A 576,716-nucleotide genomic window follows, 5' to 3' on the forward strand; every position below is an offset into this window, starting at 1 on the left:
CACTGAAGGGGAGGAGAGCATGAAACGAATCTTGGACATTTGAGTTTGAGGTGCTTTGTGACATCCAAGAAGAGATGCCACACTGGGAGTTATCAGTGAACAGAGGGTAATTGTGTGTGTAGGATAGATTGCCTAAGGCAGCGGTCCCCAACCTTTTTGGCACCAGGGACCAGTTTCGTGGAAGACAATTTTTCCACGGACCGGTGGGGAGGGGCAGAGGGGTGTTGGTTCAGGCAGTAATGCGAGCGATGGGGAGCGGCAGGTGGAGCTTCGCTCACTCGCCCACCGCTCACCTCCGGCTGTGCAGCCCGGTTCCTAGCAGAACTCGGATTAGTACCTGTCCGCGGCCCAGGGGTTGGGGACCCCTAGCCTAAGGAGAGAGAATACACTGAGAACGCAGAGGGCCTAAGACCAGTCCTGAACAATACCGACACTTAGTGGTGGAACAGAGGCAAATAATAATCACGGTAACAGGAAAAATAAATGCATAATGTAGGAAGAGAAGGAGGGAAAACCAAAGCTGCAGCAGCCTTTATTGAGTACTTATCATATTTCAGGCACAGATCTTCACGCCTCGCATGTATTAACTAATCTTCACAACAACCTTATCAGGGTTTTTTTCACTCTTCTTATTTCAATTCAAATTATTGAAATTTGACTAGGGTATAAATTTCCATTGCCAGCTCTGTATCAATTTTCCTCAGTCATTTGTGATTAAAGTTGTTCTTTATTTCAGGAAATGTTTGCATTATTCATATCTTTAGACATTTTTGCTGTTATTCCATATGTGCTGAGCTCTCTGTATCTTCTGTCCCTATTTGTCATCCACATCTATTTCTTTTTCTGAGATTATTGCTGTATCTTTGTGGATGTTTCTCTTTCAGTTTATAGGATTAATTTCTGTAAGCCTACCCAGAGGTTTTCCCACTCACATTTGCTTTTATTCTAATTGCTTAAGTATGGCTTTCATCTGTGATTTTTTTTTTCCCTCTTCCATTTCCTTCTTGAAATTCTTCCTCCTTGAAGCATTCTCTTCTCTTAGCTTTCATATTATCTCTCACTGTTGTTTAGTTTTTCTTCCCGCATCATTGTTCCTGCTTAGAGTTCTTTTCTAGCTCTTTCTCTTCTTCCTGAGCTATAAATCTCACCCATTCAGTCTTCTGGCTTCTTATTTTCTCTCCCTATTATCCTTTCCTTCAGTTCCATAGATTCAAAGAACATCTATACTCCTGTGATTTCCAAACCTAAATTTCCAGTCCAGCCCTCTCCCCAGGGACTTATCTTCATCCTTTTAAAAAATCCATTTCAACCAGAGCCCCACAAACCTAGAAAGTTTAAAACACAGCTCCAGATTTTCTCTCTGAAATCTTCTTCTCTTCCCATCTTTCTTATTTCTGTAAATGGTTCCACTATCCACCCAGCTGCTCACACCGAAAACTTTGTATTTATTATAGGTGTTCATTCCCAAATCCAATCCACCATTTGGAGGGCTTGGATTTGTCTCTCATGATCATGAGAAAAATCAACTTGAATGTCAGGTGTTACATATCTCATTTTCTAGCCAAATTTTTTGCCCTTTGAAAAGGTAACACTCATTTGCTTGGGATGAATAACAAATTGCTTGGGGAAGGAAAAAGCTTTTAATTAGTGGGTAAAAATGTCTTTAACCTTGGGAAGATTGAGAATTAAAGTTAGAAATGATAAAGTAAATTAAATCTTTAGTGTTAATACTTTTGCATTAAACTAACAAATAATCTTTGTACGTTTTTTATTTCATACCTTTGTCATGTTTAAGAGAATTTGGCATATTAAAATTGTGGGTACAATTTAAAATATCTAGTTACTAATTTACACTTGTGATTTTAAGATGAAAAGTATAAAAATATTTTATCACAACTTATGATACACTGTATTTATGAGTCTATATTATTAGAGTTTTAATAAAGAACTTCTTAAGTACTTTGTAAGTTTTGGTTACTCTTGTAATTGAAATAGTTAAAATAATTAAGTATTTTAAATGTGGAAATTAAATTTAAAATATTAAAGTCCCTTAAATGTGGTTGCTTCAATATATCAAATTTTGAATTAAAAAAATGAGATTTTAATTAAGAAAAATCTAGTATTTTCAATCCTATTCATTTAAAGGGATGAAAAGTCACACACACACACACACACACACACACACACACACCCCCTTAGGTAATAATGATATGTGCCTACCACAAAGTAATTTTTCAACAAATATCTATTGAATGAAAGAATGAGAACAGATTTATCTTAAATGTATAATCCCCTGAAGAGCTAAGCACACATTGTGACAATTTATTTAAGAAGGTAGGACAAAGCTTTTGGGGAGTAAGTATCAAAGATCTGTTGTACTTTATTAATCGTAACAGCAACCATTATGCATAATCACTTCCTGATTTTGCTAGAGCCAAAACGTCCACCAGTCCCTTCCCACTTACCCTTGTGTTTGCTAGACTTCCTTCCTCTCAGAAGGCAAATGGGTAAGAACATTATAGCAGTCATATACTTACTCTAAGAAAGCTACTCAACCACCCAGATACCTCAATCCATGGACCAGCACTGAGATTGCATTTCTGTAACTGCAACCAAAGCGAGAAACTGTGGCCTGCTTAATAAATTCTAGACTCCAGAAACCTTTTTTAAAAGGCTAATTTCCATTTTAGCAACCAATTCAAATTACCATATTGTTGATTTGATCAACTGCCAGAAAAATTTAACTTTTAAGCTTGGTGTAATTTCAAATTAGACCATGCTGCTATTATTCAGAAAATCTTACAGAAACAACATTTGGCTTTTCTCCATTCAATTTAAAAATAAACATGGCTATACCTAAGATTGTAGACCTAAACCTGAAGTGCTCTGTAGTCAGATGCACATCTTGTGCCATTTTACAGGAATCTTCCCAAAACCCAATCATTGGATCCAAGTCCCTTGTGCCAATTTTACACATTGGAAATATTTGTAGGGTAAAAATACCAAAATCTTCTCCAAGCCAGACCTGACTCTTTTCCTTCAGTAATCTGTGTTTCTATGTGTAAACTTTGTAGATGCATCTGTTTTGTGTTACATAAATACACCAAAAATGTATTTTATAGCAGGAAAATTTATGCATTCCATATTCTCACAGCTTGAAAATGGCCAAATTTATTCTCTTGAATAAATGCTCAGGGGATAAAATCAAAAGAACAACTCCAAAGCAATATTTTGAGAGTTTTTTTTGCCAGCCGCAGAGAAAAAGAAGGTACATAAAAATAGAAGCACATATATAACGCATATATCCAAATATCTGCTATCTATGCTGAAAAAGGGGATATACTACAGATAATTCCAAACAATTTGCCCATTCAAAATTTCTTTATTTTGGTTCTAGAAACATTTTCATGCAAATATTTCTATTTGAATATGGGTGTGTTTAATGTTCTTGTATTCAATTCAAAGCAAATAAGGGAGTCAAGAGGATACTGGTTGGGATCATTTACAAGAAAGGATTTTGTGTAGCATTTGTATGACAATGGAAGATTCTCACCATCAAGATGTCATGGACATTGCAATTGCCGCTTCTCACCACTACCGGCAGGCAAGTAGAAATGAATTTCTATGCCAGCACCTTCCTTTACCTCCTTCCATAGGAAAATGTGGGTCTGGGATGGAACCCCAACATCCATACTCTATTTCTCCACCCTACCCCAGACAACTGCAGCAAAAAAAGAATTCTAATGAAGATTCAAGAAGTGGGACAAGCAGGTAGTGGGCATGAGAGGTGGAACCCTTAGAAAGGGCAACAGAAATGGTTGAAAAAGTCCTTGATGTACAGCTTCAGGGATAAGAAATCCCTAACAATATCCCAACCCAAATCCATAATCCCAGCCATTAACTAGTTTCTACTTCTGCTTCATAATACTTGGCGTTCTCCTCTTGGCTCCAACCACAGGACCTTATACACTCTTACCCGTAGCATAGAGTCAACTCTGCCCACCCCTACCCCTGTCTCTAGGGATATGTCCCACCTACATCATTGATATTACACTGGGAAGATCAACTGGAGAAGCTGGAAAACTGTTTCATTTCCTGATATTGTCTTTTTAGAGGGTCACTTAATTCAAGCTAATAATTAATTTAGAGCTACTGAGGTTTTATATCTTTAATTTAAAAAACAGTCCTGAAGAGGGGAAGTAGTTTCAAATATTGTCTCTTGCATAACAAGTAGACAAAATCTTAAAATGTCAATGAAGAAGACAAAAATACAGGCAACATCAATAGAGACATTTATCATCAAGAACTTGGGCAGAGAAGGTAAGAGCAACACATTTGAAAGCAAGATTTGCCAGGCGTTGACTAAAACAGAGAAAATCTCTACTTTCTGGATTATAAGCATGAAATATTCACATGAACAGCTTCCTCTATCCTGTCTCTTTTCCTGTTAAGATCTTGTACTTTCTGGGCTCTTGGCCCTATCTATATACATTCATTCTCTCTTTCACTAATCCTTCACTAATCTCTTTCCAAAATGAATACTCATTTTCTATGCTGACTATTTTTGAAAAATTTACTTTTTTTCTTTCCTTTTATTTCTTTCCCATTAGGGAGCCAAATATTAACCCAACCCATGAAATGGATCTCAATAAAGAAAAAACCCCAATAATTTTTTCACAAAATGGGAAACAATAAAGAATTGACACTTTCAAAATATAAATTCCTGTAGCAGTTCTAGAAGTTCCTTAGCAAATTCCCACAAAACATTACATTACTGTTACTGTTTTTTATTTTTCTCAAGAACCTATGTTTAATAATGAAGATGAAGTAAATTTAAATATTATTTTAACTTTGTTTAATTCCTAATGTAATAATTATATTTTATGTACTATCTTTCATTATAAATGTGTAATTTTTCAGTCATATTATGAATTAAATAGGTTTTGAGTGCTGATCAGGCCAAGCAATAGTCGTTTATAATATTAGAAGAATATTATAAATAACTAATGTCAAAAAGACTTTCCAAACACAGTCTATTTTTAAACTCAGTTGTGCCTAAACAGATATACACAGAACACATAACCATCTATGTGTCAGCTTCTTAGTATAATCCACACTTGCTAAGTGTTCCATTTTATTATGTCAGCTCTGAAAGCAACAAAAAAATGCTATGAACTCAGCAATTACGATCATACAGAAAGTCAAGTTGAGAGTGTGAGTGGGGTCCAATCTAACATATATGTACCATCTTTCTTGCACATGTAGAGACTGAATAGAATGCAAAGCAGCCAACTGTCTTGATTTCAGTGTCTGAGAAGAAACCACAGTAAGCTTCATTAGCAGAAAAAGCGATCTTTTTCATTTGCCTGAGTTTAAAAATTTCTTACAGCACCTTCTGGTAACGTACAATTTGACCTGGAGATTCTATAATGAAAATCTACAATTACACATCTCTGAAACTAATTTTTATATGCATAAAAATATGTCCCAGAAGTTCTGCCAATGATTTTTCATTGACTGAGCAGAACTTGCTCCTTTAAATCCCTAGGGATTAAGTGTCCATATATAGCCCCACGGCAACTGAGCCTTGCCTGCACAGTGTGAAGGTTCACAGAGTTTAGGAGCAATATGAGATAGACATGATGCTCTTTAATTTTTAAACATTTTCAGAATATAATTTTTAATGGCTCATCACTCAAAAATTTAAGATAAGTTGTATATTTGGACATTTGACATATTTTTCTTATGGCCTTATAGCAAACTGATTTTTCTCAAATTATCTATACCCTAGTGATTTCATTCTTAATTAATCTTTGTTTTACGAAGAAAAATTTAGGTTTGATTTTCAGATAAGTAACTCCAAAATCATTTTCTCAAACTACAAGTCTCTAAGCTCTCTCTTCCAAATTTGAGTTTATTCTTTAGAAGTTGTTTATATATATTAAAAAAAAAACTGTATCTTCAGAATGAAGTAAATTTTTACTCAAAAGTTAATGATTCATCAATTGAACAAATATTAACTGAATACCTATTTTTTTGCCAGATATCTCATCCAGATAAAGGAATTCACTTGTTGCTGAGCCATAGGATTTGATAATATTGAAAACCTGACTCATTTAACTATTATTGATTGAGTTCCTCTTATGATCTAAATACTGTGTTGGTCATGGGTTCACAAATGATTTTAAAATGCTGCCTTTGAAAAGCTCACATTCTTGCCAAGAAGACAGAAATAAAAATTACAAAGAGATAAATGTCCCAATAGAGGTGCTGTAAAAAGTATTATGAAAATAGAGAAGGGGAAGGGTCTAATTTTAATGTGAGGCATAGATGGTTCAGGAAATCTTCCTAAAAGAGGCAGCACTTGAGCTGATTCAAGATGGTAACTAGGGATTTTCCAGAGAGAAAAGTACTCCTGACAGAAGCCACAATATATGTGAATGTATGAAAAAATGAGAAAGGTAAGTATTTTGGTGAAGCAGAGCATAGAGTATATATTAGGGAGTAGTAAGATGTGAAGACAGACAGTCCTGGAATCTTGATCTGCTAAGGGATGCTATCCTTAGTCTCAGAGTAAATACTGAGAATTGATTGATAGTATTCTTTTTGTATCTGTTATTTGCAGCTGATGAAGAGGCATGCCCAGAGCTAATGTACCTATGAGTCAGAGGTTGAGAGTATGTCTATACATAATATTGAAAAAAATTGAGAAAGACTAAGGAGAGTTTTTCACCAGAGACTGAGTCTTTACTCATCAGCATCAAAGTTCCACAAGGTACTTTGTTAGACCTGAAAAGCCTGAACCAACCTCTAGGGACACACTGGTTTATCTCCTGCTTTGTGCAATCATCTCATTCAGCTTTTTAATTCTCTGTCCTTAACAGAAGTGTTATAACTTTTAATTCTGTACTAGCATCTACCTACTGCAATGCTGTGCACCTCCTATAGAACTTGGATTTTTATTTTATAGGTGATATAAATCTCAAGATAAGTTTATTTAGGGGAGTTCTGGTTCACTCTGGAAGTGATGTTTAAGGTGAATGCAAAAAGATTGAGGCAGAGATATCTACTAGCTGGCCCTTGGTAATATTCAGGAGTAGAAGATTAGGGCCTGAACTAAAAGTTGTGGCACTCAGAATGGAGAGGAAGTGGGATATTTAAGAGATATGTAGAGTTTCAATACTTGGTAACTGAATAGATATACAGGATGGGAGAAAAAATGATGACCTCTGGGGACTTTACCTCCAATTAAAGAGATTAGCCAGCATCAAACCAAATTCACACCAAAAATAAGAAGAAAAGCTAGATTAAAAAAATGAAAAAAGCAGTCAGGACTTGAAGTGATCAAGGTCCTAGAGGAAAGGAAAATGCATTGAGGTGAGTCAAGTATTCTGGTTAATTTCTCTCTAAATGCATTTGCCATTTGTAAGTAGACTGGAGCCAAAAACCTCAGAAGCCAAACAGAAAGAGATAGAGAAGCTAAACAGAGTGAATGGCACTCTCATAAATACTAGAGAGACATAGAGTTAAAGACTTACCAAGATGAAGCAGAACTAGTAAACATTATAAATTTTCTACTGGGACTCCAAAAAGATTGTGCAATAGAAGTAAAGATGAACTGGAAATAGATCAAAACCCACAGAATAAAATTCACATTTGTTCAGTTTAATCCCAGAATGAATTACAAAATATGCCCCTTATTGAACTACCTGTCAAAAGCAAAATTAAACTGAGGAAAAAAATATCATTCAGAATCTTTCCAATTATTTATACATAATATCTGAAAATCCATAGAAATATTACCGTGCATACCAGAACACAGGACCAATTGACCAAAAACCAAAAGGAAAACACACAATTGAAAAAGATCCATAAGTGATAAAGATATTTGTTTTGTCAAAAAAAAAAAAACTTTAAAATAACTTTGATTGCTATGTTGGAGCTCTTCAGAAAAAAAAGAACCTAAGTCAACAAAAATCAAATAAAAACTTAAGAACTGTAAAACAAAATAACTGAAATAAAAAATTCAATACATGGTTTAAATAGCATATTAGACAAAACTGAAAAGAAGATTAGTAAATTGGAAGTTATGTCAGTAAAAAAGTTCACAAATAAAACACAGAGAAAAACTGAAAACAAATACGAAATGAGAATAAGAGACACTTAAGAAATGGTAAAAAAAAAGGTCTAACATATGTGTAATTGGAATCTCAGAATGAGAGGAATGACAGAAAAGAGCAGAAGTAACAGTTGAAGAAATAATCCTGAAAATTTCCCCAAAGTGATAAAAGGCATTAAACTACAAATTCAAAAAGTTCTGAGTCCCAAGCTTAACAAAAGCAGAGAAAACAGTATCAAGAACAATCAGAATAAAGCTGTTTACAGCCAAGATAAAGAAAACAAAATCTTAACAGCGATAAGAAAACAAAGATTCATTACATTCGTAGGAAAAGCAATATGACTGAGAGCTGACTTGAAACTGTAGAAGCCAGATGATGATAGAAAATCTTCAAAATGCTGAAAGAGAATAACTGCCAACCTAGAATTCCATACCCAAGAAAACTATCTTTCAAAAACAAAGGCAAAATACATTTCAAACCAACATATGAATGTTGTAATATCTGGAGTAGCAAAGAAGTAATACACAGAGGGAAAAAATGAAATAATAAAAAAATCAATTGACCAAAAGAGATAAATGAGAGAAAAGGAAATATAGAAAACACTGAAAAATAAAAAACAAAAAGTAAGGTTATGGAGTAAATACAAATATGTCAGTAATTTCATTAAATGTAAAGGGACTAAGCATTCAAATTAAAAGTAAAAGTTATGAGACGTTTGGAAAAATTAAAATAAAAATTTTACATCGTTTATAAAAGAAACATTTCTATATTAGGACACAGAAATACTGAAAGCAAAAGGATAAAAAAGGTGTCATGAAAAGTACTAACAAAAAGTAACCAGTTGTAACTATATGAATGCCAAATGAAGTACCCTTGAAGGCAATAATCTGTAATAAAGGTAGAGAAGGATATTTTATAATGATAAAAGGTTCACTTCAAAAGGAAGATAAAACCATTCTGAATTAAAATATATAAAGCAAATCTAAAGCAAAAAAGAGGAATTTATCAAAACTAAAAGGAGAAATATACAAATCCACAACTCTGTGGAAATTTTTAACATACATTTCCTATTAATTGATAGTATAATCAGACAAAAAAATATTGGCATTGTTTTACATTTTTGCAAATCCCTTTAAAGCTTTAAATCTCTTTAAAGCTTTGTATAATAGAAGACAGCTAGATACACAGATCTACTTCTGTATTCCGTTTGATGTATTATCACATATTAAATACGTCTGGAAAACTTCACTGTTCACTCATGAAAGAATGAGAGTGAAAGAGGGCCATCTGAATGGAATTTTAGGAATCCCCAGGGGTCCTTGGATCACTCCTTGAAAACTACGACTTTAGGTGTTTAATTCTTTGTGTTATTATAAATAACACTGTTTTCTAAAATTTCGTTTTCTAATTGTTTTCTATTTGTATATGAAAATACACTGATTTGTGCATATTGACTTTTATTGTGGGACCTTGCTAAATTCTCTTAATAGTCTTAATACTTTATTTGTAGATAATTTTGGATTTTCCACATATCCAATAGTATCAGTATGAAGAATGACAGTTTTATTTCCTTCTTTCCAAATGTGTTTACCTTTTATTTCTTATTCTTCCTTTATTGCAAGGTTGGGACCTCCAGCTCAAACTTCTGAGGTTCTGGAAATGTTCTATTTCTTTATCTGGATGGCATGCCCTTGTATCTTCATTTTGTGGTAATTCACCAAGCAGCAAACTTGGTGCAGATTCACTGATTAATATTTTCTACTAGCCAAAGAAAACTAAGCATTGTGAAATAATTCAGCATAATGTCTCCATGGTTCTATGGTTTTCATACTGCATTCGATTTTCCTTTGAGATTTCCCTGGCCAATCTACGTCTTGAGGTGCATATTAAAGAGTTAAAATTTGGGTATAAAATAATCATTGTTTCTAGAGAAAGCATTAGGGAATTATTTAGTTTTATAATTTCAGCTTCTTTTGCCTGGGCATGTGTGCAAGAAAAAACACCCGTTTAGGTTGATGCCTAAATCAACCTGGTTGATGCCAGCATGATGCCTGGTTGATGCCAGGATCCCTCTCAAGTGAGAATTTCTTTTTTTAATTCTCACTTGAGAGTGCTGACTACTTCAGCAGGATTTGGATCAATTTACTTTGCCAAGTAATTTGAGTGGTCCTGCTGATCAGTACTTTAACCTGGTCTGGGCAAGGTTAAAGATAGAAGAGTGTTGAGGTAACTGATAAATTTCCTTTTGCTGTGACCCAGGACCCTTCCATTATTCTCTTTCTTCCCAATGCCCGTAATTGCCCCTTATGGTATAGGAGGAATATCTGGATTCTCCCTGCTAAAATGGAGATTAGCAGGTTTTACATAGTTCCTCATTATCTAATTGAAAAAGTCAAAGTGGTGTCATCAGAATAGTAAGAATATATTCAAAAAAAGAGGCGATCTGGACATTAGCAGATACCGTCTATCATTATTTGGGATCAGAAATTCTTCAAAATATTTTCATTCAAAATTCATCTATTCTGTTCATGTGGCCCAAACTACCCATAGTAATATAGATATTTATTCTATATATATATATATTTTTTTGCCCCAAACATTTCCTAGGCAATAAAGTTACTTAGGGAAATTTTTATTGTGGAGAAAAATTCAGAAGTGACTTCCTGGGCCTCTCCACATAAGGGAGGGGGCAGGAAGGCAAGCATAACACAGACCTGCCTGGCTCTCTTGGGGGAGTTTCTCTTCTCACACTTCTCTTAAGAGTTCTCCCTGTTGTCTTCCTCTCAATTTCTCAGAGAAATGAAGACGAAAGAAGACTTAATTTCCTCTCTGGAGAGAACAGCTTTTGTGATTTTTTTTTTTTTTTTTTTTTTTGGCCGTGCCACGCAGCATGCAGGATCTTAACTCCCCGACCAGGGATGGGACCCGTGCCCCCCCGCAGTGGAAGCTCGCAGTTCTAACCACTGGACCGCCAGGGAAGTCCCCAGTGTTTGTGATTTTTATAAGTGTACTTCTTGCAAAACACATGTAGATTTTTCCCTTCAATATAAAGTCAATTTTAAAGGAAATTCCTAGTTCTGCTAAAGGTAAATAAGGAAGCTCTCTTCTTTATCCACAGTCGGTACTGGCAGCTCCAGAACAAATCCTGACAGGGGCGATACAGGTAAAGAGGAGACACTGAATTCCAGAAGATCAATTCTCCTTTCCCCTTTCCATACTCCATCGGGAGAATTACACCTCTTTTACAGCAGCTGCCTACCACCATGTGATGAGTGGCCTGAGGAAATAAGGCAGCTTCTAATGAATTCCCCACCCCAGGGGGCTAGGCTGATTTCCTCTCTGCTGACAATCCTCAAACCCTCTTTCCAAATTGTAAAGTGTCTTTAAAATGTGGAACATCTAACCCCCTCTCTTACAGGTCCAACTGACACCTGGGATTAAGGTCGGATATATCATGGGCCCTCTTTGTGTAAAGGTAAAATGACTCTTTGAACTGAAATAATGGATTTAAGGCACTGAGACAGAACACAGCTCCATCCAAACCCCCAGTGACATATTTACAGAACCAGGTCTGGCTGGAAACAAGGTGAAAGAAACAGTAACTCTAATTACAGCCAGCAAAATGAACAAGCTGATTGGCTGAATGCTGGCCAAGCCCTTACCATTAAAGATACCACAGCATGGCTGCCAAAAGGGGTGTTGGGACAAATTGCCAGAGGTAACCGTTACATAAGCCAGAGCTCACCCTGCCAATTAGCCAGAAACCATTGCTGCATCTCTTCTGGCCACACTTACTCTGATAGGGTACTGGCAAGCTCTTTAGCTGTTTAAGGGCTGTACCCGAAGAAATCGGTTCTTCTGTGGGACAAGAGAACTCACCTTTAGGCCAAAGCAAATTATGGGGTTAGCTCCTTGGGATCGTGAATCTGCCCATCAGTTGATAGTAGTTTCATCAAGAAAGTAGGAGAATCTCAGAGAACTCAGGCAAATGATGTTTTACAAATTGCTGCACCTTTTTCAGAAGAGCAAGGGTAGTAAAAGCAAAGAAATGTGCCTTGGCTTGCAAAAAGAAAGGAAGGAAAGAAAGGCCCATCGAATTACCTCATTTTCTTTATTTAAAGATGGTTACCACCGTAACTAGCTTTGAGCTTAGCGGGCAGTTCCCTGAGAACTGTCCTCCACAAGCAAAATGAAGAAAAGCACAGAGGGCAGTTCTCCAGGTAAATCAAACAGAGCCTTTCCTGTATCGTGAAGCCCTGGAAAGTGTGGGTGTGTGGATGGAATTACCCAGGTAAGGACTCCTGTGCTCAATCACCTGTCACTGCTCAATCAAGCACAATAGCTACGGAGCCCTGCTGCCACCTTGGTGCTGTCATCATTTGCTACTTGATTCCCAGCCACAGGCTCCCTCTGAGAAGTCTCTCTGTTTACTTTTTCCAGGATCATCCCCTCCCCCACCAATCCCACACACGCATACACTCACAGTGTTGCATAAACAGTCCATTCCATTGCTACCTATCTAAGTTCTCCTTCTAGCATACAGATTCAATCTTGCCATTCACCTGTACAAAATTCTTTTTTTTTTTATTTCTTTTTTTTTATATGTATTTCTTTTTATTTATTTATTGTTGGCTGTGTTGGGTCTTTGTTGCTGTGCGCGGTCTTTCTCTAGTTGCGGCGAGCGGGGGCTACTCTTCGTTGCGGTGCGTGGGCTTCTCATTGCGGTGGCTTCTCTTGTTGCAGAGCACGGGCCCTAGGTGCACGGGCTTCAGTAGTTGTGGCACGTGGGCTCAGTAGTCGTGGCTTGTGGGCTCTAGAGCGCAGGGCCAGTAGCTGTGGCGCACGGGCTCAGTTGCTCCGTGGCATGTGGGATCTTCCCGGACCAGGGCTTGAACCCGTGTGCCCTGCATTGGCAGGCGGATTCTTAACCACTGCCCCACCAGGGAAGCCCTGTACGAAATTCTTGAGGATCACTCTGTTACCTTTAAGTCTGAGCTTGTTACAGTGAACTCCATCTAAGCCTTATCAGTATTATGGACCATAAGCTCTACAGTCAAGATAGATCACAGGGCTAACAGTGGTTCTCATCGTGAGCAGCACATTCTAATGATGAAGGGAGCTTCTAAAAATCCCAATGCCTAGACAGAATCCTGTACCAATTAAATCAGAATTTCTAAGGATGAAACTCAAGCATCTTGAATATTTTTTCCTGCGGTTACAAGTTTGAGAACCAGTGCATTATACCACTGTTATGGACTGAATGTTTGTGTCTGTCTTCCCCCAAATTCATATGTTGAAATCCTAACTCCCAGTGTGATATTTTTAGGCGGTCAAGCCTTTGGGAGGTGATTATGTCAGGAGGGCAGAGTCCTCATGGGTGGGCTTAGTACCTTATAAAAGAGACCCTGGAGAGGCCTCTAACTCTCTTTCTGCCGTATAAGGACACAGCAAGAAGTCAGAAGTTTGCAAACTGGATGAGGGTTCTCACCAGAATCCACCCCTGCTGGCACCCTGATCTCAGACTTCCAGCCTCCAGAATTGTGAGAAATAAATTTCTGTCATTTATAAGCCACCCCATTTACAGGATTTTGTCATAGCTGTCCCAACTAAAGCAACCACCAATTATGCTTTTGCACATGCTTTTTCCTAGGCGGGAAATATGCTATTTTACATCTTTGTGATTTTTTTCCTGCTGCTCTTATAGGGCATAGGTAAAATATCTTCTCCTGCAGCTCTTCAATAACCTCCCTTAGTGTTCCCACGGCAGCCCGTACATGCCTGCGTCCTGATTCTGGATTTCTCTCTTTTCCTTGAGAACTGGATAAGGAAATCCTGCAGGGCAGGAATTGTGGTGCATTGGTCTTTGCATCCACAGTGTCTATTGAAGAAGGAGAACAGATGCACATCAATACCAAGCACAGACTTAGTCCTCCAAGCTCTTCTTCCTGCTTCTAGAAAGCAAACAGTCCTCTGCTTACCGAAACCTCACAGGCTTCCTAGTTTTAGGAGGTAATAAAGTGAATGGAGAAGAAAGACATCTGGAAGATAAATAAGGGCATTACAACTGCCTCAGGACATTGGTGGCACTCAGGGTGGTTTACTCTCTGTTGTCTGCAACTGGGTGAGGGTCTTTTGATAACTTCCATATTGAAAGATTGCAAAATGGAATTCTGAAGGATTCGATCAAGAACGTGAATGCTCATAAACAGTTTGATTTCATGGCCTTTACTCAAATGGATTTCACTTCTTAATGCATTTTGGCAAGGTATGCTCCACAATGTACGAGGAGGGAAGGACTTTTTAGATAAGTGCCAACTGGGACCTTGGTTTCCATTAAGAGGAAACTCAGAACTCTTCCAAACAAAAAAGGGCTCCTGGACACAGTGCAAGAAGGACATCGTGAGAAGAGATCCAGAGTTAGCAATAAGGATACAAACATGAAAGCAATTCTTTGCCGGAAAGACTTTTTTAAAATCCCGAGATCTGCAGGCCAGGGCCTGCCACTGGAATTGGCAAAAGTAGAAGAAACAACTGACTTTCCTTTTGGCTTTTGCCACAAGTACGATCGCTCTGTGATTCTTGCCCGAAGTCTCTATGTGAGATGCCTGGTGTGGATTCCAAAGCTCCTGCCTTCTGATGCTAGCATGGACTACATAACACACTCTTTTTCCTCTCTTGCCAGTGGAAAGAGTTTTAGAAAATAAGCTGCTTTGAACAATATGTTGAAAATCACATTTATTTTTCAACATAGGTGGTGCTTTGATCGTTCCTGCTTAGGAAAACCACAGGCACATATAAAGGCAAAGCATTAGGTACAAAAAGCAATTACAGAGCAATATTTTTCCTTTCCTTTCCTTTGTCTTTTTTGGAATTCTCCTAGTAATTCTTTTGAGAGAATTTTTACGCTTTTTATGATATTGAGCTTCTTACGTTAAGGAGGCCCTATTTTCAGGAGCAAATACAGCAAGGCACAAGAACTGTCTTCTAAAGAACTTGTATTCTAGTGCAGACATAGCTTTCAGTAATCGCCTATGTCTCAAGACAGACAGAGAAGAAAATTGAGAGATTACAGGATGAGTGCATAGTAAACGTTTGGCCCAGAATCTACATCCTGCAAAGTTCTTAGTCATCAAGTTAATTCTTTGTCTCTACTTCTTCTTTGGACGCAATGATGTTAGATTGGACCATATAAAACTATCATTTCTATAGGCCAAAACCTGTTAGATACCAGCAGTTACATGTAGTTCACTCTAATACTAAACTGATTTCAAAGTAATTAGAGACATGGAACACCTGAGATAAATGAGTCCTCTTTGAATTTCATCTTTAAATTTCAACCTCCTTCTTAACATTAAAAAAAAATAGACAACCTTTGGAGAGCACTTTTTTTTTAAGTTATTTATGTTTATTGTAGAAAATTTGGAAAATTCAGAGAACTTTAAAAAATAAATATCACCTATAAATCTAATCACCAGAAATGACCACTGTTAACGTTTTGGTATATTCCTTTCCAATTTTTAGTCTGTGCATATAAATCTTTATACTATTAGGATTGGGTCATATATAGTTTCATATTCTGTTTTTTAACTTAATCTGTTGGAACATTTCCCCACAATGTGAAATAGTCTCCAAAATATTATTTTAAAGGCTACAAGGTATTCAATCATATCAATATAGCATAATTTATTTAACCAGTCCCCTGTTATTAGGACACTTAGGTTGTTTCCAGTTTTCCCCATTAAAAATAATACTGTAATAAACATCTTTGATGAAAATCTCTCCCCACATCTCTAATTGTTCCCTATGCAAAATTCTTTTTTTTTTTTTTGGCCACACATCATCTGGGATCTTAGTTCCCTGACCAGAGATCAAACCAGCACCCTCTGCATTGAAAGTGTGAAGTCTTAACCTCTGGACCTAGAGAGTACTTATTATGGGTTCAGTGCTGTGTTAAATGACTTGCATGAAGTCTCTTTTCATGTTTACAACCATTCTATTAGGTTAGTATTATGATTACCCCCAATTTACAGATTAAAGAACTGAGGCTTCTAAAAGTTAAGTAAATTGTCCAAGGGCACCTATCTTGTAAGGGACGAAGAGCTGGGACTTAAAACTGAGTTCTGACTGACACCCAGGTCCTGCTTCAAACCCTATGCAGGAGCCAGTTGGGCCATTTCCAAGGATCAATTTATAAGGGGTACAAAAACATTGCAGCAGATGTAAGGAAATGAAATAAAATTACCATACTTCTTCTTGGGATGAGTGCTGTGTGTTGGTTAGGAGAAATACTTTGATAGGCTGCGTGGTTTGGGAGGAGGGGAGGGTGAAAGGTGACAGCCCCCAGGAGATGTGAGCGCTCCAAAGCAGCAGTCACTCAGGCAGTGTGACGGTACCAAGACAAGATGTGTTAGCTACCATGGCTACTCGTTCACATGGTTTGAAGTGAGTAATCACTGGATTGTTGTCCTCCATTCTCAAGTTTCCACAAGTTTCCCCAAATGGATTCCTCAGTTCCATGACTCACCAAAGGCTTTTGTTTGAACCAATATTAAACCTTGGGGTGTGACAAATGGGCTTGTCAATCCCTTGCTCAGTGTGTATACAGTTCATTATTTTGTGCTCTTTTTATACTGTATGCTCTCCAAGTAGCTGGTCCAAGCAGATACTTTATGCAAATCCTTCAGTGGAAAAAAAAAGCAAGGCACAGTTTAGAAGGGTGCACATTTGGTGATCAAATAACTGAAAGCATGTTGTAGCAAAAGATCCAAAAGCATTAAAAACATCCCCAAATATTTCCCAGCCAGTTTTATTTTTCCACTGCTCATAAGCCACTAACTCTGCCTCTCAGTTGCGTGAGGGTTTAAGCATCTTTCCAACTCAGAAACTACCATGGCTTCCCGAAGCACACACATCCAGACTTTCAATAGGAAGTTGCAGCAAGAGGCAGGCTTGTCTCCAAAATTGTCCGTTGTGAACAAGCCTCAGAACCTTTGATCTTAATTAGCTAAACAAGCTCCTAGGGCTTTATTGGTAGAGCCAGCTCAATTAATTGACTTAGTCACATTTTTCCCATTTGGCACACGGTGTTGGTCATAGTAACTTAAGAAGATGACCAAGATATGCAAAGAAATTTTATCAGAGGAAAAATAATACTAGAACATATAAACACCATTTCTTGTGACCTATAACTTAAAGTGCCCAGTATGTTGTACATAGTAAGCTCCAACTCTTGTACTTCATTTGATTCTTATCGCCATGTATTTACCAAATACAAAAACCACACATGAGCACCAACCAATTGGAACAGACTTTGTAATAACTGGCCTCTGCTTACCTCTTCGTACCATCAAAATATGGGTCTTGATGTTTAAGGTAGACTTAATGTTGAGGCAGAAAGATATAAACCCTGTAAGCAAGATAACTTTAGAATTTTCTTTTCATCTATTATTAACTCCTGGGGATTTGATAGATAACTTAAAAACAAAGTGGACTGAATACCCAGACATCTGCACACAGCTCTTCCTTTGGTTCCTTCCTTTGTTCAAATTCTGGATTTGCAAAGAAATCACTGTATAGGGCTGTGTACATAGAACTCTGTACACTCTATATAGGTTCAATTAGGGGATTTATAATGGTAACTATTTCTATACTTTGTTTTTATTTTTGTGTTGATTTTAGAGATTAATCCCCATAATTCTTCTGAAGAAAAGAGCTAAGGCATCCTCAAAGGAATTAAAAAGCATTCAGATTGAACCATGGTGCTAGGCCATAAGCAACTTTTCTTCATGATTAGTCTTTGTTTAGAATATGATGTTCTATCTCCAGATATTTATGTGACAGCCATTTAGACTATTTATTCCTCTTGAATACAGTGAGGAAAATTCTTTTTTTATAGCAACTCCTACTCACCCCAACTCTTTCCCATTTTGTGATAGCCTTTTACACTGCAGGCAGCAGAGAAGGCTCGAAGACTTCTCGGCCTGTCTTTGGTAAGGAGGTCAGGATGTTCTTCCCTTTATCTTTCACCTAAGTGTGGATCAAAGTGAAGCCAAATGATCTCCAGAGACAGGACTGACCAGCAGCTTCCTCATTTTCTTTCTCCTCTTCATTCATATACCTGGCCCAATTCAGGTAGGATGTGAAAATGCTAACTATTAGACTGGTAGAAATGATCCGCGTCAACGCCAAGGGAAAAGCAGTACAGCGATGGACAATGTGCTCTCAGACAGAGGAGAATGAACTTGTACCCTGGAGGTCCAGGAATGTCACATGCTGCATGGTATGCTACAAGCTGGAAAGGTTTTCAACGTTCTAGATTTGATCATTAAAAATGCCACATGATTATACTTCTTTCTACTCCAATATATGTCTGTTTACCCACAAAAATATTTTCTATTACTTATCATGGAGTGGAGTTGACTTACCATGGAATCAAATGACTTCTTAGAATCAAGTTTTAAGACAATATACCATGTTTTTCCTATGGAATCATGTGTCCTCTGGCATACCAGCTTGAGAATCTCAGATGTAGATGAAAGAGTGTTGTACCTAGAGAATGAGGCCTGGATTCTAATCCTGCCTCGGTCAGTAATATTTTCTTTAATCTTGATTATTTTGTTTAATATCCCTGTTTCCCCCTTTAAATGAAGGAAAATATTTTCAATATATTGCAATTATAAAATTCTATAAAGCTTATATTTTTGTGTTATAATTTTATACATATTATCTTTAGAACAAGTTAGGTCATATTAAAAAATTCCTGAAAACATCTGATGCTGCTAGAAAAGAGAATGGAGTAGCCATGAAAAGTAAACATAAGAAATATTTCCTAGAGCAGTAGCAAGAGTTTACTGAAGTCAGGAAGACTGAATTGAGACTCAGAAATCAACACCAGTGATTGGTAAACTTGAGCTTCAAGATTTCTACCGTTTTCTGCCTTTTGCATTTAAAAGTGCTCAATAATCAAGAAAAAACATTTAGTAAAATTATGTATGCATTGTCTTTCACACAGCAAAACCACTTCAAAAAATCTATTCTGAAGCTATGCTAGCAAAAACACAGGCATGGGGCTTCCCTGGTGGCGCAGTGGTTGAGAATCTGCCTGCCAATGCAGGGGACACGGGTTCGAGCCCTGATCTGGGAAGATCCCACATGGCACGGAGCAACTAGGCCCGTGAGCCAGAACTACTGAGCCTGCGCGTCTGGAGCCTGTGCTCCGCAACAAGAGAGGCCGCGATAGTGAGAGGCCCGCCCACCGCGATGAAGAGTGTAACTGATTCACTTTGTTATAAAGCAGAAACTAACACACCATTGTAAAGCAATTATACTCCAATAAAGATGTTAAAAAAAAAAAAAGAGTGGCCTCCACTGGCCGCAACTACAGAAAGCCCTCACACAGAAACGAAGACCCAACACAGGCAAAGATAAATAAATGAATTAATAAAAAAAAAAAAAAAAAAAAAAAACTCTACCATTTAAAAAAAAAAAAAAACACAGGCATGGCATATATATAATAGCAAAAGACTAGAACCAATCTAAAAGTTATTACTAAGGTACTGGTTGAATAAACAATGGTTTGTCCACATGATGGAGTATTATAAAACTGTAAACAAAGCATGATATATAATGCAATGGATTTATCTCTATAATATAGAAAGTAAAAAAAAAAGGAGAAATATGAGCATAATATAGTTCACCTAAGAAAGGAATGAATATGAATATATATATTCATATTTGTGAAATGGAAGGATAAACCAAAAACGCCAATTTGTTAAAAATACCATCTGTAGGGGCAGGGAGGAAGCAGGGTGGAGGAGCAGGGATAGTCATAGATTTCTTTGAATATACTTTGCTTTGTAAATTTTACTTTGGAATTTTTGCATAATTATAAACAAAAATAAATTTTTAAAAAGCAATGTCTGAAAACCAAAAGCAACATTGAAACAAACAAACCTAGGCATTTATCAGGTTGGTAGCATAACTGCCTGGAAGGAGTTATTTCAATCAACTTTTCAACAGAGTAAATTGATTGTAAGTTCCTAACAGGATATGTCATAAGACAAAAAGAATTACAGGAAACAAAATAATAAATCTTAAAATATTTTCAGTAACCACATTGTTGGAGATAGTATTGGTATTGCTATTATAAGATTTTTTTTTTTAATTCTAAGATTTTTACACATGAATTGTGGGATAAATCAAATGAGTAATTACATTGGTTCATTGGGAACTGGGATTTTCTGTGTGGGAGGAAAGAGAAACAGACGAGAGATAAAGCTATGTAAAAACACTGTAGTCCTGATTTAAATGAAAGTTATAAGTAGAAACTTATAAATAGCTTATCTTTTGAAAAGAAGCAACTTTCCTACTCATATTTATCGAATAGGTCTAGAAACAGTAGCTTCTCCCAAATCAGTGTTCCCCCATATTGCCCACATTCTCAAAATCCCACTGAAGGAAAACAGGGCTGCTTAGAGAAAAGGCCTATCCTGGGCCTGGGGCGGGAAATGTACAAGACAAGCCTGGAATATCTTGTCCTACAGGACAGCAAGGAATCACTCAAAGGCTTCGATGGTTGTACCAGCAGGTCTCAGGTGCAATGATGGTCTAGAACCAGAACGTATAGGCTCATTAGAGCTGACTGTTAAATATCCAGAATTTTCTGACCCTGTTGTTAAAATGTTGGTAGCTTAAGATCAGCCACGTTGGGAGACTTTACACCAAAGAAATTGGCAAATGCTACATATTACAACCTTTTTTTTTTAACCTTGAGAGCCTCTTTGCCAGCATGACAGAATATGGGAGTCAATTTGAGGAGGCTTCTATGGACAGAGGGAAGACATTTTGAGCATCAATAAGAATAATAATTGCATTGGACTGAAACATATCAAAAATAATTAAATCTATGTGTTCATAATGGTATCATTCCTCCCACACCTCCAATGCACACAATTTCATTGGTCACCTATGGGGTAATCAGACTTCTAATTTGAAAACTGGTAAAGAAGGAGAAAGGACCAAACATTTATCTTGTCTTTTCTATGCAAAATGTCAGGGGAAACGGAGTTGATAGGGAAAGCTTCTTTTTCTAAATCTATGCCAGACGATAAATGATAAAAGAATGACAGATTATCAGCATTTACAATCCCTAATTAATGAATGAATCTTAGCAATGAACGATAATATCTGCTAACATGACAAAATGGAAGAGAATCAGAAATTTGCGTACCTGTAAAACACCATCCATGAAATAGTCTTGCCTCTCTCACTCCGCACTCCCCAACCCCCAAAATTATCCTCTATAGCTAATTACCACTTTACAGGAAATACAAGGAAAAAAGCAATTAGTTAATGAAAACCACGCAATCAGCAAAATTTATACTGTTGGAAACTCTGCAGGACAAATTCTGCAATTTCTTCAAAAAAATGCAAAGACACATAAAAAGATGGGAACGGGGGAGAGAGAAAGAATATCTATAGATTAAAAGAGACTTAAGAAAAAATCAGTCACTTGCAATGTATGAAACTTATTTCAATCCCTAGTCCAACAAACTGTGAAGGACAAAAATAAAACATCATTAAGACTACAATCAGGGAAATTTGAACAATGACTGAACATTTAAAGTTACTGAGGAATTGTTAAATTTTAAAGTAGAATAATGGCATCGTGGCTATGTTTTTAAAATGAATTCCCATTTTAGGGATACTTGCTGAAATATTTATGGATGAAATGACATGTTATCTAGAGTTTGTTTCGACATAATGAGCGGGCGAGGGTAAAGGTAGCTAAGGGTATAGAACTCAGTTACTCCAAGAGTAATCCACTGGCCACAGAATCTACATCACCTAGGAATTTATTAGAAATGGAGCATCTCAGACCCAAGCTTAAACTATTAAAAAAATACATTTTAACACTCAGGTTGACTCCTATGCTCATTGTATTTTGAGAAGCTCAGGTTTCATAAAAAACAACTGGTTGTTGTTTAAGATGGGTGGGCGTTACATTTAGATACTATATTCTCTATAGTTGTATGTATTTGAAATATATATACATATACATTATAAAATGTTCTCTGAAAAAGAAAGGCAAATTAGAGAGAAGGGTGGTTATAGTGAAAATAACTCCAAAGTAGACCTTTTGTTTCCCTCTTCACCTCACTTTCCCTAACTTAGCTCCCGGGCTGTTACTTTACCCATAGCACGTTCCCTAACTGGCCCTGAGGGGTCTTCACAGGGCACACTCCAAACATCGTGAACTTTAGGGCCATTTCTAACTGAGTTCCAGATACTGTACCCCAAGATCCACAAGTAGTCTTCATAGATGCAGATTTCTCTGCTCCTAGATCCCAAACGGCTTCTCTGCAAACTGTATTTTAGGCTCTGCAGGAGAGGTGAGCAGGCCGTGATGCTCTCTGACAGGAATGATTGGTACAACTCATGAGGAGACGAAGTTTTCCAGCTGGCTCCTTACCATGGCCCAGCTGCACTTGTTACAGAGATCATTGTTATTTCCTCGGTGATTTTCAAAAATATTTTAACACCATTATGAAAGCAACAAAGGGAAGGGAAAGGAAGAGCTCTGTACACATGGATGGAGCATTGCATTTTCCCTTGGTCAAGTATGAAATAGGAGTGAGGTTCAGGGGATCAACCGGACTAGAGGAGAATCAAGAAAACAAGGATCATTTTGTCTGTGTTTTCAATTAGGCCAAGTTCTTTTAACCCACAAATGCAATTTTCACCATGGTTTAAAAAATCTGCTCAACTTACTGCATTTACACATTGTCCCAACTCATTGTCAGTCTTCCCTCCTTTTGTTTTTTTTTTTTCCCCCTAACCTATACAAATAATTGCCAAGTAATTCAGAATCCAAGGTCTTTTGTGGATCACCCTGCCTAGAAATTTAATAACCAAAGCCAGTTAGTATTACGCAAATTCCATTCTGTATTTGGAAGGGCAATAATGTTCTTTTAAGTATTTGGGAAAAAAGTAAGTTTTAGAAGTAATCAAGTAAATGCAAAGGAAAATGGTGATATGTCACCTTCACCTCTAGACTGACAAGTGCTACACAGGGATGAGGAAAAGGCAGCACACTCTAGTAGTGCTGATACGAGAGTGATGGGGAAAGCTTACTAGACAAAAATTTAGCATTTAAAAAAAAACAGCTTCATTGAAGTATAACTGTCATACAATAAACTGCCCATATTTTAATTGTACAATTGAATAGGTTTTAACATATGTTTATACCAGTGAAACCATCATCTTTATCAAAATAATAAGCATATTCAGCACCCCTCAAAATCCCTCATACCCCTTAGTAATCTCACTTTGATGATCATCCCTGACATTCCCTCACTTCCACAACCATGACCTAGAAGATGATTGAGATGAAATCATACAGAATGTATTCTTTTGTCTACCCTCTTTCATTCAGCATAATTACTTTGATAATTATCTATGTTGTAGCACACATCAATAGTTTATTCTGTTTGAATGATTACTAGCTGCTATGGACTAAAGGTTTGTGTCTCTCCCCCCCATACCCCCAATTCATATGTTGAAGTCCTAATGTGATTGTGATGGTATTTGGAGGAGGGGCATTTGGGAGGTAACTACACCATGATGGTGGAGCCTTCATGATGGGATTAGCACCTCTTGTAGAAAGAGGAGGAGAGCGAGCCCTCTCTCTCTCCATCATGTGAGGATACAATGAGAAGATGGCTGCCTGAAAACCAGGGATTGGACCTTCGCCAAGAACACAACTATGCTGGCGCCCTGGCATCCAGAACGGTGAAACATAAATGTTTGTTTAAGCCACCCAGTCTATGGTATTCTGTTACAGCAGCCTTTACTAAGACACTAGAATTCCATTGTATGGACATGCCACAGTTTGTTTATCCATTTGCCCATAGATAGAAATTTGGGTGGTTTCAGGTGTTTGACTATTACAAATACAGCTCTGTGAATGTGCGTGTGCTGGTCTTTGTGTGGACTTAACGATTTTTTTTCCTTGGGTAACTACCGAGGAGTAGAATGGCTAGATCACATGGTAGGAATGACTTTTTAAGAAATTGCCAAACTTTTTCGTAATGATTGGACCATTTACATTCCCAGCAACCATGTATGAGAGTTCTAATTCCTCAACACCCTGGTCATAACTCGGTTTTAACAGTCTTTTTATTGTTTGCCCTTCTAGTGGGTGTATAGTGGTATCTTGTGGTTTTAGTTTGCATTTCTCTAAAGACTCATGTTGAGCCCCTTTCCTTCCATTTGCCATCTTTATATCTTTTTTTGGTAAAGTGACAATTCAAATGTTTTGCCCTCTTTTTTCAAAATGTTGCAGGTTTTTTTAATCATTAAGTTTTGAAGGGTCATTATATATTCTTGATACAAGTCCTTCTTCTGTTATATGTTTTGCAAATATTTTCTCTGTCTGCAGCATGTCTTTCACACCTAATAGTATCTTACAAGGAGTAGAGGATTTTAATTTTTATGAAGTCCATTTAATCAATTTGTTCTTTTATGAATCATGCTTTGGGTATCTTATCAAAGAAAGAGTTGTCTAACACAACAAGGTTACAAAGATTTCTCCAATGTTTTTGTCTAGAAATTTTAGAGTTTTAGATATACTTTTAAGTGTACCATCCATTTTAAGTATGTGTGTGTGTATGTGTGTGTGCATGTGTTGCAAGGTATGGTCAAGTTCACTTATTTATATGTGGATATCCATTGTACTAAGATAATTTGTTAAAATATCTTTTACCACTGAATTGCCGTTACTTTGAGAAAATCAGTGGTGGTCTACTTGAGTACTTGCTCTTCTGTTTGTCTTGATTACTGTAGTTTTATAAGTCTTGAAATCAGGTAGTGTTAATCCTCCCACTTTGTTCTTTCTCTTCAAAGTTGCTTTAGCTCTTCTAGGTGAATTTCCATATGAATTTCATATGAATCTGTTTTTCAATATCTATAGAAAGTCTGGTGGAATTTTGATTGGGATTGCATTGAATCTATATAGTAATTGGGGGATAATTGATATCTTATCCATATTGAGTCTTTTCCCCATGAACATGGCATATCTCTTCATTTATTTGTCTTCTTTAATTTATCTCAACAGTGTTTTCTAATTTTTAGTATACATTACTTTCACAACATCTATTTTATTTATCTCCAAGTATGTCATATTTTAGTGCTATTGTAAATAGTACTATCTTAACTTTCAATATTTGATCATTTGTGGCTATTATATAGAATTATAATTGATTTTCGTATATTGACTAAACTCACTTATTAGATTTAGGAACTTTTTAAGACATTCTATTGCATTTTCCACATAGCCAATCATCATCTTCAAATAAAAACAGTTTCACTTCATTTCCAATCTAGATGTCTTTGATATCTTCTTCTTGCCGTTTCCACTGTCTAGAACTTTCAGAACAATGTTGAATAGAAATTTCAAAATGAATATCTTGAATTTTTATGATCTTGGTTAGAAAGCTTTTAGTATATCACCATTAATCTTAATGTGAGCTATAGGTATTAATTATACCTATAGGTATATAATTTTCATCAGATTCCCTTCTATTCCTAACTTGCTAAGAGTTTGTTTTCTTTAATCAGTAATCAATGTTAAATTTGCCAGATACTTTTTCTGAATCAATTGACATAATCTCAGCCTGTTATATTCTGCAGCCTGTTAGTGTATGGCAGGTTACATTAATGGACTTGTCAATATTGAACTAGCTCTGTTTTCTTGGAAAAACTGCTTGGTTGTGGTATATATTTCTTTGTGTATATTGTTGGATTCAAATTACCAAATTTTGATTAGAAATTTGGTATCTATATCCATGAGGGATACAGATCATTAGTTTTCTATTCTTGTAATGTCTTTGGTTTTGGTATCAGGGTAATGTTTGCCTCACAGAATGGGTTGGGAGGTATTCACTTCTCTTCAGTTTCCCAGAAGAGTTTGTGTATAACTCGCATTAGTTAGTCTTTAAATATTTGGTAGAATTCAGCAGAGACGGCATCTGAGACTGAAGTTGTCTTTGTGGTAAGATTTTAACTAAAACTACAATTTTTAAGGTAAGTATCGGACTGTTCAAATTATTTCTTCTTGAATGAGTTTTAGTAGTTTGCATCTTGTGAGGAATTTGTCTATTTCATCCAAATTGAAGAACTTATTGCCATAAAACTGTTCATAAAATTTCCTTATCCTTTTAATATATGTAGAATCTGTAGAGATGTCACTTTTCTCAGTCCTAATATTGGTAACTTTTGTCTTCCTTCTGTGTTTCCTCATTAGTCTGTCTAGAGGCTTATTGATTTTATAGATTTTGAAGAATCAGTTTTTCATTTCATTGATTTCTTTTCTATAGTTTTTCTGTTTTCTATTTTATTTATTTTTGCTCTCTTGTTTACTATAGCCTTTATTCTACTTCAGGTTTATTTTCTCTTATGTTTTTAATTTCTTAGGGTGGAAGCTGAGGTCATTCATTTGTTTTTCGGGTGTTTAGGGCCCTAAATTTCCCCCTGAGTACTACTCTGACAGCATCCCACAAATTTTGAATTATTAGGCTTTTATTTTCATTCATTTGGAAATATTTTCAATCCCCCTTTTGCTTTCATTGACCCATGGGTTATTTAGAAGTACATTATTTAGTTTCTAAACATTTGGGGATTTTCCAGAGATCTTTTACAAATTCATTTCTGGGGAGGGATAAACTAGGATTTTAGGATTAGCAGATACAAACTACTATATATAAAATAGATAAACAACAAGGTCTTACTGTATAGCACAGGGAACTATATTCAATATCCTATAATAAACCATAATGGAAAAGAATATGTATCTATACATGTCACTGAATCACTTTGCTGTACACCAGAAACTAACACAACACGCAAATCAACTCTACTTCCATTTTAAAAATGATTAGATTACAAGTAAAAAAAATTAATTCCTAATTTAATTCTATTGTGGCCAGAAATCATACTCTGTATAACTCGAATCTTTTTCATCTTATTGAGATTTGTTTCATGCTTCAGAATACAATCTGTTTTGGTAAATGTTATGTGCTCTTAAAAATAATGTGTATTCTGCTCTTGTGGAGTGGAATGTTCCATAAATGTCACTTAGGTCAGGTTGGTTGATAGCGCTAGTCAAATTTTCTATACCCTTGTTGATTTTCTGTCTTAGTTCTATCAGTATTGAGAGAGCTATTGAAATCTTTGACTATCTTTGTTAATTTGTCTTGTTCTCCTCGCAGTTCTGTTTTTGCTTCATCTGTTTTTAAGGTTTATGACTGAGTGTATAAACATTTAAGATTGTTATGAGCTGTTGAAGAATTTATTTTTTTTGTTATTGTGAAAGAATCTTCTCATCTCAGGAAATATTTTCTGCTCTGAAATATACTCTGTCTGATATGAATATAGCCACTTCAGCTTTCATTTGATCAGTGTTAACATGGTATGTCTTTTTCTAGTCTTTTTACTTTTAATTCATTTGTGACTTTAAAATTGAAAGTGCTCCTTATATACAACTTATAATTGTGTCCTGCTTTTAAAAACTCTATCTATGACTTTTAATTGGAGGATTTAGACTATTTACATTCACTGTGATTACATTATTAGGCGTGAATCTATCATCTTACTGTGTTTTCTATTTTTCCCTCTGCTTTTTGTTCTTTTCCTTTTTTTGCCTCATTTTGGACTAATTGAATTATTTATGATTTTATTTTATCTCATTTGTTGGCTTTTTAGCTACAATTTTTTGTTTTGTTATTTTAGTGGTTGCTCCATGGTTTATGATATGCTCCTTTACCTTATCTCAATCTGCCTTCAAGTGACATTAAAACATCCCATGTATAGCATAAGGATCTTATCACATACTTTCATCTTTCCTTCTGAGTTTTGTGTTATTTTTATCTTACGTTTTACATATATTTTAGGCCTTTCACTACATTATTATTTTTTTTTATTTTAACAGTCTACGATCCTCTAGACATTTAAATAATTAGAAAAAACCTTGTATATTTGCTATGTAGTTACCATTGTGAGACAATTCTTAATGAGTTTCCCATATTTCTGAACATCTTGTGAGCAAAGGCACTGGAAGCTTTTTCTAGACTATCTTTCCAAGGATGTTTATATAATGAACAGCCTTCAATGAGACTAAAATAATGCCTCCTGCTGGTACAGAAGGCATGGGTTTTGCTATCTTTTATACTAAAGATAATGATTTCCTCCTGGGCAAAGTTTGGACAGATTTGCTTGCAGTCTATAAAAAAAATTATTTTACTAAATTCAGGGTTTCTTGCTTACAAGGAACCATGTGCCTCAGACATCTAGGCCAACCTGCTTTACCACACAGACCTTGGATGGCATGGAGACCTGGCACAAACATGAAGCTCATGCTGCTTGCTGTGTTATGAGTAATAAAGTTCTTTGTCTCTGACCCAGGAGTCTTGTATCTTCTGCCAGCACCCATGAAACTGTGGAAGGCTAACCTATTAACTTGCAAAAAGAGTAAAAGCTCAGACCATTCACAGTTCTTGATAATTACTATTTCTGGGATGCTTCATTCCTTTATGTAGATACAGGTTTTCATCTGGTATCATTTTCCTTCTGCCTGAAGGACTTCCTTTAAGATTTCTTGTAGTGTGGGACTGCATGTGATGGATTCTTTCATTCTCTGTATGTTTGGGAAATTATTTTTTTCTGCCTTCCTTTCTGAAGGTTGTATTTGCTGAGTATAGGATTCTAGGGATGCAGTTTTCCTTTTTTAAATTTCAGTATTTTAAAACTATTCTTCCACTATCCTCTTGCCTGTATTGATTCCTATGAGACATTTTTTATTATATTTTTTCTATGCGTGATGTGTCTCTGGCAGCTTTAAAGATTTTCTCTTTATAATTGGTTGTGAGCAACTTGATTATGATAACCTTGATGTTCTTTTGTTTACAGTTTTTGTGCTTTGGATTAAGCTTCTTGCATATATAGGTTTATAATTTCCATCAAATTTGGAATTTTTTTGAACCATTATTCTTCACTTATTTTTACTTTCCTCCATTCCTCTTTCCCTTTCGTTTGTGGACTCTATAGATACATTGAGCCTCTGGAGTTATCCCAGAGTTCATAGATTTTCTTTCCACTTTCTTTTTCAAATTATTTTATTTTGGCTAGTTTCTATTATTATGACTCCAATGTAACTAATCTTTTCTTCTGCGATAATTAATCTGCCATTAATCCCATTCAATATACTTTTTCATCTCACACATTGTAGTTTCCACTTGCAGAGCTTTGAGTTGTTTTTTGTTTTTGTTTTTTTTTTTTACATCTTCTATGTCTTCATTTTGAACATCTGGAATCAGCACCAGGACTAGGGTGAGACATGAGACATATCTGGGGCACAGATTTTAGGAAGGCACTCACCCTCAGGGATGTGCAAGTGCTAAACTCACTCTATTGGGAATACAGTTATAATACTTCTTTTAATGTCCTTGTCTGCTGATTCTCCTATCTGTGTTAGCTCTGTGTCTGTTTCAATTGATTGATTCATTTCCTCTTTGTAGGTCATAAAAAAATCTGTAAGGTTGTATAGCAAAACCTGTTTCTTTTGGGCAGTCATATTTCTTAATTTAATCTCATTTATTTACACTGTCTACCCTATTAAATCAGGCACATATTTCTTATGTAGTTATATATCATGCAACGTTTGTTAACATTTAATTTTGAAAAAAAATCTTAAACTTACAGGGAAGTTGTAAAAATAATACAGTAGGCTCCCAAATAGCCTTCACCTTAATTTACAGTTCTTCACATTTTTCCACAGAAAGTAAGTTGTAAATATTATTGTGAAATTATTTTAATCCTACTGGCACTTGTGAAGAAAAATATATCAAATGTCTGTGAACTTAGTCCCAAAAGCATGGACTACTGCCCTCATCTACATCACTTATTACAAGTTATTGCTACTGGCCAAAAAGCATCCGGGGTAAGGTTGTGGAATGACGAAAGTAAACTCATCACTATTATTCAGGGAAAGACAGCATTATACTGTGCTGGCGATAAGTTAGAACACGCTATTCAAATATAAATGGGAGCATAACTCTTGAAGATAAAAATAGTCCCTGCTTGTTCCTTTGGCAAAATCTATGCGATCAATCTGTTTGCTTCCATCTGTAGCTTCATGCCTATGTGTTTCTTTTATCATAGCATCAATTCCTCTTCAAACAACATAAGGCCTTGGGAACATGGGGTTAAGGCAGGGAGAAAAGAACGCCATAAGCACCAAAATATTTAAACTGGATGTCGCCAGGGTATTTCCCAAGTTGGAGGTGTCTAATGGAGAGAAATGGCGTGGGTGTTGGATCTCATCCCCACTCCAATTTTATAAGATCAGTTGAGCAGATTTACATTCTTCTGATTGTTTTTTTTTTCTTGGAGACTTGACTCCTGAAGCCGTTTTGCAGCATCAGGAAAGGCAGTCTTAGGATGTCATTTGTAGTTGAAGCCTGGGGCCTCTGTCACATCCCCTCAACACTGCTCTTCTGTTTCAGTGCAGCTGCAGTGGACAGTTCTCTTTGCTCATAGACTCACCTTAATGTCAGTCCCCAAGCAAGCAGATGTCTTTCTGTATTCTGCCCTGTGTCCTTCTTAGACACGGCAGGAACTCCTGTGGCCCACATGAAAACATGGAGCAAGAATCTGGGAGAGTTCATGTCCCCAGGGAGCAACTCTCAAACAAGGGGAGTTGGTGGATAAAAACTTCCATGTCTCAGTTTTCAAGGAGGGCAGCTCTTGGAGGCATTGGGCACATCAAGAGAGCATGGCCTACATTACTGATCTTTCAGTCTCACCCTCTCTGTTCCCTCACTCCTGCTTCCTGGGATAAACTACCAGCATCCTAAGCTTTGTCTCTGGCTCTGCTTTTGGGAAACCTAAAATAAAACAGCATTCACTCCTTGGATATATTTAATGCCTGATTTACTGAAGGCAACTGGACTTAACTCTGCTTGTTTTATCGAATGCCCACAGAAGCAAGGGCAATGGCTATTTCATCCACCATTTTATCCCCAGAGCCCAGCATAATTGCTTGAGCAAAGAAATCCTTGGCTAAAAAAATTAATTAGTTAAAATGAGGCAAAAGAAAAGTCATTCCTTGTTCATAATTTTTAAAAAATAACATGAACCCCTCTTAGAGTTGCATAAATACCACTCAAGAATCCAGCTTCTGCCAATCGCTGCTGAATATGAGCATAAAATAGATAAATTTTCTGAGCTGAGGAGATTGCTCTTTAAACTGAACAAAATAGTATTTTTAAGGGTAGGTGACTGTATTTATAAAGACATCTTAATAAACTCTCAATTGCCTCCTTACTTTCCCTAGTGCCTGAATATTTAGCATATAGACTTAGTATGTTTACGTAGATATCTCAAGTATATTTATAAATATATCTATAGAGATGTAGTTTGTTCTGTCTCCTTTTCACACCATAAGAATATAAAACAGTATGTTTCCACTTTGGTCAAGAAAAGATAATTTTGCTAAACCAATTATTTGGCTGGTTCATTAGGCAATTTTCAAACCTAATAACTATGAGCTAGTTAATGCCTAGACTACTTCATCTTCCATGTCTAACCTAGCTTTTCCCTAAACTCTGATGAAGGAATTATTTCCTCCATCATTTCTTATTCCCTTTCATTTGAAATGTCTTTTGTACTCTTAACTATTGCTTCAGGTTTGGTCTGAGAGTCAGAAATCCTACAGATTCTTCTCTTTTCTCAAGTATCAGCAGGCTAGAGATCCAGGTCTGCTTATTTTTCACTGAACTCCAAAGGTAAAACTGCTATGTAACTTTCTCTGTAAAATGATTGGGACTTTCATAACTGGACCAAATCTCAACGAGTAATTTTAGTTCAGCTTCTTTCTCCAACCCTATCAGGGGATTGTGTGCCTCTGTGTGTGTGCATGTGTGCACGTGTGTGTGTGTGTGTGTGTGTGTGTGTGTTTGGGTTGGAGGATGTGAGGTTAGAGGAGCCCTAGCCTCCAAGTTAAGGACATCTTTTAGATTCCAACACACTACACTGTGTCTCTTACCCTGCTGCTGATGCCCTTTGATGGCTCGTACGATCTGACAATTGCCTTCCGCGTTGCACATTTAGTTCACAATAGAAACTCCTGGTGATCTGGATTTTTTAGCTGCTCACAGACTACAGGTTACAATTCTGATCTTCAGGTAAACTCTCTGTGTCTTGAGTTTATTATCTATTTTTATGCCTTCTTTTTGATCAGATTCCATAGTTCATATTCATTCCATATTTCTTACCAGCCTGCAGTTAATCTCGTCCAGTACTTCTCTCTCATTTTATTCTTTATGTGGGTCCCATAACTCATTTCAGGCTATATCCAAATTCAGATTTCTAAAAAATAAATTATAAATTGTTTTCACTACATCACATATCTCCCATACGGTAGTAGTGGTTACTTGCCATTCATTCATTCTTTCATTCATTCAACCAGTATGTATTGAACGCCTCACTTGAGGAACAGCTGGGTATTCTTTAAATAGCTTGGAAGTTGACGTGCACATTGAACTCTGGCAACCATCTCAATTTTGTATGACATCAGCTTGATAAAAGTAAAATTTGATTTGGTAGCACAAGGGTTCGATTTGAAAACTCTTAGATAGTGGCTAAATTTTAAAAATCACTTTTTAAAATACATGATGAAAATTGGAAAAAGGCACTTTGGGGGAATGACATTGAGAAACCATGAGAAGGCCAGAGGAAGGCCTAAGGTGTAGGATAGAGGTCAGGGTGAGGGAAGACAGTGCAGTGCTGGGATAGGGATGGCTGGAACTTTGTGTTTGAATAGGATGGAACTGTGACGCCATCTATAAATGTTGAAGAAGTCATGATAAATGCTCCAAAGTGTGTTTGGAAACTGCAATGACTTGTTCCTCCAAGGGTCAGATCAAACAACATTTATCTAAGAGAAGGAACTGTGGCTTCTGCCTGTAGATTTTGCTAGCAATTTGCTAAGAATTCACCACTCTTTCGATTTCCATTTCCAAGGGTGTATTCTACTTCACTGCTGAAATTTGCTTGCTCCAGTCTCTCCGTCAGAGCACTGAGATTAGAAGGCAAAGTCTTCGACCCGGAGTCCCATTTTCATGTTGCTCAGAGTGTCCCCAGATACCTGAGGTACCAAGCTTTTCTCATAATTAGAATGGGGTCTGCTCATACTTGGACCTGTGAACAATTCTGCCTTCTAATTTACTTATGTTTGTAATTGTACTCAAAATTGTGGTAGCCAAAAATGTTGTGCTATGTTTAATAACAAAAGTGTGGTTAAGAACATATAAATATTAAGAACAAAAAAAACAGGAATGACAAAAGAACACAATATAGTGTCAACTTCATGCTGTAAACAGATGACATATAGAAAGTCTGAGTCCGGAGTGTGAATGGTCTGTAAGAACTGGATGGGACAGAGCTGTGGGAAGGATGAACTGGGAGTGACTCAAGGAAGCTGACCTCAACAGAGAACCTAAAAGACCATAAAAATGTTTGATTTGGGGAGAAGCATCTAGGAGCAAGTACAATCAGCTTGGTGTTTTCAGGTGACTTCCTAAATGCAGTAGAATAATTTGGGTTTTTTTTTCTGTTCCTTCTTTTGAGAAACAGCAAGCTTGAGGAAATTGCTTTAATCACTGTAGTTGTAAAACAAGTCATAGGTGAGAAGTTAGACTTATGTGCTAATAATAAACACAGCAACATTCCATCATTTTATTTTAGCTACTGTATCTATTGACCTAAGTGGCTTAATTGGCACACAATATCTACTCCTTGCAAAAAACGTTGGTAATAGGAGGTCAAAAACATTTGGTATGAAATTAATTAACCACCTTCTAAGCAAGTTTCCCCAAAGCATCAGTTTTGCCTTAGGATAGGGTCTGAGAGCGTTTGAAGTGGAAATGTTCCTTACAAGAGAAAAAGAATATTGGAAAAGAAATTAAGACTGAGGGGAAAAAAAAGTGTTTCAGCACAGATGGCCTGGTTTGTGATGGGAAAAGAGGTCAGGTGTAATATAGTATTCCGTTTCATTTCTAAAATGAAAAATGCCTACATATTGGCAAGAAGGTCTGGTCTCCTGATTCAGCCAAGGAGGTCAAGTCGAAACTTTATCTTTTAAAGAAATAGATCATGTAATTTGTTGCTTGAGAGTAATTGAAAGTTGGCACAATTGGAGAACCGTTTCCCCTGAAGACTCACTGCTCTTAAATTGAGCAAATGTCAGAAGCAGACATTTAAAAGCTAATGTTTGTCTTCTAATTCTCAAAGACTTTATTGTGTGTGTTTCCTGTGGATTTGTGTACATGAACTTTCCTAGGCTTGTGTAAACCGTTCATACCAGGCTGCCTCTGACCACTGATCCCTTAAATAGAAGCAGCATTTCAGAAACTATTAGTGGACTTGAAATAGAAGGAATGGTTAGAACAGTGATTTGTAACTCTTTCAGACCCAATGCCCTCTTTTTATAACAAGCATTTCCTATTTATTAGTGTTCTATTTTCATTAATTTTTTAAAAAGAGAAATGTAAAATATAACACAAATAAGGACCTTAATTGATTTAAGCCTCACTTTTTCCTTGTGTAAGAAAATTATACCTATTTACAGGTGGCTAAATGTATCCATCACAGTTCTTTTTTTTTTTTTAAGAATATTTGCATCGATACAATTTTGAGCTTTCTAGAAAAATATCACTAACTATGACATTAACAATGTTTGGGGGGAAGATAAAAGAATTTTTTGTTATTGTTGCCTTTTGATTTTTCTCTGAAAATATCCAGTTAAAACATGTGTAGGGCTTTCAGCACGCAAGCACTGCTAAAAGGCTTTCAACATAACCAGCACTGCCACACTGTGTACGTTCCAGCCCTCAATACCCGCTCCTTAGAGATAATTCTCTTCAACTCTTAGCTGTTTATTCTGGTATATATACCTCAATAGTTTTAAACAATATGTTTGTACCACTGTTTCTTTTTTAAGCTTTACTGAGGTATAATTGATAATAAAATTATAATATATTTAAAGTTATATACACATACATTGACTACACATACGATGAATTGATACACACATACATTGTGAAAGGACTCTCCCATCTAGTTAATTAGCACATCCATCCCCACACACGGTTACCTTTGTGTGTGCATGTGAGAACATCTAAGTTCTACACTCATAGCAAATTTCAATTGTACAACACAGTGTTATCGACTATAGTCACCATATTACACATTAGATTTTCAGAAATTATTCATCTTAAAACCTTATTTGTAAAAAAGAAAAATTGTAACTCTGTGTGATAATGGATATTAATTAAACTTATTGTGGTAATCATTTTGCGATATATGCACATACCAAATTATTTTGCTGTACACCTAAAACTAATACAATGTTACCTGGCAATTATATCTCAATAAAAAGATGAATAAGGTTTTGTTAATTTTTAAATATCTTAATTTCCATACAGTAAAATTAGCTTCTGTTTTGATGTACAGTTTTGAGTTGTCATACATGTATAGATTCACATAAGCACCATCACAATCAGGTCAAACAGCAGTTCCAATACACCAAAAAATTCCTTTATCCTGACCAGACCTTAGCCCTCACCCTAACCCCTGAGAACCACTGATCTATCTGTAACCTGTCGCAACAGTTTTGCTTTTTCCAGAATGTTGTATAAATGGGATCGTACAGCATGTAATCTGCTGAGACTGGCTTCTGTTGAGGGTCAGTTCTCCCTTGCTTTTCTACAGGTCTTGTGACAGCTTTTGTTGTAGACTATCTTTCTGAGGCTCTTTGTTATGATAATTTCAAGACTGTTTGGTAAGATAGAGGCAGAGGGAAGATTTATTCCCTAACCATGATTTTAAGGATTAGGTCTCCCTATAAGCAAAAGTTGGGCAGGATTGCTTGGAGCCCCCTTTTATAAGATTGGGGTTTTCTAAGGTGGCATCCTCAGCTGTGACAAATATCAGCTGGGTGTTTTGTTTTTTTTTTTAAGCCTGCATTTGCCTTGCATTTTGCCCATGGGTTAGGGGCTAGGGGAACAGATTCCAACATGAAGTTCATGCTGGCTGCTGTGCTGTGAGAAATAAAGTCCTTTGTCTCTGACCCAGGAGTTTCCTGTTTTCTGTCCCCATCTATGAAACTGTGGCAGGATAAATTGTTAGCTTGCAAGCCAAGTAAGACCTCAGACCCTTCACAATTCTTGATGCTTCCTCCATTTAGCAAAATGCATTTTAATTCATTGTGTTGTGTGTATCAGTAGTGTATTCGTTTCCTAGGGCTGCAGTAACAAAGTACCACAAACTGTGTGGCTTAAAACAATACAAATCTATGGTCTTCCAGTTCTCCAGGCTAGAAGTCTGAAATCAAGGTTCCAGCAGGGCCATGTTCCCTCTGAAACTTGTAGGGGAATCATTCCCTGTTTCTCCCTTGTTTCTGGTAGTTTGCCGACAATCTTTAGTGTTCCTTGGCTTGCAGCTTTATTACTGCAATCTCTGCCTTGGTCGTCATGTAGCAGTCATTCTCTTTGTGTTTCTCTGTCTTTACATGGCTGTCCCCTTATATGGGCACCAATCATATTGGATTAGAGGTCCATCCTACTTCAGTTTTACCTCATCTTAATTAATTACATCTGCAACAATTCTATTTCCAAATAGGGCCACATTCTTAGTTATTGAGGGCGGAACTTCAATATATCTTTTTTGGGCGACACAATTCAACCCATAACAAATAGTTTGTTTCCTTTTATTACTAAGTAGTATTCCATTGAATTGGATGTATCACAGTTTGTTTATCCATTATCTGTTGAAGGACATTTGTGTTGTTTCTGTTTGGGGTAGTTATGTATGAACATAACATTTGTGTACAGATTTTTGTGTGAACATAAGTGTTCATTTCTCTAAGGTAAACACCTAGGAATGGGATTGTTGGGTCATATGGTAACTTTATCTGAAACTGTTTAACTTTATGAAAAACTGTTTTCCAGAGTGGCTGTATCATTCTGGATTTCTACCAGAAATGTATGAGCGTTCCAATTGCTCTACATCCTCACAAGCACTTGATACTGTCATTTTAAAAATTTTGCTGTGTGTGTCTGTTTTTGCCATTTGCATAGATGTATAGTGCTTTCTCATTGTAATTTTATATTTCCCTGGTGACTAATGATAGTGACCATTTTTTCACGAGTTTATTTGCCACCAGTATACCTTGTCTGGTGTGTTAGTTCAAATCTTTTGCTCATTTTTTAATTGGTTTGTTTGTTTGTTTGTTGCTTTACTTGGAGAAATTTGTATATATTCTATATATGTCACTTGATAGAGATATGATTTGAACACATTTTCTCCCAGACCATTTTCTTAAAGATGCCATTTACAAAGCAAAAACATTTAAACTATGATGAAGTTCAGTTTATCAATTTTTTTCTTATTTAGCTTATGCTTTTGATGTCATACATGTGAAATCTTTGCCTAACCCAAGGTCACAGAAATATTCTCCTGTGCTTTCATCTAAAGATTTTATACCTTGTGCTTTAAAATTCGAGCCTATGATCCATTTTAAGTTAAATTTTGTATAAGTTGTGAGGTTGAATTCACTGTTTTTTTTTGTTGTGTTTGTTTGTTTGTTTGTTTTTGGTCAACAAATCTCCAGTCATTCCAGTATCACTTGCTGAAAAAGTCATCCTTCTCCATTGAACTGTCTTTGCACATGTCTCAATTGACCATTTGTGTGTGTCTATTTCTGGACTATTCTGTTCAAAAGCTTGTAAGTTTGTAATCTTGGATGCAAACTATTATATGGGTATTAATGGGTAAACAACAAGGCCCTATTGTATAGCACAGGAAACTATATTCAATATCCTGTGATAAACCATAATGGAAAAGAATATGAAAAAGAATGTATATACATGTATAACTGAATCACTTTGCTGTACAGCAGAAATCAACACAACATTGTAAATCATCTATACTTCAGTAAAATAAATTAAAAAATAAATACAACCATTGAAAAAAGTAATTTGAGACAAAAAGTATATTATTTTAACCCAAATATTTATTGCTAACTCTTCAAAATTCAGTTAGTAACCCTTCCCTTCCCATTTGTACCAGTCTTAAACTATTGTGTCAAACCTTGTCCAATCCTTACCAGACTCCTCCATGGAAAGGTCCACCTTAGCCCAAAAAACCCTCTTACATATTATGCTTTTGTTTTGCTTTTTCTAGATTTACTATGACCCTGCCAAAGTAGTGTTTACATGACCACAGTAAGAAATAAATTAAGAAGTAATTGAAGCTTTGCTTTATTTAATTTTATTTTAGTGGTGTAAGGAAGTGACCCCAGGAGCTGTGATAGTCTTTTGCAACCATGAAGAGAGAAACCAACAGTAGAAGTGTGTGAGAAGAAGCATGGACAGAGCCTAGGTCCTTGACGATGACGTTGAGCCACCAAACTAATCCTGGGACCATACAGTCTCGTCCATGTCAGTAACTGTAAATGCCCTTATGGTTTGAGCACAGTTAATCAGGTATTTGGTTTCTTGCAGCTGAAAGATCTCCTGATACGAATAACTGATTTGGGTCCCCTTTCGCCTATCATTCTCCTTTTGTGAGCCACCACTCTTATGCTTTAACCATAGTGGTTGACATATCACTGTTTTTCTGGTGGAGCTTCTCCTTTGCTCTTACTTTTTCTACCAGGCTGAGTGCCTTCCAATCCCTTCCCCAACATCTCTCCCCTACCAAGCCTGCCTTGTAGTAAGGTGTCAACCAAATGCCATTTCTTCTAGGAGGGCTTTCTGACTACACATACCTCCCCAACTCCCATCACACTCACACACACACGCACACACACACAGGATCTTCATCTACAGAATATTTATTGTAAGGACCCATGCGACTTAGTATGCAACTGAACATCACACCCAAAAGCACAAGTTTATTGAGTGCTTATTTTGTGCCAGGCACCACGACAAGTACTTTATTTGCATTATGCTTTTTAATCCCCAGGATAAGTTTATGAATTAATTACTCTTATTGCCTTCGTTTTACCAAAGGAAAAATGAGGTTTAAAAATGAGAAGCTTAGGAAGCTTCTCAAGGTCACAGATAACCGGTAAGTAGCAGAGCTATAAAAATTCCAACTCAGGTCTCACTCCACACTGGAACTCATATAGAGTACACTGCACAAAAGTGAGCATGTGTGGCACAAAATACTGATTTATTTTCATGGCTACAGCATCTTGTGAAAGGAGAGATTGTCTTGAATTTCACTGCATGCTCCTCTCTGCTGACCCATGCCCAGCACAAAGAGCTACACAATAAACGGGCTAGTTGATCATATAGGAGTCCTTTTCTCTGAGAGCCAGAGCTCCTGCCTGCTTGTCCCAAGTGCCATCCCAGGCTCCAGTTGTGGCCTTCCCCTTTATATAAAAACACCTATCTATATTAGCCTTTGGTCAGCCCTGTCAGAACTGGGATAAGTTAATTCTCTCTAAGATTTAGCAACTGACAGTGGTTTGTGGTTTCCTTTTCCACTGTGTGTCTTTTAATAAAGGACTTTTGGAGAAAGTGTTGTTGAAGCCAAAGGAATGTCTCTCTCATGGTAAAACTTCAGGTACATTATGAGATTCTTGAAGATTAAACTGCGTTGACTATACATCCAAAAAGTATTTTTTGAACAAATCATAGCAAGCTGGTGGTGATCATGGGTGAGGCTGTTATAGTGGGAGGGGTAATGTGGAGGAAGCAATTATTTCAGTATGAAAGCATTTCCTTCTCTTTGAGACACAGAAGGTTTTTTCATTGATTCTTCACAGAGGAGTGTACAGATTTACCACCCTAGTCTCCTTTTTTCTGGTGAAGTCTTATAAACTCAAAAAGACTACCACCTCCTCCCCATAACCTGTCTGGTAGTAGTTGTTGAGGTTTACATAAATACTTAAATAGTTCCTGTATTTTCATCTAAATTCATATTCATTAAGCAACTATAAGCAAAAAAAATAAATTCATTATGCATAATTCGGTGTAGCAGCAACAGTGAGTAGTAAAATATTTGTCCATGCCAGACAATCTGTTGAATTGGAAAGATAGGACTGAGTTTTAAATTTGTTATAGAAATAAACTAAGACATGGTTTCTCAAACTTGTCTGATCATAAGAATTTTGGTGGATGCTTATTAAGATGTAGGTTTCATTCCAGACCTTCAGGCCCCAGGAGAGACTTATGGGAAAGAGTGGGAAAACTGAACTGGGGTAAGTGTTTCCGCTGTCCTTCAATAAGGGTTTGCCACTTGGACTCTGGGGTAACCCTTATCAGGAGACCACGCTGAAAAACATTTTTGTTCTTTTTCCTTTCCTGCCCTTCTTTCAAGAAATGTTATGCCAGGTACTGTACACACTGAGAAAACAAAGATAAGCAACAATTCCTACTGAAGTACCAGACAAAGACAATAAACAATGATACCGTGTATTAAATGCTAAAATAGAGGCAGTACAGGACACTATGCACTTAGGGAGGAGGGAACGCCTGGCCCGAGTATTTAAGGCAAATTTGACATCTGCAAAGCAGAGGTCATTCCACATGGAAGATGCATGAATAAAGACCCAGAGGCTTAAGGAAACCTGGTGTTTTCTGAGCATTGTTAAATGCCTGGCATGGTTGAAGCTCAAGGTCAGGTTGAGGAAAGTGGGGGTAAATTGGCAAGAGTCAGATTGTGAATGGTCTCACGTGCCACTTTGAAGATGTCGGACTCGGTCCTGTAGACCAGCGGTCCCCAACCTTTTTGGCTTCAGGGACCGGTGTCGTGGAAGACAATTTTTCCATGGACTGGCGTGGGGGGATGGCTTTGGGATGATTCAAGCACATTACATTTATTGTGCACTTTCTTTCTATTATTATTACATTGTAATATATAGTGAAATAATTATACAACTCATCATCAGGCTGACAGGAGGCGGAGATCAGGTGGTAATGTGAGCAATGGGGAGCGGCTGTAAATACAGATGAAGCTTTGCTCACTTGCCAGCTGCTCACCTCCTGCCGTGGAGCCTGGTTCCTAACAGGCCATAGACCGGTACCGGTCCGCGGTCCGGCAGGTTAGGGACCCCTGCTGTAGACAATGTGGAGCTATTGGGAAGAAACCTGTATGTCCCCAGCACTTAATGTAAAATGATTTCAAAATATAACTTGATAAGAACCCCTTAAGACTGGAGTTTAAGTCAACTTTGTTCTGAGCTAATATAATAGTTTCCAGCTTTGCTAATCTAGTGGAGACTCTTCTCAACTAACATCTGATATAGAACACAATGTACAAAATAGATAAAAAGGCTGTTTTGGTTGATGCAGAAACCTCAGCCCCATGACAATATTCCTGTAAAACACGGGGTTCTAGGGAACAGTTTGCAAATCAAAGTTCTGTGCTCCCAAGAGGCTGAATAATTAAACGGATATTCAGACTCTTCCTATTGAAGGGTAACTTCAATGTTATCTTTGAAGAGAGCTCCTTCTACTATGTCTAGTATAGCTCCTCCCATGAAGCGTCGTTCAGAACGTACTTGGGGCACTGAGTCGACTCTGCCTAGGTTTTAATCCTTCCAGTGAAGGGGAGGCGTCCACACTTTCCTGCAGTTTCCTCTCTGGTTAAACAGCTTCACTAGCAACTTCTATGTTATGATAAGTAGGCATCGTTCTGATTTAAGCAAGGTCTTTTGGAATAATCAACTCAACGTTATAGTTATTATGTCTCCTTCTGTTCACCTTTTAGGTTTCTTTCATCTTTCCTAAAATAGACCCTCTCCCCTGCTGGTTCCCCATTTTCCCATGATTCAAATTTGCCAGTGTTGCCTATTGAAAACATGATCACCAGGTACATTTGTTTGGCTACTTCTTGCCTCCCATTACTATGTATGCATTTATAAAAAAATAAATTTATCATGAAAGGACCTTATCAGGGACTTTTCTGGTTAGTATTACCTTAAAATATATACAAAAGGAATAGCCATGAAACAGAGTAAAAATGGCATTACAAAGCAGCTCAGTGTTAGGCCAGACACTGCCTTACTATTTGATGGAATGCTGACACTTAACATCATAACGAAAATTGATAGGCTGTCAAGATTGCCAGGCATTTGTGTGTGTGTGTGTGTAAAATAAGAGCTTAGAACAGTGAGAGGAACATAGCAGAGGCTCAGTGTTTGTGGAGTGAATAAAGTGGAAGGCCATCTACCACGGGAAAAGGACATATCTTTAGTCTGGGGATCTCAGATTCGTCCAACTCAAGGGGCTTCCAGTTTTGAAGAAATGTAGGCAGGCAGCGTAAGCTGCAAGGTCCCGGCTTCTCAACGGAGTGTGACAAGAGGGACCCAGTGAGTGGGAGATATGAAGTAGTCAAGGGCAAGTGTGAGACAGTTAAGTCATCGCCATGGTCCCTTCTTGTGGTGCTGGCTTCAAGTCGGGGCCCTGGTTTCTAGGCAGAAAGATGGATGTGTCCTCAAGTTTATTATTTCACATGGATGTGGTGGGGTGGGAAGGAGAGAAATGTTTAAGGACAAGATCATTCTGGGGGAATTCAGCATCGCCATGACACTCTCTGGGCCGATACCACAAGACACTTCCCCTTTGACACGCTGTCCTAGGGAATGCCACTGTCGATGACAAAAAGATATTCCTCCCCTCGCCACTTTGTTCCTCATACAAGTTTAGTGTCTGACGATTTTTCTTTCTTTTCTTCAAAAAATATTTTAAAAGAATATAAGTAGAAGATATTTTAGATAAGAAAAACTGCTGACCTAGGGTCAGTAGTCAAATCTAGCTCTTAATCCTTGAAAAGCTAGATAAAAAGTCAGCACTGAGTTTGAAGCCCATGAGATGTAAGGCACCTTGGGGGTGGATGAAGAAGGGCAGAGGACAGGAGGCTGTGTGTGTGTGTGTGTGTGTGTGTGTGTGTGTGTGTGTGTGTGTGTGTTTGTGTGTTTAGCCAAAGAGTCACTGGAATAAGCAACTGAAGAATCCAATAGTTTCTCCAAAAGTGAAAGAGATAGATTTAATAACCGATGATCTGGCAGTGTTATCGCTTTTAGAGAAATAACTTCTGTTGTGCATTGATTTCCCTGATAAACTGAATTATAATGTAAAAATATACACTATTACTTTCCTAACTACTTAGCAGAAAGACCAAGCAATACTCACATCAACTGCTTATTTTAATGTCAAATGTTTATTTCTATGCCATAGTTGCCTCAGCACAATTTGTAAAAGAAAGGAATCCAAAAAAAGGATTTTTTTTTTGTCAGGATATTTTCTCTGCAGTTGTAAGAAAGAAAATAAACACCTTGGTACCAGAATTACCATTTCTTTCATATCATTCTAATAAATATTGCATCTAAATATTTTCCTTGGGTGTCATTTTTTGTAGGACAGAAAAATATCCATGGTGGGGGGGGGAATGTTTGAATTCATCAAATAAATTTGGATAGTTTTTGTCAGAGAATATATCTAGAAAATCTTTGTTTTGGTACACTAGATCACTAATTGCCATATTCTTGTTATTTCATATAACAGCATACTTTATTACATAAAAACAAAGTGCACTGAAATGACAATGTTAGAAACAAACTAAATTTGGTGTATCTTAATCTTCAGGTGATCAGATATTAGCTAAAGCCACGGGATACAAATTTCATAGCGATACAAACGCAACTCTCTTGCGATGAAAATGCATTTAGTTGCTTAGTTCCTTTCAATTCAGCAGACAGGGCAGCCAGTACAACTGAAACAACGGATAACATGTTTTTTGTTTGTTTTTTTCAATAAAAAGGAATGCTCTGGTTTCTGAACGGGCTCCCACCTTTGAGGGAGCCAGAAGATGGCATTTGCTCCTTCAATATATTTCTCTTGTGTGATTTGAGACACAAATCTACCAAGATTCTTACAGAGGAAGTAGGCACCACACCTGAGAGCCCAAGGCCCTCCGAGCAGCCACTTCAAGTCAATCTGTGATGCGTTGGGGTGGACCCAGCACCTAGAAGACAGCATGGTAATTGTGCATGTAAATCCCTTCAGCAGACTCAGGGAAAGGAGGAGAGTTCTTTAAGTTCATGCACATTTTATTGAGTAGTAATATAAAATGCTTTTTTCTTTTTCATTGTTACAAGTGCATGCTTTGATTGCCAACATTTCAGAAGTCAAATTACAAAGGCAAGGCTTTAGGCTGTAGTGAATTACTTGGGCACTTATACAATTGTTAAAAAATATGAATGGACTTTTGCTGTTGTTGTTGTTTTCAGAATGAACCAGTTGTAACCCGTAACTGATATACAAAGGGAAAAAGTGAAAAAAGTACATATTTTGTGGCACATGACAGAACCTAACAAAATAACTCAACTGTCATGACATTACCAGTTACCATGCATTTAGAGTTTCACATGTAACTATAAACTTATTTAAATTTCACAAGGTTTGCTAAACATGCTAACCATCTATATGTGCACTGACAAGCTTATGTTAAAAACTTTTAAGAATACTCTCCCCTTTAGATTTTTTCAAAGCTTTTTTTTTGATTACAAAATTTCAAAGGCATGAAGCATTTTAGAGAATATAAAGTACGCCAGTATACATACATTTCCAGTATATGTCAGACCACTAAGCGCATTACAGTCCCATACAGGCCGATACAGCCATTTTTTTCCTTAAAAAACATGCATAGGCAGATTTTTTTTTTTTTACAGAATATAGATGCTTTATCACTGTACTTAATATGGTGTCTTGTTTACTATACTTAAAAATGCACCACTCATAAATATTTAATTCAGCAAGCCACAACCAAGACTTGATTTATCAACAAAACCCCCGAAATATAAACAGCAAAAAAAAAAAAAAAAGAGATAGATGTAATTATTCCAGTTTTTTAAAACTTAAAGAAAAGAAAAGGTATTCATTGCCAAAGTAATAAGATAAGTGTTATATGGAAACAAGGGCATTCAAGCACACTAAAGAAACCTGAGGTAAGCATAATCTGTACAAAATTAAACTGTCCTTTTTGGCATTTTAACAAATTTGCAACATTCTTTTTTTTTTTCTTTTTCTGCTTTTTTTTTTTTTTTTAAGACTGCCTAATTCATTTTATAGCCATTGTCTGACAAGAGTAGCAAAACATTATCAATAAATAGTCCTTATTTAGTTTGTACATCATTTTGTTAAAAATGTTTGATGTCATCCATTTTTAGTGCTGCAACTGTAAACGTACAATAGAGTAAGAAATTAGACAAAGTTTTCATGTCCAGTAACATAATAAAAGACCTCTCATTAACCTATCTAGAAGTCCCCGATGCAGTAGGAAAACATGTTCATTCCCCTAACATTGCAGTATATACTAGCATTAGCTTTCTTTTTAAATTGTTTTTCCTATAAGCATTTTTAAAAGGCATACCCAAAAGAGGTGTTTAATCACAACCCTCACCAAAATATAGTTTATTCTCTCTCTCCCTCTTTTCTAATGATAGTGTAAACTGAATCCAACTCCTGGCCCCAGAGCAAATAAGCTACCATCAGAGGCAAGAACATCCAACTGCTGATATGCAGCAATCCCCATCATGCCCTGCAGCTCCAAAAAAAAAAAAAAAAAAAAAAAAAAAAAGTGAACAGGAAGTGGTCACTGTATATTGCTGCTATTACTGCCATTGCTGTCCGTGCCGTTAGTCTCTGAGGCGAGAGTCTTGTTGATGGAGTTAAGGTTGGTGTCAGAGGGCATGGCATCTCTGCGAGGTGGCATCCTCTCGTTAATTCGATCTAAGCCCTTGGCCTCCTCGAAGCTAGTGATCTTATGTTGTGGTGAAAATCCTTTGATAGCTAAACAGAAAATCATTAAAAAAAAGAAAAACTGGGTTAGTAAGAGGAACACAAAGGGCACAGCTGTTGTAGCAGGTGGTGTTAGAGATTTCGCAGTGAGAGAGGGAATCCTTTAGTAGAGAACAAAGTGACGGGACCTGAACACGGCACAACAGACTCCTCACCATCCCCGAAGATAACCGAGACGTCTGGTAACAGCCAATGTCTCTTGCCAACCAAAATCTCCTCTTCAAGTTAGTAAGATGTCAACGTTTCTCTCGTCTTCATGGAAGTTTAGATCCATGAAGCGGTATGTAAAGAGAAGGGCTGCTACCAGGGATAGGTCTCTAGGCCCAGTGTAAACTGGCCACATCTTTGGCACAATTACTGTATCAAATGCCCTAGCCTAGAAAGAATGGAAATGGCCCTAATTTTACTATTCCATTGTGCTAGTAATGGCAAATTCAGGAGAATCAATGAAGCAGCTAGACCTAAAAATCTAGTGAAGAGCTTAGAGCAGAAGCTAAAAGGAGCTATAAAAGGCATGAACTTGGGGCGTTTCCATGCCATCTCAGGATCCCGGAAAGACTTCCTTGGCAAACAACTCAACAGTGGCATGAAAAAAAATGAAATTATAAACTCCTGCTTCTCCACTCCACTTTGGAAACATGTGGAGTGGGAACAAGGTAAAAGAAACTCATAAAAATCAAGATCAGATCACTAAGTAGAAAAACTCTGTCTGCACTTCAGCAGCGAACAGGTCAAACTGATGTTCATCTGGTCCATTACTGCCTAAATCAAAGAAAAACTCTTTCTTAGTAGATCAACGTAGACGTAAGTGCTGGTTCAAGAATAACAAGGGGAAAATGCTTTTTTCAACTTTTAGCAAAATGAATGGGAATGGTTTTGGCCTTATTCAGTGAAACCATGGAATTCACAAAGGGGGAGCATTGATACTTGTTTTTTTTCAGTAACCCTAGTGTGCTCCAGAGATAGAGAAGGCATTTGTGCAAGAAACTTAATGAGTTCTTCAGTAGGTGCACCAACCAGTGAGCTGAAAATAAAGTACATAGACGGGGAGCCAATGACATCAGTTTGCTTTACTCCCTGTGAAAATGCAAGCCAGACACTGAAGGGCCAATCACCAATGCTGAACTGGGTCGCATCTCCATGGCTGATGAAGGACCATTTCATTGTACCTTTATCCTTCCTACCCTATTTGAGAAAAAAAGGAAAGCAGTTTCAAGCTGAAACTTTGCTAGCCACTCCCACACAAATGTACAGTGCCTTTCATTAGTATGGATGAGATTCTTAAAAGATAGACCCAGTTGCTTCCAAACTCATTAAATGATGAGAAACAGTTTGTTCCCCCTCTGCATTTTAAAGGTTAGCGTCATGGTGATTAGTCAACTATGAGAGGAAGAAGATGGGGAAATGGGAAAAGACCAAGGCCCAAAGCAAAGCTTCTTAATTCTTCTCTCATTCAGTCATAAATCGCAAAATAATAGAGCTGTCTGATGAGCACCCACCCTGGAAATGAACTCAATGATTTTGAGGGACAAAAGTCGTACTCTATTGTTTTGCTAAACTACTGTGAATATCATTCCATCATAGTTAATAAATATAAAAAGTCGGTCATCATAATTGATGAAGCGATTTTACGAATCGAAATGGTAAAAGTGGAATCTCTCTTTTAGGTTGTTTAAGGTTTTAAAATAAAGCCAATAGGGTGAGAGCGCAGAAATTCAAAATCTAGCAAGAGCCATGGCTATGTCCGGAATGGGGCTCCATTTCTAATCATTTCTGTCTACCCTGGTCTGGAAGAATGTGTGCTCTGCTGTAGTTGCTGGTCAGACGATGGGTATTAGCAATTTACATTGGTAGTAAACTTAACACAACACAGGAGTCACAGAAACCACAGAAAACAGCCAAACTATCAACAAGAATGCACACTGCAGATTAGAATTTGCCAAGAGGAATAGAGAATTCCCACATAAATAGCAGTTTATTCACTGCTATTTAGGAAGCAGTTGTATTTTCTCTTACAGCGCTATCATTTCCCCTACTGTATCCAAATCACGTACAAATTAAAGAGTCTAAAGTGGCACATTTTACATCATATCAAAGCACCATATCACACAATTTTGGGAACAATAAAACATTATCTTGCAAGAACAAAATACAACTGAAAAATTTTGTTTTAAAGGGGAACTTCAAATTATTCTTTTTAAAATTTCCAGAGGGTGTGGTAAGTATCAGATTAAAAACTATTTGGATAGGCAGTTCTCACATAACTCTACGTTTCAAAAGCACTTGATTCAAAAGGAATTGCGAGAGGGTCCACTCCATTGTCCTCGAGCAGTGCTGGGACACAGTCGGTGATGAATGTGTCTCATTTCTCCTGAAGCACCCGGCACAGTGCCTGGTGCAAAGCAGGCACTCGGTGGACATTAACGAGTTGAGTGATGACTCAATATTCACTATGCTTGTTACCGGCCACTTCTACAGCCACTAGATATTTCTGAACTCTTTAGAATATTTTGCTGGTGCTAACCGTCCTACAAATACTAGTACGTTAAAATTTCATAAGACTAGCAGAACTGTTTATCTCGTACACAGCTGTCTCTTGTTGGAATATTTTTTGGAGACAAAAATTAATGTTGAACTACAACAAAGCACTATTCAAATGAATTTTTTTTCTAGAAATTTCTGAAGACTAGATTTAATAAAGCTATTTTTATTCTCTCCTTTTCAGGGCCGACTGAAAGTGATTTGAGGGAGGGACATGGTTCAGCTCAAAGAATATTGTTTTATCCATTATTTGTCAAAACGGCTGCCATAAATCCCACCCCACATCATTCAAGGTCTATAATCCTTTTGTTTTCTGTGATTATACTAGCATCATTGTATACAAAGTCAAACATAGCTTTAAGGGAAAAAAAAACAAACAAACAAACCAGAAAAGGACATTTTCCCCTTTAAAGCAAGAATATTTTGGTTAATACTGAGCCACAACTGTTAGCCCAACACCCACACACTCTGTACAAGCTACAGCAAAAAAAAAAAAAAAAAAGAAAAAGAAAAGAAAAAGAAAAAAAAGAAAGAAAGAAAGAAATGAATACACCCAGCAGAGCCCTTGTCTGTTGCAGGTACAACAGAAAGGGGACTGGCCAATTTACCTTCATCAGCCTCAATAGCCTCAACAGTAGCTGAAGAGAAGAAAGGGGGTGCAAAATGAATGAGAAAAATGAGCAGAGGATTTTTAACTCTAAGAACAAATCAGTGACGATCAAGGGAGCTAAGAGGATTAATGTTCCTGTAAGTGCTGGATCCTGGCACAGACAAAATAGAAATACTTAAAAGAAAGAAAAAACACCACAAAAATGATGGGGTTTTTTTCTTGTTGTTTTTTTTTAATGAGCTGGCTACACATATCTGAGTGACATGATTTGGATTTTGTTCACTAAATAAACGACAAAATGATTAACCCTTTAAGAAAACACTCAGGAACGGTTTCTTTGACTTAGACTGAATCTACAAGGGACTAGGTCAATCGAAAATGTGCATCTGACTCACGTGAAGTACGATAAACCCACTGCTACGATTGGTAATGTATAGTTTTAAAATGCCCCCCAAAATGGCAGAGCTTGAAGTGTTGTCATAATGTCAGTGGAATAATTCACACTATTTAATATTAAATGGCACGATTTCCTAGTGGAATAGAAAAGCAGGGGGGATGCAAATTTAGAGTTGCCTCTGAGTTGGTAACACATGTGACTCTTTAAAGACAAACATCGAGCGTGTTTCCAGAGTGAGGGAGAAAGGGAAGAGGAAGAGGATGCGGATGGGATAGCCTGGACTTCTTTTGCCAGGTAACCCAGTTTAAAATCAGTTTTCCTCATTGGAATAGCATTTTTGGAAACAAAATTCTTGAAATGTTATAATCACGTGATAATATGCCAGTAGCAGCAATAATTCTATCAGCATTTTAAAGAAAGGACCGTCTAAATACTGAAACCTCAGCATATTTCAGAGGCAAAATTTTAAAAGCCCATTGCTTTATCAGCAATTTTTATAATAAGCTTAGGGTCTATAGTCTCGCTTTAAAGGTGTATGAGTCTTTCTATGTTATCAAGGTTAGGAGATGTTTCCCTAATTAAGTGCTAAAATGCAAAACTTCTCTGTAATTCTAAAATGTTTAATATTAAAATTCTACCCCTTGACTTTAATTTGCATATTTCTTATAATTTAAGGTTTTAAAACTAGAGCAACTGCCAAATGTACACTATAATTTACTTACAGTGCATTTTAAATTCCTTACGATAAAAATGGAGAATGGTTACCACCATGGAGAAAAGCCAAATAGTAAAACTTAAGTAGTTTCCCCTTTTAGATAAATTAAAGGGCATCAGACAATGAATTCTGAAACTGTATTAATGTACATGATTTAAAATATACACTGACTTTTCAAATTCTCAGGACTAATAAGATGTCGGCTGTGTGTATGTGTTTGTGTGTGTGTGAGTTCAACACCAAATGACAAACAGATGGATTTAAAATAAAACAACAGAACAGGAAACTGAATAACCCAGGTTAAAATACAGGTGAAAATCTGGAAACAAAACAAAGAATTCTAAGAACTTAAGTTTAAAAGTAAAGCAAAAAATCTGGAACCACACCAGGACCAACATATTAGAAATATGTACTGTCCATTATTAAGTGTATTCTTCTAAAGCAACTGTGGCCCATAGTTTCTGATAATACACCTGCTGTACCTTAAAATTGTGCTTATCAGAAACTATGCAGATTTTAGTCAATTAGGTAGTTGTGTATTTTGTGCATATAATAAATGATCCATTTATGCTAGTGTTCTTAGAGAGCATGTTTACTCTAGTGGGAAAATTGTGGTTTTTTTCCTGAAGTTACTAAGATAAATTTTAGCTACAAATTAAATGAGGAACTTACTTCAATACTGTGGTATTTTCCTACCTTCATTTAGAAATATTTTTTTTCTTTTTGTGGAAACTCGAAGACATTGATGTTGGAATAAATTCATATGAAAATAAAGAAAATTTTAGTGATGCTGCTAGGAGGTGATCATTTAGCAGTACAATATCCATGAAGCTGGGCATCACTTTCTATGTAAAAGAGGTGTATCTAAATAACATTACCATAAGAATACCAGGATCTTCTAGACTGAGGGACAGGGAGAGAAAAGAAAACACAAACAAAGATTCAGGGAAAGGTACAGGAAAATAAGCAAGAGGCTGAGATTGCTTTGAAAATGTTTGAGTGTATTGTTGTTTTCATTTTTTTCTGTTAGAGTCTAATCTAAAAGCAAAATTTCCATAAAGTATGCTAAAATTGGACTCTAATTAATGATAATGTTAGTTAAAATAGATAACAAAAGTAACAAAAGTAAAAGAGCACACTGACCGGGCTGTCTAATATGGTAGCCACTAGCCACATGTGGCTATTTAAATCAAATAATGAAAATTAGATAAAATAAAAAACTCAGTTTCTCAGTTGTAAGAGCTGTATTTCAAGTGCTCAATGGCCATACATTGCCAGTGGCTTCTGTATAGGTAGAGAAATTTCCATCATCACAAAAAGTTCTACTGGACAGCATTCATCCAGAAAACTACAGGTTTTAATACAAAATCTACCTTCAAGGAAATGTTTTCGTCCTTTCTTAAAAATAAAATATGATGGTACTCACTCTCTTATGTTTTGAATAAACAAGTCAGGGAAAAGACAACTATGACTTCAACTCTATTCAAGTGGATAACAAAATCATCCTTTTTATTCTCTTCCTCCATTCTCCACTAAATCCTAGACTTAGGCATGGATTTATGTGTGTATGTGTTTATTTCATCAATCCAATAGATAAACAGTACATTTAATAAAAATGTAATTAAAAAGTTGTTTTTATCCACTGCTTGGCTCCAAGTGGTCAAACCTACTGTGCATGTAGATAAGCTGAATGAGTTGCCTTACAGCGAGGCCTGAAATTGTGGTTAATGTGCAAATGAGGACATGGGGGTAGCGGGGTCAAGAACACATTCCAGCAAATGAGGGAGCTACTCTGTGGGGCATGACTGGTCAAACTGATGGGGGCGTGGGAAGGGAGGGGGGGTCTCAGCCTTTCTTCCAGCTGAGAAGATCTGAAGACCAAGACGGACCTTAAATGCGTGAATAAATCAGGGCTCTAACGACACAGCTGACTGAGGTGCCTGCACACGGTGGGTTGTACCAATGGGCCTGCTTACCGCTTTGCAGGGTTTGTTTCCCTCCAGAGAGCACTCCACTGGGGAGCATGCCCGTGGGCGTCAGGCCTTTCAGCGTCAGCACACTCTCACTCTCTTCTCTGCAAAGGCACAACGGGGACGACACATTAACTTTTATTTTCTTTCAAGACAAAGAAAAGACTTAAAGGAAAAGATGTATGTAAGCACTCACATTTACCTCTACCTTGGCTCTCTTGAGTTTTTTTTTTTTTTTTTTACTTAAAACATACTATATTTTCACACATTCATCTAGAAGTAGTGGTATGCCCATGACATGACTGCTAAGATAAAGTTGGGAATTATGCAATTGTGGAAGTTTAGTCTCTTCTGACTATTGAAGAGACGGAAAACAATTCTACTTTTGTAAGCAGGCTCACAATACAAAGTGTTTGTGGGCATCTTCCACAACACCATAAATATGTTTAAAAAAAAAAAAAGAGCCATGGAGAGGGCTATTGTAAGTTTTCCAGCCGAGGCTCTGCAAAAATACGTGGGGCTGATTTGACTTGTGAGAGAAAACCAGAGAGTATAACAGATTTAAAAGATCTGATCTATGGATTAGGGAAGTAGGAGTTACATTCAGGGGATTGTTAAGGAATTCTGACATTACATGACAAATACACAAACTAATGGCAAGTCACCGATGAAACAACTGGTCAAATTTCCAACTTTTCTTTTTCAGTCTCTTTCCCCATGGATCTGCTAATACAACGTTGTTTTATTACTCATTATGACAACTGTTTTACAATCAGTTTTATGTACATCATTATTTGAATTACATTGATTAACCACAGCACAGCATTAATCAAATGATTAAATAAGCATAAAATAGGGATAACCTCATATATTTCCATATAGTAGACAGTGTAATCCCACATAACCAGAAAAAAATACTTAACAATACACATATATACCTAATGTTTATAATATGTACAACTACTTACTCCACTTTTTTATGAAGATGGCTAACATGGCCCACACAGAATTCCTAAACTATCCCCAAACCTGCTGCTTCACTATCTCTCTTCGACTTCATCTTTTAGTTAAGCTGAAAGAATCAACCTTTAACTCCTTTTATCCTCTCTTATTCCACATCTACTCAATTAGCAAATCTTGAGGGCTCTACCCTCATATTATTTCCAGTATCTTACCACTTCTCACAATACTACTACCTCATCTCTTTTGAAAACAGCTTTATTGAGATATAATTAACATACCATACAATTTGCCCATTTAAAGTGTGTGATTCAATCACTGGTTTTTAGTCTATTCAGACAGTTGTGAAACCATCGGCACGATAAATTTCAGCACACTCTCATCCCTCCAAAAAGCAATCTTGTGCACTCCCATTTCTTTCAGCCTGTATTACTATTCATCTACTTTCTGTAGATTTGCTTCTTCTGGACACTTCTTATGACTGGAATCAGGTGGCCTTCTGTGACTGACTCCTTTTCTGACCACCAGCATCTCTTACCTGGATGGTTCCAGCAGTCCCTTAACTGGTCTCTCTGCTCCAACCTTGTCACACTCCTGCCCTCTCCTCCCATATCTATTCTGAGTATAGCAGCTGGCTGAGCCCTTTAATACCTACACAGATCCTGTCACTCCTCTAAGCAAAATGCTCCAATGGTTTCTCCTCTCATTAAAGGTGAAAGGCAAAATCTTTAAAAGGTTTGACCAGAGCCCTAAAAAACTAGCTCCCAACCCACAGTCTGCCATCCTTATCCATCTCTTAGACTACATTTCCTACCACCACCCACTTCCCTTCGTGGTCCTCACGATGCACCCAGCACACCCCACCTTGGGGCTCTGCACCTTTCTGTCACTCTCTTCCCCCAGGTATCTGCCTGGCTCCCTCCCTCCCAGTCTCCAACTCTCTGCTGGAGCACTGCCTTCAAAGTGAGGACTTCCTTGAGAATGCTATTTAAAATATATGTACCTCACTACAAATAATGCAATTTCGTTTCTTTTTATGACTGAGTAATATTCCATTGTATATATGTGCCACATCTTCTTCATCCATTCATCTGTCAATGGACACTGGGACAAAGTGAGAAAGTGGCATGGACATATATTCACTACCAAATGTAAAATAGATAGCTAGTGGGAGGCAGCCGCACAGCACAGGGAGATCAGCTCGGTGCTTTGTGACCACCTAGAGGGGTGGGAGGGAGACGCAAGAGGGAGGAGATATGGGGATATATGTATATGTATAGCTGACTCACTTTGTTATAAAGCAGAAACTAACACACCATTGTAAAGCAATTATACTCCAATAAAGATGTTAAAAAATATATATATATATATGCACTTTCTTACGCCGTATCTCCCCTTCCCTATTTTATTTTTATCTAAAGCACTTATCACCCCTGAAGAGCTGTTTGTTTGTTTCCTTGGTGCTTTGTTTTTCTTTTTTTTTTTTTTGAGCTCCTCTGCCCACTACACCCCACCCAAGCTAGAAAAGCTTCATGTGAAAGGGGTTTCTGTTTGTTTTGCTCCTGCTGCATCCACAGTACCTAGACCAGAACAGCACCTAACGCATAGTCGAGATTCATAAAACATTTACTAAATGAAGGAGTCAAAGAAAAATAGGATGGAGAATGGCAGTGTTAATCCACATTTTAGATTTCTGAATCCTTTACTGTTATTTAGAGCCAACACCTAAGCTCCAGCTAATGGTGTGTAATTAGTCCCCAGTATGCTGAGAGAGATGCTCTTCTACTCTTGGTCCCTCAGATTCTCACCTGACAGAGGAATTGCCTTCCCTTCTCACTGCTTCCCCAAGATGTTCACTTTGAAGCAGAAGTCCTGCGTGCATTCGTTTGATTGGTGGATCCTAGGCAACACGCAGCACCTTAAGTGCAAGGGCTCTCGAAAGATAGGTTTCTGGTTCCCTTATAATACGGCAAACTACCAAAATGTAAAGACTGTGCTGGACAGCTATACCTGACAAATGTGTACCACCATCCGTATCCATCCATTACATGTTAAAATGTCTCATTTCACAAATTTCTTGTATTTGCCTCTTCCCTTGCATCTCTCCACCCACAGCTAGTTCAACATCTTTTGCTTGGATTATTTCAATAGCTTCTTAAATGCGCTGACACCCATCAGTCATCTTGCTATCCAATCTTCAGACTATCATTACATACACATCTCCACGTGGGTTAGCACATGCTCCGATTCTCCTTAGTACTGATCACTCACTGAGTGAGTTTGGATATACTGCGTATCCTCTTTCAGTTTCTGTTTCCTCATTGAGGTCAACTCAACCTTGCAAGCTTGCCATGTGGACTCCTCTCAAATGTGTACACCATGAAGCATACAGCACCTGGCCCTTAACAAGCGCCCCATAAAACACTGCTCCCAGGTCCTTAGGATCTTGAGGACTTCTCAGCTGCCAGGAATGCCTTCACCACAATTCTCCAGCTAATGGAGCCCAGCCTGAACTTCATGGCACTCCACCAACGGCAACCTCTTCATGAACATTCCCTTCAGGAAACAGAAGGGCTCCTTCCCATCCTCTTCCACAGCAGAGCACCTCTTCATGTACTTAGTACACATCTCATGGCCTTACATTAGTTTACTGTCTACATGTCTGACATTTTAATTCAGAGTATCCACTTTGCCTAATGCACGATATGGTACACATTTAATGCTCAATCCTACTTTTCTCTAGAGATGACCACCCTGTAGTCTACAAATGCTTTTATTATAGGAAAGCAATACAATATACCTTGTTTTCATTTTCTATCAATATGTGCGACCTTAATCAAAGTAACTGATCATCACTGGGTTCAAATGGAACCCACTCTCAGCTGGGAACAACTGCATCTTATGTACCAAGATGCGGAGAACTAGAGGGACTTTCCAATTTTAAGACCCACCTATGATTCTGTAGCATTGTTCCTGTCACTTTCACGTGGTTTGAAGACTAATATAGATACAAAGAATTTTCTTTTATGTTAAGAAAGGCTTCTCTTTTTTTTCCTAAATGTACTTTCAACTGGAAGTGATGGAGCTGTTTTTACTTATCCTCACAGAGACTTCAGATAGAAAAAGAAGTAAGAGCATTTACTGGTAAATCTGAGGCATGATAAATAAGCAAGTGTTTATGCACAGGGACCAGCTGAGTGTATGATCTTCACATAGTCCTCTGCTCCCAAAGGCAATTTTTCTAGCCACACAAGCCTCCCTGCTGGCCCTAAAAACTGCTGACTTTGTGTCCATCCAAGGATCTTTGTACTTGCTCCTCCCTTTGTCTTTTTTTTAAAAATAAATTTATTTATTTTATTTGTTTATTTTTGGCTGCATTGGGTCTTTGTTGCTGCACACAGTCTTTTTCTAGTTGCGGTGGGGGGGGTTACTCTTCGTTGTGGAGCACAGGCTCTAGGCACGCGGGCTCAGTAGTTGTGGCTTGCTGGCTCTAGAGTGCAGGCTCAGTAGTTGTGGCGCACGGGCTTAGAAGCTCCGCGGCATGTGGGATCTTCCCAGACCAGGGCTCAAACCCATGTCCCCTGCATTGGCTGGCGGATTCTTAACCACTGCGCCACCAGGGAAGCCCCTCCTTTTGTCTTAAACACTCTTACTCCCTACCTTCATGAAGGTCATCCCCACACTTGCTCAAATGCTAGACTCAAAGAGTTCTTTGTTGGCCACGTACTAAAATGAATGAGTGCCTCGTCTCTCACTTACTATCCCCCGTACTGCTTCATGTTTTTCTTCATGGTACACAATGGCTACTTTAAGTTTCATTATATTTATTTCGAATGAATGAATGAGGAATATCATCAGTAGGAATGAAAAGCATTAGAGCAAAGGCAGCCTCATTCATTAGGCCGCAGGGAGCAACTATGCTCTATTTTCAGCTTTAACATGACTTTTCAAGATTTGGCTGCTACTGCAGAGCTATTACTGACTTTGATCTGGTGTCTTTGGGAAAGGATGATTGTGCTTTTCATCCTTCTCATGGCTCCCTGTTTTTGGTATCAAATCACTTAATTACTCTTTAGTGACTCTACCCAGAGTGGGATAGAAATAGCAAGAAGGAGAAATCAGAAGAGACGGTGCAGCTACTCCACGAAAGAGTTGGAAAAAAAAATCTGGCAAAAATTAGAATATGAAATTATACAATGTGGAGATGGACTTTCTCCCAAGATATTCCTATTTATCCTTGTTAATAATGTAATTGTGAATTGACTGGATACTCGTCACATATAATCATACTGTACTTTAAAGTAACCTTTTGAAGAGAAATATAGATACTTTGTATTATCCAAGAATAGATAACTGAATTTAAGTGAAGAAAAGTGTAGTTAATTCTCTTCAAGAAAACACGTGTTTTCTAAGCCCTTGCTTAATAATAAGATACATGATCTATTTAAAAAATAACTACTATATGGGAACTGAAACACTAAATAACTTGTCTCTCTCAATGATTTATTAGAATAATATAGATTCACATGAACAAGCTTTATGGTTGTTCATTTCGTAGAAATCTAGTGGAATGCACCTGATAAATTCATCTTTACCACAGAGAGAGAATGAAAAACAGAAAGGATTATAATAGCTTTTCCATTTCATAACATGTTCAACCTATTGTGAAATAAATGTTTTAAAGTCCTGCAGCAAATAGAGGGATAGAATGTGAAAGTCCCTTTAGAAGCTTTCTCTACAGAAATAATTTAGTAGATTTCCATTTGACTAAAACAGTGAGGAACTGACAATTCCATTTTAAAAAATAATTAAGAAAAAGCAGAGTTTCTAGTAAAATACTTAAATTACCAGATTAAAGTATTAAAATGTTACTGAGTGACAATCATATTCAACAGAGGACCATGATCCCACCTGAGAACCGAGAACACTCTGGCCATCTTGCCGATCGCTCGGATCTTGTTCCTTATCACCTCCTTGCGGGCTGCAGCTGTTGCACCTATATTTTAAAAACAGAGTTGAGAAGTCAGGTGACTTTTTATTTAACTCTAACTAGTTTACTAATCTACATGTATAACAGACTGCAGTTAAGCCAAACCAGGTTTGGTTTTTTTCCCCCTCTAAGGATTTACCTGTAAATCAAATTTAAAAGTCTATGCTTCCAGGCGTGAATACTTGCCTGTGATACTTTAGAGGTCCCCAAAATGCCAAAGAGCATCTTCTGAGATTTCCAAGGGGAGTGGTAAAGGGCTAATTGAAAAATTACTGAGCAGATGGGGTGGATTCCTACCCTTCTCTTCTGATTGAGCTCCCTTCTCTTCTGTTTATACAAAGAGAACGTGCATTGGCAGGAAGAGGAAGTGAGTCACCAGGATAGATATTCCTCAGAAGGTGTGTACCAGGGAGCTGGTTTCCTGTCACCTTCTCTCTGACCTGAAAGCCCTCAAACAGCTATTTTTGTCCATTTCTTTTTCTCTAGTGGCAATGACACCATAGCAGGTATCCCCCAACACATCTAATTGGATTGCATCTATTTTCCCCCGTCAACTCCCCACTCCCGATCTGGGCTTGGCCATGTGTCTTGCTTTGGCCAATGCAACATTAGCACAAGCGATGCCAGCAGGAGCTTGAAAAGCACATGGGGCTTGTTCCGTCTCTTGCTCCTTGGTATTTACCCAAGAGAGTGGAAAACTTATGTCCACACGAACACCTGTACACAGATGTCTATACCAGCTTTGTTTGTAATTGTCAAAATGGAAGCAACCAAGATTTTCTTCAGTAGGTGAATCTACTGTGGTCCATCCAGATAATGAAAAATTATTTGGTGCTAAAAAATAATGATCTCTCAAACCAGAACTTAGTATTGCCAGCTATTCTGCCTGCAAATGAGTGGAGTAAGTCTAAATCCATATGGGAGAAAGCCATTCTCCAATGCAGTCTTTCTGATAACCAAGTGGAAACATGGATTCTCATTCATAATTGTTTCCTTGAATTAGACTCTATTGGCCAAAACACTGGAGAAGAAAATGGCGTGTGTGTAGGCCCTATCTCATACTTCATTCTGAGTTTCTAACAATATTTATTATTATCTAGAATTTGCAATTATGATTCTTTATATAATAAAACCTGTCCTAGAGACCATTTGAAAGTCTAAAGTTCCTGTGCTTGAATTTTAGATGATTTATGATCAGGAGACTACTTGAAGGACATTTGTTAAGGAAAAAAGAAGTGGTATAGCAATCTCCTTATAGTGGTTTTCTTATCTATTTTTTTTTTCAGTTATTCTGTTAAATCATGTTTCAGTTTACTTATTTGGTGTGCTATTACCACACTATGTTTAATATCCCCCAGTCTGACTGACCCAGTCCACTCAGAGGTCATGATGTGCTAAGGGGAAAGATTCTAACCATCTCCAAAAACAGTATGGCCAGATCATAAAAATCAATCCAACAGACACAAAGAATGGAAAGCGTGGGAGAACTCCAAAAATGGTGACTATATTTAGAAGCACAACAAGAAAAGCAGCAAGAAGGAGTAGTTAAATGTCTAGAAACGAAATTGGATACATTTAAGAGGAATGAGAAGGGGAAAAATGTACAACCAAGGAAGTGAAAAATATCTAAGAAGGATAATCTCTCAGAAAATTTTCATTAAAGGACTTGTAAAAACCATAACCAGAGCAATGAAAAGCAAGAAACTAAGTAGGAAAGGAAGGGGAATAAATTATGTAGAGCCGTCCTTTTCAGCTCAGTATGAGCTGGTACTCAGAAAAATGTTCAAAAAAAAAAAAACCGGAATTTTATTTACTTATTCATTTTTTTAACATCTTTATTGGAGCATAATTGCTTTACAATGGTGTGTTAGCTTCTGCTGTATAACAAAGTGAATCAGCTATACATATACATATAAAATACGGAATTTTAAATGTAAAATGAACATTCTGACAGTTGGAGCCAGTTTAGCAATCCTTATTTTTCAGACCTAATGACTTACTGGAGAGTATAGAGCAGATATCTTACTTTATGTATTCATGGTTGTGCTGCCAACACATGGTGATTCACAGTATATTATAGCACTTTTCTTAATGAAGAAATGCTGTCTCTTTTTAGATTTCTCAATAACCCAGGTAAGAGGTTATAGTACTTCTTTTATAAAATCAGAATATATTTACTCAAAAAGTCAATTAACTTAATCATAGATGGTAAGAAGAGACATTAAAAAACTAATATCTCAAAGTTTCATTCTGGGGGATTACCTTCAATGTTTGTCAAATAATCAAGATCAAAATGAACATCACACATTTACAACCCACAAAAAAGTAAAATAACCAAATAAAATATCTGAGTTAATATGTAATCAAACTTAAAGGAGCTGAACAGTAGCAGGACAGAATTAAGTACAGCTATAAAGGTCCTTGTATATTTAGTATTGCTATTCCTGGTTTTTGGTATTTTCCAGAGATCATTAAAACTCTTATTCAAATACTTATGTTCCACTGCAAATCTTCACAGTCTATAATTCAATAGAAAGATCACGGGGAAAAAAATGCACGTTTTTCAGACTTCTACTAGCTGTGACATGCAAATACAATGTCATGTTTAACATTCTTGGTACTTGCTCTATTTAAGTTGTGGAAATATACCACAGTAGCTCAGCTTAAAATTCAGTATATTGAATAATAAAGGCACAAAAAATACCTTTTACATTATACTATTTTTAATAGTTAACTACTGTTAACTACTTTTCAGAGAAGAATCTAGTCACTTATTTTAACTCAAAAGTCCAAAACTGAAAGGCAATGTTTCCTAAGTTTAAAAACATTAGTAATTTTAAGTACAATTTCATTTTGTGTTTCCATTCAACTAATTATCACTTCTTTTTTGGGCCTCTCTTTTGTTTCACCTTTTAAGTTCTAATCTTCTTTTAAAAAGCCCGGGGTATCATGCTACTAATTCCAGAATCTAGGCGCCCTGGCACGCTCCATTTTCCTCAAAGGCTAATGTACAGACCAAGGGAGTCTGTAAAGATTTGCTTTGACCATGTGTACTTCCTGACCTTAACTTAGTGCCTTACTGACTTCTCATGAAGTATGAAAGGTACGTATGCCAAGTGGCCTGCTGAGTGAGCACTGCCAGCCTCTGAAGGGAACTGGAAAAGTGCGGCAGCATCGCAGCGATGAGGAACCAAGTGCCAGGGTGAAGAGAGGTCCTTACACATGGGCTACCTGCCTCACGTTACAGACGCTGGCTCTGTATGGCTCACGGTGCCCATCCGTCCGTTGAGTGACTACTATAATTCCTCAGTTTTAACTGAATTAGCGGTGTGTGGAAGGTGCTACATAGAATACAATTTATTACCCAAATCGTTTATTCATAAAGTGTTCTTGTGAATCCTATCCTGTTCTATAGCCTGCCGTGTTGCTAACTGCTAGCAACAGAAATAGGAGGAAAGCATGGTCTCTGCTTTAGGAGGTCAGGTGAACGCCCACAGTGGACTGCGACACGTTATTAGAGAGGAAGCAGCGTGGAGCCAGCGGCTGTCAGCTGGAGAGAGTACACCGAGCACATCTCTTCTTAGCTCCGTGTTCAGTAACTTCGTACTGGTAGCTTGAAACCAGTGGTAGGGAAGAGAATTTATACCAACACAACCTGCAAGTGCTACAAACCAGGGTCTTTTTCCCCCTGCAGTGAAGCACTGTTAAATATTTACCACTGGAAGCAGGTGTTAATAGTCTGGAGAAAGATATTCACCCAAATGGTGATAGTTGAAGGATCCTGAAGGATAAATAAGAGTTCAAGAGAAAGGAGAATTCTCCATAGAAGGAAGAGAATTTTCAAGCACGTGGAGGCCACAAGAATCCATATTATGTTCAGATGATGGGTCAGAAGTCCGGTGTGAATGGAGTTTGGGTTCACTGGGGTGAGGGCAGGCTGAGAATGAGAAGAGAAGCAGGACATGCCTGGGGCTAAATTGTAAAGGTTTTAGCATAGTAGTAGGGACAAATAAGAAGTTTAGACATTAGCATTCTTATCACAGAGGTACAGAGAACTTACTTTGCACTTACCCACCCCTCTTCAAAGAAAAGAAAAGAAAAGTGAAAGAAAGAAAAAGATGGACGGATGGTTGTATACAGGGACAGAGATGTGAGAAAGCAAATATAATCGAATGTTAATTGCAGAAAGTAAGTGATGGGTACATGCGTATTGACTATACAATTCTTTCAACATTCCTTTATGTTTGAAACATTTCATAATAAAATGTCAAAAAACCCCACTGTATTTGGAAGAAGCTTGGTTTTGAGGGAAAAGGGAGAGAGCAGCTTTAAGAAGAGAGGTCTCTCCATCCTTCCCTTCCTTCGTGTTATATGGGGGATGCATGAGTTTCCCAAAGGAGGCAATGAAGAAAAGTTTTCAGTGCAGTGACATTCACCCCTTCCCTCCTCCAACCATCTCCAGGGGGAAACTGTACTGGTAAAATAAGCCCAATTCAACAGATTCTAATTGCTTTCAATACCCTTTTTGCAACTGTAAGAAGGGATGATGAACTACCTAAAATTTTTATACATGGATAGATGCCAGGGGCCTGGGGGTGGGGAGGGGGAAAGGGGAGTTAGTGTTTAATGGGGACAGAGTTTCAGTTTAGGAAGCTGAAAAATTTGGGAGATGGATGATGGTGAGAGTTGCACAACAATGTGAATGTACTTAGTGCCACTAAACTGTACAGTTAAATATGGTTAAATTAGTACGTTTTATACTGTGACTTTTACCATACTAAAAAACATTAAAAAATACATGCAAAAAATCTTTTTTATACTTGAAAATCTTATAAAAGAGGAATATTTTCATATCATTAGAAGGTGAAAAAGGAGCTTGCAAAAAATTGAATTGCTTACTCTCTAATGGAAAAAGTAGAAGAAAATTTCCACTTCATTATTATATTGGCCTCAAATGTTTTGTTATTATTTAGGCTTCTTTCTCTAAAGGACTTTTAACTAATACAAGTGTATTCATAGCATATATCTTTAAATGAAATATATTATATTAAAAGGAGTGTGTATACATTAACATTTCACACTTTTTCAATAGAAAGATCTATTTTAAGAACTATATTTTGCTGGCAAGCTTCAAATCTCTTAAACATTTTAATTCAAATTCTGAGAAAATAATACAGAAAACTCACCACTTTTTCAAATTTTTAAAAAGATAAAGTTCATCTCTGTAAGAAACCTATTCTACTTGAAAGTAAAATTTTATTATGATTCATTATTTTTAAGCAGAGTTTAGACATGTCTCCAGATTTTATTTTTCGACACCATAGGGCAATTACTGAATTTGAATACAGGTTATTGATGGAACAAAGCATAAGGCGCTGAGATAAGAAATATCTTTTGTTGTGTTATATTAAAGACAAAAATTAGTTTGGTTTCCTTCCAAAATCAGCACTTTGAAATATGATATAATGCAAAGACAGAATATGTCTTCAGACGCCTCTAAAAACCTTGCATAATTGGTCTTTATGGCTCTTTACAAAGATGGTGAAATTATAAGTATACAGACTGTCTTATTTGGGAGAACACATGTCCCAAATTGACCCCCATTAAGGCTATGAGGCCAAAACATGTACTATAATCCCCAAACCTTATTTTCTTGTCTTTTCTTTCTCTGACCTAGTTTACCAATAACAGATCTTGAGCATCTATACCTCAGCCAAGCAAGGCTATACAGAAATTACTTAAACATCTACCCAGTTTTGCCCTTGGCTGTGGTGAACTTGACAAGTGCTTCACTATATTTTTCTACACCACCAAGCCCTTGAGTCCTGGGATCTAGGGACAGCACCATAAGCACTGAGAAACTGTGTCCATTCTGATGGACTGGCTTTAAAACTGTGGCCTTTACATTTTTTACTCATGCATCTACAAAAGAATATCCTCCAAAGAATACTATTCTCACCTCCAAGTTTAAATAATTGTAAGGAATATAATGTTGTAAACATTGCTATCTTAAAATGAAATGACTATACTACTTCTTTTAAAAATCAATGGCATATAAATATCATAGCAATTTCATCCTACCATCATCCATTTAAAGAAAAAAATCCATGAACAAGACATTCATTGATACTTAGAAATCTTACATTAGTCCTTTTTTCTTTGAAATTGCATTTCCATTTCAATTTTCCTGATTTTACTTTAGTGAATTATATATTTATATTTTAAAATATTTTTATCACCACATTATACTTTGCTGCCAAAAATACATTTAGACATGTAAATGAAATGTGTTTTTAAAAATTTCCTGAGACAATAAGGCCCTAAGCCTTAAAAATTCCGTTGTAATCAATTTCACAATTATTAGTAGTACATAACTGAGCTAAGTAGCACAAATATATGATACATTTTTATGAATATTTAAAAAACATAGAAATATAATGTGATTGGAATGCATCCCTTAATGATAAGGATGGGAGGGTGGTTACACTGCCCTGATTAAGGAGACTTCCTAGGCACTGAGTTTTTCCAGCGTCTCTTTGTTCAGTACTCCAGGCAGCGTTCATAGTGACTGTGTTTAGGGAGCCCCATGCTTTTTTGTTAAAATGAGAGAAAAGCAACTGAGAAAGAAGAGGTGGGAAAGGAGAGGCTGCAGTGAGCCTTGCAGCTCAGATGAGTTCCCAGGCTGATCATTTTTAGGACATAGGGAAACTGAGGATGTGAAAATGGATTCCCTTACTCCTCTTGAAACTTCTTTGGGTAACCCCAATGGTCCAAATATTCTGGCATGAAGACAGCTGCTCTATCAAGAATTAGATGACTCACTTTCTAGAGGTGACAGTTGTTGGAAGATCTCCTTGACCAGCCATGACATGAGAATGCTGCATTGCTGACCCATTTAGGGTCAGTGGTGGTTAAATCCAGTCCAAAGAGACTGGAGGTGCTGCCCTGCACATAATAGCTATATGTATGCTTATGTAGGTTACTCTATTAGGCAGAGAAAAACACCTCTAGGGTAACAAATTTTAAAAATCTCATCTTTTTGAGGATTACAACCTAAAATATTTGGAATACCTTTCTAATTTTAATTCTAACAATAGCATATTACATATCCATAGGTGATAAAACTGGGACATAATGGCTACTCTTTCCAAATCACTCCAAACCACATATTCTGAATTTCTTCCATATGCTTTTTTAGCCCAACTAAAATCTCAGCATGTAATAGCATCTACCATGGTGTGATATTTGGCATAAGGCTATTCTGCTTTATATGTCATTTTGAAAGCAACAGATCCTTGAAAATATATATTTTTTTAAATAAAAAGACTCTTCCGTGTAGTGGATTTTCAAAAAGGCCAGTATAGCCTAGACAGTTTCTTCCACCTTCTCTTGTCATAAAACATAACTGGATTCTTCGGATAGGAAGTCTTAAAAATATACAGACTACTCTCAAATGTCAAATAACTGTCATTATTTGGTTATCTTAAATATGTAGTTAAAAGATACTTTCGTTTCTAAGTGTTAATTTGATTCCATGGACTTTTGTTCTCTGAGACATTGCGTTCCATCTGTTCAATGATTCCTTGGTAGACTCGCAGAAATTGGCTATGAGCATAATTATACCTTGGGTAAAAATTAAAGACTTTAAGGTAGATTAGGAGGCTTCGTTGATTTTTCAAGAAACTATTATATATTCAGCCTATGTTTCAAGAAACTATCATATATTCAGCCTATGCCTTACAGAGGACATTTCAGTTTATTTATATCTACCAAAGTAGAAACTAATAGCATGTGAAATCCCATTTGGATTGAACTCTTTATCATAATAGAAATGCATCAATTTTATAAACTGGCAATGAAAATAAAAGCAAAATGAAATGAAATGACAAAGGTCAAGCTAATAATGTAGATGTATTGTCTATAGGAGAAACAATCATAATGCCTGGATGTTTAATCTGTCAGGATTATTTTGGATATAGATGAGGATTTAACAGTTGAAAAAGGTATTTATTAAGGACCTAATTGTGCATACATGCTAAATGCTGGAAGAAAGCATTTAGACTAGAATTTAATTCTGGACCCTTATGGATTTATAAATTTATCAAATAGTAGAATGATATTTAATTGTTATCTCTGAAATTACAGAAATTGAAGGAAAAAATAAACCAATATAGTAAAATATCATGTTTGATTGTCCCATGTGTTATACCCTAGATAGAAAGCTAATTGAGTACCATTTGACAGCACGACAAAAAAGCAGGCTGAAAGATGTAATACTGCTCCAGTCGTCTGACAGCAGAGGATGGTCAAGGTGCTGGCATGTACTGAGCTGATCTGAAATAAAGCCACTCGAAGATCTTCTGATGCTATTCAAGAGCTAGGCAGGGTGTTTTGTTAGTACAGGGGGGATGTAGTGAAGATTTTGCCCAAAAAGGTAAATAGGGAAATGAGCATTATGTTCTGGCCAATGATCAGTGCACAGGCCTGCAGAGGCAACTGAAACAGACAGAATGGTTCCCAGGTCGTGAGACTTTAACATCACTGAAATATATTATTATCTTATCAGAGGAAAGGGATATGCCAGTCAAAAACTGTACTGGTCAGCTGCAGAGGCATAAGAAAGAAGAGAAGCCGAGGCAAACATCTGACATGTCTAGGGAAGTACTGTCCAGGGGCCAATGGCCTTTAAGTATTCTGGCCTTACAGCAAGGCTTCAGATCATAAATACCTGGCTCATCGACTTCTTTTAAGACAAATGAATAAACTGGCATGTGAGAGACAGAATAGCGCAGTGGTGAAGAACTCGTGCTCTGGAGTAAAAGACCTATTGAGTCTCAGCTCCCCTATTTACAGGCTGTGCTACCTTGGATAAATTACTAAGCTTCTGTAAGTCTCACCCTCCTCATCTAAAAAATGAGGAAGGTTCTAAGTGCTTTATCTGCATTATTTCGCTTGGTAAGTTGTCGACCTAAGGTCATCAGCTGGGAAGTGGGGAACCCAAACCAGGATTCATTACAGTAGCAGGCTGGTGATCTACTTCCCAGGTGGGAACCTAAGGAAGGTTAACCTAATTAGGTTAACCTAATTAACCTAAGTTAATTCGTTCATTCATTCTCAACATTCAACAAACACAAGTGCCAGGTACCGTGCTATCTGCTAAAGCACTTAGCATAGATCATTGGTACACAATACTCAAAAATGTTTGCTCTTTCTATTAAGAAGAAGGAAATGCTTGTGCAGAAGTGAATATTCCAGTTCTTCTAACAGTTACATTTCTCACTGTAAATTAAAAGGTTGATTGTGTGATCTTCATTAATATCAAGCTACCTAAGTTGGGGCCCCAGTCGTGTTTTGTGCCAACCAGGCTAAAGGCTGGGCCCCAGATGGTGGCCAGTTCACTAGGGGAGAAGGGGAGAACCCAGGATGCTGCTGGCTTTGCTTTGAGACAAAAAAATAGACCGCTTCACAAAGATGGGCTGACCGAAGAAAATCAAGATATCTGTTTCTTTAAAATTCTAAGAAAAACTGGAAGAAAGTTTCATAGCTTCTCGTAAGCTAGGAGTAAAGATGAAGGCATAAAAGGGATTTTTAGGAGAGCGAAGATAGAAAAATATTTTTAAACTTTAGATTTTCTGAGCATTCATTAAACATTTTCATATGGCCTTTAAACCTGCCATCTGAGATCAAACAACTATAAAGAGACTGTTTTACAAACTTCAGACTTACAACAATGACTGTCTGCTGTTGTTCAATCAATTATTAATTATTCTCATATAAGTACAACCTTCAGATTAAGAAGTGGGACCCATAAAATGCTTTAGTACAAAGAGAATCACGTAAGCTCTGCCAAAAACACATGAAAACTGGATCTTATTTTCTTATGGTATCAATTTTCAGCAAGCTGACATTACCCCCTGTACTTCTCTCTGTGAAGAACACTTCTTTCATGTGCCAATTACCTCAACCTTGTGTGTGAGAAGTGAAGTTTTTCTAAAATATAGAGACATACATATACACAAAATCTTTGCCTTTGTTGAAAAAAGAGCGCTCTCTACTTTAATACCTTTCAAATAAAGAATACATTAAGGTTTATAAAGCCCATGCTTATTTCCCTTCTTATTATACAACATGGACTTCCTTCTCAAATAAATTTTATAAATACATTTAATCCAAGTGTATGCTTAGATATGCAATAGCTACTGTTTAATATAAGTTGGCCAATGTCACCATAAGTTGAAGGAAAGCTCAAATGCTACAAAAACACAATGATTTTTAACACTGTGAATATTGTATATGTGTATAGTACAGGTGTCTATGGAATACAGTATAAACTTCTAGAATATTATTTTACTGCAAGCATTTTAGCCAATGGTGGACATTATCCAACCAATTAGTTCTAATAGGGAGATGACTGCTTTTTTAACATTTAGTTCGTTCTGCAAAGTCTGCACTTCTGTGCAATGTGAAAATTATGCCAGCTAATATAACTCATTTGTGCAAAATCATGTAGTACAATAAGAAGAGAAAGCAGTACTTTTAATGTCTATGTTACTGCATCATTTAAATTGGCAACTTAAAAAGATTTTAATTATTGTAATCACATACAAGTCAGACTTGATGATACTGACTACAATTTGACAACTAACCAGGTACCTTGTTTGATAGTCCTGGCCCCAAAATATCAACAGCCATATATATGACGGGAGTTCATACCCTAGTACCTAGTAAATGTCTTGTGTATTTTTTTAGACATGTTTCAGTTTTAATGATATACTGGATGTAACTGTTTGTTTCCTTTTTATAGCATAGCCCTGATGAAAAAAAGCAGTTACCTGTACTATAAAGGGTACAGAGTACCAAGGATACGTTTATAGTGACGAAAATGATTTAGCCTCTAAATTATACACTGAAATATCAAGTAATTGAAAAAAATCAACAATAAACTGGAAGGTAATTAACAAAAGCCTGACAAGCAACTACAAAGTCTTTTTACAAAATATTGACTAATCTTTCTTTTTATAGATGTCATCCTTTCCTTTCTCCAGTTACATCATGCAAACTCAGTTATTTTTAAAAGATAAGAGAACTTAACACTGGTGAACTGATACCCATCTTTGCATATAATTTTCTGGAAAAATTATATGGATTTCTCCCACGGCCATACTTCTTAAAGCAGTAAAATACATAAAGTGCTTTTCTTTTCCTTGTCAGAAGTAGAAGAGAATGAGAAAGATGCCCTTTATGATTCCTCCTTCAGTTATCAAATATTTTATCCCAATTCACACCCCTTCCTGCAAGCCTCTAAATCCTCTGTGAGACCAGCATATTTAAAATTGGTTTCTTCTTGCACTAGACTCTCAGCTTAGTGAAGGCAGAGACCATGTGTTTGTTTGCCACTGAATACACAGAAAAAGATATTTCATGAATAAATATTTTTACATGGAAATAAAAATATAAGATAGAAATATAACATGGTATCAAAATTAGGGTACTCCGAATTTTATTTTAGTTTTTGGCCTTCTAAAAAATGATTTCAATTTTCTTTTTTAGCTATTATAAAAATGAAAACAAAGTTTGCTATTTGCCTCTTTTCAATAATCTGTTATCTGACAAAGTTATGCCCTAATATTTCACTTTCTGGTTTTCTGGTCAGACTTATATCTCACAGTCATTTTTCTGCATTTGGTGCAAATATTTTAAAATAGCTGCTGCCTGAACTGCTCCACAATCCTGGTTCTTACACTCTCTCCCTCATCACTCCTTTCTCTTTCACGTGTTTGTCTTTTTTCTCCAGCTTCATAAAGAAGGGATAATTTTACAGATCGGTCCTCAATTTTCTGATATTTCCTTCCACATCAGTAACTTTGGAGGCCTGTTTGACTCTTAGTAGATTCGGCTGTGACTTTTAATTCAAAGCCTCTGTCGCCAGACCCAATTTTGTCCCCAGTCTCCAGGGTTCCATTTCCAAATCCTGCCTGGGCATTTCCAGAGTCATGTGTGTCACTTTTACTCAAACTCATGTCTGTCACTGAACTCCTTTCTCCCTGAAACGGATGAAGTTTTTCCGGAAGTGTCCTCATCCTCCTAGGTACCGAGGTTTGAACCATCCAAATCTACTTTTGTTCCCTTTGCCCCACGGATACCATTGTTGTAAGCCCCTTGACCAGCTCTTTGGAATAGCTCCCTTTTCCTTTTATTATTAACACTATCATTGTTCCGATCTAGTCACCTCAACTTTGAAATAGTTAAAAGTTCCTAAATGATACCCCAACGAATCCTTTGTTCTTTCTCCAAGCATTTTCTCGGGAAAAGTATTTGCTTTTTCTCAGATACTGCTTTTATGATGTTACTCCTCTGCTCACCAATGGCAGGTTATGCTTCAAAGTTGATAGAACAAGAATCATGTCGCCACTGTGCTACTCAGGGCTCTTTTTTTGTATGTCTAAACATTTCTTTGTAGTTTTTATATTAACATGTCATATTTTTTCTCCCAAACTGCCAATTATTATCAGACACACAATTTTTTTTCACATTGGGAACGTGAAATATGAGATGCTGAAATGAGTTGCTAAGAAATGACAATAATTACAGCCACAGGAAGAGCTCTAAGCTAATGGCTCTTAGCGTATGTGCTGCCAGATGCACAAAGCAGAGGGGAATTTTTAAGATGAAATTCATCTCAAACATTCATCATGGCAAATAAATACAGCTTCGGTAGAAAATGATATACCCGAACCCTATATAGTGGTATTCCTCAAGGACCCATAAGATGCCACGCTAGTCCTACTAATTCCCAACTATGTACTTTAAAAAGTCCTGTACGATTTTTTAAAGCTAAACAGAAAGCAGTGGGGAGACACTCTGGAACCCGTGATATTAGATCTGAAGAATTATCTAATAATTCAAAGCAGATGATGGGAGATAATTTTCTTGTATACAATTTAGATGGTTTCGTAGAGGCATGCAAAAAACTGCTCTGATCCCATATTCAGTGACTTGCCTGTGGTTAACATTAGGATAAGGCAAAAATGTGGATAAAGGATAAGAGTTCCACCATGTGGTTTGCTCCTTAGATGAAAACAGAGACATAAATTCTAATTTAATATTAAGTCTTTCCAGGGCAGCCTGAAACTATATTTGGCTTAAAATGTATTAGTTTTATTATTTTTTTCTTTCCTTTCTTATTCTACAGGGTTTCAGTTTTACCTCCACAATTCTTTCCCGTTAGCCAGACTTACCACATATCATAGTTTCAAATATAACTTGTATATATATATAGATAGATGGATAGATACAGATAGATATATAAAGTGATCTCAGAGTCTAAGATTTTAGAACTAAAAGAAAGTTCCAAATAAATATTTCTAACTCATGAAACTGTCATTAGGTTTCTAATGCTTACTGCTATCCCAGACTTCCTTATTGTAATAATGAACAGTAAAGAAAGTTCTGTGATGCAGATTGCTTGATTTCTGTCAGCTCCCCCCAACCCCCCGCCAACACTTTGGGATCACTTACTAATCTTTGGTCTGAAATGAGTCTTCTTCCTTAATGAGAATCAACTACCAAATGAGATACATCTACTTGGATTTCTTCCTTCTTTGAAATGTTCTGGTGAATAACAAACCCAAATTGAAACCAGACTATCATTTTATCATCCAAAATCAGAAGTGGAAACAGGAATCAAAGACCCCAATACATATAAACTAGATCCTCAAAAGACATTCACTTGGCATTAAACTGCTTCAAAACTTTACAAGATAAAAGAAGTTTGGTATTTTATTTTCAACATAAAGGAACCATGGACCAATATAAAACAGTGATCTTTTTTTCTAGATAGGCTATCAAATTCCTTTATTTGTAAGGCAGAAGCTAAGGAGGAGAGATTCATGACGTGATTTCTACCCAGCAGAAGCCTAGGCGAGCCAGGAAACTCTTTGTCTGCTCAGATACAATAAAAATTTTCACATTATCAAACATATAACTTCTTGGAGTAAATTTAGGTTAACAGAGTAGAACAAAACTATTGTGTTTGCTTTGACTTTCATGGCCTAATAATAATGTAAAAATCTTTTTTTTTAATTTTATGGATATTTAACAGAACGAATTAAAGTATAAGTTTAGCTATCAGTGTTGTTCTGTTAAAAAATAAAAGCATCATGCTGTTTAAAAAAGAAAAAAAAATGCAAGCACTGTAATCACAGGTTGTGGAAAGTTCAAGAGCCTGAGAACCAGGCAGACATTGGTTTGAATCCAGGCTCCATTACTTCACTAACTCTGTGACCTTAGGTTTTAACCTCACTGCCCTGAGTCTGGCTAGCTTCATATGTAAAACTGGGATAATCATAGCACCTATATCAAAAAGTTGTTTTGAGGATTAGAGACAGTATAAATCACCTAGCAAATTTCCTTCAAGTAAATGATAGTTAATAATTACAAATTTTTGTTGGTCAAAAGGTACAATTAGCAAAGAGTTAATACATATAAACGACTTAGAATGATGCCTAACACATAAGTGTTAGCTGCTGCCATCGTCACCGTTAAGTGGTAAAGGGGAGCTGACAGAACATAAAAGAAAAGAAGCAAAATTAATCCCACCTATACTCCTCAAGGACAGGAGGAGAATTCCTGTCTGCAATAGACTTTATAGACACGAAGAAGTCATCTTGATAAGATACACAGATAGGCACGGTCTGTAAAGACACCAGTACTACCCTGGATTTTGCAGCTGATGTTGGATACTAAGCAAAATACTGAGAAGGGTTTGGTAAGAACTCATCAAGAGATGGTTCCCCTTTAGAAGGAGCAGGAAGTGCTTTAATTAAGTCCTTTGATGTCTTCTGATTACCGCTTTCACCTCTGGAGCCAACCACAAGCCCAGGAGCCTGATAGGCAGAGCAGAGGGCCGGCCCACAGAGAGAGACAGACTCTGCAGGCTGTCTGAAGGAGGAACAGGGTGGGAGAACTGGAACCTCTATCCTAAGGTTGAAAATAATATCACGCGAAAAAGAAAAAAAACCTTAAATGTATGTTCTCAATAAACTATTGTTCCAAAAAGAGTTAAAGAGTTCTGGGAAGATTTATAAGTTGTTCTTTGAGTACCTTTGAGGAAATCCATAATTTTTGTGTCGTGTTAAAATAAAGCACTAAAGAACATTTCTGATGATTTACTCTGAAATGTATAATATTCTAAGTTAAACATATTTTTTAATTAAAACTTTTACTTCTCTTTTCTTTTTTTTTCCTTAGAGGGTAAATTTGTGAGATTTGAACTGAAAAATCCCATATTTTAGTCCTGCTGTTTCTCTGCAGGACTAACCTAAGATTTAAGCATGGTAGTAAGATTTCACTGGTCTGCTTAGAAAGAAAAAATTCTTCCAAGTGCCTTGAAAAGGACATGCACTCCTATCATTGGAATAAACAGGCTTAAAAGCAACCGCTGATGAGCACAGCACATTGATTGGAACTAATAATTTTAAAGCAGAGGAAGTTCCAAAATATATCCTTTCATGTAAGTGACTGAATGGGTGGATAAACAGAACTCACTATAAGTCAAGTAAACACTGAGGTGGTCTTGGTAATACTACTTGCACTGTTGAAATGTGCAGATACTTTTGGCTATAGGACCTGGAAGCACATAGTAGGTACTCAATATATATTTGCTGAATGAGTGGGTTAACATATAATTACAATCATATGCAGGTTTATTTATTCTATTGAATATACCACATGTTGTGTATTTAATATGTTGTCTATACTATAATTATTGGTCAATAAACCTGACTAAAACAGAGATTTGTTAACAGAGACGCATCACTGCATTAATGCTAATTAATCTTTCTTTTGAGGAATAACAGGAACACAGTGAAAGGCATCTATTGCAAAATGTCTGTAGACTTTTAAGATTTAGATTCCACCAGGTTAGTATTCTTCCTTGAGGAAAAAAAAGCCTCTTCCTAATCTTCCACTAGGAAGGTTAATATCTCTTAAATGATATCACTATCCCTGGAAAAGTTAATGATGGCAAACTGTGGCTATAATATATGAAACATCCAGAATCTGGATAAAGCACAGAATATCCACTGAGCTTCTGAATATTTTAAAATATATCAATATATTTACTGAAGTAAGTTCTTACTTAAACCATGAGATGGTAGGAATAGTTGTACACTTTAAATTTACCTAAGTATGTACGGACACTTTTATGTATGTATGTATGTATTTACCTAAGTATATACTCTCTATTTATACGAGTGTACGGACACTTTTATTTTACTTTTGCCTACAGAGTTAGGTATTCTGCATTCATAGATGTGACCTGTATTAAGCCCAAGTAAATATTAAATCATGCTGTTCAGATAGTAACTTTTGGAAAGGGCCACCTTCTTGCTTCATTTTACCCAAGTGCAGCTTTTAAAGGTAAAAATTTTATCAATTTAAACTTGCCACAGTATCTAGTTTCCACTGCCACCTTCCCCCTTTACTTGACAATTTGTCTTATTTTATTGATATTATATGTTTACGCATCCGTCTCTCTAACCAGATGCAACTTCTTCTTAGGTCTTTAATGCATTTCTGAATCCCGAGTGCCCTGTGCAGAGTAGGTACTTAGTAAATGTTTATGGAAGTGAAGTTTGCACTTTCCTCCTCCAACTACATTTTTTTGCAAATTTCCATTCATTTTGGGGTCCTTTTGTAAGAGCCAGAGTAATTTTTGCTATCTTCATTCACCTCATGAATCTTTTGTCTTTTATAGAAAGTGTATTCTTCAAGGGTAACTGAATACCAAATAGTATCTTAAAAAACAACAATAAAAAAACCTCATAGCTTATTCATTAATTATTATAGACATGAAAAAACACTGGGGTTGACATAAATACCAATATACCAATGTGTAAGTATCTTCTTTTATCATAGACATCAAAATTTGAATAATTGACAGAAACAACCTCACTAAAAGAGCCAAAAAACTCACTTAGCAATGTGAGCTACTGAAAGATGTTTATTAAAGTAGTTCACGGATTCAACTATGTTTTCAGGGTAAGGGGAAAATTCTCTCAAGTTTTTTCTTACATTTCTTCAAAGCAACTAGAAAATATAATAATATCTTTCATTCTCAACAGTATGTTATGATTTACACAACTAAATCTTAGAAATTTATTCTTAGGGTTACCTACGAGACGTCAAGTAACTACTTGGCAAACAGCATTAGCACAAAGGCTCAAGGCTCTTACCATCAAATCCATCTTCTTCTGACCCTAGTTCATCATCTGAGCAGATGTTGAGGACATTTACCAGCATCTCAGTCACTAAAGAGAAAAAGAAAAGAAAGAAAGAAAGGAAAAAAAAGTCTACATTTTTTACTATAACCTTAATTATTACTCTGGCACTGTTACTGAGCAGGCTTAGCAATAACATTCTTACCTGTATTCAAGATGGAATTTCCTGCAAGTAGTTTCTATAAAATTCAGACCATAAAAGATAACAGGCTTTGTGTTTCTATGCAGACTTTATATTTTTAAAATTATTAGCTCATGCCTGCAAAATCAAATGGTAACATTTACCAGCTATAGGTCAACAGACAGTGGACAAAAGAAAAATGTGGATATGAATATACTATAATCTATGAAGGAGAAAATGGTTACTTTTGAATTTTTATTTATTTGTACAATGATGCTGCTAGTTTTAGACCAGATTACAAACTTTATGTTCACAGGGACCGAGTGAATGCTAGATCTCTTTTTAAATTTTTTAGTCCCCCAGAGAACCCAGCATAGTGATAGAAATGTGGTTTTGTGTATAAGAAAAACTGATGATTGATGAACTAATATATTTGAGGTAGCTGTGAGAATATTGATTTTAAAAAATGAATGTGTTGAGATATATATATATACATACATATATATATACACACATACACAACATTAAATTTCATTTTCAAAAAGGTTTTACAAATGAAGCTTAGGTAAGTTTAATACGAAATTTACTTGAGTAAATAGATTATAAGAGGGCTGTATAAAAGCATTATACACAGAAAATTAGTACTGCAACACTTTACACTAAGTTACATGTTATTTGCATTGAACGTTTTAAAAAATTAGGTTGGGTTCTATCATGAATGTGAAAAGAAGCCTGTCCACTATTTCTTCAAGAGTTACTTTTTAAAATCAGTGTTCTTCTAGCATTGAAGATATATGATAAAGAGTAAAACTTCACTGGAGCCAACATTAACTCAGAGCTTCAGTTTAATTATCAAAAGTAAATTATGTACACACTGCTATATTTAAAATGGATAACCAACATGGACCTACTGTATAGCACAGGGAACTCTGCTCAATGTTATGTGGCAGCCTGGATGGGAGGGGAGTTTGGGGAAGAATGGATACATGCATATGTATGGCTGAGTCCCTTCGCTGTGTACCTAACTATCACAACATTGTTAATCGGCTATACTCCAGTATAAAATATAAAGTTAAAAAAAAAAAAGAAAAAAATGTAAATTATGTACACGAATATATTAATACATTCCTTTATAAGAGATGTTCAAAATCTGAATAATTAATGGAAACAACCAAAATGAAGGGTGTTCAAGGGTAGTTGTCAGGATTCTCAGTGCTTCTGTGTCCACGCTGTGATCTGATGGGTGCAAGGAAGTGGTGACATGGAGTATAGTACTGGGGACATTTATCAGAAACTATTAAAATTTACTTTTGACTTATTTTGGTGTTGAAAGGGAAGACTTCTTTGCTGACAATTCATAGATTCTCGGGTTTAATTGTTTTTAGAATATTTAAAGAAAAAATACATTGACTGTAGGAAAATAAATACCAGACATATTAATATATTACACGTATGTATTAATATAAACAAACAAATATTTCAGAGGAATGTACAGCTTTTCTCTAAAATCCCCCCATAAGACATCATTTTTCTGAAACACGTGCAAGCTCTTATGCTTATTACAATGCACATTCACCTTCTCTGTGATGCTCAAGTTGTTGCATGAGGAATGATCCAGATATCACCATTAAACATCCTGAACTGAAATCTCAAGTTCAGTGGGTGCAGGCCTTTCCTCAAAATTTTTGCTGAGGTTTAGGTCAAAATATAAAAACCAAATAAAGGGAGAAGGAAGGAAAGAAGGATAAGGCCAATTCTTCTGTAAACCTGGGGCATGCTAATAAACAACTTTTTAAATGTAAATTTGTCTCACCTTATACTAATGGCCACCATATTTAAAATGAACTATTTTTTTGTTATTGTACATGTTGTGTTTCAAAATATTGTAGCCATTAATCACTTTCGTACAATGATTATTATTAACATCAGAAATGTGAGGAAAGCATGGTTATCTCAGGCTTTTAATTTGACCAGTAGTCTATAAAATAAAATTGTACTTTTGAATTATAATGCAAAGGGGTAAGAAAAGAAGGTAGCCATTATAGCTTGAAGCCAATCAAAACTATGAATCTGTTATTTTTTAAAGGGTTGGATTATTCTAATGAGGTTATATAAATTATCCTAATATTCTTCATTTCTTTTATTTCCCCTTAATTCCACTCATTGCATGTCGTTAATAGCATGTACAGTGACATACTTTCAAATCACTGCTCCTACGGTGAAGCTTGTGAGTTTTACTGGTTAGGCCAAAGTGTTTCTCTTTCTGACTGTTTCATGGTAAAAAAGGCCACATTACCTCTCCTTCCTTCCCATACCATTTTATTAAGAATATCTCAGGATTCCACAACACACCTTTTTCCCCAACAAATGGCAGGGACCAAGTGAAAACATCCATGAAATTTGGAAGCCAGTATGGATGAGGAGAACAGTTGAATTGCCTGATATTCATGACATTGTTCTCATACTTCAATACTGCAGCTGAAAACAACAAAAAGAAGGACATTAGATTCACAAGCACATATTTCTGCCTCTACACATGGCTTGGGTTGATCAAGAAAATTCAACTATATATTTGACTTAAGTTCCAAAACATCAAGGCAAACAGCTTCATTGGTCATGAATGTTTATCTAGTTATGGATTTAAACTTCATTCAGTGTAATATCTAACTGCACAATGTATGAATACTATACATGAGATGGCATTATAGTTTGGCAAATATTTATATAAGATAGTTAATCAAACGTCAGGAATTGGATCAAGCTCCTTTTGCAGCCAAGAACATTTTAGTCTTATTTAATACCTGGTGACACTAATAAAAGTGGCATAGCTAAGTTAGTGTGATATAATTTAATAATATCCTCAAATATTTGAACAGAATTTATATCTATTGGTTTTAAAGCACACTTTTTTCCAGTACAACTCACAACAGTTGTACAAAATAGTTTAAATTAGACTGCACTCTTGACTTAATAAAGTAAAATGTTTGGACTGAATCCTGCCTTAAGTAATATGCTGATGTCTGACTCCACCCTTGACTTCTGAATAGGATGCACCGTCCACAAAAATAGGAAAATCAGTCTGCCTGCTTCACTCCGCTTTGCCTGGTGTCTGTAGGTTGGATACACACTCACATGGGATGTTATGGTTGCAGAGATGTTAAGAGCGTAGCTAGTCTCACTTCTAACCAGGTTCAGAACCTCATGTATAGCAATCGGGGCGCAGGGTGAGCAGGTGTCCGTGAATACTTTCAGTGAAGCAAAAGCCACCTGTTTTAATAGGGTCATCTCCTCTATGGATAGACAATTTTAAGTTGTAGGAAATTCTCAGGGTGAATTTAAACCTTCTTTACTACTTACTGATCCTAGTTCTGCCTTCTGGAAAAATACAGATCAAGTATACTTCTGTTTCTAAACAACAGTCCTTTAAATATTAAGAACAATACTCTCACACTGTACCTTGCTGAGCTTTGGCAAGATTTTACTGTTATTATCCTATCATAGCATGATTAGCATTATATTAGCAGAAACTATTGAACAGATCCTAGATGCTGTCAAATGAGTTCTTCTTGGTTTTGTTTGGGGGTTTAAAATATAGAAAAATTAATCATCTCATGACTTTTTAATTTTTAGACGGACTTTTATATGTGGAAGATGTTATAGCATGTGATTGCTATGCATAAAGATAGCCCTTAAAAATCTATTTTTTTTGAAAAGTTCCTGGGAGTTTACTGGGTTTGAGCTTTGCATGAATGTCTGCACTAATATCTTACACAACTACTTATCGATATCTTTAACATAACATTGCTTTCATAACTCTGCATTTTCCTTCCACCTGGAATGTTTTCTCAGAAACCTCAGAATTTCCAAATTCCTCCCATCCTTCGGTGCCCAGCCCAAACACTATCCCCTCTGTGAAATCTTTTCTGATTTCCTCTGGTGGATGTCTCTCCTCTGAATTCCAAAAGCCCTTGACTTACAGCTCTATTTGCATTTATTATTCAGTTTTGATCATAGCTATTCTATGTATATATGTATATATCCAACATCTCCCTATGGCTGTAAGGACAAGTACCACACAGCAGGCTTTCTATCTTTATGTTTCCTATACCACCTTCTTAGCATAGATGCTCAGAGGCTAAGGATACATCTTGATATTTCCCCTATAATCTTTTTCAAGAAAATGCTTCCTAATCCCTTTGACCCTTTCTCTTATGAGACAGCTTCTGGAGACTTTCCCCCATCTTGCTTATCCTATTCTGGATGCATGCCACATCAGCAATGCCACTGCTAAAGTGTGTCTCAGAACTAATATAATCTTGGTGGGGTTGATCAGTGCAGAGCATGGGAAGGATGTATAGTTTTCTGTGATTTGCATACTACATACATCATATTGCAGCTGAATAATAAGCGGATGTTTTCAGCAGCTTGAAGTTAACAAAAATCATACTTGAGAACAGTGAGGTTTTTTTCCTTTGAATCGTATTTCAGGCTGACCAACCCAGTTCCAGGGAACAGAATCACAGATGGTTTGGGGACAAGAATTGCAGATAATGCAATCCACACTGATATGGAGGGAGTTACTGTCTTCTTCCCATGGAATACTGAATCCTGCATACACTTCTGTAAACCTGTTCTTCTTTGCATTATCCTATCATTTATGCGATATGTCACTTGGCCTAAGGATACATTCACATAGTATTAGAAACATGCAAAATGAAAAAATCATGGCAAATTACAATATCAATACTTCGGATCTGCCAGACGGGAAAGGTGAAGTACTTCCCGCTTTTGCTAACGGCTCCCTGAGCACCGGCTTCAAGGAAAAGGTCTTTACCATTTTTGAATACTGCATATTATTAGCAGAAATGGATCCTCCCATCTTCAAAAGGATCTCTTAAGGTTCTAAGTCGTCTTTTTGAAGAGTAATTTCTCCTCTAAGTCCACTCCCCCACTTTTTATTAGTGTTAGGTTGGTACAGCAGGAAGAAGGAAAATAAGTGTTATAACTGACAGTACCCCAGATGAAAGAGAGAGACTTTCCACAATATGTCACTTAATCCTTACTACAAATCTGAGAAACAGATGTGACTGCCCTCATGTTATAAACTAAGGATTTGAGGTCAAGAAATGAAGTGACTTTTTCAGAATCATGCAACCAGGAACTAAGTGGAAGATCTCACTCCTATTCAAACTCAGTTTCTACTGACACCAAATCCATTCCCTTTCCACCATTCCCTCTCTCTCTCCTAAATTATAAATGTATGAATTCTAGTCCCAGCTGTTATACTAATTTAACTTTGAATATGGTATTCATAATTAAAGAGGTTTTCACTTTTTGCCAAAATACATGTTTGAGAAAAGTGAAATAGGATGCGCATTCACAAGTGTGGATAAGGCTTATCCACGATAGATAAAGCAGAAGTTCTGTTTTGTAGCTGGTGAGACAAAGCATTTATTCATTCGACATTGGCTCAACACAATTTATCTGCCTGCCTACTGATACGGTTTACAGATTTTATTTTTGTTTATTAACAGCAGAAATAATACCATTTAACAGCAGCTACGTTTTCTAAGCATCTGCTCTATACCAGGCACTATATTTGGTCTTTTATAATCACAAATCTCTGCAATGTCTCTCAAAAGTGATTCTTACTTGCATTTTCAAAATAAGCAGAGAGGTTATTTGCCCAAGGTCACACATGGGAAGCAGCAAACCTCAGTTTGGGTTTGAATCTGAAGTGCCTCAACTTTCCAGTATTCCACAATATTCTCACCTTTCTCCTTCCACATTTATTCTTTTTTTTAAAAAAGGAGCACTGGACTGGAAGGTGGAGACCGAGAGATGTATTCTGTCATGAATTACAAGACACAAGGTCACTTCATGTCTCTATGTCTAAATTACCTCACCTCACTACATGGGTTTATCCAGATAACTTATACGACCTCTTCCAGATCCAAATGATGTTCACAAACTTCTGGAGCAAAGATCTCATCATTAACACAAAGACTGATGAATATTCTCAGTAATTCTAAGAGGTTATTAATAGAACTTTTTTCCTATTTTTCTATAAAAACAAAAATAAACAAATGGGACCTAATGAAACTTAAAAGCTTTTGCATAGCAAAGGAAACCATAAACAAGACCAAAAGACAACCCTCAGAATGGGAGAAAATATTTGCAAATGAAGCAACTGACAAAGGATTCATCTCCAAAATTTACAAGCAGCTCATGCAGCTCAATATCAAAAAAACAAACAACCCAGTCCAAAAATGGGCAGAAGACTTAAATAGACATTTCTCCAAAGAAGAAAGACAGATTGCCAACAAACACATGAAAGAATGCTCAACATCATTCATCATTAGAGAAATGCAAATCAAAACAACAATGAGATATCATCTCACACCGGTCAGAATGGCCATCATCAAAAAATCTACAAACAATAAATGCTGGAGAGGGTGTGGAGAAAAGGGAACCCTCTTGCACTGTTGGTGGGAATGTAAATTGATACAGCCACTATGGAGAACAGTATGGAGGTTCCTTAAAAAACTACAGATAGAACTACCATACGACCCAGCAATCCCACTACTGGGCATATACCCTGAGAAAACCATAATTCAAAAAGAGTCATGTACCAAAATGTTCATTGCAGCTCTATTTACAATAGCCAGGACATGGAAGCGACCTAAGTGTCCATCGACAGATGAATGGATAAAGAAGATGTAGCACATATATACAATGGAATATTACTCAGCCATAAAAAGAAACGAAACTGGGTTATTTGTAGTGAGATGGATGGACCTAGAGTCTGTCATACAGAGTGAAGTAAGTCAGAAAGAGAAAAACAAATACTGTATGTTAACACATATATATGGAATCTAAAAAAAAAAAAGTTCATGAAGAACCTAGGGGCAGGACGGGAATAAAGACACACACCTACTAGAGAATGGACTTGAGGATACGGGGAGGGGGAAGGGTAAGCTGGGACAAAGTGAGAGAGTGGCATGGACATATATACACTACCAAACGTAAAATAGATAGCTAGTGGGAAGCAGCCGCATAGCACAGGCAGATCAGCTCGGTGCTCTGTGACCGCCTGGGGGGGTGGGATAGGGAGGGTGGGAGGGAGGGAGACGCAAGAGGGAAGAGATATGGGGACACGTGTGTATATGTGTATAGCTGATTCACTTTGCTATAAAGCAGAAACTAACACACCATTGTAAAGCAATTATACGCCAATAAAGATGTTAAAATAAATAAATAAATAAAGAACTTTCATTTAAAAATGCAAGTGCAAGAATATATATTCTTTTTTCTTCAGCCACATAAAATACTCATGCAAATATACTTCTTGAATAATCTTACATTAATAACGTATGAATTTTGATTTTTTGCATAATAAATATATATGTTGCAAAAATACATGAAAAACATTAAACCAGAACAGTCCCAAATATTCCGTCATGAAATTCACAGTTAACATTTCACGCTCCAACCCTGCCACCCTCCTCTGACTGCCGCTGGAGTTACAGAACTCAGCTGAGCCCTAACACGGTGCTCTCCTCTGAAGTACTGGAAAGATGTTTACCTCCAGTGCATATAAATAATACAAATGGTTGTACTTCAAGAATCACTCGAGACCACCTCCTGAGACCTTGTCTGAGAAATAGAGAGGAAAAAAGAACAAAGTCTACCATCAAGGAACTCCTCTATTCCACAGGCAATTACACATGACCTCATGTCCTTTACCAATTGTATCAGAGGCCTGGAGAGGGATTATGACACATATACGGGCCTTAGGTTATTAACCGTTGTTCAGAGCAGACCAGACAGCACAGAAACAAATGCTCTTTTGTTGCACATGCAGGGGTGAAGAACAACCAGAAGAAATCTGGTATAATAGAAAGAAGATTAATCCCCACGAATCTGGAGACCTGACTGCAAGTTCTTTCTCTGATGTCAAAATTATGGTTGCAAAGTTATGCAATTAGTTGGTCCCATCATGCTTATGTAAAAGATATAAAAATCAGTGATAAAGAGACAGCTCCTACTAGGGAATAGGGAAGGGGCACTGGACCTCTATCGTTTCTAGTGATACCACAAGGCCCTCTGAATATAGTGAAGCCCGAGGAATAGAATCTAGGTCTTCATTCAATCCTCCGTCTATCAAACCATGCACTAAATTGCTAGGCCATATCCAAATCTGTAAATTAAACGGGTCTCTCCTACTTTAAAATTTAAAATTTTGATGAGACACAAAAACCAATAGATCACAAAAACATGATAACATTTCGCAGCCTCTTCTTTACAATTGCCATCACCAGGGAAGCTGATGACAGGGCAGTAAATGACAAAAATAGAAAGGTCAAAGAGAGCTTCCAGTTTAAGAGAAGTTATCAAAATATTGCTAGCACGATGCATTGACTAGCTCACCGAACCATGGGTTCAACACATTCCAAGTCAATTTTTTAAAATAATTAATTAATTAATTAATTAATTTTTGGCTGTGTTGGGTCCTCGTTTCTGTGCGAGGGCTCTCCCTAGTTGCGGCAAGCGGGGGCCACTCTTCATCGCGGTGCGTGGGCCTCTCACTATCGCGGCCTCTCTTGTTGCAGAGCACAGGCTCCAGGCGTGCAGGCTCAGTAGTTGTGGCTCACGGGCCTAGTCGCTCCGCGGCATGTGGGATCTTCCCAGACCAGGGCTCGAACCCGTGTGCCCTGCATTGGCAGGCAGACTCTCAACCACTGAGCCACCAGGGAAGCCCCCAAGTCGATTTTAAGAGGAACCCAGAGCTCCTTTTCTGAAAGCCTTCAGATTAGTGACTGTGATGTTCCCGACATACCTCAGGCATTCTCAACACTACTAGGGCTGTTCTAAGATAGAGGAGAGAAGAGCTCAAAAGAAGGGAAATGATAAATGTTATTCTTTTCACCTTCTGCGAACGTTTTTTATCTCAACTCTAATTGACCATCTACTCCCCACTTCAAAAGATGGGACAGATGGACAGAAAAGAAACAAAGATGAGAGGAAAGCAAATGAAGGCACTTCAGAATCCCTGGAAGCCATCCAGAAAAAGCGCAAAAAAAAAAAAAAGTATAAGAGGCCCAGGATGTTTTTTCCTTTCAATTCTTCCACCCTCAGATACCCTAGTAGAAAACGTAGCATCAGTGTGTTCTTTTGGCAAAGTCCTACCATCACAGAAGGAGACATGATAGTTTGATGGATAAAATTCTTGAGGTAGGACTATATACTCATAATGTCCTTTGGCAGAATTTTAAGATTATGTTGGTATGCTGCATGAAAGGGTCTTCTCTCTGGGAGAGATGCTACAGATTTTAAAAAATCTATATGTTCCCATAAAGATTACTTTCGGGAGGGTACAATTTTCGTTTAAAAACTTGAGAAGATATATATGTCCATTCACATATATGCATAGTTATTGTAGTACGTGTTATAGCATCTATAAACACAATCTCTATGATTCCTTCCATTGAGAAATTTGACTTCTCACTCCTGTTTCCTTTTTTTTTCTTCTCAATGTCCTATACTTGCCTGATGGATTCTGTTTTAAGAAGATTCCTTTTTTTCTTATTAGTGACCTAGGTAAATGGCATGACCTAGGTCAAAGGAAATTTACCAATTCATGAGGGTTACTGTATTTGGTGAGCAAGGGCTACACTTGTAACTCCCTTTTACTCTATGGCTCATAAGGTTAGGCTCAAAGTAAGTGTTCAAGGCATTTAAGAAGATGGATTTCAAGTCTTCAATTTATAGGTAATTTTAGGTAATTCTGTCATAATGATATTTTTCAGTGATATTGAATTAAATTGCTCAATTCAGTACTTATCATAGTGTATTTCACAGGCACATGCTCAGTAACTTCTACATAATGACTGAATTTCAACCAACCTGAAATATTTTAGTATTACTGGATACAAACAGTAGTTATATATAATTTTCTTGAAGGTGTGAGCTAATGATTTCGTACTTATTGAAATACACGTGTGTGTGTTTCACGTGTTTCTGTATATAATCCTTTTATGCCCACAACTAACCCTTGTTCCTCCTCTTACCTTGTACATGCCTCTTTCATGGCACCTATAACACCTTCTTTAACTTTGTCACAAGTCTCCTACATAAATGTGGATGATATTATCTTACATGAAGGAAGGTGACTGTACTAGATGTATCTATTATCTGAGCCAATCTTATGGTTATGTCTGTGTGTGTGTGTGTGTGTGTGTGTGTGCATGTATGCATGAGTGTGTGTTATGTGTTTCCCTTCTTAATATTGCATTAGTAAATTCTGAATCAGGTATTATTCAAATACAGAATTTTGAGTAAAGTAAGGGGAAGGCAGATGATAGAAGAATGAAGAAGGCATAGATCTCTCTTTTTTTTTTCTTTTATTGTGCTTTGTACCATACCTGGCACATGGTTGATGCTCAACAGTGTTGGCTGAAGAAAAGATCTAATGAAAGGAAATAGAGAAAAGAAAGACAAGACGGAGAAAGAGAGGAAGGAAAGAAAGAAGGCAGGCAGGCAAAAAAAGAGAAAATAAAGAAAAATTTAAAAACATAAAACACATAACTTGTCAGGACACTAAAAATGTAACTAACCACATATGAACAGAAGTCTGAAGGGTGCTTGAAAGAATTTGGGAAAAAGGTAATATGTCACTTCAGAGGCTAAACTCTGTTTTAAAATTGTAAGATTCTAAAATAGATATGAGTGGAAATAATATTGTCTCTGTCACAGAGTAACTATGTGAACTTTGGCAAACATTTCTCCTTATTTGAGTCGTACCTTTCAAACTTGTAAAATAGGAATAATTAGGTCATCTTCAAAATATGAAGATCAAATAAAATAATATATGGGATTAATATTTATAATATATACAATCAGATAAAATTTTGGCACCTGAAAGATGTAAAGTATCATGACTCAGTTTCAAATTCCTTGAGGAAAGAATGGCTATCTATTTTTAATAGTTTTGCCATTTTACAATTCCCACCTCATGTGTCACATCGACATACTAGGATCCAGAGAATTTGGGCCAAAAATTGATCCTTGGGATTAGCTCAAGTCCAGTCAAACACTGTGAATCATTTCTAACATTACAATTTCACATAGAGAACTTGAATTTCTACCATTAAATATTTTTTGCTAAGTCAACAAGAAGGAGTCATCAGCAGTTTTGAGGTTCCTTATCAGTTTGAGCTGGTACGTTCCTTTAAGTTCTAATCTATGCTATTATAATGCTAAAATAAGGCTTAATCAACCCTAGACTAAATGAGAAAGATTTACCTGAAGCTTTAAACTACTGGGGGAGATGGCATGGACATAGGAAACATTGTGCCCGTGCCTTGCTCTCATTCAACACAGCTGATACTTACCAGCTCCAAATGCATAACAAGGGTAAGTGTACCTCGGTGGGAGGTACTTTGAAAACTAGTGCCTATATCTGTATCTGTTTCTGGGTCTGTATGCGCTTTCACCTTGTACTCGGCATCAAGCCTTAAGCTGTAGCTTGCAATGGTTCTAGGTTGCTATCTCCAAGATATCCTTGGCACTGAGTTAATATTAAGCCTATATACTTGATATCTACTTTTTTTCGTGGAAGTAATGTCACTGAGTGTCTTGCAGGTCTAGAACCTCTAGATAACAAATAGCAAGTAATAATCCACTGATTCAAGTCTTTAACATTTTATATGTGTTATGTGTGTATATATATATACACACATACATATATACACACACACACACACACACAAATATATATTTCTTGTTTTTCCTCCTGTTAAATGCCTTATTGACAATTAGATTTCTAGAGAAGTTGGTTTCAGTCGAGGGTAAGAATCTTCTAACCATCTGTCAGAAAATGGAATGTAACACAAGATGTAAGCCTTAAAGGTCCCGTCCAAAGGGTGGCAGAAGAGCACTGACAAGGCATCTGGATGGAGGACTCAGGTTGCTAGAGGTCCTGTCTTCATCCCCAAGGAAGGGTTCACAGAACACTGCCATCTGATTTTACAGGCAGAGCTTTGTGAAAATCGAGGATTATCGCACCCACTGCCATAGAGTACTTACTTTGTTGAAGCTCCACAATTACTTAACTGCTGAAATTTACAATCGTGTAGCGGTGATGGTTAAGAAATCAAGGCCATTTGTTAGAGTAAAGATACATAGATTATACGTAGCTTAATTCAATTAAAATATATAGGGAAAGTAATCCCTAAATATTCAATCTCCACACGTTTTCTATTTTCTATTTCACCTTCTGTCTCATTAATTAAATGTTGAAATGTAAGCAAGGTGATTACTGGACTAAAACGAATCTATTTAGAAAGCGGCCTCCAGCAATGACACTTTCACAGCAGAGCTGAATAAACAAAAGCAAAAGCGTAAGCGCTTTGGGGGTATCTTTTCAAGGGAGACATTTATTTCAGACTAGTACAAAAGATCCTCTCATCTTTTAATAATGTATGTATTTGGATGTATAACACTCATGTAATTTAAAAGTGATAACAAATGACTCTTCATTTCAAAAGCTTTTCCTTTCTTATTGAAAAATAGTCACCTAAACACAATGAACCCCTGAGTTGAATAGGAGATCAGTGCAAACGCTGCCCTGAAAGCTTTCACATAACAAAGCTGATGCACAAGAGCACAGAAGGAGGTTAACCCGTGGGCCCTGGAGTCAGACTGCTGAGTTTCTATCTCAGTGCCATTCCCTGACCAGCTTGCTTGAACCTTGGGGAAAGTATGTAACTCCTCTTGTGTCCCGGTTTTTCATCAATGAAATCAAGATTATCATGTAGTTCATAGTGTGCTTGAAAGATTAAATGCATTTATTCATGGAATGGAAATGTAGAGCACTGTCTGGCAATGGTAAATGCTCAATAAATATTAGTTACTATTATTGTTATAGGTATAGGAAATCACAACCACACCTGAATTCCACATATTGAAGAATCCTGCTTATAAAAGGCAGCGTAAAGGGGACATTCTACTGAAACCTCTCTGCAGTTAATTTTATCCATTTATCTCAGAGAGGTGATTTCTCTGAAAACCAATCAAAACCTTCTAACTTCAAGTTCTCTTTACCTTTAAAAGTCTACCTAAATTTCTTTTTTACCATCTCATACTGATAATAAAAGGAGTTAATACTAAGAGTTTTGTTCATGGTTTCTGCTTTACTCCTTCATAGATTCTTATATTCCATACTACTTCTTGGTAGATTGTCCTAGGTTTAATAACCATTATTAAGAAATTATCTTCCTGGTGTGTGTAATTCTACCAATACTCATTGGGCTAAAAAATAAAAATGTTCATCAAATAAATAAAGAAATGACTAGTTTTTGGTGGGGGTGTGTATCTTACTTATTGTTTGCTTTTGCTTTATCATTTGTTAGCAAATATCAAATAACAAAATGCTACCATGAATATATATTTACATTTTCTTTCTTTCTTTTTTTTTTTTTTTTTTTGACTTAAACAACAAACATGTATTTCTCACAGTTCTGGAGGCTGGAAGTCCAGATCAGAGTGCCAGCAGGGTCAGGTTCTTGGTGAGGGCACTCTGGCTGGTCTTGTCCTCACATGGCCTTCCTTGGTGCATGCAGACAGAGATCCTCTGTTTCCTCCTATCTTTATAATTAATCCCATCACAATGCCCCAGCCATGACCTAATCTAACGGTAATTATTTCCCAAAGGTAGCACCTCGAAATACATCACATTGGGGGTTAGAGTCTCAACATAATGAATTTGGGGGGAGGGGGAACACAAACATTCAGTCCATAGATGGTATTTTTATAGTTTATCTAAATGTAAATACAATCTGAAGTGAAAGACTAAGTATCTACATTTTCTATATTGAAATAAGTGAACTGGCCAAACAGTTGCTCAAGACCAATTAAGAAGACCTTTAGATTTGAGATGATAGCGGAATAAAGTACGGGTTGGGAAAACTGTTGCCATTGGACAAAGTCTCTAGATTAATTTTATCCAATTTGTAAGGCAACTAGTGATCACATTTATGGCTATGGCTGCAAATACCCCAAAAATGCTTTAAAAAGGGATATGTCAATGATAAAGGTGATGCCCACGCTGAAGACAGGCCTCAGACTCTACAGAAATGGCCCCTTGTTATAAAACGTGGGTGTCTTCGCAGGGGAGTAAACTTTTAAACATGCTGTAGAGAAAGAGGCAGAGGTGCTACTCAGGGTTGCCTGGGCACTGATGCTTCTCCCTTCCAGAGACTCCCCCTGCCCATTTCCCTCCTCCACCCAGGACAAAGATGGAATCTAGCTGGTTCTATTTGGCTCCTCAGCCAGGCAGGTTCCAGTTGTCTCTAAGTTTGTGGAAGTTATTCCTGAATGGTGAAACAAGCTCCCAGTGTGAAAGGACTGCGGTGCAGCAGGGAATGAGATTGTAAGGCCTGGCAACACCATGCTGTGTCAATGGTGTGTCACTGAGCGCTGAGAGCTCCTGCTGGAAGGTGGGGCTTCAAGGCCAGTTGGCTTCAGATATGCTGCATTTGCTCCTGGAGTTCACATCATGACTGCCAATCAGATTCTTACCTGGGCTCACTATATTAACAATTCAATCCTCCCTTACGATGGTATTTTCCTGCCAAGTCAGACATTAGCTTTAAATTTATAAATGGTATCTTCCTGAAGCCCCTGTCTACTTTTTGATTGGGAAATATTTGAGGATGTTGAAATTGCAAGTTTTGGTAAGACTAAAATGCTTTTTATAAGTAAATCTATCAAGTTGTCTAGTTTAAAAGTCCAAAACATCATAATATGTTTTTTTCTATCAAAAGGCGTAGACTTTTGCAAAAAAAAAAATCTCAAAATTCTTGTAAACAATGCTTTTCCTGCCCATCCTTGAAACCTGATTTTCAACTTCTCTTCCTTAACCTACTTTAACATTGAATTGATTTCTTTCCTGGTTGTCATTTTAATCTTTGGTCTTGATCACTGTATTAGTTTGGTTGTCATTTAGATTTTACTCTCAACTCCAAAATACATTTATTTAATAAATTTTACTTAATTACTTAATTTTACTGTCAGTAGATTTTCTTAGAACTGAGTTATATACCCCTGGTACACATATTTATATTTCTCTACATCTGTAGCATCCATCCATCCATCTAGCCTCTCACCTATCCACATGACAACTCATCTGAACTATGGAGAACCGGCACCACGTGGAAATCTACTACAATTTACTTTAGATTTTTTTGAAGCACGGTTATAATCATTAGAGAGTTAAAGGACTTAACTGTTTACATCAAGGTTTAAAACACTTTTTAAAAGAGGTTTATTATAGTTTTCGGCCAAACCGAATTGTTTAAAGCAGAGATCACATCTGTCATTGTGTTCTTCAGCACTGAGAGATTTCACTCTAAGATTGCTTACATGTCACTTTCTCAGTTAAGCTTTTTTTGTTGCCACCAGCTTATTTCCACTCTCCTTTCATACCGCTCTTTTCTTTGTAGGATTTTGCAAATATATTTAAATAATTACTGGTGAAATTCTTTAACGCCTATCACACTACTAGATTATAAACCCCACTAGAAAAAAGACCACGTCTGTCTTGTTTATTTTATATCCTTAGCACCTCACATGGTACTTGGTATACAGTAAGTTCTCAATAAAGGTTTGTTACGTTGGTGAGTGGATGAGGTCGAAGTCACTTTCACAGATGGAAAATTATATTGAAGAAGCAGCAGCAGCAGCAGCAACCGTGTCATTACTGCATTTTTCTTCTGTTTGGTGTATCTGGATAATTGTGAAGTCGCTTTTCCCTTAGGCTACAGCTTCACAGGAGAAAAACAATTCAAAGGTGCTAAGTACTCTGCAAATGTTTAACTCCAACTGGGAAATCAACACTGGTTACAGCAGTAATTTAAAGACAGATAAAGCTCTGAGGGTCAACACCGATAGGATACTTTTGGGCACTGTCTTGCTATTAATTCCCAGAAAGAAAATGCTTTGATCAATGCACGTATTGGCTGCCTACCATGTAAAAGGCATGCTACTTGGCTTTACAATGTGTATCAAAAAGCCCCTGATTCAAACTAATTATAATCTGATTGGGAAGTTATAGGAATGCACGGAAAAGCTAACTAGAAACAAAAGTAAATGCTAAGTACAAGAGCAAATGATTGGTATTACAGGCGTTAAGAGAAGAACTACCAACAGACAGACTGGAGGGGGTGTAGCCCATTTAGATGGGCAGAGAAGAGCAAGACAAGTATTCTAGATATAGATGAAAAGAAGTGGGTGGGCAAAGATGTGGCGAAAAGGAAAGCCACAAGTTGTTCAGGGCAATGAGCAGAACAATTTGACTAAAGTAAAGGGTTCACGCAGAGAGAAGCAGAGAGATAGGTCACGAAGGTAGACTGACCCATAAAGTAAAAATTATAACTATGAAGCTGAAGAGGAAGAGCATTCTGCCAGCTTCTGGGAAGCCCCACACTGACACATGGCATAATTAGAGCAACATAAAATATTCAATGATGATAATATCTTAATAGCACACAACATTTTGTTTCAAAGTCACTGCATCTATTATTCACACAAAAAATGTTTTTTTCTTATTTTATAGAGAGGTCACTGTATGCCAATAATTTTAGATGAGTTAGTTGTTTCACGGGCAGAGCTGGGATTCAGAGCTACATCTTTGGCCCTGGCATCCTGCAGGAGTAAGCAGGATTTGTCGGAGTGAGGAAACCGAAGCAGGAAGAGGGGCAAGTTGTTCGCCTGTGTTAATGCAGACTGGAAAGGATAAGAACTGAATGGATTAACATCGGGGATGGGGATTGACATAGGGGATGGGACATGTACAGTCCTCACTGCGTTCTGAAAGCTGCTTTTAATTGCAGGCAAGTATGAACTACTAATCCGAACGACTGGACATTTAAACATGAAGCTGATCATATGACTATTACCGGTTTTAAGATGGCAGACTAGACTCACAGACATAGAAAACAAACTTATGGTTACTAAAGGGGGAAGGGGGGAGGGATAAATTAGGAGTTTGGGATTAACAGATACACACTGCTATATATATAATAGATAACCAACAAGGACCTACTGTATAGCACAGGGAACTCTAATATTTTACAATAATTTATAATAATAATTTTATATTTTATAATAACCTATAAGGGAAAAGAATCTGAAAAAGAATACATATGTATATGTATAACTGAATCACTTTGCTGTACACCTGAAACTAACACAACACTGTAAATCAAATATATTTCAATTAAAAAAAAAGATGGCAGAATAAACCTATTTTTTTTCTTATTCTTTCATTTTGCCAGAGAGCTATTACTGCTTCCTTAATTCGCAGGAATTTTAAAAATCAAATCATACTCTAACTACTAGGTTATAATCCCAGAGGCCTTGATGGTCATCTGTTTCTAAGAATCAAATGGTTAACTCAGAGATTCTTCATGGCTGTTTCTTTCCACTGATTGTGTTTTGAAGGTGCTTGCAACCCAGTTTTATTGCACTGGCTTTTAAAATTCTCGTTAACATTTATTTTATTCTAATACAGTAATCCTCCCTTCAGCAGTGAACCCCCAGTCCCACATACTGTACACAGTGCTAGCATAATAGCTTGAAAGTGCTTCAGAGATCTTACACAAAAGTCTTTTGAAATTGTGCTCAAACTGAAGAATATATCTTTCTTCTTCCTATCAGTTTATCTTCTTCTCTCAGGAGAATTTTTTTCTTTTATGAAAAGGTTCCCAAAATGAAATGCTTCTATCCCCTCCCCGAGAGATTGTGATCTGCCCTAAAGGCAAGAGTGAAAGAAGCACAGAACCTCAAAGATAGCAATGCACTGATGTCTATTGCTTTTTAAGTTCCTGCCTTGTTAAATCAGAACCACAGACAAAGAAGCAATGCACATCTTATTCGAGAAATCTCTATTGGTCTCAAGCAAAACTGCATTGCCTAGCATTGTGATGCATGGAAAAAGGCTAGATCTGTTTTCACGGAGTAAAATCTCAATTTTCTCTTTCTCTTTCTCTCCGTTTTTTTTTTTTTTTCCTGTTTTGAGGGTTTTTTTAAAATTTTTAAAAAAGTTGTAAGTATAGTACATGCTACTTAGTAATCAGTCTCTGTCAAGAAAATTATTCATTTGGGCACTGCCTTCACTAGGTGTAATGGAAAAAAAGTTTAATTCCATAAAACAACAAAAACATAAGTGTTCATATTTTATATACTTTTGATAAATAACAGGATCACGGTGGGACATGCAAAACAACCTACTGAGTTCTTGCATTTCTTGTAGGTACCACAGGGGAATTTTTGGGACAAGATGGAGAAGCCTTATCCAACCAAAGGGAACTACTTCTTATTGATTTTACACAAGAGGCTTCAAGATTGAGATTTTGTTTGGAGAGGAAAAAAAAAAAAAGTCTTTGCTGCTTAAAAATAAAAAAAGTTGCAAAAACACTGGCCTTAACTTTATTTTTTCCTCTTTCTAATCAAACGTTAACCATTCTTCCATGTCCAGATCATATTTTATCTGAAATAAGGCCTTCTCTGACCATTCTAGAAAAATCACCCCTTGTCGAATGTACTTAGTGTTTGACTCTCTTGGTTTTACTTAATGACACTGTCTTACATTTTCATGAAATCATCCAGATGTCTTGCTTTGTCAACTAGTTGATAAGCACTTGATATGCAGAGACCATGTTTTACTTGATTTTGCGTGCTTCTTGCCACAGAGAACCAAGGGCAGGTTCTTTTCTTGGAACTAGGCAACAAGGAAAGGGGGACAACTATCCCTCACACGCTGCCATCCATGGTTGTGGCAGAAACTCTTTGTGCCTACTGATAACCACGCCCCAAGGCCACAGAGGAGGGTCCCCCAGAGTCAAAATGGCAACAAAACAGACTGTGCAGCTAGAGCAAACTCCAGCCAGCAGGGGTCACTCTCTGAGCCATGGAGACAGGGGCTGGACAGTCATATACTGTATCTGTAGGACAGCGCAGATTCCTCTGGGGAGAGGCAGAGATTGGGAAGTATGACATGTGGTTTGCCCTTTGGAGCAGGATCCCTGACAGATCCAGAAGGTACGGGCCCCAGTGTCCAGGCCTCAGCAGGAGGTGGGAAAGCGCGAAGCAGGAGATCAGGGTACAGGCAAAGGGAGAGACCCACTTCCCAAGGGGAAAGTGGAATGCAGGCGGGAAACGAAGGTAACAAGCTATTCATAAGGACTGAGGACACCACGCAGGTGCCTGGGAAGGCATCCCGGACACCAGCCTAGGACAGGAAGCCGCCTCTCACAACCCACATAGGCATGGGAATGGCTCCCAATTCCAGGAGTTTTCAGACTGGCTCAGAGATAAGGCTGCCTTTTCCTGCCTCTCCTGGCCTATATTTGACCTCACATGTATTATTGGATTGGTTTCTCTCTTTCTGTTTCATTTCTTTTAATCTCAGAAAGCCACACTCAGAAACACTGCGTATATACTATCCACACCAATGCCAATGAGGGCTAATGACTGCTTCACACTTCCTCATTCATTCTGCCACACCTCTAACACCTCACATCACTTCCTTTCATAAAGAGATTACCTTTATGAAAGAAAGCAATGTGGCCCCCGCTCCTCCTCTCTTCCCTAGTCAGCAAATAATGCCCTCTCCTTTCCTGGTCTCTTTTGGGCCACAGGTACAGCGTTGCAGAAAGGAAGTACAGGATGCTGGACCAGATGATGTCGGTCTCATGCCAGTTCATCACTACCTAACTGAGTGACCTTGGGCAAGGCAATTACCATAGAGACTCACTCTGGGGGGCAAATGATATTTACTTTCAAGTTTAATTCAATTTTTAAAAAATAAATGAATACATACCTATCACAAGGTCTGACTCATGGTAGGTGCTCAACAGATGAAATCTGAATTTGAATTTCAAGCTATAGCTTCTTTTTGCTTATTTTTCACAATCCTTTACATGTGCAGTCACACTATTCTTATTTAAATCCCTATCTTTCTTAAGAAGCATGATTTTGGATTACTTTCAATTATTCTTTCTTTTAAAGCCTGTACCTATCATAACAGTAGCTGTCAACCCTACTTTACATTAGAATCTCCTAGAGAACAATTAAAAAATAGCAGTGCCTGGGTTCCCACCTCTGACCAACTGAATCTGGAACTTTGAAGATAATCACAAAATCTGCATCAAACAATAAATGAAAAGGTAAGGAGAAAAAGAATGACTAAAAATGCTTAATTAAAAGCAACCCAAAAGAGAACTTAGTTATTACACATACTATACAAAACTCCAAGAGGGATTTGAAAACACTCACCTTTGTTATTGTATACATCTAAGTAATTTGGTGCTGAAAAAATTGTAATGAGAGAAGGGAAGCCTGTTGTTTGGCTTTTCCTGTACATGCGGTACCTAAAAACAATAAATACAAGTCAAAACAAGGCTAAGTATGGAAAAAAGATGATATCAAAACAGACATTTAGAAATAGAAAATTAAAGTTAAGTTTTACTATTCAAAGAGAATTCAATTATGGAGGCACTAAAAATTTTCTCTCTGCAGTCTGTTATACACAGACATCAATTCATTTTGGGGGTGACAATGAAAACACACAGTCATATGTACAATTTCAAAATAGGCCTTTTCTAAGTTTAGCAGACCTGGGGGAGAGTGGAATTCAGTGAAAAATCAGAATTCATTTCCACGTTCAATAGAGAGGACAAAGGCTACTTTTTGTACACAGATACCTGTACCTACCATGTTTTTCAGAAGTTTGCCAATATTTTTAACATAAATAGATTAAATAAGCAGAGCAATATACAAAACTTTAGCACTAATAACCAGGCTGATTATTCTATTTGTAACAATATTCTGTTATGGTTATATAAATCCATTTTGCCTAGACCAAGTGATTTGCTTTTCATAGAATGTCTGGTTAAATCTATGGGTTTTACGAGCTGAAATCGTTTCTATTTTAGAATTTTATTTATTACCAATCTCTTCTGGTGTCTATAGGTCAAAGATTATTGTCTCAGCAGGGAAATATTTAGTCAATCAGTAATGAAACCTCTGCAAGATCTTTGGAAATAAATTAACAATCCAGTTACTTTTCTTCCACTGAGACAAAAATAGGACTCTAGTCCTCAAATCAAAAAATACAGATTTGGTTCTTTTCCATCAAGGTGAAAACATATCTCACGACTTCTATGTGACAGATTTCAGGAATATTAGTTTAGAAAAATTCCTAAAGTGCAAAACAAAATTTTATCATTCCTTGGTTATTCTGCGTCAGTTATTTCTGGCAGACTAATCATGCCTAATTTAGCAGGGCTCTAAACAGGCCTCAAATAGTACCTTTAGATAGATTAAATAACCACCTTAAAATTTATAATTTTACAAATATTTTGATACTACTTTTCCCAAGAGAAAATACCCCCTTAAAAATCTTTTGAAATATCCTAGAAGTATTTATTCTGCTTATGGAACTGAGCTTTGTTGGGGGAATAAATCAGAATGTAAAAGATAGTGACTCTCTTAATCCTAGAACCTTGACTTTATAAACTGTGGCTGATTATGCCTACTTGACAACAAATAAAAACAAAGAATCTGGATGACATAATCTCAACTTTACCCGATGAATCAATCAACTGCTCGTTTTAAACAAATATACTTGTCGATTTTAATCGACACACTTAACCTGTTTTCAAATAAGCAGATGGATTTCAGGTCTATCATGGGATTAAGATAAATCTGCTTAACATGTTCAGTTGGGACAGTCAGCCAAAAAGCAATGGTGACACCACTGCCCTGAAAAGTGAAAAAAATTATTTGAGGACCTGATTGGCTGGGTATATCAATGGGTTACTGCGAACATCAGCCACAAGAGCACTGAGCACACAATATTGGATCAGTTCATACTTGCTGATTGATTGCTTGAAAAAAGCTAATTTTGAAAACAGGATCTGCCTCGATTCAGAATCATCACAGGTATGGGCTTACTTCAGAATGCAGGCATCTGAATTCCCAATTTCAGTACACAGATTATAAAAATAAATGTTCCTCCTTTTCAGAAAACTTAGAATATGAAGGAATGAGCTTAAGCGTTTGAAGGCAAAACAATGCCTTTCAGTGGAGCTTACTGGGAAGGGTATTGGACTTCAAATCCTAGAATTAATTATGCTTACTTCTCCCTATGCCTCTCTCCCAAATGTAGATTTAATGCACCATCAAAGTGCATATCTGATATTTTTTAGATTTCTAAATCCTTAGAATCAGTTTACATTTTTAAAATTTACCAGATATTACAAAATCATGTTATGCATTTGTTAGTTAGAAGGTAGGATTTTCCCCATCATTTGAATGTCTCTTGTTTTTGCCCTTTAAAACTTGGGATCAGGAATGATATTCTTTAAACAAGAGTACCACATGCAATATCTGTTCAATACGTATGTGTAATTCTCATCCACGTTGCCAACCAAGACTGAAAAGTAGCTGGTAATTTACTCACTTATGGGACAACGGTAAGAGCAGGAATTGAAAGAAATAAAAGGAGGTGGCCTCACAGTGCTTAAGACAGCCAGGTGGAAATTCTACCTCTTCAAGCTAAAAAGGAAAGGACTTTAAAGGGGACGTTACAGCACATCTGCAAGCACTTATTCCCCAAGACCCTGCCATATCTGTGTCATCAGAAGGCAATTTTTAGGTCTAATTCCTTCAGGGAGAGAGCTTGGCAAAGGGAACCTCCACTGCCACGCATATGAGGGACTGACAAAGGGCAATTCATGGTTTTCATAAACCCACAAAACTGCTCACCCTGCGTCTTGGGCTTCATGGGCTCGGAGTATAGATAACAAGTTATTGTGCTGTAAGAATTCACATACAGCCGGGTAACTGCCAGAGACAAAAAGAAAAGAGAAAAGCATCTGTTATGAAATCATCAAGAGTAGCACATTTATCTATAACATCCAGATTTATGTGATTGGATCAAGTATAATCAAACATACATCATTCATGAAACAAGCCTCTTGGTTCTAAGGACAGGTTTTCCCCTGTGGCAGCAAAAGTACCTATAGCTATACTTTTTTTTTTGAAGTATAGTTGACTTACAATGTTGTGTTAATTTATGCTGTCCATCAAAGTGATTCAGTTATACATATATATGCACACGATTTTTAATTTTTTTCCATTATGGTTTATCACAGGATATTGAATATAGTTTCCTGTGCTATACAGTAAGACCTTGTTGTTTATCCATTCCATTATAATAGTTTGCATCTGCCTATAGCTGTACTTTTATTTATTTAGGCCGCACTGCGTGGCTTGAGGGATCCAGTTCCCTGACCAGGGTTCGAACTCAGGCCCTCTGCAGTGGAAGCGCTGAGTCCTAACCACTGGACCACCAGGGAATTCCCTATAGTTGTACCTTTAAAGGGCTGGAGGTGTGTGAATTGGAAAAAGAATGCTGCCATTATATAACGACACTAGAAAAGTATCCAACTCATAGAGAAAATCAATATTATTAAGTCTACATCTAAACACAAAGTGAACAGAAGCATAAATATAACATGAGAGTGGAATTTAAAGTATAAATCCCAATTTTCTCAAATACAGCACTATTTGTATTTGGGTGCCTGCTTGAGAGCTTGACAGAAAGGACTGAGCTAGGGAGTGGGAGAGAGTAAGTCTTCTGAGAAGTCAAATTGTCAACTTCTTTATGGGTACATCGACTGATTATATCATTCAAAATCTAAACAGAATTATGAAATTCACAAGATTTAAAAATGTGTACTTTAAATGTGACCAACAGAATTTTATCTTAAGACATTCCTTCCTGTGACTTAATAAAAATATCAAATATACAATCAATATGATTTTGTCTGTTAAGAAAGTCTCAAAACCAAAGATGAAAACTTCATTAAAAATGAAATTCAAATTACAAACTAAACTTGAAAGACCTTTTGCAATCACTTTATCTCTGTTCCAAGAATTTTTCATGAGAAAATTGTATATCATAAAAATGAATAAATTTTAGATAGTTCAAATCAAGAGACAGCAAACCAATGCTTGTTTAAATATAAACAAGCTACAGATATTCACTAGAACCTAAACTACATATACCATAGGAAACAATTCACAATTATAAAAATAGCTCTTTGGGGAAATAATAATATATGTCACTCAAATAATTTTTAAAAAAAGAGAAGATGAAAATCATTTCTATGCTACAGATTTTGTAAGAATTCTCTGACTAAGAGGAAAAAAATACCATTAAGATGGCATACCACTGTAGAGATACTGATTATAAAAAGGATTCAGTTCTTTGGCAAAAGTGGGATCTGAAATCAAAAATAGTCTTTGTGCATGTGCAACATGTGCACACATATTTGTGTGCATGTGTGTGAGTGTGCACATGTGTCTTCTAGAATATTCTAGCAATTTGCTAGGGAGAGAGAAAGAGGAGACATCCATGCCGCCTTCCCTTCCTAGTGTTCCCAGGTCATCCCAATAAATAAACCACCTAACTGAGGAACATTAGCATGATCTACAAATTGGAGGAGATGGCCCACCCAGAGCGTCTACATGGAAACGTGTCCACATGGTACCTAGATCAAGAGTTGGCCAACATGTGCCGTCAAAGACTTCTGTTCTACTTTGGGAAAAGGTGAGTATATCACCTTTCCAGATCAGTGTGTCAACAAAAGAGACCTTAATTTCAGAGACACTGGTTGGTCTTCAAAAATAGAACATTTGCTTGGTACATATTAGCTACAAGATGCCCAGCCAAAGGGTGATGGAGTAGCAGAGGCACTCAATAAATGTTCCTTCTCTATCTCTTTAAGCAGTGTACTTACATTTCTTGTGCCCTCAAAATGCTTCTTTACAAAGACACTACTGCCTTGTTTTACCACTGTAAGACAGAGGTTGTTTGTCTATTTTTGTCACTTCTTCCCTTGTGCAAATGGCTTGGTTGCTCTTTTTTATCTATTTTTTTCCTTTTAGAAGAAGTTACCTAGTCTTATGAAAGCATAATTTTAATATATTTTCTTCATGCTAAATTTGACACCCTTATGTGTTTAAGCTGTTTTCCCCCATGGAAATATACATCTTATTTTTAATGAAAATCTGAAGAAGATAAAATTAACCTAGCTAGGTTAATTTGCTAGGTTAATAGCTTTAAGTGAGGAACACTTGCATTATTACTTGGAGCGAATTCATTTTGAAGAAGATTTTTAGAAATGTAAAAGCATGCATACTCAAATACTCGAACTTTCTAAGAATTACAAACATTTTTCTGAATAATAATTTCTTGAACAATATTAGGAAAAAACGCTCTACAACATTTTTATGCTTTTTAATGGAAATGATGATAAACTACAAAGTGTTCAGCTGAAAAGCATTAAAAAAGATACATGTAGAATGGTAGGAAAAGCAGAGTTCAGAACACCTTAACACCATAGAGAGAGTTGGAAAATCACTAATTCACCAATAATTTATCAAAGACTAATTGGTGATTTTCTTTCCATTTGTTATGAGACACAGGGAGGGGTGGTATGATAAGTGCAAGGCATGGCTTCTGTCCTGAAGATATAATCTAGGTACCAAGGTAAAACATATTTTTTTTAATTAAAAAAACTACATTAAAGATAAAATAGTAAAGTTTTGTAGAGAAATTATAAAGCAAAAAAGAAAGCATGTGGGTCTGAGGAAATCTTTTTGAAAAATATCTATCTTGTAGTAGTTTTTTTTTTCTTTTCTCTTTTCATTAATAAGGTGACACTTATTAATAAGGTGACACTTTTCATTAATAAGGTGACACTTCTGAGCCCACCAAGAAGAAAGAGCCTTTCCTCCTCCGGGCTGATCAGCTCAAGCCGGGGCCATGGCCTTCTGAGAAGAGGGCGGGCTGGATCTCAGCCCCACTCATCCCCCTCCACAGGGGTACCCTTGTCAGGCACAATCTAACTGTATGAGTGATTCTGCTGGAACAGTTTTTTTTAACCCTATGTCCTGAACATATCTTGTAAGGACACTTGCTTCAAGGATTGGTGAAGGCCAGTGATGCTTTCAGCTTTGTGATATTCATTTACCAGCATGCGTTGCTGTATTTGGGAAAGAAGCTATTGTAGTCTTTGAAAATGTTGGGTTTTTTCCTATTGGAATATGATTATTCCTTACGCACTAGAAAATGCATCTTCTCTGAGTAGAAAGGGAGGTGGAAATTTCCATGCAATAGTAAAGATCCTTAGATTTGGGTTCTTATTCCACTTCCTTGAGCCTGAATTACCCCGTTTGCAAAAATGCAGACAGTATTATTTATTTCATAGAATTGAGATGAAGATTAAATGAAGTAGCAATATATGTAGATATCCTAGCCCAGTGCCTGGCCCACGGCAGTAGATAGACATTCAGCCACTCCTATTTGTCTCCTCACCACCGCAGTGTGGAGGTAAGAATGCACCACAGGACGGTGAGTCAGCAACCCCAGGTTCCAGCAGCAGCTGTTCCATTTATTAGTTGTGACTTGTGTTAGACCTTAGAGGCAATAACTTATGGGGATTAGCAGACAGGCAAGGGGTTAGAATTCCACCGAAGGAAGGAGAGGAACAGGGAGGAGACTGAGCCTGAACAAAGGTAAAGAAAGCAGAAAAGACAAAAATGTGAGAAATGATAGAAAAACTGGCTGGGCATTAGAGCAAATAGCTATTATTAGACTCATTCTATTGCTTCTCTTATTATTTTTGTTTCTTGCTATATTAAACTCTATTCTAGACCTTGAAGTAAATCTTGTAGATTTCAGATGCTTTAACCATGATAATAGCCAGCAGGCATTATTAAAATGCCTTTTTATGTTTCTATGCCTTTGCATATACTTTCCCTGAGTTTGTCTGTTCCTCTGCAAAGGCCCACTCTTCTGCAAAGCCTTAGCTAAATTATCACTTGTGAACCCTTCCCTTCAAACCTACCTCACCCTGAGGTGCATAAAATTGCTACATCCACCATGTTCCCATAACATACGAATCTAATACATCACTTGTCACACTGTAGTGTAATTTATGTTTATACATCTGCTCTCCAGTAATAGTGAATGCCTTAAGAGACAGACATTGTTTTATTTGCCTTCATATTCTAAATGCTCAGCAGCAATTTGTCAGCTTACTGAAGCTCACACACAACTGTTGGAGGAGCCTCAACAGGGGCAGTTACGCAGGTGCGAGATGCAAAGGGTTTCTCCCTCATTGGTTTCAGCAAAGCAGAGGCAGGCAGCCTGCAATCCCTTGCCAATGGACCAAGAGAAAGCCTCCACCCGCCTCCTTGGTGCCTCACCCACTCTCAGCCTGGTAGTATGCAGGACTCGCACCCCTGCCCAGCTCCTCCTCTGCTTCTTGGGGCCTAGCAATGGGTTCTTAGCCCTGGGGTGTCCTGGCACTGCCCGGATGCTGTCAGGCCTATCTTTTCCTAGGACTTTCTGTGTTTTTTTCCTTTGCCCCAGGTTCTCCAAACTAATTTCATTTTGCCCACTAGGGATCAAGTCTGGAAGGGCTCCAACTCTTCCTGCCAGAACTTCACCAGAGCTTAAGTCCTCACTTGCTCCTGGCTGCCAGCTGCCTCAAGAGCAGTGAGCAATTTTTCTTTTTAAGGCAAACTTTTTACTGAAGTATAACATCTTTACAGAAAATTGCACAAATCAGACGATTACAAGTAGACACCCTTGTAACTAGCACTAAGATCAAGACAAAGAACATTGCCTGAACTCTTCATATCTCCTTCGAGTCACCATCATCTCCTCACTAAGGGTGACCACCATCCTGGCTTTTAACCTTACAGACTTGGTTTCTCTAATGCTGTACTCTTATTTCAATGAAATCACCCAGTATGCACTCTTTAGTATCTGGTTTCTTCCACTCATCATTATACTTGTGACATTCATCCATGTTGTTCTGTGCAGTTTTTCTCATTCTCACTTGCTGTATATAGCTGCATAAATATACTACAGTTTATTATTCATTCTACTAAATAGACATTTGGGTTGTTTCCATTTCTTGGCTATTATGAATACTGCTGCTATGAACAATCTTGTATATGTCTTTTGGCACACATGTGTACACATTTCTAGTGGATATAAAAATAGGAGTAGAATAGCTTAGTTATATGAAGGTTCAGCTTTAGTGTATACCAAAGCAGCTACCTGTAATTTGGGATTGGGGGTAAAGTGAGACCATTTGGGTAGTCATCTTTCTAGAATTCCCAGAGTTTTTATCTTCCTCATATTTTTCACCACTTCCTTGACTTTAAGAGCCTCCCCCACTGATTCTGGTTGGATATGTTCTACTCATCCTTTAACACTCAGGTCTAATAACATTTCCACCATGAGTAGTCCCTTAAACCCCATTCATCCTTGTGTGTGTGTGTGAGAGATGACCTCCACATTTATCACAGAACTACTCACCTTGCAATTTATCAGTTTCTATTTATTGGTCTCTGACACTAGACTGTCATTCCCTCAAAGGCGGGGACTTTGAGTACCTATAAAACCTCACAGAAGGCATATATAGTAGGTGCTCAGCTAATATTTGTTAAATAATTGAATGAATGAATGAATTCTCAAAAGGTTACCCATGAATGGAGCAGTGTGAATTGAGGGGAGGGGATAGGAAGGTGCTGTGAAATCAGGTGTGATTTCGACAGGCTAAAAATGAAGGTCTTGAACTCAGAGTGGGAGGGAGGGAAGGCAGGATGGTCTAGATGCTGGTTTTATTTTAAAGAAAGGGTCAATAAGACATGATGACTGGTTGGTGGTGATTTCAGCACAAGAAGAAAAAGCAAAGGTGTTTGCTAGTCTGTGTGACTGGGAAAATGAACTGTTAATAGAAACAGAAAAACCAGGAGAAATCTCCAGTGGGAATTAAGCAAGTGAGAAGGTAAATAATAAACCTTTTCAGGCAAGGTGAGTTCAGGATAAGGTGACAACGGAACATTTAAGATAAAAATTCCAGCAGAAAACTAGGCATAGAGAATTCGAGCTCAGGAGAGATACAGAGACAAAGGGACCAGACATAGATCTGGTAATCTAACCACAGAGTTCAAAGTTTACAGTGAAGCTAAGGGAACAGATGAGGTTCTTGGGAACAGTGTGAAGAAAAAATGTCAAGAGCAGGAGGAAGACAAAGAAAGAGGCAGGAGAAGAGTCAGGGATCTGCCTGATAAGTCAGAGGAGAATCAGGATATGCGGAAAAGGAGGAGCCAGAGCATTTCAAGGTGGAAGGGGTGGACGAGAGTGTCAACTGTAGAAGAGAAGTTGGGCAGCTTGTGAACAGAAGAAAGGCTGCTGATCTGTGATTAAGAGACCAGTAGTGATTTGAGTGAGCTGCCATTTGTAGCTTCAAAAACACGTTTTAAGTGACCGTCAAGATATTCTTCAAATCTCAGCATATAGAGGAACTTTAAAATGGCTGGTTTAGGGCTTCCCTGGTGGCGCAGTGGTTGAGAATCTGCCTGCCAGGGCAGGGGACACAGGTTCGAGCCCTGGTCTGGGAGGATCCCACATGCCGCGGAGCAACTGGGCCCGTGAGCCACAACTACTGAGCCTGCGCGTCTGGAGCCTGTGCTCCGCAACAAGAGAGGCCGCGATAGTGAGAGGCCCGCGCACCGCGATGAAGAGTGGCCCCCACTTGCCGCAACTAGAGAAAGCCCTCGCACCGAAACGAAGACCCAACACAGCCAAAAATAAATAAATAAATACATAAATTTATTAAAACAAAAAAAAAAAGGCTGGTTTAACTCACTTCTTCTGAAGCAAGCTATACCTAGAACACAAAGCTTACAGGATGCGTCCAAGGTAAACAGCCTAAAGCACCAAATCTGGCCGACAGTTTCATCTGGTCTCCGTGAAAGTGAAATTTTACCTCTGATTTGTCACGATCCTCACGAACCTTTATACTCTAATGCGTGGCTGCTTCAAGCATCTTAGTTACTTGAACATTATAGGCAGTGAGTATGCAAACTCTGGTCTAAGGTTCTAAAGATGATGGTAGCACTGGGGCAAAAGCAGAGTTCTTATAGATTCCTTCCTCTCTGTTACATGGACTGTCTTCTATAACCCATGAGCAGCATTGGCAAGTTCTTACAGATGCATCTGTCTGTATAACTTCATTTTATTTAAATCATGGGCCAGATAATACATTAGATCACGGATAGGGCGGCAGAGCAAATTAAATATACAAACTCAGACACACGTGAAATAAAACTGGGAGTTGTGGATCAAACTAATTGCCAATAACTCAAACAGGTAATTGTCACCAAGTTCTTCTACCAATTTTATTGTTCCTTTGTGCCCCTCTAGATCAGCTTTATAAACCAGGACCACAGAGGATGCCTTGACACCTTCAAGATGGCACTGAAGACAAAAGAATCAAAAAGCTCTAGGAGAATGTGTGAGTCATTTTTCTCTTCAGATAAAACAATCCACACTGCTCTGCCATTTCTCAGAGTACATAGGCTGTAGATTTTGACAGTCAGCATTTCTCATGGCTAGCGATCATTATCTCATAAGAACCTCTAATGAGAGGAGTTAAATAATAATTTTGTTGAGAACAAAAGTGTGAAAAAACACGCATAACCCTCCCATTATCTAGTTGATGGACTTTATGTCTGATGTAAACACATCTGTGTCTATAGTCACAAAACAAAAAAATACCATAACTTTATATAAGTTCAGTACAGGACTTTATTTAGAATATATGTGAACAGCTGACTCAGAAAACTAAACTAATAGAGGAATGTTATACTACGAATTAAAAAAAGATTAATGCAATATGGCTTAATATCGAAATCAAGAGGTTTATATTTTGTTTGATATTGTATTATTGAAGCACAACTCAGTGGTATCAAATAAGTAATTTAAACATTCCTGGTATAATTAGGGATTTAACACCAGATTTGAAAAATTGAACACTTGGCTTTGATATATTTCAACAATACAACTTTTCACTAAAAGTTGGAATGTCTTTAATAAAAGACTACTCTCCAATTAACTAATTACTGAAAAGAAACCTTAGGCTTTTCAGAAATACTATACCATGACTCTTTATTTTAGCCAAAATTTCCAAAACATAGAAATGAATTGTAAACTTTCTGATAAATAAGCTTGGAACAAACCTCTTTCTTAATATTTAAAACAAAAACCATTCTTTGAATGATGCTTTACAGTGTACAAGACTTTCTGTTCACAAGCTTCAATTTCTCAATCACATCAAGAGATAAATAAAAGGAAACTTTTTCCCCCCATAAGGGAAACAGTGTATGGAAAAAAATTTTCCACCAAAATGTTCCAGAATAAACTCTGATCAATGTTATGCAGCAGGATGATATCTGCTTACTCTAGAGATGAAAGATATGTGGTTGGATGCATTTTACAGAGTTCTTCCAGCCTGGTCATTAGCTTGGCTGCCAGGGCAGGAATTGAGTGTAAACTTCAGTGAACATCAGGTATGATTTTTCAGTTTTTTTTAAAAGAAGACTATGTATTCTAGAACTTAAATTCTCAACTTCTCCATAATCTCTTTTGCACTTTCATTCTGGCCATTTTCCCATCAAACTATATGTCTGATAAGGGAACCTAGTGCAACTGGGGGTAATGAAATGCAGTAGGCTAAAATTGAGGTAACTAAGATGTCAGGAAAATCGTGAGGATATGCAAAAACCCAACTGCGTTGTTGATTTCTTCCTGAAGTGCTCTGAAATGTAATGGGGGTGGCAATGTTTCCAAATCTCCATACATTTGCAAATATAAACATTACTATAAAAATTCTGTCAACATGGCTTGTCAAAGTGCTAAGAATAAATTTACTACGGTACCTATATACTGGGTTGCTGCTAATTTTAATTTATTCAGGAAGTCCAATGAACTTAAGAAAATTTAAGAATAACTTGAAAATAATTTAATCAATTTGAAATTGTTTTTCTGATTTAAGTTATGAAAACTGGTAAAAAGAATTTTAAGTAATGACATAATTGAATGAAGAAAAAAGAAAATCAAGGCTGGCACTGGATTTTTTCCCTACAGTTCCTGAAACAGAATGACTCTTCTACTAAACCCTACTACCTTCTTCAGCTGCTTTGCCATGCTGAAGCCACTTGACGCTTTTATGTCTTTTCTATTCTTCACAGATATTATATCTATATGTCTATATAGATACATTCATTTATTTCTCTATCTACTTATTTATTTATATTTTTATTCTCCAAGGGCTAAGAACCCATTTGAACCAGGCTATCAAAGTGAACCTTTCATTTGTACTTGCTTCCTAGAAATGTTATACGCACATAATAACTAAATCAAATACATGGACTGATCAGTAACAACAGTTAACGAATGTCACGTGCTCCAAGAGGTGAGCTGGAGCTCTCCGTCCTCACCTGTAGAAGTATGAACACCCCCTGACTGTGTTGTGAGTGAAATGTTCCTGAGTCTTCTCATTTCCAAAATCCTCCAGGGGGTCTGACCACAGGATATCACACATAGGTCCATAAGCGGGTGGTTCTTTGAATCGGTCTAACTAAAAAAAATAGAAGACAGAGAACAAAATACTCATCTTTGGAAAGTTGGAATTCAGAAATAGAAGAAACCAGCATTTTGCAGTACCCACGTTTGCTCCCCAGCCACCTCTCTCCTGATCTGTGCTCCTTCCTCCCCACTCTTCTACTCTTCGCCTTTCTCGAACTTTCCTTCCTTCTTCCTCCTGACACTCATTTATTATCTGCCTTCAGCTCACCCTTTGCTTCCCTCTTGCCTCTTTAATTCCCACTCTTTACTCTGTTTCTCCTCTCTCCTGGTTTCCTCTCCGTCTTTCTCTCCTTTTTATTTTATCCAGCCTAGTGTTTTAGTTATTACCAATTGAGGTGACTCTAACTGTATTTCATTTCTTGAGGAGAAGCTTTTATTTTATTTTATCTTTGGGGAAATTTCTGTTACTGCCTTCATTAAACTGTGATTTAGAAATCAGGATGGGGAACAACTTACGGTGTTTATATTCAACACTATAATTTTGAGAACAGACGGCTTTCATTTTAAGAGTAGCTACTTGCTATATGACATTTTGGATATTCACTCATTAGCGGATATCTAAGTTTCTAATTAAAGTCCAAGATGATTGGAGTCATTTTACTGGGTACAAATCAATCTTAATAATAAGCAGTAAAATGAGCTCCAATTTAGCTGGTCATTCTTCAGCTCACAGTTCTAAGCTTTAGAGTTTTACCTTAAGTCCTCATATGAAATCCATTTTCCAATTTTCCAGCTATAAATGTTTAGCAAAGTCATATTTCAATTTAAAATGGTACATTTAGAAGCTATGAGCAATATAATAACTGGAAATGACACTTCACCAACAATTTTATAACATTGTCACCTTCTTATAGTTTATCCTGATTTGACTGCAATTAAAGGATCTTGGGTGAAGTTAGCAGATATTATGGAGTCTCTTGAAAAAAAGCATAAAACAGCTATGAAAACCCATTAAGAACCAATATTCTTCATTTTCAATACTTTAATATTTTTAAAAAACCCATAGGGACAGGTGAATATATAAGGCGGACAGCCTATCAAATTCTCTCTTTTTCTGAGACATAAAAGGCGATGTAAATAATGGTTTTGCTACATACCATTTTTTACTAATATCTAAAAATGAACGAAGCAATATTTCACTTTTTCAACACCCAATGAAAAACTTCAATAAGATAAGACCCTCTATATTTCAACCATTATACTATACATAAAATATTCATTGCAAACTTAGACTTAAGGTATTTAAATAATTTATGCTTTTGGAACAATTCATACAAGAAAAATAATGCTTGTCCATAAAAATACAGAATTTCTTTCTGAGAAGCAAGAACTGATTATTTGGGATAGAACAGTAGAGGAGGGGAGACTTCCTGATTAATGTGAATTCCCAGCTAGAGCTTTGGTAAGGCAACCAGAATATAGAATTTATTCTGGAAAAGTTATAAAATGCATTCTGAAATTAATACCATCTACTGTGAAAATAAACAACTCTGAAGTTAATTAAAGTAAGTGTGGTGGAAACTCTGACATATGGCAAACACAAACATAAAAATCACTTTATGGCTCAGTCCAAAGTGTAATGACAAATACGAAAATTGAACATAATATCTGAAACATGCCAGAAACAAAGTCCTAGGGATAGCAGAGCATATTTTGAAAATCTACAAAATTTATGATAAGAAGTTTAGTTACTGATTTCAGGAGTCCATCAGACTGTAGAAGAATAAAGTGGTTACATTCATGCAGAAAGTGAACCACTCTATAGTTGAACTCCATGACTACACTTCAGTGTCCTGTCTCTATAGAACTTGAAATATAGAGCAAATATCAATCCTCTGTGTGCCACAGAACACCAGAAGCAGATGTGTAATGGTGTCTTATAATAAAGGACACAAATACACAGAGCAGGAAACAAAGGTTTATTTAATGTATTTTTGTTTAATTTTAAAAATTAAAAACCATGAATTTCCTTTCTAACAGGAAAGTAAATACAATATTATTATTACATTTGAAGACTTGGACCTTAATGATAGAGTATTCAGATAGAATTTGAATGTTTTACTTACCTAAATATAGTTTTTCTTTAAAAACCAATGAAATTTTCAAAGAATATTGAGCATAATCAAAGAAATAAAAGACTGTTTCTTCCACTACATAAAACTATCCTACACTACATTTTCTCGTGAAAGAGATATTCCCACATTCAATCTAACTCATCTTTTTGCTGGCCAAAACAGCAGTAAGATCTAATGTTAAATTAAGTAGAAAAATACCTCTTTAAAAAAATTAACTGTTTTTCACCTTGCCACTCAGTACAATCAATAGAATAGCATCATAGCCTTTGTTAGGTTGTTACTTTAAACTTTTAAGGCGTGAAAATAGTTAGATTTTTAAAAAAATGCTAATATGGACACATTTCATAGGTCAAGTTGTGATATTTTTCCAAGAGGAAAGCAACATCTTTTAACTGTAATATACCATGAATATACAATGCGTTGTTTGAAACAAGCCAAGGGGAAATGAAAAGGCATATATATATATATATATATATATATATATATATATATATATATTTTAGTGATCAAATATTTAGTATTTCTAATGACACGTCACATGGTAAAATGAACCTTGAGGTTTTATAGATGAAAACTCTTCCAAGTATAAATATATGTTTCTTTCTAGATAAGAAAACAAAAGAGATTCATGACCACTTTAAATCATTTTAATTCAGAAGTATCAAGTTAGTGATAAAGGCAGGGAAATTAATGCCTTGCATTTATTACTGAAGGACACCAAATGGTAGACTTGGAAAATAACAGAACTTACTTTTCTGATATCATCTAAGGTGCTGATCTCTGGAGACAAACCGCCGTGTACACATAGGAACTGCTGGTTCATCAGGGCAGCCAGGGGCAGGCAGTCAAAGGCATCCATGCAGGCATCATATACGCGTTCTGAATACTTTATTTTACCTTTAATATATGATTAAAAACCAACTACTTACTCTTATGATTTCATAGGTAGGATTTGGTTCATAAAAATAGGGTTTTTAAAAAAAAACGTTTTCTTGCCGGAATCATATTAGCATATAAGTACACATACAAAGTTCCAAATGTGATTAAAAAAGACTTTTTAAAGTTATATATTAATCTTTATATCTACTATTTTTAATTTTGGTTGTTCTTCCATGTTTGACAGTTTTTAGTAACTTTTTGTGTAACAGAGGTGAGAACTTTTGTATACATACATCCCTGCTAGTTATCTGCAGATGTGTATTAAAAAAAAAAACAAAAAAAACCACAGCAACTAGGAGACCAACAGAAGAGGACACAAAACTGGCTGATTCTCCTGAATGTTCTTGTAGAAAAGCAGATTGCAAGAAAGTTTCCAAAGTTGTTTCTAAATCACTGCACATTACTTTTCCTTTATTGACTTCTATCTAATGTTTTGAGAGAAGTCTCTATGCTCCATTGAAATAGGACTAAATGACAAAGAGAAATTTAAACTTCCAAGGACAATGAGGAAAATTAAGAGAGGAGGAAAATGAAATTTATAGGAAGTACTCCTCACTCTTAGTATTTATTTCTAAAGGAAGAAGTCATCTTTAATTTTGTAAAATCCACTCAAGGCTGGTACATCTCCTGGGTCCAGAAATAGAGGCTCAATGTTGAATCTGCCCTCCATTTGTTTTTATTGAGTGATCTGAGGTTAAAGAGTAGGATTATCCTGAACAGCAGTATTCTGGCTATTTTAAAAAATAATTTCATCACTTGTTGCTTAGGCTAAATCGCATCAAATATTAATTCGAATTTTTATATCACTTTATAAAAAAAGTATAATTTAAAAAGAAATTCTGAATTCTCTTAACTGACCATGCTCAGAAAGTAATATGGAATGACATAATATAGTATCATTTTTTGAATTTTTGACTTTTAAGCAAGGGATCATATTGTAATACGCTCTTTGTATGGATTTAAATCATTATTTAGCACATACGATGTTAAATGAAGAAGCCTGAAGTATACTTACATTCTTGTTTAAATGTGAAATACTCTGTTAGATGTCTACATTCATGATTTCCACGAAGTAAAAACAGTGTTTTGGGGTAAAGAATTTTCAAAGCCCACAAATACAGCACACACTGAGAAAGAAAAAAAGAATAATATAAAAATAAATATTTTCCATTATACTTACACATACCTTGGCTGACATATCAGGAAGACACGAACCAAATGCACTACTGTGACCAAAAGTCCCCAAAAGGCTAGGTCTTTTTTATGGAAGATATTGCAAATCAAACAGAGAACATTACTTTGGTACAGAGCCAAGGTTCATCTATACTAAAGTATAAACATTGCACTGGAGATCTAGACACCACACGAAAACAATGGACTGCATAGAGTTTATTGGGGAAAGCCCAAATGAAAATATACTAAAAATGAAAATATACTTGTGTCAAAGTATGAGAAGAAATGTGATGGACAATTAATAAATAAAATAAAGTCACTTCTCTTTATAAAGGTAATTATTTTGTAAAAATCAGGTAAAAGAAATGGGAGAATTAGAAAGGAAAGGCACCACAAAATTTGGAAGCAAACATTGACAAGCTCAGGCTGACTTGGATTGTATCTATTTTCTTTTTTATTTATTTATTTATTTTATTTATTTTATTTTTGGCTGCTTTGGGTCTTCATTGCTGCGCGTGGGCTTTCTCTAGTTGCGGCGAGCGGGGGCTACTCTTCGTTGTGGTGCACGTGCTTCTCACTGCCGTGGTTTCTCTTGTTGCGGAGCACGGGCTCTAAGCTCGCGGGCTCAGTAGTTGTGACACACGGGCTTAGTTGCTCCGCGGCATGTGGGGTCTTCCCGGACCATGGCTCGAACCCGTATCCCCTGCACTGGCAGGCGGATTCTTAACCACTGTGCCACCAGGGAAGTCCCTGTATCTATTTTCCATTATGCTCTCTCCTTCACTACTCTTCTCTCCCATTATCTTGTCTCTTATTTCAGTGCCTTTGGTGTTTAAAGCCTTGAGCTTTTTGTTTTATACATAATTGTAAATAAACTGAAGGCCAGGGAATCTCACTACGCATGCTGCTGATAGCTAGGGGAAACATTTCATATACCTTAAAACTCTCAAATTAATTACTCGGGTATTACAGTTTGCATAAAAATGAGGGCCAAGTATAAATTCACCAGGCTGGGAATCAACCGACACTGACACAGTCTTCCTGGAGTGTGAATTAAGATAACTGGGATACTCAAGTATTAACATCAATTTCATTATCCTCAAATAGCATTCATTAAAAATCCACAGGGAAGAGGAGAGCACACTGAAAACAAGTATGCTTTTTTATCCTCATGAACTTTATTCTGAAAGTGAAGCTAAGACGTTAGAGAACCAGAAAAATATTGAGACAAGAGTCTGATTCTGGTTACTGAAATCTAAAACCCAAACTGAAACAATATTTACGTTTTAATAATGAGTTTTCCAACATATAGTAGGTACGCCGGATAATCTCCACAGGGAAAAGCTACTGGCAATTCATTTGTGGTGCTACTTGTGAACAACAATCATCTCTGTCAGCTCATGGGATAATTTCTTAAATGAGTGGAAATAAATGTTTGAATATACAGCCCAAGTTTTGAAGAAAATACTAATTATCAGAAAAAATTACTGAGTTGTTCAAGCAAGATACTGCCCCTCACTGTAATTATGATTGAATAAACAAAAAATAATTAGCTGATATCAAATTTTACATATATATGTTACATTAGTTAATTTTATAATTACCATTTTCTGCTTATAGTTATTACCTAAAGTTCATGTGAAAGATGATAGTACTATTTCTGAGAAGTTGACCAACTGGCCTATATTGAAGGATTATGATCTGTTGATATGTGTACATGGCTCAATGAGTCTCTGATTGCTATGTATCAGGTTTAGAGGTGCACTTACAATGTTCTAGTAAAAGGAGTGTGTATTATCAAGCTTGTCTCACATTTCAGAGATGATATTTGTACACTGTTATTAATGTCAATGAGAGAACTATTCTCAATTTAAAATTTATAAGATTTTATCATATGTATGTTTTGTTTATATATTATAAATAATTTAAAATTATAAATTTAAAATATAAATTAAATTATAAATTATATAAAAAATATTTTTCCAAATAGTTTGTTAACATTGGATGTTTGATTTGGAATAGGAATGGGATGGGTATGTGAAGTCTTTTAAAAATTATATTTACTTGTTGAAAGTGTTGTATTTAACGCACACATTGGGGGAGAGAACACGTGTTTTGGCTACACTGTAGTTACTTTTTAAAAAGGTTTTCTTTGTTTCTTGTTTTCACTAATGTATAACTTATATCCAGTGAAATGTATCTATCTTAAAGGTACTGGTCAATGAATTTCTGCATATGTATATTCCCATGAAACCGCTGCCCAGATTCAGTTACATTTCAGCACCCAGATGGCTCCCTTGTGCCCCCTCCCAATCAATGTCCTTTGGAAAATGTTACCACAATTCCAAACTCTTTAGATTAGTTTTGCCTGTAACAATTTATTTTAAAGCAAAGCTATAATCTCTCCAACAAAAATCTAAAATGCAATTTTTTAACCCCACTCAAATACTACTAGAGGAATCACATTCTAGGGCCCATATTTTCTTTTTATGCCATCTGTTAAAGATCCTGTCTTGACATTAGCACATGGCTTTATCACCTCTAGTCTTGATGACTATAGCTCTTTCATAACTGAAACCTCAAAGGTTCTGTGGTATCCTTATCATACCTATTTACCTTTTAAATGATTCAGTACACATTTCATGTCCCTTATTATGTAATGGATGTAAAGCACCCTGTATGTAGCAGGAGTTTAGGAAATATGAGCCTCTTTCCTGTAAATGAGAAGGAAGGCAGTCAGAAAGGAGGGGGAAGTAGAGAGAGATTGGGGGAGAGAGAGAAAGAAAGAGAGAAAGTGAGAGAGAGAGATGACAGAGAAAAAGGAAGGGAGGGAGGAGGAAAGAAAAGTCAGGACAAGACAAGACTAGAGAAAAGAAAACTCAATTTCCAAATTCTTGGCTCAGAGCACCCTAAAAATAAGAATCCGCTTTCCACATTTTATTTCCCTCTCCCCTGTGGCAAGAATAAAATATCTTCCCAAACACTGAATAAAACCACACATGCAGCCAATATGGAAGAAGTGGCACGGTAAATGACAGGCAAGCGTGGACTGGGGAGGGGAGCCCCGCGAGCTTCTCCCTCAACATCTGGCGGGAGAGCTCTGCCAAGCACAACACTGTCCTGCTGGTAACTATTTTGCCATCTAAAGTTCTAACATTCTGGAGAGCTAAAGATCTTGGACAAAATTATAACCTGATATTCTTTTAAAAAAGAAAAGTCTCGTGTAAAAAAAATTATCCCATTTAATGAACAATGAAAAGAAAAATTAAATAATTGGTTATTTTTGTCCATGGAGTATCAGATGGCTAATGTGAATAAAATTTTCCCTGGATTAATTGGTTGAAGTAGAAATAGAGAGGCAAGTTCCATTGGCTTTTTTGCAGGGTGAGATGTAAATTAATTGCACTAATCACTTTCAACTGGACCTCGACTATCTTTGCAGTCATACTCTAAATAATTAAACGGATATTTACAATCTAAAATTAGTTTGGTTTAGTCAATATGAAAGATCGAGCATCCTGTATCTTTTTATTAATTTTTTATCGCAGACATAGTTTTCTCTTATTTAGCTTCCCCAATGAAGCAGCACTAAGGATATCATTTTCTTCGTTAGTTTAATTGGCTCATTGATAATAGCAGTGCAGTTCTTTACTTTGTAATTTATGCCTCTTAATGACGTGTATTCTTAAAAACCTGTATAGGGGAGTAAAGAAGGATGTAAAAGAGGAAGCAAGGAAGTAAAAAACACATATATACAGCTTCAGACATATATCAAGCAGCTCCCTAAAATAACTATACATGCTGTGAAACATTCTAATCAAAAGTGCTGTCTCTCAGTCACAGGACGGTAAAGTGAGGGATATGCATTGGCTGGGAAAAGATCCAAACTCCTGAAAAAATGTCAAACGCTGCTTCTCTAAGACATCATTTGCCTGGTCTGACAAGCACACAGAGAAGCAGCGGTGGGACTATCAATGCACTATACGGACGACTGGCTGCAGGGAGACAGCCAGCCAATCTCTTCCTCATGTCTGTGGCATCACTCCGTCACCTAACATTGCTTGCTGTACCCTTTGCTTGTTATTCTCATGCAGAGGCATGGAACACTGCCTGACGTGCTGTGGTTCATTCTAGTCTATGAGTTTACAGCTAATAAACACAACTACTCTTCCTGCTTAGAGGTGTTTGAGGCCTGGGCTGAGATCTAGTTGTTGGTGCAGGGGCACAGCTCTCTAAGCTCAAGGCAATGTCTTGCAGGGCAGAATGGCTAGAAAGGGAGCCCAAGGAAGTGAATAGAAGAAAGAAACAGTTGTGTGTGCCTTTGTTTGCAATTCTGAGTTTTTCCCTGCATTCTCAGAGAAACACACTCAGACACGAAACTGTCAATATATATATATACACATAGCCTTGATCAAAGAGATTAGGTAGCATAATGCCATCATGAAAAAGAGGATGGTATTTGGTGTGAGGCAAATCATTATCCCAGGCAAAATTATCTCTTACATCACTACTCAAAAGCTTGTTTGTTTCATTTGGGCTAACTTTGTGGGGAACGATTTCTAATCTTGGCAAAAGATGGGGGGAAAGGCGGGGAGGGAGTGTATAAAATGAACTCCATGTACTGCCCAGAGCACACTACCCAGTGCCTGTAAATACTACCCACCTGAGACTATATGAAATCTGAACCTACCCTTCAAAGCTGATTTCGTAAAAATTAAACTTAACTGCTCCTCTTTGCCCAGAGAATAGCCAAACGAGAAGACCTGCCGTGGAACTCTGAATTATTGAGATGAATCAGGAAGCCTGTTAGGATAGTACACGCTGGAAAACTGAGCTCTCATTTTAGGATTTATCTTAAACCAACAGGATACTCAAAGAGAATATTTTATATTTAATGCTTTGCCCTTCAGATTATATTATATACAAAGAGTTATTATATATATTACATATTATATAATGTGTAATATAATATATATATTATATACAAAGAGTGTGTATCAGTGCCTGCATCACTGATGTGTGCATTTTTTGTGGTTCGTTTAGTGAGTATATGGCCAAGGCATGGGATGTAGTGGAAAGAGCACAGACTTTGCATCCCGGCACTGCCATTTACTATGTGTGTGACTCTCTCTGAGCCTTGGTTTCTGCATGCTGAAAAGAAAGACATTTACATGTTCCTTGCAGAGCTGTGAGGAATAAATGAGATCATTTATACTAGGCAAACAATACCATTTCCAGCTTGCAAACAATGTCAGCTTCCTTAATCCACAATACGAAGCCTCACAGTATCTTCAGTAAGTATATTTTATATAAATATCAGTTCTATTTTAAATAGGCTGATATCACTGAGCCATTCTCAAACCCCTCAAAGGTCACAGTCTAATCAAAATGGATCATTTTTACTTCTGAGGCCATCACACTTTTGTCATTTCTGTGTGTATGTGGCAAGTCCCCGGGGCTATACTCCCAGACTTCTGGAGGTGAATTAAAGAGCTGTTTTTGAAGATGGGGACTCTGATATATGCATCTCAGAACTTTTAAATGTCCTGTGATACATACACTCGATATTTCACCAACATTTGGTTTCAGACTTTGATTCTTTGCTCGAATTGCAGAAGGTACATATTACATAAACTACCACAACTTTCATAGTTCAAAAATCTAGATTAATTGTAGACTAAAATAAAAATCTACTGAGGAACCAGTGATTACTGCTTCTCAACTTCTTTAAGGAAACAGTTCTAAAAAGCTCTAATTAGAGAGAGTTTGGGAAATTTCAAAAGGTTTGAGGCCAGAGATTCAGAAGCCTGAACTCTTCTCGCAAAAAAATGAAAGGTAAATAGACTGGTAAGATTAAGGAAATATAATCACTCCCAACAGGAGAGTCTTTGCCATTCTTTGCTTAGAAGGTGAGCTTCAAGAAAAGTAGAACACTGATTTCATTTATCCTCAGAACCTTCCATAGGAGCATATAAATATTAAATGAATAAGATAAATTTAAGAGTTACTAAAATAATTTTTAAAAATATTTACTTAGTTTCCACATGACCCTAATTTAAGGGAAGTAGCAGAAATTCTTTATCTCCCATTACTGCTTTCTGTTTATAGCAGTCTTTCTCAAATCTGGCTACACACGGTAATCACATATGGTCAGGTAAACCAATTCTGGCCCACGGGAAGTAACAGTGCCACTTATGGGAAACATCCTTAAATGAGAGGACATACCCTTTTCTTCCTTCTTTTCCTTCTAGCTGCATGTAATGTGGGAACATGAGGGCTGAAGCTGGTGTAGCAGTCTTGGGTCATGAGGTTGACTTTGTAACGAGGCCACGCACATCAGATCAATAAGGCAGAGACCCTGGGCCCTGGCACCAGGCTGGGTCACACCAGCCATGGTCCGCCCATCTATGAGCTTTTACTAGAGAGAGAAATAAACTTCCATCCTGTTCAAACAACCATTAGGGTTTTTTTTTTTTTCCCCTTTACTCTTGGCAGATACTAGCCCTAATGTGATACAAAGGTCTTACAAAATTTGTACTCAATCACACTTCTCTGCCATGTTGGTCAAGTTAGCCCATGAATGAGGTTTATGAGGTTTCCTAATTTCTTCCTCTGTACTTTTCTCACTTCAGTTTCCCTCCTAGTTAAATCTTACTTGTTTTTTGTTTCTAACCCCAGCCATATATGCCCTCGATATTCTCCCAAACATCTATATTCCAATGGTAATTATTTTCTGTACCTTTTTTATCCCAAGATTTTAATAATCAGTTCAAATAATAATTGAATCCTGGAACCATCTGTTCTAGGCTTCTGATTCTATAAAGCTTTTTACAGTTATATTTTCCTACATAGATTTAGGTTTCTAGGGAGCAAGGATGTATATTTCTTTAAATTCTCCTAATTACAGTGCATATACATGGAAGAAATACCTAAATGTACTCCTCTTTTTGGACTTATACACCAACACCACCCCTCCCTCCCTTACCACCATGAATGATTAAGAAATATGTGATCTTTAAATGAGATCCTTAAATGTGATTAATATATTGGTGGGCTATATATATATATACATATATGCATAGTCAATGATGGGAGGTGAATTGAATAACCCCCCCAAAAAAGTTAGTATAATAGTTTAAAAACAAAAGCCATTTAGGAGTGACATGTTTTTCAACATTAAATATTCCTATAATAAATAAAATATTATGATGAAAATTTAAAAACCTAGAATCTCTTTAATAAATGATTATTATGAATGTATGACATTGGTGTGAGACTTCAGTAAATTTGATTTCTCTCTTTAATTAAGAATAACTGTTTTCCTTTTTAACGTATTATTTCCAAGAGCACATATAATGTCAGCTACTATAGCATGAGCTCTGATTCTTTAAAACTTATTCTTATTTCAAACTATTTCTTTTAATAAATATTTAATGAGTCATTTCTATGTATGAAACACCATGTTAAGCACCAGAAAGAGCAAACATGTGAATGAAACAAGAGCCTTGTCTTTATTTTGAACGTAACTTCTACTTACCTGAAGCAGATGCAGTTGGGAGGCTGAGGAAGAACCTCTACTCAAAGGTTATCTGTTTTGTTTTAACTAATGATTTTGACAAATTACCCTAGTTAGATGACAGGTGCCAAAAAAGACAAAATATAGCAGCTGTCAGTGTACTCACACAGACCCATACACACAAATGCAGACACACACACATGCACTTGACTATCAATTTACAAAAATAACTTATTGTCTCATAATTATAAGACATAACCAGGCAAACACATTCCTGCTTATTTAACCAAATTTGATTCATTGTCTCAACAGGAGATAAAATTATCTAGTGTCAAATGTCATGCAAGTTTTGCAAAGTTGCAAATCTATAAAAAGTACGAAAGGCAAAATCTTACTATGAGCCATTTCCTTGGCATTTCTATGTAATAAAAAGCATATGAGAATCAACAGAAAATAGGATATGGAATATCCCACACATTTATGTGTATTAAAGTTCATTGTTAAAGACTAGGGATTTACTTAAGGCAATACATATACCACTTTATTTTGCTAAGATATTGTTGATCCATTACTGAGCAGCTAAGAAGAAATGATGCAGACTTACTTCGATACTGAAGTACCCTCTGTCTACATAGTCCCCTAAGAAGAGGTAGCGAGTGTTGGCGGGAGATCCGCCCACTTCAAAGAGCTTCATCAAGTCAAAGAACTGTCCATGGATGTCCCCGCAAACTGAAAGAAACAAAGAAAATTCATCTGATGGTTACATTTTGTTAAGACTCTGAATTAGACAATAAAATTACAAAATTTTAGAACCAGAAGGAATTTAGAGGTCATCTTAGCCAAGACGTTCTTTTGCAAAACAGGAAAGTGAGACAGAAATTCCAAACTTAATTGGTGGCAGACCTGGCTTTTGCATCCAGTTCTACCAATTCACAGATTAACTGGAAAAATAAAGATAATAATAACAATAATGGCTATTATTGTTGTACATTTAACAATTCTGCACCAGACACTGTGCTAAGAGATTTCTACACATTTTATAGTCATGGGATAGGATTTCCTTTTGCAGATTAGTCAAAGAGAGGTTCAGAAATTTGACATAATCTATATACTGAAGTCTAAATATGTACTACATGTTACTGACTCCTGAAGAAAAGGAAATGTTGATACCCATTATAAAAACTGTATTGACTCTAAAATGCCATCAATTATAAAACACATCATTATTTTATGTACCACTGAGAAAGAAAAAAACTCCAATTTAATTTAAATTTATATTATAAAAGAGCATTTTTGTAAGATGTACCCTGGTATCGGATGTCAACATTTTTTTTTAATTGTGAAATGAAAAAAATCCTGTAAAACTGTATAAATAATGACTGGGAATTGACATTTCTTAACTTTCTCACCTTCTCTTTTAAACCAAAATTCTTAAAACCCCTTATTCAGTACTTACTATTTCATTTACTACTTTCAAAGTCCTAAAAAAATAAATATTATCTCCATTATGGTTATGTGGCTAGGCGAGATCACTGTTAAAAATGAATGATACAACTGAACTGAACTGAAAAAAAAAAAAAGAATGATACCGAGTTTCAATTCAGATTTGTCTAATTCAAAGCTTTTGCTGTCAACCATCATGTTATAATATCTTTGACATTTATATGGTTTATACATGTGTATATATTTACTACCTTAAGACAATTTTATGCTTGAATGATGAACGTGATATGGCTGTTTCTTTAATGCTAAGAGGTTCATAGAATGAATGTTATCAGTGAATAGGAAATCAAGAGGCCAAAGGATGCTATCTTAACACATTCTATGCTGTAATCACAAGCAAGCTGAAATGTTTTAAACCTCATTCCTTTATCTGATGAAAGCTGATAGAAAGAAAAATGAGTCAAAGGAGTTCACTGATGAAAAAACTATAAAACAATGGCTGAATAAAAATGTCATATAAATCCCCCTTCTTACCATCAAGGAACAGCTAGTAAGGACCCAGAGTTCTGTAAGTCTGAAACAGGTACAGGTGGACTCTATTTTACAATACCTGCACTCGAAAATCTTAGAACCTATCAAAACAGATATAAATTACAAGGTGCTAAGTCATTCTTTCTGCAAATTCCAGTCCCATAGCTTCTTCCCTCTCATGAGCAAGAGATACACAACACAAATACCAGAAACATATTCTTCCACTTCTGAAATAATATCATGCTAGAAAATTGTTTATAAATAATCATTTTTATTCTTACAGTTGAGTATTTTGCAAATGGGTCCTTATCCTGGCCTAGTGAGGAATTTGGTTTGTGAGAGACATGTCATATACTGAATTTTAATCAAAGGGAAAGAAATAAAGGGCAACAAGTGTCATGGTTCAAACACTGCCGGGTACAGATGCCAGTACCCACTTTGCGGAGACTTGCATGCTGCACTTAGAGCTGTGAAAACTGATGTTAATAATAATAATAATAATAATACAACTAAAAATAAGTAGATAATAAAACAATCCTTAAAACTTAAATGGACTAATAATAATAATAAATCCATTTAGAAGACTGAATTAGCATATCTTGTATTACTAAATTTTTAAGAAGGCAAGGATAAACTTATTAGTTAATAAGTAATAAGATAATTGATCTTCCACTGATTTATCCCTTGAAATTATAGTTGGTATGGCTTACTTATCACAGGTTTCTCTCAAATGGCAGGCATTTTTACACCTGTCATGTGTATGTTTCAAACCAGAAATTACAAACCAAGAAGGTATGGCTGGAAACCAAGCCTTTCTTTACATGCCCTCCATTAAGCTCAGAAGTTGAAGGAAGGAACTTCAGGGAAAGAAAGTATGAAGCAGGGCGCTTTGCTCCACCTGAACTGATGCAGTCCTGTCAAATGTGAACGCCTGTGACCAGGACACTTCCTTGCCACTGTCTCTCTCTCTATCCTGGATCCTATCAGAGGGATAGGATCCTATCAGAGGGTCAATTATGGGGTAAGGCTCAGGGAAAACATGAAGCCAGGTGATGGGGTGGGATGGAGGATTCAAACATTATTTGGAATTTGTATTATAGTAGCAAGTTTAATAATCATATTTTAAGGCTATTATTAAAAGGTCCCCTAGTCAAAATGGGTGTAGTATTAAGGTTATTAGAGGCAGTGTGGTACAGCATTTAACGACCTAGACTTTGAAGCCAGACACTCAGGCTCCAATCCTATTTACTACCTGAGTGCTTCTGGGTAAGTTACTCACCTTCTCTGAGCCTCAATGTATTCATCTATAAAATGGGATGATATTGGTACCTTACCCTACTGGGCTATTGAGAGAATTAAAGGTATTAATAATGTAATGGGATTAGGAGAGTTCCTGGAACCTGATACGAACTTGATAAATGTTATATCAAAGTGGCATTTCAAAATAGTTGTATCTAAAATATCAAGGTACCAGAAAGAATGGGATTCTGGTGCTTGGGGTTGGGGAAGGAGGAGTGAAAGGCATTCTGAAGCATCTTCTTCACCATTCCCTCCCCTCCTATCCTCTCTTTCCTTTTTGATTCCTCCATTTCAATTCCTGGCCATGGCTGAAAATTCAAGGATCATTATTTTTTATACCTCCATGTCAATGATAAATATCAAGACATTAATTCAGGTTGTGGACCACGGGTCTGGAGTTAAGTGGTTTTGGCAACTGACATACAACTGTAGCATAATCTGGCAACCAGAACTACACAATATTATAAATAAATGGGCTCTAGACAATGCAAACATTAAGGATAACTTTTGTTGGACTACAGAAGTACATTACTGTGAATGCAATTTTATAAAAACTGAAAGTAAGCTCTTCTTTTTGGCCTACAGTAACTTTGTGATGGGAGAATCTCAATGATTTACAAGATCAGCACAATTATTGGGTCTTGGCTTGACGATATGAAACAGCAGAGAGCAACTGCTGTAAAGTTGGCATGGAAAACAAAATAGCCTGAAATTCAGTTACTTCTATGATGACCACATCATCACTGACTTTACTTTAGACCAGCCACGCAATTCAAATCATACTTTTCCAGTAAGGACCTCTTCTGACAATGTCCAGCAAAGGAAAGCAACTTGCACATACAATCATAAAAAATATGCAAAGCCCAATGAAAGAAAACAGTAGTTCAAATAAAATACACCCGAAAAATTGAGGTATTTTTATTAAGAGATATAAGGATTTCCCAGGTCAGTTTAAGTTAAAGCTATTTAACTTTAAAAAAAAATAATCTACCTATCTATCTACCTGTCTAGTCACCATCCTATTGCCCTTCTTGTTCACTAGATGCCAGTCTTCTCTGTCTCAAATAAGCCACGTTTCTTTCTTGTATTTTCACAGGCTGACTCCTTTTCATCCAACAGGTCTCAGCTACATGTCAGTAGTGTTAAGGAGGTCTTTCTATAAAGGAGCTACCGCTCTCTAAAGTCATTCTTCTTCCCATTAACTTGTTTTACTTTCTTCATCCTACTTATTACTCTCAGGAATGATCTAGCTGATTAATTTGCATGCCTGTTTCTTCCCTGATTCTTCCCATTGGAATGTAACCTACATGAGGACTATAATCTGCGTGAAGCCATCAGTTTTGTTCACTGACCAGGTGGAGAATAGCGCCTACCACCCAAAAGGTACACGAGAAACGTGCTACCCTAGGATTCTTCCACTGGGCCTGTGCTGTGCTGAATTTGGAAATCCATTAACTAAGAAGTCAAGGTTTTGAGGGGCCCTTGGGATTGACAGAGTTGGACAATAGTTGGAGTTTGCTTTGGTGGAAGCCAAAGGTCTTTGACTGGTCTGAGATGGTGCCTGTGTTAAGCCTTTAAGTCACAGCTTTCGAATTAGTGTGCGTCAAGACTGGGGGAGAATGTGGGAACTCCACACGGTTTACGGTGGTTTCTTTACCTGGTTCTACATCAGTAACACTTGGGAAGCTTTTGAAACTACAGATTCCTGGGTCCTGAATCAGAATCTCCAGAGATGCAGATTTATAACAAGCTCTTCGATGACTCTTACCTAGAGAGTAAGACTAAACAGACCTAGGCTTCTGACCCTCTGTCTCGGCACACACAGCCCTCATTCTGCATGCTTGTGCAGTTCCCCTCACAGGGTTCACATGTGGGGGAGATACACACTGGAAAGGCAACTTCATTCGATGCTAATTCCAGGTTGGTGTGAGATTGGGATTTCCTATTATGTGAAAGGATAATATTGAAGTGATTGTTTGATAGAGTCTAGGATAGAGGAATGAATCTAACAAAGGTAATAACAAAGAGCAAATTTACTTGTGCCTTTGAATGTGGCTATTGCTCAGGCCTTGTGCATTGCAGCGTTCAGATAAAGGATTTATCCCAAAGTCCTAATATTTGGGAACATTTACTATTTTAATATCAAACATCAGGAAGAAAGTGATCTCCATACTGAGGTATCCATACTTTGGTACCCAAGAGGATGGAAGGTAGGGCCAGGGCATCACATAGAGGGACGGGTACTTCCATGTGATGGTAAGTGAAAAGTATAGCCAGGTAACCTTCCTTCTTTGTAATGCCGTGGCCCGCACCTTCCATTCTCTTGGGTACCTAACACATTGGTGTCCAAAGAGAAGTAAAGTACAACAAATGTCAGCTAATGAGGCAAACCATCTGCTTGGCTCTAATTCCCCACGAGGCTAGGTCCTTTCAGCTTCAATGTCATTGGCTTTAACAGCACTTCTAGAACAACGAGGCTTTGACAAGTTCTATTATACCTTCAAGGCAAGCTCATTCTTCACCAAATACTCCTGCTTCCCATATTCCCCTAGCTTCCCATTATTTGCTTCTCATTTCCAATGAAACACGGCTGGCGGGCAGGAACTCAACTAGGGGCTAGCTCTAAGAGACCTATGATATTGAAAAAGCACCAAAAACATAGGAACACAGTACAGGTAATAAAAGCACTCCTAGTCTCTATGAAATATCCATCCATCTGGCTGAACATTCAAAAAATATATATCTCGAATAGATTATTACCAGAATTGTATATATTTCCATCACAGATGTATAGTTATGGCATTGAATGAAATTAACACATCAAAGATAACGAAATAAAGCCTACAGGTTTTTCTCTGGACCATTGCTACCCTCCTCCATTAGCAATCTGATGCAGTCCTCCACTTGTTTTTATACTGGACAAGTAAGAACTACCAGGTACACTGAGCAGTTGAATCTATTTGTTGAGAAGGTGGTAAGGTTGTCATTATCTTCTTCTTGGTCCCTTCTCTAAGTCAGGTGACTAAGTGGTTTTGAATCTGGCTGTTCTAACATCCTCAGTACAACCAAATGATGCAAGAGGGATCAACATTCTGCAATGCTTACACATTTATTTCTTCGTTCTCGTCTACTATCAGGAAAAACATAAATTATGCCTAAATAACCAACTACTAAGTAATACCTAAGCAAACAATTACTTTCGAGTAATTGCCTTTTAATATTCCTTCCCTCCCTCAGTAACTCCTAACCCACAGTAAACAAAAGTTTACTGGAAATGATTCTCACACAAGAATGGTCTCAGTAACTTTTGATCTAAGTCTTCTGAAGAGGAGTACAGAATTTTAAAGGGGGACCTAGAAAACATACAGAAAGCCTTTGTCTTTGTCTTTTAGGGAAGGAAATAGCTTTTATTTCTCATATCATTGCTAGAGAGCTAGTTATTAAACTTTGAAATCACAGACTTAGGAGGTTAAAGTATATATAAATATAAACATAAATTTAAATGTGTGTGTGTGTGTCTGTGTGTGTGTGTGTGTAAAGCCACCTACCACAAAGGAGGAATTATTTGGAGATTAGTGGTCAGTGCAGCAGTTAGGGAGTCATTAAACAAGTTCAAGACTTTACTCACTGTAGATTACAGCAAAGTAGTGCTAAAGAGAAACGCAATAAACAGCTGGGGCAGGAACAAGGGGCTCTTTGTAGTTAGCTGAGAAAGCTCTTGGGATCTACAAACTAGACAATGAATCAGTCACAGGGCGAGTCTAAGAGTCCCTAGAACTGGCACACTGCTCAGGAGAGAAGATAATAGCCAGCATATTGAGGACAAACAGCCCCTTGAGAAAATAATCTCAAGGATGGAGGACAAGTTGGAAAGATAATCACAACCAGGACCAAGCCTAGGCCTTGCATCTCCAGACTAACAGAAGTACTGCTAACTCTCTGTTGAAAAGGTGCTCAAAAGAACAACCCTGCATACGTTATATGTGTAATCAAGTACGCATGTCTGAATCAATTTAGTGATTCTGCAAATAAGTATACTCATATTATGATTTAATTATTTTTTCAAAGAATTCCATTGTTTTCTAAATCCACATTGGCAACTAAATCACTACATTAGAAAATGTAAACAATAGAACGCACTGAACATATTAGGATGAAGTCCCAGTATAATTGCTACACAATTGATAGCTTGAAAAGAACTCTGCTACAGCTGCCATCCAGAGTGGAAGACATATAAAGAAACGTAAGATAAAAATACATACTTTCATATAAAACTGCTTAGTATAGCTTTGAACTAATGCTCAGACTTATGCATTTGGCCTTGTTTACTTGCCTATATTAAAGGAAATCCAAAGAAAATCATTGGGTCAACTTCTTACTGACACTAAGCAAAATTTTTATAATGTCATAGAATTCCAGTTTAAAGAATGCTTACAGAAAACAACAATAACAAATCAGTCAAATAATACATTGCAGGTGAAAATAGATTTTTCACGGACTGGCATTTCAAAATTGCATCAGTATTATGATTTAGAAGTCAAGTGCTTTTAATTCTTGACTCACTGTTTATTTTTCTATAAAGATCTTTTAGTTCCTCCAAAATACTGGCTTTTATCATCGTGGAAGACGTGCATGAAGTAGAATAACTACCTCTACACGTTTTTGCAGTTCACATGAAACTAACAGGTTGTAATTTTTCTTTTAGAGAAGACATTACTGAATTGCTGAGCAATTTTCACCATTAGAATTCCACTCTCCTTTCAACTTCATTTACTTCAACCCAATATTTTTTCCATAATAGACACATTTTTCCAAGACAATAAAAGTTCTAATGTTAAGGAACTAATATTATGTCTAATTCTCAGCATGAGGAGATTAACCTATTAATTTACTGGTTTGGTTTTTGAATTCTTTATCTGCTACACCTTTTTCTTTTCCAAAATCTGCAATTTTGCAGAGAACGATCTTGCATTTAGAGGTTTTGTTAGATGTTAAACACAGTGGGTACCACAAGTACGTATCTGTTTCCCCCTGTAGACAGTCCAGGCTTATGTAACTTTAGTGGATGACAAGTTCAAGTACAAACCAGCCAGCCCGAATATGCGTGATTCATTAGCAGAATGTGTAGACTTCTGAAATCAGGCAATTACTGAGATAAAAGTGAGTTTCATTACAGTATTCACTAAACATCTAGAAATCTTCATCAACTGTAAAATAAACTAACCAAGAAAAAAATAACAGGGGTCTAATTCATCAAAGAGGTATACTGAAAAATAATATTTTCCCCAGAATGAATATTATTTTTCAAATGTTAAATATGTATTAGGTACTTTATAAAACACAAAATATGAATTCTGAACCAGGGCTTGATAGTATAAAATGATAATGAAAAGTCTCTAATTAAAATTTCCTAAAAACTATATTTTTTCTTTTAAAATCCTTGAAATGTCAGTAATGAAATTAAATACAAAACAATAACAGCACCAGTGTAGATTAACAGCAATAATTTCAAACATTTTCTTTATATTTATGATGCTTTTTTACAAAGATAAACTGTTAGCCAGCGTTAATGAGAAATGTAACAGGACAACTGAAAAAACAAGAATGGGATATACTGTAGATTACAATAGATAATAAAATCACAACGATCCAGTACTAAATATGAATACTTCATGAATCCCCTAAATCTCAGTTTGTAACTATAATTACATGGAAAGAAACTAGAAGAGTCTGCATTTTAAAACTGTTTTATAGAAGGACCAAGCATACACAGCACCATGGTAAATCCACTGTTTATCCCAATCAGCAGAAAAATCAATGATTGAAACACATATTTATTTCTTATCTTAAAGATGAGTTTTCTCACTATTGAGATTTTTCTTATTTTGTTTACTGGAAGAACTTAATCTATTGAATAAGAATGTATTTGTTCCATCTGTTATCACTATTTTTCCATTTCAGCACCAATCCAGATTTTAACAAAATGCCTAACTGTTAAAGATTCATAATAACATTATGGAATTATTTTAAGTCACAGTCATGGCAGTGACAGTAGTAAATAATAACAATAAGTAAATATGTACAATACTTATAGCGTTATTTAAACTTGGTCATCATTATGTTCATATGTCCAAGTTTGATCAGTCCTGGAAACTATCAGTTATTTGATATGTGGATTTACTTACATTATGCAGTTCACTAAACCCTTGATTGTCATCACCAGACAATAAAGAGTACTGGATGAACTATGAGATGATATAATTTCAGCCAAATATAAATAAACTTGATATCTTATGTACTTATATATATTTATTAATAAACGAGAGATTGTTCTCTTCACTTTTTGAAATACTGATGCCAGGTTTCAGGTCCTATGAACTCCCTCCAGGACCCTAAAAAATGGGCTCTCACTATGGTAATCAGACCTAGGGGTTACAGATCTATGCCTTAGCATTCCCATCTTAGGTCTTCCGAACTGGTATTTCTGGAGGGGTGTTTTTATGTTTTGTTTTGTTTTTTTAATTGTCTGGGAACTGTGGCCACAGTATACTTTCAATTCTGGCTTTTTCCTGGACATGTTATTTCTTCCTGGGTGAGAGGCAGTAGCGTGTAATGGTTGAGAACACAGTCTATGAAGCTAAACTGCTCAGTTTCATAACTGCTGTTTGTGAGTTTTTGCTTTGTATGTGTATTCCTCCTAACTGACCTTAATCAGTAAGCTGTGGCTTTTTAGCTAATCATTTTCTCATTAATTCTCCCTGAATCAGCTTTACCATCTCAAGAAAGCATGGTCTCTTCTAATATGCTTTTCCCAATCTCCTCCTTACACAGTCACACTCTATTCTTTTTTACTGCAATTCTTCAGTCTTTGACTATCTTGCCCTATAAATCGCCACTTGTGTAACTAGGACAAAAAACTTAATCTGTGTCGGAGGCCTCAGATGGCTCATCTATAAGGGGCTTCATAATGAACCTTTTTAAAATAAGTTTTTAAAAATTAAATGAAATAGTATAAGGGGGGGAAAAGGCTCAGCACGCTGTGGCACACGGAATGCACTAACACAAAGTGAAATGGCAGACGTGGCCACTGTTCCAGAGGTTGTCTACCTAAGAAACATCTTTGCCAGATTTAGACAGATGATTGCAGTACCTGTAGTCAATGCAGCCATAAATAAAACATACAAAAAGTCGTTCTATTTTCTTCCACTTTTTATCCAAATGTATGCTATCATATGTTGAAAGCTGTTAAGGCTGAAATCAAATAGACTAGGCCTCATGTCCCACAATTTCCATTTTTTTAAGAGTGGAAATATCTCCAAATGGCTTTAGTGATATTACCCATCTTTCAGCCAGTAACAGCACCATGACGCGTTTCCAGTTAGCCTTATTTTCTTTTGTAGCAGAGCTCGTTTACAAGACCACTCTGTTCCTTGGCTGTGTAATGGCAGTAATGTTTTAAAAGCTGAAAGTGACACGGTAAATAGAAGAAATGTAAGGTATTTCACCAAATGGATTTTTAAAAAAACTACTCTTCTTAGATTTCTGGAAAACTCGGTTAAGAAAAATCTTCTGAGTAGGAAAAAAGTGAGTCATCTCTTATTCTTGTCATGATACTCGTCAAATTTTGACAATTTAAAAGATTATTTTGTTTTTAATATTTTTAAAACCCAAGGAAAGCAAGCTAATGATATTTAATTCTAAAGTCCACTTATTCATCACTAATTTGGCAATTACAGGCAGTGGGGATATTCGTAAAAGGGTTTTTACCTACCACTGACTTTCAAGTAGTCAGCTCTATTTATGTCTACTAGTAAGTAAACAAGGCTAATAAGTGCTATTCCTAACCGATAATACTTAAATGACCTGATGGAAAGAAGGATTGATTATGTGCTACCATTTCGTCAGTAAAAACATATGTTTATTTTGGTACATGACTCTTTTTGAATTATGGTTTTCTCAGGGTATATGCCCAGTAGTGGGATTGCTGGGTCGTATGGTAGTTCTATTTGTAGTTTTTTCAGGAACATCCATACTGTTCTCCATAGTGGCTGTATCAATTTACATTCCCACTAACACTGCACCCTCTCCAGCATTTATTGTTTGTAGATTTTTTGATGATGGCCATTCTGACCGGTGTGAGATGATATCTCATTGTAGTTTTGATTTGCATTTCTCTAATGATTAATGATGTTGAGCCTTCTTTCATGTGTCTGTAGGCAATCTGTATATCTTCTTTGGAGAAATGTCTATTTAGGTCTTCTGCCCATTTTTGGATTGGGTTGTTTGTTTTTTTGATATTGAGCTGCATGAGCTGCTTGTAAATTTTGGAGATGAATCCTTTGTCAGTTGCTTCATTTGCAAATATTTTCTCCCATTCTGAGGATTGTCTTTTGGTCTTGTTAATGGTTTCCTTTGCTGTGCAAAAGCTTTTAAGTTTCATTAGGTCCCATTTGCTTATTTTTGTTTTTATTTCCATTTCTCTAGGAGGTGGGTCAAAAAGGTTCTTGCTGTGATTTATGTCATAGAGTGTTCTCCCTATGTTTTCCTCTAAGAGTTTGATGGTGTCTGGCCTTACATTTAGGTCTTTAATCCATTTTGAGTTTATTTTTGTGTATGGTGTTAGGGAGTGTTCTAATTTCATTGCAGCTCTATTTACAATAGCCAGGACATGGAAGCAACCTAAGTGTCCATCAACAGATGAATGGATAAAGAAGATGTGGCACATATATACAATGGAATATTACTCAGCCATAAAAAGAAACGAAATTGAGTTATTTGTAGTGAGGTGGATGGACCTAGAGTCTGTCATACAGAGTGAAGTAAGTCTGAAAGAGAAAAACAAATACCCTGTGCTAACCCATGTATATGGAATCTAAAAAAAAAACAAAACAAAAAATGGTCATGAAGAACCTAGGGGCAAGACAGGAATAAAGATGCAGACCTACTAGAGAATGGACTTGAGCATACGGGGAGGGGGAAGGGTAAGCTGGGACAAAGTGAGAGAGTGGCATGGACATATATACACTATCAAACGTAAAATAGATAGCTAGTGGGAAGCAGCCGCATAGCACAGGGAGATCAGCTCGGTGCTTTGTGAGCACCTAGAGGGGTGGGATAGGGAGGGTGGGAGGGAGGGAGACGCAAGAGGGAAGAGATATGGGGATATATGTATATGCATAGCTGATTCACTTTGTTATAAAGCAGAAACTAACACACCATTGTAAAGCAATTATACTCCAATAAAGATGTTAAAAAAACAAAACAAAACAAAAAACATGTTTATTTGTTATATGAGGCATATTTGGAAATGGGATTTTTAATTCTTAATTGAGTGATTATTAAAAATACATGAACCACACAGACATGTTAGAACACATTGATCTGAAAATTAATTAAGAAAAAATATTTCCAGGAACATGATTCTGACAAAGGCAATAAGCCTTTTTCTTAATTCTGCCTAGTTTTCCTCTATCATTTCCTTGTCTATCTTTCATTAAGCAGATATTCCAGAATATCTGGGAAAAAATGAATAAAACATTGAAATATGAAATATTTACTAAAAGCACTGTATTAAAACGATAAATAAACAGCATCAAAGGCTGAGTACTTTTTACTTGTGTTCAATTATACTGCAACAATGAAGAAATGGAAGGCATGGAACTTGGTCTCAAGAACTTTAGAGCACACTTGAGAAGACATACATATACAAAATGGCATGAAAAAGTACTGGCTTCCTGACATCTGGGTATTTCCCTCTCCATCCTGAAACATCTGAGCACTAACTCATGGTCAAGAAGTATGGGTTTAAGACTTAGGTCTCCCATCCGGGCAAATCATTTCATTGCCTGTTTACCACCTGTCAAATTTCTTAAACATATATAGTTTTTCTAAAAATAAAAGTCAAATTATAAATACTTTACATTTACCTTTAGTAATGATATTTTTATTTTGAAATTTCAAATTCATTAAGAAAGGGTAAGAGATTGTTTTATGTGTTCAAAAGGGGAATCAATTAAAATTTTTAAAAACTTGTACTAGGTTATCGCAAATTTCTATGTCAGAACTAATATTCACTCAATTGAAGACTTCTCTTATGGGGCTGATTGTATTCCACAGTGATACAAACCACCAATTTCGTTAATCTTTATGAGTAAACACGGGTCACAGTTACCTAAATTGATTGAAACCATAGCATCCATAAAGTCTTTGTATATTTTGTACATTTACATATGTGCTTGTCACCAGTTTGAGCGTGAATCATGTCTCATGTTTCTTGTTTCTTTAGCATTTGACACATAACTAAATTATGCAAAAATCATGTTTTCCTAACATGTTATATATGGCATATAAACTGAGCCATCATGGCAAATTAATGCAGGTGTTTGGAAAACAGAAAATAGCTGCTGATAACTCATCATAACTTGTGATTCATTAGTAATCATAATTTCAGATTTAGTTTAATTTTCATCAATTAGAAATGATGAATGTTTATTATATATTTGAATTGCTAAAAAGACCAATCAGGATTATCAATCAACCTTTTTCTTTCCCTTGACAAAATATAAAAAAACTGAAAAACATGTTCATAACGTGTTTGGTGAATTACTAACTAGGTGACTTTTACTAGGAAAAAGTTTGTTTTATAAAACCACGTAACTTCAGGTTTCATTTCCGTATAGACCTACTTCATTAAATTTCCAGAACTCTTTCCATCTTCTATATTCCTTATTTAATGTATTTTAAACAAAAAATTTTAAGGTTCTTAATACAGAGGCTTTTTAAATATGAAATGTCTTTGTTATTAGTCACATCACAAATTCAACTACATTTTACAAAAGAACACTTGATTTCTCCTAGGATGATTTGGTACTTTATACAGAGAGTTCACATGTCAGATGGGACAAAACTGTCTATAATCCCAAACAACAGCTAACTTCATAAACGAGGATATTTTATGCAGTCTTAACTAGCAGGTAGTTAATAAGTATCTCCGATGTGTCAGGTGTTATGGCGAATGACAAATCAGTCATTATTCTTTCAAACTGGTGGGAAGACAAGCTCATACAAATATGAAATAAAGAATAATATATAATTTTATACTAAAGGAATATAAACACAATTAATTCCCTCATGAAATATAAAGTATACTTGGGATATAAGACTTACACATATGAGTAGGGACCAGATAGGGATAAAATCTCTGTGTCTTATGGATGTTTCCTGGGAAGTGGTTAGAAGCCAAAAACATGGGGCTTGAAAATGTTTGCCGAGGCAGGCATGGCAAATATGATCCTTTCCTTCTGTTTCATGAATAAGGAACTTTCCTCTTAGCAGTGCTAAGTCATCCTGACCACTTCTGACCTTTCCCTTGCGAAGAGTAAGACCAAGCAAAGACCAGCATGGCTGAGGTCACACACTGGCTTCAAATGTGTTCTGCAGAGCTGAAGGATACATGAGGAGTGTTGCGGTCATTATTACAATAAGCTCTACTTTTATTGTTTTTATCCCTTGGAGTTTCATGTAGGGTTTTTTCTTTCTGTGTGTGTGTGTGTGTGTGTGTGTGTGTGTGTGTGTGCGTGCGTGCTGGGGTGGGGTACCCCCAGGGGAGATTCTGCTGCTTGAAACTTGTTTATGAACACTACTGATATAGACAGAAGTCTTACAGAAAGTCAGAAGTTATGGAAATGAAGATTGGCTGATATTATCAAAGAAGACTTAATTGAAGGGAAGTGACTTGCAGTGTTGATAAACTTGTTAATAAACGGAGAATAAGAGAAAGAGATCTTTAGGTAGGAAGGTGCAAATGAACCAGACTAAGTGGATCGCAAAACAATCTGGATTGATTAGAAGGTGTATGTGAAACAGCAGGAGAGAAATTCGAGTAGAAAGGTGTCATGAGATTATGAAGGGCCTTGGATTTCAGTATGAGATGTCTGAAGGAGGAGAATGATCCCACTAATATAAGAAGATAAATCTGGCAGCTGTATGGAAAATTCAGTGGTGTGGAAAAACTGAAATCAAGGTTGATTCCAATTAGAGGTTCACTGCAATAATACAATCACAAGACAATGAGGTCTGCTATGATAATGGAGGCAGTGTGAAAAGATAAAAGGGGCCAAATAGAACATTCTTATACTTCTACCTGAACCATTATAAATGAAATAATAAGTAAAGTCATTCATTTGTGCCCCGATTCGATAAACATCAAAGCCTGCAGCATTTCTACAATATCCCATTGTGTTAGACCCTAAGAATGTAATAGAACAACTTAGATATAATCAAAGCTCTCATGTATCTAATGAAGGATACTGAACTAAATAAGTAACAATACTAGAGTAAAAGCCATAAAGGAAGAGATCTCTTTCTTCTTTGCTCCCTGTTATATTCCTGGTGCCTAGGACAGTGCCTGGTACAAAGGGGATCCTCAATAAATATCTGCTGAATGAATTTATGAATGATGCAATGGGCATGATGGACTTGGGGAAGTTTCCCGGAGGATGCACTACATAAGCTGAAACCTGGAGAATGAAGAGGACTTAGTCATAGGATGGTGGGGACAGGAGCAGGGCATAGGGCTCACAGCAGAAAAAACGACTTGCGGCAAATTTTAGAAAGTGAAAGGCGGTCTGTAAACCTGGAGTCTAGGTAAGGAATGAAAAGAGATGAAGCTGTAAAGATTAACAAGGTTCAGAGAAAAAGGGTTTTGTCATCCAAGTCAGGAAGTCTGAACTTCATCCAAAGAGGAGCCATTGAAGGGATCTGGGCAAGAGATATTCTATCTTACCTCTGGTAAGTCACTCTACCGCTTTAAGGCTCAAGTTCCTAGTGTGTAGAATAAGGACAGTAGCAGCTACCTTGCACAGTGATTGTGACGATGAGATCTGATAATGTAGTAACTGACACAGGTTAGTAACTCAAGGTAAGTTCCTTTCCTCTGTGATAGCTCTTTTTAGCTTCACTTGATCGAAGCTGCCCCCCGCCCCCATAAGTGACTACAAGAATATTTCAAAGTAAAATATCACTAGCATGAGTCTGGATAAAGATTTCTGTATATCTCATATTAAAATTTACCTTCTTTTATTTAATGCTAGGTACTGGGTAGCTGATGGTCCCAACTTTACATCTGTAGATGCAAAGTGCAAGTAGGGAGATACTGCTTTCTTATTCACCTCTTTTCCCACAACATGACTGAATCAGAAAAAAATAACTGCAGAAATATTTAAAATAGAAACTACATATGAATAAATTATATAGAAATGACTATTTTGGTGTTTAGTAGCATGTTTTTATTTCCATGCTTTTGAGGTTCCATCATTTATAAAGCCCCTTAACTGGCATTCATTATTAAAGTAAGTAAATATTCACAGGTTTCTGAATAATTAATTGATGCACACAATACTTTCCAGTGTTTGTAAATATAATGTATTTAAAATGAAACAGAGTTTCGACATGTCTTAAAAACACAGAGAATTAGAATACTTCAAAACTTCAAAGACAGCAATGAAGTCTAAACGCTTGTCAGCACACAGGTGGCAGGATATAAGATACCACAGAACCTTTAAGCCACATGAAGGATCTGCTCCCAATATCTTGGAAAATCCTCTGATCCACAAATGTTACTAAACATATTATTCTCCCATGAGATACAGTAAAATATAAGCACTGACTTCAGGCACAAATGAATCTGGGCTTAAACAAAGCCTCCCTAACTTTCACTCTCCTATCAGCTTCTCTCTCCACATTGGTCTTATTTTCTGCTACTGAAGTTAGGACTTACTCCAAGTATCCTCCAATAGCACCCTGCCAGCACGCTGACTTAAGAGATGGATCCACCAATTCCAGAAAAACTGAGTCCTGGAGTAACTGTGACTGGCCCCTTGCAGGTCCCCTGCTCACTCATGAATCAAGCGTTGTGTGCAGGGAATGCTGACTGGCCAGTCCTAGCTCATGTGCCCCCTCGTACTTACTGATGGGAAGGCGGGAAAGTCTATCATCAAAAGGAATGGGAATGGAAAAAATATTCCAGGCAACCACAAACAGGGGATTTCTGCACCAAAAAAAAAAAAAAGATTGAAATTCTTCTACTTTTAACTCAAAGATCATTTCAGTGGGCATTCTAGTGCCTTTGCTAGAGTTTTAAGTTCTCATTTGAGCAATGTTGGCAAGACCTGGAAAACTCATTGAAACAGTTTAATGTTCACTTTGTCTAGTATCTGCACAGAAATTTTGATGGATTCATTTATAGTACAGACCCAAATCCCTAAAAAATATGGCATTCTATTCTTTATCTAAAGCCTTTTTTTTCTGGCTATAAGTCATCACCTCATCACTTCTTACTTCCAATGGCATTGACTGTCTTTTTATAGAGATCTTTTTTCATAGAAAATATACACACATACTAGACACACACACACACATACACAGATATACAGGTAAACACACACACAATACTTAATAAAAGAAAAAAGCTGAAATGAAATTCAGATGCTGAGAGGTCTGTTAGCCTAGTGCATAAGCTAAATTAATACATGTAATGAACCATTGAGAAAGGTCAAGTCTTAGAATGTGAAAACTGTGAATGCCAAGACTCGACTCTTCTCCTGCTGTATCCTATGATGTCTAAAATATGGTGAAAACATTTTAAGTACCATGACTCATGTCTCTGAAGATGGCAGCAGTCTTCATACAAAGATCAAGTGTTAGAAAGGCATGGAAAACTGGAAATGAAACAACTATATAAAAACCCACTTAGGGGATGATCTAATCTTCGTTGATGCAAATTCCTGTAAGGATTAGAAAATCCTACGTTAAGCACACTTTCCATATTTCTCTTTCCACAGTTGTCATTAATATGGTATTTACAAAAGACTTTTTGACTAAGATACAAAAGAGATGAGTTTCTTAATATTTCTTAATATTTCAGCCATATTGCTTCTCACTTGCAGTCAGAATCCTCTATTTGGGAAATCAAGACTGGTTACTCTGGAAATAATGATGGTACAGACACACAGGCAATCATAATAAACCTCTATTTATGATGCAGCTTTTATTCATAGTATCATTAAACATTTTACAAACGTAACAAACTCATACTCACCCACCAGTAAAGCTCTCAAGAGCAGACAATGCCTAGTGGCGATACAGAGCAAATTCTTAGTTAAGTATTTCAACCAGAAAACAAAAACATAACTCTTCCCTAGGAGACTTCAAACGAAACTTACATAAGCAAAATCTAACTATGTAGGTTGGAAATTGGCCAGGCAATCAAAATCAACAATGCTGCTTTTATGAAGGCTGTTAAAACTGTATTAACACCTGCAAGTTGTCAAGATGCTATTTATTCCATGTTTGAGGAAAGGCACTTCCATGAGTGAATTGGATCCTCAGTGCCAACTTTGGGTGTACAGCTTATACCTTGGTACCCAGTTCAGTATTGCAGGCCCTCTAGGATGTGGGTCCAAATTTGCCCTCAGGGAGAAATGAAATCTTATTTTCCCTTATCTTAGCCCAGAGGTTTAATTTGGGCTGTATTATTTATTCATAGAATCCTCTAGTATCTATTCACTGCTTAAATCTCAAAACATCTCCTGTTCTTAGATCTCCCATCCCACCCCTCCCCCCCACTGCTGTCCTCTACTTCCTTCTGGGGTATCCAGTTTTTCTGTTTTGAACTTCTCTGTTACTAGATATAATGAGTTGAATTCAGTCCCCTCAAAATTATGTTGATGTTCTAACCCTTGGTGCCTATGAATGTAACTTTCTTTGGAAATAGGGTTTTTGGCAGATGTCATCAGGTTAATATGAGGTCATACTCCATTGGGGTGGGCCCTAATCCAATATGACTGGTGTCCTTATAAGAAGAGGAAAATTTGGACAGACACACAAAGGCCATGTAAAGACAGAGGCAGAGATAGGAAAGCCTGGGGCTACCAGAAGCTGGAAGAGGCAGGGAAGGACCCTCTCCAAGAGATTTCACAGGGAACATGGCCCTGCCAACACCCTGATTTCAGACTTCTAACCTCCGGAACTGTGAGACAAATTTCTATTGTTTCAGTGGAACTTTGTTATGGCAGCCCTTGGAAACCAATACACTAGATTTATAACTCAACTATTTGAGTTCTCTCTCTCTCTCTCATACACACACACAAGAGTATTGTGAGTTCTTAAAATATGTGAAATACTTCTAAGCATTTTATATACTTAAGTTCAATTAATCCTCAAATAATCATAGAAGGTAGGTACAATTATTAACCATCATTTTCCAGATGGCGATTTGAGAAAGGTTAAGCAACCTGCCCAAGCTGGTAAGCAGCAGAGCTGAAATTCAAACGCAGACAGTCTCACTGTGGGGCCTGAGCTACGCAGGACGCCTCTTCATGCAAGCTGTCACACCTCTGCTACGTCGCTGTGACTTCTTGCCACCACAAGCATCTGAATCTTCATGGTGAACCATCTTCCACATGCAGATGCCAAGGTCGCAAACTCTTCCGGTCTGCCCTATCCTAGTAAGAGTTGGGTTATGTGCCCTGAGAGATGACACAAACATCCTTCTTAAAAAATTCAGGAAAAGGTGAGCCTGGGTTCATATCTATTACCTTGAAAAGGTCCTGGAAGTGTTTAGTTGACTGCAGACTCAATGCGTGTCATGTCTATGCTGAAACTCCTAAGGCAAAAGTTCACTCTGAACTCCGTATTTTTAAACACACAGCAACGAAATAGAATATCCGAAGGGAATATGAGAAACATTTATTTTGGGCCTTGAAAACATGTTTTATAAGAAAAACAGGGGTAATTTGGTCCAGGAAACAAAATAGATGGCAACATGATGACGGTTCCCAAGTATTTGAGAGGCTTTTATGGATGAGACATCTGGTTTATTTTTTCTGTTTTTTTGGAGGGCAGAATAAAGGTGAATGAGTGAAAATTAAAAGGAAGCCTATTTGTCCAATTAAAAAAAAAAAGATTCATTTCTAACAAGAAAAGCATTCAGAATGGAGTCACTGGTGGTGTTGTATGATGTGCTCACCCACCCTAGAAATATTTAAGCTGAGAGTGAAGCAGCAAGTTGCTACTGTTAATTCATCATATCCCTGTGTCCTCCCTTTATTTTCTTCTTTTTGATTAAGGATCCTCTTCAATTGGGGCAGCTTACTCTGGGTAAACAGCTTGAACTCTGGTTTTTATAAAGATTTTTTTGATGTGGATCATTTTTAAAGTCTTTATTGAATTTGTTACAATATTGCTTCTGTTTTCTGTTTTGGTTTTTTGGCTGCGAGGCATGTGGGATCTCAGCTCCCCGACTGGGAATCAAACCAGCACCCCCTGCATTGGAAGGCGAGGTCTTAACCACTGGACCGCCAGGGAAGTCCCTTGAACTCTGGTTTAAGTGGCAGCTACCATTAACCGACTATTAGTTTCCCAACCACTACAGGCCTTCCTCAACTTTGACAGGGTTGTGTCCTGATAAACCCATCGTAAGTTGAAAATAACATCAGCTGAAAATGCATTTAATACACCTAACCGGCCAAACATCAGAGTTTAGCCTCGCCCACCTTAAATGCACTCAGAACACTCACATCAGCCTACAGTTGGGCAAATTATCTAACACAAAGCCTGTTGTATAATAAAGTGTTGAGTATCTCATGTAATTTACTGAATATGGTACTGGAAGTGAAAAAACAGAATGGTTGTATGGGTACAGAATGATTTTTACTGGATCAGTTGTTTACGCTTGAGATCAGGTGGCTGATTAGGAGCTATGGTTCACTGCCGCTGTTGAGAATCAGGAGAAAAGTAGCATACATATTGGTAGCTCAGGAAAAGATCAAATTTCAAAATTGGAAGTACGGTTTCTACCAAATACGTATCACTTTCACACCACTGTAAAGTCAAAAAATCATCATTGTGAGTTGAGGACCATCTGTATTAGTTTTCTAAGATATTGAGCTAGTCACCTCATCTGCAAAACCAAAAGAATAATATCTCACCTTGCAGGGCTGTCTGATGATTAAAAAGTATATTGCACTGTGTCACTAAGATATTTCAATGACCTTAAGATATCACTGATTATAAGAAACACCAATTATTTTGTGTATTACTAAATCAAACAAAAAATGAAATATTTTCTTATGACTCAAAATCTTTGCTTTATACTTTATAAGAGAAATATTGATTAATATATTCCTAAATCCTCCTCCCATTTAGTTTGACGACTCAGAAGCATTTTTCACATCAGAGTCATCGATGTTTTTTCACCAAATATCATCATGTATGTTATCCAAACTATTCATAATGCAGTGTTTTTAAAGGAGTGCTATAACCAGGATTTGTTGCTGGACTGTCTTGCTGGGTGTATGATAGGCAATCTTCTGCTCCTGCGTTGGTAAGAAAATCTAATGTGCTTCAGCAGATTGCGGTAAGCTTTATTTCTCAGGTCCCATAAAGCATATGGTTTTGGCTTTGTGTGAAAACAGGAAACTGCCAATGGTCTTCCAATAGTGAATATTTTCTTCTCTAATTATTGGACCTCATTGTCCTGTTTCTGTTCCTTTCTACATGATAACATTTAGTTTCAATGTGAAATAATATTTCTGAAGACGGTTTGTAAATAGCGATTAAACTCAACACATGCAGTTCCAACAATGCACCTAACTCAGAGGCAACAATATGAACAGCTTCGACCAAGCCCATACCTGAGCAGGCAATGACAACTATAACATGACTATTGTTTGACTAGTGATTGAGAGACCCAGGCAAATTTCGGAGAGGTTAGAATATCAAAAGAGTTCATTTTCGAATTGGTGAAATATGGTATTGTTTGATTACTCTACTGTAGTTTTCCTCAATTGTAAGTGAAGTGTTTGTCTTAATATGTACCCCTATATCTACCTAAAAGAAGGACTCAATAAATGTTTGCTTAATGGAGTGGAGGCTGGCAGGCATATTACAGAGGGGATTTTCTAGTATCATCTAGAGGAGAGGACTGCTAAATTACTTTCTGAATCTATGATTCTTTCATCCCAAAGCAATTAAAAAGGCAAGATACGGAGAGGAATGGGGATGTGACCATCAGGCCTTGAAATGCAAGTAAAAGAGCACATGAAATGAGGAATCACAAAGCTGTTTGTCCCTGAGGCTGAGGAATGGTTCGTAGTTCCCAGGCATCGTGGCCAGCTGCTGTGAGACACACACAGACGTGTCTGCACTCTCCCAGGTATGTCATCTCCACAGCTCTCTGTGGACCAGCCACCTCAATGCCAATGCCACACTCCTCTCCCCACTGAAGCAAACCAAAGGCTAGGTCTCCCCAGAGCAGAGGTAGGCTGAAGCCCCAGGGAAGAGCTGAGTCACCACTGTCTCTGGTTGAGGTGCCTGCCTGTGTGCTATTTTTTCTTTTCATCGTTGCTGATCTTTTTCTTTTTGGAGGCTCACCATCCCACATTAGTTTTAATTAGTTGATGCAGTGCCACCCCCCTCTCCCTACTTCTTCTCCTGATCTAAATGTGTCATGAGAACGAGAGCAATTTATTACTCTCCATGGGCTGAGAGTAGGCATGGATAAATTTGGGAAGCTCATTATAACTCACAGCTGTCAGTCCTCGAAGAAAAAAAAAAAAAAAAAAAAAACAAACAACCTCCCACAAAACAAAACAAAAAACTCAAACCAGCAAGGACTTTGTCTCCATTATTCTGTGTTATATAAAACAGATCGTTAGTAAGTGAGCAATTATATTTCCACTTCTGTAAAGTTGAGATCTCACTCATCTTCTTACAGCATTGCTTTCACCATGTCACACCTCTGGGCAGAAATAATCAATGGTTGCCTTTTGCCTAAATGACAAAATACAAATTTCCTATCATGGCACCGCCATATCCTTTCTTCTCAATACAATCTGGTTCTATCTCTCCTCTCCAGCCTCGCCTCCAGTAAATCCCTTTGAGAAGAAGTTGGCATTGTAGTCAAGTGTGTGAGCTTTAGCACTGATTAGACCTGATTGGAATCTTATCTTTACTGCCATTACATGCATAACTTTGGGACAAGTGACTAAACCCCAGTGGACTTCAGAGTTCTCATCTCTCAAATGGGGATGAGACATCTACTCATTGGCTTATTGCATGATACTATGTTTAATCACTATGCACACTATCTGACATACAGTTAATGTATATAAATGGTAACTATTACTATAACAAAAGCATTCCACTCTGCACTCTCACTTGTCTTGAATCTCATCAGGTTTGCTCTTTCGACTACTCAATCTGTACTTGTAATAAACACATGTATTTATATACAGTTACACATAAGGTTACATATATACAACTTTATACATACTTATAAGGTTATATATCTATAAGGTTATGCATTTAACCTTATATGGATAATAATTTCATATTATAATATGACACAAAATGGAAATAAAATGAAATTATATGAACGATAGGAAAATGATATGAAATAATATATATATAATATGAAATAATATGAAAATCTGACATATGAAAAACATTTTCAAAGAAAATTTTCACAGTAAGCTAAGTAGTTTATAGAAGTGGAAAGTAAGTCTTAGGTTTAGACGATTTGTTGAAGGTGATCTGGCTGGTTAGTGACAGGGTCGGGTCCAGGACTCTTAATTCCTAGTACGGTAGTGTTCACACATCCCAAATTTGATGAGGCAATTAGAGGACAAAGACAGCCTGTTTGAGTTCTCTACAGAATCTAATATTATGCCTTGCATTTCCCATTGTGGGAGCCCAATAATATTTTACTTGAACCCTATAAAGAACATGGCAAATGTATAAACCGTGCTTGAGGTATGAACCAAAAAGAAGTGAACCTGAATAGAGTCCTGATGTTTTTACAAAGTGGAATGGATTTTCACCCATAGAAGATTTTGGGTTTTTTGTTTGTTTTTGTCCTGTAACTACTGAACAAATAAAGGGCTTTGAGAAACTTCTGTTTTCTACTGGATATGAGTTTAAATTTGTTCCAACTCCTACTACTAGAAAATTATGCTAACATAAATAGGACAATAAAATTAATTCTGTAGTCTTTAAAATTTCATTTTCTCTTACAGTATTTTTAAGCTTTCTGGCAAAATGACATTACTATATAATTCTAGGTTTTTTTTCACAAATTAATGTTTTTTGTGTTGATTTTCCAATGAATTTTGTGTAGTACATTCATATTTTATTAACATAGTGTTTTCTGTCTAGAAAAGAAAGAGTAGAGTATGAATTCCCCATTCCAAGCTATTCATTTATTTATTTACATAACAGTTTTTTAAAAGGGAATTGATAATTATTCAATCTTCATTCTATCTCAGTTTGCTGAAAGAGAGTACAGATAAAAAGGTTCATTTATCTTCAGTAAGGTAGAACTCAGTGCTATATATCTTCTTTGCAATTTCCTTTTCAAATTAACTTTGATTTTAATGTATATCCATGCTGAGTTCTGAGTGCAGAATTCAGCACTAATGACTTGATAATACTCTCATTTGCAAAATACTACCCTTTCAAGTCATAGAGCTCAGCAGACAAATACATGCCCCACGCAGATACCTGGTCACGCTAATGACAGGTATTTGCTGGCGGCGACAGCAGCTCTCCTCAGTGGTACTTAGAACATTAATCACATACTATTAGACACTGAGAACACTTTCTTTTTCCCTCTTCTTCCCCTTTTCAGCATTATCTTCTCTGGATAAGATGCTATGTGATTCAGAATAACGTGAAAAAAAATGTGCTCTAATTTGTGCTTTTATTTGGGAAGAAAAAAAAATTCAAGGTGCCTTTCCTATTAAAGTCAGTTTGAGTAAAAGTCAGATGTATCTGTGACCAGCACATAAACACTGTACTATGGACAAAAAAAGAAATTGCCGGAATTATTACATAGGTAGTTTGCGGTTCCCAGAGTATCCCAGTCAAGTGTGCAGAGCACTGGAGCTATGGGTCTGGCTCTCTCTCTATCCACAGACACATTTCGTAAAACATGTGATTAAATTTAACAGAAACAATATTATCTGTTTCTAGACAACTACTTCCATGAAGGAAATAAAAGTGCATAGACAGGGATTTGACCTTAAACTATTTATGTTTGAGACACCATCCCCTAGTAGAACATTTTCATAGAATAGCCAGCAATTTTGATTAGTTGTTCATGATTCAGAAAAGAGGTTACAACATAATGGGAACAGAAATAACGCCTCAAGATGTCTTAAGATCAATATTTTACTTCTCTCCTCAAAACCCTGTGGCATCCTATTTGAATTGAGTAAAAGCCAAGGTCCTAAATGTTCTGGTCTCCTAGCCTCCAGAACTGTGAGAAATAAATTTCTGTTGGATAAGTCACTCAGTTTTTGATATTCTGTTATAGCATCCCAAATAGACTAAGACAAAAACCAAGAAGAGGGGATAGTGTTAGTGGAAGTTGAGGAGGGAAGGACTCAAGAATTCCTGCTGGGCTTGAAAGTTAGGAAGTAACTGGTGCTTTCTGTCCATAGAAAAGGAGTAAAGTGGCTGGGACAAGGACATTCCTGTTAATGTGAATTGAGAGAGATTGAGGCAGAGGAAGGGAAGGCACTCAGGGTAGACCACTCTTTCAGGTAGCTTGACTGAGAAGAAAAGCATGTCAGTAGCATGAGAGGATTACAGATTCAAGGAAAGACTTTGCACCATGGAAGAGACTCAAGTGTTTCTAGGTAAAAGGAAAGAAACCGGTAGAAAAGAAGTCAGAAATGTATGAGACAGAGTAAATAACTGGTGACAGAGCATGATCCTTGAGAAATTAGGCCTGGAGGATGGTACAGAAACCTCCTGAAGGAATGGCTGGGAAAGAGAGGTGACCAGAGGCAAGGTATCAGTAAAAAAGATCAAGGCATTGGAAGACTCAAGTCACTGGCAGATTCAGTTTCCTGTGAGGGATAAATCTGATGGGCTTCTCCCATCTTCTTGCTGTGTCCTCACACAGCAGTAAGAGCAAGTGAGCTCTCTGACATCTCTTTTATAAGGGTGCTAATCCCATTCATGAGGCCCCCACCCTCCCAATGGCCTCACCTCCAAATACCATCACATTGGGGATTATGTCTATAGTAGTTCTCCACAAACTTTTCTGACTATAACTTCTCAATCTTCTCTGTGGCCCCTCTTCCTTTGATTGTTCCTTAAACGCAGGCATTATCCCCAGGTTTGTCATTACCCCTCTACTAGCATCCATTTTCCATGATTTTACCAATGCCTATGTAATGATAACTCCAGAGTAGCAACTCTAATCCAGATATCTCAGCTGAACTCTCGAGAAATGTATACACAGCAGCTAACTGGGTGACTCTGCTTAGGCATTACATAAGACACTCACATTCAACCTGTCTAAAATGAATCTGCTGTCTTCTCACAGAAATCTGTCCTACAGAGATATTCAGTCTTGGATGGTGGCATCACCATCTATCCAGTCACATAAACCAGAAGGCTGAAAATCATCCCAGATTTCTCTTTCTACCCATCACTTCCTTCTTGACACCAAGTCTTAAATATTTAATTAAATCCCATCCTTTCTACCACTGCTGTTGCTGTCTCTGTCTTGACTCAGTTCCTTGTCTGGACCATCATAATGACATTTTAGTTGGTCTTTCTGCCTTCAGGTTTTCTCCCTCTAATGCTACCTTCAGAGTGATGTCCTAGTGAATAAAACGTAATAGTAACCACATACAAGCAAGCCTTTTCCTTACTAAACATCCTTTGAGTGTCTGTACATAATGAAGCTTGAACTACTTATTCTTAGTGTATGAGACATCCCCCTGCCAAATTCTTCAATCTCTCTTGGCACGTGCCTTCAGCCCTAATAGTTTTCCAAACATACCAAGGTAAAACATCCCTCTGCTCCTTGGACCACATTATTCCTATGTCTAGAATGTCCTCTCTACACCTAGGTGTCGGATATGCTATTTGTCTTTTAAAACATAGATAGGAAGTTACTGTCTCTTGACCTGTACCCAGAGAGTCACTCACTTTGCAGCCTCTATATCCTTTGCAAATAGTTTTTATTTTACACTTATCATATGTTTCATAATAGATTTATTTCAGTATCTGTAACATCTAGTAGACTGTGACATTATTTAGGGCAGAGGCTATATGTTTATCAATTCTGTGCCTGTAGATCCTAGAAATGTAAATGCTCAATAAATATTTCCCAGCTAAATACAAGAATGAATATTCTATTTAGTCCACTTTCATCTACTTCTAGATATTCCTTGAGGTTTACTATTCATGCTTAAGGAAACCTCTTTCATGGTATTTCCCATGTCATATTTCTCTGAACAATGGAAATGCTGTGCAAGGTTCTGTGCTGTAGGCAGTGTTTTCCAAAACTATTTGATCACAAACCAAAGTTAGAAATTTTACATCATAAGACATTATAAATATACATATGTACAAATAAACAACACTTTTATAGATACTTTCCCTTATTTAGCATGATAAACTCTGATATGTTCTTTCTTATTCTACTTTTTTGCATTAAATTTTAAAAATACTGGATTGATAACAATAAACTACTTTCATGTCTCATGGATTGTGATACACATTTTGAAAAACACTGCTGTATATGTAGTGTTTTAGAAAAAAAATTCTTACCTTAAGGAATTTAAATTTCTGAATTAGTTAAGTATTTCTCTTATCTTGACTATGAATTTAACAATAAATGTTATTGGAAAACATGTATCATTTATCCATACTTTAGAACTGTCAATGTAAATATGTGGAAAAATTATAAAATATTTAAAAAGAAATATCATGCTACTTCTTTGAAGTTCACACATTTTTGCAAACTATAAACAATATGTGAAGGTCCTGGATTTAATGACTACATAAAAGCACTTTGTTCACAAGTTATTGTGTTAAATATGCCAATCATCTCCCTTTGAACTATTTCACATTTTATTTAGTTTAATAAACCCTTTATTCACAGACATTTTCAAAGTAAACTTCAGTGTGGTCCAGATCTAAGTATCAAGAATCTAAATTTAGAAGAATTCAAATTTATGAAGTTTTTCTTCATTCATGTTTAAAACTGGAATATTCTCACCTACCTATATCTATTTTTTGTGTTTTTAGGTGCTGCCACTCTACAAAGTTCCTAAGGGCATAAAATCCATCTTCTGTGATTTATCCAAAATCACCACGAAGAGTAACTGAAATTAGGTAGGAGCACTGAAGTACAGCTACCCTTTACGACATGTCTCTGCACATCAGGCAATATGCTAGGTGATTTATGTCATTCATAATTCTCACAACAATCCTGAGGGTCAGTTTTATCCTCTGTTTATAAAGGATGACCTAAGTAACGTGATTCCAAACATACAGTTAGGAAGTATAGGAATCAGTGTCAAAATCAGAGGAAGAACCACATTTTATTATATATTTACTATCTGCCAGGCACTGTGCTTTTCATTTAGTATCTCATTTAATTTGGACAACATCCTTCTGAGAAAAAGGTACTATTTTTATGCCCACTTTTCAGATTAGGAGACAAAGCAGAGAAAGGTTAAATAACTGGCTCACGGCACACAGTTACTAAGTGGCAGAGCTGAGATTGAACCCAGATTTCTCCCAAAGTTGAGGCTATTCCCATGGGATTCTCTGCTGTTAAATAAATGCAGTGAATAGTCAAAAACTGATAAGGTGCTGGATGCTGGATTTAGAATTTAGGGTTTTTCTTTTGTGACCAATAATTTCCCATTTCCTCAGTTCTTCTTGAGAGCATGCAACTAAATTCTGGCTTAATTTACTTTACACTCTGTAAAAATGTCACTGTATTATAATTTAAAATGAATTTAAAGAATACGAGTATTTTTCAAAGATGCTATGAGTGACAGCTTGCTGGCATGCTGCAGTGTATGATCAAAGAATTCAGAAGGATGCCTTTTATCTGAGAATATCAAAGGCCACTAACTAAAAAAAGACACAGAGTTCCTATTACACTGAGAAGAAAAAGCTGAGTCCATTGAAATATAATACAGGAATGTTGGCATACAGGTAATTCACAGATATTATTACCTTTGCTACTTGAAATTGGACCAATCTGGATTCTTTCCAAGAGCTATTCTTCTTGTAATACACTCAATTCATTTGTTACAATGGCCACCTTTTTTCCTTCAGTACTCTCCCACACTTCATCCGTACCCTACATTAACACACACACGCACACATACACACACACACGCACACATACACACACACAGAAATTTACAGGTTCAAATCACACATCCATATATTATGCTGTTTTTCCATTGTGATTAATAACAGTCGATGCCATTAAATAGCTAGCATTTACCAGTTTAAAAACTACAAGATTAAAATTAACTGAATTATCTTTCCAAGTTGTGACAGGTCTCTGGTCATTGTGAGGGCAGGTGGATATTTTCAAAATGTAGTCGATTAAGTTACTTGGTGTCTTCTACTAAGGTCCATGTTTCAGCCTGAAATAGACACAGTCAAGTACTGGTTTTGGGCATATTGCAGACAATAACAATCCCTTCTTAAAATGTTCATCTCAACTCCTTCATCCAAAATATAAATGAAAGAACAACCTTTTTCCCTAGGATACACTGAAGGCAGTATCATGACTGAGTGAAATCTCATCATGATATCAAAAAAACAGGCCTTACAGAATTTTTAAAATGTAGCTGGAAAAAAAATTCTCCTTGAGCTAGATGTGACATAAAAATAGGGGCTAGGAAGAATGAATACAATCTCTGAATAATCTGACTCCTCAAATTAAATGCATAGTTTTTAATAACTATATCAAGGTAAGTATTCCCATGTACAATTTGACTTAGTTGGCATGGGTTTCCATAACAAATACCATAGACTGGGTGGCTTAAACAACAGAGATTTACTTTTCACAGCTCTGGTGGCTGGAAGTCTAAGATCATAGTACCAGCTAATTTGGTACCTGTCTCTTCTTATAAGGCCGCTAATCTCATCACAAGGGCCTCATCCTCATGACCTCATCTAATCCTAATTATCTCCTAAAGGCACCATCTCCAAATACCATCATGTTGGGTGGTAGGGCTTCAACTTATGATTCGGGGAAAGAGGGGATGGGATATAAACATTCATTCCACAACACAATTTGTAACACTTTATTGTTCCTCAGTATGATATTTTTTTCATGTACAATTATTTCTAAATATTTAACTCAGCTGCCCTGGTTAGGCTATCTATTAATTTATTAAATGTCTTGATTGTGAAAGCTAATTTATCTTTCTAAACACAGGAATTTCTGATATCCTGGAAAGAAACATTACCATAATTTATTTTTTATACTTACAAATAATGGATTTCTCAGAGATATTAATCTCTTGATATCCTGTTCATATGGCAGAATTACTAATTTAGTTTTGCTGACTGAATTCCCAATCAAATTAGCATACACATTTTAAAGATAACACGTAAGCTGTTTGGATTTTGATAGCACTTTATATGGACCCAAGGAGACTGGTGCCTGGGTCTGTCCTCTATCTCACATGGTAAGAGCATCATTAGACCCATGAAAGGATGAGGAGAATAAGCCTCTATGACAGGCCAGGGTGGAAGGTTCTCCCACAGGTGTCACTGTGACTATTTAAACTTTGTATATTTAATTGTTAGAAGGAGTAAAGTTGGTGACTCTCTCAGTATATCAAATTCCAAATTAGAAAAAAAAAATTTTTTTAAGCATAATAGAGTCAGACTTAAAAAAAAAAGAGACCTATCATAGCAATGGTTCTAATTTTGTTTTACTAATACACAGCATTACAGAATAAAGATAAATTTCTAAAATGTGTCTCTTGTTAAGGTTTCCTATTATATTTTAAAAAGTGATGGAAAAGTAGATTTTCAGAAATTGGCACTTTAAAAAATATTTCTATTGAGAATGCTGCAATTTTATATCTTTGAAACCATGAGCACATATTAAATAAATTATTAAATTCTAAACAAGTTATTTAAGGCAAAAAAAATAGATAAAACTGAATTAGAAGTAATTGTAACTTTTTTTTTGAGCACTTAGTATGTGTAACACATGATCTTTCTTTACATGCATTACATCATACCCTCACAGCAACAGCAGTAACTAGACAAAGGTACACATGGTGGTTTAACCAAAGGCCTTTGGCTTCACACACTTTCTTACATTATTCACCTGTTTTATTTATTTTTTTTTTAGTTTTTAAAGATCTTTGCCTAAAGAAGCTAGCAAATTGCATTTTTATTTCTTTATCTTAGTTTCTTAATAAATAACTTGGTTGATCTTGTTTGCTTTGTTTTGTTTTATCCATCATGTATGTCCCTGGGTCTTTTTTTTTTTTTAATTGGAGTATAGTTGATTTACAATGTTGCGTTAGTTTCTGCTGTACAGCAAAGTGAATCAATTATACATATACGTATATCCACTCTTTTTCAGATTCTTTTCCCACATAGGTCATTACAGAGAATTGAGAAACGTTCCCTGTGCTATACAGTAGGTCCTTATTAGTTACCTATTTTATATAGAGTAGTGTGTATATGTCAATCCAAACCTCCCAATTTATCCCCCCCACCGCTGCTTCCCCAAGTACCATAAGTTTGCTTTCTATATCTGTGACTCTATTTCTGTTTTGTAAATAAGTTTATTTGTACCATTTTTTAGATTCCACATACAAGCGATATTATATCACCTGTTTTAGAAAACACTGCTTTTCAATGTATTACCATTGTACCCAGGTTACAAACAAACCAGGCACTAGTCAGAAAACAAGAAAAGGAATTGGTTTCATCCTGTACCCTGTATAACTAAAAGACTAACATTTGAAATCATATGTTAATTCAACCCCAGGGAAAGGAGAAAGTCAAACATTAACCAAAATGAAAGATTTTTGCTAGAAGTTGTAAGTGCAGTATAAGAACCAAAACAACAGCAATGTTCGTTTGTCTTGCCTTTACTTGTGTTTCTCACACTATCAGGCATTAAAAATCCAAACAATCATGTGCTCCTTTGCACCTCAAATGACATGATTTTTCTCTAACCAATAGTTAAGAATTGAGCAGAGAAATCCAATCCTAATATTTTTATTCCTCAAACATTTATCAGACACTGATAAATTATCAGACACAGTTACAAAATTATAATTTAAACTTTAAGTGGTTGATGATGGCAGGATCAGAAATACACCTAAGATTTCAGCTAGCTCATTAGATCATTATCTAACAATGGCTAGGTTACTGAGTTTGCAACCTGCAAAACCCCATAGTAAGGTCTTTATATAGATTACCTCATTTAAACGTCACAATAATCATACTGCCCACATACAACTCTTACTCCATTTCAGAAGTGAGTGAACTAAGGCTAGAAGAGATAGAGCAACAGTTCCAAAGTCACAGGGCATCTCGTGGTGGAGCCAGGACTTGAAATCAGGCCTTTTGATTCCCGAGTCTGTGTTCTTGACCTCTAGCCTATACTATTCAGATCCATTTTGGGGGTAGAGTGATAATGCACATACTTTCACCATAATCTCACTAAACAAAGACTAGAATAGTAGGAACAAGATCATCCAAACTTGATAGGAAGTAAGATGATTCAGAATAGGCCCATAGTTTTTAAAAATCCAAAAGTCAAAATATACTTGGCAGCCTACTCTAGAGGTTAATGAGTTCTTTCTTCAGTCTGATGGTCTGGATATATGTCTAAATTCTGTGCTTATACATTTGATAGCTCTTGAGCTTTCTCTGTGCTTCAAAATTTCGGGAGTTCTAGGCAGCATTTGAGAGCTCAACATGGAGACAGAACACGTAGGTTGAAGAGTGGTTTTGCTATTTACTAACTTAATCCCTCTTTCATGTTTCCTTTTCACTAAATGAAGTTAACTCCTACCCTGCTTGCCTCATTGAGTTATTGAGAGAACATATATTAAATTGCTTTAAGAATATAGTTCTCTATGTAACTATTATTATCGCTATTAGAATATAATGCTATAAACTGACAGAGTAGTTGAGGTCTATCATTTTTTCCCTTAACTCACGAGAACCAAAGTAGTTTTACTTAAGTTAACATGTTGCTAAATAAAGCGTTATGTATGATATACAGTACAGAATCATTAACAAAGCAGAAAAGAACCAAAATACAGAAAATCTAGTTATCATAAACTGTGAGTAAATGTAGATAAATAAAGACAATAAACCAATTTAATATCATCAGAGCTCTGGAAAAAATTCAAAAAGAAATTGTTTAAAGAGAAAAACACAAAAATATTAAGGAAACATATGAGTGTAATCTCTTCAGTGAGAAAAGTTTCAGAAGTTAAATAAGAATTTCCGCTGGAAGTAAACTTCAATTTTCCTCTTACCCTGGCTCCCCACCTAATTTGTTAAGTTATCCTGTTGATTCTTTCTCCACCTTTCCACTCACATCACTTCTTCTTTCCATTTCCACTGCCACTGCCTGGTCATTATTTTTTGTCAGGATTAATCCATCAACCTCTTAAGCGGTCTCAATTCCAGATTTCCCTTCTCTTCATGTATTCTACTTAATGCTACAAGGGTTGCCGTTATAAAGCAAGGACTTGACACCATCCCTGTATCCATCAGGACAGGAGAGACAGTAGTGGTGCAGTAATAAACTACTCTCAGATCTCTGTATTAAGCTTAAAACAACAAAGGTTTATATGCTTTGCTCAAAGTATACATCCATCTCTGGTCAGCAGGAGGCTTTACTCATAGGGAGCAATTCTATCTCAAACATACCAAAGGGAAGAGAGAGAGCCAGAAAAAGACTTCTCTTGGTCATTAAATGCTGCATCAATTCTAGTACCAACACTATTCTTATAAGCAGCTACATGACCCCATCAAACTAGAAAGAACAGAAAAGGGGGTTGCAAAAAGTGCAACTCTACTAAGTGCCTGGAAGGGAAGACGTTTTTGGTGGTCATTATTATTGATTACTAGAGTCTCTCTTCAGTTAAAAAAAATCTTTAGTGGTAGCTCCCTATGACCTATGAAATAAAGTCCAATTCATTCAAATCAGGCTTGCCATTACCACCCCCAAGACCCATCTCCAAACATACTCTGTCCAGTCCCACTGGTTGGTCCCATTCCCTGGATACAATCACACAGTGGTTTGCTTCAGAGGTTCTGATCTACCTGGAATCTTCTGTCTCCCATGATTTGTGTATTGAAATGGTATTCAACCTTCAACTACCATTTTCTCTATGGAGCATTCTCTGAGTCTACAAATTCACATTAATCACTTCCTCTTGGCGGTCTCATAATACTTTTTTTTTTTTCATTTAATTTTTGGCATCTATCACAGCCTATAGCATATTATTTAGGGAAACATTAGTTAGGTTCCCTGGAATCCCAGTCCTTAGGGAGAGTCACTATGCCTTTTTCATTTGTGTATCTTCCAAGCTTAGCCTACTATGCTGTACACCATGTGCAGTCAACAAAAGATTTTCTTTTTTTAAGTTCTACAAAGTTTAAAACGATTATAACTAACTGCAATACCACAAAATTAAATTCATAAGATTTTAGAATAACGTGACTTTATTTTTAACATTGGATGTTAACATTAGTACCTTTCCATAAAGGGCTACTTCAGTGCTGGCCCATCCGCAGTGACGATGGACCTTTGGTCAGAATTTGAATATAAAGGTTGAACAATACTGTTTGACCAAATATTCAACTATTTAAGTTTTATCTTGAGGAGGTTCAATAAATTCATTTCTACATAGAAATGTTTACTCTCATTTTTCTATACCAAGGAAGATGAGATATAGATTATTCCCAAACTTTAGCTGAGCTAAAGTGTTCTATTTTTCTACATATATTCAAATATTCTGGAATTCAGGAAATACAATGTAGCGAAACCTCATTACTTCAGTGAAACTAGAAGAATGGAGTATATTTGAATTGCTGAAAATGTGAACCTTAAATATATTTCCCAAATATTTCTAGAAGGCAGGGGTAGTATATTTCTTTTAAATACTCAAAACTTAAACCTAATATTGCATTTTTAAATTTATTCATTCATTGTTCCATTCAATAAGCATTAATTGGACAGAGCAAGGATTAAATAGATATAAAAATGCAAGTAAATACTTGGAAAATACATATAGTATTTTGATCTAGAATGAGATATATTAGTGGAGGTCTTTACGGGGCTTTTATAAGAAACAGATAAGAATAATTGAGAATTATCAGCACAATTGCTTTTGAGAATTACCAGCACAATTGTTTAGAGGTAAATAACATCATGAAAACACTTTTCTTTTCATGAGCTATTTTTAAAAACTGCTAGTTCAGACTGCCTAACTGATCACATTCTAACGCAGTAGGTACTTTAATGAAGGTATTTCACTTTATAAGATCACAGTGTTATAAAGCTATCTATTTAGAATTTAAAGTAAGAAAGCAGGTAATTGTTAATCCAGATTATGTAACAGAAAATAAATTAAAATGCATCGATTTTGTTTGGAAAACAGGTTTCTCTAGCATGTAGTAAGTATGTGCATACTTTTTTCTCTTTATCAATCAGTCAGTAGATATTTAAGATTAGTGACCATGGCACAGTGTTACACATTGTGGAGGGAGACCAAGAGAGATGAAAACAGTCTTTTCCTTGCAAGAGATAAACAAAGTTTAGAAGGGAACACAGATTATAGGCCACAGAGTGTTTGATGCAAAGTAAATTTAGGTGCATTATTCTCACCAAAAGGAAGAGTGTGAAGGCAGAAGATTGCATGTTTCTGTGGATAAGAGACGATTTCCCACTGGAGTGACATTTAAGTTGAGATCTAAAGAAGTCCTCTGGGCATCTGGGGCTGTAAGGAGTTTGGATTCTATCCAAAGGGTGAAGGGAAGCTATTGAAGGGATTCGTGTAGGAGCAGGGGACTGACATGTGTGTGCGGAACTCTGTGGGTGGGTCTGAATGAGGCAGGCATGACATGAAAGAAAGAATTCAGGCTTCTTCTCAACCTGGAATCTAAACAAAGCATGATTATCATACCAAATAAAGGAGCATCCCCTCTTTTAAGTTCAACCATGAGCAAGAAATAAAATACATACTATGTTTCTTTCTTTCTTTTAATAACATTCATTTCAACAGTGCACATACAGCAAAAGATTTCTGAAGATATCATACATTAGTGGCAGAATAGATTTGTATCTTGGGCACATGGAATAGAAAATTCTAGTCATCACCCCCCATTTGTTTGTTTAGCTGCTAAAAGATCTCTTGCACAAAGAGGTCAACAGAGAGGTCAAAACATCAACAGAGAGAGACCCTGCCAGAGCTTAATTAGGGCTTCCAATTAGAAAACCAAACTAAGGATCCTATTAGCACTCAACTAGGCATTCCCCCTGACCTGGAAGAACCAAGAAGCATCCACATCTAATCTAGCTAACAAAAAGGAATTTTTTATCTTTATGATGACCTTCCTCTGATGGGCTTAAGTCAACAAAGACAAGCAGCATGAGAATCACACTCTCAGAAGCACAGGGAAGAGAACCACTGTGTTCTCAGGAACACTTCCTGCAATTCTCCAAGTTACCATCACAACTCAATTTTTTTTAATACCGGAACAGTTTGGACAATGCATGGCCTTGTCTGCTGCTCTTCGATACAAATTATTAAATAAAGCCCATGGTTACTTTTAAGAAAAAAAAATTTGCAAGTCATAAAAAAGGAAAATTTCCACCTAAAAAGAGAATTAACTCAATTTTTTATAAAGTACCATATTTACTTGTGTATTTCCCCTGTATCATGAATGCTGCTTGCCTGCCTTCCAGTTTGGAAGAAATAGTTCTTTCCTCCTCTCCAAACTATTTTGTGGCCAGCGTGATTTAGAAAGTGTAAATGGTCCTTTCCTACTAGTTAGTAAGGAAAAGGTCACACTGTTGAAACAGCATTTGCAGTTCTGTACAAACTTCAGAGACCCTAGCAATGAGTAAACTTAAAAGAAAAATTTCAGTCCAAAGTAACATACCAAGTAACATAATTCTGACCAGAAAACTTATAAACAGGATCAAAAACTTAAATCAGCCCAACAGTCAAGCAGCATATGGCCTATAATGCACAGGAATTTGGAAATGGTTCTTTTCCCAGGCTGATGAAATGGTGGGAAAAATAGTCTAAAGCTAGGCTATGGGACAATAAAAATATTTTCTATACATCTAAAAATCATATGGCCTAGTAGTAACACTGAAACTCCAACATCTTATCACAGAAATACGGAGGGACTAGATTTTAGAAATCACTGGTTAGGGCCTGTCCCAGAGTTACCTGATCATGATGACGCCAACTCTGGTTTTCCTCACCTCAGTAAGAGATTCTCCAATCGCTCCAGTGCTTCCATTTTATAATTTTTAAATATGCATTACATTTGTTCCACTTGGCATTGAGTTTAGCAAACATAAATCTGATTCAGAAAGTTTTGATTCCCAGAAGAAACATTTTAAGATTTAATTTGACTTGCTGTGTTAAAACGCACACAAAAAAACCCATCTCCCTCACCTCAAGGCAGAGAAATAACTCTCATTCTTTTCCTCTGAATGTCCAATACCTAGTATAGTGCTTGTCACCAGGTATATGCTCAATAAGTGATGAATGGAACAAATAATAAAAGAGTGAATGAATGAGTGAGCAGATTCACACATGTAGAGCACCTTCACTGGGCCCTATGCTTGCTTGAAGAGCTCAGGTAGGCACTTCTTTCTGTGTCTTAGGCCTCAGATTGGCTTTAAGCAAGAGAAAAGGTCCTTCCTACTCTTGCTGCCTCACCTACTCTTCTTCCTTATGGGAGAGAAAAGTATTCCGAGATCAGGGAGGTAGCAATGGATCAGAGAGTGGATAGCCTTTATACTGAAATCTTTGTTCAGCCAGGAGAGATAGTTTCTTTCTCCTGGGAAGAGATCCATTTGGCCCCAGGCTTCTAAGAGAAGGGATAATTACATGACTAATATAAGGAATCCTTAAGCTTAAATGATTCCATTGTTGTAAGTTCCCACTTTGGGAAACACGGAACTACTTCAGTGCACTAAATGCCTCATTATTACTTAAAGGTATATTAGATGAATTTTTATTTTAACTTGAAATAGATTTCGTTCTCAAAGCAGGAAATATCTTTTCACACAAAATTAAGTGTGGTAAAGTAAATGCTGAATGAAAAAATATCAAATTCATCCGACAATAACTATAACAATATTAATACTAATACTCATGGCAGCAGCTAATATTTACTGAGCTCTTATCATGTGCTGGGCTCTATTCTTATCCTCACAACTACCCTATGAGGTAGACAGGTACCATTATTATATTCATTCAGAGGTACGGAAACTAGGCCCCAAATTAAATAGCTAGGAGTCAGAATGAGGTTTTACACTCAGACAATCCGTTTCTAGTACCTGTTCCAAGCTTCAGCTGTGGCTTTTCATATGACTATATGAAGCCTGCTTTACTAAAGCAAGAAGAATTACCAAAGATAAGCAATTATGGAATGGTTCCAATGACGGAATTATTGAGTGGTTCTTTTCAGTGTGTGGTCAACCATCAGTCCTAATTCAATTAACTTTTTGTATCAATAAACATTAATAATTGAAGTAATGGCATTTGCTTACATCACAGACTTCTCCCACATTTCAACTAGTGTGGCCTTTTCTACCACGCGGGTCACAAGGTGGCCTGAACACAGACGTGGTAGAGATTCAAGACAGGGAATCAGACTTGAAAGCTAGTCTTAAAGAAAATTCAGAAAAAGGCAGAGATAGGAAAATATTTTTCCAGGGACAAAAAAAATCAAATCGATTTGGCTAGATTTGCAGGTTTATGAAGGAAAATCAGAGATAAGTGGGTATGGGCCAAACTGTGGGAGGCCTGAAACCAGCTTCTCTATTAAGGCCTTTGAATTGATTTCTAAAACTAATATTAGGTGAGTCATTTCAGGTTTTTAAACAGGAAATGGGGAATGCAAAATGGTATTTTAGAAAAATTTATCTAGCAGATTACAAAAAAAAAATGAATTGGAAGAGAAAGAGAAAAACTGCAGGCAAAATACGCAGGAAAACACCACAGCCCCTTAGCAATCAGAGATTGAACATTCATAATTTCAACTTGTCCCAAATGATCTCCAAATGTTCTCATTTCTAATTTTTCTAGGGCACAGAGTTATGAGGTCGATTTGTGAAGGCAAGTTGTTAGCTAGCACTGTGCTTCTGCTTCTCGGTGGGATTTTATCTTTTTCCCCCCAAAGCAGGGTCTTGCGCTCAGTCTGTCTCACTAAACAAAGGCGTATGTTCCTTTATGCAGAATGCCTCCAAGTAAACCTCAACTACAGGTATAGAAATAACTGTGAGTTACAGCGATGAGACTGGTGATTGATTTGTGAAAGTTCTACAGATTCACCCCTTGGGAATGTTGAAGCATTTCGCACTTGCCACATTCGCTGGGTCAGGAGGAAGGCAGGAGAAAAAGTGAAGGAGAAAAGGGAAACAAGACGACATCAGAAAGGAATGGTAGGACGTACTGGCTGACTAGAGATGGGAGATGAGGGAAAAGAAGAAATCAAGATGGGCTCTTAACTTTCAAGCCTAGGAGACAGGAAGCGTGTTAGTGCCTTGAGTAAAAATAAATCCTAGAGGGAACCGAGCCCCTAGGCAAATGTGACACGTGTCTGTGTGCACTGAATAAAGATCTTAAAGGCTGATTTAAGCGAACTCTTGTCTGGAGGAAGAGAGGCAACTTGGATAACTTTAGGGTTCTCTGAAATGCATCCTAGAGCAGGGGCCCCCAACCTCTGGGCCACGGACCGGTACCAGTCCAAGGCAGGAGGTGAGCGGCGGGTGAGCGAGCGAAGCTCCATCTGTATTTACAGCCGCTCCCCATCGCTCGCATTACAGCCTGAGCTCCACCTCCTGTCAGCATTAGCGTGAGTTGTATAATTATTTCATTATATATTATAATGTAATAATAATAGAAATAAAGTGCACAGTAAATGTAATGTGCTTGAATCATCCCAAAACCATCCTACCCCCTACCCCCGGTCTGTGGAAAGACTGTCTTCCATGAAACCAGTCCCTGGTGCCAAAAAGGTTGGGGACCGCTGTCCTAGAGGACGTGGAGCTTATCCAACACTCTTTTCTTCTGCTCTTTTAACGCTGCAGATTTGGAGCACTCTAATTTCTTGATTTTCCAAGTCAAAATTGTACAATTCTGTCCCTTATTTCAGAAAACACTTTCTAAATCCCAAACAGTCCCTTCACAGGCACAAAGCTCCCAGTTTTCATGACTAGTTTCCAGATAGTTCTATTTTAAATCACTATCTAAGAGCTACAAGGGATTAACTTCTGTGCATCTAAATAATGATACTGATACACATCATAATGGAGAGAGAAAGGCCACTGGTGAAATAACTTTACTGTGTTAATTTTTCGTTTTTGTTTTGCAGGAAAAGCTTCAGGGTGACAAACATTCTGTGAAATAATTAAAGTTAGATATAAACCAAGAAGGTTAAAAAAAAAACAAAACAACAACAAAAAAACCTGGTAATTACTGAGAATTCAAACTGAGAGAATTATTCACTGTGACAAAGAGTCATTATCTCCCTGTCCCCTGGCCGGCTCCTGGTGGGTCACTAGGCTCAACTGTATTCCCCACGGGAAGTAGCAACAGCTCCAGGGTAGATCAGCAGTGGGCAAAGAATGTGTTATGTGCAAATAGTTATTTCAGATAGATCACAAATGGGAGCCCAGTGAGAAGAGAAGAGGGGGAGCAGTGTACAGCAAGAATACTTTACAAAGCACTACTTAAGAGGACAGGGAGTTTTTTCAGTTTTAAAACATTTCTGGAGGTTCAGATGCAAAAATGGATGTCGAAAGCAACTGTGCTTTACGGGGGGCTCTACTCTTAGTTTCAATATTTGGGGCTCTGGAGTCCCTACACAATACGATCATTAACTATGATATCTGAGGAGAAATAATGAGAGCAGTTAGGATTTCCCATAGCAGGTGCTCAATAAATCATGCTGAAGCGAACCAGTCAAGTGTCATATTCAGTAACTAAATACCAAAACCTGCCTGTTCTATGAATAAATTGCAGTTTACTAAAACAGTAAAAACTTTGTTTATTCAAATGTTGGACGCAACTGAGAATGCAGGTTAGTTAAAGCCTTTTAATCAGCTAAAAGTTAATTCACATCTCAGTAATATTTGCTAAGTACTTTTTTACCAATATCATACATTTTCTTTCATCTTCACACTGCCTATGATACTCCATTTTATGAATGAAGAAAACGACGGCACACATCGTTAGGAAATTTACACCACAACAGTCTTACCTGGCTTAGTTACTGTGGGGAATGGCTCACTTAATCCTCACAGTTGTGTAAGGAAGGTACTATTATTAGCTCCATTATGCCGATGAGGAAACAGGCTCAGAGTTTCAGGTAAACTGAGGCTCAAAGTTTCAGGTAACTGGTCCACATTCATAACGCCACCAAGCTGAACAGTCAGTCCCAATGTGGACCAATCCTGGCTGTCTGGCCCACAGAGAGTTCAGGAGGAGGGGAAAGTTGGAACTAGAAACTAGACATCCTGATTTGGCAGTCAGTTTTCTTCCCAGACACCACGCTGACCTAAGTAGGTGCTCTGTGGTTTCCTCCCTCTCTTGGTCCTCACCCGCACTCGCCCACTGATCTGTCCCTCCACTCCAGGATAAGAACAGTGGCCGGCCCCAGATTTCATCTGGATTTACTTTATCTCAGGGGAAGAGATCAGGGATTTCACAGTAATCCAACCCTTCCACTCCGAACAGACAGGTTTAGTCTTGTGATAGGTTTTTACCCAGAAGTTTTTTTTCAATTCAGTGCAGAAGACTGGCTTTCTTTCTAAAGTCAACAGAAAGACAGCTTTGTTTATTAATGGCCAATAATGGTCTAAATGGACAGTTGTATTTTTATGACCTAAAACGGATTCAGAAAACCTCACAGTGCCTCTAGTCTTGAAATTATTCCTGCACTAAGTGATATTGTCATTATTTTAAAAGTCACAGAACAAAATTTAGTCTTATAGCAGAACTGCATAATTCCAGAAATAAATCTTTCAAAAATATACATTTTTGAATGTAGGACTAATTCTAAAATAGGTGTCAACCAGGACTGTCTTTTCCTGCATTGCTCCAGATACCTGAAATATATACATCAAAACCATCTGTACACAGAAATGGGGCCACTGCTAGGGGCAGTAATCTTCTTAGAGTTACAAAAATTGGAGCTGTCTATAAAATAGTCTGTCTGGTTCTTATTGAAGATAGCCTAATAGAAAAAAATGTTCATGTATGCATCGTTATAATAATCAAGATAGGCTAAGGTGACAGCTACCTTTGGAAAGAAGCAAAGGAAAACATAATATAGAAAGTAGAATAGAAAAGTACGATTGGTGCTTGTCTGCTGCATTCCACACTCTATTCTGAACTGCTGTGTGCCATGTAATTTAATAGTATGGTAATCATAAACCTACATAGCAACTACAGCGATAAAGTAGCTAACAAAATTCTGAAGTACCAGTGTTTCTACATGGAAAACCCATTGGCAAAGACCATTAACAGTAAATACTTCTAATCCTTACAAACAAGGTTTGGCTCACTTTAGGCAAATAACTTACTCCTTCTGCCCCAAGTTTTCTGTCTTTTCAAGTTTTTTTCTCCCAGCTTTATTGAGGTACAATTGCCAAATAAAAATTGTATTGCTTAAGATGTACAAGATGATGTTACCCCAAGTTTTACACCTCAAGAAGCAGGGGAATGGACAGTATGATTTCTTTATTCTCTTCAAACTTTAATATTCATTAACCAGGTCAAAATATAATATCTCCAAATTTATGTACAAATAAAGTGTGTGGCAGTCCAATCATATTAAATGCAAAAAGAAAGCTCACTATAAGTTAACTGTGGTAAATTCTTGAGAAGCAAAATATATCTTGCAAGATGATTACCGATCCCCCTTGTCAGCTTCTGTGAAGCCAGTTCTTTACCTGGTTGCTTAAAACAGGCACATCAACCGTCTCAAGCAGCAAACGCCTTTACATGACTCTGCTGCAGAAAAAGATGGTGGCACACTTCCAATTCTCATAAATCAATAGACATTTCTGCTTTTTGAATACCCAGAGCGTATTTGTTCTTTAAAATCTTCTTTTAAATCAGAGAAATGAAGGTGTTCTTTAGAACGTATGTGAGTGAAAGTTTCCAAATAGATAATACGGGGACGGATTTTAGCAATATAGAGAAACTGAGTGCTGGAAGTTTAGATCTGTTAACATCAAGAGTAAATCTGAATCCTTGTCCAAGTTCAAAATAATGACTCCGATTTCAAGGGTTTCTTTTTCTCCCTTACAAAAAGAAATAGTAATATTTTTATTATTTGAACAAACGCCCCAACACCACCATCATGATGAATTTTATCACCCGCGAGTCCTTTCACTAGGTGCTATGATATGGTATAACACCATATACTTTCTCAGGCTATAGTCTTGGTAGTTAATGAAACTAAACAGACTGCCTTAGTGTTGCTATGGGAACATTTATCAGATGGAAAGGGGCTGGTAGTCAGCTATCCTGTTGCCAAATGGGAAGGGATTCATTCGCTCTAGAAGACTGGCAGTCCCAAGAATTATTTAAATATAGACATTAAGAAAACATGCTCAATTGACAATTTGGTTACAGAATTCTAAAATATCTTTCAATACGTAAAGATGACAGCTGTGTAGATCCTGCAATACTTGGTAAAGGATTCTGAACAAATTCAACTACAGTGGCAAATTTCTGAAGAACCTAGTAAAAGGCACAGATGAGGTCGGGATGTAAGAGAAAGCTCATTTGCTCCCAAAAGAACAGGGAAGCCGGTGTCTTCACCAGCACACCATAATAGGAGTTGCTTTGAAGCAGGCAAGCCGATTCCTTTCTCACAGGCACAATTCTGTACCCGACTTGGCTGTACGTGCATTCTGCAGGAAAATTCTACCTTTACAGTCCACGTAAAAAAGTGAAATACATCAGTTAGATAAACAATGAATTTCTATTCCTTGGACACTTTGCAGAAGAAAAATAAATGGGAAGCCTAAGAATCTGGTATTTCCAAAGCAAAAGCAATGGCATTTGAGAATGGCTGCCACCCTAGGAGACACGGGAAAGCCATGTTAGAAAAATATATTAAAGGAGTTTCAAAAGGCCCTGGTAGGCAGAGTAAGTTCTTTCCCACAGCTCTATTCAGTGAAATAAGAAAAACTTAGAAGTCCATGGACATTGACAAGCATTTCAAAAATTAATTGTAATTAGAAATATCAGTTAGGCGCTACCATGAAAAACAATGAGGAAAACGCAGAGTGTGAAACAATGCTGGTAGAAGAAGTGATACAGAAATGACAATGAGAAATTGACTCCAAATCAGCCATCTATCAGGTAAAAAACACAACACAAAACAAAAAACTGGAAGCTGGATTATTTCCCTGCTTTCTATACACTGAAACTAGAGGAAGTAAATAAAATAATGAACTTCTCAGGGCCTGCCTGTGTGGGCCCTACTTTTGATTCGGTCAATAGCCATGTGACCTTGAGCAAACCATTAAGTCTCAATTTTCTCACTGACAAAGTGAAGAGACTGAATGTCAGTAGTTCTCAGACTGTATGCAGCATGTGAAAGAAGCACTGAGTGTGTGTCTGTATGGGTTCTGATACCCCAGGGATTTCAGTTCCACATACAAGGTGCCCAAGGAATCTGCACTTTATAGGATTCTGGGTAGTTCCGAAGCAAGAAGTCCTTGAAACTCACTTTTATTCATTCAACAAAAATTATCTGAATGCAAATAGGCCAGGCATAGTGGAAAACACTGGAGCTACAAGTGAGTACAATAAATAAGATACTTGTCTTTGTGAAATATCCAGTTTCAGGGATCTAGCTCCTCAACATAATGGTTTTATAGATAAACAGGAGTCTTCAAGCTAAGTTTAAAAGAAAAAAGAAAAAAAGAAAATAAATAGGACCCCCCCTGAACCCCTGAAAATTAATTTCTTAGTTGATCCACTCAAATGAGTAGCATTCCCAGGCACAAATGCCTACTCACAATTATATGTACAGTTCACAATATCTTGTCCCTGGGATTAAAATTTCTCACTAGCAAATTTGATTCCTCCCCTCCCTTTGAGAATTTCCACTTAGCTTTCACTTCTTCCTTTAAAATGGGCATGCCCGTGACAAACTTTTATTGTCAGCACTCATTACCAATCCCTTCTGTACTCTCCCCTATATGACAGGGCTGGAAACCTAAGAACTAAGTTTCCTAAATTCCCTTGCCGTTAGGTTTCTGGATAAGCTTAGGTTTTGCCAATGAGGTGTACTCATGTGATATTCAAAAGTGAAGGAAGGCAGAAGTTATCCTTACCCCAGCACCTGACAGGGTTACTGCCTGTGGGTTTTGGTAAACAGGGTTTTTAGTGACTGGCAATTCCACGTTCACCAGTTTAGAGGCTGTGAAGCAGTTATAGCTTTGTCAGGGTTTTCCTTCATTTGTGGATGGCAGCAATAGTTTCCTGGACACTTATTCGTAGTTTACAGTGTGGTGAACAATGACAACACCAAAAAAAACCTCTGACTGATACTCTCCTGTTCCCAACCATTTTTGTAGGTACTTAATTCACCGTTTTAAATTCCATTTCAGTTTGAAATATCTAGTATTTCCATTTTCCACCTTGAACCTTTTCTTCCAAGAAAAACTAGTGATTTAGATCTATCAAATTTCAGGATGTTTATTAGTCCACAAGTCAAGGTTGTGGGGTTTTCAGAGAGCCCAGAAAAGCGTGTAGCATAAACTTGTGTGGTCTCAAAACTGTCTGGTGGAGGCTTTACAGAGGGCAGGTCATTATTCTCTGGTCCCTTCTTATTCCCACCCTTTCTCCAAGGCTCACATGACTTTGTGGATGGGGCATGTTCACTCTCATTCTTATTCTCCGTCTCTCTTGCTACTCCTTTGTACTTGTGAAAGGCCTGAGCTGAGTTACAGAAGTACAGCTCTAGGTGTTGGAATACACATTTTGTTCCCCATTCTCTTCCTTTTCCCGGTTTGTCTCTGGATGGGTTTTCCACAGCTTAAAGATTCTGGTTGAATTTAGGGGTGGAAATAGGTAAAGCAGATCTCACATTGTTTTAAGTCCACTTCAATGGACCAGAAGAGAGTTTTCCATTTGGCTCAGCCTAGCGCTTCAGGCACTACCCTGAGGTTTAGGGCTTAAGGCTCAGCTAGCAGCTATATTTATCAGAAATGGACAGATTTCTCTCGTGCTCTCAGGAGAAAGCTGGTAGATGACAGAAGATGGGTATTTGTAATTCCATATCTGGGCCATCATTCCACCAATAAATGTCCACTGAAGCTTGTTTTGACACAATAGGGGGAAAATATTGATAAAAATGCTGGGTTTTTAAAAATACGTAGCATATTAATTAATTTAATCTAAATTCAGAGTTAATGCGTATTCAAATTTCCATTTTACCAAAACAAACTAATTAAATAAAAGCAAAGTAACTGGGGATTTTTTTAGGGTGGCAAATTCCTAAGGACAGCACTAGGAGAATCGTTGCCCAGGTGTACTATTCTCCAGTTTGCTCACTCTGTAGAGGTCACACTTGCCTCCTTGCTGCTCCTTGGACACTCAGGCATAGTTCTGCCTTACAGCCATGCTCCAGCCGTTCACTCTAGAAAGGGCCCTTTTGTGACGATCTCCTGGGCTACCTGCTCACCTATTTCAAATCTGCTCAAATCCCAACTTCTCCACGAGGCGTCCTCTGACCACCTTTCTTAACAATGCCTTCTGCCCTCACCCTGACACTCGTTTATCCCACTCTACTTTTTCTATTTCTGCGGTGCTTATCACCTTCTAACTTCCTTTATAACTTGCTTATTTATACTTTATTGTATTTATTGTTCATGTTTTGCCTCCCACTATGAAGATAGTTAAGGAACTTTGTGTGGTTTACTGTCAGTCCCCTTCCTTATTCCACATTTCTCTCTGCATAAGGGCAAAACCTTTCTGCCAAACATTTCAGGTTTTAGATTCAACAACATGAAATAATGCTATTTGTTAATACATAATAAATAATCATCCCCTATACAAACAGTAGAATATCTGCTATGTCAGTTTGTTATCCATACAATCTTTCAGACGGCAGCAGAAACATGAAGCCAGTACCAACCCTTTAATGTGTCCATGCAGTGCCTTATTCTTTTACCCATTCAGATTTAATTCTTAACTTTATAAAATTTGATATTAAACCCTTTTCTCCTATTGCTTTATCCCAAAATAAGAGAAATCCTTAAACATCTGAAACTGCTTTCTTCTTTGATATCCATACTGTCTAAGTGGTCTAAATATTACAAAATGTATATGCATACATCAACAAAACTTTACCTGCTCTCAAGACGACTGGCCATACACAAGCACGGAGCAGTTGTTTATGAGACAGTGGGCATTTTTCAATTAAAAGGAATTTATCAAGTAATATTACTGAGATATACTCAAGCTGACATTAGATTTTTGGGTATAGACAACCAGGATATCTACATCTATCTATATACTCTCCTAAATAACAACAACACAAAAAACGATTTCTATGTTAAATAAGACTCATCTCACCCGGTTAATTAAGAGAAAAGTAGATGGATGATACAATGAAGGAATGAACAAAGATAGAAGACTTCAGAGTTGCTAAATTAGTCAAATAAAATTTCAAAACAGAAGAGGGGGGAGATAAGACCACAACTGGGTAGAAGCTGGAACACATATTTACTTAGCAGATTTCAAAAAGATGACCCTGAATTTGCATACATAACCTGACTTTAGTATTTTAGGATACGACATGTACAACAACCATTTAGACAACTTAAGGAAGCAGCAGTCCTAGGCAAAGAAAGTCCTCTCGTGACAGTCAATCAAATGCTAGCAGATTCTCTTCCAGACTCAGCTGAGTTTTCCTTTCACCTCAACCGAGCATCACCTTAACTTTTTTTGAAGTACACAATCCAATGGTGTCTCACAGCGCATTTTTGTGCTCAAGTGACATACAACGGTGCTGCTAGAGCAGTACGGTGCACCAATTTCCGAACCTGACCCAGCACATTTTCATCGTGTGAAATTCAGTCTCAATACTGACATTCCATGTTTATTTACTTTCAGCCAATTCCTTTTGCTTCTTACGGATATTTTTTCCCAACCATTCTCTCTCCTTCGGAGAAGAGCTAAAAAAATTTAAAAAAAAAAAAGAAGAAGAAGAAGAAAAGAAAAAAAATTCCTGAATTCAGCTTCTTATTGCCTAAGGCATATTTGCAAGTGGCACACTGCATGGCACGCCACGTGTCACGTCTTACCTGCCACCACGAGTCCACCTCGTGCAATTCATTTCTGTAGAGATGATCTTCCATTATTTTGGATTTTCATATGGGTTGTTCCCTTCTATTAAGTCAATCATCCAAAAGTACCCAGCCTACCATTTAAAAGATGGATAAAAAGACCTTACCTCTAAGATTCCGAAGCAATCTTAATAACACAAGCACCTTTACTGACTGCCGCTACCTTTTACATTTCCTAGGGTACATTAATACATTTGAGTGCCTACTACATTGTCCCTAAGCCAGATCACTTACTTGATTTATTTACCTTGTACTGTTGATGTTAATAAGAGCTGGATTATTAGAGAACAATAAGACAACTTTAAAAACTGAAGTAACAGCCCAGGGCCAGTCTCACTCTTTCTCGCCTCTCCTTGTTAATTATACCTGCAACTGAACATTTTAACCTGAATTCAAGAGAAAATTAAGTGAAAAATGACTTGCCTTAAGTCAAACTCTAAACTTCCATGCTCTCGACTGAATATGTTAGAGTATCATTAACTGAAGGAAGTGGGACAAACACTAAAGCACATTCATGTAGGAGAAATAATTTGTTAGGCTCTGTGGATGGCCGTTATTTTAATAGCCTGAGGAGCCACAGTCTTTACTGGGCAACAGAGACGATGATTCCTGCCATCACTACAGGGGCTCTTGGTTAAGGTAACTTAAGAGCAAACTGCTTCTGGACGCACAGAGAGAAGCATGTCTTTTGGGGTAAATCCCAGCCACATGGTTACCAGACAGTGAATTTTGTTCAGCTAGTATAAAGCATAAAAAAAAAAAAAAAAAAAAAAAGGATTAGTAAATATGTAAATCATTACTAATTGAGTGAACAAGTAAGTATTTACGAAGTACCACATGTATTCCATATACTATTCTAGACCCTGGGAACAGAGCAATGGAAAACATTAATTAAGCATTCCTGCTTTCCTTGAGTGTATGCTCTAGGGAGAAAGAAAGATAATAAACAAAATAAAAACTGAGTTACAGAGTGCATCATTGGATGATAAGCGCCATGGAGGAAGGTAAGACTGGGGTACCTGATGAGAGCAAGCACCTGAGAGGCAGTGAGTGGGGCTGGGGAGAAGAGAGGCACCACTTTCCACAGAGCGGTCAGGGAGGGCCTTGCTGAGGAGGTGACTCTTGAGCAGAGACATGAAGAAGGTGAGGATGTATGGATATATATTAAGAGCGCTCCAGCAAGGACAGAGTATGTGTGAGGAACAGAAAGGAGGCTAGCGTGGCTGAGGTGAATGAATGAGGTGAGGGGAGTTGGAGATATAATTAAAGAGAAAAGTGGGCAGAAGGGGAAATGGGTCAGAACCTACAAAACCTTAAAGATGAAAGTAAGCACTCGTTCTCTTGACTTCTGCAGTGGGGAGGGGTTGAGCAGGAGAATAGTAGAATCCCACTTATGTTTTACCAGGAAAACACTGGCTGCTGGGTTGAGAATGTGAAGCAAGGGGGGAACTGGGGGACCCTTAGACACAGGCCATTGCAACAATCCAGGCAGGTCAGCCAAGGCCAGGGCAGAGGAGGAGGGGAGAGGTCATGACCAAATTCTGGGCATGTTTTAAAGACAGAGCCATGAGAATCTTCAGACAGATTCTATACAGGATGTGAAAGAGAAATGTCAAGAATATAGTTGTTGTGTACCAAGAGAAAGGACAGTAGGAAGAGCAGGTTTATGAAGGAAGGTCAGGAGTGTGGTTTTGGACATTTGAGATGTCTCTTACACAGACAAATGGAGATAGCAAGCAGTTAGAAACACGAGACTGGACTTAGAGGAAAAGGCTGGGCTGGAGACGTAGTTATTTAGGAAGAATCAGACTGAGGATGGTTTTGAAAGCAAGAGAACAGACAAGATGTCCAAAGGGAGTACATGTAGAGGAGAGAAGCAGGCTAAGGGCTAAACCTTGGGATACTCTAAGAGGAGAAAGAGCCACCAACGAGACTGAGAAAAAATGGCTGCAAATTAAGGGAAAAACAGGAGAGAGAGTACAGTATCCTGAAAACCAAGTGAAGAACGTATTGGAAGGAAGAGGGAGTGTCAACTTGCCAAGCAGTCCAGTAAGGGAAGGACTAAAAATTGGCTCATGGTAAAAAATAAAGAAATTAAAAAAAAATGTTCAGATACTATGAAACTGAATCTTATCTATTAAAAACACAGACACCATTCTTTGGAAATTGTTTTTTAGGAGCTATGCCCTCTTATCCAGACAAAGTAAAATCTCAAAATATTCTATTAGATATTTATACCAAGTCTTTTGTATTTCCTACATCTGCTTATATATTATAGATACAATGATACATCTGCCAAATCTACTATCTTAGCCTGATAAAGCAATGGTCAACCCTAGGAGCTAATTCTTGATAATTCTATCTTCTCCTTTACACTTACTTGCTGGGCGATCAATATTATGCATTAAATGAAACAATGATAAAGCTATCTCGTAGACTTTAATAACAACTGCAAACAGGAAATTGAGATACTCACTTTCCCACAAGGGCAATTAATTACAATAAGGAACTACAGATAAGCAGCTAAGCAATTACATCTAGAGACAAGAGTCAACAAGCAGGCCTGCCTGTTCACTGAAGATCAAACTGACTGTCTAGTGTGATCATCGTGTGCAGGCAATTTAGGAAACTGAATATTTGACTTAAATCCTAATAAAGCTGCTGGGTGCAATTCATCACTTGCACTATCTACATGGATTTAGCACAATGCACAGAAAAGGTGCTTAGTAAGCAGTGCAGACAACAATAAATGGTGCGCACACCCAGAGCTGCTGCAAAGGACCATGAAGGTTGGGCCCTCTACCAGTGCAGAGGGCACTGGTCACCTAGACTGCCATGTCATGACATGTGTAGTGCATACCTGCCAAGCCACAGGCGGCAGGTGCCCTGGGGAGCATCTACCAGCCTCTGACTTTTATCCTAAAATTGAAAAGCAATCAATGGCACCTATGTGCTAAATATCCTTGCAGATGGATATAAACTGAAAACGGGCCTACAAAGATGTGCCATGCAGGAAGAGACACTTACTAAATGCCTATGGATGGGTTTGATGCTTTTTACCTTGCTCTACGTGAACATAATATGCTTGTAGCATTTGATGATAAAGTGCTAGAAGGCAGCGATTGCTCAAGCAAATGTTAACGACCAGAAGCAGTAAACACCTTTTTAACGCTGACTCTAGTATGTGATGACTCTGCAACATTAAAGCGATCCATGGCAAGCACCTTTAAGAAATGCTGATTCAGAAATCGCTTAAAAGCCATGTTTTCAAGATATGCCAGTGATTTTTTATCCTCTTAAATCTGGGGAGTCAGTGCTGATTCTGGAAAGACTGTTCATTTTACAATGAGTGCCACGCAGCAGTGTATTTTGAATAGAGGCAGTGAATTATCAGGCTGGCCCAACTTGTTTGGATCATTGCCCCTGTTTCCATAATTTTCCAAGGAAAACCCCGTATTTATTTTCTAGCAGTTTCTGCTTTGCTTCATCCTCACCACAATTAAGAACCATAACACATGATACAACAGTGACTTTAAATGACCCACAGACAATATTTCAAAATTTCTGGAATACCCATTGAAATCACAAAAGAAGAGTGGCTTTAAGGAAATATCACTCGGGACTTTCCTGGTGGCGCAGTGGTTAAGAATCCTCTTGCCAATTCAGGGGACATGGGTTCGAGCCCTGGTCCGGAAAGATCCCACATGCCATGGAGCAACTAGGCCCGTGCTCTGCAACTACTGAGCCTGCACTCTAGAGCCCTCGAGCCACAACTACTGAAGCCCGCGCGCCTAGAGCCCGTGCTCCGCAACAAGAGAAGCAACCACAATGGGAAGCCCGTTGCACCGCAACAAAGAGTAGCCCCTGCTCGCCGCAACTAGAGAAAGCCCGCACGCAGCAACGAAGACCCAACGCAGCCAAAAATATATTATTTTTTTAAAAAAAAAGAAATAGCACTCAAAATCTCCGTTATTTAAATCCTCAAGACATTATTTTTCCCATAATTATGCAAAGCTACATAGAAAACTGAAATACAACCTTCTGCTTCTTATTGAAAACCACCTATAGGGATCAAATGCCAAAACACACTGCAAAGCACCTGGGCCGTTTGGCTTTAATCTCTCTGACTCTCAAGAACGTAATTCTTCATAACAGTTCTCAAGCCACAGTAAACCACATAACAAACATGAACATCAGTCAGAACTGAAATACAAAAGCAATAAACATTTTATATGTTAGTTCAAGTAATTAAATATAACTTAACTAATTGAAAAGGAGCTAAGAGCTGGGAAAAAGGACCAAGGGAGTGAGGGGAGAGGTGGTAAAAAAATGAGACTTTGCTATTTGTATTGTCCACCATGTTCACACCTAATACCTATACCCTACATCTCATACCTTTCTTAGATACACCTATACCAGGATTTTACTCAAAGAATTAATAGAATAACCAACCTATGTTTCACCTACCCTCACTGGAAAATTCCTGCACAGGTTATAATTCATCCTTCTTATCCCTTCCAAAAGATCTGAAGGCTTTCAAAATTCACTCATGGGAGGGAGGGAGACGCAAGAGGGAAGAGATATGGGAACATATGTATATGTATAACTGATTCACTTTGTTATAAAGCAGAAACTAATATACCATTGTAAAGCAATTATACTCCAATAAAGATGTTAAAAACAAAACAAAACAAAACAAAATTCACTCAAATTCACTTCAACTCATATTTATTGAGCACCTATTTTATACCAATATACCAGTGACACTGACAAAGGATCCCTGTCCTCCAAGAGCTCATGTTCTAGGCTAGTCAAACTCGTTTGGCCAATTAATAAATCATTTTGGAATTTTTAAAACATTAAATCCCCAAAGAAGTATCTAGACTCTACAGAAATTCTTAGCTATGTATTTGTTTGCTTACTGATCACATTTTTCCAAGTACCTATTAATACTCGCTCAAGGGCAGGTACACAGAGCAAAGTCCTGGGATGGTTGTCAGTGGTTGACATTCCTGCTCTGCCATGTGTGTAACCTCCTCTCTGTGTCATTTTAAAGCCATCACTTTTTACCTTGAGGTATGAATCAGGGTCGTCTATGAAGCTTTTGAAATGCAGAGCTCAACCCAGGCCTATTGCCTAAGAATCTTCTACAAGGGGGCCTGGAAACATGTATTTTTTACAGCCTTATAATTGACTCTCAGGCACACTCCAGTTTAAGAACATTCTTTCAACAAACCCTTAGAAGAAGGTTAACAGCATAGGTGAAGGCTATGGGTAAAAGAGAATTTCCTAAAAAGTTCTACTACATGATAATAGTAATAGAAACTAAACCTTCTCCTGCACTTATGGTATCTCTGTTGTAAACTGTTTCCGAATAGTCCTTCATTCCGCCCTCACAACAACTATTATTATTCCTGTTCTGCGAGAAACTCGAACAAGGGAGGCTGAGAAACTTGCATCAAGTCCCAAAGCTCAGTAAGCAGCAGGGCTGGGTTCCAAAACCTGCCATGATGATGCTGAAGTCCCTGTGCTCTGCTGCCACTTTGTAGAAGAATTTATCCTAATCATTCATTAATTTTCTAACGTATTTGGTCAACAGGTGCAGATTTAAGAAAGACAGACACATCTCTATTTATCCTCTGTAATATTTATCATAAATAAAAACAATTGTGTAATTTGTTTAATGCCCATCTCTGCTAGGAGGTAAGGATCATATGAAAATAAACATGTCTCTAGTTTACTCTGGCACCCCCATATTTAGCGCAGCGTCTAATGCAGGGCAGCATTCAATAAATATTTGTTGACCAGATGACTGATTGAATGAGCGCATGACAAGTCTGTAGACTGCAGAACAGACTTAACCACAGTGTTAATGCGCCATCAAAGTGTGAATAGCGATCGCTGGGAGACAGGAAGAAAGACACTAAAACTTATCAAATCCAAAATATCACTTGATTCTCTCAAGAAGCCTGTGAGATAGGCAGCAGAGGTATTATCAACCGTATTCTGTAGGTAACTCAACATGAGTATGCCTAGCAATTCATGCTATAGTCCCAAAACCTGGGCTGTGGAGTCAGAGACCCGTTTTCAAATCCTTTTCGGACACTTCTGTCTTGGGCTTTAAGCAAGCTGCTCAGTATGTTTGACCTTCAGCCACCTCATCTATAAAGAGAGGTATATACTGATCCTGCTTTTTATTCACGGATATATCCCAAGCACTTAGAATAGTGCCTGGCATAAAGTTGGCACTAAATTTATTATGGAACCACAGTGCTGATAAAGGCCTTAAATGTGAAAACACGTGTACAAGCGCTTAGCATTGTGACTGAGACACACTGTTACTTACTCTTCCCTTATGACTAAATGTCCCTAAAATGTTATTCCCACTTCCCCTTCCCTTTAAAATCTTGAAAGGGACTCTCTGTCCCCCTTCCCCATTTCAGATTCCTTCTGAGCCATGTGGGCCCTTCTATGGTGAGTCTTAGGAGGTGTAGACCTACATATTCTCATGAAATCACCTAGTTCACTAATGCAAAGAGGGGCAGATTTAATCTTTAAATCAGGACAGGCTCTAACTTACACCAGCAGTGCATTAGCTTGCTCATTCCCGTAAGACATATTAAACATAAGTCTCTAAATTTTCCTTCTTTCTAAAAACCATGGCATCACTTTAGTACATTTAATAATGATCCTATAAAAAAAGTTTACAGAACTGCAGCACTGCTTTATCGTCACCATTCAGACTAATAAAACCAAGTCACTACATAGCTACACGTGAGAGTTCCTTGCACTGAGGCAGTTACCTGGACATTTAAATTCAGCATCCCCAGATGGGTGATGACCCATATACACACTGAGCTCCATCCGCCTACTTCGGTCCTCAAGCTCCTCTCGGCCGCCATCTTTGCCTCAGCATAGGAGCTGAGCAACTGGACCAGGGCAGCTACATGGCTAAGAGGTTGAAGACGGGTTCTGGGCACTGACGATGGCTTTTGGAAATTAATAGAACAAGGCTTTTGTTTGGCTGGTTGGGTTTTTTTGGGGGGTGGGGTGGCTATTTTTGCGGGGGCGGGGCATTGTTAGGGAGTATGTGAAAATGTCCTGTAAGCCCAGCTACATTGCTATAAGTAGTAATGTCTCGATATGTGGTGGGCAGGATAAGAGGCACAAGGCAGTGCTTGGATGTACTACAAGATTTTGCAAACCTGGTATGCCGAGGGAAAAAAAAATCCAAACTTTAGTGGGCCTATTTTTTGCAACAGTACAATAAAACACTAGGTGATTTCTACAGTCACATCCAGCTTTAGCTATCTGCATTTTTATTAATAGCTAAAAAATAGCGTTCTTATATTTAAACCACACACTTATGCACCAGGAAAGGCAGTGATGTCAGGATTTATATAGACAGAGATACAGATACAGATATAGACACACGATGATAATCCTCTGTGAGCCTAAGTTTTAAATAACAGTTTGGCAAAGAGGTTTTTCATCCAACTAAATTTAATTAAGCTTAATTTTAATTTTTCAATCATAATAATTCCTGATTTAATAATTAGCTAACTGAATATAATAATATTAACAATGACCATATCAGCGCTAATAATAGATAACATTTACTGACGTAATAGCGTTACAAAAACCCATTGAGGTATACGCCACTATTAGTATCATTCCTACTGCACAGAAAAAAATCTTATCTGTAAGATAAGAAGAGCCATTAAGTTGTTTAAGTAACAAAACAGGCAGATCCAGAACTCAAATCTAGATCAGTCTAACCACATAATCCCAGCTGGTAAACATACCAAATAATTATTTTCCAAATAATTATAGATAACCATGGCAATAATTTCCTGGGACAAAAGTGGAATGGTCTGTGGAAATCACACTCATAGAGGAGTTAGATGCAGCTGATTTCTTCTCCCAGTTCAGCCATTAAATAGCTGAATATCCTTGTAATGAAACTAACCTCTGTTGAGTCTCAGTCTCTTCAAGGGTGGAAGGGGAAATTTAACTGGGTATTTTCCACTCTGGATCTGTATGGTCAGTGGTCACAGGGAAGGAAGGCATCATCTTTCTGTTAACCAGGGCCTCTGTTCTATGTTTCGAATTAGGCATAACAATGAAGTTTTGCATAACATTTCATTAGAAGACTTGTGTTGTCAACAAATAGTTTGGAAATCACTGAATTCAATGAGCTCTAGGTTTTTAAACTCTTTTGATATTCTACGGCTCTATTAAATACTTATGTTTTTATCAGTAAGATTGGCTCCTTCAGTATTACTTATTTAACATTAGCTCTTTTAAAACATGAACCCAAAAGATTTCTTTTCAAGGAAGCAAAACAACCAAACTCCTTGGCGGATTAACATTTTCCATTAAGATATCACAAAATTAACTGGGGTTGGAGAACAAATCACCAAATGGTAAAGTCTTTGGGTGTGTTTTATTTTCTTAAAAGGGAACTTAATAAATCCTTCGTATGTATGTATTCTTATAGTCTGGTTTAAATCTTTTCTAAAACATTTTCTTAAAGTACGACATTTCTTCCCAACAACATGGGAAAGCCCTAAGTATTGTGAGAATGATTTTTAGGATTAGAGGAATATAAAGTGTATGTGCTCAGCCCTAAATATGAGATTATGCACGATTTGAAGTATTTAAAGGTAGTCAGTAGGCACCTGTTTATGTGTACTTCCTGATCCAAAGTAGCCTAAAAGTATATGCAGCCTAAGTCAGAGGAAGATGAGACCCTCAGCTGGCCAAGAAGAATAGTGAGGTGGGGCAGGGGAAGGATGCCGGCAGTAACGCTACAATAGCCAGCAATCACGTACCATGTACCACGTGCCAGACACTGCTTTAAGAGCTTACGGATACTAATTCACTTAATGCCCACAACAATTCTGTGAGATAGACACTGAGCCCAGAGAGTGTAAGTAACTTGAACAGTCACAGAGCTGGGAGGTGACAGAGCTGGGACTGGAATTAGGCACCCCCCGTCGCTGGGAAGGGGTGTGCTTTGTGAAACGGGGGTGGAGGGGAGAGCCAGAGGATCAGGGTAAGATTTAAAGTCCTGAAAAATATTGGGAGACATGAAAAAGATCTAGGAAATCTACAATGATGGAAGAAAAGGAGATGGGGAAATCTCTTGGAAGCAAATACGAAAACGCTAAAAGCAAGGAAATAAAGAATTGTAGAAGGAGGAGCTAGAACGACACTATCCTTGTTTTTGAAGCTGTAGAAATCAGCAGGGGCTAATAGAAGAACAAAGTCTTACTTCTGAGAAATGAGAGAGAGCTTTCAAGGTCATAGGTTATACTGGGACTTAGGAGAGGCATAGTGGCAGATTCCTGGGAAACAGTAAGCACCAGAGCTAAGTGAATGAAACCAAAGAAAAGTGATGAGTGGGTAATTCTTGTACCGTGCTGTCTGGCTCACTTTATCAATGAGAAAACTGAGGCCTAGGGAGTTGAAGTGACTTGTTCTGAGCTTATTCTAGCTGATTAGTGACAAGTCCCCCATTCCTTTCACTATACTACTTGAGTTGTTTTCCTCCTTAATATTTCTTCCAGATGTAGTACGTTTTTTATGGTTCCATTTGAGTGTTTGCTAAAGAAGAAGTATCCCAGGAGACCAAAGGGAGTTAAAATTATGATATATACACATCGATTTTTTTGTAATTCCGCAGCTGAACACGATATGAAAAGATGAGTATACCTGGATCTGCTCTCAATGCTAGATGAGAATGAAGAAATTTGGAAGTTATGGTCTTTGGTGTAAGAAACACCTTCTATTTTCAGATGGAGAAATTTGATGGCCAGGAAGAAACCTCAGCAAGGAGTGGAACAGAATGTTGTTTGCTCTTTAGGCACAAATACAATGAATAAGGTTGATTCTACCACCCAGCGTGGTAAATTGGAGAAACTCAAAACATTCTATTTTATTCCATTTTCCACAGGAAATATAAAATGGAGATCTGTGGTAGACTCCCATTAGAATGATGTGGTCTCCATAAAACCCTACTTTCTCAAGTCTAAAGACATTTAAAGGTAATTATGGTGGAAGATGAGGGAAACTTTCCCAGCAGTTAAATAGGGATAGTCATGGAATGGACAAACATCACGCCCTGCAGGTCTTTACCTCTGCCCTGCTGCTAAATATGACGTAAGAAGCAGAAGAAAGCTCTGGATCAAGGACAAAATGAGAAGGACATTGAGGGCTTACTCTACTTAAAGGTTAACGGGGAAAAGTGAGTTCACATGCGATCTACAGGCTAGGTAAGAGTAGAAAAACTCAAATCTCTTGCTGAGGAATAACGGTTGTAATAATGCACTAAATGTACATAAATATACGTTAAATTCCAAGAAAGGCAACAGAAATTAAATTGTGAAAGTAACACTGACATGCTGCAGAAGTGAAATCATCAGTGTTCCCCATTGTTGTTCAGAAGAAAATAGACGACAGAACAAAGAAGGGCAGTGGGCCATGGTGGAGGAGGCCAGAGTTCTGGGCCTGACTCAGCACGAACCAGCTGTGGGTGACACTGCCAGACCAGGCCATGCCCAAACCCTGCTGCAGGTGAGTGTCGTCATCTGTGAGGCTGGTAGCTGCAGGGGGTCTCTAAGTCTCTTTCAGCAATAAAATTAGGTGACTATTACAGCAAGAAAATAATTACAGGAAAAAAATTCAAATATTTTTTAAAAGTGAAGAATTTAATAATAGGGATTGATATGACCAGTTACCAGCTATATGAGCAAATCATTAACCCTTACAGGAATAATGAAAGTGTTCATTAAATTACTACTATTACTTACAACCATTATCAAAATCTCCCCCCTGCCCATCCCGCCAAAAAAAAAACAAACCCAAAATCCACAGTGAGAGAGGCAAAGATTCAAGAACATTAGCAGCTATGTGATAAAAGGAAAACTGCCTTTTATAAAAGGAAAACACTTCTGATACCACATGTATGGGTCTTCTTCCCTCATACCAACCAATGTTCCAAGTCTCCAGACATCAACTGAAAGTCTTCTAATTCAATTCAATTCTGATACTAACTACGCAGAGTTAGTAGAGCCCTTCAGGTGCCAGTTGCAAATGATGGGTCCCCAGGGTACCAACATTTGTGTCAGACTTGGTTACAAAGTCAGGGGTTCTCACAACTCCCGGGAGCCCCCCTGCGCAGGTTCAATAATTTGCTGGAATGACTCACAAAACTCAGGGAAACATTTACGTATATTTAGTACTTTGTCATAATGGATATTCTAAGGGATACAGATGAAGAACTAAATATGGCAAGGTCTGAAAGGATCCTGAGCACACGGGCTTCTTTCCCCGTGGAGTTGGGGTGCACTGCCCTCCCGGCATGTGGATGTGTTCACTAATCTAGATGCTCTCCCAACTCTGTAGTTGAGGTGGAGGCTTCATCACATAGACACGATAGCTTATTAACTCAGTCTCTGGCCCCTCTCCCCTCCCTTGAGGACGAGGGATAGGCTGAAAGTTCCAGTCTTCTAATCACGGCGTGGTCTTTCTGGTGACCAGCTCACATCCTGAAGCTGTCCAGGAACCCACCAAGAGTCGCCTCATTAGAACAAAGGATGTTCCTATCACCCAGGAAATTCCAAGGGAATTAAGCGTGCTGTGTAAGATGCTTCTCTCTCCCCCATCACTCAGGAAGTTATAAGGGTTTTAGGAACCTGGGGCGGGGACCAAAATATATTTCTTCTTATGTCACAGTGATATATCAGAATATTTTACTTAAAATTCACAAATTCATCCCCTTTCACCATGTTTTTTTTTCTCTATAGTCACAATAAAATTATTCGAAATAAAAAGCAGTGAATTCACTTCTTAGTTATACTAGAAGACTGAAAAGAGCATTCATTTACTTAAAGAAAAAATGTTTTGGGAAAACTGCCTTTCTGTATTTTACAGAAAAAAGAAACACATGTGTGGGGAAGGGGGAGGGGAAGCTCCAGCTATAACAATAAAGGTTAATGTTGTTAATGACAGAGGTCATTCTGTAATAGTTATTGAAGAACTCACAGAAATGTTTTATTTCAGAACCAGTGGTTCTGAAATGTTCAGGAAACCATCATATGGGGGGAAGTGAACTCACACAGTAACAAAAATTGGGGTTATCAGTTACTTTGACACGGACATGTTTTTAAAGGGTGGCAGGAGGAAACCCTGATAAGGTTCATGAAGTATCTAATCAAAGTATTCATTTTGAAGTCAGGTAATATGTACTTTGAGTAAGAAACACATTTATACAATCAAAACTGCAAAGAGCTTTGAGATCATCTAGAATAATCTTCTCATGAATTACAGGAAGAAATTGTTGTTAGAACTGGCACTACGTCTCTGGCTTCCTGATTCAGTCCTTTACTCTTTCCCTCTGCTTTTAAAAGACAGGAGGTTTCACTAATATCATTATTTTCATCGTCCCTTTTTTGTTACGCTCAGAAAAAGATATTCTTTTAATATCCGTTTAGTATAATAGTATAATAATGACCAGAAGATCCTCAATAAAACAACTATACTTCCACTTGGAACTAAAACAAATGTCAAGTAACTCGTATGTGAGTCAGATGAAAGGTGGAATTCAGATGATTAGAAAACATACCAAACAAGACAAGAAGAGAGTCTATATAAATTCTCCAAGTTGGATTTTTGAATTTTCAATCATAAATTACTTTAATGATTTTCGACTTGCACCAAAAGGGCAAATATGAAGTAAGCGCTGAATAAATCAGCAAGTGTTTGATGTTTCTTACCAAAAATGGTTGTTAAATTCAGCAGACAAAATAACACAACCCCTATGACCATGACTAATCATCACTTAGTGTAAGCCCCTACAGAGGGAGAAATACAATTTTTCTTTTCTTTCCAAATAGTTACATAGTTATTCATCCATGTGCAGAAGATTTGGTGGTATGAGTGTATAAGCATCAATATCGGTCATAATAAAGGATCATTTTTGTTCACAGAGTTCCTATGAGGTCTCAGGAACTGTGTGAGTATCTTTTTGAACACTGCCTCCTGTCCCACAGCATTGTAAGATAGAAGTTATTTCAATCCTCTCTACAGATGGGTAAATGGAGAGGGATGCGTGAGGTAACTTGTCAGCGGCAGGATTAAAACTTAACGTCTGTTTGATTCTAGAGCCAGTGTTCTTTTCACCAGGCGACAGCGCCTTACCCTGACAAAAGTCCTATGACATACAGAATGCAGATGCTACTTGAAAAAATTCAGAACACATGATTGAACACATCCATGCTCCATTTCACTTTTACCTTCTACAGAAATGTTAAAATTTTAGTATTTACCAGTAGCACAGTGAATACTTAATGGCTTTAGCATTAAGCCTCACTTAAACAGAAAATCAAAATCTGCTCCAAAAGAAACCTTGTCTTTACATTTAAAAACTTTTGTTTAAAATCATGATCATCACTGACCCTTAAATAATGTACTCTGTCTGACAGATACAGTCACCCCGTCTCCCTTCGGCCCCTACCGCACAGATTGTTGGTACTCCGCTCCCTTTCCCGAGGGTACGTCTGACAGTTCCCAGATTCTTTTGATCAATCATAATACTTATTTTGCTATATTCCTTCCTCTCTTTTCCTCCACCATTCTAAACTAGACAACCCACCATAAGTCAACCCCCAAACAGATTCCAGTCTGTCCTTGAAAGCGTCATGCCTGGTTCCATCATAATTTTACCCCCAGCCTGTTTCTTGAAATGAGCATTTGTCATTACATTTACCTAGCCATCACTAAATTTAACATAAAACTCCGCAGCTACTATGGGTCCCCTAGACATCCTTCAAATGAATGGAAATGTCCCCATTAGTCCCCCCGGCCTAATTCCTCAGACTCAACCCAACCACACATGGACCACCTTTCGTCAGCCTCAGCCATCAAACGATTATTTCTCTGAACCTGCTACCTCCTGGTAATTCTTACTTTGTCTGTGGAACCCAAGCCTATTTGGCTGTTACCAGCCAACTGGACCGAATCTTGCTAACTTGCCAATCTTACCAATCCCTTCATCATACTCAATCCTCCACAGTTTTCTTCCTTTCTTAAACTATCTCCAGAACGATCACTACCCAACTCCCATCCTCTCACTGTAGAAACCAAAGAGGTGTCAGAGACATCACAGATCCTCTTGTAGGTGATCTCAGCTCCTGGGCGGCAATTTAGGAAAAAAAAATTTTTTTTTTTTAAGGCCCAGCTACAGAATTGGGCCTAAGTTCTATACAGGACCTCATTACATTTTAGGAAAGGTTTGCCACCTTTTGGATACCACCTTAAAGAATCGATTGCCTGGCTGAAGAAGTCTGACTCAGCTACAGAGTCATCTATTCATTGCTGAGGCAATTCACATTGTCTGTGGGCAACAGTACCACTGGCCTTGAATCTGTGACTTGCAATTACAAGAATCCAGTACACTGTCCTCAAGAATTGCATCACCCTGGATATGGAGGGAAGTGACTGCTACACCTCTGTAATCTCACTGATATCTTTGCGATAACCAGGAAGGTTCAAGAGGCAAAGGAAGAAATTCCTTGCAGGAAAGATGACAGGTTCTGGGACTTCTTCTGGCGGATCCCTGAAGGCCTATGAAGTTGGGCATATGGACTGATTCAGTCTATAATCTCTGCCTTTCTGCTTATCCTCCTAGCAGTATCCCTCTCACTAAATGTCTCTGGGTGACACAGTTCAGCAATTGGCAACCTTCGCCAAGTCTCAACAGATGGCTCAGCTGGTCCCTGATGAACAAAAGGTGACTGAACGAAAAATGGCCTTATATTGTTCAAAGAAACAGAATGTTTCTACTTTCCTTGAATAAGAGGAGGGACTGACAAAAACTCTCTCCTTGACCAAACTTTAGAAAGGCTTCTCTGAGTCATCTTTTCATCTAGGCCTCATCCTTGGGGCCCTGTCTTCAGCCTGCCTAGTTCAGTTCTAGGAAGAATCCCCCCCATCTTTAATATCTGATCACCTTGGCCTGCCAAGAGCAAGGATTCCCTACCCTTGACATCTTCTCTTAGGAATTCTCCATCCACTGACCCCCTTGTCCTGCTCTTTGGCTATGAATTCCCACTTGTCCTTATTATATTCTGAATTGAGCTCAGTTTTCTACTGAAGTCTCTTTTCCCCTGTTGCAATAGTTTTGGGATAAAATACGTTTTTACCACTTTAACTGGTACCTGGCTTTGGTTCTCTTTGACACATGGTATATATGGTCGTAAGAAATGTTAATAAACTCTACAAACTAAGATAATGCATGCATCACTTCACTTGACAAATATTAATGGATATCTGCCAAGAGGCAGTCGCTATGCTAGATGCTAAGAATAAACAGTAGCCAAAAGCAGACAAAGGGTCTACCCTCTTGAACTTGACCATCTAGTGAGGACCAGAGATCACACAAACAACGATCACACAAGTAACATAATAGCATTACTATGATAAGTAGTTTGAAGAAAAGGTACACGGTACTATACTGGGGTAAGTCAGGGAAGGCTTCCCTGAAGAACGAATGAAGTGACTTTGAAGCTGAAATCTAACTATTCAAGATGATTGGGTGTGTGTATGGGGGCGGGGGGTGGGGGTAGGGATCGGGCATTCTAGAAAGAAGGAACAGCATGTGCCAAGTCTCTTATTGACAGAAATGGAATGAAAGAGTGCCAGTGTAGACAGGTCACAGAAAATAATGAGAAGTAGGCAGTGGATGAGACTGGAGACATATCTGGGGAATGGAACCTGCAAGACTTTCTAAGCCATCTTAGGATTTGCAACTTGATGCTCAGGGCAATTGGACACCACTGTATACATGCGCTTATTTAGCACCCTGCCTGTATCAGGGTACATGCCCAATCAATGAAAACTTAAAAATACTTGAATCATCTTAATGTGTGAGGTATGATATTTGTCTTACACATAGGACAAATGTCATACATCACTGATTTTTGGCCCTAGGGTAGCCAATGGCAGGATGTTTGGGAATGTAAAATCCAGATGATGTACATTTTGTTGGTAGTTCCATGAACTGTTATTTAAAACAGCAGTCCCCAACCTTTTTGGCACCAGGGACCGGTTTCGTGGAAGACAATTTTTCCACGGACCGGGTTGGGGGGTATGGTTTTGGGATGATTCAAGCTCATTACATTTATTGTGCACTTTATTTCTATTATTATTACATTGTCATATATAATGAAATAATTATACAACTCCCCATAATGCAGAATCAGTGGGAACCCCGAGCTTGTTTTCCTGCAACTAGATGGTCCCATCTGGGGGTGATGACAGAGTGATACCCAAAGTGTGTGGCTTATGTCCAGACTACTCCTTAATTGTCACTTGCCACTCACTGATAGGGTTTTTTGTTTTGTTGTGTTTTGTTTTTTTACTGATAGGGTTTTGATATGTGTCTGCAAGCAATTGATTTATATGGTCTCTGTGCAGTCACGTCTCTGCTAATGATAATCTGTATTTGCAGCCGCTCCCCAGCGCTAGCCTCACCACCTCAGCTGCACCTCAGATCATCAGGCGTTAGATTCTCATAAGGAGGGCGCAACCTAGATCCCTCTCAGCCACAGTTCACAATAGGGTTCGCACTCCTATGAGAATCTAATGCCACCCCTGATCTGGCAGGAGGCGGAGCTCAGGCGGTAATGCAAGTGATGGGGAGTGGCTGTAAATACAGAAGCTTCGCTCGCTCGCCCACCACTCACCTCCTGCTGTGCCGCCGGGTTCCTAACAGGCTGTGGACCAGTACTGGTCCGTGGCCCAGGGGTTGGGGACCCCTGATTTAAAAAGTCAATCACCCATGGCCATCATCAAAAAGTCTACAAATAATAAATGCCGGAAAGGGTGTGGAGAAAAGGGAACCATCCCACACTGTTGGTAGTAATGTAAATTGGTGCAGCCACTGTGGAAAACAGTATGGAGGTTCCTTAAAAAACTAAAAATAGAGCTACCATATGATCCAGCAATCTCACCCTTGGTCATATATCTGGAAAAGAAGAAAACTTTAATTTGACAAGATACATACACCCCAGCGTTCATAGCAGCCCTATTAACAATGGCCAAGACATGGAAGCAACCTAAAGGTCCACAGAAATCATCACACTGAGTGAAGTAAGTCAGACAGAGAAAGACAAATATTATACGATATCACTTATATGTGGAATCTAAAAAATAATCCAATGAACATATTTACAAAACAGAAACAGACTCACAGACATACAAAACAAACTTATGGTTACCAAAGGGGAAAAGGGTGGAGGGAGGGATAAATTAGGAGTATGGGATTAACAGATACACATCACTATATATAAAATAGATAAACAACAAGATTTATTGTATAACACAGGGACCTATCTTTAAAGAAGGTCAATCACCCAAATTTGAAATGAAAATGTATTTGCATCAGAATGATTCTCAGCCGTCAAATATGGAGTATTATTACTCTGACATGGGATGCTTGAGCAAGGCCCACCCTCCCATATTTGGTTAATTACTTCTAATTTTAAAAGACATCTTAGCCCATATTATACAGGTTTTAAATTATTTTTTTCATTTTCTGATTTCTAATTGATATACTGACGGCATGACCACGAAAACAAAATTTATTTTTCTTTAATTAAAATTGAAACTCATTTGCAATTTAGAAAGGATGAGTAATAGACAGCTGTAGGCATAAGGACCTCTCGGCTCCCTCTTTCGTTCCACAGCCCTCTCAGTGTTTACTTACATCCATTAAAGGGGAAATGCAAAGTCTGCTATAATATCCAAATGTTAATACAGTTAACAGTTCTCTATGCTTCTAATCACTCAACAATGGAACAGAACTGATAGTTGCAATATTAGCTGCATAACAACAATAATAGCCACGACAAAAATGGTTATAGCAATGATAATAAGGCAGCTACTATTTGCTGGGCACTTACTCTGAGTGCTGTGCTTGCAACACTTCACTTTATCTGAGTGACAGGCATGAAACTCACAGCTCATCTCTTCAAAGATGAGAAAGCTGAGGTATACAGAGGTGAAATAATTTGCCCAGTGGTAAATAGCTAAGCACGTGCAGATCCTGAATGCTTCTCTAGAGGTCCGTGATTTGTAACCCTGATACCACACTACATAGGATGAAAATGAAGTTATTGTTGCACGGTCACTGGGAGATGGACCTCAGCAGGTGAACTGGACAGCACAGATGAAATCGCCCTTCCTTTTCTCACCTCTTTTCACACCATTCATTTTTTTTTTTTTTCCTTCACATAAACTGGCTGCCCCAGAAGTTTGAGTATAATCAGAGAATGCTAAACAGACCACAGTGGGAAAAGAATCTATAAATTGGCCCACTGCCACTATACCCTTAATAAACTAAGCTAACCAGCCACAAGTAATTTTGAAAGGGCCTAAAAAAAGACTCATGTACTTTTAACACTTCCTTAATTCAGCTCCTTAAGTGGAATGGATATTTTATATCAATAATACAGACAATTTACTTTCTAATTTCCACCTAGCTTTGATATATATTTAATAAGAATTACCAGCTTATCCCTTGAAGAAGGCAAAAGAAAAGCGGTAGTTAAGGTTAAGCTAAGGTTCATCTTTGAAGGAGCTGGCCTTTAATGTTTAAAATACGAGGAAGAGAATTTCAAATGAATAATTTCTGTTTCGTGTTTATGATTATCTGACAATCTCCTATTCGTCACATGGTAGCCAAAGAGCCAATCAAATTTTACCATTAAAAAACTAAATGAAAAACATATGTAATTAGGAGTTTAAAGGGGATGCTAAATATCTACGAATTTCTCTGAACTAAATTGAGTTCCTAAAATGGGAGCTTGATTTTCAAGGTCAATGTTGCCTTAAGAAAGAATCAGATTATGTTAATAAAGACCAAAGCAAACATGCATATTACTTTGAGAAAACAGAAAGGAAGGTACAAAGCATCCTTTGTTTGAAATGGAAACAAATATCTTTGCAAGTCATTTCAAAAATATTCTCCCTCATAAGCAATAAAGGATATAAGACTGATGGCAGTTAAAAGTAGCACTAGATGTGTCAGAGGCATACCACCAGATGGCATCTTAAATCAGATAGCACATTCAGAGATGGTGAGTTAACTACGTTTCTGAAATGGAATCAAATTCATGAATTCCAAACAGATTTTTTAATATTAAAATGTCTGACACTAATCATAAAATCCAAAGAACCCAACAATGTAGTCTTGAATATAACCAAAATATACGAATCTAAAAAGAAAGGCACTGTAAATAAAATGGTGATCTTGATATAATTTTTATTTTAAAAAAGACGTAACAAATGGAGTCATATGAGAAAAGGAAAGTTCAGTTAGTAATTTCATGTTTCCTTCATTATTATTTTTCTTTCCACAAATCCTAATTTTACTCTATCAGAGGGCTTTGTTTATTGTAAACATAAGAAAGACAGTTCAGAGCAGAGAGCATTAAGAAGAAAAATAGTAAGAAAAAAAGCTTATAAAAAAAAAAAACAGGTCGTTTCCTTTCACCTACATATATGACTCTTATGAACTTAAAGTTCAAAAGCCTTGATGTCCAAACCTTAAACATCTTCAGGAACAGAATGAAACAATGCTGCTATGTCTAAAACTGCCTGGTACCTGGACCACAATGTCAAATATGAACAGAAATTAATACAGAGAAACATATCATACACCAAACTGGAGTCAAAAAGTAACCATATGATAGCAGGAACTGAAATCTTGTTCAGAATATTAAAATACAATATTGTTTCATAAAAAGCTCTGAAACAGACTTGATTATCCCCTGGATGTGGGGTGTGTTGGTTGTTTTTTTCTACCATCATATAATCAGTAAAATCCTATTTTTACAACATACAGTTAACTAGAAATGTTATTTTCATATGATAAAAGCAACTTAGAGGATACTTGTTACCAGTTTGTAATTTATTCTTGGATTGGATTTATGTATATAGACAGTATTCTACATACACATTTTAGGGCTTAATATAAGGAAAGAACACTGGACTTTTTTGAGAGTTTTCCTTTTTCCCCTTCCTCAACACACTGACTTAGGTCTCAAACCCATCTGTGGATTTCACATTACTTCACAATGCAATGCTTACTCCATGATGCTGGTGGAGAGCCCAACAAAATAGAAGGAAAAGCTATGTGACCTCCAAGACAAAAGCAAAGCCAGGACTGAACTACCTAAAGGCCTTCTCTCACGGAATATATTTTAACATCAGCAAGATGTGTACATAAAAGTATTTAATTCATATTTTAAAAATACATTTTATATATGAAGATAGTCATTTAAATAGTGGTAAAGCAGCTGCCTCAAAACTGAATATTATTCTCTTACTAATCCACTAATTAAATCACAGATTCTTCTATAAGAAACTACTTCTGACCAGTTCATATATTTATCCAGTATCTCATTTGTCCAAAGTCCTCCACTTTAGACAGATATCAACAAACAGCTATTCAGGAGAAAAGAACAGAGTAGAAAAGATAACTGTTATTTAAATGACGATACTAACAAAATACAAACACACACCTCCACACACATGCATAAATACATACCTACTCTGTTTAAGAGGTTCCTATATACTACCATTATATTCTTACCATAATCTACTATGTGCAAATCAGCACTACATTTACATTAAAATTATTCTGAAACAGAGGAACATTCACAAAACCGTAACATAAAATCCATGTCCTCAGCTGTTAACATTTAATAGGATAATAGCATGAAACAATAAAAAAAATTCAGTACAGTTGACCCTTGAACAACATGTGTTTGAACCACATGGATTGTTTTTCGACAGCAAATACTACAGGATCAGAGTTTGGATGAATCTGCAGGTGCAAAACTGCATGTATATGGAGGGCCAACTATAAGCTATACGCACATTTTCGATTCTGTGAAGGATCAGCACCCATAAGCCCCTGGTGTACAAGGACAAACTGTAGTTAAATGCCATGCTATATAGTTACTCCCAGATTTAATAATTTCATGGACCTGTAAAATTACCTTCTAAGCCCAAATAAAATAGGAATAGACCCTGTTGAACTGCCTGCGTTTTAATACCAGTTCTGGAACCTTCTAGTTCAGTAACCTTAGATATAATACTCAATTTCACTGAGCTTCAGTTTCCTCATTTGTAAAATTGAACTAATCACAGCACTTCCTTCATAGGGTTGTGTGAAAACTCAGAGTTAAAACGTACAGTGTTTATAATACTGTACGAACTCGCAAGAAACAAGAACCTAACGAATGTTAGCCTTACAACAAAAATAACTCATTAATTTGTCCCCCCAAAAGTATAAAAAGCAATTCCTATCTACTGTCACCATAGTTTCATGTACATAAAGAAAGCATTCTCACTAAAATGAAAAAGGCAATTTCAGTCTGGACCAGTGAAAACTTTGTCATAGCCCAGTACCAGTCTGTGGCCAGTATGTGGGAATGTCCATTAAGAACTGGATCACAAGAGAATAAAATCAGTGGAATCTAAAATTATTAGGGACACTTCAATGGGAAAATGGAACATGACATGAGTTGGAAACATAAATATAATCTGAATTTCCTATAGACAAAGGGAAGTGTATCTACATTTTTCCTTTAAGGTATCAAAGAAGAATGCACCTTCCTTACCTGGAAGCCTTTCAGTGTTATTTGAAACACTACTTCTCTTAAAGGCACAGTAGTATTGATAATAATATATTTCAACCTTCTCTAAAACCATCAGAGTATTATTATTGCAAGTGATCACTTCCAGATTTTAAAAATAATAGTTTGGGGATTTTTATCTTCCTATGGAAACAACTATAGGTGTTGCCTTATGAACGGTGCTTACACACTTTACTATTTGTGAAAAGTACTGACTCATGGCAAATTGAAAAGGATAGGGCACACTGTGTCTTAAAGCAAAATATCTCTTCATGTAATTATGATGTAATAACTGTCAAATGCTTCTTCTGGGTGGTGTTATATGTTTATTGACATTAATAGATTATTACTGACTTGTATGTTACACACAAATGCTGAATTCCTAAGGCTCAGCTATTCTTAATATAATACTGTATTCATTACCACAATTCACTTAAAGATGCTTTTGATCCCAAGTCTTCCTTTATTCTCCGCAGTAGCTTTCTATAGTCAACTCTCGAAGAGCTTGTAAGGGAAAGCCCTACAAAGGTTTTTCACTGGGAAAAACTATATAAACTCTATGCCCCAACTATACTAAGCACTATTGTCTGGTCTTGCCCCCTTGTGTTACAGCAATACATTTTAATTTAAAATATAATAAATTATAAATCGAGTCAAGATAATTTATTCCTTGTATTTCTTGAGAAACCTGAACAGCAGGCTTAGTACGGTTTCTTCAGTAATGAGCAAGACCAAATTCTAGTCAAATGAACTGAAATGCCTGATTTGTTTCAACCTAATACAGAGGTAGAATAGTGCATGTAATACCACGTAATAGCTCAGCATGAGTTATGTTGACAGATCCTGTTCATAGCAAGGTCTTCAGCTGATTAGCTAGGAGGCCAGTTACCTAAACCAGTGGTTCCTGTAGAGGGGCCCAGATCAAGGGGCTCATCATCATCTGGGAACCTGTTAGATATTCAAATTCTCAGGCCCTACTCCAGACCTGCTAAATCAGAAACTCTGGAGGTGGGACTCAGCAACCTGTGTTCTATGAAGCCCTCCAGGCAATTCTGATCCATGCTCAAGTTCCAGAAACACTGACCTAAACTCTCTGAGACTCCCTTCTCTCACTTGTAAGATGGGTTTCCTAAGACCAACCTTGCAAAACAAGGCAGGAAAACAAATCAGGGAAAAGGACGCTGGCTCTCATGCAGTGACCTTTTACCCTTTTATCATCATCTTTTTTTTTTTTTAAATCAAGGGCCCAAATTAAGGGGAATAAGAACATCAAACTGTGGCCGCCGCCACAGGCTGGGCCTGAAATGTGCTGACTTGCCAGCGGCGGGCTAGGTACCAAAATAGGCCTCTGGCTGCAGGGCAGGCCCTAAAGATTTGGCCACTGAAATCACAAGTGGGCAAAATGCCCCAGAAGTAATATTTTATCCTCATATAAACTAAGGCTGCATTGCTCTGATTGTGACAAATGATAGTATGAAGAGAATAAACACTGATCTTTCAGTTCTCAAAAGACACTGGATTCTTACCCCACTTAACTCTCCCCAGAGTAAAGGCATGGGGAATTCTCCTAATTGACGTCAGCTGCTGTAAGGGAAGGAATGCCATGACCTTAAACTTGGCCACTAGTTCACTCTCACATCCAGGAACAAAGCCAAAGGGTTCTCCTGGCACCTGCCTGACATGCTAAATGGCAGGCACAGTCACTGAGGGAATCCTTTGCTGCCCTAGGGACAAATCCCCCCCTGCAGGAAACAGACAAACTGGAGAGATTAGCAGTTTGCCCAGCTGATGCTGGCCTATCCCCTCCGCCCAGGGAGCAGAAAATGAGTTCTAAATCATTCTCTTCAAAGACCCAAGCTCCTGGTCGGCTTCTGCTTTATAAATGAGGGAAATGTTCTCTGCTAAGTCAAAGGGAAAACAGGAAAATATGAGAACTTGAAAGAGAAATGTAATAAATTGGATCCCTGCATAAATCATCCTACCATATTCAAGAAGTCTTTAATGGATATTGATTAAGCACAAACTAATCAGACATTTTAAGATCAATGTCAATCATCATTCTTGAAGAGCCCTGTAATCAAAATCGGATCCAATTCTCCTAGCCTGCCAAAATCATTGCCAGGGCACAAGGCACACTCGGGGCATACTGAACGAGTATGAAATGTTCCTGATCAGCCCCTCTTGCGAGAGTTCCTCCCTGCTCACTTTACTCATCTCATCCAGGATGCTATTCTAGCCACAAACTTGACTGTGTAACTTCCCCGCTCCAAGACCCTCTCCACTCCCAGTGCCTACAGAACAGTAACCAAATGTTTAAGTGCTGCTTACAAGAGACTAATATCTGACCCTGACCATCCAACCTCAGTCTCACCCCACACCCCTAGCCCTCACACCCTTCCGAGACCTTGTCTTCCCACAGCAAATCTCCAAGATCATGCCTTCCCACTTTACAAAAAATATCAGTGCCTTTCATATGCTGTTGTCTCTGCCCAGAATAACTTTTGCTAGCTTTTTCACATAGTAAAATTTCACCTATCACACATGCTCCAGTTCAAGTACCAGTTAATCTGTCAAGACTTTCTTGGCTTTCCTGCATTCCTTGTTCTGAGTTCCCACACTAGTTTATAGGCACCTTCATTACGGTTCTTAACAAATTTTACAGTAATTATCTATTTCTGTGTCTGACTCCCCAAATAGACCTTGAGTATTCTAGTCAAGGACTATGCCTCATCTGTTTCAATCATCCACAGTTCCTAGCCTTCTGAAAGAGTTCTCAATCCATATCCAGGACAGATAGGATCCGAGCTATTTAACAGTTTTTTTTAGCTCAAAGATGTAATATAATAATCAATGGACACTGTCAGGGAAACCTTAGCCATTTAGAAAAGAGGAAAACTTTTTGGTTTTAAGTTAGCTCTATCCAGTTGGATATTTCTAAATTTGCTTGAATAAGTGTAGGTCATATCCTTTCATTTAATCAATAGTTTGGTGCACATATCTTTCAGCAAATATCTGTTTCAGTTTTCTTGTTATATGCTGACCCCTGGGAGAGCAGAGACCAGGTCTTATTCACCTGTGTATAACACATACCACCTGTACCAGGCAAATGTTTGGTAAATTGAATTCCCAAATGACTTGTACCTTAGTTCAGCTTAGTTCACAAAATACCTTAGACTGGGTAGCTTAAACAACAAACACTTATTTCTCACAGTTTTGGAGGATGGGAAGTCCAAGATCAAGGTGCTGGCATATTCAGTGTTTGGTTAGGGTTCTGTTCCTGGTTTGCAGATGGCCATCTTCCTGCTGTATCCCCATGTGGAGTAAAGAGAGAGGGCTCTCATCTCATCTTCTTCTTATCAGGGCACTGATCCCATCATAAGGGGTCCACCCTCAGGACTCATCTAAATCTAATTATTTCCCAAAGACCCCACCTCCAAATAACATCACACTGGGGGTTTGGGCTTCAACATACGATTACTGGGGAGACACAAACATTCAGTCCATAGCAAGTTGCTACACAGATATTTGGCCACATTTTTTAATGTTTCATTTGTATGTCTGCAAGGAAACAAAGATAAATTTAACTCAATTTTCAAAAAAGAGTCAAAAAGAGGGAAAATACTTTCCTTCACAAAATGCCTCCAATATAGAAACACATTCTTCAAGTTAAATGTCTAAAACAGCCATCGTTCTAATCAGGCAAGTTTGTTTAGAGAAAAGAGCAGAATGTGACTCCTACCTCCCTTGTTTTGATTAGGGACCCATAACTAATCCTCACCTCTACTCCCACAGAGATGGTTACTGGCTTATCTAAATCCATGCTCCAGGAGGGTAAGGTACATAGTGCTTTATCACCTTCCCCAGAGGGACACATGGAGGGAGCCTTGGGACCAGGCAGCTTCCTGTTCCTTCTTCTCCAAGATCAAAAGTACAGAATTTTAAGGGAAAAAATTCCTAACTGAACATAAACCTTTTTTTTTTTTTACTGCTTTAAAAACACTTGAAGGGAAGGGAGGAAGGGAAGTTGGGCAGCTTTGTAAATTTAAACATTAAAGAAATGCTAAAGGAATGCAATAATGTCCAGATTTCAAATAACCAGAACACTAATTCCTAGATTTTTCTTTAAATGGGAGCAAACCATGACACAGAGGTTAGCACAACTCCTCTCTAAACATGTGAGTGTGAAACATTTTTATTAATAAAAAGTCGGAGGGAAGAAAAGAAGAGGGAAAGCTGGGGGTGGCTTTTGTGCATGATATAAATAGTTGCCATTTGTTTCATTTTGTGAGTTTACATTTCAGGCTATACTTAAAGCTGAATTGCCTACAAGAAGCTAATCGTCAGTTTCTACCCTGATGGCTCACCTTACATTTTTAGGAATCTGACATAAGTAGGTGAGAGACTATTTCTAATACCACTTGAAAACCACCATATGGTTTCAGGCTTCAGGCTTTTTCTCCCTACATTAAAAGTCCTTGCTTCCTTCCCCTTACTCTTTTTTCATAGGTTCTCATTTGCAGCTCTACTGTTTTCCTTCTTCTTCCCCATTCCTCTTCTACATCTTCTCCTTTCCGCTTTCTCTTTTAAACTGTTTTAAGCTCTCCATTTTTCTTAAGTGTGGAATTCTGAACTACATAAAGAATACTCTACTCTTAAGATTTGGAAGTGTAAACTATGTCTTTTATTGCATAGCGTAGTGTCAATATAATATTCACTTCATTGATTCACTTTACTGATTCAGTATCCAAATAACAATATTCTACATTTAAAAATAAATATTACATTGCTGGTTCAGCTGTCCAAATAAAATCAAATCTCAGAACACAATCATATATCATAAAATGTTATCAATAAATTATAAGAAGTATCTTGAAATACAAAGAGATAGCAATTTTCTCGGATCAGTGTACCTGCTTTTATTTTGCAGTCCTCATGCTTCAGCTTGGAAGTTCAGGGTTAAAATATGAAGCTATGAATGTAGCTTCTGGTGAATCATATGCAAAAGAGTTTTCTTTTTCCCTTTTAATGGAAACGTTAAAATAGATTCCCCCCACCACTTATATTACATATCTTATATTCCCAGAAAAGGGAGAAAGAGATCACTGCAATGGAATCTACTGGAGGTTCCTTAGAATCCTGCCTTTCATTAAGAAATATAAACACTACATATTCTGTGCTACATATTCTGTGATGTCTCCATAGCTACTTCTGTCACCATCTAGAAGGATTTTTTTGCTTTCTTCTCCCCAGGGAAAGTTATACATCATTGAGTCCTGATTTCTAAAGTCTCTTCATATCTATATTGTGAAATGTGCCAAACTGTCAGCTGAAATCTCACTAGAAAGAACGAGGTGCAACCTCTGCTGAATATGAGGGCAATTAGTCAATGGACCCCAGAAAGGTTCAGGGATAAAACATCACGAATCTGACTTTTCCAGAAACCTCCCTATGTGTTCTTTCAGGACAGAGCCTCATCAAACAGAAGAGCTGATTGTATCCCAGGAAATACATTCCCCTAAATGTCTATTTTACATGTTTCCTTTTTGTTATAATTATCACCTCCATTAATACCTACTGGGCTCATTAGTGAGTTTAACATGCATTGTTCATTGGAAATCACACATTATCATGTGAAGTAGAGAAAATATCATAATAAATATCAAAATATACCATATTTATCATATCATAATGTCATATTATGATATCATAATAAAATATCAAGCCATTCATTCTTACCAAAATCAAAAGAACTTAATGATATAGATATCATTTAAAGCTACTATTTTACCATTTATTTATAGGTGGAATTTACAGTCAATTTTTTAAAGTAGTTTCTTTGCCAGTAGATTCCAAGCTACTACTTAGATATTAAAAAATTTTCATATCTTAGTATCTAAGAAAGTAAAGCATGTTCACATTTGTTTTGTTCTTATATTTCCATAGTGTCTGTAAGTCAAAGATAATAATGCATGAGTGCATTTTAACACATGGAAAATGGGGTTCATAGTGATATACACAGGGTAAGTATGTAGCTTGATTTTTCACCACTGGTCCAACACTGACTTACCACTGGAACTAATTTCTCCTGCTGCCTGGCCCCAAACACATTCATTATTTTTCTGAATTACAAATAAGAAAAACAGCATTGCCAACCCAAAACAAAATGTAAATGTCAATTTCTCTGGAATAGGAATCATTAGAGGCATTTTGATCAAGGAAGGTCTAGTCTGATATTCAAGAGCGCTTATCTTGCTCTTACCAGTCACCTTCAAAAATATATTAGAGGGCTTCCCTGGTGGCGCAGTGGTTGAGAATCTGCCTGCCAATGCAGGGGACACGGGTTCGAGCCCTGGTCTGGGAAGATCCCACATGCCGCGGAGCAATTAAGCCCGTGAGCCACAACTACTGAGCCTGCGCGTCTGGAGCCTGTGCTCCGTAACAAGAGAGGCCGCAATAGTGAGGGGCCCGCGCACCGCGATGAAGAGTGGCCCCCGCTCGCCACAACTAGAGAAAGCCCTCGCACAGAAACGAAGACCCAACACAGCCAAAAATAAATAAATAAATTTAAAAAAAAAAAATATATATATATATATATATCAGAAGGCCAATAATATTATAAGTACATGAAGGTTTGGAAGAAAGAAGAAATCAGTATATATGAAATATTTTAAATGTCCTCTTTATTTTGAAAAGGATAATATTCTATGTCAAACTTCTTCCCTTTGCCAGAGTGATAATAATTAAGGAGAAAATACATGTTTTTTTTAGCTTCTCTAGAAATACAAACGTGCAAGTTTAGCAAATTTCACAAAGTGTAGATGAAAAGCCTCTACTATTTGACCCTCTATATCACACAAAACTTTTTGACAAGATTTAATTTTTATGGTCTAAGCGAAGTTCCACTTACCCAAAACACGTATCTGCCCTTAAGAAGTAATAGAACAAAAACTCTCAAAAAGTAAGGACATATTTTCTAGGCATAAAATGCTATAGGAAGGAGAGAAATTTTGTCTTCTTCCTGAAGTTCAATGGTTCTCAAACTTTAATGTTTGTCACGGTCACCTAGAGGACTTGATAAAAAAGATTGTTGGGCTTCACCCCAGAGAACTGACTCAGTAGTTCTGGGGTGGGAGCTGAGAAGGTACAGTTCAGCAGGTTTCCAGGTGATGATGATGGTGATGCCAGTCTGGGATGACACTCTGAGAGCCACTGCATTAACTTAGTCACTTAACTACTTTGGAAGTCTTCCTATGCTCTGTCTGATCTTTCCCAATGAATATCTTGTGTTCTTTGTGACAGTGTTCTACTGACAAAATATCACTTCTTAGTTAAGGTATTACTTCAGAATATCTTCATCATCTCTAAGTTGCACACCACTTTTTAGGGTATCACATCACACAGATATTTAATACATGAAAATAAAAATACTGTTACATATGTATTAAATCTTTTGTTCCTAATGTACAGATTTGGCAGGAAAAGAGTAAGATGAAGACTTAGTCTTAAGTGACTGAAGTGTAACTTATACTTAAGTGTAAGTGTTTGAAGACTCATTGGTATCTAAGGCTTTTGATTTGATATTAAAAAACAACAAAGTGTGGGTCCAAGTGAACAGTCTCCATCCTCAGGACTTACCTGTGACTGGTGCATCAATATCCAGCAAATTTTTTTCCTGTCGAAGAATTGAAGCCCCCTCTGTGATTATTCTCAATGCAACGCTCTCTTCCAGCCTGCCCTCCTTCATGAGATGTGCCTTTAAGATATCCACACGAGGTTTCCCATCGTTATCAAACACTTCTTTTGCCGTAAGCCGGTGACTTGGAGGAAATGGGACAGCTGAAAGCGAAGAAGTCAAATTGTTACATTGGCCAAAACTCAACAACCAAAGATTCAAGATTCAATAATAACCGCCAAATATTTATCCCTATTGCTGACCACCTACTGGAGTATTTAAAAAGTCCCCCCATTAAAATATGATCAAGGGCTATCAAGAATTAAAGACTGCCTTCTTCCTATGATTCTAGATGTGATGTGACTGCTGAAAGGAAATTTATGATTCTTATTCATCCAGTACCGATCTCATGCATCTAGAAGATCCTGACTGAGTGAATAACAAAAAAGAAGAGAGATTTGTTTCCGTTAGGCAATAATCAATTCAGCAAAAGCAAAGAGTTCCTATACATCCATCCTTCTAATTTTGAGTCGGGTGAAGACATTTCTTCACTAAAAAGCAGGCTCCTCTATTGGGATTAGAGGAAGGGGAAAAGACCTTTCAGACCAGATTTGCCCTTCAATGGGAGTTACATCTCTGAGTAAATTGACCAACTGACTCACAGTATAAGGAGAGAGCAGGAATCTGAGGGCGAAAACGCACTGAATATTGAACAGAAGATCAGGGAATCTCTTGAACAGTGAGAGGACAGTATGACATCAGGAGACACAGGTATTTAGGAGTATGATATAATGACAAATTCCGTTTGTTGCTCAGACTTAGAGCCAACCATTCTCTCTTCCACCTGCGCCCCCATGCCTTCTTAACAGTGAGAAGGTGTCTTGTAGCTCCTGTCATTCTTCACATCTCTAAATACATTCATTCACTCATTCAGCCAGAGGATATTCACTAAACTCCTACAATGTGCCAGGACGTCCAAAGGTTCACGGTCAGAGATGGTATTATAAAGGTTAAATTTCTGATAAATGGCCAATCAGCCCCTTCAGTGAGGGAAACTCATTATTTCTCCGTTTTACATGAGGGTTCATTTACTGGATAACTCAGATCTATCAGAAATGTCTGGAAGAAGCACAAACACTGTTTCATGTAACTTTCATCTGCCATGTGCATTATGTCATATGCATAAGAACAACTCCATATGAAGCACCTCTCTTAGGTAAAACACTTGATGTTATGGATTAAATCTAGCCCTCTTACCTCCTGAAAGCGTCTCTCAAAGAAGCAAGATTTATGGTAGACCTATGCCAAGAAATTTTGTGCAATCTAATAGCACAGACTTGTTATCCAAGAGAAATGACAACTACTTAAAAGTCAGGAAATGAACATGTACTGATGGATGCAAGCTTGATTTTCCTAACAATCCAAGCATATCTATTTAACTATGCCTCCAAAATGAAGTGGCACTGCAGACTCAATGGACATGCGTGAGGCTTTCATGGTCAGATGAACCTGGGTGCAAACCTTAGCTCTGAGCGCTCACCAGCTATATGACATTGGGCAAGCTAAGTAACCTCCTTTGGCTTCAGTTACCTCACCTGGAAAATGGGGATTATATCTATCTGAGGATTGTTATAATAACGAAAGTAAATAGTACTAGTAGTAGCTATCATTTATAGAGTGTTTATTTTATGCCAGGCATTGTTTGGGTAATAAAGTCAGACACAACAATAAAGCTGTAAGGTGATGAAGGCATAAGTACAAGTGTTTATATATAAACTTATTTAGTCCCTATAACATTACTGTGGGAGAGAAACTTGAGACTCAAAAATATTAAGCACCTTGCCCAAGATAATCACCTAGTGATTTATACGTAGACCCGCTGAGTGTCAACCCTGGCACTCTGACGCCGGAATACTTGTGTTAATAGCTACACCACACTACTTCCGAGAAAGTACTTAAGACAGTGCTTAATAATTAAAAAGTGATGAGTAAATCACTTTCTAGAATTGAAATTCTAATGAATCCCGAGCGGTATTTCTTATAAAGACCACACTTTTATTTTCAAAAATTATTTGGAGTGACTTATAGTAGAATAGATATGTAATACAAAAGCAAGAGGTAAAATAAGAGACAAAATGCATTAACACCAAAGCATAGTGTAAAATAAAAGAAAAAGAAAGTTCGAGAATTAAACAAGGAGGAGAAAAAAGAGGCAACAAAGTCATTAGACTTCTGGCACTTGGGCTCTATTTTGTTCATTCTGTTTCTTTGCCCTCCTCCCTTTTTCTTGCCTGACTGACATACAGGCTTGTTAATAAAACATGGAAACATTTTGATGGCCACATTTCTTTACCTGGGTCTTTATGTTTGGTTTGAAAACAGAAAATATCTTACCTGGCAACTCCTCAAAATTCCCCAGAGATAGGATGGGGGTGGAAAGGGGGAAACTTCAAAAGGACACTTGGGGTAAGGCCATGAGCTGATTTTTTTTTTTTTTTTCAGGTGAGTTCCTAAAGTGTGACTAGGACAACTGTCAAGGTTTAAGTGACTCCGCAAAACTGTCAGGCAAGAATCATAGGAACACAGAAGGGAAGGAGGCTGATTTATTGTCAGGCAGTGGGTCTCTGCCATACACACACTAGCTGGCCTTGTTAAACTTCAGACAGATCAAAGGGTTAAACCTGAAAGAGCTGAAGCATTTAAGAAGATGAGAGGCAAAAGGAGAGCACCCCAGGGAGGGCATCACCTTCATGAATTAGACTTTCTCCAAGTCCCTAGACTCTCTCCAAGGCCAAGATCACTGCAATAACAGATGCTCCCACCCTTTGCTGCAGATCTCTTACCTTCCAGTAATTGCTAATCCTAAGGTAACTGGCTAAGGGAAAGCCACCTGGCACTGAGATATTGGGGCTGGTTCCAAATAAACCGGAGCAAGAAAAAAGAGGAGAAAGGCCAATCGAAGGGCTCTATTTCCAAGCGGATGATGGGGACACTGAAAAGACGGGCCCCTTTACCAGTTAAACAGATGGCAAGGCCTGCAGGGAACCAAGATGGGCAGCAACGATGCCAGACAGCAAACGCAGAGATGCGGTCAGCCAGAGAGAAGCTTTCTGGGACAAAACTAAGCATGGGCTAATATTTGTATTTGTACACTTTTTTGGCTTCATAAAGAAAACACCAGCCTTACAAAGGTCACACTTATTTGCTTTCTCTGTTCACCTAGAGTCCTACATGCAGACCTGTGCCAAACATTGAGCAAAAACTACTTGGACCAAAGAGTCCAACGTGCTTAGAAAACATTTCTTTCATTAACTCATTGTATAAGTGGCTACACTTGCTATAGCAAAATGGGATTTCCCCTTCCCTCTTTTGCTTTGAGTATGACAAGTTGCTTCCATTTATACATGAGCAGGCCAAGATTGGAAGAATTAAGCTTGTGCATGCTAATAAAAATTCTGAAATAACTGCTGATATTCGGGCTGATTCTTTCTAAAACAATTTTCTCATAATTGCCTGTTAAGTAAAGAAGACGGTATTATAGAAGGCTTCTTAGAAGCATCCTAAAAATAGATAGAAACCTTCTCAGCTTTCTCTACTTCACAATTCCCACTCAGTGTCTTTTTTGCTATTGTTGTCAAATAAAACGGCAAAGTAGCTAAAATCTGGGACATGTAAGTCCTTGACTGACTCCTGCCACAAACCACCGAAGAAGTCTTTAAAGGCAAACAACACACTGGACTAGAATTGTATTCCCATGTCATTGGCTGTGGAAATCTGGCAAAGACTGATTTCCAAAGAACAGGCTGGAAATGATATTGTTTCTTTTCTATTTGTTGATGCTACCAGAGAGTTCATCTATCTGATAGGGAGGAAGGTTGAAAGTCTAGGAACCAAAGCCATGGGCATCCAATATTGGCATCTGTATAACAATTATTGATGTTATTGTCAATCAGGCATTCACCAGTAGAGAAATACATTCCAAGTCAGAAAAGCCTTGCAGCCAAGGTATTCCTAGCCCTGGGTTCTGGCTGACTATGGGGACCACACCTCAGAGTCAGGGGTCCCCTGAGATCTGAGCTAGAGGCCGTTTTAGACAACCACAAGCTGCCTCAGTAGCCGTAAGTGAACTGTATCATTCTGGGGTAGACCTCGGTATCTGAGCTTTCTATTTCTCAACTCTGAGCCACTGTAGCCACTATTGAAGGAATTCCTACTACTTGATAGGAAATATTCAAGAGTCACTGTCATGGTGATACCTTCACTGGAAGGAAAAGCAGGATACCTGCTGCCTGACCTCTTCCTGGAATAAATGCTGACAAGAGAGACCACAGACTTCAGAAAACATTCAACCAAGTGATTTTTCAAATGTTGGTTTGGTTTAAAAAAATTCTTTTGTTTCTTTCCTTAAACAAAATGACACCCAGAAATGCAAGTATATCCAAAGGAAAAAAGAGCCTAAAGCAGATTGTTTGCTTCTCTTCTTCCGCGTGATGGCAGTTAAGGTGTGCTCACGAAATCCTGGGGCTCTTTGGAGTAAAATGATAAAACTCCCAATTTAGACTGACTGCTGACCCCCTCATAGTAAACAAAAAGGAACTGAAGTCAAGAGAGAGGATAAGTGAGTTGTCCAAGGTCACAGGATTAGTCGGTGACAAAACCAACACTACATTCAGGTCTCCTGGTCTCTCTTCTAGCACTTTACCCTCCAGATCTGTCCAATATGAGGTTGACTGGCCACACATGAGGGCGGCCGAGCACTTGGAAAATGGCCAGTCCAAACCAAGCCATGCTGCAAAGCTACAGGATTCCCTGGACTTAGAACACTTGATACAAGGGGGAAAAAGAGATTGTAAAATGTCTCATTAACATTCTTATATTGATTACATGTTTTAATAATAAGATATATTGGGCTAAATAAAATGTACTATTAAAATTAATTCAAACTATTCCTCTTTCCTCTTTTTAATTCCACGACTAGAATATTTAAAATTGCATAAATGGCTTATACTACATTATTATTGAACCATGACATTATCTTTCTCAACAAGTAAACGAGAACAGGGTGAGTGGAAATTATATTCCTTAATCTTTCTTCTCTTTCAGCTTTGGTTCCTATGAAACCTCAAACTATTTCAAAACCGGTTGCACGTTGGAATTGCTTTTTAAAATGAATGATGCCCAGGCCCAACCTCTAGAGATTCTGATTTAACTTGTCTAGGGTAGGGCCAGGGCAGTGGCAGGTTTTTTAAAGAAATCCAGAGTATACTAATGTGAAGTCCAGACTGAGATTCACTGACCTATCTATATTGTTAAGTAAAGATGTACAAAACACCAGGCAGTTTAATTTCCCCCCCCCAAACATGCTCCACAATGTCAATCATCCACAGCAGGTGCAATGTCTTTGCAAGTCCAGACACGTTTGTTTCATCCCTCTCTGTAATCAGAATGCGTCCAGGAACAACACTTGTCCCATATTTCATGTGGCTACTGTCTGCACAGGGCTAAAATACTTATGTCAACACATGTTAAGAGAATAGCTTAAGGATACCATGTGTCAGACACAAAACACATTCTGGCCTGGCCTCCACAGATTGGCACTCCATCGATTTCCTTCAGGACATCTGTATATGTCACAAACTATTATTCTAATCAAACCATATCAATCAATCAATTGATCGGTCGTCAAGCACCTTTAAGCACCTACTATGTGTTGTATTCCATGCTAGGCAGTGACAAGGGCCGGGGAGAAGTGAGCGAAAGAAAACAAAAACAAGCAGAGCCACACTCTGAAGAACTTACCATGTGGTATAATTATGAGCTTTTGCTTGGGATAGATGGGAAACTGTTAAACTGCAAAACCTAAGGGCAAAATTTAAAGAAAATGCCAGACAATATAAGCAGTAAGAAAAAAAAGTGTCTTTATCTACCTTAAAGTTATGCCTGGGTTCCTAGAAACTCTTAGATGCAGTCACCCATTTCTTTTGTCTAAAGTATATAATAAATATCTAATTTTTTAGATGACTCTGAAAGATGAGGTTCTGTCTTGAAGGTAAGTAATGAAAATAGAATATGCTAATTGTAAGGTACAATATTCCAGCTACAGTATACATAAGTACCTCCATCGTCAGTAATTAAAATATGTGGAATCTGATCCTACTTCTGAACAGAGTGATGGGGTACATAAAAGGAAATACTAGTGACTTTTCACTAAATTTTCTTTGGGTTCTAACATAGAGAAATTAGGTTTGACTTATATTCTTCTGGGTTAAAAAAAATTCTATCAGTATGGGGATACATGTTTATCCATGCACAGAATATCTATATGCAAAGATATACAAAACATCTTGTGTGGGAAAGATAGATTAAAAATTAACCACAGCTAGTCTCTAAGAAAAACTGCAGAAAGGTATTTATTAGGGTCCTACTTATGCTACTCCTGTGGATACTCATCACTTGTTTGTTTGAAAGCCTCTGGTTTTCATTATAGATATTAATGCCTGTCAAATTAAAATATGCTTGCCCATCTCAAGTGCAGTTGAATATTAATTTTGTAAACAGAAACATTAATCTTGTAAACAGAAACATCCGGTCCCACTTAAGCTAAAAAAATTCTTCACAGGAGGTCTACAAATATAACTTCAATTCATTAATTTACTGGTGTTTTTTTTCTTTTTTCCCCCTACTGCTATCATGACTTCATTCATCCTTAGCAGAGACCTCTTTACCCACCCTCTCAGAATACGACCACACAGATCCTGAGCTTTAAAATGTATTCAATTATTAGACACAGTATGTGTACTGATCACTTCACTAGCAAACTGAATACCCCATTTGGTTTTCCTGAATGTTTACGTGCAAATATAGCACAGTGGTATTTTATGTAACATCCCCAAAGTGTTAATAAAAGAGCACTATGGTACTCGAAACATTATTAAATAAGCAATTTTTTTCCTATGACTTACAGAACATATATTATACACAGTAATTTTTGAACCTAAATCTGAAATGTGCTAAAGCAATTCTTTAAGATCAGACACAAATTAATGAAAATAAATATTGTTCCAACAACAAAGGATTAATAATTAATTAGTGAAAATGAGTACCTTAACAGTACAATCAGAGCTTCTTTTTATTGTCTGCGTTTCAAAATAATTTTCATGTAAGTACGTTTCTTGATGTACAGCTACCCCCTATCCTTTCCATGTACAGCTTTTCTTATTTTCTGGCCCCTACCCTCAGTCTTGAGTCTAAGGATTCAAGGACATAGCCCACAACTCTCTCCACATGAGGTCTTGGGTTGTTCTATCACAAAACTCCTTTGAAGTTTTGATATTTTGGTTAGTTCATTTAATTACCAGAAAAACTGCAAGTGGCTTACATAATGAATTATGTAATAATGACTCAACATGAAAGATTATTTAACAAAAGTCTTAAGTTTCAAAATATTTCAGAATTACTGTGAGGCTTAAATAAAATCTGATTTTTCAGTGAAAATTAAAAAGTTCTATGCACAAGTCCTGTGACTAACATGTGGGTCAGGCCAATCACAAATTATTTGATACATGTACAAGATAAAAGCAAAATTACATTTACTGGTTTTGATACATGATATCGAATGTTTCGATTAAACCAAGAATTTAAATTAAATATTAAATGTTTTAACTTAGATATGTAAATTAAATTATATATTTTAAAATGTCTTAATATGTAATTGAAGATGTGTTGTTTAATAAGGGTCTACTCTATCGTGTGTTTTGTTCTGTTTTGTTCAGTTTTAAATAAAGACAGCCATAACATTTAAAGCAGTATGTACTCCAGCTCTACTGGATCTTGGAACTAGATAAAATGATTACAGCAGTATTTTCAGCAAATGGTATTTATAGTAATCTCTGGAATAGTAAATTTACAGTAATGCATAAAATTCCACTCACTTGGATACATTTACAAAGAGGGCTTTTTACTTATTTATTTTTTGCCTTTAACATTTTCTTCTTCTCTGGAGACATATGTCACAGGAGGAGATAAAAATCAAGCAACAAACAAGATACTTTAAGACAAGCTGAATTTATCTCCCAAGCGAGCAGGTCCCTATGAACACGATAATCATCCCTTAGGAATGAGGAGTATCCAGGGATTCTAAAACTTTATTTAACCCCAGACACACTTTATCATTCAGAAATCCTCCACTCTATGGCCTAAGACATGAAATATAAGGGAGGACTTTACCTGAAATGAACTATTTGATTAGAAATTCATTAATAAATATAAATCTGTGTATTTAAAATAGCGAACCTGCAAAGTATCATGTGTGCCTTCTTAGTCTTCAATCCTAAACTTGTAAGTTAATATGAAAAAAATCAATCTATGCCCACACACAATTCTTTCCTTTCAAGTTCATCATTCAGCTGGAGATGCCCACACATTTTCTATGCCCACGTGCCCGCCCTCGGTCCCCATCCCCTGTGGTTGAAACACCTACAGGCGTCAGAATAATTTTTTTAAATGAACAGACTCTCTCTTCTTTGAAAGATCTTGATGAAATGGCAAATCTATGACCCAAATGATATCGAATGATGTAAATCCTAAGTGGCAATTTAAGGATGTTACCACTTTTGCATATAAAGGGTGATTGTTTAAAAAAAATAATGAATTTGGCATATAGCCTTATATCTGTGTGCCACAGTGATGCAAAGATTGAAATACTCTGCCTCAGAATCACCCTCCAGAGAGCGAAGGGCAGGAGCTAAATTCCCAGGTTTGCATTTAATTGCCCCTGCCCTCACTCTGTGCTCCCTCCTCCCCGTGGGCTCAGTCAGGAAGCATCAGGACCTCTGGGCCTCCCCATGTTCTAGTAACGCTTACACTGGTTGCTTCACTCTGATGACCAGAGACCTGCTCTCATCCACTCTCTCTGGTCTGCCATTTCTAAGAACGACCCACTCCTGTGAATAATACAGAAGCATGCAGGAGGTCCCAATTCTCAGCACCTCAAATATGTACCCCCCCGAATCATAATCTTCACACATCTATTTAAAAACTGGAATGCTTTAGTGAATACCACCCACAAAATGTACCCTCTCAAACTTCACTTTCATATGTTTCGTTTATCCTTAAAATGTCCTTGTCAATTCTGATTTTAAATCACATATGCATTTCTCAGCCTATGAAATGGAAAATGTCTGATATCATAATAAAGCTGCAACAGACTGCATTCCCTTCCTCCATAAAGAAACACTCTTAAGAAAGGTTTTCCACTCGTAAACAGCGCATATTTTGTGCATAAAGAAAATTCTCAAAGAACTAAGGAAACAGGTTGCTGGGATTATAATGTCAATTGCAAATTGACAGGCAACACCAAATTTCACTCTTTAAATGAGTCAATTAATCACCACTATTCGAAAAACATCAGAATAATTCTAATAGTAAGTAGAAAGATTAACAATCGAGTGCCACCAAAGGTTCAAGTCCAGTACCCTGGCATTTGATATTCAATCAATATGTTTTTGAGTGAATGCAAAAATGAACGAACTTTTTTTTTCTCTTTGTTCACTCAGATAGGGGGTAAAATTTCTGTGGTACTAGAAGTACAGATGGTCCCCAATTTACAATGGTTCAACTTACAATTTTTCAACTTTACCATGATAACCAAAGATATGCATTCAGTAGAAACTGTACTTCTAAACTTTGAATTTTGATCTCTCCCAAGGCTAGTGATCTGCAGTATACTACTCTCTCTGATCCACAGCTCCCAGTTAGCCAAGCAATAAAAATACACTTATAATCACTCTGTTTTTCACTTTCAGTGCAGTATTCAATAAATTATGTGAGATATTCAATGCTTTATTATAAAAATAGGCTTTGTGTTGGATGATTTTGCCCAACGTTGACTAATGTAAGTGTTCTGAGCACGTTTAAGGTAGGCTAGACTAGCCTATGATATTTGGTAGGTTAGAGGTATGTACTAAATGAATTTTCAACTTATGATATTTTCGACTTAGGATGGGTTTATTGGGAAATAACCCTTTCATAAGTCGAGGAAGATCTGTAGTTGAAGAAGAGAGAACAGAAAAAAATGGCTTTGTTCAGATCTAAAAGTATGTACGTAATTATAAAAAGAACAGTCAATGGCCAAAATAACTCAAAACTGAAAACTGCATTTAGTACATGTGTCTTTAAAAGTGCTCATTACCGGAAAGAGACCAAGTCTGTCAGATGGTGGGGTGGGAGCTAGAGGAGAACTCCCAAGATGAAACATACAGACATGGTCAAAAGTGAGCAATAGAGAAAACTGAAAAGGGAAGGGGAAACAATCACTACAAAAAGTTTGAAGTACTGAATGTTTTAATCCCACCTGTGATTACAGGATCATACATAAAATTTGTTGTTATCTGTGATGTAAAATTAACCCAACAACAATAAAAACAATACCATATCAGTACAATAGTATTTTGGTGCTTTTAAGCTTATAAAGCACTATCCTCTGGAATTTCAGAAAGACATTCAAATATTTCCTTTAAAAGGAACATTTTCTAGTTTATAAGAATGCTATTAATATATATTTACTGAAGTATGCTTCAGTTAAAAAAAAACTTTGTTTTAACTGTTAAACTTGAAATACCTGAGACTTAATAGACTAACACTTTCTCAGCATTCCTAAGGGCCAGAAGTAGCTCAGGACTTTCTTTCCCCTCTTTTTAGTATCTGTTTGACAAACTGTCACTACCAGTCAGAATGAATTCAAATTTTACTTGTAGACACAAATGAAAAATTAATTGTAAAATGTAGCAGTCAAGAACAGCTAAAAACTAGGTTATCTAACTCATTCTAAGCACATATAGCATGACAAACAGAGCAACATAATTCCCATGATATATGACTTTGGGTTATGGTTCCCTAAAACATCTTAAAAGCTTCAGTCCCATAAATTTTTCACTAACCAAGTTCAAGATACTCATTCGGGCATGATGGTGAATCATTTAGGCAACACTGTGAATGCTTTTCTTAAAGTTACATGTGCCAAATTCACAACTAGCAGGCTCATTTAGAAACATAGTATTTTTTTTTTATTACCACATCATTTAAAATCTTTCCTTGCCTTAAATCCCCACTCAAGAAATAATCATGATTAAATATATAACTAACAGATTAATACAAATGTAAGATAAAGGATATATCCACACACATACAAATCAAATGGTGTAAGAGCGAACGTTACTCTAACAATGGAGTTGTGTGTGTGCTCTTTAAATCCCTTGATCCACGATAATGCTCCACTTATTCAGAGCTCTGGTTCCCATCATCTTCACCAACAACAGTTCAATTACATACCCAGAGGTAATCAAAAACTGAGCTGGAGTGAGAACACTCACCAGAAAATCTGTGCCCATTACTCCATAGGAAAGGAATGGAAGCGTTCTCAGACTACTAAATAGAAAAGGATGGTGACGGGGCATAACTAAGCATTCCTGTGTAGAGTTCCATATTTCACAACAGCCCTAGAGGATATCAGGGCATATCCATGGTGTTCATAATGGTACACATTCCATACTTCATAAGCATCTTATTCCAGATTACTGGATAATACACTGTTACAAAGTGGAAAAGGTATAATACAATTTTGATACACTTTCATTAAACAGAATTTTCAATAATTTAGTGTTAAAAAGAGATATGTCTCAGTTATGTGATAAGTTCACCTTCAGTGAAATGTCTCCTTCCCTAATCAGAAGATATACATGAAGGTTTATATATATATTGTCAATTATTTTTAGGAATATAAATGGTCCTCATTCCCCAAAAATGTGCATTTAGTCATTCATAATGAAACTCAAAATAGTCTTTGATTTGCTAATACTCTATATATCAGGTGTATTTTTTAAATGATATATAGGGTACACACATTATGTACTGAAGAAAGAAAAATGTCATAAAGATTTTATCTATTACATAAATGCAATCTAACTAAAAGCAACTTTCCTTTATAAGCCTGAAGTCTGAGAAAATACAGAAACCTCTAAAGTTGTTTTTCTGATAACATTCTTCCTCTAAACTAACTGGTTAATAACATCATGATTTTTGTACATTTGTACAAAGACATAATTTATACTTTTGAAATGGAGACTTTAACTTTACTCCAAGTGTAGTAAAAGTTCAGAGGAAATTAAAGGAAAAGGAGAAAGAGAGAAAAGAATTGATTTTCATCACTTCGGGAAGATAAACTTGAGTTCAGCTCACCAAACTGTCAAGTTAGATTGTATTTTTTTAAAATATCAAATCCTAAATAGCATGTGAATTTTACTAGAGCAATTTCCCATAGGTATTGGCAATGTTTACTCCCCACATAGTCAAGGGGGACCCAATTATTACTCTCACACCAAATGATAAACAAAAATGATAATCAGTCACCCAGCCTCTTCTGACTCCCTTACCTCTAGACTCTTAATTACCCTAAGGGTTTCCATGCTCAAGAGACAAAAAAGGGTCCTAGGAGCAAAGGCAGAATCTTGGATCTGGCTCTCCACAAGAGGACATTTTAGTTGCATTTTGCAAATAGGACTGATCTTTTTTTTTTTTTTAATGAAAATAATGTTCCCATCCCAGATACAGTTATTCAAATAACAAACTATTTGTGAATTAACACAGAATGATACGGATAAATAGAGACTATCTACTGGCCAGAAGGTCTGCTAACACTTTTGTACTCAAGCAACAAAGTAAGGAAATTTCACTGCAATTACTTATTTACATATATTCATACAGCAAGGACATAAAGTTGATTAAAGTTGATCAAGAACTTGCCAAAATTATAATTTTGTAAAAATTAGTAACCAAAGAGCAGGTATCTAAAGAAAGTGAAATATTAGGGTTTCCCTGGTGACCCGGTTGTTAAGAATCTGCCTGCCAGTGTAGGGGACACGGGTTCGAGCCCTGGTCCGGGAAGATCCCACATGCTGCAGAGTAACTAAGCCCGTGCGCCACAACTACTGAGCCTGCGCTCTAGAGCCCGAGAGCCACAACTACTGAAGCCCGCGCGCCCTAAGCCCGTGCTCCACAACAAGAGAAGCCACTGCAATGAGAAGCCCGCGCAGCACAACAGAGTAGCCCGTGCTCACGGCAACTAGAGAAAGCCCGCGCACAGCAACGAAGACCCAACACAGCCAAAAATAAATAAATAAATAAATAAATTTATTTTAAAAAAGAAAAGTAAAATATTAAAATTTATTTTAAAAAAGGAATTTTAAAATTTATTTTAAATTTAATTTAAATTTAATTAATTTAATATTTAATTTATTTTAAAAAAGGAAAGTAAAAGAAAACATAGAAAACAAAACAAACACAAAGTAAAAACAAACTGTAGACTTATGAAAGTACACAATTATTACAATTATTACAAGGGAGGAAAACCAAGCTGCATAAAGCATCAAATAAATTAAAGGGCTTGTGAAACTGTTGAAATTCTGTAGCAATGTCGTATGTTGCACACATTTCTGGAAAGAGGGCCCACAATTTAACAGATTCGCAAAAGGATCCCTGACCCAAAAAGGCTAAGATCTTCTCTAACATGGCTTCCTCACCATTACTATGGTGACCATTCTAGTTTAATTCCTCAATACATTCTTATCTAGATTATGAAGATAATGATCAGACTATTTCTTTAATTCTCCAGTTACCAACCCTTAATACATCTTATCCCCAAACCCTATAGTTTGGCCATACCCAATTACACAATACATATTCTAAGTATTCCATGTAATCTTATGCCTTCCTTCAAGCCTTTCAGAGATAGTAAGGCAAAGGGGCTAAAAGCACAACTCAGAAGCCAAACTGCCTGGGTTTACATCCCAACTTCACCAACTGTATGATGTTGGGTGAGTTATTTAGTTTCTTGAGGATTAAATAAACTAATATTTGTAAAGTGCTTGGAACATTACTGGCATAGCAAATACTTCCTAATTAGTCCTTATGATTAACAAATGCCTTGCTTACCTACTTAAGCATGCAACTTCCTAATCATCCCTATTCAAATGTCACAACTTCTGCAAAGATGCAAAGCCTGCTTTCCATCTAAACCTCCACATCCTTGAGAATCAAACACTTAATAACATGTCCTTCAACTGCCAAACACAGGTTTTGCTTTGTCTTTTTACTTTGTGTTTGCTTTGTGTTTATTTTTTTGCCCTAAAAACACACAGCACGTGCTGTTTGTATTAATTTTCATACTTTTGTACTGATAAGACTCCTCACAAATCATTAGAAGACTTTTATGCTAAATTCAATAAATGTGTACGAATCTGATATTATGATCTTAAATATCATGAATTTCACCCCCTAATTTTCTAGTTGAAGAAACTGAGGCTTAAAGAGAATAAGAGCAGTAGTGATAATAATAATAATTAAAACAATAATAAAATAACCGTTAACACATAGCACTTCCTATATCCTAGACACCCTTCTAAACACTTTATACTGCATGTGTTAACTTCATAAAAATCCTAAGATGTGGATACTGCTAATCTACTTTTCATATGCAAGAATTCAAGGCACAAAGAAATTAAATGACTTTACCAAGTTCACATAGCAAATAACTAGGAGACACCAGGGCTCATATGAGGACCCCTGACTCTAGAGTTGGGCTTTTAATCCTTGCTACCATGCCTCTATAGATAAGAGGTGACTTATCCAATAATCCAAAGATAATTAAAGGCAAAGTCTGAAGTCATACCTAGTTCTCTGGATTCCCTGAACCATGCTCTTTCTTTCTGAGTTCATTATTCCCTACCCAGAATGGACATGGCAAGCAATCCAAAAAAAAAAAAAAAAAAAAACTTTCCAATGATTTACTGATATACGATTCACATCTCATGACATAATTCTCTAAACCCAATAATATTTATCCTGAATGTGCAGTCTGCTCCTTGAGCACCTTAATTTGGCTCTTCTGTCTTCTTATCTAACTGTTCCCAACTTGAAAGAGACCAAAATATTACAAGGAACAGCTATTTCAGTATCCAGCTTATGAAAGGTACAAGGCCTTAGCTGTAATTTGGTTTCTGATGGGTTGGTCAAGAAGTAACACTCTCATTTACACTTGGTTTATTTATACCTCCAGTATTTCCACATATGAGCGTTGAACTTGGATCCTATCCAAAACTCAAAAGTTTTCCATCAATGACTGTGGGCTGCCTCTCAGTCCAGCCTGTGATTTTGCTAAAAAATGTGCCTCCCCAACCTTTACTCCTTAAAAAGACTAGTTAGTGCAGCTGCCATTGACAATTTTCAGCCATATGGAGCAGAGTCCGAGCTCTAAATGACACTAAGTGTAGCAGTGATGAGTTCTGAAGTACCTAATCACCTGTCTTCACATTCTGGCTTAAGCGGCTATGCGTCCTTAAGAAATCCTGGAGAAACCACAGTTTCCTCACCTGGAGCATGGAGATATTTACATAACCAAGAGGCATTTAAAAGGATTAAATGAGACCATACTTGCAAAAGTGCTTAGTGCAATACTTAGTGGGAAGTATGAACTCAAATTTAAGTATTTTTTATTATTTGTTATTTTTGTGCTTCAGTGAATTCCCACAGGATTTCTGTAGTTTCATAGGCCAGCATTTTGTTGTATCACCTGAAAACTCTCATTTGCGCTTGGCTTATTTATACCTAAAAAAACCCAAGTATCATGTAAGTGTTTCTATCACATTTGGGGTCTAACACAGAGAAACTTATCTTGCCAATGGACATTAAATATGGCCCCAAGAGGGCTGTCTAATCAAGAACTGAATTCATCATCATGGGCATGTATGAAATTCTTACTATGAGTTTAATGTGACCTTAGTGGAAGGTCCAGAAGAGCAATTCACATAAGAACCCCAGAGACTACTGGGCCTTCTAAGAACATCAGATTTTACGTAAATAGCAGCATTTACCAAAGACAGTTCTTAGATAATAGGGTTTTATAAAATAAAGCATTTCTGGAGGAGAAAAAAAGCTCTGGAACATCTGTTAAACATGGTTAAATGGACTTATTTATGGCAAGTTTTCTTACAGATTTGAACCTGCTATTATGTCTGGTGACTATCTAGCAGGGAGATCAATCATGCCTCGACTCCCAATTATTTTTCTATAAAACTGTCTTCTTGACACATGTTTTGTCAAAACCTACTGTAAACAAATAACCAATTCAACTATTTTGACAAAATGAGTCTGTCAGTTCACACAAACATGAATATTTAATAATAGAGGGTATCAGTAAAATTGGCCAAAAAATTTTAATCAAAATCATAAACATGTTAGTTTAAGCTGAGGACATACTGTATGTGTCTAACAATTTCAAAAAAAACAGTGTAAAATCAGCTTATTTCTGATGTCTCCTTACTCATATATGTACCTTACTGAACAGTGTATGACCATGCAATAAAAGTTAACATTTTCACTCTACAATTAAGGAAGAAGGAAACCAAAGAATTCCAACCAAAGGAAAGAAAACCTTTGGTTTTTGACATTGATAGGACTGCCACAGCTGCAGGCATCTGCCCTGTCTTCCTTCCACTTTCAGACCCAATGTTTGGCATTCTAGATCCACGATCTGGGGGTCACACCAACCTTTCAACATGCCAGTCAGATATAACAAAAACTAGTGATCATTTAAGTGTTTACTCAAATTAATTACAATGGATTTTTGCTCTCAAATAAAAGATTTGCTCCTTCTTATTTTAGAGGTTTCAGTCAAAGAAGTTTGGGTAATGCAGCTGTGCTTGCCCCAGGGCTCTGGAAACCCTACCATCTGGGTTCACATCATTTTCTGCTACCTAATAGGTCTAGGTCTTCGGGTGGGATGATTCATTTAATCTCTTTAATCTCACTGTGTCTGAGCTTCCTCATCTGTAAAATGCAGGTAAGAATGGCTACTATCACACAAGACTATGTAAGGCTTCAATAATACATATAAAAAGTTAGAGCAATGCCTGACATGTGCTAAGCACTCAGTAAGTGCTTACTATCATTACTTCGAGACTTGTTAAAATGAGAGCCAAAGTAGGAAAATGCAGTAGCTCCCTGAGATGCGATTTACCAGGAAAGAGATCAAGAATCATTGCAGGCCTTCATTTAGAGATGACCCCCATACTACAGGATATGCTGGCTTTCAGCACGGATAAACGTCTCCTTGGAGGAAGTTCTATTGTACCTATTAGACAAATAGAATTTAAAACAAGAACATGATTCCTCCCATAGCAGAATAATCTATAACAGCCCCCTTCATCAGGTCCATGTGCTCTGGGAAGCCATTCATGTAAGTGTATGGATGGAACTAGCCTACAAAATCACCTGGGAAAGCTCACTGAAATAACCAATGATCAGATACAAAGAGGCAAAATGTGCTGTGAAAGTCTCATTTTGATAAATCCTGACTGCATAGCAATACAAAATCATTGGCACACTGATTTGGTGCATACCTATAATTAGCCAGAGCAATTTTCCTCCTAGACATTTCCTTCATTTTCATTTAAATTAATATAATTCCTTAGCTAAAATGCAAGAGAAAAAATGTTAGAAGAACACAATCTGTTTACCCTAATAGCAATAATCAAGCGTTTTCATCCTATTGGTGGAACAGTATAACCGTGTACTTCTTTACTCTCATGTCCTTTCATTAGATTTTATCTTGTATACATTCACTAAATTGAGTCCGCATTGAATGAGTGTCATTTTGCCCAATGAACTATTTACATTTGTAATGTTTACAATAATAATATGTGCAGTTAACAATGTAAACAGTAATGTACAAATACAATATTACATTTGCCACATGTAATATGTCCCTTCAAGCCCAGAAAAGAAAATTCTCTTGAAAACTTAAAAATAAATGCAAATTACTATGAAATTAAAGGAAAAAAAAACTATTCAGCTATTCAGAGATATTAAGCAAAATATAAGAGAATATAAATAGACTTCTCTTTCTAAGGAATACTTGTATATAACTGAACAAAGTTATTACCAAAACACAAAATGCTTAAATTAATACACACTGTATTGATTTCTTCTGAATTCCTCATTTCCAATATTAGAAAAGGAATCAAAAGTTTTCTATACTTATTTTCTCTTGTACCTAATTACCTATTAACCATCCAGATACTTACTAAGCAAAATATAATTTCTTCTTAATTTATTACAGTGCATTTTCTTCCATTTGGTAAAGAAAAATAAACAACAGTGAAAGGGAAAGAAAGTTCAGTTATGTGTTTCAGAAAAAAGGACTTGTTCACCATTCTAACGCTAATGTCCCTTCTAGCTAAATAAAACTAACCTCAGTTGTTTTCATTTAAGCATCTTTACAATTCTTAATTTAATAATGCTAATGCAGCTCACTCCAGGAAAAGAACCTCATATTGCTGATATACCAAATTCACTCTAAAACACTGCTAATCTATTTAAGATGTGTGATACACTTTACTATATAGGTACAAAAAATGCTTGCCATTTAGCAAAGATTTAGAAACATAACATGATCAGTTTCAGATTAAACTTGTCTCACCAAAGCTCAATAAAAGCAGCACCTAAGTAGTGAAATACGTCATATTCAGTAGATGACAGGCTACATCACCACCAAATTTAGAGGATCTGTCATGAAACAAGTAACTGGCTTAATTAAAAGAAGAAAAGTCCCTACGTCTTGAACTTTTGTGCCAACAATGAATATCTAATAGATGAATCTAAGAATGGAAGTGATCTTTGAGGTGAATTTTTTGGCTGACCTACATATGAATGCAAAGGAAAGACATTCACCATCAATAAATTGCACAGCATTATATATAATCTCATTTGGAAACATTATTTAGTCATTGTATCATGTAAGGGAAACTACAGTAATACAGTCCCCAATGAACTTCAATTTTACAAAGTATTTTCCTCTCATTTGCCGAATAAATGACACTGTTCCATACTAAGAACAAGTGGTGATTTTTACACTTTTCTGAGAATCCTGAATTTTCTTGACTGTTCCCAGTCATGGTGCTGTGAATTATATTTCACCAGCTGATCTCCAGATTGTGGGCCCTGCATTCCAAAAACCTGTGAGTCCTTGAAAACTTTCTAGAAAGGCTTCCCTGGTGGTGCGGTGGCTGAGAATCTGCCTGCCAATGCAGGGGACACGGGTTCGAGCCCTGGTTTGGGAGGATTCCAAATGCCGCGGAGCAACTGGGCCCGTGAGCCACAACTACTGAGCCTGCGCTCTAGAGCCCATGAGCCACAACTACTGAGCCTGCGCTCCGCAACAAGAGAGGCCGCGATAGTGAGAGGCCCGCGCACAGCGATAAAGAGTGGCCCCCGCTTGCCGCAACTAGAGAAAGCCCTCGCACAGAAACGAAGACCCAACACAGCCAAAAAAATAAATAAATAAATAAATAAATAATAAGAATGGGTCTTCTCATTGCAAACAACTGTCAAAAAAAAAAAAAAACAACTTTCTAGAACTGCTCACTTGCTACAAAAAATGTCCTGTTGATTACAACAGCCTACTTCAAGTAATTAAATGAAATCGCCACATACATCTATGATAAATTATATCATAAAACATTTTGAAAGAGAAACTACTGAAAAATCACTTCCCTAAAGTGTTATCCAGATGTTAATAAGATACCTTCAGTGGTCAGTGAAAAGAAAAATGTTCCAAAATTATACAAGTAAAGGATGCTATCTGGAGTACAAATCAATTAAATGGTGCTAGCTCTGAGAAATGGTGCTAAAATTTGAAAGAAATGAGTTACACTAATGGGTAAATTGAAGCCAAACATTCTATATGGATTTCATTTTCCCTGGAGCACTTTACTTTGGTGTCAAGAATTTTGAATACTTGGATTTGAGACCTGGTTTTACCATAACCACATAAAATAAGGGTTCACTGTCCCTATTTGACAGATTAAGAAAAAGAGGTTAAATACGTTGTCCAAGTTCATACTAACATTAAGTGGCAGTTTAGATGCACACCCAGGTACATCTGGTTTCAATTCTCTACACTAGATCACACTAAACTACCTAATTTATGAAATAAAATTGTATTCTAAATAACTTTCAGAAACATATTCCATTTTTAGACTATCAAATCTAATTTTGTCTATATGCTGATTGAGTGAAAGAGCGGGATATAATGTTTACTGAGCCTCAAGGGCCTCTGGTTTGCAGGCAGATTCAGGCAGGGCTCTGCCACTAAATGGCTACATAACTTCACTTTTCAATCCCTCAACTGCCTTGTTTGTAAAATGAGGGAATAATACCAGTAGGCTCCAGAGCCCTTTCCATTTTGAAAATACAAGCCACATAGGGGTTTCAAGTATTCACCTATGATGTATAATCATGTCACCTATTTAACAAATCCCGGGGGCATTCCCCACGGCTACATTTTCAGAAGGAACACTTTTAAAAACAGAAATCAGCATAAGGCGGGCTGGTGCATTCCACGGTACAGTGTGGGTATTGCACAAAAGGGTCTGGAGGAATCAGAAACTGAGGGCTGAAATCTTGTCTCCACTGAATGAGGCAAACCCTCTGCCTTTTCTACTTCCGGCACCGGCAACGGGTGGATGCAGGACAGACAGAGACCATGATTGATGCTAAAGAGATCTACATCTCAATAAAGGATTTGTTTGTTGAGGTGGGAAAAGAAAAGAAATGCCACAGTTCTTTTACTTCTCTTCTCTTTCTGGAGCTTGAAGATGAACCACATATCTTGAAGAAGAGCCCAGCAAGGAATAAACACTGATGGAAGGAAAGAGGAAAAGAAGAGAAGGAGAAAATGACAGCGTTACAGAAAAAAAGAAAGGGGAAAAAAGGGAGGAGGAGGAAGAGGAAAATTTATTAAATGGAGCTATGAAGACTATATCCAAGTTTTCCTTCTCAACGTTAATGGAAGAAAGGAAAAAGCCCTCCACGAAAGAATAAGATTTTACCCTCAGCATATCCTGAGTTGAATCAAAGGTGCTTGATCTTTACCATCAAATATTATTCTGATCATGTAAACACTATAAGAAAAATCCCTTAAAAACTGCATCATCACATTGAATGACTCTCTTTTTTTTTTTTGGAGTTAAAATGTGGAAAACTGAAGCATACTCTCCCAACTTCATTGCTGAATTTTTTTCCCTTCACTTTAAAAAACAATTTTTGTTACACCCAAGTTTTCCTATAGCCCTTCACTGTATAAGGTCAACTTTTGTTTTCACTAACACTATGAAGGTTGAATAATAATTAGCCACACTTTAGATTCCTTTCTAGAAACAATTCATTTAGAGAAAACAAAGGAAAAAATCACGTGTAACAATGGAAAATACAGTTCTTCCATCATCAGATAAGAAAACAAATAAGAGTATTTCAGCAATGGGGATAATCTGTAAAACCAACTGCTCTCTGGATGAAACAGAGAACTAATGAAGTAAATAGATGTGGAAAAGTAAAAGATCTTGAGGGCTGAAATGAGCAGAAATATACATTGTTTTTAAAGTCTCAAATCAGACGTAAGCAATCAGCAATGAATGAAGAATGTTATCTATCACTATTTATCCTCCATAGTTGTTACTGGATATCCAGACAGCCCTTCATATCACAAACACATGGTCCTTTTGAGAACCTCTCTTGAAGATGTGTTTATTCATTCATTTAGAAAGATCTTGCGGGGCTTCCCTGGTGGCGCAGTGGTTGAGAGTCCGCCTGCCGATGCAGGGTTCGAGCCCTGGTCTGGGAGGATCCCACATGCCGCGGAGCAACTGGGCCCGTGAGCCACAACTACTGAGCCTGCGCGTCTGGAGCCTGTGCTCCGCAACGAGAGGCCGCGACAGTGAGAGGCCGGCGCACCGCGATGAAGAGTGGCCCCCCCCCACCCCGCTCGCTGCAACTGGAGAAAGCCCTCGTGCAGAAACTAAGACCCAACACAGCCAAAAATAAATAAATAAATAAATAAATTTAAAAAAAAAAGATCTTGCTAACGTCTATTATGTGTCAGACACTGAGCTAGGTGTGGAATCAATTTTTAAATTCCTACTGTAGAGCATAAGAACAGGGAATAAATGGAAGGGTGGGATTGGAGTTCTCAGATTCACTGCTTAAGTCTGATATGCTATAACTTTATCATCTTGTGCTCAAAATTTCATGTATTTTTTTTAATTTCATATTTTTTAATGAATTTTATTTCACATCAGTTTACAGTTTTTCTCAGACTGTGAGGTTTTTGTTGTTGTTGTTTTGTTTTGTTTTGTTTTGGGCCACACTGCACAGCATGCGGAACTTCCCTGACCAGGGATCGAACCTGTGCCCCCTGCACTGGACGCGCAGAGTCTTAACCACTGGACCACCAGGGAAGTCCTCAAAATTTCATATTTTGAAATATTTCATCAATGCATCTGGAAAGTATAATATTTAAACAGTAATTTGAAGCTCCATTAATAGCGTGGGGTCATGGAATAAGAAGGAGAAAATAAATTGAAAAAAATGCCACAGTAAGATATACCTAAGTTAATGACAAGTATTCATGTACACAGCCCAGCTCTTTAATAGAAAGGCACAGAAATGCCTAAAATCACAAGAAGATACTTAGAGAAAATCTAAAGGTAAAATTAGTGGTTAAAAAAATACACAGAATATTGTTGACATTATTACCATTTAAAGAAAAATATTATTGCCTCAGTGATGATGATTAGTTACACCTGTGACATTTCCAACTCATACTTCCTTAATGAAATCAATATTTTATAGTCATATTTTTCTACTTATAGAAGAGACTACCCAGCAATGAACAATATATGCATGAAATTTTAATAAAATATTTTCTCCCCTTGAAAAGTATTCTATAGTATTATGAACATTGCAGATAAGTAGGAATACAGTTAAAAGTAAAGCTCTAGTATATGATTTTTAGCTTCTGAATAAATCTTAATAATAAAATTTAAAAGTAACATGGAGGTAAAAACAGACAAGAGAATTAATCTCTTCTTAAAAATTAGAATTGTTAATCAACTATACTCCAATATAAAATAAAAAGTTTAAAAAAAGTTAGATTGTGATAATAAAATCTCATCATTAAGTTAAACACATATCTCTCTTTCATCTAGTGAAATTTCAGTAGAATAGCCTATAAGGAAATGTCATTTATAAGTTATTTCAAATGGGAAAATAAATCATATTATTCTGAACCATCATGGTGAACAATAATACTTTTATTTCTAGAAGCTCTATTTTCTTTAAATTAAAGAAATTAGTACTTAAAAGTACTCAACACCTTGAATAAAATGAATATCCAATATGCATTACAATCTTCAGTACTGTCATCTTGGAAGAGGCCAATTAACAAATTGTATTCCATATAACGATGTAGACTGATTTTCTAAAAGTATTGTTTAAGTTGCAAAATGAAATGAGAGATTCAAACTCAAAATCAGATTTACAAATTCCCTTCATTAGTGTGATACACAAATGCATAACCTTATAGTATTAAGAATGGAACTAACTTTACATGAAATGTAGCCAAATGAATGTTACTGAATATCCATAATGATCATTTTCCATTAAGTTAAATACTTATAATCATGAGGTTTGATTAACATGCTCTGGTTTCTTGCATGCCATGTAATCATTATAATCAGAAAACTGAAAGAAATTTTCTCCAATTAAATATAAAACAGATGAACACACTTAGGAAGAAAACATGTTTCACTGCCACTTATATAGTTAAGATTACAAGTACATATCAATATTTTCATCATAAAGGAAATTAGATCATTTAGTATCTTAATTTTTCCAACAGTCTTAAATTTTCAAATCCTTTGAAATAAGTTCAAAGAATACATTCTTACATAATACTATATATACCCAATGCTTTATTTTTCACAATTACTTGACAGCAAGTTTGGGTTTGTTTTTTTTTTTCCTTTCGTTTCGTTTCTTTTACTTGCTAAAATTACAGTCCAACGAGAAAGGGAAAATTAACTTACTCTTTTTTTCACCAAAAACATTTACACTTCTATTTTAATCTCTTTTTTAATAATCAATCTAAAATATAATCTTTAAATAGACAGTACTGACACTAAATTTTTTTTTAATTTTTTATTTATTATTTATTTATTATGTTTATTTTTGGCTGTGTTGGGTCTTCGTTCCTGTGCGAGGGCTTTCTCCAGTTGCAGTGAGTGGGGGCCACTCTTCATCGCGGTGCGCCGGCCTCTCACTATCGCGGCCTCTCTTGTTGCGGAGCACAGGCGCCAGACGCGCAGGCTCAGTAGTTGTGGCTCACGGGCCCAGTCGCTCCGCAGCATGTGGGATCTTCCCAGACCAGGGCTCGAACCTGTGTCCCCTGCATCGGCAGGCAGACTCCCAACCACTGCGCCACCAGGGAAGCCCCGACACTAAATTTTATTTACTAGAATTACTGATGCTTTTTCATCTGGAGATTAATAGGTTTTAGTAAAAAGATCTAGCTTTTCTGATACTCAAGGAAGAATATACTTGTTTGAGTGCAATCAGTACTATGGAAACAGCTTTTTTTCCCTAGTACATGCAATTGCAAATGAGACACTTTGGTTATTTTTCCTCTTCAATTTCCCAATTCACATGAGGATGGTGTCTGTTATCTAATGCCCTCTTATAAATATTATCTATCAATAACTCACATACACACACATTCAAAAGTTAAACTAGTCATTCATATTAAATTATGGCATGTATGCTAGTCACTTCAATAAGCTTGATATACTTAGAGTTTTACCTTAAGGTCTGCACTAAATGTTGGCTAAACCCAAATTACCTCCTTTGCCTTAAATTCCTCCTGCAGTTTTATTCAGATTGTCCTGTTTGAATTACACCATGAGGAAGTCCAAGTATTCTATTCCAAATCACTTCACACAAGTCTTGTACCAGAAATTCCAGTGAACAGGGAATTTGTATTATCAAAAATGATGTCAGGACTTCCCTGGTGGCGCAGTGGTTGAGAATCTGCCTGCTAATGCAGGGAACACGGGTTCGAGCCCTGGTCTGGGAGGATCCCACATGCCGCGGAGCAACTAGGCCCGTGAGCCACAACTACTGAGCCTGCGCGTCTGGAGCCGGTGCTCTGCCACACAACAGAGAGGCCGTGATAGTGAGAGGCCCCGCACCGCGATGAAGAGTGGCCCCCGCTTGCCACAACTAGAGAAAGCCGTAGCACACAAACGAAGACCCAACATAGCAATCAATCAATCAATCAATCTTTAAAAAAGAAAAAACCCCAGAGTTGTGGATTTATTTAAAAAAAAAAAAATTATGTCAAATAGAATTCAACAATTCTAAGCTAAAATCATCCATATTATAATTTGATAAGAGAAAACCTTCCAAATTCCTCCTACGAAATGACTTGCTTGTACAGATTCACGGTTTCATATATATTTTCCATTAGTTGCTGAGCGGTAGAAAGCACTAATTCCGACTATACATTGTATAAAATGTGAAGTGCTGTGATAGATTACTCAAAAGCCATTAAAAAAGGTCACACTATAGTGTCTCTTATATAAGGGACTCACATGGAATTATATGAAATACATAGCTGCCTCTGTAGTTGCTATGTATAATAGAACTAAATGTCTGTTCATAGTAACATGCTTAGTAAAACATTTACATCAATGTAAAAGATTTCTCATTTTATCACACCTAATATATTCAAGGTCACATCACTTAAAAGTTCGTTTCAAAGAGAAATCACATTTTGAATTAAAAGGGATTCTAGTCAGCACCCCTTCACAGGTGTGAAAACAAACAAAAAACCCCGCAACAATTCCAAACTGGAACTCTAAGTTCTATGATTATTTTGTTAAAAAACATGAGTGTATAAAAATTATTTAAAGCAGGCTAACTACATACAAAAAACTACATACTAAATCAAGTCCAACATCGTCAACAGGCACATAGAAATGTAGGGCATACTCAGGGTTCCTGAAGGTCAACCTTTAAGAATGACTGCATTCGGGGCTTCCCTGGTGGCGCAGTGGTTGAGAGTCTGCCTGCCAATGCAGGGGACACGGGTTCGAGCCCTGGTCTGGGAAGATCCCACATGCCCCGGAGCAACTAGGCCCGTGAGCCACAATTACTGAGCCTGCGCGTCTGGAGCCTGTGCTCCGCAACGAGAGGCCGCGACAGTGAGAGGCCCGCGCACCGCGATGAAGAGGGGCCCCCGCTTGCTGCAACTGGAGAAAGCCCTCGCACAGAAACGAAGACCCAACACAGCCATAAATAAATAAATAAATAAATAGATATATATATTAAAAAAAAAAAAGAATGACTGCATTCCACCAGAATGGACACATTGTAGTATGCAGTAACATTTACAACTCCAAACATATTTATTGTACAAAAACAATATGTAATAGTATCAGCTAGTAACTTTTAAAACTGCTTTAAGGAACAAAACACACTTCCTTCTAAAAGCAAATGCATGTACTAGTCACTACCCAGTAGCCAAGATAATATAAAGTTCACACATGCTCTCTCTTCTAGATTGTGTTCTTAACACTATCAAAACACATTTAAAAATAGGAGATATCCAACCAAGTGGATATCCTATGAATCCTTAATTTCTTTTTGTTTTCTTTAGAGATCTACCCTACTGGATTTTTCTCATTCTCCCTCACAGATATAAAATAACCTGTATTTAAACTGAGGAGCCCAGTTTATAAGTGAATTCTGGAAAACTAAATCAACACAATCATTTTTCAAACTTTTAGACTATTTGGAAATCATTGCTCTGTTAATATGCCTATCACTTTAGGAGTCATTTGAAGTAACAGGGGTACCCTTATGGCAAGCACATTGTTATACAACCCTAGGAATTCTACTAGATATTTTCACCGACAGTCAAAGATGAAAGGAGGACCCAAGATTACTGGGCTCACCAGTTAGGCACAGTGCTGATACTTCAACCATGAATTATCTGCTTAGATTCTCAGGACAACTTTACTAGGTAAAGCTGAAAAATAAATAGTAGGTCAGCAAACCCTTTTTCTAGATAATGGGATAGCACAGATACTTGAAATCCATCTTCTACACCTAACATTAACAGAGACCTAGTTTTAGAGGAGCATTCTCTGGATAACACACTGGGCAAAAATTTAAACATCCTTGGAATACTTTTTATAGAAACGAACATCAGTTGAGAGAATAATATCGTAAATTATTAAAATTTCTATATTTTAAAATACACAAAACACTTAAAATTTTTTACTGTGTTTTTAATTTTCTCAGTTCAATATACTTTTCAGTCAATACTTTCTTGCAATCATTTATGTGACTTCCTGTCTGCTTCTTTCAATGATATACCATAATATTAGGAACGAATTGTTGAGGGACTTCCCTGGTGGGCCAGTGGGTAAGACTCTGTGCTCCTAATGCAGGGCGCCCAGGTTCGATCCTTGGTCAGGGAACTAGATGCCACATGCATGTTACAACTAACAGTTTGCATGCCAAACTAAGAAGTACGCATGCTGCAACAAAGAGCCCACATGCCTCAACGAAGAGCCCGCATGCCGCAACTAAGATCCGGTGCAGCCTAAATAAATAAATAAATAATGAATTGTTGAGAATTAACCTTAACCTATTGAAATGTTCACTATTAAAATCCATATTTATTTATTCTGATACTTCATATTTAAAGGTAAATCCATTGTTTTGCACAATCATCACTAGCACCACCACCACCAGGACCAGTAAAACAAAAACCAAACCTAGAACAAGCTACACCAAAAACCAATCCTGGGCTTCCCTGGTGGCGCAGTGGTTGAGAATCTGCCTGCTAATGCAGGGGACACGGGTTCGAGCCCTGGTCTGGGAGGATCCCACATGCCCCGGAGCAACTAGGCCCATGAGCCACAATTACTGAGCCTGCGCGTCTGGAGACTGTGCTCCCCAAGAAGAGAGGCCGCGATAGTGAGAGGCCCGCGCACCGCGATGAAGAGTGGCCCCCGCTTGCCACAACTAGAGAAAGCCCTCGCACAGAAAACGAAGACCCAACACAGCCAAAAATAAATAAAATACATTTAAAAAAAAAAAGTATTATTTATAAAAAAAAAAAAAAAACCAATCCTTATTCAGAAGCTTCTGTTCATTTGTTTTCTTTCTTTCCTTTCTTTCTTTCTCTCTCTTTCTTTCCCTTTTCTTTTACTGTAGGAGAGAGTGGCATATAATTAAAAAAATATATATGAGAAAAACATTATAATATAAATGGACAGAATTTATTTCCACACTGAATCAGATCTCCCAGCCTGTAGAACTCTCCACCCGCAACCCCACCCTAAACACATTAAAAATACACTCAATAACAATGGTATGCTGTAACTGCTCTCTTTAGTCATTGTTTTCCCAGTCCTTAAAAATAATATCACACAAAAGATTAAGTTCATTTTTCCTTCATTTCTGTGCATTTAAATAAGTGTGTGCTAGGGAAAGGGCACACCTTTATACTCTTTACATTGCCCAGCATCACATAGGGAAATCTGATTATTTTTCCCAATTGTTATTTTATCCCAAGGTCATGACTATCTGTTGGCAGATATCCAGGAATGGATGATTCACTGCACTGATGAAAATGTGGTTCATAAAAATATCATTTGTATCAAAGATAGGCCAACTATAGGAGTCTATAATGTGGATCTACTCTTAATCAAACAATAAAAATATGAATGAACATTATTAAAAAGGAATATGCTTAAGCCTATTTAAACATAGTCTTTCTTGCTCCAATATCTCTGATGAAAGCTATGTCCTACACTGAAACACAGATATCAAACTGGATTAGTTGCAAAGACACAGTTAAAATTTAATTATCTATGCCAGTCATGCAGGTCATTGGTGCACATAATCCAAAAAGTATTTCCATGTGAAAGATAGACATTTGGGTATCTCTGACAGCCTATTAATACACGTTATTTTCAATAAAATAATGAAGTCATTCTGAAAGGTCTATTTGCCTAGGCTCCCAAACCTGTCAAACTGTTCACATTAGCTCCAGCATTCCCTCCATGCAAGGGATGAAACTAAGTAGTCTCCCAGACTAATGGAAAGATTGGCTTAAATTTGACCTTGGCTCTCTCTTTATAATTAGCTGATTCATTCCCTAGGGGAAAGAGGTAATTAACTTACTGGTTCAGAACTTCCTTAGGAAAGAAATGTAACTGTCTCACTTAAAAGAGCTTTCTTTTTTTCTACAGATCTAATGCAATCTCAGATTTAGATAGAAATGATAATTTATAAAATTCTTTCAAATATATTAGCTCCTTGGCTCCACACAATAGCCCATGACTTAGTTTAGGCCAGAGAACCAGCCCTAAGGCACAGACTGGATAAATGATATTGGCAAAATCATGATGCCACTTACTAGATAAAACTAGAATTCTAGTTTCCAGACTCTCCATTTAGTTCTCTCCCCCTGACTCCACAATGCCATGTCTATAAGAATGTTATAGGAATATTTACAGTGTAGTGATGTTTCCAATTGAGATAATATATTAGCAAAGCAAATCTGGGCACATATATAAAAGCATTCTTTCCAGAAAATTCCCTTAAAAATGAAACCTTTATTTTTCTCTTCAATATCCTTCCACAAACCAAAACTCTTCAATGCTTTTAAATAATACATAAATATAACATTGCAATTTTAATATATAATTATTTAATATTATTTTAACAGCAATACTCCAGAAACTATATATAAATTTGACTCTGAAATAGTCTTTCATTCAACAGTCAAAAATGTTAAATAAAATAAATAGAAGCATCTTCTAAAATAAAAAATGCATATTTTTCTGAATTGCCTAGAAAGGAAACAATCTCCAATCTCTTTAAACACAAATCTATAAAACTATTCCCACAGGAGAAAAAAAATGTAAAGAAAAGACAAAATATTGAAATAATGAACACTAATAATAACCCAAAAATCAAACTAAAATTATGAATATACCAAAAACTGAAATGATTTGAAATAATATAAATGATAAATAATGTAAATGTAGCATAAACGGTTATGGACTTTATATGTTGGGTGACCACATTAGCTTACTGTCTAAATCAGGACACTTTTGGGAATGAAAGGGGGCTATTAATAATTACACTGGACAAGAGGCATAAATTGGGATTGTCCTGGGACATAAACAGGACATATGATCACTCTAATTTTATGTCTGCACCAGCTGGGTTTTTTCGAGGATTCCCAAGCATCTTGACTTTTTTTAAGGTCAGAATAATTTTTTTGTCATCATTCCCTCCTACCCCTACTTCTCTTTTACAATCCAGGAAAATATTAGTCAAACCACTCAACTCTTTCTTCTCTGCATGTCCTATTTTGTCTATTAACTAGGGCAGGACATGTGTATTAGTCTGAAAATCTCCTTTAAAAGCTACTTCTTCTACAGTCTCAGCTTTACGGTCTCTGTGTTTCCATTTCAAAATGTCATGGCCAGAGCCCTGAAGATCTGGTTTCTGCCAGCATGAATACACTGCTCTGTGTTGGACATCACTGAAACTGGACTCTGAAAAACCTGCTACAGCTCATTTGATGTATGTATATTTCAAATGTAAAGTCTTCTGAAATTCAACATTCAGAAGAAAGAAGGAAATTTGGAAGGGAGAGGTAGAAGGACTAATCAATATTACAAATAAGAGGTTTCACTGCACAAAGTACACTTTGGGTTTCTGAAGACTTTTTCATTAACTCTTCATGCTTAGAGCTTTCCAATGGTTTCTCATCTTCTTCCGAGCAAGGCCAAAGTCCTCACAAAGTGTTATATGATTTACTCCATTCCTTACATAAAATAGCTCTTTGGACCTCCTACTCTCCCATTTCATTCACTCGGCACCAGTCCACCCAGCTCCTGGAGACTCCCAGAACCTCCAGCCATGCTGCTGCCTCAGGGTCTTAGAATATGCTCTGGTTGGAACACATTCCCCCATGTAAGCACTTATTTATTCCCTCACCTCCTTCGGTCTTCCTCCAAATGTCACTTCTGGGAGACCTTCCCTGACCACCTTATTTTAAACTGAACACCCGCCCAGCACTCCCCATCCTCCCATCTTTTTCTCCAGAAAGTCACTATTTGATATATCATATATCTTACTTATTTTTTCTGTCACGTTCCCACCAGAATGCAAGCTCCATAAAGACAAAGATATTTTTGTTGAATATGCTCACTACTGTGTCTCTGGTGCCTAGAAAAATGACTGTTACTTTAAAAAAGGCTCAATAAAAATTTGTTAAATAAATAAATAAACTCATAACTGAAGAAATGTAACCCCCTTAAATGCACTAAGCTCACAAAAATGCCCAGCAATCTAGCACAATGGTTACAAATCCTTCCACAAGCCCCAGTTGCCTAAAGATGACTTAAAATTTATAAGTAAAATGTTGGCCATTTTGCAAATGTCCTTTTGGGTATCTTTGAAATACAGAATTCTTTGGATTTCAAAGAATTTATTGGTTCCAGACTATTATTTATCAGTGACAGGCATAGCAAATAAGAATTTTATTATTTGTTTAAGTATATTTTTAAAACAATATTAAACATATACATTTTATGACAGTTAAGAGGAATTTTTTTTTAACATCTTTATTGGAGTATAATTGCTTTACAATGGTGTGTTAGTTTCTGCTTTATAACAAAGTGAATCAGTTATACATATACATATGTTCCCATATCTCTTCCCTCTTGAGTCTCCCTCCCTCCTACCCTCCCTATCCCACCCCTCTAGGTGGTCACAAAGCACCGAGCTGATCTCCCTGTGCTATGCGGCTGCTTCCCACTAGCTATCTATTTTACATTTGGTAGTGTATATATGTCCATGCCACTCTCTCACTTTGTCACAGCTTACCCTTCCCCCTCCCCATATCCTCAAGTCCATTCTCTAGTAGGTCTGTGTGTTTATTCCCGTCTTGCCACTAGGTTCTTCATGACTTTTTTTTTTTTCCCCTTAGATTCCATATATATGTGTTAGCATACGGTATTTGTTTTTCTGTTTCTGACTTACATCACTCTGTATGACAGACTCTAGGTCCATCCACCTCACTACAAATAACTCAATTTTGTTTCTTTTTATGGCTGAGTAATATTCCATTGTATATATGTGCCACATCTTCTTTATATATTCATCTGTCGATGGACACTTAGGTTGCTTCCATGTCCTGGCTATTGTAAATAGAGCTGCAATGAACATTTTGGTACATGACTCTTTTTGAATTATGGTTTTCTCAGGGTATATGCCCATTAGTGGGATTGCTGGGTCGTATGGTAGTTCTCTCTGTAGTTTTTTAAGGAACCTCCATACTGTTCTCCATAGTGGCTGTATCAATTTACATTCCCACCAACAGTGCAAGAGTGTTCCCTTTTCTCCACACCCACTCCAGCATTTATTGTTTCTAGATTTTTTGATGATGGCCATTCTGACCGGTGTGAGATGATATCTCATTGTAGTTTTGATTTGCATTTCTCTAATGATTAATGATGTTGAGCATTCTTTCATGTGTTTGTTGGCGATCTGCATGTAAGGCCAGACACTATCAAACTCTTAGAGGAAAACATAGGCAGAACACTCTATGACATAAATCACAGCAAGATCCTTTTTGACCCACCTCCTAGAGAAATGAAAATAAAAACAAAAATAAACAAATGGGACCTAATGAAACTTAAAAGCTTTTGCACAGCAAAGGAAACGATAAACAAGACCAAAAGACAACCCTCAGAATGGGAGAAAATATTTGCAAATGAAGCAACTGACAAAGGATTAATCTCCAAAATTTACAAGCAGCTCATGCAGCTCAATAACAAAAAAACAAACAACCCAATCCAAAAATGGGCAGAAGACCTAAAGAGGAATTTAAAATAGAAAAAACAATGATTCCTTTATGAGTCATATACCAAATACTCACAGGAAATTACACATAAAATACTAATAGGAAAACAAAGACCTTCCTTTTCGTCTCTAAAACATCTGAGATAGATGTGGATTTAAAAGTGAGTACTTTATGTCAAACTACATAAAAATACAAATTGCAACATCGGAAACATTGACAATCAAACTTTCAGTTTTCTCCATCAAGATGCCCACTGTATACGAGTGTGGGGAATAAGAAAAAATTGTGATGTACAAATACAAAGTTTGTGTTTGCTTTCAATAGAAAATATTTACAGATAATAAACTGTGCTGTATATAATACTGTCATGATATTGATGTTGAAACACCAGAAATTTTGAAATTCTAACATTAAAATAATATTACTCTTTTTTCTATGTGAAAAAACCATATAGATATAGAACCTGAGCTTTGAAGGATTTTAATATAAGTGGTGAACAGATTTTTGTGAACTTTCTGAGAATCCAGGCTCCTTGCAAGACACACACGCACACATGCACGCACACACACACACGCAGCTGTGCATGCACACACAGAATCTCCTTCCTTTCTCCGTTTAATTGTTATTACATCCAGCACCTAGGCAAAATTACCCAAAAGAAGTGACAAAATTAAAAACTTAGGACCTCCTGATATCCTGATATGATAGTTGGGAAACAATCACATATTTCAGTTGCAAAAGTTTCCTCGAGATAGATAGTGCACATTTGTAGCAGAATGACCAAAGTCAGAGACTGCAGATATTGATAATGGGGAAGAGTTTTGCTAGATGAATGAATATCTATATAGGCCCTTTCAACAACTGTCAAAACCAAAACAAGTTCTAACTCAGTGAACTCGCCAGTTTAGAATATCAGTGAATTGAAGTTCCAAATGCACGGCCATGTTTCTTGCACTACAGTTATTAGGAAGTAGTAATTACAACCTAGACCTTTTTTGTATTGAAATAACACATATATTTGAAGGAACTAAAATGCTTGCAAGATTTTTTTCATATAAAGTCTAAGACTTCAAAATATGTTCCTATTAAAAAGTCCCTCAGAGCTATATTTCTCAAGCAACCCAGAAGAACATGATCATTCACATCATTCGCCTCTGCAGTCATAGTGTCTTCTAATATAAATGTTTGAGAAATATTGATATCATGAAACGTTATCACTTCAGGTAAAAAATTGAAAACTGACATACTACCCCAAGACTTTCCGTGATTGAGTAGGATTCTGTTTTTGTGTGATGGACAGTGCATAGTATCAAAGATACAAATGTTTATAATCCTTTAAAATTAAACAGGTCTACTATAAAGAGCACTCCAAAAAAGAAAATAAATGTGGTCCTATTGATAAGCCTAACGCTGGGTATATGGTGTATAAGTTTGGTATACGGTTATGGTATATATAGGTTTCTACATTCATACGTACACACACACACAGAAAGACATTTACCTATTATGTGTGTGTGTATATTCACACATAAATTATATTGTTTAATAAAGGCAATACACTTTTGAGGGAAAGAAAGCTTGCACCATACTTAAATTATTCTTAGGATTATAGATGCTCATCAATTTCTTAAGAGACTCATTGGGTTATGTATAATTTAAAATTCAACTAAATCCTTCCTTCATGTCTGACACCTGCTCTCTCCACATCATCTGTAAATTCTTCTCTCTTGTTTTATATACCCGATCGTGTAGTCATATATAATGCTACAGTTATTCATCAACTGTCTTTCTTTCATTCTACATTATAATTGTTAAAAAGACAGGAAATACTTTATGGATAATTTAATATTTAGCTTAGTTCCTAGCAGATAGAAGGCTACTCAAAAGTATTTGTTGAATTAACTAAGTGAATGAATGAATGAATAAACAAATAAATAAATAAATATTTAATTCTAACTTCTCTTCCTCATGTTTTAATCACAGTAGTGGTCCTTCAAAGATAACGAAGAGAATTCCTCTCAGCATCTAACAGGCCTTTTCAAGGGAATTCTCTCTTTAGTGATTGAAGCTGTAATTGACCAAATAAGGTTAAATTGCATAGCATATAAAATTTAATATAATAAACAATTTAAATAAATGCAAATTTCTTTTCCTAACTAAAGAACAAATGTCTCCTCCCAACAAACAAAAACCCAGGACCAGACAGCTTCACTGGTGAATTTTACAAAACACTGGAGGAATATTCAATATCTATTCTTCTCAAACTCTTCCAAAATATTGAAGAGGAGGGAAATCTTTAAAACACATTTTATGAAGTCATCATTCCTGATACCAAAACCAGACAAGGACACCACACAAAAAAAGAAAATGACAGGTCAGTGTCTTTGCTGAACATGATTCAGTAAAAAAAATCCTCAACAAAATATTAGCAAACCAAATCCAACAATACACTGAAAAGATCATATACCACGATCAAGTAGGATTTATTCCAGGGATGTAAGAATGGTTCAACACTCAATAATCAATTAATGTAAGCCATCAATCAAGACAAGGATGCCCACTCTCATCACTTTTATTCAATATAGTACTGGAAGTCCTAGCCACAGCAATTAGGCAAGAAAAAGAAATAAAAGGCAACCAAATCTGAAGCGAAGAAGTAAAACTGTCATAATTTGCAGATGACATGACATTATATATAAAAAACCCTAAAGACTCCACCAAAAACCTGTTAGAACTAATAAATGAATTCAGTAAAGTCACAGGACACAAAATCAATATACAAAAATATGTTGTGTTTCTATACACTAATAACAATTTATCAGAAAAGAAAATTAAGAAGACAATCCCATTTACAATTTCATCAAAAAGCATGAAATACCTAGGAATAAATTTAACCAAGGAGATGAAAGACCACCACATTGGAAACCATAAAACACTGATGAAGGAAACTGAAGAAGACACACAAAAAAATGGAAAGACAGTCCATGCTCATGGATCAGAAGAATCAATGTTGTTAAAATGTCCACACTACATGAAGCAATCCACAGATTCAGTGCAAACCCTATCAAATGCCAAAGGTATATTTCACAGAACTAGAACAAATAATTCTAAAATTTGTATGGAACCACAAAAAAAAAAAAAAATAGCCAAAACAATTTTAAGAAAGAAGAACAAACCTGGAGGTATCACGAGCCCTGATTTTAAACTATCCTATAAAGCTATAGTAATCAAAACAGTGTGGTACTGGCACAAAGACAGATATATAGATCAGTGGAACAGAATTGAGAACCAAGAAATAAACCCACACATGCAAGGACAATTAACCTACAACAAAAGAGCAAAGAACACACAATGGAAAAAGCACAGTCTCTTCAATAAATGGCACTGGGAAATCTGGACAGCCACATGCAAAAGAATGAGACTAGACCACTATCTTATACCATACACAAAAATTAACTCGAAATGGATTAAAGACTTGAATGTAAGATCAGAAACCATAAAATCCCTAGAAGAAAACATAGGTGGTAACCTCACTGACATCAGTCTTAGCAATGTTTTTGTGGATCTGACTCCAAAGGCAAGGGAAAGAAAAGCAAAAATAAACAAATGGGATTACATCAAACTAAAAAGCTTCTGCACAGCAAAGGAAACCATCATCAAAATGAAAAGGCAACCTACTGAACACAAGAAGATATTTGCAAATCATATATCCTATAAGGGGTTAATATCCAAAATATAAAAGAACTCATACAATTCAACAACAAAAAACAAACTGATTAAAAAATGGTCAGAGGATCCAAATAGACATTTTTCCAAAGACATACAGATGGCCAACAGACACATTAAAAGAGGTTCAACAACATTAATTACCAGGGAAATGCAATTCAAAACCACAACGAGATATCGCCTCATACCTGTTAGAATGACTATTATCAAAAAGACAAGAAATAACAAATATTGGAGAGGATGTGGAGAAAGGGAATTGTTAGCAGGACTGTAAACTGGTGCAGCCACTATGGAAAACAATATGGTGATTACTCAAAAAATTAAGAATAGAACTACAATATGACCCAGCTATTCCACTTCTGGGTATTTATCCAAAGAACAAAAAAACATTAATTCAAAAAGATATGTGCCTATGGTCACTGAAGCATTATTTATAATAGCCAAGATATGGAAACAACCTAAGTGACTGTGGACACATGAATGGATAAAGAACATGTGGTATATATACACAATGAAATATTACTCAGCCATAGAAAAGAATGAAATCCTGCCATTTGCAAGAACATGAATGGACCTTGAGGGTATTATGCCAAATTAAGTAAGTCAGATAAAGAAAGACAAATAGTACATGATTTCACTCATATATGAAATCTAAAAAACAAAAAAAAAACAAACTCATAGATACAGAGAACAGATTAGTTGCTACCAGAGGGGAAGGGGGTTGAGAGGTTGGAGGGTAGGCAAAATGGGGGAAGGGTGTCTACTGTATGGTGATGGATAGCAACTACACCTGTGATAATGATCACTCTGTAGCAGATACAGATGTTGAACCATAAATCTGTACAACTGAAACATGTATATAAAGAAAACAAAGAACAAATATCTAAAATACTTGTGTTTCAAGGGAGCCAGAACATACAGTTTTTCATGATATGAATTCTCTAGTCACCCAAATAGGAAATTCTCTCTGAAATCACCATGAGACTACTCTTTCAGGACGTACCTCCAGACTCTGCTACAGAAATGTAAAATCTCAGTTTCTGAGTGAAAATCGTTGAAATGCTAATATGTGGAAAGTCTTATGGGAATTAAATCACAATTCAAAATTATGAATGGACAGCATCCACAATGTCTGCATAAATTTTACAAAATAATGGCATTTAATTTAAATAAAAAGCATTTCAATCTTAAATACAGAAACTTAAAAATGTAACACTTGGGGCTTCCCTGGTGGTGCAGTGGTTGAGAATCTGCCTGCCAATGCAGGGGACACGGGTTCAAGCCCTGGCCTGGGAAGATCCCACATGCCGCAGAGCAACTGGGCCCGTGAGCCACAACTACTGAGCCTGCGCGTCTGGAGCCTGTGCTCCGCAACGAGAGAGGCCGCGACAGTGAGAGGCCCGCGCACCGCGATGAAGAGTGGCCCCCGCTTGCCGCAACGAGAGAAAGCCCTCGCACAGAAACGAACACCCAACACAGCCAAAAATAAAGAAAGAAAGAAGCTTTAAAAAAAAAAAAAATGTAACACTTGAATAACATTAAAGAGCCTTGATTAAAGGCACTACACAATAAGGAATTTTATATTTTATCTCTTCAAATCATTTTAATTTAGGACTCTTTCACTTGGTTCATGAGTCATCAAAACAAAATCTCTCCATGCATATCTGAAAAAAAGAATCCTTCCTGCCAAGGGGCTCTTTATCAAAAGACACTTTTGTGAATTGGAAGCACTTGGTGAAATTCACAAAGGGCCAACTATTAAAGATTTAAACTTCAGAATCAGGACAGGGCCCGGCAACCCTAACAGAGGTGAAATCTATCCATGGTATAATACTCTCTTTTACTAATAGCCAGGAAACAACAGGCAATGGCAAATAAACTACTGTGAAAGACAGCCATTTAATCAGAAAAGATCTGGAAATAGATATGAACTCTACAAAGACAACTTCTCCCAAAAGTCCAGTCCCATTGGTGCTGTCCCATTAAATATCGGTTTTGATTTTCCAATTAAAGTGCAAGTGACTCTTTGGGGGAATTTATTTTTGATTGGATGTCCAGCATGTAAACTCCTACTACTCTACTCAACAGCACTGAAATAATAAGCCATTTCCACAGTAATATTATACTGGCTTGCAAGTGGCTGAAGTATAAAATAGAATGATATATTAAGTCTAATAAATAACTCTATCTCTCCAAATATGTGCTGCAGAATGGTACAAAAGAGGATTTTTTTTTTTTTAGAGACCAACCAAAAATTAATTCAAGAAAACCTAAGAAATTAACAGAGAAGGAACAACTTGAAATATTACAAGGGGAATATAATTTTCAGAATTAAGATTTGTATTCATTGTTGTACATACATTATTTACACATAAACAAAAAGAATACAGTTGAGAGACAAGTGCCTTACAGCTTTGAATGGAATTGCCAATATCCAGTCCTAAAGAGAAGAGAGCTTGAGTTTCTAGGCTAGTTCTAGGAAGCCAGCTATCTATTCAAGGGTCTTGCTGCTGCAGATTCCTCGGTGCAAAGAAACTGATTGTTCTTCAGGATTCAATTACCAAGTATCATCATATATAGAGATAAGCATTCTAGCAAAAATGTGTGATTTTGTGATAGACTCTTCTAACTGGCGCTTTTCAAGAACCTTATTTGCTTCCTATTTCGATCTATTCACTCTTTGCAAAAGCAAACCTTGACTTGAATAAACAACTAGGGAGTTTGGCCCTGTGCTATCAGGTGAAGAAAGTGAATCTCAAGGCAGCATTACTATAAATTAAGCCCTTAGGAGTTAGTCACAAGCTAGTCAGTCTCTAATTCCTGGGCCAAATGCTGAGTTAATTGCTCCCTTGGGTATTATATATTATTCCCAGTGCTGTCCACAAAACATGGGTAAAAAGGGCAGCAGGAAAAGGGAGAGGTAGAAAAGGAGGGAATTAAAAGGTAGGTAGATAGTGCTTTTGGAGTGACAGTAGTTGTTTTTTCAGGCAAATAGGACAAGCAAGAAAAGTAAAGACATAACAAATAGAGAACTGGGAAAGGACGGAAGAAAAAGTCCAAGGAATGGGGAAAAGACAGAAAGATATTCAAAGTGTGGGAGGGGGGAGCCTATATTTGAAACCATTTATCACTGGTCTTGATTATATATATTTATATATATATATATATATATATATATATATGCATACATATATATTTTTTCTCCATTAAAATTTTTCTCAGCTGCAAAAAATAATCCAAGTCCCATAAAATCATACTGATTTAAAAGACTTTAATCAAAGTACCTTGACAATTCTTGAACCTTAAATTCTAACAATCTTTAGAAACCTCTTATCCTAAGTCAAAAAACAAATTTACTCTATCAGTCAGAGTTTTCTTCTCCAGAAATGGATCTTACATTCTATCTATCCCCACTTGCAGGTCCTACTTTTAAGACCAACATCACCTCTATCTGAATTATAGTTTTCATTGACTTAAAATATATCATTATTTTATGTATCTCCAAAAAAGAAAAAAATTACTGCCAGTTAATTTATAACATCCATCAATTTTAAGATGCATCCCAATTTCAGAAATGTGGGGAGAGAAAAGTGTTCATTTCATAATGGATGAAATCTCCCAACTAGTTGTCCACCTGCTTATCTCATGTCCCATCTTCCCCTCCACCCTTCACTCTGCCACATGAATTATCTGCACATTCAAGCACTGTCCAGCTAAAAAGCCACTGTGTCTCCCTTCTGCCTGCATAAGTGAAATCTAAATTATATATTAATAGCATGCAAAGTTTTTCACAAACCAAACCCCATTAACTCTTTAGTCTCACTTTCTGTCACTCCCACGACATAACTATCATAAAGTCACAATGAGGATCTCTACTTTCCATAAATACAGCATGTTCTTTTCAAGACTTTCTATGTATGATATGAACTATCCCTCCCTTTCCACGAACTGTCTCTCCTCCCCACCTTCCTCATCTAGGAAAATCCTACTCACACTTCACAGCTTGTTGTTTCTGAAGCATTTTCAAAACACAAAGTCATTCCAAAGTGCACTGGAGTATGGATAATTTTATAAGAATGTTTCCAGATCTTCAATTCCCAAATCTCCTCTTTCTTAAAACCATCTTCTTGAAAACACTCTGGTTCTTCTTTCCCACCCCACCCCCTACCCTTTTCTTTCACAGTTGTTCTTCTCCACTTTACAAATCTTACAATGATGCACTGCTCAGGGCTCAGAAACATCCAGATCACCAGGCAACTGGAGACAACTCAGAGCTCTAGTCTGGAGAAAGAGTCCTGTAGGAACCAAGTAAAAAATGAGAAAGGCAGAGTCTTAGTTCATCTGGCCTCTAAGTCACAGCCAGACTCCATGCCTTTATCTACTGTAGGTCGAACTGTTTAATCTATCAATCCATCTAACTTAGAATTAGAAAGCAGAAGTGAGATGCTTGGGGAAGGAGGTATAGTTTATTTTAACTGAAAAATGAAGTCATACTTTTTCTTACCAAAAGTTAAGTCTGATTTGGCTTGTTGGTTTGACAAATGAAGACTAGCTTTATTTATTAGATAGTGTGGTGAGCATTTTCTGATTTGAACTAAATCTAGTGTTAGAGGCTTTGACCAAAAAAAAAAAAAAAGATATTTAAAGCACATATATAACACACCACAAGCAAAATTATAGCCTTCACCCATGCATTATAATACTTCTCATATCTTGCTTTAAATACTTGTTATATGTCTATCTCACTCCATTGGACCATGACCTACTTAAAAAACTTAAACTGTGTGTTAGTCATCTCTTATTCTCTTAAGTATCTCATTTATTCTAGTTTAATCAGTTATTCTAGTTCAATCAGTTTTTGGTGGATTAGAGCTACAATTAAATCTCCTTGCTAAAAATTCCTACTAGCACACAGTAGTAATCACACTGTTGAATAAACAAAAGAAGACCTCCCAACCAGAAGTACTCATTCCCTCCCGGACTACCATTTCATATTACTTGTAACTCACTCTGCATTCTATGCTAAAAAAATTACTTCCGTATATTTCATACTTTCTATAAGATCAAAAGCTCCCCAAGGTTAAGACTCATATCAGACTGACCTCTGTCATTACCTGAGCACCTAAGGTAAACCTTACTAAACATTTTTGAGTGAATTACCAATTTAAAATAAACCTATCAGCCTTTGCTCTTTGGAACTCTGATACCTAACTTAATCTTACTGCCATGCGCTTTGGCCCAGGATAGAGAGGGTAATTCCTAAAAAGAAAAAAGTGCTGTCAGTATATGAATATGATGGCACTGACTCACCATGAGCAAAGCAGGCATGTTGAGTTATTTTTTCCAGTAGTAATGATGAATTGTCCTGACTGAGCCATTTGGTTCCTCCTGGGACCAATGGCACACATTTTTTTATATAGACTGCCAGGATTTAAGCTGTAATTTTTGACCACTGAGTAGGGGTGGCATTTTTTTCTTTAAAAAGTTGCAACTATTTCACTCAAAGTGACAATACTAAGAGCAAAACAAAATAACCAAGAGCATATGCAGTAGCAATAAATGCTTAATGTTTAATGTTTTGTTGGGAGACTTTAGACCTCCTGATCATCTCTAATTCCTTCAGACGTGAGTCAGTTTTGGTCTCACTACCTTATGACTGACCACTTGTACACCAAATACTTTCAACTGCTTGCTGGTCCCACTATAGATCAGCTTCATAGAAAAAGAAATATCCCCTGCTTTCCAGTTTCTATATAAAACCTCTTTCCTAACACTCTTAAATTTAAATTAGTTTCATGACCTTAAATAAAAAATATTATTATTTTTTGGTTCATTTATTCTGAAAAATGTCAATTTTAAAAACTGATGTTATTCTATTTTTTTTTTTAATTTAAGTACAGTGGATTTACAATGTTATTCTATTTTTAATAGTATACATTCTAGTATTCCAACAGTAGAAAAGAAATCCTCAGTAACATATGAAGAACACTACACACATTTATTAATGTGTATTAAAATACTGTGTAAGTAAACCTAACAGTGAAATAAAATCAGGCTGTTCTCTCCCTGCTTATCTAAAGGATTTCAATGCAAACTGATGCCCCACTTCTAGGCAACATCATCAACATGAAACATCATGATGACATTTTTTAATTCACTACTTCCCACCTCATTATCTCTCAAATACTTATTTCTTATTTATTCATTTATTTGTCATTTTCACACATCACGTTGCCCTCTCCCAAAACAAACTATCTAAACTCAACTCGACATGAACTACAAAAATGAGGTCTGGGTTTTTTTGTTCTTTTCTTTTTTTTTTTTTTAGTCTATGCCTACTTTCAAAGGAAAGGCCACCTTGCTTAATAAGTAAACTTGAAGACACTATACCTAGAATATAAATGAATCTCTGAAGACTTAGAAAGAATTTTAAAATATAAGGACATAAAGAATGGCTATCCAGAAAACATGAAGGAAACAATAAACAAGGAAGAAGGATTTTAAACTTTACATTAGAGTAGCCAACCGTCCTGGTTTGCCTGGAAGTGAGGAGGATATTTCCCTTATGCAGGTCTTTTTAAGGTGCTAAAACCAAAAAAGTCTCCCTACTTGACACAGCAAACTGGAACTTCAGCTTCTCTTATTGTAGTAGTGAACTGAAAGTAAATCAAACATTTTAGAGAGAAAATGTATGCTTTTATCAATTTGATTTTCTATAACATTTTAGAATAATGCTTGTTTTCTTTGCATATTTTAAGGAAAGAGTAAATAAATAAAACCTAAAAAGGCTTTTGAAAATCCACCCTTAAGTTAGGGAATTTAGTCTACAATGTTTACTTTTTGCTTTCTACCACCAAGTTAACTGGCCTTTATGTCTGAGTTTAAAAGTCAAGAAAAATAAATAAAATGAACTAAATTATTAAGTATTTACCTCAAATGAAAACTTTGGAAAGTCCTAATCTAGAAAATTTCAGGTCTTTTTTTTTTTTTAATTAGCTACCTATTTTATACATATCAGTGTATATATGTCAATCCCAATCTCCCAATTCATCCCACCACCACCCCCCTCCCTGCTTTCCCCCTTTGGTGTCCATACGTTTGTTCTCTACATCTGTGTCTCTGTTTCTGCCTTGCAGACCGGTTCATCTGTACCATTTTCCTAGATTCCACATATATGCGTTAATATATGATATTTGTTTCTCTCTTTCTGACTTACTTCACTCTGTATGACAGTCTCTAGGTTCACCCACATCTCTACAAATGACCCAATTTAGTTCCTTTTTATGGCTTAGTAATATTCCATTGTATATATGTACCACATCTTCTTTATCTATTCGTCTGTTGTGGGGCATTTAGGTTGCTTCCATGACCTGGCTATTGTAAATAGTGCTGCAATGAACATTGGGGTGCATGTGTCTTTTTGAATTATGGTTTTCTCAGGGTATATGCCCAGGAGTGGGATTGCTGGGTCATATGGCAGTTCTATTTTTAGTTTTTTAAGGAACCTCCATACTGTTCTCCATAGTGGCTGTATCAATTTACATTCCCATCAACAGTGCAAGAGGGTTCCCTTTTCTCCACACCCTCTCCAGCATTTGTTGTTTGTAGATTTTCTGATGATGCCCATTCTAACTGGTGTGAGGTGATACCTCATTGTAGTTTTGATTTGCATTTCTCTAGTAATTAGTGATGTTGAGCAGCTTTTCATGTGCCTCTTGGCCATCTGTATATCTTCTTTGGAGAAATGTCTATTTAGGTCTTCTGACCATTTTTTAATCAGGTTGTTTGTTTTTATAATATTGAGCTGCATGAGCTGTTTATATATTTTGGAGATTAATCCTTTATCCGTTGTTTCATTTGCAAATATTTTCTCCCATTCTGAGGGTTGTCTTTTTGTCTTGTTTATAGTTTCCTTTGCTGTGCAAAAGCTTTTAAGTTTCATTAGGTCCCATTTGTTTATTTTTGTTTTTATTTCCATTACTCTAAGAGGTGGGTCGAAAAAGAGAGCTAGGTCTTTTTTTATTAAATGCTTTAGGTTAAGTAGAGTTCCCATTAATCAATTTTTATTTTTTGTATCACAAAGTGGTACTAAATTGCTTGGCAAGTTATTAAAAGTAATAGAAAGCCCGTCCACTGCAACATGTGTTAAGGCAGTTCATAGTTGAGGCAGTGAGAAATTTACATGTTCAAAGTGAAAAATGTACAAAGGTAAATATTAGCATGGCATGATTACCTTTCACTTAGTCATAGCTTTTTGCCTAAAAACCAAATTCTCCTCTGGTTTGTTTTCTAATAATGAACTCACAGAGTCTAAATATTATTCTCAAATTATTAAAGAGGCAAAGAATTAATCTGCTTAAAAGAGATGTGAAGCTTTCGGGACAAAGTCAGAAAGTGGCATGGACATATATACACTACCAAATGTAAAATACATAGCTAGTGGGAAGCAGCCGCATAGCATAGGGAGATCAGCTCGGTGCTTTGTGACCACCTAGAGGGGTGGGTTAGGGAGGGTGGGAGGGAGACGCAAGAGGGAGGGGATATGGGGATATATGTATACGTTTAGCTGAGTCACTTTGTGATACAGCAGAAACTAACACACCATTGTAAAGCAATTATACTCCAATAAAGACGTTAAAACCAGAAAGAAAAAAATGTGAAGCTTTCCATGGAGTTATTTACAAATAATTACTGCAAGCAGGCTTTCTTTACAACAAACTTTGCAATCATACATATATTACTAGTGAATGAATCATAGGAATAGTTGGCTTTTTTAACATACAAATTATTAATGCATGAAAGATACTGTGTGAGATATTATCAAAATAATAAAACTTTTTAAAGTATATACCTGAATTTAAACTGCCCAAGATATACATAATTTATACCATTTAAGAAACTAAATCCTTTTACAACAAGCTAAATTTGTCTAACTCATTTGGTGTGGGGGGTTGAATTGCCTTAGGAGAAAATTTAAATGAAAATAGCTTTTTAAGGCATCCCATTTGGGGCTCAAAGAACAGTAATGAGGTTGACCATTCTCCCTATCAGTCAGCTTCAATCTATGTCACTTCAGATTTTTGAAAGGGTTACCAGACCTATATTTGTGTAAATAATATCAGAATCGTATGCACCCACATACAAACTATACAAATATATAATATGTGCATTTGCATCAGGGTTAGAACTGACATGAATGTAAAATCATGTGCAATGGAAAATGATTGCTAATTAAAACAATTATCCCCTCACTAGACTATAAGCTTCATGAAGACAGGGGTTGCTTATATTTCTCTGCCAAATCCCTGAAGCCTATAAAGGTGCCTGGGCACATAGTAGATGCTCAATAAACAGGTTTAATTAACACAGTATATTATGGCCTTTGAAATCTTGCTTTTGGAACAATCATAAATAGTGAACACTTTAGCACTTTATTTAACAACTAGTTGAAATAGTTTTTTTGGTTGCAACTTCTCATATAACTAATATTACCCCAAAATAACACAGTATAATTGTTTTTAACAGCCAACTTGTCTAAAATTGTTTTACCTTATATGTAGAAAGGTACTTCCCCCACTGATGTGATAGAAGGTAATACATAAACTTTTAACTAAAATGAACATTAACTCTTTTAACATCAATACACCCTTTGCACTGTGCAGGGCCCACATGACTTTCCAATAAAACTGACAATTTTTCTGTATTTAAATTTAAATCTATGTTCTACCTTGAAAGAACTAAAAAAGGACATGAGTAAAAAAGTCAATTCACCAAGGCTTGACTATAAAGACCACTAGATGTCCACAGCTGATGATTCATTCAAACAACACAGAAAGAACATGGACTCTGCCAGGCACTGAAGAAACAAAGGGAATGAGATAGACTTTAGCCCTGTACTCAGCATCTGTAGTATTGTAGAGTACCTAGACAACAAACAACCAAAGGAACAAATAATATAATCACAAATGATGGCAAGAACAATGAATGAAATGGGATACAAAGAGAGTGAAAGGGGAAAGCAGCTTTCAATACTATGGTCGGGGCAGGTTCTGCTGAGGAACTGACATGTCAGTCAAGATTTGAAGGATGAGAAAAACTCAGTCATGTGAAAAGCAGAAGGAAGCACATTCTAGACACAGAAAACAGCAAGAGCAAAAGCCTGAGGTGGGAAAGAGATGAACATTTAGAAGAACTGAAAGAAACCTTGTTGACTTGGGCAAAGTTGAAGGGGGCTGGGGTGGAGACACCATCTGTGGCTGAAGAAGTAGGCAGCAAAGAAGATATATTCAAGGGCAACAGGAAGCCATGAAAGGGTTTAAGCAGAGAACTGCTAAGATCCTACAGATGGCCCTCCTCACCACGTGGAGAAAGAGAGTGGGGAGCAAGTATGGAAACGGATGGTTTCTATATCTATAAGAAGGGAGCACTTTTTAAAGCTGTTTCTTTTCCTCTGAATTGCTGAACATTTCTTTTTTCAACCATCGCTGATTTTTCTATGACCAACACATTATTTCAAATAAACATAATCAATATGTCCCTAAGGAAAGCTCTGGACTCTGAATGTCAATTTTTTAAATCTTGGCTCTTCTGCTTACTAGTTTTGTAAAGACTCTAGTTTTAGTGTCTTTACCTGTAAAGTTGGGATAAGAATAGAACTTCTTTCCTGGAGATATTATGAAGATTATATCACATAATCTGTGTAAACCTCTTAGAACAGTAGACTAATAAGAATTAAAGAAGATAATCCATATAAAGCACTTGGCAACTAGATCATTATAATCAGAAGTAATAGTTATTATTATTTTAGTTATAATTATTATTAAAAGCAGCCTCAGAAGTCTTCCTTTACTGGCTACTCTTCTTCTATTAGTTAGAAAATAAAAGTTCTCCTGAAAACTTCAAGTCCAACAGAAAATATCACAACTGGGCTTCCCTGGTGGCGCAGTGGTTGAGAATCTGCCTGCCAATGCAGAGGACACGGGTTCCCAGCCCTGGTCTGGGAAGATCCCACATGCCGCGGAGCAACTGGGCCCGTGAGCCACAACTACTGAGCCTGCGCGTCTGGAGCCTGTGCTCTGCAAGAAGAGAGGCCGCGATAGTGAGAGGCCCGCGCACCGCGATGAAGAGTGGCCCCCGCTTGCCACAACTAGAGAAAGCCCTCGCACAGAAACGAAGACCCAACACAGCCATAAATAAATAAAATAAAAATTTAAAAAAAAAAGGATTCTTTCACATACAAATAATATTGTGCTTAAAAAAAAATACTACTTAAAAAAAAAAAAAAGAAAATATCACAACTGCAATTGTGGCTTCCCAATTAATCAAATCTAATGTGCATATAGTAACACTTTTCCATAAGCATATGAATATAACTTTAGCATTGTGTCAGCTGAATCACCTGAATTACATTTATCCAGCACTCTGGGAAGTGGAGGGTTTGGGTGTTAATTTGGAGCTTCAGTTACTGAGTAGTCAAACAATATCCAAGCAAAATAGCGTGAAAAATATAATACAAGATAAGCTTATATGAGAGAAGGCAAACCAGTAATGAGCTTGCAAAAAGACTAGGTTGACTACCATCAATATACATTAAAAAAGTATTTTATCCATAGCTTCATGAACAGTTTCTTAGCTTCTTAATATAGGCCTTCATAATACTATGTCTTAGCTCTGTAACAACCAAACTTTGCTTTTATTTCTGTGGTTTTTGAATAGACCTCAACTTCCTGAAAGAATGATCATGTCAGCTTTTGTTCAACATGGTGCCCCCAATGCCTAGATCAAAGTTGGATTCTTGGTGGGCAGTGGTGGTAGACGCTATGGCGCACTGTCCAGATCTCCCAGCTAGGACTCCCTCTTAAGACTCAATTTACTCTCCTCCCCCCAGCTTCCAAGAGTACTGGCTCTTGACTACTCACAACCGCACCACCCAAGCCTGCACCACTTCTTTAGTTGATGCGGGACTGCACACACCCAGTGCCTGGTCTCCATACGGGACAACTGTGCAGGGCCATCTAGGTTCCAGAGCTCACCACAGGATCGGCTCACACCTCTACTGAAACTGCATCCTGGTTCCACTTCTCCCTCTTTCCAACCCTCCCTCCCTTCACTCCCCCACAGGTGTAGATCTTGAGCGTGCTCACCAGGAGACCTCCCGCACACAAATTTCAGACTGTTTCCCAGCACCTCGCCCTAAGACAACACCCAACAAATACTGTAGAATAAATGAATGATTTTGCCACTAGAGCCATACATACCTTCTCTCAAAACAAGATCACATCCAAAGCATAAGCCAACAGATAAATTGATAATAAAGATATGTGAATAAGCTTTAAAAACAGTCATCTTTCCATTGCACTATGTGTTTTATTTTATGTTGTCAAATAAAATAATTACTACCTGAAGTGATTTAATATCTTGTCCTTCACTCTGAGACCACAAACCATTTAAAAGGCTGATGACATTAGTTCTATAGGTATCTCAAGAAAATTATTCTTATTTTTACAGAGAAAATAATGTAGGGTTAAAATAGATGTCTGGGACCAGTTCATTTCTTTAAAACCTCCACACCCAACTACTTTTTTTTTCTTAAGAATAGACCTAATGTTTACTTACAGGCAAAAATGATTTAATTCAAGAAATAAAGAATTCAGTTTTGTTAAGACAAGTTAATATCTTATTTTTAAGTTAAAAGAGCAGCTTACAAACTCTCTAGTATAATTCTAATTTTATATATAAAATGATAAAAAATTAAATATATAATTTAAAAGTTTTAGTTTAAAGATCAAAAAATAAGGGAAAAATACTGAAAATGGAGGTTCAGGAAATACATTCAAGCTTATTTTCCCCCATATAAAATACTTAACTCTCCTGGGGCTATTTACAGTCTTAAAGTGCATAGCTTAAAGAGTTAGGGTTCAAAAATCAGAATTTTTCTACTTCAAAAATCAATATTTATTTCAAACCACAGGCTAGAATCTTAATTGTTTTGATGGGAAGCCCTTCAATTTTAATGGATGTAAAAACAGAATCTACTCTGTTCACCAGAAACTAGAATTATGTTCTCAAATATATCCTATCATCTATCCCTCAACTAGCCTCCTGAGACTTAATTCTCTCTCTGACCTAAGATGTTTTGAATGTCCTACACAATTATTACTTTACTGGCACTTTGATGACTCATAATTATTTATAGGGTCAAAACTCTAATGTAACCATCCTCCCGCTTGCCAGTGCTCCCTAGTATAACTGAAACATACACATCTATCACCGACAATTAAATTAACTTTCTCTATCTCCAAACACTATTATTCAAAGAAAGTTTACTGAGGGTCAGGAAACAGACTGTGAGGAGTTAACTGAATCCCATAAGCAGAACTTTAAACAAAAGTTTATTTCTGCCAATTACTGTGAAAAGTTACATATATAACTTAGATCGCTTGGTCCTCCCTTGCACCTTACTATATGCAGATATCAACCAAACATCTCACTTTTGTCAGAAGCAAATAAATAAATCATTCTCTTAAATATTCACAGTCTCACTGAATTCTGCTTTCCAACAAAATTTAAACATTTTGTTTACTATCATTCCTTAAAACTCAAAAGCACTTTGATGTCACTGTTTATTACTCCCTTTCTCTTTCTCAGTAATGTCAAAATCTCAATAGTCTAAAGCAAACATACCATGGAGGAAAAAAAATGAATTTAAGATTCTGTCTTTACACACAGAAGAAAAGCAATTGCAGAAGAAAATAATTCTATCCAGATACAGGAGAGGATCTAGAGAGATTTAGGATATTTAATTATCACAATTTGGAAACAAAAAGCAGCAATGGAGATAAGCAAGTAGATGATAAACATGAGAGTAACAGTTAAATACAAACTCGTGAGTAGAATGCAAAAAATGATGATCATTTAATGATTCATCTCTGCTTTCCCAGTTCTTCTCCAATCATATATTAAGATCATATATTAAGATAAATACCATCTATTATATATCATATATTAACATACCATATATGAAGATAAAATACAAAGACATATTAAGGCTGCTATGGGCCTTGGACACAGAATAGGTGCTCAGTACAAGCTGATATTCCAACACAGGCTAAAACTAACTTGTCAAAATTATCACTCCTTTAGGGAATCGATTACAGCAGGGATTCTCTATGCATGGCAATCCAGGCCAAAACCTCGTTCTTCAGGCACAGTAATATTGAGAGTTAAAATGTAGCTCCCTGTGGTGGTGACGGTGGTAGTGGTCAGCTCTAACACATTTTCCTGTACACTGACATCAGCTAGATCTTAAATGAATGTAATCTAGGACAGTTTGATTAAAGAGGTTTAGGCTAAAAGGAGGCTATAGCAAGTACTTTTTTGGATAGCTACTAGAACACAAGAACAACTGGTTTGCACATCATGGTACTCTACAGTCCTACACATACCTGGGTTTAGAAACACAGTAAAGGAAAGCATTTTTAAGAGTGAGAATATAAGCGTGATCAAAGCAACAGTTAAAATTGTGAATGCTCTGAAAATCTTTTGGCCCTTTAAAGTTTACGTACACAATAGAGTTCTCCTCTCTCCAGAGAGCTACACGACAGCAAGGGGGAACACATTCTTCAGCAGCAGCTACTGGGAATTACCGAATTACATAAAATTAATGGGATGTGGCTCTTTGCAATGAATACATTTATAACTAAATGATGAGTGCTTTACGCTTTTTATTCCACCGGGTAAACTGCTAGAGTAATCAATTCAATCAGGTCTATTAGAGAGGCCCAGTACATGTCTGATGGGCAGCTTTACTTTTTTTCCCCTCCTATTCAGATTTCTGTCTGTGTCGAAGAACAAATAAGCAGGTTGGTCTTTGAATTTAAATCTGGAATGTTGGGAAGTCAGATATGCAAAAAGGTAAAAAAAGTAAAAAGGAAACCAGGATTTGGATAAGCCAAAGACACAAAAGGATGAAGAGAAACAGAAATATTAAAATGTTTTTGAATAAATCAAATAATTTCAATGTATTTTTTAAAATGCAATATTCGTAATATTCAGAAAAATCTTTCTAAAAGTTAAAAAAAAAACCCTAAGGATGGAATTATTGTGGTCCAGTCTTAGAAGAATCCAAACCAACATGGGTGTTTGCCCTAGGTCCAAGTGATCCGCGTATAAACCTGCAGAGGCAACAAACAGTAAGCTCCATGGGAATGTAAGTAAGCAAGGCTCTTCCTACAACAAAATGATATGGCAGAGGGAAAGGAAACTACCTAGACTGTACTTCCTGTAATGAGGGAAATCTTTGCACCCTTGTGAAAAGTTACTTCATCCAGAAACTGGCAATATAACTTTTCACAGCTACCTCATACTTTTGACAGAAAAGCCACATAATATAAGGAAGGGCCTTGTAAAGGTAAGAGCATGAAGCAGATAAAAGGTAGCACTGACTAGTGGCAGTATCACTGTTGCTATCTCCAGCACAAAGCAAATACTCAACAAATAATTGTTGAATGAAAGAATGAACATTTTAAAATAATTTTTAAAACCCAAGACCAAATCACCAAATGATTCCAATAGGTAACATTATATTTAATATTAGCTTCTGGAATGTTCTAGTTCTCTACAATTAATTGCCAATATGAATCCAGTGCTTACTATTTGCCAAGCCCTTTTCTAAAGACTTGAGAAATACTGAGTTGACAACAGCTCCATGAGTTAGAATCTACTATTAGAATCTACTTCATCTATAAACCTTTATTTACAGATAAAGAAAATGACCTAATTCAAAACACAGGGCTAAATAATTTATCAAAAATCACAGAGTCTGTAAGTGGAAGAATTCAAACCTAAAAAAATCTGGCTCTTCTAACCATGCTTTTAAACTAAAATGAATTTATTAACACATATACTCAATGGCAAATCGGTAAGCATATCTGTACAAACATTATAGTACATGACTGAAATAGTATTTTCAGATAAATTCATTTCAGGATCACTGTTAACTGTGCTGTACAGTCAAAATTCCCTTCTATTCTGGAGCTGACTCAATGGGGCATCACATCAACTATATGCGCTTCCTTGTTTCACTCTTCTCTCTGCTTCAAAATACCTCTTTCCCCAATCCCCAGATACACTCGCAATGGCATATCTCAAGTAGTTTTGTGTAGATGTGAAAACTCTTCAACGTGTGGAATTCATAAACAAACAATCATAGTAGGGGGACTTCCCTGGTGGCGCAGTGGTTAATTCTCCATGCTCCCAATGCAGGAGGCCCGGGTTCGATCCCTGGTCAGGGAACTAGATCCCACATGCATGCCGCAACTAAGAGTTTGCATGCCGCAACTAAGAGTTTGCATGCCGCAACTAAGAGTTTGCATTCCACAACTAAGGAGCCGGCAAGCCGCAACTAAGACCCAGCGCAACCAAATAAAAATAAATAAATAATTTTTTTTTTTAAAAAGAATCATAGTAGAAACATCTAGATTGCATGAATGTTTACAGATACTCTTTAGTTCATTAATAATTTATTTACTACTGACTGCAATAAGCATTATATTAGCTACTGAATGGGGACAGACTAGCAATTAAAGACATAATCTAAATTAATATTTAAAATCTAATTAAGACACAAAACATATTTATGTAAGATGGCCTCTAAACTACATTTAAAAAAAACAAAACTACTTATCTTCAATTGAAAACTGATACATTACTAGTTGAAATAAAAAGTTCTAAAGAGAAATAGAAAGGGTCAAATTTGGGGGACACACCTGCCAGAGAACAGAAATGAAGTTTAATTATAACTACTCCATGTATTTGAGATTGTTCAGTAAGAAAAATGTAAGTTTAATAAAAAAAATAGTAACACTGGACTCTCCAGCCATTTCTCACATCATGGATTTACATGACTTCTAGGCTATCTGTATGTGTCATTATCAGAATTAAATTAAGTCTGTTTCTGATCCCTTGAACAAGACCTGCTGCCATTGAATCTGTATTGTATTATCCACTACTATGGAAGCAGCTCATGCAATGGAATATTACTGGGTTGAAGTGAGCAGAAAGGTTGACAGTGGCTCTAAACCAAAACTGGTTCAGAAATTTGGAGAACACTTAAAACGACCATTTTCTCTTATATCCCAACCTTCACAACCTACAAACTAGAAGAATCTTCTTCTGAGTTTTCTTTCTGCTCATTTTCCTAAAACTGCCCAACTCCCACCACTGCCCATCCGTTTCAGGCACTGCCGGCGTGACTCTTACAACATGTGCACGCACACACACTAATGCACACACCTGTGCACACACACCCTCACAGACACAGCACGTGCTCTTATTCAAACACCAAAGGCTACAGAAAATACCATCCATTCTGAACCACCAATATAAGCTCTAGGCTGAGACACAGCACAGTGAGTTACAGAACAGGGCTGTGGAAAGAAGTGTATGGTTAATAATTCTTGGCCAGGAGCTGGACATCTTGAATCAAATCCCAGTTCCTCCCTTCATGCCTGTGTGGTCTTGGGTGATTATTTAATCTTTCCGACCCTCACTTTTCTCATTCACTGAATCTTGGATGAAGAAATAGCTAATTCACTTTCCAGCTCAAAACTCTTCATTCTTGAGAGAAAAAAAGTGAATTCAGAGGAAGGCAACAGTTTTGATTTATAGGATAAGGTTTTGATATCTTTTTGTATAGGATCAAAAATGTTCTGTCTCATGATGGTTGGATCATAGTCTCTTACTGAGTAATATGTTGGCTTCCCTATGCCAAAGGCAAGATTACAACACTTTCTGAAATACTGGTAACATTTGAAACATTAGAGGAACACATTAATCACTGTGCCTTCGAACTATCTGATTTTTTGTTCCAATGTGTTATTTTAAAACATGCTTCCTGTACACAAGCTTATTTCTTAAAATACCTTTTGGAGAAAAGTCACACCAGGGCCAACCTCCACTACTACGCATTTCTTTATTCTCCACCAGACAAAGTCTACTTTCCACCAAAAGTAACTTAGAGTCTATATACATTTACAGGATCTCCTATTTTTGTTGCTTAATCATTTTTGTAATGTTAATGAGAGAAGAGTGAAACAGGGAGGCTGTATAATTAACCTTCCATCTGCAAGTTGAACAACCCAGAAACAGCACACAAAAGAGTCAGGACACGAATATGTAACTGAGAGCACATAACCTGTTGACTTTCCTCAAGTCCATGGAATAAGAGGAAGTGAGAAGTCACTTCCTCCCCACACTGCTTCTGAGCACAAGGAAAGAGGACACCGTCCCCAGGCAAACAGAGGAAAGCCAACAGCGCACCTGCACAGGGACACACTAAAGTCACGCAGGAAAACAAAAGAGAATAGATCCTGTTATTTGATGTGACACACGCTTTCTATATTTTAACAGTTTAAAATATTTCAGTAGCTGTTCCTTGAAGATGTACCACACACGATCCAGTTTAGTTAAGTATGGACTCGGTTACTATGGATGTTCAAGTCAAACTGGCACCAAGTCAGAACTCTCTATTCTGTACCCTGTACCTGCCTGTAAAATGTTTAGAGATGCCAAGTACACGGCTCTGTGAGAAAGAGCTTTAAAGAAAACTATCTAAAATCATGTCCAGGGACTTCCCTGGCGGTCCAGCAGTTAAGACTCCGTGCTTCCACTGCAGGGGGCACTGGTTGGGGAACTAAAGATCCCACATGCCATGTGGCACGGCCCCCCCCCAAAAAAAAACATATCCAAGCTAGGTCATAATTTTATGATGCTGACAAAAGAGAAAAGGGAGAGAAATTGGCTCTACCTATGAAATTAGACTATCATGACTCATCAGCCTGCGTATATTTCAAAGAAATCTCGTGAAACTTAATGAGATTGGTGAGTACTTTCTCCATATTTGTTTGAATAGATTTTTTGTTTAATGGATTCCCATCAAGGCTTTTTAAAAGTTTATCTTTTTATAAGAGATGCAACTCTGATTATACAAAAGAGAAGGCTCACAGACTGACAAGGACCATTTACAACCCTGAGCTCTACACTGACCCGGTCTCACCATCCAACTGCACTTGCTTCCCTGGTGTTTAACTTACCATCTTCTCCCATATAGTTCGAGCCCCTCTTCACTGATAGCTCAGTCTTAGTGAGGGTGCCATCATACCTGCAATCCCCTCAAATAGAACATATAGAACTGGTTTCTGATTTTTCACCTTTTTATCACTAATAGTGACAAGAGTTGCATTCAATATCTATATACCATATACTTTTACCACCGCTTTATTTAATTCAATTCGCTACCACATCCTGCAGGGGTTTTACTTGTTTATTTGTCTGAAAAAGGTCTTGAATTTACCTTTACCCTCCAAAGTCACTGCTGCCACCCTAGACCAGATCTTCTTCAATGCTCCCTTTAAGTATTTCAAGAGCTTTTATCCTTTACTCCTCAACTTACCCAGTTATCTCTAGAAGACTTATCTTCCTAAAACACTATTCAATATGTCCTCTAAAACCTGTACTGGTTGCATCTATGTTCTATTACAATATTTCCCAAATCCTATTTGTCACAAGAAAAATTAAAAAGCACCCGTGGGGCTTCCCTGGTGGCGCAGTGGTTGAGAGTCTGCCTGCTAATGCAGGGGACACCGGTTCGCACCCTGGTCTGGGAAGATCCCACATGTCTCGGAGCAGCTGGGCCCGTGAGCCGGAATTACTGAGCCTGTGCGTCTGGAGCCTGTGCTCCGCAACAAGAGAGGCCACGATGGTGAGAGGCCCACACACCGCGATGAAGAGTGGCCCCCGCTTGCCGCAACTAGAGAAAGCCCTCGCACAGAAATGAAGACCTAACACAGCCATAAATAAATAAATAAATAAATAAATAAATAAATAAATAAATAAAGCACCCGTGACCAACAAGGTTCGAGATATTCTGCATGCTATAGCCCGCTCTTGGAATTTCACCTTGTACAGTAACATATTAAAATCTCTTTAGTCTTTTTCTTTTTTAATAAATTTATTTATTTATTTTTGGCTGCGTTGGTCTTCGTTGCTGCGCGCGGGCTTTCTCTAGTTGCAGTGAGTGGGGGCTACTCTTCATTGCGGTGCACGGGCTTCTCATTGCAGTGGCTTCTCTTGTTGCGGAGCACAGGCTCTAGGCACGCGGGCTTCAGTAGTTGTGGCTCGCAGGCTTAGTTGCTCTGCATGTGGGATCTTCCCAGACCAGGGCTCGAACCCGTGTCCCCTGCATTGGCAGGCAGATTCTTAACCACTGCATCACCAGGGAAGTCCCAAAATCTCTTTAGTCTTGAAGTGCAGAAATCAGTTTACCTTTCTCTAGTCTAACATATTCCATACTTGTTTTATCAAGGGACCCACCCATTACTGGAGTAATGTGGGGATTGCTATTATCATGTATCAATTCAAAACACCTCTCTAGTTTTCAATTCCCTTCTCCATCTTTATGAACCCCTAATCACCTGTTTCCCATAACTTTCCTTTGCCTCTGACATGGACAGCCCAGCCTCTTTTAGTATATTATACTCATCTCAAAGTATCTTCTGCCCTTTTTTCCAAAAGCACTAATGATGATCTGGTTGTCCAATGGCTATATACTGACAAAACTTTCAGACTTCTAATTAGTGAAATTCTACTTATTTTCTTCTATCTGTCCCTCATTAGCAGCTACTCTTTGTAATTCAAACCGGAATTGAAATATCCTGAACACATCTGTCAGAAATTAAGTGTTAAGCAACACTTAACAGGAAAAAAATTAATTATTGCTCTTAGTATATTTTAAAAGAATGCAGATGTTACTACAAAGTTAGATGATTTCAATTTCCTCTTTTATAGACATGTATCTACCTTTGACATAACTTTAAATACACTGTTAGCAAAAATAAGACATAAATTTAGCTTTAAAATTTTACTTTATGTCATATAAAATAACGCATATGCTATCATTTCTCCTTATAGTAAACCATTCATTAAAAAGTATGACAAACTCTTTTGGAACCAGATTGCTAGAAATTTTCCATCCACTGCCAGAGGAAAGATGGGTGTTACTTTCTTTTTTTTGTTTTTGTTTTTGTTTTACTGCATTCGTTCCTCATTGAACACCAAAGTTAAACATAGAAAAAAAAGAGTAAGCATGGAAGTTGAGCTATTATTTTGTGAGGGCAGTATGTTAACTTTGCAATTTCTTGATAAACTCACTTCAGTTATCCGAACTAATATAGTTTTAAGAACATGACAAAGAACTTATAGTAGACATTAGCTTTTAATTTCATTTTATACAGATAGGCTTTTAAAATATTTACATTTACTAAGCTTTATTTTTAATACAGGACAAAGATGACAAATTATCAACTTTCCCTGTTTACTTGTATGATATATTAGCAAAGACAGCTTAAATATGACAAAGCTAAATTACCACAAAGCAAAATAAGCTTAGTGGTTTATATTACATCACATTTTGAAGAGTCCCCTTAATACATTTACAACATAATACAAAATATAAACCAACTAATTTTCTAGTTAATTTTTCATAAATTATATAGTAAATGACTGTTTCTCTAATCTTCTCAGTGCTAACATACAACTGAATAGCCTTTTAACATTCGATTTTGGATGAATATAGATTGTGATTCTGAAGTGCTGTGTAAGGTGAAAAATAAAAAATTTTTAAGTCAAGAAAATGTCTCAATTGTGAGTACCAAGTGGCCTTTATCCTGAACAATTAGATTAGTACAATGGTTTAAAAAGAAAAGAAAAAAAAAGGTTGTTCTTTCTTTCAAATAATCTTTAGCTACAGCCTATAAGAGAAGAATGTTTTCAATTTTATAAGAGAAACTACATTTCCACTTAATCAAAAGAAAGTTTTCGTATTACTTACCTTCTTTTTTTATGCATTAATATCAACTTATGAGGAAGAACTAGCAATGATGTTCTTAGTTCTCAAAGTATCATAAAATGACGTCCATATGGAGAAAAATGTGGAATGTGGAATAGTGAGAAGAAAATAACAGGGGAGAGCTGGAAAAAGTCCTATATAGTTTCATTTATCAGAAAAAAGAATATATGTAACAATACATAATAAAATATGTACACATATTTTTTTCAATTTCTCTCTATGTTCTCCCAAAGATAAATAAACTTGTTTCATTATAGTACCATAGTACCTACAAATGAAGGGCCTTAGACATTTTCACTTATGTTTTGCTAACCACAAAACTCAATTCCAGATAATTTTCTACTATGTGAGCATGTGACTGACACAGTGTCCCTAGTTGCTAAAAGTAAAAGGAAACATCCACACAAGTTACACAGGACAAAATTAAGCTGGCCCAAACAATGACTGTTCCTTTGGAATACAGTTCACTGACATTTCACCCTCTAGAATCACATATCATGTATTAAATGTCCCATAATTACTAACCATGGGGATTCTCTAATGCTCTTCCTGAATAATAGGAAACAAAAATGTTGTAGAGGTTAAAAGCAATGTGCAAGTCCCAGATGAACTAAAGGTGTACAATAAAGATTACAACTTCAACAAATATACATTCTAATACCACCTTCCTTTCCTTTCCCAAGAGGTTCAAAGATGCAGTATACGTCAATAGCCAGCTGCAAGAAATGTTTACCGTCCCCAAAAGCAAAAAGCAAAATAGGGTCTCAGCTTCTGTCTATAGGCAGGCATGTATGTAAATACCAAGGGTAGTGTCTGTGGAGATAATGAGAGTCAAAGGATAGTCCTAAGCCAATCTCCCAGATCAAAGGGGTCCCTTCAGAAACTCAGAACCAGATTCTGCAAGAAAAGTCCTGATTTCAGAAAGGTCACACCTTGCTGAAAAGGTGTGTACCCATAGTCCCCACTTCTCATCCCTGAAACTATGGCTTTAAGACAAGATCGGTTCAGAGGAATAAATATTATTATCCCCAATTTCCAGGTAAGCAAACTGATTGCAAGTCCACTTTTGAAGACTCTGCCCACATGTCCAAAGACAATCAGTAATGTGCAACAGAATCTACACCCAAACTCTAGACATGGATTCCTAAGCCCATGTCCTTAGCCAACATTACCATCCCAGTCTCCATATTACCAGTATCCTGCCATTTTTAATTAGTCTTATTTTTCTACCTTAGCCTCAAAGGAGGTAAGGTAAACATAACCTATTTGTTCATTTGTCTGTCATAAGACTAAATATAGACTTTGGCAGGGTTGTAAATACAGTAGAGAATTACTAAAGGACTATAAACATCCATCAGAATATAATTATTTCTCACCTTTTCTTCTTTTTTTTTAATATTTTTTTTACATCTTTATTGGAGTATAATTGCTTTACAATGTTGTGTTAGTTTCTGCTGTATAACAAAGTGAATCAGCTATACGTATACATATATCCCCATATCCCCTCCCTCTTGCGTCTCCCTCCCACCCTCCCTATCCCACCCCTCTAAGTGGTCACAAAGCACTGAGCTGATTTCCCTGTGCTATGCGGCTGCTTCCCACTAGCTATCTATTTTACATCTGGTAGTGTATATATGTCAGTGCCACTCTCTCACTTCTTTCTCGGATTTATATGTGATTTTTTTTCTCCCCGGCTGGTGATTAACAATGAAAACTAAGACACACCAGTGTGGTACTGGTGAAAAACACTCTATTCATATTTATAACTCCACGGTAATGGTTTTTAACTGTGTGCATCTAAACAAACAAACAAAAAAATGCTGCATGGGTATTTGTAATTCTTAGACCCTCTGAAGATTATATATTGGCTCCATATAGGTCCATGTATAATATAACCCTGCTTTATGGATACTTGAAAGTTCAAGGCAAGTTACAGTTATTATTATTATTAACTTATTCTTTATACATCTGCAGCCTGGCTCAGAGGCTTATTAACTCCTTATGTCTCTTTTCCCCTCCTCTGAGGCACTTCTCAATGATATATCTCCCTTGTTTAACAGATAGCTGTTCTCACATCAGTCTCACTCTACCATCAAGCCCACACTTAACACTGGGATGAGATGAAGCAGTGGAGGAGTGAGGTTGTTACCTGCAGAGCGCCTCTTGCTAAGGCATGTGGCTCCTACGCAGAGGGAAAAGGACTCTGGGAAACCCTCTGAAGGACTGGGAAACCCATCCTGACTAAGCCAGTAGGGCCCAAGGGTTAATCTAAGCTCTCCTTGCCCGTCCCCACTTTTCCTATAATAGGATGGCCTGGGTTTGTTCCTGATCAACTCTGAGATAACTTTGTTCAGAAACCCCTATTGTTCTATCGCATATTATGTGTAAGAATTACCTGTTGTTTGACCAAAACCCTTCTTTCCTTCCATCCCAGTTTAAATTAAGCCTGGGGGGGGGGGGGGGGGAAAGCTTGTTACCAGTTTAGGACAAAGACATCTTTTAATCTGTCGAGGCATTTGGTCAAACTCAACCAAGTGGCAAATATACCTTTCTATGATTTCTGGTCCTATATCAAGTTTTGATCAAAAACAACGAGATTTCATACATGCAGATAACAGACAAAACCACATACTGAGTTCTATCATGACACGTTTTTTTGCTTAGGTTTATTTAATGAAGGTATTCATGCTGAAATAGGGTTGTCCCAAATGGTACAGTTTCTCTAACCAGCAACCAATAAATAGAAGATCCCTGCTGTATTATTTTGTACCATACAAAATTATATATGTGAGAAGCAGATGGTGAATGTCAGCTTGGCACCATTCCACAATCTGCTCTTTGTACAGCTCGTCAAGTTCAGAGTGGTGCTTAAAGACTAAAGACAGACAATGATATTGTTGAAGCCAAGAGCAGCCTCCTTCCCCCTCCTTAAGCAATCCCAACATTGGCAATACACACACCAAGTACCTCCAAGGGTAAAAGCTCATCTATGACCTAGAAAATCTGTTTGAATCTCATTCTATTAAATAAAACCTAAACAAAAGCATTCATTTCTATAGTATCCCACAGGTATTTCCTGGACAAGAAAAAAAAGGAGTAACAAATTTCTAAATAGCTAAAAACAGGATACAGAAAAGAGACTGCACATACTACAAGAGGATATAGAACAAGAAAAACAACAAAGCATAAATATTCGTGCTGAGTTTGTTTTTTGTTTGCTACTAGAGAGCATAAAGGATGCTAATGAAGGAACATCTGCAACATGCTGGCTTCATATCTAACTGTAGTACAAAAGTGGATATATTTTGCACCATCATATAACTTTTACCTTACAGATATCTTTACAGCTATTGTACTGAAAAATGCAAAAATGAAATCTATAATACTTACTAGACTTCATATACTAAAGACCAATTGAAGGCTACCTGTTATTTTTAAATGACCTATTTCCATCTAAATGCAATAAATATTACTCATGACAATGTGTACAAGGAAATGATACTAATTCCGTATTTTTATAAAATTACGATGTGATATAAATGTATTATAATACATATAATATAAATTAACTAGATGATATGCTAGATATGTGAATATGCCAGATAACAGTAATGGCAAAGCCTTCTCTAGTGCCTACTCTATGCCAGGCATCATTCTAGTTGCTTTACCTCTGTTAGTTCTTCAGTCCTCCAGGCTTGGCTACATAACCTGCAGGACCCAATGCAAAATGAAAATGCAGGGTCCCTTGTTAAAATTGCAGGATAAAAGCTTTTCCCTGTCTTCCATGGTCTTTCTCTCGCAACAGCTCATGAGATACTTGCAGGGTGAAGGCAGATCTCCCCAGGTGCCTGGGCCCTCTCCTGTCCCTGACACTCAGCACATGCACCACTGGCTGACCGGACTTCCCCGGCCCCCATGCCCAGACCCCACTGGAGGCAAAGCGAGGCAGAGGAGGCAGGAGAAGGGGCTGCCCAGAACCCCTCCAGGGAAGTGGGGAAGCAGTAGCAGGCGGGACCACACGTGAGCCAAGGCTGCAAGCCCCCAGGGCAAGCGACACTGTCCCATCTGACTTCATTACAAAAGAGAAATCCAAAGTAAAATTTGTTACAGATATCAAGATGGTGAGCACAGAGCATTAAGCAACAAGCGCAGGGCCAGATTCTGAGTGCCAGACCATGTGCCATATCACTGGCTGAATGCCCATGAAGTTGCCCCCCTGACCGGAAAAAGAAACACTATCTCCGTTTTACAGATGAGGAAACTGAAGCATAGAGAATATTATTAACTTCCCCCTAAGTCACCCGCATATAAGTGGCAGAGTCAGGATTCAAACTCAGACAGGATTTAAACGCAATCCTGACTCTAGGGTCTTTCCTTTATGCTATACTAAAAAGAAATTTAAAGTAATATATTTTTAGTGTATAATAATCTGTTTAGTCTATTATTTCTAATCAAGTATCTCTAGTCTATCCAAATCTAAAGGCACATATACAAATACTTATTATAAAATCACATACAAATACATCAGGAAAAAATTCTAAAACGTATTCCTTTATGTAAGTAAGACCCAGATACAGAAATTTGATGATTTCGTTTCCAGAGAGGGGCAGGGGGCTATGATATATGCATGAGCAGTATATATATATACCTTATATATTGATACCTGAATTTCAGAGGTCTGATAAGTCATATTTAATGTCATATATACATGAATACCTGAGTCCCAAAACAGCATTCTAAGCCTGACTCCAAGGTTTTCAGAAACACCAAAATAACCATCAATACTTGAACCCCAAGCAACCATATGGCATCCCTCTGGCACTCTCACACCTCTTTTCTGTATTCCTTTCCTCCTTCCTGGCCATTATCTCCTTTGACCCCGAACACCTGGTATAATCATTCTAATTATAGAGTTTTCTCTTAATTTCCCCATCACTTATACCAATAAAAAACACCAATGTCCCAATCTGTTCATTTATTTGTTCAATAAATATTTATTGAACAAATCTGATTTGCTCCGCAGACTTTAAATTACAAGTTTGCAGATTATCTGATTAACACATTCATGAATAGTTTATGATAGCATTAAGATTGAAATAAGAGCTCTAGCACTTAATCCCCTATGCCACAATCCCAGTATTTCCAATGAATGAATCAGTCTTGTATCATGTCAGTGTGTAGATGTGAAAGGAAGAAGGGAAAAGATAACACCTCTCTTTTAGGATCCACCTTAGAAAAAGAGAAATCAATGCCAATTTTCTTGGTGGGAATATGGCAAACAACATACTCCAGAAATTATTTAAAGTACAGGCAGGGGCTTCCCTGGTGGCGCAGTGGTTGAGAATCTGCCTGCTAATGCAGGGGACACGGGTTCGAGCCCTGGTCTGGGAAGATCCCACATGCCGCGGAGCAGCTGGGCCCGTGAGCCACAACTACTGAGCCTGCGCGTCTGGAGCCTGTGCCCCGCAACGGGAGGGGCCGCGATAGTGAAAGGCCCGCGCACCGCGATGAAGAGCGGTCCCCGCACCGCGATGAAGAGTGGCCCCCAGTTGCCGCAACTAGAGAAAGCCCTCGCACGAACCGAAGACCCAGCACAGCCAAAAATAAATAAATAAATAAAAATAAAAGTAGCTATAAAATTAAAAAAAAAAAAAAAAGAAGCAACCATCACTCATATTGGCTGGGAGAGGGGGGATGGCTGGTATTTTAAAAAAAAAAAAGGAAAAAAAAAAATAATAAAGTACAGGCAGTCACTTTATTGCTATGGTCACCCTTTGCCGCCGCCCTGTCCAATTGGTAACCGTTCAACTTAATTTCTACAGTAACTCAGAGTTATAGAGTCGTATCATACCCATGCCAGATAAAATTTAAAAATCATTCTATGTTTCAAGATACGTATCCAAATTGACCTACTCAGTATGACTCAATCTCCTCCAACTCCCAGTAGAGTTTGTTCTTCCAGTTACAATTTAGCAACTTGTACTAGAAATATTAGTTTATATATCTGCCTGAATCACTAAAACTGCCTTGCATTTAAAATTTTTAAAAATCAGGAATCATTGATTTAGTGATTGCTCTATAACTTTCTTCAACTCCAAAACGTTAATTATTATAATAGTTAATGTTGGTAATTCTTGGCAAGGTCTCTATGAATAAAGATTAAATGATATAATTTGTATTTAAAAGGAAAAGCACACCCTCTCACCACTAGAAAACTGGAACAGTGTTCAATGATTCACATAGAAATAATCAGAGAGAACACTGTCTAAATGGACTTTGAAGACAAACTTCATTTAGTAAATTTAATAAGATAAATCAGTAAGTATTAATTGACCATTGCCTCAGTTAGGCTAAATGTTAAATATTGAGTCTTGCCCTTCACAAGTTTCACTCCTATAGTCACTGTGACTGTCATAAAATTTTTCATTTAGTCACTCAAACAACATTTAATGACCTTAGCTTGCTTCCGTCCCAAAATTATACCATTCTTGAAGACAAACCCTGTGTCCAATTAATCTTTGTATCTTCCATCATGCAAAATACAGAGCCTTATATGTAATTGCAGGAAATGAGCCATATGGGAATGAAGAAATCCCTACACTCCACAATACCATAGACATAGAAAGCATAAGGAAATTTTTTTAAAAATCATGAGTCCCAGGATCAAGATGTAAAGTTGTACAGGAATATGTTTCTTTCATTTTTTTTTCTTTGAGGAACCAGAAACTTTCAAATTTTACAAATCTGAAATCACTGAAATGGAAAAGCCTATCCTTCAGGACTTCCAATTTTGTTTCTCCCTATCCCCCAATTACCCTGCCCTAACCCACTGCAAATCCGTCTTCAGAGGCCCATCTTCTAAGATCTCTCTTAAGCTCCCCTAAGATGTCCCCCTTTACACCTCTGATCCAAACTTCCATTTCCACAATATTTAATAACCAAAAATCCCAGGTATTTGTGTGAATTCATGTAAATTGTGGAGGCAGGACATCTTGCTCCATTTAAAAAAAAGGCGGGGGGTCGGGGCGGGGAGAGGGAATGTCAACAATTTAAAGAGATGGCACTTTGGGGAAGGAGAATCAGCACTTCCATTTAATTTCTAATTTGAAATTAGAACTGGAATTCTGTCCCTTTCTTCTTTCCTCCCCAATTCAATAAACTGTTTTGATTCCTATTTCACCAGAAAGTAGAAGCTCTCCATTGTCATTGTTATTTTTAAAAAGGCAAAAATATGTTTCCATGTTATGTTGGCTGCTTTAAGTGAAATTATATTTTCCATTTTTCAGTGTAACGTAAATAGTTCACCTAGCACTTATACCATGCCAAGCCCTACACAAGAAAGTCAACAATGAAGACAGAAAACAAATTAAGACAGACCCTCCTCTCCAGTATTTTATCAAATTTATCATATTTATAATATCAACTTCATTTGAAAATTCGTAAGAAAAACAATTCTTACTATCAATTAAAAGTGACTGAATTCTGCAAATATAAAAGCAGTCTATTATTTAAATGTTAATCTTCCTAAGGTAAAAGCAAAATTTAAAAAATTTAAATCGAAGGTTTATTTATTCCTGCTCCCCTTTTTATATCTTACACTGCTGTATTGTGCCACATGTATTTAAATACTTTGTCCAAAAGTGTACAGACACATAATAAGTATGTTTAGCTCGACCTTTTGTTTTCTTACTGTAATCACTGTTGGTACTATGTTAATGTTACTTTTTCATAAGGAAATCATAAAATAGTCTTCAAGTCTACTCTTGTTTACCTTTCTCTTCCACCCCCCTTTTTTTAAAGTAGGATAACAAATCATTTAAAATCATTTTCCTCTCTCTTCTGTCTACACTATGGTCATTGAATGGTTAAAATAATTGGTGAATTACCAATATGTCTAACAATTTATATTCCTTTCTGCCCTTGGACCTGGCACTGATCTTCTATTCACTACTCTTGCTATATCAAGATTTTTATTGAAAACATGTATTAAGAATTTTTTAAAGTACACATATGGATTCTTAATAGAGATTTGTTTCTAGTCCAACATGGACACTAGATTATTTTGCTCTCAAACCAGAGTCAGAATCACGAGAGTTAACTTTTTAAAAATCATCTCATGTCAGAAGAGTTTCATACCAACCAGGAAAAAGGATGTTATCTTTCAGGTTACAATTTAAAAGTCAGCAATGCACAATCTTAGCTATTGTTCACTCTGGCAAATCACCACTGACTGGATGATTTACAACAGGTTGGTAATTATAAAAAGGCACATAAATATTGCTAAAAATTTCAAATGTCCACCTGCTAGAAGTGGAACCACATGTGCCATAAAAGTAGAGCAATCACGATCACTGGCCAACTCCAAAGGCAAATATTTGGCTAGTAAGGCTGCCTGTTCACCAGTGTCAGCATTCACTGATATCAAATAAACCATATCCACAACAGCAATTTCCATTTAAGTGATTGTTAAGAAGTCTGATGAAGTTAAACCGAGATATGATGATTGCAGAATTTTAATGATGGAAGGAGTCAATAGACCTGTTATGAAACAGCTGTGTATGTTGGCAATGTTTGCCAGTGGGATTGCCTGGCCCCATGAGTTGCATGGTAATCTTAGGGTTGTGTCCTAGGGTAGCAGATTAAATCACGAAGAGTGAGACAGTGTGGACCAAGGAAAACTGGTATGTATCACGTATCTATTATAAAATAAGGCACTGAACTAGATATTTTCAAGTACTACATTAATTTGCTTAGTATTCTCATTAATGCTGTAAATTTTATCGTTGCTATGTTTTTCACACATGAAGAAACAGAAGCTGTGAAGGATTAATTTTTCCAGGGCCACTCAAGTGGGAGGGGGTTGGATTTGAATCTAAATACTTGTGATTAGAGAACACATCTGAGCCCTGCTGTGTGCCATTCCACAGTCACTTAATTTTTCTGAGACTCAGTTTCCACATCTTTACAATGAGTTCCAAAGATACTTCCATGTTATTACTTACTCCTGATTCTTTTAATTTCGTTGTCTTCTTTCTTATGCCTTTATAAACGCATGGTGGAGGGCTGCTTAATAGAGATAAGATGTATTAATGCCACAAAGGGAAAAACCATTAAAGAAATGGGTTGGTTAGCTACCGTCACCTCAAGTTAAAGAGTTAGGTCTCCATCTGCAGAGAGAAGACATTTTGTCAGTGCTCTAGGTTCAGTGACTAAATCCAACGAGAAGATTATCAGCCATTTTATTCGACATTTAGAATCTGCTATCAGTTTGTTATGAAGCCCACAAACACTTATTGCTTGTGGGCTGTGTTACCTCATCTACAGTGTGCAAATCAGGGACTACCGGTTTAATACAGAAACAGTATTTATTACACAGGGTTGTTCTGATAATTAAATGAATCAATATATGTAAAACACTTAGAACAGTATCTGGTATGCAGCATGATCTATAAAGTACTATTTATTTTTATTATGTTGGATAATGTACCCCTTCATCCATGAAACCTATACAACATTATATAATTCCTGGCAGACAATATTAACAGCTGTGTAAAAGGATTCAGGCTTAACCACAAACATACCTTTTATTTATTTATTTTTGGTCTAAGAACATTAATTACTGAGTATGCAAAATATATCCAAGAACATTTTCAACTTTTCTTCTTTATCTTCTATCTAGAAAGTTCAGAATGTATTATCATTGTTTCCCAAAAGTGACCAGAAATAATTCTTTTTAAAACTATGCAAACAAATAAAGCAGTATTCAAAACAAATTTATTAATATCATGTCCTACTTATCAAGAGGCAGAAAAGCATAAAAAATTGCTTACAGGCCATTGGTATTCAATGAATATTTACTAAGAACAAATAAGTATATAAATGAATAATTCTTTAAAAAGAAGACATGATCCCAGTAGTAGTAAAGCATTCAAAACAACACAAAATCAACTAGAAAAGCAAAACCCCAACTTTAATCAAAAACACTAAATCTGAAGCACAAATACTAAATTCTCATAAATACGTTGATGGAAAAGAAAAAAAACTGTAGAATATATAAGCTAAGAAAATTTTCACAAAACTTCACCAAAGAAAGTGGCTAATGTAGAGGATACTTAAGGAACTATCCAAATGGGTTATCACTGAAGTGAAAGAACTATGGTCCACACCTCCACAGTCAGTTTGCCCAAATTTTCTGATGAACCAATGAGCCAACAGAAAGCAAAAGAAACAGAAAAGTGTGTCAGAGGGCTGCTACATTGCCCACACGTAAGTCTTCCTCTTGGACGAGAAGGTAATCTGTATGTTCCCTAAAATCTGTCAGTGTTTTAGACACTAACTTCCCAGGTAGAAATAGCAGATACCATCTAAATTCCTTTGCTTTGATGGGAAAGGTGTGATTTCCAAAACCATAATCTCTCTCCCTGAGGTATTGTTCACTCCTTTGAACTCTGTCTCTTTCTTATTCACCTACTGTTGGGCTAAACCGTTTCTCTGTCACCAGTCGTTTCCAGGTCTCCACTTATCCTTCCCTCTCCCCAAAGAGTCATAGTGAGCCTTCCTTTGATAAAACTCAGAAAGGAGGAAGCTTGGCTCTTCTCTCGAGCTTGGCAATGAAGTCTTCGGTTTCCTTTCTTGACAATTAAATCTCTGGGAAATTAAGTCTCTTTGAGAAGAAACTAGACAAGCATACTGTTGATTCTGGAAACCCAAGAAACCACTCTAAGTTAGGATTTTCACCCAAGTCTTCACAGTGCTGAAGGGAGCACCCACTTCATGCCCAGAGTCAGAAGACCTGGTTTCTGAGTCGTCAGCTGACTCCACAGGGAGAACAGATTATACCTCTTAATCTCTGCTCTGGGTTTCCCCCTCTGCCAAAAACAGGAACCAGAGGTTTTCTTCAGTTTATATTTAAATATTTTTATTACTCTTAACACTTCCTTGTCTTTACTCTGGAGAAAATAGCACTACAAGTACTTTTTCCCTCTTCTGTATCATCACTCTCCACCACCCCACACGCCAACTGTTTCCTCTCATGTGCCCTTGAGATAAATTCAATTTTGGAAACTAGTCAGAATATGGGTCATGAACCCAGTTGTAAGAAATCTTACTGCTGAGCATTTTCTTTTCCATTTCATGGTTTCTTGCCTCCTCTCCCAGTTGACAGGTAAGCAATCACAACGAGCCTGGACACCACACTGACCAGGATCACCAGGAAGATCAATAAATCCCAGTAACTTCAACCCCCCCTCCATCCCCCCAGACCACTGCCCACGGTGCAGACCATGCCCTTAGAGCTAAGGGATCGTTATACCAGGTAAGAATCTTCTCTCATGAGAACTAATAATGAGGTATCTGAGTACTAGCTTAACAAGTGAACTCATTTGAGTATATCTGACATGATATAAAAGGAACCTGGGTAGAATTATAAAGCACATCATTATATTGCCAGATGTATTCACAGTGCTACGTTGAAATCACATTCATAACAATGTACAAATTCTGAAAGGTCTTTTAGATTCTTTGGATGAAAAACAACCACACCATCCTAAAAGATGCTGACTTTTTATCAGGGCAGGAGATCACTGGCAAATTGAAGTAAGCATATGAATCTTCTGTCCTATGCTCCCTTCTCCGAGACTAGAATATGCTGTATATGCTACTGCTCTATTAGCCTCATGTCCTTATAATCTACTACGTAATCCACACAACCCGTTTCCAAAGTATATGCCAATAAAATGCTAAGAGCTGTCGAGGCACAAAGCATAAGAAATTTCCTGACCAACTTTAATACTAATTACTCTTTCCTTTCAAGGCAGAAACTGCTTTCTTCAGCCTCAGCCAATTTTAGCTAGATGACCAGTTCAGAAAGCGTTATTGTAAAAATGCAGTTTTACTGATGCTACTTTCTCTTCACGCCTCACCTTCAGCTGCACAGGCTCCTGAAGACAAGGCAAATCATACCAACAAGAAAGGTGCAAAGCTGCCATTCTAAATAAAGATCTTAGCCTCGTGGAATTTCATGCTGTCTCTAATTTAAATTTTCCCTCAGATAATTCTGAGACAACAAAGAAATTGTGGTGGGTATATGTAGTATTAGAAATGTAGTAACTTAAAACTTTCTTAATATGCTGGCTTCCTTTCTGGTCTTACAGAGCACTTCATAATCCAAAGGCGGGGGGGCGGGGAAAGGAGAGAGAGAGAATTCAAAGTGTAATACAAAATTTAAATGACTTAATAAACCCATTCCTCAAAACAGCATATCTGGTTTCCCTGGAAGTCTTTTACTTTCCTAGTACTATTCTGGTCCATATGAGACTACCCAAAATCGTTCTAGAATGATAGGTATGTCATATAAATAATCTTTTACATTAGAACGTTCAAACGGTCTTTTATCAATAAAGGCAAGTTCTGTTTCAACCATTAGGTATGACTCTGATCAGCCAAATTATTAACTAAAGAGTGAATGCCAGCAACACACTGTAGCTTTCTGTATCTCTCTAAAATGTAAGTCCAAACTATCTACTCTTCCTCTGAAACAACCACCTCTGCTCAGCTAAAGTAACCATCCTATAAACTGCCCTCTGACAATCTTACAGTCACTTCTCAATTACTGTCATCAGGTAAATTAGCCTCATAAAAGATGTTAATTTCTGTTTCTAATTAATATTATCACCTACTTTCTGATTATTCCTATCTAGAATGAGCTAGAAAGGAAGACCCATTAAAGTAAACCACTTAATTACTTTCACTGTCCCAGGGATACATGAGATCTTAAAAGGAAAAAAAAAAAGTCAAAGGCATTACTTTCAAAGAGAAAGCATCATCCAGTAGCAAAGGAACAAATGATTTTTAGCATACAGGAAGGAGAACAACATTATCACTAACTTTTACTGAGTGCTTACTATAGAGCGTTCTCTAGCTAAACACTTTATACGTATTGTTTTAATTAATTTTCATAAAATTCTATGAGTTAGGTACCATTAACATCTCCAATTTAGAGGTAAGGAAGCTGAGGTCTGGCAGCTTTGTTACTTAACCAAGATCAAAACAGGTAAAAGTGTCAGAGCCAGGGCTCTCTCTTACAGCATACTGGGGTAACTCCAAGAATGATAAAAGTCTTATAGTCAGTTTTCAGTCATAGTGAAAGGATATTACCAATAATTCTACAAAAGGAGGCAACAACATAAATATCTAACCTTGAGCACTCCAGAACCATACCCTTAAATCTGAAGCCACAGTACGATTTTCTTTATACTTTAGTATTTATAACAAGATATTCTGTCTATCTTAATGTAACATTATCACTGCACAATTTTTATAACTCTTCCAGACTTTTTAAAGGCATGTCCCAAACAACCGCATTTCTTCCAAAGCATTTGCAAACATCACAAGGTAATTACTTTCAGTACATCAGTCTGAAAAAAAGCCTGCTCTATCCTTTTATAAATTACTAATGTAGGAAAATTCTTTTCACTTAAAAGAAAAATCAGAATTTTATTTTCTGCAAAGGTGTCAATGATCCCATTGCAAAGCACTGGCCAGAGATTTACATACTGGTTTAGAAATATTCAATTAACTATGAGCATTGCAAATTCCCCAATTAATTATAGAATCATCATGAATCTTCTCAAACATTCTTCTAAAGAGAACATTTTAAAAATACTTAAAACTATCCACGTGTGTTGTTAACCTCCGCAGAAAAGCTATCAAAAGAAAGAATCAAGCGTTAATGTTTGTTCTCCCCCGAATTACTTAATCTACTCTACTTACATATTTCTATAGGATTAAAGTACGGAATATGCAGGGAGATTATTAACCTTGCTATATAATAACAACAAAAAGTGATTTTCAAAGATTTTCCTAACAACTATTTGGTGAGTTAAATACTGACCATAAGCCAGGGTAAAATATAAAGACTGATTTTTTTACCATAACCATTTTTATATTAAATTTTCTTTTTCCTTTATTGGAAAAGGAGGAATCCACCGATCACTCCCCACTTGACAAATAATCACTCTACAGATAGGCAAAGGCAATGTTATCTATATTTTACAGAAGCACTTTAAGTGAAGTCAATAATAAGAGTACACACATACACCCATGGCCTTCCCCCTCACAGATTATAAAAATTTCTAGACTGGTGTAGTCTTAATTCATAACACTAAGACACTTTCCAATTAAAATACCCCCATATTAAGGGTATACAAGATATTATATAAATTGTTGACGTCCCTAACTTTTATTTTGGTTTTGGTTGTTTCTTTAAGGTTTTATTTTTGTAGAGCAGTTTTAAGTTCACAGCAAAATGGAGAAGGTACAGCGGCTTCCCACTACTCCTGGCCTCCACACATGCACAGCCTTCCTCATTACCAAGATCACTCACCACAGTGCTGTATTTACCTGGATATTTTTTTTATGATGAGAAAACAGTACTTAGCTACACATGAATGCTTATGTTTTCTCAAACTAATAATAAAAGTAGCATGTTGCATTTTAAAGGCTAGAAGGAACCTTAGTGATCGCCTTATTCAAGCTCCTCATCTTAGAGAAAGGAGGCAAAGGCAGGTAAATAAGTTGATGCAAGTCACAAAGTTAAGGGGCCCCTAAACCTCTGAGACTATGATGCAGGTCTCCTGACTCTCACGGTTTTAATTTCCCGGGACCATAGCATGCCCCGTAACTTTCAACTGTACATAATGCCTTCTAAGAGTAATTAGAAAAATGCAAATCAGGCTGATGTTAGATATAACTACCCTCCTGACCACCTTACTCCTATAGTTAGTGGGCCAGCTACTTCGCTGAGAAGAAAATTTACATTGAGTTTTATGCCCATGGCTATCCCAGTGGCCCTGGTATGCTCTCTTAGGCAGTGTGGGCTCAGAGGACCCTGAGGGGAGGACAGGCTGCTGGAAAACAAGAAACCAAAGAGACACAAGGCTGAGAACACACCACTATAATCCGCAGCACACACAAAGTCAATGCACTTACAATGAGCCACACATGCACCCGGATGTGTTGTGTGTATGTACCTGGGAAAATACATTTAAGCTGGAGACTTATATGACATATTTGTAGGGATATTTTCCTTTTCTTCAGGTCTCAATCTTATCAAGCAAAATCCTGGGGACAAGTATATATCAGTAAGCAATAGCTATTGCACAGTATGTGGGAACAGGCAATCTTTGATCCATCTCAAAAAATCTTAGACTTGTAAATGACTTAACCAGTAACCCTTAACCCTGGCTGAACATATTATCTGAGGAGCTTATACAAAGCGCTAATGCCTGGACTACATCCCAGATCAATTACACCAGAATTTTTAAGAGCGAGGTCTAGGCATTGGTGCCCTTCTTGTCCCTGTTATGCCAAAATACATGTTACATCTCTTTCAATGATTGAATCAACAAACATGTTTTTAAATACCTCCTTCACAGAGGTATGATAGGCGTCAAGAATATTAAAAAAAAAAAGAGAGAGATAAGATGTATTTCTTACCTTCAAGTAGGGGAGCTTTCTAAAATTATGTTTGTATTTTTCACTGTCAACTTTACATTTCTACTTTGGTTTTTTGTTTTCTTTTGTTGTTTTTCCCATGATTAATGACTAAATTCCAACACCTCCCCCATCCCACCCTCACAAACATACACAAAGGTCAGAGGCCCCTTGCTCACCACAAGAAGCACTTCTCCGGACTGACACTGATCCATTAATTAAATTGTCAGTTCCTTTGTTCAAACAGGGAAAAATCCATTTAACCACATCATCATCTAACCCACCTTAGCTTTAATGTACAGTGTGCCCATTAAGGTACCATTCAAGGGTTTTATAAAAATGGAGCAGAAATCTAGATATGCTAATGCAAACTATCTTCTTCTGATCACTCTTCTTACTTTACCAGGTTACTAAGTGAGGTCAGTTAGGTTGACACAGAAAATAGTGAAGAGAGTTCTTTCATTCATATGACACAACAATTGCTGGGCAGAGTCTCCATCCAACTATCCTTCCACACAATTATCTTAATGTACTGATTCTCTTACTAATTAGCAATTTTGCCCATAAGTACAGACTTTGAAACAGGCAAACAGGCAGAAAAATGTTATATACCTACACATAAAGTATTTTATTTACATTAAATAAATCAAATAAAGCATAAATCTCTTTTCACTTCTTTTTGTCCATATAATGAGTTCCTGCAAGGGAAATACTATTTCTATTTATCTCTCTTTTTTTTAAATGACCCAATACTTGATTAGTAAATGAGAAATTACTATAGTTCACAATTACATTTGAATTTTGGAGTTTTTAATGTCAACAGGAATTGAGTTTTTTTTAATATTTAAAACAAAAACTGAAATGACTTCTGAGGGCTATGAAGGAAAGAAAAAATTTCCTCATGAACTACTTTTTCAAAACCAGCAAGCAATTACTATTTAACATATAGAAAAGTGCTCAACATACAAATGCACATAAAATCCAGTTTACTGTGCTAACCTTTGTGCCTCAGTCTCAGAGTTAATCTAAATTCTAAATGCCCAGCTGCACAGGCTAGCAGACCAATGACCCTCAATTTCTCACAGTTCAAATAATCATTAAACAAATATCTCACTTAATCACCCAAGAAAGCCCACTCGAATACCTATAGGAGCCAAGCGGACAAAATAACTGAATGTGTATGTATATGGAGGGAGGAGAGGATAGAGGGGGCAAGATGGGGTTCTGGCAATAATGCCCTTACCAAGAAGAGGCAGCTACTAAAAGTCAGCTTTTACGTGAAAACTTCTGAATCCTACATGTTGGAAACGAATGCAAACTATTTATATTTCTTTGTAGACCAAATAATTCTCTCAGAGCTGGGAGGCAGGCTTCGGCCTGCTACATCAGCCTGCTGATATAGATGATAAAAAGAAAGATAATTCAGGAGAGGAATAAAAATTCATATTACTGTTTTCCATAAGCCTTCTGTTGAACTTTGTTTTCTTGTAGTCTACATCTGTCAACCCATGTGCAGTAATGCTTTAGAGTCTTCTTTCTTCAAAATTTCATCTTGAGTTTTTCTAACTAATTTGGTCTGAACCCCTAAGAATGTTCCAACAGATACACAGCATAGGCAGAGAGAAGACTGACCCTTTCTTTTTAATTTATTTTATTGAAGTATAATTGATTTACAATGTTGTGTTAATTTCTACTGTACAGCAAAGTGATTCAGTTATATATATATATACATTATTTTTTATATGCTTTTCCATTATGGTTTATCACAGGATATTGAATATAGTTCCCTGTGCTATACAGTAGGACCTTGTTGTTTACCTCTTTTTTTTTTGTTTTTATGAATGGTGGTGATTCAGAGAATGGATAACTAAACATGAATCACTTGGAAACATGAATAAATATAAAGAGTGAGTTTTTGCTCACTCATGCTCTCTGTTTTTGTCACATTTCGAGGGAGAAGCTGAATGAAAAGTAAGGAGAGGCTACAATCACACCAGATCAACAACAGATACACAAACATTGCCTCCAACCCAACATAATCCATTTCACAAGATTCCAAAAGAATAAAACTCAACTATCTGACAAACTTCAATGGTCAATTGCTCATAAAATAGAGAAGGACTTAATTATGTAATACAGGTGAATAAATCAAGGGATGAGACATAGATAAATATCTCTACAGTGATACAATTTGCATGTTCTACCTGGAAAAAAAAAACAACTGTTTTTACAAATGTATTTGTGACAGCATACAGGAGGGAATGTGGAATTTACATGTTACCTCTGCCTGTGGATGAATTACCTTTATATACACAAAGAGAAAGTAGAATAATTTTATACTTCAGTAAGTCTACTTCTTTTTTACCAAGTGCCTTAGATAAAAATTGACAATTCCACACTGTTTTTGAAGCTTCTTGACTCCTTTCATTTACTGTACTTTTCAGCAAAATCCTGTATTTTCTTTCATCAGTCCCCATACTCTTATTTCTCTCCTTAAACTCTGTCAAAATACATAAAATCATTGATAACTAAAAGGAAGAAAATAATAGAAATAGTTACATACATCCCTACACTTTTATGATATATATGTAATATCAAAAGTATTTTAAAAAGCAAATACAATTATAAGGTAAATATACTTTTTCAATAAAGTTATGAAATTCAGATATAGCACTGGTTATGTGATAGTTACTAATATATTAAAAAAATTAGTTTCACTATTATAAACTGAGTGACTACCTAAAGTCTCTCATTTAAAATCATGTGCTATTAACTCAGTCTATACAAACCACAGCTTAAGGACAAAATTAAAAACCTATCACTAAGAACTACCTAATGAAATCTCAATGAAAATTCAAGGTCGGTTGGGAATAACCTGAAGAAAATGGCTTTACAGCAATAGACTCAGAGACAATACGATGAGAAATAAGACCCACAACGAAGTCTTCCAATTGAACCTGAGTCTAACCAGTGAAAGAATTTAAATTAGGAGTAATTTGTATCAAACACAAACACATTCACAGAAGAAAAGTAAGAGAACAGATATCCTGAAAGGAGGGAAGAGATAGTAAATGCTCAATAACTGTTGGTTACTGACGTCTTCTCTCATCTATAGGATCTGACCTTTCCTTCAAATAAGCCGAATGCTTTAAGAACACAAGACACCCATGTACGACGTCACCGCCCCTGGCTGTCCTTTTCAGACTACTGATCAGGCTACCATGTGAAGTCAGATAAACACCTTCTTACAAATCTGCCTCTGCCCTGGGGCTTCACCGGTTACCTAGGGATGAAATCTTGTGTATGCATGTAGACTTCCACACCCACATACCGAGTGCAAGGGCTCTAGAAAATGGAACTCAGTTGCCTGTTAGAAAAATATTAGTGGATAATTCACGTAATGCACAGAATATACATTAGATATATCAATAGAATAAGTTAATGGCACACTTAACAGCTGAATAAAATTCTACCTCTGTTAAACCAAAAGGTTTTCATAAGTCAATGTAATATATAATACGTATGAATTATCCATAAATGTGAATATTCAATCACTATTTATTCGGGACCTAGGAATTGCTAGGAATTGTGTTACATACTTGGGATAACAATGTCCCTGTACTTCAGGTGCTCATAATCTAGTGGGAAAGACAAGTAATCAATCACAGTGCAGAAACTGTGCTATGGTGCCTGCTTTGAGGGCCATAAGCACAAGGTTTAATGATGGAAGTACTTGAAGCTCATGCTACACTGAGACTGGAAGAGGAAGGTGTAAGGGTATTTGAGGAATGGTTTCTTAAGGAGGTGACATCTAATCTAGCAATCTGGCAAAGAAGTGGAGGGAAGTGTGCTCCAGGCAGATGGAAGCCCATGTGCAAGACTCTGAAGCAACAGTGGTCTGTTGCAGAAGCAAATAGAGACCCAGAAACAGAAGGAGCTTGTACTCTATCCTTTAAGTAAAGGGAAACCACCGAAAGATTTTAAGCAAAGGAATAATATGCAAGGCTACTTCTAAATGGCATACATCAGCTACTGAACTGCCTCATATTGCCTTTACATTAAATACTGAACTAACAGCTAAATCCACATGACATCTAAAATCAAGTTCCAATTAATCATTTAAAGTCTTACCCCCACTTCTAATTAAGTTATTAATTGACCCAACAAATATAAATATTTTCTGAAGGTGGAAGTGTGTTTTGAAGAAAAAAGAAAAAACATTGAGAACTGGGGTGGGAGTGTGCAGTCAAGATGAACAAAGGCACAGAAACAGGGATACGGGAAAGCACAGGGCCTGCTCTGGCAAAGCAAATAACTGAAGCTCCTTCTAACAGCAGGATGATTTCAGTCTCAGAAAAAAGTCAGCACAAAAAATGATAAGGTGGAATGGGAGATAAAATGCCTTTAATTTCATTCAGAAGCTAATGGAGAACAACTATAGTTTTGTAAACTGAAGAGTGACAAGCTGCATGAGAAAACTGCAGTCAGTGTAGGAGAAACTCGAGTCATACAAGAACATTTTTAAGGGTTTTTTTTTTTTTAACATTTTCAGTTTAAATAAATAGTCTCCTCTTTTCAGGGATACCTGAAATGGCCTGGATCAAATCGATATGAAGGAGGGAAAAAATCTATAAATTTTCATTAGTTAGTCAATATTCAACTAAAGCAAATGGGAAAGAGACAGTACCCCTTTTCTGTAAAAATATCTGCACGGTTAATCATCAGGGGAAGAAATCTTAGAAAAGGAGGCAAGACTGTCACATTTTAGTGATTACGTTCTTCAGGTGGTACATGCTGACTAGTGAGGCTTCAGCAATCGTGGTGGGGGGAGAATTCTGAACTCTCAGTTCTTACTCTGACTCCATAGTGACCACAAGGCTGGCATCAACTCCAACACACAAAACCGCCTTCATCTACAGCAGCGCCCTAGATATGCCAACACCACTATAGAGAGCTGCAAGACAGAATCAACAACACACAGATCATCACTGCAATCATCTGACTCTTCGTGAACTAAAGATAATAAAATTTCAAACTTATCTCCCCTCCATACCTAGACAAACCTAAGGAAGATTCAAATCCCATAATATCCTAATAGTATATCATTTACATTAATGTGCTGAGACAATAGGCTTAACATATGTCACACATATAAGTAACATACCTATGAATCAAAGGTCCAAGACATGTGTGTATTTAAGACATCTTCCTTAAACAGCTATGGGACAAAAGCCAAGGGCATTACCATGATTTGATTTTCTATGTCATGTTCATGAACCCAATCTTGGCACTTGTTTCTTTTAACTGAGTTGGCTTATGGGACTTCCTGCTAAATATTAGCTGCCCAAAGTTCATAAACATTATTTGTTCAGCCCAGAGGCAAACTGCTATAAAAATTATAGGAGGGCAGTCACCAAATTCATTTATTATGTCTACTACTACCAAATTAGCATTTTTCATTTTTATTGTTACCTTTTAGCAATGCTAAATCCTGCCTTCAAAAGCTCTGCCAAGAAGATGGAGCATCTATGCTGTAAGATTCCACAGTCACCATCCTCTCCAACTCAAAATCCCTCTACTTCCTCAATTCCCTCTCCACTCCCTTCTCTGAGTTTTAAGTATACTTCCTCTTTGCCAAGGTGAATCTTCTACCCATTTTCTTGAAAGTGCCTCACTGCCCTCTCTAGCAGTCCATTTTTTAAATCAATTAAGCAGAAGCGTTCTCTTACATTTTCAGATTCTCCCTGTGGATTGGCTCTTTTCCTCTTGCTACAAAAAGTCTCAGGCCTCCCCACGCAGGAAGGAAGGAAGGAAGGAAGGAAGGAAGGAAGGGAGGAAGGAAAAACCTTTCCTCTGATTCTGTTCCTTTTCAACACAATACCTCCCCCTCCCCTATGAATGTCTTGAAAATGAGACTGCCCCAGCCTGCTAATTCCTCACTTCCCACCCACCACCTCACCCGCCGGTACACTGCTTAAGCCATCTCTACTTCACTTAAAATGTTCTCCTAACGCCTCACTTTCCTATTTTTCCACACACCCACTTCTCAATCTGCTGGGAAGTCAGAAACTTAGGGTCATCCAAGATCTATTCAGTTCTGTCACCTTATGCCTGGAGTCAGTTACCAAGGTCTTATATTTAGTTGATATTTCTATTATTTGTCTCAAATATACCTCTCAGTGCCAGTACATTGCTTTGGGTGCTTTTAAATTCCACCTAAAATATGGTGAAACTCTCCTAACTAGTCTATCCACCTTGATCAATCCATTGCCTACAACATGCTATAATAAATCTTTTCAGACACAAACTTGACCACTCCTTACTTACCATTTATACTACAATTTGCGCCATATCCTAATGGTAGAATAATCTTCCAGAAGCCCAGCAGCAATCATGTGACTATGCTGCTCTAAATCTTCGCTAACTCCACATTCTCAAGTGAATTAAGTGCAGTCTTCTTAGTTTGTTATTCAAGGCTTTGCACAGTACAGCCCCAAACTACCTTTTTAAATCTATTTTTCTCTTAACTTATATTCTAGAATTCAAATGAACAATATTAAATTGTTATTTCCATTGATGAAGGTGATTACAGGATAAAATGTTATTCATTCTTCCCTCTCCTATCCAACACAAAAGTGACATTAAACAGAAAGACTGTTCAATAACAATCATTCAATGCACAACCCACAGAATCAATAACCTAATCAAAAGTAGAAAAAAAAAAGAGTGTAAGTTCCATGCAAACAGGGAATTTTGTATATATTTATTTTTACTGCTTTATTTTTTTTTTAGCTGCTATATCCCCAGAACCCAGAAAACATCTTGGTATTAACAGGCACTCATTAAGTTGGATTGTTGGAAATGCAGGCATGCTGTGGTGATAATCCACTTTGCTTTACAGCTGGGAAACACAGAAGGTACAAGTAACAAGGTACGATAACATACAAGTATTTGTAAGATAAGTGTCTAAATATGGCAGTACTCCAGAAATGGATGTCAGTAGAAGGAGGGCCTTTACTTATTAGCCAGCCTCTGTAACTTGGCCACAGTTTTCTCCAAGAACATGTTAATATTTCATAAATTTTCATTTTCCCACAGTAATCTCCATGGCATAGAGTTAGCTGCTGAGGACTTCATTAAATGTGAGGAGGAGTTCCTACAAATGGAGTTAAGGGCACATAATGTGTGAGATAGGAAGAAAAATACACTTCACGTGGTTCAGGGAACACTACATAGCAGAAGAAAAATACACTTCATGTGGTTCAGGGAACACTACATAGCAATCAAGTTCCTTGAAGAATACTGTGTAAAGACAGCAATTTTCAAAACAAAAGGTGGAAGTGAAAAGACAAGGTGCTGAATTTATAGTACTTTTATTATCTCACATCTGTAACTTATGAAGTGGCTACAGATACTGCACAATAAGAAGCACTGAGACCCATGAAGAACACAGACCATTCATACAGGTGCATATGCACTTAAACCACCAAACGCACATTTTAAAAGTACAGTTTGTTAGTTGTGATAAGTGTGCATCTCAATCTACTGCCCTATCACAAGGCACAGAGGAATGTCCACTATCAGTTACCAGCAAGGATGTTCAAACTGAGCTTCCTTCAAACTCAGGGATGCATAGGAAAGGCTCACTGCATAATGCTGTAAGTTTCTAAAAGTATGTTTACTGATACAAAGCAACTGCCTGCCAATTATTTGAGATGCACTATGTTAAAAGAGGTTCCAAAAGCCCCTTTCAAGTAGACCTTAGTCTATTTAAATGGACATACTAAGGTATATCTCGGAGAAATAGCACACCTGCACACTGGCAAAAAGGACCCGTCCAAATTCTTTAATACTCACTTTATTTAGCTTAGTTTTTATTTCTTAATTTACAGGTTGGTTGGTCCAGTCCCTGATTCCCTACATCAGATTTAACAATTGGATAAGATCCATTTTTAGTTAGCAGTAGCATTGTCATTTGCATTCAAATAAATCATGGCCTAAAAGTCCTTTTTATAAGGTTATACTCCAAAATAGATTAAATATAGTGTGATTCTATGAACTTTTAAGAATAGTTCCATAGACTACATGTAAAAATCATTCTAATAATTTTTTGTTAGACCCCTTCATTATAAAACTGCCAAGTTCCTGGCTTCCAAAACAGGAAAGACCTGTGGTCTTATCAAATTTACTATAAAACTTACTCATTTTACCTATAACAAGCCACCCTTCCCTGTAAAAGTTATTTTATGGCTAAATTTATAAAATATAATATGCATTCTATTATAAAAATCAGACAAGGGAAACAGAAGTAATTCTGTACTTGAAAGGTACAAAAATAGAGATGATTCTGTCAGCATTAGTGATGGCAGCTGGTTTTAGCCACTGGCAAATCTACCTGCCACCTCATATGCGTGTTCCTCAAGGTCCCTCAGAGAATTAACTTCTCATACATGCCATTCTCCAAACACCAGCACTCCCCATACATCTTTTCAAGTCCTCTAGATTTCTCTTTATAAAATTCCATGTTTTCTAAACCTCAATAATTAAAAAGCAGCTTTAGTCAACAATAAGCTCATGACAAATACTTACAATTCATGCATTAAACTAGACAGTTATATCTAGTATAATTAAAATCCATTCAACAATTCTTTCTTTTATTCAACCAATAAGAATTTACTGGTGCCAACCATGATTGGTAAGTTGTAGTTACCTATTTTCCCACATTACACCAACTAAAAGTTGAAGTTAATATTTTATGTGTATATATGATATTCCCTGTTTGTTCACCTTCTAATTGAAGAAAGCAACCATAAATTTAAAAGGTAATAAGCATTAACAATTTTTTCATGGGTAAGCCAATGGAGGAAGAATGGAACACAAATAAAAATGCCACAAATAAGGACAAAAACGGCAGACCTGTAAGTTACTTATCTATCATATGTACTGCTTTTTAATTCTGGCTTGAATCTGTCCCCTTTTGCGGGTAAGGGGATCTTATCCCCCCTCCCCCATCTTCAGACATTATTTGTCTTCCTGTTACTGCATGAGTCAGCACCACTGGAAATGGACAGCTTCCTGCTGTTTATTAAGCGGAAAAGTCTCCCCATGGAATGATACACTGTAGCTAAAGCACAAACAGGGTAAAAGATGCACCCAAAATGTTGTGGGAAAAATTAAACACACACACAAAACACAAATAACAAAAACGCTGCAGCTAAACAAATGTTGACATTGTTCATTGATACAATTTACCTTTCTAAAACAGTAAGTTAAGACCCAACATACTGCTATTATCTTAGTCATTCCTAATAATAATATAATAATGTAATAATTATGAACTCACTTAATAATTAGGAATGACATTTTCTTTCTTAGTAGTTAGGCCTAATTTGCTTCAAAAAGACTTCCCTGACACCACACTCTACACACCTGCAAGTTCGGTTAGGTATCTTGACACTTGCCTGTGGATACCTCACTCTCTGTCCTTAGCCAATAATATAATAATATTGAAACTCTGTTTTTGGATTGGTCTCCTCCACTACAGGGCTTCTAGTTCTATCATTCTAATGATAGCACTTAATAATACTACATACCACTTAGTGACTGCCTTTACTAAACAGCCTGTCACATTCATTATCTCATGGAATACTATAACTACCTTATGAAGTATTATTAGTTCCATTTTACCTTTGAAGACATTTACCTAGAATTATAAGTAATTATAAGAATTATAACTAAGTAGCATTCAGGATTTAAACCCAGTTCTACTAAACACCAAAGTCTGAGCACCTTCCAGAGATAGACTGCCTCATCCTATAATATACAAGAAGTATAGGATAATGAGGTAATCATATCAAGATTCATTTATCTTGGGACTTCCCTGGTGCTGCAGTGGTTAAGACTCTGTGCTCCCAATGCAGGGGGCCCAGGTTTGATCCCTGGTCAGGGAACTAGATCCCACATGCATGCCGCAACTAAGACTTCGCATGCCACAACTAAGGAGACCATCTGCCACAACTAAGGAGCCCATGTGCCGTAACTAAGGAGCCGGCAAGCCACAACTAAGGAGCCAGCAAGCTGCAACTAAGGAGCCCATGAGCCACAACTTAGGAGCCTGCCTGCCGCAACTAAGACCTAGCGCAACCAAATAAATATTAAAAAAAAAAAAAGATTCATTTATCTATTCAATACAAGCTTATCCAAGAAAAATGTTTTCAACATTATAGAACAGTAGCATACCTCTCTTTGGTACTGAGCCTTGTCTTAGGGAGGCAACACAACACAAAGATTATATAGTCCAACCATCTCAGTTCCAATCCCAGTTCCCCCACTTATTTCCCTGTGCCTCAGTTTCCTCATCTGCACAATGTGAATAATAACACTATCTACCTCATAAGACTAAATGTAAAGTACTTTACAATTAAGTATTTGTAAAGTACTTGAAATGGTACCTGGCAGATAAGAAGGGTAAGGTGTTTGTTAAGCAAAAACACTCTCCACGGGTAGACTGTATCAAATCTGCTTAATGGCAAACTCTGTTGACAGCACAACATGTACTTTATTTATAGAGAAACACCTTGTAGCCCAAGTACTTTTAAGCACTCCCTTAGGGCAAAGGAGCTAGTTTGAAAGGGTGAACAATAAGCAAACTGTTCCTAGGTAGGAATGAAGAGCTAATAGCTGGGGTGAGAAGGGAGCAGAAGAGAAACTAAAATGATTTCAGACGTTCTCCAAAATCGCATTTTCCAGGTTGATTTTAGATCATCTAAAGTAGTATCAGACGTTAAGATCAGCCCTAGTTCAAAGTAGGCAGATTTTGTACATATTGTTTATGACCCTCCAATTGATGACTTAATCGATTTAAGCATGGTATTATTAGTTAATATTTTGAAAGTACAAACTGGCATGTGTTACTTTCTGAATCAAGACTACAGTCTGTAACTTACCAACACCTGTGTAAGGGTTTCTATTACTCTTAGTTTAAAGAATTAATGAACACAATTTTTTCACTCAAAGATTCTATTTTTTAATAGAGAAAAATAATAATTAAAATTACTTATTTTATTAAGACAACTCACATTTATGAAACTAAATCAAGTATAAGAGATTATAAGATATAATAAGTAGTTTTATTTCCCCTCTTTTCAAAAATAAGCTTCAATTCAAACCTCTAGGGTCAGAATGAATAAAGGAGTAGAATGAAAGACTTATTTTAGAAAAATGGTTAAGGATGTTACCACCTCTACAGGAATGACAGTACCTATCAACAATGCAGAGGTAAAAGGGGAAAAAATGATGAAATCTGAAAACATTCTGGACCAAGAAGCAATAGAAAGTTGGCTATTATGACCTAAATCTGCTTAAATTTATTTGAGTAAATTAGGCACCTAAAAAAAAATAAAAAGCTTTATGTAATGAAACTGCAGAATAACTCTTTAGCACAGAATAGATGAAAGGAGAACATTATAGATGAGAAAATGTGTTTAAGTTTCAGTCTGTTTTGCAGTCTTTATTCAATTAGTATTGAAGGACATCCGAGCTATTATTTTACTACAACTTCCAAAAATCTTCAATTATTTTATTTCAACTAATCAGACCAAAGATCTGTTGAATTATTCAGTAATTTAGGGCATAATTGATTCTGCAGGAATACTGAACCAACATTACTTTCTGATTTCCCAATTTTTCTTTAGAAATAACATTCTTCCAGTGTTTAAATCTGCCTTCTTTCTTTTTTCTCTTAATCCCTTCTTCTATCTGCTATATTCTGGCATGAAAGACATGGACTATATAAAAAGAATATTTGATGTATTTTCCATATTAGTAAAATTCTTCGGAGGTTTTTTTGCCTTTAAAGAAAGCCCTCTTTCCCACAAATCCAGTCTATATAATTCATTTAATGTTTCACTTAATAAAACACTTTAATCAAGCTAAAGTGAAGTTTCATTTAGATTATTACAAATCTAACAGGTGGTTTATTATATTCCAAGCCATTTTGAACAATGAGACAATTTATATCCAATAAGATGTGTGAAAATAGCATTTAAAGCCTTTAAAAATCAATCATTAATATCTCATTTTTATTTCTTAATCACAAGATGCTCAAAAGTTCGAAAATAAAACTGAATGGCCTCAAAGGTTAATTACATAACATGGCTTGCAGGCCTTTCATCTGATCCTATTTCCTCATTAGCTTCATTATTGCCTCTTCACCCTCTAACTTAACGGTATATATTCCAGCCACAAAGAGCACCTCTCCCTGTTCTTCAAACTCTCCTCAGCCTCGACTCTAAGCTTCTGCACAGACTATGCCTTTACTTGCACGCCCCTCCCCTCTTGGTACCTCCTCATATAGCTCAATGCCACCTGTCCCTCAGGTCCTGTTCAGTTGTCACTTCTCGCAGGACACCTTCCCTGACTCCTCAGGGCTACAGGTAAACATCCCCCCTCTGCTCCTACAGCATCCTGTTCTCTGTAATAGCTTATAGAAGTTATACCTTCTTTCATATCAAATCCTACAGGCACGTGGCTGGAAACATGTGACAACCGTTCACCAACCACATTCCTACCAGCGGTCCCCAACCTTTTTGGCACCAGGGACCGGTTTCGTGGAGGACAATTTTTCCACGGACTGGGGTGGGGGGAGGGGGGATAGTTTGGGGATGATTCAAGCGCATTACATTTATTGTGCACTTTATTTCTATTGTTATTACATTGTAATATATAATGAAATAATTATACAACTCAACATAATGCTGACAGGAGGTGGAGCTCAGGTGGTAATGTGAGTGATGGGGAGCGGCTGTAAATACAGATGAAGCTTTGCTCGCTCACCTGCCGCTCACCTCCTGTTGTGTGGCCGGGTTCTTAACAGGCCACGGACCGCTACTGGTCCATGGCCCAGGGGTCGGGGACCCCTGCTATAGAACACCGCGAAGAAGATACAAGGCTGGGAAAAATACACTTCTTCCAAAGAGAAATTATTGCAAAGCTATTGCCACCATTATTTCCAAAAACAACAAAAGGCTTATGTAAGAAAAAGAGCACTATACCTTCAACGTATTGTACTTAATACTACTGAAAGTAAAACTAAAAAACCAAGGTCATTCCAAAATTTACCCAGAACTTAACAAAAGAAGTTGTATGTTTTCTTTAGACCAAAGACCTCAAATTTTAAAATATTATGCAAATAATAGTCCACCTATCTATTTCTTGTAATTGCCTTTCAACCTTCTTTGCTGGAAGCTTGCTATGTAAAGAGGTCACATTTACATTTATCAAGGTTTTGTATCAATGTTACGGAAACCTGACCACATTAAACAATGAAGGAAACAAAAAGTACCTCCAAAGAAGGGCCCCCCCTCTGAAACTTGTAACCTGAAACCTCTAGAACACAACCAAATATATAAGCAGTAATTTGATTCATGAGGGTGTCTTTAATTCACACAATCCGGAAGCATAAGTATCAGCCTTTACATAAAGGAAACTATACCAATTGTTTTTTCTGAAGACTGACCTCTTTAAAATAGTATCAGTCTTTAATTCAAATTTAAATTCCTCTTATGCCATCTCAATCCTTTTCACTGAATTTTTTCACAGGTACACTTTTTCATTTTTCTTTATTATTCCTTTTTTAGTTCTTTTCCCCCACATTCGTGGAGAAATATATGGTGCTTTCACATACATTATCACCTGTCTCTTTTTTCTTCATTCACCCCATCTTACATTCATGTACCACATATTAATTAGACATCCACTGTGTACTAGGAAATGGGATTACCCCATTTTAAAAACATATGAATAGACTTTATTTTTTAGAACAATTTTAGATTTAAAAAAAAACAGAACGGAAGGTTACAGACGTCCCTCCTGCCCAGCCCCCCACAGTATTCCCTACTATTAACATCTTGCATTAGTGTGATATATTTGTTACAACTGAGACAATAGTGATACATTACTATTAACTAAAGTCCACAGTTTAGTGTTACTGTTTGTATTGTGTAGTTGTGTGAATTTTCACAAATGCATGTCATGTATCCACCACTACAGTATCATACAAAATAGTTTCAATGGCCCTAAAAACCCTCTGTGCTTCACCTATTCTTGCCTCTTGCTCTCCTGTGCTCCCCCTGAGCCTCTGGGAATTACTGATGTTTTTATTCTCTCTATAGTTTTGCCTTTTCCAGAAAATCATACAGCTGGAATCATACAGCATGTAACCTTTTCAGATTAGCCTCTTTCACTCAGCAATAAGCATTTAAGGTTTTTCCACTTTTTTTCATGGTTTGATAGCTCATTTCTTTTTATCTCTGCACCAGTTTCTTTACACCTTCACTTATTGAAGGACATCTTGTTTGCTTCCATGTTTTGTCAATTATGAATAAAGCTGCTATAAACATTCATGTGCAGGTTTTTACATAGACATAAATTTCCAACTTATTCTGGTTGAGGTGGCATTTTGATAAATACCAAAAAGCATAGTTTGTTTGTTTGTTTCCTAACAGAACACCTGATTTTTTTAAATTTCCTAATTCCTGTCGAGTCTTTCTTTCACTTGCATTTAATTATGAATATTTAGATAACTAAGTATGTAAGAGTTTCTAATCATTCTTGTCTCTTCAGAGATTCATTCGTTATCCAGGATAAAGTGGGGTGCACATTCAATTCACAAATGCACACAATTCCTATTAAACAAAAAAATCAGCCACCACTTCTACAGAGTAGATGTACACAGCCTTGCAAAATGCTCAACGAAAATTAAATCAATTGTAAATGTGCACAGCCTTCACCTTTTTCCAATGACAATCCTCAGTCAAATCCAGTCAACGATATTTCTTAAGTACCTACTACAGGTAAGTCAGTAGTTGGCTACAAACAAGGTCTCTACTTTTTACTGCTCAGTAGTCTGAGTGGTGAGAGTTCTCTCTATATCAATGGCATACAGTGTTCTCCTTAAACAGAAATTTCTATGAAAACTGAAGCAATCAGTCATAACACTAAGACACTGACTATATTTTAGTTTTCTAAGTCCTCTTCCTAATCTCCCTGGGATCCATCTTGACTTACCTTAAAGCCTAAATAAACCAGGTATTTTTTCCCAAGTCACAATGTTGAACCTGCCTAATACATAAAAATGCATATTTCGAATATGGAGAGAAACCCACTTCTTAATTCTTTCATGGCAGTAAACAAAAAAGAATAAGTAAAAGCCATTACTAAAAAATTAAGAACAGTTAGGACTTTTACTTATTTTTTGAACTTTAAAGTCATGTTTTGGAATAAATTTAACACTGCAATTACTTTATTTTTTCTATACAATTGTTTTACACTGACGTATAGTTCATTTACAATGTTGTGTTAGTTTCAGGTATACAGCACAGTGATTCAGTTTCATATATATATATATATATATATATATTCTCTTCAGATTCTTTTCCCTTATAGGTTATTACAAAATACTGAGTATAGTTTCCTGTGCTACACAGTAGGTTCTTGTTGGTTATCTATTTTATATATAGTAGTGTGTATATGTCTACACAATTTAAAAAGAACTATAAGCTTATAACAAGGTCAGCATTTTTAAAATATATTTTATTTAAATATTATTTTGTTTATAATCTCCCTGTCATTATTCTGTTTATAATCTCCCTGTAGGCCCTCCACTATTACCTCATTACTCCAAATCTGACCTCTCGCTGGCCCTCAGAATTAGGTCCATTAACTGTCCAGAGAGAAATGTGATGCTCTCCATGGCTCTCGCTCCACCATCTCCTGTCTGCTGTGGTTTAGAAATAACACCTGCTCAGAAATGGACCTCTCCATACAGACCTCAGGGCTCTTAAACTGTGTGCTTCCTGGTCTCTCTTTCTGCTATAAAGTAAATCATGCAAGTGGGCTATCAGCTTCCTTGTGTCCTGAGAACCTGAAGGCCAACCTTCTACCCATACCTCTGACCTGTGCTAGCAATGTCATAAGTAGGGTTTGCGGAAGGCAGTCCCAGTTTCTGCCCATGGTACTTTCACCTTCAAAGCATTCTGATTTAGACAATAAATTATCTGGTCACCCTGGTCAAAAGCATCCCCCCCCGACTCACTGACTTTCCATACTCTCTACTGTCCCTTTAAACAACCACCCCTGCCGACACCCAGCCTCTTCATGCCAGCAGCTGTCAAACTTCCAGAGCTCTGACTACAAGAATTCTGCAGCCACTATTTTTCATACACACTATATTCTACGAAGGAGTGATTTTTAAATGCAACAAATTTGTTTTATGAAAACTGAGTGGCTTCCCCATAAAGCATTTTTCCAACTAAAAAGTGTAACTAAAATGTCTTGGACTTCCCTCGTGGTCCAGTGGTTAAGACTCCACATTTCCACTGCAAGGGGCACAGGTTCGATCCCTGGTCAGGGAACTAAGATCCCACATGCTGCGCAGCGTGGCAAAAAAAAAAAAAAAAAAAATCATCAGACTTAGGAGCATAACATTCTTCTTGAATAAAAGAATCTCAAGCCATTCACCTTCTCAATAAGAGAAGTTTGTTCAATGTTCTAAAGTCACAATAGGAATTGTTGTAGGGAATTCAAGATTAATGGTAAAGCTGAGCACCTGGAATTCAAGTCAATTTTAAAAAAAGAAGAAAGCATGGCCACAAACCACGCAATTCAATTTCATTTTACAGATGGCAAGGCCGAAAAAAAAAAAAAAATGTGATCCAGGAGCAACAGAGGGACGAGTAAAAACAAGGAGGGAAATGAGTTTTGGGGAGTTTAATTAAGGGTCTGAAGAATGACATTTAGAGAACAGAATGAAGTAAGGGCAGCAAAAATGCTTGAGGAGGTACTGGAGGGGTAGGAGCAGAGAGAGAGCCAGGGAGCAGATGACCAGCAGCATCAGATACCTGATCACGCTGCATCTGTACGGAAGCCAACAATCATTTAGAATTTCCATTAGTAAGCAGTGAAGAAATGCATTCCTGTGACTTGCGTGTGATAATTGCTAAAGGGCGAGTGCTGTATATAACTTGTTGTTTTGTGTCAGAATTAGTCTGGCCCATCAAAAGATAACTTGCAGAGTCATTCACCAGCTTCAAATATGCTCAGTTTGAAACCTGACTGAAACCAGCTGAGCACATGACATCACCACAGACTTTTTACTATAAAAAGGGCAGACTCTGTGAGGTCAGGTAGCAGAACTAAGCTCGGTGACCAGAAGCCAAGCTGGAAGAGGAAAGAGCCAAGAGAAGTTCAGAGGAGGAGAGACTCATTCCAAGAAGAAGCGAGGATGAGCAATTTGCTCAGAGACAGTTGCAGAAGAGAAAGAACACAGTGGAAATTTTCCTTTAAGGACTGGGGCTGCTGTCTCTCCCAAAGATGTAAATCTAAAGCAAAGCCTCAAAGGAGAAACTGATGGAAGCTCTTCCAGGTTTCCAGTTCCTGGCACTGCATTAAACTGTACCATCATCATGGGAATAGTATTCAGGTAGTCTTCCACTCAACATGTACTAATTGAGCACCTACTATGGATCAGGCCATGTTACAGGAACTAGAATACATTAGTGAATAATATGGACAAAAGTCACTGGAATGAAAGACAGTTAATAAACAGGCAATTATAAAACATGTCAAAAAATCATTGCAGAGAAAATTAAGAAGAGAAAGTGGTTGGGTGGAGAGTGGTGATATTTGAGCAAAGACTTAGGGAGGTGGGGAGATGAGCCGTGTGGGTATCTGGGAGAAGAGCAGGGCAGGCAGAGGTAACAGCAAATGCAAAGGCCTTGAGCTGGGAGCATGTTTTCTGTGTTGGACGAACATCAGGACAGCAAGTGCTGCTGCTCAGAAGGAACAAAGGGAAGCAGGCGTTTGACTGTGGACAAGTTAATTTAATTTAGACATGCAAGGGTTCTGCTAGTAGCTGTATAAGAACGTGGGCTCAGGAAAGGGTTTGTTATCTCAAGACCAAAAAATTATAGCATGTTTTTCTGCTAAGGGGAAAGATCCAGTAAGGAGAGAAAACAATGATGCAGAAGACAGAAGAACTTACCAGGGCAATGCCCCCCAGATAGGTAAAAGGGGGTGGGATCTAGTGAAGATGGGTCTGCCCTTCCCTGGTTGTAGTGAAACTGAATGTGTACAGGCTACAGGCTGATTTGGTCTGTTTACATATTTTTAATGAAATTGTGTCAGCCATGAATGAGAATGGGTCAGAAAAACCTGTCGCAACTTTATGGAATTCTTAAGTTATTTAGGCTATGCACAGCTGGGTTTTAAACGAATCAAATGTAATAAAAAGAATGCAGTGAAACATACACCATCCAACTCAGGTAGGAAAACAAACTCCTGTTCGTATTTAAATTTCTTTTCCTTTTCCCATCTTTCCACAACTTTGTTTTAATTTTATACAGCAAAATAATAATCTTCTACTCAGTCAGTGAAGATACTTAATACAACAAAGGCAGCCTGCCAGCTATCAGGGGTGTTTCTTCCTGTACCAGGTTCCCAAATGACAAACCACGAGGAGGGAAACAGGAGGGGCAGAATTTGCATTCAACACACACTCAGATCTTACAGAGCCTAGAAGTACATCTTCATGGTCTTTCCATCCCTACAAAAATTGATATTTAACTTTGACAGCCCTCCACCCCATACCTTTTCCTTGGAAGAGCTAGTCCAGATAACAAGACCATTTTATTATCTTCTCATCGATGACAAGTTTAAAAGTGACTTGGAGTTATTCTCTATGAGTATAGGTAATCCCACTACCAAAATCATTTAAACCTGGCTTAACTGCTAAAACCCATTTTGAATGGGGGTGCTTTTGAGCTCTGATAACCACTTCACATCCATCTGGTGGCAGCAAAGCCAGAGCTAGGTGGTGACAGAAAAACAACAGTTTCTCTCTCGTATCTGTGAAAACCAGAAGATGGTGAAGATTAGGATGAGAGGGATGTGATGGATAGACCTCACTGGAATGCAATGGAGGACTTACATGCCTGAGGTATGTATCTAGATCTCTTCCCAGATGACTGCTTCAAGTCGGGATAAACACACGGAAACGCAGGCCCCGAATTCCCCAGGGCCTATTCGGAAGGAAGGGTATGCAGCACATTCTCTGTGATCTGATTGACTTCTGGGCTTCTCGTGCTCCTCCCATGTGGAGCTAGTGTCTGACGCACACTTGCTCTGGGTGCTTCTCACTGACTCTCATTTCTTCTCTGACCTGATCATTGATTTTGCACCCCAAATAATTCTCTTGCCAATGGATATCCATAGACTGCTACTAGGGCAATTTAACATATCAGATGTAAGTGTTTAGCACCCTAGCAAGCTTCCCTTCCTAAGCCTGCTGAGGTGCAGGGAACAAAACAAGGCTCCCACTCCTCACTACAGAAGCATGGCTGGTCCACAGAGAGGACAAACCTGCTCCCAGGGAGGTCCTCAACACGTGGATCGTGGGCTTCTAAACAGCTACTCAAACTCTGACGTTCATAGAATCAGCTGTCATCAAAAGCGTCTTTCCTTTTTACCTGTTTTTCATTTACCTGGGTCAAGTATTATTCAGTTCAAATGTATTAAATAAGAAGAAGTGATTTTTATAAGTTCATGCGACACAAATATCACATTCACCGTCAAAACTCTTTGTTCATGCTTTCAAAAATTAAATCAAAACCTGCACTACTCAGATTTCACACACATTTTTAGCACTAGGATTTTACAAAAACAGAATTTTCAAAAAAGCCTTGAATTTCAAAGGGATGGTTTTTAAATACCCGGTTTTAACATTTAACTGATCAGCAGGATAGGTTCAGATGAAAGCAAGCATCTGGCCCTAACAGAGCAACTCATTTGGTGGCTTGAGGTAGCACAACACCCAAGCCTTCGTTTCTCACTAGTAAAAAGAGAGCATTGGCAAATACACTCATCTTGTGGACTTCTTTCCACACAATGTTATAAATTATTAGTCTCCCAGCTTAGTAAATGTTATCAACATATATTGCAACTATTTTAATTTGTAATACAAAAGGTAAGTAGTCAGGTGCAATATGAGTGAATTAATAAACCTGGAGTATTTTAAATGCAGAAAATCACTGCTTGCAGAGAAAAAGATCTAAGTAATGTGGCAGATAATTCTGAGGACTGCTGCCTGGCTCACACTTCCTTTCCCCTGAGCACTGCCATCAGCACACCTATACCTGCACTGTAATTCTTTGACCCAACCTCTAGCTGATTGATTTGAGGGTAGATGCTAGACCCAAGCTAAGACGATCAGATTGTCTCTCCCTGGAAGTTGTCATTTTGATCTGATAAACACAGCCTGGGAGCATCTGAGTCACAGTAACAGCCACTCTAAAGAATCCACCACTCTTGGGCTTCCCTGGTGGCGCAGTGCTTGAGAATCTGCCTGCCAATGCAGGGGGACACAGGTTCGAGCCCTGGTCTGGGAAGATCCCACATGCCGCGGAGCAACTGGGCCCGTGAGCCACACCTACTGAGCCTGTGCGTCTGGAGCCTGTGCTCCGCAACAAGAGAGGCCGTGACAGTGAGAGGCCCGCGCACCGCGATGAAGAGTGGCCCCCGCTTGCCGCAACTAGAGAAAGCCCTCGCACAGAAATGAAGACCTAACACAGCCAAAAATAAATAAATTAAAAAAAAAAAAAAAAAAAAAAAAGGAATCCACCACTCTTGCTTCTAAAGATCCCAAACCAGTCCTGAGTCCTTAGGGCCACCCCTGGTTCCTTTCTACCCTTCTTAAAATTTTAAAATTTTAAATTTAAAGTAATTAAACCTAAATAAAACTTAAAATCCACGTCCTTAGTTGAACTGGCCACATTTCAAGTACTCAATAGTCACATATGGCTACTGGCTACCATACTGGACAGCCCAGATTTAGAGAACACTTCCATCATCAAAGAAAGTCCTATTAAATAACACTGCCCCAGACGCTTCCTTCTAATCAACTTCCTTTTTTCTTAAGCTGCTAAGGATCAGAATTTGTTTTATGTGCATATGTGTTTTATACTTGCACTCATAAAAGTCTGAACAAGAGTCATAATGGTAACGTTATGGAAAACTTGTAAAGGATTTCTGGGTACTCTCAGAGGTTCTAAGTCTTGGAGTTAATGTCACTTCAAAAGTTAAGGTTTACTCACCTCATTCCTGGACTTCTCCTGGGTCATGGAATCACGGAATTTAAGAACTTGGGAAAACCTTAGCAAATATCTAATTCGACTTCCTGTTTTTCACACATGAAGAAATGAAGAGCCAGAAAGCTTGTAACTTGCTTTTGTTTCTGAGCAGCACTTAAATTTGGTTTAACAGGTTAAGACAAGATAAATAAGATACCAACTAAACCGTAATATACAACATAACTCTGCAAATCTCATGATTACACAAGTAACCAGGCATGAAGTTTAAGTATTTATTTACTCACGAAGCTGTTACTACACCAAATCCTTCCCACTCTCCACCCCCATCTCTCTTTTTTTTTTTTTTTCATTTATTTTGTAAGGTACATGCACCATGGTTACCATTGCTTTCAATGTCATACTTCCCCATATCTAAACAGCACAGAAAACATTCTGTACTTTCAAATCATGGAGCAGACAAATACATTTTTTACTGTAATTTTTCTTTTTCACTAGAACCTTTATGTTCAAATCTGCCACATGATTAGTCATCTATACAGATTGAAATCTGGATAGCTGGAGATGTTTTTATTCCGTTGCTTTTAAACAAACAGTAACCAAACATCATTTAAAATATGTGGATTAAAATGTCATCCCTATGTATCAATAGATTTAAAATTTGCTAAAGCAAGTTCCCTTGGCATGTCCATAAAGCAACGTGTTCTTCCTAGCCAAAAAAAAAAACCTTCAAATCACAAACCTGAACACTGACAGTAGACAAAGATTCTGATGCTCTACCATACCGCCTCACACCTACGTGCGGTGAAATCTGTCATCGTCCACCCAGCAGAAAGAATTTACAGCTGCTTTCAGGTAAATATAGAATTCAATAATCGTGCAGTGTTAATTTTGCCAGAAGAGATTATTTTTAAACAATTCTTATACTGTATTTGCTTCCCTGAAGTCAACTGTTGTCTAGTGTTAGAGGCGTTTGTGACCTCCCAAACACCCTTTCCATTAAAAATAAATGACTTACATGTTTTCCCACAGACAGATTTGCATCTAATAGGACTAGTTGATAAAGAAGTGGAGTAAAATGGTTACAACCCCTGTGTATATCAAATCACTACAATCCATATTTCTGTATGGTTTTTCCTTCTTAACGGTCAACAAGCAAATGTTTCCCCCTGCTCACATCACATCACATAAACCAATGTTCCAAATTTTCTGAAACAATGATACACATTTCAAAGAATTAACCAAGGCTATTTCCTTTTCCCTTCCCTTTCAAACACCAGTGGTTTGTGAGTACACAAATATAAACATATATAAAACATCTATTTACATATATATACACACATACACATTTGTTTCACAAAGTTTTCTAACATGCAGGGGTGTTGGCCGTTCCTGTCTCCGGAAAACAATTCTCCCAAGATCATGGAACATGACCCACAAAGTCAACAAGGGGAAGCCCTGAACTCAGTGGCTCCTGCTGTGAATCACGTCATTAATCAATGGTGGTGTGAATCATCGAAAAACAGTCCAGGGAGCACAGACCAAGAACTCGCAGTCTTTCCACAAAGGTTTTAGCAGATAACTTACACAACAAGGACAAAAAAAAAGCAGAACAGCATAAATTCCAACACCTAAATTGCACGGCTAAAGCATATGTTCTGTAGAGAAAATGTACGAAAGCCAATAAGTATATCTTAAAGCAAATGAACACAAACGCCGACCACAACCCTGGCTTTCACTCAAACACCTGACTCCTTTGAAACATTCCATACACCGTGGAGGGGATCACAAATTAGTCAGGTCATAAAGTTTTGCACCTGGAAATATTTACTACACTAATAAGTTACCAAGAAGGAGGACAAATCATGGTGTCTTATGAATGGAAGTTATGGAGTTGATTATTTTAATAAAAGTCAAACCACTGATTAAAACATAAAAACTTCCTTACACTGTTGAAGGGGCCCTTGAACCAAACTCACAGCATGTGCGGGTCCTATCTTCATTTCAGACTGGAACTCTAAACACTGTTACAGGCTACTCTATATGCAGAATTTTGCCAAAGGTTTATTTTAACCCTTCCTCCAATACTGATTAGTTATACCAAAGCTAAAAAAAATTAAGTATAAGCAATTCGGCTTCAGCAGCCCCAGTTGGTTATGACAAGCCATCAGGGGAGGATCTGGAGACCTGCAAAAGGAACCTGGTCCTTTAACAAGGTCTGGGTAAGTGGCTCAGCTGTCACCTGTGACAGGGTTCGGCCTCTTGAAGGAGAATGCATTAGCTGCAGCGGCCCAGGATCAGTTTTCAACAGCTGGCATTGAACCTTTAGGCTTTTAAGTCATTGGTAATGTTTTTTCTAGTAGAAAACATATTTTCTCCAGCAAGTTTTAGGGGGAAAAAAAGTGTGTGTGTGTAATATTGATACATCTTTTCTCTTAAGAGAAAAAAGTACTTCAAGACTACGTTTACTAAACATTTACTGTTTAAAGATTAAATAAAAGGTCATTCTCAAATCTGTATTTCATTTCTCAAGTCCAGCAACTGCAGGGGGGAAAAAAAAAACCTACTAGCAGAAATACGTAAGTTAATTTATCTTGTTTTAGCAAAGTTTAAAATTTTTGGAATAGCCATCAGCTTTACAGCTTTGATTCCTTTAAAGATATTTAAATATACGGGTGCTTAAGTATTAGAAACACAACTGAAAAGTCACATTCATTTTTCTACACTCCTTTTAATGTACACATTTAGTGCTGAACCACCAAAAGAAATAGAGATAAGAGTCTTTAGAAAGAACTGATGACCTTTTCTACTTGACAGAGATCTTGTTTTGAAAATACTCAGCATGGAAAACACAAGGTTCTGATCAAAACAGTGGCAAAGCAGTTTAATTTTCTTAGATATGTGGTCCAGCCCTCCGCCTGGGAATATGAAGCTCAGATGCCCTGGATAGCCTGTCTTCTGCTCCAATTCAAGTGTACAGAGTCTTCTGCTTAAGGGGCCATTGTTCTACATCCAAGGCAAGCAAAGGTTCACCATTTCAATCAGCACGGGTACAGAATTTTTTTTTTTTTCTTTTCCAAGATATATGGATCATGTGGCATAAGAAAAGCAAACATAACAGAGCTAGTTGCCTATTAACTTTTTTTAATTGACATGGAGAAAATGCCTAAATACGTTTTCAGTAAATCTGTCCAAAAACAAACTTTAAAGTTATCTTGCTAATCAGTGGTTGGCAACTTAAATTCTATGCAATCTCAGAAAATGCAAGTGAAAACAACAGTTCCAACAGCCCAGTTCCTGTCTCCTTATACCTTTTTTTTCCCCTCCTTGCCTGGACTGTTGAAGTCAGACAGGTTGAAGAGATGGTCACCTTCAAGAAAGCCCTTTGCCCTGCCAGGTGAAAGTCACGCCAGCAACCAAAGCAGAATCTGATATAAAAATAGGAGCCTAAGGAATCCAGGGAAAGCAAAGCACATCGTGCGGCCAGCAGTTCAGATGGCCAAAAACGCAAAAGAGGTGACAGAAGCTTAAGGCTGTATCTGAAGGAGCTACAGAATTCACCTCTCCTACCACATTAATCAGGTAAATTAATAAAACACTAAAATGGCCAGGTGTTGGGCTGAAAAACCAGTGAGTAGACTATTTGATGTTGCAGAGTTACAGGTAAAGGACATTAATCTTCTACTTTTTTACATGTCTTAGTTTATAAATAAAGGCCATTTACTTTACTGAGATAAAATAATGGTTACTCACCGTCATCCAAAAAAAAAAAAAAAGATTGCAAGGTTGTCCATACAAAGTACTAAATATAAAATTAATACCATTTAACGTCAATACAGGATACTAAATATGATATTAACCACTCTTATGTCATTTCATTTTTAGGCACCCTAGGTCAAACAAATTCACAGATAATTTTTTTCAAAAGAAGGAGAAAAAGATTGATATCAAAATAGTGCTACCAAAAGCAGAAATAAAGTTAAGGGGTTTACAGGAGTCAAAAGCATGCTAGTTACAAAGGCATGATGATGTCTGTGAGGTAGTAAAAATATTATTTGTGTATTTAAAAAAATAAAGGAAGCAGCTGTCTAAACATTTTAGCTTTTTTCCCAAAAAATGTTTATAGGCTGTTCTGAGGATAGAACTAATCCAAGCTGAGGCAATGTTTTAACCCATTAGAACACACACACGCACACAATCACAATCACACACAATCACCGTCACACACCCTGGAGTGCCTTGTGTCCCCTCCTCCTTCCCCTTTTTGATTTGAGGCATTTCCTCCTAACTTGGCTGCAAGAAGGAAATCCTGAAAGTGACGGTCATCGACAAATATCTGTCACTCCCCAACAGTGCATGATAAGACTAAAAAACTTTAAGTACTTACTTGCTGGTTTCAATTTTAAAAAAGGAAAATGACATGCTATCTTTTACAAGTTACCATCATAAATTTAATGCCAATCTGATTTTATTAAAAAGATATATCTCCATTAAAATATACTTATAAAGTACAACAAAAATAGCTCCAATCTAGAATATGCATGTTTACTTTCCTATTTCCTTCATCTTTATATATCAAAATACATATTGGTCACATAGATGTAATCGTGGTTCCCTTATAGTTTTGTATTCTGCATTTTCACTTAACATTTCATTATAATCATTTCCATATGCCCCACATATTTATAGTTATAATTTCATTAAGAATTCCATAATATTCCACAAATTTAGTAAGCTACTTATTTACTTGCTTACTTATTTCTACAATGCCTTCTTACAGAATGGGCTTGATGTGGAATCACTATCATTTGGGGTAGATGATCATGATTTCCATTATTCTGTTGTTGGACACTTAGACTGTTTCCAATTTTTTTTCTCCCATTTGTAGCTAAACCTGCAATGAGCAACTTTATGTAATACAGCTCCCTTTCTCAGTTGAATCGTTTCTTCCTAATGAGTCAAAGGTTGTAAACAATTTTTTAGTAACTATAATGCCTCATTGCTTTACCAAATGTTCATACCCATTTATAATATCAAGAATGACAAAGTAAAACAAATATCCAGTAATTATTTCAGTACTGAGACAGGTCTAAAGTCAATTTTTTAAATGCTCTTAACTTTTTTTCACTTTGTAGAATTAAATAAATAATGCATACTTCTAGATAAACTTCAAATATGTATTTGCCAGAGTCTAAAGTAAAATCAATATTCTCCCAACTCCTAAAACCCATTCTCTGATGTAAGCACTGTTAACAATTTGGAGTATACCTTTTCACACCTTTTCTTTTTTGTACAACAAAAGAAAAGGTGTTGAGAGCATGTTTGTATATATGTAGGATTTCTAAACATTTCTTTCATTTTACAATACTAAATCTCTTCCTGTCTTCAAATATGAGCTCATTATATGACTTCTATGCCTCCTGTAATATGATTCCATCTCATTCAAATATCACTCAATGCCAGTTATACGTTCAGTATAGCAACATCATGAAGTATTTTATCAATATTCAGTTAACTGCCACTCCTGAATAACCTAAAACAGAAGATAATCCCCAAACTTTAAACAGTGGGATGTATGTGTGTGTGTGTGTGTGTGTGTGTGTGTGTTTCAGAATTACCTTCCTGTCTGTGTTTAAGACCACTAATAAAATGACCCTGCATGCCCTAAGAGCGCGTCACTAGGGCGGTACAACGAAGTGTTTAGGAAGGAAGCTAGCCTGACATCATAAACGTGTGACCACATGTGGATAACCAAGACTGTATAATACCAACATTGTACCTAGCAAGACAAAAGAGTGACCTACAGTTTTAAAAGAGATGAGTGACACAGAATTAAAAGTCCACAAAAGTTCATGAGACCTGCCAGGAAAAAACTAGCAAAATCTTGGAAATAGTGGTTTCTCTAAAGGGTATAACTTGTATTAATTAATTTGGTAAAGCCATTAAGACCCCCTCTGTAAGGAACATCACTTTTGTCATCTCTGTGTCAGTTTGCCTCTTTCCGGTGCAGTCACTGGAATTTTCTTTGGTGATCTACGCCTCTCCTGTTATCAGCCATACCATCAAGTGACACCCAAATTAAACCACCCCTCCTGCATTTGTTGTCCTATCGCTGTGTTTTATTTTTAACAATACTTATAACTAACTGGTGTTTTCTTGTTTACTTATTTAATATATGTCTTCTCCCACATGAAAGTAAGGGCATTGTCTCTTTTTAATTCATGCCAATGAATATTTATTGAGCACCTACATACGCTGTACAAAGGGGGCAGAATAGTGAAAACAGGCAAAAATGTGTGCCCTGGTGAAGCTCACATTGCAACAAAAAGAGAAAGACAATCCACTATGAGTGTAAAATCTATAGTGTATTAGAATGTAATGTGTGCTGTGGAGAAAAATACAAGAAGGAAGGAATATAAAGAGCGCCCAGGGTAAGAGTGGAGGCGTGTAGATGCAATTTAAATACCATCTCCAGCACCTAAAAGAGAACATGCAGACAGTAGATAAATACTGGCTCATGGAATGGGCCAGACAGACAAAAGTCAAACAGCATATCCCAATGGGAGACTCCCTGGAAACAGTGATTGGTTTTGAGATGTGCAGATAACAAGATCAGAGTCATCTGGATGCAAGAGATATTGGAGCAGGCAAGCTCCACCGTATTTGGTGTTGTGAATGTGTATGATTTGGAGCTATTGTAGCCATCTGGCAATCATAAGAATAAGCCATCATAGGTGGAGAGGCAGAGCCAAAGAGAGCAAGAGAACCAGCACTGGTTACATCATGACTGTCTGGTTCAACTGACATCCAAAGATTTGCCCTCTGACTGAGCTATGTAGTTGCTTAGGGCAATCAGAGCCTCTAAATCAACTCAGCTCTTCTATGTGGGGCGTAATAACGTCCTGCTTTGCTTTCACTAACAGGAGTTCTCTTAGGGGCCATTTCCTCATTTGGAAAAGTTAGAGTCACTATGTTATGTTGTTTCATCCACTCTGAGCTGGGTTTCTTATTACTTGCAATCTAATGAGTCTGTACATGCATTCCAATTTACTATAAAAATATAACACAAATTGTCTTCCCAGCACACATCATACTTATCCGTATGACCTTGTTTGAGTTTGGAATATTTCCTCTACCTTCCACTCCCAGCCTCAACTCTCTACCAATCCTACCTAGGATATCCATATCCTACTTCCCTACCTCTTTCACAAAGCTTCACTATTAATCCATTCATTATTCATTCAGTCATTAAATATATGTTTAGCAGGTACTGAGAAAAAGAAGACTAATAAGGCACAGTCCTTGTTCTTATGGACATTTCAAAAAGGAAGGGAAATACTTCAATAATAGCTGAAAAAGCAAATGCAAGCTAATGGCTGCTTGAACAGAATGATGTGTAGGAGACAGTGACACAGTGAAGAGTGGGGCGAATAAATACATGTTTCAGGTGGTCCACAACTTCCCTCACTTCCTCTATGCCCACTGATGGTATCCATTTATTATCCTACACATATAGCTCCCAACATGGGAGCCATTTCTCCCCTAAAAGGTTCTACGGTCCTAGAGGGCAGGAACTGTGTCCAATCTTCCTTATAAAAAGATTCTTTTGTAAACCTTTTATTCTTCTTATATATCTTCCCAACTTTCTACCATATAATACAGAATGTCTCCCATAAATGTTTATTCACTTCAAATGTGGGTGTTTTGTTCTCAAACTTTTGAAAAGGACCATAGACGCTATTTCTAGCCCTAGTTAAATTTCATTGCTTTTTGACAGAGTACTTATTTTCTCTTATCTGTTTTGACAGCTGAAAGCTTATCAGAGGTGCTCATCCTAAATGCCATCAGCAAAGGCACCTTTTCCCATGGCATCTCCACGTGGCCTCTCAATCAGCCTCTTCTTTGTGGGTCAAAATAACTTCCTGCTTTGCTTTCACTGACAGACGTAAGGGGAGTACTCTTAGGAGCCAAGGAGATAATTACTTGAGAGAATTTCACTTTTGAGTACCATATACCAGAGCCACTATGCTGTGGCAATAAATTAGAGAATGTCTACTGCCACAGTACTCCTTAATCAGGCTGTTCTCAATTTAGATAAAAAATTTTAAAAGAATGATGAACTAAGTGGAACTAAGTACAGCTTTTACTCCTTATGATAGAGCAAACAACAATTAACCAAAAAACGAAGAGGGAGGTGGGTGAGGCGCACATATTCCTGTACAAAATGTCATGAATTCTTAAGAGCTGATGTGATTCAAAAGGGAAAAAAAAATGTTTTTTGTCATATGGTGAACAGTGAATCTAGTTTGTATTGAAGTATTTTTCCATATGATAATCTCATGGATCCGATCATAAAATTTAAATATTTTAAAAAATCCTTTTCCAAGTCTATGTGGTCATTCATAGGCTATCATTTACAAGTTTGATGAATCAATTTTCTAACCATACTGCCCAAATTTCATCCACTATTTCAAAATGTTATATTAAAATTTTGGTACTATAGTGCAGGTAGGCTACAGGAAGCTGGCCTAGAAACAAAACTCACACTTACGATGTGGCCTGTGGGCAAGTGCATTGTGCAAGGGCAGGAAAGGGTAGGCAGCATAGAAACTGCCCTTGTCTTTTCTCCATTCTAGTCCCACTAGCCTTTAGTGTTCTCCTCGCTTACTTCCTGGTCCCACACCAAGCAATATTCTAATTCCCATTTTTCACCTTCCCACAATTCCCCTTTTCCATAGGCCAGAACCCAGTCCAAGGGATGAGAGAAGCTCAGGAACTCTTCATCCTTCAGACCTCCGAGGGAGCCCAACCAGCCCGGCCGCGGCTGTGTCCTCTTAAGAAAGGAATAAATGCTGCTCACTTTCTCTTTGCAGTACCTCCTCCTACTCCGGTACATTCCTTCCTATCTTCCCAGAACTGGAAGATGCTCCTTTGTCAACCTGCCTGCCTGCTAGCGTGAAGTAGGCGGTCCAGGCCCTCCTTTCACCTCCACCTGGACATGTAAACAGGTGACTCTGGGCAAGTCACTTCAACTCCTTGGGTCTCAGGTGATCCAAGTGATGGCTAGATCTCTTGCAGTTCAATATTTTTGTTCCCAATTGTTAAATATTCCTACAGCTTTGCTTTTATTGCTTTTGCTTACTTGCTTATTCTGTCTCTCTTCTGCTCAATGAGGGCAGGGATAATGTCTGGATTCTCAGGGGCTAGCACTGGGCCTGGCAGGCACCTAGGAGGCATTCTACATGTATAAGGAGAATGCACATACATAGAGAGGAAAATCAGCATTTCTTTTTTTTTCAGTATTTATTTATTTATATATTTAGCTGCGCCAGGTCTTAGTTGTGGCACAGGGGGATCTTCATTGCAGCATGTGGGCTGTTTTTTTTTTAGTTGCGGCATGCAGGCTCTTAGTTGTGGCATGTGGGATCTAGTTCTCTGACCAGGGATCGAACCCAGGCCTCCTGCATTGGGAGTGCAGAGTCTTAGCCCCTGGACCACCAGGGAAGCCCCAATATTTCAATATCTTAAAAGCAAGTCTATTAAAGCAATAGGGAAAGAACAATGATCTGTTTTTTTAGTTCAGCAGTCACTGAACTACAACTGTGTTACCTGTGGGATGCCAGCATCTTTGACCCTTCATGTAATATGGGGTAGAAGAGAGCAGTGGCTCTCAAAGAGGAAGGAGAGTGGGAATGGGATTAAGGTCACCAGAGCCACTTATAAAAAGTCAGCGAGCTTATAAAAAGCATTGTTTTAGAGTGGGACTCCAAGCATTCTTTTTTTTGAAGAAGGCATTTCCTCAAGCTATTCCGACACACCACCTCAATTAGGAACCACCAAATTAGATGATCATTTAGGCCCATCCAGCTTTAGCAATGTATAATTCTAGAACACATACTAAATTTTATCAAATCTTCATTTATTATTTTTTCCAGGAATACTTTAATATTCCTAAATACTAAGCACATGTCAACTAGATGCTAAAATTTTATGTCCTATACACAGCTAATTTAATGGTTTATTTCAATAAGGCATAAATTTTAGTCTCTAATACCACTATCTTCTAAGAGTATATTTTGTGACTGTTAATGATGAAAAAATAAATACGGATGAAAAAAATTATATATGGCAAGGACGGGAGAGAGAGACAGTTCCTTCCGTCTAGGCTAAGGTTTCTTAGCCTTGGCGCTATTGAAATTTGGGGCTGGACAATTCCTCACTGCGGGGTTGTCCTGTGCATTGCAGAATGTTTAGCAGCATGCCTGACCTCTACCCCTAGTTATGACAACAGAAAATGTCTCCAGACATCGCCACCCCCCCCATCCAATCCCCGCCACATTGGGAACCACTAGGGGAATAACATTAAAGTAATTGAACTAATTATCTAGGTCTCAGAATACAAAATCTCCATTATACACAAGGTAGGGTTATGGTACCAACAGGCAATTACTTAAGGGAAAGAACTACTTATCTTAAAGAATATTCACTCATTTGTTAGAGGTTTAAACCCTTTTATGAATAATCAGACAAATGAGTTTTATCAAAATAGTCATCGATTTCTAATTTGTACATAAAGCATACACAGGTGGAAAACCTCAAACATGAGCATACGCACAGTCTAAGACTATTAAAGAATTCTGAATAACATTTCCTAAACATTTCTGGAAATTTCCTTTTGGAAAACTGGACACCCTCTTTCAAAATCTCATTGTAGAGCTCATGATTTAAGACCACATCTAGACAGAATAAAACAAAAAGGAGACTTGGCGATTCTTTTGATACAATTAGTTCACTTCAAACTTTTCTCTTTGGGGTCTAAGTTATAGCTTTTTGCTGTCAACACTAATAAATTTAACCAGATAATTAGCAAGTTATTACAAATAACTTTTGCTATGTAGACATCACCAACTGTAATGATTTAAAGATGTTTCCATCTTTTTCCATGAGACCTCTTAACTGGTTCTGAATCCCAGAGGAAAGCGTAAAAAGAAAATCACTCAAATTCTCTAAGTTGAACACTAGAGACTGGGATCTTTTCACTATGATGAACCAGACCCAACATTTTATGAACTTTAGACAAACTTTTTTGCAATGTCAAAACCTCGAGAACGGTTCCCTCTCACTGAGTTTTCCTTTGTAACTGATTTGAAAACAAAGTTGGGTGTTTTTTTTTTTAATTTCTTAAGGAATATTGTCTTTCAAGCAAAATGTGTCAAAAGGAGAGACACACTGACCGTTTAACCTTAAAAAAATAAAATTATGCATTTTAAAGATATTTTTACACGGTAGCTTGAGAGAAATTTCCAAACTTTGTTAAGAATTACCAACCTTGTTAAAGTAGTTTTCGCAAATAAAATTTAATTAATGTCAATTAACCTTTAAGTCATTTTAAATTCTATTTCTGTCTCATTCACAGTGGAAGATAGGAGTTAACCATTACCTATCAGCTAGTATGTGTGTTTCTACAATTAAATATACACATTACATAGATATGCAAATTTTTAAGTTTATTATTCATCTAGTCTAACTTGGACCACATGTCTCCTAATGCCTACTCTTTGTTCATTTCACTATTCCTTAATAGCTATATGAGAAAGCTAAGGAAGAATAAAAAGATGAATGAACTAGTTTCACTACACTCCAGGTTTTGATAAACCAGTTCAGCTTTTTCTTTTTTTTTTGTTTTAAGTTAACCTCCTCAAAAATAATCATGAAGTAATTAGGAGAATATGTACATTCTCTCTTTAAAGATGGAACCCCACATGTCCCTATTATTCCTATGGATTCTGGTGACTATGTCATTTTATTTAAGGGTTTCAGTCACAGGCTTATTTTCCTGAGGGTTTCTACTACATTACTATGTTTCTGTTTCCCAATAACTTTTTTTTAAAATAAAGGATAGCTTTTCTGAAGTTTATGTACTATTGCAGACATGTGCAAAAATTTACATTTATGCAAAGGTGGGTACCACTGATAAAGTAAACAGTCATATACCTAAAAGTTAGGAGACATAAAACTGTAGCTAAATTAGTCAATGACTCATAGTAAGACACTGCTAAGTCATCGAATGTGTCCTTCTTAACAGTCCCTTCTACAACACAAGTCTGCAGTCAAGCCACTGTAGAAATTTTGAAGTTAAATAAGAACATGTGAAAGTAATATATTTAAATGCTGAGAGCTTCTTCAGAAAAATTTTAATATTTGCACAATTGGACACAATGTCATTCCAGGAACTCATAAAGTTCCTATGAAAATGTCACTGGTTTAGAGATAGTAGCAAATGAAATAATGCATAATGACAAAACAGGAAATATTTATACATTCTTGCTTTCTTCAGCTTCTCTTATGATCTATTCTTTGTAATAAAGTGTGGTTGCCTTCTGTCAATGATACTGGCAAGTGATAAGTTCCCTGAGCCTCCCTAATTTTCTATAATCTACTTCTTTTAGAGTTGCAGTGAGATTTACTCTAGATAATACTTACTATCTATTTTAGCACAATGCCTACCACACAGAAGTTCAAGAGTAACTACAAGCTTCCATTTCAAAATGACCAACCTAAGGCATGGAGAAAAAATATCATTATCACACTCATTTATCACATCCTAAGTGATTACTGTATGGACACCATGAATTGGCTTTGTAATACAGGTCACCGCTTAACCAGGATAACATCAGCAGATCGATATAAGGTGACTGAAGCTGGCCCAAGGTCTTTTAAGAACTCTGTAACTTGAATGTAGAGGGTATATTGGCCAATTGCCTGGGTTGCCAGGAAGGAGAACCCACTGGGTGACCAGCCCTGGGATGGGTCAACCATGCCAGCCTCCATACACAGAGCCAGCTGTCAGCAGAAAATTCTGAACGTAACGTACTGGGACAGAAGCTTCCACAAGCTTTTTCCCCTGTTGTTCTGTGCAGAAATACTGGTCTGGGCAATGAGGATCCCCTGCCCTAAATCTCAGATACTGAAGGTCTGCTGCATACTGTTTTAGTCATTCTTAAGTAAAACCATGAAGGTAATTTTTTTCGATTGGTTTTTCATGCCTTATCATAATGTTTTGATTATAGCTATTTTTGTTTGAATTGTTCAGCTGTTCTTACTTTTATCTCCACCACTTTCAGGAGCCAGAGCACACTGCTGATACAAAGCAATAGGACCAGGAATGAGAGGACCAGCTCTTAAAGGAACAGGCTCTGCTCAGGGTGAATTGTGCCAATCCCTGCCAGGCTTTCTCAGCAGTGACAGGCCAATTCCAATGAATGACTCCAGAGGTTCCTCTCACGTCCAAAGAGTTAGGGATCTAGTGTTTCCCTTATAGGTCTTAGAATCAGCACAAGCCAGTAGGTCTCACAGCTCCTTCTACACCAGCATTACAGAAAGGTGCTCCCCCAGACAGAGTCAAGTGTCCCCAAGGTACACCCCAAAGTCATTCAGGACCACAGTCTCATACTCCCTTTTAAACTGGACTGAGGCAAAGAATGTTCATTCAAGGTCACCTAATAACTGGCTGTAAATACCTATACCTAGCAGGAATTTTTTTTTTTTTAATAAACGTTATATATCAGAATTTTATAGTTTTGTCCTCTATGTCTCTGAAATGCTGGAGGACAGAAACTTCGTAACAAACATGCAGTAAGCATCAATAAGTGATACTGAGAAAATGATCTGTAATTTCTATTATGAAATATCTAACTTATTTTCATCAGGTCAGAAGCATTAGTAGGTAAAGACACATTTATACTACTATCTCCCTTTATCATCAAGGACTGGTGCCCTGCACATTCCTATAGCTACTTTAAAAGGCATTCTCTCGACACACTTTTATTCCATGTCTATATGAGCCCCAGCTCCGTGCTTAGGTTTGTAAAGTTAATGGTCTGTGCCCTCCAGGAACATAGTCTACTAAGGAAGAGGGGAAAAAGTAAAGTAAAAAGGCAAATAACAGACTACCATGCTGACTGCTATTTCGGGGAGACAAATAATCTGGATCACAAGAAGAAATAAGCTAAAATATCACCAACTTTATTTAACAAAGTAATAAGGTTAGTACACATACATATTAAATATTCCAAGCTTTCAAGTCAAACTACCCATATAAATACTTTGTATCCAGAAGATGTGAATCACAGTAATATTATAAAACATGTTCAGTCAGAAAACCTGTTTGGATCAAAGACTGGCAAAGTCACACATCTTGGCTTAGGTTTTCCTGACACATAAAGGACAAAGATCACACCAAAACATAAACTGTGATGACAATCTACTAGGGAAAAGGTATTAGTGTTACCATAGTGATAAAACAATTTTTGTCATTACGTTTTTTTTTTTTGAAGAATAGTTGATTTACAATTTTTGTCATTACTTTTAACCTAATATTTTAAATCACTTTATGCCACATAACACAGCATTTCATGTAGAGGTCTTAGATGTTATTCAAGACTATACTGTAGATTGCCCAAAATAATGTATTTCTGAATAATGCTGAGTTCTCTCCATACTAAGAATATTATTGTTTCAATCACTATTCATGGATAATTTGGTAGTAAAGGGAGAAAAAAAGGGGGGAGGTAGTATTAAACTAAAAGTACTCAATCTTGGGAAATAATTTCAAAAGTCCTTAACAGAAGTCACCATCATTCATCACAAATAGAATCATCTCAAATACCAACAGAGTAATCATATTTATACCTGCCCTTATCTACAAATGTACATATATACATACATCTACATATAAAATGTTTCATTTATATAACTATATGTACACACAAACTCTGATGACATATAAAGCAAGCATTCATGCCTTCAAATGTCCAAAACTTACTGAGACTACAAAGCTCAATTCATTTAATATCAAAAACAACATGATATTCCACTGCTCATTACATATTAGGCCCTCCCTACTCAAGTATTTCCAAAGAAATTAGTATATGAATCACCCAGTTCTCTTGTCATTCTTCACCCAAGTAATGCAACAACCATGCTCACTTCTAAGAAAAATAATCCTGCTTAGGTTTTAAAGTGTGGTTTACATATTTTAAAAATTACCTTGTGGGCTTCTCTGGTGGCGCAGTGGTTGAGAATCTGCCTGCTAATGCAGGGGACACGGGTTCGAGCCCTGGTCTGGGAGGATCCCACATGCCGCGGAGCAACTAGGCCCGTGAGCCACAATTACTGAGCCTGCGCGTCTGGAGCCTGTGCTCCACAACAAGAGAGGCCACGATAGTGAGAGGCCCGCGCACCGCGGTGAAGAGTGACCGCGGTGAAGAGTGGCCCCCTCTCACCGCAACTAGAGAAAGCCCTCGCACAGAAACGAAGACTCAACACAGCCAAAAATTAATTAATTAATTAATTATTTTTAAAAAATAAATTACCTTGTACCTTTTTACATACTTAATGATATGGTGCTTACTCCAAATAACAAGTTACTACTTTAAAAAATTTATATATATATACACACACACACACATATTTTTTTTTTAAATCACATGAGCTCAAAGGAAACCTCCAGATAGTTAAAATAAAACATGCAAGTAAGTAAATATTACTTATGTATGTTTTCTACAACTGGTCCATTTAATATAGTTTGTAGAGTATCCTAAAGAAATTTCAGTTTGAAAAAAAAAACGTAAAAATGAAGCAAAGTTACCCAGCTTCTACAAGGGTACACCTTTTCTTTGAGATAGTAATCTCATTGGTAGAGATTACCTAGGCTTCTGAATAATATCTATTCCATGTATGAAAATAAGGAAATGTTAAGTAAAATGTATAAATGCTATAGAAAGATCTCTAGATTGAGAGTAAAGAGATGAATTTATTAATTCATTTATGGCAGAAATACTTCTCAGCATGTTGCTTGAATGAAGTCCCAGCTCTGTCATTTACCAGCTCTGTAACCATGGACAAGGAATTCACCTCAGCTTGATCTTTAAAATGTATTTGCAGCCTCATCTTCAAGGTCCCTTCTGGCTCTAACACTATGAGAAGATCTGCTGAAATGGACAAACTTTTCTAAGTTAGTATACTACCACAAAGCAATAAATAACTCTTGATCTGTACTGACAATTGGTTATAGCATCCACTAATAAAAAGATAATTAACACAACAAGCCATGTCTAAGTCTGTCCTTACCATACACCTTTATACAGAGCTCCAAATAATCTAAAAGTACTCACTAGTTAATTCTCAATGTTATCATTCCCCTTTGACAAAAGGAGAAACTGAGTCTCAGAGCCAGGAGAGTCATTTGGCCAAATATCAGCAAGACAGAGCCCAGCATGACAAATCAAAAGTTCCTGGCTCTCAGCCACTGTCTTTTAGGAGTATGCAGTAAGTGCCTCCTGAATCACTCTAAGGCAGCGTTATAAACTAAGTGCAAAGTTTAGGGCCAAACTTACGTCTCACTTAAAAATTAGCAACTAAGCCCGTGCGCCACAACTACTGAGCCTGCGCTCTAGAGCCCACAAGCCACAACTACTGAGCCCACGTGTCACAACTACTGAAGCCCGCTCGCCTAGAGCCCGTGCTCTGCAACAAGAGAAGCCACCGCAATGAGAAGCCCACGCACTGCAACAAAGAGTAGCCTCCACTCGCCGAAACTAGGGAAAGCCTGCGCGCAGCAACAAAGACCCAGCGCAGCCAAAAATAAATAAATTTAAAAAAAAAAAGAAAAATTGGGAGTGACCATTAAGTTTAGTGTGAGTGTTGCTCAAAGCTGTATCTCACTTCAAAATTCATCTCTTCATGAAGAAACACCAGAAAGGGACTTCCCTGGTGGCGCAGTGGTTAAGAATCCGCCTGCCAATGCAGGGGACACGGGTTCCAGCCCTGGTCCAGGAAGATTCCACATGCCGCGGTGCAACTAAGCCTGCGAGCCACAACTGCTGAACCTGAGTGCCACAACTACTGTAGCCTGCGCGCCTAGAGCCCGTGCTCCACAACAAGAGAAGCCACCACAATGAGAAGCCTGCGCACCGCAACGAAGAGTAGCCCCCTGCTCGCTGCAACTGGAGAAAGCCCGCACACAGCAACAAAGATCCAACGCAGCCATAAATAAATAAATAAATACATAAATACATAAATAAATAAATAAATAAATTTATTTTTAAAAAAAAAAGAAACGCCAGAAAGATGTTTCATCATCAAGAGGGCTTCAATCTCCCCTGTGACTATATCAAAATAAGACAAAAACATAATGGCAGAATTGACAGTCCTGTAGACGTGCGTCTAAACTCAGTAATAATTTGTTCATGAAATGTGTAATTCTGACTTGTTTCAAATTAACATGTTTCCTTAAAGTTAAATGGTCCAAATTTTTATTTAAAAGTTTGGTTGGTACTTTGAAAATTACAAATGTAATGGCTATACTTGTATTTCTTTTACCTCTACCTCTGCAACAATCACATTAACTCACCCCAAGGGAAATGTCCATATTTTCACTACGTGTACACAAAAATACACAAATGTATGCATTTCTTGGGACAATTGTTTTTTATTAACAAAAATAATATAAGATACAAACTCATATATCATTATGTACATAAGTATCTGAAATTTATTTTGCTCTCTTAAAAAGTATGTACATTTTCCCAAGGGTATAGGTATCTACAAATTATTTTTAATATTGCTGCACAATATTCCATAGTGTGAATGTACCATATTTGGCTCAAAAAGTTTGATAAAAATACATTTTTAACAATTAACTTATATTAACAACATACAGGTTATTAACAATAGAAACCTTGTTCTCTAGCCTAATGTATTGGTATTTTCTGTACGATTGATTCTTAGAAGAAGGATAGGATCACTGAGACAGAGTGAAGCCCTTTATATAATAATCATATTTTTCTGCAAATACTTTTCTGCCTTTGTCTATGATGTCTTTTGCAAATGAGAATTTTTACTTTTTATGTAACTAAATCTGTCAATGTTTGCTTTATGGATCAAAGTTTCATAGCAAACTTTGAAAGACTACTTTCATCTGGATATTTTACTAACATTCTCCTATGTTTTCTCCTACTATATTTATTTAGATTGTTTTTAGTCTTATTTATATCGTTAATATATTTGGAATTTATTTTTGTATATGATACTAAATAAGCCTAAAAAGCTATGCTATATGATATTTTTGAATAATCCGTGCTTTTTCTATTTAATTGAAATGTCATTTTATCATTTAAGTAAGTTTCATTATGTACTAGAAGCTGTTTCTGAATTTTGCCTAATGATGCCCATTTCTGTGCCAATATTGCCCTGTGGTTTTTAAGTTTTAATTCTTGGTATAAAACTTATACCAGGCAACATTCTGCTGTAGTTTCAACTTTAGTTTCATTTCTACAGTTGAAAAAGTTTTAAGTTATGATTTTTAAAGTTGATGCAATAAAAATCTAAACACAGAATGTATAGAGTGTTAAAGTTTGCTCATCTAAATAAGGAAGCCATTGATCAATCTTCCAAATTCCTCATGTTAAGATTTTAAACAGTATTATATTCAAAAATGAATAAAAATATGTTTTTACATATGCAACAGGTTTTAATTATTTACTTTTATTGAAATATAGTTGATTTACAATGTTGTGTTAATTTTTGCTGTAACCAATAGTTTTTAACATAAAATCTTACAACTTCTATAGGTTCTAAACTCGATACCCATTTATGTAATTTACCAATACAAACAAGTAAAGAACATGAAAGAAAAATTTCTCTTTGACCTTACTTTTTTTTAAATAGCAAAACAAATTTAAAAATCTCTAATAAACATTCGTTATTTTGATATGCTACAATTTATAAGAGACTGTCTAAACAGGCCCACCAGCAAGTATGGCCCAATTTAAGGAAAAACATTGAGGCCTTTGAAAATTAACTGAAATGTCAACCCACTTTAGAAGAAAGCTATTAGTAAAACAAGGGTGAAGTTACAAGCACTTGTGAAAAGCACAATAAATAAACAATGAGACTCATTCAAAGACACTGAGGAGACATTCAGGCTTTGCAGAGTCAGAACAAGAGACTGCAGAACCAGTTCCCACATGGGCAAGAGTTTGTTTATTTTATTTTGCTTATCGGAAGTCAGAGCAAATGATCCCAGTGGTTTGGAATGGATTGAAAATGTTTCTTAGCATCCAGGCGAGAAAAGCTGCTTGGTTTTCAAGAAGCTTAACTGCTTTGTTAGTAACCTTTCTACTCATGCGAACTATAAAGCTTATGTTTGAGAACAGAACTATTTGAGACCAAGAAAAGTATTATTCTTTCTTTCTGTCATCCTATACTACTTTTTAGTCACATTTTTAAGAGATGGTCAAAAGAAATAAAGAATACTTTCTACATAACTTGGGAAATACTACAGTCTGCACTCATGACTTAACCGTTTATGGAAATGAATTTACAGAATTAGTGTGCTTCACACCTCAGAAAAAGATGGGAAATGAAATTAAATGGTTACTTTTAATCATAATTGAAGTCTTCTAGAAAACCAACAAATATTTAAAATGTGAATCATAATGATCTGTTTCCATGATTTAATTTGGGGCCAAGCTAATTGATGAGAAAACCTAGAACATACTTCTTTTAGAGTACAACTATGAAGGAAAACTGATAACATCATCCTTTTTTTCATATAAAAAGTAAAAGGTAACTATATTCTTTGAATAGGATAACATAAGATTAGTAATATCAAAACTTTCTATTTGAGTGCAATTTCAGAATGAAATCATTTATCGCAATCTTCCTACTTCAAAAGCAGTAAACAGTTTATCAAAGGTTTTTTTGGGAGGGAGGGAGTTTACCAAAAAATTGATGATAAAGTTCTTAACCTTTATACATATCATCTTCTAGCACCTAACAGTATAAAAAATATTTTAAGAACATATACTGAATTATCACTAAAATATATCTAGCCTAACAACCAAGTAGTTTGCTAATTATTTTTCGTGGTTCACAAAAATGATCACATATTCAGTGAATCTTAAATGATAGAAATACATCCATTTCCAGTACCTGAGAACTTTGTTACCAATTAAACCAGTTCATTTCAAAGCTTCACACAATGCTTTGAGAACATAGGATTTACTGGAAAGGTAGGTTTAAGTAATAGATTTTTCCCCCACTAAGGAGACAGCTTCAGGAGGAAAAAGTTTTAACTCTGCCTCCCAAAAAGGAGAATGCACTTTACCATCATAAGGTGATGAGGCAGTCCACCACAAATACAAGAGGTAAAACTACAAATTCTTTAATGCAGGAAAATTAGCTCTTTGTCGTGTCCTTGGAAGATCTTTTCTTTGGTTAGCTTACTCTGGAAGAGGTTTCTAAATTGGTTGGCTGTCACTAATCTAATTGCATACTGGGGTAGCTAATTAGAGAGGGCACTTTTCCCTTTAAAAAATACTGCCTTAGGTGAGGCTGAAATTAGTAGCCAACTCCCTCCCCCATCCCCCCCAAACCCAACTCACTCCAGAATCAGTGCTCTGTTTGGAATACCTACCACTCACTCCAGGTTTGGAACGCGGCCTCCCTCCTCCACCTGACCACGGAGGTTCCCTCTCCGGAAAGCCACAAATTATAGTGCTAGGTTTCAGCCAAGAGAAGAAGGCATTTGGAGGTAAAGCCAAAATGAGGGTGAAAGAAAAATTTCCACTAAGAAACCAACAGTAATAAATGATGTATGAGCTACACAAAAAGTAAGCGAATAGGGCCGTATACCCACTACCATCCTCGTTTCTCAGAGAAATCAATGAAGAGAACACAAAAAGGCTCGAATTCTGACCTAAAAGGAAAAACCATTCAGTAGTAGCAAATCAAAAAGTAAACAAGCTGAGCTACAGATTTCATTCTCTTTGTTCTACTGTAATTCTGAAATTGACATATCAAGCATTACAGAATGACTGATGTAAGGACCGAATCCAACTCCCTTTAAAGTGTACTCCCATTTCTTTCCTGTTTTGTTTAGTTACTGTCATCTCCTTTAAGATGTAAGAATTACGGTACAGATAGAAAGACAAAAACAGGGAGTGCAAGATCTCTGAGCTAGACCAGGAACATGACTCAGATTGAGCTCTTTCCCTTCCAGGTCCACAAGCATCTGTTGACTGCCTCCAAGGCTGCATCACCTCTTCTCTCCTCCTCTGAGGTAGGCAATGTAGGTATTACAGCTCTAACAAAACACAATTTTCCCCAGCAAAACACACTAAAACTTAGATCGTGGTGTACGCTCGAAGAATCTACAATGGAATTAAAAGATAGCACTGCCCCTTGATTTGAAATCGAAGAAATCCAGACTTGGTTGGCATACTGTACTCATAAAAATGACCCCACATTACTTGGAAAACAAGAACGTCCGAGGGTAGAACTCTGACTCGTAAACTTTTGCCCCAATCAATGCTGTGATTACAGCTTCACTTCTCTTGGTCCGAGGGAACTTGAACACAGAGTACGTTGAAATGAGGATGAATAACTGCCATATTTCTAGTGTTTTGGGGCTTTTACTTCTGCAAAACAATTCTGAGAATGTAGTTTGGCAGCACAAACCTAGGAAACCAGATAGGTCACCATGGTTAGCTGACTTATCAGCTGAAAATGAACCTTCCTTAGTGGAATTCTAATGTCTGCAGATGGAGAAATTTACTCCCTAAAGAAGTTCTCTCCTAACAACAAATGACTTGTCTCAATTATGTGACAAATGGTTGCTATCTTGATTATAAAATGCAGTTGTAACTGGTTCAGTGTTAAAAAAGGTTAAAACATGGTCAACTACATGACATTTTTTGGTTGGAATTTTCTCTTTTCTCTTACGTTTCTAAATCTTCCAGATGTGCCTTGCGGCCAACACTTGGGCACTAGGTGCCTGGTATGTGAAGCCTTCCTTCAGAGAAAATACCATGCTCAGTGTTTTTTCACAAACCAAAGTAATCATGAGGTTATAACTGAAGTATTCACTGCTTTTTTAAAGGCTACACTTCTCTTCTTTAAAAATCTTATATATACTCTCATTCTTTGGTAAGTTTGTTTTCAGCCAAGGACACAAACTGCCATTTCACAATATGAATTCTTACTATAAATCTACTGAATCTGTTATCTCAAAATAATTAATGATAAAGTAAGCACAATGGTAACTGAGTAATCAAGGGAGAATTTCCTAATTACATCTTATACATTTTTTAGCCTTTTCATCTACTGGGTGTGCCCCAAACAACTTAACAATACATCTTGTAATGACTCATGTCTACATATTACAAGGACTCTTATTTGTGCTCTTAAAGATTCATACAATCTAAAAGCTAGCCTGGAATGTGAAATTAAAAGCAATTTATCAAGATTTTTATGTATGTTTCACATTCAAAATCCTTCATGCTATGCAAATGGAATTTTTTAAATTATTTTCTTCCAAGATGACTATACCAGAGCCAAAGTAATCCTAGATTTTAAAACTAGAAGGGAAAAACTGCTCTACAGAAGCCTAATAATTTGAGTTATTATCACTGCACAATATATACAGTATATTTATAGTTTTGTTATTATGATACCTGGCATATACATGTTTCAGACTTATTTTTAATAAAAGAATTAATAGCCAAAAATTAATTTATATTCACAAAACACTTGATCATTCAATTAAAGTATACTTTCTGAAATGTGAAATTGTTTACACATATACACATGAGATTAAAAGTTTTTTATTAGTGATAGGAAGTTACTTCCCAGAAAAAGGAATCCGAGGTTTTATATAAAGAGCTCTCCCAGGCCAACCCCATCTTCCTCTGCCATTCCCTTTCTGCACTTTGAGAGCAAAGCTTTTGTCATCTATGATTTATAAAAAGAAGGGAACAGAAAGAAAAAAAACAGATACCGCACATCAGGTGTTATCTTGGTACTTCCTGTGTCTTCCCACTGTAAGGGGCTTTATTCCTGGGGATAATATAAAATGACAAAGCTTTCTACTTGACAATAATCCATAAATAATAGAACATAAGAAACAATCCTGAAGTGCGGGCAGCCAGGCTCTGAAGCAGTTATGTTGTGATGTAGCTTTTATATAAACACCTGAAACCCAAAAGGCAAAATATGTGTGTGTGTGTGTGTGTGTGTGTGTGTGTGTGTGTGTCTGTATCTGTGTGTGTACCATGCATGGGGGGTAGGGGCAGACACACTTCACAGTCCCATAAAGTTCATCTTGTTCTAGGGCTCAGGGAAAACTTTCTTAAATATGGCAAACAATCACTAATTACAAAGAAAGAAATGGGGCCCTGCCGAAAAATAAAATACAGCAGCTAAAATACCATGTAGGGCCCTGGGAAAATTCCAATTGTGTATCTTTTAAAAAGAAATCCAGACGTACCACATAAAAACAGACTTTATTCTGTTGATTGATTCTCTTTGTAGTCTACACAAGGATGGTTAGCAGTCAGAATCAACCAAAAGAGATCCTGTTTTCTAGTATGTAATACAATTGAGTGTTGCTATAAAATATTCTTACACTGATCAAAAAAGAAAAAATACTTCTAAAAAAATGGTATATATTACTCTATTTTAAAAAGAAAGCATGTATTTATCAACTTACCCTAATGATTCAACCAAACCCAAACACTTTAATTCTATCTCATGCTCTATATGAAAAAATTAATATGTAAATAAAGATTTGCTTAGCTAAGTACAATTACAAAAACTTAACAAATTTTGAAGTTACCTAACATCTAACAAAGGCTAACTAAAGTATGCCAGTTATACTTTCTTCAACTGAAGTATTGCTGATAATTGTATTTGTATAAGTGTAACGACAAGCTTTTCATGACTGACTTGTTTTGCCACATACTAGTTTGTTTTTCACTGCCAATGTTTTTTAAATCTCTCACAATTAATATAATGCTACAAAACTTAAAATAAGGCTTAAATTTTAAAAAAACATGAATTCTCAGTAGCCAATAATAATGATTTTTAAGCTCTATTTTAACTTGGCTCACAGGAATAATGTAATCACACAAGCCCTCAAACTTTTTCAAAATGAGTGATACTTGTCCTACAAGAATAAATGCAGGTAAACTACAGAAACTCCATTTCAAAAGAAAGAAGGAATTTATGTTTGATTTTATAAATTAATATTATTTACTTCAATCCAAAAATAAATACTACAGAATGATACATGAAATCCATGACAAAATTCAGTAGAAAGCATGCATAAGAGCCTGAGCCTAGGATCTTGTTCAAATTAAATAGAAATTATAGATTTACTTGGCAAGATACAATTTATATTAATATATTTGAGATAGAATAGCAGATTACTTGAAATTCATCATCCTAAAGACATGAGGAGAAAATTTAGTTAATACTAAATGGAATAGTGAAAAATACCAAAATCTTTTTATTTAAGCAAAGAATAAAATCACACAAAAATTAAGTTTTATGAAAAGGGACTAATTTAAAGATCAAGAATTAAGAGTCAATTCTCATTCACATTAAATAAGTCACAGCAATGAAATAGATAATCCATCATTTCAGGGTTTCTTCTTTGCCAGTGAACCCAAGTATAGCTAAAATTCTAAGAGATCAGTGTACGTTTTTAAAAGAATTATGAAAACACAGTGCCACGTGTTCACTTTTGCTCTTCTATTATATTCCCGCCACGATTTTAGCTGTTGGGTTGGATGAATGACCATTCACTTTGTTAATGTACAAAGATTGTGCGTAAAATGAAAAAGTTACAATAGCTCCTCCTTTAGTAAAATGTTGTTTGAAAACAGCTGTATGATCATTATCTGAAGAAATTTCAAGTAATCTTTTATTATAATTTTAGAAAAGAAAGTGTATAGATTAGTGCTATAGAGACAAATAGCAAAGAACAAAATTTATAAAAGACAATCAAAACACAAGTGAGCGTAAAAAAGCACTTTAGAAATATAAACCAAAATATAAGGCAAGAAGAGCATTCTAATGCACTTTCAAAAGTTTATTTCTTCTTTTTTTGCTTCTTACTATCTAACCAAATCCCTCACCTTTGACCTCTCAAATTCTTGCATTTTCCTGAAGCGCCATCATTCGTTATTACAAAACATTTCATGTGTAAGAATGCATTTTTTTTCTGTTAAACATCTCTCTTTTAGTTTTTGATACCAGGAAATTCTGTCCTAAGAGGATCCTATATGTGGAATTAATCTCTAAGATATACCATTGGAGGTTCTGACTTAAAACAAATAGAGTCATCTTCTTTTCCAAGATGTGTTATTCTAAAATGAAGGGTCATTTTCTTGAAGATTCAGATTAGTGTTCCTATTTGTCTAGCTGATACCTCCAAACACGGTAGACATGAGGATTTTCTACAGTTTTCTCTCAGTTTTAGTTAATGTTCTGTTTCGAGTTGCAAGAAAACATCCCAGCCCTACCTTTCTGAACCACCCTCTTTAGCGGTATGTGTAGAGATCAGCACTCCATGTTGGTAGTACCTTCCACCTAAAATGTTTTCAGAGTCTAAGGCAATTCAGGCAGCACAGCTGTCTACTCAGGAGGCTCATTAGACGTACTTTAAAAACTCCTAGAAGAAGGCATGACTTATTATAAGCAAATGGCTACCCTGGATTTTTTGGTAACAGAATTTTAAATTAAAATAAAATTATATAAGATATACCTTGTTTGGATTATTTAAAACTCTATTAGGGACTTCCCTGGTGGTGCAATGGTCAAGAATCCGCCTGCCAATGCAGGGGACACAGGTTTGAGCCCTGGTCCGGGAAGATCCCATATGTCGCGGAGCAACTAAGCCTGTCCACCACAGCTACTGAGCCCACATGCCACAACTACTGAAGCCCGCTCGCCTAGAGTCCGAGCTCTGCAACAAGAGAAGCCACCGCAATGAGAAGCCCATGCACTGCAACAAAGAGTAGACCCCGCTCACCGCAACTAGAGAAAGCCCGCGTGCAGCAACAAAGACCCAACACAGTCAAAAATAAATAAATAAATAAATTTTAAAAAATAAAATAAAATAAAACTCTATTAAGCTTAACTTTTAAATGGCTGTGAATTTGAAGGCTGGAATAATCAAATGTCAACCCCAGCTGATTAACAAAAACATGAAAAATTGGGGAAATGATCCCCAAAGCTCTTTTATTCCAAGGAGCGCTTCACTTGACGGACAAATACTAGGAGGATACGGTCATTACTGTACAACAGGAAACACTAGGCACAGGCTATCAAGTAATTGTGATGGAAAATAGAATGCATTTGCAATTTTTAAGTATATTTAATGCCCAGTGATTTCATCACCTACCCTACATTTAAAACTGGGAGACAATCCAGAAACCGAAGGAAATCAGAAATTTACAAAAATATGTTTGCCCTACACTATCCAACACTTGTACTGGCAACATCACTGTAGATATTTCAGTATATGTTGGTTTTAAAGAATAAGTTTTGGAGTTAGGCTTCTAATTTATCACATTTTAATTAAGGAGCTACTACCAGCCAATTTACCAAAACACTTAATTTTCAGAACAGCAACTCTCTTTTTTTTTTTTAATTTATTTTATTTATTTATTTATTTATTTTTGGCTGCGTTGGGTCTTCATTGCTGTGAGTGGGCTTTCTCTAGTTGCGGCGAGCGGGGGCTACTCTTCGTTGCAGTGCGCGGGCTTCTCATTGCGGTGGCTTCTCTTGTTGCGGAGCACGGGCTCTAGGCGCGCAGGCTTCAGAAGTTGTGGCACGTGGGCTCAGTAGTTGTGGCTCGTGGACTCTAGAGCGCAGGCTCAGTAGTTGTGGCGCACGGGCATGTGGGATCTTCCCAAGCCAGGGTGCGAACCTGTGTTCCTTGCATTGGCAGGCAGATTCTTAACCACTGTGCCACCAGGGAAGCCCCAGAACAGCAACTCTTAAGGTGCTTATTGCTCTGCTGTGAAAACTACAAACAATGGCATTATAATACCGCTCTGCCATTTGTCATCTTGAATAATTTAATGAAAAATATCTAACTCGATATATTTTTAAGAGAATAAAAGTAATCCCTGTGAGATACTTTCTACATTTTTTACTTGAACCATAGAGAGACTAAAACAAAATACAAAAAGTCCTCCAATCTGTTTCTTCAAGTTATCTCAATGGCCATCTTTCTTCATTATAAGAATCATCGCTTATTCTCTTCTTTTATAAAAGTTGCTCTGCAGCAGGATGATGTATTTTATTAGCATTTTTTCAAAACATAATTAGAAACAAATAGCTCTTGATTTGATTTCTCATTTAAGCTTCACAGTCCGACTTACAGAAATTTTAACGTACAGCACTAAATGTCTGTTCTCTGTGTATAAAGCCCTGAAACTAGCCTTAAAACATGAATATTAGGTCGTAAAATCCCAATTTTCATTTCAGATTGCACTGAATTCTTATAACCACTTTTTGTCTGTAGCCTTCTATGACTGTTCCTTGATGAAGGTCCTCCTATCTGCGTAAGTTTCTTGACTTTTTTTTTTCCTGCCAATACCTTTAACACGTTCCATTTTCTGGCTTTTTTATTTCCTCTCTGCCATTAGAGGAAAATGCCATTTGACAGGACCTCAGATTCCTTAATATAAAAGGAAAACAGGAAGTCACAAATGTAAATTCTGAGCTCACTATGTGCTACACTTTAAGTCAAGCATTTACATTTTATTCAAAAAGAACCTTTGGACAACATTACAACCCTAGTTTTACAGAAAAGGAAACTGAGACTCAATGTGGTTAAATAACTTACACATAATCAGTAGAATTCGAAGTCAAGTTCACGCTCTTTTTCCTGTATGTACTTTGCTGCTTCCCATTATTCACTGACATTTATACGTGGGAATCAGAGTTTCTCATTCAGGATACAGAAATATGCCCATGAGAATAAAGTCAATAAAGCATCCAAGAAAGATCCTATTCACTGGCCTTTTTGTACTGGAAGGGAATTATATCTGCTAGAATTAGATTCAGCTGCATACAACAAACCCAAAATAACACTGACTTAAATAAGACAGGAGTTTAATTCTCTCTCATGGAAAATAAGTCAAGGTGGGTAATCCAGATTTAGTATGGCAATTCCACAAAGTCATCAAGGACTCATACTCTTTTTAGCTGACTACTCCATACTCTCTACAGTATGATTTTTATCCTCATGATCCAAAATGGCTGTAGAGCTGCAGCTATCACATCTGTATTCCAGGAAGCAGGATGAAGGAATCAGGAAAAGAAATGTATTATCCTTCCTTTTTAAGGACATGTCTCAAAGTAACACTCAGTACTTCAACTTTTTCCCAATAAATAGAACTTGTCACAGGCACTCACCTGGCTATAAAGAAAACTGGGAAATGTAGGCTTTCTGACTGGGTAAGAAGGTGCTGAGCTAAAAAGCAGAGTTTTATTATTACTAAAATGGAAGGTTAGAATGGATATTTGGAGGCACCTAGATGAAATTGCCAGAGAAATTTGCATATAATCTCTGATTTACTCATAATATTATTAAACTTTTCAAGCAGATCAGAGATAACTGAGACTGACATACCCAGTGTTATTTCCTAGGTAGAATACATTACCCCACTGGATTCAACTAATTATAGGCAATCAAATGAATAAATGTGATTTTACATTTTTGCAACTTATTTTCAACATTTACATTATAAAGAATCACTAAGTCTATCAGACAAAATCAAGTGAGATTCCTTTTATAAATGGTTATTTTTTTCCAGGGTTAGAATATAGGGCACTGGATTAAGTGACAAGTTCTACCAATGGGGGTGCCACACACTTTAAATGGCCCCTATCTTCTAAAACTTCTAATATCCAGAGGTCATGAACAAATAACTGAATGGAGAACACAGGAGAAAATGCAAAAGTTGATAAGGAATCAAATCTGAAAGGTGCTTCAATAATTAACCTAGGCGCAAGTATTTCCTCATATATGCTATACTTATATTAGTATTTAAAAACTTGTAACTTGAATGTAAGTAGGCTTTCTTGGTCCCTGATGTCACCTACATGACACAGTCTTTTCTACTAGAAGTCAGTCTGTGATGATGAGGCATTTGAGAAAAACACAAACATCAACTCAAAAAACAAGAACTAAAAAAAGGTGATTTTTTTCAAAAGCGTTCTGGGAAGATAGAGGAGGGAGTCATTTCACACACAACAAAGCAAATATCCTCAAAATTCTCTTTAAATATTTTTCCCCAATGTTCCAATCCTCATGGCATTTCCCCTACCCTCCGCTCTCATCTCCTCTTTCTCAAACGCATTCCCAACTTCCCACAATCATTTTCCATAACCCATCTGACTGCACTCAGCTAGACAAAGCTAGACAAATAGTCCTCAGCAAAATAAAATCAAGTCATGTGTCATTCCTTAAACATGGTCTTGGGGCTCTGTCATCTCAGCACTCCCAACACGTACAGGCATATGCACATGCGCGCACACACTGATGAAACCCTTCAATTTCTCCCATGGTAACATGATGCAATTTCCACTAATTCAATCCATAATCAAGATAGTAGAATTTCTCCTTCAATTTCATCTATTTGTGAAATCCATATGATCTCTCTCAAAAGATTCTGATTGGATCATATGCCCACTCTTGGATCAGTCATTGTGTCCAGGTCTGATAGGCCAACCAATTTACAAATTAATGATAGTTTAATTACCAATTAGAATATTGCCTGTTGAACTCTAAAATGAGGGAATAGCTGTGTTTGTGTCACGTTTTGGTCAAACTCTTGTAGCCTGAAACGTTTTCCTTTTTCTATTAGAAATACATATCTTTTAAGGAACACATTGAATTTAAAAAAAATATTCCACTGAAGCTATTCTGTGGCTGTGCTGATCTGTTTCTAAAATATTGTCTTCCTTCAGCACCTCTACTATTTTAATATCAATATAACATGTAAGTGAACAATTTAGTTTTAATTGATTACATTTTAGGGTAGCTTATAGGGAGTGCCTCCTTAATGTTAATATCTAATTTCAAATTAAACTATTTTAATCACAATTTGGGATAGGTTACTTCCAGATTAATATATATATATATATATATATATATATATATATATATATATATACTAGAAGTGGTGTGTGTATAACTCTTAGTAGTTTCTGTAAGATAGAGTACTATTTCCTGATCTTGCTCTTAGATTTAATGATTCTTGGTAATTTTTTTTTGGCCTGCTGTCCCTCTAACTCACTGACTCCTATGGATTGAGTGGAGGAAATGTAAGATACACACAGTACCTTACATATTCTTCACCATTATTCTAGGGAAGTAGATGTCTCCATTTGAGAAGAGAAAATTGATATAAAGAGGCTAAATGCACCCAACTCAGTCTGCTTAATATATATGATATTATAAAAACAATTGTACTTAAGAGCTTTTGCTGGATCTACTTTGCCACACTTAGTAGGATATTTATTTTGTATTAACATAGGCTTATTACTATCCCTTGGATGTTTAAACATATTCAGTAATTGACACCATTATACTTTTGTCTGAAACTCCCTCTAAATATCTCTGAATGAATTCTTAACTCAAAATTTTCAACTAATTTGAGAATTTTTTTCTCCTTTAACCCTATCCTAGCTGAAAGAAACAAACTATTACAAAACTACTGTCAATTTTGTATTATCATCTAATCTACTACTACTGTCCATTCAAAATTGATGATTTAATATTTTAAAGGAGTATAATTTGTTTCAATTAAGTAACGTGGCTTGTGTGAAATGTTCGTGTACTCTTGAGTAAGACTCATACAATTTGTAGCTGGTTTAGAAATTTATTGAAACTTAATGAACACTAAACAGATGTTTATGGGTGTGAGTGAACCTTTATGGGTGTGAGTGGCATCTCCACTCATTTGTAGCTTTTGCTTGGAGATATGCCAAACAGCTGAAAATCAATAGTCAGACCGTAATCTTAATCATTTCAAAAACAGCATATCAAACTAGCTTTTAAAAGTGATCATGCAATTTGTTACTCATTCTTTTGGGGGGCCACATATTATTGAAGGAAGGTCAGATAACTTTCTCATCTGTTCTTCCTTTTGTAAGCCAGGCAGCTTTTTTCAATCTGATAAAACTCTTTGAGAGAGAATTCTTTGCTTTCAGAACCTTAGTAGCTCATAAGAAATTCTCTCCAATGAGTGCGTGCTTTTAAAATAATTTTTTCCACTTCATTATGTCCTCATTTCCTGCCAATTTGATTTTTTTTCTTCTTTTTTTTTTACTTTTTGGTTGAGAAGTTTCTTGTCCAGCAGAAAGGGACCTAGTCTACCTTAAGGGGAATGGAAAGCCTGCGTGATTATAAAGCCAACTAAGTGGAAAGCATCATGGAGGGAAGAACCACACCTCTTTACATGTGTGTTTAAAGCCAAATCTATTCCTTGGATTTCCAGTTGTAAGAAGAGCTATTTTTGAAGGTTTTTATGTATTTGCTATCAAATGACTCTTATCCAATACAGTAGACATAATTTGTGCTTCTATGTCCACCAGTGAGCTGTGTGATCCAAAACTGTGATTCAGTTTTCTCACCTATATGTTACCAATGATAATGCTTATAAACAAGCTCCAGGACATCAGCTCTACAGATACAAGCATGTCCAGACATGTTTATTTTTTACGCATTTTAACAGAAATAAAAAGTAGAAACACAAGTCCTTTGATACAACTGACTCAGAGTCACATTTAAAAAAAAAAATAGACATAGTCCAGAAACCATATACATTTATTTGAAAAAACAAACACAATAGCATTTCATAGGTAAATAAGTACTGGCTGTTACTCGGCATACACTATTATGTCACTAACGCAAGGAAAAGCAATCCTTATCCTAAAGGCTTAAAAATGTCAACAGGCACCAAAAAGTCCATCAGTGAGCACAACTGTCATTCAATCTTCAATGCTGAGAGTACTTTTTTTTTTTTTAGTTTTCTTTCTCTAAATTTTCCTCCCCCAAAAGCTTACTATAAAAGAACAAAGGAGCAGGATTCATTTGTTGTTGTCATCTGGCAAGAAATGTGGGACCCCTTCCAAGGATGCTGAGTACCAGTGAACAAGCCCCCAAGATGGGAGTAACAAAACGAAAACAAAGACAAGCAGCTTGGTACCAAGACTGCACAAAGTTGCCAAGATAAGAGCAAGAAATTTTAATTGCATGCAGGAAACAAGAGAAAGTTGAAGAGTCAAATGGCAGAGTTCAAGTGCCAATAGAAAGGTGTTTTTAGCAGCAATACTGTGAAGAAAGGGGGAATAAACAGGTCGACCAGAAAGGCAGCTGTTGCAACAGAGTGTCTTAACTGCGAAGACCATTTATAGTCATTTCCCCTACAGAAGGTTGGCACTTTCCCCCAAGCCTGACTAAGAATAAGAAATCCTTGTTTCATTTGTCCTTTAATACTTCTGACCCAGAACCCTTGTCAAATGAGCTCTTTTGAACACATTTTTAACATTTTCAGGTTAAATGTTAAATAAATAATAGTCACTCTCTTCACATAGTGATTTTTTCTGTGCCAACAAAAGCATGCCTAAACTTGCCCATAAAAAATAGATACCATATTTATTCCAAATGCATGCAATCACTGTGATAAAGAAGTAATATATTTTGTTGGTATCACAACTTTGAAGAGATATAAAAATGGACACAAAAAATACTGTATTATAGAAAAATATTCAGTGTTGCTATTACATTATTTTTGCCACATTTGACACATATATGTATTTATGTGCATAAAATGTATTTAATTAATGAGAAAAGTATAAATATAAGTAAAAATAAAATGTGCATTCTCACTAGAGCATTAAAACCTTCACATTTCAGCCACAATTTTGTCGTCTGTAAAATAAAGGCACTGGGCTAAACTTTAATCTTCAGGTTCCTTGAAGTATCCATATTGGATGGTCCTAATATTCCAATAACTCAGGCCTGCCATGAGAGCCTCCTAATCTGTCTGTCACATTTCCTCTGTGTCTAAAGCCATTCCTCAAATAAAACCAAACTATAAAATGCTACTAATCTAGGGAATGGCTTTAAAATTATTCAAACGTGCTACCACAGGGCTTTTGGGAAAGCAATTATTTTAAAGACTAAAATTTGAATTTCTTCAAGGCCTCTTATTCAAGGAATATAAAGTACTTCAACAAACTAAGGTTAATTGTATCCATGTGAGAAGTGTTACCGATCCCCACTTCAGTCAAGCTTGGATTGATTAACCCACTTACCCAATGTATCAAGGAACAAATGGAGTCAGAATACGTAAATGTCTGAACATATTGTGTCCCTGCTCTAATCAGGGACCCGATTTCCCCAAACAAAAATCCTGTTTTAGCCTGAAGAATCTCTCCCATGTTAAAAGCATTAGGGTAAGGGTCCATACTTTCATATATAAGCCACCTTTTCTCTTCTAGGTATGGAAAATATAATAATCGTAATACTATCAGCAAATACATAGCACTTATTATGTGCTAGGCACTCTTCTAAGTGCTTTATACATATATTAATTCATCTAATCACCACAACAATTCTACAAGTAGATGCCATTATTACCCTGTTTTACAGATTAAAACAAAAACATAAAGAAAAAAACTGAGGCACATAATTAACTTGCCCCTGGTCACACGGCAAATAAGCAGCAGAGCTAGGATTCCACGCAGGTAGTTTGGCTCCAGAGCCCAGGCTCTCAACCGCTCCACCGCCTGCAACTCAGGGTAAGGAGCACATAAATACTGCACTTCTCTGCATTGTTCGGTTCCCTTCAACTACTTTGTTCGTTTGGCTGCATTTTCTAAGCGCTCAGTAACTGCAGATGAATGACAGAATACATGTCTGCAGATGAATGACAGAATACAGAAGTCATTGACTTAAAGGAAAGCAAATATCCATGTACACACAGGAAGCAAAATTTAAGAGCAAAATTAAAATAGACTCCTATCCAGTGTAATCTCATGAATTTATTTAATGACTCTTAGCCCAGTTTTCACCCATTTGGTATTTCACAACTCCCTGCCTCCCTCTAATTCTTCACCTGAAGGATAAAATGGGGTAAAAAAAAAAAAAGACAATAAATTTTGGCAGCATTTTTCATTCCCTAGGGCCAAGGAAGAATAAGAACAGTGAGGAAGTTCAGTCCTGCATAAAAGGGAATTATTTTCTACAGAATTATCAATGAATTAACATCATCAAAGAGATTCAGTGTAAGCCAAAAATTTCTTTCATCTTCAATTCTCATACTGATAGCATCATTTTCAATATATGATTTACAAGATGAAATGTTTTGTTTAGAGTTAAGTAGCTGAAACAGAACGGAAAGATACTCTAGTCCTATTAAACCAGTGCACTTTAAAGCCTGGCCAAACTTAAGACTCACCAGGAGACTTAAAAAAAAAACAAAAACAAAACAAATGCTGGGGCCTCACCTAGAGAGTCTAATTTAATTGGTCAGGGGAAGGCCGCACTGGTAGGTTTCAAAGTTTTCCAGGTGATTGAATGTGCAGCCATGCTTGGGAGGCACTTGTTTAAATGCTATCCAGGGCTTCTCAAACTTTAATATGCATATAGAAGTCTTAAGGATCTTATTCAAAATGCAAATTGATGCCAAAAGCCTAGGTTATGGCCTGAGATTGTATTTCTAATGCGCTCCCAGACAATGCTGACCCCGCTGGTCTATGGACCACGCTTCTGAGCAGCAACCTTCTATCCTGCCATCAATATATTACTATAATCAGTATTAAAAGTGAGAAGTGGAAAAGATATTACAGTTGAAGGTGATGTAGAATATTTCACTTTTATATATATAAAGACACACTTATTTTTAAAAAGCAATTTGACCCACGAGAAATGATTATATAACAGGGGGTTATTGTGAACTAAATGAGCTAATACGCATGAAGCATGAGGGGCTATGCCTAGCCCAGAATCAGTACTCACTAATTTTTAGCTCTTTCATCACTATTTTATTAACAAATGAGTAGCAATGATGACTGCCCACATCAAGAAAACTGAATGCAGAGATATAACTCATTTTCTAGAAAAACATGGCTTCCATTTGTTCAGTGTTTACGTTATGACATTCTCTCCTATACTTAGACCATTTGGTATAGAGATAAAATGTTTGCCCCAGGGTCAAAATCTGACATTTGATAACATGATGTCTGAGATCTGCTTTAACATACTTCACCAAAGAAGAAGAAAAAAGGAATATATAAAGCAAATAATAGTGAAATCAGAATATCTCCATGATTAACTGTGAGTTAAGTACATGGGGATTAATGGTCCTCTTCTCTCAACCTCTATGTATACCTGATATTTTTCAAAATAATTTTTAAGTGTTCTACTTTTGAATCTCAGCTTCACCACTGATTAGTTCTGTGACCATGAACAAATTATTTAACTTCTCTGATCCCCAGAAGACTCTTCAGTAGGTTTTCACATTAGCCACCTGATAAGCTTTACCACAGGGATTAAAGGAAACAGCATTTTAAAAAAATAACTGACACTAAGCAGGTCACATCATAAAGATAAATTTAATTTTAATCCAAATGGGTCAAATTTAAAGAGAAGCAAAAAGAATGGTAAAGTGTTTCTAAAATAGAAACAAGTGGGTCTATGAAGACTGAAGATGGCTTGCCATCACCCGGCCATTTCATCCTATTATCCCTTTCTTAACAGTCTAGACAAGATTCCATCATAAATAGCAACAGGTAACATATAATGAATTCTCCAGAATGCCATATCCTGAGATAAATGCATAAAAAGGTTTCTTGCATGACAACACAAGGGTCAATGCATGTCAATCAACTAAGGGTGACCTACAGACAAACATCACATCTAGGTGCTACACTATTATTGCCCTGACTACAAGTAACATGGCTTTTTCTCCCACTCACTATTTTCATTTATGAAAATCTCTGGATAGCAGCTGGGGACAGCAGTTCAGGAGGAAAGTAATATCTTGAATACATGCCAAATAATCAAAAGCAAACTATCACTTCTGGTTCCATCTCTTCACAGGACAGAAGTTCAAATAAGAACAGATGGTACCTTTATTATCTATAACATAATTACATAATCATTTAAAAATATACATTATTGGAGACAATTCCATCATTCCAGAAATAAATCCAATCATTCACAAAACCTCACAGTTGGAAACCTTATACAGAGGGAAAGTGCATAACTTCACAATACACAGTTTAGCATAAGAGTGACAGGGAAAAATTATTTTAGATAGTGGATATATAGTAAGCAATTTATGCACATTTCCATTTTTTAAAGAATATGTAGAAATAATGACACATCAAGTCTCACTTATGTCCATTCCAATTGAATTCTAATCAAATGTTGTCACTAAATGGGACTCCAAGGGGCATGACTCTCTTCCATAAGAACACATTCTAAAGCCTGGAATGTACTGCAAATATGCTGGCCTCCCTCTTTAGTTAAAGAAAGAACAAATAGTAAAATGAGTTCAGAAGTCGTACTTTCTAGGGGAATTCTCGAAAGAAGCACTCTATGTTAATCTTCTACTTTACAATTTCACTCTTAAGACACAAGTTAAAGCCACATTTTTAAAAAAAGTAACCAAGTATGTTTCTTACATAGTTTTCATACTGTTCATATATGGAATGAATGGAACGCTTAGTCACTGGTTATTTTACTTAGATATTCCTATCTGAATACAGACTTACCTGATATTTTTCTTATACTAATAACATTCAAATTATCTATGCATGCAATAATAAACACTAAGCATAATCATACCTCGGTATCAATTTCCTTAAAAGGTAAAGCTTATTTCAGGCAAGGTCTGGCTCAAGGATTAAAATAAACACACACAGCAGGAAAGTTGTAACGTATATTCTGTGTCTTCAAGCCATGAAATATATATTTATTTATACACATATACTTATAAATAAAAAATAAGAACTGTCAATGAAATACCCTAGTTGTACTGCACTCTAAGAATTAAGGTTATTCAAATTTTTTCTTCTATGTGTTAACGAACACCTTTAAACAACCACCAAAAAAAAAAAAAAAATCATATTTGAAATCCAAGGTTCACAAAAATGTCACAGGGGGAAAAAAGGAGAGGAAAAGAAAATATGAACCTAAGATGATTCCAGCAGGGAAGAAACTTTCCCACATACAAAGGTATTAGCCATGAAGCAAGGGAATGCCAGAGGCCTCAGTATGAAATTGGAGCTCCCTGAATTTACACTCAGGGCATCAAGGCAGGGTGCTCCAACTTTCGTTCCAGCTGAGCCTGTGACCTACAGCTATTTTACCTGCAAGACTTCTCACAGTCAGTCCAACCAGGTTTAGCTAGATCAGAAATGTGTTTAGCAATCATATGAACAAAGAAATAAATTTCTCTAATCACCTGCCTCAGAGAAGCATTAAAATTCTCAATCTGAATCATCACCCTTTTAAGTAATTACAACATTGGTTTAAAATGCAACTAGGCTAGTCCTCAGCATTCGCCATAGTACAGAATGGTTACAAGTGGTTAACGAAAAATTCTGATCTCAGAACGATGCGCATTTGCATCTAAAATGCTCCGATGAAACCACATAACTCCCTCCTCAAAATGTTTCATGTGACGTCTCCTTGAAGTGGCTTTCACTTTAGCTATGTGTGGCTTCCTTTATTTGCTTTAGTGACAAAAATATGAAAATGAATATAAAGAAGCAAAGACTCTAAAACAAAGGCCAACAGTAGATACCAGAGCCAGCATTAGATTTTTTTTTCATGGTTTTAACCTAGAGGAAAAACTCAAGGTCCAATAAAAATACCTTCTTTATGTAACTCACAGTTAGCACTCTTTTTACGCTTTAGATTAGTTTGTCTTATAACACCATGATAAGGTCAGCAGTGCCAAGTAAAGCCCGGTTAACAGTCCCATTGTTTGTGAACCTCAGCTACATATTTCTAAAACAGAAGCCGATAGACTTGCCCCATTAGAAAGCAACATTTTTCTCCCACAGGAAAGGCTAATGATGTTCCACTAAAGTGATTTCCAGCAGCAACAACATTTTACATAAAAACAAATCCCTAATAAACTCTATTTTCTATCAATTCATTGATACCAACTAATGAATTTGGCCTTGAGTACACTTGAGCTTAGTGTCATGGTGGTAAAAGTCCAGGATCTGGAGTCCAAATACCTGCTGCACCACTTAACTCGCTGCATGACCTTGGAAGGGTACTGAATCTCCCCTAGCCTCAGTGTGATTAGGATAGAGCTAGGTAATGCATGTGCAGGGCATATACATTAATGTTATTAATATTTTTAGAATAGAAAGCTCATATATGTGTGTGTGTATATATATATATTCACTTTATTATTTATTTACTTTAAGCGAGATCCTATGGAGAAACAAAGTAGCTGACAGGTTAACAAAGTGTTCTCTTCAAATACAATCAGGTGAAATAACATATTACAAAACATATGCCATTAATAAACACACCAACTCTCTAACCATTATCCATGGAAAATTCATTCCTTCCACTCCCTGAAATGACAAAAGATTAAAGTAAGTCTCAGGGCAGGCAAAGGCATTGGAAAATTTTTTTAATTTATCATTCTAAAGTACCGCTATAGAAAAACACATCAATTAGGTAAGGAAAAGGTCAAGGACAATGATTACTCAAGCACCTCCCTTTTTTTTTTTTTTTTTAACAGAAGCCACAAGTTTTTTATTAACACAGGTGGGATTTTTTCCCATGTTATATATGCAGAACCTAAAATAAAGATTTGTGAACTCACTCATCCAAACTGACTGGCTCTAAAAATTCATTTGGTTGCCAGGCTTAAATAAAAGCCTAGGCAAATCTACTAAGGACATAAATTGGGGCAAATAGAAAGAAGAGGTAAAAGAATCCATAGGTTTAAATAAAAGATCTAAAAAGCCTAGAAGCTTATATTATATTATTAGCACAAGCTAACGCTTGTGCTTAGAAGTGTGTAAAATAACTACAAAATCCAGAGTAAAAGAGACCTGGCTTATACGTTTACATGAAAATGCCTGGGGAGATGGATAAGGAAGTCAGGGATTCCGTAAGTCAAGCGTACTAGAAAAAGTAATCCAACCTGGGCTACATTAATAAAAAGTATGATATTGGAGGAGAAAAAAAGGAAGTACTGATATCACTATGTTTTAGTGATGATCACGTATAGCTTTTCCAGTCAATTTGTTTGCTGGAGGGAAAAAAAAAAAATTGATTAATTATGTGCCAGTCATCATGCTAAGCCTGGGGAGATGAAGTGAATAGAGCCTTGTCCTTGAAGATTTCACAGTTAAAGAGAAAGTTGTGTTGCAAATGTTTGTGATACCCTGTGTGTACCAAGAACAAGAGGAAGCACAGACAGCTATGCCTGAGGGGATCATAAAAGTAAGTTTTACACAGAAGGACACAATAATGAGCAAGAGTGTTCCATGCAGAGGTACAACAAACAGAAAACCATAGAAGGTATCATTGGGATTTTTAAGTTGTTCAGTTTAGTTCCATCAACTTTATACAAACCAAATAGCCCCATGCATGCAGAATACACATGTGAATAAAAAATGTTCTCCCTGCTCCCGAGAACTTATATTGTAATAAACTGAAGACACTTAAAGTAAGTTCAGCACAATGTGACATATGCTATATATACTGTAAATATTTTTGATATTCAGGCAATAAGCGTCAAATCCTATAATATAAAGAGTTCCTAAAATTCAGTCAGAAAAAGATCACCAAAAATGGGATTAGCTGAATCAGATGTTCATTTTTAAATGATCACTCTAATGACAATGAATGTTAGAGAGGGGACAAGTTTGAAAACAAAGAGACTAATGTTGGGAGGACACTGCTGCACTGGCTGAAGTATTTAAAAGATCTGAACTGAAGGACAGATTTAATTAACTGGATAGATGGTGGTCACATCGCGCCCAGGATAGAAAACACAGGAGAAAAAATACCCCACTTTACTTTCACCATATCCATCCACAGCAACTGCTGCATATAGGGTTTGAGAGAAAGATCCAGACAAAAGACTAGGTAGCAAATACAGATGTGTCGATCATCAGCCTATAAGCAGGAGTAAATCCTATGAGTGTAAGGAGGTGAAACTGCCTGGAAGAACTTGTAAAGGGATAAAAGAACATTTAGGATTCAATCAGGACGAGCTGAAAAGTCAGAGAAAGAGGAAATGCATGCAAGACAATGAGGACAATGTTTCAGGAAGAAAGAGGTGGCCCACCATGTCAAATATCACAGAGGCCAGCAACTGGACAGTCATTGGTGACCTTTGCCATACTGTTTCAGAGGAATGGTAGAGGCCCCCAAACTACAATGGATTTCACAGTGGGTAGGAGGTGACAAAGTATATGCTTTAATGCAGGTTACTTCTAGAAGAAGAACGCTGCGCTTTCAAGGGAGCTGTCCAACAATAAAATAACAATACCTAACAGCTACCGAGGGCTCTTTTTGAGCAGGCAGTAGGGAAGGCATTTCACATACAATTCCTCTCCTGGCTACCACCACTTTCAAAATCAGTATTACTGTTTCCACTTTTCAGTTAAGAAAAAAATGGGTTCGGGATGATTACATAACTTCCCCATGAACACACAGCCGACACATGGAGAAAGGAGGATTGAAATGCAGGTTCTGTCAAACCATAAACCAGTACTCTTTCCACACTCTGACGCTGCCTCCCCATCACTGGAAATTAGGAGGAGTAGGGGGTTGTTAACCATTTAACAGGAAGGTCTTTTTTTTTTTTTTTTTGAAGATAGCTAACTAGTTGACTTTAAAAGTCACTTCCACCTTCAATAGCCCATGATTCTCTCATATACTTTGCTCGCAGGTAGCTGTAATAGCTACAGAATTTCAGATCTAAATGCTCATCACTCCTTTTGCAGCGCTTTTTATGCCATCTTCACTTTAAAATAAGCCCACATCCTAACAATGTGCCTATCATGCTACACACAGAGAAAATTAATATCGGTTCCATTTATTTTTGCCAAAAAATGAAAGTACAGTCTCTGAAGACAGTCACTTCCGTTTCCGCACTCCACAGCGTGCTGCATCTTCTGCTATTAAAGTAATTATAACTTATATTGTGATTTACTTTCACACCCCACGCTGGAGAGTAACCTTCAGAGACTGTCTACTTTATTGGAAGCCCTGAGAACATAGCACAGAGCCAGGAAGCAGGGGGCACTAAAACTCTGATGCACACGCGCATGGACAGAACGGAAGAATGGATGGAGAGATGGATGGTGTGTTAAGTGAAGAAAATAATATTTTTTAACAGCTATTTTACACTTGATAATGGATTATTTAATCTATTTACCAACTGGGGGATATTACAATGATAAACTTGAAGGAAGCAGTATGGAAAATTGAGTGGTACAAGAGGCATGGGATATGGATTTAAAGAGAAATGAACGTTCATTCACAAAAAGGCTCCTAAAATACACGATTTTTCCTGGATTCAATACCACTCAAAGGCAAAAAAAAAAAAAAAAAAAACTAGTCAATTCACTAAATTATTTTTTAAAGATCAGTTGCTTTCGAAACCTCTATCAAGAAGGCCAATCTTATCCTAAATAAGTAATTTATCATGGAATTTCAGGTGTGACCCCTAGGAGATGTTCGAGGAGAGAAAGCTTCATAAGGCACTTTGAAATCACCCCAAAAGTGCCTACCTATATGTTTCAAGATCTATTCAATCTACAGATCTGGCTAGCAAAGGTCTGTTCTCTACTCTCAAGTCTCAGACTTTTTTTTCTATCAAGATGCATATGACATGACATTCACTTGCACAGAATATTAGCATGAGTGAATCCAGGTTCTAATAAACTATCCCCAAAAATGCTCACGGAAATGAAGGCAAACACTGCCACAGCTTACAAGAATGTCTGATTTCCACTGTGATTAAAGGCCTATCGGTAAGATCAAGAGGACTGCAAGCTATGCAAATACCCACCGTGACAGCTGCAGCTCCATCCCTTCCTCTCCCGCATGAGGAAACACATCAGGATGAAGTGAAAGTAACATTTTAAGGCTGAACTTGAATCCACCCTAGTTTATATATAGATATTTTAAAATAAGTCATTTGCAAACTTCTGTACGTCGTTATCAGTAGCTGTTAACACCTCACAGCTGAGTGTAACACAGAAACGTGTTGTGACACTGCACTTGGAAGCCACTGGCCTCTTTTAGGCCCCGGTGAAACTTAAACCAGTTATCAAATTACAGTCGGACTCACTGGGTTAGCCAATTTCAATGGCCTTAGGAGCTGTTTATCAACAACTATGAAAGACAGAGTGTGCCAGAAGTTAGAGCAGGCAAAAGAGGCAGGTTTGGGCTCTGGTCAAGTGGGGTGCTGAGGTGCCTTCATGGTGTGATTTCAAAAGTAAACAAGGAACTTGGCCTGTCCTCAATTGCCCCACTAAACCACCGTGGTGTCAGGCTATCACGCTGTCTTTAGTACTCGCCTGTATTACAAGTAAAAGCAAGCAAAATACAAACAATGCCTACAGAACTCACTGGTAAAATGCATCTGCTAGCCAGGTTTTCTGGAAAGCTCCTAGTTACAGAGCAGATTCGGTATTCAATACCTTAAAACTGCAGATGCAGAGGACTGGGAGAAGATACAATTGGAGGAAAATTCTGTAGGAAGGGCATGAGAAGAGCATCCCGACGCTGGGGGTCCTCACCCAGACAAGGGACATCATGGGATGGATGCTAGACTGGGCCCCCCAGTGAAGGATTTGAGTTCCAGGAAGTTTAAAGGTTAGCACAAGGGCACAGAAGGGCAAGAACAGTGAAGCAACCAAGCCCACGGTGCTGGAGGTTCCACAGAAGGAAGTAAGCCAAGATGAACCTTTGCCCACTTCCCCAGTTTCAAGAGACCCTGACAACCTGATGTGGTTTTACAAGAAGGCTACTGGGATGGGGAAAAGCCCAGAAACCATGACATGTGGGAAAAAGCTAGAAGAGTTAAGAACAGGAAAGCTGTTTTTAGTATCAAATAAGCTCTCTTGTAAAAGACAGAAAAGGTTCATTTCATCGAACTCTGTAGGGCAATGCAAGGAACAACAAACATGTATGTCAGAGCATCAGACTGAGGTCAAACGTAAGGAAACATCCTGATGGGCAGAAATGGCCAGGATAGAGCAGGAGATCTTAAGAAGTCGGGAGCTCCTTCTCACTAGATATGTTCACAAGGCAGTGGAAAACTATCCCTCAGCGAGTCTGGACAGGGGTTCCACACTGAGGATAGCCTGAGCTAGATTTCTGGGGCACCGTCCCATTCTAGGAGTCTGATTTGTTCGTTTTGGTTAGGCTCAGACTTGAACAAGTGTAAGAGATAAAAGGTTTCCCACATAAAATCCGATCCCTCTCCCCAGTTCACAGTCAGAGGACTGGCTCCAGGCCAGACAGGAGTTAGATATCCAAGGTTTCTTCTAGCTTCAAATTTTCTTAATTTTAGTCTTAGATCTCATTTACACCCAAATAAATGAGGATCATGTATTCTCTCTATTCAGAAGATCCCCACAATGCACAAGGGTTAAATGTCCTTGACTGGTTATAAAAAAAAAAAAAAAAAATCACCTAAATCCCTAATGCTTCCGAACAGTGTTTTTTTCTCTTACCCACTTGATAGTGGTGATGGATAACATCTGAGTGTGATCCGCTGTAGAAGGAGACTTTTTAATATGTTAAATCTACAGTTAAATCACCACTCAACCTTTTCTTCTTAAGACTGAAGAATCTCTCAGTTCCTGTCACAATTTAAAATCCTTTAGTCACTCGGAGGGGACCTCTTTTTCTTCCCCCCCCCAACATATTCCAAATTTTCTACATCTGTTTCTAGAAGTGCATGTGCAGTGACACAGAGCACTCATGTAGAATCCTGACGAGAGGTGGTGAAGCCAAGAGCGGTTCCCCCCGGCTGCTAAACGCAGATCGGCGAAGGTTGACAATGATGAGATTTTTATGTAGGAAACTATAGTTTCCCTAGTCTTCAGCTCCTTGAAGGAAAAGTATTTCTGTGCTAGGGAGACATTAAATCCTGGCTCACAAACCAGAGCTGGGAAAGCCCCGGCTGGCCTGCTTTAACGGGGAGCCATATGACCAAGTCTGGGCCAGTGCAGATCCATCTGTGGTCCTCCGTGAGAGCCAGCAGAGCAGGCCGCTCACCATACCGCCTCCCTGCTGATGTGGATGGCAGGGCCGTGCTTTCCTCAAAGCATTCACCGTGCAGCTCTGCCTTCAGGAGAGCTGACTCACAAGCAGCCTGCACTCCCGGCCTGAAGACTTTTTAGTATCATTACACAGACATCTCATATTTGGGCCTGCAGTACGTTTTACATCTCTGTTTTGACTCCTACACGTATTAACCTTTATTCATTTGGATTTGCGCATTTCTCGAGGTAAGCAATATGATTGTGAAGTGAACTCTGGGCCTCCCAGATGCCTGCCACAATAGCTCACCCCACAGCCTGGGATCATCTCCAATCTTCCTGAGGAAAAAAAACATCGCCTAACTTTGAGTAAATCGACCTATACACCCTTTGACACTGACTCACTGAAAACTAAGCACTCCCTGGGTAAGCCACTATTGCCAGTTATGCTTCTGCAGGCTGGCTATTAGGCAAAAAACATACAACCCCCAATTATAAAACAGAGTATTTCAAAACTCACGTGAAAAACACCTTCTACAGGATGGGCGCTTACAAATCAAGAAACTCCTCACGTTTGTGAGCCACTCACGATTTAAGATCCACAAAATTTCAAAACAGAAAAGAACCCTATAATTTAAAATTTTAAATTTCTCTTATCCTTTACCTATTATTTCATTTATTTAACAATCATGTATCAAATGCCTGTTCTAGGGTAGGCCCTGTGCTAGAGCTAAAGATACAAAGATAAGTGGAACCAACCCCCAGTCTTCTGGGCTCTCCACTTCTGGGGAGGAGAGGCAGTCAGGTAAACAAATCATCACAGCAACGACATCCGAACTAAAGCTGTAATAATGAGAATTAAATGATGAGAACTGTTATCATGCCAATAATCAGACCCACACGAGAAGGTATGCATGTACTTTATTAACATTAAATATACAGAGCAGACCAACAATGCCAGGTTTAATAATAAAAAGAAATTTAATTCCTTTGTAAAAAGCAAAAACCTTATAACACAAACTTGAAGCCCTGACTCAGGTTCTGTCATTTTAAGAGAATATATTGTGCTTTTAATTTAATTTGATAAAATGGCATAGCTCACAAGATGTTTAAAAACGAATGTCAATGGATGGCTTAAAGCCCATTTAGGAGAATATAAGGAGTCAGCAGAGTTAGTGCCACCTTTTTTAACTTCTCACCGGCCCCTGTACCTTCCCACTAGATAGCATCCAGTGACACTGCTGGGGGCAGAGAAGGGCAGGAGCTTATGCTGGAGAAGGCTGCATTTCTGGATTACAAAAGCTTTACAGAAAATGATGAATTGAGATGTAAACAAAGGAAGAGAATTTTGCTTTGTTTTGGTTTCGATTTTTCGTGTTTTGTTTTTTGTCATGAGATTTGCCAGGTCATTGTTCTCTTCAAGTCCAAGTCTGGACAATAATTAAAACATATAAATCACCCAATAAATCAAACACTGAATGATTAACATATCTTTTCTCACTCGTCAAAAATTGATCGGCCTAAGGAGAAATACAACAGAAACTGAAAGAAAGCTTTCAAGTTCAAGTTAATATGCTAAGTTGTAAAGGATCTAGCCTTTTCAACTCAGCTGGCATAAAGCCAGCCCAAACGACCAAACAACAAAACTGCCCTCAATCTAACTGTGTCACCTTCGTAATGCCTTCTTCTCATACTCCATTCCCTGATGTCGCTGGAGAAGGCAGCATTCCACTTAACCAGGCGGTCACCATATAGAGCCATCTACAGAGAAGCAAAATTTATATAACGCACTCAAAATAAACGTATACTGTGTCTCCATTTATGGCTTCAGGAGACACGTGATAATTCTGCATTGCCCAAATCATTCAACAAGAATTTATTCAGTGCCCAAAGTGCAAGGCATTGAGCTAGGCACTATTAGCTAGGCACTATATTTCCCAAACTAAAAGTTTGTGTACACATTTTAACAAATCATTTTATGTAACATCCAAGTAAATGCAGCAGCCTTGGGAGATCCAGTTTAGACACTGACATACGAAAATTTCCAAAACATTCCAATACTACATAGAGACAACTGAACATTTAAAATCAGAAGTAGTTGCTCCTCCCAAAAAGAAAAACTGGAGCTATACAGTCACTGTAGAAAGAGACTCTTTAACTCTTAGAATCCTGGAGCTGATGGGAATTTTTTTTTAAATTTTTAGCTCCATATGAATAAAATATTCTCTCTGAACATCAACCATCATTCTTCGGGTTTCACAACTACAGAAAGTATCTGAAATTGACAAACATTGAAAGGTGGTATGTCATAATCTCGAGACAGCTGTTAAGGTAAATCTTTGGTAATTTACTTGTTTGTTTTGCTCTTTTGCAGAGACATGCAGAATTTCCAGCTGTAAGGGACAGAAGTTCAAAGAAAGTCAGATAGACCACCTTTTAAAATAGAGTTGAATATATTTTGCTGTGAGGCAAAAGCACAGACTAGGGAAATAAAAAGAAAAACACAAAGTTCTATTCCTCTCTATGATGGTCTCAAAAGGAATCCATCCAATTCCAAAAACATAGCATTTTAATAACTGATAATTGCTTCCTCAGAGTTTGTATTTTTTTTAAATACCTGCATGTGCACTTGTGAAATGGATTTGAGATTCCAGCAATAGGTCTAAGTCCTCAAGTCGATAGTCCAACGGTTTTAAGCCATTATTCAGAACCCTTAACCGTGGAGGAATATGAAATTTTTAATTTGATTTCTTATATGAAATATAATGGATGGCTTATCAATGAATACAGCCTGTATGAATACAGGAGATGGAAATATTATAAAATAAAATGGGTTAAAAATGACAAAATGCAAAGAATATGAAAGACAGTTTACAAACTGAAACCCTGTTTCAGTCTACATCATTCCTGCCTGATGACTGTATTTTATAAAGGGAGTAGATCGCCTAAGAAACACTGGCTCCTATTTTCTAGAGCTTTCCCTAGAAATTAACAAAATCCTCAAACCAGAGTAACAATATGGGCCATTATCTGTAGTTCAGACAAACAGTCTTACAATAACACCTTTCAAAATAAAAGTAAATAAAACTCCTTACCAGGAGAGTACGCTATTTCTATTTCTGCGTATATATTGACATGAATAGAAAACACTGTTTAACAGTTTTCCTTTAGTAAACTTCATGCCAAGATCAAACCAGATTATAACATTTATCATCAGAATTTAAATTTCTGCTAAATATAAAGAAATAAAAGCTTCTCCTAATAAAACTATTTTATATAGCCAGTAATTCAATAAAGAAAATTTCAAAACAAAATGTGATATCCTGAATATTACTAAAAGAAGTGACAGTTTCAAACAGATGCTCAAAAGAGAAGAGCATCTTTGCCAAAGGGAAGAATTTGCTTACACTCACCTCCACCCTAGTCCCACCTGGGACCAACCATTCTATCTATTCTGGCTCCATTTCTTCAACCATAAAATCAATATCACATGAGCTACCACTGTAGACCCAAGGCATTCATGAATTTCAATATTAATGGTTCTGACTATTCTTGAGTGACCCTGAAAATACATTCACACGCTGTCATTTGTAATTCTGTGTCAGCAGTGACTGAATTGCCATTCCCAGGTGAGTGGACCAAGGGTAACTTTCCAGGCTCTCAACTCCCGTTTGATGATCTTCTGGTTCTCACAAGTGAGTGGCGAGTACAACTGCTGCCCATTTACATATAGGAAAAGTAGCCTGTGATGCTATTAACACGTAACAGTGGAATTATAGGAAGCTGGAACTCAAAATCTCACTGTATTCCTCTTGAACATCAGGAGAATGCTACACTAGAAAGCTGCTAAAAAAATTAACAAAATGATTTTTTAGTTTTATCAAAGTTCCGTATCATGAATCATCATCATTCCTTATAGTTCTGGAAGTGTCCAATATCTTCACAAAACTTTCAAAATGGTCATTTAACTGGATTTGCTAAAAGGAGACTATGTCTAGAAAAATGCTGTCTTCCAATGAGGTCACTCTAAATGGATTCTTTATTTGGTTTCATAATTAGTTTCAACTTTACACATGGCTGACACAAAAAAGATAAGGAAAAGCAGAAGAGGCCAATTATAAAAGCTATAAACGCATACTATGTCAGTCATATTTCATATCTCTAAAATTGCAAAAAGCACATCATAAACAAATAGATCTTAAAAGGCATATTTTTAAACTAATCTAAACAAATGTCAGAGTAAACCTCTAACTAGAGTCTAAGGTGTTACTTTTTTCACATTTTAACTGGATGTCTTAGATTGTTCTTTAAAGCAGAGGTTCTTCCCACAGTTCCCAAAAAACTATTATTTTTTAAATGTTAATTCTTCTAACTGATGGCACTGGAATTTCCCTGAATCCCAGTTGCAACTGCAGCCTTAAGCCTTAAGTCTACAGAATGTTTTGAAAACAATGCACGTGTGTTGTGTTTACTTTATAGTAGAAATCCTGAAAGGATTAAGGAATAGATCAATCTAATTTGTAATTAACAGCATTAATTTGCATGCTCTTCACTAAGTCCTGAAAAGAATTTGTTCTCTTTTGAAGGATAGTCACCATGCCCAAATCGTGTTGCTTATAGTATTAATTAGATTAGCAGTCCCCTTTCTTCACATCCAGTGCTGATGTAAACTTCAGCCACCAAACAATGACATTTAGTCAAAGTTTCAATTAATGACACTGAATTAATGCAGTTTTACTATACTCAAATGGAAAACCAGATACATGGAAAAACTCAACTGATGGTAGCAAACATCAGTAAAATAAATTCACAATGAGCTCTTCTTGACACACTGCAAAGAAATGGCGTTATTTAATATTCCATTTCAAGATCCAAACATGAAAGTTATCACTGATGTACCATATTTTTGTTTTCTTTAATTAAGTAGTATTACCAGCCTCATTCAGCTACAAATACTAGTGGCTTGAATCCCTATTTACTTAACATTTTACTTAGCTACAATTGTCTTGCTTATAAGATCCTAGATATCTTTCCAGAATTTCTCTATGTGTACTTTGTCTACACAAATACTATATAAGCTGACAATACACAAAAGGACATCTCCTTTTTTTGCATTCCCAAGAGTTAAAAGCAATCTGACACAAAGCACAAGAGTCCCCTAACTAGAGCTTTTGAGAAATTCCCCAAAACGCTTCCCAGGAATTGACCCCTCAACAACCTACCATGGTATCTGGAATTTCTACCATTAAAGTCAGTTTGGGTTAAGGTAAAAGGCCCATTACAAAATACCTGGAGATGGGAAGAGAGGAAAGGGCAAGAGATATAACAAAGCAGCAGACTTGTCACATAGAGTTCTATTTCCTCCAAGTGTTTAACTGTCATATAAGCAAAGTTCTACAGCCCAGCCCATAGGGAATGTTAGGGCCACACGAAGAAGAGTTAAAGACAGGAACAGGCAGGGAGACATGAAGGGAAGCCAGAGTTTGGAACAAGGCCCGTGGAGCACCACTGAAGAGAAAAAACCAGACTATGGGTTATATTAAGGGAGGAGAGGGGGAAATAGTCATTCTTCTATTTATTGCCTTCTGTCTTTTGCCTTATAATTATACAATGTTTCTTTTTAAAAATATAAAACAGTAAATGGATCAAACTATTCTGCTTTCCAACAAATGGCACTACCAAGATGTTTTCTCTGAATTGTTTTACTTTCCATTGTTTTTATGCAAGAACAGACAAAATGAAACAGCCCAACTTTTGCTAGATGAAGTAGCTTTCTTTCTGAGGTTATCTAAACGAATGCTTTTCCTCTCCAATGCTGCCATGCCCTTCCATTATTAAGGTTTAAAAACTGACCAGGGTCTGTGAACACACTCAAGAAGATGCTGAAAATCTGAAAAATTACAGTCAGTTGAGACTAAAACTCAACCTACCTACCTTTCTAAAGTTGCATTCTGGAAATACAAATCAAGAAAGCCGTCACATCATCGCACTACTGCAAACAAAACCACAAGCACAGCTTTATTTGTAAACAGCAGTTTGTTATACAACAAAAGCCGGATCACACTAATGAAGATAACTGTAAACAAACGCCATGGCCTGCCGCAGTAATAATGATCCGAATTCTTCTTATTTCTATTTGTGAGTCAATGTTATCTGTACTTTATAAAGTGAAAGAATACTTAAGGAGCGAAAAAATTTCACTTGCCTACTTTAAAAACATGAGTCAATCTCAGACCACTGAGATAAAAGTTCTAACAAAATTTAGAGTAAAGTCATGGCTTCATGGCTTCGTGAACTATGTCTTATTGAATTTTTGTAAATGTGAAAAATCGTTTGGTAACCTGTATTCCATTCTGCAAATATGTATTTCCTACTCATTAAGCACATACATATGTTTTCATGTGGAAATGCTATGTCATAGAAGACTGATAATCAAAATAGATTATCATCTCAACTGATGGTAAAAATCATACGTATGACAAAATGTCAAATCCAACTTTCAATAATGCCTCTTAAGCCAACCATATAAAGTCTGTAAGAAAGCATAAGAGGAAAAGCAGTAGTATATTCACCTTAAAATCAGGATTCATCATAAAACCTTTTCTATAAACAAAATTTCATTTAAAATTTCACATCAAGATCTCTATCAAAATATATGCAAAATTAACTTTTCCTATTTTGAATCTATTACATCCAACTGCATTTCAGTTCTGCAAAAATAGGTAAACCAAATTTTTTTGAATTATGGGTGGTCATGTGTATGTATAAAGAAAAGCCATTTATAATAGTATGTATATAATACAGTACTGTAAAAAGGCAAGACAAAATAGCCATGGAATGGTTCAATGGGCTCTTTCACATCAACTGGTAAAGACATCAAGCCAGAATGTATGAACAATTATTTTCACATTCTTCACTTGATGATAATTTTACATTTACATTAAGAAGCCACACTTTGCGATTTAAAACACAGAACTGACCTTATGCGTACACATGAGTGTTTTCTAATTGCTGACACATTTACTGCTATCATTTTAATTGTAAGCTTTACATCAAGTGTTTTGAAAAAAGGTAATCTCAACATACAGATTGGGGTTACACCTAAACTTCACACCTTAGGGAGATATTTGTTATTCTCTGATATTTCAGCAAAAGGTCTTAATTTTTGAAAATGTCAACAGAGGCCCTTAACACAAAACATAGTTCTTTGGAATGAATGTGAATTGACTGTTTACATGAGAATCCATGCCTGCAGAAATAATAGCTGTGCATCAGTAGACCTACTTCAAGTCATTTTTGTAGAGATATTACCTCCTTCTTTTGATGGGTCTGTGAACACTGCACTGAAGCAGGAATGATTCTAATAGAACCAAAACAAGAGAAGAGAGAAGACACACATACACACACTCACACGCACATTACTTTAAAAAAAAAACTGAGCAAACCTGAGTGAAGCAATGAATAGTTCCGAAGCCCCATAAGGACTTATGCATCATGTATGGTCTTTAGACTGCTGGGTTACTTCACCTAAGTGCTCATGGTGCCTATGACTTCACTGCCTTGCACTCTATTTGCATGCTCAGGCCACATGAGATACTATCTCTGTTCTGCACAAAACACACAGGCATATACACACACACACTTTCCCTCTAAACCGTCCAGCGCTGTGTCCAATGTCAGAGGCCCGCTCTGCGCGTAGCCCGTGCCCATACCTACTCTGCTCCGCGTCCTGACTCCAGGAACGCAGGGGATACTACATTAAGTAGGGATACTACTTAATCCTGGTGTATCTGCTCTGCGGCCTCATCCTTCCAGGATTCACAGCAAGGTTCCTCCCCCACTCCACCACGGAATACAACGGAGACGGCGGATTCCCCAGTCCGAGAGAGGAGACCACTACCTGCCCCCTTCCTCACCCCACGCATCCCGGCTTCTCTTCGCCAGAAACCCCAGGGCCCTCGCCGCCAGGAGTCTGTGATCCCGGGGCGGGGGAGAAGAGCCAATGATAGGAATCAAATAGCCCGTTAACAAGCGGGTGCCAGGGGCACGGAAGAAGTGAGCGGGGTGAGGTTACCACCGGGGAGGTGTGCTCCAGCAGGGCACCCTTCAAGAGCAATGACAGCTCGGCGGGGGCAGGCTGGGGGCGGCGAGGGAGGCTGGGGAACCGCTTTCCGTGTCTTTCTCAGGGCCTGCGGGGGAATCCCGGGGCGGCAGCGGCGGGGCACTCGGGTCGTTCCCCGCCTCCCACGCCCCCTGCGCGTCCCCTCCGCCACCCCCTCCCTGCGGCCGCCCCCGCCCCGCGCGGAAGGAAGCGCCGGGCTCCCCCCACGCTCTCCCGCTCTCTCGCGAGTCCTGTGCGGGCCCTTTCAGGGGGAAGGGAAGAGGGAGGGGGCGCGGAGGGAATTGCTGCAATGGAGCGCCGAGAGAACCCTGCCCGAGTGAGGCAGGCGGTGGAAAGCCACGGCCACATAAAAATGCCATATTAATTTTTTAAAAGCCATAAATCACCCCTCCCTCTGCAAAAGAAAACCATAAACCCGATCCCATGCAAGACTGCGAGCAGCCACCCACTTCCTATTTCTGTCACAGCAGCTACACCCTGCCAGCAACCACCCCCCGCGCGCCCCCTCCCGCCACCGCCACAGCCAACCCCGCCACCGCCTCCCCTCGGCTCAGCCATTTGCCAACTGACGCCCCCGTTAAATAAAAATGCCCCAAGTGGGGCCGGGTGGGAAGCCTGAGGGAAGGGCGCGCGAGGGAGGGGGTTCGAGGGTTGCACAATATCCTAGAAGGTCCGTGGCTGGAGCCGGGAGAGAACCCGGAGCGGGGGGAGGGGAGGCGAGCCGCCGGCGCCTGCGGCACACGGTGCACCCGGGCGACCGCGGCGCGCCGCTTACCTTTCACCACCCTGTCGGTCGTCGACAACTTGGGATCAATTGCCTTGGGCTCGGACATCTCCGGCCGCCGGGGGACAGCGACGCGCTGCTCGTCCGTCCTACTGCACACCCCGACCGGACCGGCGGGCCAGACACTCAACGCCGCCGCCGCGCTGCAAACCGCTTGGCTGGAGGTCTGGGCTCTGAGCTGGCTTGAAAGTTACTGCCTTCTCCGCGCGTCCCTCCTCCTCCTTCGCCGCCGCCGCCTTCACTCCTCCTCCGCCGCCGCCGCCGCCAGCCCCGCCGACTCTGCTCCGGGCTGCGCGTGTGTGGTGGTTATTTATTTATTTTCTAAGCACGCCTCTCGGTTCTTCTTTTATTCTTGGGGGAAGGGGGATGGGGAGGGGAAGCGCACACACGAGCACCCACCCCGGCACGGAGATCGGGCACCGCGGAATGGAGCCCCACGCGCGCACACTGCCGGGATTAAGACCGATCACATGGGGAGGGCCGGGGGCGAGGGAGGAGAGGCAGGGCCGCCGATGTCAGTGCCACCAGCCGCGCCTCGGCGTCCCCGGCGGCGGAGAGGCGGCCGCCGCTGCTGCTGCTGCTGCTGCTGCTGCTGCTGCCGCCGCTGCCGCCGCTGCCGCTGCCGCTGCTTCCCCACACAGAGCACCGCCGCTGATCCGCGGCCGCCGGAGACGTCCCGCCGCCGCTCTCGGCCGCGCTCGCCTCTGCCTCCCCGCGCTGCTCCTTCACTCACACAGGCACAGCCGCGGAGCTCGGCAGACACAGTCCCTGGCGCAACCTACCCTCCGCCACCGCCGCCGCCGCCGCCGCCACCGCTCCCGCCTCCGCCTCCTCCCCTTCCTCCTCCCGGCCCCCGCCTCTAGCTCTCCGGTAGCCTCCTCCTCCCCGCGGAGCCCGCCCCCTACTCCCCCGACGTTGGAGCTGCGGGCGCTCATTGGCTAGGGTGCGCGTCACTCACTGACAGCGGCGCTCCGCTCTGGTCCCGCCTCCCGCTCCTCCTCCTCGTCCCCGCCCCCCCGTTCTGTTTTCTCGCGGCTGCCAGTCGAGCGGGTCTGCTGCCTACACCGCCCAGTCTCCGCTCAGGTGTCACTGTTGCTGGCAGCCCGGGATTAGGGAAGGAGAATGGGCAGGGGGTCGCGGCTGGGAGGAGAGAGGCTCTACCATGCCTCCCCCAGCCCCATTTGGCCTCCTCCCCTGGACCCCGCACACACACCCCGCGCCGCTCTGGCAACCGTGCCTGGTCGGCTGGGTTAAGCCGCAGTGTGAGTAGCCAAGTGCGGAGGGTGTCTCCGGGTGTGTGCGTGGCCCGCGAGAGGGCAAGAAGGGAGGAGGCGGAGGGAGGAGGGAAGGGGTGGGGGTGAGAGGCGACCGAGAGAGGGCGGAGGAAGGAAGAGCGCGAGGAGCTCCGGGGCCCGCCGCACAGCTGCTGTCGCTGCCTCAGCTGTCCGGAGAGAAGCGCCAAAACGGCGACGAATAAACAACTTACCTTGGAGAGACGGGCTCCTCCTGTGATGGGTGTACGGTGGTTTTCCTGTTGGGGCTTTTGTGGGGCGTGGTGTCGTGGTTATTAATGTTTCCCACCCGTGCATCCACACCTTCCGAGGAACAGCCGCTCCCGAGCGTCTCCGGCCAGGGACGTGGCGGAGAGTGCGGGGCGCTATAGGACGGGGGACCGCGCTGTCCACTGAGGATGGGGACGGGAGTCCAAGCGACCCTGGGCGACTCTGAGTTACCTGGGGCAGCCCTGCTGGTCTCCAGGGAGAAATGGGGGTGCCAGGGCGGGAGAAACACCGGAGAGGGTCGTCTTTTCCCTGTTGACACTGCACAACCCCGCGACTGGTCGTAACTGGTGACCCCACGTCTCCCTTCCCAGCTCCCTTCCCAGCACCCGATACCCACCTGGTGCTCCTGATACCGGCAGGGCACTGAAGCCCAAAGTGGGTCCCCATTCTGGTATCCTCCCGTTGGAAGGAGTGTGGAGGACGGAATGGGAGGTGTGGAAGAACAAAGAGTGACAGTGGCCCAAATGCTCCCTTCTGACCTGCCTGCTGCGCCACAGAATGAGAAGCAGGTCTCCCTGTGCAAGAAGGTCACCTCTCCACAGCCCCTCTCCCCAACCAACCTCAGCACCAAGGACCAGCAGAGGTTGGGGACAGGGATTAGATTAAAGTTCAAACTTGAAAAGAAGTTTTAGGAATTGGCTGATGACACTGGAGTGTGGTTTCAGCGGTGTGGCCTGCAAGGAATAGGAGCTCACACTAGGAGGCAGGTGAGCCTCTATGGAGGCCTTTTTAGCAAAAGGAGGCCATGCAGGGTATGTCCCTGACTTAGGGAGACTGCCACTGGCTCCAAATTCTGCTGCCCAATTCACAACCCTAGGATTGTTTTGTGGTAATTAGGCAGACAGTACATTCAGTAAATATGTATCCTGCTCTTTTTATATGCCAGACACTGTGATAGGTAATTTGTGTGGGGTGGGGAATTGAAAAGGGCCCTTGCCAGTAATAAAGCCTAGCCTAGTAGAACTGTCATAAAAATAGGAGCTCTGAGAGGCCAGTGTATTGCCTCAGGAAGGGACTGTTAAAAACAGCCTCCTGAGCACAGGCAGAGCTAGTTGCTAAGGCAGATTTGGGAAGTTGGTCCCTGGCCAGATGGCACACAGCAAGGCAGGGATGCCAAGACCTGTGGGTGAAGAAGAGGGCCTGCTTGAGGCAAGAGCAGGAAACCATGTCCAGGGATGCTCACTTCCAATGCCCCAATGTTCTTTCCCACATATTGCAAACAGAGATACAGTTCCCACCATTATTTGGACTCACTTTTCAGGTATTTAAAAACAAAAAGAAAAAAATACCTTTGAACCAAGCTCAGAGACTTAAAATGTCAGCACCGTAGAAAAGTTTTATGAAACAGATAGGAAATTAAGGCACACTTTTCAGGCACACCCTTCAGTCTGCTACAAGTCTAGGACACCTCCTAGCTGAGGTATGTGTGGTAAAAAAAAATATGTTATGAATCATAATCACTTTATAACACATCTTGTTATCATCATGTGCCTTTAATGCGTGTGTCTGGTTCCACACTGTTGCAACACAGACACATCTTCTTAATCAAATTAAACCCTACTCTAAGGAAAACTAGACAGCAGCATATTAACTAGAGACTAGTTATGTCCATGTAGCTGGCCTACTGATAGAGCCAAGTCATCTTTTTTATTTAGATATTTTTCAGGTGTCCTACTATCTGCTACTGACAATTTTTTTTATCCTGTTAGATTGCCCAAGCAGTCCTTGATTATATTACCTCTTGCATCAGATCACCTTAGACATGGTATTTACATTTTCAAAAAGTTACTGCAATTCCTGGATGCTGACTTTGACAATGTCCTCTGTTTATGAAGAAAAAGAGAGAAAAAAAAAACCTTGGCAAAAAACAACTGACTGTCTACCAAAAGTTATATTTCCCCTTCTCTGGTATACTTCTCTCTGCAAAGCATCTGGCTAAGTAGGGACTCCATTTCCCGGCCTGCACCTGCTTGCATCTAAGTGGGTCCATGAGACTAGTTCTGGTCAGTGGGCTGTGGGCTGAAGTGTTTCATCACTTTCCAGTTAAGGCCATTAAGCAGCAGATATGCATTCTCTAGCCCATGGGCTCCCATCCTATAGCTGGATTCAGAGGCTTCTAGGGTCCTGGAGAAGGTGTAACCTCAAATGGAAAGAGCTCAGTGCCTAAACTACCGCATAGAGAAATGCTGCCCACCTACTAGAAATCTGCATTGGACTTTACATAAAGAAAAAATAAACTCTTAGTGTTGCTCCATTGAAATGTGGGGATATGTCTGTTAGGGGAGCTAGTATCACCAAATTAGCACACGAAAGTTATTTATCTTAGTTCAAAAAGTAAAATCCAGAATTATTGTGTATCTGTTATATAACTACAAGAAGACTAAAAATATTCTTACTTTTTTAAACACATGAGCATCAAACTTTGTTTTTTTGTAAAGAACTATTGATTTGCCAGTTGTGTTTCGAACACCTGTTCTGTGCAAGGTACTGTGCTGCTAGATAATGCATAAATGTATAAAGGAGTCAAGATTTAGTCCTTTCGTTCAAGGATCTCAAAGTCTTGTTATACAAGAGTTGTACGTATTTTATCTCTGCAAACATTTAGGTGTAAGGTGCTACTTCATCAAAACTAATTATGAACATAAATATGTATGAGAAAAGAAAATATTGAGGATTTGGAGTCATCTATGCATTCAGATGCACCAAGTCACAGCTTACCTCCATTGGTACAAATTATCGTAAATGAATAATGTTTTAGTTTGCTATTAAGTGCTCTGCTAGATCTAGAAGCTTTTTTTTTTAAGAAAAAAAGTAAAGATATTTCATTTTATATCCTGTTTTGAGAATAACCAGCTTTTGAAATTTTCTACTTTCCTTTGGTTCTTGGATGAATTACTATCATTTTGACTTTAAGAGCTGAATAGTAACTTCCGGTTTCGACTCTTCTGAGACACGTACTTTGTTCTGAGTAGTTGATGGCAGACAGCAGCATGTGTGACCTATTCTCACCTGAGATGAGGGAGCATAGTGCTGAAGGACCTTGTAGACAGCCAATCCTGGCAGAGCCATGAACGTGTATGAGAATTCGATTTATTATCTTTAAGCTAATTCCTCTGACATGCACTTTTAACATGTTCTACCCTATTCACTATAGAGGCTCTATGAAATATATATTCAACATGGATTTTATTTGAGGTTTAAACTAAAAGGGCTTCTTATTGTTTATCTTTTGGATTGCTCTTAAAATTTTATTGAGCCTTGTTTTTTTCCAGAAGATAGTTTTACTCATTTAGGAAAATTATTTTTCAAAGAACATAAAAAATTGTTATACCAAATGTATTCAGGAATAAATTTGTTTTTTTTTCTCCGTCAGGGACCAATCTATAACTTATGGAATTGTATGCTAAGTTTAATATGGAGAGGATATATTTTATGTAAAATTTGGCAAGACTATGGGCAATCATTATTAATTTGGACTTAATAAACATATTTTTATATTTGTTTTATTTGTATTTATACCTTCATCTCATATCCCAGTTCTGTGCACACAGTAAATGCTCAACAAATTTTGTTGAGTGAATTTAAAAAGTCTATTGTCATCCAGTATATGAGGCACTAGGGTAAGTACCACAGCCCCTACTCTCAGAGATATTTTAATATTACTAATATATATATAAAAATATATATTTATATATCTATATATTATATCTATCTACATCTATATCTATATCTATATATACCTACACACACACTGGAGAGAAATCTTATAGCCCTTTCTCCTAGATAGTTTGAATTCTAATTTTATTATTAATTTAAAAATTATGAATAGATTAATGGTGTCAAGTCATAAATGTTCACATTTAAAATAACTATATATGTTGTATTATATTGATAATCTAAGAACTATTCATGCTGTAAAACTTTATGTATTCTGGCTTTTCTAAACTCAGAATTTCAGAATAGTTGATCTGAAATGAGCTGAAGTTTACACTTAAAGTGCTTTGAGAACAACTTCAAGACCAAAATCAAATGACTTAGCAATCAAACTAAAGATACCATGTTGTGGAAGACCTGATAAATCAATTTAGGACAAACTTTCTCAAGCCTCTAAAAGCACATTTGCATATACAAAATCAATATAGTAATTAGAAATGAGTTTCACTCTTTAAAGCTAGCAGAAATTTAACCTTACCCCAAGTAAGTTTTGCCCATTATCGATTGGAAATTCATGAATTTGCAAGTAAACATTCTATTTAAAAAGAATCTTGCACTCAGTCTAGCCATCTTCCCATTTACTTCTAATTAGTGGGGTTTTATTTTGCTAGTATTCATGGTTATTGGAAATCCTATATTCAATAGGCATTTATTGAACACCTATGCATATCAGACACTGGGACCACAGTAGGAAAATATCAGAGTCTCTCCATTCATAAACCTTACATTCCAGTGAGGAGAGACAGATGATTAAAAGGAACAATTAAAAACAATTACACATACAGGTGAACGAAACGGTAAATATCACGTACAGTGGTAACAATACTGGAAGCAGTGGTTGGCGAAGTGGTTTTACTCACTGTTGTGGACAGATTGTTTAGGGAAGACCTCTCTGAGAAGGTAATATTTCAAGAGATTCAAATGAAGTAAGGACAGTATCTATGCAGCTATCTGGAAAAGGAGTGTTCCAGGTTGAAGAAACCGCATGTGCAAAGGCCCTGATGTAAGAGTCTGACATTTTTAAAGAACTGTCAAAGGAGGTCAGTGTAGCTGGTGCACAATGAACTAGAGAGAGTGGTACAAGCTGAGGTCAGAGAGGTGATGTAGGGTCAGATCATATAGGGCCTCGTAGAACATAAAAAACTTCTAAACATTATTCTCGTGAAGTAAGCAGTATTTTATTAGGAAAGGGATATGATATGATTTAAACTGAAAGAATACCCTCACTCTTTTGTAAGAACTGACCCTGGATGCAGTGGTTGGAAGGGAGCAGGGGTGGAAATGGGAACATCACCAAGTAAGAGACTATTGTCACAATCCAGGTTAGAAATAAGGTACTTTGGATTATCGAGTTTAGAAGGAAGTGGTGAAAGCTGTCCTATTCCAAATATATCTTAAAGCAGAGCTAACAGATTTGCTGATGGGTTGGATAGACTTTGTGGGAAAATAAAGAAGAGGAGTCGAGAACTCCAAGGTTTGGGGTCTGAGCAAAAAAAAAAAGATGGCGTTACCATTTCCTGAGAGAGGTAACATTGGAAATGAAGAGCATGTTTTGTGGAGAAGATCTAAAGCTAGTTTTAGATATGTTAACTTTGAGATGCGTATTATACGTGGACGTGGAGATGGCATATAAGGAATTGTATATATGAGTCTGGACTTGAGAGGAAAGAGCCAGACTGGTGAGTAGTCGTGGCATTTTAGTAGTTCTTTATTTTAGTTAGGTGGTAGGGAGAAGAGGAGGGACCAGCAAATCTGGCAGAAAGGAGTAGCTTCTGGGGGAGAAATGTGGTATCTCTGAGGTCAAGCAAACGAAGTGTCAACAATGCTGAAGGTTTGAGTAAAATGACAACTGAGAATTGACTACTGGTTTTGACAAAACGTGAGTTCACTGGTGATTTTAACAAAGCAGTCTTTATACCTATCTAAAATAGCACCTCATCAGTCTCTGCCTCTTTATACTGACTTAGCCCCTTTTTTATATTTATAATTACTTGACAGTACATGTGCGGGTGTGCTATGTCTGTGATGTGTTTGTCTGTCTTCCTGAAACTAGATGACATGACCCTCGAGGGAGGGGAATTTGTCTTGTTCCCATTTGAATCTCCATGGTTAACAGCTGTTTGTTGAAAGAATGGGCTTACAATGCTAGCCCAGGTTAGTTTTTCTTATTTTCTCAACAGTTGAAATAAGCATTTCAAGGGGGTTTGGGGTGGGAGGATTAAGTGAATGTGGTCAAAAGGTACAGATGTCCAGAAATAAGATAAATAACCTCTGGGGATGTAATGTAAAACATGGTGACTATAGTTAGTAACACTGTATCATATATTTGAAAGTTGCTAAGAGAGTAGATCTTAAAAGTTCTCATCACAAGGGAAAAAATTGTAACTATGTGAGGTGGTAGATTTTAACTAATCTTATGATGGTAATCATTTTGCATTTGTAGAGAAAAATAGAAATTCATGTTTAGATTTTTTTTTGAATTACAAAAATCAACTTTAATAGAGTAAAAAGAATTGGCTCAGACCTCCAGGATGAGAAATGGGATGGGAATTCAGGAGTTCCGTTTTCGTGTGAGGTGTGTCTCTCACATGTCCCCATTGTAAGAATAATTACGTGTGTAAATCCAGGGGAGGGCACAGTGTTACTCATAGCTCCTCTTTCTTCAAATACACAAGGAGTTCTATTGTTTGAAACATTTGAATTATTCCCTAGTGATAAATTAGGCCGGACATTAGCAATTTTCAGGGAGGAAGTGGGTAGAATTTGGGTGATGGTTGTTTAGAAGCAGACCCTCAAAAGATATTCCTTCTCTCTTTCAGGGTGTCCCTGATGTCCAGCCCACAGAAGTGTAAACAGTCAGGGAAATTGTGCTAGATAGGCTTTCAGGTGCCTGTCCTGCCCACTCCTATCTTAGATAAAATGCCCCAGCCACGGCACCTGCTGAGCGATCATCAATTCACAGGTTCAACTGCTGTCCTCACAGAGGACTGGACCAGGCTGGGTGAATATCTAACCAGAGAACATCTAAGGACCAGTGACCTTAACTTCCCAAAACTAATTTGCAAAGTAAGCTAGGCTAAACAGATACTCTCTTGGAAGAACATGACTTAAAAATTCAGAGGAAAGTTGGGGGTGGTTGTTTGAATGAAAGGTCTTGCAGACTGGAACTGAGGTGTCCACCAGCTAATGATTCATGTGCAAGGTGGGTAAACAGGTGAAGCCATTCAGGCCAGAGGGACCATCGTTCAGATTCAGCAGGGGTGAAGGGAGGAGAGAGACAGAGACAAAGAGATTCCTAAATCTGTTTTCCTTTTTGTTCTAAGGCCTGGTTGTTTAAATTTTTTCTGGATTTATGAGACCCCTCAATATCTTGACAACAAGTCCTGTTTTCTAGAGCTGGTTTGAGATTTATGTTCCTTACAAACCCCAAAACGCCTCACTGAATCATACGAAGGGTAGAAAAGAGCAGCTAAGATTGTGACTTCATGCCCTCTGTGGGTTTTCAAAAGTTGACACCTTCCGATGGTGATGGTTCCTTTTCTTCATTCAAAAAATGACTATAAGACGCCCCCATCCTTGCCCATCCCAGTTGTTTCTATAGCACAGTCAATGCCAAAAATAAAAAGAGTGAAAAAAGTATATGCGGGGGAGGGGTGGATAGGGGAGGGGGAGAGAGAGAGAGAGAGACAGAGGCAGAGACTGACTCTGCCTGAAGAGTCTTGGTAAGTTGGAAGCTATTTAATTGAATATGCTCTATGCCCGTTTCCATGTCACATTCAGGCAGGTCATAAGCTATGCTGCAGTCAAAATGTAAAGATCTCAGTAACTTAACACAGTTTGGCGTTCTCTGCAGGCTTGGGCCACCCTCCAGGGCAGTCATCCTCCGTGTGCTGGCTCAGCATTCCAGCCTGCTTCAGCCCATCAGAAGCACCCATATCAGCATTTCACAGTCACCCAGCAGGAGGGGAGAGCCCTGGGGAGCTGAGTTCCAGCAATCAGGTGCCTCTGCCCGGAAGTGGCACTCACAAATGACTACACTCACAGTTCATTGACCGGAACTCATTTGGCCACACCTTATTTCAAAGGGGGCACAGGTATGTGATCCTCCCACATGTTCAAAATCAGAGGGAGGCCAAATATTTATAAAGGGTAGTAATGCCAGTCAGCAGTTCTAAATAATCTAACCCACGTGGGACTTCCGTGCTACCGTTTGATAGCTGGTGACTAGGACAAACATCTCAGTTCTTTTTTTACATGCCAAGATACTCCTGTGTGCCTGTGGCTACGGATCTGCTTCTTGTATTGAACCTTTCCTATTCTGCCACATGGCCTCCACTGGACTGAATCGGTTAAACTCCACTTAGCTCGATTTTGATCTTACTTCATTTTCCCTAGGGCCTGCGGTCCTACACCCAATCCTGGTATCACTACCACTTCTTGTAATCTTGCCAGCTCCCTCTTAGGCCAAGGCTTGGTTTCTCCCTCACTCTCAATACTCTAGTGCCTTTGTAGATGGGTATTGTTGGGCAATCACTGACAGTTGTTAATATTATATAAACCGGACTGGGAAAAAAATGCCCTCTTAATGTGTCTTAGCTACAAATAGAAGCATTAACTTCTTTTCTAATTTTCAAAGATGTGAGCAGATTATTTAAAAATATGAATGTATCTATATATAGATATACAGTATATATAGAGTTGATTTTTTTGAGTCACTGCCTTTTATAAGAAGTTAATATCACCAGTTTAACAATATGCAAACTTATTATACTGCGTAAATGCCGAGTGGTTTCTGTGAATGCCACATTTTGGTACTATTTTGACACAACAAATTGTTTTTCTTCTTACTTTATTAGTCCTGCAATATGATGAGTAGCCTTTTGTGTCAACCTGACTAGGCTACAATACCCAGTTATTTAACCAAACACTAGTCCAGGTCGCGCTGTGAAGGTATTTTGTAGATGTGGTAACATCTACAATCAATTGACTTTGAGGGGATTACCCTTGGTAACTCATGTGCCAGGATGGGCCGCATCCAATCAGTTGAAGGCCTGAAGAGCAAAAGCTGAGGTTTCCTGGAGAAGAAAGAATTCTACTTCATGACTGTAGGGTCAACTCCTGCCTGTTTCAAGCCAGCCAGTCTGCCCTACTGATTTCAGACTCAACAGCTTGCAACCTGTGTGAGCCAGTTCTTTATACAAATCTCGTAATATACACATACACACGTAAAGATACATATATATGTATCTCCTTCTGGTTCTCTTTCAAACCCTGACTGATACCTACAACATATATACTTTTTCTAATTCAAGGTCAGTAGTTATTCTAAATATCATGAAAGAATGTCTCTTTCTGTATCTATATCTCTCAGTCTCTCTGTCAATCTGTCTCTTTCTCACACATGTGGATGCACACACACACACACACAACACAGCGCATTGGACCAAATTATATATGTATTAAAAGGTAAGGTTTCTGATTTAATTCTGTAGGGTAAAAATTCATTTTGTTTCTCTCACTCATGGCCTAAGTGAAGAATTTCTATTAGCAACTTCCCAGGTAATTCTAATGGATAGGCAGTATCTAAGGTTGGGGTGCCTAGCTGTAGAGCCTGAGATGAAGATTCATATAAAAGTGATTTATTAAAGAATGTTCCAAGGAATAACCACAGAAAAGTATGTCAAGTGACAGGGAAGGGAAGGAAGCCAGGCAAGAGACTGGTGTCAAGCAAAGACCCAGGGGTGGTAACTTGATTCAGTCCTGCAGGGAACCTCTGCAGACTTATAAGTCACACCTCCAAGCTGTCCCCATCAGGGACTAGAGAGCTGAGTATTTTACCCAGTAGTCACTGGTGGCAACGCAAATTCCTAGGCCCCTTCGGCTCTCTCTGTACTGAGGCAAAGGCGAGGGAAGTCTGAGAACATCACTCCAACGGAGATGCAGGTGAAAACATGCAGGTAGCTGTTGTGCACGAAAATAGAAAAGGTTTGGAGAAGATATGGGTGGGCACTGAGAACATCTGCTACTCAGGATTGAAAGCCACTAGGATAGAAGCATGGTGCAAGGAAAACAACCACACCTCATTGAGGGTATGCAGACTTAACAATTATATCTTTTCTCATGTCACTTCAAATTAGTCTCCTCTCCACAATGGACTTACCATCTTAGAAGTAAGTATGATGTGATTTCATGGGCAGATGGTCTCACTCCTGTCCCATTTGCAATCCCCAAATAGCACCCCTTCTATTGTATGAAGTTCTTAAGTCTCAGAATATAGCATTTAGTCCCTCTATGGATAGACTAATGTGAAAATATTCCTAAGACAGGAAATACATTGACTCAACTTAGAACTGAAAATTGTCCTGAGTGTTTGTGGCTAGGTTCTCTGTCCAACCTAGGAAGGAATTGGGTGTATGCTGAATGTTTTATCTGTTCAGAAGCCTCATCTCAAACCTGATTCAACCCTATGATTTTACATGAATCATGGGGGCATAGTTCCATGGATCAAGATTGGATGCATGATACCCTCTTCCCCTATAAGATTCCTTTCTTTGGAGAATTAGATTCAGTCTTTCTCTGGAAGATAGATGAAATTTACACTAAGGCATTTTCAGCAGCCATATTACTCTACCTTATAGATCAGAAAAGCAGAGAAAGGGTTTAGAGAAAGAATTATGAATCAAACATGCAGAGAAGAGCAGAGATAAAAGACAGAAGAAAGACTGCTAATATTCCATTTCCTGATTCCACTATGTTCCTGAGGTCCGGCTGCATGATGGCTCTTGGGCACCATGAGACCCCATGCATTCTTTTTTTTTTTTTTCCAAGTAGTCATTTATTTATTTATTTATTTTTAACTTTTTATTTTATATTGGCGTATAGCCAATTAACAATGTTGATAGTTTCAGATGCACAGCAAAGCCATTCATATACATATACATGTCCCCAGTGCATTCTTATCATTCATTCCTGTTTTGCACTGAAGTTGTGCTGAAGTTCAGTTACATGCAACCAAAGAGTAATAAATAACAAGGGGAAACAAAGAGTAACACATTTTCTCAGCTATCAGCTCTGCCTGGGAGAAATCCTGGGTAGAGTTCGGGGAGGTCCCTTATCTCTAGGCATCTGGCTGCAAGTGGGGTGACCTAGAGGCTAAGGTGGTGAAATGCATAGCCCTGGAGACGTAAGAAGGCTTTCCAGAGGTTACCCAGGTAGGAATATTTTTAGAGGTCCATCTTCCAGATCCTCAAAGTTCATACTTAGTCTTTCTTAAAACTAATCTGTTAGAGTGTCTCCTGGGACCTACCACTTCTTTTCCATATCTCTCTTCGCAGACCCTTCTGTCTTCCCCTCACTCATCTGAAATCAGTATGGTGTGTTATCCCAAGGAGTTTCTGGGGTGCCAAACAAAGAAAATTTGAGAAGTGACACTGGGAGAATCACAAGATGGTAAAGCTAGAAAAGCATCAGCAAAAACATTGGAGAGAAAAGTGCCCTTTCTTATCTAGGGGAAAGTCTGATGGCTAGGATCCTGCAACTTTATCTATCTCCCCCAAACCATGTATTACTTATATATCTTAGAATTCAGAAGCGAAGTGATAGTGGGAATGCATATTTATATGTTTATTGTGATTGAAAAACTCAGGGTTTTTTTTTTCCCCTCACAGAAAAGCTTAATTTAGATTATTGGTTTCACAATTAAGAACTGGCTTTGGCAGTTAATTCTTTGGCATATATTTTTCCTCTAACTTAAATAAGTTTAATTGTCTGCTCTAATGTTTTGATGAAAAATATTTAACACACAAATGCAATATACAATTTTCTAGAACTTATAATCATGTTTAACTATTAAGCCTTCAATATAAAACTTTAGCTAACAACTAAAAATATAATTTTAAAAAATTATTTTAGGAGATACTCGAGCAAAAACAGTGAATACCTCTAGATTAGCAAAATATATTCACCCAGACTAAAGCACTATGACCAATAGAAGCCAACCAAACCCATCTTTTCTTTTCATACTCTTGAATACCTCATGATCCTAAGACTGAAACACTTTGATTAATTAGCCAAAGCCCCAAGGAATAAAAGCATAAACTAATATTTTGTTTTGATATGTGAGAGAGAAGAGAGAATGCAAGTATACTAGGTCTGAAAGGTGATAGTTTTTAATACTCAAGGGAAAAGATACAAAAGTAATGAACTTGACTTGTTTTATAATTCTGCATAATATTCATATAGAACTTTTATAGTACTCTACAGTTAAAATAGTTCCTATATATTTATTTCACTTTATTCTCATACTATTTTAGTGGATATTTTTATCTTAAGTCATCTAAAAGCAAAGACTGAGATGGTGATTCTTTTCAAATGATTTATTGAGAAAGTGCCCTCAGGAGAAGGGGGCATGAGGGAAGCGGGACAGAATGGGAAATACAAACTAAGCAAGAAGGAGGTTTCAACGGAGCTTCATGTCATTAAGCTTCAGTCTATTCCCACTGAAAAGCTTTGAGCACAAACTGCACCACAGAGTTGGACCCCGTTGTTGCAACAGGTTGACCTATTGTACCTGTCAGGCATTGGTCAAGATCTCCGGGGACACGTGGAGGTTCCTGTAGGACCAATACTCTGGGGGCAGTTCTCTGGAGAAGGGGGTCATTGTCAATCAGTACTCATAGCAGATAGGGGATGGGTGCTCTGGATGGTCAGGAGGATCTGGGGGGAGCACCAACATCTCCAGTTTTCTATTTTAGAAATAAGGAAACCCAGGCTCAGAATGGTCAACTATCTTGCTCCAGGGTTCTACAGGAGTAAATGATGGTGTTATGGCATAAGTTCAGGGCTTTTGACAATAAAGCCAGACAGTGAATTTCAGATCTTTCCCATGTCCAGTGTATACAATCTATGGACTTAAACAATCTGATATGAAGTCAGACTCTGACATTTATTAGCTATGTCCCTGGATATATAGCCTTCAGATATATGACCTTAGGCAGGTTACTTAGCATTTATGAGTCTCAACTTCTTTTTTTTTTTTTTAAAGAGCTCCTGACTTATTTATTTATTTATTTATTGGCTGTGTTGGGTCTTCGTTTCTGTGCGAGGACTTTCTCTAGTTGTGGCAAGTGGGGGCCACTCTTCATCGCGGTGCATGGGCCTTTCACTGTCGCGGCCTCTCTTGTTGCGGGGCACAGGCTCCAGACGCGCAGGCTCAGTAATTGTGGCTCACGGGCCTAGTTGCTCCGCGGCATGTGGGATCTTCCCAGACCAGGGCTCGAACCCGTGTCTCCTGCATTGGCAGGCAGATTCTCAACCACTGCGCCACCAGGGAAGCCTGAGTCTCAACTTCTTAACCTGAAAAATGTGAACAATAATAATTACCATGGTATTCTGAGGATTTTTTTTTTTAAAGTATGAAGCACCTGTCATTATGCCTTACATAGTGTATATGCTCCACAATATCCATTTCCTTTCCTTTTCTCTTTTACTTATGAGTAGACACATTAAAGTAATATAGGAACTATATTGGATAACACATAAATAATGTATTGGATAACACACAAGTATATACACATCACTAAGCGGGAACATTGTCAAAATGATTAGATTTTCTAGAAAGTCTTTCTAGTCCAAGTTGCTACCACAAAAGCTTTAAAATTGACCACTACAACTTGGTGATCACTTTCTTCCTCTGTTTGAGTCTGTATAATTTTTAAAAATCTATTGATGTATAACATACTAACAGGTAAGTGGAAAAGTGTACAGTTTAATGAATTATTGTAAAGTAAATACACCTGTGTAGCCATGACAGATGCAAGAAATAGAACATTACCAGCAGCCCAGAAAAACCACTCTCCATCTTGGACCCCTTCCCAATTATTAATCCCTTCCTTCTTCCTAAAGATAACCAATCTTAGGGTTTATAAAACCATGGATAAGTTCTTTGCCAGTTTAAAGTTTATGCAAACGGAATCAAACAATATTAGCACGATGTTTCTGCCTTCTTTCACTCAACTTACCTGTTTTTTGTGTGTGTAACAGTGTTTTTAAAATTTTCATTGCTGAATAGTATTACCATGTATGTGTACTTATTTAAATATTTTATTGTTGATGAACATTTTGGTTATTGCCAGTTTTGGGCTATTAGCAATAATGCTGCAGTGAATATTACTGAACTTTTCATTTGGTGCACATGTGTGCATTTCTTTTGGGTATAAAAGATAGCAGTTAAATTGTGGGATTATGAAGTATGTTTATGATTAACTTGAGTAAATACTGATAAACAGCTTTGCAAAGTGCAATAACAATTTACACTCTGCTCCCCAGCAATTTATAGTAGCTCATGTTGCTCCATATTCTCACCAACTCTTGATTTTTTTCTGTTTTTCATTTTTGCTTTTACCATTTTCGTGGCATAACACTACACAACTACGAAAGTTATGTTTTTACCTTCCATTTCCCTGATATCTAATGATGTTGAGCACCTTTTCATGTGACTTTTCAAGTCTTCTGCCATGTTGCCATCACCTTGTCTTTTTCTTACTGATTTTTAGAACCTCTCTCTATATTTTGAATATCACTCTTCTGTTGGTTGTATCTTCTCTCTCTCTGTAACTTACTTTTTGCTCTCTTGATGGTGTCTTTTGATAAAGAGAAATTCTTAATTTGGGGTAGTCCAATTTTGTCAATCTTTTCCCTGATGGTCAGCATATTTTATGTTTTCAGAAATCTTTGTTTATCCCACAGGTATAAAGATATTCTCTTTGTTATCTTCTAGATACTTTCTTCTTTTACATTTCACATTTTGTTCTATACCCCTCTAGAATTGACTTTTATTTATTGTGTGAGATGGTAGTTGAGCTTTGTTTTTTCCATATGGATATACAACTAACAGAACACTATTTATTGAAAAGACTGCCCTTTTGCCACTGTTATGCAGTGCCACATTAGACATAAACCAAGTATTCATATTCATTCAGGTCTGTTTCTGCACACCGTATTCTGATCCATTAGTCTATTCATCTGTCCTTGCACCGATACCGCACTTTTTTGCTGTAGCTCTTTTGACATCGAATTAGAAATTCAAAATTATTTTGACATTGAATAGAACAGGTCGCCCCTATTTGTTTCTCTTCAAGGTTGCCTTGGTTATTTGCATTTCAATATATATTTCTACAAAAATCCACGGAAACTTTAGTTAGGATTGCACTCAATTTTTAGATTAATTTTTGTTAAAATCTTTATAATATTTAGTCCTCCAATCCATGAACTTGGTATAATTTTTCATTTATCTAGGAATTTAATTTCTGTCAGTATGGCTTAATATTTTTGGGGAAGAGACATTGTACATATATCCTTAGATTTAAAAAAACTAGATGTTTGAAATTTTTTGGTAACCATGTGTATTTTAAAGGAAGAATTAACTGACTTGGAATTTGACTCTGATTTTCTGTGAAAGCCAAAGTCTTCAGGCTGATGTTCATTTGCATACAGGCGTAAGGTAATAAGGCTAGGTGAATGTGCCAATTTCCTGGGATATATTATTTTAATTTTCTATAGTAATAACTTTGATGAATTACAATTCAGTATTAATTCAACACTTTGAAAGGTCTCCAGAAAAATGGCTATTGGAAGAATACTTCACATATTCAGTCTATTATATTCAATGTATTTTAAGTCAGAATATATTCAGGTAATAAATTGTGTCTAGAATTTAGTGTAGGGAAGATAGTCATTTTTGTAATTAAATGATATACCACGTATATTAGTCAGGAAACAGGTAGCAAACTTAATTTGAGTACTTTGAAGAAAGTTTAATAAGGAAACTCTTTTTTTTCCCCCTCGGCAATGAAAACACGGAATCGTAACCACTGGACCGCCAAGGAATTCCCAGGAAACTCTTTACAGTGGTGTAGGCAGTATGTGTGTTCTAGTGTAAGACAGCAACAGAAAGCATTATTACCACTCTTCTACCTAAAAAGACAAAAAGAGAGTGGGCTCCCTGAAGGTTCCATGACCAGAGCAGGCACACAGCCAGCTCGCATAAGCCCCACAGGCATGGAGTTCTTCTTGCTCATTTTCTCCGTCCAGTAGTCCAATGGGCCTGACCCCATCAAAAGCCAAATATCAAAAGAACAGTTGATGCAGTTTACACATTCCAGCTTCCAGGAGATACAGCCCAAAGCAAGAAAGATGCAGAATGGCTCCAGAGCGCCAAACAGGAGACATCATATTACTTTTATAAATCCAGAAAAACCCTATTTTCTTTGACTTCCAGGAAGCTAAACTTTAAACAATTTCATTAACAATAATACATCTAGACCTTTAACATATCTTTTCCCCTTCTGCTGTGTAGTGCATGCTGTTGGTGTCCCACTAAATTTGCCTTTATCCATTTGTATCCATCACCCTGTTGCTGGATTGTTGACTAATAATAATTCACCATTGTCCCTTTTCCAGAGAGTTGCTCTCAGCCAACAGGGAACTTCTTTCCCAGAAGGCTGACTCCCCCCTCCCTTCCCTCAAGAGGTCGACCAGTGACAGACTGACACAGCAGTACAGTGGCTGGTCCACTTGCCATAAAGTGGAACTAATTCTGTGGTGCAATTTATGCTTTGAACTTTTCCCCAAGGGATCAGACTGAAGCTAGTATCTAACTAGGACTACGTTCTTTGTTAGTTTGTTCCACTCCCTTATCCTGTTTCCCTCCCTCTCCTCTCCTGAGAGAACTTCCTCAATAAATCACTGGAACAAGAATCCCTGTCTTGGGAGATCAGCTCGGTGCTTTGTGACCACCTAGAGGGGTGGGATAGGGAGGGTGGGCGGGAGGGAGACACAAGAGGGAAGAGATATGGGGATATATGTATATGTATAACTGATTCACTTTGTTATAAAACAGAAACTAACACACCATTGTAAAGCAATTATACTCCAATAAAGATGTTAAAAAATAATAATAATAAATTTTTAAAAAAATCAATGAATATGTGAATGAATGAAGGGCTGAGTGAATGAATGAAGATGGTATAGCTACAGCTTTGTTGCAGTAGACACCACCAGTGGGATACAACCTCCAAGCAATACGGGGAGGAAAGGATCTCAGAATGGGACCTGAGATGGACTAATCCAATATAAAATGGGTACTAATGTATCATCTTTACCTGTCAACATCCCTAGGCTGGAAAAGTCCGCATTATAATGATTACTCAAGAGGTGCTTTCAATGTCCTTGCAGGAAGACAAACAACTTGAACCCAGTCTTTGACCAAAGACCTGTGACCCAGTTTAGAAAATAATATTCTAGTGTGTTTACACTTACTGATGAGGCTGTCATCATTTTTTCAATTTTCCTCACAGTGGTCTAAGATTAATGAGCTAAACATTTTACATCTTGATGTGAAAGAAACTCATATGTATAAACTATTACTGTCATGTTTATAATCCAGAATGATTTGATGAAGTAGTACATTTAGATACCTAAATGATAATGAAGAGTTTGTGTTGAGTTTTTAATTTATTTGGTTGATTCGTTGAATTTTAAATTAATTTGAGTTTTAAAAAAAAAAGAATGCCTGTCTTAGGTTCTACCTCTAAGATACCTGGCCAAGTTTGTTCTGTAATATGATACATATGTGTACCATTTTATATGCTTATGAGGGCTTTGGTGGTATCTTTGATCCTTTATTTTAAAATAGCTAGCATTCATTAAGCACTGAAAAATAGATTGGCACTTTAATAAGCACTTTACATGCATTTTATAATTGTATCATCTCAGCAAACCAAAAAGGAACAGTCATAATTCTCATCTTATAAATGAGGATATACTTAAAGATTAAGGTATATCCTGAGGACACACAGATAGTAAATGGCAAAGCTGATATTCAAAACTAATCTTTTCAGCTCAAAAAACCAAACTCCTAACCACTAAAATATATAGTCCACTTATTAAATTTTTTTTAAAAATCTAATGTTTATTGACAACTCACTAATCACTTTACCCAAATTATGTAATTAAACTCTCATAATATTCTGTAAGGTGGATACTGAAATTATCCTCATTTATAAAAGAGGGAAACTGAGTAATAGGCAATATATAAAAGATACAACCTGAAAACAAAGTTTCTCATCTCCGGATGAGGGCCTCTTTCCTCAGCACCTCACCTAGAGGCATGTGGATGGCCTATATTACCATATCATATAAGATACAGTCTTTTCCACAATGATTGTAATTGTATGCCTTTCCCACTAAATACTCAAAGGGCAAATAATTATTTCTGTATTTCTAGCACCTCCTACAATGCTGGGCACATAGTAGGTGTTCACTAATTTCACATAAATGAATGACTAAAAGAATGAATATGTTCACTCTTGAAGAGAATTCACTCTTGTCTTAGTTCAGGCTGCTACAACAGAATACTATAGACTGGCTGGCTTAAACAACAATTATTTCTCACAATTCTGGAGGCTGGGAAGTCCAAGTTCAAGGTGCTAGCAGATCCAGTGTCTGGTGAGGGACTGCTTCCTGGTTTGCAGATGGTTGTCATTATATCCTCACGTGATAGAGAGCAAAGACAGGGAGCAAGCTCTACTGTGTCATCTTATAAAGGCACTGATCTCATTCATGAGGGCTCCACCATCCTGACCTAATTACCTCCCAAAGACCCCACCTCCTAATATCATCACATTGGGGCTTAGGATTTCAACATTTAAATTTTGGAAGACACAAACGTTCAGTACATAACAACTCTTTTAAAAATTATATTAGAATCTACTGTTGAGTTCCTGTTGCTCAGCCATTTTGGCAGGAAAAACTCTCTTTTCAGCTTTTTTGCTTTTCTCTTTTGAGAGTCACTCTTCTCTAAACTCTGACTTCACATATTCCTATTTGACACTACTGATAAAAAAAAAAAAAAAGAATCAGTGACTGTTAGGACTGGATTAGAATCATAAAGATTTTCTTGTCTAAACTCTCATATTACAAACAGGGAAGGTGAGATGTGGAGAAGCTGAGTTCACCATGTCACAAAGTAGCTGGTCAGCAAGCCAGCCTGAGCCTTGTGCAGTGCTGATTCTGTTGGTCTAGGTTGCATCCTTACACAAACAGTGAAATGTATATATGTGTATGTATATCTACATATTTACATGCATATATATTTATATTTATACCTCCATCATCTGTGATGGCCATTTTTAGCCTATATCATTTAAAAGCAATAATAAAATCTACCAATTATCATGTCTTAGTCTATGTCCAGCATTATGTTGAGAGTTCTACATACTTAATCTCATTCAGTCATCCAAACAGAAAGACATATTGTTATATTTCCCTGTTAGAGATAAAGAAATTGAGGCATGAAGGAGTTGAGCAGTTCACCCAAGTGATGTGATTTTGTCTTGTCGTTTTTGTTGTTGAAGTGTAGTTGATCTACAGCATTATGTTAATTTCAGGTGTACAGCATAGTGATTCAGTATTTTTGCAGATTATTCTCCATAATAGGTTATTACAAGATAATGGCTATAATCCCCTGTGCTATACTGTATATCCTTGTTGCTTATCTTTACCCAGGTGGTGGTTTGGAATCACAGTTTTGACTCCAGAGCCTTACAATCTTTAATACTAAGTAGATTTGTTCCAACTTTTACCATCCATGAAACTTCTGATAAAAGAGAAACATTTCTATTGCTTAGCAAAAGAGTCTTTAAAAACAAGGAAATTTCAGGTTTAACTTTTCTCCTTCTCTCACTGAAAACCACCAATGGCATAACATACTTCGATGCAGTTCTCATATCAGCAGGGAATTAAAAAAGAACAAATATTATGCATAAAAACAAAAATCACTGAAATTTACTCACTTAATAACAAAAAAATAATACATTTAGTATAGTACAGCTCTTACTATTTTTAATCAAAGAAATTTTACTTATTTTGTATCTCTAGCACAGTTCTTTTTCTAATACAAGCACTTTTTAAATTTAAAATAAAGTAGGATCATTTTTAGTTCATGAGAAATAGAATGTAAGAAAACAAAGAAATTGGTTCAGTGAAAATTATCATCAACATACATGTTTAATATTGTTGAAAGATTATAAGTGTGAAGAGTAAAAAATGTTTAATAAAAAAAATCTTCCCAAGTATTGCATACTTTATTTACAGATTGTTGCCCTGATTAGGAATCATGCAGTATTACCATCTATGTTTCCTGAAGGGAGAGGCAAAAGCATATGTCTATTTGCCAAAAGGCATCAAGACATTCTCATTATATATTTAGATGTAAAAATGAAATTAGTATGTGACTCTGTCTTTAATTCACACTTTTCTCTGAGAAAATATTACCATTTTTCTTCAGCTAAGGCCTAAGCAGAATATATGCAATTAAATGTATTATTTGAATTTGGTTGCTCTGAAGCAACTCTTCTGAAAACAAGCACCATATCTCAATTTTTTTTACAAACTGTATTGAACGGAATGGAAACCATTCAGTGGGTAGAAATATATTTTTGTGTAATAGAGAGCTCAACAGTGGTGCCCCCTATCCTTTGGAAAACTGAATAAACGTGGCCTGCTTTCTACTCGTAGGTCTAGTAGTAGTTCAAAGCTCTCTCTAAAATTTGTGTGTCTCTTTGCTGTGTTTTCTCAAAAGTTCTATGCCTCTGAGCTCCTACCCATGTGTACTGTTCTAGTCTCTGCCACGTCAGACCCTGATGTGAATATCCCCTCTTTCACGCTTTCCTCAAAATTTCAGTCTCAGTCAGCATTGTGTGATTTTGTGAACATAATATTGAATATTTGAGGGGTTGTGAGGGAGGACCATTTCACACAATCCACAACAGTCTCCCATCTTGCTTCCTCCTTTTGTTTCTTCCCTTCCATTCTATTAGATTCCAAAGCCTGGATGCCTCGTTTGTTTCTCCTTCTATGTCATAGCCCCCTTTCTCCAATGGAGCAGCCCTACCAGATCGCTCTGCCTTCCAGTTCACCACCTAGAATTCCAGTGAGCAAGTGTTCTCAATTTTTTAACAAAAGGTATAAATCCTCTAAATTCTTTTCAGCAAATGCCCCTTTATTTTTTTATTTAAATCAACTCCAAAATAAGACACTATCTGAGTGAAGTATATCAAACATATCTAAATTTATTTAATAATGTAAAAGTCACAGAGATAGTATTATCGAATTAAAAAAAAAACAGAGCTCAGCCTTAACCATGCCTTAAAAAATGTCTAACAACTATGGTTAATTTTATATAAAGAGAGAGAAAAAACTTTAAATAAACAGGGATAATAATTAAGGTTTGGAAGATTCTCTGGCCTGTGGAGTGAGTAGGTAATAATAACTGACTACTTTCATAGGCAGGTGGGATGAAACATACTTGGCAAGATCAAGTTTCTTTTTTCAGCGATTAATAAATAAATTTGGAGAGAAAAAAGCATTGAGAGAATAAAACAAGCATCCATGCAGCCAACACCAAGCACAAGAAATAAATCATCACATAGACGATGGAAGCCTCCCGTGAACTCTCCCTTATTTCACACCTCTGAATTTGATCTCACTCTTTGGAATGTTTTATATTTCTACTACATATACATGAATTCCATAAATATATGTACTAGTGTTATTTTGCATATTAAAAAAATATAGAAATGCTATTATACTCTATATATTCTTTAGCAGCTTGCTTTTCAATATTGTTTCTAAGATTCACTCATGTTCATACATTTAGTTTTAATTTTTTCATTTTAACTACTGTATAGTCTTTTTTGTTATATGAACAAATAAATGTTTATCTAGAATCCCACTAACAGACATTTAATTTTCTTCTTTTTTTTCTTTTTCTGTTAAAACCAATGCCGCTATGAGCATTTTGGTAAGCTTCTCTTTGTATACATGTGTGAATAGTGTATATCTAGTAGTAGAATCACTGGGTTAAAAGGTATGCACGTCTTCAATTTTCTTTGATATTCCAAATTGCTTGTTAATGTGGTTGAACCAATTTCCACTCTGCCAGGATTATATGATCTTCATTAATACTTTTAATTTTACCCAATGAGAGGCATGTGAAACTGTATCTCCTTGTGTTTTCAAGTTGCATTTTTCTGAATAAATGTGAAGTTTAGCATCTTTCAGTATGTTTATTGGCTATCTGGTTTCCCTGTGGGTAAAATTTTTGTCATATCTCTGGTGGTTTTGTACCATGTCAACTTGGCTAGGTTAGACCTATGTTTCCCAGAATCCCTTTCTCTGTATGCTTCCAGTTTAGAGTTGGCCAAACTGAAAGTTGTATGAGATTTGGAAGGTAGAAGTGAAGCAGCAGGCATCTTGCTTTGAAGTTTATTATGATTTTCTTTTTTTTTTGAATAGTATGAGTCATGTCCACTGGCTGTTTTTTTTTTTTTTTTTTTTTGGCTGTGTTGGGTCTTCGTTTCTGCACGAGGGCTTTCTCCAGTTGTGGCAAGCGGGGGTCACTCTTCATCGTGGTGCGCGGGCCTCTCACTATTGCAGCCTCTCTTGTTGCGGAGCACAGGCTCCAGACGCGCAGGCTCAGTAATTGTGGCTCATGGGCCTAGTTGCTCTGCGGCATGTGGGATCCTCCCAGACCAGGGCTCAAACCCGTGTCCCCTGCATTAGCAGGCAGATTCTCAACCACTGCGCCACCAGGGAAGCCCCCTATTATGATTTTTGACGTGGTGAGAAATAGATGCAGAGATGTCTGTGGTTTCCACCTTGTCCTTTCTTTTCCCCACTATATTTAGCTCCTCTTAATGATCGCTAGCCCTGATCATCAGTCATGGTCCTAAGCTCCCCACCGGATCCAGAAGCAGTGGCCTTCCATAGGCCTCTCCACTAACATCCCTTTGTGTTCTCACTTCAGCAAATGGGAGCACCTGGCTTCAGGAGCGCTGGTTAGTGACTTGTCTCTGATTCTTCAGTTTCTTCCTTTGGATCTTTGTTTTCCAGATTCCCCTACAGTTGTGTAAGTTCTTATTACTCTAATAAGCTTCTCAGGCAAAACAAAACTATAAAAACTGGAAGCAATCAGAAAGTCATGAGAACCTAACAGGCTAAGATCTGAGAGAGAAGAGAGGGACTGAAATTAGCCCAACATCTGGCATAGATTTTTTGCCAAATATTAAGCATCTATCCAGATTCTAAGATGAGTATAATAGAAACAGAGTAGAGGGTAAACCAGGTGAAAGGTGACCAAGAGGCCGAGAAACTAAGCAAAGCTTTAGGCAGCCTCATGGTGCCGAGGTGGAGAGAGAGGGAAGGAGAAAAAAATTAGAGTATGAAGGTTTCCAAGGAGAAGGGGCCCTGGTACAGACTTTAGCTTTTAATTGGATGACTGAATGGGTGCGCTTTATGAGTGATTGCCCACAATAATAGAACAGAATTTACAAAACTGAAGCCCAGGTTTGTACAGACTGTATAAAGATAATCTGCCCCACATGTCTTTAAAGAGGAACACAAGCAAAATTAAATCCTTTATAGAGAAAGATACCATCATTCTGGTCCTTACATTATTTCTAGAAATTTTCATGTAAAATATCCTGCGTTCAATAAAACTACTGTATATTCAACTAGAATACTGTATAAAAATAAAATTTATACCAAGAAATACATTCTAATGAGCAGAAACCGATAGATTAAAAAAAAAAAAAACAGTAGAAACAAACACACAGGAAATACATATAGTATTGGAGTTTACTTACAGGGGCTTTAAAACAACTGTGATTAAGATATTTAGGAAAATGGAAGAAAAGAATTTTACCAGAAAGTTAAAATTCACAAAAAGAAATCTAAGAAAAATTTAGAACTAAAATATAAAATAATTAAATCTGAAGACTCGGTAGATGAGTTTAAAGCTGATTAACATGGATGAAGGAGGATTGGCAAACTGAAGCACCAAGAGAAAAAATATGGCAAAACATAGATAAGAGACACATGAAGACATAGTGAAAAGTTATAACATATATGCAATTGATCTCCATTAGGAGAAGAGAGAAAATTGGGGAAGAATCAATATTTGAAGAGATAAAGGCTGAAATTTTTGCAAAAGTGATGAAACATCTATAGCCACATATTTAAGAATCACAACAGATCCAGAGCAGGATAAGTACAAAGAATATCACATGTGGAAGCATCATAGTAAATTTCCTGAAAATCAAAGGGAAAAAATTCTTAAAATCAGCTAATAAAAATGCCAAAAGATAATTTAAAATATAATTTAACAAGTTGAGCCTAAGAGTTACAAAGAAATGCAAAGGACCAAAAACAGCCAAGACATTCTTGAAGGGGAAAACCTCTTGAGGATTTTGAGTGTAGAAAAACATTTTAAAAACAGGACATAAAAAAATGTTGATAAGTAGCATTACATTAAAATGCTGTTCATCAATAGATACCTTTAAGAGAGTGACACAAAGAGTGGAAGAAGATATTTGCTGACAAATATGACTGGTAAGAAAAATAAAGACAAATGAATAGAAAAATGGATGAGAGATGTTAACTGGTGCTTTAAAAGTTTAGACTAACCAAGTGACCATTGCACATATGAAAATGTTCACCACATTAATCATCAGGGAAATTCAAATTGTAATTATGAGGTTCCTCTACACTCACCAGAATGGTTTAAATTTATAAAGTATCATAAAGCTTTGTTATGGAGAGATGTGGCATAACTGGATTTATCATACATGGTTGGAAAAGGATTGGTATAAGGACTTTGGAAAAGAATTTAGCATTATGTCTTAACCTTGAATGTACATATTCCTGAAGACCAGCAATTTCCCGTCAATAGAATGCATTAAAAGACCTTTTCAAAAATATTCTTGACTATTTTATTTTGTATTAGCCAATAGAAACAACCCAAATGTCTATTAAACTCAGAATGGGCAGTATGTTTTAAAATTCATTTTATTGAAGTATAGTTGATTTACAATGTTGTCTTAATTTCTGCTGCACAGCAAAGTGATTCAGTTATGCATATATATATTCTTTCTCATATTCTTTTCCATTATGGTTTATTACAGGATATTGAATATAGGTCCCTGTGCTATACAGTAAGACTTTGCTGTTTATCTATTCTGTATATAATAGTTTGCATCTGCTAATCCCAAACTCCCTGTCCACCCCTCCCACCTTCCCCTTGGCAACCATGAGTCTGTCTGTGAGTTTGTTTCGTAGATAGGTTCATTTGTGTCATATTTTAGATTCCACATATAAGTGAGATCATATGGTATTTATCTTTTGCTGTCTGGCTTACTTCACTTAGTATGGTAACTTCTAGGTCCATCCGTGTTGCTGCAAATGGCATTATTTCATTCTTTTTTATGGCTGAGTAATATTCTAGTGTGTGTGTGTGTGTGTGTGTGTGTGTGTGTGTGTATCTATCTCACATCTTCTTTAACCAGAATGGGTAAAATTCAGTATATTCATACAACAAAATACTTCATAGCAATGAACAAGAATGAACCCTACCTAAATAATAACTCTAAAAAGAAAATACAGACTTCTGCTCAAGACGGATGTGCCGTGGAGAGCAGGGGTGGGAGGAGGGGAAATAACAAGACCTCACTGTCCGCTCTGCCATGCAACATAATGTGGCAGCACCATTTAAATACATTCTGAAACCAACAGGCCTGAGTGTTTAAAAAAGCCTCCTCAGGGGCTTCCCTGGTGGCGCAGTGGTTGGGAGTCTGCCTGCCAATGCAGGGGACACGGGTTCGAGCCCTGGTCTGGGAAGATCCCACATGCCGCGGAGCAACTAGGCCCGTGAGCCACAATTACTGAGCCTGCGCGTCTGGAGCCTGTGCTCCGCAACGGGAGGGGCCACGATAGTGAGAGGCCCGCGCACCGCGATGAAGAGTGTCCCCCGCTTGCCGCAACTGGGGAGAGCCCTCGCACAGAAACGAAGACCCAACACAGCCATAAATAAATAAATAAATAAAATTTAAAAAAATTAAAAAAATAAAAAAATATAAAAGCCTCCTCAGAACTTCCCTGGTGGTCCAATGGCTAAGACTCCGAGCTCCCAATGCAGGGGGCCCAGGTTCGATCCCTGGTCAGGGAACTAGATCCCACATGCCGCAACTAAGAGCCCGCATGCGGCAGTGAAGATCCTGCTTGCTGCAACTAAGACCCGGCACAGCTAAATAAATAAAATAAAATAAAATAAAATAAAAATTTAAAAAAATAAAAAGGCTCCTCAAATGTTGATTGGGACTGGATGATTAAGAAGCGGAAGCGGGGGAAGTGCACCCAGCAACTCCCTAAGGCTCTTCTAGCGGCTTCCACGCCACAACGTGGCAGGACAGACGCGAGCCCCGCCGTTTTCCCTCGGTGGCTCGGAGGGCAACGCTGAGGGAGGTTCATCTTGAGGTCGCAACTGTGAGTAATGGTGGGCAATGTGAAAAATACGGTATTAAATTTAAAAAGTATCTGTCTGTGGGCAGTCTTTCTTCCAGCACCTGAAATCTGGCCTCAAGTGGGAGCTGGCCCTTCTGGAACGTGGGCAGGGCTTTGCGAAAGAGTGGGTGGGGTAGGGGAATTCTGCTTCTACGTGAGTTTGTAGAAAATGGGAAAGAGTGGTGCCTTTGCCCTAACAACAAGAAAGTTCTAGATAAACTATAGAATCATAATTTTTCTTAAACCCATCCTAGAGCTGAGATTTTAGGATAGCCAGGTAGCCTGAAATCTGAGGAAAGATAGATCCTTTAAGGAGAGACAGTAGGTCAGTGAGGCTGCTGCTTTCTGATTTAGTTCTAGATGCTCCAAGAGAGCATCAGGGGGTTCCTTAAGGCAGAAAGCCATATAAGTGCTAATTTGCCCCAGGCAAGCTCCCTTCTTTCAAAATTTGAGATTGCTCCAAATTTTTGTTTTTCATCTCTGTTCAAAAGACAGTTAAAATTTTTTTTTCTTCAGAATTTATAATTGTTCCAAGTAGAAGGCTTAGTTCAATGCAAGCAACCCCATCACTATTAGAAACTTGCAATTACATTTTTATCTCGATTTTTATCAAATAACTTTATTAAACTTTCTTGCTATCTTACGGACTTCTTAACATACATTTAATATTTAAAATATACAATGCATAATGTTTGAGAAGAACAATTATAGTTTCTCCTTTTTAATCTTTCTGTATGCCTTAGTTTTTTATTTCATTTTTATATTAAGTTGGCGAGAACCTCTGGAAAAAAACGTAAAAATAATCACTGAAAGCACATGTTCTTGTCTTATTCCTGATCTTAAAAAAAAATTCCGCCTTCACCCACTGCCGACGGCCTGTCTTGTCGCCTGCACGCCTTGCCACTGCCTCACAGATTACCCGCCGTCCTTCACCAGATTAGGCCAGTGTCCAGGGCCCTGGCTCCTCATCTCACTCGGGCTTATGCCAAAGATGTAAAATCTGGTGCAGATGCCTGACCTTAAGGCTTCAAGGTGTAGATCTTTTAGCCGATGCTGTAGCCATTACTATGGGGTCAAAGGGAAGGACAATGATTACTGAGTTGGGGAAGTCCCAAAGTGACAAAAGATGGACTGTTGCAAAGTCCATTGACTTAAAAGATAAATATAAAAATGTTGGCACTAAACTTGTTCAAGATGTTGCCAATAACACAAACGAAGAGGCTGGGGATGGCACCACTACTGCTATTGTACTGGCACACTCTATTGCCAAGGAAGGCTTTGAGAAGGTTAGCAAAGGTGCTAATCCAGTGGAAATCAGGAGAGGTGTGATGTTAGCTGTTGATGCTGTAATTGCTGAACTTAAGAAGCAGTCTAAACCTGTGACAACCCCGAAAGAGATCGTCCAGATTGCTACGATTTCTGCAAATGGAGACAAAGAAATTGGCAACATCATTTCTGATGCGATGAAAAAGGCTGGAAGAAAGGGCGTTATCATAGGAAAGGATGGGAAAACACTGAATGATGAACTAGAAATTATTGAAGGCATGAAGGTTGATAGAGGGTATATCTCTCCATGCTTTATTAATACATCAAAAGGTCAGAAATGTGAATTCCAAGTTGCCTATGTTCTTTTGAGTGAAAAGAAAATTTCTAGTGTCCAGTCCATTGTTCCTGCTCTTGAAATTGCCAATGCTCACCGTAAGCCCTTGGTCATAATTGCTGAAGATGTGGATGGAGAAGCTCTAAGTACACTTGTTTTGAATAGGCTGAAAGTTGGTCTTCAGGCTGTAGTAGTCAAAGCTCCAGGTTTTGGTGACAATAGAAAGAACCAGCTTAAGGACATGGCTATTGCTACTGGCGGTGCAGTATTTGGAGAAGAAGGGCTAACTCTAAATCTTGAAGATGTTCAGCCTCATGACTTAGGAAAAGTTGGAGAGGTCATTGTGACCAAAGATGATGCCATGCTCTTGAAAGGATAAGGTGACAAGGCTCAAATTGAAAAGCGTATTCAAGAAATCCTCGAGCAGTTGGATATCACAAGTAGCGAATATGGAAAGGAAAAACTGAATGAACGTCTGGCAAAACCCTCAGATGGTGTTGCTGTGCTAAAGTTTGGTGGGACAAGTGATGTTGAAGTGAATGAAAAGAAAGACAGAGTTACAGATGCCCTTAATGCTGCACGAGCTGCTGTTGAAGAAGGCATTGTTTTGGGAGGGGGCTGTGTCCTGCTTCGGTGCCTTCCAGCCTTGGATTCAATAACTCAGCTAATGAAGATCAAAAAACTGGTATAGAAATTATTTTAAAAACACTCAAAATTCCTGCAATGACCATTGCTAAGAATGCAGGTATTGAAGGATCACTGATAGTTGAGAAAATTTTGCAGAGTTCTTCAGAAGTTGGTTATGATGCTATGCTTGGAGATTTTGTGAATATGGTGGAAAAAGGAATCATTGATCCAACTAAGGTTGTAAGAACTGCATTACTGGATGTTGCTGGAGTGGCCTCTCTGTTAACTACAGCAGAAGTTGTAGTTACAGAAATTCCTAAAGAAGAGAAGGATCCTGGAATGGGTGGAATGGGTGGAATGGGAAGTGGTATGGGAGGTGGCATGATCTAATTCCTAGAATAGGGCTTTACCATTATTAATGAGCTGTGAGAGGAAGCTCAAGGCAGCGTTCCTCACCAATAACTTTAAGAGAGGTCTGTTGAAGGAGATGACTGAGAAAAGGCTGGCTGATGTTTAAGAAAATCACTATAACCTTCAGTTACTGGTTTCCGTTGACAACATAGAATGGTTTACTGCTCTCATTGTCCGTGTCTACAGATAATTATTTTGTATTTTTGAATAAAGACATTTGTACATTCCTGGTAAATGAGTATAAGAGCCATGTACCAATGCACTGCTTTCAACTTAAATCACTGAGGCATTTTTACTACTATTCTGTTAAAATCAGGATTTTAGTGATTGCCATCAACAGATGAGAAGCTAAGAAGCAGCCTTTCTGTGGAGAGTAAGAATAATTGTGTACAGAGTAGAGCAATAATCAATTATGTGACAACCTTTGTGTAATAACAATTGTTTAAAGTTAAAAAAAATTCCAAGTTTTCACCATTAAATATTATGTATGCTGCAAAATGTGATAGATACTATTTAGAGTTATGCAAATTTCCTTCAATTCCTAGTTTGCTAAGAGTTTGTTTATTATCACAAAGAGAGTATTGAATTTTATTAAATATTTGATCTTCATCTACTGTGATATTTATATGATTTTTCTTCTTGAAATTATTGTCATAGAGTGTTATTATGTGGGTGGATGTATGGATTATCTAATGTTAAAGCAACCTTGTATTCCAGGGATAAATCCAGATTCGTCATGATATATATACAAGCGTGTGTGTGTGTGTAGTAATGTGTTATTTCTGGATTCAACTGGCTATTTGTTAAAGAATTCTTATATTATAATGAGCTAAGATGCTTCAAGATGGCGGAAGAGTAAGACGCGGAGATCACCTTCCTCTCCACAAATACATCAGAAATATGTCTACATGTGAAACAACTCCTACAGAACACCCACTGAACGCTGGCAGAAGACCTCAGACCTCCCAAAAGGTAAGAAACTCCCCACGTACCCGGGTAGGGCGAAAGAAAAAAGAAATAACAGAGACAAAAGAATAGGGACGGGGCCTGCACCTCGGGGAGGGAGCTGTGAAGGAGGAAAGGTTTCCACACACTAGGAGCCCCTTCTCGGACGGAGACGGCGGGTGGCGGAGGGGGGAAGCTTCGGAGCCACGGAGGAGAGCGCAGCCACAGGGGTGCGGAGAGCAAAGCGGAGAGATTCCCGCACAGAGGAGCGGCGCCGAGCAGCACTCACCAGCCCGAGAGGCTTGTCTGCTCACCCGCCGGGGCGGGCGGGGCTGGGAGCTGAGGCTCGGGCTTCGGTCGGATCGCAGGGAGAGGACTGGGGTTGGCGGCGTGAACACAGCCTGAAGGGGTTAGTGCGCCACGGCTAGCCGGGAGGGAGTCCAGGAAAAGGTCTGCAGCTGCCGAAGAGGCAAGAGACTTTTTCTTACCTCTTTGTTTCCTGGTGAGCGAGGAGAGGGGATTCAGAGCGCCGCCTAAATGAGCTCCAGAGACAGGTGCGAGCCGCGGCCATCAGCGCGGACCCCAGAGACGGGCATGAGACGCTAAGGCTGCTGCTGCCGCCACCAAGAAGCCTGTGGGCGAGCACAGGTCACTCTCCACACCGCCCCTCCCGGGAGCCTGTGCAGCCCGCCACTGCCAAGGTCCCGTGATCCAGGGACAACTTCCCTGGGAGAATGCACGGCGCGCCTCGGGCTGGTGCAACGTCACGCTGGCCTCTGCCGCCGCAGGCTCGCCCCGCCTCCTCCGTGCCCCTCCCTCCCCCCGGCCTGAGTGAGCCAGAGCCCCCGAAGCAGCTGCTCCTTTAACCCCGTTCTGTCTGAGCGGGAACAGACGCCCTCAGGCGACCTACACGCAGAGGCGGGTCCAGATCCAAAGCTGAACACCGGGAGCTGTGCAAACAAAGAAGAGAAAGGGAAATTTCTTCCAGCAGCCTCAGGAGCAGAGGATTAAATCTCCACAATCAACTTGATGTGCCCTGCATCTGTGGAATACATGAATAGACAACGAATCATCCCAAATTGAGGTGGACTTTGGGAACAAAGATATATATATATTTTTTCCCTTTTTCTCTTTTTGTGAGTGTGTATGTGTATGCTTCTGTGTGTGATTTTGTCTGTATAGCTTTGCTTTTACCATTTATCCTAGGGTTCTGTCCGTCCATTTTTTTTGTTTTTCACCTTAAAAATTTTTTTTCTTAATTATCTTTTATTTTAATAACTTTATTTTATTTTACTTTCTTTTCTTTACTTTCTCCCTTCCTTCCTCCCTTTCTTTCTTTCTATCTTTCTTTCCTTCCTTCCTTCCTTTCCTCTCTTTTCTTTTCTCTACCTTTTATTCTGAGCTGTGTGGATGAAAGGCTCTTGTTGCACCAGCCAGGCATCAGGGCTATGCCTCTGAGGTGGGAGAGCCAACTTCAGGACACTGGTCCACAAGAGACCTCCCAGCGCCACATAATATCAAACGGTGAAAATCTCCCAGAGATCTCCATCTCAACACCAAGACCCAGCTTCACTCAACGACCAGCAAGCTACAGTGCTGGACACCCAATGCCAAACAACTAGCAAGACAGGAACACAACCCCATCCGTTAGCAGAGAGGCTGCCTCAAATCATAATAAGGCCACAGACACCCCAAAACACATCACCAGACGTCAACCTACCCACCAGAAAGACAAGATCCAGCCTCATCCACCAGAACACAGGCACTAGTCCCCTCCACCAGGAAGCCTACACAACCCACTGAACCAACCTTACCCACTGCGGACAGACACCACCAACAACGGGAACTATGAACCTACAGCCTGCAAAAAGGAGACCCCAAACACAGTAAGTTAAGCAAAATGAGAAGACAGAGAAACACACAGCAGATGAAGGAGCAAGGCAAAAACCCACCAGACCTAACAAATGAGGAGGAAATAGGCAGTCTACCTGAAAAAGAATTCAGACTAATGATAGTAAAGATGATCCAAAATCTTGGAAATAGAATAGAGAAAATACAAGAAACATTTAACAAGGACCTAGAAGAACTAAAGAGCAAACAAACAGTGATGAACAACACAATAAATGAAATTTAAAATTCTCTACAAAGGATCAATAGCAGAATAACTGAGGCAGAAGAAAGGATAAGTGACCTGGAAGATAAAATAGTGGAAGTAAATACTGCAGAGTAGAATAAAGAAAAAAGAATGAAAAGAACTGAGGACAGTCTCAGAGACATCTGGGACAACATTAAACGCACCAACATTCGTATTATAGGGGTCCCAGAAGAAGAAGAGAAAAAGAAAGGGACTGAGAAAATATTTGAAGAGATTGTAGGTGAAAACTTCCCTAATATGGGAAAGAAAATAGTTAATCAAGTCTAGGAAGCACAGAGAGTCCCATACAGGATAAATCCAAGGAGAAACATGCCAAGACACATATTAATCAAACTATCAAAAATTAAATACAAACAAAAAATATTAAAAGCAGCAAGGGAAAAACAACAAATAACACACAAGGGAATCCCCATAATGTTAACAGCTGATCCTTCAACAGAAACTCTGCAAGCCAGAAGGGAGTGGCAGGACATATTTAAAGTGATGAAGGACAAGAACCTACAACCAAGATTACTCTACCCAGCAAAGATCTCATTCAGATTTGATGGAGAAATGAAAACCTTTACAGACAAGCAAAAGCTAAGAGAATTCAGCACCACCAAACCAGCATTACAACAAATGCTAAAAGAACTTCTCTAGGCAGGAAACACAAGAGAAGGAAAAGACCTACAAAAACAAACCCAAAACAATTAAGAAAATGGGAATAGGAACATACATATCGATAATTACCTTCAATGTAAATGGATTAAATGCTCCAATCAAAAGACATATACTGGCTGAATGGATACAAAAACAAGACCTGTATATATGCTGTCTACAAAAGACCCACTTCAGACCTAGGGACACATACAGACTGAAAGTGAGGGGATGGAAAAACATATTCCATGCAAATGGAAATGAAAAGAAAGCTGGAGTAGCAATTCCTATATCAGACAAAATAGACTTTAAAATAAAGCCTGTTACAAGCTGCAAAGAAGGAGACTCCATAATGATGAAGGGATCAATCCAAGAAGAAGATATAACAATTGTAAATATTTATGCACCCTACATAGGAGCACCTCAACACATAAGGCAAATACTAACAGCCATAAAAGGGGAAATTGACAGCAACACAATCATAGTAGGGGACTTTAACACCTCACTTTCAACAATGGACAGATCATCCAAAATGAAAATAAATAAGGAAACACAAGCTTTAAATGATACATTAAACATGATGGACTTAATTGATATTTATAGGACATTCCATCCCAAAACAACAGAATACACATTCTTCTCAAGTGCTCATGGAACATTCTCCAGGATAGATCATATCTTGGGTCACAAATCAAGATATGATCTTGATAAATTTAAGAATACTGGTAAATTTTCTTGCTAAATTTAAGAAAATTTAAATCGTATCAATTATCTTTGCCGACCACAGCTATATGAGACTAGATATCAATTACAGGAAAAAATCTGTAAAAAAATACAAGCACATGGAGGCTAAACAATACACTAATTAATAACCAAGAGATCCCTGAAGAAATCAAAGAGGAAATAAAATACCTAGAAACAAATGACAATGAAAACACGACGACCCAAAACCTATGGGATGCAGCAAAAGCAGTTCTAAGAGGGAAGTTTATAGCAATACAATCCTACCTCAAGAAGCAAGAAACATCTCAAATAAACAACCTAACCTTACACCTAAAGCAATTAGAGAAGGAAGAACAAAAAACCCCCAAAGTTAGCAGAAGGAAAGAAATCATAAAGACCAGATCAGAAATAAATGAAAAAGAAATGAAGGAAACGATAGCAAAGATCAATAAAACTAAAAACAAGTTTTTTGAGAAGATAAACAAAATTGATAAACCATTAGCCAGACTCATCAAGAAAAAAAAGAAGAAGACTCAAATCAATAGAATTAGAAATGAAAAAGGAGAAGTGACAACTGACACTGCAGAAATACAAAGGATCATGAGAGATTACTACAAGCAACTCTATGCCAAAAAAATGGACAACCTGGAAGAAATGGACAAATTCTTAGAAAACCACAACCTTCTGAGACTGAACCAGGAAGAAATAGAAAATATGAACAGACCAATCACAAGCACTGAAATTGAAACTGTGATTAAAAATCTTCCAACAAACAAAAGCCCAGGACCATGTGGCTTCACAGGTGAATTCTATCAAACATTTAGAGAAGAGCTAACATCTATCCTTCTCAAACTCTTCCAAAATATAGCAGAGGGAGGAACACTCCCAAACTCATTCTACGAGGCCACCATCACCTTGAAACCAAAAGCAGACAAAGATGTCACAAAGAAAGAGAACTACTAGGGCAATATCACTGATGAACATAGATGCAAAAATCCTCAATAAAATACTAGCACACAGAATCCAACAGCACATTCAAAGGATCATACACTATGATCAAGTGGGGTTTATTCCAGGAATGCAAGGATTCTTCAATATATGCAAATCAATCAGTGTGATACACCATATTAACACATTGAAGGAGAAAACCATATGATCATCTCAATCGATGCAGAGAAACCTTTCAACAAAATTCAACACCCATTTATGATAAAAGCCCTGCAGAAAGTAGGCATAGAGGGAACCTTGCTCAACATAATAAAGGCCATATATGACAAACCCACAGCCAACATCGTCCTCAATGGTGAAAAACTGAAACCATTTCCCCTAAGATCAGGAACAAGACAAGGTTGCCCACTCTCACCACTATTATTCAACATAGTTTTGGAAGTGTTAGCCACAGCAATCAGAGAAGAAAAAGAAATAAAAGGAATCCTAATCGGAAAAGAAGAAGTAAAGCTGTCACTGTTTGCAGATGACATGATACTATACATACAGAATCCTAAAGATGCTACCAGAAAACTACTAGAGCTAATGAATGAATCTGGTAAAGTAGCAGGATACAAAATTAATGCACAGAAATCTCTAGCATTCCTGTACACTACTGATGAAAAATCTGAAAGTGAAATTAAGAAAACACTCCCATTTACCACTGCAACAAAAAGAATAAAATATCTAGGAATAAACCTACCTAAGGAGACAAAAGACATGTATGCAGTTCCTTTTATTATACGGAACAGAGTGCATAGAATAAAGGTTTCCTGTTATGTAATTTTTGAAAGAACTCCACTGTAAAATCATGTGACTAGTGTTTCATTTGTAGATTTTTAACTACTCTTTCAATTACTTTAATTTTAATAGGCCTATTCTCCTATAGATCTGTTTTGTTTAGACAACTCTGGTAAGATACATTTTTTTCTAGCAATTTGTCTGTTTTTTGTAAATTTGCAATATACTGGCATAAAAATATATTACTAAATCTCCTGTATGTATAGTTCTTTTTAAAATGTGTAATATTTTTAAATTGTGCCTTTTCTGGTTTTGTGGTTTTTTTTTTTTTTGCTTTTTCTTGCTTTGAACAGTGGCTTTCCCCATTCTTTTTTTCCCTCCCTCTATAATGCCTAAGTAGATATATGCTGTTCCTTTCATTTTATGTTTCATGTCACCTTTTCCTCTTTCCCATTTCCTGTTTCTTTTTCCTCAAGAGTTATATTCTGAGTAATTTCTCCAGTATATATTCAACTTCGTTAGGTTCTTCCCACTCCGTTTTTTTTTTTTAACATCTTTATTGGAGTATAATTGCTTTACAATGTTGTTAGTTTCTGCTGTATAACAAAGTGAATCAGCTATACATATACATATAGCCCCATATCTCCTCCCTCTTGCACCTCTCTCCCACCCTCCCTATCCCACCCCTCTAGGTGGTCACAAAGCACCCAGCTGTTCTCCCTGTGCTATGCAGCTGCTTCCCACTAGCTATTTATTTTACATTTGGTAGTGTATATATATCAATACTACTTTCTCACCTCGTCCCAGCTTACCCTTCCCCCTCCCCTTGTCCTCAAGTCCATTCTCTACGTCTGTGCCTTTATTCATGTCCTGCCACTAGGTTCATCAGAACCATTTTTTTAAGATTCCATATATATGTGTAGCATATGGTGTTTTTCTCTTTCTGACTTACTTCACTCTGTATGACAGACTCTAGGTCCATCCACCTCACTACAAATAACTCAATTTCATTTCTTTTTATGGCTGAGTAATATTCCATTGTTATATATGTGCCACATATTCTTTATCCATTCATCTGTCTATGGACACTTAGGTTGCTTCCATGTCCTGGCTATTGTAAATAGCACTGCAGTGGACATTGTGATACATGGCTCTTTTTGAATTATGGTTTTCTCAGCATATATGCCCAGTAGTGGGATTGCTGGATCATATGGTAGTTCTATTTTTAGTTTTTTAAGGAACCTCCATACTGTTCTCCATAGTGGCTGTATCAATTTACATTTCCATCAGCAGTGCAAGAGGGTTCCCTTTTCTCCACACCCTCTCCAGCATTTATCCAATCTGTTTTTTAACCTCATCCTTGCCTCTAAGTTTTTTATCACCCATTACATTTTTCATTTCTCACATTTCTATTTGTTTATTATTCCAAACTGCTTGGCCTTTTTGGATAATATCTTATATGTTTCCCATGTGTTTAGTTTCATCTATCTTTTCTCTAATTTTAAACATGACTATATGACATACCTGATAAGTTTTTCACCTGAAGGTTTTAGGATATATATCTGCCATTTGTTTGGTTTTTGTTGACCTTCGCTCATTATGGATTTTTTTTTCATATTTTGTAATTTTGAGCTGGGAAATCCTGTTCAACTGACTTTACCTGTTGCAATCCTCGAAGGATTGCCTGCTATTTTCTCTGTAGAGAGTAGTTTTGGGCATACATCTGCCAGGCTTAGCCATTACCACTTTGGGAAATACTTTTTTTTAAAAAAATTATTTTATTGAAGTATAGTTGATTTACAGTGTTGTGTTAGTTTCTGGTGTACACTAAAGTGATTCAGTTATGCATATATATATTCTTTTCCATTATGGTTTATTACAGGATATTGGATATAATTCCCTGTGCTATACAATAGGACCTTGTTTATCCATTCTATATATAATAGTTTGCTTCTGCTACTTGGGGAAATACTTTTTATATTAATTTTCCAGACCATGAAAACAGTGTAAATTTAAATCCTTAAACTTGTTAAAGCAGGCCTATGCAAACAATGTTTCAGGGGAGGTGTTTTGTTTTCATTTGGTTTATTTACCCAGAGCCAAGGATGATACAAAGTTCCTTTGTCATATCCATTTTCAAGTGGAGGTATTTTAATGAACTTCACACGTTCATAGTAGGTGATGGCCTTCGAGGGTTGTGATTGCGTGAGTCATCTTCATTCCAACTTATCAACTCACAGGTGCCCAGGGCTTCATGTGGCCCTTAAAGGCCAAGCCTCTTGATTACTCAGCCTAGCAAAACTTCCAGGGCTGCCAAATTGCCCGTGCCTGATTATCACATTGAGTTTCAATTTCTCCTACTTTAGGAGATAGTAGAGGTTTCCTTTAGTTACTTCTGAACTCAAACGTTAATCTTAAAGAAGTTTATCCTGGGCTTTGACAGATTTACCTCAAGAGGGTAAATGCACAAAATTTTTGAAAAGTTGACCTGAAAACTCTTCAGTGCAAAACCATAGTCTAGGTTTTTCAGTAGCTAACGATCACACCTGAGAAATATAAAGTATTGCCCAGTTAAGAAAATGGCTTAATATATTAAACTAAACTATACTAAACAAACTATTGTTTTTATTTTAAAATAATATAATTTATGAAGAAATTATACTGTTCAAAATTATTGAGGACTTCAGACCTTTTATTTTTGCGGGTTATAGCTATCATTATTTACTATGTTATAAATCAAAACTAAGAACTTAAAAATTTTTTGTTTATTAATTTATCAGTAAAACAGTCACAGTAAATCCATTATATTTTAACATAAATGAGATATTTTCATAAAAGCTGTGTTTTCCAAAACAAAAAATAATGAGAACAGAGGCATTGTTTTATATTTTTGCATACCTCCTTAAGGTCTGGCTTAATATGAAAGAGCTGGATTCTCATATGTTTCTGCGTTCAGTGTGTTGCAATATTTGGTTGAAATATATGAAGAAAGTCCAGTCTCAGAGACATGTAGTTAGAAAAGGGAGGAGTGTTTTAGTAACTTTTTCAGATCATTACACATATTCTTCTTTGATTCAACATCTATCTAGCCTGCTAAATTCAAAGAGGCATGGCCAAGCACTTGGCTATATGCTTGGAGTAGACTGGAGTGAGGGAAATAGAGATAGAATACCATTGTACTGTGTGTCCCTACTGTCCTATGGTTATAGACACAACAGGTATTGCATACATTTCCAAAGCTCTGTCCTCACCTTAAAGCTTCCTCTTGTCTGCTTTCCCCAACTTTCCTCCCCCTGAGAATTTCCAAAACATTAAATAGCAAGGGTTAAAGAAAACTAGAGAAAAGAGAAGATGCAGTATGGCTAGAACACTGGCGATGGAAGAAACTATGGACAGGAGAAATGATGGAGTGACAGAAAGAGGCCCAGAACACTTTGTTGTGGAACAGAAAATAAAGCATAGTGGGAAGACAACAGAGAAGGGAAGCAAGGAGCAGGGTAGTAGAGAAACAAGATAGGAGACAGGCACAAATGCCCAAAGGACAGGGGAGGACTGAGGCACATATAAGGAGATATTTTTTTCTTTAATTTATCAGAAAGAGAGTTACTTTTACAGAACAGTAAGACCAATAAGATAAGAAAATAACATGGTATATACAGCCTAATATTTTGTTCATAAATGAGGCCCCAGGAGACTCTGGTGGTCATCCATGGCTGTCCTCACTCCAGAGATTAAGGAACTGCCAGTAAAAATCTGTCTGTCCCCATTTTTCCTTAGAAAGAAAGTTATTGTGACCATTACCCAACGTGGTATCAAAAACCTTTCAGAATGTTTTCAATTTTCTGAGATTGTTCTCAGTATACAATAGTAATTCCCCATTGTGTAAAATAACCTTTTTCATTTTATATGTTTTCTTATTTCACATTTCAAAGATTTCCATCTCATGTCAGTCTATCATTTTTGCAGGTTGAAAAGTTTTACCTTTGAATACCAATCTAATTAAACAGTTCTGCCACCCCCTTAATGGTCTCAGATTCCTGTTGCTGGGCTTCATTTCTATTGTCTTTGTTTATGACTTTGTGCAATATCCAGACAATTATTTTAGTCTTTTATTTTCTTTTAAGAATACCAGCTTTTGAATATTTTCCCCTGAGATGTTACAGTGAACCAGTCTCCAGAAAAGAGTATATAATAATTGCCTTGTTCTTTATCTGGATTGTTGCTGGCTTTGAATTTGCCATTCCATGAGTAAAGTCTAGATTCTCCTTCTATAAGCCACTTTCTTTCTGGATTTTGTTATATAGAAACTTATTTGCCTTTATTATGCCCGCTCATACGAAAAGAGAGCTCTGTAGTTTATCTCCTTTACCTTAGAATTTCACTGCAATAAAAAGTTTACACCATTTATAGACTTGGAGATTTGACTGTGGACTGCTTCCTCCTAATTATCTTTAAAAGTATCAAAGAAGACTACAGTGATGAGTTAGTTATCATTATCCTGTAATTCCTGTTCAAGTCCACTGTAAAGATCTGGTTCTCATCGCTTGGTGACTCAATGCATTTCAATAGCGTTTGATATAGAAAAATATCTGAAAATCTAAATAGATTTTAAAGCTTCTGGATCTCTTTTTTCTCAAGTTATTCCAAATAAGCACCAGTTCTCTTGAAGAAACCATGTTAGCTTTTGTATATACATATATCCTTTTATTTTCAATGTTCCAAACCTTTATTTTAAATTCTAACAACCTCTGTGAAATGGAAGAAAGAGTTAGTAATTGGTAGTTCTCAGTACTCCCTCTGAAACCCTGTTATAAATGATTATCATGTTGGAAAAATCACCAGCTGTCTTGTGTAAAAGCTTGAACATTCTGGGAAATATTCCACAATTGTACACCTTAAATTTTTTCAATCTTATATGTCAGTGACAAACTGACATATATTTATTTTTATGTTTTCTTAGTGATTTGGTATAGAATAACCTATAGTTTTACTGTTATACAATTTAGAAATTCCAAAATATCAATTTCTAAAACAATTTGGGAGTGAGAAGCTCCCTAAACACTTCCCCACTAAAGACCCAGACAATCAGTTTATTATTCTCTCATTGTTCTTTCTTTTTGAATGCCAAATTCTCCTTTTACACCATGATCCTCCAGCTGTTGGATTTCTTAACTAAATTTCTCTCTTGATTACATTATCATTAGCTTAGAAACTCCTGTAACAGACTCTAAAATATGTTTTGTCCCATCTTGTTTGTAATTGTGAATATTCAGTTAAATATGGAAGTAAAATTATCCTACGAAACTACCATGATAGAAGAAACAATGGTTTAGACATCAGGGTCAGGGCAGGGATCGCAGACACCCATCCCCACTTTCCCACCCTACAGATGCTGGCTCTCATCAGTCTACAATTTCTTCTCAGACAATAGCTGCACAGAACAATTTCATGTCTAAATCACCAATGGGGAATGTTCTCCCTACCACAATGTAGGGAGAACTCCCAACTTTCTAGAGAAGTTTTGAATACAGAAGAGGAGAAAATCCAGGAAGAGTTAAAGCAGAGGTTTTCAAAGTGTGGTCCACAGGTCAGCAGCAGTGGTAGCAGCATCTGGGAACTAGTTGAAAAATAAATTTTTGGTCCCCCTCCCCCAGGCCTACTGAAGCAGACAGTCTGCAAGTGGGAATCCAGAAATCTGTGTTTTAATCTTCAAGTGATTCTAATGCCCACTAGGGTTTAAAAACCTCTACATTAGAGACTTGGGTCCACTTATCAAAGGGCAGGGAATGTCCAGGAGCAGTGCTTCGCAAACATGATGCGTTTAGGAATTAATTGTAGGTCTCTGGTGGGACTAAAGAATCTACATTTCTAAGAAGTTCCCAGGTAACGTTGCTGCTGCTGCTGCAGTTCTGCAGACTGCATGTAGTTGCAAGGCCACTGATAAAATCTAGGGAGAGACCTTGTAAGGAGGTGCCAAGCAAAACAGGCTAAAGGGAGTGACCTTGATGGGTGTGGCCCAACGCTGAGGGAGATTGACTAGACTTGACTTTGTTAGGAATCTTGATAGCTGACACAAAGCAAGGCCTTATCCTGAATCCAGGATTTTAAGAAAGGTGATCTGGCGTGAAAGGTCAGTGAATAAGGAAAAGAGAGCGTCAAGTTTTAAACTTATGCCAGGTTAGGTTGTATAGTTTGACACTGCATGATGTGCTATATCTCAATTCTCTACAGTAATTTTTGGAAGAAAGAGATATACATTTGAACTTTCCAGAAGCCTTATTAAATAGACACAGTGGGGAAAACTATACTTATAAAGGACAGGAAGCAGGGGCAGGTCATGTCAGTGGAACCCAGCTTAGAAAGCCTACAGTTTGGGAACTGCTGTGTGACCTTGGGCAAGTTACTGAATGTCCTCTAATGATGTATGAACTGAACGTTCTTACATCTAAAATGTGATTAAAAATAAACTCTATCTTATAAAATTTTTGTGAAGCTTAAATGAGTGAAGATGTTCAAGGCACTCAAAAGAGTGCCTGGTACATAATAAAACTCAATAAACTCTTTCTTCTTCATTCTGTGTATCTTTGTCTTCACTTTAAAATTTTCATCATTGTTATTACATCTGCCACATTCAGGATAATAAAAAGTTAGGTGGTGGGGGAAAAAATTAAGGTGATTGAGAAAGGACTCTTTGAGAAAGGGGGAGCATTAAGCAAAATAAGGACTCCCTATGTCAAATATTTTTATAAAAGGAAATGGAAGATCTCTTTATCTTATGATAAAGTCCCAAAAGATATATAATGAATGAAAATGCTATCGTTATTAGAGTTACCTTCAAAAATATAAAGGGAGTAATGTTTTAATGATCTATAAGAGAAATAGCAAGTTAACATTAGTTCACTTTCTTTTGCTTTTCTGAGGTCACTCAGAGGTCAGAGTTCTGTCCAATTCATCTTTTGATGTGGTGAGGTACTGAAGAAAATGGAGAGTTCCTTTGGGGAGCATATCTCTGGGTTTTCTTTTTTCTTCTTTTCATTCTTTCAAGAAAAGTCATCAATATATAGGTCTACTGCAGGAAAGAATTGGTAAAAATCATTTCTGCCATCATCACTGAGAATAAGAGACTAGGGTTTTAGGGTAAGAGACAGAGAAAGAGAGTTTTTCCATGACTATTTGTTTAGTATTTGATTGATTTTATTTCTGAGAACACAGCTTTATTACCACAAAATAAAACAGGATTTTTTTGTTTTTGTTTATTGATCTTAACTTATTTGTTCTGTTCAGAAAACACTTATAGTCTAAAAATGACAAGGTAATTTAAAATACCTCAATACATATACATGTGGCTCTAGTCTCTCGCTCTCTCTCTCTTCTCTCTGTCTCTGTGTTACACATACATACACATAATATATTATTGATGATTCTTGGCAGTAATTTTGATTTGCATAAAATTTCAGGTGTTTTCAACACACTGCAAGTTCAAAATCTCAATAAAATGAAATAAAAATAAATCCTTGAAAAAACGAATTAGTTGGAATTTTTCAGGCTTTACTAAGTTCTCCCCCAAACAGGTCTTTAGAAATGATATTTACTACTTAATGTCTTTAAGAAATGTACCTGTTTGATGCATTATTAGGAAGAATTTCCTCACAGTCCTCAATGAAAGCAGTGTGAGAGAACAATGTACATAAATCTCTTAACCAAGCAGAACTGTTGTCTTACCCAGTGATTCAAACAGCCAGTAATATTTAACTTGTGTGGTTCATATAGCAATAAAACAAATAAATGGCCCTCTCAAAAGTTATATCCTGCATTATATAAATATTCCTTTTTAGTACATTGTAACCTGCCTAGCCACAAATTATTACAGCCTTTTAGCCACAAAGTAAGTCCTCTCCTTACTGAGGCCTAAACATTTTCATTGATTTTCCTCACATCACAGTGAAATAGTCTGTGCCAATAAATTAACAATATTTAATTAATGTCCCCAAGGCATCTTATTATCAGTGTCTAACATAGCCAACAACAGTAAATGCAATGGATCTTCCTAAATGAATTAATTACTTTGTACTTCAAAAGTTATATGAAGGCAGTGATGAAAGACTCTGCTCTGGTAGATCCACAGTTATCCAGCTGAAGTGCAAAGTTCCCACAAATTTGGCAGAGAAATTTTGAGACACTCATAGCAACCTGGCTATGTGAAGCAGGCTGGATTCTGCCTCCTGTCAGTCATGCTACAGTGTAAGCAGAAGAGAGCCCACAAGGCTCAAACCCAAGAAACTGTGGTCTGTTTTTCTTTCTGAGGGGAGGCTGATGAGAATGAAAGTGTTCAGGAGATTCTCCAAGTGCATAATAACAATGCAGTCTGATGACAAAAACAAAACAAACCAAAAAAAAAAAAACCCCAAAAAAAACAAAAAACAAAAAAAGCAAACCAAAGAAAAACTAAAGACACACACACACAAAACCCTTCCTGTAGAGTTGACCTTTCTGCAACTCACTTTTTTAAAAAAAAATTTCAGTTTACTTATGGAGATAAATATACAAACTTCCTCCCATTCTGAGAGAAGGTACAAAGTGAAGCCCTTTACCATATCTTCCTTTGGTAATTAATAAATATGGTTTGAACTTCTCAGAATATAGGGGAAAAAAGGAGTACACCCTGTCCCTAGAACTGATCTTTGAATTATAAACTGTTTTGTTCAGACCTGATATAGATGACTTTCAATTTGCAAATAAGTAAGGTGCTAATTAGAGTAATAACACCATTCTAGAATATCAAGAACACATGCAATTTTATATACTTAAGGTAGGATCAAATGACCCATGCCTTTAAGAAATCACTGAAAATAGGAGAATTAATGTGTGGTTATTAAATCACCAGGTTCAGCTTGGTCCCAAGTCTTCAACCCTAATACCTACCCATAGGCTGAGGCTCAGTCCTAGTTCCCCAGACTCTACTCAACAACGACGTCTGTTACTCATCCCCACAATAACCTGCTTATGTCATACTCCAGTTCAGAAAATGGGGCTTTTGATTGGTTCCTGAGTCTCATATTTGCATAATACTTCTCACTTACCAGCTGTACAAGACAGATGCCACTAGGGGTTGTAAAATGTCTTTAGACTGTCACTAGCCTCAAGGATGGATTCATTTTTTTCCTTCATTTTTCTTCTATGATGTCCCTCACTTTCCAGCAGCCTCAGGAATGCACTTACAAGTTTTTCACTATATTTTGCCCATAATTTTTAGGAGTTTTGTGATAGATGAAACTATGGCAGGCAAACGTGTTAGTATGTAAGGAGATTGGAAAATCTGAGAGCCTTCACAGTTCTTAATTGTACATATATATATATTTTATATGACTATTTGTTTTAACCTCTTTTTTTTTTTAATTACCTGAGCAGCTACTACTGCTCCTAATCTTATCAGATAAGTGTACCTTCATGGTACTCACTATGGTGGTTTGAGGCCTTTTTTTCCCCTTTTTCTTTTTTAAAAAATAGCCTTCCTCTAGTAGGAGTGAGAAGGCATTCAGAGTACTTCAAGTGTTTCAGTAATGCTCCTCTCCACTAATCCCCAATTCGATGTTATACCTTTAGGCTATAAGATAGCTCATTTAGTTGTTTACTAGTTCCTTTGTGACAACTTCTACTCACTTTTTCATTCGAAACCCCCAACTTCAAATACTTTTCCAAAATGAGTTATAAAAACAAACATTGTTGACTGCCCACAACTCATGGTAATTTATCTTCTTTGGTATTAAATGTAGGTATTTATAGATGCTGTTTATGAAGTTGAGGAAGTTCCCCTCTAGTTGTAGTTTGCTGAGAGTTTTGATCACGAATGGATGTTAGATTTTGTCAAATGCTTTTCTTCATCTGTTGATATGGTCATGCAATTTTCCTTCATTAGCCTATAGACGGATGGATTACATTAATTGATTATTGAATGTTGAACCAGCTTGCATACCTGGAATAAATCTCACTTGGTTATGATGTATAGTTTTTTATATATATTGTTAGGTTCAATTTGCTGATATTTTGATGAGAATTTTTGCATATGTGTTCATGAGAGATATTGATTGTATTCTTTGTCTTGTAATATCTTTGTCTTTTTGGGGGGATTGAGGCAATCCTGTCCTCATGGCGTGAATTAGGAAGTATATTCTCTGCTTATAGTCTCTGAAAGAGATTGTAAAAAGTTGACATAATTTCATCTTTAAATGTTTGGTAAAATTCACCATTGAACCGATCTGGGCCTGGAGCTTTTTGTTTTGGAAGGTTATTAATTGTTGATTCCATTTCTTTAATAGATATAGGACATTCAGATTGTTTCTTCTTGTATGAGTTCTGGCAAACTGTATCTTTCAACGATTGATCCATTTCTGCTAGGTTATCAAATTTGGGGTCATAGAGTGGTTCATAGTAGTCTTTTATTATCCCTTTAATGTCCACTAAGCTCGTAGTGATTTCCCCACTTTTATATCTGATACTAAAGATGCCAGAAGATTCCTCAGCTGAAGATCTAAGTTGTCCAGCTACATTTCTGACACTAGTAATTTGTGTCTTCCTTCTCTTTTTCTTAATTAGCTTGGCTAGAGTCTTAACAATTTTATTGATCTTTTCAAAAAATGTGCTTTTTGTTTAGTTGATGATCTCTACTGATTTCCTATTTTTGAGTTCATTGATTTCTGCTTTCATTTTTATTACATCTTTTCTTCTGCTTACTTTGGATTTAATTTGCTCTTCTTTTTCTAGTGTCCTAAAGTAGAAGTTTAGGTTACTGATTTTTGGTTTCTCCTTTTTTCCAATATATACATTCAATGCTATAAATTTTCCTCTAAGCACTGCTTTAAACTGTATCCCACAAATTTTGAGAAGTTTTGTTCTCATTTTCACTTAGTTCAAAATATTTTTAGTTCAAAATCTTTTGAAATGTATTCTTTAACCCATGTGTTATTTAGACATGTGTTGCTTAATCTCCACATATTTTGGGATTTTCAAGCTTTCTGTTACTGATTTCTAGCTTAATTCCCTTGTGCTCTGAGAGCAGACATTTTATGATTTTGATTCATTTAAATTTGTTAAGGTGTGTTTTATGACCTGGAATGTATTCTGTCTTGGTGAAGTTTCCATGTGAGCTTGAGATGAATGTGTATTTTGCTGTTGTTGGATGAAGTAGTCTCTAGATGTCAATTATATCTAGTTAATTGATAGTGCTATTGAGTTCAGCCATATACTTAGTGCTTTTCTGCCTGCTGGATCTCTCCATTTCTAATAGAGTTGACATCTCCAACTATAATAGTGGATTCAGTTATTTCTCCTTGCAGTTTTCTCAGCTTTTGCTTCAAGTATCTTGACATTCTGTTTTTAGGTTTATACACACTGAGTATTGCTGTCTTCTTGGAGTATTGACCCCTTTATAATTATGTAATACCCCTCTCTATTACTGAACAGTTTCCTTGCTCTGAAGTCTGCCTTGTCTGAAATTAGTATAGCTACTTTCACTTTCTTTTGATTAGTGATAGCAGGGCATATCTTTATCCATCTCTTTACTTTTAATCTATACATGTCTTTACATTTAAAGTTGATTTCTTGTTGGAAGAATGAGTTAGGAAGCATTTTCTAATACTTCTAATACTAGAGAAGGTTTTGGTATAGAATTGGAATAATTTCTTCCTGTTAATGTTTGGTGGAATTCACCAGCGAATCTATCTGGGTCTGATGCTTTATGTTTTAGAAGGTAAGTAATTATTGATTTAATTTCTTTAATTCATTTAGGCCTGTTCAAATTGTCTATTTCTTATTGTGTGAGTTTTGGCAGATTGTGTCTTTCAAGGATTGGTCCATTTCTTCTAATTTATGAAATTTGTGGCCATAGGTGTCTTTATATTTAAAGTGGATTCTTGTAGACAACCTATATTTGGGTCTTGTTTTTTGATCCATCCTAGGATCTCTGTCTTTTAATTGGTTTATTTAGACCGTTTACCTTAAAGTGACTTTTTAAAAAATAAATTTATTTATTTATTTATTTATTTTTGGTTGCATTGGGTCTTTGTTGCTGCATGTGGGCTTTCTCTAGTTGTGGCAAGCGGGGACTACTCTTTGTTGCAGTGTGCTTACTTCTCATTGTGGTGGCTTCTCTTGTTGCAGAGCATGGGCTCTAGGACGTGTGGGCTCAGTAGTTGTGGTACGCAGGCTCAGTAGTTGTGGTGCACAGGCTTAGTTTTTCCGCAGCATGTGGGATCTTCCCAGACCGGGGCTCGAATCCATGTCCCTGGCATTGGGAGGCAGATTCTTAACCACTGCACCACCAGCGAAGTCCTAAAGTGATTATTGACATATCTGGATTAATATCTACTATATTTGTTAGTTTTCTATTTGTTGCCCTTGTTCTTTTGTTCCTATTTTTGTCTTCCATAATTTTAGTGTATTTTTTGGTTTTAATTGAAGATTTTATAATTCAATTTTCTCTACTTTTTTAGTGTATCAATTATGCTTTTTTTTTTTTAACATTTTATTGGTTGCTCTAGGGTTTGCAGAAGAGCTTTACAACTAATCCAAGTCTGCTTTCAAATAACACTGTACCTCTTCACAGGTAGTGCAAGTACCTTATAATAACAACATATTCCTAAGTCCTCCCTTCTAGCCCTTGTATAACTGCTGTCATTCATTTCACTTAATCATATATATACACACACATATAAGCAAATACATTGTTGCAATTATTTATTTATTTATTTTTAACATTTCTTTTTTAACACCTTTATTGGAGTATAATTGCTTTACAATGGTGTGTTAGTTTCTGCTGTATAACAAAGTGAATCAGCTATACATATACATATATCTCCATATCCCTTCCCTCTTGCATCTCCCTCCCACCCTCCCTGTCCCACCCCTCTAGGTGGTCACAAAGCACCAAGCTGATCTCCCTGTGCTATGCGGCTGCTTCCCACTAGCTATCTATTTTACATTTGGTAGTGTATATATGTCCATGTCACTCTCTCACTTCATACCAGCTTACCCTTCCCCCTCCCCTTGTCCTCAAGTCCATTCTCTATGTCTGCGTCTTTATTCCTGTCCTGCCCCTAGGTTCTTCAGAACTTTTTTTTTTTTTTTAGATTCCATATATATGTGTTAGCATACGGTGTTTGTTTTTCTCTTTCTGACTTACTGCACTCTGTATGACAGACTCTAGGTCCATCCACCTCACTACAAATAACTCAATTTCATTTCCTTTTATGGCTGAGTAATATTCCATTGTATATATGTGTTGCAATTATTTTAAGCAAACTTTTTTGTGAATAATTAAGAATAAGAAAAATTAAAGTTTTTATTTTACCTTTACTTATTGATTCTCTGATGTATGCAGATCTACGATTCTTTCTTTGTGTAGATCTGAGTTTCTGGCCTATATTATTGTCCTTCTCTCTGAAGAACCTCTTTTTAAAATTTGTTGCAAGGCAGGTGTACTGGCATCAAATTCTCACAATTCTGTTTGTGGAGAAAGTCTTGATTTCTCCTTCACTTTTGCAGGATAATTTCACAAGGCATAGAATTCTAGGTTAGTGTTTTTTTCCTCTCATTACTTTAAACATTTAATACATTTTCTTTTTACTTGCATGGTTTCTGAGAAGTCAGATATAATTCTTATCTTTGCTCTTCTATATTAAGGGTTTTTTTCCCCCTCTAGTTCTTTCAAGATTACTTTTTAATCTTTGATTTTCCAAAATTTGAATATGATATACTCAGATAGAGTTTTATTTTGTCTTTTGGCATTGTCCTTTTTGGTGTTTTTGGAGATTCCTGAATCTATGGTTTGGTGTTTGAATCAATTTGGAAGAAATCTCAGTCGTTATTGCTTCAAATATTGCTTTTCTTCCTTTCTTTCTTCCTTCTTCTCTCCCTCCCTTCCTTCCCTCCCTTTCTGGTATTCCCATTACACATATTTTCCATTTTTTTGTAGTTGTCCCCCAGTCCTTGGATATTCTGTTCCATTTTTAAAGTTGTTTTTTCTCTTTGCTTTTCAGTCTTGGAAGTTTCTATTCACATATTCTCAAGCTTAGAGATTCTTTCTTCAGCCATGTCCAATCTACCAATGAGCCCTTCGAAGGCACTCTTCATTACTGCTACAGTGTTTTTTTTTTTTAATCTTTAGCATTTATTTTTGATTCTTTCTTAGAATTTCTCTCTTGGTTATATTATCCCTTTGTCCTTGCTTGTTATCTACTTTTTCTGTTAGTGTTGTTAGCATACTAATCAGAATGATTTTAAATTCCTGGTTTGATAATTCCAACATTCTTGCCATATATGCCTCTGATTCTGATGTTTGTTTTGTCTTTGCAAACTGTGTTTTTTATTACGCCTTGTAAAGATTTCCTGATAGCTGGACATGACATACTCGGTAAAAGGAACTGTGATAAATAGGCCTTTAGTAATGTGGTAGTAAGGTGCTGGAGAAGGGGAAGTTTCTGATGGCCCATGATTAGATCTCAGCCTTTTGGTGAACCTGTGCCCCTGGATTGTGACCTTCACAACTGCTTCTCAGTTTCTGCCCCCACCTATACACATATGGTGACTGAATGGCTAGAGAGGCCTAGAGTTGGGTATTTAGGTCCCTTTGTGGAAAGATCGAGGGAACTGTAGTTGAGATTTCCTTCCCCCCACAAAGAGCCAGCTGGATTTGGGTACTTCCCCTCCCCCAGGTAGGTTAGGATCTGATATAAACCAGCAGATTAGGCTGTGGCAAAATAATTCTATCTGAGGGCAGACCCTGTTAAGAAGAACAGAATGTTATGGCATCTGTCAAAATGATACATTCCCCCTCCCCCTGGAGGAATCAAGAGGGAAGTTTCACTGTGAGGACCTGGTAGGTTTTGTGGAGATAGAACACCCAAAAGTGTAGGGGCCTACTATGACTGTGTCCTCCTGGAGATGAAAACAATTTTGTTTTGAAACAATTTTTTTAGAGCAGTTTTAGATTCGCAGAAAAGTTGAGAGGAAGTTGTATGCCTCCTGTCGCCACACATGCATGGCTTCCCTTATTATCAATATTACCCACCGGAGTCGTACATCTGTTAGAGTTGATGCATCTACATTGACATATCATTATCATCCCAAGTCTATAGTTTACATTCTTGTTCACTCTTGGTTCACTATGGGACCTCTCCATTTTTTAAATCTTAGACTTGTCCACACTGAGCCTCTAGCAATTCATCAATTACAGTTCAGGATTTCTTACCTGACACAGGTTCCCATGGAGCTTTCCCCTGTTGGGTTTCCAGACTATTAAATGGTGATTCTTATATCTATTAAATGGTGATTCTGTCTCTTCAATTTGGGGTGCAGTGGTTTTGCCTTGTAACCTGACTTTTCTGATGAATCTAAGAATTTTTGATTTTTCAGTTTATTCATTTTTTAACTTGTCATTAGGACAGAGAGGTGACTTTTAAGCTCCTTACTTGCTGGACTGGAAACCAGAAGTCACCAACACTTTTTGTTGTCTATGTTTTTAAGTTTTAGCCATCCTAGTAGGTGTGAGGTGGTATGACTGTGATTTTGATTCGCATTTCCTTAGTCATGAATGATACTGAGCATGGGGCATATAATTTAAGGAGCACTTATAAGATTTTTTATTGAACTGAATTTCATTGTTTTAGGATAAGCAGAAGGAGTCTTTCAATGATTGAATCATCCCCCACTAATTTTGCCAGCCAGCTTCCATTTAGCTAATTTTGAGAGGTTCTTTCCTTACTGGTTTTGATTGGACTTCTAGATTGAGCATGCTTCAAGAAGCATGTGACATAAGGAATAAACAATAGAAGCCTAAGCTTGTATCTCATTGTAATTAATACTCATTTTAGCCAGGCAAATGTTGATATCATGTGATCAGAAAAAATCTGTACCTAATAGTGAAGTGTGACATTTGAAGAGTATCTATCATGTATTGTTTTGGGCCGCCCAGCTGCTGTTTCTTGGAGGAACCACCCTCCATCAGTTCATGTCATCTTGATGATGCTACAATCACATCCTCTCCTCGTCCACCCATAGCCTCCACTCCCCAGACTACGGGGATGAACACAGAGCACATAACCCTGACATGGCCAATTTTACTGTCTTATGCACATCTTTTTTCATCATATTTCCCTGACACCATCTCTTTTCCGTTTCAGTGTATACAGCTTCTTCAAAGTCTTCAAGATCTTTGAGAAAAAAAGTTAGCTCCATAGGCAAGTGATAAATGCAAAATATTAAATTTGTCATGATTTTAGGGATACCACAAATACTTCTCAGTGAACACACATGTGCATCTCCCATTCAATCATGCCTTTATTTCTTTCCAGGTGAGTTGTGCCTTTCGGTGAAGATGTTGGCTGGAAGGAAACTACTAAAATATTATCTCAGAGCTGTGAATAATTTTCACTCATCAACTTGTCATAGAAGCAATCCAGATTTCATGGTCTTCATCAACCATTATTGGACATACGTATCACTTCTTCGTTTCTGTTTCAAGGTGACAGAAGGTAATATGACTTTAAGACTTACTTTAATATGTACATGTGTACACTATTGAAAAAAACCCATATCATATCAAATACCTACAAGAAAAGTGGTAATTTCAAAAGTATCAGGAGCTGTTGGGATAAGAGGTCTTTTTTTTTTTTTTTTATAAATTTATTTATTTTTGGCTGTGCTGGGTTTTCGTTTCTGTGCACGGGCTTTCTCTAGTTGTGGCGAGCGGGGGCCACTCCTCATCGAGGTGCGTGGGCCTCTCATTGTCGTAGCTTCTCTTGCTGCGGAGCACAGGCTCCAGACGCGCAGGCTCAGTAGTTGTGCCTCACGGGCTTAGTTGCTCCGCGGCATACGGATCCTCCCAGACCAGGGCTCGAACCCGTGTCCCCTGTATTGGCAGGCAGATTCTTAACCACTGCGCCACCAGAGAAGCCCAAGAGGTCTTTGAGAGAAGGGGATATGTGCTTTTTTGTTTCCTTGACAATAGATGAAAGCCTTCATGAGTTAATCACATTGTGATGATCTCCCTTGAAGTCAGATTGCTAAGGAGCATTCTAACGAAGGGAATGCACCGTGTGTGGCGCACCAGTCCTGAGTTGAGCACTTCGTGCGTCCAAGCGCATGATTTCATTTTGTCTTTCAGAGAACCCACTGAAGAAAGTATCGTGATACTGTTCTGATAACTTAGCAAATGGGGGTTCAACGGATCTTAAATAAATTGATTAATTTTTTTCTTCTCTATCCATGTCTCCCAGATGCTAATCTATGAACAGGTGCAGGGCTGGCTGCACGATAATCATCCTGGTGAAATTGTTTAAAATATAAATTCTGGGACCCTCACTCCTGAAGATCCTAGTTTGATAAGTTTAGGTTAGATTCAGGTATTCTGCTTTTATGACAAAGTGATTCTGTTACACAGTCAAGTCTGGAACATGTCTTCTATACCCCATGACCTCAGACTGGTTCAGGGAGTTAAGTCGGTGTCATCTCTTACAGTAGATTGGAAAGGGCTGCTCAGAGTGCTGTGCTGAAAGGCTTCTGAGGCTGATGGGGAGGTATTCCGCGATCCATCAGGGATGAGGCCAGATGGAGGGAGTAGAATCCTCCTGCCAAATATCGGCCAACTGTGATCTAGATTGTGACAGTTGGTAGGTGGGTGAGGAGGGAAAAAAAGGAAAGTAGAGAATATCAGTTACATTTTGATTAAAAATTGTCTGAGAACACACTAAATATTTTATTCAGCTCTATGTAACCCCCTTAGCTATATCAGAAACCTAAATGTAGCTCTTGGAAAAATACTAATGATGACCAAAGTACAGAGAGCCAAATAAAGGAGATAAGCCAAAATACTCTTGCAAATCTCCAAGATACTGCATTCCTCCACTGTCCCAGTCCTGTGGGAATGCCTGCGCCAGGAATATCTGGAACTCTGTGTAACAGCAGCTGCCATGTACCCGTGTTCTTTCTGTTGCAATCTTATTTCTTGTGGCAGAAAAAAATGTGGCTCTATGCATTTTAGCAATTGATCAAATATTCCTTATTATTTCAAAACTTTCAGGAGAAAGCAAATGCATTTTATAGTTCTGAATTGTGTGGGCTTATTTTTCATACTTTATTTTTTAATGTTAATATCAGTTGTATACATTATACTTGGAGAAACCAGTTTGGAAGGTGGGTCTGATAAAAATCTACCTAATAGATACAATGGCTGTCCTTTCTTAGATATATTCATAGAAAGAAGTGGATAAAGCTGCACCTTTAAATAGAGAAAGTCTTCATTTTAAGGTTTAATTATCCATGACAATGTAGCCATTTTTAAGGGAGAACTCCATACTTGGGAGTCATTTAGTCCAGGAGAACCGTACACACAGTCCTTGCTGTAACACCAGAAACTAGGGTTGCTGCAATCCTTATTATTTCAGTGACCATCAGCAGGTAACCTGTGGCAGAAAGGCTCTCAGGATCCTCAATTCTTACTTTGCTTACTTTGCTTTCCACTCTTGTGGACATTGCTACTTCCTTCTGTCCACTTGGAGTTGAAGGGAACCGATGCATAAGGTCACTTTCCACAGCCAGTGTCAGGGATGACCTTCGAATGGCTTAGTTACCTCCCAGCCTTTAGAAGAGTTGTGAAAGAGACATATAGCAAATATAAAGAGAAAGATGTTGCAATTGACTAGTGATATCTATCATCAGACCAGAACTGGGAAGTTGCAACACATGATTAGGATATTTACTCTCTCTGATTCATATCAGTAACACTGGCTAGGTGAGTGGGGAATAAAATATGTCAGGCATGATGTTGTTATTATCAGCATGAAAGTGGGAAAAAGGAAAAAAACTGGACAAGAGGAATGGCATGAAGTGTCTGGATATAATTTCCACAAAACCGAAACTGAGCCTTCACAAATCTCTATAGTGCCAGAATTATTAAAAATTTAAAAATAAAAATTAATAAACACTCATAGATACAACTGCTAAATGAATTTTAAAAATATAATTGACTTTGAATTATACGTGCATTATTTGTCTTTGTTAATAACAATGTTCCATTTCAAAATTCATAAGATGTGAGTTCCTAGAAAAATCGAGTTGGAAGAATAATTTATTACTTTGCCATTCATTCATCAGGACATGGAAATTGGTCATTATTTTGGTAAACAGTTTGAAGTTCTGATGTTACCCTCAGTTTTATCCTTGTAACAACTGAGACTCAGTGTCCTAAAGATAATTACATTTGTTGTACAGGCTAACTGGAAAAGTGCTGAATAATTGTCACTGCTTCAGAGATTGGATTTTTTTTTTTTTTTTGGCTAGCACTGCATACAGATACTTTTGATGGAGGGAGCTACAGTAATATTAAAGAATTGTTGACAGCTACTCATAAGAGGGACTTTTACATTTGTAAACAAAACTTGACTCTGTCAAAGCAAACGTCAAGAGGTTATTTTAACCTCTGTTACACCTCATAATGCATTTCTGATATATTCTGGAGGAAGTGTGGGGTGAGTGGGAAAAGTAATAGATGGAGAAAAGTCTGTTTGGCAGACCAAATGACAAGGAATGAAAAAGTAAGGCCAGACAATAAAAATATGTTTTGTGCAATGATGCAGTGGGATTTTTAAATGAGTTCCCGTTTACCTCAAACTCTGGAAAACACACTGAACTCTCAATATTTCCTGAAGGTAACGGAATGTTTTTTTGTCCCTTTGAAAACATTACCTTTAAGGCAATGAGCAAAACAAGGAAACCCTCTAAACGGCTGATTGGGAATCTAAGCTGAAGCCAAGACACATATTGAAATTAGAGCTACCAAGCCATGGTAAGGACACATGGCTTGACTTCTGTTTTTCTCATTAGATGTCATACATGTGTTTCCTGTTGTGCTTACTAAGAAGAATATCTTATATCAGGTCACATTTCCTACAAATACCAACCAAGAACTAATTTCCCAGCTTGCAAATTAACTTTTAAATGTGATTGTACACCACATTGTAATAGGAAAAGGAAAGGTTATTTAATAAATGGTGCTGGGTAATTAATTAACTACTTGGGCTTCACTTCACATTGTGGGAAGCAGAAAGAAAGAAAGGAAGGGAAGGGAAGGGAAGAGAAGGAAGAGAGAGAGAGAAAGAAAAAAAAGAAAGAAGGAAGGAAGGAAGGTGGGGGAGGGAGGGAGGGAGGAAAGGAGGGGGAAGGAAGAAGGAATAAGAAAAGGAGGAAGGGAGACAGGGAGGGAGAGAAAGAGGGAGAGGTAGAGAAGAAGGAAGAAAGGAGAGAAGAAAGGAAGGAAGGAGGGAAGGAAGAGAAAAGTAAGAAATTCCAGAATGGTTAGGGAAGCAAATGTTAAGCATAAAACCATAAGAAACAGAAAAATTTGGGAAAATGTTTATTTTAGGACTCCTGTTTTCTAAGTAACAAAATAAATCACAAAAAGTGACTTAGGTACATAAAAATGGAAAGAACAAACCACTGTCAAAAATAGCCAATTAACAAAAAAGCAAACAATAAAGTGAGAAAACATCTATGTCAAATAGGACAAACTAGGGATTCACAGCCTGAAAGTATAAAGGATCGCTACGAATACATAAGAAAAATCTTAGGATCCCAACAGCTTGAGGAAAACAGCCAGAGGCTTTTGCTCATAGTTCTTTCAAATAGATACCGAAAATAAGATGAAATATTTCACTTCACTGGTAAGCAAAGAAATGTAAACTGAAATAAGATGTTACTTTGACTAAATATACTGAGTAACAAGGATTTTGTAGAGTAAGAACATTCACATACAGTATAAATTGGTGCAGTTTTTCTGGATAAGTTTGACCAAACATATTGAAGGTGTCCAAAAAGTTCATAACTTTTCCAGTTATTTTCATTATAGAAACCTATCTTGTGGAAATTGTCACGTATGCATATTATTATTCTAATGCTACTCATGATGAACAATCCAAATATCCAATTGTAAAAGAATGACTGTGGAATCCCCAAACCAGCAAGATCAACATCACCAGGCAAATTGTTAGAAATGTACATTCTTGGCTCTATTCGACACCTATTGACTCAGAAACTCTTAAGTGTGCACCAAGCATTCACAAAGCCTGCAAGATAATTTTGACGCATACAAAAGCTTGAGAATCACTGATGCAATGCAATATTAATGGACATTCAAAATGTTTTCAAAGAACACAACATGGAAAAATTCGTAAAACCTAATATTAAGTGACTAAAAGGAGAATAAAATTTGTTCACATTTAATCTGATCATGGGAATGATGTATAATATGACTTCCATTTTGTAAATACATATAAGTATATATCATATTTATAAAATCAAAATCATTCATGTATATGTATATTCACATAAACATGCATACCAGCAGAACAAAATGCTATACTCAGTATATCAGAGGAGGTGACTTTGAATTACTTTTTTCTTTTCATCTCTATGCACTTTTCCAAATTCTCTTCTGTTACTTCTTCTTTGCATCGTTATGTACTTTTCCAAATTCTCTTCTATTATGACATATTATTTTTTCCTGTCAATAAAAGATCTTGGCCACAAACATTTTCACATGTATATGTAATGTTCAAGGCCCCAAGTTTCCTGTAACCCTAAATGTTTATTAATCTTTCATGATGACATTGGTTTATTGCAAAGAGAGACCCCTTCTTCAATAGCAGGTGGTGTTTCATCTGTCAAGAAAACAGTAAGATGTGGTACTTGGGTTGACGTAGCCACAGGCAGGATGTGGCTGCCAGGGCAGAACTAGAGGTCTTTGAGTAACAGGCACATAATCCTCCCACTAGTTCTTTTTTTAGCTTACGGCGACTCCCAGGAGTCTGACGTTAACCAAAAGTTCACGTCTTCTTTGTATTGCTATCTTACCCGCTTCTTTCACCAGCAATTCTCACAATAATCTTAGTACAGGGCACAGGGCATAGAAATTATGGAAATATTAGGCATTAGAAATTTCAAATAACCAAGCTCATCTAGCCAAAATGTTCTAGCAGGGTGATACCAAGAAGAAGTGATAATCAAACAACAGTTATTTATCGTCCTATGTTAAACATTATCTGTCCCTTGTTATCTCAAAAAACCATCAGAATTTCTTCTCCGGTTGACTTCAATTTGCAGCTATTTGAGCACATAGAAGGTTCACCCTGTTCTACTAGTACTTGGACAAGGTAGTGGATCTAACATTCTTCACAATGGTCTTAAAAGCTCTTAAGTGTCGGAAACATTTTGATTGTCATAGAAAATAAATATCGTAGCGTGTGTCTCCTTACTTGTCTAAACCACTGGAACAAAGATAACTTCTTTTTTTGCTTCCTGCTCATGTTAACACAGTTAGCAAGAAGGTTAGGGCACAGCCCCAGCTGCACCACATGACAGCTGCCCCCAATTAGGGTTTTTAAGGACTAAGAAGAGGTATCGTTCAGTTTGTATGCGATGATCTGCTTCAGCCTCCATAGTTTTACGTTGGAGGAACTCTGTGGGCAGAAATACAGTTCCATTCCTTAGGCAGGTGCAAGAATTGCCATGATTTGAAGGAACAGTGGTGTGTTAAACAACAGTGACATACTAAAAGAAATACCCTAAAGTCTCATAGAGAATGGGAATGAAAGAGTATAATTTTATATAGCGAAGTTGAGAGTTAAATACACTTACTAAGCCTGCTTAATGGCAACGGTGTTAGATTTCCTATCTGTTATTCAAAATACATGGATTTATGAGTAGGATCAGAGACTGATTTTGAAAACCTGAAATTCCTCAGATGATGGTTCATGTTCTGTGACATGTAGATGCTATCACCTGAATGTTATGTCTCTGCCCTCAGGTTTTATTACCAAGGTCATTTTCGTGACTTCCTACAAATGTGCTTTGTGTCTCTGAGATACACTTATAAATGTTTGACTAAGTTTGGAAATATGCAGAAGGTTTTCAAAAGAAACCTATGTGATGTATGGAAACTGAGTGCAATGTGTAAATACTGAAGATAAGGTGATTGTACAGAAAATAGAACAAAAATAAATACAGCAAGGATCAGGATGGAAAGCCCAGTCAAAAATGAGAAACTTCAAACACCTGTGTTTTGTCAACAGTGGCTTGGCAGCTAGAATAGGAAGGACAGAGGAAGTTAAACCCATGCTGCCTTCTAGAAGTCAGCTACAAAAAATGAACCCCTAGGACCAGATGGTTTTACGGCTTTGGTAAACAATAGATTGGCATAATGCTTCCTCAATAATTCTGTCAGGAAGTGTTGAGCTAGAACACAACATACAATTGTGCCTTTTTTGAAAACCAGCTCTCTGAAAGGTCAGCTGGTAATTAGGGAGAAACTGAAATGTTGGGAAGGACAGAGTATGTAATGAACTATTATCAGACCACCTTGACTACAAGGTAATTTTGTAAATACCAATATGTCTGGAAGTCTTAGGTCTCCCCTGGTGGCCATATTATAAACTGATTATCATACAGGAATGAGGGCTTCTCTGATTTCAGGCACCACCTCCCTAGGGTTTCCTTGTTTGTTCTGATTTGTAGCTTCCTTTGAGTTTTGTTTCTAAGGTTTGGGTGACTGCTATTTGGTTCCTCTTCAAGAAGAACCAACAGACCACTTAACACTGAATTCTTTTCTAGTATACACATGAATCACTACTCCCTATTGATCTCAGGATGTGGGATCCCCATACACCTTTTGAACAAAATCCTCTGTTTTCGCACGTGGATAACAGCCCTCATCTACTTCATTCATTCAACTGATTTAATTGAAACAATTATTCCCACGGGTGATTTCTCCACATGCAAATACAGGTTTCTGCTTTTCAACACTTGAAGCAGAAAATGGGCCAGTGGAATAATGCACCACTAACATCCACCTCTTCTGCCCTCCAAACATGGCAACAATCCTCTCCCCACTGTTAAGTTAAATACTAAAATATTGATGTTGAAAGACATGTCTTGCAAACTCAAAAGCATCCAGTGCTGAGGTGGGTAATATAACTAAATACAGATGATGGTGAAGGGAGTAAAGACTAACAAAAGGGAATGTTGGCAACTGCGGTGTAGCGGCAAGCCTGGTCTGAAAAGAAGTCAGCAGCTCTCCAGCTCCAGAAAATTGTTGCCATGCAATCAATTAGCCCAAGCAATGCCTCATCTCCTGGATTTTCAAGAAAAGTAAAATTAATTTTTTTAAAAAATCTGAATTTTATGAGCATATGGGTAATTTTTCAAAGTTAGCAACGAAGTTTAAATTTTAATGATATTGTAGGGGGCAGACAAAGCACTTCTGTGAGCAGTATTTATCTTACAAAGTACCAGGCTTGAGCCCTACCTTAGTCTCGAAGGCAGGGCTGTCCAATAGAAATACAATGTGAGTTACATATGTGATTTAAATTTTTCCGGTAGCTCCATTAAAAAGTAAAAAGAAACAGATACAATGAATTTTTATATTTTATTTAACCTAGTTATCCAAAATATTGTCATTTTTCAGATGTAATCATTATACAAATTATTAATGAGCTATTTTACACTCTTTTTGTGTGTTGAGTCTGAAATTTAGTGTGTATTTTATACACACAGCACATTTCACTTTTTACTGGCCTCAGTTCAAATGCTTAAGAGCCATATGTGGCTAGTGGCTCCATATTGGACAGCACAGGTCTAAGGCTTAAGAGTACCTGCTCTTACATACATATACACAGTTGGCAAGTCCTTGGTTAGAAGAAATGTCATGGTCTTTGGGCACCAGAGCTCATCCTGTTCATGCCCAACAAGCGACTGCTGCCATTTTGGCAACAGCCAGTTGCAGCTGCCAGAGTAGTTGCAGGAGACAGACAGGAAGGGCTGTTCACAGGATATGTTTTCCCAAGGAAACAGTGTAAGGGACTTTGGACACTGCTTGACTTATGTGAACCAAACTCATAGGAGTGTCTTGGGAAATCACTTAATGCATATAACCTTTCATAATATTGTAAAAAATAATCATTCCTCCTTTGCTTGTGCACATCTAGTAGAAGCCTACTACCTAGTTATTACCTTTGTTATTACTGGATTATTTTAAGTTATAAAGTCTCTTGTATCAGGTGAAAAAACAATTTGACTTATTCTAGAACAAAATTCAAGTGGAGAAAACAATGGGGAGACAAATGTTAATTCAAAAATGAAACAAATCAATCACAAGAAAATAAGAAAAACAACTTTCTAAGTTATTCAAAGATTGAATGTATTTCCTTCAGTTCCTTATATCTAGAGATGTCCAAGCAATAACTGTACAAATAATTGGTGAGTTTATTGTAGCACATCCATTGCATGACTGGATAATTTTTCCTGCCCTGAAATCGGTGATAGGCATATTAAATGTATAAAATACACACATGTGCATACATATTCTCAAAATTCAGATAAATATTATAACATTGTATGTGTTATTTTGAAATTTGAAATGTTACTATGTTGTTTTAATTTGCATTTTTCTATTACCAGTGAAATTGAGCGTATTTGCATGTTTTTAGCAATTTAGATTTTCCTTTTTGTGAGTTGCTCGTTCATATTCTTTTCCCATTTTCCTATTAGATTCTTGTCTTTTCCTTATTGAGCTTTCAGATACAAATAATTGTGGGTTGTATGTGTTGTACATATGTTCTCCCAATTTCTGTCTTATAGTTTTACTCTTTTTAGGTCTCTTTTGAGGAACAAATTTCTTAATTTTAATTTAAATTATCAATCTTTCTCTTTTATGATTATTGTTTTTATACTTGTTTAAGAAATCCTTCCCTACTTTGAAGTCATGAAGATATATTTTATTCTTAATATTTTGTTCATTTTTTCTTTTATATTTGTCTTTCATCTACTTGGGATTGATAATTGTATGTGGTGAAGGTAGGAATCCAATTGTGCTTTCATGTACCAAGTTGTCACAATTCTGTTTACCATTATTTCCCTGCTGAATTGTCTAGTAAGTGTTCACTTGTGTACCTATACTTCGCTCTCGTTAATGGTCTTTTGGTCTATTTGTTGGTCCTTGCTCCAATCTGAAACTGTCTTAATTTCCATGAATTTATGTCTTGATGTCTAGTACAGCAACTTCTCCCAGATGTTTCTTCTCATGGGTGCCTTGGTTATTCTTGTCCCTTATCACTTCATATAAATTTTAGAATATGCTTGTTAAGTTCTAGAATGGGAGTGAAAGGTTGGGTTTGGGGCTTGGTATTTGGATTTGGGTTACACGGAATCTACAGATTGATTTGAATGGACTTAACAACTTTTATTGTCTACCAGTCCATGTGTATGGTATGTCTCCACTTATTTAGGCTCTTCTAATATTCCTCAATAAAGTTTCTCCATACAGATTTTGTATTTCTCTTACTAGATTTCTTTTTAAAGACTGCATTTAAAGAATTAATAGACTTTAATTTTTAGAGCAGTTTTAGGTTCACAGCAAAACTGAGCAGAAAGTACAGGGATTTCCCATCTACCTCCTGCCCCAACACATACATAGCTTTCCCCATTATCAACATCCCCCAACAGAGTGGGGAGTTACAACTGATGAACCTACACTGACGCATCATTATCACCAAAAGTCCAGAGTTTACATTAGGGTTCACTCTTGATGTTGTACTTTCTATATACTATATATGTTTTAATGTGGTGGGAAATGTTATATTTTAATCTCATTTTCTAATTGCTTGTTGCTGGTATAGAAATGCAAATTGATATATATTAATTTTTTTATCTTACAACTTCATAAACTGTTAGTAATCCTAATAATAATACAGATTATTTTGGAGATTTAAAAATATATACAATCATTGTCTGCAAATAATAACAGTTTTTGTTTTCCTTTCTAATCCTTAAACTTTATTTCTCTTGTTTGCATGTCTGTGGTGGTCATATGTAGGTCAGCATTACTTGCCTGTTATACGGAAGTGGTGACAGAGGCATGCTTATTTTGTTCCTAATCTCAAAGAGAAAGCTTCTAATGTTTTATTATTAACTACGTTGATTGCTGTAGATTTAAGAAAATTGTCATTTATTCTTAGCTTGCTAGAATTTATTTCATGAAACAATATTGAATTGTATCTTTTGTCATTTGATGATAAGATCACTTGATTTTCCTGTTTCTGTGTTTGTATGGTGGATTACATTAACCGATTTTCAAATATTAACCCCTGATTCATGGGATACGTGAAATTTATTCATGATGCATTATCCTTTTCTATGTTTCTGGATTCAGTTTGCTACATATTTTGTTTAGAAAATTTTTTATTCACATTCATGACTTGGCTTGTCGTTTTTCTTTTTTTTTCCTCCTGCCATTTTGAGATTGAAGTTATGTACATCAAGATATGAAGTAATGCTAACACTAGGGGAGCATTAACTCTTTTTTTGTCTTTTAGATGACAAAATTGGGATTCTTTTTAAAAAACATTTTATTTTGAAATAAATTAAGGCTTCCAGAGAAATCACAATAATAGAACAAAGAAATCTTGTATATGCTTCACCCAGTTTCAGTTTCACTAATTGTTAGCATATTGCCACAGTAGCTTAATCATTCTCTATTTTTTTCTGAGCTATCTGGGAATATGTTGCATATATAATGAAGTTTTATTCCTAAAACTTTCACCACATATTATGTAAGAAGAAGAGCATTTTGTTATATCACTGGAGTACAATTAGCAAAATTAGGAAAATTAACATTGTTAAAATGGTCTAAGATTTAGTCCATAGTCAAATTTATCTAATTATCCCAATAATGTCCTTTATAATATATATTTTTACTCTCTGATTCAGGATTCAATCCAGTATCACGGATTGTATTTAGTTGTTGTGTCCCTTTAGTCTTGTTACTCGAGAAGAGTTTTTCAAGATTTTCTTTGTATTTTGTGACATTGATAATTTTGTAAGGTAGTGGCTAAGTATTTTGTAGAATCCCTTATAATTAAAGCAGGAATTATTTCTCCCTTGAATGTCTGTAGAATTCACTGATGAAGATCTACAGCTGGGTTTGGAGGTCTCTTTGTGGGATGATTTTCAATGACTGACTCAATTTCTTTCTTTTTTTTAAATAAATTTATTTTATTTATTTATTTTTGGCTGTGTTGGGTCTTTATTGCTGTGTGTAGGCTTTCTCTAGTTGCAGTGAGCGGGGGCTACTCTTTGTTGCGGTGCGAGGGCTTCTCATTGCGGTAGCTTCTCTTGTTGCAGAGCATGGGCTCTAGGCGCATGGGCTTCAGTAGTTGTAGCACGTGGGCTCAGTAGTTGTGGTGCATGGGCTTAGTTGCTCCGTGGCATATGGGATCTTCCTGAACCAGGGCTCAAATCTGTGTCCCCTGCATTGGCAGGTGGATTCTTAACCACTGTGCCACCAGGTAAACCCTGACTCAATTTCTTTAATCAATATCAATATCATAAGACTATGAAAGATATTTCTCTGCCCTTTACTTATTTTGTTTAAATTTCCTAGGGATTTATCCATTTTAATTATATCTATTACTATAAAGGTGCTCATAATATTCTTTTATTATCTTTTTAATATTTATAAATTATGTAGTTATGTCTTCCTTTAAATATGCAATAATATTTGTGATTCTCTTCTTTTTTTCTTTTTAAATTCCAGACTTTCCTCTCAGGCATACTTTCCTTTTGTTTGAAGTACATCCTGAAGAATTTCCTTCAGGGAGAATTTTTGTATCATCATCATCATCATTCTTAAAATGTATCTTTGCTGGTTATAGAATTCTAGGTTGACAGTTATTTTATCTCCTTGAAAGAATCTGCCCAAAGTTGACCCACTTGTTTTTGGGGGAGGAAGGTTACACTGAATGGGGTCTTGTCCATAAGCATTGCTAATGGATTGGCTGTATCACACCTTTGACCACTCTTGGGCTATTGGCTGTGCTTCACCACTATTGACGCTTTTTCAGATTACCATTCAAACTATTGTGGCCCATGAAACAAATCTGTGCCATTTATATCTTGACAGTGGTATGCTTTTTATTGCAAAAGCCACTCAACAATGGGCTAATAGTCAAGGTATCTGATAGGTCTTCCATACTTCCTACCATCCACAGCATCTGGTATTGCTGTCTTGGAAAGGTCTTTTCAAAATTAGACTCAAAAAGTTTTCTAACTGTACCCTCCTCACCTCCTCTTAGTCTACATCCCTTAGTAAAAGAGTTTGGTCACTGAGTGAGGCTGTTCCCAGAAAGGGATCATTTTCTCTTGTCTGCTTCCTGGTTGATGATCAGGATAAAAATTTGGACTTCTGCCTTGACCATTCCTGGGAGTGATACTTCTTTGTTTTTCCAAACGGTAGCCCTAAAGTCATGATATGATTGTGTACATAACAATTCAAAAATAATACAGATAAATTATTAGAATTAATAAGTGGATTTTGCAAAGTTTCTCAACATAAGATGTTACAGAAAATATATTCCATTTCTATGGGTTTTCTAAGTGATAAAATTAAAAAGTCAAATAATACCCTGTATTGGTAATACTGTTAGTGTATGCATACATTGGATTTTCCTGTTTGGAAAACAGCTTGGCATTATCTATCAAAGTTGAAATTATGCATACCATACAACTTGGCAATTGGACTCTTAGGTATATATACACAAAGGAAATGAATACACATGTATAAAAGGAGATATTTGCATAATGTTCATAGTAGCATCATAATAGTCTCAAACTGGTAACACACTCAATATTCTTCAAGAGTAAAATAAATAGTAAAATAATAATAAAATGGTAAAACAAATAGTAAAATAAAGTATAGAGAATAAATATTTCTACAGTGGGTAATAGCAATAAAAGTGAGTGAAACTGCAGATATATAGAACACTGATAAATTTCTCAAAAGTAACCACACACAAAATAATGTATATTGGATGATTCCATTTATATTTAGTTCAAAAAGTAGTAAGACAATAATGTTAAGTGATATAAGCTTAGCATCCTTGTTTCTGTTCTTTGAGAAAATGTTTTCAGGTTTTCACTGTTGAGTATGTTAGTTTTGGCCTTTTTATATATATGGCCTTTATTATGTTGAGGTATGTTCCCTCTATACCCACTTTGATGAGAATTTTTATCATAAATGGATATTGAATTTTGTCAACAGCTTTTTCTGCATCTAAGGAGATGGTCATATGATTTTTATCCTCCATTTTTTAAAAAATGTGGTGTATCACATTGATTTGTGAATCATCCTTGCATCCCTGGGATAAATGTCACTTGATCATAGTGTATGATCCTATTAATGCATTGTGGAATTTGGTTTGCTAATGTTTTGTTGAGCATTTTTGCATCTTAGTTTAATTGATGTTTTCTATTGTTTTTTTAGACTCTATTTCATTTATTTCTGCTCTAATCTTTATTATTATTTTTTCCTTCTACTAACTTTGGGTTTGTTTGTTCTTCTTTTGCTAGTTCTTCTAGATGTAAGATTAGGCTGATTAAGATTTTTCTTGTTTCCTGAGGTAGGCTTGTATCACTTTAAACATCCCTCTTAGAACTGCTTTTGTTGTATCCCATATATTTTGGATCATTGTGTTGCCATTTTTGTTCATCTCCAGGTATTTTTTTATTTTCTCTTTGATTTCTTCAGTGACCCATTGACTGTTTAGTAGCATATTTTTTGGCTCCCATGGGTTTGTGATTTTTGCAATTTTTTTCCTGTAGTTGATTTCTAGTCAGTCTCATCCTGTTTTGGTTGGCCAGAGATGCTTGATATGATTTCAGTCTGCTTAAATTTACTGAGACTTGTTTTGTGACCTAGCATGTGATCTATCCTGGAGAATGTTCCATGTGCACTCGAAAAGATTGTGTATTCTGCTGCTTTTAGATGAAATCTTCTACATTATCTATCAAGTCAATCTGGTCTAATATGTTGTTTAAAGCCACTGGTTCCTTATTGACTTTCTATCTGGGTGATCTGTCCATTGATGTAAGTGGGGTGTTAATATCCCCTACTATTATTATATTACTGTCTTCCTAAAGGAAATATTGTCTTTACCAGCCCAGATTTTTTCTTGTTTCCTTATCTTGCTTGTATAATAATTAGCACAAATGGACTGACCCCAAAATCTCAGTGGCTTAACCACCATGAAGTTTCCATTCAGATGTGGAGACTAGGAGATACACAGCAGTCACTTTTCCATAGCAATTCTCAAATCCCACTAGGCATATAAGGTAATATTTTATTTTTCTTTTATTAAAAGTTTGTTGTGAAATGAAATAATGGCCTTGCTTCATATTAAGGCTCAGCCTTTTGGAACTTGGGGCTTCCAACATTGCTGCAACAGAGGAAGAGAGAATGAAGGAGGCACTCATTCCAATAAGTATTTGGTAGGCATTTACTTCTCTTGTCTGATACAAAATGGTTTTTGCTTTTCCTTCTGCATATAGAAAATATCCAACCATTCTCCATGGGATTCAGTCTAAATCCTTCACCTTGTCAATGCATGTAGCTCAGAGTTCAAGGTCTCTAGATGATATACAGTAGTCACTGCATCAGGTCCAGATTATCTCCTCTGTGTCTGGAGATCTAACCCTCAGAATGGGAGAAAATATTTGCAAATGAAGCAACTGACAAAGGATTAATCTCCAAAATTTACAAGCAGCTCATCAGCTCAATATCAAAAAAACAAACAACCCAATCCAAAAATGGGCAGAAGACCTAAACAGACATTTCTCCAAAGAAGATATACAGATTGCCAACAAACACATGAAAGAATGCTCAACATCACTAATCATTAGAGAAATGCAAATCAAAACTACAATGAGGTATCACCTCACACCAGTCAGAATGGCCATCATCAAAAAATCTACAAACAATAAATGCTAGAGAGGGTGTGGAGAGAAGGGAACTCTCTTGCACTGTTGGTGGGAATGTAAATTGATACAGCCACTGTGGAGAACCGTATGGAGGTTCCTTAAAAAACTGAAAATAGAACTACCATATAACCCAGCAATCTCACTACTGGACATATACCCTGAGAAAACCATAATTCAAAAAGAGTCATGTACCACAATGTTCATTGCAGCTCTATTTACAATAGCCAGGACATGGAAGCAACCTAAGTGTCCATCAACAGATGAATGGATAAAGAAGATGTGGCACATATATACAATGGAATATTACTCAGCCATAAAATGAAACGAAATTGAGTTATTTGTAGTAAGGTGGATGGACCTAGAGTCTGTCATACAGAGTGAAGTAAGTCAGAAAGAGAAAAACAAATACCGTATGCTAACATATATATATATGGAATCTAAAAAAAAAAAAAAGGTTATGAAGAACCTAGGGGCAGGACAGGAATAAAGATGCAGACATAGAGTATGGACTTGAGGACAGAAGGAGGGGGAAGGGTAAGCTGGGACGAGGTGAGAGAGTGGCATGGACTTATATATTGGACTTATATATACTACCAAATGTAAAATAGATAGCTAGTGCCAATAAACTGTTACAGCCAAAAGAAATTAAAAAATAAAAGAGAATTCATCTCCTCCTATACCTTCACACAATCCACAGGGATAGGATACTGGCAATAAACCTTTCCTGTAGTCAGCTCTTCCAGATCTTGAGTGTTGACAGTTCGCCTAGGGAGGGTTTCTCTTTTGGTTACTATAAAGATGACTGCCTTATTTCCACAATGTAAGGAAATATTCTAAACACCTGGAATTATTTTTCATATGCTCTCCTCAGATAATATATTAGTAAATATGATCTATTTTTGGTTAATAAATAGAGTGATGTAGAGCCATAATCTCTTAACTACAATTCTAAAATCCAAAATTTCAAAACCAAACAAAACGCTAAGTTCTTTGATGTTTAGTGATAAAAGTTACCTTGGACTGAAGTGAGAATATTTATAGTTCTTATTTCTCTCATTTCATGTGAATATTCATGTATTTCACTGATGTGCTACTGTGTTTGATTACGGGCTGCTGCTTTAGATGCCCACTGAGAATGCCTTCTCATGTATGCTCTGTGCCCTGTAATGGACTTCTAAAATTGGAAAACGTTTAAAATACATGCAAAACACATGTTCCTCGAAGAATTTAAGATAAGGGATTATGGATCTCTATTTACCTTTTCTGTTGTTAGTTTTTTGACTTGCTAAGTATTTGACACTGGGAAAAAATATTTACGTGCTAAACAGTGCCTTTAAAGTTTCAATGTTAATTTAACCTTTCAATCTACAAACTTCAGATACTTGCAATTTTTATAAAGTCCTTACAAAGAGGCATGACCACTAGGTTACATAGTGTTCTCTCTTTGAATAAGAGATATTTATTTCTGGTGTTTATGTAGGAGAAGCTGTTATTCCTGAAGACTTAGCCTTGTGCACATTTCTCTGTTCCTTGCTAGAAGTTTATAGTCATATTTGGTCCCAAGTATATGGCATACATTTTTTCTAATGGTCTCATTTTTCTCATTCTAACTTCATATTGTAAGTCTTTGTTTTTCTCCTTTGAATTTAATTTGTCTTGATTTTATGCATTTTCTGTTTCCTTACCGCAATTATAGAAACAAAGCAGGAGCATAGATAAATGAAATAAATAGATATATAAAAATCACATGTTAAGAGTAACGTTAAACAGGGCTAAACTCCTACAGGAAGGAACTCTCTGGTACGTGCATGTGTGTGTGCTTTGATGACTTCATAGTATATTATTCTGTCATGACCCACATTTTGTGAATAGTCCTTTTATAACCATCCTTAAATTATAATTTTTTGTGTCATCTGTTTTCTGCCAGGACCCTGATTAATAAAGTAGTTGCTACCAGAAGTGGTCCCAGAAAATAAACTGTCAAAATTGTATCTGAGATTGGGTTGCCCATAAAATCGAAAAATGCAGAGAACTTTCTTGCGAGGGGAAAATGAGTCACAGATAAATCTACGACATGCAGTGGTGTCACAATTACTCAAACTGTCACCAGTGGTAGTGCCTGAGGAAGGCAAGGAATTAGGACAGTGCTTCTGAAATTTTAATGTACATACAAACCAGTGCAATTTCTTGTTAAAATCTGTTGCTGTTACAATAGGCCTTGGATGGTGTCTAAAAGGCTGCAGGTCTAACAAGCTCGCAGGTGATGCTAATACAACGGAATGATACCACATATTAAGTAGCAGGAATTAGGAGATCAAGTGGCTGTAACACTCAGCTTCTATGGCAACAGTAGTAATGATAAAAATTGAGGAGTCAAATGAATTTTTCTTATGTCTCTAGAGACGTAAGTAGGGTAGCTGCAGACATTGAAAGCTATGAATATACATTTGAGAAGAAATATGGAGATTATCAGGTCTCCTTACAGATCTGAAGTTATCTGGCATCTGCTGTAGGTGCAGGGAAGATCCTGATGGCTCAGGATCATGCCCATGGTCTATCTGACAATCAGGATTACAGAATGGTAGTAACAGTTGAATGCTAAGTTTTTAAAAGGTGAAGTAAAGGCACTAGTGGGGAAGGAACATGCCTCAGATATGGGAACTTTTCAGCAGACATGGGTAATGCTGAGAACTTGGAACCTTCAGATTCTTCTGGAACCTTCAAATTCCTCGTTGACAGAGGTAGGGTGTCTCTGCCATCTAAGGGAACCAAGCTTCCTCAGCATAAAACTTTCCAATCACTCTCTCTGGGACAGTTTTCTGTCAAGGTGAGGTCAGTTCTCTCCCTGGCTCACTTTCATCTACTCATTGCCTCTAGGATGAGTGTAAGAGTTAGATTCCAAGATAGCCTACACTGGGGGAGTAGGAGATCTTCTTTAGGAAAAGCCAAAATTTAGAAGAAAAAAATTAAAAGACATCATTGATCTTTATCAGAAAGAGTCTGGGCAACATGTGTGGCAGTATTAAACCAAGGAGGTAGAAATTTAAGGCTTGATCAGGCCAAATTAATTGCCAGGAAAGTACTCACACTGGATTTGGTTTCTATTGCATTTTCAAATGACCTGGGAATGATAATCAGGTTACATTATCCAAAACTAAATTTCTTTCTTTCTTAGGATGAAAAACACGTAATATAAAATTTACCATCGTAACCATTTTTAAGTGCACAGTTCAGTAGTGTTAAGTATATGCACATTGTTGTGAAACAGCTCTCCAGAACTCTTTCATCTTGCAAAACTGAAACTCTATACCCATTAAACAATTCCTCTTTTCTCCTTCTGCCCAGCCACATAAGTGGAATCAAACAGTTCAAGAACATTCTTGGCATAGCTTCTGTAGAGGAAACAGTCCAAACCTCAGAAACACGTAAAGGATGTTGTGGGTCTAGATGTGCAGCTTGTTCAACATCCACCTTCCTCAACCGTAACCCTGCGAGAGCCTGGAGGTCCCTACTTTTGTCAAAGTATTAAAAAACACATAGGTTAGGAGGGCACCAGCAACCTTGAGGAGAGTTGTGGTGATTAGCTTCTATGAAATTTAGATTTGCACTACTGGAATTAAGTTTCTTGATTTCAGTGGGAATAAATGATTCTGAGAGTGTTAGATTTTATATGTCAATATAATCATCATAGACTGCGGGCCCCATTACGTCAATAAGCCGTAGAGATACTGTGTTTTGAGTCACAGAAACCTGTGGCCTAGCCTAACTGATCACAGTGTACAGGGAAGAATGTATACTGTGTATTCTATAGAAATAAAATATTGGTAACTTTAGAAGATACTTATGCAGAAGAACTTCTAGGGCTACTGGGCAGAAACCTATCTCACTGTAGGAGGCTTATATTCTGTAGTCTCATAACTTTTTTCCAGAACTATGCCATTTCACAGATCCATGCAGCTTTGACTGAAAGGTAGGCCAGATATTCTTGAGGAAAGGACTCTGCAAAGTGGCTACAGATGTATACTGTGAATCTTGCTCCAGGTTTTCCCCAGAGAGAGCTCAGCTATGAACCTAAGTGAGTGAGTGCTAGGTAAAAGAAAAACTCTCAAATATCTAGGGCTTATTAGATGCTGGCTTTAAATTTTTTTGATTCTCAGAGACCCAAAACATACCTATGAACTACTGGACACAGTAGGGACTTGTACAGATCAAGTGATGGATGGAGTTTGGGCTCTATTCCATCTCACAGGAGGTCTAGACAGACGACAGACCTGTCCTACTGTTATTGTCCCCGTCCCAGAATGTATACGTATATTTAATATCTGTCAGAATCACGACAGTGGTTCCTTGACCCATAGGGTAAGGGCTCTTAGAGCAGGAAGGACCAAATAGAAGCCCCTCAGCTGTCTCCAGCAACCCTTGCCAAAATTGTATATCGAAAGCAGTACTGCTTCCCTGTGGAAATAACAGAGACTGCTCCCATTGTCAAAGACTTGAGAGATATACAAGTAGTGATTCCTACCAGATCCTATCTACATTTAACTCAAGGATTTGCCTATTAGCTGAAAATTTAACTCAAAATTCAGATAGTCCATGGAAAACCAGACTAGATCATCACACATATAATCAGGTAACCATGGGAGCCACAGCTGAAATTCCAAATATGGTGCCTTTATTGGAACAAATTAACACAGTCCGTGGAAACTGATATGCAGTTACTGACCCGGTAAATGATCTCTTGTCAAGCCCCATCAGTTAACAAAATCAGAAGCAGTTTGCATTTACATGGCAGAGACAATGTAAACTGACTTGCCCCAGGATGTTGTCAAATTTTATGTTCTCTCTTGATTTTGTAATACAGTTCAGAGGGTCCTTGATCATCAGGTAACCAACAGAAGACAGTATGACAATTGGATCCAGCAAGAAGAGAGTAGCAAACACCTAAGATACCCTGATAAGACTTATCTATGCCAGAGGTGTGAGCAGTAATCCTTGCAAAATATCAGAGGTCTGCCACATTGGGGAAGTTTTTGGGATGCAGTGTTTTGGACCATATCAATATATCCTTTATATGGACAGTGTCTAAAGTGGCAGACTTGTTCTGTACCTTGTAGCACCTAGTATGAATAGTAAGGCATACCACTTCACAGATCTCTTTGGATTTTGGAGGCAACATATATTTGGACATGTTTATCAACCAACTTACTACGTATCTAGTAATGCTGCTATTCTTGAGTACAGCCTGCTTATCAACAGGGCTCTGCAGCAGTTCTGGGATATGATAGCTGGCTGGTGGCCATTGCTTGTGTTAGACTCTTCCCATTAAAAGAATAAGCACTTTTCCCTCATGGAATTAGATGCATTTTTTAGGTTTGCATTGACCTTTTATGCTGACAAACTTCTCCCAGAACCTTGATTTGTGGACTGGCAGAATGTCATTTCATCCTGAACAAAAATGCCTCTGACGAAGGCACACATATTACTCCACATACATATTGCAACAATGGGCTTCTGTCCATGGAACTTACTGGTCTAACCATGTGTCACATCATCAAAAAGCAGTTGGCTTAATAGAGTGGTGGAATGGCCCACTGAAGGCTTATGTATGCCTCCTGCTACTAATAAAATCTTGCAAATTTATGGCTCGTGCCTTAAACTAGCAGGTTCTACATCACGTGATTTCTCCTACGGCTAGAAACAAAGGTTTGACATTAAAGTAGCCCTTCTCATGATGACAACTAACAACTAGTTTTAAGAAATTTTATTTTCTGTCATCCAAACCTTAAGAATGGTAGATATAGAGGAAGTTGTACTTAAGAAAATTATGACTTTGAAGAATAGGAAGTTTCTGACCATTTTAAGATCATTGAACCATTGCACTAATAGTCAACCAGGGTATAGCCATGAAAGAATTTGATCCCAATTATTGGCAGAAATTACTTTTTTCCCCTGTGTCTTCTTTCAGGGTTTGTTCTTTATCTATGATTTTTATGTAACTTGAAACTGATATACCTTGGTGTAGTTTTGTTTGTGTTTTTTTTTTATTGGTATTTCTTGGAGTGCATTTATTTTATTTTATTTTATTTTATTTTATTTTATTTTATTTTATTTTATTTTATTATTTTTTAACCTCTTTATTGGAGTATAGTTGCTTTACAATGTGGGAAGCAGCTGCATAGCACAGGGAGATCAGCTCGGTTCTTTGTGACCACCTAGAGGGGTGGGACAGGGAGGGTGGGAGGGAGATGCAAGACTGAGGGGATATGGGGATATATGTATACATATAGCTGATTCACTTTGTTATACAGCAGAAACTAACACAACATTGTTTGTGTTTTTGTTTTACGTTTATCCATCTTGGTGTTCTCTGAGCTTCCTGGAACTGTGGTTTGGTGTCTGACATTAATATGAAGAAGTTCTCAGTCATTATTACATCAAATAATTCTTCTGTCTTTTCTCTCTTCTCCTTTTGGTATTCCCTTTACACATATGTTACACCTTTTGTAGTTGCACCATAATCCTTGGATATTCTGTTCTGTTTTTTTAGTCTTTGTTTTTTTGTTTGTTTTTCAGTTTTTGAGGAATCTATTGATACATCCTGTAGCTCAGAGATTCTTTCCTCAGACATGTCCAGTCTACTAATAAACTCATCAAAGGCATTCTTCAGTACTATTACACAGTGGTTTTTGTTTATTTCTTTGTTTTTATCCTTAGCATTTCTTCTTGGTTCTTAGGATTTCCTTCTCTCTGTTTACATTGTGTCTCTGTTTTTGCATGCTGTATGTTTTATCCATTAGAACACTTAGCCTAGTAATCACAGTTGTTTTAAATTCCTGGGCTGATAGTTCCAACATCCCTGCCATGTCTGAATCTGATACTTGCTCTGCCTCTTCCAGTTTTTTTGTTTTTTTTGCTTTTTGTTATGCCTTGCAATTTTTTCTTGATAGCAGGATGTGATGTACCAAGTAAAAGGACCTACTGTAAATAGGCCTTTAGTAATGTGGTGGTGAGGTGTGGGGAAAAGGGAAGCGCTCTATAGGCCCGTGATTATGTCTCAGTTTTTTATTGAGCCTTTGCCTCTGGACTGTGAACTTTACAGACGTTTCTGTTTTTTTCCTCTCCCCTCAGGTGGGACAAATTGTCTGGAGTGCACTGCAGTTGAGTATTTTCCATTCCTGGGTCAGTCAGGCTCTGATAATACCCCAGCAGGATAGGCTCTGGTTAATTAGTTTTCCCTAAAGACAGGCCTTGTTAAGAAAAAAATGCTCTGGAGTATTTCAAGATGGCTCCTTTCCCTCTCCTTCTCCTGGAAGCCCAAGGGGATTTTTCTCTGATTATACTGTGAGAGGCAAATCTCACACTATTGTGCAGGCCCCCTGGAGTTCTTAACTCTCTGAGTTGTCTCCACTGAGTCTCCAGCAGCTCACCAATTACAGTTCAGGTTTCCGGCTACCAGTTCCCGCGGCATTTCTCCTCGTGGGTCTCTGCTCTCTGGTAAACTGTGACCGCCTCTGTTTGGCTCTCTGTCTCTCCAGTGTGGGAGCAACAGTTTTCCCTGTGTCCTCCTTTCTCATACATCCAGGAGGAGTTGTTGTTTTCTCAGTCTGTTCAGCTTTTCACTTGTTGTTAGGACGGGGGTGGCATCCTTATGAGGAACTGGAAACCTTAAGTTCCTCTCTAATCCTTTTAAACTACAAACACGCTTTTTCATTGTATTGATATGTATTGATAGGTCTATCATTGCATATTATCCAGTTTTGGCTCTTATATTAATTCCAATTGTGTATTCCTGTCGGTTGGTTTCGTTTTCTCCTCTGTGCTTTTCCTGAATTTACCAGCTCATGTTCTAGGGACATATGTGCATTCTGTGTTTTAGTTGTAGAGTTTATTATATCTATTAATTTAAGCTCTGTTATTGTATATTTGGATTTCATATGTTGTAGTTTGTTTTTTGTTGTCGATGTTTCTTAAAGTCTAAAACAGGTGTATTAAAATATACTCAGTAATCATTTTGTCAGCTTCTCTTTGTAATTCTAGAAGCATTTCTTATTCCTTTTCTTGGGGCACAAAGGCTTATGGTTGTTATGCCTTATTGTGTATATCATTTATCATTAAAATATCATTCTTTTTTCCAATAAAATGCTTTTTGATTTAACTCTGCTTAATGAAATAGTAAACTAGCTATTTCTATTTCTTGTTAACATTTGTTTGAGGGCTTCCCTGGTAGCGCAGTGGTTGAGAATCTGCCTGCCAATGCAGGGGACACAGGTTCGAGCCCTGGTCTGGGAAGATCCCACATGCTGCGGAGCAACTGGGCCTGTGAGCCACAACTACTGAGCCTGCGCGTCTGGAGCCTGTGCTCCGCAACAAGAGAGGCCGCGATAGTGAGAGGCCCGCGCACCGCGATGAAGAGTGGCCCCCGCTCGCCGCAACTGGAGAAAGCCCTCGCACAGAAACGAAGACCCAACACAGCCAAAAATAAATAAATAAAATTAAAAAAAAAAAAAAAACAAAAAAAAACATTTGTTTGAAATATTCTTGACCATACCTATAGTTTTAATCTTTCTTGACATTTTGCTTTAGGAATGCTTCTTATCAGTCGTAAATAGCTGGATTTTCTTCATTTGAAGCAAATTGAAAGTCTTTGTATTTTGAAAGGAAAAGTCAGACTATTCAGTTCAATTATGTTAACTGATCCAAATGGTTTTCTTTTTTCCATCTTATTTTATGTATACAATTATGCAATTTTATTGTTTGCATCTCTCCTTGTTTCCTTTCTTTATTTTTCATTTTTTATTAAATTTCACTTGATTTTTAGGAAGAGGTCAGAATGCCTTTGTTCACCATCAGTAATTGGAAAGATTTAATAACAATTAAATGTGGCATGAATACTGTGATTTAATTCTTTAACATATATCTTTATGTATACATAGAAGAATGATTGGCAATTATAAATCAGAGGCTATTTCTGTTAACAGGCATTATTTCTGTGTATTGGAAGTTAGGGTAATTTTTACTTTTAAAAAATACATTTTCGGGCTTCCCTGGTGGCACAGTGGTTAAGAATCTGCCTGCCAATGCAGGGGACATGGGTTCGTGCCCCGGTCTGGGAAGATCCCACGTGCCGCGGAGCAACTAAGCCCGTGAGCCACAACTACTGAGCCCGCGAGTCTGGAGCCTGTGCTCCGCAACAAGAGAGGCCGTGACAGTAAGAGGCCCGCGCACCGCGATGAAGAGTGGCCCCCGCTCGCCGCAACTGGCGAAAGCCCTCGCACAGAAACGAAGACCCAACACAGCCATAAATAAATAAATAAATAAATTAAAAAAAAAAAACATTTTCAATCAACTATTTCAAGTTTATAATGATGTTTTATAATCATCAGAAAAGATAAAACTACATTTTATCTCTTCTAAAGGTCTGAGTATCCTTATTTAAGGAATACATTTTGCTTTGGCCCAATGATTCAGACCATCATCTCAACATATTTCTTGATCATGTAACTTACCATTACACATATCCTGAGTTTTTTCTCAACTAGCTTTTTTCTCCTACTCTTGGTGGTATTATTCTTCTGTGTGTTAAAAATAAGAAAGTAACTGCTATCTTAAAATAGTTTTTAGGGCATATATATCCTATATGTCTATATCTATATCTATTCTATACGTCTGATCGAAAATGCTTTTTAGGACATAGTTTGTCCCTAAGTGAGGGACTTCCTGCAGAGTAAATTCAGTCAAAAGTCTTTGAGGGCTTTTGTTCCGGGTTAAATATTGTTGGCTTGACCTTGAGACTCAAACAACTTAATAATATTCTGCTAAGCTAATTAAAAGCATAGATTTCTAGGATATTTAATTTAATTCCGTTTTAAACATGAAAATTATTATTATTATTATATGCCAACAACATTTATTTAGATATTAATGAAGTTTGCCAACATTTTGACTCACCATTTTTAATCATGGTTCTAAGCAGAAAAAAATTTTCCAAAACTACATCAGAGAATTTGCCTGATGAGCAAACTGCCATTTCTCTGCTTCCCCAGTGTACATGGAGGTAAGAGCAGCCCTTCCTGGGCCTCCAAGAACCCTACTGCCCCAGGAAGACCAACTTGCAGCTGCTTGAAAACCACTCCTGCTTTGACTTCCACCACAAAAATACCAATTACCTTCTTACTACTCATGCCGGAAAAAGTGGAAGCTGCATAAACAGATTAATTCCTTTCTTGGCTCACTTTCAAATCAAAGTCTCAGATAGGTATGTCTGATTAGTGGCATCAAATACATATAACTGAATCCAAGCTTCAAGGGAGTCTGGGAATTTGAGTTCTGACCCCATCTGGAGGAGTTTCAACTCCTGTATCTTCTGCTCTGTCCTAGGTGACTTCTTAAATTCTAGTTTAAATACACTACCTCTGCATGCAATTTTTGTGACTGTAAATTTTTACTTCCCAAGATTTCCAAAGATTAGTTTTCAGCAATTCCATTTCAGCATCTTCATAATAGGAAAATACTCTATTTTTATTTCAAAGGCATTGCTTCCTCATTATCTCTGAGTATTCTCTGTATACATATAGTTGACCCTTGAACAACTATGGGGCTTAATCCATGTGTAATCTCTGGATTCAAGCAACTGTGGACCGTGTAGTACTTCAGTAATTACTATTGAAAAAGATCCCAGCGTAAGTGGACTCACGCAGTTCAAACCCATGTTGTTCAAGGGTCAACTGTATTTTAAAAATCCCTTCCAGATTATTTCCTTATTTTCTGTTGGTGTGAATTCTTCTGTTTGAGGGATCTTCTGAGGGCTGCTCAAGGTGTCGGATTTTCTCGTGTATGCTGGGTTTTTTTGTTTTTTTTTTGAGCTGTGTTGTAGACTTGCTCCTGGGGATTACTGATATAGGGCCTTTTGGTCAATGGAAAAATAGGGTGCTTTGGTTATCTGTGATCCTGAGGGTCTTGCAGAGACTCAAAGATGTCCCATACCACTCATTTCTTATCTATATTCATTTCTAATAATGTTATTAGGAAAATGATTTCATGAATACGGTTATTTATTTCCTGAAAGTAACATTTTTGTGGTTCCTATCATTGCTGGCTCTGACTTTCTACACTCAAACTCTCCCTTGCAATGACTAGACATGTTTAAAGTTTGGTGATTGTTAAATGATTGCTGTATGATTACATGTGTGATACCTACTCACTCCACAATAATTGGCAAGAATCGTCAGTTTACCTGAAACCCACATGGTAAAGCTTAGTTTTGCACCTTGTTGAAAGCAGTTTTTATAACATCTTGGATAATTATGCTGAAGATTTAGGTTGATGTGGTTAGGGGTGTACAAACTCTGCTAATTCCCTCTTCTGGGCTTTCTGCAGTCTGACAGGGTCTCTCTCTGAACTGGTAGAACCCCAAGCCACATATACTCTCTCAGTATCTCCTACCCTGACACTGTTATCCTTTACTTGAAAAGGATATCCTTTCTTTTGTCTTATTGTAGGAAGTCTTTTAACTTCTATAAGATTTATGAGCTAGAGAAGGGTTTTTCACAAGGACCCAATCCAAGTCCTCCAAGGACTGTTAGCTTCTCCCCAGAGTTTGTAAGATGAAGGTAACTAACATAAATGTTAGTGTCACTGCTCTAGTGCCTAGCGAAGGTCTGCTCACAGTGAATGATTAATATTTGAGTATAAAGTTTTCACTTAACACAAAGTCTAGGAAGTGAGAATGCAAGAATGGATAAGTTCTCCGTGAACTTTGGCTGAGCTGGAATGTTTAAAATTTGTTTGGTGGCAAGTAGATGAGCATCACTACAGCACAATTATAAGAACGGAATATTCTTTTAGAGATTACTTAGATTTTGGGAACTGAATCTAGGGGCATTTTCAGAATATTACCATTTTCTTATAAAAATAGAATGATTTTGTAAGCACTGCATATTGTGTTAGAAATAATAATAATTTAAATTGAGATGGAAAGTAAATTGAATCAGATCAAAATAAAATTGATCCAATAAATAAATTTCTTCTGAAATTAGCATCCTAAAAGTTAAATGCCAACTAATTTATACTAAATTAAAGTCCTCTAAAAAGAGAACATTGCCAGCATTGATATATTATTAGGTAGTTATTGTTAGTGACAGTTCACAAATTTTACCTGTTCGATCGCTCCTTTGTACAGATTCCTCACTTGAGTTGTCAGTGTTATGCACCATAGGACCTTTGACCCCTTTGCTTTTTCCACATAGTGAATAATGAAGAAATTGAGTTTTTTGGCTCACATTTACACCTGACTACAAGTGTATAATCATTAGGTATGAAAAGATGGGATTGTGTAAAAGAGTGTGGCAATGTTTTGATTCTTCAAATTTCTACTCTTACATCTTTAGTTCACAGGCCAAAAATAAAAACAAAAACCCTTTTGATCCCTACTATAAGCATGTTACTATTCACACACAGAGAGTAATACAAGAGTTGTTTTCCTAATAGAGCTGGTAACTGATATGTAGGGGTTTGGTAAAGACTAAATAAAATAGATTTGTACATGATAACTTGAAAAATGAAAAACTCATATATAAATGCATAAAGACATCTAAAATATATCTACTTATTTGGAGCTCTGTAAAGAAGTTTATTCTTATTTTTATCATTCTTTTAGGCAAAAGCAGAATATTTGGCCTTGCTTGTTTATTGTTGCTTCATGATTCTTCTTTATTCTTATTCTGTGCCTGATGGGAAGGGAGAACGTTCAACCACTTTTTTTTTTTCTTATTTCCATCCCTAATTACTGGCTACTCTTTCCGTCCCACCTGAGTTTAAGGGCAGGGTAGGCATAAAGGAGATAGAATAAGTAGTTAAAGGGAAGCAGAAAACTTATTTTGACTATGTTCACAAAAGATGGCTCTGAGCTGTCTAATCCCAGCAGATGTTTGAAGCTGATTCCTCTTCTTTTTTTTTTTTTTTTTGTGGAGCATTTTTATGGATTATGTGGAAGTCCTCCTCCATTTCTGGATATCTCTTACCTGAAATACCCTCAAACTTTACTATTTTATCTGGTTGCTTATTCCCTCTGCAGCTTCAAAGAGTTTTATCCAAAAGACTTTCTCACAAATTCTTCACATAACCTGCCTCTTTCATCACCTCAGTGTGGTTGACAAGTCCAAGAATCATGTAACTCTTTTTTAAACTTTAACTGCTTTATAAATTTGACATTTTGTCTAACACTTCCTTTGGAAAACAACATTTACTCTGCTTCGGTGCCCCAGCTTAATCATATGCTACCCCTCATAAAAGTACATTTGAAACCTGTATTGAGAAAAGGCTTACTTTACAATTAGCACAGCTTTGAGCCAATGGGGTCCCATAAATTCACTGAAGATCATAAGGCTTCTTTTCTGTTCTATGTTGGGACCTGCCAGAATCATAAAAGAGATCCACTTCCTGTTACCTAGAGAGTGATTTAAGTCTCCGTTACGTTTACTTAATGCATTGTTTCTCCCTTGAGGTGGTGGGTGGACGGTGCACAGTGAAAAGGGGTTTAGGAGCTGCCGTTTATTCATATCTCATAGATATTTTATTTTCAACTACTGAGAACAAAAACATGTTCAATTCTCCAATACAATAATAGTTAAAGTTTCCCTATAATACAAAAACAATTATCAATTAAGAATATATTTCCTTTAAAGTTAAACATAATTCACTTACAATTTGTCTATTTTTCTTAGAACCCATTCCCTAGGTTGTTTCTCCCCCTTACATTTTTTTCAAGTTGTCTGAATAATTGTATTCCCAAAGGATCTTTGGTCATTCAGACTTTTGGTCTACACTGCATTTTGCCTCATGAGAACAGCAGACAATGACAAAAATGCAAGCCAAACATAGCTTTTAAAACTGTCTTTTGTTTTGAAAATGTCAAAAGGACTTTTCATTGTAAGACTGAAAGTTAAACATAAGATGTAAAAATACAATTCTCATTGGAGTGGTGTACGTTCAGTTTTCTCCCTACTTCCCCAACTGAATGTTGATTTTAATTTATATGGAATCACTTATCCTTTTCTTTTTGGTTCAGGGTTATTTTATATTTATTCACCTGCTATGTTCAGTTTAAGGCATGAAAAAGACTACAAAAATCTTTGAAATAGAATCGAGTGTTGTTTGCACAGGGTAGTTTCTACTAATACTTTAGGCAGAGGCACTGTTGGTCAACTTTTCCATTTGTAGCAACAATGGATTTAGCCATGAAAAAAAAAAGACATTTATTGGCCTTATACTTCTTGAAGCTTTTTGTCCCCTGAATATTTTAAACCTTTCTTTTACTGAAATATATTGTAGGGACTTTCTTATTCCTCCCTTCTTTCCTTTTTCCCCTTCCTTCCTTCCTTTCTTCCTTCCTTCCTTTTTTCCCTTTACATATTTAGGTTTAAACTCCAGTTTCAACACCTGGTAACAGTGTCTCAGTTCCCTTACATATAAAATTAGATAATATCAAACCTAGACATAAGTATAAAATGAAGTAACACATGGGAAGGGCTTACGTGGTACAATGCCTCACTTTATGTAGTTTGACAAAGTTATGTAGAAAATTAGGAATGCCGTCAAAAACAATGGGTATGATCAGTCTACCCAATTTGGTTTTATTTTTGTAAAGCTATCGTTTTTTGTTCCTTGCCTGCCAGGTGAGCCCAGGCCCTAACTTTCAACTAGGTTCCTCTTTAGTATTTCTTTTTCTGTGATGGATGGGTCCCTGACCTATCTGTCCAGCCTCTGTGTTTAAATACCCTCATCTAGGGTCTGCTTCAAATTGGACAGACTTCCTGGAATCATAATTGCACCATCAGCTTGATGAGGTGGATGAAGACCATTCGATGACTTCAACCACAATTTTCTTACACTAGATATAGACTCTGATTCAGATCTGATCCAAGTTTATATGTCACTTGTATCATTTTTAAAAAATCGCTAGTGTTTGAATTATAAGGAAGATCAAATAGAACAAATTTAAAAACACAAATTATCTACCACCTAGATTTAACAAATGTCAAGGTTTGGCCACATGTACTTAAAATTCTTAAAAAGACTATTAAAAGTACAAATGAAATTCCTCCCTTCCCATCCTATCCTCTCCTTCCTTACCTAGAAGAAACTTCTCTTCTAAAGTTAGTATGTATCTATTTTATCTATGTTTTCTAACTTACCATACACTTATACTATCCTGTGCTTTTAAGATTTGCACATGTGAAAGACCTAGATGGGTGGGATGGGGGCCAGGGAGGGAGGTCCAAAAAGGAGGGGATATAGGTATACATATAACTGATTCACTTCATTGTACAGCAGAAACTAACACAACAGTGTAAAGCAGTTTTACTCCAATAAAAAAAAGATTTGCGTATGTGATATATGTATCTCTCTGAATTAAACTTTTGTCTTCCAATAGTCAGATTTATGATTAAGGATATATTTAGGTCGAGGATATTTATGTTATAGTATTCATACAATAGAATCTTCTTATCTTGTGTGTGTGTGTGTGTGTGTGTGTGTGTGTGTGTGTGTATGTGTGTGTGTGTGTGTCTTGGACATTTGAGTTCTTTCTAGCTTTCCTTTATTACAAATAATGCTGGGAGGAGCATCTTCACACATGCAAGTTTTCTTGTCATATAATCAAGAATGTATATCCTGAAGTGGAACTGGTGTGTTGTATAGCATATAGACTAAGATTTCTTTCTACCAACCTAGGTTGCCATGCTTGGTGCCATTCCAAACAAAAAGAAAAATCATTTGGAATAGGGTGTACCTGGAGTGATTTACTGGTACGAACATACCAGCACGAGCCCTGTCCTGGGTCATCACTTCCACAGCATGGTCATTTCTAAAGTGCCCTGACATTAGTAACATCTTACATGATTAATTTACTTTGTAAGAGTTTATATGTCTTGGCTGGAAAATAATTCTACTAGATTAAAAATACTGTTACCCAGCAGGCTTTGAGAAGATAAAACGTAATCTCTCATTTTCTTTGAGATTAGAAACCGGTGAACAGCAGATTGTTGTCTAAATAATGAACTTTGCTAAAGTCATGAAAGCATGTCCTAAAAATAGACAAAAATCCACTTTATTGGGATTTTGTTATCTAGTTTTAAAATCTAGCTGGTGGTTAATATTTTCTTCGTGTAACGCAAGTGGATCATAGCTAATCACTCATCCATTTGGATCTAAATGTTAATTGTTTTTTAACAGATAAAGCTTTCTCAGAATGAAAGGAGTACTTGGAAAAAAAAAGGAAAAAAGAAAAAAAAGAAAAAGCCTCACACAAATGACTTGTTGTATTTGATTTTATAGTAGCAGTTGAATTGAACATGATTAAAGAGCATTGATCTTGAATTAAGAGGTTTATGAGTCATATATCCATGAATATTTGGGAGACAAAAAAGTAGTCAAAAATAATCATTATTATTTTAAAATGTTAAATAAATGAATGAATGAATAAGTAACATTTAACATCTTTGAGAGGCAAATCCATGTTTGATTTTTGTTTGTATCCTTTGTGGTCTCAAGCACAATACCGTGTGCATGGAAAATGCTAAATAGCTATTGCTGAGTGAATCAATTAACAAGTGGACAAGTGATGCTTAAAGTGATGACAAGAGATGCACAGATTTGTTTGCTTTCGCATTAGGAATAAAATCAGGCAAAGGAATATTAAATTAGAAAATAATCCTAGTGTCATATTTTACTCGAATATTAAGGGTGTTTTTTTCTTTTCTGGTAGTAGATGCTTTGGGTAATTCAAAATTAGAGGGGATATCTATTCTGTAATATTTAAAACCTATTCCCCAAAGTACTATTTGTTCATTCAGTTGAAAACTTTTAGCAAAATGTCTCTGACATTTGTAGCATCATTAAAAAAATATACTCAACACTTAATTATAATTCTTTTTTAAGCTTTTTTAAGCTTAACTAAGACAAATACCCAGACTCTTGGGTTCTGCTACAACCATTTGCTAGTACATGACAGATGTTTGGATAGCTGTGACCAAGCAGACTGGTCACTTCAGAGTTTGTTTGAACCACATGCAAGAGAAAACATAATGTTGAGACAGAATGCTAAAAAATGTGTAAACCAGGCAATTAATATGATGAGTAATGACGAGTATTATTTTTAATGGTACAAAACAAATTTATCAGAATATATGTGCACCTAGGAAGTATGGTTTCAACAAATTATATAAACATGTTTTAAAATACAGATTTGTGATTCAAAATATATTTTCTCCCATGGTTACAATAAAAATACTTGGAAGCCAGTCTCTTAAGGGACCCAAAAGGATAGGTCTCTTAAAAAGTGACCATAACAAACAGAGAGAGGCAAAAACCAGGAGAACGTGGTATTATACAGAATAAGGATAGAGGGCATTTTTAAAAAGAAGGGAATGGGCACCGTTATTACTTGCCATAGTGAGATCAAGTAAGATAAGGTGAGAAAGGGCTAATTTGATTTAGCAATAAGGAGGCCAGAGATGATTTTGTTTCCTTTCAGTGATGAAGTGGGGCTTGATTAGGTTCAGGAGTCAATAGTGTTAAGGAAGTAGAGTCAAGTAAATAGAGATCACTTTTAAAACTTGACTGAAGGCAAAAGAAAGAGGACGTAGAGGCAATGCATAAAACCTCAGTTTTTTCTTATCTATAAAATAGATACAAGAATACTTAACATCAAAAGGCTAACGTGTAGCTTGGACACGATGCCTGGACAACACGTAGGATTCATTAAATGTGAGTCACCATCATCACCGCCACCACCATCATTTCTGGAGGTAGTTAATCTCCAAAGGTTCTTTTAGTATATTACCACCCTATCAGTCATTGGTAGCACTAACTTCGTTATTCTTACCTACTACTTTACAGTTCTGGATATAAGACTCAGTGATTTTATATGTATGGAAAAAAGGGTAGAGGGGAGGATATGGTATAAGTTAACAGTTTACAAGAGGACTAGGGCTAGACTTTTTAGCCTATTAATCCAAATCCTGTGGAAAGGTTTTTAAACACATATAACATGTACTGAATATTTACTGTGTGCCAGACACTCTTCTAAACATTTCACATTTCATTTAATCCTTGCAGTCACCCTATAGGGTAAGTGTTCTGAATACATTCTCATTAAATGAGGCACAGAGAGGTACTAAGAAGTTAAATAAGCATGTAGCACATATTGTTTTATTGTATCCATGTTTTGGGTCCTTTTGGGGAAGAAAAAGGTTAAAAAAAACTTAAAACCAAAGAGAGAGGGAAAGGGAGAGAGAGAGAGAGAACGCGACCGCATTTAAGTTCTTTCTCTTTCTTCTGTCCATGAACAAGAGTGAGGTTCATATGCCAAGTCTTCAGAATAAATCCACTCCTGTAATGCTTATCAATCATCCTTTTTTGAAAATTCTTCAGGTAGGGCTCAGAACACTTGGAGAAGTCTTTGTACAGTTCCTCTGTCAACTGGGCAAGGGAAAGAGCTGTTGTTGCACTGTTTTTAAATGAGTAAATCAAAAGTGGCTGCTGGACATACCTTCAGCGTGCACTGTTGATAGAAATTGAAGTGATCACTGTAAATGTACAGAGTTAGAAACTATTTCATGTTTGGGGGAATGGGAAGGAGATGGTTGGGACAACTATTGGCTGTGGAATTGGAAATACAATTTCACTGTGAAGCATTTCCAAAGATACTGCAGGCTAAAATTTCAAAGTATCTCCAGAGGATTTACTTTTATTACTCACACTGATGTCAGTGGGAACTGGGCAGTTATAGCCTTGGCTGCTCTCTGGAACTTTGCCTGACTACTCCTGTTTCAGCCATTAGAAATTATTTGTTTCACAGTCTCTCTCTGCCCCCCATCCATATAAACCAATCTCAAGTAATTGATGTTAAGGTAATTCCAGAAAAGTAGTCCCAAGGAACAGCTACCAGCTCTGAACTGTCAGCCAGAGGATACAGATGACCCTCTCTTTGTGAAATGAAGATTGCCTATGAAAGCAGTTCTCTCCATGTGAAAGCTGATCTTCTTGTTGACTTCCGTTATAAAATTGGAGGCTTGCTCCCCCAGAAAATCTCTGAGAAGTAAAATAGAAACACATTTAAAGGCAGCAGATTTAAAAAACATATTTAAAACTGATTAATGCAATATATCTGAACGTTTAAGCAATGAGTTTGAAATAGTAAGAGTTATTGTGTTTCTTAAGTTGGCTTTCATTTGAGAAGTAAATTAATCAGTTCAAACAGAACAAAAAAAAAAAAAACAGTTGGCTCAAAGTTTTTTTCAACTTCTTTCAGTCTCCATTCCTTCACATTCTGTAACAGAACGTTGTTTATATTTCCCTTTGCTTGGACAGACTATGCCTCCTGGTAGTTTAAGAAAACTCCTAGCTTATCATTATTGCTTTTTAAGATAATAAGCGTGCTTATCTGGTTGAAGGGGAAGGAGACTATCCAGAAGCACAATGGGAACAATTTAAACTAGAGAAACTGAATTAACCATATTCATATTCCATAGTTCAATTTCATATTCTCCAGAAAGGCATGTTGCTAAACTGAATTAACCATATTCATATTCCATAGTTCAATTTCATATTCTCCAGAAAGGCATGTTACTGAATGCTGTATCTTATCCTATAGGGTTTTCATTTACTCTCACCTGAATTCCACTTTCTGGATGAAGTGTTACCTTCCAGTCTCAGTGAAGTCAGACCTAGCACCAGGTTCCCTTGACTTACTTCTCTAAAGTCGTCTCATTTTTGAGCATTCATTTCCCTTGACTCCTCTTTATTCTGTATTCTTCTGGTTGCAAATTTTGACTTATACTTAAGTAGTCAGCAATGAGGCAACTGTCTCCAATACCTGTTTGACAGTACTGGCCGATTAACATTACCTATTGCCACTCAAGGTCACTAGACAAAAGATGTTGGCGTCTAGGGAGACTCATGGCTACTCTCTGTACCACCACCTCATCACTGTTCCTTACTTCATTCTTGGGCAAGCTGAGAGGAATATTTTACGTTCAAGGATTGTAGTGAACTACAAATGGCTAGGAATTCTATTTTGGTTTATTTTCCTTTCTCCTGAATTTGGGCCAGCCTTCTGACTGCTGAACCAATAGAATGAGATAGAAGTGACACTGTGTCTGTTCTAGACATTGACTTAAAACCCTGGCAACTTCAAATGCGTTCTTTAAATGCCTGCAGTTGGGGTACATCCTCTTGGACATCAGCTGATCTTCTGGGAGAAGCCCCAATCCCATAGAAAGGGTGCATTCAGGTGTTCCAGACAACAGGCTCAGTTGAGCTCCCAGCCCACAGCTAGTATCGATTGCCAGCCATGTTGAGTGAGTCAGCTTGGATGTTCCAGCCCAGCGGAGCCCTCAAATGACTGCAGCCCCAGCTAACGTCAGGTGGGGGAGAAGAACTACCTAGCTGAGCGCAGTCAACTTGCAGAATTGTGAGAGAAAATAAATAGTGTTTTAAGCCATTAGAGTTCGGGGTGGTTGCTTACACAGCAATAGGTAACAGAAACAGGGGTATTTGTTCAGTTATGGTATTAGGGACTGGAAATGTCAAAATGAGGAGAAAGGGGGTTTACGTTTTGATACTTTGTTGGTGTGGTTTTCTCCATGTCTACAGTTTGCTTCTCCTCCTCTGCTATGTTATGTCTAGTCTGATGGTGTGAGAAGCACTGAGCTCTCCTTCCTTTTTGGAGTTGGTAGCTACGCTGCTTCCCTCACCTCCTTTGAAAATCAGTTCTAGGTACCAGAAGGACTCTTAGGCCTGCCTCAGCTAGCCAAAGATGCCTCATTCATTCTGATATGTTTCCAAGGTTCTGCAGTGGGATTTGCTTTCCAAAGCTTTGAATAAGGTTTTTCCTCATCAGATGTTCTTTATCCGTAAGTCTCCCTCAGGGAACTTGAGGAAGGTGGCTGTAGCAGAATCAGATTTAGATATTCATGATCCTCAGCCCTGGCCATTTTCTTGCCCTTCTCATCCATCATAACCATTTTGGGTTGGGCTTTTTAGACAAAAGGATTATGTGTCTACATGCCCCTTTCCCCTACTAAGCCCTGTAGCCTCCTAGAGGGCAGTAATCATACCTTACTCATCTCTGCCTCTAGCTTACAGGAGAGTCTGTCATGTAGCCCTCAGCAAAAATACTATGTGGAGCTAAACTGGAGGCCAGAACATTAAAGAACACAATTTATTTGTGTCCTAACTTTGATTAACTAGGAACCTGGCTATGTTATGTTTTCTAACATATGACTAAAATTCATTAGTTAATTAACCTAAACAGACGTTTATATCAGCCTCTTCCTTTCCATGCCTTACACCATCTGTTGCTTACTTTTCAGGTATATGTTAAGTATAGGAACAGTCACCTGCAAAGGTAAGAACTATGTATTTATAAATGTCTTTGTTTTAACTGCCCCCATTCTTTTAATGTCCTGACCTTAACTTCAGTAATTTCTTGACTGTTCTGTGGCTACTCAGTCAGTGTTTCGATATTACTTAATAAAGAATTATTTCAGTGCTTCATCTCTTCGCAAACACTAAATGTGGCTAAATTAGATGTAAAAGTATTATCAATTTTCTGGGACTTTTGGTTTCTAATCAGTATTGGGACTATTGCCGTGTCCTCTATTACCCTAGGTTCCAGGCTGTCACTTGTTAATGTTCTCTCTGAGCCCATTCTGTACCAGTGTAATTCATTCTCACATCTAAATTTGCAGTCCATGTCATTGTTTTGATAGTAGTTCAAAAATGAAAGCATCACTCCATACTGTAAAACTCTCATTCTTTTTCATCATCTTTCTTTTTTGTTTGTTTGTAATCCTTGGAGCATTCAATCCTCCATTTTAAAAATGTACTTACCATTCTATAGTTACACACTGCCAACTCAACTTTCTCAGTTTGTTTGTTGGTTATGAACAATGCACCAAAGAAATGATAGACTAAATGGACCTTGTTTTTGCCCAGATGTTTTCTTGATTCAGCAAACCAGTGAAGCAACTCTGAAGATGTTTGGAATGGGCAGTCTGGGCTACATATTCTCCACTTGACTCTTTGGATCCACTTTATACTTTTGTTTCCCATCCTGCTCTGTGTGCGGAGAGGCTGTCCTCTAAGGACTGAAATAATGGGCCCTGTTGCCTTCTGGTTTCTAGTTGGGTTCAACCTATGGGAGGTACTGGCAGGAAATCAGACAACGGGAAGATAAAGATGTCCTGGTATATGTCCCCCCTTCCTAATTCCCCCATCCTTACTTTAATATGGTTCTGCCTGTAGCTTTGTTCCTACACCAAAGGCCATAGCTGTTAAGGTGAGTTTCTTCCTGACAGGTACGCACCTTGCTAGTTTTGCTAATCATGTCTTTCCCTCTTTAGTTGCAATGGTTTCTTACATATTCTAGCCCTGGGTTTTTTCACCATTCCTTTTGTTTCTTTTAAGCTTGGCTATGCCTTGTAATTTGTTTCTCCTGTAAATTGTCTATGATCACTCCTATTGTGTTATCTCTTTTCTGTGAGGAATTTTCAGGGTTAAAACTGCAAGTATTTATAAGCTATCCTCAATTTTTAGACTACAGAGAACTTCAAATTGTATATTTCATCAGAGTCAAAGCCATTCTGTGTAAATTTAGGCAAGATATTGGACAACATGTATGCCTGATAGTGCATATTTAAAAGTCATTAACTCACTTCTCTCCAAATCAGTATAGCTATAACCCAGGGGATGCTACTTTTCTAACAAATCACTGTTAAACTTAGTTCACCTGTTAGTAACAAATAAAACTATTTTTTCCATATGGCACCCTGTCAGTCATGTTTATTCCTTCCTTCCATGATATATTCTCTCTTTACCACTTCATTTACATTTCCCCTGGATGTCTGTGTTGCAATCACAGCTTTGAAGATCTCATATGAGCATGATTATAAAATGATAAGATTTAGGGGTTTTCCCCCCTTCTTAAAAATTCTTAAGACCTGCTGTAGACTCATACCATAAGTCTCAGCATTATAATCAGTCATTTGTACATCTAAATTGTCTGGGACTTCTGAACTTTAATAGTTAGAATCCGTGTTTGAGGAACTATCCCCCCCCCACCTTTTTTTAAAATTTCATTTGACATTAGAGCTTTTCTTCTTTCTCAAAGTTTTAACATGCTTTTATGGTCAGGTTGCACTTTTGTTCATTTTGCTATTTTGAAGAACTCCCTCACCCTTGCTTTTTTCCCAGATGTTAACAGACTTGTTACCATTGCCTATTAAAAAGCAATGCTTCTGTTCCTTTGCTATTTACTTTCAAAATTCAGTGTGTAGGACTTCTAACAACTTGTAACTAGACTTACTATAATATACTTTACATAAGTTACAAAATTTGCATCACCCATGGCAGAAGCTAGGCAAGTATGTTAAACCATCATCAGTGAAATTGATAGAAGAGGATTTTTGAGTCTAATTTGTTTGGTTATAAAATAATAAATTGCATATTTATGTATCTGCCTATGGATCTGTGTATCTCTCTATCTATATCTTGGTCAGCTTGTGGGCGATCTCATCTACTCAGTGGAAACCCCAGATTCCCCTGGTTTGGTTGTGAACTTAGAAATTCACAGAATTCCCAGAGAAGAGAGTTAAATTTTGACGGAAACCTAGTTCTCCCTGAGTATTATCTTTATGTTTTTGTTTTTGTTTTTGTTTTTGTTTGATGACCTAATGCCTTTCTGGTCCTCTGATGAGTTTCTCTGGTTCGGACTCACTATATCAAAAAAGTATTTATCCTTTTCTTATATATAAAAGAAAATGAAAACTCTGGTTTCTATTATCTTTAACACTTATTTTATTTGATTTTATTAATTTGTAAGACTTGCATTCTTTTTCCTCTTTAGGAGAAAAAAAGATATTTTGGATATCCTAAGGTAATATTGAATATTTGATGACATGCTATCTTTATAGTATTCTAAATTCTTTGTATAATAGTCACTTCTGAGTATAAAGGATTAGATTATTATTTCACTAGAATTATAGAAATGTTTTTTGCTGTAAGTAACCATTTTTACCACTACTCTTTGATTTAGAACCTGTAGTAACAAAATGCTGGACATATATTTAAGAGCCTTAGATCGATTTAAAACTGGTATTTTTTTCAATTTTTGAAACTCCTATTAACACTGTCGGTTTATCACTAGAGATATTCCTAGAAGAAAAGTGATTCTATTTGCAAGTGGAAGAAATCCATTTTACTATTCCAAGACAAAAACATAGTGTCCATAGATTTCCTCTTTCAGAAGACTAAGTGAATTAGCGTACTTATACTCAGAATCTCCTTCTTCTTCCTCTTCCTCCTTCTTCATCAAATGAACTGTGTGAATTTTAATTTGGAATGTAAAAAGAGATGTTCACAAGCACTTTTACCGAGCAGTTGCAAGCTTTTCATAGGAACAACTCTGGACAACAGTTATTATTACTACCTTCAGTTTGAAGCTGCATTCCAAACCAAGTTGACTGATTCCAAGATCAGTGCTGTTTCCAGGTCACCCTGGTGGACGTGTAAAGAAAGACTGATCATTTCCATAAATTTTTCATTTTCGCAAGTTATTCTAAAGAGAATAACCTTCCTAATTGAGAATAATTTATAACAGAAATAACTTGGGTGATGAGCAATCGCACTGAGTTTCAGCTTAGTGGTGGGGAGTCATGCCCTTCTCTCCAAATTATTTTGGCACTTTCTAGAGGAGCAGGGTACCATAGGGTTTTCCTGTGCTTTCATGCTTTTGATACATAGTGATACTCCTGGAATACTTGTTTGACCTTGTTGATTTCTTCTTGATTGCAGCCTTATGTTATAGTATAGCCTTAAGCTGATTTTTTTTGTATTTCTAAGTATTTCCTATGTTTTACTGTTTACATGGGCCTGTATTTTAGAGCTAGAGAGAGGTTGAAATATTATCCTCGATCTAAAGAGTAACTATGGATCTTTCTTCTGTTACTTCTTTATAGCAGTTTTCTTTGTCGTCACTGAATCCAGCCTTTTCTGTTGGCCCTTACTTTACCAGTTCTGAATTGTCTCATTATATTTAATCATAGGCTCAGGAAAAACCCACATGTAATATTAACTCCAGGGGACTGTGATCCAGACCTCTTTATAAACCAAATTATAAACTTTATACTGAAACATATATTTAAACCATGTATCACCATACATCCATGTAATATTATATGCTCTACATACCTGATATCCTAGAGTAAAAGACTTTTATTCTAGTCTTCAAAGTCCTTTTCTCAGATACCTTACCATCTACGTTTTGAAGGTAATTTCAGCCTTATTCAATAGTACCTCAATTTTCATTTAACAGTATCATATCTTCAACTTATTTCCTACATGGAGAGTTTTAATCCTACCACTCGTCATTGAATTACTGCTTCATTTCTTTGGCACCTCTTATCCTCCAAGAATTTACTTTTCCTTCTAAACTCTAGAGGAGAACAGAATTTCAAAATCAAATGAATGGATAAAGAAGATGTGGTATATATATATATATATATACATATATGTATGTGTGTATATATATATATATATATATATATATATATATATATATAATGGAATATTACTCAGCCATAAAAAAGAATGAAATAATGTCATCTGCAGCAACATGGATGGAGCTAGAGATTATCATACTTATTGAAGTAAGTCAGACAGAGAAAGACAAATACCATATGATATCACTTATATGTGGAATCTAAAAAAAAATGATACAAATGAACTTATTTACAAAACAGAAATAGACTCACAGACATAAAAAACAAACTTATGGTTACCAAAGGGGAAAGGGGGGGAGGGATAAATTAGGAGTTTGGGATTAACAGATACATTCTACTATATATAAAATAAACAACAAGGACTTGTTGTATGGCACAGGGAACTATATTCAACATCGTGTAATAACCTATAATGGAAAAGAATCTGAAAAACAACATCTATTTATCTATCTATCTACCTACCTACTTGCCTACACCTGAATCACTTTGCTGTATACCTGAAAATAACACAACATTGTAAATCAACTATACTTCAATGAAAATTTGTTTCTTTCGGAAAAAAAAATAAACTAGTTCTGAGCTCTTAGGCATTCTGTTCAGGGTTAGAAGCACAGATGCATCTATTTCTACCATAGACTCGGTCTCCTAAATTTTTTATACGATTAGAAAATGCAGATAACATCTCAGTCCATGAGTTTGGTAGCTGAGTGGCTCTCAGGAGGTATTTACGTTTGTCCAGAGCATGATAGCAGTGAATACCGAAACATTTTACTGATGATGATCTCTTTATTCTGGGATAGAGGGCATCCCTCCTTTCTTCTGGCTCTATTCCTCATTGCCCAGACATAAATCATATCCTCACCAAGAGTACCTTAACCAAACAACAACACTCAAACTTGTTCAGAGATGCAAGTATTGATTTTAAAGTATATATAAAATACATGATAAAAATCAAAGGACAGTGATGAAGACATCTCCCAGGCCTCCTAAAGGTGCTGCAGTGTTGGGAAGGGGAAGATGCTGAGATTTAGTATGTAACTTAAGATGTGTATCACGTGCAGCCTGGCATCTCCCACTGTTTTTCACTTCCTAGAGACTCAAAACTAGAAATTCAAGGCTAAAAAGAGAAAAAGGAAAAAGAGAGTGGATGATATGGAAAGCAGATAATGAGAAAAGCTAAGCTCAGCATAGCACTCAACCTGTATGTTTCTTATCTCTTGTCTTGGAGAACTGAGCTTGTCAAATATCTCAACTCTCATTTTGATTATTACCTGGGATTTGTCATTTTTAGTGAGGTTTTTCCAAGATTTAGGCAGACATTTTTTTTTCCAATTTGATTTTCTTACAAATTCTGGAAGTTGATTTTCATAATGCTCTAAAGAGAAATGTCCTTATTCAGCAAGATCCTTTGTTTCCAGCTTTAGTAAGAACAAGTATCCTATGAAAACTTTCCAAGGATCTCTGCTGCCAAGGAGTGAAAGTTTCCTTGGTCTAAAGAAATTGAGTCAATCTTAAGTATGAACAAGAATAGAAGATGTGTGAAACAGGAAGTGTTATTTGGTCCATAATATTTTAGGGTAGGTTTTGAGTAATAAGTAACATTATTTGTGCAAGGAGTACAGTGACCCTGGACAATACATTTGATCGGCAGACCTACCTTGATATCAAGCCTTGGGTCTTATTCAACATTTAATACCCAGTTCCTTGTATGGAAATTGACATACAATAGAAACTCAGTGAATATTTGTTGACCTAATGCTTCCTATTTGTATTTCCCATAAAGTCCTATAAATTGCAGTGATCCTGTAAATAGTAGGGGCTCAAAGAATCTGACTAATGAGAGAACTGATAATTTCTAATTAGCTGAGCTAGCTATAGCCAATGGAAGATTCTATAGCCATTACAAACACTATTTGGTAGAATTTTGAATAACTTGGGACATTTTTGTGATGTAATGCTAAGTTAAAAAAAGCAGGACATTAGTGTCATGGTTTTTCTCACCCACCTTACTTGAACATTTTCCAATGATATTAATCATTCTACAAATATTTTTAAAATCATAATAATTAGCTCATCTAGGTAAAATGAATTGTGTGAGGGAGAAAAGTCCCCGCCCCACCCAGTTGTTTAAATTTAGCCTGGCAATGGGGCAAAATATACCCTCCCCAAAAGTTTACCTTTGAGAATGATTTAGCTTTGGTCATATGCTGGTAGTAGCTCTGGTCTGCTTTATGTGTAAGAGGTTAGACTCCTGAAGTCATGTATTTAATGCTTATTTTTTAAAGTATCTGAACCCCTTCTCCCCTAAAATGGTTTTCTTTTTCTGGGATTCTCTGTGTTTCATAGGATGTTTGCGTTTTATGAAACCTCAGGTATCATTTGGCTTAAATTCCTCATAATGTAGATGAAGAAATTGAAGTTCAGAGTAATAAAGGGGAAATAGAGAATTATCACTTATTGTAAATTAAATATGTGCTGGACATTATGCTCTGCTCCATGCATACATTATCTGTTTTATAATTTCAAGTTAACCTTCATTTGTAAATGAACATCTAGTTAACCTTTTACTCCCCTGGCCAAGAAGAAAATACTTTAAATCTTATTAACGTACATTAATTGAGAATTATTTTAATCACCAGAGGGATTAATATACCTTTTTCAGAAACCAGATAAAAATTAATGGTGATTAAAAGCCAATTAAAAGAGTTAAGATTTTGATTGTCATACTATTCTTTTCCCAGTTTCCTTGATCTACGAGGCAGCCTTAACATTCCTTTTACTCATAAAACACAATGACATTTAAAAATTACCATGTGGAAGGTGATTGCCTAGCATAATCTATTCTCTCCTTCCACAGTAACAGAACTCTTACTTAATTCCAGGAAGAAACACATCCAATTAAAAAGTTACATTTCTCAACCACCTCCGTGTCTAGGGATGAATACTGAGATGTTAACAGAAGATGCTCCGTGAGGCTTATCAGAAAGCAATTTTTTCCCCTTGCCGTTCCCTATAGTTTTCTGTCTGGATCATGAATATTATGAGTAGAGCTCCAGAGGACAGAAATAGCGTGGTTTCCTGGTGGCATTGGAGAGCTACCATACTAGTCTCAGCTACCCACTGTTGAACTTCTAGATGAGAGAATACATTTGTATGTGTTTAAACCGCTGTTGTCAGATTTCTGTGACTAGTCACAATTCCCAACTGATACACAGCTTATGACAGATTTGGAAGAAACCATTAGTGTTTTTAAACTGTGCTCCTTCGTTTTGTTGTTTCTTGGTGTTGTTCAGGGCGTTACCTGGGAAGGGTTGGAAAGAAGGAAGGCATGATCCTCAACTTCTCTGTGCCGGTCCGTGAAAACATCTCTAATAACATCTGTTTTATTATTTGGACATCCATGTGGCATTTCATTTGAACTGGGGTCCCAGAGCTTAAAGTAATTTGAAAACCGCTGAGTTCTAGTTCAAAGTTCTCATCATATAATTGCTAAAACAGTCACCATGTTTCAGGCATTCTTCTAAGTGGTTAACATATAATAAATCATATAACTCTCTCAATAACCCTGTGAAGTAAGTGCTATTACTATTCCCATCCTGCACACAAGGAAACCAAGGCACAGAAATATTAACTTGTGCAGGATTACAAATCTTGTATGTGGCGTAGCTGAGATTCAAACGTGGGGCAGCTTGCTCCACAATCCAAGCTTTGAACCACCATCCTGTCTCTGCACATGATTCTTAAATTAATGCTCATGGAATGTAAGTGATTTTCTCAAGTTCAAGCAACAAGTTTGTGGGACACCTGAAGAAGCTCTCAGATCATTTAACTCTAATGTTCTTTCCAGAACACCAAGCAGGATCCTCCTTCTCTTCTTAACAGTTTTTTCCATGTGACACAATAAATTGTAAGTCGCTTTTCTAGGGGCTGCAGTTGCAAATGAATGACACCCATCACAGATAAATTTAACTTTCAGCTTCTAGCTTCTTTGTAAAAAACAGTTCTCCTGAATAGCGTAACAGTGACACCATACTTGACTGAAATCTCTTCTACCCCAGAGCTTTCTTTTAAACATTAATATCATCTCTCTTCATATACTTCAAACCTTCTATTAATCACAGACTTTGAAATGTTTTAAGAATTCTGGAGTGCAAGTTGTCTAGTCTCAAATAGCTGGTAAAATCTTTCTTCAGACCTTGCTGTATTAGTCCTACTTAAATCAAATAAACATCAACTAAATATGGCTCCATTGCTACCATTTCTTCTGCTGATACATTAAAAAAAATCTAGCCTCATGACTGTTTCCTTATAAGCCACCAATGCACAATATTATAGATATGTTAAACCTTTTTTTAGTCATATATGATACAATTACTTTCCTAGTTGTTTCTTTTTTACTTTTTAAATATTCTTTTCTTTACTATATATATTTCATTCTTATGTGGTTGTATTTACTATTCTTTATGGCTTCTGCTTTTGCTTTTGCTCCCTGTTCATGCCAAGATGAAATATATTCACTGTATACTTTTTAAGCCTTTTGTTGTTGTTGTTGTATATATTACATATGACTTCTAATTACCTGAAATTGATTTTGGAGTATAGTTTGAGGTATGGTTCTAATCATATTTTGCTCCCAGATAGTTTGCACTTGGCTCAACATTTTCTGTTGAATAATATATGTTTTCCCCCACTGATACAACATGACAACTTTAGGGAAAGTATAAGTCATTAGAAAGCAACTCCAGCATGCAATCGCAACTATTTTTGTTCGTTTCCGCCTCCAGTACCGCGGAGGCAGCGTCCATGTTCCTATCGCAGTATCATCTCCTCTGGGAGATGCCTGTAGCATCACTCTCATATCCCCGCAACACAGAGTAGCGATGCTTTCTTCAGCTCCCGTTCCTCCATGCATCTTAAATCTGTCAGCTTCTCTGCTCTGTCACCTTGTCATACAAGCCACCAACATTTCTTGCTTAGACTACTATAAAACCTCCTAATTGATCTTATACCTGTAATTGTCTCTTTCTCCAAATCATTCTCTACATACATCTCTATTGCACTATATATATATATATATATATATATATATATATATATATATATATATGTGTGTGTGTGTGTGTGTGTGTGTATATATATATATATGAAGGTTTGTACTTTGATTCTACTAGTCACCTTTATACTGCCACCTCTTAAAAAATATCCTTAATCCCCTTGTTTTTTGCTATCATCTATTGGTGTCTGACTAAGAGCATTGCTGAAGTTAGCTAGTATCATCTTATTCTCCCTTCAACATCACCTCACTTAGAATCTGATATGAAGTAAGACTAAATAGTGATAGGTCTCAGACACTTCCAAATATTTACTTCCAGAATGAGAGTTATCCCTTCCTAAGTTGGAACTTCTGTGAACAGAATTGGAATTACTTAGGTCACGAGTACTTGGGAAAGCAGAGAAAGAGTGTAACGGAAGTCCATAGAAACATCCCAAGATGGCAGATCTCAGAGAGCACCTCCTTTTAGAAGAAAATGAATACCTTTGAAAGGAAGTTGTATCCCTTCATGATTTCATCCAGAGATGGTACCAGGGAAGCCAGTGATGAGATAAGCCCTGTGAACTAGGTTAGGTTCTTGGATGTAAAAGTGGCATGACGTGACTACACAGAAAATATATAATATTTATATGTTAAAAATGTATATAGCAAAAATATGGCAAATATATATTTAAATGATATAAATAAAGACATATTTTTAAATTAAAAAACCTTTTAATTGTGGTAAAATACACGTAGTATTTACAGTCGTAACCATTTTTTAGTGTACTGTTCAGTAGTGCTAGGCATATTCACATTGTTGCACAAACAGTCCTCAGAACTCTTTCCATCTTGCAAAACTGGAACTCCATACCCATTAAACAACTCCCCATTCTCCACCCCTTACAGCCCCAGAGGGGTTATATTTTAAGGAAACTAAAGAGAGATCCCACAATCAGTGAAACCTGGGCAGGTACCTTGGCTTTTTTCCTCTGTTCCAGGAAATTCTTCTTCTTCTTTCTTTCTTTATTTATTTGCCACACTGTGCGGCATGCAGGATCTTAGTTCCTTGACCAGGGATTGAACCCACACCCTCAGCAGTGAGCCCAGAGTCCTAACCACTGGACTGCCAGAGAATTCCCAGGAACTTCTTGCTAACGGCTGGCTTAAAAGAATTCAACTCCTTCAAAGATGAATTATGTGAAGGGATAAATCTAATTTTTGTATGGTGAAACTATGAACAAATAGTATGTAGAAAAACTTTGTATATTAAAAAAAATGCCAGAAAAATATTGCCACAAGGTAGGAGAAAATAATAACCTAATTCTAACTTGAAAAGAAAAATGTAATGAAGTAATTGCAGCTATGAAGGCAAACTGAAAGAAATAATACAAGAATTTGGTGGACAATATGTCCAGGCAATGGGAACCAAGACTAGAAAACAGGAGAAGGAAAAATGGGAAGCGTCAGAATTCAGGAAAGAAATAGAAGAAAATGAGATCATTTCAGGAATGGAGACTAAATTGCAAGGACATAAGAGTGAATAGACATTACAGAAAGCATGGCAAGAATGAGATGGGTTAGTGGTAAAAGCAAACAAAATGAGGCAGAAAATAAGAAAGATTTCAACAGATTAGAGGGAAATTTTATCCTTAGGAGACTGACAAAATAGATTTAACATGTACATATTGGAAATTCCTGAAGAAGAAAACCAAAACATGGACCAGAACAAATATTTTAAAACATAAATCCAAAAACTACTTCTGAAATAAGGAAAAATAACAATTTATATTAAAAAACACTAGAAGAAAGCACAGGAACTAAGGAGAGTGGTAACTAATGGGAATAAATTAGAAGAATGGGGAAGATGCGGACAGGGGTGGGAGCAAGATTTCCCTGCTTCTATCTTTTTACATGGTTTTGATTTTGAAACATTTGAATATATCATCTATTAAAAATATGAAAAAATTTAAAAATGCCTGTCACATGGTAGGTCCCTTAGATTATAAAGCATTTTCATAGACCTCATATTTGTTTTCTTTTTTAAATTTTTATATGAGGAAAGGTTTTTCCAGGCCTGATCTGTAAACTGACTGTGTGGCTTGGCCTTGGCTCCTCACCAAACAGTTATTTTCTACTATGTGCCAGTCATCATGCTAGTAATTGGGCTACATCACTGAAAACATAAAAAAGACAGATCTCCCATCCTCATGGAATTTATATTCTTGTTGCAGAGGAAGGGGAAAGAGAATCAAATACACATAAAAGGCATAGTATGTTAGACGATGCTAAATGTTCTGGGAAAAAATGCAGAACATGATGGTATAGGGAGTAGGGGGGCTGTGAAGCTGCTTGTAATTTCTGACAAGGTCTTTAGGAAAGGCCTGCTGGGAAAAGAGATTCCTCCGTTATTTTAACCTGTAGTGCCCCTAACTAGATTTCTGCTATTCTGAAGGTATTTAATTTGAATATTTTAGGCAGAAGGAGGAATTCCTGGTTTTATTTCTTGAGCTTATTTTGGTGAGAAATTTTATTTTAAAAATATTCTTAAGCTTTTTGTGATTCTTTATTAGAAATGGTGAATTAAAACAAACAAACTAACTCCCCAAACAAACCAAATTGTAATTTCTCAAGTCCCTCATTCCATGCATCTTCTTGGGTCAGCCAGATACCCACATGTAAGTACCTTTTAGAGCAAGTATATTACCAGGAAAATTATTTCCAGAATTTGTGCCCAAAAAGTTATTACAGGGAAGGATGGGGAGGAGGTTATTAGAAGAGCTGTGATTCTACTAAAAAGCAGCTCTCATACCCTAGGTTGGAGGCTTCTCTCTTTCTGATAAGTGAAGGGAATCTGTGTCCAAAATGTGGAAGATCTGCTCTGTGTTCTCTACTCCTACATCCTTCCCCACCCCCAGGGGATTCTTCCAAGATTTTACTAATTCCATTACTATCTGACTTTGTGATAATGGGTGGCATTTACAGATTAAGTGTCCACTACTTTTGAAATTTTCAATCTTAAAAAAACTGCTTTCATAACTAAATGAGAAGGTGAGGGTAGACGAATTAGATTCTGTCAGATTCTAATTGACAGAATCAGATTCTGTCAAGAGAACCTAGAGGCTTCTTTATCTTTTATTTTAAATTTAATCTAATTTCATTCCAAGTATTTTGTTATATAATTTAAAAAGTCAAACAGTTCTTCAAGGATTATAATGAGAAATGAGAGCCCTCTGCTTTATTCTGCCACAATCTGATCATTATATCCCAGTGGAAATCATTTTCAGTATTTTAGCTCTTTATTTGTGTTTTCACCTCTACATTTCTAAATGGCATGCTCAGATTGCTGTTTTTGACCTTTGAACTTCAGATACTATACATAGATTCCTACTGTGAAAGATGAGTATTTAGCTCTCTTATATCTGCTACCCCACTACAAAGTTTTTTACATTTTTATAACATTATTAATATTATTTATAATTGACACATCCATTGTACATTGCTTTGCTTGGTCATCTTTTTATTTTTTGAGTTGATAAGTGATTCGTTTTTCTTCTGCCCTGTTTTCTTCTACACACCTGTTATTAATTTATCCCCAGATTCTTACCAGAAATAGGAATCTCTTCTCAAAGAGGCCAAGCATATCAGGTAATATATCAGTTTTATTTATTTATTTTTTGAGATATCGCTTCTGGGAGCCTTCCGTCCCCTCAATTTGGGTTTTTGCTTATTGGCTTTGCGACAGTGTGGTCCAGAGCTACCCCTTCATCATCATCAATGTGAAAATTTCATAAGGCTCTTTTGTCTGGATCCCATGTTTCTTGAATTTCTATTCTGGATTTAGTCCCTTGATTTCATGGGGAACATCTTCCAGTAATATAAAGAAACTGGTCATTGGAGTCAAATTGTTTGAGACTTTGCACATCTGAAAATATCTTTATTTTCACACTTGGGTGCAGAATTCTAGATTGGAAATCATTTCCCATCAGACTTGTGAAGACTTTGCTAAGTTAGTTCATTGTCTTCTAGCTTTCAGTATTGCTGTTGAAGTGTCTGACGCTATTTTTAAAACTTTTTACTTTGAAATAACTATATTCTCACAGGAAGTTGAAAAAATTGTACAGAGTCACATGTGTCCTTCTCTCAACTTACCCCAATATTGGGAAGTTGATCCATCCCAGTGGGAACAACTATATAGCTGTAGTATAATATTAAATGATGCTATTTTTATTCCCATTCCTTTGCAAATGACATATTGGTTTTTTTCTGAAAAATTTTGGACTTACAGGTATCACCCTTCAGATATTCTGAAATTTTATGATAATGTACCTTGGTACGAATTTTCTTTTTTTCCCATTCAATGTGCTGTGTATTCAGTGGGTCTTTTCTTCCTGGAAATTTTATGTAGTTTCTCATAGTTTTTTTTCTTCCACTTCCATTTTATCTGCTTTTTTTCTTGAATTCTATTGTATGTGTCATAGACTTTTTGAAAAATAATCCACTTAAAAATATTTTCCCTTCTACTTTTATTATTACGAGAGCTCTCCTCAAATTTATCTTCCCATCCTTCTATTTAATTTTCATTTATTTTTTTTAACTTTCCATGAGTGTTTTTGAACATCATCCTCTTCTTTTCTTAAAGATATATTAACTTTCTAAAAAATTTCTCTGAAGATATTGATTATATTTCCTTTGAAAATATCTTTACCTCTCTGCCTCCACTTTGTTTTCCCTGGGTCCATTTTCACATTAAAGGTCTGTCTCATGTGCACAGGAGGATGGAGTGGACATACAAGACTTCACCCTTTTTTTTTTAAAAGAAGTTCTGTTGGACCCATTAATAGCTCCCTCAACCTTAGAAGCACCTGAGGCCTCTAGTTCCTGGCTGACCTTAGGGAGTGTCCAGCCTCATTTCTTGGCTTCTCCTCCCAGATGCACTTTGCTTTTTATCTTTTCTCGACTGGTTCCTTTCTCCTTGAGTCCTAAAATTCTGTGATTTTTCTTTGTCTGCTTCCATTTCTCATTAGTCTCATTCTTTTTGTGCTTATAAGTTAATGCCCTAAACTTTTAAATTACTGCCATTTTGAGAGAAGGTGGAGGTAAACAAGTATATTTAACTGTGTGATTCATCTGGGAATTTCTGCCATAATGTTTAATAACTAATTATTGTAGGTACATAGAAAGGTTCTGATTTTGTGTATACCTGTTTTATTTCAAATCACCTCATTAAATTCTCTTTGTAAAAATAATTTTAGCCAATTATCTTGGATTTCCTAGATAGGTAATGATTTTTCTCTTTTATAAATTTGAAAAAAAATTTCTTACTTCATTTGCTGGTGCTTGTAAAAATATTTATATGTAATTTTAACCAATTATTTTTTGTTATCTTCATTGGCTAATACTTTAAAATTATTTAAACTAATTTCTTAGACTTTCTCAGTAGGTGATAATTTGACTACTTTAAATCTGAAAAATTCTCTTGCCTTACTTCACTATCACTTTAAAAAAATATTAAAGTGTGAGCATTCTTTTAGTGTTCCTCAACTTAATGATATAGCCATAATTTTTTTCTCATGTGTACAGTGTGGTTGTTGTTTTTACATAGATATCCTGGGTTGTATTAATAAAATATTCTTCTATCTTTAGTTTAATTCTACTTTTTCTAACTTTGGAAATTTAATTTTTTCAATTAATTTAATAATTTCAAGTAGTATTTAACTTTTTCAGCTCCCACTTTGGCGTTCCTGTTTTAATCATGTGATTGTTCTTCTTTATTCAGTAAAGGCTTATTTATTTAATAGGTCCTACTCTTGAATAATATTTATTTCTCAATTCCTTTTTTTATTTTTTTGGCTATGCTGGGTCTTCCTTGCTGTGCATGGGCTTTCTCTAGTTGCGGCGAGCGGGGGCTACTCTTCGTTGTGCTGCACGGGCTTCTCATCGCGGTGGCTCCTCTTGTTGCAGAGCACGGGCTCTAGGCACGTGGGCTTCAGTAGTTGCGGCTTGTGGGCTCTAGAGTGCAGGCTCAGTAGTTGTGGTGCATGGCCTTAGTTGCTCCATGGCATGTGGGATCTTCCCGGACCAGGGCTCAAACCCGTGTCCCCTGCATTGGCAGGCAGATTCTTAACCAATGAGACACCAGGAAAGTCCCTCAATTCCTTTTATAGTTAACATTTCTACGTTGCTTTGTTAAACTAAATGGTTTAACTAAATTGCTATATCTGTTGTATGGTTTGAAAGGAATTTAACAGAGAGTTTAAAATTTTCCAGTAAACCCTCAGCTAACTCCCTGAAACACTGCACTGCTTTCTCAAAAATAAAAGTTTTAAATCGCCTTACAGTGTTTTCTTTTCTTTTGGCTCCCTCAGCACTGATGTGTTTCTTGAATTTTGTGATATGAATAGCCCCTTGCCTATTTTCCAGTGCTGGCCCCTTTTTTCTTATTTACATATTCTTTTCATCATTTTGGTCAGAATCCTGGAACAATTAAGTATAGTTACTTGTGTTTACATCCTATTTTATGCCAGATTTGGGATATAAAATCTTCTTATATTATATTTATTTCTATAATCTACCATAAATCCTTTAGAAGAATATAAAATATAAGTATATGCATTTTGAAGAAGTTAGAAAATTACATTATAGATTTAAGAAATAGTCATACTAAACTTAAGAATTATGATAACTCTTTTACAAGAAAGTGGAAAATGGTGGGTAATATTCATCTATTATCAACATTCTAATAAATATTCTCAAATTTTCATTGAATTTCTGGACAACAGGTCAATAAAAATGCATACAGTTTTTATACAACCTGTAGTTCTCCAACTAGGTGGTTTTTCATCTTCACTCCAGTCCTATGTAAAACACTATAAAAGTAACATCTGAAAACAGTAGAAAAGAACTTATATGTTTCGAAAATACCTTTGCTTTCTTGGAAGATTCTTATTCTATCACAAATCTTAATACTCTCTTATGCAAAAGGGACTATTTTCCTTGAGGAAAGATTATGGTTAGCCTAACGATTTTCTTATAGAGATATATTACAGCTGACTTGCTACTCTTTCTTACCTTTGGAGCCACCTGCTTGAGTGAGGGCATGGTGAATAATAATGGCAGAAAATTAGAGAATTTTGCAGTTTTGTTAAAATCTTAATTTTCTTTTTCTCCTCGTAAATTGAAGGCATGATTACCGAGCAGCTATACAGTATTTTAGATATAATTCTTATTTCAAAATGGGTTAGTCATCAGAGAAATGTAAAAGATATGCATCAGACTTGGGTACTTATTTCTACTTGATATATCCCTAGTAGATGAACACAGATAACCATCAATTGATGTGCAGGAATTGTAAGCAAAAAATAAAACGAAACTCTGTCCCTCATTAGTCATAAGAAAATGTTCATGTTGATGTGCTAGGAACAAATGGACAGCTCTGAAGTCTGACAACTGTACAATAAAACACATTTTCGTGACTCATTCTGCTTTAGCCTATGATAGCCTCTGTCTCTCGGCTCTCTTTATTCTCTGTGAATTGCTCAGATGAGAAAATAGATGGGACATCGGGAGGATACAAAAAGGAAATACATTGGTCAGAAACTGCCTAGTTCTACATGCATTTTCTTTCTCAATAAGGAAATAAATCCTCCAGACTTCTTTAAACAGAAATACTCAGTTTGAAGCGTTCATTTTCTTTTCATTTCCTTCTTGTAACTTTTGTTTTTCTTTTGCATGTTGTGCCAGTGAGTTTCCATGACATGTAGAATTTAGGACTGGACTGGGAATCATAGAGGCAGTGAAGAGAGTACAAATAAACCTAGTGTTTCTGAGAAGGCTTTGGGACATCTTGCATATTACAGAAGGCATAGGAGAGCCGGCAAGCATTAAGTACACTCCTGTATTTAGTGAAACGTTCACTGGCACAGAGCAGGATACTTTGACCACTCTAAACCTCATGTTCTCAATGTGCCAGTGGACCCTCAGCTTTGAGGATGCAGTGTGATCAACAGTACGTTAAACTGGGATGCTGCACTCTGCATCCAAAAGGCATGTGTCTATGCAGTCTCTTCCAGCCTTCCACAAAACTAAAGAAAACATGGGAAAAGCTGACAATTCCTTACAGAGCTGAAAAGTACAAATAACCTATAGTTGGAAACTATGAAAATCTTTCCTTCCTATAAGGCAGATAGAACTAACTTTTTAAAACCCCAATCTGGCTTAACATCATAGCACACTGAGATTTTTGCCTCGCTATTTAAAAAAAATCAGAAAGATAATTTATAACATTCCCACTCTGTCAATGGACTGAAAAATTCAAGGTCTGAGCTAACCAAAAGAAAGTATTATTCTTCCTCTACTCTCCTACTTTGATCTGTACGGTGTAAATACTTTCTTGCCTCTGACCCTTGGCTTTTTCCGTCTTCTTTTTCACCATTGACACTGTCACAACCATCCAGAGACAGTGACTTTCAGAAAACAATCAGGTAGGAAATAGAGACTAATGGTAACAGGTTATGTTCCCAGCAAAATCAATGAAAATAAATCTATATTTACATTCACCTTGGGAAACATTTAAACAACAAAGATAAAGAAAAAAATACCATAAAATATCTAAGAAAACAAAACAAAACCAACAAAGTTACCTACAGAAGAATAAAACTGAAGCTAGTTTCTTTTCTTCCAACAAAAGGCACTAGACAGTTGTGGCAGAGAATTTACTGCTCGACAAATATCTGTATTCTTCTGTATGTCTCCCAGCCCCCTTGTAGTTAGGCGAGGGCACGTATTTGGGCTCCTAGTGGAAGTGACAAAATGTCACTTTTGTACTGAAAATTTTACAAGCTTGATTTCGTCTGCCAAAGGGCCCAGTAGGCCCACAGACCCTCCCTGTAATTATCTTCTCAGATCCTGAAGGCAGAGTTGGAATAAACATTCTTGGCCACTGAAAAATCTCCACCTTGCCTCCCTATGTGTGAAGTGAGAGCTTTTATGATAGGAGTGCGGGACAAGAGAAACCCCTGGAGCTGCCCCTTACCTCCAAAACAGTAAAACAAAAGGTTATCACAGCCCTTCATATCATTTTTAATGGCTTCTTCACAAGTCAGACTACGTAGAAAGATGGTGAGAGCAGAAACTTCAAGGCCTCTTGAGACTTAGATTTAGAAGTCTTACAGCATCACTTTATTTCATTCTGTTGGTCAATGCAAGTTACAAGACCAGTTCACAACTGAGGGGTAGAGAAATATATGCTCCTTCATGTGAAGAATGGCAAAGTCCTATTGCCAAGAAGTGTCATATACGGATGTGAAGAATTATTGCATCCACGTTTGCAAGAAATCTACTGCATCATAGGAACTGGAAAAATGATGAGAAGCATATCGTTTTCACCTGACATGAATAGAAGCACACCTTCACTGTTTCACCTCAATGTTATGTCTTTTCAAATCTCTTTACTCATTACAGTCTAGTGGGAAGTTGATCGTTGGGAAGGGCAGTCTCATATACTCAGTCTTTCGATGCCCCCTCAGCCAAAAGTAGGCCTTGGGCTTGCAGCACTTCCTTACCAAGAGATAAATAGTTCACACAGCCTATGCCAAGATTTTCACCTTGTATAAGAGTATCATTCCCTGCTTCAGGCTCAAAGAATGCTCTTTTATCTTTTCTTGAAGTCTGTGCTTCATATAGCACCTGGTCAACTCCACTGTCATATCTGTCCTCCACTGGGGGGGGGGATGGGGTCTTTCTAGCATGGCACAAACTGCCCTGCATTGGCCACGGGGAGTGACCCGCTGGCCATGGGGGACTGTTGTCCACTGTAGCAGCTGATGTGGCTCTGGCTGTTCCCTATGTAAGTAAAGCATTTTTCCACCCCATGCTTGACTGGACTGTGTTCTTCTTGGTGATTCTGACACCAAGATGCAATGCACAGAGTCCTCCCCTGGGATTGGTAACCAGTGCATGGTAACCGGCTCCAACACTGAGCATTTGAACATCTTTCCGAACATCATGCTATGGAGCACTATATTGATGACATCGTGCAGATTGGAGTTTTGAGAAATAACAAGTGTACTAGATACTTTAGTTGGAGGCATATGTGCTAGAGTTTAAGAAATCAGTCCCATCTGGGGGCCTGCCAGTACAGTAAGTTTTGGGGAGTCCAAAGTCTTAAGCACTTTGTGATATATTTTCTCAAGTAAGAAGGTAAGATGTTGTGCTTTGTACCGACTATCATTAAAAAAATAGTACAACACTTGGCAGACTCCTATAGAGGCCTTCTGGGAGTGAAGCTCTGATCCATTTATTGAGTGATTCATAATACTTCAGGTTTTGAGTGAGAACACAACAAAAGAAGACTCTGCAGCAGGTTCAGGCTATTGGAAGTGCCCTGTCGTCTGTAAGATTAAATGGTGCTCCAAGTATCAGTGATACATAAAAATGCCATAATATAACCTCTGGCAATGACATTAAAAGATGCATGACACAGTTCCCTAGTGTTTGGGGGAAGTCTTCTGCTGATAACTATTTCATTTTGAGAAGCCACTCCTGACTTGCCATTGAGACCTTGTAGAGGCCGAGTGCTAGAACACTGGACACCAAGACACTGAGATGTCTGCCATGCATTAGGGGTTATCAGATTTATCCGTAAGATTGTGCAGGATCAGTCATTATGAAATTGAAATATTATGGTCTGTATTAGACTCATGAAGGCATGGAAAGAACAAGAAAACTGTATGGACAAGTGGCTCAGGCTCTCATGACACCTACTCATGCTGCATTGTCACGATTTCTTCTACCTACACTTATGGCCTCATAGAGAGTTTCTTGCAAATAGCTGACATATAAGGAAACAAAAACTCAGGTCTTGTTTACAGAGAGTTCTGCAGGATAAGCTGGCACCAGCTGGAAATGGTCTATTGCTGTTTTGCTTGAGCACTCAGAGGAGGCTGTCTGGTGAATGGAAAAAATCAGGCAATATATAAACTTTTCCACTTTGCCTGGAAGGAGGCATGGCCTAAGGATCTTACTCATGGGTAGCAACTAATGGCTTGACTTGGTGATGAACTTGGAAAAACAGGATTGGATGATTGATCTAGAGGGCTCTAGAGAAGATGTTTGTGAATGTTCCTGTTGTAATGGGTACAGGGAGGGATGATATTGTGTCCCATGCGATTTCCCATAAAAATATAGCCACTGCAGAGGAGGCTTTCAAAAGTCATTTGAACAAGTTGGCTCATCTTATGAATGTTGGCTAGTCTCTTTCCCCAGGCAGCCTATAACTTTGTATAAAGTGACTATGGTGCCGGGATGGAAACTTTGCATGGATTCAACAACATGGCCTCCCTCTCATCAAGGCTGATATGGCTATTGCGCCTGCTTGCTGCCCAACTTACCAATAGCAGAGACCAATCCTAGGGACCGAATGTGGCTCCATTTCCCAAGGAGACCAGCTAACCACTTAGGGGTAAGTTAATAACATTGCTCTCTTCCATCATGAAGAAGGCAGTGATTTGTTCTCAATGGAATAGATACTTATTCTCAGTTTTGATTTTCCTTCCTTATTCACAATACTACTCCTGCAAACAACAACTGAGGACTTAGAGAAAGCTTTATTCATCATAATGGTATTCTACACATTGCTTCTATCCAAGGAACTAATTTCACCACAAGAGTCATGTAGCAGTAAGTTCTTTATTCCCATGGTGGAATGTTTGTAGTAGAAGAAGAAATAGCGGTCCTATCAAACTAGAGGTTCAGACTACCACCTAGGTATCTGGGGCCTTTTCAACCACAAAATTAACAGATAGAGAAGGAATCTAGGTGATTGATCTCAATTACAAAGGCGACAACTGGATTGCTTTTACAAATGGAAGCAGTTGATATTATTTCTGCAAACCCAGGAATTAACTGAATTACCTCTTAGTAATTCCGTGTCTGATAGTAAATGTCAGTGGAAGCATAGAGCAGCCCAATAAGGGCAGGAACCCTAAGGACTCAGACACATCAGGAATTAAGGCTTAGATTATCCCATTGTTAAAAACACCAACCACCTGAGACATTGTTGGGAGCAAGAGAAACAAAATAGCAAGAGGAAGAAAAGTCTTATGAATATGGCCTTGGAACTAGGTACAGACTCTAGAATTATAGCAGTTATGAATATATCCTTAACGTGTATATTTCTCAGTGACTGTCCCCCTTTTCCTTCCACTATTATTTTGTATGAGGTGTGATGTTGACACTTAAATTTATTTAAGTCGTGGCCATAAGGAAACATATGTAAGTCTTCATGGTAAGAACCGGTTATCTTGGAGATCCTGAACTTGAATTTGATTCAATGACTAATAGTCCTTAGTGTCTCCCTTTTTTAGGGGGAAGAGGGTGATATTATCTATATTTGTGCAATGGATAGGCATTTGATGTTAGGTGAAAACATTTAGTTATTAAATATGAGAAGGATAATGAGAATAGGTGCTGAGTAATAGAACTAAGTGGACAGTGGAAGCCCTGGGTGTCTCAGTCCTCAGATCCATTCCTTGCCCTCTCCTTGCTCTGCCATATATCATGGGTCTAATTCTTGTCAATATCCCTTGTCGGCCAGCTTCTGGTTGAGGTTTAGCCAATGATAGGCCCTAGAGGAAAATTAAATGAATGAAGGAAAAGTAGCTTCCTCTGCGTCCTCTGCGGTATAACTGGCAGATGCTGCATTTCCTTGATGATTCCAGTCCTTTCTGGACAGGCCTACCATGGTTACCACGGGTGACCTAGGCCAGTGTCACTGCCTCTTCCTCTTGTTCCTCCAGTCTGGGGACAATAGTGGCTCCTAGCTTTTGCTGATCTCTGCATTACTTCACTGTCTTTTACTTGGCTTCTCAGCCTGCCCTTCATCTGTGCAGCCAGTTCTCTAAAGATGCGTTCTTTGTGTCTTAAGGCAAAGTGGTTCCTACTTTTCTTTGTTGTTGTTGGACTCTGACTGATAAACTAAATCAATAAAACTCAAATTGCTATGAATCTGTTTAAACAGTGAATAAAGTGAACAAAATTATTCTCGAAATAAAAATAAATACAAAGAAAAGATGATAGAACATTTACCTGGATTTAAAACCCTAGTTTAATCTAACACAGATCAGGAGGAGATTGGTGGAAAACCGTTTGGTCACACGTAGTCAGACAGAAATTTAACACATTAGAAGGAAGAAGGTAATATACAAATTATGCCGTTTCATTCTTGACTCTGATTTTAATTGCAATACAAATTTAATGCAGCCTTTCAAAGCCTTAAGGTCAATAAATAAAGAATGGAAATGAGATACACACTTCACAGAAACAAAACATAGAGGCAAAAAATATATATTTCTATACAGAAACACTGGCAAAAAAATAACATCAAGGCAGCATTCAAAACATATGTAAAATTATATGTCAGATATAAGTAAGGCCAGATGAATCACTTATTTTAAAAAAGATAAATGAATTAAGCCAGCATGTGAACAGAAAAAAAAAAGTCTCAGTTTGAGTCAAAAGCAAATATACTTATGTGCATATATATATCTTTATGAAATATATTCAAGTAAAAATAGACCAGAAGATGTAGCAGTGTTCTGAGACTAAGATTTTACATAAAAAGCAGCTTGTAGTTCTCAGCACTCGTGGTGTAAACACATATAGTCCTCCTGCTTCCTCAGCAATACCTGCTATTTCCTGGTCTAGAGGCCTTCTGCCCTACTCTCCAGAGAATAATCCTTCAGTCTTTACTGGAGGCCCTGGTGGGAGAGAAAAAGGTGAGAGGCAGGCAGAAGCCGGGGCGTTTACTTGGTGAGGGAGCAGTTGCCCACTGCGTGAAGCGAAGTAAGAGATGGTTCAGTCTGTTGTTTCCTAAACTGACTTTAAAAGAATCTTCCATTTTAACTCCATCATCTTCAGCCTCAGCTCCTGAGCTACCTTCAGCTGCCATTCTTAAGCCTCCCGGGAGGGTTTGCAGCCAAAATAGTGATGTGTTTCAATTTCCCCCACTGCTCACTTAGGAGTCAGTTTACTTAGGATTTCTTTACCACTGTCCCTGGCTTTCCAGCTTCCAAGGTACTGTTGCTGGACTCTTCTCCTGATCCTGTTGCCTTTGTGAGCTGAACCTTTTTTCCCTCTTTTTTGAATCCCGTCACTCTTGTTTATTTGATATTATGGGCAGTGAAGGGAGGACTGGGAGGGGAATTCACTGGTAATTCATGAGTTCAATTGGCCATCTCTAGCCAGAAGAACCCCGTTATTCTACTGAGTTGTTCTTTCTTTATGTTTTTTACTTTTAAAAACTCTCTGTGGATTCTGGATATTAATGTTTTGTCTAGTATGAGTAGACAGCTGTGATTCAGTTCTATAATTGAAGAAGGGAGGAAGGGAAATTAGTGGACAACTAGCTGTCACTGCCCCAGCCTGCTCTACTTGGCTCCCACATACCCAGGCCTGTCCTTTCCAACCTGGAACATACTCAAGCCTCCTCAAGGTAAACAACGCCAAGTCCTATACACTGATTGTGTCCAGATCAAAGAATTGCTCCCTGTGGTCCTGTGATTGATGTGTTATTTGCAGCCCTTCTAACACACCTTATGCACAGTGGTGAGTTTGAACTAGTTAACTTAAAATAATTCTTATATAGAAGAGGGAAGAACAGGAAGCACACACTTCCGGCACGATAGCAATAAAGAATTCTTGCAGGGAAGGACTTGCTCTGACTCCCTGCTCTGGTCACAGAGATTTCTTCCTTTAGACATTGATTCTGCTCCTTGGGCAGAACTCCCTAAGTCCATTATTCATTGTGGCCTCTGGATGTGCCCTCTGAGGGCAAACATTACTCCATTTCCTTTTGTAGCCACGTCAGAAGTAGTACTGGCAGTTGAACAGCTTTCACCACCTGCTTCCTACTGACGTGGCTTGGCTCTAGTGGGATTATTTCAGGGAATGAAACAGTCACATGCTTTTGAGTGTCAAGTATATGATTTTTTGGTAATATAATTGGCTTCTCTGACTTAGTAAGGTCCTAGTTTGTATGTTCAAAGACGTCCTTTAGAAAAATTAAGACCTCCAGGTTTCCTCTTTTATTACATCAGGACTTTTGCCTGACCCATTGTTTTTACCTCAGTTTTATTTTGGCTAACTTAATGCCACGTGAAAACTTATGCTTCGGGAGGAGCTTCAAGATGGCGGAAGAGTAAGACGCGGAGATCACCTTCCTTCCCACAGATACATTAGAAATACATCTACATGTGGAACAACTCCTACAGAACACCCACTGAACGCTGGCAGAAGACCTCCCAAAAGGCAAGAAACTCCCCACGTACCTGGGTAGGGCAAAAGAAAAAAGAAATAACAGAGACAAAGAATAGGAACGGGGCCTGCACCTCGGGGAGGGAGCCGTGAAGGAGGAAAGGTGTCCACACACTAGGAAGCCCCTTCGCGGGCGGAGACTGCGGGTGGCGGAGGGGGGAAGCTTCGGAGCCACGGAGGAGAGCGCAGCCACAGGGGTGCGGAGGGCAAAGCGGAGAGACTCCCGCACAGAGGCTCGGTGCAGAGCAGCACTCACCAGCCCGAGAGGCTTGTCTGCTCAGCCGCCGGGGCGGGCGGGGCTGGGAGCTGAGGCTCGGGCTTCGGTCAGATCGCAGGGAGAGGACTGGGGTTGACAGCGTGAACACAGCCTGAAGGGGTTAGTGCGCCACAGCTAGCTGGGAGGGAGTCCGAGAAAAGGTCTGCAGCTGCCGAAGAGGCAAGAGACTTTTTCTTGCCTCTTTGTTTCGCGGCGCGCAAGGAGAGGGGATTCAGAGCGCCGCCTAAACGAGCTCCAGAGACTGGCGCGAGCCACGGCTATCAGCGCGGATTCCACAGCAACAGGGGCGCAGAGGGAAAAACGGAGAGATTCTCGCACGGAGGCTCGGCGACGAGCAGCACTCACCGGCCGGAGAGGCTTGTCTGCTCAGCCGCCGGGGCGGGCGGGGGCTGGGAGCTGAGGCTCTGGCTTCGGTGCTAGCCGGGAGGGAGTCCGGGAAAAAGTCTGCAGCTGCCGAAGAGGCAAGAGACTTTTTCTTGCCTCTTTGTTTCGCGGCGCGCAAGGAGAGGGGATTCAGAGCGCCGCCTAAACGAGCTCCAGAGACGGGCACGAGCCGCAGCTATCAGCGCAGACCCCAGAGACGGGCAGGAGACACTAAGGCTGCTGCTGCCACCACCAAGAAGCCTGTGTGCGAGCACAGGTCACTCTCCACACCGCCCCTCCCGGGAGCCGAAGCAGCCCGCCACTGCCAGGCTCCCATGATCCGGGGACAACTTCCCTGGGAGAACGCACGGCGCGCCCCAGGCTGGTGCAACGTCATGCCGGCTTCTGCCGCCGCAGGCTCGCCCCGCATCTGTACCCCTCCCTCCCACCGTCCTGAGTGAGCCAGAGCCCCCCGAGCAGCTGCTCCTTTAACCCCGTTCTGTCTGGGCGGGGAACAGACGCCCTCAGGCGACCTACATGCCTGAAGGGGTTAGAGTACCACAGCTAGCCGGGAGGGAGTCCGGGAAAAGGTCTGGAGCTGCCGAAGAGGCAAGAGACTTTTTCTTGCCTCTTTGTTTCCTCGTGCGTGAGGAGAGGGGAGTCAGAGCGCCGCTTAAAGGAGCCCCAGAGACGGGTGCGAGCCACGGCCATCAGCGCGGACCCCAGAGACGGGCGTGAGACGCTAAGGCTGCTGCTGCCGCCACCAAGAAGCCTGTGTGCGAGCACAGGTCACTCTCCACACCGCCCCTCCCAGGAGCCTGTGTGGCCCGCCACTGCCAGGGTCCCGTGATCCGGGAACAACTTTCCCGGGAGAACGCACGGCGCGCCTCGGGCTGCTGCAACGTCACGCCGGCCTCTGCCGCCGCAGGCTCGCCCCGCCTCCTCCGTACCGCTCCCTCCCCCGGCCTGAGTGAGCCAGAGCCCCCGAAGCAGCGGCTCCTTTAACCCCATCCTGTCTGAGCGAAGAACAGACGCCCTCAGGCGACCTACACGCAGAGGCGGGTCCAAATCCAAAGCTGAACCGCGGGAGCTGTGCGAACAAAGAAGAGAAAGGGAAATCTCTCCCAGCAGCCTCAGAAGCAGCGGATTAAAGCTCCACAAACAACTTGATATGCCCTGCATCTGTGGAATACCTGAATAGACAAAAAATCATCCCAAATTGAGGTGGACTTTGGGAACAACGATATATATATATTTTTTTCCCTTTTTCTCTTTTTGTGTGTGTATGTGTATGCTTCTGTGTGTGATTTTGTCTGTATAGCTTTGCTTTTACCATTTGTCCTAGGGATCTGTCTGACTGGTTTTTTTTTTTATTACTTTAAAAAATTTTTTACTTAATAATTATTTTTTATTTTAATAACTTTATTTTATATTATTTTACTTTATTTTATTTTATCTTCTTTCTTCTTTCTTTCTTTTTTTCCTCCCTTTTATTCTGAGCTGTGTGGATGAAAGGCTCTTGGTGCTCCAGCCAGGTGTCAGGGCTGTGCCTCTGAGGTGGGAGAGCCAAGTTCAGGACACTGGTGCACAAGAGACCTCCCAGCTCCACGTAATATCAAACGGCAAAAATCTCCCACAGATCTTCATCTCAACGCCAAGACCCAGCTTCACTCAATGACCAACAAGCTACAGTGCTGGACACCCTATGCCAAACAACTAGCAAGACAGGAACACAACCCCACCCATCAGCAGAGAGGCTGCCTAAAATCATAATAAGGCCACAGACACCCCAAAAAACACCACCAGACGTCGACCTACCCACCAGAAAGACAAGATCCAGCCTCACCCACCAGAACACAGGCACTAGTCCCCTCCACCAGGAAGCCTACACAACCCACTGAACCAACCTTAGCCACTAGGGACAGACACCAGCAACAACGGGAACTATGAGCCTGCAAAAAGGAGACCCCAAACGCAGTAAGTTAAGCAAAATGAGAAGACAGAGAAACACACAGCAGATGAAGGAGCAAGGCAAATACCCACCAGACCTAACAAATGAAGAAGAAATAGACAGTCTCCCTGAAAAAGAATTCACAGTAATGACAGTAAAGATGATCCAAAATCTTGGAAATAGAATAGAGAAAATACAAGAAACGTTTAACAAGGACCTAGAAGAACTAAAGAGCAAACAAACAGTGATGAAAAACACAATAAATGAAATTAAAAATTCTCTAGAAGGAATCAATAGCAGAATAACTGAGGCAGAAGAATGGATAAGTGACCTGGAAGATAAAATAGTGGAAATAACTACTGCAGAGCAGAATCAAGACAAAAGAAAAGAATTGAGGACAGTCTCAGAGGCCTCTGGGACAACATTAAACACACCAACATTCAAATTATAGGGGTCCCAGAAGAAGAAGAGAAAAAGAAAGGGACTGAGAACATATTTGAAGAGATTATAGCTGAAAACTTCCCTAATATGGGAAAGGAAATAGTCAATCAAGTCCAGGAAGCACAGAGAGTCCCATACAGGATAAATCCAAGGAGAAAATCTCTAAGACACATATTAATCAAACTGTCAAAAATTAAAAACAAAGAAAAAATATTAAAAGCAGCAACAAATAAAACACAAGGGAATCCCCATAAGGTTAACAGCTGATCTTTCAGCAGAAACTGTGCAAGCCAGAAGGGAGTGGCAGGACATATTTAAAGTGATGAAAGGGAAAAGCCTACAACCAAGATTACTCTACCCAGCAAGAATCTCATTCAGATTTGATGGAGAAATGAAAACATTTACAGACAAGCAAAAGCTAAGAGAATTCAGCACCACCAAACCAGCATTACAACAAATGCTAAAAGAACTTCTCTAGGCAGGAAACACAAGAGAAGGAAAAGACCTACAATAACAAACCCAAAACAATTAAGAAAATGGGAATAGGAACATACATATCCATAATTACCTTCAATGTAAATGGATTAAATGCTCCCACCAAAAGACATAGACTGGCTGAATGGATACAAAAACAAGACCTGTATATATGCTGTCTACAAGAGATCCACTTCAGACCTAGAGACACATACAGACTGAAAGTGAGGGAATGGAAAAAGATATTCCATGCAAATGGAAATCAAAAGAAAGCTGGAGTAGCAATTCTCATATCAGACAAAATAGACTTTAAAATAAAGACTATAACAAGAGACAAAGAAGGACACTACGTAATGATCAAGGGATCAATCCAAGAAGAAGATATAACAATTGTAAATATTTATGCACCCAACATAGGAGCACCTCAATACATAAGGCAAGTACTAACAGCCATAAAAGGGGAAATCGACAGTAACACAATCATAGTAGGGGACTTTAACACCCCACTTTCAACAATGGACAGATCATCCAAAATGAAAATAAATAAGGAAACACAAGTTTTAAATGATACATTAAACAAGATGGACTTAATTGATATTTATAGGACATTCCATCCAAAAACAACAGAATACACATTCTTCTCAAGTGCTCATGGAAGATTCTCCAGGATAGATCATATCTTGGGTCACAAATCAAGCCTTGGTAAATTTAAGAATATTGAAATCGTATCAAGTATCTTTTCTGACCACAACGCTATGAGACTAGATATCAATTACAGGAAAAAATCTGTAAAAAATACAAACACATGGAGGCTAAACAATACACTACCTAATAACAAAGAGATCACTGAAGAAATCAAAGAGGAAATCAAAAAATACCTAGAAGCAAATGACAATGAAAACACAATGACCCAAAACCTATGGGATGCAGCAAAAGCAGTTCTAAGAGGGAAGTTTATAGCAATACAATCCTACCTTAAGAAACAAGAAACATCTCAAATAAACAACCTAACCTTACACCTAAAGCAATTAGAGAAAGAAGAACAAAAAACTCCCAAAGCTAGCAGAAGGAAAGAAATCATAAAGACCAGATCAGAAATAAATGAAAAAGAAATGAAGGAAACAATAGCAAAGATCAATAAAACTAAAAGCAAGTTCTTTGAGAAGATAAACAAAATTGATAAACCATTAGCCAGACTCATTAAGGAAAAAAGGGAGAAGACTCAAATCAATAGAATGAGAAATGAAAAAGGAGAAGTGACAACTGACACTGCAGAAATACAAAGGATCATGAGAGATTACTACGAGCAACTCTATGCCAATAAAATGGACAACCTGGAAGAAATGGACAAATTCTTAGAAATGTACAATCTTCCAGACTGAACCAGGAAGAAATAGAAAATATGAACAGTCTGATCACAAGCACTGAAATTGAAACTGTGATTAAAAATCTTCCAACAAACAAAAGCCCAGGACCAGATGGCTTCACATGCGAATTCTATCAAACATTTAGAGAAGAGCTAACACCTCTCCTTCTCAAACTCTTCCAAAATATAGCAGAGGGAGGAACACCCCCAAACTCATTCTATGAGGCCACCATCACCCTGATACCAAAACCAGACAAAGATGTCACAAAGAAAGAGAACTACAGGTCAATAACACTGAGGAACACAGATGCAAAAATCCTCAACAAAATACTGGCAAACAGAATCCAACAGCACATTAAAAGGATCATACACCATGATCAAGTGGGGTTTATCCCAGGAATGCAAGGATTCTTCAATATATGCAAATCAATCAATATGATACACCATATTAAGAAATTGAAGGAGAAAACCATATGATCATCTCAATCGATGCAGAGAAACCTTTCGACAAAATTCAACACCCATTTATGATAAAAGCACTGCAGAAAGTAGGCATAGAGGGAACTTTGCTCAACATAATAAAGGCCATATATGACAAACCCACAGCCAACATCATCCTCAATGGTGAAAAACTGAAACCATTTCCACTAAGATCAGGAACAAGACAAGGTTGCCCACTCTCACTACTGTTATTCAAGATAGTTTTGGAAGTTTTAGCCACAGCAGTCAGAGAAGAAAAAGAAATAAAAGGAATCCAAATTGGAAAAGAAGAAGTAAATCTGTCACTGTTTGCAGATGACATGATACTATACATAGAGAATCCTAAAGATGCTACCAGAGAACTACTAGAGCTAATCAATGAATTTGGTAAAGTAGCAGGATACAAAATTAATGCACAGAAATCTCTAGCATTCCTATACACTAATGATGAAAAATCTGAAAGTGAAATTAAGAAAATACTCCCATTTACGATTGCAACAAAATGAATAAAATATCTAGGAATAAACCTACCTAAGGAGACAAACGACCTGTATGCAGAAAATTATAAGACATTGATGAAAGAAATTAAAGATGATACCAAGAGATGGAGAGATATACCATGTTCTTAGATTGGAAGAATCAACATTGTGAAAATGACTCTACTACCCAAAGCAATCTACAGATTCCGTGCAATGCCTATCAAACTACCACTGGCATTTCTCACAGAACTAGAACAAAAAATTTCACAATTTGTATGGAAACACAAAAGACCGTGAATAGCCAAAGCAATATTGAGAAAGAAAAATGGAGCTGGAGGACATCAGGCTCCCTGACTTCAGCCTATACTACAAAGCTACAGTAATCAAGACAGTATGGTACTGGCACAAAAACAGAAATATAGATCAATGGAACAGGATAGAAAGCCCAGAGATAAAGCCACGCACATATGGTCACCTTATCTTTGATAAAGGATGCAAGAATATACAGTGGAGAAAAGACAGCCTCTTCAATAGGTGGTGCTGGGAAAACTGGACAGGTACATGTAAATGTATGAAATTAGAACCCTCCCTAACACCATACACAAAAATAAACCCAAAATGGATTAAAGACCTAAATGTAAGGCCAGACACTATCACACTCTTAGAGGAAAACATAGGCAGAACACTCTATGAAATAAATCACAGCAAGATCCTTTTTGACCCAGCTCCTAGAGAAATGGAAATAAAAACACAAATAAACAAATGGGACCTAATGAAACTTAAAAGCTTTTGCACAGCAAAGAAAACCATAAACAAGACCAAAAGACAACCCTCAGAATGGGAGAAAATATTTGCCAATGAAGCAACTGACCAAGGATTAATCTCCAAAATTTACAAGCAGCTCATGCAGCTCAATATCAAAAAAACAAGCAACCCAATCCAAAAATGGGCAGAAGACCTAAATAGACTTTTCTCCAAAGAAGATATACAGATTGCCAACAAACACATGAAACAGTGCTCAACATCATTAATCATTAGAGAAATGCAAATCAAAACTACAATGAGGTATCACTTCACACCAGTTAGAATGGCCATCATCAAAAAATCTACAAACAATAAATGCTAGAGAGGGTGTGGAGAAAAGGGAACCCTCTTGCATTGTTGGTGGGAATGTCAATGGATACAGCCACTATGGAGAACAGTATGGAGGTTCCTTAAAAAACTAAAAATAGAACTACCATACATCCCAGCAATCCCACTCCTGGGCATATACCCTGAGAAAACCATAATTCAGAAGTAGTCATGTACCAAAATGTTCCTTGCAGCTCTATTTACAATAGCCAGGACATGGAAGCAACCTAAGTGTCCATCAATAGATGAATGGATAAAGAAGATGTGGCACATATATACAATGGAGTATTACTCAGCCATAAAAAAGAATGAAACTGAGTTATTTGTAGTGAGGTGGATGGAGCTAGAGACTGTCATACAGAGTGAAGTAAGTCAGAAAGAGAAAAACAAATACCGTATGCTAACACATATATATGGAATCTAAAAAAGAAAAAAAAAAAGGTCATGAAGAACCTAGGGACAAGACGGGAATAAAGACACAGACCTACTAGAGAATGGACTTGAGGATATGGGGAGGGGGAAAGGTAAGCTGTGACAAAGTGAGAGAGTGGCTTGGACATATATACACTACCAAATGTAAAATAGATAGCTAGAGGCAAGCAGCCGCATAGCACAGGGAGATCAGCTCGGTGCTTTGTGACCACCTAGAGGGGTGGGATAGGGAGGGTTGGTGGGAGGGAGATGCAAGAGGTAAGAGATATAGGAACATATGTATATGTATAACTGATTCACTTTGTTATGAAGCAGAAAATAACACACCATTGTAAAGCAATTATACTCCAATAAAGATGTTATAAAAAAAAGGAAAAAAACAAAAATAACCTTAAGCTTCAGTGGGAACACAGCACTCTTCAGTGGATTTTCAATGCTGGCTTGCCTCCCATTGCCTCTCACTGTCTCGTAGAAAACTTTAATTTGAGGTTCTTTTTTACAATGGTGCAATAGAAACATGTATTTTTTTTAAAAAATTATATTTGACATACAATATTGTTTTACTTTGAGGTGTGCAGTATAGTGATTTGACATTTAGATACATTATGAAATGATCACCATGTTAAGTCTAGTAACCCTTTGTCATCATACAAAGTTATTATGGCATTATTGAACCATATTCTTTTTGCTGTGTATTACATCCCCATGATTTATTCATCTTATAACTTGAAGTTTTTAATCTCTTAATCTCCTTTACCTATTTAGTCCAGTTCCCCATCCTTTTCTCCTCTGGCAACCACCAGTTTGTTCTCTGTATCTATGAATCTATTTCTGTTTCGTTTATTCATTTGTTCTGTTTTTTAGATTCCACATAGAAATGAAATCATATGATGTTCATCTTTCTCTGTCTGACTTATTTCACTTAGCATAATGTCTTCTAGATCCATCCATTTGCTGGAAATGGCAAGATTTAATTCCTTTTTATGGGTGAGTAATATTTCATTGTGTATATATATCACATCTTCTTTATGCATTCATCTATTGATAGATGCTTAGGTTGTTTCTATATCTTTGCTGTTGTAAATGGTGCTGCAATGAACGTAGGAGTGCATATATCTTTTTGAATTAGTGTTTTTGTTTTCTTCAGAAAAATGGTCATAAGAAGTGGAATTGCTAGATCACATGGTAGTTCTATTTTTAATTTTTTGAGGAACCTCTACTGTTTTTCAAAATTGCTGCATCAATTTATGTTCCCACCAATAGTGCATGAGGGTTCCATTTTTCCCAATCCCTGCCAACACTTTTTATTTGTTGTAATTTTAATGATAGCCATTCTGACAGGTGAGAGGTGGTATCTCATTGTGGTTTTATATTTCCCTGATGATTAGTGATGTTGAGCCTCTCTTCATGTGTCTGTTGGCCATCTGTATGTCTTGGAAAAAATATCTCTGCCTATGTTTTAATCTGATTTTTATTTCTGTGATTTTGAGTTGTAGGAGTTCTTTATATATTTTGGATATTAGCCCCTTATTGGGTATATCATTTGCAAATATCTTCTCCCATTCAGTAGGTTGCTTTTATTTTTGTCGCTAATGGTTTCCTTCACTGTGCAAAAGATTTTAGTTTAATGTAGTCCCATTTATGTTTCCTTTTGTTGCCCTTGCCTGAGGAGACAGATACAACAAAAATATTACTAAGACCAATGTCTTAGAGTTTACGGCCTATGTTTTCTTCTAGGAATTTTATGGTTTCAGGTCTTAAATTTAGGTCTTTAATCCATTTTGAGTTCATTTTTATACATGGTGTAAGAAATTGATCCAGTTTGATTCTTTTGCATTGTAGCTTTTCAGTTTTCCCAACACCATTTATTGAAGAGGCTGTCTTTTCCCCATTGTATATTCTTGCCTCCTTTGTCATAGATTTATTGACCATATAATTGTTGGTTTATTTCTGTGCTCTCTATTCTGTTTCACTGATCTATGTGTCTGCTTATGGTACGATTGTCAAAACAGTATTGTACTCTTTTGATTACTATAGCTTGTAGATAAGTTTGAAATCAAGGAACATGGTGCCACCAGCTTTGTTTTTCTTTCTCAGGATTTCTTTGGCTCTTTGGGGTCTTTTTTGGTTCCATACAAATTTTAGGATTACTTGTTCTAGCTCTGTGAAAAATGCCATTGGTATTTTGATAGAGATTGCATTGAATCTGTAGATTGCTTTGGGCAGTAGAGACATTTAGCAGTATTAATTTTTCCAATCCATGAGCAAGATATAGCTTTCCATTTATTTGTGTAGTCTTCAACTTCTTTCATCAGTGTCTTATAGTTTTCCAAGTACAGGTCTTTCATGTTCTTGATCAAATTTATTCCTAGGAATTTTATTCTTTTTTATCAATTGCAGATATTATGGGGGGCTTGTCTTCAGGCACAGGCCCCTTGGGGCTGGGGTGCTCAAGGTGGGGTTTGAACCCCTCACTCCCCAGTAAGGCTCTCCATAGTTGTGATATCCCTCCAGCCTGTGGGTCACTGAGCTGGGACGGTGGGTCCCGGCTAGACTGCCCCTCCAGTTCTCCCACTGGTTTCAGTGTGGTTTTTTCCTTTTTCTTTTTAGTTGTGGAAAATCTTTTCTGCTGTTCTTCAGGTCATGGTCAGACATGGTTGCTTTATGTGTTGTTGTAGTTCTGGTGTAGTCCTGTAGTTCTGTGTCTGTGGGAAGAGGCAAGCCCAGGATCTTCCTACTCCACCATTCTTGTCCCCGTCCTTCAGCTAATCTGAGGTTCTGAAGGCTGAGACTTTGCCTCCAACTGTGCCTTTTTTTTTTTTTTTTTCCAGAGCCATGTCTTTTAATTAGCCTGAGTAGAAATTTGTTGAAAGTATTAAGCTGTTTCCAACACACACTAATAAGTTCTGCTAAAATTATAGAACTCTGTGGGCATATAGTCCAACTTTCAGTCTATAGAAGATGACAATTTATCATAGCACAATAAATATGATCACCTTTCTATCATTCGATACCTGTGCCATCACTATCTACAAATTGATAGCTAATCTAACGTTCTTAGGTTTACACGTTGACATCACTATACTTTCATGTACTTGTTTTGTGTTACTTAGGTAGTGGCTAAGAAGCTATAACTAAGACAGCCTGAAATACAGTGGCTTATGCCTGTGACTTGAGGGTGGCAGAGCTGAAGACAGCTGAGCTGCTTACCTCAGGACTACTACAACTCTGAGTCTAAAGTTTTCATCCTCTCCCAGCCAGTGGAGTACCTAAACATTGAAAGGCTTGATCAGTATGTGACAATAAACTCTTTTATTTTTATTCCATTGGCCAGAACTTAGTTATATGTCCCCATCACCTTGCAAGGAAGACTTTGGAAATATAGTGTCTAGTTGGATATCCATCTACCCAGTAAAACTAAAGTTTAAAAAAAATTTTTATTATTAAAAAAGGGAGTATGAATATGTGGGACGATTAGAAGTCTCTGCCAAATGGAGGCCCAATTACTAGCATATCACCACTGACCTTCTTCTACCCTTCTTACTCATTCTTTTCTTGGGGAGCAACTTGATTTAGGGATGAACTGGACATGCACAGTTCTGTTTCTTCTTTCCTTTTTTCATCACTGCCCTTTCTGTAGAGACAGTGTGTGCTCAATTGCTCATGGATATGTGATGAACTTAGTGGTAAAGAACCTTCCCTTACAGAGTAGACCTGCAGTGTCTAATGATACTGGTGATTGATTTGATGTGAGTGTCTACTATCAGGATTCACTCACCTATGTGTCCATAGAAAAAAATCCATTTCCCCCAATATCAGCTTTGCTAATTTAGTCTCATTTGTCTGATGCTTCTTCTATTTCTGAATTGGTTAAGAACATGTAAAGAGAAGAAAGGTGCTATCAACTGGGCATTCTTGAACCTTAACAAGTTGGTCCAAAGAGAGCAGAACTTATATGTTCTCACCAAAAAAAAAAAAAAAAAGTTGGCCCATACAATTAAATATTATTATTACTGCTATTATTATTTTAGTAGACTCTACTTATCCTTCAATGTACAATTGCTCTCTTGCTTTTTTGATTATCTTTTTAAATTGAATTCTATTTTGTTTTCTTCATCTTAGTATTTTTGTGGTATATCCATTTACTTAAAATTTTTCTTTGTCATGTTGTTTTAAATATATCTCTTATAAATGATATAAAAATATATTTCCCCCCAACTTAACATGTGATTACTGGCTTGCCTAAAATTATTAATGTCATATTTTTTATATTTTTTTTACCTGATTTTTTTTTACTCCTCTCTATTATTTCTTGTTGGATTTATAAACTTTTTTCCTTCCAGCCCTGGGGATTTGTTGATTTCTACTTTATTTCTTTTTTAAAAATTAACTTAAAAATTTTCAATATTTTTATTGTATAACATACATATAAAATGCATAAATCATATTTTACTACTCAATAAATTTTTACAAAGTGAATTACTGCTTACAGCTGTATAACCAGCACATAGATTGAAAAACAGAATATTATCCCAGAAACTATTCTCATACCTATTACTGTTGTTATCCACCCTCACCCCCAAGATATAATGACTATCCTGACTTCTGTCACATCTGTGTCTTTTTGTGACTTGATAGCTCATTTCTTTTCATTGCACATTGCCTGACTTATAAAATATTTTGCTGATTTTTGTGGGTATATATTTATATTCACTGTGGTTTTAATTAGCATTTCCTTGATTACATAGATGAAGTTTGCATGGATTACATTAAGTGAGGTTTAGAATCTATTACATATGTTCATTGACCATCGAATTTTGTTTGTTTATGAAATATCTATTTATGTCTTTGCCCATTTTTCTGTCAGATTTTTTGCCATTTCCCCACTGATTCCTTGATATTCTTCATGTATTTTGGATGGCAATCTTTTGTCAATTATTTGTATTAGACATACTTTCCTCCAATTTGTTATTTTCTTTTGAGTCTGTTTATGATGACTTTTGATAAGCAAAAATTCTTAAATTTAATGTGGTTGCATTTTCCAGTCTCTCACTATATGACTTCCACTTTGCTATGGACTGAATTGTGTCTCACCCAGCCTCAAATTCATTTGTCGAGTCCCCAATCTCCAATGTGATGGTATTTGGAGAGGGGGCCTTTGGAAGATAATTAGGTGTAGAGGAGGTCACAGTGTGGGGCCCTCATGATGGAATTAGTGCCTTATAGGAAGAGACACCAGAGAGTTTCTGTCTCTCTCTCTGTCATGTGAGGCCACAGTAAGAAGGCACCTACTTACAAGCCAGGAAGAGAGCCCTCACCAGAACCTCACCATGATGGTCCCCTAATCTTGGATTTACAAACTACAGAACTGTGAAAAAAAATAATTTTTGTTATTTAAGCTAAATGACCTATAGTTATGGCAGCCTGAGAAGACAAATAATAGAATTTTCTAAAGAAAGTCTTGCTAGAGAAAATCTTCTATATCCTAAATTCAAACAGAGGATCACCTGTATTTCCTTCTAAATATTTTAGATTTTTTCCTTTAAATTAAGCTGAAGAAATCTAGGAGTTTTAGGCTCCCTGGGATAATGGTAGCCACCTACATTGGAATTACTTGAAACCTCCTACTAAAATCGACATATAGTAAAAGGAGAGGAAATTTAAACTCTTACAATTACTTCCACAGTGTAACTGGGAGACCTAGAAGACTAAAAACTTCAATTTGCATGTAATTAGGGAAAAGCACACAAGACAGGCAGAGTTGTTGCCAGAACCCCTAATATTGCATAGAACCCAGAAAAAAATTGCACGGAAAATTTTTAAGTCCAGAGGCACGCTGGCAGTGGCAGACGCCAAATAACATCAGTACAAAGATGACCTTGCTGTATGAAGTAGGGAATCCCATCTTAAGGGAACTGCTGAAAGCAAAAGTGAGATGGAGTAGTTCAGAGGACTCACATGGAGGAGCTGAATGGAACAGGCTTCAAAGTGCATGGACTGGAATCAATAGTCCTAGGAAGGCACCAATTCTTGGGTAGAAAGAAAGGAACAACCTGGAAATTGGAGGTGTCCTTTGAAAGCAGCAGCCAGTGATTAAAAAGTAGGCTTTTAATCACTGATAATCAAGAATGAAGAACCATAAAAAGACTGGCCACAAAATGGTACCATGTATTGAAACAACTTCTCTCTGTTGTAGCAACAAAAGAGGGAAACCTTGAGCTGAGAAACCAGAAAAGCCACTTCAATCACCTCCTGTACCTCACTCCGTAGAATCCCCCTTCTGACTAAAATACTAGGAATATCTAACATCTTTAAAAATAAAAAACAACAAGCCAAAACTAATATTCAAGTCCCACAGATATACTATAAGGAAATAGTAGATAATAAATTTTAAAATTGTTTTGCAAATAAAAGTACATAAGAGGCCTGAACCAAGATGGTGGAGTAGAAGGACGTGCTCTCACTCCCTCTTGAGAGAACACCAAAATCACAACTAGGTGCTGGACAGTCATCGACAGGAAGACACTGGAACTCACCAAAAAAGATACGCCACATCCAAAGACAAAGGAGAAGCTACAATGAGACAGTAGGAGGGGTGCAATCACAGCAAAATCAAATCCCATAACTGCTGGGTGGGTGACTCACAGACTGGAGAACATTTATACCACAGAAGTCCACCCACTGGAGTGAAGGTTCTGAGCCCCACGTCAGGCTTCCCAACCTGTGGGTCCAGCAACGGGAGGAGGAATTCCTAGAGAATCAGACTTTGAAGCTAGTGGGATTTGATTGCAGGACTTCGACAGGACTGGGGGAAACAGAGACTCCACTCTTGGAGGGCACACACAAAGTAGTGTGTGCATCGGGACCCAGGTGAAGGAGCAGTGAACCCAGGGGATACTGAACCAGACCTACCTGCTAGTGTTGGAGGGTCTCCTGCAGAGCCGGGGGGTGGCTGTGGCTCACTGTGGGGACAAGGACACTGGCAGCAGAAGTTCTGGGAAGTACTCCTTGGCGTGAGCTCTCCCAGAGTCTGCCATTGGAATCATGCAGCCTGTGGAACAAAAACCACATTCAGAGAAAGATAGACAAGATGAAAAGGCAGAGGGCTATGTACCAGATGAAGGAACAAGATAAAACCCAAGAGAAACATCTAAATGAAGTGGAGATAGGAAACCTTCCAGAAAAAGAATTCAGAATAATGATAGTGAAGATGATCCAGGACCTCAGAAAAAGAATGGAGGCAAAGATCGAGAAGATGCAAGAAATGTTTAACAAAGACCTAGAGAATTAAAGAACAAATAAGCAGAGGTGAACAATACAATAACTGAAATGAAAACTACACTAGAAGGAATCAATAGCAGAATAACTGAGGCAGAAGAACGGATAAGTGACCCGGAAGACAGAATGGTGGAATTCAATGCTGCAGAACAGACTAAAGAAAAAAGAATGAAAAGAAATGAAGACAGCCTAAGAGACCTCTGGGACAACATTAAACACAACAACATTCACATTATAGGGGTCACAGAAGGAGAAGAGAGAGAGAAAGCACCTGACAAAATATTTGAAGAGATTATAGTCGAAAACTTCCCTAACATGGGAAAGGAAATAGCCACCCAAGTCCAGGATGTGCAGTGAGTCCCATACAGGATAAACCCAAGGAGAAACACACTGAGGCACATAGTAATCAAATTGGCAAAAATTAAAGACGAAGAAAAAATTTTGAAAGCAGCAAGGGAAGAATGACAAATAACATACAAGGGAACTCCCATAAGGTTAACAGCTGATTTCTCAGCAGAAACTCTACAAGCCAGAAGGGAGTGGCATGATATACTTAAAGTGATGAAAAGGAAGAACCTACAACCAAGATTACTCTACCCAGCAAGGATCTCATTCAGAGTCAATGGAGAAATCAAAAGCTTTACAGACAAGCAAAAGCTAAGAGAATTCAGCACCACCAAACCAGCTCTACAACAAATGATAAGGGAACTTCTCTAAGTGGGAAACACAAGAGAAGAAAAGGACCTACAAAAACAAACCCAAAACAATTAAGAAAATGGGAATAGGGACATACATATCGATAATTACCTTAAACGTGAATGGATTAAATGCTCCAACCAAAAGACACAAGCTTGATGAATGGATACAAAAACAAGACCCATATATATGCTGTCTACAAGAGACCCACTTCAGACCTAGGGACACATACAGACTGAAAGTGAGGGGATGGAAAAAGATATTCCATGCAAATGGAAATCAAAAGAGAGCTGGAGTAGCAATACTCATATCACATAAAAAAGACTTTAAAATAAAGAATGTTACAAGAGACAAGGAAGGACACTAATAATGATCAAGGGATCAATCCAAGAAGAAGATATAACAACTATAAATATATATGCACCCAACATAGGAGCACCTCAATACATAAGGCAACTGCTAATAGCTCAAAAAGAGGAAATCGACAGTTACACAATAAGAGTGGGGGACTTTAACACCTCATTTACACCAATGGACAGATCATCCAAAATGAAAATAAATAAGGAAACAGAAGCTTTAAATGACACAGTAGACCAGATAGGTTTAATTGATATTTATAGGACATTCCATCCAAAAACAGCAGATTACACTTTCTTCTCAAGTGCACACGGAACATTCTCCAGGATAGATCACATCTTGGATCACAAATCAAGCCTCAGTAAATTTAAGAAAATTGATATCATATCAAGCATCTTTTCTGACCACAACGCTATGAGATTAGAAATGAATTACAGGGGAAAAAACATAAAAAACAATAACACATGGAGGCTAAACACTACGTTCCTAAATAACAAAGAGATCACTGAAGAAATCAAAGAGGAAATCAAAAAATACCTAGAGACAAATGACAATGAAAACACAACAATCCAAAACCTATGGGATGCAGCAAAAGCAGTTCTAAGAGGGACGTTTTTAGCTATACAAGCCTACTTCAAGAAACAAGAAAAATCTCAAATAATCTAACCTTACACCTAAAGGAACTAGAGAAAGAAGAGTAAACAAAACCCAAAGTTAGCAGAAGGAAAGAAATCATAAAGAGCAGAGCAGAAATAAATGAAATAGAAACAAAGAAAACAATAGCAAAGGTCAATAAACCTAAAAGCTGGTTCTTTGAGAAGATAAAAAAAATTAATAAACCATTAGCCAGATTCATCAAGAAAAAGAGGGAGAGGACTCAAATCAATAAAATTTAGAAATGAAAACGGAGAAGTTACAACAGACACCGCAGAAATACAAAGCATCCTAAGAGACTACTACAAGCAACTCTATGCCAATAAAATGGACAACCTGGAAGAAATGGACAAATTCTTAGAAAGGTGTAACCTTCCAAGACTGAACCAGGAAGAAATAGAAAATATGAACAGACCAATCACAAGTAATGAAATTGAAACCATGATTAAAAATCTTCCAACAAACAAAAGTCCAGGACCAGACGGCTTCACAGGTGAATTCTATCAAACATTTAGAGAAGAGCTAACACCCAACCTTCTCAAACTCTTCCAAATTATTGCAGAGGAAGGAACACTCCCAAACTCATTCTATGAGGCCACCATCACCCTGATACCAAAACCAGACAAAGATACTACAAAAAAAGAAAATGACAGACCAATATCACTGATGAATATAGATGCAAACATCTTCAACAAAATACTAGCAAACAGAATCCAACAACACATTAAAAGGATCATACACCACAATCAAGTGGGATTTATCCCAGGGATGCAAGGATTCTTCAATATACACAGATCAATCAATGTGATACACCATATTAACAAATTGAAGTATAAAAACCATATGATCATCTCAATAGATGCAGAAAAAGCTTTTGACAAAATTCAACACCCATTTATGATAAAAACTCTCCAGAAAGTGGGCATAGAGGGAACCTACCTCAACATAATAAAGGCCATATACAACAAACCCATGGCAAACATCATTCTCAATGGTGAAAAACTGAAAGCATTTCCTCTAAGATCAGGAATAAGACAAGGATATCCACTCTCACCGCTGTTATTCAACATAGTTTTGGAATTCCTAGCCTCGGCAATCAGAGAAGAAAAAGAAATAAAAGGAATACAAATTGGAAAAGAAGAAGTAAAACTGTCACTGTTTGCGGATGACATGATAGTATACATAGAGAATCCTAAAAATGCCACCAGAAAACTACTAGAGCTAATCAATGAATTTGGTAAACTTGCAGGATACAAAATTAATGCACAGAAATCTCTTGCATTCCTATACACTAATGATGAAAAATCTGAAAGAGAAATTAAGGAAACACTCCCATTTACCACTGCAACAAAAAGAATAAAATACCTCAGAATAAACCTTCCTAGGGAGACTAAAGACCTGTATGCAGACAACTATAAGACACTGATGAAAGAAATTAAAGGTGATACCAACAGATGGAGAGATATACCAAGTTCTTGGATTGGAAGAATCAATATTGTGAAAATGACTATACTACCCAAAGCAAGCTACAGATTCAATGCAATCCCTATCAAACTGCCACTGGAATTTTTCACAGAACTAGAACAAAAAACCTTAAAATTTGTATGGAGACACAAAAGACCCCGAATAGCTAAAGCAGTCTTGAGGTAAAAAAACGGAGCTGGAGGAATCGGACTCCCTGACTTCAGACTGTACTACAAAGCTACAGTAATCAAGACAATATGGTACTGGCACAAAAACAGAAATATAGATCAATGGAACAAGATAGAAACCCCAGAGGTAAACCCACGCACCTATGGTCAACTAATCTATGACAAAGGAGGTAAGGATACACAATGGAGAAAAGACAGTCTCTTCAATAAGTGGTGCTGAGAAAACTGGACAGCTACGTGTAAAAGAATGAAGTTAGAACACTCCCTAACACCATACACAAAACTAAACTCAAAATGGATTCGAGACCTAAATGTAAGACCGGACACTATAAAACTCTTAGAGGAAAACATAGGCAGAACCCTCTATGACATAAATCACAGCAAGATCCTTTTTGATCCACCTCCTAGAGTAATGGAAATAAATACAAAAATAAACAAATGGGACCTAATGAAACTTCAAAGGTTTTGCACAGCAAAGGAAACCATAAACAAGATGAAAAGACAACACTCAGAATGGGCGAAAATATTTGCAAACGAATCAATGGACAAAGGATTAATCTCCAAAATATATAAACAGCTCATGCAGCTCAATATTAAAAAAACAAACAACCCAGATCCAAAAATGGGTAGAAGACCTAAATAGACATTTCTCCAAAGAAGAAATACAAGAAGCACATGAAAAGCTGCTCAACATCACTAATTATTAGAGAAATGCAAATCAAAACTACAATGAGGTATCACCTCACATCAGTTAGAATGGGCATCATCAGAAAATCTACAAACAACAAATGCTGGAGAGGGTGTGGAGAAAAGGGAACCCTCTTGCACTGTTGGTGGGAATGTAAATTGATACAGCCACTATGAAGAACAGTATAGAGGTTCCTTAAAAAACTAAAAATAGAATTACCATATGATCCAGCAATCCCACTACTGGGCATATACCCAGAGAAAACCATAATTCAAAAAGACACATGCACCCCAATGTTCATTGCAGCAGTATTTACAATAACCAGGTCATGGAAGCAGCCTAAATGCCCCTCAACAGACGAATGGATAAAGAAAATGTGGTACATATGTACAATGGAATATTATTCAGCCATAAAAAGGAACGAAATTGGGTCATTTGTTGAGACGTGGATGGATCTAGAGACTGTCATACAGAGTGAAGTAAATCAGAAAGAGAAAAACAAATACCATATATTAATGCATGTATGTGGAACCTAGAAAAATGGTACAGATGAACCAGTTTGCAGGGCAGAAATTGAGACACAGATGTAGAGAACAATTGTATGGACACCAAGGGGGGAAAGTCACGGGGGGGGTGAGGGGGTGGTGTGATGAACTGGGTGATTAGGATTGACATGTATACACTGATGTGTATAAAATTGATGACTAATAAGAACCTGCTGTATAAAAAAAATAGAAAAATACCTATTTATTAGGTTTATAGATGTGTGCAATTTAAAAAGAAAAAACACACTACTGTTACCTTGAAAAAAAAATTTAAAAAAAAGTACATAAGAGTAATGGTGCTGCAAAGTGCAAGAAAATTGAAACAAAAATAAAACACAGAAATAAAAATGAAGCATTCAAAAATGGAAAAATCCATTATATAGCCTAATTGCAAAAATTCAGAAGAAATGGTTTAAACAGAAAGGAGATATAAAAGGATATCTGAGAGAATTCAAAAAAATTTTCAAAAAGGACAAAATCACCTTTTGTCCTTTTGACAGAAAGGACACAAATGGAGACGAATTATTGACACAGAAATGGAGAAATGGAAGAATGGAAACAATTGGAGATGAATTATTGATACACAGGGATCAACAAATATGAGTGTATAATACAGGGGCATAGATGATAGAAATGAGGAAGGTCAAGAAAACTATGCAGATATAAGGAAAAAGAGAGCCAAAAAATCTGAGAAAAATTGACAGGTATAGAAGAAAGGTAAAGTAAACCTAATAAATATATAAAGACACCCCCCAAAAAAGAAAAAAATGGAGCGGAACTAATATTTCCAAATATAATTCAAGGAAATTCTCCTGAAATTATAGAAACCTGAATCTACACACTGAATTGTCAACTTGGAGCATATCCTGGCATTAATTAGACACTAAAGATAAATTTCTCTGGGTTTCTGACAAAAGGATCAAGTTCTTTCAAAGGAAATGAAAGCAGGTTGGCCTCTGACCTCTCACCAACAATATTTTATCAGAAAATAGTATAGCAATGTCTATAAGATGTGCAAGGAAATAATGAGCCAGTGATATAATATCTAGCTAAGCTATCCTTCAGGGATCAGGACCAGAGAAAAACTGTTTGAACATGCAGGATTTAAGGGAATATTATGCTTGTGAGATTTTCCTGAGAAATCTGCCAGAGTGATAATTGGGGAAAGTTTGATGAAAGAATTAGTGTTGAACAGTGGATATATAATTAATGGTCTAAACAACTATTGACATAATGTGTGAAGTATTCTTCTGATAGTGTAAAAATAACAACTTATGAAGGAAAGAGAGAAGACAGAGCTTGAAGGAGAAAAGTAGGATAAATAATTGATTAAGATAATTGCATTGCCTCATAGGTAAGAAGTGGAAATCAACAGGTATTATTTAAAACTGACAAATTAAACAGAAGAAGCCTAAGTGTATTTCAGAGTGCAAAAAAAAAAAAAAAAAAAATCAAAACGATGTTATTGTTTCAAATGGGATGTTTCATGTTAGATGATAAGGAAAAGGAAGGTAAATAATAGAATAAGTTTGTAAGCCAGTAATTTGTTGCTCATAGTAGGGAACTAATAAATATTGTGTGAAGAAAAATGGGGCTAAGGGTAATGTATAAGGGCATAGTTGCGAAAATAACTTTTCATTATACATTCTTAGTGGGATATAGTCTAAGAACAAAAAAAATACTCTAGAAGTTTTCAACTTTTAAAAATAGTTTTATTATTTGTAGTAAAACTAGTATTACTTTTTGAAATTACTTTATGTATTTTGTAGGATAAGGCAAGAAAGTCGTTGTGTTGATATCATTACAAAGTAAATAAAACAAATATTTTTGGTATAAAAGAAAAATTATTTAAGTATAAAAACAAAAAAGTTAGATTTGAATTGGAAATATCAATATAAACTCCTGATTTTAAATATATAGATTATTTAGTTCTATGCACTGAAAAGACCTAGAGAAATGACACCTCAATATCAATAAACTCTTCATGTGCCCAGATTCTGATCTCTAAATGCCATTCCTTGCAAAGGAAGTAGAACCTTTTGATAATTGACTGATTTCAAGTTTGGGCTAGGAAATGTAGACAAGGCATCTTTTTGGCCAGGAAACAAGGAAACTTGCCAAGATCAAAGGGTTTCCATCAAAAAGGATGGAGGAACAACCTTGAAGGGGTTCAATTTGAGTATGAAAATAATATAGACAAAACAACAGGTATACAGTAATCCATTAATCTACAAGGAAAAATGTGAAAACAATAGCAAATAAACAACAAAATTCAAATTAACAAAATGTACTTTAAAAATCATTATAGATTACTATTACATTAATTCTGTAGTAAAAATAAAATTGTCATTAGAGGGACATAAATAAGCAGCAATTCAGTCTTTCTAATAGGAGCTTAATTTTAGACTTACCAAATAACACTGGTTCATGAGAGTAAGCTCTTCTGAACAGAAAAAGGTCAGCTAAGAAATGATAGTCAAACAATCACCATTTTATAACCCTATTGTTTAAATGATTTAGGCAAGAATCATCAGTGGATGCAAAGACCATTAGGTGAAGCAATGATGGAGAACTGAATAATTTCATGTTTCCAAGGTAGCAACCTACGTATTTTAGCTGCATACTTGAGGAAAAATAATTTTACAGTGAAAGGATTCATCACCACCTTAACTCTGTGATCAAGTGAGACAAGCTGACGTTAGGAGTATCATTATGTGATACAAAATGAAGTTCACAGCATCACTTATGAGGTATTTTTGCAAAAATAATCTGAATCAAATTAATCTTTAAATCTAACTTCCATTTTACAGAAAACAAAGACAATGGAGGAAGAAGTTAAAATGATTTATGATTCAATCAGTCAGATTTTGAATGTGGGAAATCCTACAGGAGTAGGATCAATGAGAAACATGAGATGGGCTGGGAGATTTTCTAAATTAGAGGAGGTTGAAGAGACATAACAACTGAATTCAGTGTGTGGTTTTTAATTGGATCTTGGTTTGAACAAACCAAATATAAACATCACTTTAAGGCAATTGGGGAAAACTGAATCTTGACTTGGAATTAGATGTTACATGTGAATTATTGATAATTTTGTTAGTTATAGTAATGTTAGTGTGGTTATAACGGAGGATAATGTCCTTCATTTTTATAAAGGCATGCTGAAGTATATAGGATTAAATATTGTGATGTCTGTAAATTTACTTTAAAATAAGCAAAAAGAAAATGAAGCCAAAATGGCAAAATATTAACAGTTTTAAATTTATTCAATAGATTATGGCTACAGTGATGATAACTTTAGGTGTCAACTTGCACTGATATTTGGTCAAACATTATTCTGGACGTTTCAGTGAAGGTGTTTTTTGGATGTGATTAATGTTTAAATAGGTGGACTCTGAGAAAAGCAGATTACCCTTCATAATGTGGGTGGATCTCATCCAATCAGTTGAAAGTCTTAACAGAACAAAGACTGACTTCCCCTGAACAAGAAGGCATTTGGACTCAAACTGCAACTCTTCCCTGAGTCTCCAGTCTTCTGGCACCCCCTATCCTATTTTGGACTCACTTTTTCTGGAGAATCATCACTAATACAGGGATAAAGGTAATCATTTTACTATTTAAAATTTTTCTGTATGTTTAAACATTTTAATAATAAAATAATTTTACAATTCAAAGTACAGGCATCCGCTCTCCTTGTTATTGAATAACCCATCCCTTTTGCATTGATCTGCAATGCCAGTTTTGTTCATAAACCAAGTTTATATGTATGCATGACACCCTTTCTTCCTTATTCTGCCCTTTCACTTATTATTTGCCATGTTCCAATACTACACTGTCTCATGTAAAATAATTTGAAAACAGACCCTCATATCTGGAAAGACAAGTCCCCTCAGATTATGCTTCCTTTTTTAATGAGCTTTTTGTTATTCTTGGATAATCTTTTACATTAATTTTAATATTTAAAATTTTCAAGTTTGCCTAAGCCCTGTTGAAATTTTAACTGTATCTTTGGATCAGTCTGGGAAGAATTGACTTCTTTAAGATATAGACCTTTTCTATCTTACTGTATGTTATGCTGTTGCATTTTATAGTGCCTTCTTTAATGTGTTTTAACAAAGTTTTATAATTGTCTCCATGATAAGCATGAATATGTTTTTGGTAAATTTATTTTTTATTACTTTTTATTTTGTGCTATTTAAAAAATGTCATCTTTTTAAAACGATATTTTCTAAGTGATTTTTAAAGTTATATAAATATGTAATTGGATTATGTACATTAACTTAATGTCTAAGAAATTTATAAATCTCTCTTTTTTATTCAAATTTTTTTTGAGTTTCTTTTGGGTTTTTATATTACTGGTTATATCTACTGAAAATATTAACATTTTTTCTTTATAATCTTTCTACTTTTATTTCTTCTTCTGTTTCTACATTTCTAGCCAGGACCTCCAGGACAATTATGAAAAGAGCAGTGATATGCTTAATGCATTCCTAATATTAAAGAAAATTCTTGTTGTTTTAAAAATTTTATTATTAATTATGATATTCACTATGGGAGTTTTATAAATTTACTTTTTTTTTATTTTTTTTTTATAAATTTACTTTTATATTAGGAAGCTTTTCTTCCTAATTCTTAGATTATGCAAAGTTTCTATCATTAATATATGCTGAATTTCATCACTTTTTTCCTGCACAGTTGAGATTGCCAAGTTTTTCTCCTCTAATTTGTTAATGTGTGAATTAAATTAATCAGTTTCTGATATCAAGCCAGTGTTAAATTATTGGGATAAAGTTATGTTGGTCATGATATATTTTCTTTTATATAGAATCTTGGATTTGGTTTAGGATATTTTGGTCTGGATTCTTGTATTTATGTTCATCAAAGTCAACTGCTTGTAATTTTTCTTTGTTGTGCTTTGCTTTTCAAATTTGGAGTATCAGTAAAATAGGTTGAGATGTTTTGCTCTTTTTACTAGTTTCTGTAAAAATTGTAAGATTGGGATTACCTGTTCCTGAAATATTTCCTATAGTTTGTTTTGTAAACTTGTCTAAGTGTGGTGTTTTCTTTGTGAAAACATTTCAATTACTCACTCAGTTTTTTATCTGTTTTTTCTATTTATTATTTAATCAGTTTACAAATTTGCTTTTATTGGTGGGGGGAATAAAATGTTTTATCTGAGTACAAAAGTAGGCAAAACTGTAGTCTTAGCATCAGGATATTGATTTCTCTTGATGAGAGTAGTATTGGAAGGGAACTTGGAGGAGTTCTCTAATATAGGGAATGTTCTCTTTCTTGATTTGGGTGCTGGTTACAAAGCTGATGCAATCTATGGAAATTCATTGAACTGTACACTTACTAATCGTGCACTTCTACGTTCATAGATTACATTTTATTATATATTTTAAAAATATTTAATCCAACAATGTAGTTAAAGAAAAATAAGTAATTACAAAGTGAGATTGGTTTTAAGATATGTAAGAATTATTAAATAATAGGATCTGTATTAATATAACTTATTACTTTAATAGGTTCAATAAAAATATATTATTTTCATATATGCCAAAGGCATTAGATAAAATTCAATAGTGATTCCTACTAAGCTCCGAAAAGTAGAATATTTCTTTAACATGATAAAGACAAAATCCATTTCAGAATAGGTTTATTTGGCTACATAAAACTTAAAATTCTTTTCATAATAAGTAAATCAAAGGGCAAATGATAAATTGTGAAAAATACTTGCTGCTGTAATGTCAGATAATGGATCAATATCATTATGATAAATAGACCTTTTACAAGTCAAAGAGAAAAAGTTGGTATTCCTAAGTGATCCACAAGAGAAAAATTTGAGTATTTTCCATAGTTTTATTATTTATAATTTTTATATTTATATTTTATATTGTTTTGATCAAAGAATTAAGGCTTAAAAGTAGCCTATTAAAATTTATCATTTGTGGGAAATACAATTCTTATGCACTATCTGTGGGTATATGGAGCAGCATAAACTTTTTGGAGGGTAATTCAGCAATATAAGTATATAAATTGTTTAAAAATGGATTTATTTCTGATTTAGCAATTCTATGAATAAAGCCTAAGTAAATAGTCATTAATGTATAGTGACATCTGTCAATTGCTTTGTTATATTATTTTTACAACAGCAAAAATTTGGACTCCAATTACATGTCAACAACACAGGATTGATAAAGTTATTCAAATTAGAATCATAAATTTGGAATATAACTAGACATTAAGATTATGTTATTGATGAAGTAAATTTCTATTTTATTGTTAAGTGAAAGAACAGGTTAGCAATTAGATTTGTATATGTATACATATACATATACTCATTCATATATATATGATATATACATCTATGTGATATATACATATGGATATATATACATGTAATATATATAGATTATATATCCATGGATATATTCTTATCAAGTTTTTAACAGCAGTGGTTGTCTCTGTGTGATAGAATTATAGGCTATGACTTTTACTCACCTGTAAATTATATATTTTCTAAAACGAATATGTATTGATATTTTTATTTGTAATGAAAGGAAGCACAAAATTATTACCTACATGCCATAAGAGACTATTTTTAAATTTGCAGAAAGTAACAAGGAATGAAACCTATTTCTTAGATTTTTAAAAAAAATTTTATTGGAGTACAGTTGATTTACAATGTTGTAAATTGTAAAGTTTACAATTTACAATTGTAAAGTTTCAGGTGTACAGCAAAGTGAATCAGTTATACATATACCTATATCCACTCTTTTTAAGATTCTTTCCCCATATAGGCCATTACAGAGTACTGAGTAGAGTTCTCTGCTGTACAGTAGGTCCTTATTAGTTATCTATTTTACATTATATATAGTAGTGTGTATATGTCAACCCCAATCTCCCAGTTCATCCATCCCCACCCACACCCTGGGAACCATAAGTTTGTTTTCTACATCTGTAACTTGATTTCTGTTTTGTAGAAGTTCATTTGTACTCTTTTTTTTTTGGATTCCACATATAAGCGATATCATATGATATTTGGCTTTCTCTGTCTGACTTCACTCCGTATGACAGTCTCTAGGTCCATCCATGTGGCTACAAATGGCATTATTTCGTTTTTTTAGATTTTTGTATTGGGCACAGCGGTCCCAGGGCCGCCATGTCTGGCAGCCTTCTCTGCCTGACAATGCACCTCACCTCCATGTCTCAGCGAAGCCATGCTGTTTCACGTGCGCATGAATAGGCAATGATTGGACTGGAAATGCACCTGTCCAAATGTGCTCAATGCAGGCTGGTGGGAATCCATAACTTGTCATAGCACAAAGGATTTTTCCTAAGGGAGTCGCTGGTAACTAGCTCTCTTAATCATTGTAGTTCTCTGTGGAATTTACTCAGAATGTGGTGGGTGAATGGCTGTTTTTGTTTTTGTTTTTTCTTTTTGAGAAGACAGATCGTATACTCAACAGGAGGCAGAGAGGCTAAAAAATAAAGATTAGATGAGAATAAGGGAGAAAGGGAAGAAGGGAGAGAGAGGGAGAGGCTTGAGTTCATCTCCAGCAACGTCTTGCCCTGACAACTTGCCAGCCCTAATGTACATATACCCTCAAGTTGGCCTGTGTGAATCTTGCATCCTTACAGCCAAAAATTGCCTAGTCTTTACCCTCAGTGATGAGGAGGAAAGTTGATGATGCAGTCACTCCTTGGATACTACATTTACTTCATTCTTGTTTAGTCACATGTTACTAAATGCTGCCTGTGGACATTACAGCAGAGGAAATTGTCTTTTAGACATTTTGCTTTACATTCTCGTGTGTGTGTGTGTGTGTGCGTGACCTAAATATTTCACTAAAGGAGAAGTTATAATATTTTGAAAGTGTAGGAATCAAAAGGAATTGGGAGTTTCTAGTATTTCCTGATTCTATATTTTTTATCCCTCTTCCAAATAAATAAGCTCAGATTAAAAGCAACCATGAAAAAAATATACATTGAACTCATTAAATATACTGTAAGGAGGCTTGCTAAATAGAGATGTATTGATGCTGTCAGGAAAGGTCTCTAAAATTTGGAAACAGGCAAAAGAGACTGCTGAGTGTGCTTTTAGGGCAGTGCCGGCTGGACTGTCTAGCAGCTGGGTTCTCTTACAGCTCTGTGGGGTTGAGGTTAACTTGTAGATTTTTGTCTGGTAGGGATGCAAATCATTTCTTTCCTAAAGAAGAGACAACCCCAAATCGTATGGTTAACTACTCTGTAAGACATAAATCTGTTTTCTTTCTTTTTTTAAAAATAATTAATTAATTAATTTATTATTGGCTGTGTTGGGTCTTCGTTGCTGCGCGCGGGCTTTCTTTAGTTGCGGCGAGCGGGGGCTACTCTTTGTTGTGGTGTGCGGGCTTCTCATTGCAGTGACTTCTCTTGTTGTGGAGCATGGGCTCTAGGCGAGTGGGCTCAGTAGTTGTGGCTCACGGGCTGTAGAGTGCAGGCTCAGTAGTTGTGGCTCATGGGCTTAGTTGCTCCGCGGCATGTGGGATCTTCCCAGACCACGACCCGTGTCCCCTGCGTTGGCAGGCAGATTCTTAACCTCTGCACCACCAGGGAAGTCCTTGGTTTTATTTCTAACCTAGCTATTTTATCCTCACAGTTCTATATTTTATTGCACATATGACTAGCTTCTCAAATGTTCTTTGACCTGGTTATAACAGTTTATTGGTTCCCCCGTTAATTAATGAATTGAATAAAATCCTTGATGTTTTCATTTCATATTTTCATGAAAATACTGATTTACCTTTTTTTAAAAAATTATACTTTTACAATGCTCTTCCTCTAAATCTTTTTTTTTTTTTCTTTTGGAGAAAATATTCTGTATGGTGTAAGCTAACTGTTGTAATTCCTAAGTGGGGGGTTTAATGGGTTGTAAGATTATTTATCCTTAAAAATTAAACAAAACAATAAATGCCCCAGAATTCTTCCTTAATCCCAGATTTACCAATTTCTTCCTTACTATGACTACTTTTATATTTAAATAGAAATATTTTATAAAGGTTTCTGTTGTATTTTACATGTTATTTTTTTAAGTATTTTGTTTGACACAAAGCATCTAGTTCTTCTGAGCTTCTTTTCACATATGCTTTAAAAACAATATGTGGTAAATAAATGCTTATCAATACTAGCATTTAAGAGTCAATATCTCCTTGATGTTTACTCCTTCAAAATGTCTTTTAAAAATTCAGTTTAATCTACAGGCCACTCTATATCATCTACTTTTAGTCACCTGTAGTAATGAGTAATTTCACTGAGTTTTTCTCATTTTTTTACTTAGTCTTCCCACATGAGAAATGATGACATGTCAGATGAGGCCACTTTTAATATACTCTTTTATTCCTTTTTCCTGTCAACAAATATTTGTTGAGAACCCTTCTGTGCTATGCACAGTTCTAGGAGTTGAATATGTAGATGAATTCAGGAAATCAAGTAATAACTAGGAAGGACTATTTGCTAAGTATAGATTTGAAGCAAAGGGACTTACCTGCTAAATTTCCCATTTCTATTCTAAGATTATTTTTGTCTAAGAATCAGGACTAAGAGTTTAGAATAAAAACATCTTCCTCCTCGAGCGGTTCTCTTGAAAAATTAACAAATTCCTTGTAATTCTTCTATTTCATAGATTATATGAAGACTTGTGCCTTATGGTTTACTACCTCCACTCCGACTTAATAATAAACTTCACAATTCCTCTACTCAAGGTAAATACTCTTAGTTAATTTCCATTGCCATTTCTCAAAGGAATGCCTCTACCAGAACTAATCTTTGTTATTCTTAAATAAAATCAACCAAAAAAAATTTAAAAAGCTATTTATACTAATTTTTATAAAAGACAGTAAAAGTTTAAGCCAAGAGAAAGCTGGGGGTGAGAACTTGAAGGGAAATATTTCACTTTACATTATTATTCTGCTGTAAAAAATGGAATTGGTCATTCACTATAGATGAAACACAGTGTGAAAAAGAATGCAAATAAAAAGTAAAGTAAAATCATCCAATATTATGGTTGACGCACTGATCATTCCTTTCAATCCACAAACTGACAAAGGAGTATTCATATAAACTGACGGGACATGATGAGTCATGGACCAAAAAATGTCAGTTAACTTGCATGAGTTCATACAGCAGATTAAGCTGCGCCTACATACAGCCTCTGACTCAAAGATTTTGGGCAGAAATGTCCTTTGGCAACCATGTAGGAGAGGGTAAAAAATATTTTCAAAGTTAGGTAAACACCGTGGGTGGATCCATCTACATGCCAAAAATATTGAAGTCAGTAGTCATATTTCCATTGGCTTTGTGTGATTTCTGGGGCTAACTGGAGGGCAGGGGGTAGGGAATATTGTGGGGTAAAATGGCAGGGACTTTGGAAATGAAACCTGGAAAGGAAGCCCAGAATATCCCTGAGTATTGAGAGAGTATTTTTCTGATAGTAGTTAATCTGGGAGTTGTGCTCTTCCTACTAAAATCCTGAGTGGTCTAAAAATAAATAATACTTACTGATGCACAAGATATAGAGCAATTGTGGCAAGCAATTCTGTGTAGTTTACATTGACAGAATATCCTCATTCCATGCAAATAGGGCGATCTATGGATTATGAAATGGTTAGAGCTTTCCAAGTGCTGTTTAATTAAACTCTTCCTTTAGAAGTCTGAACTATGAGCAAAAGAGTGTCAGTTCTGGTGTGAGAGAGTAACTGTTGTTCCAGGCTGGTGTGTAATGCTGACCAGATGAAAGCACACAGGATGGTGATGATGAAAGAGATCACAAAATAAGGGGCTCCAGCATAAAGGGAGAGTCTATTTCTCTTATCACATTTAATCTTTACAATAAATCTTTCTGTTAGGTATTAGGCCCATTTTCCAGATGAGGAAATTGAGGCTTAAAGAGATTAAAATATTTATTCAAAACTTAAGGACTATTACCATCTTCTTTTTTCATGGCTGAATCCCATTTGGCTACTTTTTTCATCATTTGTCTAGTGGGGAGGGACTATATTTGCCAACAGAGCTATTCTGTGATGACAGCCATACATAATATAGGCATCTATGCATGTATGTGGATACATGGCTCTGTTGAGGAGTTCTGTTCACAAGCAACAAACTGACTCTAACTCACTTAAGGTAACCACAAAATATATAGGCAGAATGCTAGGATTTGTCCAGAATGGGTAGACAAGCTGGAGAAGCCAGTGGAGGAATTAGGCCTGCTCTGGGGAATTTAGCATCAGAGGCTTACGTATTTCTCACTTAGACTTTCAGTCACTTGAATTTCCATTCAAATTTTCACATTCCCTAGTGAGAAATTCTTAGTAGCTTCAGGATTGTATGTGAAGGTCAAGCAGATTATGAGGTATGTGAGAGGTGGTATTAGCAGCACTGATGATAACTGAGGGGATGGTTGTTACTTCTCTATGTGACATACATGTATGTATGTATACATGTTTTCTCTATGTGACATACATGAATGTATGTATGTATGTGTGTATACATGTTTATATACAGAGGGTATATTTGTATTTGATTTTGGTAAACTATAGAGACAATTACAATGGATAGGTCTGATTATTCTTGGCTTAAGATTTTTTTTTTAAACTAGTGTTTATTCCTTTAGATATTATTAAGAAGTGTATGAACTAGATGGGCGAACAATAATATTTTACAGTAAAGGCTTTTCTGCTCAGAGTGAGCGAATCTAGTCCCTAAGACATGAGCTTGAATCTTAAACCTGAACAAGACCTAGTGTTTTTCAGGGAATTTATACTTAACCATACAAAGTGCTAGACAGACTGTTAATATCCTTCATATCCATTCATCACCTTTTCCTCGTAAAACGAGCAGAGGAGCTTAGCCCAGGAGAAAACAAAGGAGCAGTACTAATGCTTCTAATTTAATGAGGCTGGATTTTTCAGTAAAAAGGTTTTGGGCATATCAACAACCACTGGAGACTTTGCTACATGTTTCACTTTTTAAATACTTAAGAGTTATGTCATAGGCACAAATTTAGTTGCTTCCTCAGATCTATTACTTACGTGACCCTTCTAATCTCTAGGAACAACTTCTCACATTTTCTAGAAAGGAGAATGTAGAGTCATTGACATTGAGAGGATCAATTTGGCTACCCACTGTGAGGGACCACGTTTACTAATTTCACCATCTTCTATCCTTCTAGTTGCTTCTTCCTGTAGCTTCTTGTAGAAATGATAGGTGCAAAACCAAAAAAGTCTGCTCATAGTAAATACTGTGAATTTTCCCCAAACATGAAATTATTTGAAAACAACTTAAGAAAGGAGTAGAAATGAGTTAGTGTTCATTACATTTTGAGGAGTTTAGGAATGGAATCCTGTGGAAGGATTTTCTTTTTTCCTCATGGGCAAGAACACATGGCTCTACTCCTCTGAGCTCTGAGAGGAGAAATAATTAGGAGCTGGTTTCTCATCATTTGCATATGCTCTGCCGATTATCACAACAACCCTCACAAGGAAGTGAGCAAGAATTATGATCTGTCAATTTCATGTTAAGGAACCTGGAAACACAGAATTCTGTGCCCCAGACATTTTTATCCAGTGTGCCAAGCAAATGCCTAGAACTTGAAGCCCGTAGGCAGATTTCCCTAGATACAGCTCCTGCTCTTTCCTTCTTGCAGTTCCGGAAAACTGCAAGAAAGCAAGATGCCAATCACATGGTAACTGCCCTTTGAGATACCATGTCCCTTGAGGCTCTACTTTCCTTTCTAGGCTGTGCTTCTGATGAAGGTTGCTGCATTTTCTGAGGACTTCTGAGTTCGTTACTAGTAAAAAATAAGTACTAGTTAAGTCAAACTTTAATTGAATACACTCGATTTCTGAGAGCTGTGTGTACGGGGCGTAAGGGAGGAGGTGACTTCCTTAGCCAAGTTTTACAATTGTCACATGTGGGAGTCTCCAGCGTCTTAGAAGGCAGTGAAGGCATCCTCTATGTAAACTGTGTTTTAAGTAGGTGAAGACTACTTCATCCATGAAGGGAAAAGGAAGAAAATATTCATGTTCTTTCTATCTCAGTTGAAACTGCAAAATATTCAGAAGCCCAGGAACTTCCCACTCGATACACTCTTGCCAAGAGTACTGGCCCGGGATCGTGTCTTCCTTCCCCAGACAGCATCCCCAGGAGGAGAGCTATTCCTGCAAATGGCTCAGCACGCTGCCTCACCGAAGGGAGAGCAGACAGTGTCTCAATTACGCACAGTCCTTTTGTCCTTCCAGATGGATGTGGTTTATGATCTAAGTCCCACATGTAAAAATAGTATATTTATGATGGAATTTTACATAATCTGGCTTTTCACCTGCCAAGGGGTGGGAGTGCAAACATTTCCACTCTCAGAAGAACTTCTCCGTGGAAAGGGACTCTGTCCATCTGTTCCCTATAGGATGGCCTGAGGAATACAAGGGCACCTCTGAACCCACTATACCATCGTCCCTGTGGCACAGGGAAGAAGACATATAAATAAATGCAAAACAAATGTAGCTGCTCTACAGACTCCAATAATATAAAGTAGCTTTTAAGAATTCAAACCTGTTCATCCAGCAAAGTCTGGGCTGTCACCTACTAGCTAGCTTTGCAATGCTAGGCAATTAATTTAGCCTCTCTAAATCTTAGTTTCCCCATGTATAAAGATGATATCATGTATTACATAGGTATTTGGGAGAAAAAATACATAAAACAAATAGTGTTATGTCTAACATAAAATAATATTAACTAGATTATTGTTGTTGTTACCAGCATGACTATGTTAAAATTAGAAGTCTGAATCTAATGGCCCACTCTATTGGTCACCCTTATTATACCCACACACACATGGTCTTTGTGTGCATTGTACAACAATGACACTTTCCACTTTCTAAGTAATTTGTCTAACCATGATCACTATTGATTCTACTACGTATATGTTCTTATCTGGTTTCAACTGAGCATATCATTAGACTGTTTTATAAATTAGCTTGTGGCTCTATTGATTTCTGTCCTTAAAAGTTTAGAGAAAACTGTATGAAACTTTGACCTGTTAGTTCATACTATTTTTTAAATTAATTTTGATTGGAGTATAGTTGATTTACAATGTTGTGTTAGTTTCTGCTGTACAGCAAAGTGAATAGGTTGTACATTTACATATATCCACTCTTTTGAAAATTCTTTTCCCATGTAGGTCATTACAGAGTACTGAGAAGAGTTCCCTGTGTTATACAGTAGGTCCTTATTAGTTATCTATTTTATATATAGTAGTGTGTATATGTCAATCCTGGTCTCCCAATCTATCCCTCCTCCCCTTTCCCCCCAGGTAACCATAAGGTTTGTTTCCTACATCTGTGACTCTATTTCTGTTTTGTAAACAGGTTCATTTGTAACACTTTTTTAGATCCCACATATAAACGATATCACATGATATTTGTTTTTCTCTGTCTGACTTACTTCACTCAGTATGACAATCTCTAGGTCCATCCATGTTGATTCAAATGCTGTTATTTCACTCTTTTTTATGGCTGAGTAATATTCCATTGTATATATGTACCACATCTTCTTTATCCATTCCTCTATCTATGGACATTTATACTGCTTCCATGTCCTGGCTATTGTAGATAGTGAAAATTGGGGGGCCTGTAGTGCTGCAGTGAAAATTGGGTTGCATGTATCTTCTAGAATTATGGTTTTCTCTGGGTATATGCCCAGGAGTGGGATTGCAGGATCATATGATGATAACTCTATTTTTAGTTTTCTAAGGAACCTCCATACTGTTCTCCATAATGGTTGTATCAATTTACATTCCCACCAACAGTGTAGGAGTGTTTCCTTTTCTCCACACCCTCTCCAGCATTTACTATTTGTAGATTTTTTGATGATGCCATTCTGACCAGTGTGAGGTGATACCTCATTGTAGCTTTGATTTGCATTTCTCTAATAATTAGTGATGTTGAGCATCTTTTCATGTGCTTTTGTCCATCATGTCTTCTTTGGAGAAATGTCTATTTAGACATTCCACCCATTCATACTATTTTTTAAATTTAAAACTTTTTGGCTTCATATTACATTTTATGTTAGTCCTTTGCGAAAACTTAGCTTATTGAATATTACAACTTCCTGTGAAATAAAGAGGACAAATTGCCATCTCTGTAGGGAGAATAGGTGTTGTAGCTGTGGGTCAATGTACATGTCCAAAAAATAAGAATTGGAAACAGAATTAGTAATAGTTCTTAAGGCCTCAGACTGGGTTCAGTTTTCAATGCAATGAAACAATGATCACCCAATTTTTTCTTCCAGGATCTCTTTCTGTATTTTAACTAGATTCAGTGTAGCAACTTTTACTAAACATTCAGCTTCTCTTTCTCAGATCTTTCCACTAAGTCCTAGGAATTAGGGCTTTGTTTCTTCCTCAAAATTCTTCAGTTGCCTTTATTGAAGCAATGCTCCTCGAACATTCCCTAAACTTTGGCCTGGAAAATTACTAAAACCTACAGGATGGGGATGGGAAACAGATGGCAAGGAAAGATATGAATTGACCAGGAAATATTGGAGTAAAGATATTCACAAGTCAGAATAAGAGGAAGAGGAGGAACACAGATATCAAACATAGTAACGTGATACCAAATTCAAAAGCTACCAAAAAAAAGTGCATAGTAAAAATTCTGTGTCCTCTCTCTGTCTAGCCACCTAGATTTTTTCCCCCAGAAGTGAACAAGGTGATTAGTTTCTTATATACTTATATATTCTTCCATATCTATGTCTTTTTCTATACTATTTTAACAAGCGGTAACATACTATATACACTCTGCACTGCACCTTGCCTCTTTCACTCAAGATACGTAACTTGGAGATTATGTAGTATTAATACCTGAAAATCCCTCTGTTTCTCTGTATGCTTCAGTGCTATCTGCTTAACCAATCTCTACTTATTGATATTCAGCTTTTTGCCATTGCTAACAGCACTGCACTGAACAACCTTGAACACATCTTTTTGCACATATGTTAGTGTGCATTACTCAGGACTCAGTTCTGAAAACAGAAACCACTCCATTTTAGGGAGACAGGAGTTTCATACAGCCAGTCTGGTACTTACAGATCATTAAAGGGTTGTTGGCACAGTTGGAAAAATGGGCTCTTAGGCTGATGTTCAAGGAATGTCTCAGAATTGATGGGCCATGGAACTTTTCTGCAACCTCTGTGGCTACTCCTGCAATACTGAGTTTAAAAGCATATCTCATAGCTGTGATTCAGGGAGCAGGAAGCCAAAATAGAGAAAAATTGCCTCCATTGAGACTGCCTATTCATCAAACAGTCAAAAGAGGCAAAAATGGCTTCATTTTTACTTTGGCTGTCTAAATCTTACTTGATTACATTGAATTAATGGAACCTAATTTGCTCTTAGAACCTTGATTCCGTAAGAGTCTGGGAAATATAGATTTTTATTTTCTAGACCCTGCGGCTCTGTAAAAAAGGCATTCTAGAAAAAGGCAGAAAAGAGGGTATGTGAGACAATCCAACAGAGAAAACAACTGTAGCTTTAATTGACTATATTGTTCTAAAGAATTATAAAATCTTTTACAGAAACATTGAAGGTAAAAGTCCCATTAATGGGAATAATTGAAATGAATGATTTTTACTGACAGGTCGTGTTTGACTGCCTTCCATCACTTGCACTCTTCCCAATCCCCACCTCCTCAACATATTCTTCTTGGCCAAAGAAAATTGTCCCAGAGGAGCAGAGTTTCCTCCAGAGCAGAGGAGCCTACACGTACACATCTAGCTCAAGCCATGGTTATTCACACAGAAAGGTAAAGAGGCAGTGAGATTCAGGAGTGATGTCAAGGCCACATGCTCCAAGTGGGGGAAAAACAGTGGGAAAAAAAAGGAGAAAGCAATACCAGAAGGCGAGTTAGGTGATAAAATGTTCGGTTGTTGGAAGTAATAATATTAAGAGGATTTTCTCATAAAAGTTGACAGGAGTCACTATAATGGGCAGAAGTTACAATGCAGTGTAAGCAAGAGGGCATTGTAAGCAGTTGTTTGGAATAGACGATAATGGCCATGCTGTTCATAAGCCATCAAAATGTAGAAATAAAGCAGAGTGGGTGCTGTTATGCATTGGTAGGTATTAAGAATTGCATTATGCTGATATTAAATTAGCACGGATTAGAGAGCATATATTTACTCGCTGTTTCCACGTAGAAGACAACAAAGCATGGTATGAACAGGAGCACTGCGGGAGAACTCCCAGAAAGAAGATATGTTAAACTCTCTTCTTAGAGGAAACTTCAACTATAAGTAGCAAAACTACAGCTTTAATGGAAAATAAACATTCCTTGGATGGTGGAGAATTGTGGTCCGATTTTTTGAGGCTTTCTTAGAGGGGATAAGTCCTATCACCTGGGCTAGGTTTTAATCTAAGGCTGGCAACTCCATTCTTTCCTTTATTCAGACCAAAATACTTGGAGTCATCTTTGACTTAATTTCTTTCCTTTCTGAAATTAAAAAAAAAAAATTCTTAATTTGGGTAAAATACACATATTCTAAAAGCTACCATCTTAACCATTTTTAAGTGTACAGCTCAGTAGTCCTAAGCACCTTCACACTGTTGTGCAACCGATCTCCAGAACTCTTTTCATCTTGCAAAACCAAAACTCTACATCCCTTAAGTAACAATTCCCTATTTCACTCTGCCCTGGCTAGGTCACAGCAACACCGTTCTACTTTCTGTTTCTGTGAATCTGACTACTGCAGGTGCCTCAGATAATTGGAATCATACACTATTTGTCTTTTTGTGACTGGCTTGTTTCACTTAGCATATGGTTCATCCATGTTGTAGCATATGCCAGAATTTCCTTTTTAAGGCTTCTCGTTTGCTTTCTTTGGGGCTTTCTTCTCTTGCAGTCTACATCTAATTATTATGAAATCCTTTGAATCTGCCTTCAAAGTGAATGCAGAGCCTGACCACTTCTCACTACTGCACACTGCGACCACTGTCGCAGCCACCATCGCTTCTCCCCTGCATTTCTGCAACTTGGTCCCTATCTTCTCTTTTCAACCCAGCATCTACAGCCATCTCTTAAAAATCAGGTCACCCCTTTGCTCAAAATCCTGCAGTCTCTCCTCATTTTGCTTAGAGAGGAAACCAAAATCCTCGCCTCAGCCTGCCAGGCCCAGGAAGCCTGCTAGCTCCCCAGCTTTTCCTCCTACTGCTCTCCCTGCCTCCCCACCCTCCACCCACATCATGCTTGCTTCCTTGCTCTTCCTTGAACTGGCAGGCAAGATCTAACAGCAGTGCCTGTGCCCTGACGTTTCTCTTCCAGATATCTCTGTATGCTAACCCTATTATTTTCTTTAAGCGTTTTGTCAAATGTAAGCTTAAAACGCTCTAACCTGATCACGTTGTTGAAAATACAGCCCACCCTACCACACACACTCCCTTATCCCCTTCACCACTCCTTTTCCCCCCTGACAATTAGTGGCTTCTAAACTGTTATATAACATACTTATCTATGTTGTAATAGATTATTGTCTGTCTCCCCCTGCTAGATATATACCTTTACCTGCTTTGTTCAGGGATGTATCCCAAACATTGAGAGCCATGCCTGGCACAGAGGGAACATTCAACACGTGCATGAGAGGAAAGGTCACCTCTGTGCACTGAGAGCAGGTTGGGTACGTGCTTCCATAGGTCATCTGAGACTGTAACAGTGTGTGAGTAAAGAAGGAAGCAACCAAAGGATCCTGATTTCTAGTCCATGCCCCCCTTCCCCCCACGTTTTCACACCAACAGAGCTTGTTTCTAAGAGTCCACCGGGAAGAAGTGTGGTGCAAGCTAGGAGCCTGGAGTCGAACACTCTCCAAATTCAAACCTCATTATCTACTGACTGAATGGCTTGGGGGAAGTTAGTCTTTTTACTCTTCAGTTTCCTCATCTATGAGATGGGGATACTATTAATTGGGTATTCCTCATAGGTTATGAGCATGAAATGAGATAATTCATATAAAATGCTGAGCGCTTGATAAATTACTTGTTGGTAAATATAATTATAAAGCACTTAAAGACAATGCATTTACGATGTTATGCATTCCTCTGTAATCTCACTTATTATTTTAATTTGCTTAATAAAATTCTCTTTATATAAGTAGTATAAAGATAAAGTTTGAGTTCAGTACTGAATTATCAAGAACTCTGAGATACCAGTATATGAATTATTTTACCATATTGTGAATTCTCAGAAGTTAAGTCCATATTCAAGTGAAAGTACACAACAACATATGATCAAATATAAGAGAGTTTTGATTGTTTATTTAGCTTTTCCATAGTATTGATTATCATGATATGACTCACTATATCTCTAATTCAATGGTATTTTCTCAAAAAATTATTACAAATAGATACTGAGCTTTTCATAGTTTCACCTTTCAAATAATACTTTATTACTTGACATTTATATTCTATTTTTAACAAAGCTTTTCTCTTTGTTAGGTTATCTGGACTATACCAGTTAAAATTTTAAAATTGGATACTTCCAATTAGTTTCAATTTGTCAGTTACACATCTGAATTAAGACTTGTACTGGATTTTAATTGCCTTTTAGGAACAAATATTTGAATAGTTGATTAATAACTCTTGATATGTGGTAATTTCTTCAAGAACATCTTTTCATTAAATGTGGAGGTTTAAGCCAATTAGAAATAACCTTTTTGTTATATAAATCTGGCTTCAATTTTTGAACCCATTACCCTAATGTTCAGTGCTATTTCCCATTTTGAAAACTCATTTTGTGTGTGAGTATTTGAAATGTTCAGAGATATTACCAAGAAAATGACCAATAAGCCATAAAACTGCTCAACTCATTACTAGTATACTTTATTTGTTACCGGGAAAGGTTCATTTTAGATTACTTTGGAAGAGAGTATGAGTGTATGTGTAGCAGTTCCCTGGATGTATGGTCCTATTGTCCTGTTCTTAATTTATTTAGAGTTTCTGCACTTGCTGTTGAGCAAGTGTGAAATTAAGGCCACTGTGTTTAAAAATGTAGTACAGGAAGCTGAGCTTTCAATGAAATCAGATAAGAAACCTGAGAAAAGTACAAAAGAGCAAAGTGTTTATTTCATTCTCCTTACTTGCGCGTAAGAAAGCAGTCCACCTCCAAGTAAGGCATTCACATCTACAACTTCACCAGCATGTGGAACTGGCAAAGAAAAAGACCCAAGGAAAGCATTCTGTCAACAGCCTTCCCCAAACTGGATACACTACCTCACTCTATCAAGGCTGAATGAATTGAACGCAAACCAAGAACTTAACAAATTTTGTCTGCCCAGAGCAATTTTAACTTGAATTTGAACTTTTCATCATTCTCTGACACCTACAGAGGATTTTAAATCAGTTACAAGAGATCTTGATTAAACTCTTCTATGTAAAACATCTTTTTAAACTTGTTAAACAAAGGCAAAAGAGTCACATGGTAGAGTGGACTCCATGACCTTCTGTTGGCTATAAAGAAAGGCCCTGTCTCTTAGTCTTTGGAAGGCTTTGGGTAATCAAGGAAGCAGATTTTGGGTACACTTCAGAGGACATTCACTTTTCACCGTGGTGTGATCGTACAGCCTATTTTTCTTTGGTTTTCAGTGGGATTAAAAGCCCTCCTTGAATGTTTCTAACACTTGTAAGAAGAAGGTACTTTAGAGCAGCTAGTAAGATTTATAAGACTATAGAAAAGCTTAGCTTAGTTAGCTGTCTTTTATAAACACTTAAAGATCTTCGGATCAAAGGAGCATTCATAGAAAACATTTTTATTTGCTAAAGTAAAGTATATGTTCATATTTGGATTTTTCCAAATATGCATTCCTATTTTTATTTTAGTTCATAAAAACTCTTTGTGGTAAATAAGGGAAAAACAGAAGATGAATGTAAGATGTTCTCTTCCTAGAAAACAAATGTTGAGGGGGAACAGTTTCTAGAAATGAATAAGGTAAGGTGGGAGCACCAAGCCTTTGAGTCATTTAAACCCTAAGCTAATGATAGTTGTGATTGTTTATTGTGAAATCACTGGGCCCATGCAAATAGGATGTGACTCTAGATTGTGTAAGAAAAGGTGTTAATGGATGATAAAAACTCAACTCATTGTGCTCACAAAAGAGGACATGAAATAGTTGTCTTCAGGGAAGTTTCACAGTGCTACCTAGGGAGTAGCAGTGCATCCAAATGTCCCCTAATATAAGAACATACTTTTTGCCCAATCAGTAAATTATTCTTCCTGACAAAATTGATGGAATATAATCCCTTCCCTTACTGTGGTGCAGATAGAATAATACAATAGAGAAGATCCAGGAAGTAGAATTATCAGTTCATGGTGGAGAGACACAAAAGCACAGCACCGTGGTAGAAACCAAGAGATAAAGCATTTCCCAGCATAGGCTGCAGATTTGCTTGAAAGAAGGAGGACAATAGAAGGGTTAAGAACAATGATTTTATGATCAGTAGAGACGTATTTTCATTCCAATTTGTGGATTTAGGCAGGAACCCAAAGCCTCCATTTCTTCTTCTATACCTGGGAAAAATAAAAAGATAATAAACTAACTTATACAGTTGTTGTGAGAGTTAAGTATGGTAATGCATGTAGAGCAGGGGTCCCTAACTCCCAGGCCACAGACCAGTACCGGTCCACTGCCTGTTAGGAACCAGGCCTCACAGCAGGAGGTGAGCAGCTGGTGAGCGAGCGAAGCTCCATCTGTATTTACAGCCGCTCCCCATCGCTCGCATTACTGCCTGAGCTCCACCTCCTGTCAGCATTAGGGTGAGTTGTATAATTATTTCATTATATATTACAATGTAATAATAATAGAAATAAAGAGCACAGTAAATGTAATGTGCTTGAATCATCCCAAAACCATCCCCCCACCCTCACCCCCGGTCCGTGGAAAAATTGTCTTCCACAAAACCAGTCCCTGGTGCCAAAAAGTCTGGGGACTGCTGATGTAGAGAGATTAATGAAATGCCAGGTATGTAAGTGCCCAGGAGTTTGTGGCTGCTGTCATTAGTCCCCAGCTCTTTGTCCCTCACTGTTAAATAAAGGCTGTAGTTAAATTTTGAGCAAGCAAGTGTACAGTACCTGAAAGCAAAAGCCTTTCTATCAGGAAACAACACTGAAGTGTGAACCAATAAGAGAAAAGAAATGTGTGGTAAACAAGAATGTCATCAGATTTAGAAAGAAAAACAAGATGGCCTGAACTAGAGACAGGGTTAAAGGTTTTCAGTTTTCCTAAAAATTAATATAAGATTTGCCCTTACTTTTTTGTCAAGATTTGTGACAAAAGTAACTACAGAGTGACCTACAGATGGTTCTTATTCTTAAGCGTGTATTCATTTATTTTCAGTCCTTACTTTTCACCTTTCTTGAGCTAATAAAACATCTCCAGTCTGGAAGATCATTCTGGTTTGTTTCTGTACACTTACTGCAGTCTAGATTTTGGAGCCCAGAAAGAAGAGCTAAAAAGGACGACCCCTTTATAGGAATTTTGCCTTAACAAACCTCTATTCTCTCTCTCTGAGTCCGTGTTATATACACACATTTAAATGTATGGTCTTACAATACTATATTCTTAAATATGGCTACATATGTTATTTCAGACTTCTCATGAACTTTCATTCAATATCATGGGTCTTCAGGGAAACAAAAGAAAAAAATTCCCTCTCTCTGTTCAGCTCTCATCATCTTTCTGACCAGAGAAACTGGAGAAAGAAGTGTTGGATTTGTTTCTCTCCGATCGCTTACTTCTTGGCTATAGAACCCCTTTTAAGGGAGGTAGTGCTCTTGGATCAGTCAGGTTTGATTGGGGGTGCAGAAGCCACTGTCGGTATATTTAGGGGAAAGAAAATTAATATATGCAAAGTATTTGAGGCTTAGATAATTATTGGAAGAGCTGCAAAAGCAAAGATCCAAAAGGCCCCTTACAGGAAATCTAGAAGTATAGGCTTTCATGGAAGCCTATACTACATTGATATACCCAATAGCAATGATTCTAGTTGCTAGCAGAGCTGAAATAGGAGCGTAGCAGAATGTCCATAATACAAGTGAGCCAGACCTCATCTATTTTCCTCTCCAGATCTTGTCTTCATTTCTCTGCTTTTATCCCCAGGAGTCTGACTTGAATGAACTGGTGGTCCTCCTTTGTCTTCTAGCTTCCAGTTGGGTTTGGCCAGCAAGGAGTACCGATAGGAGATCAGGTGAGAGGAGAAGAATAAGGTTAGGGTAATTATTCTCCTTCCTCCCTTCCTTCAAGGTAGTTCAGGAAGTCCGTGTCTCTTGCAGCTGCTTTCAAGTTAGCCTCCTCTCCCAACATACTCCTTCCAGGTTTTGGTAACTGTTCCTTCCTCATCCTTTCTGGCTGAGGAATGATAATATCTCTTACTAACCCTTGGATCCTGCGTTCTCCCTTGTGGTTCCATTACATCCTGCAACATTTTCGTAAATAATCCTTTAGTAAATAAACACCCCGTGAGTTATTCTAACATGAGCGTGCCAACTGTTTCCTATTGGGAACCTGACTGATATAACGGTTTATACCATGAGTGTTTCCAAGAAAGCCACCTTAAAGATGGGTGTCTGGAATTGGGAGATTTATATTTAAAGGAGGTCAGGGATAACATCCTTGCTGGGATGAAAGGGACATGGGTAATCCATGGCATGTGGTAAAATCTCCCTTTCTCACCTTGTCATGCTTGTGAGCATAAGATACAGTACAAGTGACAGGCAAGACATAGTTCGACTGGCTGAGGAATTTGGCTATTTTGTAAACAATGAAGATTATAAGGGCTATGGAATCACCCATTTTTCTCTTTGGGCCTCAGAGAACATATACAGCAATTAAGAATCATAGGCATATAATTAAAAGGAAGGATTGGAAGTCTCCATGACAGCTATGAAGGCTTTCTTCCTCTCCAGAGGTTGCAATCTAGAAGTGTGAGGGTAAGGACTGCAGAGTTGCAGCTCCAATTAAAAGCTCAATCTTGTCCGATCTCTCACTCTAAAAGCAAGGACACTGCTGCTGGAAAGCAGCGGGTCCTTGAGATCTGGGTTGAGGACATTTGAGAAAATGTGGGCTGAGACTGAGATCTTTAATCTCAGCTTGCCCTGAAATTCCCTTTCTTGTGGAGGGAAGGGTCTCCTCTCTCCATCATCCCTCCTCTTTAGTCTTTACATCACAGACAGCTGCTTCAAGAGCTAATACTGATTCTCCTCCAGGCCCACCCTGACTACGTCTCACTGATTTTGACTTGCCTTATTAATTATATACCAACAAAGCCCTAAAAAATTAAAAATTATCAACAGCTGTTAAGTAAAATATTTTGAGATGTTTGATAAAAGTGAAATAAAATTAATAAAAAATGTTTTTGTAAAACTACTAAGATGTCATTTACACCTGTACTATCTTTGAGTTTCCCAAAATGGCCATTAGGTAACACAAAGGTTTCACCCTTCACCCTACAAAAGAAAGGATCATAGGAATAACTAGGGTTTTTCTAAAAATTCAGCAAATTTTAATTTATTCAAAACTGTTCTGAAAGCTTTTGTCTACCAAACTTAATATGTATTTTTAAAACCCCCCAAAATCAATGAAAGTTTGTCTCCCTAGTAAATATGTGAATATAAATGATCTAATGATTGAACATTTTTCAAATAAAAAAATGTATTCCTATTTCAGTTCAAAGATGGGTACAATAACTTTGACCAAAGTGATTTGTTTCCAAGATTCTAGATTCATAAAACTTTTTTTTTCATTCACTTAAAGTCTGGACAAGTCTTAGAGTATGACTCAATAACAAGTAAATTGTCAGAGGCTTATTGATTATTTCAGTCTTTCTTTAGGTTCAATAGCCAACACATATCCCCTTGACTAAGAGTGATACAGCAGTAGAGAACCTTACGAAAACTTCAGTTGGTATAGTTATAAAGTACCAAGTAAGCTTCATGGTTTCCCATATTATACAAACTCTTCCGTTGACAGAATAACCTTAGAGCTTTTCGGCCAGTTGTCAAACTATGAAATAGGGTTTTTTTCCCCATTCACATACAGCTGTCCATCACTGCAGTACTCTAAAGCCAGCCACCTCTTTCCTTCACTGGAGGAAGGAGAATTCCATGATATTTAACCTTTCTAAGGGAACTATCCATCCCTTGTACAGAGCTCTTAGACAGAGACTCCCTTGGATAATTCTGATTTAAATACTTATATTTATGGATCATTTCATTCTTAAAAAGAAAAAATTAAAATTTTCCAATAGGTTGTGCTATCACAGATGTGAATTCATCCTTAAAATTTAAGCTTCTCACAGAATTTAATCAATTCAGATGGCTAAATTAATTGCTATTGTTCAGACCCTTCTTCTGAAAAAAGGTAAAAGACTGAATATTTATACTGATAGGAGATATATGGTTTTGGGTTAGTCCATGACTTTGAAATGCTTGGATTATAGAGATTTCCCAGCCTCCACAGGAACCCCTAGAAAATGGATGGCAAGTTATAGAAATTGGAGCTTTTTTGCTGTTACCTAAGGAGATTGACATAATAAAAGTGGAATTTCCCAAAAATCCTTCGTAATATTAACCTCAATAGCAAAAATAAATTTACCATGATACTGAACCAACTTTGTGAATATTTTTAAAATACTGGTGAGGAGTTTTCCAAGGCATGTCCTACCTGCTAATAACAATCTCAATGAGTTCTTAGATGTAGGATACGGACAGGAATGTATCAGGACCCTTTTGAATATCTCCAAATATGCTATGAATAAGTTCTAATTAGTGTTATTTATTTTTTGGGTAGTTTGAAGCTTCACCTTGATAGAGAGCTATGTTGTAATGGTAGAAAAAAAAATAATGTGGTTTTATACTCCCAGCTTGGGGAATTCCAACTTCTCTCTCTAATAATAGGGACACACATTTCACAGGTACTGTTGTTTAAGAATTCTGTAATTTATAATTACTCAGAATCTCCACAGTCCTTTTCATCCCAAATGTCAAGAAAGATAAAGAGAAGCAAGGGAATTCCAAAACTATAATTAACAAAGCTCTCAGGAATCTCAGACTATTAAGGCCCAAAGTACTGCCAATAGTCTTGAGGACAATAAATCAATCCTCTCTAGTATCTATAAGTTATCTCCTTTTGAATTAATAACCGGCCTGTCTAATATTTTTGAGAGTTACTTTCTATCCTAGATTGTACTCTTTCAGAAGCTGCTATGACTAATTATTACAGGAGACTCAAATGATACCTCTAGCTTTATCACCAACCGGTAAAAGGGAGATTTCCAAAATGCCTACCCAAGCAACCTTTGCATAAGCTGAAACCTGGAGATCTGGGTTTCAGAAAAAGGCATCAGGAAAAAAAAAAAAACAAAAAAATCCAACAACAAAAAAAACTGCCCTCAAGCTTCAATTAAAAAAAGCTTTATAAGGTACTGTCATAACTGACACAGCATAAAACTCCAAGGTGTTAATTCTTGGGTTCATGTTTCCCAAGTTAAAAAAAATATACAGCAATTCCTACTGACTACTGGACTTCTGTTCCATCAGGAGACCTTAAATTGATGATGTTTAGGAATTCTCCGAAGCTGCTGAATATATAAGTGGACAACTTCTACCCAGAATGACAGAACAATCTGCTGGCCACAGAAGTAAACAGCTTCTGCTCAAGATGATGAAACAAGATTAATTATATGATTTTCCAGCATTTTTTCCCTTTACCACTAATCTTGCCTATTGTTCTTTTTTTGTTATTCACCATTAACTAAAGGTTCTCAATATGATCCCCTTTATCTTTATCCTGCTACTTTGGACCCCCCTCTTCTGCCACTTAGGAAAAAGCAAAACTCTCTGGAGTATTTTTCTCAGACTATAGCTATTGCTCTGATTACTGACAACATTTAATAACTGTTCTTTTAGACACTTCAGAAGTAGATTCATTATTATAGGAACCTCTCGGTAACTTATGTTTACTTCATATATCACACACTTCAGTGTGATAAAAATTAGACTTCGACCTCATGTCAATGAATGCTTCAGCTAAGGTTATTACAACCCTATCAGTAAAACCTAGCTCATCAGGAGGGGGTTCTAATTGGGGGCCATTCTTGCTACAATCATCAGTTTGTTTTCTTGAGAGACCTGTTTTGTGGGAACTCTTTAACTCTAGTCAAGGAATCTGTCCCTCTTGAGGGACAAAATTGGTTTACTTCTGGTGCTAAGTGATATCACTACTCCCAATGCAGTCTGCGTCCCACTAGATTACCAGTTCTCATGTGGACATTGAGCTTACCCTCACCTGTCACAGGCTAACTTATCCTAAGTATTCAGGATACCTGCTAGAGACTTTTAGATGGTTATAGTTGCCAGCCTCCAGTGGATCATGTTTCTCTGAAAAGAATACTCATAAACCTTCCAAAAGAGGCCAACACAGGCTGCTTAGGAACACTTCTAGGAGGGATCCCTGACTCTCTATGCATACTATAGGATGATACAACTGGAAAAAGTATTCTGACCCTAGAAGACATGCTAAATGACAAATTCTGTCTGGAAGCCCCCCCAAATCATTTAAAATTATTCAGAGCTATCATGGTTGATCACACAGGCCTTAATTTCTATGCAGCTATCCAAAGAAAACATTTATTCTATACCAAACACTTCTTGTGGCTCCTATGATGCAATAGGTCAAGGAGAATAGTGCAGGACTAGCCTAAAAAGAAAGATAAATAAATAAAGCCACCTGGTTCTCTAAAACAGACTCAGCTGAATTCTGGAAAATGCTTTTACTGCCTGGGTTTTATAATCTTACCCCTGACTTTGAAGTTTTTTACTAGTAATAGCACTGAATTTAACAATTGGGGGGAGGGGAGGTAACCATAAAGTAACTGAAGCTGATGGAGTAAGCCATACGAAATCCAACTATATTGAAAAATAAGAATTTATCATGAAGACACTTTAGTTTGATACGGTGAGAGCAGAAGCTAAATTACAATGGTTTGAAGAGTCAGAAAGTAGAAATCAAGATAACTTTCTAAATTTCAAAAAACCCAAATCACCACTTTTTCTAAAAGTGTGATTTTGAAGGAACGTGAGAGGTACAGAGAAATCTAGAGATGTGTGTTGTGGAGATGGAGATGCTATCCCGTGCCCAACCCAGGGATGAGCCATCCACAGGAGAGAACCACATCTGATAACACATGAGGAAAGTGGGCTAAAGGATGGGTGATGAGGTAGGCAGGTTGTAGGAAGGACAGACAGGGAGAAAGTAGGTATTGTATGACATCACTGTTTTCTCTGTGAAGTAGGTGTTGAGACTACATTGAGACTAGGTGTTGGGACTAAAGATGAAAGTGAAATGAGAGAAGATTTGAAGGGTCAATGGAAAACAGATGTTGAGGGACCGAAAGAGGTAAATGAGGGCACACAGCAGGTTTTTCTGAGGAGCCTCAAGTACTACCTTATATTGGAAACTATGAATTTATAAGGGAACCAACCTGCAGGATTCTGTAATCCTCTCCAGTAGGACTTAGAAGCAGGTATCGTTTAGAAACAGAAAAAGTGAGCTGTTGGATTGATACAGCTGAGATTACTTTTTATACATCTGTGTGGTGAAATGACAATGGACAGGGAAAGTAATCAAGTAGACAAGAGTGTATTTAGAGAGGTGGGCCATAGGATCAGAGGTGTCAGTGGCATAGCGTGGAGAACTTGATAACTCACCTAGGGAGTTATGCTATCTTTGTCAGACCTCCAGCAGAAATTCTCCGTGACTGAAGGAATGAAAACTTGAAGTGAAGCAGAGTTGAACTATCCTGTGTTTGAGAAAGTCAAGGAATTTTGGATCCACTCTAAAAGGCAGCAATGCATACATAAAGAACAAGGGAGGAGAGGAGGGAAGGAAAACAGAATTTGTGGGAGAGTAACATTTCAGTTAAGGCAGAGAGGTGTTAATAAGTTACATGGTAAATTGTATTCTGAGACATAAACATTAAAACCCATTTAGAAAAACTAGGAAGATGTCTAGAAAATAAATTGTTTTACCAAGATTATTTTTAAGCATCTTGTCCACACATTGTGACTTTTAGAAAGTTAAATAATTTCCCTAGACCTCAGTTTCCCTATTTGTAAAGTGGTGACAACAGTATCCCCCTTGAAAGTTTTAGGGAGAGGATTAAAAAAAAATTGTAGGAAAGTGTATAGCATAATGCCAGGCACAAAACTAACGTTAAATTTGCTTTAGGGAATTCCCTGGTGGTCCAGTGGTTAGGACTCCATGCTGTCACTGCCCAGGGCCCAGGTTCAATCCCTGGTTGGGGAACTAAAATCCCACAAGCCACATGGCGTGGCCAAAATAAAAAATTGCTTTATTTTTTCATTATTAATACTTAAGTAGTGCTGGTTTAGTGTTTTAAAAAGCAGTTGGTCCTAAATTAGAAAATATCCAGGATCATCTTTTCAATTTGTTACCATCAAGAGAAGCTTAAACTTAAGTGTATGATTGTTGATCTGGGAATTTTATAACCAAAAATGTAAATGCCAATAGCAAGAATAATTTATTTAAATATGGAATTTGGCTTTGCCTGAAATAAGCAGGGATCAAACCACTCCCTGAATCTCTGTAACTTCCTTGTACCTCCCTTCCACTAGGCAAAGAGGTTGTGTGATTATGTCAGAGCTTTGGAGGGCTTGGGTTGAACTGTTATGACATAGACTGATAACTCCCAAGATGTACATCCAGGCCCGATCGCACTTCAGAACTGCTTGCTGCACTTCTCCACCTGGGTGTGTCTCTCCATATATATGACATTGTGCAGAAATACACTCAAACCCCAAACATGCTTCTCAGCCTATGTTTCCTATTGTTTTGGGGGGCAACACCATATATTCAGGCACCCCAAGCTAAAAAAATCCCCTCAATTTCATCTTGAATATTTTTTCTTCCTCTCCAAGTATCCAATTACCTAAGGCCTCCTAAATCTTTCTCAGTCGATTCCCCCCTTTCATCCCTACCACCAATACCTGACTCTCCCTCAGAATCTCCTACACGGACCACTGCCTATCATTGCTACTCCCAGAGCCTCACCCTTAACCCATATCTGCAGCTGTGTCCTTCTCCCCCATCACACTATAAACTTTTCTATGCAGGTCCTGATAAAGTGCCTGGTACATGGTGAGCACTCAGGAAACATCTGTTGAACTAAACAGAATTGAGGGAGAATGGATAGTCTATCTGAGGAGACTGAGGGCTACCATTGCAGATAAAAACTCTTCTTGAGAGGCTGAGCCCAGCCTACATTTCCACCCTTAGCTTTCACTCTTCTCTTATAACTCATTCTGATTGGATTTGTGACCAATCCTCATGTCAGACATTCTCACCTCTGGTATAGCAGAATGGGATGATTAATGTCTTTTTTAAAGAACGAGACACACGTGGATTATGAGCCAATGACTACCTTTGTGCTTAAAAAACTCTCTGCAAACCAGATTGTTTAGTGAAAATGGGGGTAATAATAACTACCTCATGGTGTGAATGTGTAGATTAAGTGAGATGATATACACAGAACAACTGGCAAAAAAATTACTGCTCAATAAATGTTAGCTATTATTAGTGTTATATGGTCCGGCCCTACCTGCTCTTCTCTTTCTCTCTGAGTCCTATCTACTCTTTCACTTCTTTCTGGATAGCTCATTCCCACCTTCATAATAAAGCCTTTCCTGTTGGGAATTAATTTTCTTCCCCCATTCTCTTAATCGCTCCATTGATGATATTAGCTACCTAATTTATTAAGAATACTTTATATATTATTTTATTTAAAGAAGTAGATATTATCATCTCTATTTGACACATAACAAGACTGAGAAATAGTGTAATAAACTTGCTTGCCCAAGGTCACATGAGAAGGAATGGGCAGAGTGACAGTGTGAATCCAACCACTGCTATCTATATTCTTTTCCAAAGCCAAAGAGACTCCATTGCCTGAAATTATTCTGCTTATTTTAAACTTATAAACTCTATAGTATTTCCCATTATACAGATATTCCTCAACTTATGATGGAGTTAGTCCTGATAAACCCATCATAAGTCAAAAATGTAAGTTGAAAAATGCATTTAGTATACCTAACCTACCAAACATTATAGCTTAGCCTGGCCTACCTTAAATGTGCTCAGACACAGTAGCCTACCGTTGGGCAAAATCATCTAACACAAAGCCTATTTTTAAATAGCTTGTTGTAATTTATTGAACACTGTGCTGACAATGGAAAACAGAATGGCTGTGTGGGTACAGAATGGTTGTAAGTGTATCAGTGTTTACCCTCATGCTCACATGGCTGACTGGGAGCTTTGGTTCACTGCCCCTGCCCAGCATCACGAGAGGGTATCGTGTCACATATCACTAGCCCAGAAAAATATCAAAATTCAAAATTTTAAAGTATGGTTTCTACTGAATGCATATCACTTTTGCATCATTGTTAAAGCTGAAAAATCCTAAGTCGAAGACTACATGTAGAGTGTGACAGGTTAAATATGTCCACAAATTTGTTGCAGCTCCTCCCATCAAGAGTTTATTTCTGTAGGTATCTTGAATCTGAATTGGCCTTGAGACTTGCCTGATCAGTAGAATATGGTGGAAGTAAAGATGTGTGAGTGTGAAGCCTGGGTCTCGAGAGGCCTTGAAGCTTCTGGATTTGCTTTCTTGTACTGCTCCCACCACTATCTAAGGAAACCCAGGATAGCCTACTGAACGGTGAGAGACCACGTGAAGAGAGCAGCCCAGCTGACAGCCAGCACCAGTTTCCAGACATGTGAGAGGGCCACCGTATATCCTCTACTCCAGGCAAGGTACCAGCATACTCAGTCACATGAGAGCCTGGCAGAGAACCTCCTACCCCATCCAAGAATCATGAGCAATAATAAGTTGCCATTTTATGCCTCCAGTCTTGGGGTGATTTTTTTATGCACAAATAATTAACTGAGACCAAAATTGGCACCTAAATGTGGATTGGAGCGATGACATAGACCTGCAATAGTAGCATTGGCTTTGAGCCTAGTGGTAGGTTAATGAGAGAGAGTGAACCACACGGCTATTAGAGGAGCTGGAAGATCAGTGAGGAAATTGCTGCTGGAGGCTGGAGAAGGGACTCCTGTGCTATATAATTCCAGGACAAGCAGCATAACTATTACCTGTGGTAAACTGGAAGATAGAGAATATACCTAATGTACTTGTGCACTTGGCAAAAGAGATCTAGAGACAGAATGGTGAATGGGCCAGGCTGCCTCTCTTAGTAAAGTATGACAAGATACAGGAAGAAAGATATAAGCTACAGGAGACTGGTCAGTTTGTACGAAGAAATTAGGGGAAATACAGAAGACCCAGGATTTTCTGGGTTGGAATATAAACTACCTCCCACCCTGTCTCTCAGCTGGTAAAAAAATTCTCAAACGAGGCCTGTGGATAAAAATCAAACTGTGTATGTGGTTGTGCAACCCTTTGCTAAAGGGAATTGCTAAGCCAATGCCTAATAGATTCTCTCATCTGGAAAAAAGAGAGCATCTAAGAATCTTAAAAGTGCCCTCCCCACAGCAGTCACCCACACACACTAAAGTAGAAATTTGGGAGCTATCAGCAGGTAGATAGAATGTCAAGCCACAGAACTGGATGAACTTCATAGGGAAAAAGTTATGGGGTCAATGAATAAGAGGAATCAACACAATCAAAGTGTTAACAGCAGTTGGGATTTTATAATAAGCAGGTAAATACAAGATGGTAATCAGTACTGACTTGCCATTGAGATTTCAGAGGTGCTACTCTAGTTATTGGTGATGATAATGAAAGTTTGTGGCAAAGGAGGGGTTAGAGGAAAACATGGGTGGGTTAAGAAGCCACAGTGCTTGATGACTTCTTTGAGGCAGCTGACATCACCAAGAATGAAAGCAGGTTTAGTGGGGAATCCCATGCTCTTCTGTTTTCATCTCCTGTTACAGCAAGATTCAGGTGTTTTGTTTTTGTCTCTTTCGAATGTTTTAGATTCTTTAGAGAAATAGAATAGATTGAAGGAGGCAAGTTCCTAAACTATAGCAATCCATGATGGATTATTTTGGAAGAAAATAAGCCCAGAGATGATGGTGATCAGAGAGATTTGTTCTAAAGAATCAGGTGGCAGATCTCTCACTTCATCAAGTATGCCCTTAGAGTGTGAGCTCTTCTGGAGAAGGGGAATCTGAAAGCAAATATTGGAAAATATCAACAAACGATTTTGTATATGGACAGTATTCTCTCTGCCTGATGCATGAATTTTGAGACTTAGCATATTCTCCAGAAACAATGGTATAAACTAACAAAAGAGGTAAAATAAGGTATTGTCTATTCAGCTCTTTGTCTGTTGCTAGAAAAAAGGTTTTTCTAGGGTCACTGAGAATTCATATTTCCCACCGTGATCATTTAAATTCAGTAGCAGAAGCAGTTCAGGTAGCAATGTATCTGTGGCATAGTTCCATACTTAATATTATATGGTTCTACATCCTTATGCTGAATAGACATTAAAAATGATCTGACCGCTATTATGCAAGAAGATCCATTTTTAACATCGCCTAATTTCAAAGGTTTCCACAGAATTGCTCCATTTATTGAGAAAATACAAAATGTATAAAAGCTACTTAGATGCTTTCAATTTAGATGCTTTCAAATAAATCTGTATTTAATAACCATAACAGCCACATATATTTAAATATATATCAAATACTTATTAAATAGAAATGATATATATTAGTAGTAGTAATATGCATAGATTTAATTCAAATACTTTTATTTACCTGACATAAAATATTGCCAATTATTTGGATTTGAAGAGTTCCCACAGTTGTCCAGGAAAATTTGGACGTGTCTTAAGAAAAATTGCACAGGACAAAGTTAAACAGGCAAGTAAGACTTTATTCAAGCCTATTGCAATAGGGAAGAGAGATTGGAATCAAGTCCACAGAAACAAAAGGCAGGAGGGATTTTAGGAGTTGGGGTGAGTTGACAGAAAAGTACTAAAGGATGTTGGCGGAAAGGTTGACACATGGGAAGTGCCAAGCACATGGAATCATTCCTGAATTTGCAAGTGTTCTTCTCTGTGATCTGGCCATCTGTATTCGCTAATTAACGGCACAGTAGCCTCCTACCCGCCCACAGAGATGGGGATGTAGGGTACTCTCTTCCTTGATGATTATATTTCAAAGAGATGGTTGTAGGTCCTTGAGAAAGATATTCCTGGGTTGTAAAACTGGCAAGAGGCTGGGCGAAGATTTATATACATTTCAAAGGGGCAGAGAAAGAATTTTCAGCTACACATTTTATAAAGTAACTCATCTAAGAAAAGTGAGATCAGAGGCATGTCATCAAGAAGCCTATCTAGAGTTTAGTCAAGCTAAGGGGAACTTTAAGCTCATCTTGGTCAATCTCCAGGTTGGAAAACACCAATTTCAAGACCACTTGTTAAAAGAAGCCCCCTGGACCAGAACCAAAAGTCCTGAGTGTTAGCCCTGGCTTTTCCATGGCTAGCTATAGCTCTTAGACAGATCAATTAACCTCTCTAACTTTAAAACAAACCTTGTTTTTAGTTCGTTTGTGTGTGTGTGTGTTTAGGACACTTAAGATCTACTCTTAGGGAATTTCAAGTATGCAATACAATACTGTTAACTATTTTTTTTTATTATGTTAACATTGTTGTACATTGGATCACCAGAACTTACTCATTTTGCATAACTGAAACTTTGTACCCCTCAACCAACATCTCCCCATTTCACTGCATGTGGTGATAGATATGTTGATTGTGGCCATAATTTTAAGATGTATATGTTTATCAAAACATCAAGTCATATACTTTAAAAATATACAATTTTTATTTGTCAATTATACCTCAATAAGGATGAGAAAAAAGAAATTAAAAAAACCCCCAAACATCAAATTTAGGCCCTGAAATATGAGGGAGAAGAAGGAGGTCTTGCCTGGGTGTCCATGGATTCATGTTCTAATCCCAGCTCTACCACTTGTTTCTCCAAAGAAGGTGTTGGATAAGATCAAGTAGCTGATCTAATACCAGTTGCATTTGCACCTGGGAATTTTGCTAACCATTTTTTGGAATTCATTCCATTAACTTCCATATCCTTCTCTGCATGAGGTGACTTCCTCTTCTGACTTTACTGGTCATAGTTTATTTGTGACTTTGGCAAGTGGACACCTAGGACATAGGATGTTCCCATTATTATTTTATTGATCTTTGCCTCCCTGCTTATGTCTTTCTTTATGTCTGTTAAGCCCATCTTCCAGGATGCTCAAATCTCATCCCTCAGTTAAGAGTTATTTGTGAAGACATGGCCCCGAACTTCAGATGAACATGAAGTCACCAACAATTTTATTTTTCTATAATTCTAAGTTTTCTATATCATGATGAATATAAAACAATTGCTTTTTTCTTTGTTGAATGTTATGAGAATTTATTTTGGGGCTATAAAAACTCTTCCTACACCCCATGGATAATGTGCACAAAATTACTGCCTCCTCAGTTCTCCTGCCTAAGTCTTCTTCAGGTTCTACCTTTAAAAAATATTCCCCTAACCTTGTCCTATTTGCTCCTCAGTTTTGACTTTAAAGAGAAGAAAGCAAAACAAGTTTTTGTATGGCTATAAATAATAAAGAGAGGTCATAGGAGAGATTAGTTTTCAGTGTAAAAATGGCTGGATTGTTGTATGTAGAGAAATGGAGATATTGAAGAAGCTTGGTGTTTCAGCTTCACGTGACACACTTCTGCAGAAGTTGGCTCCATCTCACTCCAAATGGTCAGCATCACTAAGGTAAAGATGAGTGCTCAGTGATGACTAGACCATTCTATCGTTCTGTATTTCTCCCTCTTCTACCCTCCCTCCTCCTCCCCTCTTCCCTTTCCCTCTACATCCTCCTCCTCCTTCCTTTTCTTCCTCTCTCATTTTCTCTCCCTTTTTTTTTTCACTGCTCAAGGTTTATTTGGTGTTTTAGTTGGTATGACACTTGGATACTTGGTTGCATTGTTTTTATGTACGTTTTTCTTTTTACATTATGTGGCAATGTACATTACCCTGATATTGATACATATAGTACACAACATAAGATCCTTTAGAACAGTTATGCACAAAGCATGCAATATTGGGTGTCTCTCTCTCTCTCTTTCTCCCACACACATATATCTCATACTAGTGTTTTAGAGATTTCAAATGAGGACTGCTAAGAAAAACATTTGCTGACTAATATCCTCTTTTAGTTGATGCTTGAAATTCCACTATCGGAGAATTATTCTTCCATGTTGGGCAATTTTTACTCTAAGTTCTTCCTTTAAATTAACAAAATTTTATGCACTATTATAAGAAAAATAAAAATTAGCTGAGTTACTGCCACTCTGAGAGAACAAATGATTTCTCTGTCAATAAGAGAATTAAATTTGTGATTAACTCTGCATTATTGGATTATAGTTTCTTTCTTGAGATAGCCCCAGGAGAGAGAAGTTTTTCCTATGAGATTGTGAACATTTCTTATGCTGATAATACTGAATGTTTGTTGCTTTCAAGTAAGTCAGTATCTTCTTTATATTTGGGGGGACCATTTTCTTGATTTTCTAACTTCAAGAAGACATGAAATACCTCGTATTTGTTTTACAACCAGAATTGAGTGTTCTGCTTTATAACCAAAATTGATCAAACATAACTCCGGCACCCATTACCAACATGACAACGTTTGTGAAAGTTAGAGAGGGGATAGCTTCCTTTTCACACTATCAAATCTTTCACCCTTATTCTGTTCATTTATGTATGTATACATATTTATCTTCCTTTTATTTATTATTTCTTTATTTCCTTATTATCCTTCAGACTACACACCATTAGAGGAAAGGAGTCATGTCTGTCTTGCTATGTACCTGTATGTCCAGGACTGCAAAGTAAAGAAAGAACGATGTAAATGCCTCAATGCTGTGCACATATGTATGTACATATGTAATATACATACATATATATAACATATACCTTTTCCATATACATATATCTTACACATATACATATATACACACATATATGTACACACGTATATTTGTTTGCTTATTCCAACTACACACTTAATTTTTAGGAGTTTCTCTTATGGGGGAGATGACAGAGGGTAAATGTATGGAGATAGAAAATAATTCAGGGCTAAGAAAATAGTTCAGGTTTAATAAAATTTACAGATATTCCCCAAATCTCACTGTAAGCAATAGTTTAAGCATCATTTAATCCCTAAATCTTCATTTAGACTATTTTAAAAACAGCATAGTTTCTAAATATTTCCATATTTTGTCTTTGAGTCTAGGGCAATCAGTTTACATATACTGCCAGTAGATCAGGGCAGGGGAAGCAAGAACAAATAACTGTCTGTGTATAGCATACACTAGATTATCATCCCCCCAGTGAACGTTAGCCAGGTGGAGAGGGAAGTGCACAGGCTTTGGAGTCAGTGAGATTCAGATTTAGATGCTGGCCAAATCACATTTTTCAGATGAAAAGCCTTGGTCAAGTAACTCTGAGCTTCAATTTCCTCTTTGGTAAAAGAACGATGAGAAAAACCTAATTCAAGGGATGTTGCAGGGATTAAATGGGATGAAGTACAAAAAGCACCCACCCAGCATATTACATAACATATGGTAGAAGGTCAATAATTGTTCCCTTTGTCTTTTTTACTCTTGTCAAGGAGGAAGTGCTTTTCTAAATAGACTCAGTTACATTGTTCATATGTCCTGATGGATCTTTGAACACAGAAGGTGACTGTATTTAGCAGCTTCCTAATATCTCTATTAAGTGTACACCACTTTCTGTTGTACTTGTTCATTGAGGGCCTGCTGCAGGTCTACACTCTGAACATCTCTAGGGGTATACTATCTCCTTTCATCTCTATATCCCACTAGCTCCATGCCTAGCATATGGTGGGTACTTGATAAAAGTTCTTTGAGCAAATTTATTATAAACAGAACACTGAGGATATAATAGGACTGAACTGACATCATTACAGAATTTACTAAGGTTCCATAGGCAGTGATTCCCAAATATATATATATATATATATATATATATATATATATATATATATATATATATATATATATATATATATATATAACTGAGTCATTTTACTATACACCAGAAACTAACACAACATTGTAAAGCAACTGTACTTCAATTAAAAAAAAAGAGTTGGCCATTGTATTCTATTGCTGCTGTGAAAAGTCACAAACTTTAGTGGCTTAAAACAGCACAAAATTATTATCTTACAGTTCTGGAGGTCTAAAACACAAAGTGGATATCACTGGGCTAAGTCAAGGTATTGTCAGGCCTGCATTCTTTCTAGAAGCTCTAAGGGAGACACTTTCATGACGTTTCTAGCTTCTAGGGCCACCTGCATTCATTGACTCATGGTCCCTTCCTCCATCTTCAAAGCCAGCAACATAGCATCTTCAAATCTCTCTTTGACTCCAACTCTTCTGCCTCCCTCTCCCACTTATAAAGACCCCTAGTATTACATTGGGCTCACTTAGATAATCCAGGATAATCTCCCCCCTCAAGATCCTGAACTTAATCGCACTTGCCAAATCTCTTTTTGTCATGTGACCTAATATAATCGCAGTTTTGGCGGTTGAATATCTTCTGTGGTGGGATGGGCATTATTCTGCCTACTGTAGTTGCACTTCTGTGAGCCTCTTCCTGGTTTCTCTATTCTGTTCCATTGATGTATGTGTCTTTCCATCTGCTAATACCACATATCCAGATTACTGTAGCTAGAAGTCCTGAAATCAGGTAGACTGATTTTTCCCACTTTATTCTTCTGTTTCAAAGTTATTTGAGCTCTTCTGATTCCTTTGACATTCTCTATAAATTTTAGAATAATCTTGTCTATATCTATGAAAAATTTCACTGAGATTTTTTCTTTTAAATTAATTAATTAATTAATTTATTTTTAGCTGTGTTGGGTCTTCGTTTCTGTGCAAGGGTTTTCTCCAGTTGCGGCAAGCAGGGGCCACTCTTCATCGCGGTGCGCGGGCCTCTCACTATCACGGCCTCTCTTGTTGCGGAGCACAGGCTCCAGACGCGCAGGCTCAGTAGTTGTGGCTCATGGGCCTAGTTGCTCCGCGGCATGTGGGATCTTCCCAGACCAGGGCTCGAACCCGTGTCCCCTGCATTGGTAGGCAGATTCTCAACCACTGCGCCACAAGGGAAGCCCTCACTGAGGTTTTAAAATAAATTGTGCTAAACATCTATATCAAACTGGAGTAGAATTGACATTTTAATATGTTGAGTCTTCCAATCCATGAACAGAGTGTCTCTCTGTTTATTTAGATTATCTTTGATTTCTTTCCCTCAACATTTTGCAGTTTAGCATTCAAGCCTTTTATGCATTTTGTTAGGTTTACCTAAGTATTTCATTCTTTTTGAGCAACCTTAAATGGTATTATATTTAAAATTTTGATTTTCACATATACGTTGCTTGTATATAGAAATAAAATTATTTTTATATGTTAATCTTGTATCCTGTGACCTTGGTGAACTTGCTTTTTAGTTTTAAGAGTTTTTGTTATTGATTCCTTGGAATTTGTATGCCATCTGCAAATAGGGATAGACCTTTCCTGATCTGTATGCCTTTTGTTTCTTTTTCTTGCCTTTTTGTACTAGCAAGAATTTCTAGTACTATGTTGAACTAAAGTAGTGAGAGGGGAAATCCATGCCTTCTTCCTGATCTTAGGAGGAAAATTCCCCTCTATTTCCAGTTTTCTGAGAGTTTTTATCATGAATAGGTGTTGAATCTTGTAAAATGCTTTTTCTGTACCAGTTCATATGGTTATGTGACTTTTCTTCGTAAGCTGTTAATGTGATGTAATATATCAATTGATTTTTGAGTGTTGAACCAGTTTTGCTTTCCAAGGACTTGGTCCATTTCAACTAGATTGTCTAATTTATGTATGTAAAGTTGTTGGTGGTATTCCTTTACATCCTCATTTTATAGTTACCTATGACATTTTATATATTTACTAGGAATATATTATTGTATCATAAATATCTCCTTGGAGTACCTGAAACATGCATAACTATGTGATCATCCCCAAACCTTTGTCATGCAGCACTAGTGATGAATAGGAAAACAAAAACCATTTTATTCTGTCTTTGGTGTAGACAGTACAATTAAATACAGCAAAAAATTTGTTATAAGTCCTGACAGCCAGAAATATTTTGCAAAGACTTTTACTAGATTACATTCTAATCCTTTATACAAAAGGCAACCAAATGCTTTTTATAATATATAGTACATTAATATTTACTTACCTTTGTATTCCAAATATATCAAATATATCAATATCTCCCTCCAAAAAGTTATATCTCATCTTGTTAAAGATGAAAATATTTTTTGTATTAACAACCATTAGGTGTAGCTGTATTTTTCGGCTCTACAGAAATTCTATTTCATAACAAATCACAGGGTGACATAGTTTCATGTTCTGCAGAATTTTGATTTCTTATTATCATTTATAGTTATTTTCAGTGTTGCCTAAGGCCAAATTGTTGCCTTGGTAGCACAAAAAATGTACACTTTTATTCTAGGCCAGAAAAGCTGAAAGCCTTGTAGGTTTATACCATGCCTATTTCAGAGTATCTCGGGATGAAGATGGTAGATACAGAGCACGCATGTCCCCACTCCCCATTTCTACACCCATAAAGACAGCATTAATCAGCCAGGGCAGTCTATTCCAGAGGTTAAGGCAAAAGATTCCTCTTCTTTTTAACATAATCTTGCAGGCAACTCTTTCCTATTCTGCAGCATTACATACAAGATGAAGCCCACCAGCCTTCTCTATTCTAGATGTTTTATGAGGAAATTATTTTAAAATAATACTTAAAAAAAGAATGATCTAATAGTTTCTTGACACCTATAGCTGGTCATTTATAGGGAGCCTTTAAATGAGAGATTATTTGGAAATGAAAGCTTCTTTAAAGTATAAAAGTATTATTTCAACACCATTATTTTTAATAGCCATATTGTATAAAATATGCTGAAAATCAATGTCACCAGCTTTCTGTGGTTCTCTTTGGTTCATAATTTGTTTATTTATTTTTTTGCCCTTCTAAATTTTTTAAATAGTGAAAACATTTAAAATAGTGCAAGTGGTTTTTTAAATTACACTGTAACTTTATAAAGGTTTATTTTAAATTGGATAAGGTAGTAATCATTAGATTCATTCATTCACTCACTGCACAGATATTTATTAAATGCCTAGTAAATGTCAGACACTGTTCTTACCCCTAAAGGTAAGTAGGGAACAGGAAAGCCAAAGTTCTGCTCCTACAGAGGTAGGATGCAGACGGACAGCTAGAAATGTACAAGCATTCCTACATAACTTTATGCAGAGTACTTGGTGACTAATTTTGATTGGTGGGTGAGGGGAGGCTTCTCAAAGAAGCTGACATGAATCAGCTTTGTGAAGCTGGGGACAGGGGAAGAACACTCCATGCCAGCAGAGCTGACTACAGGATTTGCAGGGTCCATTGCAAAAAGAAAATGTATGATCCCTTGTTCTAAAAACAGAAAAAAAATACCATTAAGAGTACTAAAATATAAAGCTTTCTCATTTTTTCTGTGGTGTTTCTCTTCACTTATCCTATTATTTTTTAATTTGTTATATTAATATTATTAATGTTATTTTAAGCAGGGAGAATTAAAATGTCAAATTATTAGTGTGAACCTTACCATTCATCTTTGTATTGTGCAGTACTAGTTTTCGGTGCAAAAATAAGAGCATTGAACTCATAGGTGGCATCACCAAAATTACAGTTTTTAATTTCATAGCTTGTACATACCTATGTTTTTCATTTTTACCAGAAACATTGTACAAAACTGACCCAGTGTCTTAAATTTCACTTCTCCATAGGCATACATTCTATCAACACTCTCTACCTTGAGCTTCTTTATGAGTAAGGAAGGACTAAATGAAAATGCGAAAATGAATTCTGGTTGCCCTATCTTTCTCTGTCTATGTCATCATTTTCAGTGTAGGTGGTTAGCTAATACTGAGAAGTTACATGAACAAGAAGGGTTATGTTAGGGCTCTTTGATCATTCATGTTTCTTAGAACAGCATTGCTTCCTTTCTATGTTTGAAGCGAGTTCTTGTTCTCAATAGTAGGTGTGGCCTCTCAGAGTTGTCGGTGCCCCTTCTTACTCAGTTCTGGACATAAAATGCTCACTTTGTACTCACTCTGAGTCATAAGGAACTCCTACACATAGTAGGTCCACCAGAATTCTTTGCTCATGGGACATTGCAAACGCCATATGCAAATGAGGTGGTGATGAGTGATGGAAATATTGCATGTATTTTCTCTGCTCACCCAAGTGCTCCACTGTCCCATTGGATTTCACTTATAAAACACAAGTTAAAAATTGAAATTATTAAAAAATATTTGAGATGGCAACAGCAGAGCATCAAACCAACAGTGGGGCCCTTCTGATGTCAGGGCTCCGTGTGACTGCAAGGGCCATACACCTGTGAAGCTGGCCCTCCATGCAGACTAAGAATTCGCTGTAAGGGCCTTAAAGCAGAAATAAACTTGGCACTTTTTAGAACGAGAAAGAAGACCGCTGAAGCTTGGTTGGGGGGTGGGGAGGAGGATGGAGATGAGGTCAGTGAGGAAGGAAGGAGCAGATGACTTAGGGCTTTGAAGGCCATGGTGAGAAGTCTGACGTTTATTCTAATTTTGATGGGAAGCTATTGAAATGTTAGAAACTAAGAGCAGCATGATCTGATTTACATTTTTAAAATATCACTTTTATGTGGGGTATGAACTAGAGAGTGGGGTGGTTGGAATTATTTTGGAAATAGTATAGATGGAGAGATGTACAAGATTCAGGATACATTTTATAAATTGAATGGACACAGCCTCTGTTGCAGTGGATGTATAGTGTGATAGAAAGAGAGCAAGAAGAGATAATTAGGGATTTTTTTTTTCCTTGTTCAGTGAAGTGAGGAGGACTTATAGCAGGGCAGGTTTGGTGGAGACAGAATATCAATAGTTCTCTTTTGGCCAAGGTGGGTCTGAGTTGCCTGCTAAGCTTCCAAGTGATTTTGCCAAGTTGGCTATTTAGAATTAAAGGCCTCGATGAATAAATAAAAGTAAATTGAAGCAACATGTAGAGCAAACTTATGAATTACAGGTCATTTGCCATTTTTCTCTGCATGAGAGGTGACTGGCTCTTCTTCAGATGGTCACTTTTCAGTGCATAAACTAACAAGATCACAAATGTCATCTTTCTTTTTTTCCTCCTCTTAATGATGGGTCACTGTACATCCCTAGGAAGGTCTGTAGGTTCATCCATTAAAGAAGAAACAAAATCTTATTAGTTGCAAATGACATAGATACTTGAATTCATGAAGGATCTATAACATTTTATTTTAATAATTACTAGCAGCTCACATATTAATCCAACAGAAATGGCCTCAGATGAGGTTTAAAAGGTCCTTTACTTTTGTTGGTCTTCTCTGTTCTTTGCATTTTATTTCTCTGCTTTTTGGTTCTTATTTAAATGGTCAAAGTAAATGGGTCAGAGCTGACCCTGGGAGGTACCAATCAGAAGACTAGTACCCTGACTTCATCTTTAGCCCCTCATGTTATGGTTACTCATGCTTAGTGAGAGTTTGCTTGGGCTGTTTGGAATTCTCAGGAGTCACTTATAGAGCAGTAATGTACCATTCTTTTACTAATATCCATCACTTCTCATCTCACAGCATCTATGAACTCTTATGCAAAGACACACTTTGCTACTACAGGTGAAGGTATGAAAGAACGGAGGGGTGATGGAGAAGAGTGTTCTGTTATACCCCAGAGCACTACAATTATTGAACATCTATTATATGCTAGCAGTTTCCACATGCTGCTTCTAAAGCTTATGACACCTATGCAGGATAAATGTTTATTTCTTCATTTTACAGCTGAGGTCAAGATCAAATAGCTAGTACATTTCAATTTTGGAAATCAAATTCATATTGTTAAGTGACAAATCAATGTTCTTTCCATTATACAATACTGCCTTGCCAAAGAAAGCTGTAGTTTGAAAATTTTCTTTTCACATCCCAAATATCCATTTGCTTTTGAGTTCTACCTGGGATCACTAGAATGTCACTTTTATAGACTAATTCAATAACTAATTTTATAGGGGAGAAAACCAAAGCACAGAGAGGTTAGCTGACCTGTCCAATATCACACAATAAACACATTTAATTACAGTAGCTTAATAGTGTTATATGCCAATTATTTCATAAGGTTTGCAATTTGTCCAGCTTAATCAGCAGTGAAGTGTCTCAGAGTTGTAAGAAGGGAACAAAAGTTAAACTTAACTTTTCCCTAAGCCTCTGTGTGAAATACAAATATTTTATTTTGCATGGTTTAAGTGAATCCTGATAGATAAATGCAATCATAGGTAGGACTAGATTGTACTGTCTTCTACTTCACCTGATTCTATGTCTTGGGACAAGTACAGTTTGGTCTTATTATTTATGAAAATTAGTGCAAATGCAACCTCATTATGTTTTTTCTCAAATGGGAAACAAACATCAGAAAGTACACATCCAACATGCAAAAGGCATTTTCTTTTTGAACACAAAACAAGAAAAGGAGACCATAGAACTCTCCTGTAATGCAAATTAAACTGACACAATTTACTTGGGACCATAGCAGGATCCACAAGGATTTGGATATGCTTTAGCCTGGGCATTTAGATATAACGTTAGCCACTGGGTGAATGAGGCTAGATAAGAGGGTTTTTCAGATGTTACACAGCCGAGAACGAAATTAGAATCTGTTTCATTAAGGAAACAGGTTAAAAAATTACTCTCTCATTTTTTTCCAGTCTCCAAAGATTTCTGAGACCTAGATAAGTGAACACTGCTTCGAGATTCGTAATACTTAGGTATAAACTCTACAGCATGCGGACTACTTGGTTAGAAAATCAGGAGGAAGAGGCAATATTTTGCAGCATTATGAAATTCATCCAGGACCAAAGTGGCCTAATGCAGCTAAGCATAATACTGTTTTAGTGGCTTATGTAAAATATATTGCTAATTTGTCCAGAGCTTAATTGGAAAAATCTATTCTTCTCTGAGAATAATGATACTGTTTAAGCCAAAATGCAGGAGGTAGATGGAACATCAAGTGATGACGCCCATTCTGTATGCCAAGGGAGCTGTGTGACGACTGAAGAGTAAGTAAAAAATTGGAAGAGAGAAAATGTGCTCATACTGCACTCTTCTGTGAATAAAGGTAATACATATGCTTCCATAAGGAGAGCTGTGCATAAGGTAGTTGAGACCACCATTCAAGGTCTTTCAATAGGCAGTTAGCCAACAAATATATCACAAGAATCTGTGTGCTCACAGTAGGGCCAGTGGGGAATACACTGGTCCATGTATGCTTCCCGCCTTCAAGGAGTGCCCCGAGTACTCACAAGTAAAAGATGCTACACTAGTAAGCTGTCAAAGGCTTTTGTGATGGTAGAGCCAACATATACAGTGATGTCTTTCCACTAGAGGTCAAATGTGATTTAAGGAGCCCCTGTTGTATTCAGCTTTGTAATCTTTACATGGTCGCTTCTTTAGAAAATGCTCTGATGAATGTCTAGAGCACATTGTATGGACGTGATAGCTGCGTTGGGGCAATTACTTAATCTCTCTGTGCTTCACACGTGTAAAATGGGGATTATAACAATACTTGCCTGTACTGTTGTGACACTTAAAAGAAGGTATGGACCAAAAATACTTAGCCTGGAAATAACAAATCCTCAGTCAATGTTAGCTGTTATCATCATCATCATCATCATTATCTAGGGAACCTTCCAAAGAGATTTTCTTAATGGCTAGAGTTGAATGGGAATAAAAATAGACTTTTGTCTCCTTTTTTGCAGTAGTATTTCTTCTGGGGAAAACTGCGACTATTTTAATATCTTAAAAGAGAGCACAAGTACCCAACATTGTAATTGCATTCCCTCCAAATAAAAAAACCCCTCTAATTCAGTTCAATAAATAATCACTGAGCATGAGAATATGTTAGGTATATTCAGTGTTAGGCATGGGCATGCGACATAAATAAACTACATCCCACTCTCAAGGATTTTAGAGTATAGATGGGGAATTCAACAAGTAAAGACATTCAGTAGCTGGTGACCAGTGTTCTGATAGAGCCATCACTGGACACTATGGGAGCAGATTGGAATTAGGCCTATCCCAGTCTGGAAGGGAAGGGGAGCATCTGTGAAGTCTTCTTGGAAGAATTATGCATGAGTTTGAGTCCTCAAAGATGAGTTATATTTAGATAAAGCAGGGGTTGTAAGAACAAAGCAGGGAGGCTTGCGTGGGTATTGTGTTTGGAGGGAACTATAAGTAGTTTTGAGTGTCTGGACTAAAGTATGGTGTGGCAGACTTGGAAGGAAAAGTCTGCAATAAATGTAAGCAGGTTCTAGGTCATCAAAGATCTTCGATCAACTAGAAAGGGCTAGCCTGGATTTGATGATTGATGAGAATCACCATTCAGATCATGTTCAAATTTGCTTTTACTTCAATAGACGACCAATATCAGCAAATGATTCATGCAAAGTGCACATTATGAGGAAACAAGTGAGTAACTAGCCTCTGGTCCCCGACCTACGGAAAATTGATGGGCAGTGTGGGCCTTGGAATAAAACATCAGAGTGGCAGGGAAACTATAGAGGCTGCTAGCTTTTATCACATTGGGCTGCAGGGAAGAAGAAGTCACCACTCAAGTGTTTATTTCCTCCCATGTAATGCAATCCTAGCTGAAACTTGATTACACTCTTTGGGTTTCCTTTTCTTATTGAGTTATCAGAGTTAAAGACTGGTCACGGCCTAGCACAGCCTTCTATGCCAAGTCAAGGAATTTGGACTTGATCTAAAAAGTAATTTGGAGTAATCAGCAGTTTTAAGTATAAAAGCAATATGATTCCTTACATTTTAGAAATCGCCCCATCAGCATGTTTTCCAGATACCATTCTAACGTACAGAAGGTCACAATAGGAAGACGTTGAAGGCTACAAGTACAGTGGAAAGACTTGTCCGAGTCTTGCGAGAGAAAATGAGAACCTGAAGTAAGTCAGCTGCAATGGGTGTGGATTGTAGGTGATCCTGAGAAAGATATGTCTGAGACAAATTGTCACGACTCATGACTGAGGAACTGTATAGAGAGCAAAAGATAAAGGACAGGTTTTATGTGTTTTGGGTTATTTCTAAGCTTTGGAATGTACTGGAAATTCCAATCCCAATTGGCTTAATCATTAAGGATCAGTTCTACCTTTTCAGTGTGGAAATAGATCCTACAGCTCTCTTTGGACTGTACCATGTTTCTCTTAAGGATGCTCCAGCAGCAGGTCATAGGGATTATACCAGTTTTACATCTCACTGTCTTGGACTATGAGAAATCAGTATTATAATATCTGATTATATTCTATATTTTATATCACTCTTTCTCTGTACCGGTCTCCTTTCTCCATTCTCTTTTATCAGTGTCCTTGATCATAAGGCAGAACAGATCTTTTTGTGTATATATATATATATATATATATATATACATATGTGTATATGTATGTATGAATATGACATAAACTCATAACAAAGACTTGAGCAGACTTGAAAATCATCAAAAAGTACAAATAAATATAGAATAATTATATTCACCAATATCTAAGTGCTGAAAAGACCTCAATCAAACACGTAATTATTGATCAACTAAGATGCTTAAACAGCAATATGTCTCCATATAATTCATGTTCAGCATGAAATTTCATTACAGGACTTTCAAAATTAGTAAACTTTTTCTATTTTTATTTTAATATCAACTTCTGTTCCAGTGAGATGTGGCAAACAATGGGAGTTCAGGCCTGGATTAAGAAAAAGCAGAGCAGCCTTCTCTGTAAATATTCTGATTTTATAGGTCTGGAATAGGAGTTGGAAAAAATTCTATTAACAAAAGAACACTTCTCAGACGGTTTTGATGTGCCTCCAGATTTGGAAAGACTGTTTTCTAGATAAAGTCCAAATTCTTGTTATGACATATATGGTCCTCTATCCTTTGACCCTTGCCTGCTCCCCTAGCTCCATTTCCCTATTACAGCCCACTTTCCACCTGTACCAAATAGCCTGCAGTTCTCCAGACATGTCAGACTGAGTTGTGTCTACCTGCCATGTCTGCTGGCATAATTCAAGAATCCAGGTTAAAAATGATTATTAACCCCTCTTGGTTTCTCTTCTCTTCTGTAAGGACTGTAATTACAGCATGTGAATGCTTTGTATCAGGATCAGAAATATGCTCTTTGAAAGTTGCCTGCAGGCTGCACCTATTGCACCAAGACTATTGGCAAAATTTAGTACTCAGGAAAACGGTTCCTTCGTTTGAGGAAAAATATTTTAGTAGAACTTCTGCTTATACAAAGGAAAGATCCAAATCCCACCCCGAAGGGGAAGTGTTGAGAAAAAGGGGAGCTAAAAGCCTCAGTATAATAGGGCTGTAAGAACTCTTGGTTTTATGGGGGAAGAGAGATTCTGACCAGGCAAGGATAGCTTCAGATTGATAGGATGCAGAGTCCTGGATTTCAGAGAGTTCTTAGAGGGTCTTGAAGCAGCAGACTGAATTCTGGTCCTGGAGCAGAGGCTCTTAGCCCTATCTACAGCTTGTTTTGGTGCTGACTTCTTGGTCTAAGTCCACAGAGGTTTATTGAAGAAAGAAAATTAGGGACTTCCAGGTGCCCCTTGCTTCTTGAGTCATAAACAGCAGCACTAGAAAATGTTCAAATAACCATCCACTCTCTGAAAAAACTGTAAAAGGTGTTTATTATCAATGTATCCAAAACCTCTAAAAATCCCTGAGCTGGAAGGTGGAGTAGGATATGTTACCACACAATGAATTGGAAGTAGAAGCATATCATAGGGTGGGTTTGGTTGTGTTAATAACTGATAACTTTTATTGAGTGTTGACTATGTATACTAAGGGCTTGATGTGTCTTGGCTCATGTAATCCTCACTACAGCCTATAAAATTAGTCCTATCCTGGAGGGAAGTAAGGATGTGGAAATAGAGACACAAAGAATTTAGGGTCAAAACATCCGGCAAGTGGCACACTGAGTTTTGACCCTTGCTCTGAGTCTAGCTAGAGCCCACTCTTTTAAACACCATGCAACTTAAGACAGTGTAGTCCACAATGACAAAGGCAAGGAAAACGTATCGAAAACGCTTATTATGAATAGGAAGGAAAAGGAAATTAGAATAGAAATTTTACCAAGTATACATTTAAGTACACCACGAGACACTAAAAAAAACACATACGTGATACAAAACAAAAACAAAAAAAACTTTTTCAGGACCTATTCCAAAGTAATAGCAACATCTTGTTCTCTTTGTGGCTAATTTGTTTTTGCAGTAATACATTTTTCAGCGAAGTCAAAGTTCCTAGTGCTTTACCTGTATCACTATAGATTTTTATTGTGTTGAAATGTGTCTTCTTCCCTGTTCCATTTTGTTCCACTTAATGATTTTTTTTTTATAACATCTTTATTGGAGTATAATTGCTTTACAATGGTGTGTTAGTTTCTGCTTTATAACAAAGTGAATCAGTTATACATATACATATGTTCCCATATCTCTTCCCTCTTGTGTCTCCCTCCCTCCCACCCTCCCTATCCCACCCCTCTAGATGGTCACAAAGCACCGAGCTGATCTCCCTGTGCTATGCGGCTGCTTCCCACTAGCTATCTATTTTACATTTGGTAGTGTATATATGTCCATGCCACTCTCTCACCCTGTCACATCTCACCCCTCCCCCTCCCCATATCCTCAAGTCCATTCTTTAGTAGGTCTGTGTCTTTATTCCCATCTTGCCACTAGGTTCTTCTTGTCCTTTTTTTTTTTTTTTTTCCTTAGATTCCATATATATGTGTTAGCATACTGTATTTGTTTTTCTCTTTCTGACTTACTTCACTCTGTATGACAGACTCTAACTCCATCCACCTCATTACAAATACCTCCATTTCATTTCTTTTTATGGCTGAGTAATGTTCCATTGCATATATGTGCCACATCTTCTTTATCCATTCATCCGATGATGGACACTTTGGTTGCTTCCGTGTCCTGGCTATTGTAAATAGAGCTGCAATGAACATTTTGGTACATGACTCTTTTTGAATTATGGCTTTCTCAGGGTATATGCCAAGTAGTGGGATTGCTGGGTCGTATGGTAGTTCTATTTTTAGTTTTTTAAGGAACCTCCATACTGTTCTCCATAGTGGCTGTATCAGTTTACATTCCCACCAACAGTGCAAGAGGGTTCCCTTTTCTCCACACCCTCTCCAGCATTTATTGTTTCTAGATTTTTTAATGATTGCCATTCTGACCGGTGTGAGATGATACCTCATTGTAGTTTTGATTTACATTTCCCTAAAGATTGAGGATGTTGAGCATTCTTTCATGTGTCTGTAGGCCATCTGTATATCTTCTTTGGAGAAATGTCTATTTAGGTCTTCTGCCCATTTTTGGATTGGGTTGTTTGTTTTTTTGTTATTGAGCTGCATGAGCTGCATGTGCTGCTTGTAAATCTTGGAGATTAATCCTTTGTCAGTTGCTTCATTTGCAAATATCTTCTCCCATTCTGAGGGTTGTCTTTTGGTCTTGTTTATGGTTTCCTTTGCTGTGCAAAAGCTTTTAAGTTTCATTAGGTCCCATTTGTTTATTTGTGTTTTTATTTCCATTTCTCTAGGAGGTGGTTCAAAAAGGATCTTGCTGTGATTTATGTCATAGAGTGTTCTGCCTATGTTTTCCTCTAAGAGTTTGATAGTGTCTGGCCTTACACTTAGGTCTTTAATCCATTTTAAGTTTATTTTTGTGTATGGTGTCAGGGAGTGTTCTAATTTCATACTTTTACATGTACCTGTCCAGTTTTCCCAGCACCACTTATTGAAGAGGCTGTCTTTTCTCCACTGTATATGCTTGCCTCCTTTATCAAAGATAAGGTGACCATATGTGCGTGGGTTTATCTCTGGGCTTTCTATCCTGTTCCATTGATCTATGTTTCTGTTTTTGTGCCAGTACCAAACTGTCTTGATTACTGTAGCTTTGTAATATAGTCTGAAGTCAGGGAGCCTGATTCCTCCAGCTCCATTTTTCGTTCTCAAGACTGCTTTGGCTATTCGGGTTCTTTTGTGTTTCCATACAAATTGTGAAATTTTTTCTTCTAGTTCTGTGAAAAATGTCATTGGTAGTTTGATAGGGATTGCATTGAATCTGTAGATTGCTTTGGGTAGTAGAGTCATTTTCACAATGTTGATTCTTCCAATCCAAGAACATGGTATATCTCTCCATCTATTTGTATCATCTTTAATTTCTTTCATCAGTGTCCTATAATTTTCTGCATACAGGTCTTTTGTCTCCTTAGGTAGGTTTATTCCTAGATATTTTATTCTTTTTGTTGCAATGGTAAACGGGAGTGTTTTCTTAATTTCATTTTCAGATTTTTCATCATTAGTGTATAGGAATGCAAGAGATTTCTGTGCATTAATTTTGTATCCTGCTACTTTACCAAATTCATTGATTAGCTCTAGTAGTTTTCTGGTAGCATCTTTAGGATTCTCTATGTATAGTATCATGTCATCTGCAAACAGTGACAGATTTACTTCTTCTTTTCCAATTTGGATTCCTTTTATTTCTTTTTCTTCTCTGATTGCTGTGGCTAACACTTCCAAAACTATGTTGAATAATAGTGGTGAGAGTGGGCAACCTTGTCTTGTTCCTCATCTTAGTGGAAATGGTTTCAGTTTTTCACCACTGAGGACAATGTTGGCTGTGGGTTTGTCATAGGTGGCCTTTATTGTGTTGAGGAAAGTTCCCTCTATGCCTACTTTCTGCAGGGCTTTTATCATAAATGGGTGTTGAATTTTGTCGAAAGCTTTCTCTGCATCTATTGAGACGATCATATGGTTTTTCTCCTTCAATTTGTTAATACGATGTATCACGTTGATTGATTTGCATATATTGAAGAATCCTTGCATTCCTGGAATAAACCCCACTTGATCATGGTGTATGATCCTTTGAATGTGCTGTTGGATTCTGTTTGCTAGTATTTTGTTGAGGATTTTTACATCTATGTTCATCAGTGATATTGGCCTGTAGTTTTCTTTCTTTGTGACATCTTTGTCTGGTTTTGGTATCAGGGTGATGGTGGCCTCGTAGAATGAGTTTGGGAATGTTCCTCCCTCTGCTATATTTTGGAAGAGTTTGAGAAGGAGAGGTGTTAGCTCTTCTCTAAATGTTTGATAGAATTCGCCAGTGAAGCCATCTGGTCCTGGGCTTTTGTTTGTTGGAAGATATTTAATCACAGTTTCAATTTCAGTGCTTGTGATTTGGTCTGTTCATATTTTCTATTTCTTCCTGGTTCAGTCTCAGCAGGTTGTGCATTTCTAAGAATCTGTCCATTTCTTCCAGGTTGTCCATTTTATTGGCATAGAGTTGCTTGTAGTAATCTCTCATGATCGTTTGTATTTCTGCAGTGTCAGTGGTTACTTCTCCTTTTTCATTTCTAATTCTATTGATTTGAGTCTTCTCCCTTTTTCTCTTGATGAGTCTGGCTAATGGTTTATCAATTTTGTTCATCTTCTCGAAGAACCAGCTTTTAGTTTCATTGATTTTTGCTATTGTTTCCTTCATTTCTTTTTCATTTATTTCTGATCTGATCTTTATGATTTCTTTCCTTCTGCTAGCTTTGGGGTTTTTTGTTCTTCTTTCTCTAATTGCTTTAGGTGCGAGGTTAGGTTGTTTATTCGAGATGTTTCCTGTTTCTTGATGTAGGCTTGTATTGCTATAAACTTCCCTCTTAGAACTGCTTTTGCTGCATCCCATAGGTTTTGGGTCATTGTGTCTCCATTGTCATTTGTTTTGTAAGTATTTTTTGATTTCCCCTTTGATTTCTTCAGCGATCACTTCGTTATTAAGTAGTGTATTGTGTAGCCTCCATGTGTTTGTATTTTTTACAGATCTTTTCCTGTAATTGATATCTAGGCTCATAGCTTTGTGGTCAGAAAAGATACTTGATACTATTTCAATTTTCTTAAATTTACCAAGGCTTGATTTGTGACCCAAGATATGATCTATCCTGGAGAATGTTCCATGAGCACTTGAGAAAAATGTGTATTCTGTTGTTTTTGGGTGGATTGTCCTATAAATATCTATTAAGTCCATCTTGTTTAATGTATCATTTAAAGCTTGTGTTTCCTTATTTATTTTCGTTTTGGATGATCTGTCCATTGGTGAAAGTGGGATGTTAATGTCCCCTACTATGATTGTGTTACTGTCGATTTCCCCTTTTATGGTTGTTAGTATTTTCCTTTTGCATTGAGGTGCTCCTATGTTGGGTGCATAAATATTTACAATTGTTATATCTTCTTCTTGGATGGATCCCTTGATCATTATATAGTGTCCTTCTTTGTCTCTTGTAATAGTCTTTATTTTAAAGTCTATTTTGTCTGATATGAGAATTGCTACTCCAGCTTTCTTTTGATTTCCATTTGCATGGAATATCTTTTTCCATCCCCTCACTATCAGTCTGTGTGTGTCCCTAGGTCTGAAGTGGGTCTCTTGTAGACAGCATATATATGGGTCTTGTTTTTGTATCCATTCAGCCAGTCTGTGTCTTTTGGTGGGAGCATTTAATCCATTTACATTCAAGGTAATTATCGATATGTATGTTCCTATTCCCATTTTCTTAAATGTTTTGGGTTTGTTATTATAGGTGTTTTCCTTCTCTTTTGCTTCTTGCCTAGAGAAGTTCCTTTAGCATTTGTTGTAAAGCTGGTTTGGTGGTGCTGAACTCTCTCAGCTTTTGCTTGTCTGTTAAAGTTTTAATTTCTCCATCAAATCTGAATGAGATCCTTGCTGGGTAGAGTAACCTTGGTTGTAGGTTTTTCTCCTTCATCACTTTAAGTATATCCTGCCACTCCCTTCTGGCTTGCAGAGTTTCTGCTGAAAGATCAGTTGTTAACCTTATGGGGATCCCCTTGTGTGTTATTTGTTGTTTTTCCCTTGCTGCTTCTAATATGTTTTCTTCATATTTAACTTTTGATAGTTTGATTAATATGTGTCTTCTCATGTTTCTCCTTGGATTTATCCTGTATGGGACTCTCTGTGCTTCCAGGACTTGATTAACTATTTCCTTTCCCATATTAGGGAAGTTTTCAACTATAATCTCTTCAAATATTTTCTCAGTCCCTTTCTTTTTCTCTTCTTCTTCTGGGACCCCTATAATTCAAATGTTGGTGCATTTAATGTTGTCCCAGAGGTCTCTGAGACTGTCCTCAGTTCTTTTCATTCTTTTTTCTTTATTCTGCTCTGCAGTAGTTATTTCCACTATTTTATCTTCCACTTACCCATTCTTCTGCCTCAGTTTTTCTGCTATTGATCCCATCTAGAGTATTTTTAATTTCATTTATTGTGTTTTTCATCGTTGCTTGGTTCCTCCTTAGTTCTCCTATGTCCTTGTTAAATGTTGCTTGCATTTTGTCTATTCTGTTTCCAAGATTTTGGATCATCTTTACTATCATTATTCTGAATTCTTTTTCAGGTAGACTGCCTATTTCCTCTTCATTTGTTAGGTCTGGTGTATTTTGACCCTGCTCCTTCATCTGCTGTGTGTTTTTCTGTCTTCTCATTTTGCTTATCTTACTGTGTTTGGGGTCTCCTTTTCACAGGCTGCAGGTTCATAGGTCCCGTTGTTTTTGGTATCTGTCCCCAGTGGCTGAGGTTGGTTTAGTGGGTTGTGTAGGCTTCCTGGTGGAGGGGACTAGTGCCTGTGTTCTGGTGGATGAGGCTGGATCTTGTCTTTCTGGTGGGCACGTCCACGTCTGGTAGTGTGTTTTGGGGTGTCTGTGGCCTTATTATGATTTTAGGCAGCCTCTCTTCTAATGGATGGGGCTTTGTTCCTGTCTTGCTAGTTGTTTGGCATAGGGTGTCCAGCATTGTAGCTTGCTGGTCGTTGAATGAAGCTGGATCTTGATGTTGAGATGGAGATCTCTGAGAGATTTTCACTGTTTGGTATTATATGGAGCTGGGAGGTCTCTTGTGGACCAGTGTCCTGAAGTTGGCTCTCCCACCTCAGAGGCACAGCCCTGATGCCTGGCTGGAGCACCAAGAGCCTTTCATCCACACGGCTCAGAATAAAAGGGAGAAAAAATAGAAAGAAAGAAAGAAAGGGGATAAAATAAAATAAAGCTATTATAATAAAAAATAAGAAAAAAATTATTAAGAAAAAATTAAGAAAAAAAATTTTTATTTTTTTAAATACGTTTATTAATTTTTTATAATAAAAAATAAGGAAATTATTAAGAAAAAAATTTATTAAGAAAAAAATTTTAATTTTTTAAAATAAAAAATAAGGAAATAGGGCTTCCCTGGTGGGCAGTGGTTGAAAATCTGCCTGCCAATGCAGGGGACGCGGGTTCAGGCCCTGGTCTGGGAGGATCCCACATGCTGCGGAGCAACTGGGCCCATGAGCCACAATTACTGAGCCTGCGCGTCTGGAACTTGTGCTCCGCAGCAAGAGAGGCCGCGATGGTGAGAGGCCCGCGAACCGCGATGAAGAGTGGCCCCCGCTTGCCGCAACTAGGGAAAGCCCTTGCACGGGAACGAGGACCCAACACAGCCATAAAATAATTAATTAATTAATTAATTAATTAAAAAAAAAAACAGGATACCCAGTTAAACTTCTGGATATGTTTAAAAAAAAAATAAGGAAATAATTATTAAGAAAATATTTATTAAGAAAAAAAAAAAGAAAAAAAAATGGACGGACTGAACCCTAGGACAAATGGTGAAAGCAAAGCTATACAGACAAAATCTCACCCAGAAGCATACACATATACACTCACAAAAAAGGAAAAGGGGAAAAATTAATATATCCTGCTCCCAAAGTCCACCTCCTGAATTTGGGATGATTCGTTGTCTATTCGGGTATTCAATAGATGCAGGTACATCAGGTTGTTTGTGGAGCTTTAATCCGCTGCTTCTGAGGCTGCTGGGAGAAATTTCCCTTTCTCTTCTTTGTTCCTACAGCTCCCGGGGTTCAGCTTTGGATTTGGACCCGCCTCTGCATGTAGGTCGCCTGAGGGCGTGTGTTCTTCGCTCAGACAGGATGGGGTTAAAGGAGCAGCTGCTGCGGGGGCTCTGGCTCACTCAGGCCGGGGGGAGGGAGCATTACGGAGGAGGCGGGGCGAGCCTGCGGCGTCAGAGGCGTCGTGACGTTGCACCAGCCCGAGGCGCGCCGTGCGTTCTCCCGGGGAAGTTGTTCCCGGATCACGGGAGCCTGGCAGTGGTGGGCCGCACCGGCTCCGGGGAGGGGCGGTGTGGAGAGTGACCTGTGCTCGCACACAGGCTTCTTGGTGGCGGCAGCAGCAGCCTTAGCGTCTCATGCCCGTCTCTGGGGTCCGTGCTGACAGCCGCGGCTCGCGCCCGTTTCTGGAGCTCGTTTAGGTGGCGCTCTGAATCCCCTCCCCTCGCGCACCAGGAAACAAAGAGGTAAGAAAAAGTCTCTTGCCTCTTCGGCAGCTGCAGACTTTTCCCGGACTCCCTCCCGGCTAGCCGTGGCGCACTAACCCCTTCAGGCTGTGTTCACGCCGCCAACCCCAGTCCTCTCCCTGCGAGCCAACCGAAGCCCGAGCCTCAGCTCCCAGCCCCGCCTGCCATGGCGGGGGAGCAGACAAGCCTCTCGGGCTGGTGAGTGCTGCTCGGCGCCGAGCCTCTGTGCGGGAATCTCTCCACTTTGCCCTCCGCACCCCTGTGGCTGCGCTCTCCTCCGTGGCTCCGAAGCTTCCCCCCTCTGCCACCCGCAGTCTCCGCCCGCAAAGGGGCTCCTAGTGTGTGGAAACCTTTCCTCCTTCACGGCTCCCTCCCACTGGTGCAGGTCCCGTCCCTATTCTTTTGTCTCTGTTATTTCTTTTTTCTTTTGCCCTACCCAGGTACGTGGGGATTTTCTTGCCTTTTGGGAAGTCTGACGTCTTCTGCCAGCGTTCAGTGGGTGTTCTCTAGGAGTTGTTCCACATGTAGATGTATTTCTAATGTATCTGTGGGAAGGAAGGTGATCTCCGTGTCTTACTCTTCCGCCATCTTGCCCAGACCCCCCTTAATGATATTTTATAGCTTTAATTATATTAAGAAACCTCCTCCACCCAATTAAGTCAAACATGAGAGTTCACAGAGGAAATCCAAACCCCTCTTTGATGCTAAGTAATTCATTTTTCCTATTTTTAGGGAAAGAAATATTTCAGCAACACTTTTGAAAAGAATTGGCAATGGGATAGAATTTCTTCTAATTTTAAAAAAGGTAAGTACTTTTCCCACTGAAAATACAGATTCTTATAAATATGAGATATAACTGTTAGAACCACATTATGTAAAGCCATGTACATAAGTACAGACACCAAACTCACATTAATAACCCTTTAAGAGATATTCTTTATGTAATATTCATAAAATGACCTATCTGAAGAAGAAGGGGCTTTTGCTTTTGGGGTTATATGATTCAAATTAAATTTGAATAACATCCTATTATGTTTACCCAGAAGTTTCAGTAGCTGCCACTAAGCCCATATTCATTTTGACAGAGCAGTACAACTGTAGCCTCCACCTGGTGGTTTTGGTGAAGAAAAACTATTAGAAGGTACAGTGCTATCAATGGATTTCAACTGATAAAATCAATAAGAAGTTATTTTTGGCTAACTCAGAACTACTGGAAAATGGTGTGTAGAGTCCTAAAGAGTAGGAAAAGGATGAAGAAGTTTTCCTATTTCCTTACAGATCCAGATGTGAGGAAGCATTCTTTGGCCAGTACAATACTCCAAGGGTTAGTTTTGGTAATTAAAACCATTCACCCTTATTATGAATGTTTATCTATATTTAAAATCTGAAGTCAGCCAGCATGAAGAGCTCAAATCAGAATTAGTTTAATAAAACCATCCAGGAAGGCTATGTGATCTTGTAGAAAACACTAACAGTCAACGAGATGGGTCTTAGTCACAGCTTTGTAATTGAGATCTATGCCTTACTCAGTGCCTCACCCTACCCTCTGTAAAATGAGAACAATAAAGTTCCTTTCATCACAGGGTGGGCAGGACACCAACAATTCAGTACTGATGCCTTCACTGCTGTTGTCTGACCTACAGTGTGCTATGGCGGTGTGTTTGTGTATTTCTTCTGCTTGCTCTAATGCAACTGGTCTTCCAGTTTTCCCCATGGATACATCAGCTCCAGACTCCCCTGCTACTCCCACCATTTTCCATGTGGGTCTAACTCAAACGGCTCTGACATGAATAACTTTACTTTTGGAAAAAAAGTTTGATTTCCCTTTAAAGATTTTTGGATTGTTAATATGTTGTGTGCTTACATCACAGAGCCTGCTATATATTAATGCTTTCTGAGAAGGTGAACATTCTCAGGCACTGATATTTAGTTAACTATTTCATTTTATTTTTATTTAGCCTTCCTAAATATGTATGCTCAGATTAGTATTAAAGTAGGCTTGTGAGAGATTACATTTCCAAATACCCAGTTGCTGGACAGATACAGAAGTCAGCTAGGTAAAGAAGTGACAAATTTTTAGCTGATATAAATCAAGTGGATGACTGAGGATAGATTTCAGTTCTCAGATCAGTAAATAAGGTATCAGTAAAAAAAAAAAAAAATCTTTATTTATTTATTTCACTTTTTCTTTTAACAGACTTGGCTATTAAGTATCCATAAGCCCTAATTAGTGGAAAGAGCACTGATTTTTGGGGTCAGACAGATTTGAGTTTGCATCTAAGTTTTGCTATTTATTAGCTAGGAGACCTGGACAATCTACATTTATTAATTATTGTTCCCGTGATTGGTAAAAGAAGTATAATAGAAGGTTGTGAAATTTAGTGTTGACATCTGCCCCCAACTTATCTTGGCTTTCTCCTCTCCTAATTCACTTTCTCCCCCTCATTCGCTCATTCCAGCACGCTGGCTTTCTTGCAGTTTCACAAAAACATCAGGAATGTTCTCAATTAGGGATTTTGTGTTGACTGTTCCATTTGTCCTAGTTTCTCATTCTTTAGATATCCACATGGCTTTCACCTTCACTGCCTTCATGTCTTTGTTCAAAGGTCTTTTTGTGTTTGGAGTCAGCCTTGATTCAAACCTATTTGCACTTGCAAACCCTGTAGCTCTATTTACACTCTTAAACCTTTCTCCTTTGCACATTCCACTACTCTTTTTTTCTTCCATTTTTATTGAGATATAATTAATATACAGCACTGGGTAAGTTTAAGGCGTACAGCATAATGACTTGACCTATGTGCATTATGAAATTATTACCACAGTAAGTTTAGTGAACATCTATCATCTCATATGGATACAAGATTAAAGACAAAGAAGAAAAGTTTCTCCTTGTGATGAGAACTCAGGATTTACTCTCAACAACTTTCATATGTATCGTACAGCAGTGTTAATTATATTTATCATGTTGTTCATCATATTCCTAATACTTATTTATCTTATAATTTGAAGTTTGTACTTTTTGACTATCTTCCTCTAATTCCCCCTCTGCCTCTGGAAACCACAAATCTGATATCTATTTCTATGAGTTTGTTTGTTTTTGAAGTATAAATGATCACACTATGTTAGTTCCTGGTACACAACATAGTGATTCGAATTTCTATACATTTCAAAATGATCACCACCATAGGTACAGTTACCATCTGTCACCATAGATATTACATAATTATTGACTATATTCCCCACACTCTACATTTAATGTCTGTGACTCATTTATTTTATGACTGAAAGTTTTTATCTCTTAATCTCCCTCACCTATTTCTCTCCTCCTTCAATCCCCTCCTCCCTGGCAACAACCTGTTTGTTCTCTGTACTGTGACTCTGTTTCTGTTTAGTTATATTTATTCATTTTTTTTTTTTTAGATGCCACATATAAGTGAAAATGTATAGTATCTGCCTTCTCTAACTTATTTCACTTAGCATAATACCTTGTAGATCTAACCATGCTGACACAAATGGCAAGATTTCATTCTTTTTATGGATGAGTAATATTCCATTGTATATACATATATACCACATCTTATTCATCCATTCATCTGCTGATGAGCACTTAGTTTTCTTCTGTCTATTGGCTATTGTAAATAATGGTGCAATGAACACATGAGTACATATATCTTTTTGAATTAGTGTTTTTGTTCTCTTCAGATAAATACACAGGAGGGGAATTGCTGGATGATATAGTAGTTCTATTTCTAATTTTTTGATAAATCTCCATATTGTTTTCCATACTGGCTGCACCAATTTACATTCCCACCAACAGTGCATGAGGGTTCCATTTTTTCCACATCCTTGTCAACACTTGTGATTTGTTACCTTTTGAGAATAGCCATTCTGACAGGTGTAAAGTGATATCTCATTGTGGTTTTGATTTGCATTTCCCTGATGATAAATGATATAGAACATCTGTTCGTGTGCCTGTTGGCCATGTGTAAGTCTGCTTAGGAAAACCGTCTATTCAGTTCCTCTGACTATTTTTCAGTTGGATTGCTTGTTTTTTTTGATGTTGAGTGGTATGAGTTCTTTGTATATTTTGGATATTAACACCTTATCAGATGTATCATTTGCAAATATATTCTCCCTCTCAGTAGGCTGCTTTCTCATTTTGTTGATAGTATCCTTCACTGTGAAGAGGCTTTTTAGTTTGATGTATTTATTTTTGATTTTGGTCCTCTTGCCTGAGGAAGGGAAATATCCAAAAAAAAAAAAAATTGATAAGACCAATGTCAAAGAGAATACTGAATATGATTTCTTCTAGAACTTTTAAGTTTTCAGGTATTTCATTTAAGTCTTTAATCCATTTTGAGTTTATTTTTGTATATGGTGTGATAAAGTAGCCCAGCTTGATTATTTTGCATATAATTGTCCAGTTTTTCAAACACCATTTTTTGAAAAGGCTGTATTTTCCCCATTGTATAGTCTTGTCTCCTTTGTTGTAGATTAATGGCCCATGTAAGTGTAGGTTCATTTCTGGGCTCTCTATTCTGTTCCATTGATTTATGTGTCTGTTTTTTGTGCCAGTACCATACTGTTTTGATTACTGTAACTTTGTAGTATGCTTTAAATCAGGGAGAATGATACTTCAGCTTTGTTCTTCTCTCTTAAGATTGTTTTTGCTATTTGGGGTCTTTTATGTTTCCATACAAATTTCAAAATTATTTGTTCTAGTTTTGTAAAAAATACCATTGGTATTTTGATAGGGATTGTATTGAATCTATAGATTGTCTTGGGTAGTATGGTCATTTAAACAATGTTAATTCTTCTAATCCATGAACACAGTATATTTTTCCATCTTGTGTGTCACCTTCAATTTCTTTCCTCAGTGTCTTACAGTTACAGGTCTTTTACCTCCTTGTTAGATTTATTCCTAGGTATTTTATTCTTTCTAGTGCAGTTGTAAAATGGGATTTTTTCCTTAACTTCTCTTTCTGATAGTTCACTGTTAGTGATAGAAATGCAACAGATATCTGTATATTACTTTTATTTCCTGCAACATTACCAAATTAATTGATGAGTTCTAGCAGTTTTTTGGTGGTATCTTTAGTATTTTCTATGTATAGTATCATGTCATCTGCCAACAGTGAGTTTTAATTCTTCCTTTCCAATTTGGATGACTTTTATTTTTTTTCTTGTCTGATTGCTGGGTCTAGGACTTCCAATACTATATGGAATAAAAGTGGCAAGAATGGGCATCTCTGTCTTGTTCCTGATCTTAGAGGAAAAGCTTTCAGCTTTTTGCCATTGAGTATGATGTTAGCTGTGGGCTTATCATATATGGCTTTTATGTTAAGGTATGTTCTCTCTAGATCCAGTTTGTTGAGTTTTGTTGAAAGCTTTCTCTGCATCTATTGTGATGATCATATGATTTTTATTCTTCAATTTGTTAATGTGCTGTATCACATTGATTTGTGGATATTGAACCATCCTTTCACCCCTGGGATAAATCACTTTTACTCATGAAGGATGATTAATGTATTGTTGAATTCAGTCTGCTAATATTTTGTTGAGGATTTTTGCATCTATTTTCATCAAAGATATTGGCCTGTAATTTTTATTTTTTTGTGATATCTTTGTCTGGTTTTGGTATCAGGTGATGCTGGCCTCATAGAATGAGTTCAGAAGTGTTCCTTCCTCTGCAATTCTTTGGAATCGTTTGAGAAGGATGGGGGAACTCTTCTCTAAGTGTTTGGTAGGATTCTCCTGTGAAGCCTTCTGGTCTGGAACTTTTGTTTGTTATTGTTGAGAGGTTTTTTTTAAAATTAATGATTCAATTTCATTATTGGTAATTGGTCTGTTCATATTTTCTCTTTCTTCCTGATTCAGTCTTGGGAGATTGTATATTTCTAGAATATTATCCATTTCTTCTAGGTTGTCCATTTTATTGGCATATAATTGTTCACAGTAATCTCTTATGATCCTTTGTATTTCTGTCGTGTTGGTTGTAACTTCTTTTTCATTTCTGATTTTATTTTATTCTGCCTGCTCTGTTTTTTCCTTTGAGTCTGGGTAAAGATTTACCAATTTTGTTTATCTATTGTTTTTTTTTCTTTTTAGTCTTTATTTCTGCTTTGATCTTTCTATGTGGATAGAAATGGTTTTACTACTTATATGTGAATATAAATGATTTCAGTACTTTTGACTTTTAACCTTTCTGCTAGCTTTATATGTGGTTGATCGATTACCTTTACTGTATATTCGCATTTACCAATGGGAGTTTTCCTTTTGTAATTTTTATATTTCAAGTTGTAACCTTTTCTTTTCTGCTTAGAGAAGTCCCTTTAACATTTCTTGTAAAGTTGGTTTCTTGGTGCTGAACTCTTTTAGCTTTTGCTTGTCTGTAAAACTCTTGATATCTCCTTCAAATCTGAATGATAGCCTTTCCAGGTAAAGTGTTCTTCATTGTAGGTTTTCCCTTTTTTCCCTTTAAATATATCTTATAACTCCTTCTGGCCTGAAGAGTTTCTGCTGAAAAGTCAGCTAATAGCCTTATCGAAGTTCTCTTGTATTTAACTTGTTGATTTTCCCTTGCTGTTTTTAATATTCTCTCTTTATTTTTAATTTTTGTCATTTTAATTACAATGTGTCTTTGTGTGCTTCTCTTAGGGTTGATCCTGTTTGAGACTCTCTGTGCTACTGGACCTGGATGTCTGTTTCCTTTCCTAGGTTAAGAAAGTTTTTAGCTATTGCATCTTCAAATATGTTCTCTGCCCCTTTCTCTCTCTCTTCTCCTCCTGGGACCCCTAGAAGGTGAATGTTAGTATGCTTGATGTTGTCCTAGAGGTTTCTAATACTGTCCTCATTTTTAAAATTCTTTTTTCTTTTTTCTGTTCTGCTCTAGTGATTTCCACTATTCTGTCTTCCAGTTTGTTGTTCCATTCCTCTGTATAATCTAATATACTGTTGATTACTTCTAGTATATTTTAAAAATTTCATTTATTGTATTATTCAGGTGTGTTTGGTTCTTCTTTATGTTTTCTAACTCTTTGTTAGATACTTCTAACTTCTCACTGTGTGTTCATCCATTCTTCTCCCAAATTTTTTGAGCATCTTTATGATTATTACCTTGAACTCTTTATCAGGTAGATTATCTCAATTTCACTTAGTTCTTCTTCTGGGGTTTTATCTTGTTCCTTTGTTTGGAACATGTTCCTCTGTCCCCTCATTTTGCCTAATTTACTGTTTCTATTTCTATGTATTTGGTAGGTTGGTTATGTTCCCTGATTTTCAAGCAGTGGTCTTATATAGGAAACGTGCTATGGCATCCAGCAGCACACTCCCCTCTGGTCACCAGAGCTATATGCTTTAAGGGTGCCCTCCATGCGAGCTGCATGGGCCCTTCTGTTGTGGCAAGCTGACTACTGTGTGTAGTCTGGTAGGCATGGCTGAACCCAAGTCTGGTTGGTTGCCAGGCCCTGCCTTGGCCAGAAGCTGCCAGCCACTGGTGGGTGGGGCCAGGTCATGAGTTGGCTGGCTATGGAGCCCTGGGGGGGCATGTCTCAAATCTTGTATTGGTCTGTTAGTGGATAGGGCCATGTCCTGGGGTGCCCCGGGTCTGAAGTCCACCTGCTGGTGGATAGGGCTGGTTCCTGACATGGCTGGCTGTGGGTCCAGGGTGTCTTGGAGCTGGTGTCAGCCCACTGGTGACCAGGGCTGGAGCCCAGGTCATCCTGAGGTGGTGCCTTCCAGCTGGTGGATAAGCTGTGTCTTGACACAGTTGGCTGTAGGTCCACAGTGGTCCAGGGCTTGTAACTATTCCCTGGTGGGCTTGGCTGGGGACAGGTGTTCCTGGAGCTGGTGCTTGCCCACTGGTGGGCAGAGCTGGGTCTTAGGGTCTCTGGCTGCGGGATCCATGTGTCCCAGAGCTGGTGTTGACCTGCTGGTTGATGGGTCCAAGTCCAAGGGCTGGCTGTGGAGCCCCGGATGTCCTGGAGCTAGTACTGGCCACTGGTGGGTAGTGCTGGGTCCTGGGCCCTCTTGTAGGAAGGACTGGGTCCTGGGGCTGATGGGGGCTCAAGGATTCCTATGGCAGCTGGCCTGCTGGTTGGTGGGGCTGCGTCTGCACCCAGCTGGCTGTTTGGTTTCGGGTGCCCCAGGACTGATGCTGACGAGCTGGTGGGTGGGGCCGGGCTCCAGCACTAATAAGCTAGAGGGAGGATTTCAAAATGGCGCTTGCCAGCACAAGTGTCTTCATGGCAAAATGAGCTCCCCAAAATGTCTGCTGCCAGCATCTATATCCCCAGGGTGAGGATCCTAGTTCCCTCCTGCCTTTCTGGGAGGCTCTCCAAGATCAAGCAAGTGGATCTGACCCAGACATCTTTAAAATTGCTGCTTCTGCCCTGGGTCTTAGAGCATGTGAGATTTTGTGTGGTCCCTTTAAGAGTGGAGTCTCTAGTTCCCACAGCTATGGGAACACTGGCCTTCAAAGCCAAACGTTCTGGGGCTTATTTTCCTCGTACAGGACCCCTGGCCTGAGGCATCTGATGTGGACCTCGCTCCTCGGGGAGAACCTCTGCAATTTTAATTATCCTTTTGTTTGTGGGTCACCTATCTGGGGGTGCGGGTCTTGACTATACTGTATCTCCATCTCTCCTACCCATCTTGTTGTGGCTCCTTCTTTATATCTTTACTCATAGAAGATCTTTTCTGCTAGTCTTCAGATCATTTTCATTGATAGTTGCTCTGTAAATAGTTGTAATTTTGGTGTACCTATGGGAGGAGGTGAGTTCAGGGTCTTCCTACTCTGCCATCTTGGCCACTATTCTGCTTTTTTATTTTCATAAGATTTATCACCTTCTAAAAAACAAAACTTATTTTATTTATTATGATTATTATTTGTGTCCCTTTAATCAGATGTAAGTTCAATGAGGGCAGGACTTTGCTCACTACTGAATCTTTACAGACTGCAATAGTTCCTGGCACATAGTAGGTGATCAATACATATTTTTAAACGAATGAATGGATATTTTAATATTACATATGGACATAATAAAGTCCATATTGTGAGATGCCAATAATTAAAGAAAAGACTGCATACTTCTTACCAATTATATTCAGTGTAATATCCCTTGTAGATCATACACTCTACAAGGACTTTTGTTTGTTTACTGCTCAGAGACTGAACATACAAATGGTCAATGGTCAGACCATATATAAAAAAAGAACTTTGACCTACAACCTGCAGCAAACTGCCTATGAAACCAATCTTATCTATAATAAACAACCCAGGAAGCCCACCTGCAATAAGTCACACTTGCAGAAAGCCTGATTGTTACCTCTAGTGACAGTCTAGGAAGCTAAACAATAACTTCTGCAACAATCAGCCCAACATGGCCAGGACCTGATTAATAATTGACAGCTTCCCTAATTTTTGTCCCTGCTTCCAACTTAAAATCAACCATAGAAAGTCAAATATGCACCCCTAACCAATCGCAGAGGATGCCCTGCTTCTAGTTGGCCCACCTGTAGCTTCCCCATGCCAACAGCTTCCAATCAGGGCACACCTGAAGCCTTCCCCTTTAACACGATAAAACTTTTCCATTTGTCTTTGAATCTCTGCCAAAGTGCAGGTGACAGGTGACGGCGGCTGACTCCCTTACTCTAGCAAGCTCCGAATAAGCAGCCGTTGCTTTACTCCTTTGGTTGGTCTTTGTTTATTTCCACACTAGTATATCCTGAACTCCTAGAACAAAACCGAACACATAGTAGGTACTCAATGAACATTTGTTAAATGAATACATGGATGGAAAACTAACATCTTGATGAAAATTTCATATAATGTAACTTTTTTTTTAACTTGCCTTCAAAGGGAAAATAGGAATTGTTGCTATACACTTTTCTTCTTAGGTTGTTCAAGGCTATCTTACCTCTCTCGAAGAAAAAGAGAAAACTGTGCCATAGTAGTAGAAGATAGAGCTTTTGATGTGACTCAAGAAAGGATGATAAAGTATAGCATCTGAGGGCAAGTTTTCCTTTCCTTTGCATTCTACTCATTGATTTATCTTTGAGATTCTGAGCTTTAAAATGTATGTGTTGAAAAAGTATCTCCTTCTCTCCATTCCTTCCTTATCCTATCTCTCAGAGTTCTCATGATCCGTATGTGGTCCCAGGAAGCTAGGGGTTTGGAGTCAAAATCCCAGTTAGTAAAAGAATGTGACTGTCTGTAGTCTGTGTGTACTGACGACAAGCGTAAAGAAAGGGTGTCTGTGGCCATAGTAGGTGGCAGGTAGGAATTTCAGGGACTGTGGAATATTGGTTATCTTTTTATTATTTTCTACTGCAAATACTTTCCCTGCTTTTTCCAGTAAAACTTATGGAGAGGTACGGGGCTAGAAATGAAAAAGGTGACTGGGTTGAACACTGGGAATCATTGAAAACTATGGTCTGTAGATGGCAATCAGATTTTTAAAAGGAGTTTGTATATGATATATGTGCAGTAGGAAGCAGGGAAACAAGTTCTTAAGAAAGAAAAGACTACAATATAGTGGTGTTTTAGGAAGTCTTATCTGGCAGCCAGTGGCATTTGCTTTAGCGCTCATGATTTCAGTAAAATTAAACAGAATAGGTGAAATTACCTCAATTTAATTTATCTTAAATAACTTTCTGGTGACTGTTTTGGATCAAATGCAAGGAGAGGAATTCAGAGAAGATAAAAATAAGTCAATCTTTTACTTTCAACATCAATCTTTTCTCATAAAATATTATGAATTCATTTTATATTACAATGTAGTTTAATTTTTTGGCAATGAATTAGGGCAGGCAACTCAGGTTGTATCCCTAGGAAAGAGGTAATGTGTATTTCAGACTATTAGGGAGTTTATGCAGTGCACAAAGTGAGTTTTTCAAATATTAATTGTGGTGTGTGTGTGTGTGTGTGAGAGAGAGAGAGAGAGAGAGGGAGAAAGAGAAAGGGAGAAGAGGGTGAAAAATGCATCACTGTATTTCTTCTGAAAATTCAGTTAGAGATAGTTAATGGCTTAACAGGGAATAGAGTTTCAGATTTGAGAAAACCAGTATAGCTCACCCACCGTATCCTTTTATATACATTTAGTAAATGTCTATATAACTGAATTTTAGGATCTTTGTTCATATTTTTGAGACACATTCAATGGCAAAGTAGAGAGAGGAGCTTGCTGAATGACTTAGCAAATCTAATTGCATTAAAATTTGTAGTTAGTATCAAAAGATAATTCTCCTTTCACAGGTAGTGTTTAACAACTTTTTTCATAGGCACACCAGAAACTCAACCCAGATAACTTTCATTATAGATGTTTTCTGGAGATACCATTATAAAAAGGAACATTTGATCTACTATAGTTGGTTTTCAGATATTAAATTGCTGCTCTGAGCTTTTGGGCTCCTGGTAATCAAAATACTAAGAACTGCAAACAACAGCATTCTTTGCCCAGAACCCCCCAGCAGCTATTCTATACTGAGAAGAGCATTGAAGACTCATTTATCAGTATTCATAGTTGGGTTGAGTTAGGTATAAACATTTTAATGATATTAGAGATTATATTGTAATAAGAATTTCTTGGGAAACCTGAAGTTAGGTGCGGCATAAGGCTTGTTTGAAAAGTATATAGAACGGCTGTAATATCATCTAAATTTTATTTTTTGTTCAACATTTATGCTACACATCTCTGGGAACTTGTGATCAAAAGAACTAGGTTTAAACTAAACCATCTCACCTTCTAGCTGTGTGAACCCTGATTATATTTCCTCCCCTTTTTGAGTTTGTGTGCTCCTTACTCCTTAAGGGTAAGACCTGTGGCCTAGGGCAATGGTAAGCATGGAATAAAGCAGTTTTTTAAGTACTAAAGTAGTATCTGATATGTAATAGCATCTTAGTAAATGAATTAAATAGAGTAAATAATGTGAACATCTGAATAAAAGAATGAATCAGCAAAATAAGTCTCTTGTAATGAATACTGGTAAAGTGCCAGGTTCCCTTACTTCATTACTGTGCTTCTGACACCACTTAAGAGGCTCACAGAGAGTTTAAAGGAGCACAATGTTTTGGGAAGACCTGGATTCTCCGAAGTTTTTAATCCCACTTTTGTGATTGAATTAACATGCATTTATATCACTTACCAAATACTGTATATATTTGTTTATGTTATTTGCCTCTCCCATTAAAATACCAAGCAAAAGTGTTAATAACTATTTGTGGAGTAAAATATTTTATGGTTCTCATCATTGAGCACAGTTTGAATCATATAGTAGGAACTAACTGAATACTTATTGGAGTAACATCTCGCAGGCAAATAGTAATTAACTGAATGAATAAAGTTTTTGTTTGTGCATTTAACTCAGGTGTGTTAACTCATAATATGAACAAAAAAACATCCAGCTTTGTCTAATGGATATGTACAGAAACTTAAATCTGCAGAATATATGGAACTTCTGCAAAATTATCTCATTAATTTCAAATGATTAGGAGCAACCAAACCACATTATATGACCACATTGACATTAATTTTAAAAAAACAACAAAAACCAGAAAAAAACATTTATCTTTCAATTAAAAAAAGCTTTATCTTATGAGTAAAAACCATAAAGTGAGTTAGAAAATATTTTTAAGAATAATGTAAAAGCTATATATTCAAGTGTTTGGTATACAACCAAAGCAATACTTAGAGTGGAATATAAAACCTTAATATTTTTATTATAAAAGAAGAAAGTTTGAAATTAATTAGGTAAGCATCTTACCTAAGGAGTTTAAAATTAATAGAATAAAAAGAAGAAAAGAAATAATAAATATAAAATCTGATACTAATGAAGGAGAAAATAAATATCTGAATGGTCTATAACCTTTAAAGAACTTAAATCACCAGTTAAAAAAGCTTCTCCCATAGCAAATTCAAGGATGAGCTTGGTTTTTTTTTTTAAATTTTTTTTAAAAAATTAATTAATTAATTAATTTATGGCTGTGTTGGGTCTTCGTTTCTGTGCGAGGGCTTTCTTTAGTTGCGGCAAGCGGGGGCCACTCTTCATCACGGTGCGCGGGCCTCTCACTATCGCGGCCTCTCTTGTTGCGGAGCACAGGCTTCAGACGCGCAGGCTCAGTAGTTGTGGCTCACGGGCCTAGTTGCTCCGCGGCATGTGGGATCTTCCCAGACCAGGGCTCGAACCTGTGTCCCCTGCATTGGCAGGCAGATTCTCAACCACTGCGCCACGAGGGAAGCCCCATGAAGGCCATTTTAACTTGGTGAAATACTGGCATTCTTATGTTCACTATTTTAGTCCTCCGGATAATAGAGTTATAACATTCATCCACCTCATAAAGATGTTGACAAAGTAAATTAACTTATTTCATCTTAGAAATACATATTAAAATATCAGTTCTTAAAATTATTTGTTATAAGAAAATCAATCTCTGTTGCAAACAGACAAAAAGATAGATTTTCCTGCATCTCTTGACAGTGATTTTGGGGTTTTCATGAATTTTGAAAGCTTATGAATAAAGAAAAGGGTGTAATCCCAGCAGTGAGTAGGAAGTTTATGATGACATATGGATGGATGTCAGCAAGAATCAAGAACATTCTTGCAGAGATAAGGGAAGGCATCGTGTGGGAGGAACTCACTGAGCTGTCTCAGGGTGCTGTGGATAGACCATCTTGAGTATCACCGAAGTTCTGGATTCTGCCATATATTTTTCATATACTAACCATGATAAAAAGCCCCTTGGGGACTTTAATTTTTAAGTGTCTTTCATTCTGATAAATTAAAACTCTTCCCTTCAAGTAGAAGAGTTTTTGTGCTACTATGAATGGTAATAAAAGCAACAGCAGCAAAAATAACAATAAAAATGATATCAGCTTAATACATTGCCCTCCTGTGCCAGGCCCTAGTCATCTCATTGTGTCCCAGCAAATTTGTGAAGAAGATATTATTATCCTTATCTTAACGTATGTGGAAATGGGGGCTCAGGAAGTTAAGAAATCTCACCACAGTCACATAGGTTGGAAAGGATAGGACTAGGATTCAAACACAGATTTACCGCTTTTCAAAGCTGAATTTTTAATCCCTGTACAATGCCATAAACAACTGGTTTATAGTTTCCATTTCTTCATAAAACAATAATCTTAAAGTGCTTTTTATAGTTAGCATTCGGGATTGTCTATCAGCAATAAGAATAATGGACATAAAACTCATGGATTCTATTGGCTTCAGTTGCTACTCACTGTTTATCCTTTTGGAAATGTTCCAAGAAAATACACCAAGAAAGCCAAGTTGCACAGAAATAACAATAGAATATTGGTTAAATATGATTACAAAGCACTTCTCTTTTATGATAAACAAGTCACATTTTTTAAGATGGTACAAATTATAAACGTTTTTGAAAAGAAATTACTTGTTTTTAGTGTTTCCTGAAATATACTTAAGTTTCAAAAATTCTGATACAAACCCCTGAATCTTTAATTAGAAGACAGAAGATATGCTGACATGACATATACAGGTTAAATTATGAATTATCTTTTAATTCTTCCTTGTTTTCCTCTTAGCCCCCAAAACATGTTTTTTACATACTTTCATTTTAGACTTTAATTTCTAAAATGCTTGGCTGAGACTTTTCTTGATGTACAGAAAAGCAGGTTTATAATGGCAAGATCCTCAGTTTAGAGTCTCAAATATGTCAAGTACATAAAAGCATATGCAAGGTGAGTGAGAAATTTTCATAAATAATTATGGTGTCTTATTATCAGTCTCAGAAATCCTTCTTACTTGTAAGAACACTTAAGATACAGAAAGAACCAAATTAGTTAATGCACGCTTCACTTATTTAACTCACAAAGACATATGAACAAAGATTATGAACATTGATTCATTATTAATTGAAAATTTAAGCCTAACAGAGAATAGCTTGCTTGATATCTTTTAATTTTACTTTTTAATATTAAGCAAGATCATTATCGCCATAACTATGTATGCAGAATAACACCCCACCCACCTTTAAAGAACTACTTTTCAAAATATTCAGATTTTTTGGCCTGTGTCAGTTTTTCTGCTAATATCTCAGAAGAGATGTTCCTTTACGTAGTTATTTTCTCTTAAAATGCTTTAAAAATGATCTCAATGAGCTTTAACAAGTTTATTTTCATTTGTTGAACCACCTAGTCAACCTACCTCAGAATGCAAGTGAAGTAAAAAGTGAAATAAATTTGAATAGCAGCATGTAAGGCTACCCTTAAAGTAACAGTCTTGAAGGTAAAAATTACATGTTCAGGCTATGTTTTTATTGTTCATGGAGGCCAACAAATTTTATTAGGTGAAAAGAGGCAAGACAACAACCCATGCTATGTTATATGCTAATCCATAGCCATAGAAAAACTTAGTTACTGGCTAAAAGTGAGGATTGACTATACCAGCTTCAAAAATGACATGTTTTATTGACGATTTTGCCCCAAAATTCTAGGCAAATCATATGCATTTTTTGACCATAATAATTCATGAATGTAAACATGGATGTAAAGCAGTGGTTCTCACCTGGGGTCAATTTAACCCCGCAGGAGTCATTTTTGTTGTCATGACTTGGAGACTTCTGTTGGTATCTACCGGGTAGAGGCCAAGGTTGCTGCTAAACATCCTCTAGCGCACAGCTCCACACAAAACAGAATTATCCAGTCCAAAGTGTCACAGTTACTGTGATAGAGTATGAAAAGCATCAATAAGCAGGGATCTAGAGTTCAAAATTCAGTTAGTGTATTTTGGGAGGATTAGAGTATAAGAAGGTATGTAAGAGTAAGAAGGAAGAACAATAAAGCGTTGAATATGCAAACATCATAATCAGAAACTGAATGCAGTGAAAAACTAAACAGAGCCAAGTTGTCTAAATAATAGTTATCCAGTTACATAAAAACTAGAGAAAAGAAGGAAAGCATTAATTATACACAAGTATTGCAACTTGAAGGTGATGGGATAATTCAGGGGCAAAAGGAAAGTCTTTTTAATAAAAGTGATTTATTAAAAAGTGGTTTAATAAAAACTAGATATGTGTATGAATAAAACTGAATGTAAATACTGACTTCACAGCACACTCGAAAATTAACTTGAAGTAGATCAGACTTAAATGGCAACCTAAAACTATAAAAATTCTGGAGGAAAACCTAGGAGAAAATCTTTGTAACTTTGGTATGTGTAGAAGTCTCTTAAATAAAATACAGAAAACAGGAAGCAAAACAGATTTGTTGTTGTTGTTGTTAAATTCAAGTTCATCAAAAGTAGGAATTTTGCTCTTTGAAAGACATCATTAAAGAAACAAAAGATAAACCACAAGTTGGGAGAAAATACTGACAAACCTTATATCACTGTGTAAACCTTTAAAACAAAAAGGTCAGCGTTTAGTCAGCAAAATTGAGTTTATGTGGGAATAGCAGAGGAATTGCAATTTGGAACATGCGTAATAAGGTGAACCACAGGAAAGTCCAGAGAACAAAGGAGAGGAGCATTCTTTGATAGAGGAAGGGAGAAAGTTGAGAGGGGCTGGTTTGAATGAAAGTTTATTGAAGGAGACTGAGAGTCGCGGGTTGTGGGGTTGTGGTGGCTTCTCATTGGCTACTTTGTAACAATTTATCATTGGCTGAGCTGTTGCTGGGCCGGAAGAAAATCTTCCTTCTTTTTGCTGGGGTATGTAAATTAAGCTGTGACAGGCAGTACAGGTGTGAGGGCTCCCTCTTCACTTTAAATGAGGTTTTCCTTTATTTATTTTCACATTTCCCCTTTTAATTAATATCTTTCCATGAAAACACTGCTAATCAAGAATTGGGTTTTTCATATTTAGTGGTTTGGTCCCTCGGTGTTAGGAAGGACCTTTTCTGGTTGTCATGGCCCACATCAGAGGAAAAGTGTACAGACTGGAACTGTTGAAGGCACATCTGAGTAACAAGGAAGGGTAGGAAGGAGAACTCTCAGCCATTTCCCATTTAAAGTCTGTATCTTATGAAGGTCATAAGCATTGGAGATCATCTCAAAGCGTTGAGCTAGCATCCCCTTATTGGGTACATCATTTCCATAAGGGTTTGGCAGGCAATAGGTACAAAGCTTAAAAAATAATTACACAAAACAGGATTAAAAGTAATATGACAAATCCAGTTTGTGTGATGGTTCTAAACCAGGATCCTAGACTTGAAGGTAGCCAACTGAACAAATCGAAGGACCGTGGATAATCAGGTGAAATTTGTTATAACCAGTGTGCTTGTTCCCTGATCTTGTGTAATTGAATTTCTACTTCTCCAGAGGCATTTATCCATGTACAACAGGTGATATTTACTATTGCATAAATGCCTCCTTGTTCAGCAGTTAAGTAATCAAGGGCTATGTAGTTGTCCAAAACTACTTTAGCCAATGAGTCAAGTGATTGTTTTTGGGCTGCTGTTGCTTTGGCTGTGGCATTGACCAGCTCTTCTAATATTAGGGAAAGATTTCTGATCACATGTTCACTGGCACTTGATCTGACGCAAGGGAGAAAGACTCTCCCTATGGAGGCAAGCCCAGAGTCATGTATGTCTCTGAGTTGTTCTTGTCTGAATCTATGCCTCAGGACTGGAAAGGTAACAGTCTTGGAGGCCAGTATAATTTTAAGGGTCTGTAGGTCACACAGGCAGTTTTATTCTGGTTACTCTTACCTTGTGTCCCTTTCTTTCATAAAGCCTGGAGACAAAATTTCTCAAGTTTGGGTGTTAATCAGAGACAGGGAAATGGACCAGGGAGTCTCTAGCATCATGGACAGATCAGTTTTTGATGACAATTCGAGCAGTCTGAAAGGTTATCCCTCCCTCCCCTTAGCAATGGCCTGAGAGATACAGACGATGACATCTTTCCAGGTCAATGCCAGAGTAAAGGAAAGAAAGGGAAGAAAAAAGTGTTTTATGTTTAGCCAAAGTATGAAGTCTTGATCTAGCATTTTGAGAGGAAGTAGTCTACCTCAATATCAGCTACTTCTCTTCCTACTCAACTTTATTTGGAGGTCTCCGGCTTTTGTACACAAGGTCAGATGGAGCCTTTTTCAGCTGTAAGATGTGTATCTAAGGTTCAAGTCCCTGAAGTTTGGTTGCTATCTGAGTAGTGAGGAGGACCTAATACGGTCCCTTCCAAGGATATTCAAGAGCAATCTTTGTTCTTAGTGAGTGAAATGTTAGTTTGGAGATTTGTAACCAGATATTTGAGGAAACTAGAAGAATTCAGGATCCAGTACAGTTTACAGGTAGATAACAAAACCTCAAGGACAACTAACAGGGTTAGAATCTAACATAGACAAAGGTGTGAAAATAATTTTTCTCTCCAAAATTGCCCCCATTTTTATCAAAGATAGTGACAGTAAAACTAATTTATTTTCATTGAACTTGGCCTGTTTATTTACTTAAGTGCACCAATAATAGTGATGGGCCATATAAGCTCTTTTTATGACTGCTTTGTTAGAACTTTTTATAAGGAATCTCAGATTGAGCTCTTAACAACCTCTCAAGACCAGGAAGCCAAGTCCAAGTCCAAGCCTAAGTAGTTCCTTAAAGCTATCTGGTTATATCTGAGTCTATGCATGCCTCTCTCATATGTGATATTCCAGTCAAAGCGTTGGTAATATAGCCAATATTTCTAATTGCCTTGTTACAAGGAGAATAGATTCTTATGGAATTCATGTAAATAACTATATTGTTGTGAAAAGAATGCTCCAAATTTCCAAATTTTGAAGGGATCAGGAAGAGAAAAAAAAAAACAACAAATGTTTTATCTTTGTCTACATAATGTCTACATAAGTCATAGATGGCTTAAGAGAAAAGTTTTCCTTAAATCTGAAAAAATAAACCATTAAGAAGCCAGCATTCTTTCAAACAAAAAAATGATAAAAAATTATAATCCTCCTCCTCAGTTCATTTAGTCCCATGTAATTAATATTTGTTCTGTTGAATTCAGTTTTTCCATTAGTTGTGGAAATTCTTACTCAGTTCAGTTTTATGATCTGAAAGTTTTCAGAAGCCCATACTTGTCAAAAGTCCTGTCCTTAAATTTCCTTGACATTAAAGTACTTTTGCGGGAATGCTTTTGTAAAAGCGCCAGAATAAAATGATACCTGTCTGTAAATGACAAAAGACTAAAAATGGCAATGGTTAAAGATCTGATGAGAGTTCATTATATGGCAATTGGCAAGGAAATTTGGTTATTTCTGTGACATGCATTTAAGATAGTAACTAAAATTAAGACTGATAATGTCACACGAGGACATATCAGAATTTTAGGAATTTTATACAATTTCTAGAACACATATTAACATTCACCCATTCACCAATGCTTTCTCACAGAAAAATTTCTCACCATGACACAAAACCTGTACTAATAGAATCAAAAATCTTCAGTTTCTCTGTAAAAGCTTGCCAAAGTGGATAAACTTATGTTCAGTATTTAATGTTTCAGTGCTTTACCTTATTTGGAAATCATTCAGATACTCAGTGAATTTAGCTCATGATTTAACTGAACATAACAAAACTTTAATAAATGTATTATTATTATTTTTATTGAGGTAACCTTGGTTTATAACATTATATAAGCTTCATGTTTACAACATTGTATTTCTACTTCTGTGTACTCTATAGTGTGCTCATCACCAAAAATTTAGTTTCCATTTGTCACCATTCAGCTGACCCATTTACCGCCCCCCCCAACCCCATCTGGTATTCACTACTCTATTCTCTATATCTACGTGTTTGTCGTTGTTTGGTTTGGTTTGTTAATTAATTTTGTTTGTTTCTTTGCTTTTTATATTTCACATGAGTAAAAGCCAACAGTATTTGTCTTTCTCCAACTGATTTATTTCTCTTAGCATAATACTGTCAAGGTCCATCTATTTTGTTGCAAATGGCAAGATTTCATACTTTTTATGGCTGAGTAGTATTCCACTGTATATATACCACATCCTCTTTATCCCTCTTCAGGGCTTCCTGATTTCATTTGAAATGAAATTTTCTTTTATTCATTTTCACAAGACAAAAACTTATATTCATAATATATGAAAAAGCCCTTTAATTACAGGAAGACAAAAAACTAATTAAAATACTGACAAAATATTTGAACAGACATGTAATCAAAGTAGAATAACTAATAAGCACATGAAAGGATGTTTAGCATCTGTAGCCATTTGAAGAATTCAACTTAAAACTATAATGAAATAACATTACACATCCATTAGAATGGCTAAAATGAAAAAGGGTGACAATACCAACTGTTAGCAGGATATGGAGCAATTGGAATTCTCATACGCTGCTAGTAAAATGTAAAATGGTATAACCACTTTGGAAAACGAGTTAACATTTTCTTAAAAAGTTAAACACATATCTAATGTACAAACCAAGAGAAATAAAAAGTATATGTCTCTGCAATGATTCATATTTGAATATTCATAGCAGCTTTATTTGTAATAGCCCCATGCTAGAAACAATTCAAATGTCCATAGACAAAAGAATGGATAACAAGATATAAGATAGCTAAATAATGTAATACCACTTAATTAAAAGGAAAATAAACTCTTAATATGTGCAACAAAAATGATGTATCTGAAAATAATTATGCTTAGTGAAGGAAGCTAGACAAAAGCAGTGTATACTCTATGATTCAATTTGTATTAAATTCTAGAAAATACAAGTAAACCATATGGACCTAAATAAGTCAGTGGTTGTCCGGTGATACAAGTAGAGGGAAGGATGATTTGAAAACAGGTATGACGAACTTTTTGCAGCAATGGAAATGTTTGAAGTAATGATTGTGGGTGAAATTTCATGAGTATGTATGTGTGTATATATATATATTTATATATATATACACACATACGTACATTATCCTGCACAGATTTCAAGTATATAATTTGATATCTATCTATCTATCTATATATATCTACTTGTATCACCAGGCAACCACTGACTTATATATACATCAAGTTATATACTTAAAATCTGTGCAGGATAATGTATATACATTCTCTTTCAGTAAAGTAGTAAAATCTAAAAACATGTATTTTATGGAGTAACTATTGACTAATGTGGTAGAAGAGGTGGTGAATAGATGTCCCCAGTTCAAACCATAGGACAGAAAATTCTGAAGCACTTCTGCATAGTGAGAATTTTGGGGATGCTGGCCCAGGGAGTACATCCACAGCATCTTCCAAGTTTGCTCCAAGCTGGTGTGCTTCCTCCTGGGATGGACCTGACTCATTTACAGGGAATATCTGGCCCAATCCTGGGTCAACCCTTTCACCCTTTACCTGCCACTAGTCACCCTCTCCTAAACCCTCGTCCTGGGACGCCTCTGCATCTGGCAATGAGGCAACAGCAGCTACAGCGCTCACTTCTTCATCCTCCGGGCTCTGGTCCCCAGGCAGCTGCTGTCAGCGTTCAGACGCCGCCTCAGAATGTGCCCAGTCAGGCCTGCCTCAGGTGCACCCCCAGCTAGAGCACCACCCCAGCCAGAGGAGCAGCTCCCCCGTGGGCCTTGCCAAACGGCGTGGCTCAGATGTGCGACAGCAGCCCCTGCCCTCCACGCCCGCCAAAGTCATCAGTGTAGATGAACTGGAGTACCGACAGTGAGCAGGGCAGCAGGCTTGCCTAAGCCTGGACCTTATGGTGGCACCCTGGTCAGGACGCTGCTTCCTCATCTCATGTTGGTTTGTGGGCTTTTACTTTGTAGCAGTCTGTGCGAAGCTGTTTAAGAGCACCCAGGCACCTGGTGTTGTCTGCATTATGACGGAAGGAACTTATTAACCAATCGAGTGGAGCCTACATGGTCTGAATACAGGATGCAGTGTTGTCAGTCCTGAATACAGGGAACAGTCTTTTTTTGTAAGACATGTGAATGAAGTGTTGGTGCCTTCACCAAGAGGTGGCACCTTAAGGGTTCTGAGGAAATAAATGTATAGACCCTTATGTACAGACCTGTGTATAAACAACTTTTGTACATATATATAGGATAGCATTTCTGAACTTACACAGCTGTACATGAAAGTAGCTGATATTAGTTAAGCCTGTGTCAACAGTTTCAATTTTTTTTCACTTGTACGTTTGGGACTTTTTCTTTTGGTTGATTAAAGTTGCATATGCTAAATGTGTGAATGAAAAAAAAAAAGTTGCCTAAAGCATTGGTCAGCTTGATAACATGCCCCAATATTGGTTTCCTTCTTTCTCTGTTACATTATTTCCCATCCTCTGCTCTTGTTCCCTGGAATCACTCCTGGAAATAAACTACTATATGTAAGCCTTTTTCTCATAGGCTGCTTTCTGCTGGCTACTCAAGGTAGGGTATATGTCTTTTCTTCAAAGTCTCTCTGTACTATAAATATGGCTGATGATATAAATGGTGAAGGTCTGGTAATATCTTTCAATACAGAAGGTATTTTTGAGTGATGCCTTCAGGAAAGGAAGAACTGTCTTCTGTAGAGTTCTAAATATGTTCAATTGAATTATTCATCTGAAACTTCTCCAACTTTAAGTTGTTCCCCAACTTTACTTTGTGTAAATGTAGCATGTTAGATATATTTCCAGCCCATACGAGTGAAAGGAGTCACTTGAGCTCCTGTGTTAAATGAGAATTTGCAAACTTGCAACCTACTTTAGTGCTAAGTGAAACAGATGTGTTTTGTGCATTTCATTTAAGGATATTAGTTTGCACATTTATTTCCCCAAGGTCAAAACAAATGGGTACTGTGTATCTTTTCATCCAAATAGGAAAATGTTACCCAGGAAAGCTTTGGTTTGGTTTGTTATTAAGGCATCATTTTAAATTGATAATGGGTACTTCTCATCTACAGCTTGAGACTAGCTTTAGATCTGGAGAATGGAGTCATTTGTGTGCTGGAACCCGCTTGTACCAGTTCCCGAGAGCTAAATATGCCCATCTCTTCTCAACTTTGTGTTCAGTGTCATCACATAGACAGCTTGAAATTGACAACGGTGGGAATATTTACACCACGGAAATTGGCAAATGCTGTAAATTAGGGTTTCCTTCATCCCCTTGCTTACTCAGTTTATCAGGCCATCACTGATAAAATCAGCTAAAAGGCACATGGTACACTGTGACAATCACCCTCAAGTTATTTCCTCCAACTTGCTTCTCACTAAGCTACCTATACAAGGTAACCATAATTTTGAGAGAAAAGGGAATGAAGACCTCCTTTAAACCTTTCTTACTTTGCAGATGAGAGAATGGATGTCTAGAGAGGTTAGTTGATTTACTCAGCATCACACAATTGGTTTCAGGGTTGGGGCTAGAATCAGCCTCTTGACTCTAGCTACTTGGTAGGAAAATGATTTTCTAATTATTCAGATTTGAAAGGTGCTCCTACAGTTGTGTGGACTCAACTTGACCGTAGGAGCCCAATCAAAGCCTTAAACATATTTGGGTCCAAAACCTGTATTCAACCTATTCATTGTGGAAAATCCTAAACAAGCCTGTTGAGATTTTTTGGTTGTTTGTTTCATTGGCAATTTTAAGCCTTTTGAGAGCAGAAGAGTTCCAAGTGAACTTTTTTTTTTTTTTTTAAATTGCATGATTACCTTTATCAGTGTTCTTTATTTCTTTTTTTAAAAAATTTTTATTTATTTATTTTTGGCTGTGTTGGGTCTTCGTTTCTGTGCTAGGGCTTTCTCTAGTTGCGGCAAGCGAGGGCTACTCTTCATCGCGGTGCGCGGGCCTCTCACTATCGCGGCCTCTCGTTGCGGAGCACAGGCTCCAGAAGCGCAGGCTCAGTAGTTGTGGCTCACGGGCCCAGTTGCTCCACGGCACGTGGGATCTTCCCAGACCAGGGCTCGAACCCATGTTCCCTGCATTGGCAGGCGGATTCTCAACCACTGCACCACCAGGGAAGCCCCCAAGTTAACTTTTTATAAGCACTTATATACATATACAGACTCGGATGAAAATTGATGTGCTGCTCCATATATGTCTCTTGGATTTAGGTGTTTTTAAACTCACGTGATTTATTGGATCTAATGATAAGAGAGAACTATGAAGTTGATCTGATCGTTGACCATCTTAATGCTTAAACAAATGATTTAAAAGATACAATATAAAATATCTAAGACCAGAAAGACACATTTGTAAATATATATAAAAATAAAGGCAAAATATAAACAACATACTTTCAGAATCTTGGACTCAGTGCTAAAAGAATTTTGAGAATGCCTTTAGTACAACTTAATTAGTGATTTGCAAATTGGTAATTATTGAATTTAATTGAATGTCAGGATATTCTTTAACTTAATGTAGCAACTTTGTTAGCACATTTCAGTGTTTCTAAGTGTTTTACAGACTGTGGGGACCGCTTTCAGTGTGGAATGAGAATGTTAATTCTCATAACAGGTATATGGAAAGCATCGCATTAGTTGAGGGAAGGTTTCCTGAAAGGAGTAGTTTGTTCCTCCTCCTTATCTGTGGATGGGTTTGGGAAGTCTGTTTCCTACCCTTCCACGGTAAAGTTTTGAGATGCAAATACTTCTAGGTATGTTTTGGGAAGAATATTCACACTGTTCACTAGCTTTACAAAAAATTCTATGAATCCTCTGAAGATAAAGGTAAGGGAAAAGTTAATTCATTTTTATGTGGCATCTACTATGTGCAACACTGTACCATGCATTTAAATACCTGGTTGCATTTATTTAGTCTTCACAGTTTGAAGAAATAATGTTACCCGGCTCTGATCTGTCTGACTTGCCTTCCTGATCTGCTCCAGCAAGTTCTTAACCTCTTAACCCTCAGAGTTATTGCTAGTGGATTCTAGAGTTAATCTGGTAAATCTATGTATTAGATGGTAGGTAGTTATTTTATTTATTTTACAAATCCTTATTGTTCACTTTGCTTCCTTGGATTTATCATTGTTTACACACAGTGTTCTATAGGATATTGCCATTTTCTATCAGGAGCTCCCTTGGGCAAAAACATATAGTCACCTAAATAAGTGAAGCATCTATCTGTATATGAAGGTAAAATATCATGCAAACTTTTTGTAACTGGCCTATGAAATGAACATGTAGAATTCTATATGAAAATGGCCAGTTTTCCCTTTGAGTGTTCAGATTTTGGATTTCTTTTTTTTAATGGGTGAAATATGTGGCTGTAGTTTTCCAACAGTCATTTGAAGGCTTTTGTCTGGACACAAAAATCAGTAAAAACATTTATTGTAGTTTGACTTGAAGTTTTCATCAAGTGAGCTGATGAGAAGGCAGGTGGTTACAACGAAGCAAGACAAGCCTTAGATTGCTACAGGCATGACTCACTATGAAATACAAGTGAGCAATATATGAAAGCAGCAAAGGATTGAAAGGATGGAATAATTTCATATTTCAACACAAAAGATTGCCTGGGATTTTTTCGTATTCAAAAGGGGAAATATGACCTTCTGTCCTGGCTTATAAACAAATCTATTCAACAATTTTTAGCATGCCTGCTCTTTCCTACATTGTTGAAAATGTATCCCACAGCCTCCAGGGAACCCAGCAAGCTTAAACGTGGCAAATACATTAATCCCTCCCTAGCCATTTGAGAAGAACCTGAGATCCCAAATTTCTACTCTTGTTACTGAAGCAGTTTTCAAAACCCAGCTGAAAGCAACTGAATTTTTTTACAAGAAAAATAGAAGGTGAACTGAGTGAGATATGGGCACAGAGGTGGATTTTCGTGCTCTTAATATGCCTGAGAAACTGTGAGGCAGAGAGTAGGAATATAAGTACCCGTGGTGAATTGAGTTACATCTTTGAAAGTCAGGCCATTGAATTCTTTGTGGTGTTTAAGTCCCTTCATAATGAGTTAGGTCATTAGGGAAATATGCTATCCTAATTACCTTTATAATCTTATTGACCTTTACAGATTTATGGGTGCATCATCTTTATTCTGTAGAAATTCTCATGTGATATGGCATAGGATAGTGTTTCAAGGCAAGGGCTTTGGAGCTAGAAGATCTAAATTCCCATGTGGCTCTACTACTTGCTAGTTGTGACACCTTGGGAAAATTTGGTAACTTGTAATTTCCTTGTGTCCCAGTTTCTTCATGGATAAGATTAGAATTGTAACAGCAATTGCCTTTTTAAGGTTATTTGCCAGGATTGCATGAATTAATGGATGTAAAGTTCCCAGCACAGGACCTTGCATCTAGGAAGCACTCTGCATGTTAGTTCTTGTTAGGAGGCTGTTCTGTTAGTTATAGGAAGAGGCCAGTACTGGGACAAGTCCTGGCATCCTGATTCTGCCAGATGCTGCCCAAGTTGTCAAGGCAATTAACCTCTCTCAATTTAGAATTTTCATGTGGCACAGTGAAGGGAGTGACTAGCTATAGCTTATATGACCAATAAGGAAGGGTTTAATGAATTGTAGGATAATAATCACTAACATTTATTGGTTACTGTTTTAAGTGATTCACATACATCAATTCATTTAATTCTTATAATAACCCTATGAGATAAGGACTATTTTTTCACTTCCCATTTTATAGATGAAGAAATTAAAATACAGAGAGATTAGGTAATTTAACACACAGCTAGTAAGTGGCAGATCTGGGATTAAGTGGGTTAAAAAATTGTGTATATAATATTATCCCATTTTGGGGAAAAGCATTATATATATAAACTGTATTATAAACTGTATTATATATACAAACTATTTTTAATATATAAACTGTATTATATATGTATATATTTATATATGTGTGTATATATACACACACACACATACACACACATATGCATACACACATGCACACCATGTCTAAAAGAAAATTAAGAGAGTTTCACATGATATGAATATTTTATTGGGTGAGAAACATATTGCTGGTGAACAGGGAGACTTCAAACCTGAAAGTGGTATGAAGCTCAGAGGCATGATATTATAAGGTGTCTTATAAAGAAAGAAGGAGGAAGTTGTTTAACCTTTGCAGTGATTGATTATTACAGTGGGGGTTTCGAGACAAAAGAGAAGTGGTTAAAAGAGATTATCTTGTACCATGTTAAGAAGACAACTTAGGTTTTATTTATGACTATCAGAGGCATTTATAAGAAATAACCTAAGTTAAATTTCACTTACATTCATGGAATACGCAAGATTAAATTTTGCTTATGTGGCATAACTGGTTTTGTCTGCTCAGGAGTCTTCAAGCCTGTTCTCCTTTTTATTTTATTTTAACAATTCCCTCCTTCTGGTCATTCTCTCAGCGAGCTGTTACTCTTGGATACCACTGTTGAGGTAGTCGCTCGGATGGATGGGTGTTCATATAGTCACTATTACCAAGGGATATTCTCCAGATTGTTAAAATGTTAAAAGGAAATATACCTAGGAGGTGAAATTTAGGGCAACCTTACGTTTCTTCATTTTGCTGATGATGTTTTTAATCCTTGTATAATTGTATTCCTTGAACAATAAAATAAATTTTATGCAAAAATAAATATGTGGGTTGGACTAGATGAACTTTCAGGTCCTGCCTGAAAATTATATTCTGTGATTCTACATACCAAATTAACGCAGCAGCAGGGAGTTTTTGCTGTAGGAAGGTGGACAGTACCTCACCTGCCACTTGTTTTCGAGAGATTCCAGGGATACACCTATGTGGGGAGTGTCACCATTGCCCATGCTGCTGGCGTCAGGAGAATTGCTGATATGGAAAGCCTAGTACTCTGTTGTGATTAAAGCAACCAGAGGCTCACTCTTGCCTCCTCTTTACTGGTTTCCAAAGCAGCAGTGGAGTGACAGAAAGGCCTAGGGGAAGCAGTATGTGTGGTGTGTATGGAACAGTCATTATTTAGTGACACACAGTTCCTTTCCATCTGAATGGCAAAGTATGCTTATATTAGGTAATTCAAATGTTTCTGTTAAAATGATTGCTAATTAAAATATTCAAGAAGATGGGGAAAGATGAGATATAGATTAACTGCTAGGGTCTGGTTCTACTGCAGTGTTAATGTTTGAGACATTGTCACTCTGAGACACCCAAGAGGCAGGTCAAGGTTGTGTGTAGGGCTCAGCAAACAAAAACACCAAATCTGTTCTCAAAATAATTTTGTATATGATATTTTAAAAAACAAAGTAACTGGGAAAAATCAGAAACTTGTTGCAATTTCTAAGACTTATTTTATGGTTCTGTACTAGTCATTGTTTAAATGTGTATGAGCTGTGTTCTCTGAACAGTATTTAGTGTCTCTAAAGGTCTTAAACTAGCCTTAGCATTGTCACACCATGTGATTAAAATGACTCTTGGAGACAGAGAAGACAGAATAATGACTGGATGAGCAAAATATGGGCAGTTGCAAATAATTCTAAGCTGATGGCTGGGATGTTTACTCAAGCATAAGTCACTGATTACTGTTCACTGCATATAACTCTTTACCAAAGGTCAATGCCCTTTTCCTACGGGCTTCACTCTTTGTTTCTGGAACGGGAAAGATAAATGTACCTGAAAGTAAGATTTTTTTATATATAACTGAATAAATCTTAAAGTTTCTCTCCTTCAGACCTGAGTAAAGAGGGAAGATATATCTCGTAGGGATTAAAGTTATTTGACTATTCAGTTACCATTTTAAGCTCTCCTGTGATCCTCTTCTTTACCATCAGAGGATAATCTAACCTAGAAGAGGCAAAGGGGGTTGTCTTAGGTTGTTTTTGAGAAAAACGTATCTTTCCTAATTATGTACTTGAAACACAGACCATTCCTCTTTATTAACTAAATACATTAATTTTCAATTTGGTATGCAAAAATTAAATTTTTCCCATCTGAATGATGGTTGGTCTCTGCATAATATGTACCATCTGCTCCAATTGTTTAACAAAATAAGCATGAGATATCTATTTCTTTTTTAGAAGAAAAAGAAGGCTTAAGAGTCAAGAGACATTTTGAAGCAGGATTCTATGGAAGAACAGGATCCTTAGTATAGAAGAAAAGGAGTTGGATTCAGTTTTCCTATTTCCTTCCTCTTGTCTAATATGTAGGAAGCCAAAAATCAAGGAGCAAGTATGTGCTAGGAGAAACGGGCTTGATCTAGAAGATCTAGATTATGAATAGCTGGTGAAACACTCGACAAATGTTTAAGGGTTAATAAATAATGACAGAAATGGAAATCAATTAACTTTGTTTTAATTTGTACCTTGATGAATGATTTGCATACACTTTGGAGCAAGAGACTCAGCTCAGCATTCCCCTGGGCTCCTATTCATTTTCACTCCTTGGAACGGCAGCTGAGTCAAGTCGGGAAGCATAGAAGTCTTGCTTGCTGGAGAGAGTGCCCTCTAATCACTGTATCCTAACCCTACCAGGATTTAGAAAGAATAAATTTAAAACTGCTTAGAGGGAGATTTAAAGAGTTGCCAGAGCAAAGCCAATTAAGGTAAATGGACTTGCTCTGTCAGTGATGCTTGTGATTGTTTATTTCATAATGGAACTAAGCCCTAGCATGGCAATACCAGAGCACCAGACCTTTATGTTGTAGATAAAGAGTATCGAGGTCTCAGTCTCTGGTTGTTAGCAAATCATTGGCACTCCCTAAGTGAAAACACAGCTTCTTAAAATTTTGAAAAAATATCAGCATATAACTCATTCATTCGATAAGTGTTTGTGGGTACTTCCTATATGCCAGGTAAACTGGTTTTCTCTAATAAAGGATCAGGAAAAAATTAGTGAGATTAGTAAGTCTCCAGATATGGGGACCTAAGTCATTCCTTCTCTCTAATTTTGAGAACCATCTCTGATTGGACTTTTTAAAATTTGCCCGATTGATTCCTGCCCAATTAAATTATAAAGATACAACAATCTTTCTCAATTCTTGACTCTGATATAACACAGGAATCTCTAAGCCTCAAGTTTTTTCATTATCGATTGAATATGATTGTGATTTTCTTCTAAGAAACTGAAAAATTCACTGAATAAGTAAGTGTCCCAGAAATGGGGTGCTCTGCAGTTGGTTCACAAAGTAAGATTAATGACAGCATGTAGTTGGTGATGCCAAGGCCATGTGGAGCAGTCATGGGAGATTAGGTTGTAACCATCTGTTTCCCATGTGATGTCTTAATAAACACCACCACCTGCACTGACGTGTTATTACAGTTGGCCTCCTGGGTATTTGTAGATTTGGGTACTTGGGCACAAGGAAGGAATTGTTGCATCTCCTTGAGTTACCACATGGAATGTTTGTGGCGTGTATTAAAACAGTGGTCCCATTTTAAGGTTTTTGTCTTTCTCTGTCTGACTTACTTCACTTATGATAATCTCTAGGTCCATCCATGTTGCTGCAGATGGTGTTTTCTTAAATACAGACAGCATTATGACAGCTTTGATCAGATGCAGATTAGAAGGGAAAAGCTCAGGGGGAAGAAAAGGAAAGGAGACAGAGTGAGAGCAGTAAGCGAGAGCAAACAGACTGACAAAAGGAAGAGAAAATGATTAAAATAGTCACAATAAAGAAAAAGAAGTCAATCTTGACCCATTTAGTTTAGGCGTAAAGATCTTGCCTACCTCAAGTGTAGTAGTATTTTTTTTCAGTAGCAATATTTTTTTTAGCAGCTATATTATAACTGCTGCTTTTTTAAGAAATAAATTTATTTATTTATTTTTGGCTGTGTTGGATCTTCGTTGCTGCACGCAGGCTTTCTCTAGTTGTGACGAGCAGGGGCTACTCTGGTGCATGGGCTTCTCATTGTGGTGGTTTGTCTTGCTGCGGAGCATGGGCTCTAGGTACACAGACTTCACTAGTTGTGGCATGCAGGCTCAGTAGTTGTGGCTCGCGGGCTCTAGAGCTCAGGCTCAGTAGTTGTGGCCCACAGGCTTAGTTGCTCCGTGGCATGTGGGATCTTCCCAGACCAGGGCTCGAACCCGTGTCCCCTGCATTGGCAGGCAGATTCTTAACCACTGTGCCACCAGGGAAACCCCATAACTGCTGCTGTTAATAATGAATTTTAGCTACAACAAATGTTGTTAGGTTTATTTGTTTAGTAAGACAGGATATGTGTAATCATTTTAGCTATATTTCCAGCTAAAATTGTGAAGAAAAATTAAAAGCTTGGCTCGAAAACTATTTGTGAAATTTGCTTTTTGAGAAAATCTTATCTTTGACTATGCAAGGTAAATGAGTTTTTACTATGCAATAGTTAATCTTTAAAGCAAACTCAAAAACTGTTCTTCTGTAGCCTGTCTTATTCTTTCAGATTAAATGACTTTTAGGTGCCATGAATTCAGACTTGATTTTGCTAGTACACAAAAGGCAGGTCTCCTTTTGGAGATTATTGTAAGAAAATTCTGTTTGTGAGATCCTAGTGTGGACAAAAAAGTATTGCCTGCTTTTTCAGTAAACAAAGAATGTTGCCTGCCATCAAGCCCTCAGCTGCTGCAGCTGCCCCCTATGATGCTCCCTGAGGGGAATTCAGGATAGAGGAAAACAGGATACTGGCCCTAGATAGTTAAGATACATATCAAAGGAATACTTTCAATGAGCCCAGACTCTTGCATCTTCCCATACATAGAAAAGCGCTAAAATTATTAGCTTGAGATGTCTGTTTTTTGTGATAAGCAGTAATCTTTTGATGTTCAACTACTTGTTTTTTTTTCTTTTTCTTTTTTTTTTTTTCCCTTTCAAAAAATCCTATGTATCATGGCTCCTCCCTTCCCTCTTTGGAACAGCCCTTAGAGCTCTCTGAGAGGCTGTCTCCCAGGCTATCGTCCTCAGTAAGTTCCCCAAATAAAACATAACTTGCACTTTTAGGTTGAGCATTTTTTTTTTTTTCAGTCAACACTGAATTTGGAGATGCTGCAGTGTCATGCAAGTGGCCAATGACATTTACCACTTTCTGTTCTAAAAGTCCAATTCAAATGGGGAGTGCAAGGCAAGGCCAGTGAGAAGCAGAAATTTTGCTGCATCACTACCTGTGTTTACAGACATCCTCTACTCCTTGTAAGCCACCTTGCTTTTAGCAACTTCATATTTATACACCTTCCTGTCATTTTTCTGCTCAATTTGATATCATTTGGTCTTTGCTCTAACTCAGTACAGTGCTCTTAAAATGCTTCAGGTCCATTGTTTTAAAGGACACACTAAAGTAACTCATGTCCCAATAAGAAAATGCTCAATTCTTTGCTGCCTTTCTGGGCATTGCATTCCACATTTCTTTGCAAGCAAGAAAACAGAGCCTAAAGCCTAAAGCTCATTTAGGGGATTGAGAGAATGAAATTTCCTTCTTGATTAACAGTTGACTAATTATGAGTTCCTGTTTTGCCTGGAAGGATATAGCCACTGTTTGAGCTTTTATAAACTCTTAAGTATCTATGTTCCTTTTCGAAAAACCTCATCTAAATTCCAGTGAAATCTCCTCCTCTGTTAGTTCACTGCCCAGATTTTTTAAATGGGAAAAGGCAAAAGCAAAAGCAAACCAACCAACTGGAAAAAAATTCAGTGAGTGCCTTGAGGCTTTGAGATAAGCTAGAAATAGATCCACACCCTGCTATCCATGTGCATGATACACAGGAAAAATTAGAACAATTAAAATTTTTTTGAGTCTTTTTCCTTTGAAAATTTGATGTGTATTCTAAGTTCATAAGGCATGATAAATACTGGGAAGGGAAGTTCTCTGTGTGGTGTGTGTGTGTGTGTATGTGTACGTGTGGGTGTTTTCTTTTTCCATGTAGTTTCCTGAAAGGCTCTGGAAGTAAACTAGCTTGCTTTGCTGTTTGTGTTGTCACAACTGCTTTCTTGGAAAGATAAGCCACAGGTCCTTTTGAGAAATGGGTAACCATGTTATTGGCATTTACACAGAGGCTTCTGCAAGGATGTTGGCAACCTCAGCTGAAAATCTGACTTCTGTGCTGAAAGTGGTGCTATCAAGGCCTATGGAATTGCCGCAGCCTTTGCTAAGATTTTAGTTCCTTTTGTTTATTATTTTCACCCTTTTCTACTGGAATACAATTCATGGTACTTGTAAAGCATTAGAATATTAACCCTCTCTAAAAAGACAGAAAGAGACCTGATCCTACTAAAAATGTTTCTCAAATTCAAAATGCCAGGAAAGACTACTTGTCCTTCTCCGTATGAAGTTATTTCAATAAATAAAACTCATTGTGCTTTCCGATATATAATTCAAAGTACCTCATTTATGGTATTTTTTAAACAACGTGTTTGGGCATATTGTGAAGCAAAGATATTAACGGCTCAGCATCTCTAAAATCTGAAATCATTTCCAAAATAAAGTTTGAAATATTCCTACTGGTTTGGTGTTCTAAGAAATAGCAAATGAGAACTACCATTCCAATTTTATTTTAAAATTATTGGGATTTGTTAGAAATAATTGTGTGGTGTTGATTACCAAAAACTATAAAACATCTTGATTTTTTTCATTATAATAATTTGTAATAAAATGCCATGAGTTTTATTTTTCAATGCACCATATGGTTTTTAGTTCTGAAGTTTTAGCAAGACATAATTCAACAGCAAGTAGTAAAAACAGGCCATTTTAATGACTATTTCAAACAAGTTACTTACTTTCAAAAATGATTGGCCCTGAAATGTTCTCCCTTGAATATTGTACACATAAAATGTAAGCAGAACTTTATATTTTAAAAAAGTGAGCAAAAGTAGATCAATAGTGATGAAAATCATGAAAAATAAAATATTTGGCTTTATTGTGTTATTGCAAACTTTAGAGAATATCCCAAGTTCTGAGTCAATTGCTTATTAAAACAATTATAATTGTCATGAAGTATTTAAGTAGGTATTATGTGTATGGCTTGTAATAGAAACTTTGTATCTATGCCTCTGAGCTCACATTGTAGTAGAAAAAAGAACACATCGAAGATCACCATTTATTTTCCCCCAAATGTTATATTGAACCCAGTCCTGTAGACTGTTAAAGGTTATAAAAATAAAGAGTTCTGTGGTGAAGTACACTTTGGAAATTCTTTGTAACATTTAAACTTGTCCTCTAATATAAAGCTTCTCAGTTCCATTGCTATGTTAATGTGAACTCTGGGTCTACAACAGAATGATCATTTATCAAATTTGTTTGACAATTGTATTAGTCAGCGTTCTCCAGAGTAACAGAACCAGTAGGAGATATCTGTCTATATATCTGTCAATCAATGAATTTATTCTGAGGGATTGGCTCACCTGAATGTGGAGCCTGAGAAGTCCCACCATCTGCTCTTTGCAAGTTGGAGGTGCAGGAAAGCTGGTGATGTTGCTCCAGTCCAAACCCAAAGGCTTGAGGACTAGGGGAGCCAATAGTGGGAATCATTAAAAATAATCGTGGAGTATCCCAGGGCCCACGAACCAGAGGGCCTATGGTGTAGATACTGGTCTGAATCTGAAGGCCTGAGAACCAGGAGTGCCAACGTCTGAGGGCAGGAGAAGGTGGATGCTCTGCTCAAGTAGAGAGCAAATTTGCCCTTCCTGTGCCATTTTGTTCTGTTCAGCCTCTCATTGGATTGGACGATGCCCACCTGCGTTGGTGACTGGAGGTCTTTTTTTACTCAGTTTACTGATTCAAATGCTGATCTCTTCCCGAAACACCCTCACAGACATACCCAAAAATAATGTTTTACCAGCTATCTGGCATCTCTCAGCCCAGTCAGGATGACACATAAAATTAACCATAACAACTCTGGAACTCTTTTCTCATGACATATTCATGGGATTCCCTGGATGTTCTTTATAAGCTGCTGACATATACCATATATATATATATATATATATATATATATATATAAAGTTGATCCTTGAACAATGCAGAGGTTAGGGGCACCAACCCTCACGCAGTCTAAAGTCTGAGTATAACTTTATAGTCAGCCCTCCATATCTTCAGTTTCACAGCCATGGAGTCAACCAACTGTGGAACATGTAGTACTATAGTATGCAGTTATTGAAAAAAATTCATGTGTAACTGAATTCATGTGTAACTGGACCTGCACAGTTCAAACTTGGGTTGTTCAAGGGTCAACTGTATGAAGGAGCTAAGCTTTGCCATTAAAATGGTAGAAGTATTTCAAGGATGAAATTTTTAGATAACTAAATTAAAAAAATATATAGCTCCCTCATTTTTAATAGCATATTTTTATTTTATTTTATTTCATAAGATGTCTTTTCTTTCAACAATTGTTGATCATTTATCTAAACTTAGACCATTTAAACTTGACCTAAGGGTCAAAGTATATTTTCCTATAATAGTGTAACTCATGAAACCAATAGAATAATGTATTGAACTGGCAAAAGACCTATTGCTGTTAGGGAGAATACCAATTTGACTGAGTCTTAGAAAGGAGACCATCTACAGCAACAAGACAGAGCTATTAGCACTAAGAACTAAATGATCTGTGCCAGCCTGACTTCATTCCAATAAATATTTGCTCTGAAAAGATAAGATTGCAAACCAGTAAATACTTTCACTGTTTGCTTTAGGAAATTCGTTTAAATCATTTTTATCTGAGATAACAATCTGCTTATCTGGGTAAATAGCTCATTTATCAAATAGCAATTTACTTATGAAGACTTACTTCAAGACCTTCATCTCACTGTATTCACCAACACCAAACTATTAGGAACTTTGCCCATTCCCATTTTATTCCTCTCCCTAGAAAACCTTGAAAGACCCACCTTAAAACCACTTGAGCTCAGAAACCAAAACTCTATAAATCTCTCCCTCTGGCTTCTCTATTCTGAGACACAGCTAACATGGTATTCTGCTTTACTGTAGTGAGTTCTAATAATTTTAGCTTTATTGATTCTTTGCTTGGTGATATTTTGAAGAATTCAACAGTGGGATCTCAAAATAGGGGAAATTAAGAATATTTTTAGGGTTTTAGATTCTGAGTAGGGTGATTTGAGGGACTGGGCAGAGTTTACATGTAATAACTTTGTATTGGTAATGATAGCAAAGCAAGGTTTTGAAGCAAATCTTGATAAGCAAACTATAACACTAGTCTTAATACATATGCTCTTTTCATTGGCTTATAAGAGCAAATACATTTCACTGAGCAGGCAGATAATTGTTTTTAACTTGGTCTCAGCATTGTTTAATATAGGGACAGAAAAGTATGCCTCATCCTTGTGTTTAACAAAAGGACTGAAAATTATGTTTGTTTTAGTTCTCACTGATGCAGATAGAGAATGAACATGTATTTGTTCATTGAAATAACTCATCACAAAAGCATTTAAAGATTGAATTAAAATAAGGTAGCTAAGTTAGCTATAAAAAATTGCTAATATCCTATGGGACTATAACACTATAACCTTTCAGATTATCTTTTCTACTGAACAGAAATCATGTAACTTCTGTCAACTGAAAGAAAAATGCACAATAAAAGAGCTGTAAGTTGAGTTTTAAGTGTCTTACTCAGGACTATAGCCTGGGAGACAACCTCTCAGATAGCTCTGAGAAACTGCTCTGAAGAGGTAGGGGGAGGCCAGTATACATGTGATTTTGGCTAAGGAGTATGTGCCATCCGGCATACATTGCAGTAGAAGGTTACTGCTAGTTAGAAGAGCAGATATCTTAGTTAATGATTTCAGTTAATGAATTTTTTTTTCTAATAGGGAGATGCAAGAACCTGGGTTCATGTAATTTTTTTTTTGAAATATAAGTATCTGAGGGCCTATTTTGCCTGTTTACCCAAAGCACAGAGTGCGTCAGCCTGCTCTCCACCCTGAATTCCTTTCGGGTGTACTGTAGGTCAGCGACTGCTGTGGCTAGTGACTTAATCCTTGTAGAACTGGATATCAGCAACATTCTTTGTTTTATGCTTCACAATAACTGAATTTTTATCCATATATAAATAGCAATTTAAACAAAGATACGTTCGCCTAGATAACCTAATAGTCCTTGGCTGGGCCTTTTTAAAAAATGCTTCAGTATGACATTAAAAGAGTATGCTACCATTACTTGACTTATTTCAAGTTTTAGATAATTTTTAAAATATTGATGATGTGTCATTGCAAAAAAAATAAATCCCCTTATTTAACTACCCACTCCACAAAGCCAAGGGCTGTGTCTCGTTAAAAGTTTTAGACTACTGCACATAGCACATGCTCAAGGAATTCCTGCTGAATTGCCTTCCCTTCAGTCTCTAAAATTCTGTGGTCCTATGTATTTAAATGTAGCCTTATTGATTTTGAGCTTTATGATTCAAAGTATTTACTATATACTATCTCATTTTGTGCCTTGCTTTTCCTCTTCCCAGTGACTGCCATTATAGTTAAGCAGAATGCTTTAGCATCAACAAGTTAAAGAGAGATGAATGAATCCTAATGGTGCCTAAATGAAGTAATTTTCATAATTTCATCTGAATAACTAAAATATAATTTTAAATAGGGAAGACTGCAAACTAAGTGGATAGTTATCTAAATATTTTAAATCGGGAAGAAACACTCATAGTTTTATTTTTTTCAGCGTATACCCATCCCTGGGACGGGCACAAAGTTTAAGGTATGGCTAACAACTGTTAAACAAACTAGGAGGAGAGTGAAGCAATAGAGGTGAAAATGGTTTCAAGCCAGAGATATTTGTTTTGGATTGGATTTTGGTATGTGATTTTAGTCTGAAGAAAACAGTTATAAAAAACTTGAAGACAGCATTGAGCATGGGATGTTTGTGTACGATGGTGGTAGGAAGGGAATATTGGGCAAAAACTGGGGGGAAGTGGTGAGAAAACATAACTGGAGAGAATTTTATGTTTCAAAACAATGAAAGTTTGGAGAAGTAAGTGAAACTGCTTTTTCATAAACTAAAAAGCCAGAATGAGAAATTTGATTTGATTTTACAATATAACTGTTGAAAATAGGACTGTCATATATTAGAAAAGTAAACTGAACACAGTATTCAGGACATAGAAGGAAAGAGAGCCTTCTTTGACCAGTTGAGAAGCCACGGCAATAACTCAGACAAGAAGCTATGAGAGTTTGGGTTAAAATTAAAGGACACATCTTAGACATTTTGATGGATATGTTTTCAGAATTTGATGACTGATTGGATATAAGGAATGAGAAGAAGGTAAGAATCAAAAATAAATCTAGGATTTTTAATATCCATCTCTGAAATGAGCAGTTTGGGCTGTGAAATGGGGACAGAATTGTAAATCCAATTTAGACATAGTAGGTTCATAGTTTGGGGCATTCATGTTGTGAGATGGATGCTGGGGGTGGGGGGAAGGCTCGAATTTCACATAGAAATCGGAGCTTAAGATAGAGATTTGAGAATCAGGCATCATTCAACCTGTGAATGTGGGTGATGTTTCTCATGGAAATAATAAATAGCACAGAAAAATAAGAGCAAATGGCAAAGTTTGAGGCCACAAGAAAAGATGGAGGATCAAGAACAGACATTAGTTTATTATAAGGAAGAACAGAAGAACAGGTACTGAAGAAAGAATATTAGATTTTGTGAGAAGAAAGCCATTCTTGGCCTTAGAAGTTTCACTAAGAGAAAGTAGCTTGCAAATGAGTTCCCTCAGCAGTAAGGAAAGAGTAGGACCTGGATAATAGAATTAATTTTAGAGAAAACGTATTATTTCTCAAACTAGATGGAAAGATGAGGATCAATACAAACTCATACATTGATGATATATACCATGTATATGGTATCTGAGAAAAAATTATGTAGATTGTGCTTAGGTAAGACAGGGTGTGCACTTTGGAGTTATGCCATATTAGGGAGATGAAAGGAAGTGTGAAGGAAAGAGTTTTTTTTTAATAGCGAGAGTGTATTTGAATATATTTAGTAAATCAGCATGGAGAGGTGACACGATGCCCTTTCTTCCCGCTCATTGCTATGGGGAGCTGGTAGTTCTTGGTGAAAAGCTACAAAGCTTTGTTTTATGAGCATAGAGGTCTTTGGGAGAGGAAGGGGTCAAGACCTGAAGTACTTTGTTGTAAAGTGAAAAGTTATCAAAAAGTTTTCAATATATCAGGAGTCTTTTAACAAGGTTGTATGGTGAAGAAAGGAATAAGACAGAGGAACACTGGGCTGGTGCCTGAACTGAAAGTTGGAAGGCTGAGGGTCTCTTAGGTGGTTACAGTGGAACCTGCTTTGACCCGCTGTCCTGCTGGCCACCTAATGTGCTAAGGAGGAACCATGCAAATAAGTAAGTAAAAATCCAAGTTATAAAGACTATAACTCTGGGGCTAGATCTATGGGACACTTGTTGCTGAGCATAACATTGAAGAGAGGTGTATCCTCCTTAGCACCTGAGAGAACACTGCAAGACCAGCAGTTGCACTGAAAGGGCCTCACACCAAACTGCTGGACTATCCTAGGTTTAACAATGACACCAGCCCTACTCCTTACAAGTATTAGAGCTCCATTGTGAGAAACTGAGGTAGGCCAGCAGGGGGCAGTGGTCTAAATGTCAGGTCTGACAGAGAATGGTCGCAATGGGTACATCTGATTTAGTGCAATAGGTAATAAGCCCTAGAAGAATATGTTCGAATGATTAATTGGGGAGGAGGGGTGTCTTTATGAATCCTTGGAGAGGAACTCAGCAAAAGATTGTTCTTCCTGCCAGTTTGGGCATATAAAGCAGAGTTTTTATAAATTCAACATCAGAACACTTGTGACCTCATTTTGTATCTCATCCTGGAGAAGTGGAACAATGGTACAGGAGTTTGTACTGTTACAACAAAAAGCTTGTATATATGCCTGATGTTTAGAACACAGGCTTTGTTTTGACAGATTATACTTAAATTCTGGCTCTACTATAAACTAAAAAGTTGTGTGCTTTTATGTGAATTATTTAAACTCTATGAGAGATTACATGAGAAAAATAATACCTGCTCTGAGATATTTTACTAAGTAATATAGATAGAGGATACAGGTCAACGCCTGACTCAGTGTCTGGAAGTGTGATTGTCATGATGGTGATTATTGTTATGGTTAATTCTAACCACGTCAATCATCTACCATACTGAGTAAATTTCTATTTCTCATAGCTTGCAAATTTTGGAGTTGAATAGGTAATTTTTTTGGGTAACTTATCTATGTTCATTAACTAAAATATGTGTCCCAATCAGGGGTTAGTACGTTTGTCAGTTTTGGGTGAGGGAGTATTTCTTTCCTACCCTTGATGGTCTCCTTTAATGTGGAGAGATCTTTAACAGTGGAATTCTCCTGGTCTCTGTCCACTCCCTCGCGCGCTCTTCTTTATAGAGGATGATTTAGTGACTTAATTTGATAGGTGAGTTTGATAGCAGGAATTGTTTATGCATACCTCCCCCATTTCTGCTCACTGGCATGTGAACTGCATGTGAGGATCATGCATTTCCCTCTCCTCACCCATGCTGTGTGTACATTCTGTGGATAGCCCTGCAGGTGAGGAGGTCAGG

General features: G+C 37.2%; 1 protein-coding gene and 1 pseudogene across 2 annotated transcripts; one reads left to right on the plus strand and one right to left on the minus strand.

Moving 5' to 3' along the window:
• Positions 1-43,591: 43,591 nt before the first annotated feature.
• Positions 43,592-346,727, minus strand: PPP3CA (protein phosphatase 3 catalytic subunit alpha). Of its 2 annotated transcripts, XM_036852128.1 has the most exons (14): positions 346,147-346,727; positions 197,976-198,176; positions 120,514-120,638; positions 112,236-112,347; positions 111,033-111,178; positions 108,059-108,198; positions 98,456-98,533; positions 95,963-96,057; positions 77,978-78,103; positions 75,460-75,534; positions 58,147-58,231; positions 52,282-52,379; positions 49,192-49,221; positions 43,592-46,033 (listed from the first exon to the last, which is right to left on the minus strand). In XM_036852128.1, exons 1-14 carry the CDS (start codon positions 346,202-346,204, stop codon positions 45,837-45,839), a joined length of 1,566 nt encoding a protein of 521 aa, XP_036708023.1. In that variant the 5' UTR covers positions 346,205-346,727; the 3' UTR covers positions 43,592-45,836. The 2 variants fall into 2 exon arrangements, with proteins under 2 accessions (XP_036708023.1, XP_036708024.1); XM_036852129.1 differs by lacking the exon at positions 49,192-49,221 and having other exon boundaries at positions 346,147-346,323.
• Positions 346,728-368,367: 21,640 nt separating this feature from the next.
• Positions 368,368-376,545, plus strand: LOC118895903 (annotated as a pseudogene).
• The last annotated feature ends 200,171 nt before the right edge of the window (positions 376,546-576,716 follow it).

The sequence above is a fragment of the Balaenoptera musculus genome, chromosome 5 (genome assembly GCF_009873245.2).
Source record: "Balaenoptera musculus isolate JJ_BM4_2016_0621 chromosome 5, mBalMus1.pri.v3, whole genome shotgun sequence".
Classification (NCBI taxonomy): domain Eukaryota; kingdom Metazoa; phylum Chordata; class Mammalia; order Artiodactyla; family Balaenopteridae; genus Balaenoptera; species Balaenoptera musculus.

Bases quoted from the DNA above. Each gene is read 5' to 3' on its own strand.
- PPP3CA (XM_036852128.1), bottom strand. From the start codon at position 346,204: ATGTCCGAGCCCAAGGCAATTGATCCCAAGTTGTCGACGACCGACAGG. The intron at 120,639-197,975 runs GTAAGTCCTGAG...TGTTTCTTTCAG, and splicing joins TATTGATGCACCAGTCACAG to TTTGCGGGGACATCCATGGA. The intron at 111,179-112,235 runs GTAAGTATACTT...CATATATTAAAG, and splicing joins TTTCACATTTAAACAAGAAT to GTAAAATAAAGTATTCAGAA.